At 45.4% G+C, this 576,716-nt stretch overlaps 2 protein-coding genes across 2 annotated transcripts; one reads left to right on the top strand and one right to left on the bottom strand.

Annotated features, from left to right (window-relative positions):
• Positions 1 to 162,697: 162,697 nt before the first annotated feature.
• On the top strand, positions 162,698 to 346,786 carry LOC144789783 (matrix metalloproteinase-17-like). The gene is made up of 10 exons (XM_078665354.1): positions 162,698 to 164,164; positions 217,072 to 217,204; positions 217,788 to 217,944; positions 218,849 to 219,132; positions 232,657 to 232,833; positions 252,357 to 252,447; positions 289,888 to 289,970; positions 295,654 to 295,806; positions 317,893 to 318,150; positions 346,130 to 346,786. The coding sequence occupies exons 1-10, from the start codon at positions 164,009 to 164,011 to the stop codon at positions 346,447 to 346,449; spliced, it is 1,812 nt and encodes a 603-aa protein (XP_078521480.1). The 5' UTR covers positions 162,698 to 164,008; the 3' UTR covers positions 346,450 to 346,786.
• Positions 346,787 to 352,472: 5,686 nt separating this feature from the next.
• CAPG (capping actin protein, gelsolin like) lies at positions 352,473 to 406,679 on the bottom strand. The gene is made up of 9 exons (XM_078665353.1): positions 406,545 to 406,679; positions 376,299 to 376,472; positions 369,788 to 369,942; positions 369,338 to 369,499; positions 363,389 to 363,538; positions 360,600 to 360,692; positions 356,694 to 356,826; positions 354,343 to 354,431; positions 352,473 to 352,650 (listed from the first exon to the last, which is right to left on the bottom strand). The coding sequence occupies exons 2-9, from the start codon at positions 376,465 to 376,467 to the stop codon at positions 352,585 to 352,587; spliced, it is 1,017 nt and encodes a 338-aa protein (XP_078521479.1). The 5' UTR covers positions 376,468 to 376,472; positions 406,545 to 406,679; the 3' UTR covers positions 352,473 to 352,584.
• Between the last annotated feature and the right edge of the window lie 170,037 nt (positions 406,680 to 576,716).

Raw genomic sequence — 576,716 nt, 5'->3', positions numbered from 1 at the left:
GGGAGGGGGTTGCAGAAGAATGGGATCACACCTTGCTCATACTAACATGCCTGCAGCCCTCCGAAAAATACCAGAACAACCACATGGCCAGTCCAGCCCTTGTACTTTGTATGGACTCAGGACTAGGCTATGTGTACCAACCCAGCAAACTCTGGGAGACCTTCCTGTGACCCACCATGAGGACGAGCAGGGCCAGGACTGGAAAGATCCTGACGCAAGGTCCAAGGCAGGAAGTCTGCATCAGCACCAGGCACTGGGGCACTCATGAGCCATGAGCACCCGCAGCCCAGCTGCTGAGGGTGCCATATTTCAAAGCAGCTCATACCTTTACACTTCGCTGTCCAATGTCTGAAGCTGAACATGCGAAGCTGCTTTAAGGGAAGGTCCTATTTATAAGGCATGGACATTGCCAGCAGTGCAAATTGTGCTGGTGCCATTTTGTAGCCAATATTCTGAATTACCTAAACTTCGCTAATTCCGGTCCAAAATTTGACCAATATTTGCCCTGCCTGACAATTGCAAACAGACGTTCGCAGAGAATGCCCTGTGCAAACATGTTTTGATTCGGTTCTTTGGTCAGAATGTTGATGCAAAATGGCACCGACATTGGCATAAATAATCTATGTTAAACATCCCAGTTTGCTGGTCCTGTCCTCGACCTTTCATATAACTAAATAGTAACATTGTAGGTGTGTATCTTGAAAGACAGTTAAATGAAAAAAAGTCTGAGAAACAAAATAGTTCTGATAAAATGTTGCCTGAGTGAAGTGAACAGCTGGATGACCCTGTCTTGTCTCAAGCTTAATGGGGACAAGACAGAGGTCATGCTGTTGGGTCGCTCGGCTCCATCCTCGGTGGACTCGTTTTGGCCAGCCTGTCTGGGCTCCCCTCCAGCCCCCAAGAATGCCATTAAGAGCTTGGGCATCTGGCTGGATAGGTCCCTGACCTTAGATTATCAGGCCACCAAGCTATCGGCCACCTGTTTTGGCCTTCTTAGAATGTTAAGGAGGATACTTCCCCTGTTACTATTCAAGGCCAAACAAACTGTTGTACAGGGACTGATCCACTCTAGGTTAGATTTCGGGAACGCACTTTATCTTGGAGCCCCCGACACCACATTGCGGAAACTGCAAGTTATCCAAAACTGTGCGGCCCGCACCCTACTGCAAATTCCCCGTAGGATTTCTGCTAGAGCTGGCCTGAAATCATTGTACTGGCTCCCTGTTAGGGACAGGATTAGCTTTAAGTCCCTCTGTATTGCCCATCAGTCATTCTGGGAAACAGGTCCAGCAATTAATCGTCCTTTAATCACTCCGTATCTCCCTGGCAGACAGCTGCGTTCAACTAATGCATTTCTTGCTGTGTGCCCAGGGTCATACGGACCAGAGCTGGGGGCCGCTCTTTCACCTTAAACGTGGCCAGGTAATGGAACACTCTCCCACCTCACTTAAGGTCCAATCCCGACCTAACCTCCTTCAGGAAACAACTGAAAACATTTTTGTTTAATAAATAGGTTTTCACCTTCCTCTCGTGCTATCCGCCCATTTGCTGGATCACCTTTTAGTCACAGCGCTTGGACGCCTCCGGGCAGCTATCTGCGCTTTACAAAATTCATTTTAATTTCATTTCATTTCATTTAATTTCACGCTGTGTCTGGGGAGATAGCTTGCTAACATGTATTTTTTTATATATATATAAAGTTGACTTTGAACACATTCTACCCCTCTTAATTTGTCTCTTCTTGTTGTTTTCTTAAAGAAGCCTCAAGGGTGACCCCCCCATCCATGGTTCCACTTGGAGGTGTCCACTTCACTGCAGCGCAAGAAGATGTTAATGCATACTGCTGGCTAGACTGAGTGACGGTACTAAGCAGGCCTATCCGACCTTATTACAGCCATGTATTTCTTTCATATTTTAGTATGAATTACCTACTTCAGAAAGTAAATGGGCCGTCATTTTTTAATTTGAATTGGCTTTTGCTGGCTGCACCACTCAATTTCTTACAGAGCACACACCTAGACTTTTCGGACCATGGCTTCTGTCCTCCCAACCCGAGGAAGGACCCAGCCAGACTCACCCCATTTCTTACCGGTGAATGTCCGTCAGTCGCCTTCAGTCCGAGCCTGGAATTCCCTGGACATTCATTCAGGCGCAGACTGGACTCTTGTCATCTCATCCTTGCTTCGTCTCCTCTTGGGATCACATCTGGTCGTATTTCCACTCTGTTCTAGTCTAGTCTATTAAGAATGTGACCTGTGGTAGCCTGGGGATGCTTAGGGGGAGGCTAACAAGTGCAAAGCCCCGAGACAGATTTTCTCCTAAAAAAATAACAAAGCAATGCCCTTGCAGGACACAGATTCCTTCTGTGCGGACACTCAAAGGCCCGCATTACCAGTGTCCTGGTGGATTCTCAGAAGCTTGCTGACGTCTGTCATTGCGCATCTCAGAACTAACAGCAATGTGGAGAGAACCACATGGGGTAAACATCCTTGCTATTTTCCCCAGGTCGAATTTTACAGAAGAAATGGGGGAGTGGACTAAGGAGGAAGCCTGACACTTGTACCAGCGCTTGGCGGCTGTCCCTGTGTAGGATCTTTTCTGCAGCCAATGGAGGTCTATCTAGGAAGGCTGCGGTATTTCTGCCAGTTCATCACTGCTGTTTAATGGCAACATATTGTGCTCCCATCCACACCCATCCACTGCCTGCCACCTCTCACGAGTGGCCATCTGGTCACGTGATTTCCTACATTCTATTTGATCTTCTCCTGACGGAGACGTCAGCTAATGTCCTCAACCCTTCTGCATTCAATTTTATTAGCCTGTTTTTAAAGAGTTCACCTCAGTTATCTATATTCACACTAGAAAAGGGCACCTTCTTTTTATATGCCATTTGTTGGGGATGTTTCACACTGCTTTTAGGGGTACTATCCTGAGGTTCTGCACATTCACTTACTTAGTAAACCCAACAACATATTCTTTGCATCAGAATCTCAAACATTTTGGGACAGGCAAAGAACCCTTTCTCCTAACTTTAGCATCCTCCGACATCTTCTCCAGGGTCTTTCTGAATTCCTCCAGCTGAATCCCTGTAGAGTGCGGGCCTGCAGGGACAGTTCTGGGCGCTACATTGTCGTGAGCAGTTCACGCAGAGGAATGTCTGCCTCTTCCATCACAAGGTAGTCCCCGCATACATTTCACCTCGCACGCTGGCGACCTCACCTAGCCTGCCACGTCATGACCAATCGTTTCTGTGAGGACCTGTCACCTCATGTGCCATCAACCGCTATGAGGGCCTAAACCAACCACAAATCCATCCTTCTGTGGGCCTGTAATTACCTGCGCCATCAATCTTAATCAAGACCTTCCATCTCAAACCCCATCACTATCAATGGCTGTCAAATCCAACCACAAATCAGTGCCACTGGGTAGCTGCTGTCTCACACTGACATGACCACAAATCCATCTCACTGTGTGCCTGCCATCTCATGTGCCCTTAATCACAATGGGTGCCTGACACGACCACACATCCATCTCACTAACAGCATGTCAGCCCATGTACCATTAATCTCAGTACATGCTTGGTATAAACACATGCCTGCCTGTAATAACCAGAAATGTAACCCATTAGGCGCCTGACGCCACAGTTACTTCCTGTCCCTGGGACTTACAGACTCTCCAAGGATGCAAGACACATCTGAGGTCCTAATCTTTGAAATGTATGAATAGTTCAATCATAAACATGTGATGAAACCAACTTGCAACTCACTGGTCTCACACACAGTTTGTGTTCAGCTGATTTTAGGTCTAACTACTGACTTCCATTCAGTTATTCAGTGCAACCAGTTGTTGTCAGGGTTAAATACATCTGTGTAGCATCAGTAGTTATGATTATGCATTACAAATTCTCACATTGTTAGATTATACCAACCACAGCTACCCAGGATTGTGCATTATTGGGTAAAACGTTTTTTCTTTGTGCATATCACTTGACCCAAAGGGGAAATGTTGGCTGGTGGGGATTTCCCAGCCTTGAAGTAGCCAGGGTGCAGCAGCTCTAGTGAAGGCTGAGCACTTTACTAAATGAGGGCTTAGTTGTTTTGACTCTGCACAGCAAAGTTTTTCATTTTTCAAAAATAAGCTCCCAAAATATGTAATGTGAACTTTGCGCTGCAACTGTCATTTTCTGGTGAAGAAATAGCTTCAAAGCATATGTAATCTTATGGTTCACTACAAGTGATGCTCGAGGGACCTTTCTGGGGCTGCAGAAGGACTTCCTGACACCATGCACTGATTTCCCTGCCAGGGGCAGTCAGCTCACAAATCAGTGTAATGTTATTGAAGTATGTCACTTACTTTAACATGCTTATAAAATAGTATAAAGAATGGTAAAGTGCTCTCTGGGTGAAATAGATTAATCTGGTAATCATTTTAGGCGTTGCCCCATGTGGGAAATTATTGCCTGCTTCACCTGCTACTTGGCGACAATGCTTCCTTCAAATCTTCCCATGCAATATCTCTTTCCATCTCTCCATCCATACTCTCTCTTTCCTCTGCTCTCTCACCTCTACCTTTCTGATTTCTTTCTCTCTACCTTCCCGCTCCTTCAAATTTTTTTCTCTGGAAAATGGGGAAAATGCTAGAGGCAGCTTGGGTGGCCCTGGGCTTTCAAAACCAGTCTCCAAGGGCTCCGGCACACCGGGGTTACTGACCAGTTGAACTAAAGACCTGTCAGTAGTGGCTGGCATGGAATGAGTGTGGAGGGGCAGGGGAGGGGGACTAGCGGGGGGACATAATAAAAAAAAAACTTACCTCTTGCGACGACCGTTTCTTCTCGCTCCTCCGGAATCGGGGACCCACAAAGCACCCAGGCTCCTCATAGCCAATCACCAAGCTGCAATGCAGCGTTGTCATTGTTCTGAGCGCCGTGGATCCGCGCTCAGATGGGGACTGGGGGCCTGGCATGTCCCCCACCAGGCTCTGTAATGCCGCCTGGTGGCGAGCATGCTAAGTGCGCATGACTGTTTGACCGGGCCAAGTCGGCCGGCCAAGCAGCCATGTGCACTTTGTGTGCACAAACTACTCCTCCCACTGTCAATCAATCAATCATACAATTTGTAAGCGCACTTCTCACCCGTGAGGGTCTCAAGGCTCTGGGGTGGGGAATGCTGCTACTGCTCGAAAAGCCAGGTCTTGAGGAGTTTTCTGAAGGTCAGCAGGTCTTGGGTCTGCCGTAGGTGGATTGGGAGGGTGTTCCAGGTTTTGGCGGCGAGGTGGGAGAACGATCTGCTGCCGGAAGTCGCTCTTCGGAAGCGGGGGACTGTGACGTGGGCGAGGTCGGCGGAGCGGAGCTGGCGGGTGGGGTGTAGAAGCTGAGTCATCTGATGAGGTATGTTGGTCCGGTGTTGTGGAATGCCTTGTGCTTGGGTGAGGAGCTTGAAGGTTATCCTCTTGTTGACCGGGAGCCAGTGCAGGTCTCTCAGGTGAGGTGTGATGTGGCTGCCGTGAGGGATGTCGAGGATCAGGCATGCAGAGGCGTTCTGGATGCTTTGGAGCCGTCTCAGGAGTTTGGCCGAGGCTCCTGCGTAGAGGGCATTTCCGTAGTCCAACCTGCTGCTGACGAAGGCCTGGGTGACCATTCTTCTAATTTCAGTGGGGATCCACTTGTAGATCCTGCGGAGCATGCGGAGGGTGTTGAAGCAGGAGGAGGAGACAGCGTAGACCTGTTTAGTCAAGAAGAGGATGGAGTCGTGGATGACCCCTAGGTTGCATGCGTGGTCGGTGGGTGTTGGCTCCAGCCTTTCCCGCCCTAAACCAGCCTCTATCCTGCGAAAAATAAAATGACAATAACAACGTTATTATTATTTTATTTGTCCTTTTCGAAGAGCAGTGGGGGAATGCTCCTCTACCTTAGCGGAGGAGCCGCCCCTGAGACCTGTCCGGCCCTCCATATCCTGATTCGCTGAGGCTGGAGCTTATACTCAGCTCTGTTTAGAGGATGTGGTTGTGACTGTGGAGCATACCTGGGGTGCAATCACCCCATCAAGAAGATTAATCTTGTACCACTTATTTCAAAAAGGACAAAACTGTACCTTGGGCATTATTTATGTACCCTATGTTCAAGTGCACTACAGATGTCGCCAAATAGTATTTTTGCAGAATACCAAGTTATCCGACAAGCTTAATAAAGTGTGAGCGAATCCTTTCAAAGACCTTAGAGTGCTTTAACTCCTATGTTGAATAATTGTCGCAATGTTAGGGGAAGTTAAAGTAAAGGTAACGAAAAGTCAAAAACACTCACCTCGAGCTGTCTCATTGTGTGCACAATCTTTGATGATTGCCTATTTCTTGCCACTTATTTACAATGTTCTTTTTCATCAAACACTGTTGTTGCAAAAATAATAATGCAGGTTAAGTAACAGAATCTTCCTCCACAGGATTATACTATTGTGGGTGATTTATCCACACTATATAATTAGTTGTTCCGCAGAATATGGAGTATCACAACATTTTATAAATTCACATTTTTATTAGTATCAAACATAGATAAGATAATTACATAAATATACATTTAAAAGTTGTTTTCCTTTCTCTAAACACTGCAGACAATACATAAATAGAGGCCCATAGTTGAAGCACAAGGCTAAATACACAACACTACATCAACAACACTAACATTATACAATAAAGCAACAATACAAAAAAAAGACTAAACTATAAAAACGCCTACACGCGTTTCGGAACAAACAAACATATACACAGTTCCTTCTTCAGGGCGAGAATATATTAGCCGGTATTTGGGGGGCCATCTGAATTCAATTGGAGCAACCACCGGGTATGTGATATAGCAAGCTCACAGACCGTGAATTTAGTGTACAAGAGGAAAAATGCGCTAATGTTTTCCTGTGGTCCGTGGGTGCTAAATAATATGAGCGAAGATTCCACAGAGATCAAGATGCATAGCAATCGCAAGATAGACCAATGGTCCTAATGGCCCGCTGGCGAAAAATCGACTGGAAAATGCCGACCCCGTCCGTATTTCAAAAGGAGGCATATAGAGGGGAGGTAAACATATCGAGGTAGGTAATAAAGCGTAAACTGGTCGTAAGGCAGATGAGCCAAGGTCACAGGATAAGGGAGGGGGGAGAACTGGTCACAGCCTCAATATCAATGAAGGGGTACGTAGACCTCCAAGCCAAATGTGAGAACCTGTGGTGTCTACAGGGCTAGTGGGCAAGTTCCCAGGATCGAGATTAGAGAGTTCCTCAGTACGAAGTACTGGTAGTAAATGGCGATAAGTGGCGGTGACCTCTGTGTTCCTCCGGGACAGGTCAAAATAATGATGACCTTTAAATGTAAATTCATTTACACACTAAGGAGAACGTGCACCTAGGAGTTAACAAATACAAATGTAACATGCATTGGCAAACCAAAAGGTCTGGCTATAATGTGCTAATGGATGGAAATATTATTTCTGCATGTTTGTTGTATGCTTTTGAACATTCAGAACATAAAAAGCACTGGCAAATCCAATAGGTCTAGCATTTCAAGTTAACCATATGTTGTTTTGTTTGTGAATTGATTTTGCTTGAAGGTATGCTTTGTATGAAAACCAAAAGCAGAAATAACTATATATATATATTGTTATGAACAAGGCTGCGACTGGCAGCCAAACGGCGCAGATGATTTATTAATTTCCAAAATAAAATAATTTTTATGAAATTCACTGGAGCGCCGAAATCATTCGCAAGAGAGAACATGGTGGTTGGCACGGTGTAGTTCTAGTTTTATTTATAAAAAGAGTGTTTCTCATTTGGTGGGAATCCCTTCATCTGATTTTGAGAAATTTGCGTTTAAAGAGGTGCTTGGGGAGGTCATGACAGGGTTAAAAAGTTATGTATATCTGGTTGGTTGTACCTGAGGGAGCCCTGTGAGAGTCCTGGTTGGTTGGTTGAGTTTTATCTCCTTTTGGCCCTTTTTGTACTGAGGGCACTGAGCAATCTGATTGGCTATCCACAACCCAGATAAAAATGTTTTTGATAGTCAGGAGGCAGGTTAAGGACACCATACACCCATGGCAATAGTGGGGACCAGGAGAAGCCCAGAGGGACCCCTCCAGTGGTCAATCTTTTTTTTGTAACCTCGTTTTGTGCTGCATATACTGTGGACCTCCCTTCCTCAGGGAAGCTTGCATCATACCACTATATCATGCGGGAGAGGTTTGAGCTCCAGTACCATGGGAATATCCAAGTACCCCAAAAAAAATTGGACGTCTGTGGGTCAATGCGCATTGGCCAGGGGCTTGTACAGGCCTAGCCTGGAGACCAGCCCCTGTGACCATACCCCTGTTGTTCATGGCCAAAGGCCGGGTGCAGTAGGAGTTGACTATTGGTGGGGGTTGGGCACAGGGCTTCCCCCAGAGTTTTATATAGGGCAAACTTGACCCGAAGATATCAGGTATCAGGGCGCTTTACATGAGCACCATTTTCGTTACAGAAGGACACATTCATTGTTTTTTGTTAGGCATGGGGAGATTAAGTGGTTTTCCCAGAATCACAGGATGTTGAGCGCCATTGCCGAGACTTGAACCCGGTTCCCCAGTTTCAAGGTCGACTGCTCTAGCCGTAAGGCTACATCCTCTCCCCAAAAGTCAAAGTGACATTATAGTTAGGTGAAAATGTTCATGACAACCTACTGGCTTAACATTTTTAAAAAAATCCCTTTTACCAATGTTTTTTCAGTGAACTTCTAGTTTTATTTGAAAATGGAAAGTAATATTTTATTACCATATGTAAGGCCAACCCCCAGCAGTGTAAGGGTCTGGCTGATGAGGGGTGTTACCCCGAAACCGGTCCCAGGATGCTTGTTTCAGGGTCAGGGAAGACCTTACTTGGCAATTCAGGCAGGACTGTTCCCATGAGGCACGGGGTCAAGACTAATTCGCATATAGCTGGGTCTGAACTGAGATGGCGAAGTGAGCTAAAGAATGATGATGGATTCAAACCAGATCTGTGACTGGCGGTGAGTGTCTGAAAAGTTTCAGCGCTCTGTCCATGATCTCCTTGTGTTCGCATAGTTCGCCCTATGTTGGCAGGGTATGCCCACACGTGGGTCCATTCCTTACTTTGCCACTGGATTCAAACTAACCTGGCTGATGAAGGGTGTTACCCTGAAACGAATCCCAGGATGCTTCTTTGAGAGTCCAAAAGTTATCAGCGCTCCGTCCATTAACTTCTTATGTTTGCGTCCAACCCCCAGCGGGAAGCCAACCCCAACCACAAGACCCCCCAGGGACCCCATCCCATGGGGCAAAACATATATTTAGAGGAGAGGGGCATGTGCCCCTCCTCCAAGCTACTGAAGGGCCCAGGGACTCAATCCACAGAGGCCTTTCTTTTTAATTAAGAGATGAGTATGCTCTGCCCCCTTTCCCTAGCCACTATGGGTCACGGGAACTCCATACCATGGCTAGCCAGAGGGATCTAATATGTGAGGGGGCACAAGTTATATGGCCGAGCCACAGCTCTTGAATTTTATTTTAACCATGCTGAGATGAGGGAGGGATGCAAGCAGCAACAGTGGGTAGGTAGTGGGTAGGTGCAAGCAATGTCGCGGGAGGGCGGCGTTGACCCAGGTTCAGGGAACGATAAAGGATTCAGGAATTTGGGAGTGAGTGCATTTATTTGTGGCTTCAGGGATGCTGACCATTCTTTAGTCATGTGTGTCGAAGAAGTGGTACTGATTTTGTGGTAGCCTCTGGAGAAATTACATTGCTTAAATGGTGCGATGATAATGACAACACAACTTTATTCTGGGATTCCGAAAGTGGTGATGTTGCTTTTCTGATGGGTTCTTGAGTTGTGACCCTGCTTTATTAGTGGACATGTGGGCGGGTGATAGCAACAATATGATAGGGGTGGGGGCCGGGAGCAAGAAATGGCATGGGAGCTGAGAGCCAGGTTTAGGCAACAAAGCAGAAGGGCTGCGTGGGGAAACAAACACATTTTTTTTAAATGTATTTATTATTTTACTGATTTTTAGAGCGCATGGCTGCCCGTGAGCGTCCCAGCGCTAAGTGACAAGAAACCAGCTGCAGGAGGATCTCACGGGATTAGCCATGTTTTAAGTGCTCTGCGGAATGAGAGAAGGTTGGGTTGGGCTCTGATGTTTGGGGGTAGAGTGTTCCATAATTTAGATGCATTGTATGAGAACAATCGACCGCCAGAGCGAGCTTTCTTAATTCTAGGTATAGAGGCAAGATTACAGTTGGAGGATCGAAGCATTCTTGTGGTGGTGTGAGGTGAGATGAGGTTTTGTAGTATTGGGGGGGCCTTACCGTGCAGAATTTTGTAGGCAGTGCAGAGAGCCTTGAATTGTATTCTTTCCTGGACGGGGAGCCAGTGTAAGGCGTTCAAAGCTGGTTTGGCTGAACAGCGGCGGTGGGTTCCTGTAAGAATACGGGCTGCGGCATTTTGTACTGTCTGGAGTTTAGACAGTACTTTTTTGGGGGCCCCCAGATACAGGGCATTTCCATAGTCCAGGCGAGACAACACAAGGCCATGAACTAGGAGTTTGCGGGATTGTGCCGGGAGTAGGGGTAGGATTTTCCTCGCTGACCGTAGGAGGCCGTGGCATGTTCCCGCCGTTTTCCTTGCCTGGGCCGAGAAATTAAGGCCTTCGTCTAGCCATATACCCAGGCTCTTAATTTCTTGTTTTGGGGCGGGGGGAGGACCCATGGTGGATGGCCATAAGGATGTGGCATGGTAGAGAGATTTATTGCCTAGAATCATTATCTCTGTTTTATCATTGTTCAGCTTGAGGTGGGAAAGATTCATCCACTTAGTTATTGCAATAAGACAGGTTTGGAGGTTGGGGAGGGAGTGGTCTTTCTGGCTTAGGGATACCACCATGCCCTCTTATGGATTGGTCCAACTGGAAGAAAGTACCCCCAGAAGGAACCTGTGGCAGGAAAGGAAGCTGTACTTGTGGAAGGGTGCCTGACTCTGGACCACTGTGTTAACGGTTCGATCGCCGGCAGCAGGTTAGCCCAGCACCATGTGACTCTGGGTAATAGCTCACTTAATCTTCCCGAGGGCCCCCAGTGCTGGGACACCTCTCTGGAGGTAGCTGTGCGCTTTACAAATGCTGGTATTTATTATTATTGGTCCATGCTCCACCAAAGGAACAAACACAGAAGCAACAGAGAAACAGTCACGAGCTAACCAATGACAGGCAAGAGATCTCACAAGCAGCAGAGCAGGGCTCTTTCAGATGAAGGGTTCTCATTAATTCAGTCTCCAAGACACTACTCAATAGTTTCAGTCTAGATGACATTTTATATGCAAAGCATTATGGGACGAGATTAGCAGTGGGCAGTGAATATTATAGTATCCAATATCAAAATAATTCTACAAAGAGCTGCAGTTCACCTAGTCGTTAATAGATGTCCCTCACAAGTCAAATGCAAAGCATTGAAATTATTCTTACATCAAGCTGCAGTTCCACTAGTCGTTACCTCACGAGTCAAATGCAAAACCATTGAACCCCTTTCATCAAACATTTGCATTTGACTCGTGAGGGACATCTAGTAACCACCAGTTGAACTGCAGCTCTTTGTAGAATTATTTTGATATTGGATACTATATGTGAGTCCTTGTATGCTGGCTTTGTGGAGTCTGGTTGCCTGAGTGCGGTGGATGATGGTGTCAAAGGCAGCGGAGAGCTCTAGCAGGATGAGGGCTGCGGTGTGTCCCTGGTCGAGTAGCATGCGGATGTCGTCAGTTGCGGCGAGGAGTGCGGTCTCGGTGTTGTGGTTGCTGCGGAATCCAGATTGGGAAGCGGCGATTTTGGCGTTCTCTTCGATGAAGGTGGTTAGTAGTGTGTTGATAAATCTTTCAGAAACTTTGGCTGCGAAGGGAAGGAGAGAGATGGGCCAGTAGTTTTTCAGGTCTGTCAGGTCAGCTGAGAGTTTCTTGAGGAGGGGCTTGACCACAGCCCGCTTCCAGTCGTCAGAGAAGATGCTGGCTACAAAGGTGCCATTGATGGTGTGGCGGATTTCGGGCACGATATAGGTGGCGGCTCTGTGGAAATGTGCGGCGGGCAGGAGTCCATGGGTGCTCCTGAGTGGGTTTTTTTCATGGTCGTGGGGGTGTCTTTGGTGGTGACCGGTGTCCAGGTGTTGATGGTGGGCTGACTGTCTGGAGGGGAGGGTGGTTTCTGGAGTCGGTTCGTTGAAATTTTTGTAGAGGGCCTTGATCTTTAGGTGAAAGTAGGAGCCGAGTTTGTTGCAGAAGTCCTGGGATGGTGTGAGGTGTGTGGCTTCGCTGGGAGGTTTTCTGAACTGCTGGATGATGTTGAAGAGTTCCTTTGAGTTGGTGGTGTCGGTGAGGATTTTGTTCCTGATGATGGTCCTCTTGGTGGTTTTTATGCGATGGTGGTAATCTGTCATGGCTGGCCCTCAGTGGTTTTGCTGGTTCTGCATCGTTTCTTGAGCCATCGGCATGAGCGTCTAGCTTCTTGGAGGTTTGTGGAGAACCAGGCGGCCTTCAGAAGGCGTTGTTTTTCGGGGCGGTGGAGGGGGGCGAGCTTGTCTGCGCAGCTGGAGATCCAGTGGTGTAGTTCCGTGGATGCGGAGTTGGTGTCGGTCATGGCAGATGGGTGAGTCATGGACAAGGGTAGAGTTGAGGTCCTCTTCTGTGATCTTGCTCCAGTTCCTTCGTGGCAGACACGGGGCGGGCTTGCGAGCGGTGGCGGTGCTGAAGGAGAAGTGAACGCAGTGGTGGTCTGTCCAGAGGGGCTGCGAGGTGTGGCTCAAGTGGATGATGGTAATATAATAAATAACAATAAATTAAAAAATATTTACTATAAACTTACATTGTCACCTTTATTTGTTTTTTTAATAAACTTGGTTAAAGTTAATGTATATAATCAATTTAAATACATAAATTTTTTATTATCTTACCAATTACATATATAGATATATAAATAAAATAAAATGCCAAATTAAATGTAAAACTGATTTGGTACATTTAACTATAATTCCAATGGGGTTTTATTTTATTCCCTGTCTACATTTTTCTATCGAAGTGTTTTGCACTGCCAGTGGTTGGCCAATTAAGACTAACTTGACATTTTTAGGGCTGTAGTAATTTTAGAAATGTATTTTATATATTGTAATGGTCTTACTCTGTAGTGGGAGAGTGGTTTGTATTAGCATGCCCAACCCAAACCCACCCTTAAATTGCCATCAATTTCACAATTTGTTTTAGTAATTAGTTCTCAATTCCTCAACACTCTCTCTGCTCCCTCCCACATTTCATGCACATTAGTATACTTACGTGTGCAGAGATGTCTGCCAACATGGCTGAGATCTTTACAAAGAAAAGATAGGAGAGGCAGAGGTCTCTGGCTTTATGTTTGCGAATTGCATATTGTGGTACATGAGTAGTACCATTGTTCCACTAATTATTTTACTACAAAATGCAGTTTGTGAATCAGCCACCTGAGTTTTATTGAGTCATTATTAAATCCCTTTTCTATTCCAATTGGAATATAGAAATGCAGATTGACCATTTTCCTTTCTTATGCTGTCCACCTTCCAATGCCGATTCAGCCAAAAAGAAGAAACATGGTGTTACTCAACAATGACACTGCAATTTGTGCATGACTGTTCTATAAGTTGATCCAAAATGTGAATGACACTTACAAAAAAGTAAACGGTAAAGAACAGTTAAATCCTTGTCTTACTGTATGTAGGCTGTCCGGTTTGCTCATTCAAAATGTGAATGACTCTGATAGCGTCCAATGGCAGATGCGCTGAGCCAAAGCCCCTTTCTATGTTTTTTAATTTATTATTTATTCATCTGCTTCATAAGATCTGTTGTGCCAGAACTTAAAAGTATTTTTCAATAATGTTAAAAGGGCGGCCATCACAAATGTAAATAAACAAGTATTTGCTGGGGGGAAAGGGATTGTTTCTGCCCCCGTGTTGGCCTTCCTTCCTGCTGTACCTTGAGAGGTGGGTCGTTTTTAGCTTATTAGTTGGACCAGCCTTTAATTTTTCTAGTGCCCCGTGTTATATATTTTTAATTATCTTTCATTGCACATCATTTCAAGCACTTTGAGCCTTATTTACAATATTTTGCTGTAGAGCAGCTCCACAAGCCATCCTGCTGCACTGTCTTATGGCAAACAAAAGGGCAGGAATGTGCTGTATCCATCATATATAGGCGCATTCCTAGCCTCTTTCCCTGCGCTGGTGCTCAGTTGGCTTTACGTGGCCTTATAAATATGCTGTGGTACACTGCGTCACTGGAACATCAAAAAAGTGACGTTCTGGTGATGCAAAAGTGCCGGTAGGGCCTAGTAAGTGAGGCCCCAGGTCCATAAATGACCATGTATCCTTCAGACATGCTTTGAAAACATAAGTTGACATGCATACGATAGTTGAGGCCACCACAGTAACAATGAAAGAGATTTTTAAAAAAACCACAGAATAACATAACTCAACACAGAGAATCTCAACAGAGTTATTACATGGAGCATAATATAATTTATTATAAGTTAATATACGCCAATGCAGCTCAATGTAACATAACATACATACCTTTACATACTCTATAACCGAATACGCCTCAACATCAGTCACTAAAGCTCGACATACCTCAACCTAACCAGCATTGTCTCTTCTACCAGCCTCTGTGGACTCTACTCTTTGTCATCACGCTTGGGACCTTCATGCAGGCTATCTTTCCATTCATTGCTGTCGAATGATCAACTGGTTCTCCATCACAAGGTTCCAGCAAACGTTCTGTTTCTAGCTCACTATGCCCGCTCTAAGTATCCACACCCAAATCACTCTGAGGCCACTGTAGGCTGTTAACAGTGCTTCGAAAAAGCAAACAAAACAAGCATTGGGAAAGCCAATGGTCTTACCTTTCAAACCTATTGACTTTGTCAATGCAGTTTGCTGTTGGTGTGCCGCATCAGCAAAAAGCAAATGCTAAATGCTGCGCAGCATTGGCAAAAAAAGAAAAGGAAAAAAGGCAAGATAATATGACCACTGTGGCCAGTCATGTCATTTTATAGGCTCCCTCCTACATGTGTCTCCACGCATGCATTCGCCTCACAATGATGTGGACACCATTATCCTTTTTTATTTACCAATCAAAAATGGTGGATGCCATTTGGATTAGTAAGTTAAAAAGATTATTTTAGTATAAAATAAAAAGTACTGCAAGTTTGGACGGGCAAAGGAAGAGCGGGCGGGTGAGTGGGCTGGGGAACAAAATAAACAAATATAATTTGAGTAACGCGAAGGGACTTTTTGTAGAGTCGAGGGGCTTGCAGCAATTTGCTAGCCCACCCAAAAACCAATTACATTTCTAAAAGAGCCACAGGGTAGAGGGCAACAGATGAGTGGGTGGAGAAGTAGAATGGGGCACATAAAAGGGAGTGCATGGAGGGAGGAGAGGAAAAGTGCAACATGAGGGAGAGAGCAACATGGTGTGCAGCGGGAGAAACATACAAGAGAGTGAGTGAGAAACACATGAGCAAGGGGGCAAGATAAGAAAGAGGTGGTGAAGCACATGAGGGATATTTGGCAGTGGCAACAGGGAATCTCAAAAAGAAAAAAGTAGGGGGCATATTATCAAGGGATTTATCTCTGATTTATTGGCTTTAAACGCCAAGAAAGCAGAGATAAAATTATCTCCCTATCAGCAACAGGGTGCTAACACGCAAATTCGCATGTTGACACCCTTTTTCTCTACACTTCCCCTTAGATGCAAAGGGGGCGTTCCAGAGAAAAATAATAGGAGAAATGTTGTTAAGCGACATTTCTCCTATTATCAAGGATATCGCTAACCCTGTTAGTGATAAAAAAGCAGCGCTAACCGCGGTTTACACCTGGTATTTTCCTGACTTATGATTGTCGATGTGTGTTTCTTGGTCACAAGATTCACTCCACATTCGCACTCAATTGTCCTTGTCTTCATGTAATCAATAAAGTTCATTGACAGTTAAATCACTTTTGTAGAGAAACACTTGCACACGGGTAAGACATGACGGAATGCATATATTTAGTTTAATATTTAGTTTAATGTTCACATATCCTAAGTGAACGGATACTTATGAGCGCTTTATGATTCACAGATACACGCGTGATGTTCCATTATGTATTCGAGTAATACACTAACTCAGAGGAGATCGAAGGTTAGTTTTTGCATATTTACATAGGAAGATTGCACACAGGGATATAAGGTGCTCACAACCATGGTGGCAATATGAAATACACGTATATGATGGGGAGGCAGAAAGATCAAATGTGAAATAACATGCTTATGTTTCAGTAATTAAGGATATATACTATATTGTTTGTAGATCGAAAGTCCCCTGAGGAAGAGCTCAGCTCGAAATGCATCGGGCATAATACAGTGAAAAATACATAAATGTAAACTCACGAAAGAATGTTCATGATTGAAATGACAAAGAAATAAATACAAAAGTGATTTAACTGTCAATGAACTTTATTGATTACATGAAGACAAGGACAATTGAGTGCGAATGTGGAGTGAATCTTGTGACCAAGAAACACACATCGACAATCATAATTCAACTCTATGCTCAGAGAGAGTTTACACACTCAGCACCACCGAAGTTGTTACAAGCAAGTACCTATGGTTAATCTATATACAAACTAGAGTGCAGGACCATCACAAATCTAATCTATTTTCCTGACTTAGCCATGATATCCTATGGAAGGTGGATATCATGGCTAAATTTGTGAGCTTATTTCCGGTCCAGGGAAGGCATGGCTTGGCAGTTCGGGCTGGACTGTTCCCATGAGGCACAGGGTCAGACTGATTTGCATATGGCCATGTCTGAACTGGGGTGGCAGAGTGGGCTAAAGAACGGTGATGGATTAAACCCAGATCAGTTGACTGGGGGTGTGTGCTTGTATTGTCAATGCTCCGTCCATCATTTCCTTTAGTTTTTCTAAGTTTGTGAGCCCCTATCATCAAGTTAACGCCAAACTTCGAGAGATTATCGTTGGTTTTCCAGCGATAATCTCTCATTTGGCAGTTAGCGCGAGGATTTTTATCACTTCTGAGATAAGCGGTGCTGATAGCACGCTATCTCAGTGATAAAAATCCACGCTACCCGGCGATAATTATCCTAGCGCTAAGTGCGCTTAGCCATAATTATCGCTGGGGCTTGATGATATGCCCCTCGGTTCCTGAAAGTGAGCAGTGAAAGGATACAAGTCAGCCAATCAAAAGGATTGTAAGGATCACAAAGAGGCTATGCTCCAGGGTAGGGACGAACACAAGAAGAGGAATGCAAGTCTTCGAATAAGAAGCAAGCAAATGAGAGAGACATTAAATAAACCAAGTGTAAACAATGAGTGGGTTGTAAGCCCACTATTGGCTTTTGGTAAGCTCAAAAAAGGTCTGCTGTGTAGTATGCAAGGCCTAAAAATAAACTACATAAATAAATGACATTATTTGACATAAGTCAATATAATGTAACATAAATCGGCTTACCATAGCTCAACTTAACGCAACACAACATTACCTACATAGCCTAGGTTACAACCTCTTCTACTTTCACCTTGGGTTCCCGAGTGGCATCCTACTTTCAGCAAAGCATCAGGGGTAGTAGGCAATACATAAATACAATTTGCAATAGTCCATGATAACACAGCTCATAACACGATATAAATAAGCATAGCAGCGTAACTCAACATAGCATAACCCAACATAAACGAAATTGCTTAAACTGTATCCACAATGCTCTCTATACGAATGATCTTTCTAAGGAGGATTGCAATACTCTGGTGGGTGGGAGGGTTGTCTCAAATGATTCCAAACCACAAAGGTAATCTTTTGCGGTTTGGCATTATATACAGGGAGGATGTGTAATGTGTTTTTTATCCACTTGCTCTTGTGTGGTGCAGCATCTCAAATGATCCCCTTCTACGACCTGGTGATGAGAACATCTTGTAACCAAGGAGACTAGTTAGGGATGGGTAGTTCTGTGTCATTCCATCAAACTGTTGTTTTCCACTTGGAATATGCTCGCAGTCAGAGCAGTCATTCTCCGGGACAGGAATGTGTGGCCCGAAGCCAGCTGCATTCCCAGATGCAAGATTCATTTCTGGTGTCAGCCACAAAGGGGGGTTAAATCAAGCTGTGTGTTGACTCTCACCAGAGTTATGCAGTAAAACATTGTAATCCACACCATGCCCAAGAAAAAACAGTGAGGGTGGTAAAAATGTAAAACCCCCAGGGTTACATCAGAAACCTTATATCAAGATTTAGGCCCATGTTATTACAAGCAAGTAACTTTCGAGATGTTTTAATTCACGCAGGCTAGCGCATAAACTTTTTAAAAGGTGACGAGAATGTATTTATTTATCTATTAATTAGATTTGTAGAGAGCTTTACTTCTTACTCATCCAGAAAGTGTATCTAGCACTATGTTTGGAAAATGCTGGTGATGAACTGCTGGCGACACAAGCATGACGTGAAGAGAGAGATAGAAAGGAAACATTCTACTTCTGTACAAAACAACTTCCCCTCTGTTGACTAGTAAGCAGCTAGTAAAACAGCGTCCTTCTGCTGGGCTTTATTTAGTGGATGGTGTTTCACCAAAATGCCACGAGTAGTGGCAATGACATCATAATAACTTTAATGCATAATGACACCAAGGTCTGCACCCGTCCCACCTGCATCCCCTCAACAGTTTCCTGTTTGTTGCTGCGGGTTATCAAAGAACAACAGTGCTCGTCTGTCATTCTTACAAGAATGTCTCAGCATTGATTATTTAACCTATTAGAACTAGTGACGGATACAATCGGGAAGCACCAAAGTCCTCTAGGTCCTAGTGGTTTCTGTGCAGCATGACCTGGATTTTAACATGTTTGCGTGCTGACAACGGTGACAGCTAAAAAGGTGTTTGGGTTGGGCCAAGGAGCCTTCATGAGGTTATTCAATAAGTATACAAGAAATTTGTGCAGTAACTATTATAGTTAGCTCGCATCAAGCGTCATTACATTTATCAATTCATCTTACTAAGTAACATTGTGTAAAATAGTCTGATGATGCACTCAAGACAGACTTAAGACAAAATCATAACTTGAGTCTGTCTTAAGTCTGTCTTAAGTCTGTCTTAAGACAAACTTAAGACAAAGTCCTAACTTCTGTGAATACCAAAAGTAGTAAGTTTAGGATTTTGTCTTAAATTAGTTCTGTGAATCGGGCCCAAGAAAATGTAGGTGTAATGACGGAAGTGTCTCCAGCATAATGAACAGACATGGACCCCTGCCCTGAGTGTCCGACGGCATTTGAATCTGGCATCCTGACTTCTTCTGGCCCTAGCCTTATGCTAACCTCACAGAAGCACAGAGGCCCAAGCCTGTCCCAGCGAGTGTGAGGCCAGGACCTGTCCTGTGATCTGGAGGGGTGCACCAAGCGTGCCCTCAATGAAGACAGCAGACTGGTGTCCCTGTCATGGGTGCATCAGGTAAAGCAATGGTGGCAGCGGGCTCCGTGTTATGATCATAGTATGATAGTAGTGTGACCTTTTTATCTACCTGTGAGAGCGTGACCTGCAGACCCTTCTTTTGTAAAGTTACACTGTTAAGTGAAACCCACAGCCATGAGTTGACATCTGGTGTGCATGCTGAGAGCATGTGTGTGTGTGCAGAGAACGTGTGATATGGGGACCCTGTGTGGAAGAGTGTGTCCCTGGTTTTGCGTGGCACAAGCTGTAAGACGAGGACCTCTTCTCTTTGACAGTGGAAGTGTATTGCCTGCATTCCTGTGGCTGGAGGGTAGAGATGCAGAAACTGGAGTGAGAAGGGTGGACACGGGGCTGCTTTTAGAAATTCAATGAAGACTTTGTTAGCAGGGGCTGAAGATTAGCACTGCTATTGGGTAGATTGTCTCTTGTTCAAGGTGAGGAAGCTTCTAGCTAGATCTGCTCTATTGTCTGTCTCTCATTACTGCTTCTGGAAGGCGTATGCCAGTCAGGTGCAGAGACCTCACATATAGTTGTGCTCATGTTTTGTCTACTTCTGCTAGGGGCCAGACCAAGCTACCTGGTGTGACAATCATCACTTTACAAAAAGGCTGTCTCTAGAGAGCAGCTTGAGCAGGACACTTAAAAGAGCCCCACTCCACACCGTCTCTGACGTTTGAGGCTGCAGATCCACATCCCATGCTTGGACAATGTTTATAAATGTGCAATCCAAACCACCCCACTTTGTTTCAGTCCCAGGTTCTTGCCCAAAGGCTGCTGTGTAACCAGGGCTGGTGTTTGCCTGTCTGTCAATCTCCCGGAGGTGAAGGTGACATTATCTGAAGTCTGCCCTATCTGCTGTAGGAGATGAGGGTCTGTTTAGTGCATGGAAGCCTGCCTGCTAACTGAAAGAAGGAATGGGTATGCCTGGCCTGGTGGGAGGTGAGACTGTCCACGTGGAGCTTCTTCCCAGCATCAGGAACACTCAGAGAATGCACACTGCATTAGAGAGCAAAGCCGTGCATGTCCCATAACATGAGCGGCTCTCCCAGGTTCTCTGCACTGTTCCTGCTACAAATTGCCCCAAAGATTGCACCAAATTAAGTGTTGCTGTGTCTGCTGACAACCACTGTGTACCGTGAGCTGATGCTGCCCAGGCCAAACCAGGAGTGCAGAAGATGTGTCGGTGGTCATTTGAGCCCAGTCACTGATGAGAGGAGTCTGGTTGGCCTGGGAGGTTGCAACTGCTGAGGAATGGATGTCATGACCTTTAGGGCTACTGTCCATCAACACTAATGCTTCAGAGATGGAAAACACCAGCCGCGCCCGTCTCATCACATGATTTGTGAGACCATTGTACAGGTATCACAGGGTTTTACCTGCAACTAAAGTAAAGGACTAAGATGCACTCCAGGGAAATTGAGCATAATGACTTGAGAGATTCTGCACAAACTAAATCTGGTCAAGAACCAATGCGCTGAGTTGTGCATCTTCACTTGTGGCGGTAACAGAGACATAATCTGTACCTGGGCCTAATTCATGCCTCTGTCACGGAGTACTGCAGCTACTCAAGTCACCCCAGAGGGGAGAGAATTCTGGAATGGGGATGTGAGGGTGTAACACTAAGATATTTCAATCAGGAACTCAACCTTGTATTTGCTAATGAATTGTGCAGTATTTAACTCTGTTACAATATTAGAGTACTTGCTTTTACAAAACGACAAGCAATGGTCTGGACATTAAGAAGTTGGGTCTGTTGGTTGACTGTTAAGTGAGTTCTGAGCTCTGCCCCCACACTACTCCCCAGAGATCCATGTGACTGCTCACCTTCGCCACCCTGAAAGTTAAATGTGGAAAGAACTGCACTTGGCCCAGTTTTCATTATAAAGCAGGCCCCAGGATACCAGTGGTAAATTACTTTAACCACCATATTTGAGGCCCAGTAATCCCGGTCAGTCCTGTGGGTACCTGAACAGGCTTTGACATTGGGTTTTTCAGAGGAAGCTTGAAAATCCTCAGTACACCTCTTGAGAGTAGCAGGCTCACCTATTGTTTCCATGAGAGTACATTTTTCTCAGTGGTGTCTCCCAGATGCAACACCTTCTGAGAATGATCACATACTGTGTGTGGGTGATCCCACTTCTTGGAGATTTGCTCCTTGGACACAGAGTGACGGTGGACGCCAACAGCACTTCCATGTCACATAAGATGTGCAGCTGGTAGATAGAATTATCCTGTATACACCCTGAAAGGAACACTGAAATAACGTTGGAAGACTGGTTATGTAGACTGGGCAATCGTGCGGGCTGCTAAACACAAGTATGTTCACTCATTCAACATGATGACAGTAACAGCTAGAATTAGCTCCCTCCCTACCACAGGGAATAGGGAAGTGAGTTCTTTAGCTGTGACTATGCCAATCTGAGACAGAGTTCCACCCTAAAGAAGACAACATAATAGGCTGTTTGATCATCCACATCTGGTCACTCCAGCAGAATTCAAAATTGCGAGGAAAACTAGGATTCTAGATAATCACGAGATGGTGGCATTCTGTACACTGAAAAGGGAAGAGATTTCCCAAGCCAATTTTGTTGTATGAGTATTAAAATTGGGATTTAGAACCCTTCAATCAACCTCCACAGGATCTTTTGAATATTGCACAGGAACTGTCAGTCTCAGACATGGGTCTGCTTTTAAGAGGTCAATGGGGTGTCAAGCCTGGCCAAATTAAGTTTATTTAGGTTCAGGTAAAGAGAAGGCTACAATATAGGGAAAGTGTGGCACCGGGAAATAGATCCCTTGGTAGAACAGTATACAACATTTATCCTCTGTCAAGCACAAGTAGTATAGGAATGATCACACTGGTAATAACTGACTAACAAAGTCACACACCATGGGCAAAGTAACTGCTAACTTTTGCTGCTCACAAGCAGAGCTTAATCTGCCAACAGGGATGGATAAATTCTGCTTCTCTGCAGACGTGCAAATCACTGGAATGATGTATGTTGCGTAGTGCTGTCCACACAAGACAAAACAGGGAATGCACTGAAGTTCCTGGAAGAAATCAAAATGCACAATGGTCCCTTGTTCCAAGAAAAACAGTTCCAAGTACACCTGAGGATTTTTTTTTAAGTGCAGATTTTTATAGCGTGCACTCGACCCGAAGGTATTTTAGCACTTTACATGAGCACAGGTTACGTTACACAAGGACACATTCACGCACGGGAAGATTAAGGGGCCTATTACGATTGCGGTTTTTCCGCATCCTCCGGGCCGGCGGAAGCAACCGCCGGCCTGGAGGATGCGGAAAAACCGCAGCGGACCCACCATAGACCCACCGCCACATTAGGATGGCTGGTAGGTCCTGGTTTCCATCCAAAGCTTTTCCGCCGCGGTTGGCTTACAACTGCGGCGGAAAAGCTCTAATATGGTGGCGGTATCTCTCAGACACCGCCAGCCATATTAGGATGGGCTTTAAAAAATGCTTTTCCGCGGCGGGTTTTCCGCCGTGGAAAAGCATATGGAACTTCACTGCGGGGGCCCGTTGCGGGCCCCCTGGGTGAAGGGGGGGGGGGAATCGCACATGGGGGGTACCTATGGTACCCCCCTGCATTTGTATGCAGAAATCGGCAGGCACCGCATGGTGCCTGCCGCTTTCTGCATACAAATGCAATGTATGCATTTTTACCATTGCGGCGGGTGCAGCTTGAAGCCGCACCCGCCGCAATGGTAAAAATAGAGGATGTGACCGCAAGGGTGGCGGTCACATCCTAATTGGACAGGAGGGAACTCCGCAGGCCATGTGGAGGTTCCCTCCTCCTCTATGGTCGCGGACAGACTCAAGTCCGTCCGCGATCATAATGGGTCCCTAAGTGTTTTGCCCAGAATTCCAGGATGTGGACGCGACCCCGAGGCTCGAACCTTGGTTTCCAGCACCAGAGTCGGCAATCTAGCCGTCAGACCGTATCCTCTCACTATCTCTCCTGAGGCAATCAAGTACTATGCCACAACAAATCACCGGCTACACGCTAATTAGCAGGTGAAATGACCAACTCTGGGCCATATTATCAAGTAATTGCGAAAATGATCGCAAAAGCGTGCATAACGCTTTTTTGTCTATCGTGTCTATCGCTGAATTACATCGCCGTGTTAGCGGCATACTAGCAACTCTTTGCTAACAGGCGATGTTCAAACAAGCGATAGACGGCGATAAACATCATTAGCATGTGAAATCAAGCGATTATTTCACAGCGCTAATGAAAAGCTTGTAAATGTGGGATTGACTTAATCTGTCAATCCATCTCCCATTGAAAAGATAGCTAAATCAGGATTTTACCTGACATTAGATTCCTGCGATAACCGTGGTTAGCGAGGCTATTTTTATCGCATCGCGTGTCCGGCTCCGGCTTGTTAATACCGCTAGGTTGTCTTTGCGACTATTTTGCTGTTGTTTTGTGAAGGAACGCCTACTTTGCATTTAATTAGCGATGCAAGGTGAGGTGTTAGTAAAACTGCTGCTAACATGTGCTAATGCTTGTTAGCGGTGCATTGATGATATGGAGATAAATATATCGCTGCTTTTCGGCCGAAAACGACCACTAAAGCAGAGATGTTGGGCTTGATAATATGCCCCATATGCTCTTGAGATGATGCAAACATTTAATTGACATAGATCCATTCGAATTCCAACCTATATGCAAAACCATGGACGCTGCACATAGGTCTACTGATTCTTCCCAGAAATGCTACTACTGGGTCAGAATTAGTACTGTAAATGTATAAGTCACCTGGTCACCTTTAGACCCAAAGAAAGCAAAGGTGGAAAGAAAAAGGAGTATCAACAAATATCACTAGTGAGATGACAGAATGTCACTCAGACATTCAGAAAAGAGATCAATTGTTTCTGAAGAACCACCATTCACTAGGGGAATTTGTAGGCTTTCTGCTGGTAAATGCATCTCATACAGGCACTATGTTCCCACTATCAAGAAAAGACCTCATAATACCTCTTGTTTTTCAGAATCTTAAAAGACCTTCTCAAATCAGAACCTGGAGAAAGTGATGAAGAGGATATAGGAGAATGTACAAGGCCAAGCGAGTTGTAAAGGCTCACTAGAGGCCCCGTTCAAGAAGATCGGAACCATAGCATCACCCAAGACAGACAAGAAACAGCTAGAGGGGTGGAGAATTCTCCAAACTCTCCAACAGGAGCTCTGCTCCAATATTGTTGGCTGCCTTCTTTGCTTCCATCAGCACATTTGAGGAATGATGCTCAAGAATGGGAAGTGTTGATCTCATTTGGTTTGGGCATGGCCTTTATATACATTATATAAGGACTTCTATGCTCTCTGTTTGCAGCCGTGCATATCTCTTTAAACCCTGTGGAATACATGCATTATGTGGTCCCCTTCTGGATGGGATATTTAAATTACATATTCCCCTAAGTATGCTTTGCTCTATTCCTGAAAAGAAAAACATTGCTGTAATGTGTGTGCTAGTCTACTCACCTCCCAAGCCCCCAGAGCCCTGGCAGCACAAAAGGTGACTCTTAGAATGCTTGAATTAATTTAGATCCCCGCTAACTACTCTTCAGTTTCTTAGGGCCATATGTATAAGGAAGTGGCAGAGAGAGGCGTTAGCAAGGCTGCATCATATTTACAAGAAAGTGGTGCAGCCTTGCGTTTCCCCATGCGATGGCGCTAATTTTAGCAACTTAGCTCCAACGCAGGGAGTAAGGGTGTCTGCGTGCAGGGAGGATTGTTTATGCACATAAACAATCCTTGAAATGCCATCCTTTCACTTTCATGCAGCACACATGAAAGTGACAAAATGCCATTTTTTAAAAAAGATTGTTTTTGTACAGGAAGGGACACCTTCCTGAACATAAACAATCCATGGCATTTTGCACAAGGCAGCACACATGGTAAAAGCAAAAACGAGGAGAAAAAATGCATTTCTCTTTGTTTCGCCAACTTAAGACCAGGTCTTACCTGGTCTTAATTTTGGCGCTACCTCATATGTACGCCCCCCATGTACACAGTGGGCAGCGTCAAAGTAAATGCGTGTTGCGGTGGGCACTGACCACCCCTTTCACGCTAAGCATAGGAGGAAAGGGGGCCAGCTTAATACTGCCTTGTACATAAGGCACAGCTCCTATCGCCACCACACCATCACTATAGGTGACGTTGTGGTGGCGATAGGGCCTTGTCCATATGCCCCTTCGTTTTTTAGGTATTACAGACAGTGACCACCCGTATGCAGATCAGTCTTGGCCTGTTCTAAGAGCTAATCCCGGTTGACTATTAATTCACTTTCCCTATAAACAGGACAACACAAAGCCCCAGCCTGGATCAGGTCCTGGTGAAGCTCTTCTCGAGTCTTCTGGTAGAACAAGCGTGGAACACTGACTTGGCCATAACACTCACCTAGATCCACCTAGATCCAGCCTGCACTTAGGAATGGATGGAACGCTTGAATCAATTTCACCTAGTGGTGATTACTCTGGTTAACATACCATACAATCTTTTTGGTACATGTGTACTGCAGTAGAAAGCATCAACCACTTATCAGACCCCTGGGACCACGCTCCCACTCTTAATCTCAGGGTCAGGGCTTTAAGTGGGATTAAAAAACTGGGGGGTTCTTTCAAAGGGGCGTGGCCGATGCAATCATGGTCATGGCTTAAAAACACGTAAACTAAAAATCTGTGCTTAGTACAGTGTGCCCCCCAACTTGTATTTTTCTGTTTCTGTCATTGCATCCAGATATATACAAAAAGTAATATCATATCTAAAAGAAGTCAGGACTATTGGCTTTGTCAACGGTTGTATGTTGCATAAGATAAATAAGCAGCAACTATGGCTTGTATAATATTGAAAAAGCTTCCACTTAAAACTCTGGTGACACTACGACAATGTTGCTGCTCCTGAGTTTCAAAAAGACAAGGGAAATCCGGAGAGAAATTAATTCTCTTTAAAGGATTTCCCTTACTCTACGAGGCTCACCTGGAATGACGTCATGCCGTAACTTCTCCACTAGTGAGAAGTGAGCAGTGTGAAAAGTGAGCAGTGTGAGCAACGCACATCGATGCCTGCTGTCACTGCACGGACGGCCTGTGCCAAGGCACAAAACAGAGCCCGAGGCCCCCTTTAAAAATCCGCTGGTGCTCAGGACCGGTGAGACCCGGCCCACTTAAAGCCCTGCTCACGGGCCATTTTAGCGTGTTTTTCCAACAATACCGTGCTATTAAAAGGCCCAGGAGCCTTTACATTGGCGAGTTTGATCTGCTCCAAACCGGCTTTGATGTCCTGGGTTTGACCTTATGTGTACAACCTGAAATGCACGTCTCATAGTTTATGAGGTAGACGAGGTACTCCTGCCGCCGCCTCGCCTCCCCATCACCGTTGATTGCCGCCTCCCAGCTGTCCTCGGAGATGCAGATCTTCCTTCTAATCACATTTCCCTGCTGACTCCACGCGCTCCTTTCCAATGCTAATCAGGTTTGGCCGCTAATGGATCAGGGAGATCGGTGTCCTGTCCACCGCTCGGACTGGCGAACAAGAGACGTGTGGACATGGATTAGTAAAGACAAGGGCGGGGGGCACGGAGACCGCTGGGGAGAGAGAGGCCGAGCGCCTTGAAAACAAACAGAGGAATGAAAGGGCATTGACCCATAAGAAAATGTAGGAAGAGGTGGTATTTCCGTAAAACCAGTCGGGCACCAGCTGGTCATGAGTTTTTTCAGTGGCCATGCAGGAAGGGACCCAAGAATTAAGTGGTAATGGAGTATCAAGTTTAGGGGCTGATGACTGACCTACACAACAAGGAATGACACATTTATGTGGCCATGGAAGACAATCCACCATATTAGTCATTGCCACACATTGATAACAAAGAATTTGCAAAGCTAATAGGTCTCGTCTACGCAAGAGCTTTTGGTTTTGCCAATGTGTTTTTGCCATTTTGCACACCAGCGTAGCTACTGTTCAGCATAACTAAAAGTTTGAGGCATAGAGGAGAGTACCGTAGAGTAAAGTGGTGTACAGAGTGGAGTGGCGTAGTGTGGAGTGTTGTAGACTGGACTGTCATAGAGTGGACTGTTGTAGCGTCTTAGAATGCAGTGGCGTCGTTTAGAGTGGTGCAGAGTGTACTAGAGTATCCTACAGTGCAGTGGAGCAGAGTAGACTATAGTGGCGCAGAGTAGTGGCGTACAGGCCAGTGGAGTAGAGTACAGTGGTGCAGAGTAGAGCAGTGTGACATAGAGTGCAGTAGCATAGAGTGGTTCGGAGTGGAGTGGTGCAGAGTGCAGAGTCATAGAGTGTACTGGTGTAGAGTGGAGTGGAGTAGAGTAGAGTCATGTGGAGTGTAGTGGTGTGGAGTAGAGTGGTGTAGAGTAGAGAGCATTGGCTTAGAGTGCAGTGATGCTGATGAGAGTGGCATAGAGTATAGTGGTGTAGAGTGCATCGGCAGGAGTGCAGTAGATTGGCACCGAGCAGAGTGATGCAGAGTAGAGTGTAGTGGTTTAGAGTTCAGTGGTGCACAGAGTTCATTGGCAGAGAGTGCAGTGTTGCAAAGTAGAGTACCAAAGAGTACAGTGGCTTAGAGTAGAGTGTCATAGAGTTAATCAGCATAGAATGCAGTAGAGTAGAGTGGTACAGAGTAGAATAGAGCGGTGTAAAGAGCAGTGGCATAGAGTGAGTAGTGCAGTGTGGAGTGGAGTGGTGCAGCGTAGAGTGGAGTGGCGTAGAGTGAGTGGCATAAAGTGGAGAGGCACAGAGGGCAGTGGCATAGAGTAGATTGTTTCAGAGTACAGTCAAGTGGCGTAGAGAGGAGTGGTGCAGGTTAGAGTGAAATAGTGCAGGGTAGAGTGCAGTGGCATAAAGTGTAGTGGTGTAGAATACAGTGCAGGGGTGCAGAGTAGACTAGAGTGGCATAGAGTGAATTGTGATAAAGTGCAGTGGCTAGAGTGGAGTGGTACAGAGTACAGTGCGTGGTTGTAGGGTGTAGTAGCATAGATTACAATGGCAAAGAGTGGAGTGCTGCAGAGTAGAGTGGGGTGAAGTGGCATAGAGTATAGTGGCACAGAGTAGAGTAGAGTCTAGTGGCGTGGAGTGGCCCATCAAAACTAGCAGATGCATAGAGTGCAGCTGCATAGAGTGCAGCAGCATAGTGGCACAGAGTGGAGTAGAGTGGCGTAGAATGCAGTAGTGTAAAGTACAGTAGCATTGAGTAGATTGTTTTGGAGCCGAGTGAAGTGGCGTAGAGTGGAGTGGTGCAGGGTAGAAAGCAGTTGCATAGAGTAGCGTGATATAGAGTGCAGTAGTGCAGAGTAGAGATGGGTAGAGTGCAGCAGTGCAGAGTAGATTAGAGTGGCATAGAGTGGATTGGTGTAGAGTGCAGTGGTATAGAGTTGAGAGCATTAGCTCAGAGGAGAATGGCATACAGTAGAGTGGCATAGAGTGCAGTGGCATAGAGTGGAATGTTGCAGAGTAGAGTAGTGTACAGTGCAATGGTGCAGGGTAGAGTGGAGCGGGCTAGACTGGAGTGGCATTGAGTGCAGTGGCGAAGAGTGCTGTGGTGCAGAGTAGAGTGCATAGAGTGCATTGGCATAAAGTAGAGAGATGCACAGTAGAGTGCAGTAGACAAGTGTATAGTGAAGTGACGCAGAGTGGAGTGGTGTAGAGTGGAGTGATGCAGAGTAGAGTGCAGTGGCATGGAGTGGTACTGAGTAGAGTGGATTAACAAAAGTTTGAGTATGCATGGTGTCGTAGCACACTGCCATTGCAGAAAACACATTTTAACTTGAAGTGTCCATCACATTTGCACAGACAGTTGTACTGATAACAGTATACAGTAAGCAAATCAGAATGTGTGAAAATGTTGTTATCTAGTGTATTAAATTGTTTTGATCACATTTAAATGTTTGTTTCCACCACACTTTAGAATTGTAAAAACAAAATCTTCATTTGTGCTTTCCTATTTCTGATATATTCTAAAATATCTGCACAGTTCATTTACAGACATTTAAATTTGGGTGTGTGCTAGAAAAAATGTTTCTTTCACAGCAAGATTGTCACATAAATCCTCTCATTTTGAACTCAGAGAAACAAAACTAAACTCCAAGCTCCCTTAGAAAATAGAGCCTGAACATTTGACCTCTGTCCTTAAATGCACAGCAAACATGACAAGAACAAGGTTTAATGGCCTGGTTACAGAAAGTGATCCCCTTGGTTGAAGAATACAGTAAATAGGGAATGCTCAAAAGGAGCGATAAACTCTAGCTGGACTGCCTACAACAAATGCAGTCAGCAAATAGAAAGCAAGCAAATATGAGAGTCAAACCACAAAGCCAATGGTAAGCAATAGGCAGAAAGCATTCCCAGGGAAGCTTTCTGAATTCCTCAAGATGTCTTAAGCAACCTAGAGGATGCTTTCAACATATTTATTATCTAAGCACATCACTAAAATGCACTTTTAGATCCACGTTTAAGATTTATTCTTTCTAATTGTTGATTAAAAGCTTCCTATTCGTCATGGTCTAACCACATATTTGACAGCACATTGCGTTCAGCCCCATTGCTTATGAAGACATGTAGAGATGAGGTTGTATTTCACTGGGTACTGGAAGGTCAGAGAAGAAGGGGTTTAGTTCATGGAAAGAGACAATGGTCTACCCGTTCATGAAATCCTCTGTAGTCTATCTATTCTATGGGCCTCATTTATGAAAAGTGACGCATCGCTGCGTGAAAACAGCGATGCGTCACTTTTCACTGCGTCCCCCTTGCGACACCAATGATGCGTCATATTTACAGTATGACGCATCATGGCACAAGGAGTTGCAGATACATCAGTATTTCTGACGTATCTGTAGGGCGCAGAAGTGGCGCATTGCTGGAGTGTTCAGTTATGATGGGTGTTATAGCCCATCTAATCACGCACTGTTCACTCGGTGCTCCCACCTTATATATGCTCTCATTCACTTATTCAATCTAAATCACTTTTTACTGTTGTTTACTGTTTATTTTGATTTCACATTTGATTTTTAACCTGTTTTCTCTTGTTATATTCAATATTCAAACAATTTTGATTTACAACAATTCCATTTCACAAGAACACATTATTTACAATGTTACTTCATTTCAGCATTTTGCATTATAACTTAGTCACAAAGTTTATGTTGAGCCCAATGCATTTCGGCACCGTACTGGTACCTTCATCAGGGGCCAATCTGAAAAAATAAAATTTCATAACGTTTGTGTTTGTGTCTTATTGTCCATGGGAGCTAATGTACATGTGTTTTATACTAGTTCCATACCTGATTGAAACTACCTCGGTTAAACGATGTAACCTCATGAATATCACAGTGACCGTTATTTATCTGTCAACAAAAATAAAAGGAACACCTTTATAACTATTACTAGTCAAAGCAAGTAATAACTTTATGTTGTAACTACTCTCTGCCTGAAATCACCATCTGAAAACGTACCTTTCTCTGATTTCCAAGATTAGACCACTGAAAAAACAAATTAAACAATCTTAGTGAACGTTGCCTGCGTTATTTTGTTAACTGTAACGCTTCACTAGCATATATGCATACCTCGTGTTCTTGTCTTCTCTCTTATCTGAAAAGACACCGAAAAGATTTGTGTCATTATATTAGACACCCGCTATTATTTTTGACCATCAGATTGCAGCCCGTGGTATTTTCGAACCTTTATTTACGACCGTTCCTCATTGAAAAATAACCGCTGTTCCGAGTTCGACGCTGCCGATCTACCCCTAACACCGCCGTCCGTACACGTTTGTTTTAAACATACCCGACTCTGTGTTACAAAATAGACAAAGGACTATGACCAAAGCAACTACTGCCGTCAATCTCCCTAACTTTGGACGCCATCTTAGCATGGTAAATGTTCACTCGAAACCTGACTCAATGTTAAAAGATAAACAAAGGACTATAAACTAAGAAACTGCTGTCATCGATCTCCCATTCTTTGAACACCATCATAGCGTGATGTTTGTTTGAAAAAACTTTTTCACGCTGCCATATCTTTGCAATGTTCGTATCCTCAATTACTCACAAGTCATATGCGTAAATCTGTATTCTCTTATATTAAACTTCATAAAAGGCATCACACCAAACAACTTTCTGGTTTGCTCTATGGTAAATCCTCATAATCATATACTTCGGATTATGCCTTCACTACTCTTTCTCATGTCAGCTGATAACTGTGATTGATTCAGATTTGACACTTAGTGACATGTGTGTGTTGCTGTGTGTTTGGTGCTGTCTGTTGAATGTTGTACTGTGATGTGTTGTATTAACCCACTCGTTTGACTATTTAACATTTCAGAAACACCAAATGATAACCATTAATGTACTGATATTATACAATCATTATTAATAAATTCATTACTACGATATGACCCTTCCTAATACCAGCTTCAGATGTTCTACCCTTTTATTTCCTTTATTTTAAATTTTAGATAGTCCCTGTGTGTAACCCTGTCGTTTTTAGACTGACTGTTGCTCAAATTCTTCATGCTTCCTCTTGTTTATTTACAAAAAACATGTTAAATCGTTTTAATCATTAAGCCCGAAGGGGGACATTGTGTTAAGGTACTTTATCCAATATATTTCTTGTTGCAACAGTTTCTGATGATTATCAATGCCTGGCCTGATTAGTACTTGTTCTATTATAAAAAAACGTAATTGAGAAATAGTATGTTTTGCTTCTCTCCAGTGGTAAGCCAATGGTGATGTTAAATTCTCATTTTGAATCCTGCTCTTGCCAATTGTGTCCGTTTTAGTCTCTCCCTCAAATTTGATCCTCTTGTATAAGCATGTAAGGGTAGTTCTTTTTTCAGATTGGCCCCTGATGAAGGTACCAGTACGGTGCCGAAATGCATTGGGCTCAACATAAACTTTGTGACTAAGTTATAATGCAAAATGCTGAAATGAAGTAACATTGTAAATAATGTGTTCTTGTGAAATGGAATTGTTGTAAATCAAAATTGTTTGAATATTGAATATAACAAGAGAAAAAAGGTTAAAAATCAAATGTGAAATCAAAATAAACAGTAAACAACAGTAAAAAGTGATTTAGATTGAATAAGTGAATGAGAGCATATATAAGGTGTGGAGCACCGAGTGAACAGTGCGTGATTAGATGGGCTATAACACCCATCATAACTGACCATTCAAAATAAAAAGGAGTGACTATCCTTAATAATCACAGCACCAGTAGATTACTATAATAAAATTTGAGTACAACGGAGTGCTCCTCGCAAACCCAATAACCACAGCATTGCTGGAGTGTGTCACAAAAGTGACGCAATTCCAGCAATGTGTCCTTTCACATGGGGCAAGCCCCATGTGAAAGGGCCTGCATCAGTCTTACGCCTGCTGTGAGGCAGGTGTAAGAAATTGACGCATTTGTGTCCTAGAAGTGGCGCAGTGAAATCCTATAGATTTCACTGCGTCACTTCTATGACCCTTTCTTGTGTCAGAATGCTCCCCCTGCATACATTATATCTGGCGTAGGTATAATGTAGAACAAGGGGTGGTGATGGACAGAGTCTCTGAATTAAGCAGAGTACTCTCACCCAGTCAAGAGATCAGGGCTAGATCCAACACCGTTTTTTAGCTCATTGCACCATCCCAGTTTCAGAACCTGGCTGTATGCAAATTAGTCTGTCCCTGGCCCAGTGCATCATGGGAACAGGGCAGACCAGACTACAAAAGCCAATTCTTACACTGGGAAGGAAACAAGCTTCCGGGGACCGGTTTCTGGCATTACAGCCGTCTTCGGCCCGGCTTGCTTGAATCCTGATGGTGCAATGAGCAAGGGACTCACATCTGAGTATACCCTTCCACGCTTAGGGTGGACAAAATTATTTACAACAAGGGGTGGTGATGGACAGAGTCTCTGAATTAAGCAGAGTACTCTCACCCAGTCAAGAGATCAGGGCTAGATCCAACACCGTTTTTTAGCTCATTGCACCATCCCAGTTTCAGAACCTGGCTGTATGCAAATTAGTCTGTCCCTGGCCCAGTGCATCATGGGAACAGGGCAGACCAGACTACAAAAGCCAATTCTTACACTGGGAAGGAAACAAGCTTCCGGGGACCGGTTTCTGGCATTACAGCCGTCTTCGGCCCGGCTTGCTTGAATCCTGATGGTGCAATGAGCAAGGGACTCACATCTGAGTATACCCTTCCACGCTTAGAGTGGACAAAATTATTTACAACAAGGGGTGGTGATGGACAGAGTCTCTGAATTAAGCAGAGTACTCTCACCCAGTCAAGAGATCAGGGCTAGATCCAACACCGTTTTTTAGCTCATTGCACCATCCCAGTTTCAGAACCTGGCTGTATGCAAATTAGTCTGTCCCTGGCCCAGTGCATCATGGGAACAGGGCAGACCAGACTACAAAAGCCAATTCTTACACTGGGAAGGAAACAAGCTTCCGGGGACCGGTTTCTGGCATTACAGCCGTCTTTGGCCCGGCTTGCTTGAATCCTGATGGTGCAATGAGCAAGGGACTCACATCTGAGTAAACCCTTCCACGCTTAGGGTGGACAAAATTATTTACAACAAGGGGTGGTGATGGACAGAGTCTCTGAATTAAGCAGAGTACTCTCACCCAGTCAAGAGATCAGGGCTAGATCCAACACCGTTTTTTAGCTCATTGCACCATCCCAGTTTCAGAACCTGGCTGTATGCAAATTAGTCTGTCCCTGGCCCCGTGCATCATGGGAACAGGGCAGACCAGACTACAAAAGCCAATTCTTACACTGGGAAGGAAACAAGCTTCCGGGGACCGGTTTCTGGCATTACTGCTTAATTCAGAGACTCTGTCCCTCACCACCCCTTGTTGTAAATATTTTTGTCCACCCTAAGCGTGGAAGGGTATACTCAGACATGAGTCCCTTGCTCATTGCACCATCAGGATTCAAGCAAGCTGGGCCGAAGACGGCTGTAATGCCAGAAACCGGTCCCCGGAAGCTTGTTTCCTTTCCAGTGTAAGAATTGGCTTTTGTAGTTTGGTTTGCCTTGTTCCCATCATGCACTGGGATAGGAACAGACTAATTTGCATACAGCCAGGTTCTGAAACTGGGATGGTGCAATGAGCTAAAAAACGGTGTTGGATCTAGCCCTGATCTTTTGACTGGGTGAGAGTATTCTGCTTAATTCAGAGACTCTGTCCCTCACCACCCCTTGTTGTAAATATTTTTGTCCACCCTAAGCGTGGAAGGGTATACTCAGACATGAGTCCCTTGCTCATTGCACCATCAGGATTCAAGCAAGCCGGGCCGAAGACGGCTGTAATGCCAGAAACCGGTCCCCGGAAGCTTGTTTCCTTTCCAGTGTAAGAATTGGCTTTTGTAGTTTGGTTTGCCCTGTTCCCATCATGCACTGGGACAGGAACAGACTAATTTGCATACAGCCAGGTTCTGAAACTGGGATGGTGCAATGAGCTAAAAAACGTTGTTGGATCTAGCCCTGATCTTTTGACTGGGTGAGAGTATTCTGCTTAATTCAGAGACTCTGTCCCTCACCACCCCTTGTTGTAAATATGTAGGTATAATGTAGGACAGAGGTTTACAAAGTGACGCCTCTACCTAGATGCGTCACTTTGTAAATATGACGCAACAAGGCACATTTTTTACGCTTCTTGTGCATCACAAAAAATGACGCACCGGCGGCGTAAAAGTGACGCACAGCCTCATAAATCAGGCCCTATAAATCTTAGCCAGAACTACCTCCCCTTTCAAAAACATCTTTATTTCTTCAATGTGCTAGAAAAACCATTTTATTCAACGGCCTAGCCCAGTAGAAAGTCTCAGTCAGTCTGCTTTCTTCCTTACTCACTTATACCATGTTGGTAGTTAGATTAAGGCCAATTGAATAGCTGGGGTTTCATTATTGTCCTAAAGCACAGATAGCTGGGTTCTCTCCTGAATGTCGAGTTCACAGCATTCTGGAGCTTTGGGTCCTGAACTCCTACAGATCTGCTGTCATGTTTATCTCTTATTGGTTTCTGGGTGATAGGGAGTGAATTAGAGGGTCGTAGATTCCTGGTTGGGATGCAATGGTTAGGACAGATCTTGCTTGAAGCCTGGACTCCTTTTATGTTTCATCTATAGACAGTTTTTAGCTGTCGGTTGCCATAAAGACCTTTCATGGACCATACCATAACTTACAGTAGGCTTTGAGCTGGCCCATTGATTACTTTTGGCTGACTTTCTTGTTAATTTCATTTGCTTCTCTGTCAATGGTTTTTCATCATCTTCTTTTGTTTGTCCTTTTCCTTGACCATAGCTTCCATATCATCCTTTTGACTGGATGACTCGTATCCTTCTACTGTATAAAAGTGGACCTCATCACCAGCCCCTTGAACACCTTCTGTGGAAGAACAAAAGAAGATTGCACCTGCTTTTGAGACCTGTGAGGAGACAACAAGGGCTGGACCTACTCTCACTTGCAGCCAGGACAAAGAAGCAGGCTCCAGTGGTCAGCTGGCTGACCTCCTGTGTGGATACAGGGAGACAACAAGCTGAAGTGCCCATCTGGAAATTTGCAACTATGCTTGGACTGGGTCATGCTGGTGGCCTCTGCAGGAGGAGGTTCTAACCCCTATATGTTGTACCTTAGGTCCTAGGATCCATCATTTTGGTCAGCAGGACTTACCCAACAATCTCTGACTTCCATTTCAGAGACTGGGCCAGAAGGTAAACTCTTTGATCGGGATAAACCTGCTTAGTCTATCAGAACCACACTCCACCGCTGTCAGCCTGAATTACCCCCGAGGTCCTAGTCACCTGGGAACAGTGATTACTGATTGGTGCTTTACTTTTTCATGTTGCCTTTTGCCTTAAATATTTTAAAAAATCCAATTTCAGGTTCCCCTCATTGGAATTATTTTTCATTTTGGTGTCATTTCAATTACATTTATCTTTCTATGTAGAAATTCAAACGGGGTTTTTATTGTGTTGTGGTTTGTTTACTTTTTAACTGTTTTGGTATTTTTATTGATCTCTGACTTAGACTGGTACCTCATGGGGTGTCATATCTCATAGACTGGTAATTTTACTTTAAGTAGCTAGTCTTCAACACATAACTCCTCTTTTAGCAAAAAGGGTTATTATTAACACTATGCAATAAGCATGTAATGCACATTTTGCTTCTGCATTTTGTAAAACTTGCCTAAAAACACTATTTAAATGTATCAATGATAGCATAGGAAATTATTGATAAGGACAACACTCCCTAACGGTGTGACATGAACTTTTCAAATTCATTTTATGCTGCACCTGATTTTGTATTCTGTGAAATAATGACAATTCAACCAATATGTTCCATATTTACTCTTGATGTCGGTCTGGTTGCAGCACTTTAGCCCTGGTTGTGAGTGCCCCAGGGTCCCATTGGATAATTATTGCATCTGATAAAATCACACACAGGGGTGTTTGGAATTTAACTGGTGTGATTTGACATGTCGAAGTTTACTGAAGGACTCAGGCTTCATTGCACATGATTTTTACTGGGTGAACTAAAAACCGCACCATTTATAACGACAGTCCATGAGCAAACTGGTGTTGATGGAGGGAACCACAATTTACTGGGCCTTTCGTAATCAGGTCTGGCAGTAACAATCAATAGGATTGAGAGTCACTCAAAAGAAGACCCACTTTCAGTTAATTTTGAGTTTTCAATATTAAGCACAGAGATACACTCTTTTCTCTGGAATCACTAACATAATATTGATGCACACAATATCGAAACACAAAGATATTGGAAAATAACTATTGTTAACGAAAGGGAAGCCCAACCTTCCTGGTTGTAACAGGGAAGTTAAAAGACCCTCATGAGTCTGGCAGTCCGTGGACCACCAGACTGTTAATAAGCCCCTTAGACGTGATATTATATGCAATAATGTTTTCTTAATCAATATTTTCTACAATGATATTAAAAAAACACTTAAAACAATATTTTTACCTTCGATATATATCCTGTTGATAGTATTTTTGACATTGAGATATTCTTGACATTATATTTTTGTATCACAATATTATTCAATATTTTGTCCAAACATCCTTCTCTGTTTATATTCATGCCTGAAACCAGAAAGAAGTAAAACTAGGCTCCCTAATTTAGATGCAACAAGCCATAGAGTTTTCCACTTTTCTTTATAAATGAGCGTATTAAATGGATTGCAATATGGCATTTAATACAATGTGAGGTGAAAAAGTCCAAAACCTTTCACCAAATTTTATGAAATTCCATTTATTTGCTTCTGATTTTAAGTTATTTCTTTTTCATTCCTTTCTGAATTCAAATCCTGATTTTTTTCACGACACAAAATACCATTCTTAATGTAGTTATCAGAGAACGAGAGTGATGAGAAGATCATTTTACAAGTAGTGGAAAATGCAATCATTGATAAATGTGCTTCTGGTAACTTTATTTTTTTATTATTTTATTATTTTATTTTTATTTTTGTAAATGTATTTTTATTGCAGAACTGATACACGGCCATTCAGCCCACAACCCGGAGGTCGGGCGGCAAATTGTATACGACGTATGTACACTGGCCTAGCAAGAGGCCCGACACAGACAGTCTTCATGTTGCATCTCAGCTCTGCTTTTACTTTCTAGTAACTTTATGTAAGGACTCCATAACAAGCTAACAGCCACTGAATATAACTTTTTAACATGTATGGGTTAATATTAAACAGTACTTAATTTATGCCAGTGGTTGCAGGTGGTGGGCACTGCCACTCACTTTTCAAGACAATTCTTATTCTGCATCGAACTTTGAAATAAAGCAAGAAAGAGGACTGCAGTAAAGGGACAAAGGATTAGGAAGTGAAAGAATCGAAAACAATGACAAAGGGAGGAAGAACGGATGAAAAAGAACATGCAAAAGGGAAATAGACAGGGATTGTAGGGTAGTGTAAGAAAGAGGCATGTGGGCGAACCAGAACTAAGCAGCTTGGGGAAATTGTAGCTTCAGCATTCGTCAGCACCTGCATTGGGCTCAGAAGAAACACTTTAGGTCTCTGCATTTATTTCTTTACAAGGTCAGCACTGATTCAACTTGTGAAATGTTTCGAGGGGTATGATTTGGTGGGGGGAAAAATATTTTAGATGCACAATAAAATGCTGAGAAAGTGGCAAGGGGACGCAAGGAAATAAAAGACCGTAAAGTGAACAAGCATTGGAAATGCAATAGGTCTCGCAATAGAAAAGTTTGAGCTTTTGATGTGGAAAATGTTTTTGTTTTTTTTGCAAAATATAAAAGTATTAATTAAGTTTTTACAAATGGGAGAGTGCACAAGAGGTGGGGGTGGAGGTTAAAGTAGACGGCTGGGGAGGGGGAGATACGGGGAGGTCTGGGTTGGTGCAAAAGGAGGGATCCGGGAAAATGCTACTGAAGAAAACCAGTGGACGAGGTAAATGGAAAAGGAGCGGCTAGTGAGGGAGAGCAGTGGGAGGAAAGAGTACAACATGGGAGAGGATGGTGAGAAAGGGGGGGTTGCATAGAAGGAGGCTAGTGAGGAGGGGGGTGAGCTCTGGGGAAAGGAGGAGGCTGGTAGAGAGGACACTGGGGGGGCAGAGGCTCGTGACAGAGCATGGGGAAGGAGAGGAGGCATTTCAAGCATCTCGAGTGAGAGGGCTGGGGTAGCGGGCACAGAGGAGGCAGGTGAGGGAGAGCTCTGAGGGCAGAGGACGACGCACGTGGAGGCTGGCGAGAGAAGAAAGGGGCACACAAGGAGGCTCTTGGGATCAGCGCACAAGAGGGGGCTGGCGAGGGGGGCACGTGAGTGGGTGGTGTGGAAGAGCAACGTGGGAGGGTGCAAACGAGGTGGCACTGAGGGACAGCAAGACGCTTAAGGTACAGGAGTGAGCTTGCGAGGGCAGAGAGGAGAGCACGTGAGGTGGCTGATGTGAAAGAGAAGCAGGGAGGGGGTGGAGAGGAGGCTCTGAGGCAGAGCAGGCAACTAAAGCTACAGGAGGAGTGAGGTAGTGAGGGACTGCCACAGCGTCAGAGTGCAGAAGAGGAGCCGCGAGGGGCTAGTGTGGAAGAGCAGCAGTAGAGGGGGTGGAGAGCAGGCACCGAGGGCGAGCAGGAAACCAAAGCTAAAGGAGTGAGCTAGTGAGGGACTACCACAGCGCGAGAGTGCAGAAGAGGAGCAGCGGGGTGCTGGTGTGGAAGAGCAGCAGTGGAGGGGGTGGAGAGCAGGCACCGAGGGCGAGCAGGAAACCAAAGCTAAAGGAATGAGCTAGTGAGGGACTACCACAGTGCGAGAGTCCAGAAAAGGAGCCGCGAGGGGCTAGTGTGGAAGAGGAGCAGGGGAGGGGGTGGAGAGCAGGCACTGAGGGTGAGCAGGAAACCAAAGCTACAGGAGGAGTGAGGTGGTGAGGGACTACCACAGTGCGAGAGTGCAGAAGAGGAGCCGCGAGGGGCTAGTGTGGAAGAGCAGCAGTAGAGGGGGTGGAGAGGAGGCTCTGAGGGAGAGCAGGAAACCAATTAACACCTGGAATACAGTGAAGGGGGTGAAGGTGAGGGCGTGTTTAGGTGGGCGGGGTTAGCGAATAGATGGTTCTACCACGAGGAACGTGACGGAGGCAAAAGGGGGGGAGGGGCAAATGAGACAGCAGGTGGCGGGAAGGAGGTCCTAACGAAGTTTGTGAGGGAGAGCGGTTTGAGGCGAGAGATAAAGAGGAGTAGTCACATGGTCTGGGCAGGGGGGCTGCTAAAGGGAGCCACAAAGGGGAGAGTGCACAAGAGGCGGGGGTGGAGGTTAAAGTAGACGGCTGGGGAGGGGGAGATACGGGGAGGTCTGGGTTGGTGCATAAGGAGGGATCCGGGAAAATGCTACTGAAGAAAACCAGTGGACGAGGTAAATGGAAAAGGAGCGGCTAGTGAGGGAGAGCAGTGGGAGGAAAGAGTACAACATGGGAGAGGATGGTGAGAAAGGGGGGTTTGCCTAGAAGGAGGCTAGCGAGGAGGGGGGTGAGCGCTGCAGAAAGGAGGAGGCTGGTAGAGAGGACACTGGGGGGGCAGAGGCTCGTGACAGAGCATGGGCAAGGAGAGGAGGCATTTCAAGCAGCTCGAGTTAGAGGGCGGGGGTAGCGTTATTAAAGACAAGCTCGGAGTTGTGTTTAAAGTTTAAAAAAATGAGACACGGCCTGCCGGCCGTGAAAGCCCGGAGTTGTGTTTAAAGTAAAAAAAAAGACGAGACACGGCCTGCCGGCCATGAAAGTGAAAGTTCGGCCGGCCGGTCGTGAATAATTAGGGGAGGAGAAATCCTTTGAAGAACTGCTGGCGGCACCAAGCTGGGGAACAGATGGCTGGCGATTTGATGCTGTGCACACGCTTTTTAGTTCAATGGGCTTGCGCATTGACCTAAAAGCGCACGGGCACAGCATCAAATCACCTGTTTGGTAAACTCTCGATAAGGCCCTATATATCTCGCCTTTAATGCGCAAGCGCATTGACAGGCGAAACCTAAAAAGGTTTAAGAAAATGATTTACACATATATATTTAATGATATTGTATGGTCAAAAGCATAAATACTTCAACAAATCATCAAAATTGCACTGTGTTACATTAAATGACATGTAACCCGTGATGCTGTGCACAAGTGCTCGTGAAAGGTGAACGGCGCTAGTGACACTTGGAGGAATATATACAGCGGGAAAGGAGGCGCAAGCAAGGTTATATATATACAATGAAGTCATCTATGATGCCAGTACAGTTTGAGAATATTTAGGACAAATTCATTTTTCTGGGCAATCACAGAAAAAGCACCGTGAATTACGCTGTGGAGGTCAAAAACTTCTTGATCCCAGCACCAGGATACCCTTCGGGGGAGTAGTCGTACTTTAGGATTACCCCTACATAGGCGCAATCTCGAGGATTATAGGTTTTTTTTTGTTTCTCATCATGAAACTATAATTCATGCATAACAGAGAAAGCAGAGGGTAAAAATAGAAAAGTGAAGATTTCGCAGCAGATGAGGGAAACTATTTTTGCCCTTTATGTTGTTGATACAGCAGGAAAGTTAACAACTACCTTGCAAAGGTCAGAAAGGCCCAGAAACGTAAAGCATCAAACTTTAGTAACGGAGCCTTTAAAGATGTGTGTGACACACAGAATACAGATGGACCTGGAAAGGAGGGTGTCACTATACATCACTGTGGTGAGCCTGCCCAGCATGCTAAGAGCAGTAAACAGCACCTTGATTCACCATGGACAGGCGATGGCTCAGATGCTAATCCATCTTGGAAATTACTGGGAAACATTTTAGATGAAAGGAGCTTCGGTGGCGTCATTGAGCATTAAATTTGCATTGATTTATCATTGGCCCTTTAGTGCCATCATGTAATAAAGCATGGAGATCACTTGATGTAAAGGAAGGGAAGGTAGATAGGGTTTCTTTCTCGTGTCTGTGCAAGCAGGGAAATGTATATTCCAACTAGACCCTAAAAATGTGTGAGTGCAGGAAAACCATATTGATCATCTCTCACCCGGAATTAGTGATACTGGACAGCAGTGGTGTAGCGTGTGGGGTCCACAGGGGTGGTTGCCCTGGGCATATAATTCTTAGGGGGCACCACATTTTAACCTCTTGGGTGCCCATGACGAGCTCAGCTCGTCATGCAGCACGGTGGTGCTGTGCTGACGACGGGCTGAGCTCGTCATGACCGTTACGGAACCCCCCCACGGGGATAATTTCCCTGCTGTGCTGGGCGTTCCATTGGAACGGGCGTGGTCATGACGAGCTCAGCTCGTCATCAGCACAGGGCCACCGTGCTGCATGATGAGCCGAGCTCGTCATAAGCATTGCTGGCACTGCGCGTGGCCCCCCATCCACCCCGCACTACGGGGAAATTAGCCCCGCGGCGAAGGGGTTAAAAGAAAATAAATTTGCACTACTCATTTTTTTCTTCTAACATTTTGCACCAGGATGTGCTGATGGTCCATGGGTTAGAGGGCGCAATACTTGCCATGCCTCAGGTGCTGGCACCCCACACTACGCTGCTGCTGTTTTTTTGGGATGTGATATTATCTCAGCATTTTGAGTTTTTCTCTGAGGAATGTGGAATTACTATGAGAGTTGGTAAACCCACACTGACAGTTGTTTCCTCTATTCCAGCGAGTTTTCCCTGAGCAGAATTCACCAGGTTTTTCCCTGCATGGGGAAGAGAGCTCAAGCTGCAATGTTTTTACACTTTTCTTAAATCTCAGAGTTTTCTGCCTGGAGATTATTGTATTTCACATACTGAGGGCCCCGGTCTCCATCATTCTCTTTATTTTTACACACATTTTTCCCTTCTATCTGTGCCAGCACTTTTCCAGGTCTGCCTTGATGGCACAGCTGTTACCAGACGTTATGTGATCAATAGAAAAAGAGGTTAAGAAGCTATACTGAGAGACGGGCTCTGGCTCAGCCCACATGTCATCAAGTACAGAATTTCATTGGGTAGAATGTATTTTAAAAAAGTGCTTATTACATTCTTATTAGTTCATGGGTTGTGTTCCTTCACCTTACAAGGCGTTACCGTCAAACTAATGTAAGGGGGAAAACCCTACACCATGTAGCAATAGTATTTTCCGACAGGGCTTTGCCCATATCTTGTGGCATAAACCAAAAAATGTATGACCAGAAGAAATATCACAATGTGCTTTTCATGAACGGCGATGTATTCATTCAAGATGGCTGGGCGTGAACATAATGACGTAACTCACATCTCAGGTGAGAAGTATCATTTCAAATGATGAATAATGGTACCTTGAAAAGATTTCAGGATTACATTATAATTTTAAAGGGAAAATACAAAACCAGTAAAAGAAACTTGCATGAGCTCCAAAGCCCTTGTGGGCAGAAACTTTCTTAGGCCAGGGAAGTTATTTAGCAAAACGTTCATCAGCTGAAGCCGTCGCCTTTTAGTCACCCAATCACAGATCTCTCAGTTCAGCTGCTGTGAGTCTAAAACACTTAGGGCTAGGTTTATCAAGGTGTTGCGTCACATTTGCACCCGGAAGGTTGCGCAAGGGCGACACAAAAACATAAGTGAGATTTATCAAGCGACACAAGGCCACCTTGCGTGGCCCTGCATGGCTTGATAACTCTAGAGTAATACAAGGCAGCGCAAATCACTGCCTTGCGTTACTCTGTCCCAGGGAGTCGTTCCATGGCCGGAGCGCTGGTGTTCACACGCATTCACCTATGTTTTTTGGGTCATTCCAAGATTTACCATTAATGGCAGACCTGGGAATGCGTCAAAAAGCTATGCCTCCGCAGGTGAGGCATAACGAGGAGAAAAGTCTTTATTTTTGCTAGTTTTTTAGGTTTTGCTTGAAATCTATTGTTTTTGATTTAAACTTAAAGGGGACTTACATCCTGCCTCCTCTCTTTCCTTGCTTCTCATTGGTTACCCTGTGTGTCACTTACCTTTCCTCCATTTCCATTGGCTGTAGCATATTCTCCTGCGTTTACCAATGCTTGTTCCTCGCCTGCTACTCTTATCAGTTTTCTGCTGCCGAAATACTGCTAACATCCACATTGGTGGAACTATATTTTCATAAAGTTTTGCCTTTTACTATTGCAGAATATTTATATAACAATTTGTCACCCGGAGAGATTAAGTGATTTGCATAGCATCACAGGATGCTTTGCGGCGCCGCTGAGACTCAAACCGGGATCCCCAACTCTGGAATCAGTAGCTCTGCCCGCTGCGCCACATCCTCCCCACTCCTGTGTTATCTGTCAGGGAGCTCTTTTCTTCTCCCAGACAATGATGATGAAAACAGCTCTTTATTCATTACATAGGCAAAACCGATGCAGTACAAATGCTTGTTCTCTTTCTACGTGTACTACATTCTGCAGTACACCTAAAAAAGGGAAAATGCCTCTGATGTTTTGTTCTGTGCACACTGCACAAAAACAATCCTGCCTACAACCCAGGCACCCTTGCACCATGATGCAAGTGTGCCTGTATTAGAGCTGGGCAGCGAAAAGTGTGGCAGCGCTAATAAAGACCAGGAATGCGCTGTATAATGTTAAATACGGTGCATTCCTGCATTTTCCTTTTCGCACAGCACAGCAAGGTGATTTGCTGTGGTGCACTGCATGAAGAAATTATAAATATGAGTCTTTGTATATAAAGAATGTGGCGTTGCGGCCAGAGCTGCCGACTTTTGAACTAGGGAACCAGGTTTGAGTCTCGGCTTTGGCTCAACATACTGTGATTCTAGGCAAATTACTTAATCTCACCACGCATCAAAAAAGAGACACATAAAAAAAACAATGTGACCATGTGTAATGTAACTGGTGCTCATGTAAAATTTTTCAATAGTTTCAAGTCGAGTTTGAGCTATATAAAGGGGCAGAAAGACTTGCTCCCTTGGGTGATATATTCAGGAACGGGCAGGTAACGTCCACCGCCACTAGCTGCCATCATCTACTGGAGGTACCTGAAATTGTACCCAGGACACTGTTTTTATTTTTAGACAGATGCTCATAGAGCAGACGTGGAACTTGCATGATGTAAGTGACCCAGGACACACAAAGGTTCCTCCTGGGTCTGCTGTCCATGTGAGTGCAAGTTAAGAGATGTGCCCATGTGAGTGAGGCAAGAGGGTAGTGCCTATGTGTGTCGTAGTTTACCAATCATTAGGTTAAGCATTAACAGAAGACATCCAGTATTTCAAGACTATCTTGCCCGTTTTACGGAATCCATTTTGTATTTCTGTCGGCCATTTTGTATGCCATGTGCTCTGTCCTACCTTTCTGTTAACTGCTCATCAATTCTGCTTAGAGACAGATTATATTTAGCTTCTGCCACTCCACGCATGCTCAGTTGAGCTTGCAGCTGTCCCTAGCATGTAACTGTCAGGATGTGTTTACTCCATCTAGCTAACTGTTAGCTCCTCCCCCTTGTCGACTGTGCATTTTCTGTATGACCTTGTATGTGCCTGAGAACAGCAGCTTGTACTTGTACCGCCTTCTTTTGAGCCCCTGTGTGGGTATAAAAGGACCCAGCTCCTTCCAGTCAGTGTGCTACCTCATACTTTACCGAAGGGTGTTGTGTGAATGTAGTTCCACCTCATGAGGTTTAATAAACTCTGTTTTTTCTATTCCAGTTTCTGTGCCAACTTCTTACTATTGGTCTAAGGACTCTGAGTAGAGAAGGGCGAATCCCTTGCACTAGTAGGCCTGGCTGAGGCTTGCTACTGCATGTGCATGCTGGGTATGCGGTGTACCTGCATAAGTGCAGGGTATGCAGTGTGCCTGAACGAAGGCAGCCTAAGTGGTCTGCCCATCTGAGTACTTGGTAAGCAGAGTGACTTATGGGTGCCGGCTAAGCAGAGTGCCCATGTGAGCGTAGGGTGAGTGATGTGCCTTGAGGAGTATAAAGTGAGTGTTGTACCTATGTGAGTGCAGGGTGAGAGGTATGCACCTGGGTATAGGTGGAGTTTGATGTAGTGAGGGGTGAGAGTTGCGTTTGTGTGATTGCATGGTGAGGGGTGTCTCTGTGTGAGTGTAGGGAAATATCTGTGTGAGAGGTGTGTCCATGTTAGTACATGGTAAGCAGTGTACCTGTACAAGTGCAAGATGAGTGGTGTGCCCTTGTGAGTGCTGCGAGAGCAGTGAGCCTCTGATATGCCTCTGTCAATGCAGGAGGAACTGTATGATTGTGTGAGTGCAAGGTGAGTGATGTGCCTCTGGGAATGCAGGATGAGCTGTGTACTTGTGTGCGTACAAGGTGAGTGGTGTGCTTCTGTGATTGTAGGGTTATAGGTGTACTCAGGTGAGGGAAGGGATGCATTTGTATGACTGTAGAGTTAGAGTTGCTCCTATGTGACAGTGAACTGTACATGAGTGGCATGCCCGTGTTAGTGCAAGTTAAGTGTGTGCCCCTGCGATCTGAGTTTATAAGTGCTGACAAGTGCTGTGCACATGAGGTTCACAGGGTGAGCTGTGTGTGTGCAGGATAAGCTGTGCCTGTGTGAGTGCCATGGTGCGTATGAGTATTTTGCTCTTGGGTGTTGAGGCTGAATGTTGCACCTATGAAACTGAAGGGTGAGTGATATGACTGTGAGCGCAGGGTGAATGGTGGGCCTGAATGGAAATTGGTGTACTATACAGTTTGGGAAATGGCCTTTACAATGTGGGCTTAACCCCTTCTCTGCGGGTGTAATTCCCCCACGGTGCGGGGGGTAGGGGGGTAAGCACTGAGCCGTGGTGCTCGTGACGAGACCAGCTCATCATGAGTCACGGTGGAGCTGTGCTCATGACGAGCTGGTCTTGTCATGACCCCGCCCACTGATTAATTCACCTGCACAGGCGGGGAATTAATTGCTCGTGGGCGGCGCGGAGCCATTATGACGAGACCAGCTCGTCATGAGCACAGCTCCACCGTGACTCATGACGAGCTGATCTCATCACGAGCACCGAAGGTGTTAAGCACGCTTGCTGTTTTCCTGTAAGCAGAACAATGCTTGCCTTAACTGATGGCGCAAGGTGGTAAAACAAAATTTTGTGTACCCCTTGTGAAATCAATGTTCCATAACGTTAACATTTACTAATGGTGTGTTGTGGTGAATTAATCAACAATAGTGTAAGATGCACATACATGGACACGTGGGAATACTAATTTTGCTTGCATGAAGCAATATAATTAACTAATTTGTATTGTTATTGTGATGTGAACTAATGCACAGCTTAAATATAAATAAACGCAGCATGAATGTGCTTATTGTACACATTATTGTGCTAGAAAGTCGTCGGATATGTAAGTATGAAACGCATTTATGTGGCTTACCTGCTAGGTAATAACTAATAGGGAAATATTAGTACGGTGGGAGGTAAACAGAAGGGCTTTAGTTCCATATTTAACATGAATTTGTGTTTGTTTCTATGATAGTTCCAAAAGTGGCCTCTGAGGCCTAGTGAAAACATGACTGCTCTGGTACACTGCGAGCAAGTGCTGGACTGCGCATGCACGCCCAAAGCCTGCAAGCGAGAGAGAACTGCCTGTGCTCGGATGGGAAGTTCAAGGCTACTTGCGGTTGAATGCACACACAACCCACCGGCTGCCGTACAGCGCCTCACGGCCAACGCGTGACCGCACCAACAGCGTCAACATGGCCTTCACCACCTGGCGCACTCTCACCCCCACCGTGACGGCTGACTGCAAGCTCTCCAAGATGGTGACGCGCCTGCGGCTGGCCTCCAGCTTCATCTCCCACCTTCACTCCTGGACTTCTTGACTTTTGCTTTGTCCTGACCGACACTTTGTTGCTGTTTTCGGACAGTTTCTCTGGACTCTAGCCCTCCTCCCATTCCCTCGTCCTTTTACCCTTTTCCCCGTGGAAAATGTTCCCTCCCTTTTCTGCTTCCCCTTCTCTCCATACCCTTCCATCCCTCCCACCCTCCCTTTCCACACTTATGGAACTCTGCTCTTTGACTTATTGTAATAACTCTAATCAATGGTATTTGCTTTAGACCTTGCACCATATACCATTCCTATGTGACTCTTAGAGTTTTTCCAGTCATATCCCCTCCCTATGTATATACAGATAACTCTAATCACTAGTGTATGCAGTAGACCTTTGTACTCTCTACCATTCCTATGTGACCATTCCTATGTGACCATTAGAGTATATCCGGTCTTATCCCTTCCTATGTATATAGAGATAACTCTAATGACTAGTCTCCTATGTGACTTTTAGAGTATATCCATGTGTATCCCTTCCCTCTGTATATAGAGATAACTCTAATCACTGGAACATACAGTAGTCCGCTTTGCTCTCTTCCATTCCTATGTGACTTTTAGAGTATATCCAGTCTTACCCCTTCCCTATGTATATAGAGATAACTCTAATCACTAGTTTATGCAGGAGTCCGCTTTGCTCTCTACCATTCCTATGTGACTCTTAGAGTATATCCATGTGTTTCCCCTCCCTAAGTAGATAGAGATATCACTAGTATATGCCTAGAGTTTTTCCATTTGTATCTCCTCTTTGTTTGACTTTATCTCTTGTACATTTGCAATTTTTTTTTCTGTGTGTCCCTTTTTATAACGCATGTTATCCTAAGTCCGTATGTTTTCAACTGGTTCTTATGTAAGTCAAAAATTTGCAATTTTGTTTTTCCGAATGTAACCTTCAGTCCTTATGGTTGTAACTGGGTCCTATGTAAAGCGCTCTGACACCTTCGGGTAAAGTTTGCGCTATATAAAATCGCATAAATAAAAAATAAATAAAAAAAATAATAATAATTGGGGGGGGGGATGCTCACCCATCCCAAATTTGTCCAATCAGAACCCGAATTGGTGATGTTAGATACTTTTTAGATAGATTAAGTTAGGAAATTAGTGTATAAAAACCCCTAATTTTGCTTAGAGAGGGTCGCTCTTTCAATTTCCTCTCGAAGTGCTGTCGGATTGCAGATCGATTCCTGGATGTAAGACTCTTTGATTTATTTCTTGTTTTCTTTGCAGGACTGAAGGATAAGATGAGGGTGTTAGTTAGGGACGTTAGGAGAGAATGAATTTGTAACTATCTATTCTTTGCTAAACTTTAACTGATTTCTAAATAAATTACTATTTTCTGAGCTATGAATAAAATACATAATTGAATCCGCAGGTGCAATTTGAGGTAAATCAACAGCAACCCCAACAACAGCAGACAGCAAATCATCAAAGTCCGGTGCCACAACTGCAACTGCCATACAGTCTAAACCAACAGAGATACAGTGCAGAGACAGGATTCAGCGGAGGTGAGCAGGTAAAAAGACCGCAAAGAGTGAATGTGTGTCCTCAGTATTGGTTACAAGAGGAGGATGGCAGTGAGCCGGATGAAAGTTTCTGATGGTGCCTGAGAGAGGAAGAAGAGTGTGTGCTTGGAGCCCCTCTTGAGGTAGATCAGTCTGATCCATTTGTGAGCGGAAAGGTGAATGATGTAGAAATAATTTTCCTTGTGGACAATGGTGCTACCCGTTCTACTGTTAGATCATTGGAAGTTCAAAATCTTCCTCTCTCGGGAGAGACAATTCAAGTTGTAGGTGTAGCTAATAGACAGATAAAAACTCCCCTAACAAAACGAGTTGAAATAGAAATTGGAACTTTCAAAGATATGCATCGGTTTGTGGTGTGCGATAGTATTCCTGTTAATTTGTTAGGAAGGGATATATTGTGCAAGATGAATTGTGCCATATATTGTTCACCGGATGGCATAGAATTGCAAACTCCAGATGAGGATAGTTTGTATAAAATGACAATGCTTATGATTGAGGCAGAGCAGAACAAGCTATTTCCTGTTTTTGACAGAGAAAAGATTCCTGTTGAATTGAAAAAGGCAGTGAAAGAAGGAGTATGGGATTTCTCTGGAAAAGATATAGGATTGAGGAAAGGCATTGATCCTGTGAAAGTCACAGTAAAAGAAGGTGCGAGTTACCCAAATATACCTCTGTATAAGATGACTACAGAAGTAATTGAAGGAATAACTCCAGTGATTGACAACATTATTCAGCAGGGAATACTGAGTGAAATAGAAAGCAGTCCTTGTAATTCACCAAGCATGGGATTGAAAAAGCCTAATGGAACATTTAGAATTGTGCAAGACCTTAGCAAGGTTAATAAAATTGTTGTTCCATGTTGTCCGAATGTTCCGAATCCAGCAGTGATTCTGTATCCAATTCCTCATGATGCAGAATGGTAGACTGTAATTGACCTGTGCAATGCGTTCTTTACTGTTCCATTACATCCAGAAAGCCAACCAATTTTTGCGTTCCGATTCCAAAATCGTATCCTAGCATGGTGTAGAATTCCGCAAGGGTCCACTGAGAGTCCATCGATTTTTAATCAGCTGCTAAAGAAATCATTAGACAACTTGAGCATGTCTGGAGAGTCTGTGTTAGTACAATACATTGATGATGTTTTGATTGTATCAAAAAACAAAGGATGCATGTGTAAATGACACAGTTGCATTGTTGAATCATTTGGCAGAGGAGGGACATAAAGTGCCTCCATCAAAATTGCAATTTTGTCAAAATGAAGTACAATATTTAGGTCACAAGATTGCTAAAGGGATCAAACAAGTCACAATAGAAAGAATCAAAATGATACAAGGAATGCAGCCACCTAAAACTCAAAGACAGGTGAGAATGTTCTTGGGAATGGTAGGTTATTGTAGACAGTGGATTAGTGGATTTTCATTGATTGCAAAACCATTACAGAGACTGACAAAAGCAGATATCAGAGACCCCATTGTTTTGACCAAAACAGAAATGGAAGCATTTGAACAGCTGAAAACGAAACTGTGCGAAGCACCAGCTTTAGGAATGCCTGATTATGAGAAGGAATTTGAAGTACTGCAGTGAGCGAGAAGTATGTGCATTGTCAGTGTTGGTTCAGAGACATGGAAAACTGAGAAAACCAATTGCGTATTTCTCAGCTGTTTTGGACCCTGTAGCAAAAGCTTTGCCAGGTTGTCTGAAAGCAGTAGAAGCTACTAGTGTACGTTTGGAACAAATTGAAAGGAATAGTGATGGGATTTCCTGTGAGGGTGTATGTACCTCATTCTGTGGAGATTCTCCTCACTAGAGCCAAAACGCAGTATATGACCTACAGCAGAATGACCCGATATGAGAAAATTATTTTGGGAGCTGAAAATGTAACAATTACCAGGTGTGTAAATGTTAACCCTTCTACATTGTTACCTGACACCATTGAAGCAGAAGTGAAAGGTGAGCTTGATCTCAAATGTTTGGATGTTTTGGAATACTGCACAAAACCCAGACAAGATATCAGAGATGAACCTTTACCTGAATCAGATTTTGTGATGTTTGTGGATGGATCATGCCTGAGAACGGAGAGTGGTGTTCTAAGTGCAGCTTATGCCGTTTGTACTGTGGCAGAAGTGTTGGAAGCATCTTGTCTGAAAGGAATTCATTCTGCTCAATTAGCGGAGCTGATTGCTTTGATACGAGCATGCGAATTGGGAAAAGGGGTGAAAGTAACTATAGTGACTGTTAATCAATATGGTTACGGAGTTGTTCATGATTATGGACAGCTCTGGTCCCAAAGAGGTTATTTGACCTCTGCAGGAACACCTATCCGGAATGCTGAATTTGTGAAAACACTAATAGATGTAATCCATTTACCTGAGAGAAAAGCTGTTGTAAAATGTTCAGCCCATAAAAAGAGTGAAGATTACATTACCCGTGGAAACAATTATGTGGATGCAATTGCAAAGCATTGTGCGAAAAATCTAATTTCAATCATTTGAGAAAAGATTAAAGAACATGTTCCGAGTCCTTTGATGCTAACTACTGTAGTTGAGACTTGGCAGGAAGTGAAACAGATACAGGAGGAGGCAGAAGCAGAGGATAAAGATATTTGGCTAAAAGCAGGATGCAGACAAAGAGAGGAAGATGAAATTTGGGTTTACAAAGATGAAAGACCAGTAATGCCTGATATCATGATCTCCGACATGGCCCGAATGTACCATGGTCAGGCCCACATTGGTAGAGATGCTATGATTCGTCTCTTTAGACAGACTTGGTACAATGCCAAGTTCAGGATGATTGCTGAAAGCCTGTGCCAAAGGTGTTTGGTATGTCAGCAATTCAATCCAAACAGGAGAACTGTTGTAAGTTTGAGAACCATAGGACCGGCGGGTGGTCCGTTTACAAGGGTTCAGACGGATTTTGTGGAGTTGCCCCCATGCAATAGGCTTAGGTATATTCTTGTGATAATCTGTTTGTTCTCTCGATGGGTGGAAGCTTTCCCCACGAGGAGGAACGATGGGTTGACTGTTGCTAAACTGTTTTTATGTGAGATAATACCACGTTTCGGTTTCCCGGTGTTGATTGAGTCAGACCGTGGACCTCATTTCCAAAATGAATCTATGCAAATGATCTGTGAAGCTCTGGACATTCGCCAGAAGCTGCATTGTGCTTACAGACCTGCGGCTTCAGGAGTAGTGGAACAGGTGAATGGAACAATTAAGAACAGAATTGCAAAAATGTGTCTGGCAACAGGACTTAAGTGGCCCGATGCCTTGCCGCTTGTCTTGATGACACTAAGAAGCATACCTGACAGGAAAACTGGACTAAGTCCACATGAGATTTTGATGGGCAGGGTGATGAGGCAGGCCTATGTACCTGTTGATAAGTTGTTGACAATTAATGATGACATCATACTGGATTACTGCACAAATCTGTCTGATGTGGTAACTTCTGTGCTCCACCAGGTGGGAACTGAGGCAAATTCCAAAGAGAAAAATCCAGCTCATGATCTAGTCCCTGGAGACTGGGTACGAGTGAAAGTGCATCGCAGGAGAAATTGATTGGTACCTCGGTGGCAGAAACCAGGCCAGGTTATCTTGGTCAGTACTACTGCAGTCGAGTGTGCTGGATTGAAGAGGTGGGTGCATGCGAGCCACACCATTCGTGTGCCTGCACCAGTGGAGGAGTGTGGCTCAATGGTTAGAGCGGCAGACCCTGATGCAGAGTTCTGGCCAGGGACCAGGGTTTGATTCCCGCCTCGGCGGGGACTCGGGCTCAATCTCCTCGGACCTGTTAATTCTTGCCTCGGTGCCTATTCTAATCACGGGCCCCACGCTGCAACTCTGGGCAATAGCTTGCTTAGCCTCCACACCGGCCCCAACAGCGCTAAGGATGCCTGGCTTCACCCTGGGGGTGCCCAGGAGTGGACACTTCACAGGGAAAGCCAGGAGGGGTTCCACAGCGGTATGAGTATCAGCGCCAGGAAGCCGAATAGGCGACACCGCAAGGTGACCGTCTGGTGACAGTGCGCTCTATAAGTACCATGACATTTACATTTACATTTACAATACCCATACGACGGTGAAAGTACAACTGACTCTGATTCTGAAGCTGAACCAGAAAAAACTCCAGATACTGAAGATCGACAGGAAAGTCGACATCTGGAAGTATCAGAAGCCAGTTCTGCGTCTGAAGGTGAAGGTGAAAGGGAGGTTGTGGAGATACCAGATTCTGAAGATCAATCTGAAGATCGAGAATTGGTAAAGACAGACACCAGTAAAGACGCAAAAGAAAGTGAAGATAAAGTTGTTGAAGAGGAGAAAACTGAAGAGCAATCTGAAACCTCTGAAAGCAGGAACGGAAATCCTGAGACTGGGGAAGAGGAAGTAACTCACGATAAGGATGAGATTCCAAGTACCAGTTATGAAGGTGTTCCTAACAGAGTAGCAGAAAAGAAAGCTGAATCCGATGAAGACAAAGACATTGTGAAAGTTATAATCAATGATACAGTTGAGGATACTGAAAGTGAAACTGATGACAGTGCAGATGAAGCTCCATTAAGAAAAAGCCCAAGGAAAAGAGCTTGGAGAGTGGAGCATAACACAGTAGAGCCAAAGACTAAGAAAGTCTGTAAAGGAGATAATTGGCCTAAAGAAACTAGTGGATTGAAATTTAAACTAGTGAACAGAGTAAGAGAGCCAGAAGAGCAAGTGAAGGAAATCACTAGCCAGAAAGAAACACTGGGAAAGAAAATAGAAATTATTCAAAGGCCAAAAAGAGTAGGACAACCAAACCAGCAGTATAAATCACCTGAGTGGACATATATTGTCCTACCACCAATTGTTGAGGTTAATAGCAGCCAAGAAAATCTGCACTACCCAAAGACGATTGGGAAAAGTGAGTAAAGAAGTCGACTTAAGAGAAAAGAAATAGCTGCTCAAAGTATATGATAATAAGTAAAAATTCTGAAGTCCTGTGAGACGGATATTGTAAATATAGAAGAGGTCGGAGTTGACATAAGGTCGAAGAAAACCTGTTAGAAAAAATAACTATAGTACAATCTAGAATAGAACTGACACAAGTTCGAAGAAAAACCTGTTAGTGAATTGAGTGCTGTGCAACTTGTAGGTGACACTAGGTCGAAGAAATTGTGTTAGGGAAATATGGCCATCAGTAACCATAAAACAAAATGTTCTATTTTTAGAAAATGGTGTAGATGTTGCTCAATATGCATGGGATTATTGATAATATTATGGGTAATTTTAGCTATTGTTATTCCTTTCCAAGATAGTTTAACGAAATTGAAACCAAATGTGAGGTTAAATAAGCCAAGTGAGGAAGAAAAAGTTCATGAGACTCATGTGTATAAACCAGAGGTGCATCAGGATAGGTCAATTAGTGACTATACAAAGAATACATTTTCAAAGTTATTACTTGAGTATATTAAAACTATGAATGTTGATGATTGTTATGTTTGTGTAAAATTGCCAGCATCAGTGTCAGAAGGGGTGACTTATCACCACCTTCCTCTCACATATGGTGTGACTTGTAGTGTAATTGCAAGCTTGTTTTATCAAACTGGGAAATTGGAATATCATTATTCCAATGTAGATCACATTTTTTGCGAAATTAAAAATTGATAGTGCATTGAATTAAAGAGATGGGAGAGTATTTCTTAGAATTAGATGAGCTGACACATGAATATGCTTTTAATAATAATTTGACATGTAAAACGAGAATTGAAGAGAAAGCATTTCTGAATATGGTTGAAGAAAGAAGGATTGCTTATAAATGAAGCGAGAAAATAAAACATGCAAAATCTAAATATTGGACATTTGAATATGAGAATCTTGATGACAAAAATGTGAATGTAGCTATAAACATAGATACTCCAATGTTAGGGAAATTTTGTATTAGAAGAGATAATACTATGTATCATAATTATTTTGTGGGTGCAAGTCAATGCAAAGACACCTATATAATTATAGGGGGTTAGGGATTTAAAGGAGGAGATGATCCTGTTTTTCCGGGAATATATTTCATCTGTGGGAACAGAGCTTACTATAGGTTACCGGACCATTGGTATGGGACCTGTTATGTGGGCTTGGTCTTTCCTAAAATTTTCCATGTAGATAGAGGCACTAATGGAAAGCATGAGATAGGTAAAGTCTTACGTAGAAAAAGAAGAGAGAGTGTGATGGAAATAATAGGTGATGTCTTCGGAGCACTGATACCAGCAGTGGGAAGTTCGTTTAATGCAAATAGAATCAGAAAATTGTCCACAATAGTTGATCGTTTGTCAACAGACACCGCAGGAGGATTCCTGATGTCAAGAATGTGAATGTGGCTATAAACATAGATACTCCAATGTTATGTTATGTTATGTTATGTTATGTAACATTTTTAATGCGCACAGATGCTCCAGCGAAGGAGCGTCCTGGCGCAGGGAAAGGCAGACACAACACAACACTAAAACCAGCAACAGAAAAGCAGAACACTTGAAACAGGGGAAGTTTAAAACAGAAAAGTTTTCAAGGCCCTACGGAAGGATATTAAATCATCCAAGAGGCGGATTTCCAAAGGGAGCGCATTCCAGAGGGTTGCAGCTTTCACTCGAAAAGAGCGTCCCCCCATCCGACTAAGTCTGAACCGGGGAACAACCACCAAGGATTGTCCCAGGGAACGAAGTGAGCGAGTTGGCACATAGGGAGAGATCAATTTATTAAGTAACACAGGTGCCGACTCTCGAAGAATTTTAAAAACCAGGCTGAGGGCTTTAAATTGAATTCGCTTATTCATCGGGAGCCAGTGTAAGGACCGCAGAGTATTGGAGGTAGGGCAGGTCCGGGGCAGGCCGACCACCGCCCTCGCCGCAGCGTTCTGGACTCGCTGTAAACGGAGTATCTCAGCTTGGTTCGCTCCTAAAAGGAGTGAGCTAGCATAGTCCAGGCGAGAAATAATCATTGCTTGAATGACCAGCTGTCTTGTAGGAGCATCAAAAAATTTGAGCAGGGGTCTTAGCCCGCGTAATACTCCAAAACAGCAGGCCGCCACTCTCTTCGTGTGAGTCACAAAGCTTAACGTGTGGTCAAGCCATACTCCCAGACTCCTGAGTTCCAGGACAGGGGCTGGAGCTGTTCCCAGCTCAGGAGGCCACCATCCATCTCCCCAGAGGTCCGCATCCCTTCCAACGATCATCACCTCCATTTTTGATGCGTTCAGCTGGAGACAGTTGTTATTCATCCAGCTGGCCACCTCTCTCAGTCCACTGCGGAACCTGAGGGCATCCTTCTTGGCATCCCCGCTGATCGTAACCGCCAGCTGAGTGTCGTCGGCATAGGAAACCATGGTTAGGCCCCATTGCCTGGCGACTTCAGCCAGCGGCTGCACGTACAGATTAAAAAGCGTGGGACTCAGCGAGGAGCCCTGAGGCACCCCCAGGTCCAGCGGATGGTATTTGGACTGAAAGGGAGGGGTGGCAACGCAGAAGGAGCGATCACTGAGGAAGGAGCGGAACCACTGCAGAGCTGAACCACAAAGGCCAATGTCCTGCAGGCGGTGTAAAAGGATGCGATGGGAAACAGTGTCAAAGGCAGCGCTCAGGTCTAATAAAATAAGCGCTGCCGTTTGACCTGCATCCAATACAGTCCGCAAGTGCTCAACCATTGCCAGAAGGGCCGTCTCAGTGCTGTGACCAGCACGGAACCCATTCTGCACGGGATCCAGGACATTAACTTGGGTCATATGCTCTGTGAGGGCCAGGTTTACATGGGCCTCCATGACCTTGGCCGGCCAAGGGAGCAAAGATATTGGGCGGTAGTTTTCTTTGGGAAAGGTGCCTGCATGCGCGCTGTGCTGGCTATCATTTAAGCGTGTCGCGCTTAATACTATAATTTTAAATGCTCGTTTTGACATTTGTATAATTTTTTCTTGTGAGCCTTGGTTTTAATTGTATTATTGTCTTGCCCACATACTTGCATTTTAAAAAGTGCCCCCACCGCGCTTAGCGCGGAGCTTACCGTTTTTTTGCAGCTTCCTCGTGGCGCTTGGTCGCCATCTTGGGGTGGTCTCTGCCTCCTTCCGCCATTTGCCTGAGCGCTCTAGCGCTTCCTGTAGCCCAGGTGAGCTGCTACTTAAAGCTCACTCTGTTCGCGCAGCGGTGACGCGCAGCGGTCGCGCCTGACTCGCGCCGGAGTCGCGCCAGAGTCTGCCCGTCTGCGCCCGTCCGCGCTAAGTACGCGCGGGATGCCGGGGGATTTACTCTGTTAGATCGCTGTATGCCTTCATCCTTTGATTTGATAGGATGATTGTTTATTCCAGTGCCTCGCTTCGAGCCATCAGGGATTCTCTCCCACGCTGCTCGGCCGCATCATACCATCCGCTATGTGGCCCGTGTCAGTGTGACTGTAATATGTGGTCGCTTGACCGGCCTGTAGGTATTCGCGAGCTTGCTACCTCTCCCGCTCTACGAGCTCGTCCCGGTGTCTTTCCTGCGCCTGGTAGCCTGGGACCTGGTCTACGATTTTTAAATCTTAATACCAGATCTCTAGTAAAGCACCACTTATCTGTGGCAGATCTTATTCTGGATGAGACACCAGATCTGCTGGCTTTAACTGAAACCTGGCTTCAAGACACTGATGACGCCATAGTTAATCTTGCCTGTCCCCCGGGCTATCTATGTTTTAGATCTAATCGCCATTCTAGAGGTGGAGGTATTGCTTTATTTATTAAATCTGCTTTTACATGTACCTGGACGGTCTTGCAGATTGCTGGTTGCGAGAGCGCGCTGTTTAAGGCTACCATCAGCCCCCAGTTCTCGCTGTCGGGGATGGTTGTTTACCGCCCCCCAGGCAGCGACGTAGCTTTTAGAGGAGCTTTTCCGGAGGCTGTGAGCCTATTGGCTAGTGGTTGCGCTAATTTTTCGATCTTAGGCGACCTCAACCTCCACTTCGATAGGTTGGAGTCTCTGGCCATCAGTGGTTTTCTGGCCGACTTAGAGGCTCTGCAGCTGATCCAGCTTGTCTCTCAGCCTACACATGTGGCCGGCCACATCCTTGACCCGTTTTTCACGACTCTCTCGGATGTCCAGATTGTGGCGGTTGATCCTGTGGCATGGTCTGACCACTACTTGGTGTCTGCTTGGCTTCCCTTCCCTGCCAACCCTATTATTCCACCTCCTTTGCGGATACCTCGGCGCCACTGGAACAAACTTAGGCTGGAGGACCTTCACTGCATTATGGGTGCTGAGCCTCTGGGTCCTCTGCTGAATGCTACCTCGGGCTATGATCGGTTCTGTAACTGGATTACCAGGGCGCTTGATGCCCTGGTACCTATCATCTCCAGTAAGTCCAGTCCTCGGCAGGCTAGCCCCTGGTATGACAGTGCGCTGCGTGCCATGAAGTCCTCTTGTAGACGGGCAGAAAGGGAGTGGCGCAAGACGTATGACGCCGACAGGAAATCCGCCTACCTGGCCTCAGTTAAGCTCTACCACCGAGCTATATGTAGGGCCCGGGCGGCGTTTTACGCAGCCGAATTCCGAAATAGCCTTAATCCCTCTAAAACCATCTTTAAAACCATAAAAGACCTGATGGCAAAGAGAGTTCCTCCGCAGTTGGACAGTTCCATCTCCCACTGCGAAGCCCTAGCCACTTTCTTTCTGGACAAAGTTAAGAAAATCTACCAGGCGTTTCCGAGCCCATTGCCACCTGTGATTCCCTGGAGCAGTTCCAGTAACTGTCCATCGCTGCATTCCCTTCCAACTCTTTCTAATGAGGAGTTTGCGAAATGGGCCTTGCGAGTCAAATCTAGCTCGCCTGCAGACCCGGTAAGATCGGCCCTTTTCAGGGATGCTGCCTTTCAGGGGCACACAATAGTATGTTCTCTGATTAACCTCTCCCTGACTTCTGGCCTTGTTCCTGCCAAGTGGAAGCAAGCGGTGGTTTCCCCGATCCTGAAAAAACCATCTTTGGATCCGTTGAAACCAGAAAACTACCGCCCAATATCTTTGTTAGGGAAATTTTGTATTAGAAGAGATAATACTATGTATGATAATTATTTTGTGGGTGCAAGTCAATGCAAAGACACCTATATAATTATAGGGGGTTAGGGATTTAAAGGAGGAGATGATCCTGTTTTTCCGGGAATATATTTCATCTGTGGGAACAGAGCTTACTATAGGTTACCGGACCATTGGTATGGGACCTGTTATGTGGGCTTGGTCTTTCCTAACATTTTCCATGTAGATAGAGGCACTAATGGAAAGCATGAGATAGGTAAAGTCTTACGTAGAAAAAGAAGAGAGAGTGTGATGGAAATAATAGGTGATGTTTTCGGAGCACTGATACCAGCAGTGGGAAGTTTGTTTAATGCAAATAGAATCAGAAAATTGTCCACAATAGTTGATCGTTTGTCAACAGACACCGCAGGAGGATTCCTGATGGTTAATACTGAAATGGTTGCTATGAGAGCTATGGTAATGCAAAATCGACTTGCCCTTGATATAATTTTAGCAAAAGAGGGAGGAGTCTGTGGAATTTTAAAAGTGCAACATTGTTGCACTTATATTCCAGATAAAAGTCAGAATCTTGAAAAGTATATTATAAGCATTACAGATTTACATAGAGAAATTGAACCACTGGAGGTTGAAGGTGTTCTTGAGAAGTTAGGTAAACGTTTCTCAGCAATTAAGCATTGGTTCCAAGAAATAGGTAGTTCAATTATAGGTAAAATACTAATTCCAATAACAGTTTTAATGATAGTGATTTTCCTGATAAGATTATGCTGTATATGCAAAGGTAGGAGAGATTTTAGAAAGGCAATAAAGAAGACAATTCAAGAACGAAATGCAAGGGAAAGAGAAAAGAATGAAATAGAAATGGAAGAAATCAGAGAGAAGATTTTCAAAGATTCAAAGAAGAAAGATACTAGAGTGTAGATGGTACTAATATGAAGAATTCAAAACATGTTCTGATACATTTTTCAAAAATTTGAGAGATATTTGGTGATAAAATCACCAGATGAGGGAATTGATGGAGCAAGGTGGCAAAACAAAATTTTGTGTACCCCTTGTGAAATCAATGTTCCATAACGTTAACATTTACTAATGGTGTGTTGTGGTGAATTAATCCACAATAGTATAAGATGCACATACATGGACACATGGGAATACTAATTTTGCTTGCATGAAGCAATATAATTAACTAATTTGTATTGTTATTGTGATGTGAACTAATGCACAGCTTAAATATAAATAAACGCAGCACGAATGTGCTTATTGTACACGTTATTGTGCTAGAAAGTCGTCGGATATGTAAGTATGAAACGCATTTATGTGGCTTACCTGCTAGGTAATAACTAATAGGGAAATATTAGTACGGTGGGAGGTAAACAGAAGGGCTTTAGTTCCATATTTAACATGAATTTGTGTTTGTTTCTATGATAGTTCCAAAAGTAGCCTCTGAGGCCTAGTGAAAACATGGCTGCTCTGGTAAACTGCGAGCAAGTGCTGGACTGCGCATGCACGCCCAAAGCCTACAAGCGAGAGTGAACTGCCTGTGCTCGGATGGGCAGTTCAAGGCTACTTTGCCCTGAAGTCAGGATGGTTGGCAAAACATGGACAGTCGAGTGTTCTGAACGTGGGAAAGTAATGTGAAGTTACAAGTCAAGGAAGTGACCAGGCCAAAGACTGTCCTAAACAATACCCCTTTATTAAAATGCTGATTCACCGTGAATATGATGTTGTAATGGTGAGGAGATGCTCACCCATCCCAAATTTGTCCAATCAGAACCCGAATTGGTGATGTTAGATACTTTTTAGATAGATTAAGTTAGGAAATTAGTGTATAAAAACCCCTAATTTTGCTTAGAGAGGGTCGCTCTTTCGATTTCCTCTCGAAGTGCTGTTGGATTGCAGATCGATTCCTGGATGTAAGACTCTTTGATTTATTTCTTGTTTTCTTTGCAGGACTGAAGGATAAGATGAGGGCGTTAGTTAGGGATGTTAGGAGAGAATGACTTTGTAACTATCTATTCTTTGCTAAACTTTAACTGATTTCTAAATAAATGACTATTTTCTGAGCTCTGAATAAAATGATCATTCTGAAATAAAGTTTAAGTTTTACTGAATAAAGAATTAATTAATGCATAAATGTCAGACATGTTTGCTTTTAATAAAAATAGGAAAATGGAATATTAAAGCTGGTCTTGTAATTTTTCCTACGCCTGATTTTCTTTCTAGCAGATCCATTGCCACTATGGTGGTGTGTCTGAATAAAATTCATGGGGCATATTACCAACGTTAAGCGATATTTATCGCTAACGATGCTTAGCAACGAATTTTTTAACGCTAAGCATTGTCAGAAATTATCGCAGATAAACCTTGCTATTATCAAGGTTTATCGCAAATGCGATAAAAAACGGCCGCAATGCATGAATATCGCTGAAAAGTCAGCGATATTCATGCATTACCGAGCTAATGCTCTTAGCCATGTTATCCACCTCCCATTGGATAACATGGCTAAGAACTGCTCAGGGCAGGTGTTAGTTTTTGGAGATATTTGCGCTTAGCGCGAATATCTCCAAAAGTTGGTAATAGGAGATAGCGATGTTAGCGACTGTTTCCAGGCGCTAACATCTTGGCACGCCCACTTTGCATGTCATTAGTGATAAATATCACTGACATGCAAAGTGGGGCCCAAGATGGTCGCTATCTCCTACTAGCTGTCGCTAACTGGTGTTAGCGACAGCTAGGTAATAGGGAGATAATTTTATCTCCGCTTTCTTGGCTTTTAAAGCCAAAAAAGTGGAGATAAACCCCCTTGATAATATGCCCCCATGTTTGTTAAAACCATGGTAAATCGTATAAAACTATGGGGCATATTATCAAGGACCGGAGTTAAAATTATTGCTGTTTTATCGGCAGGAAACTGGTGATAAAACGGCGATAATGGGCTTGATAATACACCCTTGTTAATTCCCATAGAAGCCCAGGTTATGGTGTTACAATGGGCTTCTATGGGAATTAACAAGGGCGTATTATCAAGCCCATTATCGCCGTTTTATCGCCAGTTTCCTGACAATAAAATGGCGATAATTTTAACACGGGTCCTTGATAATATGCCCCTATAGGTGTAAATAATAACTGGTTAAATAGGTTTAGACACTCCGCCAAATGCTACAGCATTACTCCTTTGAGTTTCACCAATCCCTGGAGTTGAATTAAATGAGCATAGAAAGTGTCCAGTGTTATGGGCCCCACTGGAGAATAAATGTGTGTTCGGAGGTTTCAGGGAAAGGTGATGTTGATTTAGAATATAATTATGGAGTTCCACTGCAGCATAACCATGCCTATGTCTGAACCATGCATATGCATGGTAAAGGCAGTTGGCATTCAAGCTGGGGCCTGGGCTAGATGGGGGTAGGTTTTAGGGTTGGGGCTTATTTTAGGGCTCTGGGCAGGGGGTCAGTGTAGTTAAAAGAGCTGGGGCGGGTAGATTACAACGCAGGAAGGTCGACATTTAAAGCTCAGGGCATGAGGAGCTGAGGGTGGATCTTTACCACACATATAACTTTACCAATTGCGCCTTTACAACAAAATTTGGTGGCTGGAGGGGGTGGAAAAAAGAACAGAAACATGGCCAGCGCTGCCCGTGTCATATCACTTTTTTGTTTATACGGGGGTCGGACGGGAGGCAAAACGGAGGAAACGGGGAGGGAGAGCAATAACTTGGACACCAGATGTGGCAGGAGGGGAAAGAAGGTAAAGCAACAAAATGGACAGTGGGGCGAGGCAAGCAACAACACAGACAGTGGGGAAGGGCATGTAACAGAGAGGGCGAAACAACATAGAGGGCTGGGGGGTGAGATAGACAAAACAACACGGACAATGAGTACACAAGGGAGAATGCTGGAAGACAAGTACTCTAGTTGAGTATTTAGACTAAAATAGAAAAATTGCACCAATAAGGAAGCAGTGGAGGGACAAAGCTACTTGGGCCTTGGTCATGTACCTGTGAGAATTACTTGAGCAAGTACCAGAGAGAAAAATGCAAGAAGCAGAAGTGATTGTTGGACGCACCAAGAAATGAAAAGAAAGCAAATGAGAGGGTCAGTGACGCCAACAATGGGCAGCTTCTACCAGGGGTCTCCAACCTATCCTGTACTGAGAGCTACTTATGTTCAATAATAGTATTAGTATTGTATAACTACAATGTTGTTATATAGAAAATTAATTCAACCAAGTAATTTCCTTCAAATTTAATACGCTGAGCTGCACACAGGTGAGTGGGTTAGCTACTCAGAGGTAGCTGGAGAGCTACAGTAGTTCACGAGATACTGGTTGGAGACCCCAAGTCTAAGCTCCTTGTAAGTAAACAAAATGTCTCACAAGCAAGAGCACATTTGCTGTTTCAGGCGAGACCTAAAAACTGTGACATTGTGTAACATAATGTGGTGCGCTTGTAAAGTGCCCTAATGCCCTGGGCCAAGTTTCCATTATATTAAAACTAAAAAGAAAAAACAAGCCCATGAATCCAAATTTGGAATGGGTAAAGAATATGGCATCGCGTGAGAGAGGTCGCTGGAAATGGCGGCTCCTTGCACGCGACGAGGAGCCCTCCCAGAGTCCCGCGCGAGGAGCCCTCACAGACCTGGAGGCCCGAGAGCCAAACGTACAATTACCCACTGATGGATTTTAAATACATGGAGCAGACGTGGAATTTGGCTCAAAAACTGTCTTATTGTGCTGTGGGCTGCAATCAAGAGCTGCTACCTTGAGTGCTCAAACCATTTATATTTCCATAAAAAGCAGAGAAAGCAAGGAGCCATACCTTTCCGAAGTGCGATTTCCTGAGCTGAGGAAATCGTTTTGGAAGGCTACTAATGTGCGTAATGTGTTTTACAAATGTAGCAGATTTGGGGGATTTTGTATGAGGGTGAGGTGCAACTACATTAAATGCAGTCCGGTATGAACTAGTGCATCCGTCCTTTCCAGAACCTGGGCCCAGATTTACTAAGATTTTGCGCAACGCAGAGTCAGCTTGCTGCGCTGCATTGAATGGAGAGAGCATACATGTGCCATAAGTGCTAACCTATGCGCATTCCGTCTCTCTCTCTACTCTGGCTCATTTGTGGCTGCCAAGCACCAACACAGGCAACCTGAGTTGTTTTCGTGCAGGAAGGGACACCTTCCTGCACAAACACAATACACTGAAGCATTTTACTCTTTCTACATGTGCTGCACAATGCAGCACACATAGACAGAGGAAATAATGAAGTGAAATAAAGATATTTCTCCTCTTTATGCCTCACCTGGGATGGCGTAGCATTTTGACGCTTTCACAGGCTTACTAGTGTTGGTAAATCTGGGAATGTGCCAAAAATCATAGGTGGATGCGTGGGAACGCCCATTCTCCACCCATGGAATGACTTTCCAACGCAGCGTAACACACTGAAAAGACTTGAGGGGACTCATTTATGAGAAGTGACGCATCGCTGCGTGAAAGCAGCGATGCGTCACTTCTCAGTGCACACTCCTTGCGACATACCTTATGCGTCATATTTACTGTATGACGCATCATGTCGCAATGAGTTACAGATACGTCAGTATTTCTGACGTATCTGTATGGCACAAAAGTGGCGCATTACTGGAGTGTGTCACAAAAGTGACGCAACTCCAGCAATGTGTCCTTTCACATGGGGTAAGCCCCATGTGAAAGGGCCTGCGTCAGTCTTACGCCTGCTGTGAGCAGGCGCAAGATTTTGACGCAACGGCGTACTAGAAGGGACGCAGTGAAATCTCATAGATTTCACTGCGTCACTTCTACGAGGCTTTTTGCGGAGGAACGCCCCCCCTGCATACATTACACCTGACGCAGGTATAATGTAGCGCAGGGGTTTACAATGTGACGCATCTGCTTAGATGCGTCACTTTGTAAATAGTGCGCAACAGAAGGCATGTTTTACGCTGCCGATGTGTCACAAAAAGTGATGCATCAGAAGCGCAAAACTGACGCAAGGCCTCATAAATGAGGCCCGAGGTGTCTTGCATTATTCCAGATACACTATGCCATGCAGAACCACACAAGGCAGCCCTGCGTGGCATAGTGAATCTGATTTAAAGGCCTGTGTTGCCTTGCGTCGTCTTGCGTGATGCAAGAGAAACACCAGCTCTTGATAAATCTGGTCCTCGAATCTTAAAAATCGAAAATCGTGAATAACAACGCTGGATATATTTATTATATGGGCTAGATTTGATTAGATTGAAAATTCTGGGGCATATTATCAAGGGGGTTTATCTCCGCTTTTTTGGCTTTAAAAGCCAAGAAAGCGGAGATGTAATTATCTCCCTATTACCTAGCTGTCGCTAACACCAGTTAGCGACAGCTAGTAGGAGATAGCGACCATCTTGGGCCCCACTTTGCATGTCAGAGATATTTATCACTAATGACATGCAAAGTGGGCGTGCCAAGATGTTAGCGACTGGAAACAGTCGCTAACATCGCTATCTCCTATTACCAACTTTTGGAGATATTCGTGCTAAGCGTGAATATCTCCAAAAGCTAACACCTGCCCTGAGCAGTTCTTAGGCATGTTATCCAATGGGAGGTGGATAACATGGCTAAGAGCATTAGCTCGGTAATGCATGAATATCGCTGACTTTTCAGCGATATTCATGCATTGCGGCCGATTTTTATCGCATTTGCGATAAACCTTGGTAATACCAAGGTTTATCTGCGATATAAATCGCCGCAGGTCGGCGATAAATTTTTCTCTCTAACCAAGCAATAGCGATAATTTTCGCTATTGCTTGGTAATATGCCCCTCTGTCTCTTGTTATGGTGAAAATTGTCTGGCAAATTTAGCTGTGAACTTTTACAAACTTTGCAAATTGCGAGGATCTGAAAGTTTGCAAATCTTTTCCGCCATAAATTTGTCACTGGTCAGTTAACCAGCGACGGTGGAGCTCAGAGCACTTAGCTGAAAATGTCTGGCTTGGGTGGAGAGAAAGATGCCTTTAACGTATGGCTACATGAAGTAGGTGTAAGTTCGGGCGATTTGCCCAAAGACATGCACTATTTAGTTTATGTATTCATTTGTGGTTTTATGTAGCGCAAACACATACCAGAAGGCGTCAATGCGCTTTAAAAACAGAGAAAAAGATTGAGATTTACAAAGAAATATGTGGGGGTTTTAATTCATTACACTCGAAAGGTGATTAAAAAATGTGAATACAAGGATTGGGGGACACTAATTAGAATGGAAAGAAGAATATGAGGATTCAGAAGGATTAGTAATGGAGGCAAAAAATACGCCCTATGATAAGAAAAATCAATGTAAATTGGATTCCAGGAGGCGGTTCAAGAATGTCAGTGGCTCATATGATGAGGTGAAGGGAGCAGCGGGATTACAAATACCAGTAGGTCCTGGTAGCAGGCTTCCTACTGAAGATTTAGTTACCTATAAACTAGAAAGTTGATATGTGTGTTGCTTGTGTGCCAGAAACACTTTGCTTTGAGTTTAAGTTGGGTGAGTCCACGATTGAAAAGGAGGGGGTACACTGTGCTATAACCCCACAATACTGAGGGCCACATAAAACAAAAACTTTCTATTGTTATTATCATGAATGACAGTATTTATAGTGCCCTACTGAAGAGCATATTTGTATTATTTCCACGCTGAGACGATCATTGTCCCAGCCTCTTAACTTCCAAAAGCACATTCCAATCATAAAACTTTTTCCTTGCGTTGCTGAAATATAATTGAGGTTTAAACCTTAAATATAATTATTTTGGGCCCGATTCACAGAACTAATTTAAGACGAAATCCTAAACTTACTACTTTTGGTATTCACAGAAGTTAGGATTTTGTCTTAAGTTTGTCTTAAGACAAACTTTAGACAGACTTAAGTTAGGATTTTGTCTTAAGTCTGTCTTAAGTTTGTCTTAAGACAAATTTAAGACAAAATCCTAGCTTCTGTGAATACCAAAAGTAGTAAGTTTAGGATTTTGTCTTAAATTAGTTCTGTGAATCGGCCCCTTAGATTACAGATTTCTATGTTCGTGCATGCATGAACATGTGTTTTCACGTGGTCAATGTATAAATCCTTATTAAGTATTAGTCAGCTGCAGCAATGACCATATTGCGATACCTTCACCACAAATGTGTACTTGGAAATTACGTTTCGAGGCGTTATCCGCACTCTTAAATCTGGCTATTCCAAGTACGTTTTGTGGAATGGGGGACTAACCTTCGCAGGCCCTGTTTTTATAGTCCACATCTCACACGGGGGCTTATTTGCAAGGGGATTGCACCACCAGAATATCACTTTTTACGACGTTCACGCAGCGCAAATCCCTGCACCATATTTACAAAGCAGCGTTAAGTCACATTCATTGGCTTAACGCCGCTTTATAAATATGGTGCCCTAGTTTTATGCAGCAAAGGGGCATGCAATGGGTGTCGCTGTGGGTGTTTCACAGCAACACCCATTGCTTTTTGACGCTACCCCAGATTTACAAGGATCTGTAAATCTGAACCTGTACCAACGAGGAGAAATACTTTTCTTCTCGTGGTTTGCACTTTCTATGTGTGCTGAAATCTGTAGCACACAAAGAAGTGGAAAACCACCATTATTGATTGTTTATGTGCAGGCAGGGACACCCTCCGGCAAATAAACAATCATCCCTGCAACACAGGCACCCTTGCACTATGGCGCAAGGGTGTCTGTGTTGACACTAGGCAGCTTTGTTTAGCGCCAGCACAAGCGAAAACACAGGGGAGCACCGTATTCTTGTAAATATGGCGCATCCCAGCGGTTTTTAAATTATGCAGTGTGGTGCTGCAAAACTGCTCTCTGCGTCATTTCCTAGTAAAGGACATTGCTTCCAGTGCTCAACCATGACAACCTAATGCATTTTCGGAGTAGTAGTTTGGCGTTGAATCCATTGAACCAATTAGACTAATACAACTGAAATAAATGGTTTGTCATTGAAAAGTTCAGGACTGTAGACAGTGTCCCGAATGACCTTGAGTGAGAGGACCATCCTATTTACAGTGAGTTCAGAATCATGCAAATTAATCGACAACAAAGCTTTAATCTCTGCCTCCTCCCAGGACCCATTTACCACCACTGTCCTGCATTTGAAGTGCTAAAAAAAACTGACCAAATCCTACTGAGTAATGTGGCCACTTAAAAGCTATGCTTGGCTTACATTAGCTATGCTATGAATGCCACCTGATAGAAACCTTAAAGAACGCCGTCAATCTTCATTGCAATTCATGCCTAAAAACAAGCATGTCTACGTAATGTAAAAACTTACCAATGTTTCTGCATTGAAAGACTCACAAGACTCGTCAGCTTCCAAAACTGACATCTGCCCCTGAGCTCTTAAGGTCAAAATACAGAATCTGATGTAGATTCACGATCAAATGAACGCAAACAAGGTTCAACAATCAAATCCCCAAAAAATGAAATTTAGGATGAAAAGAACAGAATCTGAGGTTATGAAACAAAAGAACTGGTTATTGGGTTTCTTCATTAAATAAACAGAATGTAATGCCGATGACGCCCTGTTTTATTTAGCTTCTCCCCGGAACGCTCTACCGCTATTGCTCCACCAGCTAGATAGGTTTGGTGAGGTCTCTGGGTTGCATCTCAACCAAGCTAAATCCCTTATCTTCCCGCTAGCGGGACTGGCAGCTGTGATGGGAGAAGTTTTTTTTTCGCTATCTAGGAATACGGGTGGCTCTGACGGACACACAGGTGCTGGCCCAAAATGTGGACCACAGTTACGTCTTTGCGGCAGTCGGTAATGTTTTGGAAGAATCTTCCGCTCTCAGTGATGGGCCGGCTGGCAGTCTCAAAGATGGTGATGCTACCTATACGTCCTCCAGAAATCACTATGCCCGATCCATTCGCGAGTCTTTAAAACATTGAACATGCTACTCACTTCCCTGCTCTGGGCGGGACGATGCAGTAGGGTAGCCCTGAACCCTGTTGTACGTAGCTATGACGAGGGAGGTCTCAAAGCTCCAAGATTCGATTTATATTACTATGCGGCCCAATTACAACCGGCGGCATGTTGGCTGACAGACGCGGAAAGCTGGGAGAAACGCCTTCTCGCTGGCAGGGTAGACACTCACGAACTCCAGTAAGCACTGATGCAGGGCAGAGCGTTGAACACATCATATCCTTATATAGTGAGAAACACAGCCGGTATGTGGCAGCGGTTTGGTGAGAAAGTTTTATGGAAGGCTCCCTTTCACAGAGAGCTGCCGGTCTGGATACTTGCCCCCTTTAGAGATATGGGCAGATATATGTTCTTTCAACCCTGGAGGGAGGGGGCTTGTGAAGTTCTTGCCGACCTTTTTCCTAACAAGACCTTCATCACGTATGAACAGGCGGAAGAGACCTTCAATCTCGGACAGGGCCAATTCCTTCACTATCGGGGGATCCAGGATGGATGTGGTAAAGATCACCTGGCCAAAGTACCCGGACATTCCACCCCCAACACAAACTTTAGATATCCTGTTAACATGCGGTACAGGTCGCAAACTGATTTCTCTACTCTACAAAGCAATGAAGCAGGATTCCACTCCTCCGGTACCGCCAGCACAGGCGGCCTGGGAAAAAGATTGCACTATCCAGTTAAAAGAGAAACAATGAGCATACATAGCCTCCCTCACACGCACAGTCTCCTGCAATGCTAGGTTTAAATTAACACATTTCAACTTCTTACACCGCACCTATCTAACCCCGGTGTCCCTTAAACAAATTTCAAGTGACATAGGAGATAGATGCCCCAGATGCACTGCAGAGAAGGAGGGCTTCTTACACCTGGCATGGAATTGCCCAATGGTTAGACAGTTCTGGGTGGAGGTGGTGAGCAGGATTGTCACGGCCACTGCCATTCGAGTGAAGCCGGAATCCTTGTATTGTTTACTGGAATCTGTCCGGAAGCCCAGGGAAAAGAAGCTCCCATATAAACTCCTACACTTAATGCTAGTGCTCGCTAGGCGCAGAGTAGCTATAACTTGGATGGGCCAGCGAGGCCCGGAAGTGTGCACCTGGCTTAAGGATGTCTGTGAGTGGTCCCTAGCCGAAGAAGCCCATATGAAACTCGCCGAAGGGATGAGAGGCTACAGGACGACCTCACAGCTTGGCGCAAACTGTGCACTACTGGGTTGGCAGAGGGGTAGGCCTCTTCGGAGCACGCGGTTCCCAGTGGGGGGAGCGTCTCAGATGAGGATGAGGAGCCTCTCCCTCAGCAGGAGAGTGAGGACTGATAATGCTAGGATATCTTTTATGTGTTGGGCACATGTCTCAGGCTATGTACTCACTGAATTATGTATAGGAGGGCATTTGTTCCCCATTGAGCCTTTCTTCCCCGATGCTGCCACCTGTTTTACGTACCACTGTTGATCCGATGGTATGCCTTATACACTGTACCATAGCCAATCTGTTTTTGTTTTTATCATATGTAAAATGAAAAATAAAGTTCTTAAAACAATAAATAAACAGAATGCAATCTAGGTCATTTGTTGGGGTACCCACAGCAAATTATTTTTTAGATTTAAGACCCTATAAAGCAGGCCTATTTGAGATCTGATTAATTGATGCATTTTAGTACGATCCATTTTCAGTGAGTTATACATGTGACATTTGTCAATTTGCAAACATATAAGTTAAAGATCATACATTATTATAAAGTATAATATAGTGAAGCTACATTCACTGAACAGCCAACACATGGTTTGTGATCCTCCACTGCTATTTCAAGGCTGTATGAAAAAACGAAAACAGAAAAAAGTAAGTCACAAAAATACGCAAATATCACAATCATAGGGGCCTATTACGAGTCTGGCGGTCTATGACCGCCACACTTGTGGTGGTGGTCCTACAGCCGCCCCATTCCGAGGCAGCCATTCGGACCATCCACCTCTGCGCAGGCTGGGCCAGGGAACCGCAATTGCCTTGTGGTGGCGCAGAAGGCAGGGGTCTCCAATATGCATGGCGGGACTGCAGTGGTCCACCGAGCATATTTCGAGTTTCCCCACTGCAAGCCTTTTCATGGGGAGAGCCCACTAGGAAAAGGCAGGCCATGGGGAAACAAAGGGTGCCCTACAGGACTTCCAAGCCGTGCTGCCATGGAGATGCATTCAGAGGGGCACAACTTGTGCACACCTTTTGAATGCACCCCAAGTTCCAGTACAGAATGGACATCACACTCCATGCCGTTCTGAAACTTATTTTGCGTTCCCATTGCAGTGCCTGTTTTCAGGGCACCGCCATGGGAATGGCAAAAGAAAGACCCACCAGACACGAGTTGTACTCGTAATCTGGCAGGCGGGCCATGCAAAGCCGGCGCAGCACCGTCAAACTTGTAATCAGCCCCATAGTTCACATATGCCACTATATTGTTTTCACATAATCCGCTACTATACGGACTCGACCTTATATTTTTTGCGTTGCTGTGGGGCTTGGCTGCAGCGTTTTGGGCTACTTCATTCGGGGACCCCTGTTACTTCAGCAAACACATATACTCATGAGCATCAGCTCGAACCCTTCGTGAACGGGCCAGCAATCGCTTCATCGACTTGTTGGAACATTCTCATTACACAAACGTTCATGAATTCTACTTTTTAGCTGTGTATACCTGGCCACGTAACCTGCGTTGGGGATCCCTATGACTGGTGTGTTACTTTCTGGGTGCATCCACAGTTGCACCTAGACCCATATGCTTTGACTGCAATCATCCGAACTCTTGGCCGGTTGTCCTTTGAACACTCGAATATCCGGATTTTCTTACATATATGGTTCTTGACCCCATACTTATCATATCCGGACAAGCCCCTTGCGGATACACGAAGTTGATATTTCGTTTTACTTAGCCTTGAAAAAGTCTCTGTACTTACCTGCAGTACTGACGAAACACGTGTCGGCTGTTTTTCTGTCAAGTTCATTTCTACGGATTTTTGTAAATAAAGAACACGACATCTTGAACCTTTCTTGCTTGTTTGTGATGCTCAAACATTGCTGCCATCGGACAATCTCTACCTATTTTTAAATAACTAGGAGACCTATTAGTCTGTTCATTTATACTTGTATGTTAGGAATGTGCTTGATTTGACCCTCTTGTTTCTCATGCCACTATATTGAACAGTGATAGGAAATAAGCTGACATGATGAGTTATGTGTTAATTTCCATGGGGAATACAGTTAAAAGGGGCTAGATAGCTACATAATTTATATTTTTATAATTATAATGTCTTAGAATTCAGATATATTGAGAAGCATGCTAGAGGATTCAATTAGCTATACTATTTAACAAGATTAAACAATACTTCAGATTGTGGTAAAAATGCAAGACATTTTTATTTTTTATTTATATGCATTGTTTCATATAACACAACTCAAGTGATACAATTAATCTTTTCTTGACAACACAGATTGTATATATGAACATTATTCTCTGATCCAATCTTTCTCCAAATAACACAACTCGATGGATAAATGTAATCCTATTTTTGATATTGCAGATTTGTGTATTTCAACACTAGTCTCTAACATCATTATAGATTTGATATACTCTGTAAAGAATATAGTTTCCCATTGATTACATTTTAAAAGTTAGATAAAAGGGTACAAACATCAAAAAGTGACACAAAATAGGCATGGGAGTAGTCAGAAGGAATATCAAAAGCAGGTGACTAGTTAAAAGGTAATTCATAATTCACATACCGGTTTAGAAGAATTGACTGATGTAAGTAATGACTGCTGCACAACCTCAGGGCCCGATTCACAGAACTAACTTAAGACAAAATCCTAAACTTACTACTTTTGGTATTCACAGAAGTTAGGATTTTATCTTAAGTTTGTCTTAAGACAGACTTAAGACAGACTTAAGACAGACAAAATCCTAACTTAAGTCTGTCTTAAGTCTGTCTTAAGTCTGTCTTAAGACAAAATCCTAACTTCTGTGAATACCAAAAGTAGTAAGTTTAGGATTTTGTCTTAAGTTAGTTCTGTGAATCGGGCCCTCAGAGTCCACAATAAATCTTTAGACCCAATTCGTGTGGCGCCGCGGCCAGGGCGACTGACTCCGGAATCTGGGAATCACGGTTCGATCCCCGGCACCGGCGGCAGATTAGCCCAGCACCATGTGACTCTGGGCAATAGCTTGCTTAATCTTCCCAATGGCCCCCAGCGCCTAGAGACCCTTACGGGTGATTGTGCGCTTTACAAATGTGGATTATTAATTCTCAATATATGTAAGAGGACCGTACTGATATACTGAGGACAATAATGGATGTCTGTGTTGGCAATAAATCTCTGATACTAAATTATCTGGAAACATAATATATATGGTTAGCTGCCTAAATTGAATAGCTCTGGACGTCTGTGGTGACCTGAGCCAGTCCTGAACCTTACTCCATATTTTCCTTGTATGATTTTTGGAGGCGCCTGAAACTGGCTACAAGTCCCTCTTAAGCTTTTACTAATTTGATATTTTATATGGATCAGGTGTATTGTATTCAATTGTATTTTCCTAGTAGTGGTAACTGGCAGGAAAGCCGGCACATAAAAATATAGGGCCAGATTCACAGAACTAACTTAAGACAAAATCCTAAACTTACTACCATTTTGGTATTCACAGAAGGCACTTACTCATTTTGGTATTCACAGAAGACACTTACTCATTTCGGTATTCACAGAAGTTAGGAGGCCTAACTTTAGGACTCCTAAATGCCTTCTGTGAATACAGAAAGTCCTAAAGTTAGGATTTTTCTCAGTTTAGGAGTAGTAAAGTTAGGACTCCTAACTTTAGGACTCCTAAATGCCTTCTGTTAATACCGAAAGTCTTAACATTAGGATTTTTCTCAAATTAGTAGAAGTAAAGTTAGGACTCCTAACTTTAGGACTCCTAAATGCCTTCTGTGAATACCGAAAGTCCTAAAGTTAGGATTATTCTCAGTTTAGTAGTAGTAAAGTTGAGAAAAATCCTAATTTTAAAACTTTTGTTATTCACAGGAGGCATTTAGCAGTCCTAAAGTTAGGAGTCCTAACTTTACTACTACTAAATTGAGAAAAATCCTAACTTTAAGACTTTCGGTATTCACAGAAGGCATTTAGGAGTCCTAAAGTTAGGACTCCTAACTTCTGTGAATACCGAAATGAGTAAGTGTCTTCTGTGAATACCAAAATGAGTAAGTGCCTTCTGTAAATACCAAATGGTAGTAAGTTTATGATTTTGTCTTAAGTTAGTTCTGTGAATCGGGCCCATAGATTGCTAAACTCCAGTCTGCGGTTTCAAATTCCCCAACTCTTGGATTGGATCGCGAGGGACATGCTCTAGTCCTTGACACCTGTGGAATCTCCACCTCCACTTCCTTGTTCAAGCACCTTTGCAATACCTTTTTCTATTAATCCTAAATCACCCCTTACTATCCATCCTGGGAAGCAAACCCAGAAGGCCTTATCCAATGCCTGTGCTTCTATCTTTTGGGAAGCTCTTTCCATATCTAAGTATGGTGCCTCCATGGACATTGTCAAGATTATATAAGAATGCCTTGATCAATATTGTGCTAGAACTCCCCCACCACTTAAACAACCCAAGGAACGACAACTACCTTCAGTTGCACCGTGCTTTTCAGACACATTACGGTCAGCCAAATAGAACTTATAAAGACTTAAGCATCGATGGAGGCTGGGTCACAGCCATCATTCTAGATCTATTCTTTATCTGTTTTTGAAAGATTATTACAAGCAGATTTGCGCCTCTCATTCTTCTTACTTGGTAGAAAAAATTTAAACTTCTAACAAGTCAGCAAGGAAAATCTTTGCTATTATTCCAATGCCCTTAATCAAACTATTCCATCTTTGTGTAAACTCTGCAATGATCTCACCTTGTTTTTTCATAATACAATTACCGATATCTGTTCACAGTATCCTACTCAACTCCCTCCTGTAACACTGGACTTATCTGGTCATCCTCCTTCATTAAGGCGTCATTTGGAAAATGTAAACCCCTGTCCCTGTATAACCTTCTTAATACTATGCATGCTAGCCAACCTGGATGACCGGAAGACCCTTGTCCACTCCACATTTTAATGTTTGGAGCAGACACCATTGGTCTCATCTTAACCTATCTACTGAATCATTCCTTGCCTTCAGCCGCAGTGGCTTCAGCAAGGACGTATGCTGCAGGTCTCCCCTTGCTAAAAGCAGCTAATGCTGACTCTGCAATTTTAAATAACTATCGCCCCATCTTGCTTCTGCCCCTTCTAACTGAGATTTTGGAATAACGTGTAAACAGTCAGCTCATTGAGTTGGCAGAAAGTAACAATCTTCTAAACTCAATACAATCTGGCTTCCAATCAAACTGCAGGACAGAATCTGTGCTGCTGCCAGTCACAGAGGATCTAAGAGTACTGTTAAATAAAGGTCTACAAGCAGTTTTTGTTCTTCTTGGCCTGTTAGCAGTTTTTAGCAAAATCTCATATTCCATTTTACTTAAAAGGGTGGCCAGAGTTGGGATCTGTAGCACAGCCCTAAAGTGGCTTTGTTTTTTTTGATCAGACAGAGCCCAGTCGGTATTGCTCCCTCCCAATACTTTGGCGCCGTGAAAATAAACCTAGGTGCCCTGCAGAGTTCATAATTTCGACCAACTCTTTTCAATATTTAAATATCCCACTTGCTTCTCATATCTTTTACAGGAAGTCAGGCCTCTAGGTGTTAGGTATTCTGTACCTTCTTATCCATAGTTGGGCATGGTTGAATAGAAACTGCTGAAAACTGAATGGTGAAAAAACAGATATCCTGTTCTCTGTGAAACGTTCTGCAGTCTGGTCTTTTGGAGATCAAATCTCTGGCATAGCAGCCATCTGTTTTCCACACTAAGGGCCTGAATACTATGTCGGTGGGACAGACTGTCCGATCACCGTCTTCATGGGCCCTTTACAACCGTAGAGACCGGGAAGTCGCACCCCCTCTCCACCGTGTTACGATGCAACCACTGCTACGACGGCAGCTGCGGCTACTTCGGAGCACATATACCCAAATATGTTGCTGCAAATGTATTCAAAACTCGCATAAAACATGTGAATTGTACACACATGCATGAAATATGTGGAGATACTCCTTGTGCACCATGTACCTCATTGCTGGGGTGTGGCAGAATGTGCAAATTCCAGTCAAAGGGGGCACATACCAAAGAAGGACTTACCTGGATTCTGGGGCCCAGAGGATTGTTGTCAGCAGGGTCCAGCTTCCGAGGTGTAGGGGGACCTGGATGAAAGGATTCACAGTGGAGACTGCAGGAGAGAAGTGGATTGGAGTGAGTATGCACCCCAAATCCTTTGTTTCTGATAACTTAAGGCAGCCGGTCAGACCACCACGGTCGGATTGTTGGAAACCCACATCATAATCCGCATGGCGGTCGGAGATCCCTGTTCAGCTCCATGGACGCAGTTTGTCTCCGACCACAATCTTGGTGCTTAGAGAAAAGCTGTCAGAGTCAGCAGTTTTTCAGTGGTCGATCGGAGTGCATGATGCACGCATCATAATCCAGCGGTCGAACCATCTGCTTTGAAGAGACCTTCGATGGTCCGACTGCCTCCAACAGGACCGTGGAAGACAGTCCAACCGGCATCGTAATCAGACTCTAAGAAATCTAAGGAAGGTTTGCCCCATGCTTTGGGAGCCCTCTCAGAAAACAATAGTGCATGCCATCATATTTCCGAGTTGGACTATGGTAATTCACTTTACTTAGGTATGCCCAATTGTTGGGGCAAAGGTTGCAAAACTCAGTGGCACAACATCCGTAACTTACTACAATATGCTCCGAGCATGTGGTAGTAACATGGGGCCCGATTCACAGAATTAATTTAAGACTCAATCCTAAACTTACTACTATTTTGGTATTCATAGAATGCACTCACTACTTTTGGCATTCACAGAATGAACTTACTACTTTTGGTATTCACAGAAGTTAGGATTTTGTCTTAAGTCTGTCTTAAGTCTGTCTTAAGTCTGTCTTAAGTTTATTTTAGGACAAACTTAAGACAAAATCCTAATTTCTGTGAATACCAAAAGTAGTAAGTTCATTCTGTGAATGCCAAAAGTAGTAAGTGCATTCTGTGAATACCAAAATAGTAGTAAGTTTAGGATTGAGTCTTAAATTCATTCTGTGAATCGGGCCCATGCTCTGAGCATTTGAAAAATCTACATTGACTTCCTGTTTGTATGCCAGATGTGTATCCCCTATTTCAGATATGCTCACATTGGTGGCTTTCCCTTTTTTAGTGCCAGTATTCCCTGATGTGATGAGTGATTGCACTTTATAAAAACCTTTCGTTCACTTATTACAATACCAGCAGGCCTAAGCTTGATGCTATGCTACGTGAGGTTGTAGAAAGAGGGTTTGTTTGAACTTATGACCTTCACGGTTCAGGAACTGAGACGGTTAAACAAGGTTTCTACCCCATGGATGCTTTCCTGCCAATTTCTATTGTTATCAATGTTTGCAATTCTTTTTTCCACCTTGCTGCAAGGACAGTGCTGCAGATCCATCTGGCGGGTCTTTACAGGGCATTTGTTGCTGTTGGCATTGCTTCCCTTTGCAGACAAACAGTAGGAAGTACTCATGATTCCTTTACCAAGCATGCACATTTTACAGTGCATGCCTTTGCCACATATTTACATGATAACACTGAATCTACCTTTACCATGCATACCTTCACCTCGCCCATCTTCACAACACAGATATTTTAATAAATTAAATTAAAATTTCCAAAATATTTGAATAATACTTGTAATTATTAAAAAAACTATGAAATTCACATTGAAACCCTCAAGGAAACGTTCCTATAGTGGTAATATATATGGGCAGATTTCCCCAACCTTTGCTTTGAACTTGCATTGTGCAAAGCACCACAAGGCAACGAAAAGGCTTCTTCTGTTTTGATCAATGTAAGACAAAGCAAGGAAACGCAAAAGTTTTAAAAATATTTACAAAGTCACACAAGAGACGATTTTCACCACCTTCGCGTGGATTTGTTAAAATACCTTAGTAAATCTGTCCATCTGTCCCTATCAAAGAAGGTCAAACAAAGATTGATATGTATTTTATTAGAAAAATCAGTAAACTCTTCAAAGCGCTATAAAAGCAGATGTCCACAATGTTGTGCTCAGTAGTACTTTGACCTGAGATCCCCCTCCAGGCACTGCTGACAAAAGGAGAGACCGAGGCTGCAAGTGTTGAAAACAGTGCCACCTGTGTTTCAAAGTAAGTATAACCAAAATCAAATATACTTTATTTAAAGTAATATCTATTCATATTTTTACAATTTAAAATACAAATATTACATTTTGTATACCTGCAGACGCCACCTGTGAACAATTTTATATTTTTCTCTGCTTACATTCACTTATTTCATAGCATATACAAATTCAGAATAAGTTGAATAAAGTGCATGTTTCACTCATTATTTTCACAAAACATAATTTTGTTTTACCAAATTAAAACTTGGGAGAGTTTTTTTAGTTAAAAATTCTATAATTAGATGTATTTAATCCACCCTTAGTTTGTATTAACTCAAATATAAATTATTACTGTAAGGTGCTGAAAGAGGCACTATTTCCAGTCAGGGCCACCTCAGAGAAAGTGGGGACACTGAAGGAGGCAGATTTACTATTCTAAATACACTCTAACCCAACTCGGGGAAGGTGCTAGACACTGAGGGGCATATTTACAAGGGAAGTTGCATCGCTCTTGCACCACACAACGCAAGCCCGAAAACATATTTATGAAAGAACGCAAGGCCACCTTGCATGGCCCTGTGAGACTTCATAAATCAGGAGTAGTGCGTTGCTTTACTCTGCCCTGGGAAGGCATTCCATGGCGTTCCATGGGTGTTGTGTGGGTGTTCCCACACAACTCTTATGGATTTTGATGTTGATGCATTCCCATATTTATCAAATGTGGTGGACTTGGGAATGCACCAAAATTATACCCGTTCTCAGGGGAGGCATAACGAGGAGAAATATCTGAATTTCTCCTCACAGCTTCCTCTTTCCATGTGTGCTGCAGAATGCAGCACACATAGAAAGAGGAATAGGCCTCAGGGGATTGTTTCCCTTCCTGCACAAAAACAATCCTGCATGCGATGCAGGCACCATTGCACCCTGGTGAAAGGGTGGCGCATTGGCGCTAGCCAGCCATAACGTTACCAGCGCAAGACACCCTGTTGCACCCCTGAGATCTGTGCACATATGTTGCACACACACATGCCTGCGCAACATGGAGCTTTGAAAAAAGCACAAAATTGCATTTTTCAAAGTTTTTGCAAATTACCATGAAGTTCAACTTCATGGTAATTTGCACCCCCTATTAGCGAAATCGCTAATTGTTTTACTTTAATGAATTGCATTTAATGAATCTCATTTTGGGATTCCTTAAATGCAATGCCAATTTAAGTAATCGCAAATAAGAGATTCCTTAAATTACAATTTTTGCATTTGGGATGATGCATCCCAAATGCAAAAATACCGGTCGCAAAGGGGCAGATTCTTTCGTTTTGCGACAGTTTTTTTTGCTTTGATGCATGTGGGCCTGAATTGGTAAAAAGTTCATTCCTACTCTAAACAAATATACCACTAACAAATAAAGGACAAAGAACTGGTGACAAATGTAGTCAGAACATAACATTTTTCAATTGTGCAAATTATTAAATAACTTTAAATACTTTTTTCTGTGCAACTAAGCACATACTTAAAAGCTCTAAAAAGTGATTCTCCAGTAAATCATTTTGCCTGCAGGACATAACCTTTCCTTCCTCAACAAGTGTCAAAAAGTTTCAAAGCCAAACAGAAGTAAAGAAGTGAGAGGGCTGGGAAGTGAGGGAGAGAGAGAGAGGAAAGTATTTTACAGGCCTGTTACCTCCGCCCCTCCCCCTCCACCCATTCCATGTCCAGCCTCTGCTATTTCACTTCCCTTCTGGGCCCTCGGGGGCCGCCCAGGCCACTGTGTCGCTTCCTGTTCACTAATTGCTCCACAGAAGGAATTTCACAAGGAAAGAAAGTGGAAGCCCAGATCTGACTCCTTCCCTCTCTGGCCCCGTCAGGCAAGAGGCTCCCATTCATGCTGAGGAAAGCATCAGTCAAGCATCTGTCACAGATGCGGAGTTACAATGTGTCGCGGTCACAGAGTTGAGGCCGTCAGTCCTGCTGTGTAACAGCTGGGAAGACAGCTCAGTGGGTCAACGAGCCTGCTGCAGGTACACGCATTCGAATCTCACTCTAGAATGCTGCCTAAATAGAGACCTTTGATAAGAGTAAGATATGGGTATTTCTTCCAGGTACTTTCTACTGGCCAAGAAAATCAAACAGTTTAAGGTTGCGCGTTGTCGTGACCAGACAGCTGGGCACTAGGACCCACGGGGTCAAATGACATTGGGGACAGGACACCGGACACTACATCCGGTCAAGGGGGAGAGGGCAGACCACTGGGTGTGGGGACTGAGGAAGGACGTGCAGATGCGATGCTGTAGATGAAAAGAATAAAGACAACTGTGCAACATACCTGAGTGGCGTGTAATACTTGCGGGGACATCGGGGGACACTACAACTGGCGACGAAGGTTTTGAAGAATCCACACGTGTCGGCGGTAATTTTAATGCTGTTCTTGATAATATACCCACAGATTCCATACCCTAATACCTGCAGCATAATGGTGAATCAATACTGCACCTGCTCACACTTTCTGTGCTCTGGCCAATAGCGTCACACAGCAGGACTTTTAGCAAATGCAAAACCATTCTGTTTTTGTTATGCATAGTTGTGTTCAGGGTACTTTGTAGCACCGGGGCTGCCATGTTCCCTCGCCCTCTGTGCTGGGAGTCTGCATAGCACTGTGCATGCACAAGACCATCTTCTTGGGGTATGAGGCGCTAGACAAATACCACAGTTCAAAGCAATATTATAAACAGGCCTGCTTCCTCCACCCACCATTTCCCCCACCTTCAGTCTCTTCAATACACGTACCTATTTATTTTCGAGCCCAGAAACTGTGATATATTATTGTGTGATTGTTTTCCAGTAGAAACACCTAAAAGAAGGCTCTAAGAAGGCCAATGCATGTGTTTTAATTGGCATCCAGATAGTTGTAGGCCTAAAAGGGCTGACCGCATAGGGTGGATTTAAGGGAGAGGTCTGCGGAGGGATCCTACCAACCTGCCGATGCTCCTTAATCGACCAACAACTGCTCTGATCCAGATTAGGCCCCTGCTTCTCCCTGGAATGGATAAAAACCACAAAATCTCCTTATGGGGATTACCAGGCCACACTTCTCCACACATTAGTGCACTCAGATATGGAAGGAGGTATTATGGGAGGTGTTCTCGCCTGAGCGCATTTGTGTACACTGTATTACACTGTGGGAGAGCAGCAGGTTAAGGGCTGGTCAGAGGCAGAATTAATGCACATTGGACTCCTGAGCCACTGGGCTTCAATACAGCAAAAACATTCACCAAGCTTCACGAATACGGTTCAGGTACAGTATTGACAGCAGAAAGTGCAAGCTGCCCAACACTCAGAACAAGAACTGTCCATGCAAAGCAGAAGTTCAAGTTTCCATAACATTCATACAACAGTGCAAGCTACACGTCAACACACAACCGCACACACACCCAGATACAGACACACACCACACAGATACACACACACACATACCCACACACACAGCACACAGATACACACACACACTACACACACACACATACCCACACACACAGATCACACCCACACATACCCACACACACAATACACACTCAGATCTATGCTGCTGAGCCCCTCTGAAGATGGAGGCAGAGAGCCTAGAGCCCTGCAAAGCAGACTATGGGCCATACTATCAAGAACGGCGCAAACATCATCAACACTTTAGCAGCAGGAAACTGCTGTAAAGCGGTGATAAGGGGCTTGATAATATCCCCTAGAGAATTCCAATAGAAGCCCAGGTTTGATGTCCTTGAAACCAGAACCTGGGCTTCTATTGGAATTCTCTACGGCATATTATCAAACCCCTTATCGACGCTTTATGGCAGTTTCCTGCCACTAAAGCGGCGATAATGTTTGCGCCGTTCTTGATAATATGGCCCTTTGTCATATCAGAGGCGGAGATAAAAGCATGCTCTGCTGCAAGGGTCTTCACATTGGTAAGTCAAAACAAGTCCAGGCACTCTTTGTTGCTACAGTCTGACAGTGACACACGCACACACATGCATGCACGTACACACACTTTCTCTCACCGCAGCCCCAGAGATCTCTGCTACTGAGCCCTGCTGAAGGAGGCAGACACCACTGAACACTGAGAATCAGCCTCAGCATCACCAGAGCCTCAGACATGACCACGCTCTGCTGCCATGACAGACCGAGACCAGGAGCTCTGCATCGCTGCACAGCCGGAACCGCCGAAGACTCCGATGATCTAAGACACCTCGCTAGAGGAATAAAATCATCGGAGGCATGAGGCCTCCAGCCCGCCTGACCCTGTCATGGCGCTGTGTCATGGTTCTCCATCGCATGCTGTGAGCCCCTGAGTCCTGAGATAGAGGCTCGTCCCCAGGACTCATCCCAGGTGCAGGGACAGCATGTGTGACGTCATTGCAGCACTTTGTCTTAGAGACATCAAGTCTTGGTCACTTATCGCCCAGTGTGAGCCCTTGGTACAGGCTGACTGTGACCAGGCGATCTCAATCTAGAGGCCATGAGAAGCTGAGAATATGTTTTTGTTGCAGGAGTCCTAGATATCTTGCTCCTTGTCTGTGCTGCTTCAGTAAAGTGTGTACGGCCCCATCGACCTCCCCCCCAACCCTAAAAAATTGCCCTGAGGAGTACAAGGAAAAAGCGTGCACCACCTGCAATGGCCATATCACCACCACTTCCGAACAATGCTTGACACCCACAACAGATGCCTCTTCCCACCGGGACAGCTGATTGACCTGAGGCCAACAGTTGTCCAACTACCGAGGCATTCTCATTCATTTTCATGGACATCGAACACTGACAGTAGGATCACAGCCTAAAGGGCATACTGTAGTTTCAGAGAGATGTTTAACTATAGCCCTTTTTAATGAGCTCACCTACCCTACAGACCATAGAAGAGTTACAGACACCCTGGAGATGTATACAACAGCATTATGGGCCATATGTATCATGCAAATTGGTACAAAATAAGGAATCGCAAAATTTGCGATTCTTTATTTTGCAATTGCATTTAACGAATCACAAATTTTGCGAGTCCTTAAATGCAATGTGTTAGACCTGTCTGCCCTTTGGATAGTCCCTCCTAATTAATTATTTATTTTGTCCCCTTTTTGCCCCTCAAACCTTGTTATCTTTTTATGTCCACTGGATTTTTGTGGTATTGACCTAGGGGTTAGATGCTCTTTTACCCTCCTAGTCCTTTTTCCTGAGGCCTAGGTGCCTTTTCTGACTAAAAACCAACAAGAACCACAAAATGGTGGACAGTAACTGCCATAACTGCCACCTTAGGAGAAAGACCCATAGGGTAGAATAGGGACCTTCCAGAACCTTCTGGACCTTGCTGGACCCCTTGTGGTCAGCCTATATAAGGCGGAATGCAGGGCAGCCATTTTAGAGGTGACCAGTGAGTGCACAGGGTGGAACTGGTGAGGAGGGAGGCGACTCTGAGGAGGAGGATAGCGCTTACTAGGAGTGGAATTGACCTGTGGGCCGGCCGATCTCCAGTACTGACCTGTCCCCACCGGTGTTGACCAAACCCTGCCATGGTAGTCCACACCTAAATTTCCTAAACAACCCCCGAGATATTCCAAAGGCCCTGGGGACTCTGTGTCGAGTCGCTATTGAAAGGGTGAAGAAACCTATCTTTGAAGGATCACTACTAGAAACTGCGGAGCTTAACTCACCTCCCCCGTTGCTTGTGAGAAGCTAGCCAATCCCTTCATCAAGGTCGCACTGCGCGTGGATCTGGTGAGGCCAGCTGACATCCCTGTGGGGTGAAGGCGCCCTATCCGGCGCAGATACCCTTTGTGTGTTGACAGAGGGCGGAGCAGCGTCAGAGGAGGCTGGACGTGGGAGGCGGAACCGCCGGCGAGAGGAGACAGCGAGAAAGGAGTAGCCGGGGTGAGAACGCCGGGAGAAGTGTTTCGGCGTCGATTACTGCGCAGGCCCAGTGGTGCGGGTCTCCAAGGAGTGCACCGGGCGGCAGTGTCTGCTTCCAACTTGGAAGGAGGAAGAGCGGGGTGATTCCGGCATCGTCAACCACTCAGAGCTGTCAGCGCCAGGTCAGAGGGCTCTTCTGAACGACGTCGCTGGGGTGAGTGGAAGAAGTGGAGCTGTGGGACCGGTCTGAGGCGAAACCCCCGGTAAGGCTGTGGGGAGGAAGTGCCGAGATCGAGCGGGTGCCGCGAGTGCCTGACAGAGCTTCATAAAGGAGAGCCTGAGTCACCACCGGTTATCTGCGTGGAACAGAGTAAAGAGCAGAGCGCTGAGGTCGACTTTGAGCAAGTCGGGGGTAAACTTTAGACAGTATTTTAATGAAGAGAGGAAGTGAAGTAGGGGTACAAATTGCTAATTCCCCATCAGAATATGTGAACTCCATCGAGACACTTACCTAGGCATTTTACTGAAGCTATTAGGAGAGTCATGTGTAGAACTGAGCAGGCATCTTACTGAAGTTATTAGGAGTGTCATGTGTAGAACTGAGCAGGCATCTTACTGAAGCTATTAGGAGTGACATATGTAAAACTGAGCAGGCAGTTTACTGAAGCTATTTAAATGTAAGGACTGAACTACCTCATGCTGGGTCACTACCAACAAAATTGAATGTATAGCCCAATCTGGATGTAGGAGATATCTATGCTTGCTAACTTCTAAAATTTATGATGCATATTTTATCTGTTTAAGGTGTAGGAGTTGATAGAGAACTCTTCTTTCAGGGTGAAGGAACACTAGGAAATGCCAGTAATGATTTTTCTTTTATAAAACTGTCTAGTTGCTAATTTCTTCGATGCAAAACTAATTTATGTGCTGTAACTAAAAACTGCTAAGTAACCACAGAGAAATAGAGAATTCTTTTCATAAAGCGAACCGTATTTTTCTAACTTTAGTGTAGCGTCCTTATTTTTGGAGTGGATGGACGTTATGTTACTGAAGGGTGTGACGCAGACTTAACACATGTACCCTGGAGTTAGGCCTTCCCACTTAGTGCCAAGCTACCCTAGGTGACTTGGAGATCCCAGGTCCAACATAATTGGTGTCCAGCGGTGGGATGAGAACTGTGTTTGCGTCTACTCTGAAGTAATAAAGCGTACTCCACAGGCATACACCTGGAGTTTTCTCCTTGCGGACTCCCTAATTATTTATTTCTGTTTTCCAAATTTACTCCTGGTGGTGGGTGGAGGTAGCTTCGAATTACCTTTTAAACCAATTCCTTCCGAGTGGTTGTCCCTATATCTCTCATTAGCAAAATGGAATTTGCTCTGGAGGAACTGGAGACCTATACTACAGTCCAGCTTAGAGACTTTTGCCAGAAGATGGGAGTGTTTTTTAAGCGTGGTGCCAAGAAGTGGGAACTCCAGACCAGTTTGAGGGCATGGGTGGCAGCGCACCCAGAGGGGAAGGAGGAGGAAGAGGGGGAGCGGGACGCGGTCATCGGGATAGATGAGTTGTATCAATCTGAGAGGGGAAACTTGTTGACAGGTCCCAGAACACTCTCAAGAGAGGGCAGCAGTGTCTCCGCGAGAAGCTTGACTGAAGCCGAACTAGCAGATAGGAGGGAGGAGAGACAGTTGAGATGGGAGTTGGCGAAATTGGAGAAGGCAAGAAAGGAGAGTAGGTTAGCTCAAGAGTTGAGCCTCAGAGAATTAGACTTTAAGGCCCTGCAAGTAGGGACTTACAATTCTCAGAATGGTGGCAGCGAAACAAGAGAACTGACCAGGGAATCCAGACCCTACCTACCTAAAGATATAGTTGCCAGTTACAGCTCAGGGGATGACATCGCCAAGTGGCTGGCTGCCTATGAGGTCTCCTTAAGAGCCCATGGGATCCAGGAAAAACACTGGGGGGTGGTTTATACAAATACATGCCTCCTACTGGACGGGATACACTATTGGCCCTAGAGCAGGATGAGCAGACCCACTACCCCACCATGAAAGTGGCGCTGATCAAAAAGTTTGGACTGACCCCAGAGAAGTACAGGCAAAAGTTCAGGGGAAGTCACAAATTAGGCACACAAAATTGGGTGGATTTCCTGGACTATGCAAGGAAGGCCCTAGAGGGTTGGATACAAGGCAGCGAGGTGAGGGACTATGAGGGGTTGTACGACCTATTTCTCAAAGAGCACCTACTCGAGAAATGTTTTCCCGAGCTGCGTCAACACCTGGTGGACAGCAAGCTGACCAACCCCAGAAAGCTTGCAGAGGAGGTGGACATCTGGGCAAGTACCCGGGTGTCCTCAAAGGGGACTGGAGGGGATTCCCAAAGAGCCGGACAGGGCGCCCCCCAGAAGAAGGAGGGGGAGATAAAAAGCGGGAGTTCTCTAAAGGTCCCCAAAATAGTTTCCAGAGTAAGGGAACAGGATTCACCCCGAAGGCTAACCCGCCCAGAAACCTTCATCTTGGCCAAAGTCAGCAGCCAAGGGTTGTCCACTGCTTTGAGTGTGGTGGTGTTGGACATTATAAGGAAGATGTCAAGTGCCCAAAGAGACCATCCCCTCCCACTGGAGGAAAAGCCCCAGGAGTAGCTAGTGTAGTGCTCGGGGAGGAGTTGCCCTTAAATAAGGGGGGTGAGTGGGCGGGTGTCACCTTAGTGTCCCTGGGAGATCGGAAGATGGTTCCTAAGATCCAGGTACCCTCAAATACTGTAAAGTATGGGCAATGGGTCACCATCAATGGCCAAAGAGGGGAGGCTCTGAGAGACACAGGAGCCAGTATGACTATGGTAAGGAGTCAACTGGTGTCTCCAGAGCAGGTGATTCCCCATGTACTCCACCCCGCCGCGATGGCTGACGGCAGATTGGGCTACTACCCTGTGGCCGAGGTTCCCTTTGAGTGGGAAGGGGTTGCAGGTTCACTTCGAGTTGCCGTAAGCCCTGCCGTGCCAGTCGATTGTCTGCTGGGAAATGACATGGAGCACAATGCTTGGAGAGAGGTGGAATACCGGACTCATTCGGAGATGCTGGGTACACTTGACTGGGCCTGTGCAAGCACCAGGTCTGCGACTGCCCAGAGAGGGAGTTCGCCTGGGCTGGAGCCTGGAACAATGGCCCAGCCCGCTGCTAAAAAGGGAAAGACCCGGAAACAGGAAAAGCCTGCTTCGGCTTCCACGCCCCATGAGACAGATCGGCCACCTGCGGTGGTGGACCAGGAGTCCGTGGAGGGGGAAGAAGTCTCCCTGGAGGACCTACCCATCCCTGCTGAGTGGCATGTGGAGGGAGGGCCTACCAGGGAGGAGTTCTGTAAGGGCCAGAAGGAGTGCCCTACCCTTGAGGGACTGAGGCGACAGGCCGAAGCCCAGGCAGCAGGGAACGTTGCAGGGCACTACCATATTTACTGGGAGGACGGACTCCTCTACAGTGAACCCAAGGTACCTTTGCCTGGTTCATCACGGGCCTTGGTAGTCCCTCAACGATATCGAGCCTTTCTTCTCGAGTTGGCTCATGAAATACCCTTGGCAGGACACTTAGGCCAGGACAAGACCTTTGCCCGGCTTGTCCCCCACTTTTACTGGCCTCAGATGAAAGTGGCATCTGACACCTACTGTCGGACGTGTGTATCCTGTCAAGCCAGTGGGAAAACAGGGGTGAAGCTGAAAACTCCCCTGGAACCACTACCTGTCGTTAGCACCCCCTTTGAAAGGGTGGGCATCGACATTGTGGGGCCATTGGATCCACCAACTACAGCTGGTCACAGGTTTATCCTGGTTCTGGTGGATCACGCCACGCGGTACCCAGAGCCAATTCCTCTGAGGACTGTCACTGCACCTGTTGTGGCTAGGGCCCTGATGGGGATCTTTACCCGAGTGGGTTTCCCCAAGGAAGTTGTGTCCGACAGGGGGACCAACTTCATGTCAGCATGCACTATAATTGTAATCACACCGCATTTCGCGGGTCCTTTTTCACCCCTTGGCGGCCATCTTAGGGGAAGGTCGTGACGCCAGGCGGCGCCATCTTTGTTGTCGCACTAGTGGTTGGCCGAGCGCTACTTAGGGCGGGCAAACCTGAGGCTCTGCCTTGACTAACGAAGGCGTGCTGCCTCAATCCATAGCGGCAGGGAGTTCGAGATCAGGAGCTCTGACGCGCTAAATAGACAGCGCATTTTACGCACTTAACACCGCTATTTACAACTGATTTTAAAATATCCTGTTATGTATCTAAGTTGTTGTTGGGTTTATTTCTACCCTGTTTTTAGTCCCACTCACCTGCACTATAATAGTAATCACACCGCATTTCGCGTGTCCTTTTTCACCCCTTGGCGGCCATCTTAGGGGAAGGTCGTGACGCCAGGCGGCGCCATCTTTGTTGCCACACTAGTGGGTGGCCGAGCGCTACTTAGGGCGGCCATGCTAACGCGCAGCGTTCGCGCGCAGCGTGAGCACGCCGGAGTCACGCCAGAGTCCACGGACGGGCGCAGGGGCTGGGAACTCTGGTGGTTGGTCTATTTACACATGGGATGAAATACTTCAATTAAATATGGGATTACATCCCTTAGACCCAGCTACGCTAGCTAGATTGAACGAGCTGGCTATTCGAAACCTACATACAGGTAAGTCGACTTCAGACCACACCTTGAAACTAACCAGTTTAAATACGAGGTCTATGCAATGCCATAATCTTGAGATCTTCACCTTGCTTCAAGATGAAGATATAGATATACTGACGCTGACCGAGACATGGCTTGGGGAAAACTCGCTACCCGACATCATAGCTGCTGTCCCGCCAGAATATGATATACACTGGCATAATCGTGCTGGAAATGCCCGGGGGGAGGAGTGGCCATCCTATTTAAAAAACAATTCGCTGTAACCAAAATTTTGGCAGAAACAATAGATTTGGCTGACATGCTCGCAGTAAAAATTATGTTTGATAATTTGTGTCTAACCATCCTTACTGTGTATCGCCCACCTAATTCCACCTCGGCTTTTAACGATCTATTCATGACTAGCATGTCTGATATATGCTCACGGTACAAAAATATAGTAGTCACAGGAGACTTCAATCTCCATTGGGACAGGGAAAGAAAAGACTCTGCAGCTGACTCATTAGAGACAACCATGTCTTCCCTGGGCTTTAAACAGCTGGTAGACTCCCCCACGCACATAAAGGGCCACATCCTTGATTTGATTTGGACCTTAGATCCTAAGATCACCTTAGTGAAAGTGCTTCCCTGTATATGGTCAGATCACCATCTGATCTATTGCGATGTTCCTGTCGGCATGAAACCCCCACAACCACCACCCAAAATTAAAATGATTCGTAAGTGGAAAGATGTTCATCTGCAAACGCTGACCACTAAACTTACGGATTCTATTCAACCTATAGATCCTGACGCCGATGTAGACCAGGAGTGTAAGGCTATAATGGACTGCCTGATTAGAGCAATAAATCAGATTGCACCTGAGAAGCCTCAAAAGATTAATAGCGGAGGGAAAGGTGCCCCCTGGTTCACCCTTACTTTGAGGGAGCATAGGAAAGAACTACGTAATGTAGAAAGAATCTGAAGGAGGACAAAAGATGAAATATCCTATGAAGATTATAGGAAGCGGTTTCGCACCTATAAAAAACACATTCTGGAGGCTAAAGCCACATTCTATGAAAAGCGGATTAACGAGGCGGACAATGTCCAGAAGGAAACTTTCAGAATCCTTGCGGAACTAAGTAAGAGAGCGCAAGATACGGATACCACAATTAGTGGTGATACCTTCTTGGCATATTTTCGGGATAAGGTTGACACCATTTTAAATGAGATAAAAAATACTGCCACTGGCTCTATGGAACCACAGGTAGCTCAAACTATGGTGGGAACCCACATGTCCAATTTCCCCCGGATAGATTCACTGAGCCTTGAAACACTGATGAGGAAAACAAAGTCAGGCTCCCCAGCGGATCCATGTCCCCCAAGTGTGTTTCGCCTAGCTCGCCTTAGCTTAGAGGACCACATCCTGTCTATGTTGAATAAATCACTAGACACAGGTCGGTTACCAGCCAGTTTTAAGGAAGCCCGGGTGACACCGCTAATAAAGAAAGTAGGGGCAGACCCCAAAATGTTGAAAAATTACAGGCCAATCTCCCAGCTACCATTCCTGTCCAAGGTTCTCTAGCAACATGTGCTGATATCCCTGGCATCGTTTCTGGAGTCTAACCATCTTCTCCATGAGATGCAGGCAGGGTTTCGAGCACACCATAGCACCGAGTTAGTCATGCTCTCGGTGCTGGATGATCTCAGATTTATGGCTGACAGTAAAAAAACAAGCGCGCTGATACTTTTAGATCTGTCAGCTGCGTTTGATACTGTCAGCCATTCTTTACTCTTGGACAGGTTGGCTGACTTTGGGTTTCGGGATTCAGCTTATTATTGGCTGGAATCTTTTCTATCCGGGAGAACCCAGAGGATTCAGTTGGGAGATATGGTATCAGGAGTGGGAGAACTTACATGCGGGGTCCCTCAGGGCTCTGCCTTGTCTCCCCTCCTGTTTAATCTGTATTTACAACCTCTAATAAAAACTCTGACTGAGATGGGTTGCTGCGTATTTAATTACGCGGATGACACTCAGTTGTTGTTGAGTATGGATGACACTGAACGGGCCCAGTTACAGGCACAGGAGATACTCAGATACACAGTTAAATGGATGTCTGGGAATCTCCTGAAGATTAACCCCGAAAAAACCGAGGTGTTAATAATTTCATCTACTTGCTCCCCCTGGAGTAACCTGTACTGGCCCCAGGAATTGGGTCCCACTCCCAAACCAGCCGATTCGGTCAAAAGCCTTGGCATTAAGGTAGATAGTGCTCTTTCAATGGTGAGCCAGGTCTCTACCGTTGTAGGAACTTGCAACGGTCTTATAAGACAATTGCGCAAATTAGTTCCACTTCTCTCCCAGTCCATGCTTCGTACTGTAGTCTCGGCTACTATACTCTCGAGGCTGGACTACGGAAATGATCTCTACCTGGGCCTACCAAAGGTATTAATTAATAGACTGCAGGTGGTCCAAAATGATGCAGCAAGACTTATTTTCAAACTTTCAAGGAAATCACATGCTTCTCCGTTGCTGCAGAGCCTTCACTGGCTACCAGTGACGCAAAGGTCTGTTTTCAAAAGTCTCTGTATAGCCCATAAGTCTATCTATGGACAAGCCCCTGCTTATATTAAAGAAAGGCTAGAGATCTACCGACCTGAAAGAAGCCTAAGGTCTTCCGAGGCGCAACTGCTTGTGTGCCCTCGGTTTAAATTGGCCACAAAAGGTGGAAGATCTTTTTCGGCCCTGCTGCCTAGGATATGGAACAAACTACCTGAGGCTCTTCGTAAGGATGGAAACAGGCTTCACTTTAGAAAGATCCTAAAGACTATCCTGTTCAGAGCAGCGCTGAGCCCAGTTTAGCTTCCACTCTTTCCCCTGTCATTGATTAGGCTGTTATGTTTTGTGGTCAAAAGCACCCTGAGACCTGCCTGTGAGTCGGCGCTATACAAACCCACACTAACAATAACAATATATGCGGGCAATGTGGAAGGAGTGTGGAGTGAGCTACCGGTTCACCACTCCATACCACCCCCAGTCCAATGGACTGGTAGAGAGGTTCAACAAGACCTTGAAAGGCATGATAAGAAGTCTGCCTGAGAGCCTGCGGAGGAAATGGGACGTCCTCCTACCCTGTTTGCTATTCTCCTACAGGGAAGTGCCACAGAAGGGAGTGGGCTTCAGCCCCTTCGAGCTTCTGTATGGGCACCCTGTGCGTGGACCTCTCAGCCTGGTGAAGGATGGATGGGAAAAATCTCCCAGGAAGCCTCCCCAGGATGTGGTGAGCTACATGCTGGCTTTCCGGAGCCAAATGGCCAAGCTGCGGAAGCAAGCTTCTGACAACTTGGAAGCCAGTCAAGCGGTAATGAAAGAGCGGTATGACCACAACTCTCACCCTGTGGAATTGGAGCCTGGCCAGAAAGTGTGGGTGATGGAGCCTGGAGAGCTAAGTGCCCTCCAGGATCGCTGGACAGGCCCCTTTGAGGTGTTAGAGAAGAAGGGTAAGGCCACCTACCTGGTGGATCTTAAGACCCCTCGACAGCCCCTGCGGGTGCTACATGCTAATCGCCTCAAACCCCACCATGAGAGGCCCGAGGTCATCTTTATGATGGTGACTGATGGAGGAGAGGAAGCGGAAAGCGAACCTCTTCCGGACCTTTTTTCGTCTCAGGAAAAGGATGGGTCGGTGGAGGGAGTGATTCTCTCCCCATCCCTAACTCCTGAGCAGCGGGAGGACTGCCGCCAGATATTGGAGCAGTACTCTTCGTTGTTCTCCCTTGTCCCGGGAAGGACCCACCTGTGTACCCATGATGTGGACACAGGAGACAGCCCACCAGTGAAGTCAAAGACCTACCGGCTGTCAGACAAGGTGAAGGCCAGCATCCACGGGGAGGTTACCAAGATGCTGGAGCTAGGAGTTATTGAACCTTCCAGTAGCCCCTGGTCCAGTCCAGTGGTTTTAGTACCAAAAGCTGCCCCACCGGGCACCACTCCAGTACTGAGGTTCTGTGTGGATTACCGGGGACTGAACTCAGTGACCAAGACTGATGCGCATCCGATCCCTAGGGCGGATGAATTGATTGACCGGCTGGGAGCTGCCCAATATCTGAGTACCTTTGACCTTACTTCAGGGTACTGGCAGATCTCCCTTACAGATGGAGCAAAAGAAAGGTCAGCTTTCTCCACGCCTGAGGGACACTTCCAGTTCTGCGTGATGCCCTTTGGGCTCAAGAACGCCCATGCCACTTTTCAGCGGCTGGTGAACCAGGTCCTCTCCGGAATGGAGGCTTTCTCCGCTGCTTACCTGGATGGCATTGCTGTCTGGGAGGACCATTTGCGACACTTGCAAGCTGTTCTCCAGGCCCTGAAACAGGCTGGCTTGACAATCAAGGCCAGCAAATGTCAGATTGGGCAGGGGTCGGTTGTGTACCTAGGCCACTTGGTGGGTAGAGGAACAGTGCAGCCCCTCCAGGCAAAGATTGAGGCAATCATGGCCTGGGAACCCCCCAAGACCCAGACTGAGGTCCGAGCTTTCCTGGGCCTCACAGGTTACTACCGTCGCTTTGTGAAGGGGTATGGCACTATTGTAGCGCCCCTCACAGAGCTTACATCCAAGAAACAACCTCGACGGGTAGTCTGGACAGAGGCTTGTCAGCAAGCCTTTGTGAAATTGAAGCAGGCAATGTGTGCAGCACCGGTCCTGAGGGCCCCAGACTTCTCCAAAGAGTTCATTGTCCAGACGGACGTATCAGAGCATGGCATTGGGGCAGTGTTATCGCAACTCAATGAAGAGGGTCTGGATCAGCCTGTAGTCTTCCTGTCCAGGAGACTGCTTCCCCGGGAACAGAAGTGGAGTGCAATTAAGCGGGAAGCTTTTGCGGTGGTATGGGCTCTGAAGAAGTTGCGGCCATACCTGTTTGGCTCGCACTTCCTGGTTCAGACCGACCACCGACCCCTTCGTTGGCTGATGCAAATGAAGGGGGAAAATCCCAAGTTGTTGAGGTGGTCCATCTCCCTACAGGGAATGTACTTCCGGGTGGAACATCGGCCTGGAGTGGACCACGCCAATGCAGACGGTCTCTCTAGGTATTTCCGCCTTAGTGATGAGGACTCCCAAGGGGTTGGGTAGCTCTTCCCACTTTCAGCTGGGGGGCGACGCGTGTTAGACCAGTCTTCCCTTTGGGTAGTCCCTCCTAATTAATTATTTATTTTGTCCCCTTTTTGCCCCTCAAACCTTGTTATCTTTTTATGTCCACTGGATTTTTGTGGTATTGACCTAGGGGTTAGATGCTCTTTTACCCTCCTAGTCCTTTTTCCTGAGGCCTAGGTGCCTTTTCTGACTAAAAACCAACAAGAACCACAAAATGGTGGACAGTAACTGCCATAACTGCCACCTTAGGAGAAAGACCCATAGGGTAGAATAGGGACCTTCCAGAACCTTCTGGACCTTGCTGGACCCCTTGTGGTCAGCCTATATAAGGCGGAATGCAGGGCAGCCATTTTAGAGGTGACCAGTGAGTGCACAGGGTGGAACTGGTGAGGAGGGAGGCGACTCTGAGGAGGAGGATAGCGCTTACTAGGAGTGGAATTGACCTGTGGGCCGGCCGATCTCCAGTACTGACCTGTCCCCACCGGTGTTGACCAAACCCTGCCATGGTAGTCCACACCTAAATTTCCTAAACAACCCCCGAGATATTCCAAAGGCCCTGGGGACTCTGTGTCGAGTCGCTATTGAAAGGGTGAAGAAACCTAACTTTGAAGGATCACTACTAGAAACTGCGGAGCTTAACTCACCTCCCCTGTTGCTTGTGAGAAGCTAGCCGATCCCTTCATCAAGGTCGCACTGCGCGTGGATCTGGTGAGGCCAGCTGACATCCCTGTGGGGTGAAGGCGCCCTATCCGGCGCAGATACCCTCTGTGTGTTGACAGAGGGCGGAGCAGCGTCAGAGGAGGCTGGACGTGGGAGGCGGAACCGCCGGCGAGAGGAGACAGCGAGAAAGGAGTAGCCGGGGTGAGAACGCCGGGAGAAGTGTTTCGGCGTCGATTACTGTGCAGGCCCAGTGGTGCGGGTCTCCGAGGAGTGCACCGGGCGGCAGTGTCTGCTTCCAACTCGGAAGGAGGAAGAGCGGGGTGATTCCGGCATCGTCAACCACTCAGAGCTGTCAGCGCCAGGTCAGAGGGCTCTTCTGAACGATGTCGCTGGGGTGAGTGGAAGAAGTGGAGCTGTGGGACCGGTCTGAGGCGAACCCCCGGTAAGGCTGTGGGTAGGAAGCGCCGAGATCGAGCGGGTGCCGCGAGTGCCTGACAGAGCTTCATAAAGGAGAGCCTGTGTCACCACCGGTTATCTGCGTGGAACAGAGTAAAGAGCAGAGCGCTGAGGTCGACTGTGAGCAAGTCGGGGGTAAACTTTAGACAGTATTTTAACGAAGAGAGGAAGTGAAGTAGGGGTACAAATTGCTAATTCCCCATCAGAATATGTGAACTCCATCGTGACACTTACCTAGGCATTTTACTGAAGCTATTAGGAGAGTCATGTGTAGAACTGAGCAGGCATCTTACTGAAGTTATTAGGAGTGTCATGTGTAGAACTGAGCAGGCATCTTACTGAAGCTATTAGGAGTGACATATGTAAAACTGAGCAGGCAGTTTACTGAAGCTATTTAAATGTAGGGACTGAACTACCTCATGCTGGGTCACTACCAACAAAATTGAATGTATAGCCCAATCTGGATGTAGGAGATATCTATGCTTGCTAACTTCTAAAATTTATGATGCATATTTTATCTGTTTAAGGTGCAGGAGTTGATAGAGAACTCTTCTTTCAGGGTGAAGGAACACTAGGAAATGCCAGTAATGATTTTTCCTTTATAAAACTGTCTAGTTGCTAATTTTTTCGATGCAAAACTAATTTATGTGCTGTAACTAAAAACTGCTAAGTAACCACAGAGAAATAGAGAATTCTTTTCATAAAGCGAACCGTATTTTTCTAACTTTGGTGTAGCGTCCTTATTTTTGGAGTGGATGGACGTTATGTCACTGAAGGGTGTGACGCAGACTTAACACATGTACCCTGGAGTTAGGCCTTCCCACTTAGTGCCAAGCTACCCTAGGTGACTTGGAGAGCCCAGGTCCAACATAATTGGTGTCCAGCGGTGGGATGAGAACTGTGTTTGCGTCTACTCTGAAGTAATAAAGCGTACTCCACAGGCATACACCTGGAGTTTTCTCCTTGCGGACTCCCTAATTATTTATTATTGTTTTCCAAATTTACTCCTGGTGGTGGGTGGAGTTGACTTTACCCTCGAGCGCGCAGATACTCACAAGCTGCCTTACAAGGTACAAGATATTGAGCAAGAACTGTCCCCCTGATTACCCTTAGCGCAGCCTTGGAGGTGCAGCAGCTAATGGCACATGAGAAGTCACTGGAAAGAACAGTAGAGGATGTGGAGGGCCCCTCCCAGCATAACAACATGAGGGTCTTGGGTCTGTCCACGGGAGCTGATGCAGTGGCATATACTGAGACATGGTAGCATGGCCTTGTGCCAGCAGGTGCCCTCCCCCCATTCTTTGTTGTGGAGCAGGTCCATCGAGTGCCGGCATGCCGTCCGCTGGGACAGGTAATAGACCCTTTCTCTTCTGCCTCCTACAGGAATCATGATGCTGTCCTGAGGGAGGTATGCAATTTGGGCGAGGTGAAAGTGTATAACGCCACAGTTATTTTCTTCTCTGACTATGCTACGGGGTTGATGAGGGTGAGGGGCTCGACTCTTGTGGTTAAGTGAAGCCTCCATAAAGGCTGCGAGTGATCTCAGATGTTGACCCGCAAATCATTGACGATGCTGAACAGGTCTTGAACTGGATGCAATCTACAGGTCGGCATGTGCTGCGGACAGGGAGTGAAGGGTCTGCGCAACAAGCTGTCATTCGTTGAGCCTATCATACTGGGAGGCATAGGACTACAAGCCACCCCCATTCTGGAGCAGGTTATACAAGAGAGGCGGGAGGTGCTGCATGCAGTGGCGATGATGCGCAATCGCACTCAGAGACACAATCCCGACACTTCCCCTGAAAGCTCTCCCAGTGACGTTGGCTCCACTTCAACGTATTCATCTGGTGTGGAGTCTGTGCAGCCTCTGGATGTGACTACTCAAATGGTAGGTAACCTATTTTAATGTTGACTGGTTGTTGGACTCTCCTTCTTCCACGATTACAGACATCTCAAGTGAGTCTCTGGCTTCCTATTGCTTAAGTTCTGGTCTATCAAGGTCAGCACTTAGAGGGGATCAGGTCCAGTCATCATGCAAAGGAAACAGAGCAGTTGTTCAGGTGAGTGTTGCATGTGAGGGTTGGTGGTGGTGGTCTCATTGGTACTCCGATCTGCAATGGCAGGAGGTCCATGGCGTTGTTGACCTTGCTAACGATAAACTGTGGGAGTTATTGTATTATCCGTTATGAGGCCCTAGAGGCACTCTTGCAACACTGTGATGTTACTTATTTGATGTTCTGGTGGCGCAATGTGTCACAGCATGTGTAAAAGGCCATGTAAAGCCACTTTACGTGGCTTTTCATAGCCTTGTAAATATGTGCCCCTTTCACACATTAAACAGTGTGAAAGGGGCATTCATTTGGTGTCGCTGTGGGTGATCCCACGCCAAACCAAAGGAATCTGAAGCATTCCCAGCTTTATGAGAAAATTGAAACCTTCGGAAAGCATCAGAATCTAACACCACCCCAAGGGTGGCATTTTGGAGGCGCTACGAGGATAAATGTTTTCATTTCTCCTCTTTTTTCACTTTTTCTACCTGTGCAGCATTCTGCAGCACACAGAGAAAGATGAATTGATTGATAAGTTTTGTGCGGGTAGGTGTCCCTTTCTGCACAATATCAATCAACTCTGCAATGCAGTCACCATTGCACCATGGCGTAAGGGTGCCTGCGTTGGCGCATGGCAGCCATTGTGTGCCAACATAGGGGAAAAAGACAGAGGGGCTTATTCATGAGCCCCATGCAAAAGTTTAATATCACTTGTGCGACATTCTCTTGACATTCCTGCAGCGTGAATTTTGTACCCCGTTGCTCTGTATTTACAAAGTGATGTATCTAGGCATATGCATGACCTTGTAAAGCTGTGCGTCACATTCTACCTGCGTCAGGTATGATGTATGCAGGGTGGATGTTCCCATGCAACAAAGCCTAGTAGGAGTGGCACACTGAAATCTATCAGATTTCACTGCAACAATTCTAGGATGCCAGTTTGTCAAAACCTTATGCTTGCCTCATGGCAGGGGTAAGGGTGATACAGTGCCATATGGATAGGCTTGCCCCATGCACTGTTGGAGGCGTGTCATGCATGCGACACAACTACAGCAATGCATGGCTTTATCGCCGACAGATACGTCAGGATTCCAAACGTATCAGTCATTGATTGGGACATGGAGCACCATACACTAAATACGGCGAATCCATGGTGTCCCAAAGAGGGCTGAGTGAAAAGTGTCCAATCGCTGTTTTATCGCAGTGATGCAACACTTTTCATGAATTGGGCCCAGGAATGTACCCTATCTTATTGCAAGGGCTCATTCCTGACCTTTTGTTTTGGCGCAGGACAGCACACTAATAGTCCTTGCAGTGCTTTCCAGCACCCAAACATCTTATACGTGCCCCAGGTTTTTGCACCAATTTGAAGACAGGCTATTTTCTGGCTTTAAAAACTGCCTCTACTTAACTTAGTTTTTTGGTTTTGCGACATACAAGAAAATCCTTGTAAATATTGCGTTGTGTGTATTGTGGGAGTTTTTACGCTGGAACCCCTACCTTGCATCTCATTTTCGGTAAGTCACGCTAACAGAAGTGCTGTTGCAAAAAATTCACGTTTATGCTAGAAAATTGCAGCTAACTGGATTAGCGGCAACTTGTAAATACGGTGATAAAAAAAAGCCACCATAATGTCAAGAAATTGACTCTACAGCTGCGTTAAGTTCTTGGAAATATGCCCCTTTGTCATATGGCTCCTTTTCATAATACATCTTTTGAGGGTGCTGTTTAACTCTGCTAATGCAGTCAGCTCAGGAGAGGTCCAATGTTCAGAAAGTGACCATCTCCTGCAGTGTATTACACTTTTGACTAAGATCTGCCTATTTACACCAACTAACAACTTATTCACCGGTGCTGGTTTCTGACCAAAACCATCTTTAAACCAAGAAGCCAAACAACAGGTCTTCATTTTCATTGCCCATCTGCAAAGGAAGTTACTTCAATCGATTTTCCATCATGCATCTGCACAGGAAGAAGCATCACTGGATTTACCAGCATCTATCTGCAGAGGAAGTGACATTACTGGATTCCTACCCAAAGTAACATGTGCTCCTCCCAGGACACATGTAATGGTGGCTGTAGCATGGATACACAGCGGATCAACGCGTGGACCCATGTATTGGACAATTGGTTGGCATGCCCAAGGTGGGCCAAAGCAAATCCCTGCCTGTACCCTTCCATGTCTGGACTGCACCCGTATCAAGAACCCTGGATCTTCCCCTTCCATCTGATATACCTGGCCTCTGCTTGCCGCACTGCTGCCACAGTGCACCACACAACACATAAGGAGCATTTACATGAGCCTCCTGCAAGTTCTCATGCATTCTCCCACACCCTACGCCCACCATTCCCACACAACAGCACCTAGCACACCACCCAAACAAGGAGACAGACTCAAACTCATGCTTGACACCCACCCGCTCACTAAACATGCCCCAGAGATATAATGCCTACTGCACGCATTGTTGCCAGCACTAGCAGCAGCAATGAAATCTCCACAATCATGAAAGATTTTACTGCTGCTCCTGCCAAACCAAGCAACATTATCCCCTTACAAGACCTTTGCAAAAAGCCCTCCACAAACACGCCACAGAAAGCTAAGACCTCCTCAAAGCCACCTCTCCTGACATCGCTTTCTTTATGGAAACCTGGACTAACCTCTACTCTTGACCAGACATTGCTATCACCATCGCCATCCCCAACGGCTTAAAAATAACCCACAAGGACCGCCCAGGAGGAGGCATTGCCATCGTCCACAAGAACACCCACCACATGACCATGCACTCCAACTATGACCATGGAACGAACGCCTCCACTTCCAGGTCCAGACCAACCCCAACCCCACCCTCTGCGACACCCTCATCTACAGGCCCACCGGCTCCAACCGCCGTTCACCCACACCATCATAGACCTCATCGCACCCTAGCCTCTTGCATCCACTGACTACATCCTACTCGGAGACTTCAACTTCCACAAGGACAACCCCAGCTACCAGAACAACGCCTCCCTACTGGAGAACCTCGTCAACATTGGACTCAAGCAGCTAGTCACTTGACCCCGTCTTCTCCAACAGCGGAAACATCAGCTACAGCCACACCATGGAACTCTCCTGGACTGACCACCATTGCTTGCATCTTGCCATCGCCACGCCCACTGTGCACCACCGCCCTCAACGTCCCCCCTTCACAGCTAGATCAAGGCTGCCAAAGATCTTCTCGTCAACTCCCTCAGCACAATCACCCGGCATACCCCGGCATGCGCTGACACTCTGGCATTCCTCAAAGAAAGACCAGGCAAGCAACACTCCAAGAAAGTGAGATGGTTCAATCCGGCTCTCCACGAGTCTAGACACACCTGCAGATGACTCGAGAAGAGACAGAGGAACAACAAAACCCCGGAAACCCATGCTACCTTCAAATCCACTGTCAATGCATACCACCTCCTCCTCAAACCCACAAAGAAAACAGCCCTCCAAGACAGAATCAGCACCAACACATACAACAGCAAAGAACTCTTCGCCATCGTCAAGGAGTTTGCCAGGCCCAACAGCGAGACCACTGACGTCCCACCCTCCAAAGACCTCTGCAACAAACTTGGCACCTTCTTTCACCACGAGATCAGACAAGTATACAGCAGCTTCGACACCCTAGAACGTACCACTACACCCAACACCACCACACGCAACCACGCAGCACCCCAAAAGACTGTGCTCTGATGGACCCCGCACACAACAGAGGACACGCTCAAGACCATGAAGAGCATATACTAAGGAGCCCCTTCGGATCCCTGTCCGTACCACATTTTCCACAGAGTAGCCACTGCCATCGCCTCCCGGCTTCGCTGCATGATCAACAGCTCCATCGAAACCACCACTTTCCCCGACGAGTGAAAACATGTCGAGATCAACCCTCTGCTGATGAGGCCGACCTCAGACCCGACAGACCTCAAGAACGTCAAACTCATCTCCCTCCTCCTCCCTTTCCCAGCCAAGATCATTGAGAAGGCCATCAATGCCCAACTCTCGGCATTCATAGAAGTGAACCACGTCCAGGACACCTCCCAATCAGGCTTTCGAAGCAAACACACCACCGAGACCACACTCCTTGCCGCCACCGATGACATCCACTCCCTCCTCGACAGGGGCGAGACCGCTGCTCTCATCCTACTGGACCTTTCAGCCGCCTTCGACACCATGTCCCACCACACCCTAACCACGAGACACCACGACGCTGTCATCTGTGACAAATTCAAAAGAAACAATTGACTGGACAATGCAAACATTCACCCCCTGCACAAGGATCTGGGTTAAATCCATCATTCTTTCTTTTGCTCACCACATCACCCTAGTTTGGACTCAGCCATATGCAAATCAGTCTTGACTCTGATCCTTGTGGGAACAGTCGAGCTCGAACAGCCAAGCCAGTTCCTCCCTGGACAAGAAACAAGCATCCTGGGATCGGGTTCAGGGCAACACCCTTCATCAGCCAGGCATCGGCGACAAGGCATCGGACTGGATCCACTCCTTTCTTATCGGTGTGGAGTGCCCCAGGGTTCCAACCTGAGCCCCACCCTTTTCAACGTCTACATAGCTCCCCTCACAGCCACCGCCAGAAGCCATGGACTCAACATTGTCTCCAACGCCGACGACACTCAGCTGATCCTCTCCCTCACCAACGAACCCACAACCGCCAGAACCAACTTCCACAGCAGAATGAAGACCGTTGCTACCTGGATGAAGGACAGCTACTTCAAGCTCAACTCGGACAGGACCAAAGTACTCATCCTGGGACCCACTCCTTCAGCCTGGGATGACTCGTGGTGTTCAGCCACTCTATGTCCCCCCTCACCCTGAAAGACCACGCACCTAACCTCGGCAGCATACTGGACTCATCGCTCACAATGAACCACCAAATCAACGCAGTCTCCTCAGCCTGCTTCCACACACTGCTTGTTTTGAAAAACATTCAGATGGATTCCCACAGAATAAAGAAATATGGTCACCCATGCACTCATCACCAGCAGACTCAACTATGGCAATGCACTCTACGCCAGCATCACCCAGAAACAGATCAAGAAACACCACAGCCAGACTGGTCCTCGACATCCCCCACTACAGCCACATCACGCAACACCTCCGACAACTCCACTGGCTCCCAGTGAACAGGAGAATCACCTTCAAGCTCCTCACACATGTCTACAGAACTCTCCATGACAAAGGACCAGCATACCTGAACCACCACCTCACAATCAGCGTACCCGCCACACAAATCCGTTCCACACAACTCACCCTAGCCTCCATCCCTGGATCCAAAAGACCAGAACCAGAGGAAATTAATTCTCCTACCTTGCCGTCAAGACCTGGAACACCCTGTCCCTCCACCTCAGGCAATATGCGTCACTGACCCAATTCAAGAGGCACCTCAATACCTGGCTCTTCGAATGATCATCCACCCAGAGGGACCAGCAGCCCCCTGCCCAGCGCCTTGAGACCCTCACAGGTGAGTAGTCACACATTATAAAGCCCCTGATTGATTGATTGATTGATAGCCCCCACGATGCCTTCACCAAAGGACTCCTACCGATCAGTGAAGCACTAACTTCCACCCTTAGTACCTCGATCCATTCAGCCAAATTGCTCGACACCTTGAAGCATTCCACCGTCATGCTCCTGTTCAAGAAACCATTAGCTGACCCAGGCATACTATCCAACTACAGACCCATCTCCTTCCTACCATACCTGGCAAACATCCAAGAGAAAATAATGAACTGACGTCTCACTGACCATCTCAGCAACCCCCAGCTCCTAAACGCCTTGCAGTCTAGATTCAGGCCCAACTAAAGTACAGGAATAGTATGGATTGCTGCCACAGATGACATCCACATGATTCTTGACAGAGGAGCCCTCGTTCTCCAGGACCTCTCTGCAGCATTTGACATGGTATCCCACCCATTCCTCATCAGGCAACAGCACAAGGTTGGCATCCAAGGACACGCTCTTCACTGGGTCTGCTCTTTCTTAATGGATAAAAACAATTTATACACCGGAATAAAAGTAAATGCACAGGTGATTATAACAACATTGTTTTTAATCACAACGTGTTTTGTATACGTATTATTCATAAAATGGAATACACATTAAATCACATGTGTTGTTGAGAATAAGGAAGGGTAGTGCTGGGATATCCCAGCACTACCCTTCCTTATTCTCATTCTTTCAGGGGCACAACAAATGTGATTTAATGTGTATTCCATTTTATGAATAATACGTATACAAAACACGTTGTGATTAAAAACAATGTTGTTATAATCACCTGTGCATTTACTTTTATTCTGGTGTATAAATTGTTTTTATTTGCTTTCCTATCTGGGACCACTTTGTTTGTACTAATACGTCGCCCAGGTCCCAGTGACTTCTTGGGTTAACCCGTGTTTGTGTAACACTTTCTTAATGGATAGCTCACAAGCTGTCAGCCTGACATCTTACTCCTTGAAAGCCCGCAAACCGATCTGCAGAATGCCTCGCGGTTTATTGCTCAGCCCCACCCTCTTCAATGCGCACACGATTCCTTTGGCCATTGTCGTCCTCGCTCATGTCATAAAAATCCTCTCCTACGCAGACAACATGCAACACATACTCTGCCTCTCAGACAAGACCTCCAACACATGAAACAACCTGCATGACTAAAGTTGCCAAGTCGCTAACTGCATGAAACCAGCTGTCTCAAGCTTAACACCGACAAGACAGAAGTGATCTTTAGAAAGAACACCTTACCATGGGACTTCAACTGGTGGTCAGCCGAACTTGAACCCACACCCAGCACTCACTCCAGGAACCTCTGAATAATCATCAACATCAAACTAGACATGACTGCACAAGTCAACACTGTCACTGCATTCGGCTTCCACATCCTGAAGATACTGAGGAAGATCTTCAAATGGCTCCCAAGCAACACTAAAAAACGATCACTCATGTCGTAGTCATCAGCAAGTTGGATTATGGGAACACCCCCTAAGCCGAGATCACCAAGCAACTCTCTAGAGGACTACAAACCATTCAGAACTCAGTACCACCATCAAAGGAGCGAACTACCAAATGAACATTTTAAGGAACTTAAAATCAGCATTCCAAGCTCTACTCATCCCCAAATTGGATTATGGAAGTGCAACCCTATGTGGCCTTCCCAGATCCAAGTTGGCACCTCTAAGGGTATCTCTAAATGTGGCTGCCAGACTTATCACGTGAACAAAAAGAAATAAACACATTACCCTCGATATTAAATCCCTAAAATGCTCCCTTATGAAGCAAAGATTCTGCTAAACATTGCTTGCATGACCCATAAAGCACTTCATTACAAAAGCTAGAATTATCTGGTGGATGGAGGTGGTACTGAAACCACAGGAATTCCATAAAAAGAAAACTTGCAAAAGAGCCTCCTCAGGTACTGCTCCAAGAGTTTGGAATTCCCTACCACCCGAAATCAGACAGATTCCTTCAACAGCATCTTTCAAAAAGAAGTTAAACTACTAATTATGAACAAATTTCTGACCTAGGTCATACAAGTTGACTCATGATCTATACCCTAGAGTATTACTCGTCTACCGGACCTTGCTGATTATCCATTCTACCTGTCCTAGAAATATTAACTTTCTCAACTTGTGAACTTACAAAGTTTGTACCTCTCTTGATTATGCTATTGCTCGCTTTGTTGCCTTGACTTATCCTGGATTTATTGCCTTCAGTTTTTACCTCAAATGATTATGTTGTTGTTTGCCTTTCTTGTTTTCCTCTTTGATCTGATCGTTTGTAAAGCACTCTGTTACCCATACAGGTCATATTCATGCTGTATAAAACGTTTCAAATAAAATAAATAAATAAAATCGAACTTGACAGCCAGACTCATCCTCAATTCCCACACAGAACTCACATCACACCCTACCTCGGGGAACTACACTGGCTCCTGATACACAAACATGCTCAATTCAGACTCCTCACACATACATTCAAGGGACTACACAATACAGGCCCCACCTACCTGAACAGTCTCATCTCCTTCCACCAACCACCCAGACACCTTTGCTCCGCAGTACTCCTATTTGCACACATCTAACAAATACAGAGAATCAAATCATGAGGACGGACATTCTCTTACGTTACATCTAAAGCATGTAATGTCCTCACACTCAACATCAGAGCCTCCTCCTCTCTTCTTGAATTCCACAAGAAGTTGAAGACCTGCCTTTCAACTAACCAACCTATCATAGGCAGGGGTAGGCACACACACCTGCTCGCCACCTGGAGACCCTTGCGAGTGATAATGCACTTTACAAATGCACATAAAATAACATAACATCTCTTCTACTGAAAATCCAAAAAGGTTCAAGTGGAATGAAGCAAAAATTACAGAAATAGTAGGTCACTGCGAGGCTCTTTTAACCGCAAACAATGGATGCATTGAAAACCCAGTAATGCTTTGAGAGAATTGTTTTATTATATCCTACTTAAGTATCCCGTCAGTCAACCTATAAAAACCCTAACAAAGGACAGCCACAAAAATAAGTGGATCAATACTAAAGAAGCCCCTTAACAAAAAATGAGCATTCATGCAGAAACACCCCTAAGATAAAGATATAATTCAAGTGGTAAATTAAATTAATTGTGCAAACAACTAAAACAAAATTGGGTAGCCAAAAATTATCACAATGATAAATACTGAGCCGTCCTCTTCTGCACCGATAAACTAGAACCTGATACATTTCTGGTAAGCAGTAAACCGGTTTAAAAAAAGAACTTGAGCTGCACATAATGTGAATTTATCAGTCACCCAGAATGGGTACATTTTCTCTACACACATTACTAAAAATGGAAGTGATGGATTCTAGTTCTGGAAAGGATGCTAGGCTGACAGATTTACACAAGACCCTGGAAGATAACATTAAAAACCGTCAGGCTCTGTTCCTAGATTGTGGGGAAAACAGCCAGCCTGGATTACTGTGTGCTCAAATTACGGACAATCATAAGAATGTCTCTTTCAGGTGACGCCCCTGGTCTGAATAGCCTGCCTCAGGCAATATTTAAATCAAACTCAGCTTTCTGGGTCTGCAAATTACTAACACTCTACAGGCATACTCTTTTCACTGAGCTAATCTCTGTTCCTGGAGGGGCTCAAGAATCCACCCCATTCACAAAGGAGGTAAGAAATCACAGCCTGGGCTTTGTTACACACTGAGGCGAAATACTTTGCCTGCCTCCTACTTGAAGATCTGAGTAGCTGGGGCGAAAACCATGAATACAGTGGAACTAACCAGGGTTTAATCAGGGAGCAGGAACCACCTCAAGCCTAAAGGTGTTATCTATTATCATGGAACAAAGGAAACATATTTTATGGAAAAAGCAGCAAGCAATCGTGTCTAAATTGCTAAGGGCCATTGTACTTCTGCACACAGATACTTGGATATGAATCAAACTCGGTGATGGCACCCATCTCTCCAAAAAAGATGTACATCTCAACTGATCTGAAGCAGGGGTGCGTTTTAGCACCCATTCTCTCAAATCTGTAGATAGCAGACCTGGCAAGACATCTGACCAATATGATAAACATTCACCCAAACTTGGGGGGGGGGGGGCAGACTCATATTCATCTTGTTTATGCGGACAACCTAGCGCTCTTTATTAATAAGAGAATAGGTATTCAAGGGCTCCACAATAAGCTTCACGAATACACTGTTCTAAATAAATTAGAACTCAATCGAAGCACAACAAAGAGATTAACCTTAGGTTAGAAAATTCAAAAAACAGGGAAGTTGGTCGATTATTGCAACAAAATAAATAACGATCCGGAATACAAGAACCTGCCTGTTTTGGGGGATTCAAGGGCTCCTTTTAAATAGCAGAAATAATCCATCAAAGCAAAAGCAAATGCTTTATCATAATCCTTTATAATATAATCTAAAACCTTATGGCGTCCGAATCAGGCCCCCTGTTCCATGGCAAAGCTGCTACCTACAATTACATATGGTAGAGAAATACTCCCTGGAAGGGATGCTACACTTCTGAGTGCCACAGTGGCTGGAACCTACAGGTTTTTGTTTTTATTGTGGAGTTTTATATAGCACGAACTAAACCCGAAAGAGTCAGAGCGCTTTGCATGAGCACCAGTTGTGTTACAGAAAGACACATTTATTTTATTAGGCACGGGGAGATTTGCACAGAATCACAGAATGCTGAGCGTCCCTGCCGAGACTCGAACCCGGTTCCCTAGCTCCGAGGTCGACCGCCCTAGCCGTTAGACCACATTCTCTCCCCTGATGAACCTGTAGATGAACCTTTAGTCTATCACGAATGACTTTTCCAGCTCAGATACGGGTAGAATTCGGTGTTTTGAAACAATGAGAGGCAAGGCAAGGAAGGGAGCCTTAATAAAGATCTACCACAAAATGAGGGCACTGTGTCACTTTGGTACCATTTAAAGTGGCATATGTGTGACGCAGGGCTCTCCTACAGATTTATGAAACCACGTAAACCACCCTACGTGGCTTTGAGTAGCCTCATAAATCATGAGTAAGGCAATGCAGCGCAAATCGCTGTGGCGCCTTACTCTGCACCCTGGATGCTTGCGTTGGGTTTTCCCACACAACACCCATGGAATTCGACACTGCCCCAGATTTACAAAGTGATGTAAAACTGGGAAAGCTTCAAATCCTTACGCCTTCTGAGGTGAGGCGTAACGAGGAGAAATATCTTAATTTCTCCTCGTTTTTTCCTCTTTTCATGTGCGCTTCATTCTGCAGCACACATAGGAAGCGGAAGATGCCTTGTAGGCTTGTTTTGCGCACCTGCAAAAAAACAATCCTGCCTGAAACAGAGGCACCCTTGCACCATGGTACAAGGATGCCGACATTGGCATTAGGCTGCCAAAACGGCCCTAGCTCAGGCAGAAAGGACAGGAATGGACTGTATGGCTTTAATATGGTGCATTGCTGCCCTTTCACTTTGGCAAACGGCAAAACAGGAAGGTGCCTCGCAGTGCAGCCCTATGCTAAAATTGCATGAAAGAGGCCCTCGGAGTCTTAAAGACACGTTAGACAAATTATCATGGTCAAAATTAACAGCTGTTGGAAAAAAGACCACTCATCTTTTACTTGGAGAAATCATTAACAATCTGCAGGTAAGCGATGTTTGGAATCTTCAAGTTATCCAGTCACTGTTCAAAAAAGTCCTGAACAACAACTCCTGGTACGTAAATTGATTAGAGGTCAAAAACAAACAGGCGTGCCTTTCTTACTCCTCGATGGAAATTAACTCTTACATAGAACTGAAAATTCAACCATACCTTATGCTCAGTTACTGAGCATTTATAAAAAGAAAGATTAAAACACTTCACATAGAAGAGTTACCAAGGACCGCATCCCAAAATGGTTAACAAAAGTCAGGGACAACCTATGCAGGGGAGAAGTAGAAACATTTACACATACTGGGCCCAATTCACAAAGGTAAAGTTAGACCAAAAGTCTAACTTAGACCAAAAGTCTAACTTTACTACTTTTCGGTATTCACAAAGGTATATTACTACTATTAACTTTACTAGTAGTAATTTTACTAGTAGTGAGTTCACTAGTAGTAGATTAATAGTAGGAACTTACCTTTGTAAATATAGAATAGTAGTAAAGTTAGACTTCTGGTCTAACTTTACCTTTGTGAATAAGGTCTATGGTCTTTATATTTTCAGACATCCTCAAGGCCCGAAAAGATCCACTGCGCAAACCATTTAATGATTTGAAGGTTTGGACGCCCAGACAAGAATTTATAGAAGCAATGTTAAAAAAAATCTTTTTTTATTTCCAAAACAAAATTAACATCTGCACTTGGCAAAGTAAAATGATACAATTAAGCCTAGCATGATATAAATATAGTACAATAAGAGATATTTTGTTAAAAAAATATTACACAAATTTACAACTGACAAGTGTGTTTCTCATTTAAGGGGCCTCGGCTATCACAATGATACTGTCTAAAAATACAATGAAGAGGGATGAGGGGAACCTCTGCATAAAGTATGGAGGAAAGACTGAATTGTGCTGCTGATTCCCGGTCTTCAATATGGAAGATGAACATACGTTTAAAATAAATGGCCTACTTAAGAAAAACCCTATCACTCAAAAGAATTGCCACAAACAGCTCTTTAAACACACTATTATTCAGATTTGTAAGCATCATCTATGAAAACCACAGCTGTCAAAATAAGGACTTGAGTGTTTTTCAACCAGCTGATACAGTGTCATGAAATAGCAAAAACTACATGGTATACTAAAACTCCTCAGCTCTCTCAGATACCTGTGCAAGGTAATATTAGCTGCATTTATAATCTCCCTGCAGCGGTGCTTCATGAAACGAACAATGTAAGGCACTAAAAGACATTACAGAACACTCTCAGTAAGAATGTGGGGTGTCCTTTTAGTCTTTGGAGGCCTGGAAAATGTCTGCAAACTTTCCTGGGGAGGAGTGGGTTGGTTGGAGGACTGTGAAAATGGTTATGTAATATCAGGACATAATACCACAAGATGAACTGTGAGTGCATTTCTCTCCAACAAAAGATACATGCTCAGTGGGCTGAGTTAGAAGCCTCAGAATTTACACAGGGCCTAGGTCTCCTAAGTTCAGCACCTCATTTGTTGGAGCTTTGAAAAAAGATTTTCATGTCCTGCTTGAAACCATGTTTCTGTAACATAGCCTATTTGTTTAACAGGCTTACAAGACAGAAGGTTTAAGATACACCTGCAGTAGTTAATTTATGTATGATTATAGCTACTATTTTTAAGAGGTATTTGCTATTAATTTCTCTGGTAGAGGGTAGAATGGGCAAGTTCCAAAGTCCAACCACACTTGATATTGTACTGTTCTTGCACGGACCCATTATGCTCACTGGGTCTGTACAAGAACATTGGAAATAATGAGCAACATAACTGCTGACAATTCTATTGGGAGCACAATAACTCTCTTTCGAAGTTGCTAACAGGAATCCCATGTTATCTGTGCACAAAAGTAAAACATAGGTAGAGCAACCAAACACAACTGTCAGGTGTTTGGGTGAACTATTTTCAGATCTGACCGTAACCTTATAAGAAGTGTTCTGCCTAGGGTGATGTACGAGCTTGAAAAACAGGGAAATCATTGGCTAGAAGCAGTCTGGTTTTACAGTCCTGTGACCTTCCTGAAGATTCAATCTCAAATGGGTAAGTGTTCTCAAATCATTAAAATTGCACTCTTGCAGCTTCAATTACATTGCAATATTGCTTACATAGATTATTGGTGAGGTATTGTGCACCAAGCAGAAGGCACCTCCAGAAATATTTGTATTACTGAATTTGTCCATACACTAAACATCAAACGCAAAATAAATATAGCTACATGGAATTTGGTAATTCTGAGGAAAATAAAAAAGTTAGCAACCTAGGTGATAGAGTAATGAGTTCAAGAGATATCCCGCATTCCAGTGAACATATTATAATGTAAAAACATGGATCTGTCCATTTGTTTATATATAGTATGCTGTGGAGAATTAAGCCCTTATCATTTTGATAGATAAACAGAAGCAATGAACCCAGCCAACATTCTACTAATCATTAGATTGGTCAAATTTATCAAAATAGCAGTGAAGAAAGCTCAGCCACCAAGGAAGAAAGCTAGCTATGGTTGACATGCATCTTCGAGCTTGGGTCAGGTACTGTTAACCTTCAACCTTGAAGATTATATGATAGGGTGACCAGGCGTCCCGGATTTGCCCAGACGGTCCCTGATTTTTCACCTGCTGTCCCGGCAAAATTCAGGGAATTTAGCTCCTGTCCCGGTTTTTAGAGAGGGGCGACTGAAAACTGTGGGAGGTGTTTTTTATGTTTTGCAGAGCAGGGATAGTTAGTAGTCGTTTCAAGAAAGCACTCTAATTATCAGGCAAGCTTCTGGGTTAAAAACAACATTTTATGTATGTTCTAGCTGCCTGTTCTGTAATTCTCTGCTGAGGAGCGCTGTCATTCTGTGCGCTTGCTCGGAAATAAAACTGTAGTCCTTCTTTTATTTTCGTGAAATGTCCCGGTTTTGGGATTTAAAATTCTGGTCACCCTATTATATGAACAGTGGCATTCCTGGTTCTAATACTGGTCGTCAACTTGATTTCACTTATTCCAAATTTTTGACTGGGTTGTGTTGTAAACTTAGGGGTCCATTAGGATGGCGAGCGGACTTAGTCCGGCCGCCATCCCATCGGTAATCGGGACCGCCCGCCATAAGGGCAGGGGTCCCGTGGGGGGTATTAGGATGCGTCCGCCACTACATTTGCATAAACAAAGCGGCATGCACCACGCGGTGCCTGCCGCTTTGTTTATGTAAATGCAGGGAAGTACCACAGGTACCCCCTGTGTGCACCCCCCACCTCTCCTTCACTCTGGGGGCCCCCAGAGTGAAGACCGCATGCCATTCCAGGGTGGCATCGCCGCCACGGAAAGGCATCTCCCTAAGCCCATTGTAATATGGCTGGAGGTGTCTAATAGACACCGCCACCATATTAATCCTTTTCCGCCCCGGCCGGGGCGGAAAAGCGGCGGACGGTCTTTCCGTCCGCCGAGGTCCCCCCGCCATACTAATATGGCGGGGGGAAATTCGAATTCGAATGCGGATGTCGGGTAGCCTCAGCCAGCCTGGCGGGGGCAATCCGCCCGACATCCTAATGGGCCCCAATGTATTTTAATAGTTTGTAAGGGATTTATCAGGATTCCCTTCTCCTATATAGAAATATGAATTGATGCCTGATTTTAATGTATCCAAAGATAACTAAATGCTGTACTTTCATTGTTGTTCTTTCTCTCCGATATATTTTTTATGTAATGATTTTTAATTAATCGTTCATGATTTTAATAAATAAATAAGAAGTCCTACTCCCATCTTCCATATTGCTCAATATGTTGCTCAGTTTGGGATTTTCTTTCTAGGACAGCTTGAGGCAACAGACACAAAGCAGCCCAACTATCCCCAAACACTTCCTTTAACAAAAGTCAGACCTGTTTCTTGTTCTTACATAGATGCACTCGTCTCTCTTTATCATGTCTCTTACTTTATAGCTGCCTCCTTCCAATCAATACTTGTAACGTGATCAGCATAGAACATGAGCCCGGGGATTCCACTCCCAGGGCAGACAGGGCCACGGCTGACCTCCCGGCGCCCCTGGGGCTGCGCAGCAGGCTCGTGGCTGGGGGAGGGGCGATATAAAGTCAGTGCACTCGGTACCAGGGATTTATGTCCATGAAGTGGTGCACTTTGCTTGATTAACAGGTTCTGCCAGTAAAGCAAAGACATCCGTTCTGCATGCACAGCCCCCTCGAGACAGAAGTAACACATGTCACAGCCCTCGCGCTGTAAGATGGCGCCGCTCCTCAGAGGAGCCGAGAATATGTCCCTGGTGAGCCCGGACATTTCTCACTCACCCCAGTATCACTCAACCGACGTCTCCCATTTGTTGTCGGAAACCCGGCGTGTTGTTACCAAGATGGGATATTGTTTGGGGAGGATTGGGGTGGTGGGAGAGTGAGTGTGTAAAGAGGAGAGTGGCAGGATCATAGAGAGGGGTTTTATGGACAGAAAGGCATCAGGTTCGAGAGGGCCAGATTCGAGTGAACTGAGAGACAGGCATGGTGAGTGGGGAGGGAGAAGAGAGTCACGAAGTCAATAAAAAGACGGAGTGAAGGGAGGTCAGGCAGAGAAAGGAGGTGAGGATGAAACAGTGAAAGGCGGAGAGGTGTGTCAACAGGGAAAGGAAGACAGATTAGGGGTGAAAGAGGAGGAAGAAACAATGAGAGGGGAAAATGTGGGGTAGATGGTGAAAGCTAAAAAATAGAGGAAGCAGGAAAGCGAGGAGAGAGAAACAATAGAAGAAGGGTACTAGGAAGAAACAATGAGATGACGGAAAACGAGTGACAAAAATAAAGACAAAAGAGAGCATCAAGTGTAGAGGGCGAGAGTGAATGAATGAGGAAGGAGGGAGAGGGTGGAAGGAAGAAAACTGAGGAACAAGCTAAGAGGGGAAATCAACAGCAAAAGGAAGAAAGATGGGGTATAAACAATGATACAGGGAGAGATGGGGAACCGTGAAAAGAAGGTGAGAGAGAGCAATGAAGTGAGTAGAGAGAAGTGAAATGAGAGACAGGCGTGGTGAGCGGGAAGAGAGTCACGAAGTCAACGAAAAGACAGAGTGAAAGGAGGTCACTGAATGAAAGGAGATGAGGATGACACCGGAGAAAGGCGGAGAGGTGTGCCAACAGTGAAAGGGAGGAGAGAGTAGGAGTGAAAGGAGGAGGGAGAAGCAGGGAGAGGGGAAAGACGAGGGGAGGCGGTGAAAGGTGAGTAATGGGGGAAGCAGGAAAGTAATGGAGAGGGACAACACTAGACGGGTGGGGCTAGGAAGAAACAATGAAAGGTAGAAACGTAGGGCAGAAAAAAATAAAGTATCAAATGTAGAGGGCGAAAGAGGATCAGCAGTGAATGAATGAGGAAGGTCGAAGAGGCTAAAAGAACAAGCATTGGAAATGCAATAGGTCTCGCAGCATTAGAGTTAGTGCTTTTAGAATTGTTTATGGGTTTTTTTTGTAAATCTTTAGCATTTTTGTTTCCTGTAGCCAATGCTAAAGAATTACAAAAAAAAAAGCCATAAACATTTCTAAAAGCTCTAACTCAAATGCTCCGAGACCTATTGCACTGTGTGAGGGTGAGGGGTTGAGGGTGAGTGAGGGTGAGGGTGGGTGAGGGTGAGTGAGGGTGAGTGAGTGGTTGAGGGTGAGTGAGGGTGAGGGGTTGAGGGTGAGTGAGAGTGAGGGTGAGTGAGGGTGAGGGTGGGTGAGGGTGAGTGAGGGGTTGATGTTGAGGGTGAGGGGTTGAGGGTGAGTGAGGGTGAGTGAGGGGTTGAGGGTGAGTGAGGGTGAGGGTGAGTTAGGGTGAGGGGTTGAGGGTGAGTTAGGGTGAGGGGTTGAGGGTACAGAGGGATATTTGTAAGAGAATGGATCATACTACACCGTGGCTAATTGGGGAAACTCAGATGCCCTGTGAGTATAGATAGTCCAGAGTAAGAGTGTTAGCAAGATAGTATCCTCATTTACAAAAGGTTCCCAGAGGTAAACGTCACCAAAATGACATACAGTATTATCTAGGTATGTTGTTCAATGATCGGTGATATTTAAAACAAAACTGTAAGGTTCTGGTACCACAGTGTATGTCTTTCTTTAGAACCGATCCCTCCTGTATCCAGGGTAAGTTGAAGTATTATTTGGCCCCTGTGCCTACAAAGTAGAGTTACAAGATATTAGAGGTTAAAAACTCCTTGTCCAGACTGAAAGCCCCCCCAGGAAACTAAGAGGGACTTCGAAATGTTTGTTAAAGACATGCTCTCGAATCAATATCCTCTAAAAAAAGCGAGTTGCATTTGCCCCCCCCAGTGATATTGCCCCACATGGCTTACAATGAAAACTTTAATATGGGTCCATAGCAGTAACAATGGGTGACTAACCCAATTAAAGAAAACCCCTCTATAGCACGTGTTAGTATCTGCGCCAGCAGAGCATCTAGATATCTTTAAACGTAGAGCCACCGTTAGTGCCAGTTTATTAGAAACAACAGCTCAAAGAAAGGTCGTGTGTATGGCTAAAAAGTTCAATCATGTTATGTCCCTTACTGTATTAAATAGTATCGCGACATACTTACACAACACTTTAGAAGAATGCCCAGAGTGTCGTATACTAGTGTCTGCACTCGCCTGGTAGATTCGGCAACATCCGCCGATGTCAGTCTCGAACAGACTGCGGGCAGGGGAGGGGGCGGAGCGGGGAGAGGGAACAGACGGAGGGAAGGCCAGATAAGGGGAGGGGGGAGGAGAGTAGGAAGAGGAGAGTAGGGGAGGCACGGCCTAGCGGCCGTGCAATCAAGAAGTGAGGGGGCGGGAGAGTAGGCAAGGCAGGCGGCTGGGGGGAGGGGGGAGGAGAAATGCGGGTCCATAGCAGTAACAATGGGTGACTAACCCAATTAAAGAAAACCCCTCTATAGCGCGTGTTAGTATCTGCGCCAGCAGTGCATCTAGATATCTTTAAACGTAGAGCCACCGTTAGTGCCAGTTTATTAGAAACAACAGCTCAAAGAAAGGTCGTGTGTATGGCTAAAAAGTTCAATCATGTTATGTCCCTTACTGTATTAAATAGTATCGGGACATACTTACACAACACTTTAGAAGAATGCCCAGAGTGTCGTATACTAGTGTCTGCACTCGCCTGGTAGATTCGGCAACATCCGCCGATGTCAGTCTCGAACAGACTGCGGGCAGGGGAGGGGGCGGAGCGGGGAGAGGGAACAGACGGAGGGAAGGCCAGATAAGGGGAGGGGGGAGGAGAGTAGGAGGAGGAGAGTAGGGGAGGCACGGCCTAGCGGCCGTGCAATCAAGAAGTGAGGGGGCGGGAGAGTAGGCAAGGCAGGCGGCTGGGGGGAGGGGGGAGGAGAAATGCGACGCAACATGGCAGGCAGAGAAAATGGGGAGGGGGCGGATCCGGAGGTGCGTCGTGACACTCGTGAGGGGGAGTGGAGAAGGAGGGGGGAGTAGAGTAGGGGAGGCACGGCCTAACGGCCGTGCAATCAAAAAGTGAGGAGGCGGAGCTGGGGGAGGCTGTGACAGAGAGAGCAGGCAATGCAGGCGGCTGGGGGCTTGTGCACGCGCTTTGAAGCTCATTGCGCATGCGCATTGACCTTCAATTTCTCGTGCACTGCAAGGAATCGCCACGATTCCTTGCAAGTTGGATAAAGAGTGGATAAGCCCCCATAGTCTCGCAAGCTCTATGCGCATGCGCATCGACAGGCGAGACCTAAAAAGAACTGGGGAACAAGCTAAGAGAAAACCAGCAGTAAAAGGAAGAAAGATGGGGATGAAACAATGATAAAGGGAGAGATGGGGAATCGTGAAAAGAAGCTGAGAGCAATTAAATGAGTAGAGAGAAGTGAAAGGAGAGAGAAGTGAATCGTGAAAAGGGGAGATATGAGGCTCAGAGAAATTGAGGAGCGATAAGCTTCAGTGAAAGGACGAGAAAGAAGCATGAAACAAGGAAAGGAGGTGACAGGAGCAGGGTTATAAGTGGGCCGAGTCTTGCCGGTGCTCAGCACTGGTAGTTCTAAACAGCAGGGGCTGAGACAGGTCTCTATCGGGCCCTCCATTTTTGCCCTCAACCTCAGGATGAAAAAAAATGTATCTTTGCAGCATCGCCCTTCACTACAAGTTCAAAGAGACTCGCTACAGTTCTTTCACAGTCTCAGCATTTGAGAACTGAAGCATTTTCAATATGCTATACAACGAAGCCATAGCTGTTGCTTATTTATCTTATGCAACTAACAAGCATTGAAAAAGCCAATAGAACTGGCTTGTTGTAGGTGTTAAGCTGCTTGTATTATATCTGGATGCAATGACAGAAGTAGCAAAATACCAGTTGGGCAGCACACTAAGCTAAGCACAGATTTTCAGTGTACATGTTTTTAAGCCACACCCTTAATTACATCGGCCACGCCCCCTTCAGAGACCCCCCCAGTTTTTTCATCCCACTTAAAGCTCTGGACAGGAGTGAAAGGGAGTAGAGAGGAGCAACATCGAGGAGAAAAGGAGTAATAGGAAGAGGGTCACAAAAGACAGAATTGGAGAGATGGAAAAGCAGGAACATTCAAAGAAAGGAGAAAGAAGCAATGAATCATAGAGAAGGGGAAACACTAAACCAAAGAAATAGGCGTGTTCCAGGCTGAGTAAGTTGAAGGGAGCCCTGGTCAGCCTCGAAGGTGGGAAGTCGGTGAAAGCAAGGGGTCCCGGACTGAACAGATTGGTTTTTAGAAAATTATTCGATATTCAACATAATTCAAACAAAAAATCCAAGAAAGTGTAGTGTTTTTATTTTCACCACACTTATTCTACCATTTTATGGTTGTACGATATAAATCAAAAAAGAAAACATTCCACATTTTCACAAGTCAATAAGCCCATACAGGAAAAGGGGAAGGGGGTGCAGGATATAGAACAAATCATTGTAAATCACTTCTTTACTTATGACATAAACAACATACATTTAGCTTCATGTATATGTACTACTGTCAAAAGGTCCCCATCAAAGAAGGGCCACATATATTTATGCATAAGTCATCGGGCATTTCATAAATCAAACTCCTAACGGCTGTACATATCACGCTGATACTAGGAGTTGATAAGGTAAATGACGGTCTACGTTTCGACCCTGGGGTAGGTAGGATGAATAATCCTTACATCGCGGGTCTTCATCAGGACGTGCAAGGGTGGGTGTGGGGAGAGCTATAACTCCTAGGGTTGAAAAGAAACTATTTTTAATCAAAGTGGTCTCCAACAGAGTCCCACATACAAATGAAAAGTGGAAAAACCACTCTGTACGCTACAGAGGTTTAAAAAGATTAAAATACACTGAGGACTAGAGATTTTGAAACTATTACCTGCCACATTCAATGGGTCAAGGGTTGTCTGATACGTCAAAAATTGTCATTATCTCATGGGCAATCTGGGGGGCGAGATAGAAGGAAATTGTAAATTGTACAAATGCACGCCAGTCAGTGCACAATGGCCTCATTAGGAAATGAGTGAGTCCCAACTCATGCACCATAGTTACCTGTTACTTGGGCGGGGATGCCAAACAATGAATAATTACAGCCGAATTGATCTGTAAAAACGAATAATAAAGGGGCCCAGTCAGCACAGATATGGGGACTCACGAGTAGATAATGTGCTGAGCGTGGAAAAATGATGTTTCTTACCCGTTTGAAACTCGCTTGTTCGAATCTAAGGAGGGCTCGTTGACGGGCAAACGCCGCTTCCGTAACCAGGAAGTGAAACGCGGGTCGAGCGCGTTGCATATTAAAAGACTCAATGAAGGAAAGTAACGAAGGACTATTCTATGGTGGTTGCTAGTGGGCGGACATTTGTTTACTAGTTTGCATGGAAACGAGATCCTCATGCAAACGGGGTGTACCTCGCCATTTGTTTACTTGTTTGCATGGAAACGGGATCGTCATGCAAAAGGGGTGTGTCTGCCAATCACCATTGCGGTATTCTAAACATTGCTGAATCTACAATGTCGAAGCGATCCCAACAGTGCGTGAACCTACCACATGGTGGTTTAGACGCATGGTCGTTGGTAATTTAAGACAATTTACAAACATCTTCTCTGGGACTTTATCGAAAGACTGAACAATTACGTTTGTAATGTATTAAACATTGCAGGTGATTATAACGAAAGACCTCCTACTGCGTGAACCTACACAAATGGTGGTTTAGACGCATGAGACAACATTGGTTAGTATTACATAAACATCATATTATGATATCATCGTGTACATGGAAACAAGATCGTACTGTAACAGGGTAGTACCTGTTCATCACCATTGAAACATTCTAACCATTGTATAAAAAATACAGGTGATTATAACTATGAACCTCCTACTGCGTGAACCTACGCATATGGTGGTTAAGACGCATGACATGGGATAATATTAAGAGGTATTGCACGCCCATTATATTATGACAATATCACTAGGTGGCTATTTAGGTTTGTAGTGAGAAGGTATACACTAACCGTACATATGAATTACAGAATGGCCAATTGGGCGAAACTACTCTCAAATTCGTTCAGGCCATAGCGCACAGAGTCAAAGAAAAGAATCCATTTCATTTCCCTAACATTGAGAATTGGTGCAATGTTACCTCCTCTGGGACCTAGTTCAACCCGTTCTAGTATAATCCATTTAAGACTTTCAGGTACATGATTATTCCTGTTGCAGTGGTCCACTAGGGGGGCTCCTGGGACCTTGCACCTGACCCGACTGCAATGTTGTAAGAAACGCGTTTTGGCTCTTTGCTGTGTTTGTCCAACATAAATAAGGTCACATGGGCAGATTATACAGTACACCACGTTAGTGGTGTTACAATTTGTGTGGGACTTTATTGGGACCCGTCGCTGTTTGTGGACGAATTCATTCGTCTGTATTGTTGATGGGCACGCCTTACAGTTGCCACATCGAAAGTGACCCAAAATTGGTGGAAGGTTCCACAAAGCAGTGATAGTCGGTTCTTGGTTTGATTCTAGGAAAGAGCACACGACATGGTCGCGGATATTCTTGGCCTTCTTAAAAGAATGAAGTGGTAGTTGGTTGGTATCAAGGTCCTCAGAGATCAAGCTCCAATATTTGTTTACAGTTCTTTTTATCTCATTGCTTTTTGTTGAAAAGGTTGTCACACAAACTAGGCGCTGATCATCGCTGTTTGCTCGTTCATTAGGTTGTAACAGGACTTCTCGGGGGTTATACCAAGCACGTTTTCTTGTACTTTTTATCAGGCGTTTCGGATAGCCGCGTTCTGTTAGTCGTTCCATGAGGTTTTTTGATTCCTCCATGTAGTCTTGTTTCAAGCTACAATTGCGACGAATTCGCAAAAATTGTCCAAAGGGCAAATTGTCCCTAAGGCCCCTTGGGTGATGACTAGAATATAAGAGTAAGGAATTCCTCTCTGCGGGCTTTCTGAATAGAGTAGTATGTAAAACACCGTCCTCAGCTATGATGGAGAGATCCAAAAAATCAATGGTACTTTTGTCAAAGCGAATGGTGAATTGGATATCTTTTGACCGCCCGTTTAACCAAGTAAAAAAGTTTTCAATCTCATCTTTTGTGCCTGCCCAGATCAAGAGGATGTCATCAATATACCTCATCCACATGTGTATACTAGATCTGAAGGGGTTTGAATCATTCAGTATGAAAGCATCTTCATACGTGGACATGAAGATTATAGCTAAGTCCGGGGCGAATGCTGCCCCCATCGCTACTCCCTTTATCTGGAGATAGAAACAGTTCTGAAAAAGGAAGAAATTGCGCATCATGGCAATTTTGAGAAGTAAATGTTTTTTAGTAATTAGTTTTAATCATGAGTCTTTTTGTATAAGTTTAAATGTTTTATGATGGAAATCACTTGTATATCTTTTATGGTCTTTTACGACCGAAATAAAGATTATTGTATTGGTAGTATTGGATAAATGACGTGGGGACCCGAACAGGTGCTTGTCGTTTGTCCAGCGCCAAAGTGGCCACAGTTAAAGCTTCCTCTTGGGGTATACTAGTGTAGAGTGACACAATGTCACAGGTCGCCAGTAGTTCTTCTTGTGGATTGAAGGGGCGTCCGTCTATGATGTTAATGGTATGTGTCGTATCTCGAAGATATGTGTCAGTTGCCTCTGCCAAGGGTTTCAAAAAGAAGTCTATGTACTTACATAGAGGTTCCAGTAATGAGCCGCACCCGGATACAATAGGTCGTCCAGGTGGCCTCTGCAGATCTTTATGCATTTTCGGTAAGGTATAGATTGTCGGAATTCGAGGTTTTTTTTGGTTAAGATACTGGAACTCATGATCAGATAAGAAACCTTGTTCGACTCCATCCTTTGTGACCCTTAAAATTTCTTCTGCTAGATCCTTCGATGGATCACCAGGTAGCTTCTTGTAGCTAAACCCGTCGCCTAATTGTCTCAAAATCTCTTGTTTGTAATCATGCACATCCTGAACAACAATAGCGCCACCCTTGTCGGCGGGTTTCACAACTATCTCCTTGTTGTCTCTCAGTGATTCTAAGGCGCGCTTCTCGGTATTACGGATGTTGAACTTCACATATTTCTTCTCATCTAAGATTTTTTTGACATCACGTGAAACAAGGCTTTCATAGGCTAGGATCCGCTGAGTCATGGCATAGGAGGAGGGGACAAACGTAGATTGTGGTCTCAGACCTGTAGTTGATAAATGTTCAAAAGGCTTGTCTCTGAAAAAGTATCTTAATCTTATTTTCCTGAAAAAATTATGCAATTCAGCTACAATATTAAAGACATTGGGTCTGGCTGTTGGTACAAAAGATAGGCCTCGGCTGAGTACCTTGGTTTCTTCATCCTTCAAGGTATATGTAGAGATATTGATCACAGGAGAGGTAATAGGTGCTGCCATCTGTACTTCCTCTGGTGGTTCGGTAGTGCGTCTTACCACCTGTAGTTCTTTCTGCGGGTAGACCGCTCTCCGTGTTCTTCCTGGGGGAAACTCACTTGTTTCGTACCTTCAGAGACCCCCCCCAGTTTTTTCATCCCACTTAAAGCTCTGGACAGGAGTGAAAGGGAGTAGAGAGGAGCAACATCGAGGAGAAAAGGAGTAATAGGAAGAGGGTCACAAAAGACAGAATTGGAGAGATGGAAAAGCAGGAACATTCAAAGAAAGGAGAAAGAAGCAATGAATCATAGAGAAGGGGAAACCCTAAACCAAAGAAATAGGCGTGTTCCAGGCTGAGTAAGTTGAAGGGAGCCCTGGTCAGCCTCGAAGGTGGGAAGGCCCTATCACTTCCTCACCTGGATGTTGGGACCATGGTCTGAGAGGACTTCTAAAGTCTCTGAAGCAGTCATGGTTGAGAAGTCAAGCCTAGAGCTGTGCAAAGTGCAAAGCTTGTCTCTCGTAACCCGACTGCAATTCTTCCAAATGGTATGATTGCGACCCATAGTTTGGGACGTTTTTAAAGTCAAGACTTCTGTGCCCCTTTTCAAGAGGCTTGAAGAAAATATTCACCATCTTCCATTGGGTTTAAAAGTTGAGATATTTACAATGTTAAAGTTAACTGACGAGTTAATGGAACATTCCCTTCCGGTACCATGTAGCTCCTGCAAGGCCATATTCAGTTTAAGGGAAGAAACTACGCTAGTGCATGAATGTAAGAAAAGTTGGAAACACCAATCTGTAAAGTAGCTGTCCTCACAAAATGACTAACCCCAAGATGCATCAAAGTTATGTTTTGTGAGTCCTTAATAGCGAATTTTAAGGATTCGCTATTAAAGACTCGCAAAACGGGATGCATGTAGGACGCAATGTTATTTGCGATTCCTACGGATTCCATATTTGCGATTCGCTAATTGCTAATCGCAAATAAGGAATGGCTTTCCCATTCATTCCTATGGGCCTGAAGGCCCAAAGGAATGAATGGGGAGTCATTCCTTATTTGCGATTAGCAATTAGCGAATCACAAATGTGCCGCAATTTCAAGGGTGCCAGGGTGTCCAAAAGACACCCTGTTGCACCCCAGAAATGGTAATGTTCACAGGTGTTGCGCACACACATGTCCCAAGAACATGTGTGTGTAATATACAACTTAGAAAAATGCATTAAAGTGCATATTTCTAAGTTTTTGCTATTTACCACGTAGTTTGACTTCGCGGTAAATAGCGACCCCAGATTACGAATTCGCAATCTTGGAATGGCTCATGCATTACATTTAAGGAATCGCAATTTGAGAACTCGCAATTATTTGCGAATTCTTAAATTGCGAGTGCATGAACCCTTGATGCATCTCAAATGCCATTTTTGCGGGCGCAAACGGACGAATTTTGCGATTCGCACCATTTGCGCTCGCAAAAATGCTTGATGCATCTACCTGTAAGCTTTTTGTAGAGTAAGTGCTGTGTAACACGTTTTACAATCTGAAGGTGGTTTCTGCATAGCTGTCATCTGTTCCTCTGCTATGTTAGTTGTTGGTACAACCTTATAGGAGAACATGGCTTTTCTGGAGTTATTGAATTATACAAATGTTGACATGCACAATAATTAAAACAGAGTCGAGAAGAAGGCAAGCGAAAGAAAGGAGAAGCACTCAGCACTGAAAGAATGCGAGGAGAAATGTTGAAAGGGGAACAAATAGAAGACAGTTAAAGAAGACAAGAGAGGAAACAAAAGTTGAAGGCAATCAGTGAATGTAGAAGAGAGAGTGAAGAAGTGAAAGCATAGTCAATACTAAAATAAGGATGTTGGGTAATTTGTAAAAGTAGCTGAAAAAAACGGTGAAACAGAGACAAAGAAACTGGTTCGTCAGAGAATGGAGAAAAGAGAGGGCTGCAGCTCTGAAAAGAAAAGAGGTGGGTGTGGAACAGTTAAAAGGAGAGGCAAAAGTAAAAGCATGGAAAGTTGAAAGTAAATAAAAAGAGGAGGAAAGTGATAAGGAGGTGACAGGAGTGAGTATGAGCGAAAAAAGTCAGTGTCGACAAAATTCGAAAGGATAAAGGAGGAATTAAAACAGACAGAGAAGAGAGAAAAAGTGAAAGTGAAGAGACTGACACTGACTGGGCCAGGGGTGAGAGACAGTAAACTGGTGATGAATGTTGCCCACACTGCAGGCACTCGGAGGGGAGGCTCGACACAAAGGGAAGGTATGGGGGCTGCTGTGGGGGTCACAGAGCAGGATAGAGTTAGGAGACCCGAGAGACCGCGGGGAGATTCCCTCTGTCTCCCGCAGCTATGAGCAATGGTCCCCCGGGGAGAGAGCATTCAATTAGCGTAAGTGGCTGCGGGTCGGAGGAAGCATCAATCACACTGAGACTGGACGGCGGCGGCAGGCGGAGGCGCAGCGCCGTAAGAGCGTCGGGGGACGTGACGTGTGGGCGTGGCAACGCGCTGCAGGCAGCAGCTCTGAACCGGGCAGAGATGAAGGAAAACAAAGACTGACAGCGGACGTGACGTGTGGGCGTGGCATCGCGCCGGCGGGAGCTCTGCACCGGGCAGAGAGATATATTTATTTATTTATTTCATGCGATTTTCTATAGTGCGAACATTACCCGAAGATGTCAGAGCGCTCTACAAAAGTAGCAGTTGCGATACATAAGGATTTAGGATCACATGAGATACATACACGATACAAACAGGAAAACATTTTGCAAATGTACAAGTTGTAAAGTCACACAAGGAAGAGATACAAATAGAACAAATTGGAAATGTACAAGTTGTAAAGTCACTCAAGGAAGAGATACAAATGGATAAACTCTAAGAATCACATAGGAATGGTAGTGAGTACAAAGGTCTACTACATATACTAGTGCTTAGAGTTATCTCTATATACATATATGAACAAATAGTAGACTGACAGTGGACGTGACGTGTAAGCGTGGCAGCAGGACTGCAACTTCTGCACAGGACGCACACTTGTAGTGATACAAAGAGACAAGGACCAACAGGGGATGACGAGGGGTGAGGTGTGGCAATAACACTGCAACTACTGCGCACAGCAGTTACTTGCAGTGATACAAAGAGAGAAAGGCCATCAAGGGTGTGGTGGGGTGTGGCAACAGAACTAAAACTTCTGCACCGGCACATGCTTGCAGTGATAAAAGTGACAAAGACCATGATCATGGGATGTGGTGTGGCAACAACACTGCAACTCTTGCACAGGGTGGACACTTGCAGTGATACAAAGAGACAAGGACTGTCAGGGGATGGGGTAGGGTGAGGTGTGGAAACTACACTGTAAATTCTACACAGGGCAGACTCTTGCAGTGATACAAATAGACAAAGACCATAGGGAGATGGGTTGTGGTGTGGCATAAACACTGCAACGTCTGTACAGGGCAGAGGTGTGCAGTCATACAAAGCGTGCCAGGGACTTGATGTATGTGATGGGCATGGCAGCAAGACTGCAACTTTTGCACAGGGCAGAGGTGTGCAGTCATATGATTAGTGTCAGGTGGTGTCATGAGTGTGCGTGTCATTTCGGGGTAATGGTACCTAGTGTATGTGATGGACAATGGAGTCATGGTTCTGCAACGGCAGAGCCGAAGTGTTTCTGTGTGTGTGTGTGTGTGTGTGTGTGATGGGGAGTGAGAGGAAAAAGCAGGTGATGAGGTGAGAGCTTTTTGTGTGCATGCTGTTGTGGGATGGGAAGTGAAAAGGAGGGGTGTTTGTGTAATGGGAAAAGGTGAACATGCTGGGTATGTACAATTGGAAGAGGAGGACTTATATGTGTGTGTGTGTGAGAGAGTGACAGAGAGGAAGAGAGACCGATAAGGAGTGTGTAGACACGATGGCAGAAAAGAGAGAGTGAGAGCTAGAGAGATGTGGAGTGTGTAGAGACAATGGCAGAGATTTACATTTGACACAGCACAAAATTATGTGTAGTGAGGAGGACCTGTGAGCAAAATGGAGAATAAACGTCTGATTGAGAAGAGGCCCCTCATGTTTGTGATGGTGCATGGGGATAGCACATATGTGTGACGGAGAGTGGTACAGCCGGGTGTGTTATATGGTGAGAGGGTGGTCCTGCTCTGTGTTCTCTGATGGAGAGTGCAGGCAGGACGGCACATGTGTGTGTGTGGTGTGTGTGCGTGTGTGTGGTGTTTGTATGTGTGTTTGTATGTGTGTGTGTGTGTGTTTCTTTGAAAGGAGGAGAGGCAAACTGTGTGTGTGAAGGCTGGTTGTGGTGGTAAACGTACTCTGTTCCCGAATTAGTATTGTTTTAAGTAATTCTGATTTTGTTTGCTTTTTATGGGAAACGGCCTCCAAAGCACATAAAAGCCATGAAATGCAGCCGGGCCTCATTTCTGACATTCCCGTGGAATTAATCGAATTAAACCTGCTGTTAGTATTTCCCTCTTCTTGGCCCCGTAATGTGATTAGCAGAGTGCAGGGTCCTGTGGCATCTGGGAAAGAGGCTCATAGAGGCGGACAGCATCCTTAATGTGATGAGGAGAGCGGTGGGAGGGAGGCTGGAGGGTTGGAGACTGCGGGCCAGAGACGACCGGCATCCGTAATATAACGAGGGCCCAGGATGTGGGAAGAGGCGTGGGGTGGGGCTGAGGGCCTGAGAGGACCAGCATCCTAGAGAACCAGCATCCTTCATGTAACAGGGCCCAGGATGTGGGGAAAGACCCTGGGGGGAGGGGATTGAAGCACTTAAGGACCAGAGAAGACCAGTTTCTTTAATGTAACTAGGGCCCGTATTATATGTAGAGGTATGTGGTGGGGTTAAGGGCCTTAGAGGAGCAGCATCCTTCATGTAACGAGGGTCCAGGATATGGGAAGAGGCTTGGGGACAGGGGGACTGGGCCCTGGGAGCACCAGCATCCTTTATGTAACAGGGCCAGGATGGGGGGGAGAGGTATGAGGTGGGGCTGAGGGACTTAGAGCACCAGCATCCTAGAGGCCCAGCATCGGACCAGCATCCCAGAGGACCAGCATCTCAGAGGACTAGCATTCCAGAGGACCAGAATCCTAGAGGACCAGAATCCTAGAGGACCCGCATCCTTCATGCAACAGGGTCAGGATGTGCGGAGAGGTATGAGGTGGGGCTGAGGGACTTAGAGGACCAGCATCCTAGAGGACCAGCATCCTAGAGGACCAGCATCCCAGAGGACCAGCATCCCAGAGGACCAGCATCTCAGAGGACCAGCATCCCAGAGGACCAGAATCCTAGAGGACCAGAATCCTAGAGGACCAGCATCCTTCATGTAACAGGGTCAGGATGTGGGTAGAGGTATGAGGTGGGGCTGAGGGACTTAGAGCACCAGAATTCTAGAGGACCAGCATCCTAGAGGACCAGCATCCCAGAGGACCAGCATCTCAGAGGATCAGCATCCCAGAGGACCAGCATCCCAGAGGACCAGCATCCCAGAGGACCAGAATCCTAGAGGACCAGCATCCCAGAGGACCAGAATCCTAGAGGACCAGAATCTTAGAGGACCAGAATCCTTCATGTAACAGGGCCAGGATGTGGGGGAGAGGGGTAGGGGGCTTAATGGACTGAGAGCACCAGCGTCCCTAATTTAACGATATTTCAGGATATGGGGAGGGGCATGGGGTGGGTGGGGCTGGGGCCTGAGAGCGCCAGCTTCCTTAACGTATTGAGGGCATGAGGGGTAGGGGCACTGAGTCCTAAGAGAACCAGCATCTTTAATCTAGCAGGGCCAGGATGTGGGGAGAGGCGTGGGATGCTGGGGGTTAAGGTCCCAAGAGGACCAGCATCCTCAATCTAACGAGGCTCAATGATGTAGGGCGAGGTATGAAGGGTGTGGGACTGAGCCTGAGAGGTCCAGCATCCTTCATGCAACTGGGCACAGGATCTGAGGAGAGGGATGCAAGGGGGTGAGGCGGAGGGCCCGAGAGGACCAGCATCCTTAGCATGAGGAGGGACACAAATATAAGGATGGGGTGGTGGTAGGGGAGCCTGAGGGCTAGATGGGACCACATTCATCCATGTCACGGGCCGATGAGATGGAGAGGGTGGGGGGGTTGGTGGAAATGGAGGCCTGAGAGGAACAGCATCCTTCAAGTGAGGAGGGTTTAGGAGGAAGGAGGCACACGATTTGGCAGGGGTACAGGGAGAGGCGAAGGTAAGGTAACAACATCCTTAATTTAGGGCGGGCGACGTGGGAGAGGTGGAGGAGGGGTCGGGACCCACGCTAGAGAGGCAGGAGCTGAGGCCACCGGAGGGCAGCATACTCCAGGGAATGAGAGCCGAGGGGGCTGCGGGTGCTGGACAGAGATACAGAGAGGGGATGGCTGACGCCCGCACATAACCAGCGAACTTAATGTAGCTCGAGGCCCGCATCGGAGTGGGGTGGTGAGGTTCTGTGAATTCTGAACCCGATTTATAAATGGCATGGTATCATTACGAATTTGATATTAGCAAACCATAACTAGTGAGTTCGGCAAGTACGAGTGATCTCGTCACGCTAGACTTACAGATTCACTACGTTTGTGGAGATTTCGTTCTGAACCGTGAGTTCCATTTTATGTATGGCAGCCATTTTGTGGTTGCCCTCACATAGGCCGATGACTGTGGTTGAACTAGTCTTTTAAGGACATGTACACCTTAGCTCGAGTTCATACTGACTCCTGTTTGACCTGAGTGTACTGAGCCTGTTGCCTGAAGCTGACCTTGTTAAACCAGTTCCTGCCCTTTAGCTGATCAAGATTAAGGATCAGAGCACAGGACATCGTAAAGTTTTACTGCACACAAATATGCCTTATCCTACTCTCACCTGTTTCTGCTCCTTTCTTTATGGTCTATTTATGATTGGGTTGTGGCCCTTTTTATTATGGGTTCATTCGACCTGTCTAAAGAAGAATGTTGGGTTTGACCGATGATTGATCATGGGCTGGGCAACTGAAAAGTGGGTTTTACTGTCATGCGATACCTCTGGTGTGAATACATGTGATTGGACAGTTTGTAAATGTTAGGTATTTGTCTGGAATGTGATTTTTGGCATAAAAAGGGATGACTTGCTTTGTAAAATTGAGCAGTCTCCTGAGAACTCATACCGTGATGATTTCTAGGACTTCTGTTACTGGCTGCAGCCAATAAATTTGATCTTTGACGTCACCACGAAGAGTCCCGTGTCTCTGTACTCTAAGACAGGTGAACCCGAAGACTTTGGGCGTGCCCCTGGCGCCGCTGGGTCTTAAATAACCCGGTTCTTCAGTTGGCGCCCTACGTGGGGCGACTTCAGCGGTACCGGTCCAAGCCTGACGATCGTGAGGAGCTTCGTGAGGAAATTCTGGAGGACGGCCACCACTTCATCGACCCCGGCATGTCGAACGTGGACTGAAGGTCTTTTCTGCGAGGCTTCCCGCTTTCCTGATGGCTACGAAGGACTGCTGCCCTGACTGTCGCCCTGTCTTGTACCCATTTGTGATGCTTTGTATGGCGAGACGATAGACGGGTCTTCTGGTGGCGTGACTGATACCTCAGTTAAGTATAAGTGGGTCGCTCCCAGTCCTTAGTTTTTGGTCCGTTGGTTCTTAGTTTGTTTGGTCCTTAGTTTTGATTTGAAAATTGCAATTTCCAAAGCCGAGGGTCTCGTATATTTACGAGTGTATCGGTAGAGATAATCCCTTGAAGTTTGAAGCTCGATTAGTGAGCGAAGATGCCTAATCGTAGCAAATTTGGTACTTGGTTTGGTTGTGGTTGCAACAGGGATTCCCGATTGGAGGATTCGTGTCCGATACCTCCGGTTGGAACTCCGACTTATGAGCTCTATTCTAAACACGGCGTGGGCCCCATTACGTTCAATAAAGTATGGGTCCACTACACTAGAAAAGATGGTGTCTTACAATGGCCACAACATGGTAGCTTTAATACAGAGAGTTTAGACAATTTAGAAACTAAATTATTTAGGAAGAAAGCCCGACCGGCAATGTTTGACTCCTTTCGCCTTTGGCGTAAAGAAGCCAGACAACGAGAAATTAAACAAGCTAAAAGAGATAAAAGAGAAAAGGATGTATCAATAATGCAAGCTGCTAGGCAGTTTAAAGAAAACGAAGAAGATAAAGCAATTGAGGTGTCAGATAGGCAACGTTGCATGGCCATAGATAAATGTTATCCGGCCTTGCCGTCTTCTCCTCCGAAAGCGATTGAAGACCTTGAAAAAGATTCTTTGATCTCTCATTTACTGAGATTGCCACCTCCTTATGTGCAGGGTGCTACTGCGCCTCCATTACTATTGGTTGTTCCACCCTTTGTTGTTCAACCTCCTGCTGTTGTTCAGCCACCCGGTGCTCCACAGATGGTTTTTACCTTCTCCTGTGCAACCCGCTCTAGGGTCGCCATCTTTGCTACCAGCTTTGCCTCAAACTCCTTTGCCTTCTACTTCTGCGTCTTTGACTCCGACTGTTCTTATGCCTACACCTTCTTTGCCTCAGAATACTTATTCTCCTGTTCTCCTGTTCTTCTCCTTCTGCTCGAAAACGAATGACCGAGACTGTTGTTAATCTGTTGTCTCCATTGTTTGGGTCATTGAATATGACCCCTGTTTCGGGACGTAAGCAGAGCCGTAGTTAGCTTCCTAGTTCCGAGGAACGGACAGTGTTGGATTTGTTGGCTCGTAGATGGATTTTGAATGATTCAAGGTATAATTTGCCAGCGGTTATGGATGTTTTCTTTCAGTGGGAACCGCCTAAGCAAAGGTATGTTTTCGATGTGATGTTTACTTTCCTGCGTCAGGAATGGGAAGATAATGAGTTGGGTCCGATTCCGCAGGATGTGCTTGATGTTCAGTCAGATTTTGCTAAAGGGATGATAGTGGACACTGGTGTTACAGATGCTGTAGAGACGATATTGGCTTTTAGATCTAGACTTCCGCATCAGACGTTGTATGAACCTGATCCCTCTGTTAGGAGGAAAGTGAGACAGTATCCAACGAGAGAGGTTCCTCCACTTTGGAAAGAAGGAGACGCAACTGCTAATCCGCCTGTTTTGCCTCATTTTCAGCGAATATGGGTACATGTCCCTTGGAAGAGAGCAGAGGTCTTGGCTCTTAAGCAGACCTTACCTGATCCTCGTAAGAATCCTGCTGGTTACTACAAAGAGTTGTCTCAGACAGTAGATGCGTTTATAATGAATTTAGCCGACGTTGACATGTTGATGGGTAATGTAGTTCCGCAACCTTTGTGGGCAAAGATTCGTCATGAGAATCATGCAGCAGAGTTAGGTGATACTTGGGCGAATATTGTTGCTGCAGATGGTAGACAAGTAGGAGGTGCTAAACCTGAACCCTTAGTTGCAGAATTACCAGGTAGAATTATTACTTTGATGAAGACCATGATGCCTGCTTTACGAGTGAATTGGGATAAGTTAGCAGCATGCAAGCAGAAGAAAGATGAGAGTGTGTCTGACTTCTTCACTAGGTTTGAAGAGACGTTTTTTAGATCACAGTGGTCAGGATATGAGTACGGAAGGTGGTCAAAGGTTGTTCGTGGATACATTTGTCTTTAATTTGCTTCCCGAACTTTCTAATAAGTTGAAGGACTCTGAGAGTTCATGGGCCGTTTCTTCGTCGGCCCAGATATTGGCTACTGCTCAATATTACGAGAATAGGGATAAAGATGAGAGGGATAAAGTAGAGAAGAAAACGAAGGATTTAAAGACGAAAGTTCTTTTGCAGCAAGCTTATCCGCCTCGTCAGAATCAGCCTCAGTTTCAGCAACCTCCACAATTTCAGAGATTGTTACAGAAGCCTGAGCCTTATGTTCAGCGAATCTTTCCTGGCCCGAATCAGTGTGCTTACTGTAGAGAGGAAGGTCATTTCAAGAATAATTGTCCGACTTTGTTACAGCGTGCGAATGGTGCACCTGGTCAGAGAGGTCGTGGTGGTTTTCAGCAAGCGCCTAGAGGAAGAGGTTGTGGTGTGATCCCCCAGAATGAGCGTTCCTCTTCCCTACAGAATTCTGAAAATTATTTTGATAGACAGAGTGTTCCGAGTGGTCAGGCTCCTCAGTACTATGTTGAGGATTACTATGTTGAAGGTGAGAGTGTTGGTTATAATGATAACTAGGACAGCCATGGACAAATTAAGGGAGTAGTGTCAGTTCCAGTAGATCAGAGTAGACCGTATGTTGAAGTGATTACATCAGGTGTAGTAGAACCTTTTCTTTTGGATACTGGTGCGACAAAGAGTTCTATTATGCATTCTAAACTCCCTGGCGCACCTTTGTCTGGCTTGACCAATGTTTCCGTAGGATTTTCAGGCGCCGCAGTTCGTATTTCCGGTTTCTAGTCCTTTGTCCCTTTCTATTGGCCCTTGTGAATTGGAAGCTCCACTTATTCCAACGACTGGTTGTGGTGAGAATGTGTTGGGATTGGACTTGCTGAAAAGATTGTATGCGACATTGCATTGTTCTCCTTCGGGAGTACAACTTACTCTTGGTAAGAAAGTGATTTCTCCAATGTATTTGTCGAAGGATTGTTTGCCACTGGAATTACGTTCGCTTCCTGAAACGCGTTGGGCTACAGGTCCAAATGATGTTGGTCTTTTGCAGATTCCACCGTATGTTGTTACGCTAAAGTCGAATGTTAAGTTGCCTCGTATACCACAATACAAGATCTCGAGTGATGGTGAGAGAGCTCTTTTAGCGATTGTCTATGATCTGGTTGAGAAGGGTGTGGTTGAGGAAACGAGAGGTAACGTGTGCAATAGCCCGGTTTGCCTGTTCTTAAGCGTACAGATGCTTCTCAGCCACCTGTGTACCGGTTTGTGATCGACCTTCGAGAGGTCAACAAGATTGTCGTGCCACAGTTTCCCGTGGTACCTGATATTACTGCATTATAGACTCTGATTCCTGCTTTGGCAGTTTGGTTTTCTGTCATCGACTTGAAGGATGCTTTCTTCAGTATTCCTATTGCTGAGGAGAGTAGGGATATTTTTGGCTTCTCATTAGGAGGACGAAGCTTCCGATTTAAGAGAGCTCCCCAAGGTTATTGTGAAAGTCCCTCAATTTATAGTCAAGCGTTGAAAACTCAGCTTGACGGGTTTGTGTTACCAGTTGGTTCTACTCTTATTCAGTATGTCGATGATTTGTTGATTACTGCTGATGACGAAGAGATTTGTAAAGAGGCTACTCTTTCGTTGTTGCGATATTTGTCTGACCTTCATCATAAAGTGGCGCCTTCAAAGTTGCAATATTGCCGCCAAGAGGTAACCTACTTAGGTCATCTCTTGTCGAAGGAGGGAAGGAAATTGATCCCAGAAAGAATTCAAGCGATTGCGCAAATGAGTGTGCCATCGACACAGAGAGAAGTTCGTGCCTTTTTGGGTATTACAAGGATAAGAAATACAAAATATAACAAAATGCAGAAAGCAATCAAATAGACATTGAATCAAACCACCATGTTTTAATCAAAATGAGGATGAATAACAAATAGAGACAATAATCGCGTGTTAGAAATGAACAGGTGGGGCAATGCTCCACCTGTTCATTTCTAACACGCGATTATTGTCTCTATTTGTTATTCATCCCCATTGTGATTAAAACATGGTGGTTTGATTCAATGTCTATTTGATTGCTTTCTGCATTTTGTTATATTTTGTGTTTCTTATCCTTATGGGACCCCTTCCTCATAACACTTAGTTAACCCAGGTCCCAGGGACTCTAATTGGGTCAAACCCCCCATTGTACTCTTTTTGGGTATTACGTCATATTGTAGACAGTGGATCCCCAATTTTTCACTGTTGGCGAAACCTCTGTTAGCATTGACTCTGAAAGATACTCCGTATCCTCTTCCTTGGTCTGATGAATGCCAGAAAAGTTTTTCTGAATTACGTAATGCATTATGTTCGGCTCCTGTGTTGGGTACTCCAGACTATAGCAAGCCTTTTACGTTGTATGTGCACGAGAGAGAAGGATGTGCGTTGTCAGTGTTGACACAATCTTTTGGGGACAAGCAGCGTCCATGTGGGTATTTCTCAGCAACGTTAGACCCAGTTGCTAAAGCATTGCTGAGTTGTTTGAGAGCTACAGCCGCAGCTGCCGTTTCTATTCGACAGTCTGCTGGTTTGGTATTGGATAATACGCTGATTGTGATGGTTCCGCATGCAGTGGATACTTTATTAAATAGGACTAAGACACAGCACCTTACTAGTGCACGTCTTTCCGATTACTAGTTGACACTGTTGGCTAGCCATGTTCACATTAAAAGATGTAATGTGTTGAATCCAGCTACGTTGTTGCCGATCTCTACAGAGACGGGTGCTCAAGAACAGCATGATTGTTTTCTTCGTACAGAGGAAGAAACAAAAGCTAGAGTGGATCTTAAGGACACTCCTTTTGAGAATGTTGATGGTACGCTGTGGGTTGATGGTTCGTGTTTTAAGCTTCCGAATAGTGAAACGACTGCAGCATATGCTATCACAACTTTAAATACTGTTGTTGAGACAGGACGCATACCACAGAATTCTGCGCAAGCAGCAGAGTTGATTGCACTGACTAGAGCATGTGTGTTGTCGGAAGGAAAGCGAGTGAATGTTTATACCGATAGTCAGTATGCGTTTGGTGTTGCGCACAGTTTTGGACGTTTGTGGAGAGAGCGTGGGTTCCTTACTTCTCATGGAACTAAAATTCAGCATGGGCAGTTAGTGAATGAACTTTTGGAATCTCTCACTCTCCCAAAGCAGATTGCAATTGTGAAATGTAGTGCGCATAATAAAGTTGTGGACGATGTTGGTCGAGGGAATGCGTTTGCGGATGAAGTTGCGAAGGAAACAGCGAAGGACATGATGAGCCGTATGTATGTTGCAGGACCAGCAAGATGGGTTATGGCTGGTGGAATGTGTGAAGACACGATAGAAAGTATGAAGATGATTCAGGCTAAAGCTACAGAAAAGGAAATGAATGTTTGGAGAGAGAGTACGGGTATGTTGGATTCTACAGGTTGTTGGATTGAGTTGTCGGAACACCAGCGATGGTTGTTGCCAGATGCGTATGTGCTCCCAGTGGTTACAATGGCTCATGGATTGGCCCATATAAGTTCGAAAGGGATATGCAAGTTGTTGGCCCCAGTTTGGCAGAATGCTGGAATCCCAAAATGTGCAGAGAACGTGGTAAAACATTGTATGATTTGTCTGCAATATAATCCTGGTAAGGGAACTCCAACTCCAGCTAGTCATTTTGCTCCTCCGACGTATCCGTTTGAGGTGATACAGTTAGACTATATTCACATGGAGAGATGCAACAATCTGAAATATGTTCTTGTGGTTGTTTGCGCCTTTTCTAGATGGATAGAGGCTTACCCCCTAAAAGATAATACTGCCTTGTCTACAGCCAAGGTTTTGTTGAGAGAGTATTTCCCTAGGTATGGATTGCCGAGAATTGTATGGTCAGACAATGGGAGTGAATTTGTGGGTCAAATTATGAAGAAAGTATGCCCTGGATTGGGAATCAATCAGAAGTTCCATGCAGCGAATCACCCCCAGTCTGCTGGACTTGTTGAATGTTACAATGGTACGCTTAAGCTGAAATTAGCTAAGGTACAAGCGAGCACTGGTCTTACATGGCCAGATGCCTTGCCGTTGGCTCTTTTGTCAACAAGGACGACTGTGCATTCTCGAGTGGGACTTAGTCCGTATGAGATTGTGTTTGGTCGTCCAGCGAATGTTTGGGGAGTGCCTCGTCCGAAAGAATACAGCAGTATTGAATACCCTATGTTGGTGGATTACTTACATGACTAAATTACGTGTTCTCCACCAACAGGTCTATGATAGTATGCCGACAGCTACTACAGATCCAGGCCACGTACTTGAACCTGGACAGTACGTCTTGTGAAGAATTTTCAGCGTACCAAGAACTTGCAACCTAGATGGACCGCCCCCTATTTGATTTTGTTGGTTACTAGAACCGCTGTTAGAGTAGCAGGCAAAAAGAACTGGGTGCATGCCACCCACTGTAAAAAACTTCCTTTGCCTTTACCATATGATCAGTGGGTAAGGGATGGTATCGCCGATTCTGATTTTGAGAAGGTCCCTAGATTCGTTCCATTTAGTGATGCTCATTTGACATGGACACGGTCTGAACGTGAGGATGATGATGTACTACAAGCTGCTGTGCCTCCTCATCTGAAGATTGACACCACCGATCCGGATCTTCTATTCAAAGATCAGACTGTGCCTGACAAAGAATGCTACGATTTGAGACCAAGAAAGATTGTACATATGGACAAATAAATATTTTCTTTTTTATGTAGTGAATTTACACTTTGGCAGATCAAGAAACTTTTTTGTCTTTTTCTTTTTCGAACCACCATCCGGGTTCAGCTGTAGGGTCGCGGTATAAAGACTTGGGATTGCAAGCCGTGTAGACACAAGGTCGACGGTTCTGGTTGGTCCAAGGGCGTTCCCTAGACTGACAGGCGCATTCCTTAGCGGAAGAGAACCAACTGCCACGAACAGCACGGTTAGAGGATGGAGTTTTTTTACGCTGCCCAGAATGTTAGGGAAATGGACTCTAAAGTCTGAATATGTGTATTGGTTCGTAGCAAATGTTTTTTAATAATGTGTTTTTTAATGCTTTTGAATATTGCATTAGCTTGTGTGGGTTTAATTTTCTATGCCACACAACAGCCGTTTGCACCTACTTCCCAACCTATGTCTTTTCCTACTACTGTTTCTTTACATTCTTTTCATATTGTACCTGAACACGAGCAAATTAGAAGGTTGGAATTTGTGAATAATTCCTTTGTGCAACTTCTCCATCAACACCAGTTAGTAGTGAACACCACTAATTGTTGGGTGTGTGGTCTTATGCCACAGACTATGGATAGAGGTATTCCTTATCTGGTTCTGCCATTCAGTTACAATGGGTCCATATGGGCATATCAGACGATGTTTATTTATGCCATCGAAGTCTATCCCCTGCGTTCCATGAGAGATAACTCGAGTAATAAAGCCTTGGTGAAGGGAATTACAGATATGAGTAGAGATATCGAAACGTATAAGACTATTCCCAAGGATGAGTTACTAGCATATGTTGGTTGGAATGCAACCGGATATAGTATTAGTCTGGGTGAGAAGCAGAGACGAAAAAGGTCACCTCCGATTTGGATCGTACCCCATCGTGGTCATTTTTGTCTGCAAGGGAAAGGCAAGAATCTGAGAGCTCAGTTAGGGAAGAGTGTTTGTACTCAGACGTATGTCTTTGCGTCCCAAACTTCCCCACCGTTTTTAGCAGCTAAGGGCACGTATTTTGTCTGCTATGATAGAGCATATACATGGTTGCCCCCTGATTTTTCGGGAACATGTTATGTTGCATATTTGTTGCCTCCTACGTATACTGCTGCTGTAGATTACCACAGAACGATAGTTGTTAGGGGTGTCTTCAGTGAAGAAGATACTACGGGACAAGAAGTGGGAGACTTTTTCAAGGGTTTCCTTCCGTTTTGGGGACCTATGGCAAACAGTAGAAACCTACGGCAATTAACGAGAGTGGTTGAATCCACCATAAATGAAACTGCCGGTGCCCTTAGTAATCTGACCGCTGAGCTTCAAGCGGATCGCCTTATGACATTACAGAATCGAATGGTTTTGGACGTCATACTTGCGGACCGGGGTGGGGTATGTACAGTGATCCAATCGAGTTGCTGCGTTTTCATACCAGACAATGCTCCTACAGTATACCAGGCCATTTTTAAGTTACATAAGATCTCTGAGTCTATAAATGTGGATAAAGGAGATTGGTCGTTGATTGGATGGTTTTGGGAACTGTTATCGACCTGGGGATGGAAGATTCTGATGATCATTGGGATGGTTTTAGCGATTCTCTTCCCATGTTGTCTCTTTGTACAGTGTGGCCCTGCCATATGTGGCCTTTGTACTACTACGTGTGTGAGAAGACCTGTCTCGAGAGAAGTCCTGAGTAATAGGATGATGCTCCAGCAGCATCTTGATGATCTGATGAATATTGACATCGACTCAGACGCAGGCTGAGTGATTGCCTATCTAAGGGCAAAAGGAGGGTCTGAGGTTCTGTGAATTCTGAACCCGTTTTATAAATGGCATGGTTTCGTTACGAATTTGATAATAGCAAACCGTAACTAGTGAGTTCGGCAAGTAGGAGTGATCTCGTCACGCTAGACTTACAGATTCACTACGTTTGTGGAGATTTAGTTCTGAACCGTGGGTTCCATTTTATGTATGGCAGCCATTTTGTGGTTGCCCTCACATAGGCCGATTACTGTGGTTGAACTAGTCTTTTAAGGACATGTACACCTTAGCTCGAGTTCATACTGACTCCTGTTTGACCTGAGTGAACTGAACCTGTTGCCTGAAGCTGACCTTGTTAAACCAGTTCCTGCCCTTTAGCTGATCAAGATTAAGGATCAGAGCACAGGACATCGTAAAGTTTTACTGCACACAAATATGCCTTATCCTACTCTCACCTGTTTCTGCTCCTTTCTTTATGGTCTATTTATGATTGGGTTGTGGCCCTTTTTATTATGGGTTCATTCGACCTGTCTAAAGAAGAATGTTGGGTTTGACCGATGATTGATCATGGGCTGGGCAACTGAAAAGTGGGTTTTACTGTCATGCGATACCTCTGGTGTGAATACATGTGATTGGACAGTTTGTAAATGTTAGGTATTTGTCTGGAATGTGATTTTTGGCATAAAAAGGGATGACTTGCTTTGTAAAATTGAGCAGTCTCCTGAGAACTCATACCGTGATGATTTCTAGGACTTCTGTTACTGGCTGCAGCCAATAAATTTGATCTTTGATGTCACCACGAAGAGTCCCGTGTCTCTGTACTCTAAGACAGGTGAACCCGAAGACTTTGGCCGTGCCCCTGGCGCCGCTGGGTCTTAAATAACCCGGTTCTTTAGTGGTTATGAGGGAGAGATGAGGGGGCAGTTGTGTGAGGGGAGGGGGCAGTTCTGGATGACAGCCTCTTTCACTCTTACAGGTCATTGGGGCGCGAGGAATGTGCGGAGCAGAGAGCAGCTGCTGGGTGATGTGGGGGACACGAGCAGGGCTTAATGTGCATAAAAAGAGCCGGGCCCTATGTTTTGAGGAGTCACCGGCGAACGCATGGAGTGCCGAATATTAAGGGAGGCTGATTCTACCTCATACCTCTTCCCCCTCCCTACACTTCCTGCCTGTTTACCTCACTTGTGCACCTGCTTTTTCACTCCTGCTTTCGCCCATTCATTGTCACAGTTTTCCTGTCTATCTCTCATCCTTTCTCTCTTTTCTCTCGTCCAAGGTCTGAGGATAAAAATAACTCCTGGTATCAAAAAAACGAGAGCCCGTGAAAGCACAAGTTAAGAGCTGCCGAAGCGAGCAGGGTTGTGAGTCCCGTTCAGGGAGGGAGTACATAGGAACAAGAGTTGGAACATAGGGCCTGATTATGATAGTGGTGAACCCGCCACTGGCTGCTGGAGGCGGGTTCACCGCCATCGTGCAGCCATTATCCGCCCACCAGATAAGGATGGCGGGCGGAGTGCTGGCGGGCAGAAAGCCTGTCCGCTTTGGGTCCGACATCGGCAATCGTTACTATTGCCTGTCAGACCCGGCCAGCATACCTAGAATGGTGGCGGTGCCTAGCAGGCATCGTCTGCCCCATTAGGATGCTGCATTCCGCCAGCCTTTGAATGGCTGTTCCTCTGCCATTCAAAGGTTGGCTGGATTGACTTTGGGGGCCTGTTGCGGGGCATAGCAATTGTCCTACAGTTCCCTGCACCAGGTCGCAGGCACTGCGTCATGCCTGCCATGTAGTGCAGGGAAATGCACAATATGCATTTTTGCCATTGCGTAAACATGCACAATGCGACCGCCACAGTGGCGGTCACATCATAATTGCATGTGCGGGACTGACGCCATATGGCTGGACCGTCCTGATTCCCGTGACGATGGCGGGCGGACTCAAGTTCGTCCGCCATTGTAATCACCCCCATAGGGTGAGGGATGGAAACAAGGCAAAGGATGGTTAAAAGCCAAGGATCAGGGATAATTAGTTTAAGGAAGAGATTTATAGAAAGGGAGAAACAGAGGAAAGAGGAAAGGAGAGTGGGAAATTGAGAATGCAGTTAGAATTGGCAAAAGTAAACAAAAATTAAGACAGAGCGGTATTATGATCAGTGACAGTCCAAATCTGCAGGATCTGTCTAGAATCTGTTAGTGTTTTCCGAATATATATATATATATATATATTGTATCACAAAGAACCCGAAAGCTTGAAATTTCTCTTTATTGCCGACGCGTTTCGAGGCAACATTAGCAGTAGAGTGCGACCTCAAGCTTTCGGCTTCTTTGTGATACAAACTAATTACACGGCTGCCCTGCCGTGGAGGGCCGCACCGTCTTGGAAGGAAAGAGGCTGCGCAAGATGGAACTTTGCCGATTTGCGAATCAGCACTGCTAATGTGGAACTAATTGGCCTGCCTGGCATCGAGTGGCCCACTGGAGGGCTTTTTATTAAAGGACAATGCTGCAAAGAAAATGAAATGTTACACGGAACCCACTGAGGGTAATACAATCCTCCAGGACTACATGTCCCTGCATGCAACACGAAGACCCACTGAGGGCAGGAAATAAAAGCGCATGCAAATGAGGAAATTCCATGTCACATTTTTCTCAGCTGCCCAGGAAGAAGAGGCTGTTGCCTCGAAACGCGTCGGCAATAAAGAGAAATTTCACCTGATATGCAGAGGCTGGTTTCCTTTTTGATTGAGCCGTAAAGGTAACATTAGCAGTGGAGTGCGACCTCAAGCTTTCGGGTTCTTTGTGATACAAACTAATTACACGGCTGCCCTGCCGTGGAGGGCCGCACCGTCTTGGAAGGAAAGAGGCTGCGCAAGATGGAACTTTGCCGATTTGCGAATCAGCACTGCTAATGTGGAGCTAATTGGCCTGCCTGGCATCGAGGGGCCCACTGGAGGGCTTTTTATTAAAGGACAATGCTGCAAAGAAAATGAAATGTTACACGGAACCCACTGAGGGTAATACAATCCTCCAGGACTACATGTCCCTGCATGCAACACGAAGACCCACTGAGGGCAGGAAATAAAAGCGCATGCAAATGAGGAAATTCCATGTCACATTTTTCTCAGCTGCCCAGGAAGAAGAGGCTGTTGCCTCGAAACGCGTCGGCAATAAAGAGAAATTTCACCTGATATGCAGAGGCTGGTTTCCTTTTTGATTGAGCCGTAAAGGTAACATTAGCAGTGGAGTGCGACCTCAAGCTTTCGGGTTCTTTGTGATACAAACTAATTACACGGCTGCCCTGCCGTGGAGGGCCGCACCGTCTTGGAAGGAAAGAGGCTGCGCAAGATGGAACTTTGCCGATTTGCGAATCAGCACTGCTAATGTGGAACTAATTGGCCTGCCTGGCATCGAGGGGCCCACTGGAGGGCTTTTTATTAAAGGACAATGCTGCAAAGAAAATGAAATGTTACACGGAACCCACTGAGGGTAATACAATCCTCCAGGACTACATGTCCCCGCATGCAACACGAAGACCCACTGAGGGCAGGAAATAAAAGCGCATGCAAATGAGGAAATTCCATGTCACATTTTTCTCAGCTGCCCAGGAAGAAGAGGCTGTTGCCTCGAAACGCGTCGGCAATAAAGAGAAATTTCACCTGATATGCAGAGGCTGGTTTCCTTTTTGATTGAGCCGTAAAGGTAACATTAGCAGTGGAGTGCGACCTCAAGCTTTCGGGTTCTTTGTGATACAAACTAATTACACGGCTGCCCTGCCGTGGAGGGCCGCACCGTCTTGGAAGGAAAGAGGCTGCGCAAGATGGAACGTTGCCGATTTGCGAATCAGCACTGCTAATGTGGAACTAATTGGCCTGCCTGGCATCGAGGGGCCCACTGGAGGGCTTTTTATTAAAGGACAATGCTGCAAACAAAATGAAATGTTACACGGAACCCACTGAGGGTAATACAATCCTCCAGGACTACATGTCCCTGCATGCAACACGAAGACCCACTGAGGGCAGGAAATAAAAGCGCATGCAAATGAGGAAATTCTATGTCACATTTTTCTCAGCTGCCCAGGAAGAAGAGGCAGTTGCCTCGAAACGCGTCGGCAATAAAGAGAAATTTCACCTGATATGCAGAGGATGGTTTCCTTTTTGATTGAGCCGTAAAGGTAACATTAGCAGTGGAGTGCGACCTCAAGCTTTCGGGTTCTTTGTGATACAAACTAATTACACGGCTGCCCTGCCGTGGAGGGCCGCACCGTCTTGGAAGGAAATATATATATATGTATAGTAGAAATGCTCAAAACTGCAACACTAACTGTGAAAATGATGGTGCAAATGTATTACCGTTTCTTAACCATAAGTAAATATTAGATTTTCGTCAATGCTGAATAATTTAAAAGGCAAAATATTTTAAATGTGCAGGGCCTCATACTCCATGCCCAGATTTTTCTTCAATCTCCCTGTGTCGTGATACCACAGTCTCTGCTTCTCAAAAAGCACTCTTTTCAGCCCTAGTGTGCCAGAGATTCTGCCCACCTCATGGCCTCTCCTCTGTCTCCTTGTGTCCTGGATCCACACCATCCAAAGCCTCAATGTGTTCTGATTCCATCATCTCTGCCCACACACATCTCTTAATACCTTAATGTGCTGTGAATTCAGCGATTCTCTACCCCTCACACCTTTCTCTGTAGCAAGGGTGCATTGGTTTAATGCTAACAATAGTGCGGAAATGTGGGCCCCAGACCTATCTGAGCCCCTGTGCCACTTCACCTGCTGTACTACTGGCAGCCACACTCTGTCCTCAATCTTCCTGTGTGATAATTCAAGGGTCATCGCTCCCTCCACACGTCATCTCTGTCTCTCTATATCCCATTCTCGAGCCTCTGCCATGAAACATATCATGTTTCCCCAGACTGCTTAGTGCTGATTCTAGGGTCACCACTCTTCTCACAAATTGTGTCGGTATTCAGACAGAATATCGAGGTGGAAATGTCGACAGCAAGAATATCGTGGTCAAGATAATTGAATTTAAAGGTAAGAAATATAGTTTTCAAAAATATAGAAGTCACTAATGTAGTTTGCGAAAATATAGTTGTTTAAATTGTTTTTTTAATCAGTGTTATGTATTTTTGTTAATATGTTAAATGTATGTGATGTGTTTTTTTATATAAGTATTGTTTATGTTTTTTAATATATGTGTTAATTTTATTTTAATTGCATTTTGCGTTTTTGAGTTCCATAGCAGGTTGTGGGTTTATAGGGGAATAGGGTGGGAAGTAATTTAATTATAATAAAGTAGTTATTATTTTTCATTTATTAATATTAATTTAATTGAGATTTTATAGTGTTAATTGTGGGAAGTAATTCATTTGTAATTAATTATTAATTATTTCGCTAATTAATAGTAATTCATTAATTGGTAATTAATGATGGTAATTGTGTTATAATTTTTAGGTGTAGGTTGTGGGGTTTATATGGGTATAGGGTAGGAAATCATTTATTTTTTATTAATTAATAATTCGTTTTTAATTTAAATAAATGAGTTATTCGAAAATTAATTATGGAAATTGTGTAATTTATTTTAGGTTCTGCTTGTGGGTTTTATGGGGTAAATGGGGTGAAGTAATTTATGTTTAATTAATTAATAATTAGTTGTTAATTCATATTAATTGATTGTAAATTAATTATGGAAATTGTGTAATTAATTTTATCTGTGGGTTGTGGGATTTATAGGGGTAAAGGGTGGGAAGTAATTTTAGTTTAACTAATTAATAATTAGTTGTTAATTTACATGAATTAAATTATTGTAAATTAATTATGGAAATTGTGTAATTAATTTTATCTGTGGGTTTTGGGATGTATGGGGTATAGGGTGGGAAGAAATTTATGTTTAATTAATTAATAATTAGTTGTTCATTTATATTAATTAATTGACTGTAAATTAATTATGGAAATTGTGTAATTAATTTTTTCTGTGGGTTGTGAGTCTATAGGGGTAAAGGGTGGGAGGTAATTTATGTTTAATTAATTAATAATTATTTGTTAATTATTGTTAAATAATTAATTGAGTATCATATGGAAATTGTGTAATTCATTTTAGGTTTGGATTGTGGGGTTTATAGGGGTAAAGGATAGGAAGTAATTTATGTTTAATTAATGAATAATTAGTTGATCATCAAGATTGATTAATTCATTGTTATTTAATTAGGGAAATTGTTTATATTTTTACTTGTATAGGAGTAAATGGTGAGGAGGAAATTAATTTTACTTACTTTATAATTAGTTGTTAAATACTATTAGTTTTTTAATTGAAAATAAGTTTTAACTGTGCAATTACCCTTTTTAAAGTTTAATTTTAGCCGTGGGTTGTGGAGATTATAGTGGTAACATGTGAGAAGTTACCTACAACGCAGGGATCCACGACAAAGCCCTGGATTGGATCACCTCCTTCCTCACCAACAGAAACCAGAGGGTCCGCCTCCCTCCATTCCGATCAGAACCCACCAAGATCACCTGCGGCATACCCCAAGGATCATCCGCCAGCCCCAACCTCTTCAGCGTTTACATGACACCACTCTCCAACATCATCTGATTGCACGACCTCAACATAGTCTCATACGCCGACGACACCCAACTGATCCTCTCTCTCACCAACGACCCCGCGACCACCAAAACCAACTTCCACGAAGGGATGAAGGACGTCGCCGAATGGATGAAGAGCAGTCGCCTGAAACTGAACTCGGACAAGACGGAGGTCTTCACCCTTGGCTCCGGCAATGCCCTCTATGCGGGAACCATGGCAAAACTCCAGAAGAGACTCCAACACATACAGAACACCTCCGCACGCCTCATCCTTGACATCCCCCGCCACAGCCACATCACGGCCCACCTGAGAGACCTGCACGAGCTCCCCATTTACCGAGGCATCAAGTTGTAAATTTGATTCGAACACAACTCCCAGATTGCGAGCCGATTCTGTGGGCTCCACCGAACCTGGTATAGAAGTAGGCCAGAAATCTTCCGGCAGAGCACGGGGGAGTCGGTCTAAAGAGCAATGCAGTATCTCCGTTTTCGACCCATTAAATTGGAGTGAGTTGGCTTGCAACCACTCTGCTGTGGCCGACATACACTGGTGGAAAGTGTCCCTCGAAACCACCTCGGTACCCTCAAAAGAAAAGGTCAATTGTGTGTCATCGGCATAATTGATGACTTGTATGCCGAATGACTTTATTAGTTGTATCAGGGGTTGGAGGTAGAGATTAAAAAGGATCGGGCTTATCGCAGAACCCTGGGGGACACCTTGGTTCACCTTTCGTATGGCAGACCGGAAAGGTGGTAACGCCACAGCTTGTTGTCTGTTGCCGAGATATGATGTTACCAGGATAAGGTCAGGCCAGTTATTCCCGCATTTCGAAGACGGCCCAGTAGGACCTCATGGTTCACCGTGTCGAACGCGGCCGACATGTCAAGCAGCACTAAAAATGCTGACTTGCCCCTGTCGACACGCGTTCGCAGATCGTTCAGCACGGTGACCAGAGCAGTCTCAGTACCATGGGCCGGTCTGAAGCCAAATTGGGCTGCGTCCAGGCAGTAGTTGATTTCCAGAAAGTTGGCCAAGGCTCTCGTAACCCACTTCTCCATGATTTTTATCGCAAATGGTAGGAGCGAAATAGGCCTGTAATTGGCTGAGCAGAGAGGGTCCAAGGTAGCCTTTTTTAACAAAGGTGTTACTATTGCCAACTTCCAACTGTCTGGAACTGATGCTGTAGCCAACGATTGGCAGCAGATTGAGTGTAGCGGGGGAAACAGCTCGTCTTGAAAGGCCTTCCAAATCCTATGCGGCATAGGATCTAGGGGCGAGCCTGAGGATACGCAATTGGCCAATGTGCAAAATTCCTCCAGTGAGGGAATAGGGAAGCTCAGCAACTGGGGGGACCCCTCCTTATTCTTGCTCTCTTCGGATTCCGGATGACAAGGGGGTACCGCAGGAGAAAGCAAAGATGGTATGTGTTGTCTGGAGGCTTCTAGTCCATTCAGGATGTTCCTGATTTTTTCTTCAAAAGCGAGGGCTAAGGAATCGCAAAGTTCCTGAGACGCAGGAGTAGATGGTGCAGCGCATGAGGGATTGGATAAGCTTTTAACCAGCTTGAACAAGGTCTGCGATTTGTTAGGAGCTTTTGTCAAGGTATTTATGAGTTTTAATTTTTTATTAATTGATAGTATTTCTTTAATTGGCAATTAATTATGTTGATTATGGAAGTACATTTTTAAAATTTAGATGTGGATTGTGAATTGTGTTGTGTTATATGATAGGAAATAAAAAAGTAAATTTATGTAATAATTAATGTTTTTGTTTCTAAATAATTTCTAATTGAAAATATGTATTTGTTTAACAATTATTTTTTCTTTTATTCAATATAATATTTGTAGGTATTTGTCATATGTATTTAACATTATAATACGTTTTTAAAATAATTTTTAATATTAAATATATTTGTATTTTAATTTTTTATATATTTATGTATTTTCTTTACTTATTTTGTTTTTTAAATATTTTTGTTGTTAATATTTTGTTTGTTTTTAGTTTTGAACTGACTGGAGTGAGAATATTATTATTTACCCCTCAGCAATCCAATACTTTCCCTACTGTTGCACTGATTAGAGTGGAAATAGTACATTGTATCCCACCACTATCCAACCCTTTCCCCACTGTTGCACTCACTGGAGAGGGAATAGTAATTGTTACCCCTTTGCTATCTAACAGTTTTCCTACTGTTGCACTCATTGGAGTGGGAATTGTAATTTTTACCCCTCCGCTATCCAACACTTTACCTAATGTTACAATTATTGGAGTGGGAATAGTAATTTTGACCACTTTGCTATCCAACAGTTTCCCTATTGTGTTGCACTCACTGGAGTGGGAATAGTATTTTTTACCCTTCTACTATGTAACGCTTTCCCTACTATTGTACTGACTGGAGTGGGAATAGAAAATGTTATCCCTCCTCTATCCAGCACTTTCCCTACTGTTACACTCATTGGAGTGGGAATAGTAATTTGTATGCCTTTGCTATCCAGCACTTTCCCTACTGTTACACCTATTGGAATGGGAATAGTAATTTTTACCCCTCTGCTATCCAAAACTTTCCCTATAGTTGCACTCACTCGTGTGGGAATAGTAATTTTTACCCCTCCGCTATCTAACACTTTCCCTACTGTTGCACTCACAGGAGTGGGAACAGTCATTTTTCCCCCTACGCTATCCAACACATTCCCTTCTGTTGCACTCTTTGAAGTGGGAATAGTAATGTTTACCTCTCTGCTATCCAACACTTTCCCTCCTGTTGCACTGACTGGAGTGGCGTGCTCCCTTTGTGTTGGCTGCAATGTTGACACCGCAGCCAACACTGAATGGAGAGCAAATTGTGCACTGCATTTACCATGATGCAAAGGAGAAAACTTTTCTGGGTTATGATGTAGTGTCTTGCTGTACCCTTTTTCCTGCCCAAACTGTTTTGCATAACCACCTCTACCATTTATCACACATTCCTAATGTTCCTTTTTGTAAAAATTGCAATCCGTCCCGTTGATTACACTTTAACCGGCCCCAGCCGGAGAGTACGGCTCAAGCCGTAGAGTACTGCTCTAGCCGGAGAGTACAATCCGGGTCCGGAGAGTACAGTCCGGGTGCGGAGAGTACGGTCCGGGTGCGGAAATTCCGGCCCAAGTGCAGACGTAAAGTTAGGAGTCATAAGTGCATCTGTGAATACCAAAAACCGTAAGTGCCTTTTGTGAATACCAAAAGTAGTTGGTTTAGGATTTTGTCTCAGATTAGTTCTGTGAATTGGCGCCCATTATTCTTGCACAATGGGTCAGTACAATTAAATGTAAAGAACCTATTGTACTGTTAGAAAGCCCCAATAATTGGACCAACTGCAGTTAACTGTGAGTGCTTTTGAGGGAACGTTAGATAACTCAATACATATGCACTAAAGCATACTAGCATGGACAGCATAGAGCCAGCCGTACTTGTCCATGCAAATGAATGTCTAAAGAATGTGCCTGTCACTGAGATCCTGAGCCTTTCTTTCAGATTTTCCTGTGTGGGGGCTGGATGTGTACCTTGTAGTGTGAGTCCATGTTAATTAGCAATAGCATGATCTGGATAAAAGTGATATGAGTGTTGGAGTTGACAAAGTGGTAGATCGGAAAGCTTGTTGTAGGGTTTTGAGGTGAGGATACAGAAACTGGTGTCTGATGTTTGGGGTGTAGAATGTGCAGACAATGTGAGTGGATTTAAGGGAAAGAGAGGTTCGGGAGGCATGTGGAGTTGAGGCAAGCGTGCCTGTGTCTCCCTTTTCCAGTGTCTCTCTAGCAGTGTCCATTTGCACATGTACCCGAGTACATGTCTGTGTTTCCTGCCCTCTTTTCTTTGTCAATAGCCCATCGGAATAACTGAGGCATGCCACAAGTTGCTGCCACATATAATTCATTCTAATGTCAGATTAGACACAAACTTTAATTTAGACTACACTTTAAAATGTGGACGTATAAAAACCTTGCACAAAGTATTGGCTATGTTTGGAACCACATTTACACTTGCATGTCAAAAAAGTAGAGTGATAACTGTAAATCGTTTTACACCTATTTTGCAAAGATCATTTTTGTGCTGTTTTTTTCACATTTTTTCTCCAGGGAAAATCCGATACCAAGAGCAGCAAAATGGGACTGAGCACAATTCCAAATTAGCCAATAAGCAGCACTAGTCTTGAAAGAGGTGTAAACATGTTGGATATTGGCCCTTTCTGTAGGATCAACCTAGATTATTGTTTTCCTTTTTGCTGAAGCCTACTTTTGCTTGCTATAGGACTCTGTGCTATTTACCACTTCTAACCAGAAGCTTGTGGTCCTCCTTTAAACATGATGAACTTGGTATGTACTTGATGGGCATTTTTAACATACTTATAAGACTCTAGTATACAATACCAAGTTATACCCAGGACCTGTAAGTTAAATGTCACAAGTGGACTGCAGGACCCATTATGCCATCCATTACAGTGACAATGTAAGCATGACTACAGGCCTGCCACCAGTAGCCTGGCTCTGCAGGATTTAACTGCAAATTCGACCTGTCAAAAAACACAGAATACCCTTTTTGCCAACATAAACATTGCTTTTAAATATGTATAAGTCTACCCCAAGTAGGCCTTGTTGCCTATAAGACAGGGTAAATGGTATTTAAAAGTAGGACATGTAAAAGTTTAACGTTAAACATGTCTTTACAGTGAAAAAGCCCCAAATGCTATTTTTACTGTAGAAGGTTTGGTTGTTCTAGAGAAAAGCATTGTGATGCAATATTATAAGATTATCTCTGCCTAGGAAACATCAAAACATTTATTTTTGGGACATTTTGAAATATTTATTACAAGCTCAAGTCACTGATGAAGTCACATTTGTACCAACTATCTTAAAAATATGACCTTAAAAAAGTTACCTTTGCCATGCCTGAAGGCCCTGGAAGCTAAATCTGCTTTTTGTTGCCCCCCATCTACCATCCAGTAATTAGCATTTCAATAAGTGTGAACGATGTGTGACCTGGCTCCCAGAACAGGGGAAAAAGGCCTTGGGTGTGTGGAGGTGTTGTGGTACCCTTGCCAACACGGCCAGTGGGCTGGGCGTAAGTACATGATTAACTTCAAAGAGGCCAGCCCTCTCACTGGCAGATGTAGTTAACAACCAGGCCTCAAACATTCTTTTGACCCTCCCAGCCAGACCAGCCTCTATCAGAGTGGGCCTCTTATTGACATCACATTGTCAGATCCTTATGGAGTGTTAAGACCTGTGGGATAGGTTTACTGGATTTACTTAGAAGATATGGAGTGCACTTCAAAGGAGGAAAACAAATGAAAAAACTATTTGTTTGTGTCCACTGTCTGGTTGCTGAAACTCAGTTTTGTTGTACTAGACTTTTGTCTCTTAGTTTGTTGAGCGTACATGGATTGCCTAAAGCTAGATTTTAGTGTTAGATGTGGGAGGACACTAGGACTGGGTTACTCACACAGGATCTAGGGTAGCAAAGTGCAACAAGGAAGAAGGCTGTGATGGGAGAGGGGCACAGAGTGTGTTTTTCACGGAAACCCTCACTCACCCGAGGGTGACATGCTTCATCATTGGGTTCCTCCAACACACTGGGACCGCAAGGTACCCAGTGTGGGCTATAACTTACCCCAAAGGGAAGGAGCGCAAGTGTTTTATCTGAAGCACGTATAGTTTTAACACCTCAAGGGTGACAGTGAGGGGCAGAGTGCAACAAAAATAGTGTGTTTTTAAACTATCTCTGTAAGGACAACAACTTTATTCTTACGACCTACGGGATAGGGGCTAAAAGCAGGGTGAACCAGGGTTATGGATGTATATCCTGTAATGTGGTCAACATTTTTCTGCCTTCAGTGACAAATCTGTTTGAGGCATACTTCAGGACCAAGATCTTATGTCACTCTGTTAAAAAACTGTGATAAAATAAGATTAATAATGAAAGATACTCAGGCCTTAGTTATTGACCACCAATCTGTTGTAGTAACAATCAATATGATGGGTCAGAGGGCCCTACGATCGCGTGTAAAGTCCGACTCTACCATCTAAAGAGTCACGTAGATCCCTCTTACACCTAGGGTGGTGCTCTGTCATGGACTCTGGAGTGAGTGGGCACTAGGACTACCATAGTACTCAATCAACACATTCCCCTAATTCCCCGACGCCCAAACTTAGTTAAGCAGAAGACTTCGGCCATCTTGGAAATTCCCAAAGTGGGTAGGGGTAGCCCCGGTTCTCTTTATTTCATTGGTTATGGAGACTCCAGGGTTCATTCCCACCCACTAGCTAGTGGCAGGCATAAACGTGGCACACCCAGGCATCCACTTCAGAACACTAATGGACATGTGAAAGATTAGAAGAGGACTAAACCTGATGTGCGGACCTAAGAAGACTCTCCCTCTTGTATCCAGGACACAGGACTGAACTCCTGTTAAAGTCACATTTTATTTTTCATTGGGGTGTCATTTTGTTTATAAAATTGTATCTTATGTTTCTAATTTGTTTTGGAATTTCTATTGTTTTTCATTTTGACATTATTGGTGTTTTTTAGCTGAAGACATACTTTAACTGAATAAATATTTTACACATTGCTTTTAAGTTAAGCCTGTCTGCTCTTTGCCATTGCTTCCGGGTTTTTAAGCTAAGTTTAATTTAGTGACTTTAAGGGTTTGCCCAGACAAAGACTATGATGATTACTAGAGATGGGTACCTACCCACCTCAGCTAATAACCCAATTGTTTTTATAAAACACACTGTCTTTTTTACAACTATCTCATTTGTCAAAATCACCATGAAAATATAATGCCATGCATGCATGTTATCAAGATATGAAAATGTGTATAGATTCATATATGTATCTATGTTTATGCATATATATTTGTGCAGTTATATCTGTGACACCACTGAAGAGTTATATGCCGCAAATGTTCATTATTTAATGTGGCATGTAATAACTTTGTGAACAATAATAATAATTAATCTTGCCGATAAAGTTCATTTGAATTTGATGTGTTTGGATTACTAACTATTAACTAATGTTCTAACACATATGACTCAGAGTCCGTGACTGTGCTTCAAAGCTAGCCTTTTGCACTCAATTTTTCTGGAAGCATTATTGCCAAGTGGACCTAAGCATGTCAGTTACCTTCAGCCATTCCTTCCGTATCTGTCAACAGCACTATACATTCTGTAACTTGTAGTTTCACTTTTACTCTGTAAGAGTGAACCACGTGGAGCCAGTCATCTGTAACATCCTCTGCTCGTCCTTGAAGTTTAGCTAAGATTACATTACATTCTGTGTCTTGCTGTCCCCCGTGCTTGTTAGGTCTCGTCTACAGCATTGCTTTAGCAATGCTTGTTTGATGAGAATATATTAAGGCTTTCAAAAGTCTACCCAAACTGTGGATTAGGTACAGTGCATGTGAGCCAGGCGCGTGCACATCACCAGCCACATCGCACATCGCACATCGCACACCATTTGTCTGAGCCTCGGCTTCAGACTTAAAAGGAATCCGCTACCCCGCCCCCAGCTTCAGACTTCAAAGGAATGCGCTCCCCCGCCCCCGCCACAGCAATGCCGAGAGCTTGTTATTTCCCATGCTTTCCCCTCTGCCTCCGTCCAATCACTTTCACTTTCGTGTCTTTTTTTTTTCTTTTGCTTTCATCACTGGATTTGTCAGCAACAACTGTTAACTTACTTGGCGTTCTTGCAAACTGTAATCTGCTCCACTAGTTCAGAATGAGAGCTGTTGGAGGTAAGAGTTAGGACAGGTTAACATCCATTAAAAGTCCCTTACTGTATACAGCTGGGACTATTGATGTGCTCGCGGCAGGGAATACGTTAAACGTCTCCCTGCACATTGTTGATGAATGATCGTTGAGCACAAACCCCTAGAGGATGGCATCAAACCCTCCATTGCACACAGTGAGAAGCAGCCATATCAAGAGGAGCCCCGTCCGAGGGCATAGTCCGAGCTTTCCTCAGAGAATGCTGTTGTGGGCCTTTTCTGCCTGTCACTTCAGTTTCTTGACTGCTGTGCGGATTTTGGAATACAACTCCTGGTTGATAAAAACATAAAGACGTCTAATTCACTTCTTACATGCTGTAGTATGGAGAAGCGTGTTATTTTAAAATAGCCTCCCTCACAGTGACTAACTAGTTCTTATGCGTCTGACTCGACCCTCAACCCTGTCTCCGACCCCTGACCCTCACTTCTTCCATGGCCCATGAAGGCAACATCAAACACTTCCAGCCCAACTCCTGGGGGCGTCACCCGGGCTGATGGCTTCGGAACTGCTCTGGGCAGTCTTGGCCTAGGTTTGTGCCCTGACTCTGTTTACCCCATTCCTCAACACGATGACATGATTGACTTCGCTATCAGTTGTGGCCACTCTTCCCCGCTCCACAACCTCGCACCTAAAGATTGTGCTATTGTGAACGTGAAATTCAGCCCTAATATTTCTTTAAATGAACCCTTACATGCGTTTCATGGGAGAGTATTTTCTCTGTGTGCACCTCCGTGTTGGTCTGTGCTTTTGATTGTTTCTATATTTTAAATAAATAATTTGCTTTCATTGTAGATGTCCAGCATGAACACGATTATTGTTAACACTGCTTTTGCACATTTATTTTATTTTTTATTTTCAGGTAGAGCAAACCAATTGATAGAGATTATTTTGATGCATAAAAGCTTCCATGTGTTCTGTTTTATGGACGAGATCATTCGTAAACACCTATTCCTTTGTCATTCCTAGATTCTGATGATGGGGGAGGCTTTCTTCGACCTCACTCTATCTATCTATCTATCTATCTATCTATCTATCTATCTATCTATCTATCTATCTATCTATCTATCTATCTATCTATCTATCTATCTATCTATCTATCTATCTATCTATCTATCTATCTATCTATCTATCTATCTATCTATCTATCTATCTATCTTTCTATCTATCTTTCTATCTATCTATCTATCTATCTATCACCCTCACTCTATCTATCTATCTCCCTCACTATCGCCCTCACTCTATCTATCTATCGCCCTCACTCTATCTATCTATCGCCTCACTCTATCTATTTATCGCCCTCACTCTATCTATTTATCGCCCTTACTCTATCTATCTATCGCCCTCGCTCTATAGATCGCCCTTACTCTATCTATCTATCGCCCTCACTCTATCTATCGCCCTCACTCTATCTATCACCCTCACCCTATCTATCTATTGCCCTCACTCACTCTATCTATCTATCGCCCTCATTCACTCATCTATCTATCTATCTATCGCCCTCACTCTATCTATTTATCGCCCTCACTCTATCTATCGCCCCCACTCTATCTATCTATCGCCCTCACTCTATCTATCGCCATCACTCTGTCTATCTATTGCCCTCACTCTATCTATCTATCGCCCTCACTCACTCTATCTATCGCCCTCACTCTATCTATCAACCTCACTCTATCTATTGCCCTCACTCTATCTATCACCCTCATTCTATCTATCGCCCTCACTCACTCTATCTATCGCCCTCACTCTATCTATCTATCTATCTATCTATCTATCTATCTATCTATCTATCTATCTATCTATCTATCTATCTATCTATCGCCCTCACTCTATCTATCTATCACCCTCACTCTATCTATCGCCCTCACTCTAACTAGCTATCACACTCACTCTATCTATCGCCATAACTCTATCTATCTATCTATCGATTGCCCTCACTCTATCTATCTGTCGATCTATTGCCCTCCCTCTATCTATCCATCTATCTATCTATCTATCTATCTATCTATCTATCTATCTATCTATCTATCTATCTATCTATCTATCTATCTATCTATCTATCTATCTATCTATCTATCTATCTATCTATCTATCTATCGCCCTCACTCTATCTATCTATCACACTCACTCTATCTATCTATCTATCTATCACACTCACTCTATCTATCTATCTATCTATCTATCTATCTATCTATCTATCGCATCACCACAACATCACTCAGCACCACCACAGCATCACTCATGCGCTACCGCTACATCACTGAACGCCACAGCATCACTCGTTCGCCACCACAACATCACTCATCGCCACCACAGCATCAATCTGTGCAACCATTCAACAACAACTGGTTCAAATATGTTCTCTCAATGTTTCAAGCTTTATTACAAATGTCACAAAAGGATGTTAATATTTCACTTCTGTTCTTGGATTTTCGTCACAATAAAATACACTGAACATAATCTTCACAAAAGTTATTTACAAAAGTTTAAGCTATTGCCATTATAAATTACAATAACTTTTATTTAAGTATTAATTATTTAAAAAAAAATAAAAGCCATTGTTATTTGTAATATCAATACATATACAACACATATTGCATTACAAATGCTATAGGTGTCACATTTGGGAAAGTTAAAACTATTGGCATTTTAAATGACAAAGCTATTAATTTAGCTATTTTCAAAACCAACACATAAATAAAAGATTTGTCATTTACAATACCAATAGCTCAAACTTTCCTAATGCGAGACCTATTGCATTGCAAATGCTTGTTTTTTCCTTATGAGACCTTCACTGGGATGCTGCTGAATGTAAAGATTGCCAAATAACAAGGCTGCCTTGACTTGATTCCACCTCAAGCCTCTATCTTTTATCTAACTGACAGTATCTGCTTTTGTATATTATCTTTGCCGCTTCTTTTCCAAGCCAGCTTTCTTTCTTTGTCACTGTTTTCTTACTTTCCCGCCTTTTCTTGGCTGTCTCTGGAATAATGTGCCTCATAGCCTGAAATGAAAATTAGCCCCAGGCTCCAAAATGAGTGTCTGGACCTCAAATTAAGTGCTGAATTTGTCTTACTTTAACTCTGTAAGAGTGTAAATAAAAAATGCCAGCTATAAGAATGCTGTTGGGCAGAAGCCAGGGCAGGCTGTAATTGCTTCTCGTGGCACGTGGCCACTTGGCTGCAATGCAAAGAAAATGACAGGAGAGGAAAGGAGGTTAGCAGAGCTGCAGAAGAGTCTGAGCCAAAGAGTGAGCTAGAGAGCTTATTAGTTGGAAACAACACAACCGGTCAAGTCAGAGAACACCCTTCGTCAGTTGATTGAGAAAATGCAGATTCATAGTAGTCAGCTGCAGCGAGCAGATGTAGTTTCCTCAAACGTCAAATCTGAGAAGAAGCAGAAGAAAGAGAAAGTGGGGATAAATCAGAAGAGTGGAAGGAAAGCCTGTGAGACAAATACATGCAAATGGTAATTGCACAGAAAGAGGCAGAGACAGGGGAGGGAGAAAAAAATCAACGTTGCATTTGAGAAGGAAGCAAAGGGGATATTTAGAGAAGCAGAGGGGGGAGGACAGTGTAGCCACAGAGAGTAAGAGAGCAGGGGTATGAAGCAAGGGACACAGTGAAAGAGGAGTCTGTCTATCCCTCTGTATTTATTACAAAGTGGTGGCCGCCACTGTGCTGTTATCGTTTTTCTAGGAAGAGAATGTTTGTTTCTTCAATAACTTTAGCTTCATCTGACGAACCCTCGTGACACTTTCCTAAATAATCCTATTGGAGGCCTGTGTGTGTGCAGTTGCACTTATGCTTAGGATGGTATTTCTAAACCTTTAGTCAATGCTGAGTTGCCCGTTCACTACCACTAGGACACCCCTAGGGTAAGCCTAAGGGGTGGGGCAAGTGGTAGGGAAAAAGGCAGTACAGGTACACGTGTGTTTCCTGCCCAGGTAGTAAAGAATCCCGATATGTGTTTTACACTACCTATGAGGTTTATTCTCCCCATGGGTTGACATGGGGGAATGGCTGAGATTACTTTAAGCTGCAGTGGTGGCTTACAGTGGAGCAGCCTAGTATTGTTCATTATCATTGGATTCACCATGACAAATCCTCCCTTGCGGAAATGGCGGATTTGTCGTTAATAGCTTAGAACTGCAACTTCTAGCCTGGTTGATGAAGGGTGATACCCCAAAACCAGTCCCAGGATGGCTGCATCTAGTCCAGGGAGGACCTGGCTTGACAGTTCGGGCTAGACTGTTCCCATGAGGAGCAGGGTCAAGACTGATTTGCATATGGCTGGGTCTAAATTGGAGTAGCATGGTGAGCAAAGAATGATGGATTTAACTCAGATCTCTCAACTGGGGGAGAATGTCTGATTTGTACAGTAGTCTGTCCATCATTTGTGTGTCTTTTGACTTCTAGAAAGTGTGCATTTCTCTGCGCTAAACTCTTTTGTGTACTTTTTTGTTTGATTCCAGTCCATGCAACTTGAATGACAGACCTCTGCCATTTGAGGACTTGGCTGGATAGATTGGGGGAGAGGTTTGACACTTGGCCTCTGGGAAGCTAGATCATAGCCCCACTCAATACTGAATAACAAAGCTTCATGACAGACAGGACTGAAATGTAGGGGAGACATCTGTGGTTCAAATGAGAACCCTCTGAACCACCCAAAACTTCAAAGTCCCACTACAGTATAACTACTGATACCGTAATTCAGCAGTGCAGAGATATACTTGTGGTACGCGGGACCAAACATCCTAGATTGCGTGGTGCACACTGCCAGACGAATCTGTTGTGCACAAGGAGAGGGCTGCCACTGGAATGTACTGTGCACCCTGCCTGAATATTGGCGGCATGGGCTGTATGACACCCTAGGTGTGCTCCCCAAGGGCTTTGTGGCATGCCCTCTGTTCTTTGTGGAGGTCTCAGGGACATCAAAGACCTCCCATAAGTGACCTACACCATCTATGTTTTTCACCTGGAGAGCGGTGTCCCCTAAGCACCAATTTTGTCTGATGGATCCCGACTGGGGCACAGTGTACGTGGAACTAAGTATTGTGCCTAGAGCCTGGATTGCCTTGTGAGTAGCCCCAAACCATGCATGCATCTAAGGAGTGTGGCCCCTGCATCACATAACTGGGCTGGTGCCGGAAGGCAAACTGCAGGACCTCTTGATTAAAATGATACAGTCTCTAGCTGTTTCTGCTCGGCATGAAGTGGGTGGACTTCCTGAGTGGTGGACGACCCTCCATTTTTCGACTGTTGCCTGGTTACCCCGTAGTTACTCCAGCCTTCTCCCCTGGGCCTCTGACTAAGTATGACTCTGGCCTTATACTGGTATAGTAAGGGGTGGGGCTTTTGACTCTTAACTGTGGGCAGAGCAGGGGGGGGGGGTAACTGGGAGGTGTGGGAGAACTCGTGCAATGGGTTCTCATTCATATTATCAACTAACCTGCCGGATATCATTTGCACCGTGTTACAGTGCCGAGTGCTTGTGAGTACGAGAGTGCTTAATACGGACTTGCCGATACCTTTTGCACTGCGTTACAGTGCTGTGTGAGTGTCGAAGAGTGTGCTGCATGAAAACAGCCTGCTAATAGTTGCACCGCGCAGGGACGTTGTTTTATTTGTTTGTTTCATTGCCTAACAAATACTACGTTTTGACATTGATCTTACCTGTGAGGCCTTTTAACTCACTGTAAGAGAAAGTCTTCTAAAAAAGAGAGATATGACAGGGCCACGAGAATGATGCAGTAGGGTTGGACCAAATTATGCGCCAGGGTTGACTAAATTATGCAACAAGAAAAGGCAAATTGTGCGCATAACGTAGCACATTTTGTGATAGTATTACTTCACAATTTTGTCATTTTTACACATTTCTGGGCAAAGGTTGTACTTCTTCCTTACTAGCTTAACACCCACATACACAATAAGCAACAGAGAGGTGAATGGTCAACCTTTGCAAAGGGCCTTGAATTGCACAGAAACCAGTGTTGCTGTGTTTTAAGGAACTTTCGATCCGTTTCAGCTAGAAATATTTTTGGGGGTAAAAATCTGCAGATTATGCATAAGAAGATGGAGTATGTGGCAAATCTATACTTATGTGGAAAACACCCCATCCGCACAATTGCATAATTCCAGTGGCACTGAGCTACGATGTAGTCTGAAGATCTCCAAGTGGACCTGAGCATACCCAAAAAGAAGAGTAGTGAATAAGGTCAGAGTTATAGAAACTCTAGTGCTTCGTGTGTAGGAGCTATAACATATTTACCGTCGAATCTCAGCTCCTGAAGGTTCTGTCCCTGATGTTAGTTTTAGATGTTATATTCAACTACCTGTTTATTAAAGTCTATTGAGTACACATTAATGTTGTGTTGCTGCGTCACACTGACACATAGGGGCAGATTTACAAGCCCCTTGCGCCTCTTTTATGCCACAGTTGCGTCACTTTGTGACGCAGCGGCGGTGCAAAAGATGCGACATGGTGCCGGGTATTTAAAACGTGAAGCATCTCCCAGATGCATCACGTTGTAAAGCCCTGCGCCAGAAGGAGGCGTGCCATCGCAGGGGGGTGGGGTGGCGTTCTGGCACAGGAACGCCTCCCAAAAGTGGCTGAGTGAAATCTACAAGATTTCACTCAGTCACTTTTGGGCCCATGCTGCGTCAAACCCCTGCGCCTGCTTGAAGCAGGTGTAAGGATTGACGCAGCATTAACTAGATGGGGCCCCCAGAGCATTGCTGGAGCTGTGTCGCGCTTGAGATGCAACTCCAGCAATGCGCCGCTTTTATGGCACAGATGCGTGACGCATCTGTGCCGTTTTTGCCGCATTGTAAATGCGACGCCTCGCGGTGGCGGAGCCACGGCGTACAATTACTGGCGCATCCCTGCTGATATGCAGGGATGGGCCATTAATTGTAAATCTGCCCCCGAGTGTCTAGCACCTCTAACTCTCACCTGCAGGTAGCCTTCTCGACTGCTTACCTCGACGCCTAGAAAGGCTCAGTGGTACGCTATGCTATATTGTTAAATGCTACATTATGTAATGATTCCGTGTTTATTCATCGTATAGTGCTTTTATACTGCACTAAACTTGTCTCAAAGCGCTGAAGAGGAGCGGATGGACAAGAGAGGGGAGACCACGAGCGAGGAAGGGAGGAGACAAGCTATAGGGGATGAAAGGGGAGACGGCGGTAGACAACTAGAGAAAGAGACGGAATGAAATAGAGCCTTGAAAACATCTGATGAGAGGGTGTGGCAGCGGCGCAGCAGGCGGAAGACTCGCCTCAAAGCAGGGCAAAGCGAGGTCGGACAGACAGAGGTACATGACAGGGACCTTCCCTGCGGGGCCCTGCCCTGTTGTGCCTGGTGAGAGCTGGGGAGGGGAGGGAGAGGGAAGAATTCTTACACTACAGGGGGTGCTGGAACTCAGGGAGAGCCATGCTCGGGCTGGGGAGGGACAAACCATGGATGGAAAGGAGGAAGTGTGGAGGGGGCGTGCTGTGTGCCGAACGGGCAGCCATGAAAAGGGGGGCATGCCTGCACTAGAGGGGAGAGGGGATGCCGGGACTCAGGGGACAGCCATGCTCGGACTGGGCTCTGTGCCGAGCAGTCAGCAGTGGAAGGACTGGGGGCCATGCCTGCACTGGAAGGGGGTCGGATGATTGCACCGGTCTCCCGGACACTGAGGGGCTCATTTACAAGCCTCTCGCGCCGCCAGTGCGTCACTTTTAATATGGGGAAAAGTGACGAACCGGCGGCGCACGGGCTTGTAAATATGCCCCTGAGAACGGTACATTTGGAAAACAAAGACACTAGGCCAGCCGCATGTGGAAGAATCAAGGGTGGGGGGGCAGGGGTGAGCTTCGGAGGGGCGGTACAACCACAAACGTCGAAACATTCACCACACGACAGGTATGAGGGTGCCGAGGACTGGGGCACGCAGGGGCGCATGCGAGAATGTATTGTATTGTATTGTAATTGCATTTATATAGCGCTTACTACCCCTGACGAGGAGTCGAAGCGCTTTTTCGGCGAGTAGCACGCTACTCCGGGACCCATAGAGGATTATTGTTGAATAATTAGTATAGTGAAACATGCAAGTACATTTTAAGTGGTGGATAGGTTAGTCAGTTAATTGGATTTGGAATGATAGTAGAAGGATAGAGGAGGACAAAGGTTTGTATTTATATAGCGCTTGTTGACGCACGCTATTCAGGAAGCCTACAAAGGATTAGTGGTGAATTAATATGATGAAATATGAAGTAATTTCAGTGGTGGATATTAGTCAGTTACTTGGAGTGAGAAGGATAGGGGAGAGATAAAAGGGGAAGAAAGATTTGCATTCATATAGCACTTGTTACCCCTGATGGGCGTTGAGCGCTTTTCTGGCGAGTAGCACGCCATTCCGGAACCCATAAAGGATTACTGTTGAAAATTAGTATAGTAAAAAAAATATGAAGTAATTTGAGTAGTGGATATGTTATTCAGTTATTTGGGCAGTATATTAGTATAGTTTAATATGGAATTTGAGAAATGAACATGTTAGTCTGTTAATTTCGATTGAAAAGGATAGTGGAGGGATAAAAGAGTGAAGGATTTTTTTTTTAGGTCTTAGCAGTAGGAGGAGGCTTTTGGATGAGTAAAAAGGAGTTTTGGAGGGGAGGACTCAGAGGGAAGAGTTTAGAAAGGTTAGTTTTAGGGGATCGGTATAGTAAAAGAGGTGTCAGATGATGCAAGGAGGGGTAGAGTAGGAGAGAGTCTAGAAAGGGTTATTTTGGCAATCATAGTAGTAGTATGGGGTTTGGGATAAATGAGAGAGGATGTAGAGGATATATTGATGGATGTACAGGCACGCTGTCAAGGCACGAAGACAGGTAGACGAAAACAGGCACAAAGACAGATACGGTTGCAGGTTACAGGTATGACTTAGGATAGGTGAGGTGACGTGCTGTTAGTGCAGGTAGGGCTGTGGCTGGGTGAGGTGAAGTGCAGATAGTGCAGGTACAACAAAGGCTGGGTGATGTGAAGTGCAGTTCGTGCAGGTAAGACTGTGGCTGGGTGAGGTGAAGTGCAGTTAATGCAGGTAGGGCTGAGGCTGGGTGTAGTGAAGTGCAGTTAATGCAGGTAGGACTGAGGCTAGCTGAGGTGAAGTGCATTTAGTGCAGATAGGACTGAGGCTGGCTGAGGTGAAGTGCATTTAGTGCAGGTAGGACTGAGGCTGGCTGAGGTGAAGTGCAGTTAGTGCAGGGTAGTGCTGAGGCTGGGTGCAGTGAAGTGCAGTTAATTTAGGTAGGACTGAGGCTGGAAGCAGTGAAGTGCAGTTAATGCAGGTAGGACTGAGGCTGGCTGACGTGAAGTGCAGTTAGTGCAGGTAGGAGTGAGGCTGGCTGAGGTGAAGTGCAGTTAATGCAGGTAGGACTGTGGCTGGCTGAGGTGAAGTGCATTTAGTGCAGGTAGGACTGAGGCTGGCTGAGGTGAAGTGCATTTAGTGCAGGTAGGACTGAGGCTGGCTGAGGTGAAGTGCATTTAGTGCAGGTAGGACTGAGGCTGGCTGAGGTGAAGTGCAGTTAATGCAGGTAGGACTGTGGCTGGGTGAGGTGAAGTGCAGTTAGTGCAGGTACAACAACGGCTGGGTGAGGTGAAGTGCAGTTAATGCAGGTAGGACTGAGGATGGCTGGGGTGAAGTGCAGTTAATGCAGGTAGGACTGAGGCTGGCTGAGGTGAAGTGCATTTAGTGCAGATAGGACTGAGATTGGCTGAGGTGAAGTGCATTTAGTGCAGGTAGGACTGAGGCTGGCTGAGGTGAAGTGCAGTTAGTGCAGGGTAGTGCTGAGGCTGGGTGCAGTGAAGTGCAGTTAATGCAGGTAGGACTGAGGCTGGCTGAGGTGTAGTGCAGTTAATGCAGGTAGGACTGAGGCTGGCTGAGGTGAAGTGCAGTTAGTGCAGGGTAGGGCTGAGGCTGGCTGAGGTGGAGTGCAGTAAGTACAGGGTAGTGCTGAGGCTGGGTGCAGTGAAGTGCATTTAGTGCAGATAGGACTGAGGCTGGCTGAGGTGTAGTGCAGTTAATGCAGGTAGGACTGAGGCTGGCTGAGGTGAAGTGCAGTTAGTGCAGGGTAGGGCTGAGGCTGGCTGAGTTGGAGTGCAGTTAGTACAGGGTAGGGCTGAGGCTGGGTGCAGTGAAGTGCAGTTAGTGCAGGTATGACTGAGGCTGGCTGAGGCGAAGTGCAGTTAGTACAGGTAGGACTGAGGCTGGCTGATGCCAAGTGCAGTTAGTGCAGGTAGGAGTGAGGCTGGCTGAGGTGAAGTGCAGTTAATGCAGGTAGGACTGAGGCTGGCTGATGTCAAGTGCAGTTAGTGCAGGTAGGACTGAGGCTGGCTGAGGTGAAGTGCAGTTAGTTCAGGGTAGGGTAATGAACGGAGATTAGGACTGAGGCCGGTTGGTGAAGCTGGTGTGCAGTTCTGTCATGTCCTTGTGTCACTGTGTTAGTCCCAGACTTCAGCGCACGAGACCCTTCGATGTGCAGCCTCAGGGTCTGACGTCTTTAAGTGCATTTCACGTTTACGTTGCTGTTTGTTATTTCTCTAGATTTGTGTGTCCTGTTTTTGCCTTTCTGTATTTCTTTCTTCTGTTCCTCTGTTTTTCTTTCGTATTGCTGCGTCGCTCTTCATTTTGTCTTGGTTTGTAATTGTTTTCTTCATTCATGTCTTCCTCCTTCGCCCCCTCCCTCCCACTCCTCCCTCTTAGCAGGCGCTCTGGAATCAGCCCCTGCAGATGTGGGATGGGAGGCTCCCAGCTGTGTGAGGGGGCAGCCAGCCCGCTCCAAGCCCTGGCGCGGAGAACAACAACACCAGCACCTCAGAGGGGGACCGGAGGCAGCCGAGCAGCTGAGCTCCGCGGACAGCGCCGCCTTCCAACAGCTGGAGCCGGGTTACCCCACATCAGGGCGGGGAAGCCCTCCGTGCCTCGGCCGCCCGCACCGCTGCACGCCGCCGCCCCGAGAGCGCGGTCAGCGCACCACTCCTGCTGCTAAAATAAAACACCAACTCCCTGGACGCTCCCACCACCGCACCAGCCAAACACAACTTCGCGTCTGCAGAGCAGTCTGCTGATCCACGGACGGGCAGCATCTGGGGAGCTCCGCACCCCGCCCTGGAAGATGTTCACATCCGACTCCGGTGCCACCTGATCTCTCGGAAGAAACGGAATACAATCTCATGGTCTTAAAACGACAGCTGAGAACAACCACCAGAGCTTAATTTAACAAACGACTCCCCACTCTTCACCAAGAGAATGAAGACAACCTCCTGTCCTTCAGAATTTCACTCAACAGATTGAAAGAAACTGAAAAGGACTACATGGTTTTCAGGAAGAAGTTGTATAAAGTCACATGCTCTTCAGAAATAAATTAAAAACACCAGCCTGCTCGTAAAAAGAAAGCTGGAAACAACCACTGGAATGCAAGTAGTAAACAACCACCTATGTTCTTTAAGAATCTCCAGGTACCCACGGAGTCTTCAGAAAGAAACAGCAAGCATCCTGCAGCATTTCAGAAGAGACTGAGAACAACCACACGATCTTTAGAAAGAAGGTGAAAGGAACCACATGGCATACATTAAGGATCTGAAATCAACCACTACACACTAATCAACCTTCAGAAATATACTGAAGACACACTCCTGCACTTTAGAAAGAAGCGGACAGCACTGAAACTAACCGTGTGGTCTTCAGGAATGAACTGTTAAAATCGTCTGATCTTTAAAAAGAAACTGAACACAACCTGACTTTTTGAAAGACACTTCCACAACTACAGAAAACGATGGAGCTTTTGGAAATACACTGAAAAAAAGACAACAGGTTTTTCATGACAAAGCTTGAAACAACCACTTGGTCTTCAGAAGGAAACTAATCATAACAACTTGGGTTTAGAAGATCTTCAGAAAGAAATTGAAAACAACCACTTGGTGTGCGTAATGAAGTCAAATACAATCGCCTGGTATTAAGAGCGAAACTGAACACAGTCAATTGGTCTGCAAGCAGAAACTAAGGACAACCACTTCATCTTCAGGAAGAAACTGAAAACATCCACTTGATCTTCAGAGAGAGAGTGTTATCCTTGGTGAGGATGGGTCGCCACTGTTGTGTAGGACCTGCTTGGGGTGGGCACCGGAGTCGTGGTGAGATTGCGATCCTGCGGCCAATGCTGGTGCTCTGCACGCTGCTGTGGCCAGCATCCACCACACCCACGCCAACACCACCAGACGAGAGCGGGGAGGTAGTGGTAAGTGCGCTGCATGCACCGTTAACTCTCTTACAGTTACCTTTTGTTTTATTAAAATAGATTCATTATATGCAGGCTAACTGAATAAAAACACTGTCAATGTTTCGGTTTAAACGTCAAAAGGACACGTTCCCTAAATAAAGTGAGACACAAAAATAACGGAAAGAACTTGAGAGAATTAGTGCCACCTGCTCATTGACTATGGGACCTCAGTCCAAGTTGTGCAGAACATGTTTCCAGAAGATTTCCTGTGTAAATACCAATCTGCACTATCACAAGTTTTACCACATAAGATTGTGAACCCGGTAATACCAAACACGGTAATTGCACCTGCTTCTCCAGTCGCGTATTATATCCAGCGGCTAATCAGTGACAATAAAAAACCTGGATGATGGTCATTCTGGGTGCCGTATGCTTTTCCTCATCCAGAACCAAAGAATCATAATTGCCCAATTATTGTTGATAAACCCACCAACATTAGTAATGCTGGCGTATTCATAAACAAGCCCTACAAATAGAGAAGTTACACTACTGCGTTTATTATAAACAGACACAAGATGATGGAGGAAAACCAGACAAACACAACAAAAACCGCACACAATAATATAGGATATCACAACGATATAAGATCAAACCCCAGACTTTTATATCCTGTTTATGACCCTTCTCTATTCACTTACATTTTTGGCATTCTTATGGGATAGTGATAAGAACACGTGCGGGTGTGATTGACAGCTACAGACCCCAGGGCTCCAGCAATGCAAACCCAGCTTGGAAGAGTGAGCTCTACTGAGGTCATATTTCGGGCCACAAAGAGCCCTCGCCCTGAACCTACCTCTGAGAGGCTGGCCTCGTGGTGGAAGGACATTCCAGCCTGGAGCTAGTGGATCTGACAGCTGTGGCCTAGTGGTGGGAGGAAATGTCAGTATGGAGCCAGTTGCCCTGCAGTTGTGGTCTAGTGGCGGAAAGGTATGCCAGTAAGGACCCGGGGGCTTTGGGAGATGGGACCTAGTGGTGGGAGGGCGTGTCATCAAGGAGCCAGGGGCTCTGAGATGTGAGGCAGAGTGATGGGAGGCCATGTCAGTAAGGAGCCAGTTGCCCTGCAGCTGTGGCCTAGTGGCGGAAAGGTATGACAGTAAGGACCTGGGGGCTTTGGGACATGAGACCTAGTGGTGGGAGGACATGTCAGCAAGGAGCTAGGAGTTCGAACAGGTGTGGTATGCATGTCAGTAAGGCCCTATGAGAGCTGCAGTTGTGGCCTAGTGCTGGTGTGATATGCCAGTAAGGAGCCGCAGGCTTTGAGAGGTGTGGCCTGTTGGCGGGAGGACATGCCAGTAAGTAGAATGGTGCTTTAGTTGCAGAGGGCTAGTGGTGGTAGGACGTTATATTAAGGGGCCAGGGAGTCTATTTTTTGTGGCCTACTGGTGGTAAGACATGCCAGTAAGGAGCTGTTAGTCGTGAGCCCAGCTTTGTGAGGAGAGGTCTAATGGTGGCAGGACATGTCAGTAAGGAGCCCAGGGTATGTGAGATGAAGTCTATGGTGGTGTCTGGACAGCTCAGTAAGGAGCTTGTGCCTCTGACCTCAGCTCTAGGAGGTGACACCTAGTAGTGAAAGCACATGTCAGTAAGAAGCCCTGAGCTCTGACCGCAGCACTAAGAGGTGAGGCCTAGTGGGGAAATGAGGTCTGATACTAAAGATCCTGGAACTGTGACCCTAGTGGTGGTAGGACATGTCAGTAAGGAGCCAACGGCTCTGAGAGGTGTGGGCCAGGGGTGGTAAGAGATGTGAGTAGGAGCCCTGTGATGTGTCCTAGGGGTGGTAGGACGTGAGTAGGAGCCCTGTGATGTGTCCTAGGGGTGGTAGGAGATGTGAGTAGGAGCACAGCGGTGTGTCCTAGGGGTGGTGGGAGATGTGAGTAGGAGCCCTGCGGTGTGTCCTAGGGGTGGTAGGACGTGAGTAGGAGCCCTGCAGTGTGGCTCAGGGGTGGTAGGAGATGTGAGTAGGAGCCGTGCGGTGTGTCCAAGGGGTGGTAGGACTAAAGTAGGAGCCCTGCGGTGCGTCCTAGAGGTGGTAGGAGATGTGAGTAGGAGCCCTGCAGTTTATCCTAGGGGTGGTAGGACGTGAGTAGGAGCCCTGCGGTTTGTCCTAGGGGTGGTAGGAGATGTGAGTAGGAGCCCATAGGTGTGTCCTAGAGGTGGTAGGAGATGTGAGTAGGAACCCATAGGTGTGTCCTAGGGGTGGTAGGAGATGTGAGAAGGAGCCCTGCGGTGTGTCCTGGGGTGGTTGGAGATGTGAGAAGGAGCCCTGTGGTGTGTCCTAGGAGTGGTAGGACGTGAGTAGGAGCCCTGAGGTGTGTCCTAGGAGTGGTAGGACGTGAGTAGGAGCCCTGAGGTGTGTTCTAGGGGTGGTAGGACGTGAGTAGGAGCCCTGAGGTGTGTTCTAGGGGTGGTAGGAGATGTGAGTAGGAGCCGTGAGGTGTGTCCTAGGGGTGGTAGGAGATGTGAGTATGAGCCCTGAGGTGTGTCCTAGGAGTGGTAGGAGATGTGAGTATGAGCCCTGAGGTGTGTCCTATGGGTGGTAGGAGATGTGAGTAGGAGCCCTGTGCTGTGTCCTAGGGGTGGTAGGAGATGTGAGTAGGAGCCCTGCGGTGTGTCCTAGGGGTGGTAGGAGATGTGAGTAGGAGCACTGCGGTGTGTCCAAGGGGTGGTAGGAGATGTGAGTAGGAGCCCTGCGGTGTGTCGTAGGGGTGGTGGGACGTGAGTAGGAGCCCTGCTGTGTGTCGTAGGGGTGGTAGGACGTGAGTAGGAGCCCTGCGGTGTGTCCTAGGGGTGGTAGGAGATGTGAGTAGAAACCCTACGGTGTGTCCTAGGTGTGGCAGGACGTGAGTAGGAGCCCTGAGATGTGTCCTAGGGGTGGTAGAAGATGTGAGTAGGAGCCCTGCGGTGTGTCCTAGAGGTGGTAGGAGATGTGAGTAGGAGCCCTGCAGTTTATCCTAGGGGTGGTAGGAGGTGAGTAGGAACCCTGCGGTTTGTCCTAGGGGTGGTAGGAGATGTGAGTAGGAGCCCATAGGTGTGTCCTAGAGGTGGTAGGAGATGTGAGTAGGAGCACAGCGGTGTGTCCTAGGGGTGGTGGGAAATGTGAGTAGGAGCCCTGCGGTGTGTCCTAGGGCTGGTAGGACGTGAGTAGGAGCCCTGCGGTGTGTCCTAGGGGTGGTAGGAGATGTGAGTAGGAGCCCTGCGGTGTGTCCTAGGGGTGGTAGGACGTGAGTAGGAGCCCTGCGGTGTGTCCTAGGGGTGGTAGGAGATGTGAGTAGGAGCCCTGCGGTGTGTCCTAGGGGTGGTAGGAGATGTGAGTAGGAGCCCTACGGTGTGTCCTAGGGGTGGTAGGAGATGTGAGTAGGAGCCCTGTGATGTGTCCTAGGGCTGGTAGGACGTGAGTAGGAGCCCTGCGGTGTGTCCTAGGGGTGGTAGGAGATGTAAGTAGGAGCCCTGCGGTGTGTCCTAGGGGTGGTAGGAGATGTGAGTAGGAGCCCTGCGGTGTGTCCTAGGGATGGTAGGAGATGTGAGTAGGAGCCCTGCGGTGTGTCCTAGGGATGGTAGGAGATGTGAGTAGGAGCCCTGCGGTGTGTCCTAGGGGTGGTAGGAGATGTGAGTAGGAGCCCTGTGATGTGTCCTAGGGCTGGTAGGACGTGAGTAGGAGCCCTGCGGTGTGTCCTAGGGATGGTAGGAGATGTGAGTAGGAGCCCTGCGGTGTGTCCTAGGGGTGGTAGGAGATGTGAGTAGGAGCCCTGTGATGTGTCCTAGGGCTGGTAGGACGTGAGTAGGAGCCCTGCGGTGTGTCCTAGGGGTGGTAGGAGATGTGAGTAGGAGCCCTGTGGTGTGTTCTAGGGGTGGTAGGAGATGTGAGTAGGAGCCGTGAGGTGTGTCCTAGGGGTGGTAGGAGATGTAAGTAGGAGCCCTGCGGTGTGTCCTAGGGGTGGTAGAACGTGAGTAGGAGCCCTGCAGTGTGTCCTAGGGGTGGTAGGAGATGTGAGTAGGAGCCCTACGGTGTGTCCTAGGGATGGTAGGAGATGTGAGTAGGAGCCCTGAGGTGTGTCCTAGGGGTGGTAGGACGTGAGTAGGAGCCCTGAGGTGTGTTCTAGGGGTGGTAGGACGTGAGTAGGAGCCGTGCGGTGTGTCCAAGGGGTGGTAGGACATGAGTAGGAGCCCTGCGGTGTGTTCTAGGGGTGGTAGGAGATGTGAGTAGGAGCCGTGAGGTGTGTCCTAGGAGTGGTAGGAGATGTGAGTATGAGCCCTGAGGTGTGTCCTACGGGTGGTAGGAGATGTGAGTAGGAGCCCTGCGGTGTGTCCTAGGGGTGGTAGGAGATGCGAGTAGGAGCACTGCGGTGTGTCCTACGCGTTGTAGGAGATGAGAGTAGGAGCCCTGAGGTGTGTCCTAGGGGTGGTAGGATGTGAGTAGGATCCCTGCTGTGTGTCCTAGGGGTGGTAGGACGTAAGTAGGAGCCCTGCGGTGTGTCCTAGGGGTGGTAGGGGGTGAGTAGGAGCCATGCGGTATGTCCTAGGGGTGGTAGGACGTGAGTAGGAGCCCTGCGGTGTGTCCTAGGAGTGATAGGACGTGAGTAGCAGCCCTGCGGTATGTCCTAGGGGTGGTAGGAAGTGAGTAGGAGCCCTGCGGTTTGTCCTAGGAGTGGTAGAGATGTGAGTAGGAGTCCTGGTGTGTGTCCTAGGGGTGGTAGGACATGAGTGGGAGCCCTGAGGTCTGTCCTTGGGGTGGTAGAGATGTGAGTAGGAGCCCTACTGTGTGTCCTAGGGGTGGTAGGACGTGAGTAGGAGCCCTGCGGTGTGTCCTAGGGGTGGTAGGAGATGTGAGTAGGAGCCCTTAGGTGTGTCCTAGGGGTGGTAGGAGATGTGAGTAGGAGCCCTGAGGTGTGTGCTAGGTGTGGTAGGATGTGAGTAGGAGCCCTGCGGTGTGTCCTAGGGGTGGTAGGACGTGAGTAGGAGCCCTGCGGTGGTTCCTAGGGGTGGTAGGAGATGTGAGAAGGAGCCCTGCGGTGTGTCCTAGGGGTGGTAGGAGATGTGAGTAGGAGCCCTGCGGTGTGTCCTAGGGGTGGTAGAACATGAGTAGGAGCCCTGCAGTTTGTCCTAGGGGTGGTAGGAGATGTGAGTAGGAGCCCTGCGGTGTGTCCTAGTGGTTGGAGATGTGAGTAGGAGCCCTGCGGTGTGTCCTAGGAGTGGTAGGCCGTGAGTAGGAGCCCTGCGGTGTGTCCTAGGGGTGGTAAGTTGTGATTTGGTGTTCTGTGGTGTGTCCTAGGGTTCGTAGGATGTAAGTAGGTATCCTGAGGTGTGTCTAGGGGTGGTACGACGTGAGTAGGTGTCCTGAGGTGTGTCCTAGGGGTGGTAGGAGATGTTAGTAGGTGTCCTGCGGTGTGTCCTAGGCGTAATAGGACATGAGTAGGAGCCCTGTGGTGTGTCCTAGGCGCGGTAGGACGTGAGTAGGAGCCCTGCGGTGTGTCCTAGGGGTGGTAGGATGTGAGTAGGTGTCCTGAGGTGTGTCTAGTGGTGGTAGTACGTGATTAGGTGTCCTGCGGTGTGTCCTAGGGGTGGTAGGATGTGAGTAGGTGTCCTGAGGTGTGTCTAGTGGTGGTAGGACGTGATTAGGTGTCCTGCGGTGTGTCCTAGGGGTGGTAGGATGTGAGTAGGAGTCCTGAGGTGTGTCCTAGGGGTGGTAGGACGTGAGTAGGAGCCCTGAGGTGTGTCCTAGGGGTAGTAGGAGATGTGAGTAGGAGCCCTGAGCTGTGTCCTAGGGGTGGTAGGAGATGTGAGTAGGAGCCCTGAGCTGTGTCCTAGGGGTGGTAGGAGATGTGAGTAGGAGCCCTGAGCTGTGTCCTAGGGGTGGTAGGAGATGTGAGTAGGAGCCCTGAGGTATGGCCTGGCCGTGGGAGGGCATTCCAATGAGGAGCCGCGTGGCTCTGACTCCAGACTTCTGAGGTGATGGCTGGTGATGTCAGCCCCTGTTGGGCAAGGTTTCGTGGGCCCTGGTTCCTTCTCGGTAAGATCAGGTCTAGTGTGGGCCAGCACGTATCTGGCAGCAAAGGACCGTAAGGTAATGTCTCAACCAATGAGAGACACTTGTGGAGCCTGGACAGGGTCTCTGGGCTCGCGTCCCAGGCCTAGAGCTCGATAGCGTAGAGTTCAGGAGGGACACAGGCTCCTGCCCCTACACCCAGCTCTGTGACTAGAGACGCTTTTCTAGGCGCAGACCTGGGCCTCATAACGCGATGGAAGCCTCAACCGTTGATGCACTGTCTGCCGCCTCGTCACCCCCAGATCCCACGGGGTCTCCAGTTGAACCCTTGCTTACTAGATTCATTTACTATTTGTGTCTGCACAGCCTCAGGTCCTCCATGCATCCAGCGCTCTGTGCCTGCGGACAGGGTTTCAAGCGCTACTCCAGGGCCTCCTCCCACGACCCGTGCCAGACTGAGGCTTCTAGTGCTGGAGGTGGTAATGTGGGATGGGCGAGGGGCTTGGTGTGTTAAAGATGCCCACCTCTAGCTGCATTTATTCCACGTTTGGCATTTGAATATCTGAGACAGTTCTCTTCAAGTAACGCCTCATTATAGTGCAGCATTGTGCCTCCCTCCGATGCAAAAAGAACAATTGATGGACAGAATGCAGAACAATATCATATATGCACCCCAGTACAGAGATCTGGGCCTAAATCTATCCTTTTTTTGCTCACCATGCCATTCCAGTTTGAACCCAGCCATAAGCAAATCAGTCATTACCCTGAGCCCAATGGGAACAGTCCAGACCGAACTGCCAAGCCAAGTCCTTCCTGGACTGGAAACAAGCATCCTGGGACCGGTTTCGAACCCTCCAGAGCAATTAATCCACCCCCCTGACCAAGTGCACACCCGCTTCTTCCCTACCCTCTACTCTTAGAGGGTGGATCCAGTTAGATTGCCTCCTACCCCCCTGTTATGTACCCCGCTTCCCTTCTCTCCCTTTAATTCTGTGCCCTTAATCTGGACTGTCCAATCCATTGTTGCAAACCCTTGTTCGTGCACAGCGCCAGGTTGCTTTGTAGCTATGTTGGCGCTATATAAGTCACAACCACACTTGTACGGATTTTGAATAGCTCGCCAACCACCAGTTTCTTGGCCTTCCGGCCCTGTTGGGACTCACAGGGTAAAGGTTTGTTTGCGGATTTTTGGATTGTCAAAGGCGGGGGCTCTGCAGATGGGGAAGGAAGGTCTGGCTTTGACCGTATGGATACATTTAGATATGTCACTAGTGATTTCTCCTAATGAAGGGTGGTAGTGGTGGGGTGAGGGAATTCAAGTGCATGTGAGCCAGTGGATAGTCCCAGCAGGGGGGCCACTGAAGGGATGATCAGCTCTTCCTCCTACCTTCAAACTCTTGCTTGCCCATCATTCGGTGGCTTGCTGTCTAGCCAGTTTGAGAGCAGTCTGGAGTCTTTGGGTGACTGTTTATTATAACTTCCTGTTGTCTCTTTCCTCCAATGTCTTTCTCTGCATATATACACTCTCCATGGAGATTTTTCCTGCCTCAGGGCACACTTTTCAGTCTTCGACCTTTCTATGGCTGCCCACCTGTGCAAGCCATCTTGTCCTCACATGCATGTTTCCTTCCTGCAGTCTTCCCACTCCCTCCCTCCCTCCCTTCCTGTCTTGTGTCAGCTGCACTGAGCACGTGGCTAGGGAGACATCTCTTTTTTCTGCTGGGTGCATCTCTCCACTCTTCCCTTTGCTGTCTTAGGCCATTTAGTGGGGAGATCTGAAATATTATCATCTGTACCCCACGTGTATGTTTATTTGTTTAGCTTTTTGAAAAGTGTGGCCTTCATCTCACAGCATACTGGAGCAATGTGTACATTGTATAGGCAAAATAAGGGTTGTGCTACACCATCGTAGACTTATGAGGGGGGGACTGAAGGAGACACAAAGGGGCATATTTACAAGACCCATTGCCACCACAACGTGACGTTGTGGTGGCGATAGGGGCTTCGCCTTTGGCTTTACGCTGCCTTGTACATAAGGCACCCTTCATGCTGTATTCAGCGTGAAAGGGGAGCGTAATGAATGTTGAGGTGGGCATTGCACCGCAACACCCATTGATTTTGACACTGCCACCTAGTTACGAGGGCAGCGTAAATAGGAGGCAGCGCCAGCATTATGACCAGGGGAAACCTGGTCTTAAGATGGTGAAACGAGGAGAAACATTTTATTCCTCTTCGTTTTTGCTATGTGTACTTGCACAAGGCGGCACATATAGACAGAGCAAATTGCCATTGATTGTGTATGTGCAGGAAGGTGCCCCTTCCTGCACGTAAACAATAAAAAAATATGAAGTTTTGCAACTTCTGTGTGCTGCATTAAACACATAGAAGTTTCAAAACACCATAAATGATTGTTTATGTGCAGGAAGGCACACCTTCCTGCACATAAACAATCATTTCCCCCAATGCAGGCACCATTGCACTGTGGTGCAAGGGTGCTTGCGTTGGCTGTAGGCAGCTAAACTCAGTGCCAGCGCTAAGGGAAACTCAGGGGTTCGCCGCATTCTTGTGAATACGGCGCATCCCTTCGTTTTCATAATGGAGAAGCGTGTCGTTATCAATGTTTGCTTAACGCCACTTTCCACTCTGTTGTAAATATACCCCAAAGAGTGTCATGCAGATTCTAAGATTCTGAGGAAGAGACACAGCTGAAGACAATAGCACATCACAGAGGAACCGTAAAGAGTGTAATCCTTATCAGTGGTTAAATGAAAGACATTTGTACATCCCACAGATTCCAGGAGGCATAGAATACACAGTTTTAAATCCCTGTGAAGGGCGTAGCTGTGCATCTGGCTACCTTGAGTATTACCACACCAGTCTCTGTTAGAGATTACTCAAGATATGAAAATTGCAATTCAAAATGGAAATTATATTCTGGTAAAAGCACCCGAGAATAATAATTCGAATCGGGAGGTGATCAGGGAAGCTTCGGGAATAAATGCTTGAAAGCTCAGCCATTTGCAAAGCTGTACTGGTCACCTTTCTATTGCGTATTGCTATATTTGGGTATTAAACTGGTTCTACTGAGGTGCACCCAATTCCCAGAGGGTGTTATCAAGTTTAAAATGACCAAACAAGGAAAGAGAGGAAGATTGAAACATTTATCACTCTGCTACTAACTCCGATTTGTGCAGGGACAGGAGTTGGCGCACGCGTCAGTGTTTAACGGCCATCTCGTAAATAGGGCCAGTGCACTTAATGGAATTACAACTGTGTCTGGAAAATTGGCATTGAAACCATTTCACATAAAACCATTTCCACGAGGTAATTGGCATCAGTGGTCGAGGTGCATTAACAAAAGTATGGGACCCGTGATGCTGCAAGCAAAGGGGCGGAGTGAGTCAGTGTGGGGGCATGGTCAAAGGTGTGAAAAATATTCAGTACATTTTTGGTCTTTCATCTTCAGGTAACTACATATAAAAAAAAGCATAGATTAAATGAAAAATTAAATGCAAGTTACAGAAAGCACTGTGAACTTTTTAAGTCAATATTTTAAACTTGCAAATCACCCAGTATACGACAGGCTGCTAAAAATGTGCACAAATGTTTAAGATATAAAAGTTAGATTTTAGTAATACTCAGACTGTACGTAGTGTAGTTATTTTTTATACACGTCCTTTAAAAGCACACACTTTACAGCTCAGCTGGTAACTCCTTCACAATACCAATCAAAAAGAATAAGGGGCAGATTTATGAGGCTCTTGCGCCTCTTTGCGCCGCAATTGCGTCACTTTATTTGACGCAACGGCGGCGCAAACAATGCGCCCTATTTACAACGTGACGCATCTAGGAGATGCGTCACGTTGTAAAGCCCTGCGCCATCAGGAGGCGTTCCTGTGCAGGGGGGGCGTTCCTGCGCAGGAACGCCTCCTAAAACTGGCTGAGTGAAATCTATAAGATTTCACTCAGTCACTTTCTGGCCAATGCTGCGTCAAAAGCCTGCGCCTGCTTGAAGCAGGCGTAGGTCTTGACGCAGCATTGTTAAGATGGGGCACCCCCGAGCCTTGCTGGAGCTGCGTCGCGCTTGCGACGCAACTCCAGCAATGCGCCACCTTAATGGCACAGATGCGTCACGCATCTGTGCCGTTTTTGCCCCATGGTGCGCCGCATTGTAAATGCGGCGCACCATGGGTGGCGGAGCTGTGGCGCACATTAACTGGCGCATCCCTGGGGATGCGCCAGTTAACATAAATCTGCCCCTGAGTATCACCAGGAAGCCTCAGGTGATTTTTCTAACCTCCCTTACGTTTGCAGATTGACGAGTTGCACCCATTTATATTTCTTTCAGGGAATCAGACACCCTGGCAAGAAGGCTTATTTAGCTGTCTGCCACTCCCTTGGTCTCGGAGCACAGGATAATCCCTGAATGACACTTCAATTGAAGCATTTCAACTCTCGGAATTAACCATCTTGGGACGGTTGTCTTCTCGCAACAAGCATTTGCAATGCAATAGGTCTCGCATTTCCGAGAGTTTAAGGCTATTGGCATTGTAAATGACAATGCCTTTTATTTATCTGTTTTGATAATTAACACATAAATAAAAGGTATTGTCATTTACAATGCCAATAACTCAAACCCTTATAAATCTGAGACCTATTTCATTAAAAAAAAGCAGTCGCTATAGTCCCGGGCTGCTTGGAAAGTGAAAGTGTGCATGGTGCACTTAATGTTGCAGGAAAGCATGTTTTGCCTGCAGTAGGAGAAACGCATTACAGAAAATAATGCTTACAGACTACTGAAGTAAAAGGGCCAGTCCTCATGGGAGGTTACAAATGAAGACAAAGTGGTACTAAGGAGGGACTAACAATCCTATTAACGAATTAGAAGCCAGCGTTTTCGAAGGACATTAATACAAGCCAATGACAAATATGGGCGGAGAGTGGGCGACGCTTCAAGTCTATACTCAAATACAGCATGCCTCGCACAGCAGCACACCAGGATCGGTCTGAAAATGTGGAGGTACTGTTTTTCTAAAATTAAAATATTATGGGCACATCGTGCCCCTTAGACCCTCCCGACCCCCCACTTCGACCACTGATTGGCATCAACCCTTCCACAGCTGTTTGGCTTGGTTCATGTTTCACTCATCCTTATCTCACGACTGTCCATGAAGTGATGGCCTTTCACCGGAGGTTCTGTTTTTAGCATTTCTAAAGCACATCCCTGCTCCTAGCGTGGGACAACTGAAAGTCTGATGGGTGGAATTTTTCAAGTAAGGTCAACAACGCGTTATTCCTCTGTTTCATTCCAATCCATCATTTTTCCACCCCGGTGCCAATGCAGACAGTGAATAGTCATAGGTAAATTGGACTTGATTCTGCTCCAAAATGACTAGTCCAGCTTCTACGACCAGTCTAGATCTCATTTAGATGGAAACCCATGCAACCCCTGACCAGTTTTGGCTGGGCGAGAGGCTGAAAAGCTGCCCGAAGGATTGGCAGTGATTGGGATTCTTTTGATTGGGATACTTCACTCATTAACTATTGTGTTTTTAATGGTCTTCTGAAGTGGCACCAAAGCCCTGTGCTGCCCTTGCACATTTTGTATCAAGTCATGATCTTGTGTGTGCTTGGCATGAAGTATGACTTTAGTGTGATCAATGTTGGAAGCCTTGGAGTGTTATGTGTGGGAGATCCACAGGTTTTCCAGTGTTGCTGCCGCAGACCTGGTGCTGTGCATGGACATGTCTGTGTCACCCATAAGGGGTAGCATGAAGGTTTATTGGTTTATTAAAATACACATGGCTTTACGGTGATGTATACAATACATACACTTCATGCTGGTGCTTTGCCCAGGTATTCATTGTTTCTTGGCGCCTTCTCTTATAAGACAAGCCATTGCTTTGTCACTGGGTACGAGATGCAGTCGATATAGGATGGGATAATAGCCATAAATGTATTACTCTACAAAAACCTTCCTATTAGGGCTGAGAGGAGGTTCCAGTACCAGCAGCAAAAGGTACCACATAAGGAACGCTTTGTCTACAAAGGTCCCATATGGAACAATACAATAGAATCAGACAAGCACTTCCAGAGGAAGTACTTGGGGTACATAGCCTGAATGGCTCCAAGATGGCTTTATGTTAGTATGATGTGTTTTGTACAATTACTTTCAGCCTCATTGTGACCTGAAACGAGAATGTGTATCTTACTCACAAAACTGTCTCCTCAGTCTCCAAGGGACTTGTTACCAGACACCGGGCCTTATTCCTAGGCATAATTTTGTCCTCCATGTATCCTAAGGCCATGTCCGCGTCCCACTCACACATCTCTCCTCATCCTCTGTGAGCACTGATACCAGGCTTTGGACCTCACTCACATTTCCCCCTCACACACATCCTGAGTTTAGGGATACTAGAGGTCCTACATACACATACTTTCCTGCTTCATGGATCTGCATTGCATTTAATTAAATGAATGGCAATCTGATCTGGAAGCTCTCCCGCAGAGAACCTCAAATGGGCGACCAAGTGACTCAGAGTAGGCGGCTTCCCTGCACAGATTCATCCTGCCGGAGCCTACTACTCAGCTCAGCATGAGGCTGAGCTAAGCTTTCATTACATGAAATGGTACCTCCATTAATACCAGCTGTGCTGCTAGCCTATATTTATAGCTGCCATTACTGCCCCTGTGGCTTCAATTAGACCACCTTCCATCCTGGTGATATTGATGGTCCAAGGGCTGCATACAAGCTAGATCCAGAAGTGAAAGAAAGTTAGTCATTCGGAGAGTGGATTTTATCTGTCAGGGAGCTCTTTCCTTCATCCCGGACGATGATTGATGAAAACAGCTATTCATTACATAGGCGAAAGCGATGCATTACCAATGGTTGTTAAACCATGCAGGCAGAGCCGTAGCCAGAGGTATATTGTAAGGATGGCATGGCCCTCAGATATCATCAAACATTAAAACTGTGCACTCTGGGTGCATTCTCTCTCAAATGGAGGGAAAAAGGTACAGTATGCATGATATTAAATCACACACTGCTTATTGGTGTTTTTTTGTATTATTGCTATGATTAGTGGTACTACTAAATGTCAACTCCCAAAATATTGTGGTAAAAGAATATCGAGGACAGAATTTAGAAAGGTTAATGCATATAGGGAAGTTTGGTTTTTCTATTCCTAACTCCACATTTACGCACCTTAAATATAAATATAGGAAATCCGCAACATTCTATTTGGAATAACTTTGGCGCCGGTTGACGAATCTTCGCGATATTTTCACAACTAATGGCCAGCTCCGGTCCGCTCCTATCCTGAAAGTCTTGGGGTGAGTCGTCAAGCAGGGGCCGAGAAAAAACGGGGGTCCCAAAACATGTTTTCCCCATGCCGTTTTCCATAGGAACCGTTCATCGCGGCTACATCCCGAACTGCTGAACGGAATTACACCAAATTTGGCAAAGAGGTAGTCCTTGGTTCAAACTCGTGCCTTTTGATTAAATGGTGTAAATCCGTTAAGTAGTTCCTGAGAAAATTACATTTAAAAGTACATATATATCTATGGCCGCGCAGGATCAGTGCACCCTAAGCGCACCCTGCCGTGCACGAGCTCTATTCTATTTGGCTGTCAACACTCCAAATCAGGAAGTGCTGACAGCCAGGTAGAACCGAGGCACAAGAAACCTATAAAAACAAGCATTGGCATAGCCAATAGGTCTCGCTTTTGGTACCTTATAAGTATTTAGTTATGCAGCACAATATCCTTGGTGCAACAACATCAACTGTTGCATGGCTAAGCACGTATAAGGTCCCAAAGGCGAGGCCTATTGGCTATGCCAATGCTTGTTGTCATTGGTGATGGGCGTGACATCATCACAGACATCATTGCACTTTTACGCTCCTAAAATGTGCTCACAACCCACCAAATATTTCTATATTGTAACTTAGCATTTTTCATGTACTCTGTGCAGTGGCATTAAAAAGAAGTCTTGTATATATGACACATACCACAACACTGCAGGGCATTGTTTTTCATGACCGAAACTGAGTTTCACTCAAAGCCAGGGTCTCACACCACATGCATAAGCCAGACATAATGTATTTGCAAAGACTGGAAAAACAAAAAAAGCATCAAAAAAGGATTGCATTTTCTATAGAAAATGGGTAATAAGGAATTGATTGTAAAAAAAAAGTGTGATGATGGAAAGCATTTTTTCAGATTTAAAATAGTCCCTCATTCAAGAAGCACTCCGTAGGAGGACTGATACACCAAACAGCTAATAGCATCAGACTGACTGAGCCAAAGTGCACTCTGAGTTAATTTTGTTAAAGAGTAAGAGCAGGTTGACACGGCTGCACTAATAACCCAGACCTAATTAAAAAAATGCTAAAAATATGAGCATCCATATCTATTTGAAGAAGCTTTTAACTTGTTGTCTGGTTTCTGCCTATAGGCGTTCTCTGTCTGCCTTCTGTCTGTCTTTGGTTAGAAGAAAGTGGCTTCATGTAGTCGGCAGAATTATTGGCTTAATGCGACAAGCAATAGGTGGTTGGATGGATGGACAGAGACATGAGAAATAGGAGGAAAGGTTTGGATACGTGGATGGGTGATTGGTCTGCAGCAACATATCTGCGGATGACTGTCATACAAACGTGGGTGAATGATGAATGAATGGCTAGATGGACAGTAATTATAAAACAGTGTTGACGTCATATAGATGACATGAGCTGTTTCATGCACTAGTATGTACTCTTTGGCTTCACTTTAAGTCAATAAACCTACATTAAACCTAATATATATATTTTATCTCACTTGTCACACATTTCACTTTTATCGTCGTGAAAAAAAAGTAGTGACTTTTCTTAAAGTTTGAGTGACAATGTCAGGACTTCCACGACTGGGGCATCGCCTCTGTAGTCACAAGCTGTGTGCAAGGCCCAGACCTCGCGCCAGGATGAATGCTGCAACAGGTTGTTTTAGAAAGGTGAACCTTCGCCCTTGCCCATCTGCAGATAATCTTTGGGCGTGCTGCTGAAGTCACGGCCGTGTCTTCTGGCAGTCAGATAGACTTCTTCTCGTTTCCTTAATTCCTTGTAGGGACATCTGATTCCAGGGCATTCGGACTTCTAAATCCTGCTTTGCACAGCCTCGGGGACCTGGTGTTTAAGGAAAAGCTTCTAAAGGGACCAGGAGCCAAGGGCAGGAAAAGGTTGGCTCGGCTACTGGCGCAAGGCAAGGAGGACAACTTGAGGCCTGTCTGCTGGGGTCAAGCTCAACCGTTAAGTGACAGGCTGTGATAAGTGGGAGGTATTTTTCAGCTTTGCCCAGTTGCGCACCGCTTGTAAGGGACGTTTACTGTCTCACAATCCAGTATGCACTGTGCACCCTCATGTACATTGTGGAAGGGTGCAAGATCACACACTGGGGCGCAGTTCTTGCCACAGGGCAAACTACCAACCTCCAGACACAAATCTGTGAGCCAACACTCACGAGCACACTGACAAAATGTAAATCCTGAACTCTGCACTGCACTAAAATTGTATGACGTGACATCTGAATGGTCTTGGGCAAAAACTGCTGTGAAAGGAGTCCCGTTCCGACTCCGCAAACACAGACAGCAGGAAACAAAACACATCCAGGAGACAGGCTGGGGAGCAGGCCCCGGGGCCAGCGTGAAACCAGAGGCGGGGAGGTCTGAGCTCCGGGGAGGCATAGAGAATCAGAGGGGGTAAGGAGGGGCACGGAGGAGGTGGGGGAGGGGAGGAGAAAGAGAGAGAAAGAAGGTTGTGAAGGCTTGGGTATGAGAGAGTAAGGGATAAAGGAACGAAGGGGATATTGGGGAGGAAACATGGAAAGGCACTTATGTGAGCGCCCAGCGTGGATTACAGGACACACGCGCACCTTCTACAGTGAATATGGTAATATCTCTTAGTTAAATGCGGCAAGTTCCTACTGGGAGGGGGGCCATCCTGAGCTCACTGCGCAATGCCACCTAAGGACAAGTGCTCCAAGTTCAGCACATCCGGAGCATTCCTGGGTCTCCCGGAATGTGATAGCAGAGACAGAACAATGCATACAGCAATCGTAGGCAGCAGACGCACTTGTGCGCCTACTACAAGCAGAGAGGTTCTCCGTAATGCCGTCTGAGCGCGAGTGCCCCCAGGTATGTGCTCAAAGGGGGGGGGCACACACAATGTGGGGGTCGACTACCGCGGGAAGTGCGGGTGGGTATCGACGGGGTCAACAAAAAAAAACAATCAAAGGCCCAGATATTTCCTACTCCTGAAGGGTCAAAGAAGCCTCAGTTTTTGTGCAGGGCTTTGAACCCCAAGCACTTCTAAAGCTCTCAAAGGTGGAAACACGTCAGTGTAGTAAACCATAGCATGGTCGTGACCTGACTGGCACCCTGCACATGCTGATGAGACGTGAAACATTTGGTGAGTTGCTGCCTGCCCGAACAATACTGAGAAGGCATTCCCTTTCTCACGCTTACGTGAACTGAAGTCTATTGCAAGTGGGGGAAGTGTGCTGCGTATGCCTGCTGAAACTGTAAACGAGGGGGTCGCAAAAGGCAATTTTAAAGGCAGGATGCTTAGTAAATTTATAATCCTAATTGGCTGTTTGTAATTTTTAAAATAAAAAGGGAGGCTAAACAAACGTGTGTACAATGATTCTCAAAAACAAGGTGAGACGTGAAACATTTGGTGAGTTGCTGCCTGCCCGAACAATACTGAGAAGGCATTCCCTTTCTCACGCTTACGTGAACTGAAGTCTTTCGCAAGTGGGGGAAGTGTGCTGCGTATGCCTGCCGAAACTGTAAACGAGGGGGTCGCAAAAGGCAATTTTAAAGGCAGGATGCTTAGTAAATTTATAATCCTAATTGGCTGTTTGTAATTTTTAAAATAAAAAGGGAGGCTAAACAAACGCGTGTACAATGATTCTCAAAAACAAGCGATGCGCGCTCTGTGCTGGGGAGGGCCATTAGCCTGTAAGAACTCGCGGCAAGATCAAAGGAAGGGTGGGAGGGAGATTGGGGAACAGATGGCCATGAAAGTTTATGGGCCAAAAGCACGTGCCTGTGGCCACGTGAACTCGATGAAAACCGCACGAAAAAAGCAGTGGTTTCACGAGGATTTCGAGCACTTGAATTCTCGCCATTTCCCATTCCTTCGGAATGAGAAAGGCGAGACCTAACAACACGCAAAATGCGAAAAGGGGGCAGAGTAGAAACACCCTGACCCCCTAGGCCTGTTCAGGGGGTCCCACAAGGACCCCCAAGGTCAAAAAGTTAAAAAAAAAAAATTATAAATCGGCAAAATGTATAAATCAGCAAAATTCGCGCAGGATGCGCAGATCCTGCCGATCAAAAAAAAAAAAACGAAGCGCGGGGTCCCGCGCTTCAAGGTTAGTTAGCCCCGGGGGGCCAAATCCCGGGGACATGATGAAAAATAGTGAGGGGGCAATCCCCCCCACACTGCCCGGGGAATGCCACCCCCCGGGGCTTTAACATAATATATGCGGGGGCACACAGCCTCCCCTCAGCCCCGGGGACCGGCACCCCCCAGGGCTCAATGTAATTGCCATTGCAGGGGGGCACACTGCCCCCCCGCAGCCCCAGGGACCGCCACACCCGGGGCTTATTTTTTATTTAATCAAAAAAAACCTGTGTGGGGGCTTGAACCCCCCACACGCCCTGGGGACCGCCACCTCCCCGGGGCGCTCAATATGTAAATTGGGGGAGGGTCCATGTCGGACCCCCCAACCCCTGGGGCTTTGAAGAAGGAGGGAGCCCTCAAGGGCCCTGGGGACCGCCACCCCCAGGGCCGGCTCCTGCAGTGTCCCGGGGTGCCCACCGCCGGGACACTGTAGTTTGCTATGGCAGGGTGGGAGCCTCGCAGCCCCCACCCTGCCATAGCAAACTGCTTTGCTATTGGGAAGAGAGAGCAGGGAAACCTGCTCTCTCTTGCAAATAGCAAAGCAGATTGCTTTTCCACATGGGAAGCAGCATGTTAGCTGCTCCCCGTGTGGAAAAGCAATGCCGGCGGGACCGAGGAGGGATTGGGTACCCCCCCACGGTACCCAACTGAGAGGGCCAGCCCCAGGGGATGGGTCCCCGGGGCCCAGGGGATGGGGTCCCCGGGGCTATTAGTGGCCCAGGAGAGGGGACACGCGCCCCCCTCCTCAAATTATAAAACAATAAATAATAAAAAAAACAAAGGCTGGCCCCAGGGAATGGGATACTTCTCTTATTAGTTTAATCCCGCTTCTGATGATGGGGATAATCTTAGTGATAGCGAAGCACGGTCTCTTAAAATTCGACCCGACACACGTATCCGGGTTGCTGTGTAAAGGTGTGTCGGGTCGGATTTCAAGAGACCGTTAACAATACTCATGAAGTGTATGTATCATCGATAATTGAGGAACCACAGTGTCTCTTCTTCTATCTAAACTGATGAAGGATTGCACGTGGTAAAGGTTCTATATGAATAGAGTTGATCCATGAAATGAATACACAGTGCCATCAGGCATTCACTGGGTGTGTTTAAAGTGAAATAACCACCTCTCAGTTTTTTTTTGTTTTTTTTATTTAGTAAATTTTTTATTGATAAAAAAAATATAAGTGGAATATACATTGGCAGTTTTTTTATATATACAGTCCATTTGTGAATGCGCGCTTTTCCCTTTGGTTTCCCCCAGGTGAGAGGAGGGGGGAGAGTGAAGGAGAAAAAGGAGAGAAAGAGAGAAGAGGAGAGGGGGGAAGGGGGGGGGTGTTGGGGTGCCTCACTTGTGGTTATGGTTGCTTGGTCTTCCTCAGATGCTCGTCGAGTGGGCCCCACATGTGTACTTTGGCGTTGTGCTCCTTAGAGAAATTGCCTGTGATGTTGTCTGCTCCTCTCAGGAAGGTGACCCAATTAATCCACGTTTTAAAGTTCGCTTTGGACGTGTTCTTCCAGTTTGTCAGGATTATTTTTAGGGCCGCTGTGAGGAGCAGGTCTAGTAGGTCTCTTTCTTTTCTGCTGTTTAGGTTTGCGGTCAGGTGTTCTGTTGCTAGGCTTACAAAGCTGATTGTTAGGTCTGCTCTGAGCATGTCGTTTATGAAGGTGTTGATCTGTGTCCAAAACTTATTGACTTTCACGCATTTGAAAATGAGGTGCTCGAGTGTTCCTTCCTCTTTTTGGCAGTTCCAGCAGTTGCCCGATTCTGCAATGCCGACCTTGTGGAGCTTGGAAGGTGTCCAGTAGGCCCTATGGAGGAGCCAGAATTTGGTTTGCGCTAGTTGTGGGGTGACTTTGTTTGTTGTCGCTGAGCCCCACATTTTTGCCCGTTCTTTTTCATTTAGTTGCCTGCCTAGGAGTGTTTCCCATGTGTTTGTTATTTTCTTGTTTTGCGACAGTGTAGAGGGGCTCAGGAGCTTGTAGATCTTTGCAGTTTGGTGGCCTGCTGAGTTGAGGGTCTGCATATATTTGATGATGCTTGGTTCCTCTCTGTGTAGGTTTGCTCTCGTTATGGCTGTCTTGATCTTGAGGAAGTTGTAGAGCTCTTGGTTTGGGAGACCGTGTAGTTGCTGTATGTTTTGGAATGTCAGCGGTTCCTGCTTGGTTTCCATCTGTTTGGGGAGACTAATTCCTTTCTCGATCCATATGTCGTTGTGCATTGTTGCCCCTTGGTAAGTTACTTTTGTATTGAACCAGATAGATTCCCATGCTGTGCCTTTCAACTTCTGCATCATGCGTCTGTCTATTTTCATCAGCGCTTCCCTCGTGTGTTTCAGTATTGGGTTAGATCTTTGGGGGTGTCTGTTTGCTGTTAGAAGAGCTATTGGGTTGAGGCCTCCCAGGATGTCTTTCTCTACCTCTATCCAGACTGGTTTGTATGTTTGGGTGTCGTCTACCCAGGCTGTACCTTGCCTTGCCAGGCAGGCTGTTTGGTATGTTTTGAAATTTGCCAGATTGAGGCCCCCAAGGTCCTTGGTTAGTCTCAGTTTGTGTAGGCTGATTCTGGGTTTTTTGTTTTTCCATAGGAAGATGTTAATAAGTTTGTCTAGTTTCTTGTGGAAGGCTTCTGTCATCAGGAGTGGTAGCATGGTTAGCGCGTAGTTTATCGCCGGCGTTATCATCATTTTGATAGTTTCTATCCTTCCCCACCAGCTTATGTATTTTGGCGACCATAGTTCTAGTCTTTCTTTTATTTTTTTCAGCGTTAGGTCCTCATTGTGCTGAAGCGTGGATGATAGGTCTCTCCCAAAGTGCAGTCCTAGGTATTTGAGTGGTTTTGTCTGCCATGCCAGGCCGGATTCCCCGAGGACCTCTCTTGTGGTGTGGACGTTCATTGGTTTGCACTCCGATTTGTCTTTGTTGAGTTTGTACCCTGAGGCTTCCGCGTACTCTCCTATTGTGTCCATGAGCGCTTTTATTGACGGGGATGGGTTTGTGGTTGTGATTAGGATGTCATCCGCGTACGCCGCTAGTTTAACTGTCTTCTCTTTGACCTTGACGCCCGTAATTTCCGTATTGTCTCTAATTCTAGCTAGTAGGGGTTCTAGTGCCAGCAGGAAGAGGCCGGGAGAGAGGGGGCATCCTTGTCTGGTGCCTCTTCCTAGTGTGAGCGTTTCGGATGTACTTCCGTTCACCACTATTTTTGCTTTTGGTTTGTTGTAGAGGGCCATCACCATTGCTATGTATTTCTCCCCCAGGCCGAATCTTCCCATGCAGTTTCTTAGGAACTGCCAGGAGACTCTGTCGAAGGCTTTCTCTGCGTCTAGCGCTATCATGACTGCCTGTTCGCTGCTTTGTGTTGTGTGATTGATCAGATGGCATAGTAGCCTTGTATTGTCTTGCGATAGCCTGCTTTTGATGTATCCCACTTGTGAGCTGTGAATGATGTCTGGTAGAACTTTGTTTAGTCTATTGGCTAGTATCTTTGCGTAGACTTTGCAGTCGACGTTTATTAGCGAGATGGGTCTGTAGTTCTGAGGGTACTGTGGGTCTTTCCCCTCCTTGGGGATTATTGTGATGTTTGCTTCGCTCATGGACTCCGTCATTTATTTATTTATTTATTTAGAAGTTTTCTATAGCGCTAACAAGACCCGAAGGTAGCAGAGCGCTTTACAGTAACAGGCGTGACAGGGTGAACAACAAGACATGTAACAAGTAGAGGCAGTCCAGTATTGGGGGAGGGAAAGTGCGTAACAGTGGGACTTTTGGTGTAAGGATACATAGCTAACACATAGTTCAGTGGGAGATCCTGGTTATCTGGGACCTAGGGAGCGGAAGAGGAACAAGGATTTGAGTTGGTTCTTGAATTCCGCATAGGACGGTAGAGTTCTGATATGTGGAGGGATAGAGTTCCATATTTTGGGGGCATTTCCAGTGAAGGAGCAGTCCGCAGTTTTCTTCTTTCTGGTTTTTGGAAGGATGAGCAGCAGGGAGTTGGAGCTTCTCAAATATCTGCTTTGGCCTGCTTTTTTGAGCTTGGTTGCCAGGTATTCAGGTTTACCGGTGTGGAGGGCTTTGTGGGTTAGGCAGGCCGTTCTGAAGGAGCTACGCATTTCCACCGGAAGCCATTCAAGTTCTTTGAGTGCTGGGGAGATGTGGTCGAATTTTTTGCATCCTGTGATCATTCTTGCTGCCGCATGTAGTGTTGTTTTTAGTGGCGCCAAGTGTGATTTGGGGATACCTGTAAGGATTGAATTCCCATAGTCCAGTCTAGATAGGACTAGAGATTGTGTAGCTAGTTTAAGATCCTTGTTAGGAATGAAAGGTTTGATTTTGTTCAGCAGTCTGAGGTTGAAGAAAGCAATTTTTGCCGAGTTCTTGATGTGGTTTGTCAAGGTGAGTTTGGGGTCTAGGGTGAAGCCCAGAGATTTGACGGAGTCCGTTGGCGTGAGAGAACCTTTAAGAGCATCGATCGACTTCAGCCACTCCATGACTTGAGGGTTGTCTTCTTTGTTTGATATGAGAAGGGTTTCGGTCTTGTCGGGATTGAGTTTCAGGTGGTTTTTTGTCAGCCAATCTTGAACATCTTTTAAGACAGCATTTAGTCTATGGATGTCGTTGGGTGAAGAGGTTTCCAGGTAGATCTGCGTGTCATCCGCGTAGAGGTGGAAGAGGATGTTGGCATTCCTGAGTAGTTTGGCGAGCGGTTCCATATAGATGTTGAAGAGCTGAGGAGAAAGTACTGATCCTTGGGGGACACCCTTATTGACTTGCTGTGTTTCGGAGGTGAAGTTCTTCAGTTTTATTATTTGCGAGCGGTTGTGGAGAAAGGAAGAAAACCAGTCAAGAACTACCTCGCCGAGGCCGGCTCTTACTTGCAGAGTTTTGATGAGGAGCTTATGGTCTACCGTGTCGAACACTGCGGATAGATCGAGGAGTATGAGAAGGCAGCACTTGTCAGCGTCAAGAGAACCGTGAATGTCGTCTATGATGTTCAGCATTGCGGTTTCTGTGCTACGACCTTGTCTGAAGCCAGATTGGAGGGGGTCCAGGAGATTGATGTTATCCAGGTGATGAGTTAGTTGCAGGAGCACGCAGCGTTCCAGTGTTTTGGCGAGTAGAGGGAGGTTGGATATCGGTCTGAAATTGTTCAAGTCTGCAGAGTCAAGGCCGGGTTTTTTCAGCAAAGGTGTGACTTGTCCCATTTTTAGACAGTCGGGGACCACTCCGCTTTGTAGGGAGCTGTTTATGATTTTGCCCCATATTGGTGCTAAGGTGAGCTTCATTTTTTTGACAAGTGAGGGGGGAATGGGGTCTGAGATGTGAGCTGATGGTTTGGAGGTCGAGATTAGCGAGATTATCTCCGTTTCCTGCACGTGGCGAAAGCTTAGCCAAGGTAGGGGAGGGGGGTCGGAAGGGAGGGCCTGAGGGATGGTCGTGTTGCTGATGTCTAGAGATAGTTCGATTTTTAGGACCTTGTCGTTGAAGAAGCTGGCGAAGTTGTCGCATAGTTCTTTGGACGCCTGCAGGGGTGAGGGCAGAGGCTTGGATGTTTGGTGTCTGATTATGTTGTAGAGTTCCTTAGGTCTGTTTTTGGAGTTGGCAAGTGCCTCTCGGAAGAAGTTGGATTTCTTGTTTTTGATATGGTTGTTATACTTCTTTCGGGCTGTTTTTAGTTGTAGGCGAAGGAAGGTTGTTGGGTTGTTTCTCCACTTTCTTTCTTTGGCTCTCAATGTTCTTCTTTCTGCGTTGAGGTCCGAATTGAACCAGGTTCTGGACGGGGTGGTACGGCTTCTTTTGAGCTTAGGAGGAGCTAGATTATCGAGAATGGAGACTAGCTCAGAGTTGTACTGGTCAATGAGATTGTTGGTCGAAAGGTGTGGAGAGTTGTCTGGGAGAAGTGAGCTTAGCTGCCCTTCTAGAATGTCTAGGGGGACTTGAGAGAGGTTTCTTGACCATTTGGGTGGGTCTTGGGGAGGTTTGAACGGGATGATAGGGTGATTAATGTGGAATAGGATCATATGATGATCTGACCAGTCAACGGGGAGTATGTGGTTGATCGTGATTGAATTCTTTTGTGCAATGATGGCGTCCAGTGTGGCTCCTTTGTAGTGTGTCTCCTCGGTGCAATGTTGAGTGAGGTTGTTATCTGCGAGGAGGTTGGATAGCGATCTAATTAGAGGGTTGCGGGTTTCATTCCATCGGAGATTTAGGTCACCAAGAATTAGGTTTTTGGAATCGCCGAGAGCGTCTTGAGCGATCAGGTTGGATAGTTGGTCTCCAAACTCATTGTTTCTGCCCGGGGGGTGATAGAGTAGATGGTAAAATAGAGAATCATTGTCTTTGGTTTTGATGGAAACGGATAGACATTCAAATGAGTTGTATTCAAAGGGGGAGGTTTCTGTGATGATCCAGCTGTCCTTGTGGATGATAGCAACTCCACCTCCTCGTTGTTCTATCCTGTCTTTGGAGATGAGGGAGAATCCCGGAGGAACCAGCATGTCTAGGCAGGGGGGAGATGACTTATTTAGCCAGGTCTCAGTGAGGAACGCAACATCTATGTCGTGTGTAAGGATGGCTTCAGCTATGTTCGTTGCATGTAGTGAGGCCGATCTGCAGTTGATTAGGAGGCAGTTGGTGATTCTCTCCTGCATGCTGGATGGTTTGTCTTTAGCTTCTCTGGGTATGGCGGTGAGGACTGGTAATCTTTGTCGTTTGAGGGTGAGTTGATCTTTCCGATAACCAGTGATTACTTGGATTTTAGATTTAGGTGAGACTGGGATGGGAGAGTCGTAGGACGTGGCTAGTAATGTTGCTTCTCTGTCTGACATAGGCGCTTCTGATCTGAGTGGTCTAGTGGTCAGGTGTTTAGAGCAAGGTGGGATGTGAGATGAGGTAGTGGTCGGGGGCCTAGTCCATGGGGCTCTGGAGAGTTCAGGTTTTTTGGGACTGGAAGCCAGGCTCTTGGGATAGGGATCGATCGGGTGAGCGTTGAGGGCTCCTGTGGTCCCCTGGGAGATGCTGTCGTTGGCGAGGAGGGGCGATTGGTGAGGGGTATTGGGATGTTTGGAGGGATTATATTGTGCATTGTGGGGTACTGTGGGTCCCTGGGTGGTGTTGTCGTTGGCGAGGAGAGGCGTTCGGGGAGGGAATTTTGGGGGAATACAGGCTATACCGAGGTTGAGGAGTATTTCAATTAGGCCTTGGGTGATGGAGTCGACCTGTTTTTCCAAGGCTGTGACCCGCTTAGTAGTGGAATCAATGGGGGGGTTGTGGGCAACTGCAGTGGGGCCGAGCGTGTTGTAGTGCGGGGGAGTGGGTTGGGAGATAGGGATCGGGGTAGAGGGCGGGGGTTGTGTGGGAAGAGGGCTGGGTGAGATATTGGACATGGGCGGGAAGGGGGGAGGGTCAGGAGGAGGATAAGACGGGGGACGTTTGAGAGTGGGGGGGATATTCGAGGGGAGGCTCGTTGGCTCTGAGCTGCCAGTTGACCGGGGGGTGATTGTCCTCGGAGGTGGGAGAGTGGGGGGGATATTCGAGGGGAGGCTCGTTGGCTGTGAGCTGCCAGTTGACCGGGGGGTGATTGTCCTCAGAGGTGAGAGGTAGCTATGGGGGGAGAGGTGGTAAGGGAGGGTGGAAGAGGGTGAGATTTGGCTTTCCTGTAGGTTGTGGATGGGTGGGCGTGGGGGGTGGGATGTGGCGGGTGGGGAGGGAGCCTGACGGGCTGTATGTGGATCGAGGGGGGTCATGTCGCGGTCTTCTCTGTCTGTATAGGGAGTGGACGGTGACGGTGTAGATGCGAGGTGCGTCGGGGAAGGGAGGGCTGACTTGAGAGAGGGGAATAAGGAGTCAAAAGCTTCCAGGTTATCATTGTTGGCTTGTATGAGGACTGTGCCATTGGTGAAGATAGTCACGGTTGTATAGCCCTTGCCAACTGATCTGAATGGAAGAATCGTAGTTAGTTTGCAGCTGTGAGCAGTGGGGGTGGTTTTGGCGATGAACATCCGCGTTCTAATTGTGGAGACCCAATATTCGGGTCTTTCTGTGTGGAATATTAGGTCCATCTTCATCGGTCCTACGGAGGTCGAGTGGTAGATGTCAGTGATTAGGGTTTCTTCATGTTTGCGGATGAGTTTTTGCTTGAAAGTGCGTCGAAGCTTTGTAGAGAGGAGGGGGGGGGAAGATGATGGTGTAGGAGTTCTGACTGTGAGGTTTGTGGTGGGCAAGTGTTATTGGCGGAGGAGGGGGAGGTTGGTCATCTTGCCGTTCTGTATGCAGGCCGAGTATGTTTCTGCCAGTAGCGTTTTTATGTGGTGGCCGAAGGTTTTGTAGAACATGGTGGAGTATCCATCTGGTCCTGGCGCTTTGTTCTGTTTTAGCTGGCTGATTGCTGCTTCAATTTCTTTTTCTGTTATATCGGCTTCGAGCGACACCCTCTCTTCCTCTTTGAGTTCTGGCAGATTGGTGTCATTGAGAAGAGTGAGTCCTGCGTCTTTGCTCAGGTTCTTATCCTCGGAGTATAGTTCTTGGTAGAACTGTCTGAAGACCTCTAGTATTCCTTTGTTCATTGTTTGGGACTTGTTCGTTTTGTCTGTTATCGCTGCGATTGTGTGCTGCCTTTGTTTTGCCTTTAGGTAGGATGCCAGCTGTTTCCCTGCTTTGTTGGCTGCGCACAAGTTCACGGATTTGAATTTTGTTAGCCAGGAGCCTGCTCTCTCGCTTAAAATCTTGTTCAGTTCGTATTTCTTCTTTGTGAGCAAGGTGAGTGTGTTCTTGTCTGTTATGTTTGCGCAATGACCTCTCTCCAGTGCTTTTATCTCCTCCTCTATTTCGGAGATTTTTTTGTTTCTGCTTCTGTTCATCCTTGATTTGATGTTGATCAATTTACCCCTTAGTGTCGCTTTGAGGGCGTCCCATATGGTGCTCTTCCCTACTTCGCCATTATCATTGTGTTTGAGGTAGTCTTTGATTGCTTCATCAATTTCTTTCACGTTTTCTCTGTTCTGCAGGATGTCGTCGTTTAGTCTCCATCTTCTCGTTGGGTTTTCGTTGTGTTTGCCGCTCAGAGTGAGTGATATGTGAGCATGGTCTGAGATGGTTATTGGAGCTATCTCCGTTTCTTCTATTAGGTGCGTGTATGTGTTGGACATCAGTATATAGTCAATCCTACTGTAGGAGTTGTGTGGGTGTGAGTAGAACGTGTACTCGCGCGCCGTTGGGTGCTGTAGCCTCCATGGGTCTGCTAGGTGTTGTTTGATGCACAGGTCTTTCAGGGTGTTGTTGTTGTGGGAGTCATGGCTTGGTCTGTTTGGGTGCCTGTCCGTGGCCTGATTCATTGTCTTGTTCATGTCTCCTGCTACGAGCAGGAGGTCTTCTTGCGGTAAGTCGGATAGTTTGCTGTCCACTTCCTGCCAGAATTGTTTATCTCCAGAGTTTGGTCCGTAGATGTTGGCTACGTGTGTTCGGTCGCTACCTTTCTGGACGCTTGTTATTAGCATGCGTCCGTCTTCGTCTGCGTTTGTTTTTTGTATCGTTAGGTTGGCCCTCTTGCTCAGGATGGTTATTACTCCTCGTTTCTTCCCTTTTGCCGGCGAGCAGAGTACTTCCCCTATCCATCTTGCTTTGAGTAGCTTTGCTTCTTCCTCTGAGAGTTTGGTCTCTTGCAGTGTGTAGATGTCCCCCTTTAGTTTGGCCAGGTGCTCCAGTATTTTCCTGCGTTTGACCGGATGGTTCAGGCCTTTAACGTTCATGGATACCACCTTCAGGTTCGTGGTCAGGCTAGCTTTTGTTGGGTCTGTCACGGTGGTGCAGTGCTATCGCTGGTGTTTCTTCTTTTCTTACGTTTTGGTGCTGGCCTGTATGTCCATGTTTCGTGGTGTGCCTTGTGACCCCCCCCTGGGGCTTGGGATGTACGGTATGGGATGAAAGGTGAGGAAAGGATATAGAGGGGAATGGAAAAAGAAAAATGAGAAGGGAAAAGGGAATTTTTTGTACCACCTCTCAGTTTTTAAGAGAAAAAAACGGTCCTGAAGAAGGTGTCGGATCTTCAACAAAAGCACCGAAACGCCGCGTCGAATTTTTTGGTTTTTTGTAATGAATTATTTTGTATTAATTTGTATATGTGATGTATGAAACCATGTACAAGTTGAATACCTTGTTTTTAAGAATAAAATTGAATCATTTTTATTCAAAAGTATTGGTTTATGCATTATAACTCTATAGTGCTCTTATGAAGGTGTTTTTATTGTTCTACAAATACTGTGTTAAGTAAGAGGAAGTGTATACCTACAGTCTATAGTGTTTCTTTGTAAGACCAGATTTGCAATCAAGAGTGGCTTAGTTACCTCCCACAGTTCTACTGTGGCAGGCGAGAGGGTATTTCTGTACAACTGGCGAAACAGACTATGTGTAGGGACAAATATTTTCTGTTGCAAATTCTCACCCTGTCCTTCATTGGATTTGAGGGTACCTCCCTTGGTGTGTTTTTTAAAGAATTTTACTAAATCACCCCCTTCATTATCTCAACCTAACATCACCATTTTCTTCTACTTTCCATACCTCCTTACTTTTCCTTATAGCATCGACTCCATTATGGAGCTTGCAGGACAACATAGTTATACCATTAAGTACCCCCCTAAACCTAACAAAAAAAGCAGCCAAATGTTTAAAACATAATCAACTCAAATCACACCAAGACCCTAATCTCGGACCCCTACTTCTCTACAAACAAAGGAACTAGAACTAATGACATTATTTTTTACACAAAGAGAAAAGCCCAATGAAGGAAAGCTTTTTTCACCCTATTCCAGGTCTCCACATCTAGGAAAACAGCACACGGTCTCAGGATCTTGATCGTCACCTCACCAATTTACAAAGCAGAAGGAAAAATCCACATTTATCATAATGGGATCATCCCCATACAATCATCAGACCGTAACTTGATCTTACTTGACAACATTTGTCCTCTCATCAAGGAAAAAGTCATGAGACCCTATCCCCCCTCTCCAAGCTCTCTCAATTCCAGAACGCCCCTAACAACCCTCCTGAATCCCCTACAAGGCAATCACCTCTTTTGACCCAACTTATATACATACCCAGTCCAGCTCCAGCAGATACGCTGGATTAGAAACCCACCCCCCTAACTCCAACAGTACACAGCCTACACATAATCCCCAAATAAGTAGCATTTTTTCCAATCTGACCCATTAACCTGAACAACACCACAGCCCTAACCCCTCCTCACATCCACTCGGTACATGCCTCTCCGCCTCCCTCTATTCCCCCCCTCCCTATAGCCATCCCTGCTGGTCTCACTATGTCGACTCAGGCTATTGTAACCCCCCACGCCCCATCCCTAGCCCACCCACCCCTCCCCTACCCCCGGACCAAACAATAAGCACACAACCATCACTAGATCCCAGACTTGATGAACTGTTGCTTTCATTGCAAAAAGTTAAAGATGACCTCCAAATTCTATGGCACCTGATTTTACATCCACCTAAGATTAGATGGCATGATAAGGGTTAAAATACAAACTTCCATAGTAAACTCTCCCCATACCCCCACAAGATGCAATCACCATCCTGAAGCATTTGCTCACAAGATGGAGAACAGTACCTTACCCCAATGCCACAACCCGACCAGTCTGATGGAAGGATCCTCTATCGACCAAAGATATTCACTCCCCACTCCGCTCCTGTGATCTCCCACATCCCACCCATAACACAGAGTGCTCAGACAACACTAATAAATATTCCCTAATCCAAACCAAACCCTCTAATCCACACAGAGCTCCAAAGCCCAACATTAGAGGAATAACGAATGACAATCTTACGCAAGTCCCCCTCACCCAAGAACCTCTAGCTCCCATCAAGTCCCATCTCTGAATGTATACTACTAAACTGTAGATCAGCCTCAATACATGCTGCTGATATAGCTGATCTTATTCTCACTCATGAGCCTGACCTCTTATTCTGGTCCCCCCAAACCATGACATCACCAGAGTAGACAAAACTGATAGACCAGGGGGCGGCATTACCTGCATACATCGAAGCAGTCTCTCAATGAACTGATCTCATTCACCCGTATTGTCCTCATGGGAATACCTTTGAATTGATATCACAAGCAACAGCAAGCCAGTTTGTTCAGTGCACACATTCTACCATCCTCCAGTTGAAAACCTCACTTTCATTGAACAATTCATGGATATCATGACTACAAATACAGGACAACAAAGTACCCAAATATTTTTCGGAGATCTCAATCTTCATTGGAACTGCCCTAACGACTCTGCGGTTAATAGCCTCAAAGCATTCCTCATGGACTTCGACCGTACCCAAATCTGCAACAGCCCCACACATGACAAGGGTTCAATCCTAGACTTGGTCATTTCCAATGCTGACTCAACTCGAAACGATCCTCTCCAGTGATTGGTCTGACCACCATTCCATCATATTCTTCATTAATGAAGCAGCAACATTATATTCAGCCCAACCCTACAAAACCTAAAATGTGGAAAAGGAACCTAAATATGGCCAGCGCGGATTAACTCACATTCTCTTATTTCAACCTCTTGCTTCCCCCTGAAGGCCTATCTGATGTTCAATCTCTGACTAACCACTACTTTAATTCTGTGACCACGGTAATAGACACATTTGCTTCGCTATAACTTAAGAGGCTCTCCACAAAAGATTCCAAGCCATGGTACGACGACAGACTCAATGAGGACAGACGTTCCTTAAGATTAATTTAACGTCGAGGGAGATCATCACCGTCCCCTGTCCACCTTAAGCTGTTAAGAGCTACCAGAAACTCCTACTATAACAATATCAGAAGGTCAAAAGCAAACTTCAAAGGAACCAGTTAGACCAACCCAAAAATCGACCCAAAAAGCTATTTGAATTAGTCAAAGCACAATCAAATGGCCAATCAAATGGCCTACCATACACTCCTCAAGTTGGACCAAGCACACTACCCATCTGCGAAGAACTTGCCTCTTTTTTCATTGAGAAGACAGAAAACATGAAGATGGACCTATATAAGGCCTTAGTAAATCATACTGACACCCACAAAGACCCCACATATTCCTCTCTAGCAATCCTTAACATATGCACACCAAAGTTTGCCCTAATAAATAAGGCTGTATGGCCCTAATTCAAAATTTCCAGTAAAGACGCAATCTTAAAAGCGCTCACGTCATTAAACCCCTCGACCCCTTCATAGATTATCTTCTCGCAAATTACTTCAGCTTTCGTGGAGGGCACAGTACTGAGTGTGCTATGATCCACATAGTGGATGATGCACTAAAAATCCTAGACCAAAACGAAGCCTGTCTACTAATACTGCTCGACCTATCTTTAGCATTTGACACCGTCAAACATGACTATCTTCTGGACCTCCTGAAATATAGAACAGGCTTATCTGGATCGGTAATAAATTGGTTCACCTCTTACCTTCAAAATAGATCCAAAGATTCAAGACCAATCAATCATTATTAATGGCCGTTCCAGTCGTATTAGGAGTCCCGCAGGGCTGATCCCTCTTACCTACACTTTTCAACCTATTCATGGACCCGCTCACCAATATTCGCTCTCCTCAAACATCCACTATCACATGTACGCAGACGATACACAACTATACTTTAAAAGGTCACTTCTATGGAGGACATCCAATCTCTCAATTTAGCTCTACAAAAAACTCAGATTTGACTGGCTGAAAACCACCTGAAACTGAACACCCTCAAGACTGAATTCTTCCTAATCGCGCCACCCAACCAAACAACCATCATAGAAGAATGGCTTAAACAATTAACAGCGCTTAACTGACAACCGCAAATTATCGATTCAGGGAAATTAATGGGATTAACACTTGACAGAAATCTAAACGTGCAAAAACATATCAGTGCCGCAACAAAAGGAGCAAACATACAGATGAATATTACGAGATAATTAAAACTCTTCCTTCTAACAAATTACTTCAAATTGGCAGTACAAGCACTAGTAATCCCCAGACTAGACTATAGGAGTGCAACTCTTTGTGGACTTCCTAGATCTACAACAGCCCCTCTAAGAGCCTCACTCAATGCAGTGGCCATGCTCATCATGGGTTCCAAAAGAAACTGCCACATTTCCCCTGACCTTAGAGCTCTTAACTGGCTACCACTCGAAGCAAGAATTTAACTAAAATCTTTTGCATGACTCACAAAGCCCTTCATCAGAATACCTCGAGTTATCTAGCCCAGAAATTGGTGCTCTCATGTGGTAACAGATTCTATAGAAGTTCCAGCAATCTTCTTCTGAAACTGCAACGATTTGCCAAAAAGAAAACATACAACCGGGCCTTCTCTGGAATCGCTCCTAGGATATGGAATGCACTGCCCCTGGAAAACAGACTGAATCCCTCTACTGCTTCTTTTAAGAAAGAAGCAAAGTCTCTTCTCATTAGTAAACTCACATAAACAATGTATCTAACCCTCATAACGGATGTTTGTATAGCAAGACATAATTATGGCATACAGTGTTCTTTTGTTCATCTTTCTTCCCTTGTAAAGTACTCTGATTCCCGCAAGGGTCATGTTCGCACTATATAAAACCTTCAAAATAAATAACATAAAATGCATTCAAAGGGAAGAGGTTAGCACGTCTCACCAAGAGGTTGTAGTAACATTCATCCCAGGGGGTGCCATGCCTAACAAATTTGTAAAAAGCAATGTGCATCAAGTAATAATGGTTAGACCATAATAGGACTTCAAAGATCACTATAACAAAGTGATATTTTGATCTTACACTAATATTCCTTTTAGAAAAGTGCACAATTGTGCATTTGAATCACATTGGGACAGGTGTATTAGCCAAAACACAATAAACTTTTAATTCCACTTCACATCTCCAATCATTTCTCCCCATGTGTATCAAGGTCTCATATTGCTCCTAGAGGCTCTAGTCTACTTTCTCTTTTCTCTACTCATCTCCCAATCTCTGTCCCCCTGCCTCTCTCACGTCTTCCCCACCACATCCTTCTATTTGCTGCTGCTACTGTCTACGTTCCCCTTCCTGTCTCTCCTGCTTTCACTTGCTTTTTCTATTTACTCCCCTCTCTTTCTCATCTTCTACTAGCCTTTTCTAGAACCTCTTCTCTCTATTTTCTTGGTACCTCTCAATAAGTTTTTATTATTTCACTAGTCTTCTCCTCCATGGACCATTTATGGCAACTGAAACTTTCTTTTGGCTGTGATGGCCATGACCAGCCACTGCCACCTTTCTTTGGCCATTGTGCTTTTCGCTGTTCCTCAGTCTAAGAAGCCTACCATCCTGGGGGCTTTCTGGAACTGAAGCAGTCCCCTACGATTGTGGAACAAAGAAGTTAGTGCAATGTGGCCATCATATCCCTGGAGCTTGTTGGCCATTCTTGTTGGACAGGACATCTGGCTGCATGGATTTGGTGGGTTTTAACTGCTTTAGGGCAGACCCTTTGTTGTCAAATACACTACTTTCACAGCATGGTGGACCTTAACAGGTCATACACAGTTCTGAGAAAAAAAGAAAATTCTGGTTAAAACACAAGAAACATTTTCTTTTCCAAAATCAATGTCGGGACATGATATGCTTTCCATGAGTCCCGAGTGATTTATTTTGGTTTTTCTGTATTACCTAGCATGCTCTGAGCAATTATGTCACAGCAAAACAAAATGGAAAGCACACTGCGCTAACATAATCTATGGGGATCCACATATATCCTATGACACAGCATTCCTGCACTTCTCCTCAAGACAATACTATCCCACTTGTGTGGCTGGGCTGTCGCCTGTGGAAGGAATGAACCCAAAATGCAAGAAGGAAACATCAAGATTTTTCCTTGCGAATTAAGGCTAGGGCATGGTCCACACTAGGCAAAACCTGCCAGGCCCAAACATTCTGAAAACAAGACACCTAAGGTAGTCTGGGGTGGTGTGGATTGAGTGGATCAGAATACCTTTTCATACCCAGAATGCCCCTTCCAACTTCAAACATTGGCCAAATCACAGATATTCCTTATATTTCTGTGAAAAAAAAATCTGGAATCTGTGAGAATCCATAACATTCCTATCACCCAGCATTCCATTACTTCTTCCAATAAAACAGTAACGTGTAATGCGTTTTGTACATTAATTATATAGGACCGCATAGCAACAGTTTATTTGCTTTGACCTTAAATTCGACAAAGATAAGTCATAATTTCACAGGACTCAATAAATATCAAAAAGTGTATTCATACTACACAGATCTTAGATTATAATCAAATATGTCTAGAGAGGTCAACTATAATACTAATGCTTTCAGCCTCATATGTCCTACGAAGACACAGCATTGCATCTTCCCATACCTTGAACAATGAAAGAAGCTGCACAGGATCCACTCACTCCAAACTTGACTATGCTAACAGCCTCTATCTTGATGTAGCCTTATTCATCATATGCTAAATACAGCTCGTCCATATTGCTGCTGCAAGACTCATTCTCTCCTTTCACCCAAGAGAGCATATGGCTTGAGTCTTGCAGTCACTGGCTACCTATAGCCCAAAGGGCAATGTTCATGTCATGGTACTTTGCATTGTCCACAGAGCCTCCCAAGGAAAAGGACAGCTATACTTACAAGTTAAATACAAGCAATACATACAAAACTGAACACTTCGCTCCAGACTTGCACTCCTTATCATTCCACATTACCATAAGAAGGAGGCACAGCTTTCCCAGTACAAGACACCAAGTTTTGGAATTTACTACTAGTCAGCATTTGGAGCATCCATCAGCATATATACTTCAGACGACAGTTGCAAACATGTCTATTTCCAAGACAACTACACCACCACACATCCCTGCAACAGAACCTGGAAAGACAGTTGCACCCTCAAGCTCAATCTTCACTTTACAATCCACAAATTGGAAACAACACAAACAGCAAACTACTTTTGATAGGCAGATAAGTTAAGAAGAGCTGACCTATGGTTCACTGGAATATTATATAGGTATGTAATTTCATATATTACATTTCTGACCCCACTAAATACTAATGACATAACACTCAGTGGTTGGCAACCAAGGGACTTTACTCTAGGCCACCACTGCAGGTTGAACCTATCTATACACTATGGCCACATGTTTATAGCTCACAATGACACAGCGATATGGGATGAAAGTAACAATGCTCACCCCAGCAGAGCTCTCCACTTCTCACTCCCCCCATCTGTGTCAGATCAGGCCCACTTCTATATGTAAAATTTCGGATTGTACTGTAGTGTAGTTCCTATCATCCCAATAGGCTCTGCGCATTGGAATAATACCTACAGCAGTAAAGGCCTAGGCCAGACGTTAACTAGGTCTACTACTGTCGATACTAGACTTAAAGTTTTGGGTTTGCCAGCTTAGCTCAGAGTTCACTAGAAACTTTCTCGAATGTTCAAGGAGGACTTAACTTCCCTGATTAGACAAGAAGGGATTTAGTTTCTGACAACCATAGAACATGACAACTTTGCTCTCCCCTAATCAAGAGTAAATCTCGAGAGTCGTGTGAACAAAAGGCAATTTATTTTACTCAGTCAGTACGTGCATTCTTAGTCTCATCAGAATGTAGAGAAAAGGAAGAGACGGGCGTGTTCAATAAAAAGGTGTTATTTATTGATCAGTCTCTTTTCTCGTACAAGAGAAATGGATCGATATTATTGCAATACTTATAGTTAAGTAAAGTGCATACATTAAAAGCAATAGTATAAAATAATACTGTAAAAACATTGATATGGTTTCTAAGCCATAAGATGTTTTAAAATGAATAAAATATATTACATACACATATACATTGGACTAAACGTGCTCAACTGGTGTTTCTAGATACGCCTACCCCGTGTACCTGACCTAAGTCTAATACGTGGGCGGGAATAGAAAGTTACAGTTTAAGTTAAGTTTGTTTTTGCCAAGTGAATAACTAAAGAATTCTCTGTGAGGGGTTATTCAGTTCTGTACCTGGAAGTTAGGATGAATGAGGAATGGTATCTCTCTCTCTGGTCTCGATATTCCAGGCTGCCTGCGAGGGCTACCCAGAAACGCCGGTGCTGGATTCTCGGCAGGAGAAAGCAGCGCGTCTCTCAGCGCGTCAGGAAGGCGGGGCTGCTGCCAGCGGGGTCTGCTCTGCTCTTGGCTTCGGCAAGTATGGCTGCTCCGTCTCGTCACCACGCGTGTGTTTGCATAGGGCAAGATCGGTAATATTTATACCTTTAAGGTGCCGAGATTGACGTAAGGATGGACATAGATACGTCAATAAGGATGTCATACGACTTGCTCGTTAGCACATTCTTTTACTGAAGTTCTTGTGAAATCAAAACAATGGCCGCAGGGTTTTGCCCAGGTTGTCATAGGTTTGATTTGTTATGAGAACTCCGTATGCCTTATCAGGGGCTGGAGGAATATCGCTTGTCTAATTAGATCGCAAGCGTTATGACCTAATCAGATAACACGTTCCTGTGCCGTAGTGTGACTGCGTCAGATAACGGTATCTGCATCATGGGGGTTTTCTGCCTCATGGGCTGACTGCTAGTTAACTTGTTGGTTTGTTTAACTAGAATAGGGTCAGGAATAGGGGGATCGATTCAGAACCTATAGGAATACATGACACCCACTCCACGCTAACTATGGACATATTTACTAATCTAGGCATAGTATAACATAGTACAACATACTATAGAGTAGTGTGTATACCTTACCACCCCAAAATACATAAATGCATTTTGAAATTCTTCAAATATACGGAAAATTTGCAGACATATATATTGTATGCACTCAAGCTATGGAATAATGCTAAAGTAATCACGCATTTGTATACATTATTGCTTATTTGGTATATGAGAATTACACATGAAATGGTTTCTTAAATACAGAAAAAAGTTTTGAGACCATTCCATCACAGAATAAAATATTTGTGAACATACCAGCGGGCAGCTAAAGTCTATAAAGTATCTAAAAATAGAAATCTTAGTTCTTTAGGAATAGTTTCTTACTTTAAGCAGAAGGTAAGTGTCCCGAAAAACCGAAAAAATGAATTGGGGCTTCTGAAAGAGTTGCTGTCCGTGAACTGGAGTGAAAAATAGTTCATGTGACTTTATTATTTAAAGTTGAAGGCCGAATTCAGGGAACGCCGTGTGCGAGCTTGCTCAAAAGTCTCTATTTCTGTTCGGGTGAGAACATCATATCATTTAGGCTTTCGAAAAAACTGTCAACAGCTTCCTGGGAAAGTTCCACTAACTCGGAAATAGGTGTAATCATGCATTCTTGTGCATGATTGTCTCCATTGACATTCTGATTCGCATTGCTGACAGAAGGTCGTACCTGTTCGATGCTGCTTTCATCTTGAACTTCACTACCCATCAATCGCAGTGGTGAAGCTTCCACGAATGCCGTCATCAGGATTGGTAGCCTTTGAGGGCAGCACAAAGCATGAACCTTGATCGGGCTCAACATTGTTTCTGCATCCATCGGCGCATCTGATTGTAGCATCAGACATGTGTCTAACACGCATTCTTCTCCGCATAGCAGACACCTCAATACAGGTAAAACACATCTTTGCCACATTGGTCGAAATGATAGAAACCAAGTCATGTTCAGGTCTCTAAGCCGGGAGAGTCCCAGGATTTTTGATATCCGGTCCCGGTATCCAATGGCTAGGATTGTTTCTTCTCTTGTCGCCAGAGTTTTGTCTGTGACATGGGTTGCCATAACGAAAAATAAGGACTAAGAATAGGATTCCTGCAATTAGTCCCAGGATCAGGGGAAGTCCGCCAAAAATCGAATGGACGAAATCTGGAAAAATACCCAGTATGGCTTTGAATGGTGTTAATGCCATCGAAAATACTGTCTTAAATACCTTTGAGACCCCATTGGTATCAGAAATATTTAAGATTTCATTCAGGATTTCCGCGAAATGTACGGGGGAATTAGTTGACAATAATGTATGTATCTCTGCAGTCGTCCTTGCGACTTGTAGATCATACGTTTCTTTTGATGACGAGAGCCTGGTAGGCGTCTGAAGAAGCACTGTTTTCATTCTGCTTAAAGTATCTATTCGAATAGAAGTAATTTTCAAATCGGGCCATGCCCTTGCCTCCCTGTCTGGGAAGGAGCTGGGGAACAACGAGCGTCCACAGCACTTGACCTTCGCAGTGGTAGTTACTAGATAAGGAGTCCCGGGCATAAGACTACAACATCTGCGGTCTACAATTAGAATGTAACTCCCATTATAGAGTCTTTGAAAGAATGGTTCTATTTCTGTTGCAGGTGCGCCTTGCTGGTGACATGAAAGGTTGTATGAATTCCCTTCACAGGCTCCATGCAAACTAATTCCGTTACACAGAAGTGTGCCACTTAGTGACATCGCACAATTGTTGCCACTAAGAAACACTTTCTGTCCTTTATTACTGACACATGCATGTGAATAGGGCAGGTTCCATGTTGTTTTAAGGTACCCCTTTCCCAATTTCTCGTACATGCCAGCCTGTATATATTTTTGGCAGTATTGAAACCTGAAGGTTGAGATTGGAATATTTATTATCCCATGTATTATCCATTCACTGACAGGTCGTTATGAAATTGTCACTGGTAATCTTTCGAGTTTTTCAATGCTCAAGATTGTATAATCAGCACCCTTTTGTGCCATACTGATTTGTCTATCAGTAAGGTTAAAGATTTGGAATAATGACGTTGTGTTGATTAGACGCCAAGGCACATAGCCTGAACGCAGATTTTGTAACGTCCAGCCAAGCTGTACAATAGAACGCAATTGTGACTGACCGTGTTGTAATAACAGTAAGTCTTGCGATAATATATCGATTGCTGAAGACACAATGCTGTCCAAAGAAAAAATTCTGGAGGACAGAGTCATTAACCCATTGTCCACTACAGAAAGTGATTTTTCCAAATTAATACGGTCAATTTCCCGTATTCTCTCTGCTGTTTCAATTTGAGTAACCTTCCAGGCCTCATTGTATGCTGCATATACAGAGGCTGCTATGAAACGCTTTTGACGCTGTTTGCGTGGTCCCATAGGGAAATCACGCAAGTCAGCACCATCAGTAAGTAAAGTTAGGTGTTGCTTAATTTCTGCCAGTGTGGAAGTTTGTAGCCATTGAAGGCATAATTTGCCCACACTGTAGGTGGTTATTATCCCTGGGTGATGTCTTTGAGGATATCTAGGGTCTGGCCTGGTCATTTTGAACCCCTGTGTTTTGTTCAGGAATCTGTCTTGACAGTTATTAGTATCTGTGGGCCAGATCAACCACTGTTTCCAATCAGGATGTGTTCTGTTTTGGTTTAATATATGGTTTACGTCTATCTCTTCATCTGTATCAGAGTTATTGCTAAACATTGTTGGCTTTGGAATAGACGGTTTATTTAAATCTTTGATTTTGGCTAAGCCAAGACAGGTGGTCTGTTGAACAGTGTCATTTAAAAATATCATTTGTTCTGGGATCATGCAGGCTCTAAACAAAGCTTCTATACCCTGTACTTGCCAATCTTTTGTACCCCAAACACTTTTCAATTCAACATTTTTGTCCCAATAATCAAACCCAAAGGTATTCATTTTTTCAAAGAATGAGTCTGAATATAACAATTTTGTGTTGGTTATCATGGTCTTGGTCCCTGTCTTATTTGATAATTTAAAATAAAATGCTTCAGCATTACTTGTGTTAAAACCTGAAAAATATGAATATTTGTCGTAAACGGTTCTTGAGCTCCCTTTTGGAGGTGTTGCACAATGTTCCCATTGATTATAGTTTAAAACATTTCTAGGTTGTGCAGATCTATGTAAAAAATGGTTACCATAGTGGTTATAACAGTACATACTATCATAATTGGTAGAACCCTGCAAATAATCATGTTTGGTAAATTTAGCAGACATTACTAAATCAGACATCATATTATTAATGCTTTCGAAGTCCCAATCATCAGCAAATGAGTTTGGTTTTACAAAGTCACTCAAGGAGATCTTAATTTGGTGTGGATATTTCAGGATCTCGACCGGACCATAAATTTCATAGTCAGTGTTGTCCCAGGCTACCCCACCAGGTATCGGATTGGCTGTGAAGTTGGCTGAAGAAAGTTCTCTTTTCTCGACGTGTGAAGATGTGTGTGGTTTGAGGATCAAGTTGATTTTCTGACTTGCTGTGTCCATTTTTGCATATTTTCCCTCAATAAAGCGTCCCAATGTTAGTATCATGATGAGCCAAAGTATGAGGATAAATGCACCAAAACCCACCCAAAATTCAATCCATGGGGAAATCAGATATGTTTCTTTCAGTTGTTTCAAAAGTTCTTTAGCTTTATCTTTAAAGGTTTTTGATGATGGCTGTGTCTTTGATTCACTGATGCCTTCAGAGGAATCATCGAAGTTTATGAAGTAGCCAGATGCTGTTCTGTCAATTGTTCCAATTGCTTCAGGATTACTGTTTCTTGCATTTTCACTTGGTACTTCATTATAGATTGGTGTGTCTCTGCTAAATGTTTTTATTTGGGTTTTCAGAGGTCTGAGTTCTATTGCATTGTTGCATAGTCCTTGTTGTTCTTCTGTAGGCGTTTCGAATGTGATGAGCCTCTTCGTTAGGACCTCTGTACTGGTAGCAAACCTTGGTGTTCTGCTACTTATTGGGAGTCCACTTGGCCTACTGTTTGTTATCGGCCACATGTTGTGGTTTTACCAGGTCGATGGATACAACTCGGTTCTCCTTTTTACCAGCAAGTGGCGGTAGTACAACTGATCTTGTCCCGTTGACAGACAAGACAGGAACTGCTTTTCTGTAAGAAGGCCCAAATTCCTTCTTTACCGCGATCTTCTCCCTGACTAGATCCCCGACTTTAGGAATCCAGACAGGTCTTGCTGGGACAGGTGGTGGTTCTTCAGTGGTTGTTGGCTGTTGTTTCAACTTTATGTTGCTCAGGTCTTTTCTTGTTTTGTTTAAGTCCTGCAAAATAGCCAAACGGTCTTTGATATCAAAGCTTTTTTCTTTCACCACTGAAGTCTGACTGTCAAGGTCAGAGATAATCATCCTAGTTCCGAATAATAATTCGTACGGACTGAATCCCTTCAGAGAATTTCTTGGCAAGTTATTGAGACTACGTTGGACACTTATTAGATGTTTGACCCACCCAGCTCCCGTACCTAATACCTTTGCCGTTATAGATTGCTTTATGTCACGGTTTTTTCTTTCAACAATTCCGTTCCCCTCAGGGTGAAATGGACAAGAGTACCGCAAATTCACGCCCATTCCGACCATGGCCTCCTCATAAGCTCTAGAGCTAAAAGCAGGACCATTGTCCGAATGCAGCATGCCAATTGCGTATGTGCCGATAAAGACTCGCAAATCTTTTATAACAGTTCTGGCGTCAGCCGTTCGCTGGGGCCACATCCATATGAATCTCGTGCATGAATCCACTGCGACCAAGATATATTTATAGTTACCATCCCTTTGTAAGGGACCGCAGTGGTCTAGATAAACACATGCTAATGGTTTATCCGAGATTAGAAGGGGCGTCTGAGCTGGACGTCTCACCGTTGATACTTTCATTCTTTGACATATTTCACATTCTAGAACATAGTTCCTTGTTTGTCTTCTCATTTGTGGCCACCAGTATCTCTGTTTTAATAATGACACTGTGGCTGAGACGCCAGCATGTATAGAAGCAAGCCCTTCGTGTGCCGCTATTATTAGTCCTAACCTATGTTCCATGTTTGGAATTGCCCTATCCCCCACTCCAGGGATTCGAGCAAAAGGAACATTGTTTGCATCAGTTATGTATGAGTATTTTACTGGAAAGCCTTTAGGGAGTGGTTCTATCGAATCCTTTTCTGAAGCGCTGACAGGTTGTAATATTTCGCTGTCTATTTTTGTTTTTGACCGGGTGACGGCAGCTACGGAAGCCGTTTGCACAGCTGCCTTCGCGGACTCATCAGCCAATGAATTCCCTGCAACGTGAACGCCATCACGTTGATGACTCAGCGTATGTATCACGTGAGTCTTTGGTAGTTCTTTTTGTAATAGAACTACTTGTTCCCAGAGCATTTTATGCTTGATTGTGCCACCTTTCGCATCCTTGAAGCCATTCTGAAGCCAGATCTGCAAGTATTCATTATAAGACTGAACGCAATAATACGAATCGCACACTATGAGTGTGGGGAATTCTCGATCGGTATTTTCAAGCGCCATCTTAAACGCCAGTAGTTCAGCTAGCTGAGCTGTACAATCTCCTAGAGATTGTGTTTTAGTGAGGGTTGGTTTAAATTTTCCTTCGTGCCAGCGACCTTTGACAATCGCGCACGCCGCACTGTAAGCTTGTTTACCCCCCACTGCGGGTTGTGCTGATCCGTCTGTATATATTATACAGCCGTATTGTTCTAGAGGCAGAATTTCGGTCGGCAGAGGACATTCAAATTCATATTGGAGAAATTCTTGTGTTTTAAAGTTGGGATCAAATTCGTATGCCACGTCTGTTGCAGCAAGAGAGTTAGACCATTGTATCCATCTTGGATGTAGTGCTTTAGCATTCGGAATGCTTGCTTTTGTTACAGCCTCTAAGGCTGGTATCGGTGTCACGATTATTATTCGTTTACCTTGTGCCAGGGCTCGTTCTTTTGCTATAGCTGTCTGTGTTGCAGTTAGAATTTTTTCCGTAGGGCTAAATTTCATTTCAGCCTTAGTGTACAAGTGTGATTTGAATGCAATTGGTACCTTTTCTCCCTCATTAGAGGTCAGGTATGTGAATCCGCATCTTCCTGGGATGACTCGAATCACAAGATTGCGTGTGTTATCACGTGTTTCTAATTTTGTTTTAATTAGCATGTCTGTTTGTAGGGATCTCAAAATTTCTGTGTGTATTTGAGTCCAATTGGATCTTTTAAAATCTGGTTTTATCAGATCATAAAGGGGTTTGACCCTTTCTGCGTAATTTGCAATGTATGTTCTTCCGAAATTTAGGAAGCCTAGAATCGACTGTAGGTTTTTTAGTGTTCTAGGTGCTTGGATTACGGCACATTTCTCTAGGAAATTGTCAGCCAGGCTTTTGCCTTCACTTGATAACTCATATCCTAAGAATAGGACTGTCAGATGGGCAATTCTGGATTTTTTAAAGTTGAATTTGTAACCCTCTGCTGCGAACCCAAGTATTATGGTGTTCACTCTCTTCAAGTGAGTCTCCAAGTCATCATCTGTTAAGTAAATGTCATCGACATAAGATAATGCTTCATCATCATATAGTTGTAGTAATTCTGTTACTTTCGCTGAGAATACCCCCGGGCTGTTCTTGTACCCCTGGGCTAACCGACAGAATTGTTTTTGAGTGCCATTTATTGAGAATGCAGTTAAATATCTGCTCTCTGGTGCTATGTTTTGACAAAAGAATCCATTAGAGATGTCCAAGGTTGTTTTGTATTTTTTGCGCACTATGTTATTCATTAGTGCAGCACTGTGTGAGTTTTGCACTGCAAAAGTTTTGCAACATGTGTTAAGGTGTCGGTAATCCAAAACTAGACGATATGAATTGTCTGGTTTGGAGACCGGAAACAAAGGGTTGTTCATTTGTGAGGTGCAAGTTTCAATCACCCCCTGGTATTCTAGCTGATCTAGTATTTCATTTACCTGTTTTTTAGCTTCTTGCTTAATTGGGTACTGCCTTTGTGCAGTTGGTTGTGATTTTAACTGGATTTTGTGAGGAGGAGAGTCCTCATCCCATCCTACATGATTTTTATATAAGGCAGGAGCTAGAGCCACTGCCCACTTTCTAGCAAGTGTGTATTTTTTATGAATCGGGATATGATTCGAGAAGGCAGGCATAATTACTTCTTCGCCATGAGGGCACTCCCTTACACACTCTGGTGGCCAATCTTTTTCAGCTAGAAGGATATCATAGCCCTTGGAGAGATTATCCCAAAATAGTCCCCTTATTTTCCTAGTCTTATCTCCCTCTATACGCAATGTTATTTCGTATATTTTGTGAGGTTTGCTAACTCTGGTGTCCGCAGTTTCCACTTGAAGATATTCATTCGTGTCCACTGTCTCCAGATGATTCATAAGGACTTTGCGAGCTATGCTCACTTCTGCTGCGCTGTCTAGCATTGTCTGAGCCCACTCTCCGTTTTTCAGTTGTGTCCTCAGTATTCTCGGCATTGTTAACTACCTTGATACTGGCTACCTTCTTTTTTGGAAATTGTAATTTCTTTTTTAGCTGAGCAGGTTCCTTGTCTTTGGACTTGGTGTGCTCTTCTCTTTGTTCTGATCGTCCTCTTCTTTCCGATTTCTGCGAGGAAGTCTGAAAAGATTGAGAGGGACGTGTATCAATGTCTTGATATCTATCAGGCTTTTTTATATTATCCCTATTTCTAAGGTTATATCTTTTCCCAGAGGGGTCACTCTGGGGTGACCTGTGTCTTTGGTTCGGAGATTTCTCTCTTCGCCTAGGAGACCTTCCTCTGGACTGGAATTTCTTTTCTTTAGGATTGGATTGTTTGTTTCTATCCCAGTTCTTTTTTGGTGAATTATTATTAAAAAAAAAATTTTCTGGACTTTCAGTCAGTTGTGGTTTTACTGGTATTCCACCTAAACTATCTCTACCTAGTTCCTCATAGGATTTTTCTATGATTCTGGCAATTTCAGCTGGTTGGTCTGCTATATCTGTCTCTTTTAACCTCTGGCGGATCGCCACGTTTGCTGCTTCTCCCTTTATGTTGGATAATAATATAGCCGAGACCTGCTTGAAGTCTTTTAGTAATTTCAAACCAAGAGTTAAAGCGGGTTCGGGTCCATATTCATCTTGAATTTGTTTTAGCACATCTGGTATTACCGAAATGGATGGAACACCGTGCGTTTTTGTGTAGATGGAAGCAAAGACTGTACCCCAAGTGTCACAGTCCTCAATGTGTGGTGCGATTCCCATTGGAAGGCAGATAGTCAGAATCCTGTGCTTTTCTAGCGGGGTGGTGTCAGGAAACACCGCCTCTATTTGGGTGATTTTTTGCGCTAGCCAGAATGGTATTTGTTCCCGTTTAGCCGGTACTTTACCTAGGCAGGACTGGATGTTCTGTGGTGTAATTTTATTTGTGTTCCCCTGGTGAGGGGTCAGCTGTGGAAGTTTAATCGCTGGCTGAATTGTTGATGTCCGCATCACATACTGAACTAATTGTCTATGAATTTTTATTAATTGTTTTAGCTGTGTTAACAGCTCTGCTACAGACATCCCATTGATGTCTGGATGTGGTGTGTATCCGGCTAGGACCGGCCACGTTGCTCCTGGTCTACCTAAAGGACCGAGCCTGGTGATGTGATTGTTATGTTTTAGGGCGCCATCAAATAAGAGCAAATGCTCTTGGAATTTGAGTGGTACTTCCACCTCCTCGAAAGGAGTGTACTCATTAGGAGGTTCCTCTATTTTGTAATAGTGGAAGTACTTTGTTACAGCATTTGCTGCTGGAAAATGTATCCATGAATAGTATACCTCTGTCTGCCGATATTCGTGTGCCTCAATTACGAATATGACTGTGCCACTTCTAGGTGTCAGTCCATTTTCTATAAGTTTCAGGGTTATAGATCTCCTTTTGATGACCGGGATGAGTATTATATCCCCGTCCGCATCTAGTGCTGCAGCATCAGCCGCTGCGAGTTCAGCTGCTAATCTAACTGCCTCTCTTTCTTCTTCATTGTCAGACATTTTACTGTCCTGAAGGTTTTTTCTTTTGTTTGCAGATCAGGTTCCTTATGGAAACAAAGATTAGATGCACAATATTTTGGAACAGTGTATCCTTCAACGTTGACTATACCAAGACCCATACATAGGAGTTCCCTCCTGCGAGGTCTGGCGGATATAACCTTTCACCCACTCCAGACGTCTTTGGAGTATTTGGGAAAAGGGTCTGAGTGAGAAAGCACGACTGAGTTACTCTAAATGTCTTACGTTAGTTTTATCGCCCTTTCCAAACGCGTTGGGCGCCATGTAGTGTAGTTCCTATCATCCCAATAGGCTCTGCGCATTGGAATAATACCTACAGCAGTAAAGGCCTAGGCCAGACGTTAACTAGGTCTACTACTGTCGATACTAGACTTAAAGTTTTGGGTTTGCCAGCTTAGCTCAGAGTTCACTAGAAACTTTCTCGAATGTTCAAGGAGGACTTAACTTCCCTGATTAGACAAGAAGGGATTTAGTTTCTGACAACCATAGAACATGACAACTTTGCTCTCCCCTAATCAAGAGTAAATCTCAAGAGTCGTGTGAACAAAAGGCAATTTATTTTACTCAGTCAGTACGTGCATTCTTAGTCTCATCAGAATGTAGAGAAAAGGAAGAGACGGGCGTGTTCAATAAAAAGGTGTTATTTATTGATCAGTCTCTTTTCTCGTACAAGAGAAATGGATCGATATTATTGCAATACTTATAGTTAAGTAAAGTGCATACATTAAAAGCAATAGTATAAAATAATACTGTAAAAACATTGATATGGTTTCTAAGCCATAAGATGTTTTAAAATGAATAAAATATATTACATACACATATACATTGGACTAAACGTGCTCAACTGGTGTTTCTAGATACGCCTACCCCGTGTACCTGACCTAAGTCTAATACGTGGGCGGGAATAGAAAGTTACAGTTTAAGTTAAGTTTGTTTTTGCCAAGTGAATAACTAAAGAATTCTCTGTGAGGGGTTATTCAGTTCTGTACCTGGAAGTTAGGATGAATGAGGAATGGTATCTCTCTCTCTGGTCTCGATATTCCAGGCTGCCTGCGAGGGCTACCCAGAAACGCCGGTGCTGGATTCTCGGCAGGAGAAAGCAGCGCGTCTCTCAGCGCGTCAGGAAGGCGGGGCTGCTGCCAGCGGGGTCTGCTCTGCTCTTGGCTTCGGCAAGTATGGCTGCTCCGTCTCGTCACCACGCGTGTGTTTGCATAGGGCAAGATCGGTAATATTTATACCTTTAAGGTGCCGAGATTGACGTAAGGATGGACATAGATACGTCAATAAGGATGTCATACGACTTGCTCGTTAGCACATTCTTTTACTGAAGTTCTTGTGAAATCAAAACAATGGCCGCAGGGTTTTGCCCAGGTTGTCATAGGTTTGATTTGTTATGAGAACTCCGTATGCCTTATCAGGGGCTGGAGGAATATCGCTTGTCTAATTAGATCGCAAGCGTTATGACCTAATCAGATAACACGTTCCTGTGCCGTAGTGTGACTGCGTCAGATAACGGTATCTGCATCATGGGGGTTTTCTGCCTCATGGGCTGACTGCTAGTTAACTTGTTGGTTTGTTTAACTAGAATAGGGTCAGGAATAGGGGGATCGATTCAGAACCTATAGGAATACATGACAGTACAACAATGTGCCGTAACCAGCTAGGGATACTTAATTTCATAAAGGGAACTGCAGAGCTGTACAAAGCTGCCAGCATACTTCAAAACCATAAACTGTACATCTGTATCTCTCATACCTCACTGTCCACTGGACTGCTGTGCACTGGGTCCCATAACTCAGATACCAAACATGTCACACATGGCATGGAAACACTTTCCACATATGGTCAAACAGCAAAAACAACACCCTTCCAAATACACACCCTATATTGCATAGCTTGCTGTACTTGCCCCAAATGCTGCAATATTTATCATTTGTGCATCACCAAGTTTTGTTTTGATCCTATTAAATTCTTTTTTCCATCTCGCTTTAGAATGACATAACAAAATGCACTTCATTTGTGCTTTCATAACTGCTGATGTATTTGTACAGTTCATGTAAAATCATTTACATTTAGTTTTGATTGGAAAAAAATGACAGCCTACAGACTTTCTTTTCACGCTCCCTGTACCCAAGTGAGATTTCCAAATAGTTCACTTTACAAAATTCTCTCACTTTGCAGTCAGGGAAAGAAAAGTTAAACAACAATATCAAGGTTCGAAAATTAAGCAGCAATTTATCATAGGACATAGCCAGATATTGGACCTATGTTTTTAAATGAACATCAAATGTGACTAGATAAAAACAAGGCATTTGTTGCCCATTCACCTTCTGCACAACCCCTGCAACCCTACACTGAGTATTCTGTGCCAGCAGGCTGCGCGATTTGGGGTGGGGGCAAAGATTAATATGGGCTGGCCCGGCCCTCAAATGCCCCGTTGTGGTTACAGTCCTGAGGGCAGGACTGCAGGATCATGTGTGTATTGTTTATTGTCGTATAGAGCATGGATTCCATCCAACCTGATTTCAGTGCGCTGGTTAGACAAAAATAAAAAGTCAGTAGGATGCACAGCTGGATAGACAATAGGATGTAGTATCATGAAGGTATATAGGGTAACTAAAGCATAATTTATTTGACAATGAGAGAAAGCACTGTGTGAAAGAATTATACAGTACAAGATACAGAGAAATACATTGACAACAATTTGAAAAGCAGCATCGAAAATCACATTTCGGTTGCAATCGGATAAAAAAGAGCAGGAACGTTAGAAGTGCTTTGCACAGTGAGGGTAAAAAGTGTCAAGTCAGCCATGCAGGCGATCAGCAGCAAAAAGAAACACATCTTGGAATGATCCATACAGAGACGTATTATCGAGTTAAATACAAGTAGGGAGAGTCTAGTAGGGTTGAAAGTAAAATACACAAAGGAAGGAGCCTTAACATATTAGTCAATGCACAATATCTTTGAAGACAAACTGATATATCTAGAGGGAGGAAGTAAACTAAGAGAGGGAGAGGAGAGTGCCCAGAGACTAAACTAACCCAGGACTAGAGTCAGCCAGGTACATATGTTTCCCAAGAAGCATGTTCTTAAGGGATCTAAAATGATGAAAAGAAGGAATATTCTTGATATGAGGAATGAGGGTGTTGCAGATTCTTCAAACATACTGGGGAAAGATCGACAAAGTGCAGATTTCTGCTTAGAGTAGAGAGAGATTTTCTCCTTTGCAGCGTAGGGTGCAAAATCCTCCATTCATGGATAGCTTGTAGGAGAGATATTTGAGAGTTTGGAGGTTCAAAGCATTTACTTTTAAGGGAGGCAGTACTCAAGGAGCAGCAAGTCTCAATCATGGGGTTATTTAACATAGGCAATTGCTAAGTTGATGTTGTCCCATTTCGTAGTGGTTCTGAGAAATCCTACAGCAGGATGAAGAACAGCTGTTGATGGGGTGAATCTGTTACTTAAGAGGGTGGTGAGGCGACGTGGACATAGCTATAAACAAGTTAAGAGATTACTATAGGCTTAACTGCTAGTTTAAAATCTTGGAGAAGATATATTTTTTAACACCTTAAGTCGAAGAAGATAAAATCTGGCTAACAGTAATAGCTTGGATGTACCCTTTTCAGTCAGAAAAGCAACCCAAGGCTTGAGCAGTGTTAGCCAATTTAGGTGTGACATTTGCTGTCTTTAATGATTCAAGCCAGGATAGGAACTCAGGAGGAAATTTACTAACACTTTGCTCTGGGTTTGAATCACTAGGGGGCAGATGTATCAAACGATTTTTTTGTCTCAAACGCTGCGAATCGGTAAAAAGCAGCGTTTGCGACAATAAAAACGGAAAATGGAATGTATCAACTAAAACGCATCGCAATATTAAGGAATCGCAAATTTTGCGACTCCTTAATATTGTGTAAGCCTTTAAGGAATCGCAAATTGCGATTCCTTAAATGCTATGTAAGAAGCAATTAAGTTTTGCGAATTTACACTAAGAAATCGCAAATTACCACCAACTAGCAATTAACACATCAAAGCGAATTCTCTCTTTACTGTTGAATTTTTTTTTTAATCAGTCATAAAAACAATTTATTTTAATACATTCGTTAAAAAACTGTATAACCATACAGTCTGAAATAGATCACGTCACAGGAACCGGCTGGATATTGGTTGATATCCAGCCGGTTCCTGTTCCTGTGACGTAAGACGCCAGGATTATCGTTCGCCTTCGGTTTTACATTTTTATCGTTTTCTATTAGCTATCGGCTATATCAGCTTTAACCGAAGGCCATATCCTCTGCCAAGCTTCGTTAGATTTTTGCTTAGAGACGCTGCAATTAGGCTGTCTCTACGGAACCTAATACGAAGTTCCACCTATTCATTTCAGTTTTAACGACCTACGGAGATTTCGTCCCGGAGATTTCGTCCCAGAACTAAAACGCTGAAGTCAAAGAGAACAGCGATAATATCACATAGTTGGAGGTATTTTGGCCTATTTTGATATTACAAAGCAGTTAACTACATACTAGCACTAAACAAGCGTTAAACCTGAGGATGAAACCAGAGAGTCCTTTGTAGAAATTTGAAGAATTTTATTATCAGTGTGATTGGCATTTTTTGACTGTTCTTTCCGTATGAGTGCCGTGATTGAAATTAAGTAACTTGTGGCTCATCCTGAAGAAGGGGCTAGTTCGCCGAAACGCGCGTCGATAATTATTGTGCCACTATTCTTTGCCTTTGTTGTATATTTGTATTTTTATTTTTTACTTCAATACTGTTGATTTTAAATGAATTGTCAACTATTATTCTATGTTTGATCTATTTCAGACTGTATGGTTATACAGTTTTTTAACGAATGTATTAAAATAAATTGTTTTTATGACTGATTAAAAAAAAATGTCAACAGTAAAGACAGAATTCGCTTTGATGTGTTAATTTTCCCATATACCATTGTGTAGACAGGAATATACAATTGCCTAGGTTTATTTTTCTTCATAATTGTTTTTCCCTGACCTAGGAATTGAACTAATTTGTGTTCAGGGGTCCTTGTTATATACACTGTCAAGCCCCTATTGCCACCACAATGTCAATTTATTGGACGTTGTAGTGGCGATAGGGGCCTCGCCTTCTTTAAGAGGCAGCATAAGCCACTTAACGTGGCTTAACCCTGCCTTGAAAAGAAGGCGCCCTTTCACGCTATACTTAGCATGAAAGGAGAGGGCAATGGGTATAGCGGTAGGTGTTCCACCACAACACCCATTGATTTTGACGCTGACTCCTATTTATGAGAGTGGCGTAAATAGGAGGCAGCGCTAAAATTAAGACCAGGGAAAACTTGGTCTTCACGAGGCAAAACGAGGAGAAATTTTCAATTTCTCCCTGTTTTTGCTGTTTCCTTGTGTGCCAACGCAGCACACATGAAAACAGCAAAAGGCCATTGATTGTTTATGAGCAGGAAGGTGTCCCTTCCGACATACAAACAATCGTGAAAAAAATTACGTTTTGCAACTTCTATGTTTGTTGCAATAATCAGCATGCATAGAAATTACAAAACGCCATTTAAAGATTGTTTATGTGTAGGAAAGGACACCCCTGCGCTCAGACACCCTGCATTGGCACTAGGCAGCTAAATTTAATGCCAGCACAGAGGGAAACGCAGGGCTGCACCATATTGTTGTAAATATGATGCTACCCTGCGTTTCAGAAGTGGTGGCGCACCATCACTTCCATTGTAAATATGCCCCGACTTCCTGTGTAATTTTGTTTACTTTGCCATTGAAGAATGTGGCAAATATGGTGCATTTAGTGTAAATAGGACCAGAAGGAGAGGTGGTAACCAAACATTGATACTTTTAAATAGTTTCTTAAGTCTCTTCTTATAAAGGTGTATTTGAGGATTCAGCCATTCTGCTTGTACTGGTAAAATACAAAATGTGTCTGGTTTTCTTTTACTTTTGAGTTGTGTAAGTGACAGAATCTGAACGACTCTCCCCAATGTTTCAGCTTTTCTACTAGAGGATATTTTAAGGCTGAAGCAGGAGGAGACCCACTTAGAAACCTTTGCTTTTTCAGTGTTTTTCTAGAGAGAGGGATGAAATCATCATTAGTGTTGTAGGAGGCAGGTATTTATACGCAGCCGATAATCTGCACCTGATGCTCCCCACGACCCCACACACACTCTCGTTTGGTTTAAGCGCTAGTAGACAGGTAACAGGTGTGAAGAAAAGTATCAGGAAATGTTCAGACGAGTCCAGGATTTAGACACGATCTTGCATGATGATGTTGAGGATTGCACCTTTCCCATGAGTAGGTTTACTGCAAAGTTGAAGTAGGTATTTAGCTCATAGAAACCATGCCTGTGGATAGGTAGATGTGTCATAGAAGAGAAGCAGTTTGTGAGGTCAATGAGTTCTTTAGGAAATTGGAGTTGTTCTCAGGAAGGTAGTAGATAGAGATGAGCCTCATTCTGTTTGTGTAGGTCTGGAAGAGACCAACAAGAATGAGTTCAGAGAAGGTAAAAATAGGAACAGAAATTAGTCAACAGGATAGATTACTGTTATGGATTATTGCAACCTCACCCCATTTTCCCAAATAGCCCTACTTGATGATATATTAGTTGATGAGGACATGAATGTCTGTAATGGGTTGAGAGGTGTGGGTTAGCCAAGTCTCAGTTGTATTGTCTATGTGCTAGTGCCAGGATGCCCAGTTCCTGCCTAGATTCACACTCTACAAAACTCACTTCCCTCATTGATGTACTCAGTTGAAAAGAACATATCAAGGCTGTGATCAAGGCTGATAGCAGATATTATGGCACAGTTAGAAGCTGCAGATTTATAGCTGAGAAGGGCACAGTTTAGACTACACAAAGCTTAGAGTCAGGAGAGGAGATCAAGTGTCAGATGTAAGCATTGGTGGGCTTAAGGGTCTTCTGTTGTGGAGATGGTAATGCTTAAGGTTCTGAATTAAGAAATTCATGGAGTGTCTGCAGCTCAAGCTGAAGAAGGAAGGAAGGGGAGTGGAAAGGCAAAGAAAGGAGGTGTCCGCAGCGGGCAAACATTTCAGCTGTTTAAGAGCATGGGTGCCGGACAATGGCTATTAGAGTCTTCAAAGATGTAAGATGGGGTTCTGTATCAAAGTAGAAATTTCATCTCAGGGGAGCAAGTTCCAGGATAATGATGTTGTCGGTCGATAGTACGTTCCAGAGTAGAGGATGGGTTGCGGAGAGGAAAGGGATCAGGGGTGACACTACTTAGTGGGATTCCTAACCCGGCAGAGCACTGGATTTAAAAACTATGGGCCCGATTCACAGAACTAACTTAAGACAAAATCCTAAACTTACTACTTTTGGTATTCACAGAAGTTAGGATTTTGTCTTAAGTTTGTCTTAAGACAGACTTAAGACAAAATCCTAACTTAAGTCTGTCCTAAGTCTGTCTTAAGTCTGTCTTAAGACAAACTTAAGACAAAATCCTAACTTCTGTGAATACCAAAAGTAGTAAGTTTAGGATTTTGTCTTAAGTTAGTTCTGTGAATCGGGCCCATTGTGTATTAAGTTTTTTTTAAAATCTGCAGTTGTGTAGAAATCACGTGCCACAGTCTAGGGCTATACCTACTGCAGATTCACCTCAGTTTGTAAGACAGTTTGGTTTGGTGGTTGAGTAAAAGAACATTGATTATGGGTCTCATCATCCTATTCTCTTTCTCCTCTTCTACCCAGGATTGGCTGACACGCTATGGTTACTTGCCCCCACCAGATCCAGCAACTGGCAAACTGCAGACCTGGGAGGCAGTCGCAGGAGCTATCCGCAGCATGCAGCTCTTTGCTGGAATCAATGAGACTGGAATAGCAGGTAGGCAAACTGTATGCAATAAAGGAATAATATTCAATTGAGGCCCTGACGCCAAGAGCACAATCACTGAAGAACACTGGATGGGCAATCACTCCCTCCATCCAGTTAGACTGTGCAGCTCTGCAGATCTGATACACCAAGACTTGTAGGGCCCGATTCACAGAACTAACTTAAGACAAAATCCTAAACTTACTACTTTTGGTATTCACAGAAGTTAGGATTTTGTCCTAAGTTTGTCTTAAGACAGACTTAAGACAGACTTAAGACAGACTTAAGTTAGGATTTTGTCTTAAGTCTGTCTTAAGTCTGTCTTAAGACAAAATCCTAACTTCTGTGAATACCAAAAGTAGTAAGTTTAGGATTTTGTCTTAAGTTAGTTCTGTGAATGTAAAAGCATGCGTTGTAATGTCGTACATCCTACATTGTATTGCTGCAGTGGATCTGGAGTGCAGCCAAATATTTGGGAGTAGTCGACAGTAGCACAAATGAGTGGTTTAATTAATCAACTCAGATATACTTGGGAGAAGTGGTGCACACAGCTGAATCTTGAGTAAGAGCCTCATTGCTTACCTCTCCAACACAGATGATGCCACGCTCGCACTGATACGGATGCCTCGCTGCTCGCTGCCAGACCTGCACGATGCAGTCTCAGAGGAGAAGGTCCGCATAAGGCGCTCAGGTGTCGCGAGAGCAGGAAGAAGTGTTGGATCCGCATGGACCAAGAAGAATTTATCATGGAAGTAGGTGACTCATCCCAGGAGGCTGTCAGCCCCTTTTTGTAACCTTTTTATTCATCTCTGATTTGTGCATTCCCCTGCTAGCACCTCTCTTCAGGAAACAACCATTACAATGCAGTCACTACAATGCACTACCTTTACAACACGGCTGTTACAACGCAACTGCCTTTACATTGCATGCCATTACAACGCATGCCATTACAACGCATGTCACTACAACGCATGCCATTACATCGCATACCATTACAACACATGCCATTACAACGCATTATAAGGTAAGTAATGGGGATTTTTTAGTTTTAGGGTGGGTATGGGTTTTGAAGTACATGGGGATAGTATTTTTACCCCTACACTATCCAACACCTACCCTACTGTTGCACTCACTGGAATGGGAATAGTAATATTTACCCTTACACTATCCAACACTTACCCTACTGTTGCACTCACTGGAGTGGGAATAGCAAATGTTAACCCTACACTATCCAACACTTACCCCACTGTTGCCCCAAAAGTATTATGCGTTATACTGGTATGCATTGTAATGGTATGTGTTGTAATGGTAGTTTCTAAAATACCGTTGTAATGGCATGTGTTGTAAAATCATGCATTGTAATCGTAGTTGCGTTGTAAAAAACACATTGTAAAGGCATGGGTTGTAATTTGTTTACATTGTAACGTCAGATATTCCCTCCCTTACCCCTCAGTGTGTCTGTCCCTGCACCAATTTCTAAGTGCTGGTTTCCTCTGCTTTTCAGCCCTGCCTTCTTCCTGAACTCACTATATGCACAGGTTATTCTTTATTGTTTCATGTTTTCAATATGATCAGTTTCCTAACCCAGATTTACACCTCCATGTTTAATAGTGTACTTTTTGGTTGTCCTTTCTACCTTTCTTGACCTCCCCACAGGGTAAAGACATACCCCCGCCATGCCCAGCTTAGCCGCGAAACAATGCGAGTGCTGATGTACTATGCACTGAAGGTGTGGAGTGAGGTGGTTCCCTTGACCTTCCATGAGGTTGGGGCTCGCAGCCCAGATATCTCTGTGGAGTTCATCAAATCAGATCACCAGGATGGATACCCCTTTGATGGGACTGGGGGCATGGTGGCTCATGCCTTTTTCCCGGGGGATCCCCAGAGGGCAGGGAATGTTCACTTTGACAGCGAGGAAAACTGGACTTTCAGATCTCCAGGTAAGAGTTCTTGCTTTCTGTCCCCCTCTCTGTTTCTCTTTCTCTATCTCTCTCGCTCTCTATTGCTTCCACTCGCTCTGCTTAGTTCTCTAAGGGCCTCCCTGTCAACACTTTTCAGTGATACTCTTGTTTCTAATGTAATATTCTCTCTCTCCACTCTCTGTCACTCTGTCTCTCTCTTTAGCACTCCATCTTTCTCATTTTAACACGTTCTGCTTCCCTCCATGTCCATTTATTTGGGCACTCTTGATATTTCCATTTTTCCTCTCTGTTACTCTTATCATATGTCTCTCCATGACTTCCTTATGTATTTGAATTTCATTTATTTATAACATTTCATGGTGTTGGAAAATAAAGAAAATTGGGGTAAACACATCAGCGCACTATAAATGCTGTGGAAGAGGAAAGGAGAGAGCAAAGGGTAAAAGATGTCCAGCTTATGAGGAGATGTTATATGTCAGTATCTCAGACATGCTCACTATCAGGGCATCAGTTAATCCCATTCTGGACACTGGTAAGGACAGAAACACGAATATTCAGAATTATGAGCCAATAAATCAAAACTTCCTACTGATTGCATGCTTACTACTAACTTTGTACAAGTTTGTATTTTCCCTTCATCATTCCCAATGCCCCACTATACTTACTCTAACAAATTCCCACTCGCTGCTCAGCATCCTGCATTGCATTTAGATTTGAAAACATGTAAAGTATTAGGATTTCTACTGTCACCTCCAATAGCAGGTAGGAACGAGGCTAGACTTCCATTTGTGAGCCAATGAAGTTATTGTTACTTACAATTTTTTTTATTTTTTTGTTTTGAATTCCAAAAGACAGAATAAAATACCAAATTTTAGGTCATGGAACTTAATGAGGATAAGTAATGCTATATTTATCAACACAAATTGCACAAAGAGGCACAAAGAAATGGCATACAATATGCGCAACACAAAGACACAAATTAATGTTAGAAACTTGACTTCTTGAAAAAATCTTCCTTTATTCTTCATTCATGCAGCCAACGCATTTCACCCATACGGGCTTCATCAGGGCTATTTGTAAGGAGATCAAACAGCCACGTCTTGGCTAGTTGATAGAGCGTAATCTCGAGTTTCTTCTTCTGAAGAAAAGGTCCTTTCTTAGTCTAATGTACTTTTTCAAATGGTCCATCGTATCGGATCGCGTGTTCGTATCTCCCAAAGGTCCAAAACAAAGGAGAAGAAGAAAGCAGAACTCTACCATCAGCGAGTTCAGGATTAAATGTAGGTCTCAGTCCGAGCGGCCATCCGGGATGTGATAATCTCTTCCAGGAATCAAAAACGCTCGAGCGTTTTTGATTGCTGGAAGGGATTATAGCCCTGATGAAGCCCGTATGGGTGAAACACGTTGGCTGCATGAATGAAGAATAAAGGAAAACATTTTCAAGAAGTCGAGTTTCTAACATTAATTTGTGTCTTTGTGTTGTGCCTCTTTGTGCAACTTGTGTGTGTAATTTCGATTTAAGTTCCTGGGCAGTGAATTTACAAAGGTGGGCACGAGCCAGACTGCAGTACGAAGTAATTTAGAAGTGATTTAATAACAAGTGCGGTTATAATTATTTCCCTCACTGCCTCTGTTTGTTCGTGGCTATATTTATCAATAATGCAGAGAATAGGGGCAGAGCCTGATGCCGAAGAGCATGGCGGCATCTTCCAAGAGCTTCAGGCTTGTAGGACCTTGGTCACGGAAAACAGCCCACCCGCAGTTAGATAACAACAGGCATTTACCATGTAGTCTGGGTGTGTAGCCGGAGATCACCTGGACGAAGAAGGGGAGACACCTATGGGGGACCTGGACGTTTAGAAGCGAAAACCAGCAAAGAGCAGTGCGGAGTGTCTCACACATACCTGGTGGGAGCACCCTGTTGCCTCAGCCTGCTGGTGCCCCTGAGATGGAGGGTTAGGCTTCCAGCAGTCACCTCTAAGCTGCCTTCACTATACATGCCAAGAGACCATATTCAGGCGGGAGACCTGAGTTCTGAAGCTAAACATTACTTTATTTTGGCTATCTCCTATCTCAAATTGCTCCTGCTTCAACAGAAGTCAATGGGGGTAAATACATTCTCCCAATTATTTTTTCAAACTCTCTCGTTTTCATTTTTGGCATGTATGCTTCCCCTCTCCTGAGAATTGGGCCTTAAGGGCCGGGACCCGGGGTGCAGCCTCCCCTTCACTGGGACAATAACAACATGCACGGGTGCATGGCATGAAGTGGGCAACATTGAGCTATACCTATTGCCATCTCCCACATCCTAGTACCAGGTACACTGAGACCGATACTCCAGCCCCAAAAACAAAGAAATAGGACTATAATTCAGGAGCCAACACCGGCCCTTTTGAATGTGGGCATTAGAACTCCTTATCAACAATTATTGCTGGCAACCACTAACCAAAGAAAGGGGATTTCACGTTTATACTTGCTGCTGGCAGCCATATTGTTTCAGGAACAGTGCAGCTTTTCTTTTCTGTGGGGGCACACCATAAACATACTGGTTCATGAAGCGACCTTGCAGCAGGCATCAGGTCACTGAATTGTTGCACATTACGAAATGGCCCCAGGACCTCCGTTGGGCCCGACTGAGCTATCTCAGATTTTCTGGACCTCCCTTTTGGGACCTCCTTCATCTCCCTCTGTGGTCGTCAGAGCTGGGCACAATAGGAGAGCCCCACCCGGTTTGCTTGTCTGGCGGACTGAAACAAGGATCTCTTTGGCCTTTTCTATTGTACTTTCGTCAACCCCCTCAGCAACTTGTCATCTCACATATCCAAATCAAAGTCCACCCTACAACTTCTCTTCTCAGAGGCTGTCTCTGATACCAATTTCCCCTCAGCTGCCCCACAGGTGCAATGACTCATGACTCACCAGCCACACCTTCATCAGTCATGGATACTTTACTCCGAGAACGCTCTGACATCAAGAAATACATGGGTTCACTCAACGGCATAATGTATAACATAGCAGTGCAAGTCCAATCACTTTGATCTGACATTGCTTCCTTCCACCATAGAGTGAATAATACGGACAACCAATTGAAGGACATCAATGCAGCCATTGTTGGGATTCCGAAATAGTCCCTGGAGATCTGGGCACTGAAAAGGATGCTAATTGGAAAGACAGGAGTGGACAAGATAATATTCGCATCACAGGAATCCCAGAAACAATGGAGGACGAACATGCTTACGTTCCTCTGCAACTTCCTACCACAGCTCCTTGAACTGACATTTGTACCATAGTTGGAGATAAAGAGGGCATATAGGGTCAGATCACACACCTCCTCTTTTTCGCAGAGACCCTATCCTAATTTGGCCTGTCTTCTGCGACACCAGCAAGCATAGCAGATCTTGGCAGCAAGGAAGCATAGCCCCTACCTATTTAAGAATCTTGGAGCTGGCCGTGATCTTGAATACAGTGGAAGGCAGAATTCAAGAATACAAAAATCCCAAGGACCTGGAGAAAATTTTGGACACACTGGATATTTCTGTCATGGACCCAGAAGAACATTGAGGAGCCAGCATCATCTACCAAAGTGAAGGAGGAATGACTGACTAACGATCAGGACAAATTCAGGAGAACGATATGGGTCACCAGGGATATTCATCATAAGTGGGGGAAACATCCAGTGAATGGACATGGTATGCAAACGAACAAATCATGATCACTGCTTAAAACTTAAAATAGCCCTAGTTTGGCATGACTAAGACCCATTTGTTGAACACTGGCAAGACAGCATCCCGGCCTGCTGGACTCCAGGTGATGTCCTGACCTTTCAGGGAGGGGCACCTAATGTGTGCTGTCCTTGTTGTATGAATCAGTTTTGTGACTGCCTAATGAGGCCCCACATGAATCTGTCATCTGGGTTCTGCCTGGGATGGATGTCCACAGTCATTTAGTTTTGATACTGTGATGTATTCTCCTTTATATATGTTGTTTTGCATGATATATGTAGTAGTTGTCTGAGATTGTTGTTTACTGCATTCTATACATGACATTGTGCTCATGGGTTTGAGGTAACTGACGAATACTAGGTCGTCTCTCTGCGGTCTAAGACTTAGAATTGGACAGATCAGTTACCAGGGCCTCGAGTCGATGGCAGGTGGATTTGGCCTCACCCCAAACCTGTAGATAAGCTTCACACACTCGTTAGCTGGGGGTGATACAACAGTTTTATACGCGTGTCTCTGAGACATTGCACCTTGTTTATTACATTTAATACATGACCACTGCTTCTGTCACAACCCAGGGGTATCCCCCAGTTTGCCCTTTACGCCCCTATACCCCCGAAATTACCCCACTGTCTGACGTAAAACACCTAGATGTCTCCCACACCCAATGGAACATTCCACCCATAATGGATAGCCTCACCGAATGCAAATGGACTGACACACTTCATTCAGAAAGAAAATATTGTCCTGTCTTTTATCTCATCATCCTGATGTGGCACTACTTCAGGAAACGCCTTGGACGGACGTTGAATATGAGAAACTGAGAAGGGAATGGGTGAGAACAGTGATACATGCTTGAACGCAAGACCCTACCGCTTGCCCGCCACCCCTCTAGGTATGTTTTTGCGAAGGTCAAGATTTGGGGCGAGAGACTGATTGCCAGCTCCTTATACGCACTTGAAACTTCTCCACTCCTTTGGTACAACCAGGCTTGTGGGTCAGACAACTGGAACCTGCTACTGGACCCGTACCAAGATAAGTCTGGGAACTATGTTGCCAACCAACCCTGGGACAGGTTCATCCTATCCGGCAATATTAGTGACCATGCTTTAGAGAACCCTGCCAACTAAGGGGCATATTATCAAGGGCATTATTGCCGCTTTAGCAGCATTTTTTGCCGATAAAGCAGCAATATTTTTATCACCCTATTAGCAAGCCTGCGCTAACATGCGTTAGGCCAAGCTTTCCGGCGTTAGCTGCCGTTTTTTTAATTGCCTTGCATATCAGCGATATGTATCGCTAATGACATGCAAGATAGGCGTAACTTACCTACATTTCACTGTAAAAATCGCTAACAGCACTTTGCTGTATTATCAAAGATGACCCGCGATAAAAAAAATTGTGCTAACCCCCGATGTACGCAGGTTTTTAACACCTGAAAAAAAACTGACTAAACATGGTCATACAAGGGAGACTAGCCCTGATCTCCGCCACAGACAGCAGAGAGGTAGACCTCATGCTGCATTATTAGCCCTTACCATGTACAGAGGTGCCGTTGTCTTGTAAAGGCAGTACATTGCAGTTCATCACATCATCATCCGGTCTGTCACCTAACATTAAGAATATTGATTAAAAATTATTAGTTCTATATTATACCTTTGATGTTAGCATTCACTGTTACCCAATGTGCCGTTTGTCAACTTTCATGCTGCAGAGTGCGAGGCGCCTGTCAAACAGGGGGTTTTCAGGCTGCATGGCATGTTAGCTGCAATATAATTTCTGCTAACGCACCGCTAACGCGCTGACTACATGCTTTCGCATCTTTGTCTACCGCTTGTTAGCGGGAGTTTTTGCTTCCTTCCATCGTATGTTATCGACGTCTTAATAAAACGTCGATAAAAATGCGAAATGTGTCCAGGAAAGGAAGCGATGATTAAAATGCGGAGGACTTTCGCTGGTGATCATTATCACCAGTTCTAGATATTATGCCCCTGTCACTGTCCCTGTCACGCCTGAAGGATAGAGACTATACCTTCACATTCTGCCTAAATAGCACACACTCATGCATGGATTTTTTCAGACTGTAGCGGAGCTGACTCGTAACCTAGTGCAAGCATCCATTTTCCCAAACCGCAGCTCTGATCATGATCTAATCACTGTAGTAGATTTAGACCTTAACCCTTTGCAACCCCGTCTGGCCCAATGGTACATGAACACGATACACCTCTTATGTTAGTATTTGCGTCAATATTTGGAGGACACAATTGACACTGCACAAATGCTATGGGTGGCTGGAAAGGCCTGCCTCAGGAGAATCCTGATGAGGGACTTTGTGGACTTTAAAAAGAGTTGTGAGGCTTAAGGACGCAGGTTGACTGCCCTTACACCACAGCTGACTGTGGCATATAATTTGGTGTAGAAACTTCAGAGATTTATTCAAGGTCAAATATGACGTAAACTCTCATTATGTTTTGTTATGTTATTTACATTTATTTATTTATTTATTTATTTAAAGAGTTTTATATAGCGCTGGCTAGACCCGAAGGTATTACAGCGCTTTACATGAGAATCAACAATGCAACAGAAAAAAGATCAACAATTAAACAATACATCAAAACAATAGGCAATATCTTGGGAGAGGAGAGAAAGGAGAGTTAAAAGTAGTGGAGGGGGCAGGGGAGGTGAGAAAACAAGGATAGGGGAAGAGACAATGAGGAGACACAAAAGGAAGTCTGGCTAACGACCGACTGGGTAGGTGACGACCAAGGCCCTTCTCCCCTATAGCTAAACCAGGTAGCTCCATCGGGCATCAGACAAAATAGTTCAGTCTCAGTACATTGAGAGAGGAGAGAAGGAGAGACATAAATAGAGGGAGGATGCAGGAAGAGACGACAGGAGAGACGAAAGCAAGTCTGTCTAAAGACCGACTGGGAAGGTGACGTCCATGGTGGGAATTCCCGGCCTGTTTCCCCTATAGCTAAACCAGGAAGCTCCATCGGGCATCAGACAAAATAGCTAGATCTCCATTGACGTGGGAACATTCACAGATAAACAGGGTGGGGACTAAGGGCCAGGACAGGTGATGGCAAAGGTAGGTAGCAGGAAAGTGGAGAAGAGTAGAGGGAGAGGGGTAGGGGGAGGAATGAGATAAGGTCAGGAGAGAAGCAGGAGGGTTTGTTGCGGGCGTCATTTTAGACGTTGCTTTTATGTGTCACAGGTAAATTCAGCAACCAGCCGCTGGCAATGTCACAACATTGGTGCTCCGCGGCTCTTGCTAGAGTTCAGCTTTAAGCAATTCATTGACATCGACAGCCCGACTGCTTTCATGCGGTCATGGAATTTTTTCCTTTCTTTGCTTCTTGCCCAGGACGTAGTGACATCACTATTTGTGTGTCATCTGCGTAGGATGTCAACTAAAACCCAAAGGATCTAATTAACGCGGCTAGAGGTGTGACATAGATATTAAAGAGAGGGGGACTCAGGGAGGACCCCTGAGGTACTCCACATGGTAGGGAGAATGGCAACAAACGGACTTTGTCAAGATCCACAGTTTGAGTCCTTTCTGTAAGAAACGATTTCAGCAGGTCCCATGCCTTGCCTGTTACCCCACAATTAGATAAACGGTCCATCAAAATTCCATAATGGACCATATCGAATGCCGCGGAGAGATCCATCAAGATAAGCACCGCATTCCCTCCCTTGTCTAAGGCTTCTCTTACTTCCTTAGTAGATTTTATCAGGGCTGATTCTGTGCTGTGCTCTGCCCTGAATCCATATTGAGTGGAGTCTAGTGAATTCCTTACATGGAGATGAGTGGTGAGTTGGGTATTCATAGCTCTTTCAACCATTTTTGCTGGCAGAGGTAAGCGGGATACTGGCCTATAGTTGTTGGGATCCTTGTAGTCAAGATTGTGTTTTTTTAGCATGGGGAATCTAGACGCTATTTTCCAGTTGTTCGGAAAATGCCCCGATTCGAACATCGCATTAAAAAGATGAGTCAGAGCCTTGCTAATGAGCTCTGGGATGAGTTTGATCACTGTGATCACTGGAACTGGACATGGGTCCTTTGGCGAGCCTGATTTAGTGGTGGCAAGAAGTATAATCGTATCCCGTGTAGCTAGTGACTGGAACTTGTCAAGGGTTGGTTGAGGCTCCATTGGGTTTGTCAACGACATTGCATGCTCCAGGGTCAGGGATTGAGGGAGACCTGAACGAGGAAAAGATAGCTTCCACCTTCTGTTGAAAGAAAGTGGCTATTTCCTCACAGAGTTCTGGGCTGCTTTGGGATTTTGAAGTAGGTGGGGTCGTCAAATTGACCACCGTTTTAAAGAGTTCCTTCATGGATGAATTAGCCTTTATAATTTGCTCCATGAAGAAAGTCTTTTTGGTGTCGAACAGTAGCTGTTTACAAACATTAATGCTTTGTTTGTAGGATATTTTATCCCCATCCTTGTAGCTTCTTCTCCATTTCCGTTCCAGTCCCTTACATATACGTTTTTGCTTCCTCAGTTCTGCAGAGTACCAAGGAGCTGAAGGCTGGTAGCGTTTGGGAGTCCATCGTTTCACTGGGACTAGTTTTTTGCATGTTGGGTCTATCCAATTGGTGTAGGAAGTAATGGCTTCTACTACATCTGCAGGAAGACAGATAGTTGTCGCCTGGAGAGAGGTGGCTAGCGCCATACTAGCATTACACAGTGCAAGCAGAATCGGCACTCTTTAGACTGAAAGAGAGGCACTGTGGGAGGGTTGAAAAGGCTGAATGGCTGCTGGTGGTGCAATTGGAGCAGGCACACTCTCACTCCATGATAGCAGTTATTAGAACCGCTCATAACATGCGACTCACTGACCCAGATGACATTCTCTGGGAATTCACTACTTTCTATGTACGCTTATATTCCTCGAGAACTTGGAATGCCACAAAAGGGGAATAGGAGTTCGCGTGCAGACTCACTTTAGCGACATTTACACAAGACCAAGCAACTATACTTGAGACAATATAAGTCATGAAGAAATAGCACAGGCAATGGACTGCATTTCAATGGTGAAAGCGCTGGAAGATGATAGTGTCCCAATAGAATTTTTCAAAATAACCAAATCTTTGATGATAACGTCACTGGGTAAAGTGTTCCAAGAAATCTCAAACAATAATCGGAATTTCATAGGGCAGTGATCCCTCTGATACCAAAACCAGGCAGGGACCTTCTCAACTGTGCCAATTACCGATATCTATATTTATAAAAACGAATGTATGTCTGTCTGTTTGTCCTTTATGCATTACTACACCATTCATCCAATTGCCATGAAACTTTGGGAAGTTGTTGAGTACACTCCCGCAATGGTTTCTGGCATAACATTTATTAAAATATCGGCCCCCCAGGGCCCACATAATCTTTCGAATTGTACGCACCAGACGGAAAAACAACAAATCGTGTATCCACAAGCACTCGAATAAATAAATAGAATTAAAACACCATTCTTTCGATCGGCATGAAACTTTGGGAAGTTGTTGAGTACACTACCACAAAGGTTTGTGGCATAAAACATTTTTAAATACCGGTCCCCCAGACCCACATAATCTTTCGAATTGTACGCAACAGACGGAAAAACAACAAATCGTGTATCCACAAGTACTCGAATAAATAAATAGAAATAAAACCCCATTCATCCGTTCGGCATGAAACTTTAGGAAGTTGTTGAGTACACTCCCGCAAAGGTTTCTGACATGATTTGTTTTTAAATATCGGCCCCCCCAGGGCCCTCATAATCTTTTGAATTGTACGCACCAGACGGAAAAACAAAGACCCGTGTATCCACAAGCACTCGAATAAATAAATAGAATTAAAATAGCATTCATCCGATCGCCAGGAAACGTTGAGAAGTTGTTGAGTACACTCCCGCGAAGGTTTCTGGCATAATTTATTTTTAAATATTGGCCCCCGAGGGCCTTCATAATCTTTCGAATACTGATGTATGCACCAGACGGAAAAACAAAAAATTGGGTATCTACAAGCACTCAAATAAATAAAGAGAATTAAAACAAAACTTTGAAATGTTTTCTATATTTAAATGAATAAGGTTCAATAAAAATGACACAATGTAAATTGAATGTTATCATAACGAGTTTCCTTGAATTTCCTTTCTTCGGAGATCGCAGCAACGCGCGACGGGTAAGCTAATCCCTTATAAATACAGATATGAAGATCCTAGTGAAGACCTTGGCCACTAGGTTCAAGACTTCCATTTCCTTTCTCCACCCTTAACAGGTGGGGTTTTTGCCAGGTCGCTCTTCAGCGAACCACTTGAGAATGTTTTCCCACCTCCTCTGGCAGGCAAGACAGGACAAATATGAAAACATTCTTATTTCACTCAACGCTGAGAAGGTATTGGACCATGTGGAGTGGTCCTATTTCTTTAGAATGATGGAGTCAATAGATCTAGGGAACACATTCATTGACAAAGTCTGATGGCATTACAGCTCTCCCACAACATTGGAGTTGTCCTGGGGCTTTTCCACACACTTCTTTGCTACTAGACGGGGAACAAGACATGATTGACCGCTCTCCCCTCTAATATTTTTTGATGGGACTGGAACCACTGGTAGCCCTTATCTTCAGTACATTGAATATCTGTGGGATCCCAACAGTGGTGAGCGAGCGAAAAGTGGTCTATTATGCGGATGACATATTAGTGGCCCTCTCCATCCCATCTTAGTCAGTACAGGGCATAATGAATGTGACTGAGACTTTCTCCAGCTTGTGGGGGTACGGAAAAAATTGGTCAAAGTATGAGGCTATGCCGGTGACACCGACAACCACACAAGCATCTCTATGGGCCTCACCATTCACATGGCTGCCCACCAGACTAAAAAACCTCGGTATGTACCTGAATAGTGACTAAACCAGTATTGTGTGGGAAAAGCTGATTCTCATCATTGACTAGGCAGAGGGCATATCATTAAAATAAACGTGATGCAGAGATGTATTTACATCTTTGGGATACTCCCTAAAATAATTCCACTGTGTATGAGAGATTGATTAACTTTATATGAATTATGTGTATGGGAGCCATAGGCCCCATCTCAAAGCCACTAAGTTATATGCCAAAAGCACTGTGGGGAAAGGGCTGCACCTCCTGCAAGTGGAGTCCTATTTGTTGGCCTCCCAACTGGTGCATACCATGCACATGTTTAAGCCACATAAAGAAAACCCTCGAGGGTCTTTTTAGAACAACACATATTGCAGTCACAGCTTTTTACACTGGATATGCAAGAACAGGACCACATGTCAACCCTATCATACATGCCATGAGGGCCCATAAAGTGATCAGATCTTCGAATACAGTCCACCCATGGGCCCTGGTACGGAGAAATAAGGACATCCTGATAGAGGGAGCGAACATTGGTAACCATATCTGACTGATTAGATGATACAGCATGATACAACCCAATGATAAAGCAACATTGCCCCATTCCCAGGGGACGACCAAAGGGCTCTGAGGGCACAGAACTGGTTTGACATACTTAACTTGAGGCACATTTCCAGACCAATTTCCAGGGGGTACACCCAGGCTCCATGAATGTAACACTCCCACCATGAAGAGTAACACAAGGTAGTAACTTGCGCTGCTTTGCGTTATTCCAGATTTAACAAGCCATGCAAGGCAATGCAAGGTGGCCTTGAGTGGCTTGGAAAATCTCATTCTAGGTTTTGCATTATCCTGCGTCGCTTCGCATGGCACAAGAGTGACACAAAAAGTTAATAAATCTGGGCCTATTTGTCTAAATGGGCAGAAATCAAGGCCTGGATATACTGAAGTTTCACGCAACTCAGCAAGGGCATTTGCTGCGCTGCTTGAAATGGAGAGAGCAGCAATGATGCAAATCTACTAAGATATGGCACACCTCTGCTCCCTCCTTGCGCTGGCGCACTAAATGTCATAGGCACGATCGTTTTTGAACAAGAAGGGATACCTTTCAGCGCAAAAACAATCCTAAGAGGCAATTTTCTCTTTTTTGCTTGTGATGTAGAATGCATCACACATAGAAAGAGGAGGCAAAGAAGAGAAATACAAATATTTCTCCTTGTTATGCCAGCCTCGGATAGGCACACTATTATGGAACAATCCAAGGTTTACTAACTTTAGTCAATCTTGAATTGCGTCTAATTACATGGGTGGATGCTCAGGAATGTCCATGTTCCTCCTGTGGAATGCATACAACTACGAAATGTAAAGCAGCACAGCATCAATTGTGGCTCGTGCAGGAAGTCGCGGTTGGGCGGGGTAAGGGTGTGGAGAGGTGGAAGTGACAAACGACGGAATAGAGAAAGTAATGCGGCAGGCGCAACGTAAGTGGTTTTATTTATTTATTTATATTACTTTCCCTTTTCCGTCGTTTGTCACTTCCACCCCTCCCACCCCCGCCTCACTGTGTTTACCTGCACGAGCTGCGACTGCATTGCATTTCTTTACAAAGGCACGTAAGGTGGTACAAATTGACCCTTACATTGCTTACTAAATATTACTTAAGGACTTGCATTGAGTGCGTGATGAAAGTACAACACAAGTCCTCAGTAAAGGTGAGCCCAAGTTTGTAGAGATGTGTGTACTGAAACCATACTGATTTCATGCAGGAGGTTATTATGAGACAAAGATACCCCAGTGTACTTGTGACTAACAAATGGGACACAGCTATCTCGATTGAGATGAGGCTATTCGGCAAGAATCAGACATGTGTGGATGTCAATTTATCACCCGAGGATTGATGGTTTGGGCGCAAGTGTTAATCGAGTGGTGAAAGACCAGTTGTAATTAGTTATAAAGAATAGGATAAGTTGGAAATTGGTTTTAAGGAACATGCTGTAGTCAATGAGAACTACACACCTTTTAAGCACTGGTATGTCTCCATTCTTATTGCTTAGGGGAAGAGTTGCAGGATGAACAGGGAATGGATAGAAGCAAGTTGGCATTGAGTAGTTGAGTGGAGTTGTTTATGTGAGAGATGATGTGCAGGAATAGATGCTGCACCATGTTTAAATTGAAGTGTTGAGATTGGGTGAGGCTCAAAGAACCCATTTGGATGAAGAAGGGTTTATCTTGGTTCTTTCCCCCCAGGAAGTGAAAGATAGTGAGTTACTGTTGCATGAAGGGAACATATGGAACAAGAATCGTATTTCAGTTTGCCTGGTAAAATGGCCGGCATGTGTTGGAAAGAATATCAGAAAGCATTGAAGATGGACATGGAAATCTCACCTTTTCAGATGTTGTCTAGCGGAAATCCAAAGTTAGGCAGGTTCCCGAGTGCCACAAGGAGTATGCTGTATCCTTACCTTCTTGTTACTGTTTCAATGTTTGTAACTATTTTGAATTGTCATTCCTTTTGGCTATCATTTTGTACATAGTTTGATTGTACTTGTGTACATCCTTAAGATTTTATTCCTATTGTTTCAGTTGTTCACAGTGGGTATCGTCGTTCCTGTCTTGTGTTATGGGTTAGCTTCTTTGTGGTATGGTTGATGTTCTTTTAGGGGGGAGATATGTCATATTTGTGTTGAAACTGTATGACATTCCATGATCCATGATCTATCGCTGTTGAAGATATTGTAATACTCAACTTTAGCCAGTTGCTGCTGCCTGGGCTGGTATGCTGGCACTTACCACAATAAACTTTTCTTCACATTGCTGCAGTCTGTCCTTCTAATGCTCTTCTTTTTGGAGGATAATAATGTCTTCTCTCGCTATGGTTTGCTGCCTTCAACAGCAAATTCCAGATATACGTGACATGTTTCTGTCTCCCATTGGTCTCTGTTTCACTTTTGTCTTGCAGATGACCTAGGGACAGACCTGTTTGCGGTGGCGGTCCATGAGTTCGGGCACTCCCTGGGCTTGGCGCACTCCTCTCTGAAGCGCTCCATTATGCGCCCCTACTACCAGGGTCCGGTGGGAGACCCTCTGCAGTTCCAACTGAGCTCCGACGACAGGACTGAGATCCAGAAGCTCTACGGTGAGTAGAACTGCACGCGTTCATTGAGGTTACATTTATGCAGTCAGTTCAGGGACGCAATGATCTAAACACAGGAGTTGGTATGGAGAGGTGGCAGGAGGCGAGAGAGCTATTTTGGGGGCTGCAGTAGGCAATTTTGGATCTCAAATATTGACGGGACAGAATATCGTTACAACAATATCGAAGAACAAAATATTGAAAAGTAAGTGCACAGAAGGAGGTAAGAATTTGCTATCCTTAACTCCAAATCTCTATAGCTTGCTGATATAATTATATCTACAAAGTATGAATATGTAGATTAGGTATGGGAAATGTTTAGAAACGTACCTTTCAATATTTCATCCTTCAATATTGTTATAATGACTCTCTGTACGTCTAGATTCTGGATTTGGGAATCCCAGCCTACATCTGTTTTGGGAAAGGAAGCATTGAGGAAAAGCAAGGAAAAACAATCAATGGATGAGAGAGAAAGAGCAGTAGGGGATTGAGTATGGACAGAAGAGGCTGACTGTGAGTGTGGATGGCTGTCCGTGAGATCAGGAAGAGTCCGCAGCTGCGAATGAAAGCGGTTTGTCGCTCTGCTTCATATTTTCCATGCGACATTGGAATAGCAGATCATCTTGACGGCTGTACCGGGAAACTGGCGTTCCCTCCAGTCTGAGGTCATCGCGCCTCTGGAGTGTAAAGTAGTTCTGGAAGTCAAGTAGGACTTTTTTTTACATTGACCTCTATCATTTCTTTATCACCACTGCCTGGCGTGCCTAAATTATTTCCGTTCTTGTATTGTCATCATAAAGCAGTAAGTAATGCTGGCAGGAAGGAGAGGCACACTTCAATTAAAAATATATACCAGCTACAATAGGACAGTTCACATTAAGGTGGCACTATATTTCAATGTGTCATCATAAGACTGTGGTAGTAAATCAGACCATCATTGTGGAAGAGAAATAGTGATCAGAGGAGGCTTCCCAATTTCCCATAATGCAGCCAGTTTGTGCCTCACTTCCGTTTCCTGTGGCTGTCACTCAGACTGCTGACAGAGTGCCCGAAGAGACAAGACAAGGTTCAATCTCAAAATTCTCAGGCGAGGAAGTACATTTTCACTGCTGGACTGTGACGGTGCTGTTAATAACTATATTACATTGATTTGAATTGAATAGCCTTTTTTATAGTGCAACAGCTGCTTCAGAGGAAGTGCCCCAGGCTGACCAGCAGGTGATTTGTAGACTGTTTTTGAACAGCACTTCCGATTTTACCATTCTTAAATCAACTGGGAGTCCATGCCACAGCTTTGCTGCCAGAAGCCTGAAGGAGCGGCTGCACCTCAAGGACTTAAAGACTCTAGGTACATGAAGTAATCCCTGATTAGATGAGCGAAAGTCGATTTGAACCCGCGTGAACTCAGTTGGAGAAGGGCGCTTGCCCACAAGCATATCCCCACAGGCCCAGAACAGACCCACGACTGATCTAATCTTCTTGTATACTATCTCCTCCTTTCTTTGTTTTATTCTCTATCCTTCCCCTTTTCATCCTTTATTATTCTTCTAGCAAGACAGTGGAAAAGGGGACAGCCAAACATATATACCACTTACCTGTATCCTTGACAAGGACAGCCAGTTTGGGCTGTTACCCTGTAATGGTAAAGCAATGGTAACTGTACGTATAACATTTAATAAAATAATCAAAAACAATACTACTCTAAGATAAAAGGGTCCCTTTTTCTGAACCACCAGAAAGGTAATCAACAGGGCCTTGAATTTAAATTGTTCCTTTACCTGCAGTCAATGTAGTTGTTTCAAGCCGACACAAGCGGATTGTTTCTTTGGACAGTCCGTGGACAGTTGAAAATCAGCTGTGCAGCCGCATTTTGAACCAGCTGTAATTTATTTATCAAATATACTGAGGCTTCAAGGTAAGGTGAGGTGATATAATGGGATCACTGAAATAATATCGAGGGACAGAATATCGACCATCAAAAATATCGTTGACAAAATATCGACAGTCAAAATATCGAGTTTCTATCTACAAACAGGTAAGTACAAAAATATCGAGTTCAAAATATCGTTTACAAAAATATAGTTGTAAAAAATATCGTATTTACTAAAAACAGTGTTAAATTAAATTAATATTAATAATTAATTACTAAAATATACTTAAAATTACTTAAATTAACTTATAATAATTAAATAATTAATGAAAGTTAAATAAATATTTTTTTATTTCATATTTATTAAAACATATATATATAGTAACAAAATATAATAAAATAATACCCATAAACTGAAAACTGACCCTGAACCCTAAAAATACCCCTTTACCCAAAAACCCAAAACTGACCCTGAACCCTAAAAATACCCCTTTACCCAAAAACTGAAAACTGACCCTAAACCCTAAAAACACCCCTTTACCCAAAAACTGAAAACTGACCCTGAACCCTAAAAATACCCCTTTACCCAAAAACTGAAAACTGACCCTGTACCCTAAAAATACCCCTTTACCCAAAAACTGAAACCTGACCCTGAACCCTAAAAATACCCCTTTACCCAAAAATCCAAAACTGACCCTGAACCCTAAAAATACCCCTTTACCCAAAAACCCCAAACTGACCCTGAACCCTAAAAATAAAAACGAATTTTTTTACTATCTATATTATATACTTACATATTTTCACTTTCGATATTATTTACAGTCGATATTACTTCACTTACCTTAAAAACGATATTTTGGTTGTCTATATTCTGTCCTGTCGATATTTTGTCCAAACGATATTTTTGACTCGATATTCTGTCCAAACGATATTTTGGAGTCGATATTATGTCTGTGCACCGATATAATCTAATCGAGAAGTTACTCTAGATAGCACAATCTCCTTCTGAGTCTGCGCTGGCAAAACCTTTTGAATCTTTTTTTAGAAATGTCAATGTGCCTAAACAGGTCGCTGTGGTTGCTCGATTCTGTGGCTTAAAGGAGAGACCATGAGTGAACTTTACTCCTATGTTTCTTACCACTGTAGATGGGACCACCCTTGGTATAGGATGGATGGCCAATAGTTGCCCATAAACGTAGCGCAGCTCAATTTCATCCAATTTGCCACATTAGAAAGACATCCCTGGAACCTCTCCACCAAAGAATCGTCGGTCTGCTGAAAAGACAGCATTAACTGAGTGTCGCCTGCATAGGACACTATATTGAAATGTCAGTGTTCTACCACCTTGGACATAGGTGCCACGTAAATATTAAAGAAGGTGGGACTGAGTGCCGAGCCTTGTGGAACCCCTGGAGATGGACGACCTGCACCCTAGCCACCAAAAAAGGATTGAAGTCAATGTTTGGTTCTGCCGACCTCACCTGCTAGCTCCAAACGCTCCAACAGAATATCGTGGGAATTGGTTTCAAAAATCGCTGATGAATCTAAAAGAATCACAACAGTTTTCTTCTCCAGGCCGAGATTTGATTTTACAAATTCTGAGACCTCCAGAAGGGCTAGCTCACTGCTGAACCCGGGGCAAAAACTCAAATGTGTACTATGCAATATGTTGTTGTACGTGGTAAACTGGGAAAGCTGTTTGTTCAGCCGTGTATCCAGCATTGTCCCTAAAGCTGGGAGCAGAGAAATTGGCCTAAAATTGCTCCAGATGGAAGGGTCAGCATTTGACTTCTTCAAGCGAGGTGGGACCTGTGCTACTTTCCAATCACAAGGAACACATCCTGATTCCAATGATTGATGAAACAGCTTATTAATTACGGCATTCACCATTGAAACCACCAATTGAAGAACACAGGTGATCAAGGGTCCTAGTCTGACCCACAACCAGCATTAGAAATAGCTAATTTGGAATCACTCCAAAAAATGGGCTCAAAGGTGTTCAGTAACGGGCCATCCCTCAAGGACCGACCATTAGGGTCTCAGTCAGAAATGCCCACCTTCTTCTGACCATCAAAGTGGGAGTAAATGTAAATGTATAATGTATAAATGTAAATGTATAGGCATTTATATAGCGCACTACTTACCCGTAGGGTCCCAAGGCGCTTCGACCGCTGCGAAACCCTTCCTGGCTTCCCTGAGAGATGGTCCCTTAATGGGTATCTCCAGGGTGAGACCAGGCATCCCCGGCGGTCTGGTGGGGCCGTTAGTGAAGATGAGGCAAGCTAATGCCCAGAGTTGCCGAGTGTGATCGCTGATCAGAGTGGGCACCGAGGCGAGAGAATTATCGAGTCCGCTGACCCTGGTCCAGAAACCTGCCGCGCCGGGAATCGAACCCTGGTCCCGGGCCGTCCTCTGCTCTCGGGTCTGCCGCCTCTAACCAGTGAGCCACACTACTTAAATGGCCGCCACCTTCTTGTGGAAATACAGAGAGATATTGTCGCACAAAGATTGTGAGGCTGGGATTTTCTGTTGATTGGCTGCTGGGGATAGGAAGAATCGAAAAATCTTAAGAATCTCTGTCAACTGAGCTCCAGTAAAAAACTGCGAAAGTTGCACCAAGAAGTGATCAGTTCATACCTGCGGTTGCAGCTTAGCCACTGTTTGGAAGGGGCGATTGGAGAAAATCAGATTAAGTGTGTGGCCCAACCTATGTGTGGGAGCACTTACTTTTTGTTGAAGATTTAGATCTGTCATTGCCTCCATCATAGCACTGGTTGCTTGCAGGCAGGGTCATCTATATGGACATTTAGATCTCCCAATAAAATTAAATTAGAAAACAGGAACGGTGAGACAGTGTTAGCCACTACCACACCCAAATTTGCCCCATATGTTGGCAGATAATAAATTAGTGTTACTGAAAAAGAAAAATTAGGCGGCAATTCTGATAAAGAATATTAGCCCCTCTCTCTCACCCAACACCTCCAAAAATGTTAATTGTGTTAAACCATGATTGGCAAATCACGGCCACGCCTCCTCCCTCTCTGTTCTCTCAGTCTAAGTGGAGAATAGCATAGGCGCCCGGTATGATGAGGGCAATGTCCAGCCCGGAAGATGCACCGAAACATGTCTCAGTAAGGAATAGCGCACTCCATTTATCGTCATTTAAAAGGCCCTACTGCATGCCTACGGAGATAGGGAGGAATCTAGTATTAATCAGACCCGCCTTAATCCGGGTTGCACCTCTACAAGGATCTTGCCATCCCAGTCCTTTAAATCCCTTCTCTTTCTCAAATCTTAAGGGGTCTTCAGCTGAAATTCTTATACTCCTCGTAATCTGTTCATTATTAAGCATTATTGCCCTCACCTGTGGTCAATATGGCTGATAATTTCCCTCCCATAAAATGAGGGGAATATAACAGCCATTCCTGGCCTGCAGGTAAGGGCAGTGACGCTTTTAGCACCTGGTTGCCCCTACCCAAGCAGTGGATTCAGCTTGCTGTGGGCCAGGGGGTAAACGCCTCCCACGCAGCTCCAGCTCTTGTATCATCCGCTCTTTCCCATCCACAATTTAAGAGAAGTGTGAGTGCAGCAGAAAAATATAAACAAGCATTTACAATGCAACGGTCTCGGCTTTGCAAAAGTTAGAGCTATTGGCATTGTAAATGACAAAATTTTTAATATATGTTGGTTTTGAAAACAGATAAATAAATAGCATTGTTATTTACAATGCCAATAGCTCAATCTCTCGCAAATGCGAGACCTATTGCATTTGCAATGCAATAGGGCGCGTATTTACGCAAGTTTGAGCTATTGACATTGCAAATAACAATGCCAAAACCAAAACATAATAAAAAGGTCTCTCACACTACGGGACGGAAGGTGAGAGAACGTAGAATATATAGACAGACAGGCAGGGAGAGAGAGAGAGAAAAAAGCTGAGATGGCTGTCTACTCGCCCCAGGGCAGAGAGTGGGTGTGGAAGTCGCACTGCTACATCCTGTGCTGCACTAGGCACGTGTGAGGGTACCGTGCACTCTGGCTGCCACCACCTGCCATGGACTTGTGCTGGGTGATGGAACTTTCCACCCCCGAGGCCGTGCTATAGGTATTCGGGAGGGAGGGATGCTCGCGCTGCTGGTCCAGAGCTGCACATCTTCACTGCTAATGGCGCTGTGCTGCACCAGTCGCGTGGCGCTATGCTGCACCAGTCGCGTGGCGCTATGCTGCACCAGTCGCGTGGCGCTATGCTGCACCAGTCGCGTGGCGCTATGCTGCACCAGTCGCGTGGCGCTATGCTGCACCAGTCGCTATGCTGCCCCTGTTCAGTGGCGCTATGCTGGACCTGTCCCATGCCGCTATCTTGCACCTATACAGTGGCGTTATGCTGCACCTGTCCCGTGGTGCTATGCTGCACCTGTCCCGTGGTGCTATGCTGCACCTGTCCAGTGGCGCTATGCTGCACCTGTCCAGTGGCGCTATGTTGCACCTGTCCAGTGGCGCTATGCTGCACCTGTCCAGTGGCGCTACCTTGCACCTATCCAGTGGCGTTATGCAGCACCTGTCCCGTGGTCCTATGCTGCACCTGTCCCGTGGTGCTATGCTGCCCCTGTCCCGTGGCGCTATGCTGCACCTGTCCAGTGGCGCTATCTTGCACCTATCCAGTGGCGTTATGCTGCACCTGTCCCGTGGCGCTATGCTGCACCTGTCCCGTGGCGCTATGCTGCACCTGTCCCGTGGCGCTATGCTGCACCTGTCCCGTGGTGCTATGCTGCACCTGTCCCGTGGTGCTATGCTGCACCTGTCCGTGGTGCTATGCTGCCCCTGTCCCGTGGTGCTATGCTGCCCCTGTCCCGTGGCGCTATGCTGCCCCTGTCCCGTGGCGCTATGCTGCCCCTGTCCCGTGGCGCTATGCTGCCCCTGTCCCGTGGCGCTATGCTGCACCTGTCCAGTGGCGCTATGCTGCACCTGTCCAGTGGCGCTATGCTGCACCTGTCCCGTGGCGGTATGCTGCACCTGTCCCGTGGCGGTATGCTGCACCTGTCCCGTGGAGGGGAGGCGCGTGCACTGCTCATCCATACGTGGCACCTGTTCTGTACTCTGCTGAATAGTGCAACATGTTTTCGCTGTAGGAAGACAATAATTAGTGCCATTGTTAAAGACTGTGTTTAGGCTGACTCGGAGAACCCTGCTAGTTTATGAAAACAAGCAATGTCGTGTTCTTGTCTGATGAGCTCTAGCAGAGGGCGGTAGCTTCAGGAGTCTGCAGACAATTGGAATTCAGAGCAGCAAGGAGGCACTTTAACTGGCGTGGGGGACTGCATGAGTTGTTCATAAGTATGGACGATACATCTATCTCTTACGTATTTGTATTAGTTTTGTTGCAGTTTTATATAGCGCCACTCGACCCGGAGGTATCAGAGCGCTTTACATGAGCACCAGTTGCGTTACAGACGGACACATTCATTATATTAGACATGGGGAGATTAAGTTGCATGACACACAGATGACTTGAAAGTTTTTTTTTTTTTACAGATGTTACTATTGCTCAAATGCCCTTACTTATTTTTTTTTAAACATTTCTGTCCTTCCTGTATCAAGTTTTTTAGATTAATCCTCTCAAATTCCCTTAGCCAAGACTGAAGCAAAGCCTGTCCAAGCGGAAAGAGAGAAACTAGTGGAACACTGCACTAACCCCCTTGAGACCCGTCTTAAAAGTAAGATGCAGGCCCCCTCATGTCTCTATATATAAAGAAGATGTATACATGAATATAAGTTACACATAAGCTGCATATATATTTAACATTGTTCCATCCATGCTATAAATGATATATAAATAATCATATATATATATATCTACACGCACACACAACTATAATATTTATCTGCATGCATTTACTGACATCTACAAAAATCTAGACACAAATACACTGAAAACAATGGTGCTAAGAAAAAACGACCCACGTTTAGAAGCACGAAAACACACATGTATAATCCCAGAGGCCTGCTCCGCGATTTTAGGCTGCAGTCCTCTCTTGGCCAGTTAGTGACTGCTCCGGCGCATTGTTAAGAAACCGGCATGCTTTCTCGGAAGACTATTCGTCACAGCCCTTGCCGGACTCACGTCGTAATCTTGCCCCAGAGATACAATTAAAGCTAAATGAAGTGAGGGCCGTTAATATTGCGCTGCGAGTTAAGCAACTAGGCTGGATTTCACCGTATGCACGCACCGTCATTAAAAAGGCACATGTTTTAATTATGAATAGTTAGGGCTGCGAGTGAAGCCAGTCCTGCCGGTGCTGGCGCTTTGATTTATGGCTGGTGGCATTCCCAGTACTGGCGGCACTTTCATGTGGAAAGAGTGTTGTTTAGGACTAGACTGAATAAGAAACACTTTGGCTATTAAGAGTGCGAGTTGCTTGTGTCATAACTTGCAGACACAGAGCAGGACAAAGCACCGTTTTCGAATACGTGAGTATCAATAAACAATGCTGAGTTTGAGTTATCATTTGGTGGCTTTTGGAAACGCACTGTTGTTTCCCTTGTGTTTGTGTGTGTGTGCGTGTGTTAGGCGAGGGGGTGATAACTGTTCTGTTTATTGACCTGCATCTAAAAAAGCTGTTCTCATGGCGCTAAGATCGTGCAAGGGCTCGTATTAACTGTCCCCCTACGCTTCCTGGGGGAGACTGGAAAGGACAGAACCAACCGGGACAACGGCTCGGCTTCAGCTGGCATCTGTACGTGGGATTTGCAACTAAGACAGCCAAAGGGGGTAACCTGCATAATTTGCATAACACAACAATCCTATTTTTAAAAGACACGCTTTTACACTATTTTATCTAAAGACGAACGGAATGTTTATATCACTACGGCCCGCAGGAAAGACTCAGCCCGTTTGGAACAATTAATGACACAATTAATGGCAGCCTACCCGCCCCGCCCCAGCCCCAGCCCCTATTCAGGTCTCTGTTACTAGAAAAACATACCTGGTGTACGCCCTTTTGATTTCACGGCTGCAGGCGCCTTTCTTTTTACAACAACTTGATTCGTGTAGTGTCCCGGAAAAACTGTGCTGCCAAGCTCATGCATACGTCACGCTCCCAAGCTTGCCTTAACCAATTAGGAAGCTTAATAATTTACGGAGGCGAAACTTCGAAAGGAGGGCCAGCAATTGCCACCCCGCACTGTACGCCAACACTGCCCATTATTGTGAATGAAGATTTACTGACCGCGCCCTGGGCCATTTCATAATCGCCCCATTGTAAAGCCATACACTGCAGTGGTATGCAGACACTCCCACAAAGCAGATGTTACCGCCTCGTCGCTGGTGCCTCTAGGCGCCCGGCCCAGCGCCGCCTAGCTAGCACATGTGCAGCCTGCAGAAAGACTGCGCACCAAAACATATTTTACATACATCGTTTCTCGGGGGAGCACCAAACAGCGAGCACTTCTTTCAAAGCTGCTCAATGGTGTTAATCCCCTCCGCTCCTTAACACCAGCCGCCACTGCCGTAGACTGTCTAACATTACTCGCGGTGGTTTTTTCCGCCCTATCCTTTTCCCCTATGGCTGCTAGTTCTCTCGTGGCCTTCTCCGCCCTTGGGCCTCATCCCACAGCCGCCATCTTACCTCGCCACTTGCAGATCGCAGACTCCACACTGTGTAAAAGTAACAGACGCAGCTGAAACGGTCGACTGCCTACCACCTCGGCTCGTCAGTCTAGGACCCGCCCAGCTTTGCGCTAATTGGCAACGGAAGAAAATATTGAGCTTCAATTGGTGAGTTGGTATTTGGTGATAACTGTCTGTCACTCTCTTTCTCGATTTTAATTCGCTTCAAGACTAAAAGAAACGCATTAGAGGCATAACAAAAATAACAATGGTAGGAGTATTGGAAAAGTAAACGGATTTCTCTTGGAAAACACAATTTGGAGCCAAGCAGCTCCTCAAAGACAGGACAGCGCGGGACGCTGGGGTCTTCTGAGGGGAACGGGAGCAGCAATACTACGTCCATCCCGCAACAGAGATGTTAGCAATGACGAAAAACATCCCTGTGTAAAAAAAAAAAAAAAAAGCAAACGCCCACAATGACCCACCTCCGAATGACGAAAAAAGGGGCGGGGCTTAAAAAAAGACCCAGAAACGCCCCCGAATCGCGTCGAGGCGGGCCCTGAACTCAGTGACGCTCCTCTCCTCCAATGGCTGGCCAGCATTTACGAGGCCAGCCAATTGAGAAGAGGGGCGTGTTCAGCCCCCATACTACAGACAAAAGATTTCGGCTCCGCCCACTGCTTACGCAGTGCGACGGTAGCCGAAACCTAAAAAACAATACAACCAGTACTGGCCAATAAGGGAAGGAACGTAAGGGGGCAGCACTGCGCGTCATAGAGAGCAGCTTGCGACAGAAGAGAGAGAGCTGCGCAGGCGCTGTTCATCCCCTCGCCCATAGGGGAGGGGCTTCACCCCAGGGGACAGGGGTCAGGGGAAGGGCAGTGAAGCAGAGCACACAAGGGGGCAAGGAGCTGGCCGCCTGGGAATGCTCTCTTGGTTACTATGGCAGCGAAATGAGCATTCTGATTGGCTGGCCCAACGTTCGATAAAGGGGGTTAATATTCAATACAAAATGGTTAATTCTTTCTCCCTACCAGCACCTCCTCCTCAAACTTTCAGGGCCAAACAGTTTTTACGAGTTTTCGGTTTGCATATTGTCTTGTTGAGTCTCCTTCTGCGATTGTACTTTCCGTTCGGTTTAATAAATTGAAAGTTTAGGCACCTTTTACAAGAAACAGTTGTTTTACTGAAACTATTTTCTCGACACTAAAAGGAATGCAGTGTTAGCCAGAAATAATACATTTTTTTCCCTTAAACAAATGCAGTCTTTCCAAGACATAGTTGGTTGTTTTCTTAACCACTGAGGCCTCATGCTCGGGTCATTTATCCTACAACACAGAAAATCCCATTAAATGAGGCACAATTAGTTTGACAAATTCCAGTCCATGATCAATCTTACGCATTACTTTTCCTCACAGACATCCTCCAGACCAAGGCTTGTTTCCTGAGAGCATGTCTGCACAGCAGAAGCTGAATTGAATTGACTTCAAAAGAAACAATAAATCGACCCTTTTATAAAAATTCTCAAAAAGCTGTTCTTATCGACAAATGCAGCTCTTTACCTGAGGATTAATTTATTTTGGGGCCAGATTATAAAATACTTTGTGAAATCTCTATTGCTCAGAGCTTAATAAAGACAAAGGGGCCGAATCACAAAAGCAAGGGCGAGTACTTGAATTAGTGCATTACTTCACATCCTCTCAAATGCCTTCGTGAATTGGCCCCTTAACATCTCAAATGGTAACATTCAGGATAATCAGTGCAGCCAGAGAGGTGCATTGATTGCACTTTTACTAATAGGGAGTTGACCATTTTGGGCCTATTTACAAATGTGTGAGTATCTAAGATAAAATCAGCCCTTTTTCTTAAATAAGCCCTTAGCAAGCTGAGTGGGTGAAACACGTGCTGACTGCGTAAACGTTAGTGGGTTCTAATGCAAGCAAGGAACATTGGGGCATATTATCAAGGACTGGTGTTAAAATTATCGCAGTGTTATCGGCAGGAAACTGCCGATAAAGCAGTGATAATGGGCTTGAGAATACGCCCTTGTTAATTCCCATAGAAGCCCATGTTCACATCAGAACATGGGCTTCTATGGGAATTAACAAGGGCGTATTATCAAGCCCATTATCGCCGTTTTATCGGCAGTTTAACACCGGTCCTTGATAATATGCCCCAGAGTCTCATCATTTTTGTTAAAAAGACCGGTAATTGGGGTGTATTGGGCCCCTCAGGCCCCTGGGCCTGGACGCCAAGGCACCTGCTGGGCTACTCTTAGCTCCTCCCTGTCTTTCGATCTGCACAGTGATGCACTCAAAGTTCTAAAGACGATGGTACAGAAACAAACTATTTCCTGAAGATTTGAGTCTTTAGCGCCTCAGGAGGGACAGGTGGGAAATGCATTGAAGGGACAGCTAAACCCAATACGAATACAAATGTAATTTGCACCAATGAAATATAACAAACAAATAAACATAAGCTTCAGTGGTAAACTTGAGGGGATCCCCTCCTGGAAAAGCAGATGGAAGGTCCCCGAGACGCATTCAGGAGCTTTCAGGCCAGGGGCCCGCCGCCCATGCATAGTGTGAGCCACCCAGTTCCCCGCCCATAGGGAGCTTCAAGGGCTAATGTTACAGCACTGATATTCTCCTTACTATAAAGAAACAAAGGATGGACACGTTATGTACCTTGGGAAGGGATGCAGGTTTGGCTGGGGACTGCTAAGAAGCTAGCAGCAGTGGCAGCCGGCACCGATCAGAGGTGGAGGGTGCAGGGGAGGGGGGGGGGCAGGTATTATTAAAAAAAAATAACAACAACTTACTGTATCGTCGCAGTGTCTCTCTTCTACATTAGGACTCTGCTGGCGCCCAACAGGAACCAGGAAGACCCCAGGCTTCTCTCACCAATCCCCATGCTGCAATGCAGCGTTGTGATTGGCCTGAGCGCCATGGATCGGTGCTCAGTCAGGGAATGGGGGCCTGGGCATGTTCTCCATGTAGGCTGGCTGTAATGCAGCATATATGGAGAATGTGCAAAGCGCGCTTGACTGTTTTGGCCGGCACCAGAGGGCAGTCATTGAGCACTTGGAGTTGGCAAACAACTCATCCCCTGCCCTGAGAGCAAAGCACCCCACCGGCAAAGCAGCACAGAAACATAAAATGATACTAAATTTGTTATATAATGATATTAACTTTGTTATTAACATTTTATGTTTCCTTTATTTACAGTGCTTAACAGCAGTGTGGCGACGGTCCTCCGCCTTAGCGGCAGTGCTTAATTTGTAAAATATTAAGTGCCAGGGTTCTGACCAGGAGGCTCCTGCAGCTTGCACCACCCATCGCCCTTGTCATCACTGCCAAAACAACTACTAACCATCTCTCTCGCATGTAAATGCGATAGTTCAGATTATTACAGGTCTCAAAAGCTAAAGGAATGGCTTGAGAGGCAGGCATTAGCATTTTTTTATGTATATTGTTTTCCTAAACAACTGTTATACTGCTCATCTCTAAATTATATGAGCAGTGCCACCTTGTGGCAGACTGCCCTAAGTGTGGTGTTGACAATTAGGTGCTGGTGCAGAGCACCGGAAACTAATTAAGTGTTGGTGCTCAGCACCAGAAAGCTCCGGCTCAAATTAAGCATTGCTAGCGAGGAGACACTACTGGTTAGCAGAGTGTTTAGGTCTCAATGTACCCAGACAACTAGAGATGGTGGTTCTTATTTCCTTTTTCTGGTCCAAATTAGCATTCTCTAGAAGCATAGAAGGGACAAGCATTGAGGAAGCGAAGAACTTGGGAATTTGGATGAATCCCTCCCTCACGTATGATGGCCACATTAGGCGTCTTGTGGGCAAATGTTTTGGAGTCCTAAAGACCCTAAATAAAACCTTAGACCTACTGCCCCTAGCGGCCAGAAGGACTTTAACACAGGCACTGGTGACCTCGCGGTTGGACTATGGAAACGTTCTGTTCCTGGGGGCAACCGAGGGCAGCCTGGGTCGCCTCCAAGTCATCCAGAACTCCGCCGCCAGGTTGGTGTTGAGAAGACCTAGGAGAGCCAACTCGCAGAAGGCGCTGGCTGCGCTTCATTGGCTGCCTGTGAAGAAACGGGTGCGGTTCAAGTGCCTCCTTTTCTGTCATCGAATTGTCTGGGATAGGTCGCCCGAATATTTAAAGGATCTAGTCAGCCGTTATGAACCCTCCAGGACCCTCCGGTCAGAGGGGACCGGACTGCTGACAGTCCCCAGGATTAGGAAGGCCAGAGTAGGTGGACGTTCTTTTGCGCTCCACGCAGCTCAACAATGGAATAAACTTCCCTTGGCCATGAGACTGGAGAGCAGTGAAGTTCGGTTTAGGGCCCTGCTGAAAACACACTTATACACTGCATAGTCCACAGGATCTCTTTCATGCTGTTTCATTGTTAGCTTCAGCGCGGGGACATGCCGCAATGGCATTACTGAGCGCTTTACAAGCTCTTTATTATTATTGTCAAATCCAATAAGTCTGGGTTTAACCATTTTAGAGAAACACTTGGGAAAGTGTCAGCAAAAGAAGGCAGAGAGGGCTTTAGTTGTAATGTACTTCCTAATGCAGTTCAATGCAAACACTAGTGTAAACACCAGTGTAAAGATGGGAGGATATATCCAAACAGCAAATAGCATTAGGTAAGAGAAGAATACTGCACTGGGCTGAGTTAAGGCGCGATTGAAGTCTACAGCCAATAGCTGAAGGAGGCGGATCGGCGACAGCCAGTGGCTGAAATGAGCGCCCCAAAGCCCATTCTATATATATTTTTAACAAAAGGCCTGTTAATAGCTGCAGTGTCAAAACTCACAGCTAAAAGTCAGTTAATGGCAAAGAAGATGGTGGAATCCTCACATAGAGCCTCATCTACATTTTGGAACAAGTACAAAAAGCTTTGACATATATATGCACTACAATAAAGGTAGGAAAGACAAAGAAGTTCACTTCTAGGTGCAGTTCACTTCTAGGTGCTACATTTTGAGTTATGGACCAGAGACATTATTATAACAAGCATTTGCACTGCAATAAGCCTTACATTTGTGAGAGTTTAAGCTATTGGCACTGTAAATGACAATGCCTTTTATTTATCTGTTTTACTAATTAACGCATAAATTAAAGGCATTGTCCTTTACAATGCCAATAGCTGAAACTCTTGTGAATGCGAGACATAGTCAAAGAAGCGGCTGCCATTATCCTGGCTTCTCGGCACGTGAAAGCACGCATGGGCCGCTGAATGTTGCAGGAAAGCATGTCGTGCCTGCAGAAGGAAAAACAAATTAAAGAAAATAGTGCTTACAGACTAAAAAAGACGAACAGAGTAACAACCAAAGTAAAAGGGCTAGTCCTCATGGGAGGTTGCAAATGAAGACAAAGCGGTCCTAAGGAGGGACTAACAAGCCTATTGACAAATAAGAAGCCAGCATTTACGAAGGACAATGACACAAACCAATGACAAATGTGGACGTAAAGTGGGGGGTGTTCTATTCCATACTCCAATACCGCATGCTGCAGAGCAGCGCATGCTCGGTCGGGCTCAACCTAAAAAGGACAAGAGAATGCAGGCAAACAAACCAACTTCAAATCTCTTTCTCTAGAGGGCAAATGTAAAACAGCCATCTTACAGGCCAAGACTGCAGAATTGTCTATTGTGTCGTTCACATTATCATCTGCCTTCTGCAGCTTACAGCATGTGCAATGGGTATGCCACCATCAGTCATTGGGTAACTTTCCAATAGGTGACAGCATTCAGCTCCTTCACAAAGTAGTTCCCTCCAATGCCATGGATTTCAGTGGCAATGCATGCTTTTAGGCATAATAATATTTTTTTTTGGTTTTAGCAGCACCCAAACAATAATGCTTATAAACCCTTGACAAAACAAAACAAGCACTGACAAAGCCAAAAGGCTGGCAGCCAAACTAGAACTATCGACTTTGAAAAATGCTTGTTCAGAAATATCCATCAGAGGTGCAATAGTACAAAAGTGGGTTTGAGCAATTCATAAAGGTCCAGGAAACAAAGACAAGTGGGAATAAATGGACGTGTTTTACACCCAGGTGTTTGTCTCAAGTCTTGCAGAGAGCAGAATCCTTTCAGATGACAAATTTCAAACCAGCTGCAGCATCCAGCTGACTTGTATTCAGAGTGAACATGTGAACACCTTACAGGATCTGAAAACTAGCCTGCGGTCACTCAGCACACTACGAAACGCTACTAACATTCTTCCTGATGTTGAATTCTGGCAAAGAAACAAAATGTGTTGAGTGCAGACTGCCTCCAGGTCCCTGACATTGAATGTGGGGCCACACTTCTGCAGTAAGCTGTTATAAAGATCTGGCCCTCTGGGTCCTTTGCTATGCACATCAATCCATGGAAGCCCCTTCCACTGGTCCTCCCTCTCAACTCCAGGAGGATCCACACAGGGTGCTCAAGGTAACGCTAGCACTATTAGACTCTCGCTTCGTTGACATATAGCCACGTCCCTTCTGCGTTGAACAACTGCATGGCCGGGTGCCCAAATACCTAATCCAGTAACACGGCACAGAGTTCTGGGCTTGAAGCCCAACGAGGCTGGAGAAGGTTGCAGCAACTTCACCAGGGACCATCACTCATGCTCACACCGTTCAGTTCACGCATGTGGAACCGCGTCTTCTGCTCTGCTCTCCCAAGCGGCAGCCATTTCACGGATTGGTTTTTGGAGGCGCTGACCCTTAATTTTACAGAACAGATGTGCAAATTTCCAACATTGTTAGCTTCATGATTTGAAAGAACTGAAAGGAGGAGGAACTGTTTTCCACTGGGCAATGGTTTGTTGTGCCTTTTCATACTGAGGAGAATTCACAGATTCTGCCTTTTGTTCAATGATTGAATTAAAGGAAGTGTAGGTTTCAAACCTGCATTTCTGCCGCCATTTTGGTAATCCCATGATACAGGCTATGGCCAATTGGAACATAAGGGAATACAGAGTATGTTCAAAAATAAAATAACCTAACAGCAAGATTTCAGAGAGATCCACGTTAAAAGCCGGTTATGAGAGAGCAAGTCCGACAGAGAGAGAGAAAGAAAGAAAGAGAGTTAGAGTGTGTGTTTGAGGGAGAGAGACCGAGAGGGAGAAAGAGCGTGTGCATGAGAGAAGACGAAAGAGAGACAGAGAGAGAGAAAGAGAGACAGAGCGAGGGAGAGAGAGAGACAGAGAGATACTGAGAGAGAGAGACAGAGAGAGAGAGAGAAACTGAGAGGGAGCTGGAGAGTGTGCATGAGAGAAGACGAAAGAGAGAGAGAAAGAGAGACAGCGTGAGAGAGAAAGAGAGAGCGAGAGAGAGACATAGAGATACTGAGAGAGAGGGAGAGAGACAGAGAGAGAGAAAGAGAGACAGAGATAGAGAGGGAGACAGAGAGAGAGACAGAGAGAGAGAGAGAGACAGATAGACAGAGAGGGAGAGACTGAGTGACAGACAGAGCGAGAGAGAGAGAGACAGAGAGAGACTGAGAGAGAGAAAGATAGACAGAGCGAGAGAGAGAGAGAAAGATAGACAGAGCGAGAGAGACAGAGAGACTGAGAGAGAGAGAAAGATAGACAGAGCGAGAGAGAGAGAAAGATAGACAGAGCGAGAGAGACAGAGAGACTGAGAGAGAGAGAGACAGAGCGAAAGAGAGAGAGAGACAGAGAGAGAGAGACAGGGGGAGAGAGAGAGAGAGAGAGAGAGAGACTGAGAGGGAGAGGGAGAGAGAGGGAGAGAAGGACTGAGAGGGAGATAGGGAGTGTGTGCATGAGAGAGGTCGAGAAAAAGACAGAGCGAGAGAGAGACAGAGAGAGAGAGAGAGAGAGAGAGAGAGACAGAGACAGAGAGAGAGAGAGAGAGAGACAGAGACAGAGAGAGAGAGAGAGAGAGAGAGACAGAGACAGAGACAGAGAGAGAGAGAGAGACAGAGACAGAGAGAGAGAGAGAGAGAGACTGAGAGGGAGATAAAGAGTGTGTACATAAGAGAGAGGACAAGAGAGAGAAAGAGGTAAAGCGTATGTGCATGAGAGAGAGAGAGAGAGAGAGGGCGATAGTGTGTGCATGAGAGAGAGAGCTAATGAGTCATGGACGCATCTAAATATCAGGCGCTGCCAGAACCACTCTGATCCCGCTTGGAACATGGAATTACAAGGTGCTGTAACTGGATGTTCTGCCAGCAAAGTGTGCGCCTCGAAGCCCGGACACAGTATCCCTCCGGTGCACTGTGAAAGGAAGCGCATATGTTTTTCACAAAACGTGACGTCACAGCAATAGAAAGTTCTGCTATACATTGGGTTAAACATCAATGATCTGTTCCTCTTTAACTCGAAAATACAAGTTTTCGATTATGCTCCTATCCAAACCCATAATCCTGTTTAGCCCCATCTGACCTAATAGCAGAGGCATGTAGACTATAAGATATTTTGCCTTTCCAGGCCACCATACCTGTAGCAGCTGGGCTACCTTTATTTTTATGCTCACCTACTTGCTCCATGGTTTCTTCATGATCACTGAGAGGACATCCTTCAGTCAACCAGGGCTGTAGCAGTGCTTTTAAATATTCAGGGCCCGATTCACAGAACTAACTTAAGACAAAATCCTAAACTTACTAAAATTCTGGTATTCACAGAAGGCACTTACTCATTTCGGTATTCACAGAAGTTAGGAGTCCTAACTTTAGGACTCATAATTGCCTTCTGTGAATACGAAAGCCTTAAAGTTGGGATTTTTCTCAGGTTAGGACTAGTAAAGTTAGGAGTCCTAACTTTAGGACTCCTAAATGCCTTCTATGATTACCGAAAGTCTTAAAGTTAGGATTTTTCTCAGTTTAGGATTTATGGTGCTATATATCGGCCATTCTTGGTTGGGTCTTGGCACCTACAGACTAATTGTTAAAGTCAACATCTGCTGTTCTGGATGACCTTGAGGCTTCCCCTTTCGATGCATGTTGTGATGTCATGACACTTTGATAGACCCCCACCTCTGGCTGTTTCATATTGTAATCCTCCCGGCTGCCCAATATTTCAAACGATAAGTGTGCTATAAATCTAATGCGTCCATTGTGTCTTCTGTCTGGGTGTATCGTCTTTAGCAGTGTGGGTCTTTCTGACTGCAGTTACCTGGACCAGCATGTCTACTCTAGCTTCAGACCCACAGCCTTTCTTACTCAAGGAGTTCTTATTGCATTGTAGGATTTAAGGGTTCTATAGGTTATTCTGACAGGACATAACACTGGGCCCGATTCACATAATGAACTTAAGACTCAATCCTAAACTTACTACTATTTTGGTATTCACAGAATGCACTTACTACTTTTGACATTCACAGAATGAATTTAAGACTCAATCCTAAACTTACTACTACTTTTGGTATTCACAGAAGTTAGGATTTTGTCTTAAGTTTGTCTTAAGAAAACTTAAGACAGACTTAAGACAGACTTAAGTTAGGATTTTGTCTTAAGTCTGTCTTAAGTCTGTCTAAGTCTGTCTTAAGTTTGTCCTAAGTCTGTCTTAAGTTTGTCTTAAGTCTGTCTTAAGTTTGTCTTAAGTCTGTCCTAAGTCTGTCTTAAGTTTGTCTTAAGACAAATTTCAGACAAAATCCTAACTTCTGTGAATACCAAAAGTAGTAAGTTCATTCTGTGAATGCCAAAAGTAGTAAGTGCATTCTGTGAATACCAAAATAGTAGTAAGTTTAGGATTGAGTCTTAAGTTCATTCTGTGAATCGGGCCCAACACTATGTTTATGTATAAACTAGATCGGGACACATCAAGGCAATATAAAGAACCAACCAGATGCTGATTCCACATTTGGTTTTTAGAAAGTGAAACTGATAGACAATTCGTGATCTTGACCCTTAAAGCTAGCGGATTAACAGGCTGTGCAAGAAAGGGCACATTAGCTTTCTGATAGGGCCATGGATTCCGAGACAGAAGATCTGACAGTCAGCTAATGAAATATTGCATATTTTGAGTATCATTGGGCAGTCCTCTGATTTTAGCAAAAGACACAACATATTTTCTCCTTCCAGGGAGCAGAGATCCTGACTCAACACTGCAACCTGAGGCGACCTCCCTCCTCCCCGACCTGCCAGCGTTGCCACGAGAGCGCCCAACGACAAGGTGAGCAAAGGGAGCAGAACAGACTGCCAGTAAGGGTAAGAGGGAGGAGTGAAGGTGATGTAAAGCAAGATAAAATGATACATTGAGAGGGATGAGGAAGAAGGAAGAGTGAAGACTGAGACATTAAGGAAGGAGAGGGGAGTTTAGCAACAGACCTGGTGTAGATTGCCATTCATCACGGTACGGATTGCTCCATTGTTTTTCTCAACGTTGATTTGTGTCTGTCAATCTCACTCTGTTGGGCTCTCAGGGTTTTATGATAGCCCCAATGACCCCAGTGAAGCCTCCTGCCTGAACATCTTATCTTTAGGGTACTCTTCCATGATACTGTACTCGGTCGTTCCTGGAGAATTTAATGACGCCTTTAGGCATCTTGATGTGTGTCATAGCTAAGTTGAAATGTCTGCTGCCCGGTGACCCTTATGGTGAAAGTTCTGAGGTTTTGAAGTGGGGGAGGAGAAAACCCCAATCATGGTCCTGGATTGTCATATTTTTATTATTGTTGTTGCACACTGAGTCTTGCTAGTGCACTTGAATGTGCCGCGAGGTTCCAGGCTCAGAGGTTTAATTCCTACCAGGTTGGGGGCCAAAATTACAGATGATAGGACATGTTTTGCATCCTCTCTGGGGATGATAAGAACCAAGTGGAGTGCTTGGAAGTTGTAAGGGGTCCCAGAAAGGATGTTTCTATTGTTTTCCCATGAAACAGATGTTAAGATTGCCAGTTGTAGGGAAACATCCTTTACAACGCAACTTTTACCACGCAGTGCTTTTACATCACAACTTTTACAACGCAAACCATTACAACGCATTGCGCTGGGGGGCGCTCTAGGATAGGGAATAGATTTAATTTACTATCCAACACCTTCCCTACTATCCACGGGGACTGGAGTTGAAATAGTAAATTAAACTATTTACTATCCAGCACCCCAAAGCGCTATGCGTTGTAACAGCATGCGTTGTAAAAACCGCAATGTAAAAGCATGCGATGTAAAAGCATGCGTTTTAATATCATACATCCCCAGTTGTAGTATGCGAGAGGACAGACTGCCATGTCAGCTGCATTGACAGAAGAATAGGGTGCTCCAGTTTGGGCGCCCCCTCGGGACTCAGTTTGGCAGCTAACAGTGGATCCTTGAACTCCATCAGCCTGGTCATTATTTATTAACAAGATGGAGGAGTAGTGTACAATTATGCTTCTCAGTCATGCTGTGATGCATCTTACTCAACCACCCTCTAGAGAAAAGGTATTTTTTTGTTGTGCTGGAAGGTTATCCTGAAGAAAGGCAGTGATCTTTGTGTTCAGAATTTAAGAACAGTGAAGGAGTGAAGCGAAGGAGAGCTGATGTAGCACGCCTTGAATCATATCCCAATAGTGTGTGAATGCCTGTTTGTACTGAAATTTGAGTTTAAAATAAATGTAGGACAAAAAACCTGATAGTTGCCATCATTGCATAAATATTTCAGATGCTAATGTCTCTGAGTAAATGTGCTTACAATTTTTACAGCTCCTAACATTGACCACTTCTAGGCACAGCTCATTCATTTGGGTTGATGACAATTCTTTGGTAGGGGAATCAGGAACGGTGAAAAGATGTTCTGAGCATTAGCTCAAACATAATTTTATTACAAGAGCGATCCTCATCGACTAAGTTATTTGGCAATACCTGTTGCTGAACCCCCTGAAAATGCCCACAAACTCACCTTTTGAAACTGGCAGCCCAGATGAACAAGCACTGTGGGAGGGCAAAGCAGGAGCCATTTATCTGGCAGATATTTAGTAAAAGTTTGCCAAGTACATATCTGATTTCATCTGAACCTCATAGTCTTTATTACCTGGTAGACTTGTTGACTAGACCTTTAGTTTTGGCCATGATAACAAAAGGAGAGCCAAAAGTCCTCTAGAGAGCCGTGTGGAACATCTGCTTTTGAACAGCTGGATTGAGTGTTAAGGAAGCTCACTATAAGTACAATAAACCTCAGTTTTGTCTTGTCCTCTGTCATGCCAGTGGCTCCTCCCTTTGTAGGATGTAGCAGGACACAGTCCTTCACCCAATGGTGAGGGATTGGCATTACTCTTGTGCTCTCAAGCGAACCATTCCATACATTTGCTCCGGTTTCTTTGTGATCCGGGTTAGCTGTGGTCATTAGTGGGGGCAGGAGGGTGGCTACGTAAACTCAAACAAATGATGGGTGGGATTAACAGATTAGGTATTGTTACATAGCAGGGATACGGTTTCAGAGAAGAGGGTGGGAATATGAAATGAAGTGTGGGCATTTTGGAGAAATTTAGTGATAGAGATTATGGCAAGCATGCACATGAGTAAGAGTAGACTGCACTGTGAGAGACAAGGCATGCAGACGATGGACAGTAAGGAGAGGGACATTCGAAAAAACCAAAATGAGCCAACATTCGGACAGATAGAAATACATTAGGCGATTGAGGCAAACATGCATGCAATTTATTGTAGGCGTTGCTCCAAGATAGGAAGCATGCAAAAGATCGAGCAAAGGAGAGGGTCATTAGACCAAAACAAGGAGAGGTCAAAATCAGACGTTTTAAGACAGGGTCAATATATAATGCAGGGTTTTAGGAATATAGAGGTGTCCTTTTGAGATATTATTCAATCTAGGGAGGCAGAACTGTAGAAAGAAACAGCATTATTTGCATGTGAGATAGTGCTATATTAGGTTCTGGACTGGTGAATGCTCTGTCTCCTGCTAGGTTGCCTCTGGACGGCTGCCTCCCAAAGCGCAGCTGACCAGCTCAGGGTTGGTAGTGTATAATAATGACCCAATGCAAATAGATGGACATAGCAGGAGTTTCAATACAAGTGTGCCCTATCAGGAAACAGTGAAGTACTATCCCTGTAACAGCAGTATCAGGCAAAGCAGTAATTGCTTTATACCATTTTTTATTATTCCATAATGTGACCAGACTTTTTCTCTGAATAAAACCTTTTGCCCTTTTTCATAGCTAGTGTGATGCACTGGCCTCTTTCGTGTAAAGTTCTGTCGTTTTGTGAGACCCAGAAGCCGGCACTAGCATCCCTGGTGCATGTTGAGTGCATGTAGAGAGAGCATGTGGCATGTGTATGGTAGGAGGACTGTGTGTTTGAGTCTGAGCCCTGAAGGTGGTGGGACCCATTAGGGTTCCCTTGGTTTAGTATGACACTAGATGGAGAGTGAGGACATTTCGCAGACAGTGGAAGTGGATTGACCGTATGACGGAGAACCAGACACGGAAGTGAGGAGGGTGCGGTGACAGTTTTTGCCTTAGAAATTCCATGAAGATGTTGCTAGTAAGTGCTGCTGATAACCACAGGGCCCTGCCATGTGGTGTGTGGTAGGGGTGAGGGGTGGGATTGTGGTTAATGCTGTTCAAGGTGAGGACATTTCTAGGCTCCCTGTTGCCTGTCAGTGATTGCTGCTTCAAGAAGGCTGATGAGAGCCAGCTGCTGACATCTCATATTATGGGCCCATGTTCTGACTACTTCTTCTCAGACCTAGTTCTGGTGCTGAATGCTATAAGCATCACTTTACACAAAAGCTATGTCTGGAGAGCAGCCTTCAAACAACACTTGAAAGAGTGCCAAGTCACACTCATGAACAGAAGTTGTTAGCAAAATGTTCCCAAATGTAAAACAGCTTAGAAGCCCAGCCAAACTCCTTATGATTTGCAGTGCTCAAATAATGCTGCTAGCAAAATAGGCTTGACTGATGGCAGTTAATTAAATGAGAAGAAGGTAGAGTAATGTTTTGATAAAAGAAGCATTAAAAAGTGATTGGAACTCGGGGCGCAATGATTAGTGTGTAAACATTCACAGAGCCATCATTTTGACAATAAAAAGACAGAAAGTCAGCTACAACGTTTAAGAAATGTATAAACATGACTGGGCCACGCTATAGTACTAAGTCTATTACTAAGGGGAGAGGAGTTGGCCTAACGGCTAAGGCGCTCGACCTCTGACCTGGGGATCTGGGTTCGAGCCTCGGTAACGACGCCAACAACCTCCTGTGATTCTGGGCAAATCACTTAATCTCCCCGTGCCTAAAAAAAAAAAAATTGAAAGTGTGTCCTCATGTAACGTAACTGGTGCTATGTAAAGCGCTCTGATACCTGATTCGGTTCGGGTCTAGTTCGCGCTATATAAACTCTGCAAAAGAAAAATAAAGTCCTAAACAGTTCTTAGCTGCTTTCGATGAACGGATGCCAACAGATGGAAGACTACAGATGGCAATGATGAACTTATTGCAGTGTGCTTAACTTTCTTTGCATGCCTTAATGCCACAAAACCGTCGGCTAGTCCTATAAGCCTCTCCTCAGGGGTCACCGGCTCTCTACACTATGGTAAATGCATGTGGCACTGCCAGGTTGATTCAAAGAGAAAGCAGCTGAAATTGTGAGCACTCACTAGAAAGAAACTGTCAAGGAACTGAGGAAGCGTGCTGCTCCCTCTTGAGTCCAAGCATCACTCGCCTTAGGGAGTTTCATGTCAGTGAAGCAGTTTGAAGTATTTTTTTCTGCATGTATCATATCTGGTGCCATGGATTTTATCCACATCCTCTCTTTCGTATGTGGGGCACGCTACGTAGTGTTAAGTAGATGAGTATGTTTTGGGTGAGTAATGCACAGAGATAGCGCATGGTAGAACAGATGGTATGTTATACAGAAGAGTAAAGACACTGACCACTTTTACATTCAACTGCATCAGGAGATGCAGGTGTTTTCAAGGGTTATCAGCAATACCTGCTCTGTCTAGGGTTTTGTACCACTGTTTGAAAGTGTGATTCTTTGGTTGTTAAGTGTTCCTATTCCTGAATTCCTGCTACCCTACCTGAAGCTCTGTTCTCTAGAGTTTATCAGGCCTGCCTCACATATGGGACTCTGGAGAGGGGGAGAATCGACCCCATCTCCTGCTGCGGTGCAGCTCATCCGGGGCAGGATCTTAAGTTAACGCAGATCATCAGGAGCTTAGTTTGTAGGAGCGGTGTAGCAGTTGTAGTGAATGAAAGGATGGTTGGTCTGGCCCAGATAATTAGTTTATTAATGGAGACAGGCATAAACCTATGGCCCCGGGCAGGAGTGTCCAATGCAGATCAAGGATGGCCAAAGCAAGCTTGATTTATGGATCCTGACTTAGGTTCACTATACACAAATGTACCCTCTATGATTATTCAGATAATATGTGAATGCTGAGCAGACGTCTTTTATCCATAGCAGGCCCCCACCCCAGCATTTGCCCCTGTGTGTAGATGTGGCACACTTTAAACGTTTGAGGTAGCTCTCAAAGCTAGAGGTAGCTCCCAAAGCTAGAGGTTGCTCTCAAAGCTTTAGATCGCTCCTAAACCTTAATCTGGCTCCCAAAGCTAGAGGTCGCTCCCAAAGCTTGAGATAGCTCCCAAACCTTAAGGTAGCTCCCAAAGCTTGAGATAGCTCCTAAAGCTTGAGATAGCTCCCAAACCTTAAGGTAGCTCCCAAAGCTTGAGATAGCTCCCAAAGCTTGAGATAGCTCAAAGCTTGCGATAGCTCCCGAAGCTAGTTGTAGCTCCCAATGCTTGAGTTAGCTCCCAAAGCTTGAGGTAGCTCCCAAAGCTTGAGGTAGCTCCCAAGGCTTGAGATAGCTCCCAAAGCTTGAGGGAACTCCCAAAGCTTGAGACAGCTCCCAAAGCTTGAGGTAGTTTACAAAGATTGAGGTAGCTCCCAAAAGTTGTGGTAGCTTCTAGCGTGACATACAGAATGGTATGGCAAGTGAGCTTGTAATTTTTGAAATGGCCAGCAGTCTCTTGATAGAACACTCTCTGGTTTTGGCAACACTTCCATCTGTCCTCTTTGGCTTGTGGACTTCCACGTTTTAATGGTCACAGAATTTTTGTGAATTCGCAATTATTTTGAATCAAACTACCTTTATTTTCTTACATTTCCTGAGAAGTAATCATGAGGTAATCTGACCATTAAAAAGTGTTTTGTAGGTACATCAAATTAGATATAGGAAATGCAAGAGGTGGGACTTGTTAGGAGGAGAATAAGAAGTTAAATATGACATTCACATTAAAGGTTGTACCTATAATGAACTGGGTTTTATCAGTATTAGGAAAGGAACAAACACTGGCAAAACCAATAGGTCTCACTTTTTAAATCCCTAGATCTGCCACTGCATATTTGCTTACACACACTGGGCCCGATTCACAGAATGAACTTAAGACTCAATCCTAAACTTACTACTATTTTGGTATTCACAGAATGCACTTACTACTTTTGGCATTCACAGAATGGACTTACTACTTTTGGTATTCACAGAAGTTAGGATTTTGTCTTTGACAAACTTAAGACAGTCTTAAGACAAAATCCTAACTTCTGTGAATACCAAAAGTAGTAAATTCATTCTGTGAATGCCAAAAGTAGTAAGTGCATTCTGTGAATACCAAAATAGTAGTAAGTTTAGGATTGTGTCTTAAGTTTATTCTGTGAATCGGGCCCACTGTCACCAGCTACAGGGATTTTTACTACAGTGAAAGAAATGGTGGGTGTCTGTCTTACATAGTGTTTTAAAAAAAGCGCTTGTAAAATGCTGCTCAATGGTAGAGATGAGAGCTGGCCAATGGCAGCACCTGGGCCATCGTAAAAAATCCCTTTTTTAAAGTTTTTTTTAAAAAAGTAGAAAAGAATGCGAGGAGCTAGGACCGTAAGGGTAAGAGAACCTTGCAATGCAAGGCAGGAGGCAGAAGGATGGCGACATGGGGGCAGGAAGAGGTGGAAGGTTGACAGAGCTGGGGAAAATGCCAAAAAGCAAGAGGCCAAGAATGAATCTTTAGCTACCAGATCCTTGCAAAAAGGAAAAAATAATATGAAAAATTTAGAGTATTGTTATGTGACATCACATCTATACGTCAGCCAGTCAAAAGAATTGTAAAGAAGCTATGCTCCAGGAAAGCGAATCAAAAACAAGGTCAGGGTGGAAAGCAATCGAGTAAGAACCAGGGAATTGGGATAGACAAGGAAGCTACCTAGTTATGAGCTATGGTCTGACCCAAAGCGAAGTCTATGTACAGTATATCATAGATAATGGGTCTTCGAAAACAAACAGTTCAAGACCTAAAGAATCAGCAACAGTTTTCGAAAAACCTACGGGAGGATAGCATGAGGGCAAAGAGAGGGTGCGGGCAATTAAGAGCTGCGGTCCTGCTACAGATAATAAACTGGGGTAGGGGGCAAGTGCCATGGGCTAATTCCCCCACCCCAAAAACATAAATAAATAAATAAAAAAGCATTTGCGCACCTACGTTTCTTCAATGTAAGAGCCTTAGTAAAACCGTCCGCTTGCATGTTCTGCCATCTGCTGGCCAGATCGTGAAACAAACAATCCTTTTGCTAAGTGGTCTCTGTTGTTATACAGATGGATAACGATTTCCCAGGGCTTTGGATGCCGCCACCACATTGCTCTCTATGTCCACAGTAATACCAACCCTCATTCCCCCCACTCCCGCCCAAACGCACAACTGTATAGAGTTTGTTAGGTCTCGCTGAGCCAGAGCTTGAGCTGTCTCTTTGAGACATGCTGTATTCAGAATATGATCTTTAAGATTTAAGCTCCGCCCAGTACTTCTGGTTGGTTGTTTGGCCTGCCGTTTGGAAATTCCTTTACTGTGGGTGGTCAATATTGTAAGTCTGTCCCGCCTTTGGGTGCTTGGTTCCCTCCCACAGGATATCACCAATTGTTTCTTTTGGTTGGCCATCTCTGGCCATCTGTGACCTCCTCGCACGCAGACCACCCCCTCCCTCCTGTTATTGCTGCTGTCCTTCCTGGTTTTCTTTGCAGTGCTTTAGTGACTGAATTCTCTATAATTACGTTGGTTCTGGTGTTTCCACTTCATTTAGCTTGTCAAAACAGTAAGAAAGCTGTTAAGTTACACTTTGTTTATTACGTGAAGTTTATCCGAACGAGTTGGGGACGTGGAAAAAAATATTTGTCAGTCATGTCTATAGTTCCATGGATCCTTCAGGTGACGGGCATTAATGATCTTTCTGTTTTGATTTTCTTAGTCATTTTCACACTTCTCTGGTGAGGAAGATACCACGTTGTTTTTCAAGTGTTATAAAGGCAGTAAATTGAAAGGTAATTGAAGATCAGCCTTATATTTTGTTTTTATTTTAAGCATGTGTTGGTGAAGCATAAGGCAGTAGCAGAACACCACACCATTGCACTTCCACCATAAACATTGCCACTTTATGAACGCAGATTTGTGTGAGTAAAGGTAACAATGTTTATTGTGATGTTGTTATATTTTGTGCACTGGCCACGAAACCTGTTTTGCTAAAACTCTCTCTCTCTCTCTCTCTCTCTCTCTCTCTCTCTCTCTCTCTCTCTCTCTCTCTCTCTCTCTCTCTCTCTCTCTCTCTCTCTCTCTCTCTCTCTCACTACCTCCCTCTCTCTCTCCCTCTTCCTGCCACTAGTTGGGTGCCACACTTGTACAGCGGCCTGGTTTTACTGCTAGTAACTGCGCAGCGTCATTCGTGAAAATAAGAGCACACTCTATACAGGCGTACTTTATGGCCATGAGGTCATGTCTCAGGCCCATTTTTTTATTCCCACATGATGGCCGTGACCATCGGGATTCGACCGGGAGGGTTAACAAAACATCCCTCCTGGGGTTAGCATAGTGGGGTCAAACCACCAACGTGAACATAACATTTCTCCTTTACCAATGATAAGAATACAACATGCAGAAAGAAAAAGAGAGAGAGAGTGTAACAGACATCAAAATCAGGTGTTCAATGCAACAGAAAATCCTTCAAACGTGATGACCTCGCTGGGTGAGATTGAAGATTGTATCTGTCTGTCCCTTGGCGACTGGCATCTCCGCTTGGCTCATTTGGCACAACAGGCGGTGGTGAGGCATCTATAGCAGATGGCCCAGGTGAGCATAATTCCGGGGGGCAACTCCTACCGGCCTCAGGGAGCTAGGGCAACGACCCCGTTGATTTGAGTGGGGAAGGATGACTAACTGGTGATAGCTCTTTCTCAGATGGCACTTCCACTTCAAACAGTGCACCTGGATCCATCATGGGTCTGTTCACAAGAGTTTGATAAATCTTGAAAAATGAGACATTCCTGGTGATGGTCGATTCAGCTCGTCGCGCCGTGATCATGGTTCTGTTCACGGTTGGCACCTTCCTCGGATCTAGCTCAGAAAGGTAGCATGAACCTTTTCCAGAAGTGTCTATTCCTTACCATCACCAGGTCACCCACTTTGATGGAACTCTGTTTGTCTCTGGGAGTTCAGGACTTGTTTTCATTCCTTATTCGGGGCTTCTGTAATCTGTCTGCAACCGGTTCTTGCCTTGCTGACGGACCGTCTAGGTGCGGAATTACATCACCGACTGTGCGATTCATGCATAGAGAACTTGGACTGACATGAGTGGTAGAGTGAGGAGTCAAACGATACTCCCTCAGAAAAGCAGAGAGGGCGAAGTCCACGTTCTGTTCATTAGCCAAAGAGATTCTAAGTACCTTATTTAGAGTGAGCATTAAGTGCTCCGCTTCTCCATTCGCTTGCGGCCAGCAGGGTGTAACCTTCCTGTGGCGGACTCCCCGGGATTGTAAGTATGCCATCACTGACATTAATGTCTCCCTCTGGGCCAGCAAGTACACCCCTGATGGTGTCCTGAAAGACCTTAGTGGCGTTAGAGACTCCAAGATGTTTATATCTCCTCAGGCCCATGTGGGTGGAGAAAGTGGTGATGGCTCAGGATTTTGGGTCCAACATCAGTTGGTGATAACCAGCTCTAAAGTCCATTTCTGAAAAACACTTTGAGCAACTCACTCCAGGCATGATATCATCCACCGTGGGAGTCAGATTCTGCTTCCGTTTGATAGTCAGTTTAGGTAGGCGCATGTCCACGCATATTCAAACCTCTCTGGGTTGTTTAGGTTTGCATGCTAATACAACTGGGGACACCCAGGGAGTCAGGCCATCAACATTATTGATGATATTTGCCTGTTCCAGCTTGAATAGTTCCTCTTCCACTTTTGGCCTGCGGTGGAACGCCACTCGTTTATGCTTCAGAGCTATCAGCTGGATCAAATCATTGAAACGTAAGAGTATCAAGCAGTCTTTCAAACACCCTATGCCCTCGAACAGCAATGCGAACTGAGTTAACAAGTCATCCATTTTTCTTGGTGTATACTGAGGGCAAAAGTGATGAGTTGAAGGCGGTCTGCTTTTTGGCAGCTCAGCAACATCCTGGGCCATGATGTTGATGGAGGCTCCCGTTTCAATCAGTACCTGCACTTGATGACCCCCCAGGCATATATTGCACTTTGGGATGTGTTTTCATGGGCATCCCTCTGGTTGCATGGCTTGTATCACATGGACCGCCCCCTCAATATCATCATTGTCCATGCCCACTTCCTCTGCTGGAATGTCTGATGCTAGTAAGGCATTGTCCGGTTTGGGTCTTTGACCTTTGGGGGTCGCCGAGGAATGACACACCTTTGCTAGGGATTCAGTGACTTTCCTTTTGCTGGGCAAGGTCCCTGGTCGGGGTAAAGCCCTCCACATCCAGAGCATGTCTTAGGTGCAGACATTAGTTTATTCCGCGTCTTCCTCTTATCCGGGGTATTAGCAACAACGGCATTGACTGGTTCTGTCTTGATCGGGTGCTGTAATGCTGCCTCCATGTGTGCGACTCGCACCTTGGACAGTTCCTTTGACATACCCATGGTCAGCCAATGGCATTCCTGGAACTTAGGGAATGTTCTCTCATAATTTCGTTGAGGAACAACCCTGAATGAACTGAGCTCGGATTTAGTTGTTTGCATCCGCTAGTGTACAGGTGCTGGCTAACTCTCTCAGGTGAGTGTAGAAAGTGTTGACAGATTCATCTAGTAATTGCATGGCCTAACACAGCAAAAAACGTTCATAGTCAGGGTTTGCTAACGGTTCAAAAAGGGCTGTTGGGGGGGGGCGTGGCTAGCAGCCTGAGATGGCGGCAGCTTAGAGGGAGAGCTCCGCGTTTGAAGCGGCCTCCGGACAGATCCGATCAATTATCCGATCCCAAATATCACCCTGCGGGTAGGGACTGAAACCCGGGGCCGGGCGGCGCGCCCGACAGCAACCAGACTGAAAATCCGACTGCGGGAAGCGAAGTTAGACGTGTAGCCCGCTCAGGCCGCCGAACAAAACTGGAGCCGGAGACCTGCCTGAAATACAAGGGCCGACAGGAAGTGCGGCGGGCTGGGCGTGAAGGAGCCGGAAGCGGTTGCTCGCTACGGAGCACCGGAAACGAGAGGGGATCGCAGCCTCACGCGACGGCCGGAGCATCTGCCACCAGTGCCCGAGAGACTAATCGCCATTGCCTGCTGCCCGGTGAGTGCGGGAAACGGGCCAGGCCTCTGCACAGCGGCGGCCGGACCCGTCCATCTGGGCCCGGGGCCGCCATCTTGCCCCCGATCACCGGAGGAACTGAGACACAGACCTGCGGGGGTGCCGCGGAGAGTAACGCGGCACCCTGTCTGGCACACAAGGGTCGGGGGCTGCCATCGATCGGGCCACAGGGGGCCTGGCACGCGGAACGCCAACATCTCGAGGAGTGACACAGGGGCGGCCATTGGCACACCGGAGAGCGAATCCACCGCAGAATTTGCCCCACGAACATTTCTCTGAGCAGGGGATCCGGTCATCTTGGGCGCCCACACTGTTTTACACTAGACTGCGGGGACGCGGTACAGTCGGACCCCCGACATTGTAGAGGGGGGTCCTACTCCGCTACTGGGCATCGATATATTCCCAGTGACTCTGCAGGTCAGTGGGTGCCTCCCTGAGTGCGGCTGAAGTAAGCCCGGCTGGGACTTGGAGACATCGGGGACAGCGCCGGCCATCCAGGGACTAACAGAGGACCAATAAAAGCGACCGCCGAGGCGTTACTCCCGTACGCCACCCCGGCCGCGGGCTGCATCCACTCCTTCAGCGACGCGGGTCTGTGGGCCAGGCGGACCACGCAGCGACACAGCGTCGCCTGCTCGACTCGCCGGCGGGCTAAGAGACGAGGACGAAGATTTTGGCTCCCTCACACACCAGATAGGCCCAGCCACGTCCAGGAGCTACTGCCGCAGTGGCGAGCCTCCACCGAGACTCTTTCTGGGGGGACTCACCTTTCTGAGACCTTTATCCACAGCGACCACCTTATTGCAACGTCAGCTGCCATGGCAGGCAAAGGGCCGAAGGGAGGCAGCACGCAGTCGCGACTTGAGAGGTATGCATATGACAAAACGACCTCTTCCCCGCCAGACGCTAAAGCGCAGGCGAGTAAGACAACTGATCCGGCGGGAGGCAGGAAGGCGACCCTGGAGGACATAATGCGAGCTCTGACACAAGTACAGGCGACGGTGGGATCGATCTCGACAGAAATAACACTAATAAGAGCCGACTTCCACAAGATGTCCGAAAAAGTTTCCTCGATGGAGATCGTGACCAAATCTTTAGTGGAGGATGTCTCGGAGCTCCAGATTAGTGTGGAACGGATCTCGAAAGAAAATAGAGATTTGCGGGAAAAGCTGGACGAGCAAGAAGGGCGCTCGAGACGGAACAACATCCGCATTGTAGGCGTTCCGGAGTCGGAAGACACGAGGGCGATGGACCTTTATGTGGAAAAACTGATCGTACAAGAACTCAAACCCAAGGGTCTTTCCGCCTTCTTTTCAGTGGAAAGAGCGCATCGGGTCCCGGGAGGACGTCCGAAGCAAGGCGTAGCCCCACGGCCGATCATTGCACGACTCTTCAATTTTAGGGACAGGGACGCGATCTTGCAAGCGGCACGAAATACTCCCCCAGTTAAAATTCAAAATTCGACCTTGGCGTTCTTTCCAGACTATACGGCAGAGGTCGCACGCAGGAGGAGAACATTCTTTGAAGTCAAGAAGGAACTTAGGGCGAGAGAACTTCCCTATGCCATGCTATTCCCAGCCAAATTGAGAGTCGTGGTGGACAACAAAACTTGGTTTTTCGACACTCCAGAGGCGGCACACGACTGGCTAGAAGGATGGAGACAGACGGGCCTGCCTCGCCGCTCCACTAGACCCAACAAGCATCGCGCTAATGGATTCCGTTCAGGCTCCCAAGCATCCGGTGGGGACACAGGTCCACATTCCCCCATGAGCGAGGCTCACGAAACTGAGAATACCGACGAACAATGACTTCCTGGGTTTTGATAGAATAGACTCCATGCAACGTTGGCCGGGCGGGCCGTCAGGGGTCCTGGACGGAGGTCCTCCGTGGACATGGAAGGAGGCCGCCGACTCCGGAGAGTCCTTCACCCCAACGAGCAAGTACTGTGTTTGGGATTTGGGTCAGGCACTCTGCTAAGTTGGGGGGGCGGGCAGTTCTGGGTCCGTCTAGCAGGGGGGCAGGGAGGGGGGGAGTTGGGAGTGGGGGGGGTTTGTTTTTTTCGAATTGTTCCACAGGTGTAGATTGGAATCGCGAGGCACACACACAAAGTATGGCGAGCTCCTGTCAAGGTGCTAGATCGAGTTTCCTATGGTACATAGATACTTTCACCCACAGAAGCCATGGCGCACAACACACGGGATGACGATGGGAGGGGGGTACCTGGGACGGGGCCAGTGACACCTCTGCACCTTTTGTCCTGGAATGTGAGAGGTCTGGGGGATAAGGTCAAACGAGGTTTAGTATTACACAGTATAAAGAGATTCAGCCCTGCCCTGGCCCTGCTGCAGAAAACGCTCCTCACAGGCACAGCCACACGTGCTCTAGACAGGAAAGGTTACCGTATGATCGCTCATTCGGAATTCACTAGAGGGTCCCGTGGGACAGGAATACTAATACATCGCTCCTCCAGATTTATACTCCAATCCACGAAGGTAGACACGCAGGGGCGCTTCGCAGCGGCAGTTGGACAGTGGGAGGGGAGACAGTTGAATGTAGTATCGGTGTACATTCCACCGGCGCTGCACATGATAGCTCTCCCAGACTTAGGGAAATTTCTGTTAGAGCTCCCTGAAGGAGATCTCATATTAGGGGGAGATTTTAATGCAGTGGCACACAATGCATTGGATAGGCTCCCGGCACGGACACAGGCTCCAGGTTCCTCCCGACTAAATGACTTCCTGGAGGCGCAATCCCTGATAGACCTTTGGAGACGCCTACACCCAACTGCCCAACAGTACACTTACCACTCAGCGGTCCATGGCAGTCTGTCGCGGATCGACTATTTCCTGACACCGGGCCATGGGCTGTTCGCTGTCGACGACATACAGATCAAACCGAGGGGGGTCTCGGACCACTCCCCATTGACACTGATTCTCTCCAGCCCGGAACGGTCCCAACAACGTATATACCCGATATTCCCGGGTTACCTTAGGATCCCACAGGTGACCAAAGCGCTTAAAACAGCGACGAGGTATTACCTCGCAGAGAACACAGGCTCGGTCTCGTCCCCAACGCTCCTGTGGGAGGCATACAAAACGGTTCTCCGAGGTCACGCCATTTCCACTATAACAAGATATAGGCGTACCCAGAAACAGGAACTGCTAGATTTAGAGGACAGACTCGCCAAGGCAAATGAGGATCATATGACTGACCCGACCGGGGACACGCTGCACACTCTTCAGCTGTGTCAGCAGCGTCATACTGATCTTCTGCGCCGAAGAGTGGTTGAAAATATAGCAGACACAGCGAATAGGGTATACGATGTAGGGGATAAGGCGAGCAAGCTCCTAGCCTGGCTAGAGAAGAAACGAGAGGGACAGAGGACTATTTTGCAATTGAAAGACTCTACGGGGGCGATGCACACCCGCCCAGCCGTGATAATCGAGCTCCTGGCTGACCACTTCCAGGAGGTATATACCCCTGAAATAGAGGTTACACAGGCAATGGCGGAGAAAGCGCTCGTGGGAGTGCCCACCCGCACCCTGTCGCAGGATAATGTAGAAGACCTAGAATCGGACCTGACGGCTGAGGAGCTGCAATCAGCTATCGCAGCGCTGCATTCAGGAAAAGCTTTGGGCCCCAATGGGATTCCGATTGAGTGGTACAAAACCATGTCGGAGACGCTTACTACACCATTACTCAACATGTACGTAGACAGTTTAGAACAGGGACGTCTTCCGCCTGATCAGTACATGGCCACTATCGTGGCAATCCCGAAACCTGGCAAGCCCCCTGAGGAATGCAGCTCCTACCGGCCGATATCCCTCCTCAATGCCGAAAGCAAAATCTTGGCGAAATTATTGGCCAACAGGCTGCTGCCCCACCTTGGACACCTCATTCATCCAGATCAATCGGGATTTATGCCGCACCGGAGTACAGCAATGAACCTCAGGCGCCTGCATGGTGTTATGGCGAGGGCTCCACTGTTGACAGGCGACGCTGCAATCCTCTCATTGGACGCCAGGATGGCGTTTGACTTGGTAGAGTGGCGGTACCTCTTTGCAGTCCTACAACACATGGGCTTCGGCCCAAAATTCATAGCATGGATTAGGCTACTGTATAAGAATCCTGTGGCGCGAGTCACGGCGAATGGCCACACCTCAAGAATCATTTCGTTAGCAAGGGGCACGAGACAGGGTTGCCCACTCTCACCGCTTCTATTCGCCCTGGTACTGGAGCCCTTGGCAACTATCATTAGGACCACTCAGCTACTGCGGGGCATACAATGGGGAGATGGCTGGGAGGACAGAGTGTCATTATATGCTGATGACATGTTAATATACCTAACAGACCCGGCGGAGGGTATTCCGGTATTATTGACACTGTGTGAGAGACAGGGGACTGCCTCCGGCTACAGGATCAATTGGAGGAAATCAGTGCTCTACATGCTGCATGGAACCCCGCCACGCCTGGGGATGGACTGCCCTTTGCTGGTGGAGGCCGTCTCCTTTAGATACTTAGGGATTCAGATCACACGAGACCACGTGACCTTTCAGGATATGAATCTCAGACCGCTACTCGACAGACTGAAAGCGGATGTGCGCCACTGGAAGACACTCCCGCTAACGTTGTTGGGCAGAGCGGCGCTTTTCAAGATGATGGCGCTGCCCCGGTTCCTTTATGTTTTGGAAAATACGGCGGCGTTGGTCCCGCCTTCCTTCTTTAGACAAATAGCAGGGCAGCTGTCGGGCCTGTTGTGGGGAGTTCGACCGGCGAGGGTCGCGCAGGTGAAAATGGTTAGAGACTGGTACAGTGGGGGGATTGCGCTCCCCAACCTGGAACTGTACTATTGGGCGGCGCACCTCAAGGTGATCAACCAATGGGTGCACGCACCGCAGGAGGACCCGGCGTATTTGGCAGACAGAAGGCAGCTTGGCACTAACACACTTTTAGCCCCGCTTTATCACAAAGGCCTGATGATGAAACTGATCGGCCCGACTAAGCACACTGTAACATTATGGCATAAAGCCCAATCTCATTTGAAATGGGGGGGGGGGTGATCACGCAACTTACACCCTTGTGGGATTCTAAGTCACTGGGACACCTACGACGCTATAAAGGTTTCGACCGGTGGGATGATATCGGGATCTCCACGGTGGGTGATATGTGGACCGGGGAGGGGGTGGTTCCATTTGATACACTGAGGGAGCAATATGAGTTGAGTACTACTGAAACATACCGCTACCTACAGATTAGACACGCATTGCTGGCTGTACTGACACCGGGCACTAAGGTCCCGGAATCGGCTCCTTTAGAGGACCGATTACTCACCGACTACATGGAAGCCAGCGCTACCTCCCTTACATATCGCAAATTAGTCAACAACCTGCCTGACCCATTGCAAAAATTGAAAGAAAAATGGGAAGATGATATTGGTGACCTAGATGAGGCAAGCTGGAATGCCGCACTGGCGTCGCCTAGAGAAGCGGGAATTTCGGCAAAATTCCGATTGGTACAATTCAAGATACTGCACAGAGTATACTACACACGAACTACCCTACACAAGCTCCAGAGGACAGATCACCCGTACTGTTTAAGAGGCTGTGGGGAAGAGGGAACACTGTTTCATACCCTGTGGTCCTGTCCAATCATAGTAGACTACTGGAGGCGAGTGACGCGCACGGTCGCACAGACTCTACAGCTCCCGATTACTCTTGACCCCAGAATGTGCCTGTTAAATGTATGGGACACGACCAACCTGACACTATATGGGCGCCAGTGGGTAATTATTGGTATGGTGCTAGCAAAGCGGGATATAGCGCAAAAATAGGGGGGCGTCTGCGGCGCCAACATTGGCACAATGGAGCAGAAATATGGACATGCTCATGATGATGGAGCGGGCGGTGTATCAGCAGAGGGCTAATCCACGTAAATGGAATAAAATATGGTTGCCATGGAACGTGTACAGGGGGGAGCCTTGTGACCCGCTACCGGAGGAAGAAGATATAGATAGTTCAGAGGAGGAAGACGATATGGAATGAGGGTGAGAGGCGAGAGTAGTGAGGGGGCGTGGGTACAGGCTACCTTAAGACTTCCCGTGCCCTCCTGGCAGGGCCGATGGTTGGAATACCGGTGGGTTGTATAATTCTGTCCGCTGTGCTAACACAACTGCGAAAAATGATGCTTCTTCTGCATGCCTCTGACACTCCAATCTATAAACCTGAATGTTGACTGTTATGTAATTAAAGAAAATGTTGCGATTCTGATGGGATGTGGCTGAATGTTGACGCCGCACCTATTATTGCCTGAAATTGCCGCATGTCATAACCTGTTGCAACAATAAAAACAAATAAAAAAAAAAAAAAAGGGCTGTTGGTGCTCGCTTCAGCATGTCATACTTGAAAGGTGGTCCAGCTTTCAAAACTGATTTTCCAACTTGTGCATTGCTCGCCCTCCTAAATGTAAGAGCATGGGGCATCGTCTAGCGTTATCAATGTCTATAATCACAAAGTAAGTCTCCAATGCTCTATCTAGTCTCTCCACTTTGATGCCTGTGCCGAGGAAGGGCCGTTAACCAGGAATGGCTCTACTGGGGATATCATGTGCCCCTTCCTGCACAAAAACAATCATCCTTGCAAGACAGGCACCCTTGCAACATGACGCAAGGGTGCCTGCACTGGTGTCTGGCAGCCAATTGTGCACCAGTGCAGGGGAAAGCCCATGGGTGCTTTGTATTATTGTTAATACGACGCAGCCCTGTGCTTTTAAAATGATGCAACTCTGCACAGAAAAATTACTTGCGTTGCCGTGCTGCGTAATTGTTTTGAAAATGAGGCCATGAGTCGGAAAATGGGATTAAGTATGGATTTATTACGAATTCAAAGTCCGACAGTCTCAGGAATATATTGTAAAAGTACCGAATAACTACTGGCTGACTGAGTCTGATAACATTTAGTCTCATCAACATGAAGCATACAAGAAATCCAATTATAGCAATGAAAAATATAAGGAAAATAATGGGATGATCTGTATATCATTTGTGGTGCTATTGCCTGTTATGCATGATGAAAATCTAAATCTCCTAATCTAAATCTACTCTAAATAGTACTGAATGAGGAAACCCTAATTAGATCCATTAAAAGAGAAAAGTGTCAGCATAGTAGAACGTCTGTAGAAGTTCTCTAAAGGAAAGAAAAATTGTGCAGCATGAAGCCACACCAGAGGTGTTGCAAAGAGGTCTGTAACTCTCAAAGTCTAAAGGGAATCTAAATCTAGCTGAAATGTGATCTCCAATTAAATCCCCCCAAAAGAACCTTCGAGAAATCACTATCCCGTGCCTCATAATGTTCCACCTTCACATAGTAAAACTTGGCAACTACATTTGGAAATCCTTTCCTATGGTCCACACATCAGAACGTCCTTAGATTCCTCCCATCTCACAACTCCCTACAAATAGTAGTCCTCCCTTCGTCCATGAAGGCTTCTGGTCCTTGCCAAAAGATACTCTTTTTGAGCCTCACTGTCTCTGTTGCATAATGTGCCTTTTTCTATTCATAAGATCACACAAGTGCACCTGCAGAGGAGAGAAAATCATTACATGCAGAGCAAACATTCACATTGAAGGTTAAACATTAAGAAGTCCAAAAGCTTAGGGCCCTTGGCCAACGTAACGTGGCAAGCATCTAAATACATGTTTAAATACATGATTATTGTTAGTACAATATAGATGCAGAGTAGTATTCAAATGAATACATGATTATATATGTTTTAACACAATTATTCAAACCACACAAATGCAGATATATATACAGGAACTGCAATTCGATGTTAATGTAATGAAAACATTAGCTATGCGCACGGTACTGTTAGTGCACCACATCACATTAATAATATTACATCACATGATACATGAAGCCATCGTGACTGCTTCTGTCGGATTCATCATTGACACATATTTTGTGCTTTGTATTTTTCGAGCAGGTGTTCATAAGCAGGATGTCTGCTGGCGTGGTTTAAATCCTTATCTGTATACAATCACCCAAGCTGATAATGCTCTTCTGTGCCGTTGATTTACTCTGTACAAATACTATGCCTATGCAACCTAACAATACATAATCCCTACTAACTCCTGTATTAATCCCACCAGCCATGTGTTTGAGCTCACTCCCCGGACTAATGATTACGACCAACCGCTAATACTTTAGTCCACCATAAAAAACTGAAATGACTGCATGGAATGGTTTGCTTTGAGCGCACAAGTCTAATCCCAATAACAAACAGTAACCAATAACACTGAACTAACCATCAACCTTGAGGCCCGGAGCAGCATGCTGTGCGACTTAAAGCACTTTGATGCCTCATCAGGGGTAGTAAGCATTATATAAATGCAATTACAATTACTGCTCAACAATAAATACAAACACAAAACTCTGGACCTCCTTAGAAAACAAGATCATGAAGTTGAGAAAAAATCTCCAACCTGCTGAAAAAAATGGTATTTCTCTGACTCAGAGGAACTGGACAATCTCTGCTGAGGCATTTTCGATGATAGCTCATCCTTCATCAGCCCAGTTCAACTTCTTAGGGTTAAATGTCCTTAATTCAGAAAAGGAGATCGTCAATATCTGGGACCCTGGAATAAAAAAATGCATAAAAAAAATAAATGAAGACTTGGTTATGCATTTCATAAACAATTGCAACGGGTTGTAAATTACTACTCCAGAGAGTATGGCAGAAGCAAGCATGGCTAAACCGGGCGTGCCTCAACAATGCGGTCCCAATAATGAATGCGTCTTAACCACGTATTTCTTTACCACGCATGCCTTTAACATGCAATTTCATGGTAAAGACATGATTGGTAAAGGAATGCATGGTTAAGACACATTCACCCTAAAACTGCCCCAGACCTGAAAACAGTTCCCCCCCACTCTGAGCCCTAAAACCCATCCCCACATCTTTAAAACTACCCCGACCCCAGTCCCCCGCCCTGAGACATAAAGCTGCCCTAGAACTGAAAACTGTCCCCTGTACTGAGCCCAAATGTTGGCCCTTGTGTCTTAAAAACAACCCCGACCTCAGCCCCATCCACAGCCCTAACTCTCGGCCCCCCAGCTCTATAAACTACTCTGACCCCAGCTCCCCCGCCCTGAGCCCTAAAAACTGACCCCCAAGCCTGAAAACTACCCCCCTGCGGTGAGTCCTAAAACCAAGCCCCCAGGTCTAAAAACAACCCGACCCCCCAAGTCCTAAAACCTGCCAAGTCCTAAAAACTACCCCCACACACCCCAGCTCCACTTACCAGACTGGAGATTCCTCTCCCGATCCTTCCTGTTACTCTCCCGCCCATCCTCATATCTACAGCGTGTTCAACTTAACCACCCATATGCGTGGTTAAGGCTTATGCATGGTTAAAGGATATGCATGGTTAAGGCAAGCATGAGTCCGCATGCGGGGAAATGGCACGTGTGGCTGAGCCCGTGTTGTAAAGGCTATTGCCCCAGATATTAATTTTCTGGAATTGCACTTTCACAGTTTTGCCCACTATAAGGAAATACTAGTGGGGTAAATAAAGAAGGGATAATTATAGAGGACTAAACGATACACAGCCAGTGTTATATATTTTGCCTTCCATGTAGTAGTTAAACAAATATTTCCTGGGTTAAAAATTATCACTGTGTAGGCAAAATACAGTTAGGCAAAAAAACTATTTCAGTGGGTCAGGGGTAGGGCTACAGAACAAAACACTCACTGAATTTTTACAGACAAAAATGTCCCACTTCTGTGGGTGCCCATGAATCTCAGTAACAGCTTAGAGCGGACCTTAGATTGGATGGAACATTGAACCAATACTCTGTAGTATACATTCTTGAATAATTATAATTCCCCTTTTTTACTGCATGAAGTTTCAACTAATTACAGTCTGTAAAATTGAGGCCACCCTTTTATGATCCATATCCCTATTCTCTGAGGCTGGTTCAACATCTGCAATGCCCACCATCAGCTTCTTTGGACCCAAGCCACATGTAGGTTGTATCAGTGCTTTCGATCTAAAGACCATCTCCCTTCACCTCAACTCCAAGATCGAAACAGTATGATTTGTCGCCTAATAGGCAGAGACAACATTAGATGTCAAGATGTCTGTTGATGTCACAGACCGGCTGGACAACAAGATTTCCTACTTCAAGACCGTGTTAACTAGTGTTTTCACAATAAAATAATGTGGATGAAAAAAAGGAGAGGTTTGTGGAGATCCTTCTGCTCAAAGACTTTTTTAGATACACAGGTGGAAAGTAGGACCTCATGGTCTTGCCGCGCTTGAAGCAGAACTAACACCATCGAGCTACATTTCACTGGTTGTGTTGTCTATTCCATCAGACCTAGAACCACAACTTCACAGTCCTGCCACCATGCTTGAAGCATAGCTACATGATCAAACCCGATTTATTCTCATGCGGTGTCTGTTTCACCAGCCTTAGAGCCACACCTCCATGATGGTCTTCATGGTTCCACTGCACTCGAAGCAGAGCTCACACCATCAAGGTCCTTTTCACCTGATGTAATGTCTGTTATAGGGCTAGCAGGCCAGCAAAGTATCCTTTGAAAAGGAAGGAAGGCAAAATAATGTTCATTGATGTTTTTGAACCAACTCATGCACCAAAATCAATGAGCATTCAACACCTTACAGAATTTTAAAATATGGATACATTCGTTTTATCTCACCCGCAAGACTATTATAGAGGGTAACCCAACACCGGAAACAATGATTCTTGCAACGGCAAGAGGGAGGCTGTTCAATCAGAACTGTGAACCTCCTGCCTCAGGCCATTAAGGAGCCGTAGACTGGTCCAAACTTTGCACAAAGTAAGCTGTGCATGAGGAGCTGTGGGTGCTTTGGTCTTATTCACCAGCTGTAATAGTCATGTTGTTGAACAAGTACCCAACATTGATTATAGACCGCAAGAGAGTTATTTTTGACGCATGGTTTTGAGCTCGCAGAAGAACATATACGGATGTAACATTGGAGAATGGAAGGCCAGCAGAGAGTAGTTTATGCAAGTTCCAAATGTACAGTACCCTCAGAAAGTGTTGTGGAGGTTTTCAATTAACATAGAAACAGGAGCAAATGTCAGTAGGTGAACCCTGCCCATAGACTGGACCTCTGAGACCTGTTGCCCCCAAAACACCCAAAATGTGACTCTTTGGAACAAAAACATGGCACACCTTAAAGAACCACCTGAGCACATGAACTGCTCTACACCCAGACTGGGAAAATCAACTGTACCATAAACACCTGTTATAAACAATTATAGTAAATCATATATTATTATCAACCCCTCTTAATAGGGTTAATATGAAGCCATACATGTGGCGGGCAGAGCCAAGCCCCTAGCAAGATCAGGGCTCGGTGAAAGTGCTCCACAGAACCCTGCCTATTTGTTCCTTATCCATGGCTTTCTTTTTCAACTGGCCTCTCTGGCCCCTTACAAGGATGTTGGCGAGACACCCCCGGTATCTCAGGGAGACGCCATCAAAGGCAGCATGGCACTAGGTACACAGCCAACATGGCGCTCCTGACCGAGTGCATCTGGGCATGGCAGCCTTGTTAGAGGGCCTTTTCTGCCATCACCTTAGGGACCACATGGTGGTGCCCAGTGCTCGTGGATGCTGGTGCTGCCGGGAGGTGTGCCTCCGCTCCCAGTAAGCTGCCTGAGAGTAGAGATACTTACCTCCAATGTACTTGCTGTCTCACACTTGTATACTTCCTCCAGCAAGGACCCCCTGCTTCCATTACCGGACTTTGCACGGCAGTCATCTTAGATTGGGCCTGACGTCCTCTGATGCGGCAATCAAGCAATGAGGATGACACCAGCATCCCACTTCAATTATATCTTTGGAATGATCCCACCCACTCTCCTGCTCTATCTGCTCCATAAAGTTGGTACACTCATTAAGAAATAAGTATGGGATGGTCAGAAACCATGGCTCAAACTTAGTAAGCTGCATGCTGATACGGGAGCGGCAGTTCTCGGCTTATATGATTTGTTGCTCTACTATAAGGCATATCATTTGGCATTACTGGCCTACTTTTATTCCAAGGACTTGGAAGGTCCAGACTGAATGCCTCCTCCTGAAAGGCTCAGGTATAAATGATGCACGTTAAAATGACCCCTCACCGGTGCAGGGAAAGAAAGCCTCATTCTGATGCATTCAACTCATACCTGGGAGCCTAAATATTGATTATTGAAGGTACACTTCTACATACATGACAAAGCCCCTCTCTGGAACAATAAATGTCTTCAAAATCTAAAGGTGACCACCTTTGTGGATGGACTGGTAAGACTGCGGCATTCATACAATGGACCAGCTCTGGTGTGCAGACGGCCTAAAGCCCATTACTGACTTGCGGGAGGAATTCTAGCTAGACGCGAGGCAACAATGGGAATACCAACTACTGCATCATTGTCAACCCAATGCCAAATTACCCCACATTACCCCACTGCCAGAATCAGCAATCCATGACTTCCTGCAAACATGGAGCTCCTTCACGGAAGTTGTCTGTGGAGCCCCTCTTTACAAATATTCTGGTGACATGTCCTAAATCCAATAAACTCTTTTGGTGCCCTTGATCTACAACCCTCAATAACACTGATCTTCCTTCATGACACGCTGAAGGTAGCAGACCTTGACAACCATAGAAAGCAGTGGATAGACTCAACACTAGTGGTGGCTACAATGACTATCCTGTGCCACTAGAGGCAGCGGGCTGGCCCCTCTCATGCGGAATGGATGCAGGACATGGCAGAGGCATCCTCACATGAACAAATCATGTACCATCTCTTGAACCCAGACCTCTATATTTGACCGAATCTTTTCTTTTTTTGTTGTAGGGGGAGCTCCCACTTTTCAACTTTACTTTTTTGTTGATTCCATGGCCGCGTTTCTACTATTCTTTGCCGCAGTCCTTTCTTCTATGCCCTCAGCCTCCTTTCTCCCATCCCCTTTGATTTTTTCAAATATCATAGCTTACAGGTCACAAGTTGTAGGCCGGAAGTGATCCAAGTGTTCTCTTCCTTGATTGCTACTCTGTACGCTAGATTCTGTTGCTCCACCCACTTGTCCAGGTCATTCTGCTCTGTGTGAGGATCAGCTTATGTACTGTATTTTTTATTTATTCATTGTGCTTTCTATGATTGCTGTCTATGCTCGTTTGCCTACAATCAGCTTATAGACCGGGTATGGAGTTATAGTATACCAAATAAGGAAATATTACAAAAACAGAGAAATCATACATGCATGTGGTTACACCGACCTGCAGGGATCCAGAAATAAAGAAGCAGCCTTGCACGCTAGCGTCTGCAAGCTGAGTGTGAGAGGACCATATGATTTGACGCTTGGGGGACATTGGGGTTGGCCGATTAACTTCCCTTTAATAGACTTTACATGAAGCTGCTTACTGATTCAAAACAAAAATTACACCGTATCTCTGAGATTCCTAGTGCACAGATATGTGGTGCGTTTCTGGGCAATTTTCAGTTTGCGCCTCAATTCCTACAGCAGGGTACAACTGGATTTAGGCTCCACCATCATAGCAATCAGTCTGCATTAGGAGGTAGAAGGAAAATTAGCTAAAAACCAAAAAGGCAACAATTGCATTTAGTTATCTGTTAAAGAGACAAGTTATCTATCATCCTTCCCAGAAACAGTAAATTACTGGTGCAAGCCAATGGGCATCTATGTTCCATATGCCATAAGATCCTGCATCTCACCAGAACTCCCGAGGCGACTCCGGGAGCAACGCTGCTTTTAAAATTACTTGGACACTAGTCTACTAGTTCTTAGCCCGCCTACCTGCTTCGCTGTTTGGCGCTACGGAGCCAGCGCTTCTGCTCTTCCTGGCTGCTCCTGTCCTGCTCGCTGACCCAGACCGCCACCGCTGATCGCCCCCTCCCTGCTGACTCTTGGAGTGGGACGGGCGGCTCCACCATCTTGGGCGGGTCTGGGCTCGGCGCTGCAGTTCTTTGGCCCCTCCCCCCTTGCCACACCCCCGGACTCTTTCCCTCATGTGTCGCTACTTAATGGTTACCCAGTCCCGGCCGCGTAGCGGACGCGCGCAGCGGGCGCGACGAAGGCGCGCCGAAGTTGCGCCTAAGTTAAGCCCGTCTGCGCCCGTCCGCGACAGGCCGGGACCAGGGGCCACACCCCCTGCCCTTTCTTTAGCTTATACCTCCGCACAACTCCTAGCTTTCAATGCTGTTTCCCCACTTTCACCCCCACTCTTGCGCCACCTTGACACACTTGGTATTCTCGTCCCTCCTTCCCCTCACTTGACTCCGCTTCTTTCTAGCCCCAATAGCACTTCCCCCCTAGCTACTGATCCCCCCTCTGCCTCCTTTTCCTCCTCCCTCTCTGCCTCTGCCGCTGCCGCCGCTTCTGCCATACTGCTTAACACCCGCTCAGCGGCCAAACATCAGACGGCTCTCTTTAATCTTCTTACCTCCGACTCCCCAGATTTCCTTTTTTTGACCGAAACTTGGTTCACCGCTGACTCCCTTCCCGACCTCTTAGCCATTCTTCCCGACTCCTATTATGCCCTCCGGGCTGATCGTCCGGACGGCAAGGTGGGGGGAGGGGTGGCGATGATCATTCGGTCAACCCTTAAATTTCAACTTCTTAATTACCCCCCTATTTCTAATGTGGACTACCTAGTGGCCCGCTCTCTCAATCTACCTGTCCCCCTCACTGTTGTCCTTGTGTACCGTCCTCCTCAATCTATGCCCTCTTTTGTAGCCTCCATTCAGGACCTTATGGCCACCCTTGTGGTCAATAATTCTTCCGTCCTATTGCTCGGCGACTTTAATTATTGGCCGGGCGACCCCAGGGAAGACCTTCCCTCGAAAGATTTCTCAGGCACTCTCCAATGCCTAAATTTCACTTCTCATATCTCAGTTCCCACTCATGTCCAGGGTCACATCTTGGACCAAATCTGGTCCTCTCGCCCTATTGTTTCACCCCCTCTTGTTTCCCCTTGCGTCTGGTCGGATCATTTTTCCATCTCTTTTGCCATCCTCTTGGGAGTGGTTGACAAGCCTCCCCTCCCTAAGAACATCTCAGCCCGCAATTGGAATCGAACGGACCTTGACTCTCTCTCGCTCACTTTGGCTTCATCTGTCCCTACCCTCACCAATCTTTCTCTTGATTCTCAGGTCAATGCCATTGGCACATGGCTTTCCTCCTCCTGCGACCTTGTCGCTCCGCTTAAAAAGATCAAGGCGATGCGTCCTCATGACGCGCACAAATGGTTCTCTCCAGAACTTAAAACTCTTAAACTCGACCTAAGGCGGTCGGAACGCCACTGGAGACGGAACTATTGCCCCTTGTTGCGCGCCAAATACAAATCACTCCTTGCTGAATATAAAAATGCGATCCTGGCGGCAAAAACCGCCTATTTCTCTGAGAGAGTAGCTCTCGCGAATAACAAATCCCGTGAAATCTTCTCTCTGGTCTACAATCTTGCCACCTCTGATCGCTCCACCCCCAGTCCGGTTCCCTCACAGTCCCTCTGTTCTTCACTTAACGATTTTTTTATTGATAAGATCGTTAAGATCAAAGCTAACATTCCCACACTGCCACAACCCCGCCCCACCTGTCTTCCCATCTATCCTCCCTTCTCTTTCTCCTCTTTCCCTCCTCTTTCTACTGAACTATTTCTAAATCTACTGATCAAAATCAAGTCCGGTTCCCCCTTGGATTGCGCGCCAGCACGCATCCTTAAAACCCTCTTCACCACTTGCTCTGGACCTCCTCTTGCCCTCCTTAACTCCTCTCTGGCTCTTGGATCTGTCCCCTCCTCTTTCAAATCTGCCATAGTCCTTCCGATTTTAAAGAAAACTGGTTTAGATCCCTCTCTTCCCTCCAATTTCCGTCCCATCTCTCTCCTTCCCTACCTGGGCAAGATCCTCGAGGCTCATGTCACTTCTTGCCTCTCCTCTTACATTGAGGAGAACAGCCTCCTTGCATCCCATCAGGCAGGATTTCGCCCGGGCCACTCCACGGAGATGGTGGTCCTCGCAGTCTTGGATGAGCTTAAGGGGAAGGCTGACTCCAATCTCCCCCAGGCTCTGGTCCTTCTCGATTTGTCCGCTGCGTTTGACACGGTCGACCATGCCATCCTTCTCGACCGTGTCAGCGCAGCGGGCATTCGGGGCGTGGCCTTTTCCTGGCTGGCGTCCTTCCTTCAGGATAGGTCCCAGGCAGTTCATCTCTCCGGTTTTTCCGCTCCTCCCCGTCCTGTCACTTGTGGAGTTCCCCAAGGCTCTTCTCTCTCCCCTCTCCTCTTCAATCTCTATATTCACCCCCTCATCACTTCTCTTCTTGAGCTGGGGGTCTCTGTGTATAACTACGCAGATGACCTTCAGCTCGTCTTCGATCTTTCTTCCTCCCCTGACTCTCTTCCCAAGTTCTGTTCCACTTTAGTTTTCATTTCTGACTGGATGTGCGCTAACCAACTGAAGCTCAATCCAGATAAAACCGAACTTGTTCTCACCGGTGGCTCTTCTAACCCCTGGACTCCCGCACATTGGCCCCTCTCTTTTGGTCCCCCCCCTGTTCCCTCTTCTTCTGTCCGCACTCTTGGCATCAAAGTCAGTCATGACTTATCCATGCACAGTCAGATCAGCTCGGTTGTGTCCTCCTGCTTTCTTTCTCTCCGTTTAATCCGGAAAATCTCCCGCTTCTTCTCCTCTGATGCTCTCAAATCCATAGTCATGGCCCTCGTCATCTCTCGCCTTGACTACGGGAATGGCTTGTATGTGGGCATACCTGCTTACGAATCTCGCCGCCTACAGGCCATTCAAAACCAAGCCGCTCGTCTCATTCTCTCCCTCCCCAAATCCTCTCATATCACCCCGGCTCTTAAATCACTTCACTGGCTCCCTGTTCGTCTCAGATCCTTTTTCAAACTGGCCTGTCTAGCATTCTTGGCTCACTCTCGCTCCGCACCCCTGTTCATCAACTCTCTTGTCTCTTCCCATGCCCCTGTCCGCACCCTCCGTTCTTCCTCTCTCTCTCTTCTTCACACCCCTCGTTTCCGCAAATCCAGAACCGGGGGAACCCGATTCTCAGTCCTTGCCCCCCAGTTTTGGAATAGCCTTCCTCTCTCTATTCGCTCCATTCCCATCTACTCCCACTTTCGCAAAGCCCTTAAAACCTTCCTCTTCCTTCAGGCATTTCCCTCTTAAATCTTTCCTGGGTCCCCTCTGCCGAGTTTCTGATCAGGTCCCCAGCGCCAGGAAGCCGCTTGGCCATCGCGCGCTTTATTAAATATTTTATTCATTCATTCATTCATTCAACGTTCTATGCACATTTGGTAAGTAGTGTAAGAAAACAATTGATAATCTTTTGGACAACGACAGGTAGGTTTTTATAAAATGCACTTGCTGTCGAAGGGAGATAGTTTAATCAATGCACATTTCAGAATCAAAGCCTGCTCTGCTTTGGTGTTCATGATGGTCTTACATACTGACATGAAGAGCTCACTAAAGGTGCTTCACCTCGAAGTAAAATGTTCAATCAGTTCTTTCAATTCCTCTTCTCTTTGGCATGAAATGTGTGTATAATCTCCTTATCACTCGGATGCTATGCAGTCCTCTGCTCTTGGACCTACAGCTACACACAAGGTGACGCAAGGACAACACAAAGGCTTCAGTAAGATCTACATAGATACGCATGGGAAATTTGAGCCGCCTTGTGTGGCTTTATAAAGAATGCAACACCACACAGCAGCTTGAACTGCGTTACATTTAATTTCAAGCTGGGAGGCATTCCATGGGTGGAGCATGGGTGTTCCTGTGCACCCACCCATAGATTTGATGCAATCTCAGACCTACTAAGGTTTGTAAACACGTGATAGCATCAAACTGGTACACCTTCAAGAGCATGGCATAACGAGTACTAACATCTTCTTTTCGAATATATGATTTTTCAACGATTTCAAGTTCCACGCATGGCATAACCACGCGAATTTTACATCGCAAGTGGCTTTACCACGCTGGAATTTACAACGAAGGATTGTACCACGTCTTACCTGCACGTCTTTCTCCAGCAGCCCTTACTTCCATCTACCATGGAAACAAGCGTCAAAACACGTCTTCCAAAATAAATAAAGGACTTCTTTTTTGACGTACACTGCACGTCTTTGGGGGAGGCTCTTTCCTTTTACTTCATTAATAACACAGAGCGTTTTTTTTTTAAAATCTAACTCGCTCCTTAATTGTTGTTATTTTTTGGGGGGGAGACCCCCCCAGCCCCCCTAGCCCCCCTCCCAACCCTCCCCCAGCCCCCCCAGCACGACTGGACGGAATACCACGTCTCCCCCCAACCCACGCTGAACGTACTTTCGTGGTATAGACGGTCGTGGAAGGCACCCACGTTGAAAAAACGTTTGCGTGGTAAGTGTACAGTGGTAAACGTTATGCGTGGGGATGCCTTCGTAGTAAATGATGTTTCCCCTTCTTTTCTCTTTGTTATTTCCTGTTTCTTGCTTTCTGCATCACAGACAGAAAGAGGAACATTCCTCCTTGGATCATTTTTGGGAAGGAGGGTGCATCTTCTTAGTTGAGGAAGGTGAAACTTCTTTTGTGCAGGAAAGTGCACCTTCCTGCACAAAAACAATCATGCCCCATAATGCAGGTGCACGAGTGCCTGCATTGGCGCTAGCCAGCACAAAAGTGCACCAGCACAAGGAGAAAGCAGAAATGTTAATATCTTTTTTATTATGTAGCTTTTCTGCTCTGCAAAACAAGTACCCTTGCTGTGCTATGTTGCATGAAAAAATAGTAAACATGGCCCTCAGTGTCATGCAGCTCAGTGCGACTCCCCTAGGTTCAACAATGGGGTTCCTATTTGTTATTTCATCTGTTTGCAGTTTGCTAACACTCACTGCTGAATCAATGGCAAGCTTCGTGAAAACATTCTGACTCTCTCCTTCAATGATTACTATACAGAACTGTGTGGAATAGGACAGTCAATCCTACCCAGAACCACAGTACTGTTTTCGTAAACTTTTATTCTGATCCAGTTAGCATGCCTGGTTCTTGAAAAGGGCAAAATGCTGAAAGACGCCTGCTGCACTCTTGCATTGCGTAAAGGATTGAACATTTAGTTATAGTATACCACCAATGTAAATGCAGCTGAGTTGATTTTAGTAATCTATAATCCAAGATGTCAAATTACTGAGTTCTTGTAGCATCTGGATAACCCGCAGGAGTTTAATGAATTTACAACAGGTAGCCAATGCTCCCAGTGAGACCCTGAGGAAGGGTCATACGGGACTGAAACACGTGTTGCCATGGGATGTTTGTGCATTCTACGTGTGACTCAAAATGTTTGCTTTCCGGAGTTTTTAAAAATATTTTGTGAATAAAGAGAGCAGTTCTACTGCATCTGGTGTGACGTAGAATTCTTTGGCAGGCATAACATTCTGCCGCGTGAGCAGTGAGCATGCAGAGCCAAGAGACTTTGGATCTTATTTTGTTGGCGGTCAACGGCATCCGCTGTTCTTCGCCAGCACCAAGGAAAGGGAACTACATCCCTTGTATTTTAGTCGGGGAGGCGAGGAGTGCTGAGGTTTCTTGGAAGCATTTTTCTTATCCTTTTTAGGTGTAAGTGCCAGGGTTCACTATATATAAAAAAAGAAAAAAAACGTTATCTCTTCTTCACTACACAAGGTTTGAACAGTCTCCTCCCATCCCTTGACCTCCTGAACATGGCTGCTCGTCAGCACTTTCCTGTTGTCACTGGTTCCTCTCCAGCATGTCCACAGCATGCAGATGGAATCAGGGGAAAGGGTGGGACTTCCTGTACAATTTAAACTTCACAAAACTGGATGCATTTTTCATGCATATGGCATTACAACTGTCCACTGGCGCCAGTGCCACCCCCAGCACATAAACTAGTTATTTTATTATAGCTGTAACTGGTTTTGCCAAGATACTGTATTACAAGCCCTGTCATTTAATAAGCCCTTTAATGGGCTGTAATGAGATAAAGTGATCTTAGACGTCATCCAGTCTGCTTGGCTAAAGTCCTTCATTCCTCTGCCTTTGTGCTGCCCTTGTCTGGAGCTATTCTGCGAATATTGATCACATACTTTAGATTCTGAATCAGCCCCTTAAGTCCTGCACAGTTTTTTTTAAACATTCTTTATTGAGTTTTTCAATTACAATGAAAAGACACAGCTATACACAAAGTCTAATCAAATATCATAAAAGCAGCCAAAAGGTTAAATGTACAGAGAGCAGAAAATGCTAGATTCCTAGCTTTATACCCCGATGTCCTATAAAATGCATTTAACGTCGAAAAAACAAACACTGGCAAAGGAATAGGTCTGACTTTGGCAAGCTGGTGCATCGGTTAATATGTTTTATTTTATACTGCAAATAAATTCCATCAAAATGAATAGAAAAAGAGAACACTTGTACCCAACTGAACGTAGATATCTTACCCTTGCAATCAAATATTTTAAATTAAAAATATTTACTAATGTGGTTGTGTTACTAGTGATTTAAAAAAAAATACAAACCTTTTAGCTGTGCATTTTACTATTAATGTTCTTGAAGGAGAAAGGAATAAATCACTGCCCAACAGACCATTCACACCACTGTCAACAACACTGTTATAGCACCATTTAAACACTTTATGCCAGCAACTTTAAAAAGGAGATGGAAAATAAATCCTCATCTTACTGCGTATCCGAAGTGCAGTCAAAATAAATAACTAATATTTAAAGTTAATAGAAATAAAATACAGACACATTGAACCAGATTTGACACAGAAAAGAAAGGAACTATTTTCTGCTGGATGTCAACAATGTGTACAGGATTTATGTAGTCACTCAAAGTGTAGGGTGCCAGTGTGAAAATGGGACTGATGAACTATCCTATACTGTTTGTTGTTGTAGGTGAAGCAAAATGTAAATAACAATTAAAAACCAGTGGATGAAGCCCACTGACCAAAATTCTCTGTATGTATATTATTTTGTATGGATTTTTTTGAAAATGAATAGTTTTTGAGACAGTTAAAGCTTTTCTCCTAAAGTGAAACAATGTATTATTCAACATGTGTGGATCTGTACATCAAGCTTTATAGGAAAGCTATGTTTGTAAAAGGTAGATTTATAAAGGTATTTTCTGGGTGCATCATATTTAGGTCTGGTTTGATTGAAAGTGATCAACTCAAAAAGAGCTTTAAGGAGTGCCAAGAGTGGAGCTTTGGCTCCACCCACATGTTTGTGGGCAGGCGTACATGTTTTGATTGGGCAGACATTGTGTGCTTCCACTGAAAAGTGCTTACACTCCAAGAGCGGTAATAATTTGTGTATCAAGTTATGTTAACCCAAGCTCTTTATCAAGTTGAGTATTGTATTACAACTGAGCTTGAACTTTGGGTCAAAAACATGACACTGAAATGGTGTATGTCTCCTAGAAAATTCGATAATTATGGTATTTTTCTCTTCTTTGGCAACAGCACAAATGGCAGAAGGGCAGTCAAGAGGAATACATGGCTATTTTGTAATCCCCGCCACCTCTTCCTTCTCTTTCATCAACTTCAGCAACACCGTAACATGGCTCTCGTTGATAGACTGTTTTTTTCCTAGTTTTAAAATATATTGCCTAGAGAGAATGTTTAAGCGCCCCAAAAGTTAATTTAATTATTATTTTTTAATGTATAGTTTCATTTTTAAAAATTACCCTACTATTATATATAATTTAAGTTGACATTTTTTTATATTAAATGTAATTACCTGAATTCTAAAAACCCTTTACAGACCCTTGTTGCTACTATTTCTTGCTACCCCTTAACAATACTTCTGCTGGTACCGTAAAAACCCATACCACTCTATAACACTACCCTTCCCAGGACATAATAAAACATTAATACCCCTTAATTCTACCCTACTTTGAACACTCAAAATTCCCTACTACACTGTAATGTCACCCTTTCCATGACCCTACAAACTCCTTACTACCCCTTAACGCTCACTCAGCTACTCTACCTGCTGAGAGCAGGGAGAGCCTATGGGTGCAATAATTAAAATAATTGGGACCCCAAATACTCAATCCCTCGGTAATTCCTCATTTCTAAGGTGACCATCAGGGTCCCACATGTGTACCCAGTTTCTTCTACCACCACCTCCCTCTCTGCAGTTATCAATGCCCCAAGAATAGGGAACTCTGGGGAGGAGTTTCTGGTGATATCAGAGACATTGTTAAAAGGCTCTTAGTGGTGTTTAGCAACATGGAAATGATTATCTCTTTAGAGAGTTAGAAGAACATTTTAGAGCATCAGTGGAAGCCCTTTCAGGTCTATATTCCTCTGTTTACCTACACTGGATTTGCGCCGCATTGCAATCTGTAAGAAATGAGCACTGCCCCTCTAATGAAGTGAATTACAGAATGTCGGATGTTTTTCTATTACACCACAATTGGATAATACCTTTATCACAACCATTTTTCATGATATTGTCTAAAATGTTGTAGTACAAGCCTTGTTTCTCTCTCCTTTTCTCCAATTATTGGTGTAGCACCAGCTTTTTGCTTGTGCCCTTGTACTAACAGGCTCAGAACACATTAATTTTATCGTATTGTTTACAGCTTCCCACACATTCCAAATGACCCTGAAAACAGTATTTCCTCGAACGGCAAAATACACCAAATATTTGTGCATGGCTATTCTACATTTTTCATTATAAGGGTTTATCTATTTAAGGTAAACATCCCTTCTTAGGTCTGGCATGACAGCACAGATATCTGGATGACATAATGTTAGCAATTCATTTAAACATGCACAGAGAGGTCAACAATTTGCTTCAACTAGGAGGAGTATTACTCTCTGACCTCAAGCTATCAGCTAGTGATGAATCATTTTGCCTTTCAGGAAATGCTTGCATTTGAATGCACAAATGATTACTCTAAATCTTAAAAATAAACCCAACCACGCTGTTTGTCACATTCAGTTATTTTTCTCCTACGTGCATTCTGTACAGAAAGCAATATGTTTGCTCCTTTTTTTCAACATTGGCAAAGCCAGTAGGGCAGGCTTTACTGTGATAAACAATATTCCTGCATACTACACATGACAACAGCATTTGTGAATGCCTTTGTTTACATTTGTTGGTATATTAGTTGGTATATTAAAAACAGACGCACTGACTTTGCCAATGCTTGTTTAATGATATTTGGTATTCTTCTACACAGTTACAGGACACATATAACACTCCTAGATCATTGTTGACGTCAATGTAATAAACTAAAAGAGGGTGTGTATAATATTTTGCAATGCTCTTTTATAAAGTCTAAACTATGTCTACACATAATTGTTTTTGAACTTATTGGTATGCCCCCTAAGGCTTCTTTTGTTTTATCGACCCTTGATTGCATCAAATCTTGCTAACCTCAATACTAGAACTGAGAGGGAGACAGACCATGGGATATATGGGATATATTTTTCTCCCCAAACATGGAAAACAATATGAGCCAAGACTGGGTCAACTACTTGTTTAGCAAATATTGAGCAAATCCTCATTTCCCGCTCCTGTTACCTTAAAGACATTTAAAAATTGTCTGTTGGGAGAAGATAACATTTATTTTTCATATTAATCTTTCACTTTTATTACATAGTTTTGGTAGTTTAATTGGTGCTAGAAAGAAACTTATTATGAAATACTATTGAACTGTCTAAGCATGGGTATGTCTTAAAACAGGACACTTCTTCTTGATGAGTTTACAAAATCTTTGTTGTCTGAAGATGCCATGGTCTTTTTGTTGTCCCAAATTAGTTAATAATCACTTCATAACTTTCTGGTTTCAATCGCGAGATGAGAGTATGTTCACAGCATGTACATCTATAAAAGGGTCAAGACAAAAATCCACTGATATCAATAATTAATTTATTTCTCAAGCTTTTTCTACATATTACCCAAAGAGGCTCAAGTAAGGTATCACTAATTACAAAGCACACCTTCAGCATGCATTGCTTGAGACAGGGACGTAACGTTTATGGAAATCAAATAACATCAGTTGCAAGGGACATATTTTCATTTTATATTTATTGTTTCCTGTTGATATTCAAGCTGGCCTCTGTAACCCACAACAATTACTTAATAGTGAATGTTCTATATTTTCCAAAAGATGTTTTTTTACATTTCAGCAGCAGATTTGATAAGTTGGCCTTTAGTAGGTGACTCTGGGGCATATTATCAAGGGATTTATCTCCGCTTTATTGGCTTTAAAAGCCAAGAAAGCGGAGATAAAATTATCTCCCTATTACCTAGCTGTCGCTAACACCAGTTAGCGACAGCTAGTAGGAGATAGCGACCATCTTGGGCCCCGCTTTGCATGTCAGAGAAATTTATCACTAATGACATGCAAAGTGGGCGTGCCAAGATGTTAGCGACTGGAAACAGTCGCTAACATCGCTATCTCCTATTACCAACTTTTGGAGATATTCGCGCTAAGCGCGAATATCTCCAAAAGCTAACACCTGCCCTGAGCAGTTCTTAGCCATGTTATCCAATGGGAGGTGGATAACATGGCTAAGAGCATTCACTTGGTAATACATGAATATCGCTGACTTTACAGCGATATTCATGCATTTCGGCCGATTTTTATCGTTTCTGAGATAAACCTTGCTAATAGCAAGGTTTATCTGCGATAAAAATCGTCGAATCTCGGCGGTAAATTGTTCTTGCTAACCAAGCAATAGCGATAATTATCGCTATTGCTTGGTAATATGCCCCTCTGTTACTTCAAGGACAGCAGTGCAAAAGAGTGTAAGAGATATTCAAACTTCACTGCAGCAACCTACACAGTTTTGTTGAAGTTTATAAAAGGCAACTAACTACAACTTGCTTGTAATACTAGACGCAATTCTTAAATAGCAGACCCTAGTTTAAGGTACATGTAAATTGTTCATCATTAAAAGACACAATAGGACGAGTTCTTGGGCGTATACTTAGGAAAAATATTAGATGTGGGCAGGGAGAATAACGCATTAAAACTATTTACATCACAATGCATGACTATATGATTACAATAACAACGCATTCAGTCTATTTACATCACAATGCATGATTATATGATTACAATATCAACGCATTCAGTCTATTTACATTATACAGTATAGACGTTGAAATATCCTTAAGGAGCAGTGGTTGAACATTCGACTTAGTGACATTCAGCCTATATGTGCAAAGAAGACTCTAGATTGGAGGGATCTTTGAGTGGAATTTATTTCTCCATAAATATACATAACTGAGTAATTCTTGAACTGAGCACAATGCAAAACATGGTTTGTTATATGTATGTATTGGATTGATATAGGAATATATGCCAAAGAACTAATGAGTGTGGAGGCCCTTTGTGAAGCGGCCCCATTGTCTCATTTTTTAAGTTCCCTTTCACTCTTCTTGCATTGCCCATCTCATAATTTATCTCTTTACCTTTCTCTATTCTTCTCTTGTCTTACATGTTGTATAATAAGACCATGTGTTTAATTTGTAATCAGCATTGCACAGATCTACTTGCTATAAGGTTCCAGGTGTTTTCAGATCCCACCTCAACTGTGCATTCTCTATCTTTCAGGTCTTGCCCACTAAACTATAACATCTACAGACTATTATATTCTATTATTGCAATAGAGGCAGTAACTAGCAATTGAATGAAAAATACTTGTATTTCCCCAAACAAATGGTGGAACGTTCTGTAATATCTATATGTAAGAAAGAGTCACCGCTTGTTCTCCTCAGAAGTTAAGTCAATTTGAACACATTTCAAACCTCTTAAATCAATTCATATCCAAAGACAAAATCTCGAATGGAGTTCTAAATCCTCCATGAAACTGAACGAAGGTTCTCATATGCTGCTGGGGTGCACCTACTCCAATACAATGAATTCTACATGTCTCTAAAGTGTGTACTGTGGTTACGTGTCAGGTATTCTAATCCTCTCTTAGCCCTGCTTGATCATCATCTTCCTTCTGTGTTTCTCTTTTATTCAGACTCCTAAAAGACGTTCCCGACCGCTGCACCGCAGGCATTGATGCTGCCACGCAGATCCGCGGAGAAACATTCTTCTTCAAAGGTGTGTCTATACAGGGTGTAATTATGTCAGCTAATTTTTAGTTTATGCACAATTATTTTAATTGCACCATAAGTCTCCACTTACCAAGCACAGTGAAGTTACCAAATACAGGTTTGTGCTAGGCAAGGGCTGTGTGCGGGCACAAGACTAAATAGCTCAATGCTAGGCAAGGTCATGCATGTGAGTTACCCTCATATACGTCTCCACTCCACTGTGGGAGGGGATTGTAAGGGTGGATGAGTGTGCGTGAGCAAGAGACGGTGAGACGTTTTGATGAAGCAATCATGGAGGATGAATTGGAGCCACTCCAGGAGGCACACGCTGTTCGAGTGTGGCTGGAGTTTATGGCGATTTAGTGGATGAGGGGGGTTAAGCAAAACAAGCCATTGTAACATAGAAATGTAAGTTATTTGATTCATATTTACGATACATTTATTTATTTATTTGAAAAGTTTTATATAGCGCTGCAAGACCCGGAGGTAGCAGAGCGCTTTACATGAGCATTAAGATTCCAGGCGGTACAGTAGATTCAGCGGGATCAGAAAATATACAGACATTACACATTAAAAACACTTCTTAAATAAGCAAATAGGCTAACTGTTATGGCCCTGAGAAGAACGAGAATGACACGGCAGATGGTTAGCACAGAAATAATAAGGCAAGGGAGCTAAAGAAGGGTCCTTTACCCGGGACAAGGCTTTCATTTATGCAGTTAAAAGGGATAGGGCTGATCATATATCCATTGTCCAAAACATGCAGCACAGCTCACATTAGAAAAGGGGGAAAGGGAGAAATTCGGGCTGTTAGGTGAGGAAGCGAAGACAGAATCGAGTGAAATAGGGTGGGAGGGAGCAAAAGAGAGGAGAAGGGAGCAACGAGTTTAGGGGAGATTGAGGAAGAGCTAGAGGTAAGGGTTAAAAAGAGGGAGGGTAGCATTCGAGTGGAGAGAAAGTCTAGGAGAGAGAGAGGGGAAGAGTTGGACAGGGGAATAAATGACGGGGGATGAATACAGGGTTGAATGCAGCGATTACGGACCCCAGTATTTGGAGAGTAGGTGGGATTTGAGGTCTTTTTTAAAGCTGTGGTACGAGGGGTTGCAGCGCAGGTCTCTGGGGAGGTCATTCCAGATGATCGGGGCGTTTCCGGAGAACGAGCGGGATTGTGTGGAGCTCCTATTTGATAGGGGGGGGGGACGAGAAGTAGAGCATTTGAGCTTCTCGACTGCCGGGAGCAGCCCGCTTTTTCAAGTTTGTCGGAGAGATATTGCGGGGTTTGTTGGTGGAGGGCTTTGTGTGTAATGCAGGCAGTCTTGTATGCAGATCTTCCCTCAACGGGTAGGCAGTTTAAGGCCTTGAGGGCTGGGGTGATGCGGTCGAAGGGTTTGCAGTCGGTGATTAGCCTGGCGGCAGAGTTGAGCACAGATCTGAGGGGGGCAAGGTGTGTTTTGGGGTTTCCAGTGAGGATAGCATTCCCATAGTCTATTTTGGAGAGGACTAGGGATTGGACAACCCATTTAAAGTCATCAGAAGGAATGAAGGGTTTGAGTTTCTTAAGCTGCCGGAGAGTTCAGAGAGCTCCTTTTGCTGCGTTCTTAATGTGGTTGTTAATAGTGAGTTTGTTGTCGATATTGTAGCCAAATGATTTTGCTGAGTTAGATAAGGAGAGTGAGCAGTTCAGGTCATTGAGGTCAGAGAGCGAGCCTTGGATGGCGAGTTTGTTGTTTTTGGGTGAGAAGAGAATGATTTTGGTTTTATTTTAAGTTTGAGGTGATTGGAGAAGAACCAGGATTAGATAATACTCAGGGCATTGTTAAGGTGAATAATATCAGAGTGGGATTTGATCTTGTAGTACAGTTGGGATTTGTCCGTGTAGAGATGGTAGTTAATTCCTGCTTGTTTCAGAACAAGGGCAAGGGGTTCCATAAAGAGGTTGAAGATGGAGAGAGAGAGAATAGAGCCGTGGGGTACGCCTAGGGAGACAGGCTTGGGGTTGGAGAGGCAGTCCTTGATTTTGATTTGTTGTGTTCTGTGTTGGAAATAGGAGGAGAACCATTTGAGGGCTAGACCGTTGATGCTGTAACGAGTTTCGAGTGATTTAAGTAGAGAGGCGTGATTAACTGTATCGAAGGCAGCGGAGAGGTCAAGGAGAATGAGAAGGCAGGACTCCCCATTGTCAAGGAACTGATGGAGGTTGTCGACAATCTTGAGCATGGCTGTTTCCCTGCTGCATCCTTTTCTGAAACTGGATTGCAATGGGTCAAGGAGGTGAAAATTGTAGATGAGATTGTCGAGTTGTCGGAGAGCGCATTTTTCCAGTACTTTAAATAGCAGCGGGAGGTTCGAAATGGGGCTAAAGTTGTTAGGGTCATTCGGGTCGGCAGATGGGTTTTTGAGGATGTGAGTGATTTGATCAAGCTGGAGAGAGTCAGGGACACACCCCATGGCAAAGGAGGAGTTAATGATTGAAGTTCAGTAAGGGGCGATGATGTGTTTGAGGTCATGGACGAGGCTGGAGGGGAGAGGATCTTTGGAGTGCGAAGAAGGCTTGAGTTTGGAGATGATGCTGAGGACTTCCTGTTCAATGACAGGATGGAAATTTTGCCAGGAGGCATTATTTTTCATCAGGAGAGGTAGAGACAGGGCTATGTGTTGGAGTGCTAGGATGAAAGGGCGAGGTCGACAAGGGTGGGAGGGCTGAAAAGATGTCACCAGCAGGTAGAAGGGAAGGGGAGGCAGGGAGAGTGAGGAAAGATTGCTCAATTTTGGTGATTTTCTCAGAGAAGAAGTTGGCAATTTCTGCGCATCTCTCTGACGAAGCAATCAGCTCTGTGGGGGCAGATGATGTTTGTTTTCTAACAATATTGAACGGTTCTCTGGGCCTATTTTTGGCACGATCAAGTTGTGATCGAAATAAATTAGCCTTTTCATTGAAGATGTGTTTATTGTATTTCGATCTTGCTGATCTGAGGAGTGCTAGATGGGAGGGAGAGGGGTTTTGCCTCTATGTTCTTTCAGTCTGTCTAAGAGAACGTCTTTCATTATTCAGATCGGAGTTGAACCAAGATTTAGATGGGATGTTTTTCGTTTTTTTAGTTTGGGAGGGGCTAAGTGATCCAGCACCTCATTGACTGTCTTGTTAAAATGCTCAGTAAGCTCGTTGGCATTGTTGGAGAGAGGGATGAGCAGGAGTTGGGCTTGGAGTTCAAGTACGTTTGAAGGAATTTGACTAAGGTTTCTGGTCCATTTTAAGGGTTTGGAGATTTTTGTTGGGGGAGCGGGATTAGTTACGATCTTAAAAACAATGAGATGATGGTCCGACCAGTCAGTGGGGGTGATGCTGGAAAGGGACGTGAGGTCATTGTCGGAAATGATGGCGTCAAGAGTTCCTCCTTTGATGTGAGTTGGATGTTGAAATAGTTGTTTGAGATCGTTAATCTCTAGGAGGGTATTGAGACGCATGACTATGGGATCCTCTGCGTTGTTCCAATGGATGTTAAAATCTCCTAGGAAGAAGTTTTTGGAGTTTGAAAGAGAGGATAGTGAGATGAAGTCAGACAGTTCTTCGGCAAAGAGAGGCGGTTCACCTGGCTGGAGGTAGATGTTGTGCAGTCGGATGGGGGGTGCGCCCTGTATCAAGAGTTCAGCACCAAGGTATTCAACGGTTTGGTGGTCTGAGTCTTTTAGGAGGGAGAGATTAAGGACGTTTTTATATATTATGGCTAGACCGCCACCTTTTTTGACTGGCCTATCCTTCCTGAGGATAGAGAAGCCGGGAGGGATGATTAGGTCCAGAAAAGCCGCCAAGTGGTCCTTAAACCAGGTTTCTGTCCGGAAGACAATGTCAATGTCTTCGCTGAGTATAGTTTCGGATAATTCATTTGCATGTCGGACTGCCAAGCGGCAGTTTACCAGCATGCAGGAGAGGGGATTTGGGCTGTCTTATGTAGGATTGCATTGGATGGTGGTGAGTTGAAGAGGGGGTCGGGGGAAGGGCGTGCGGATTTTCAAAATGAAGAAAGCCAAACCGGTGGAAGCAGGCTGACAAAACTTCATTTTGAAACAAAATCAACATGATGAAATACTTTTCCCATGAATACAAAATGTTTCCCTGGAAAAGGTAAATGTACATTTCTTTAAAAAAAGGGTCTCAGTAGTCTTCTAGTTTCCCTTTTATGTCTTCTGTGGCCTGGTTGAAGGAAGAGGAAGATGGCATTGGGGAAGAAAGAAGAGGAGAGCGAAACTAAGGAAAGAGTGAAAAAGGAGATGGGAATTGATGGTGGCAGTAGTGTGGATAGGGTGGAGACTTATTTGGCAGGCTTGGAAAAAGAAACCCTAAGTGAAGGAAGGAAGTGGATCAGTTCATAATTCTCTAATAGTAGATAGAAGATAGAAAGGATTGTGGAAGGGGGGTTAAGAGGAGGATTAAAGAATAAGAAATGCAATTTGTTCAAGAAGTATTTTCACCAAGTTGATTTTGTCATCCTGCTTATAACACTTCGTGAAGAAAAATGTATCAAAAAGGTTATGACAAAATAATCTGTCATGTATAACAACATGAAAGGGCCGTTCCCAATAATATAATTGACCAATAGGTTCCACTGATAACAATTGCCCACAGAACAGCTGAGAATGTTTAAATAATTTTCTTATCATTAGTTTTTTTGCATAGAGAAAATTCATATTTAAGGTGAATAGGACATTATATATAAAAAATTCATATAGCGTCAGCCCAGAATTACAAGGAACAATAAAAACATTTTTTATATATCAGTCACTCATGCAATCAATCGCAGACACACTCATAAATCAAAAACATCCATCTCAATCCAGCCAACTACAAAAGAACTCTCAACAGCCAAACAGACAGAAGCGCCGACGCGTGTTTTGGAAAAATGCCACAGTGGGGAATTCCTTCATCAGGGCGCCAATCCTTCAGTTAATTATGGCCAACAAAGTCCTCAAAAGTTCCAAGAAGGTATAAGTAAAACAATTGCAAATATCCGGGCAGACAGCAGCATCTCACAGCGTATCAGAGAGGAATTCTTCCCAGCCCATGGATCATAGGGATGGTCGACGGCAAACCTCACACAAATAGAAGGTCAAAATCGTTGCAGGCGTAGAATATTCCCTCTCTAAGATGTTCTAAAAGAGCAGGGATTCAGAGGAGATGTAGGATCCCAGCGGTCCAGAGACGTGAAGGTAAAGAAATATATATATATTGGGGCGGAGTCCTTTTATTAAGCTTTCCTATCCATAGATATGATATGATGAGGCATAAAAGCAGAGATTTCAACCGATATGGCCACCAGTATCAAGAAAGTTATTCGTTAAAAAAAACGTCTTTACTTGCCAGAAATGTGCCCACAGTGCTTTTCCCCGAGCCGCTGACTCCCATAATAACGACAATCTGTCATACCAAGTTTTGTCAGGTAAGTTTTCCATTGGAAACACATATAACCATATAAAATTGCATGCCACCCAAGGTAGCTGTGCTATTTTGGCATTTAGGTACATGGGCCTAGTGAAAAGCTATTAAAGACAGGTGTGGTCTGAGAGTTAAAGACAGAGAAGGTATACTATCCCAGGACCCATGTTTAGAACTTAGGAGCTGTGATAATGGTATGAAGTTCAGAACCCGATAGGAGTGTGATGTCTTGTCTGATACTATTCCCTTTATCTGATAGGTCGCTTTTTCTGGCGTTTAACCCATGCTCGCCACCTGACATCCCTGCACCCTGCAAGGATCCATGGCTTCTGGCATGGTCTCCCCAGTGGCCTAGAGAAGCTGGACGCAGTGTATGAGAGGCACCTGGACCATCGCATCCTCTTCTTTAGCGGTAAGAAGTTCCCTGTGGGTGTCAGAAGTTTACAGCACTTAGCGGGAAAAAGATCTTTGACCCTGTGACATTTATCTAAACATCAAAGATAACACATTCTTGGCAGGACTAGTGAATGTACTGGCCAAGATCAACAAAACATATCCCAGAATCACAAGTCTAACAAGAAGGTTTACTCAGCATTCATCATGTTAAGCTTATTGGCCACTGGTTTGTGTTAGGTGCCAGGTCTTTCTGTGAAAATATGATGCTTTTCTGCAGCAGTCTCTGAAGTGTTGCAGCGTGAATCTTTCTGGATTCACTATGCCGTGCATTATTCCGCGGTCTAATGGTTGGGTCCGGAATCGTAGTATTTTCTTTGTTGTTTTTTTTTTCGTAGCCCAGGTGGGCGTCGACGTCCCACCTTCTGGTGTACTTCCTGTGACGCTGGCAAGCTTCCTGCGGAAGCTTCCACCTTTGGGCGCCATCTTCAGATTCTTTTTTCCGCCGTTGGGTCTGTATCATCACCGAGAGGTTCCAGAGTTTTTGGAGAAAAGAAGAAGGAAAAAGCTGAAATCTACCAAAAAAGTTTGGAGAATACATCCAGGAACAAGACCACCGAGCCGGAATGACGAAGAAGGAGGAGAACTTCAAACACTTTGACATCCAACGGAGAATGCGCACACAGGGGGCACACTGAGCGCAGGAATGGACAAGACCCCGTTTAAATTCTGCCGCAATTGCCACCACAAGTACACGCAGAAGGACCAGCACCCGGTTTGCAACCTCTGCCTGCCGGCTGACCACGAAAGCAAGGATTGCAACGCCTGCTCCGTCTTCACGCCGAAGACTCTCAGGATTAGAGAGAGGCAGAGGATAGCCAACCACAGCATGCAAGGAAACGGCCAACCTCCGTCGCTTCGGGACTTGGGCCTCTCCAGTGACGAAGAGGACAACATCGTCGAGGGACCAGATGACTTCACAATCGTAGAGACCAATAAGAAAACTACAAAAGAGGTAGGAGAGACGTCGACCCCTAAAGTCCCGACGGACACTCGAAAGCCTGAGTCAGACTCTCGAAAAACAGAGTCTAAGTCCACGAAAGGAGCACTGGCGCCAAGCATTTCGACGGCCGCAGCTACATCCAGGGATAAACAGCCCAGTGGATTCTTCAAAAAGGACTCCCAGGCGGCGAAAACACACGAAAAGCCTAGGTAGTCGAAGCACGCCCCTGAAAAGGAGCACTCGACACCGAAGGAAAAGGACCCGAAGGCTTCTTCGAAGTCGACGTCTATGCCGAAGAGATGTTCCAAAACACTCGACGCCAAACAGGCCGCCGAGATGGAAAGGAAAAAGAGAAGGCTCGAGGCCGAAATGGATAACATCCTACAAAGGAAAGGAGAATTCGACGAGCGGATGAAGAGGTTCACCATCCCGTCAAAGCCGGCGACGACTATCGTCGAAGTTGAGGACGAGGAGGAGTTCGACGCCGAAGAGCCGCCGAAAACTTACGAGCCCCCTGTGTTTTAATTGAGCAAATCAATGCTGTCAGGTGCATTAATCCAAATAAATGGAGTCCACAACACACAGTGAACACTGATCAGATTCGGATGATTAAGTCTGAAATCACAAAGTTCTGCTTAAAGGAAAGAATTGGCTTTGTTTGCAATGATTAAATAAAAACAGACATTCTGCTACATGATATAACACTGTTGAGTGCCACCTGACACTGGCTTCACTCAGAATGTAAATATCTTCCTAGACAATTAATAGAACAGTAAGTAAATCTAAAGTATGTGTCTCACAATGCATACATGTAATGTCAAACAACCACTAAATTAAAAATGTATAAAAACATAAGTATTTTATTCAATTCTGTGTATATTTTCATAAAAACAGTACAGATATCTAATACATAGTACTGACTACTAAATGTTAAAAACACAAAACGACACAGATCAGCAAATATATATCCATAGAAAACACTACAATAGATAAAGCTGTGGCAAGGCTGTATATGGTTCGAGGCGCGTTTTGACGTGTGTAACACCTTCGTCAGGAAGAGAGCCACGGGTCCTAAAATTAATAAAAACATTACTAAACAAAATATTCCTATAATTGTTTGACATGACAGTGTATTATTTATAAACAGACACTCATAAAGTTGGACACATACGTATATTCTCTTAATAGATATGCCTTCGGGGTTATCATCACTTAAAGGTAAAGCTAGCAGATACATTACGATTATAAATATCTAACATTAATAATTATGCAGTCAGTTATAGTACATGAACTAATAATTCAGTGGTACATATCATTCTACTCAGATAAAAGAGTCAAAGAATAGAAAAAAATCAATCCTGAACAGCCCATAGTTGCTTCACTCAGAGCATACTACCTGTTTGCAAAAAATAGCAAACCCAACAATTAAAGAACATACTTGCCACTTAAACCTACAATGACTGACCACAAATGGCTGCTACCTAACGATCGGAATTTAAACCTGCTCTCCTGCCATAAGCCAATTGTATGCAAACCAGTGTTGTAAGTATTATACACAGTCAATGTACCTATTCTTACCCTGGTTTTACAGCACTCTCGTAACCATCAGAGGTTGTTTAGTCCACACTATGCCAAGGCCTCATACATACATATAAATATTGTTAATCACAGTAGTACAGTAGAATTACCATGGAAAATAGATACAAAACAGCAGCATCCAAACAGAGGCCCAGGTTTACTAAGACAAATGACAAATTTTGCAGACTCATTTTGCTTTGATGCTGCTGACGTACAAACAGTCGGCCTATCGCAATGCTCAACCTCGTAACAAGGTGCAGGGACAAGAGCGCTTTGTCTAACATAGAATGTGTACTGGACACATACCCTTTGAGTAAAATTTCCTATGACAAAGATAGAAGGGACAGATGCATTGGATGTGTGCTGTGTACTGCAACACACATGGAATGTGTTGCTTTTTGAGGGAAATCACATTGAATGTGAGCTGGGCACTGCAGCACACATTGAATGTGTTGGTTTCCAAGGGAAATCAATGCATTCAATCTTGTTTTCATCTGCTTCCAGCAGATATTAGGTTTAGAAAGTCTGGCTATCTTAGTAGATGGGGTTTTCCGTAAATCCTACAGGTGTGTGAGTTGATCCACCTCCACTAACACCCTTCACTAAAAAGGTGTACTGTGAAAAGTGCACCTTTGTAGTGGAAAGCACCTTTTGTGCTACATGGCATGCATGGTAAAAAAAACATCAGTGCACTACTCTGCCATCTATTGGTTAGGTCCCAAAGTGCTGGTTTATAAAAGCTTTATCCACTCTGAGATAGGCGACGGAGCTTGTGTGAGTCACTGTGATGTTGACCATAAGGTCACAATGTCTCCTAACGTGACATCCATTTTAGATTCTTGTTTTTCACCTCCACTTTACTCTTTCATTCTGGAAGTGGGAGGATTGCATATGAAGGTAGAAGAGCTTCAAGCTCCAAAACCATTCTTACTGGTAAGTAACTGGTTTCTTTTACAGGATGAAATCTCTTTTAGATTCTCTTTGCATCAAATACTTAGTGGTATTATCTCTTCTGTGGCGGGGTTTTGATGAGAGAACAAAAAGAGAGAACAAAAGAGAACAAAAAAACCTACTTTCATTCTGATTGTCCCACTGCTGCCTACATTTATGCCTCTATACCTATGCAATAGTGTCTTGTAAGCGTGCTTTGATGACCATGTTGAAGCTTTACAAATGTCTTGTGACGAGACATTGGCCATGAACACTAGTGTTGCTCCTTCTTTCTGGTTGAATGTGCCTTTCTTCTCACCTTTAAAGTCTTATTTGCTAACTGGTATCAGAATGCTATAGCCTGTGCTATCCATCTTGCAATAGTACCTAATGTCTGTGGTGCGTACGCCATGAAAGAACGTGTGGTTCTTCTAATATCTTGTATTTTCAGCATTTAGTACATTACTGCTCTCCTTAGATGTAGAGTGTGTAAGGCTCACTCTGATGCATTAATGCAAATTTGGAAAAAAGCCAGGAGATTTATAGCTTAGTTAATATGGAAGGGTGAAACTACTTTAGGTGTGAACCTTAGGCAGCTGAAACTTATGTTTGCTAGTGGCAGAGTGTTGTATTCCCAAGTTAGGTCCATGTAGAGACTAAGGACTCTGCTTCTGAATGGGAAATGGACAGTGATGATGCTGGACAGCGTGACAGAAGTAACAATAGCTCGCCAGAACCTGGTGGATTTTCTGTAGGTAGTAGCGCTGAATGAGCATGGTGGAAACATCTAAAACAAGGGGAAGTGTCCCACATCGTTTATACAATATAACGCTCCAAATGGAGGGGGACATACCCAAGTAAATAAAGGGTCTCTTTTGGGAGAACTTGACATATGGTTACGATATTCTTTTGGCCGAAAAATATTGGCCACCTGATTTCGTAATGGATTGCCCAATGGAGGAAGAAGTTATTTTTCCTGCGTTCTCTAACCTCGTACCAGAATCAGTTACAATTTTTTTTAATTTTTTTAATTTTTATTTTGAAGGTCTTATATAGCGCGAACAAGATCCTTGCGGATATCAGAGTGCTGTACATTCAATCATGGTGGATATACAAACAAATGGATGTAGGTATAACAAAATTCCAAAATACATAGTGTAGGATACAGGAACAACATAAAACCTTTGCATTAGGTCACGGTCAGCGTGCGTATCTAGAACGACTGTGATAAACCGTGTCAAAGTAGGTGTTAATGGAAAGGAGGTGCTTGGACCCCGCGATACCTTGGTCTATGAGTGGGTGAGTTTCGCCATGAGGAACGCTTTCACTTCCTTTTTGACAGAAGCGGTAGAGGCATTTTTAGTCTAGTTTTTGGGGGCAGTGAATTCCAGATCCTGGGCGCCATTCCTGAGAAGGTTTGTTTATAGGTTTTCTTCCTGTTGAATTTTTGGGGTTTCAGTAGCAGGTTTTCAGCGTTTCTTGAGGCTCTTGTCCCACCCGAGATCATCAGCTTCTGAGCGAGGGAACTGGGTGCTTTGTGGTGTAAGGCCTTATGGGTCATGCATACTATTTTTAGGTGAATTCTGGCTTCGAACGGTAGCCAGTTTAAGGCTTTTAAGTCTGGGGAGATATGGGAGCTTCTCTTAGAACCAATGACGAGTCTTGCTGCTACATTTATTGAGGCTCTTAGGGGTGTTGTCGTCGCTTTTGGGAGCCCACACAAAGAAACACTTCCGTACTCCACCCTCAGGATAACTAGCGCTTGAACTGCCAACTTGAAATCGTTTGCTGGTAAAAATGGTTTCAGTTTCCTCAGCGTTTTTATCAGAAAGTTTGCTCCCTTTGTGGCATTACTAATTTGTTTCAGCATAGTTAGGTTGCTGTCCAGAGTTATGCCTAAGGACTTAGTGGAGTCTACAATGTTGGGTTGAACGTTGAATGCAGTAATATGTTTGATCAGGTCTTGCATCATGGGTACTTTGGTGGGTGGGGCTATAAGGAGGAATTAGTTTTTTTGAGCGTTCAATTTGAGATGGTTTTCTGCCAACCAAATCTGGGTGTTCCTGGGCGTTGTATTGAGCACTTTAATGTCTTCTAAGGACTGAGTCTTGAGATACAGTTGTGTGTCGTAAGCATACATATGATATTGAACGTTAGACGCATGAAGCAATTCAGTGAGGGGTTCCAGGAAGAGGTTAAACAATGTCGGAGGTAGTGAGGAGCCTTGTGGGACCCCCAGCGTGACTGGTACTGGATTGGATTTTTGCGTTCGGTTATGGAGGAAGGAGGTGAACAATTTTAGCACTGATCCAGATAGTCTCATTCTATGTTCTAGAATCTCTATCAGATTCTCATGTTTAACCGTATCAAAGGCTGATGATAGGTCTAACAATATGAGGAGACAAGCTCCGTTCTGATCCAGGATTTGTAGCGCATCATCAATAAAGTGTGTCATGGCTGATTCAGTGCTGTGACCTGCCCTGAATCCTGATTGATGTTTGTTAAGCAGGTCATAGTGATCAATGTGTTTAGTGAGTTGGTGATGAACACATTTTTCCAGTAGTTTGGCCAAGGTAGGAATGTTGGAGATAGGCCGGTAGTTGTTAAAGTCAGAGGGGTCGGCTGTGGGTTTCTTTTGTATGGGAGAAACCTGTCCGATTTTAAGGGTATCAGGGATGCAGCCTTGTTGGAGAGAGCTGTTAATAATTTTGGTCCAGAGGGGCAAAAGCCAGGGGGTCAGGTCTTTAACAGCATTTGCTGGGAGAGGGTCGGTGGTGTGATTGGCCGGCTTTAGGGTAGATAGAATTTTGCCTAAAGCTTCTTCTGAATATGTATCGAAGGATGACCATGATGCGTTGTTTTTTAAATTAAGCTTTGAGGTGATTTGGTGTGGTGCTGAAGGGGGTGGGAGTGGGGTGTGCACCAGAGGTCTTCAGGTCATTTAAGAGCTCCTTCTTGATATTGTCAGTTTTCTGAATGAAGAAGTCAGAGAATTCTTCACAGTTGGGTTGCAGGCTGGCTAAGTCTTGAGGTCGTTGTGGAACGTACTTAGATTGGGTTTTGATGAGATCAAAGAGTTTTTTTTGTCGATTTCTGGCTTGGTCTAGTTGGTGGCTAAAGAAGTGAACTTTCGTGCGCTTGATCTTTCTATAGTACGTGTTTCTCTTTTTACTTAGAAACTTGAGGTGGTACGAAGATGGGACTAATCTCCAAATGCGTTCGAGAGATCTGAGAGGCCTTCTATCCTCGTTAAGAAGACCGTTGTACTAGGGCATAGAGGGGCATATTATCAAGCCTGGGCGATAAAATTATCGCCGCTTTATCGGACGAAAACGGCCGATAAATGGGCTTGATAATATTCTCTTTTTTTTAAAGTTTTTTTATTGACAGCACAAGTAGACGTACATTTAAAAAATAAAGCATTTTTCAACAAGAGAAAAAAAATACAGAAAATTAGAATACATAAATTCCTCGAAAACTTAATCAAATAGAGAATAGGCAAAGAGATTTACGGTATATTAAAGAAAAATACATCAGTTTCTTCTGCATCAAATAGGCTCTGACCATGAAAGAAATAGGACCTATTCAAAAATCTAGTACTGCAAAGATAAAGTCGTTCATTCGTGAATAGGAAACAAATTACCCCAAATTTTATCAACTTTCTTCAAAGAACCAATCCCTCGAATTGTAGCAGTTGAAAATTCCATATCGTATATCTCGTTTACCAGAAGCCACCATTCGGTTACCAATGGTGGTTTGTCTGAGATCCAAGCCCTAGCGATTATCAGTCTTACACAAGAGGTTAGAATAAACATTAGATCCTTGTAAGTAGCAATATTTGGTTGTATTCCCAAAAGTATCATCTCGGCAGAGATTTTACCAAAGAACATTTTATTCAGTTTCAGCACTTTTTCTATTTCATCCTAAAATGTTTGTAGAGCCGGGCATGAGAAAATTATATGTACTATATCTGCTGCTAGTAGGTCGCATTTTGGGCATTTTGTACGTTCGGGTATTGCGTTATTCCCTGACCACTTAAAGAAGTGCAGCGGCGTGTAGTATAGCTGGCATACAGTCTTGTAGGATTAAAGTTTTAAGCTAGAAGAGTTAGTTAAAGAGTTACTGTTATGAAGAAAAGTGGAAATGTTATTTGGAGAGATGGGCATTCCTAAAGTAGTAGTCCATTTCTGTACGATTTTAATGCAATCATCAGGTTTAAGTTGACAAAGACATTTGTACCCCAGACTAATTATATCACTATTTGTTTCCCCGTAAATGCAAATCCAAATTTCTGAGTCTAAAATTTCCCTTAGTTTCATTTTTATTCAGGAAGAAATCACGTATCTGTGTGTACTTGAAAAGAGCATTTGCAGGTAGATTATAAAGTGTTCTTAAGGTGTCAAATGTTAAAAAACCTGATGATCTTTATAAGTCGGAAAGGTGGTTTACATCAAGATTAGCCCATGTTCTAACTATTGGATCGCTAAAAATCTCAGGTAAGCCCGGATTATACCACATGCTTAGTTTTGGGTGAAAGAACGTAGTTTTATTAATAGCCATAATGGTATACCATTTAAGGACTACATCTTTAGTGGTCTTAAACTTCACTCTTTTAAAGTAGTTTGGGTCATTGCTTCTAGCTAAAAATTGTACAGAGTTTGTTCCTAGCATAAATTGGTGATAAAAATAAGGATAGTTAGAAGAAAAAAGGCTACGTATCCGACCCAGGAAAGAAGCGTAAAAATAAAATTTAAAGTCGGGGAAGTCGAGGCCGCCCTTAGTAGTTGTTAGTTTGAGAAGAGACAAAGCTCTGCGATTTTTTTTGTAGCCCCAAATATAGCTTCCTAGAATACCGTCTAGTTTTTTAAAGAATAAGTTGTTAACCAAGAGCGGGATGGACCTGAACAAATACAAAAATGTTGGCAGAATGTTCATTTTTATAAGATTAATTCGTCCTATTAAATTTAAAGGAACCTTATGCCATTTTTAAAGAGTCCCTGTTATCTCCTTCAATAAAGTATCATAATTTAAGGCCATAATTTCTTTTAAGTTAGATATTATTTTAATACCCAAGTAATTCGCAGTGTGGCAAACCCCCAAAACTGGGGCCGGAAGCTTATAGTTTACAGCAATTTGCGTTTTGTTTAAATTTAGTTTGTATCCCGAAACCAATCCGAATTCGTCAGCTTCCTTAAGGATCCCAGCTATAGCTTTAGGTACATCGGTTGTATAAATTGCCAGATCGTCTGCGTAAGCAGTAATTTTGAGGGAGTTATTACCATGCGTAAATGGGATAATACATTCCTGGGTCAGTATTGAATTAATAAAAGGCTCCATTGCAAGAGCAAACAAAAGGGGTGACAGGGGGCACCCTTGACGTGTGCCTCTTAAAACCGGGAAACTATTAGAAGTCAAATTGGCATAACCTACTTTTGCGTTGGGTGAGTCATACAGGGCTTGAATCCTGGTAAGAAACTGTTTCCCAAAGCCCATCCTCTTTAATAAAGCCCAAAGGTAATCCCACCCCATTCGGTCGAAGGCCTTTTCTGCGTCTAATAACACCATACCGAGTGGGGAGGGATTAGTGTTGGCAACGTCAAATGCAGTAATAGCAGTATTAACATGTGCTGTCGTGTCTCTACCCGTCACAAAGCCGTGCTGGTGTTGACTAAGTAATTTAGGCATTAGCGGGGCTAATCTTGTGGCTAGTAACTTTGAATAAACCTTGGCATCAGCATTTATCAGGGAGATGGGCCGATAAGACCCACACTCCACAGGTGATTTATCCTTCTTTAAAAAAAAAAAATTTTTAGCAGTTTTCCAGGAGTTAGGGATTTTGCCTGTGTTTCCGATTTGATTAATCACCGAGCAAAGTGTAGGTAGCAGTTCCTCGCTACAGCATTTGTAAATTTCTATTGGAAGTGTATCATCACCAGCAGATTTCCCCGATGGGAGAGAAGAAATAGCCATTTGTATTTCGGATAGTGAAATATGTCCTTCAAGTGGTTCCATTAAGTCAGGTTCCCTATCTAGTGACCAATTCTTAGTTAAGTATCTTTGTATGTTCTCTTCAGTAGGGGTAGTTTCAGGTGTGTAGAGGTTACTATAGTATGTTACAAATTGTTGTAGTATCTGTTCTGGTTGATTGTAGCTAATCCCGTCCGCCCCTTTAATGTTTTTTATAATAGAATTGGCCCTGTCTTCAGCAACCTTATAAGCAAGAATTTTGCCGACTCTGTCACCACTTTCGTATTGAGACTGTTTGTATTTATGTAGTTTCGAGCTAGCTTTTTCTCTTAAAAAAGTTTTAATTTTAGACCGAAGGGTAGTCAGTTTTAGTTCCAATAAAGATTTATTTTTCGAAATTCGTCCCCCTAAGTTCTCTTGTATGATAGCCTCAACCAGGTGTTCTTCCAGTGCCCTTATTCTAGAGGTCATTTCCAAGGTCTCATCCTTTCGTTTTTTGTTTTGTCTCATAATAAATTGCTGAGCAAATCTTCTGATGCTCGCTTTACATGCATCCCATACGTAAATGAGATGTGTTGAATCTAAGTTAAGTTCTAAGAATTCTTTAATATGTTTCTTTAATTGAGAAACAAAAAAGTATCTATTAACAAGTACCTTGGAAAAGAAAATAACCTAGCAGCCGGTTTAGGAGATAGTATATTGAACCGTAGTATGATGGGATTATGGTCCGACGTTACTTTTGGGCAGATCTCCATTTTACTGCCCTCTAAAACCCGATCTGTCGTCCAGGCCATATCAATGCGGGAGCACATTTGGTGGGGGGCAGAGTAATATGTATAACCTGCAAGTGTCGGATATAGGTTCCTCCATGCGTCCTTTAAATTATGAATGCGCGATAGCTCTAAAATAGCTGCCCTAGTTTTACGCATACACTGTGATGGGTTCGTCTTGGTCGTGTCCCTTGTATAGTTCATAACACAATTAAAGTCTCCCATCATTATTGTTTCTCCTTCCCAGTCCAAAAGTTCAATATTGAGACGATCAAAACCCCCCGCATCATCAGTGTTTGATCCGTACACGGCACATAGTACATATTTTACATCCATTAAATTAAATTGTGCTAATGCCCATCTACCGGCTTCGCCTGCAGCGGTTCTAAGTTACTCTATCTTGAAAGTTTTCTTCTTAAGTATAGCGACACCCCTAATTGGTACATTCAAAGAGGTACAAGTAATCAGTTCATATCCCCCTTGCTCCATCATCTTACGATCCTGAAATTGGATGTGAGTCTCGTTTAAAAGGGCAAAGTGAGGGTTATACATTTTCAATTCTTCGAAGACTAACTGTCTTTTAATTTTGCCATTGAGACCAGAGACATTCCATGCTAGACAATTTATTTGATACATTTGTTCGATTTTAACCTCTTTAAGCAGTGCCTATTACATTTTTTATTCAAGTCTGTACATGTGCTTGTGCTTGTGCTGTCGCTTTCACCCTTGTTACCCCTACCCCTTCCCCCCTCTTCCCTCTCCCCTTTAGCTTCTCCCCCTGCTCTAGAGGCCCCACCCCAAGTACCTACCCAGAAGCCTCCCACTATCTTCTGCTGCCGTTAAATGGGCAGCTGACCAGAGAGGTCTCCCCACAGTCTCCCCCTCCGTATTAAACTCATATACGTAATCCCAACCCATCCCGACCCTAAAGAAAAATGTTAAAGAACAAAGTGATTAATCGTAACTTTCAGATTCTAGGTTTCTATAAGATTAACTACCTAGATTTAAGTATCCATTTTTTTCTAAAAGTTGCTCCGCGTCTTTAACATTGTTGAAAAAATAAGTGTGCCCTGCATTTATAACTTTAAGACGCGCAGGTTCTTGGAGGTATGCTGTAGCCCCCCCTAGACTTGAAAGAGTCTATCATTTTCCGCAGCCCCCATCTTTTGTCCATAGTAGCCTTACTAAGGTCTGATTTAGCAAAGAAAGTTATATTATCACAAGTCACCGGTGTATTCGGTCGAGCTTTCAATGAAATTGCCTGTCTTAGCAAGTAGTTGCCGAAGTAAGCCATAATTGGTCGAGGGTATTTGCTCTCTTTATTCTTAGAAATAATCGGTATTCTATGTACCCATTGGAGTTGGCAGTCCCAGTCCCAGTCACCCAGGTCTGGGAATGCATTTTGAAAAAGTCGGATCAGGTAGGCCCTTGCGTCGGAGCCTTCAGTCCCTTCGGGGATTCCAAAAATTCTTAGATTCTGGCGCCTCTGTCGGTTTTCAAGATCCTCGACTTTGTTCTTCAAGGTCTCTATGTCTTCCTTATGTTCTATTGTAGAGGCAGTAGTAGTGGCCAATGTTTCCTCGACGTCAACTACTCTCTGCTGTAGTTCTTTAATATCTTTAGTAACTCCACATAGCTTGTTAGTGACTTCCTGTAGACAGTTATGTATCTTACAATTGTCTTCCTTTAGTTGGCGAAAATGTTGTTGAGACTCTTCGTGATGGACTATTAATGTTTTTAAGATTAAATCCAGAGAAGAAGAAGAAGTCTCAGTTTGAGAAGGAATAGGAGAGAATATGAGAGATGTAACGGGAGATGTAAGGGGTGTAACAATAGTAGCTGATGTGACCGGTAATGGAGTTGCCTGGTTGCATAAAGTAGTAGGTATAAGCACTACAGGTGTAACGTCCGTAGAGACCATAGTGGTAGGTGCCAGATTGGATATTGAATTTGGAGCTGATTCTGAGCTTGGTAAGTTCCCTTTACGAAGAGGGGTCTGAAAAGTATAATCTTGTGAGTTGTCAGTTTCTACGGGGTGCTTTCCTGGTAGTACAATAGACAACTTTTGAGAACCCCCTTTAACCTGCATCCACTTAAGTAAAGGACTTTGGTCTTTGATTATGTTCTCCCCTATAGCTCCTGTAGCAGTTGAGAGTAAAGTTGTTAACAGTGTTGCTGTTTCTTTAGTCTTCCCTTTCTTCGCTCTTCCTTTTCCTTTCACCTTTCTTTTAGTGACAGCGGATTTTTCTTTTCTTGTTTGGGCTCGGACATTCTCAGTTCGTCTGCCTATCCCTTCCTCCACTCCTTCCTCCATTCCCTCCTTTCCTTCGACAAACTCCTCATACTCATCGTCGTTAGAGTTAAGTTCCTGTATTGAGTTAGCCTCAGTATTCCCCATGTCATTATCGATATTGGAACTTTTCTCTTCTATAGTTGTAGTTGGTGGTGGCGCCAATGTCTGTGCTTGTAGATGCACATATGTAGATTTAGGAGTTAGCGCGGTGACTACGGGGGACGTATCGGTATGTAAGGGCACATTAATATCGGGTACGTCAGTGTCAATATCGGTATTCAGCTCTTGTTCAGCTCCCCCGGTGGAAGCCTCAGGAGGTCCGGTTGTAGTACTCAGTACAGGTTTCGTAGATTGCGCGGGTTGCGCAGATAATACCTTGTTTGAATTACTCCCTGCTGATGAATTACAATCTGACTCCCCCCCCCTGACAGTACATCATTATTTAGCCCCCCTTGTTGAATAGCCTTGCGACTAATGTTGCCAGTCTTTTTGGTCTTATTATTAGCCGTATCTGCAGAAATATCGTCGTCTTTGATTTTGGTTTTGGTTTTTAATTTGGACAAAATCACTTTCTCCTTTATTTTGATATTAGTAGGAGGGGGGTTAAGCAGTGGTTTGCCAGCTTGGATCTCTTGTTGACTGAGGCAAGAAGTACGTGCCACCACTGCAGGTGAGATAGGTCTAAGCAACTGTGCTCTCCCTTCATCTATTCCTCTCCTCAATTCTTCTGATCCCTCCTTCAGGGGAGTACCTTTCAGCAGAGCTTTATTCTGCCTTGTGTTTTTTGGAGCCATGAGAGCCATAAGGGTATGCCTTCGTGCCCGTTTGTATTATCTTGCCAAATCTTAATTATGTAGGCAGTGATCAGTTTTGGCAGTCACCCCCAAACCAAGCCTCGCCAGGAGTCTTTTGCAGGTGCTGGTGCTGGTACTGGTGCAGGTGCTGGTGCGGGCGCTGGTGCCGGGTGAATGAAGCTGGAAGGAGCAGTGCGGCACTCTTTGAATCACGAGTCTCTGATCCAGTAGTCAGTAGCCAGTAGCCAGTAGCCAGTAACCCCCCTATCAGTACACGTACAGGTACTTTTCTCAGGATTTTTTTTCAGGAGCTTTTCAGGAGAAGCGGTGCTATTAAAAAGCACTGGTTTTGAAGCTTTTGAAGCTTTTAGAGCCTTTGCAATAGTCACGCAGTAAACTCAATAGAAACCGCTCAAAAGCACCCCCGGCAACAGTGCTGCTTCTCTACACCTCACCTCTTTCAGCTTGCAGTTTAATTCGTCATGTCTCGGTGCTTCAATCGCCTCGGCTTTTCAGCTCAGTCCCCCGCCGCGTCTTACTGCAACTGCAAGCCGTACATTGTAAACCACGAAAGCCGCGGCCGTAGTCCGCCCAACCGAACTCAGCTGAGTCGATCTGAAGTTGGCCGCAAGCTACACAGAGCGCTGAAAAAACGCCAAACGAATCCCGGTAAGCAAAAGACTCCTCTGGATCGCCCGGGCTCACTCGGGCGCCCGTTGTCACATCAGTCGATCGGTCTCAGTACCCGGCTTTCTCATTTCTTTCGCGGTCGATCAGCTGGGTTGGTGCGCTGTTAGTAACGCAGGAGGGAGATCTCTGTGGGAGGACCTCACTGCAGCGGCTTCAATCCGCCATCTTGCTTCCGGAGGGCTTGATAATATTCTCTATGGAATTCCAATCGAAGCCCATGTTAGATGTCTTCACATCTAACATGGGCTTCGATTGGAATTCATAGAGCATATTATCAAAGCCATTATCGCCGCTTTATTGGCAGTTTCCTGCCGATAAAAGCAGCGATAATGTATCGCCTGTCCTTGATAATATGCCCCTAAGTCTTTTGTGGAGACTCTCTTTAGTTGTAGGGGGGCAAACTCATTCATTAACAGAGTCATAGAGTTGAAGTAGTGGTTGGTGAGATCAAGTACGTCGGAGGAGCCTGCAGGGGGCATAAGAAGGTTGGAGCAGGCAGAGGGTAAAGTGTTAGGGTTGAGTTTTTTTAGGTCTCTTCCAAATATTTGGTTTTGTGGATTGAACAGAGTTCAATTTCAGAGTTTCATTGATAAAGAAGTTGACAATATAGTGGTCTGACCAGTCACAGGGTTGGATCGAGACCAACTGAATGGTGTCACTTTTGGAGATTATTACATCCAGGATTGACCTTTTTTTTATGTGTACGGCTGTTACACATTTGGGTAAGGGTTAAGTCGATAAGGAAGTGTTTGAGACTATCAACCACTGCGTCGTTGTGGTCATCCCAATGGAGATTGAGGTCGCCCAGGTGAGTGGGATGATGAGTCACCTCATCACAGAATCCCATTAAAACCAATTCCTCAACAACAGAGACAGTACCCAACTAAGCTTGAGGCAAAGAAACAAGTCAGGGAGATCCTGGATCAACTTGAATACCGGGGCGTGATTGAGAATTGCACCTCATATGAATAATCCTTTGTTTCACGTAATGAAACCCAATAATTCATATTGTCTGGTCTTAGGTTATAGACATTTAAACGCATCAACATGCACATTTGCAATACAAAATGCACATAGTGCTGCACTAATAAATAACATTGTGTTGAAAATATAAACAAAACACTATATATCTCAAATGGATTTTTTTTGCCAAAATATAGCATCTGGGAGCAGATATTTGACAGCACATATTTGTGTGCATGACAATGTTGGATTTGTTTTCCTGAAACTAAATATGTTTAAACATCTAACTTCGCACAACATTATCACAGCGCCCTGAATATCATGTACAAGGTCTTGTTTTTCACTATGTCCAAATGTCATTATTATCTTCAACCATGGGGCCATCAGGGCTATCTACATAGCCATAAAATCACTAATCTATATGCACATCGCAAGGTTGCTTTCTATTATCAAAGAGGAGCATCCAGATAGATTAGCAGAGGAGGTACTTCTGCTGACACTGAGGTCCTTGCATGCTGAGAAATCACTGTGCAGCAGTCTGACATCTCGTGAGGGGTGTCCGGTTCGTAACCAAGATGGGGTCCTTCACTCTATCCCAACTGGTAATGGGTTGGATCGTCTCTTGAGGGGATTCTTGGCTGTACACCTACACACACTCTAAGAACACTTAGAGCAGGGTTCACATAGTAGGAGTAAACTTGATTACTGCCTTGTTTTATATGGCTGCATACACACATTGTTTTAGCAGCACAGTAGAACGATATCTACTATTTACGATCTTGGTGCTTGTAATCATGTTTATCTGCTTCTGTCTACTAATCATTGCAGCACACGTATTTTATGCAAGAATAACTTTGGTTCAATAAATATTATTGAAAACGTCCAACTGCGTATTCTCTGTATATTTCTCTGAGAATAAGAAAGCACTAGTGACTGAGCGAAAGGTTCTGTACTGTTTCCACGATCCCTGAGGTGTCAGGGTTGTCATGCTCAGTGGTTGCCAGAAAACCATTCGCTCACTGATAGGTTAGGGGGGCTTACGGTCGCACTGTGAACTAGCTGGCCTATAGGCCCAACATATCCTGGGTTGGTGTCCGAAATCAGTCTTGGCACAAAGTCCCTAGATTATGTTGTCCAAACAATGCACAGATCCTACGGATTGGTTGGAACTATACGACAAGAATAAGGGCCGTCGGAGGTTTAGCCATTTGACCGCCTACACTATTTAGCGTGGGCGAACAAAAGAGCAGTTTTTTAAAACTACTTTATTTTTTATTTTATTAGGGGTAAGATGCACACACAGCAAAATTACATTTCTTTACATTACACATCAAATAATTGTTATAGTATAAAGCAACGGGGATGGCCCTCGATAGACATACATAATACTGTTCAGTGTTGTTTGTCTGTCACTTAGTCCACCTGCTCCACGTCAGATGATTGACTTTCAGCTTTGGAGGAGGACATCCGACATTGCCATGTGAATTCTGTCGTCTCTTTATTCTCTGTTTATATAGGTGACAGATAGCCTCCATGTTTTCTCAAATTTATGCACCCTATTGTTAAACAGTGCAGTTAGTCTCTCCATGGCATATATAATCCAAACTTTCCCCCACCAAATGCTGAGTATGGGCACCTGCTGTTGTTTCCACATTTGAGCAATGCCTAGGCGGGCGCCAGAGAGAAGGTGGGCAGATAATATCCCTCAGTGGGGTTATCGTAGGATGGAGTCTGTTCCCCAGGGTCCACTGGAGAATGAAGAGGGTATTGTGAGGCAAAGGAATGTTTGCTATTGTCTGTATCCATGTAAAGCCCTTGTCCCAAAAGGCCTGGACTCTCGGGCATGCCCACCACATATGCAAGGAAGTGCCCCTATCGCCACAGGCTTCCCAGCAATATTCCGGGCTGTAGAACATCTTGTGGAGGTGTACGGGGTTCAGTTACTAGCTTGTTAGTATTTTATAGGCATTTTCTTTGTAGCCTTTGCAGGGGGAGGACTTTAACTCCATCTGCCAGATAGCCTTCCATGTCTTCTCTGTGATTTCTACACCCAGTTCCCTCTCCCACTGTGTCACTGGATTGATCAAATTCCAGGCCAAACAGGTGGTGCCCATGAGGGACATGCCTATTATGTTAGCCAGAACCTCTGTTTTAAAGGCTGATATGTGCAGCCAAGCATGCCTGTGATGCGCAGGAAGCACCATGCCAGTGATCAGCTGTGTACTTGCTGTGTCCGCTGAAACAAGGCCTGATTTTAGGTATGAGTTGACAATGTTTTCCCCTCCTCAATCACTACCTTATCCCTCTTCTGATATTCCAATGTAGATGCAACTTCAGATCTTCCCAGTGCTGATGGGCACACCTGTTCAATAGAGCATTGCAGCTGGCAGTCCTCCACGTGGTGGCTGAAGCCCCCTCCATCTTCCTCCCCACCACCTCCATGCTCTTTCTGTCCTTCTGTGGGGGTCACCCATAGTGGCGGGTGACTGAGCTCTTTTCCTGGAAATATGAAGGAGTCTGGCTCTACTGTGGTTGTGTGTATTGTGAGCCCAGAGTTGATGCTGCATATTTCTTCTCTATCCTTGGCGTCACCACCACAGAAGTTGCTGGCTTATTAAGTGCTTCCTATCATGCTCTAGCTTGCTAGGAAACATAGTAAAAACAACTTTTTATAATACACTGGATTATAAATCTTTAAAGGGAAGTCTGCGTCCTTCTTCTGAACCTCCATTTGAACCCCACACACATCTGTTGCATTCTGAACAACCCCGTATATAGAAATGTCAACGGGTGGGGATGCCCTCGTGGGATACATATCCACCTCCTCCTGTGGTAAATCTGCCTCCAGGTCCTGCCATAGTCTCTATTCTTCCTCATGCAAGTCAAACTCCATTTCTTCTACATCAGCCTCCAAATGTGAGTGATGAAATTCCTCATCTGACCCATCTCTACCTCTTGTTGTGGGCCTTTACTTTCAGGAGTCTCCATCTCCTGTGTAAGCTTTTGACCCCTAAAGGCATAGGTGTCTTATGTACTGCCTTAGGTTCCTCAAAGAATCTTTTCGTTTTCATTAAATGTTTTATTTCTGGCTCTAGTGGCCTTCTCTTCTGGTGCTTGCCCTTCGAAAACGTCTTCCTCTTCTTCCCCTTTTGAGCTCAATCATCCTCGTAAGTCGAGCCATCTCTATTCAGATTCTCCTTCCAGGGGAGATTTTCTCTGCATCAATGGGTTCTGCTTGTGCAATCCAACATTGCAGCTAACGTCCCAGGGACCCATACAGCCCACGCCAACATTAGAGTGGATTTTTTTTTAGTAATCTAGCACTTACTGATCCAACCATTAGAATAACGCACAGCATGTGAACTTAGAAGAGATTTAACATGGGTGACAGGCTTCAGCGGGGTTACAAATAATTCAGGAACAGAGAGTCTTCCTCATAGTTTACATGCAAACTATCAATGTGAACACCTGCATGAAAATGAGGCAAACATGGGTAACTTAGGCGGCAAGCATCATAGCCCATATGTTATTCTCAAATAACATGTAACCCATAATCAGGAGTAATCAGTCGTTCCCCTTTCCCCTGGAATTCCTGTTTGCCATTTGTGGATGTACTTGCATGGCACAGGGAGTATTTTCAGGCCACAAAACTGGCACAATCATAATGGGCCCCAAGATTGAATTTAGACACATGCCCAGTGAATATGTCCTCAGATGAAAACTGAGTGTTGTGGTGCATTCTCAAACAAAATCCCAGAACCACTGACTTAACGTGAGATTTCCCCAGACCAATTTGGAAATGAGTGCCTGGCACTGACCCACCTTTTAAAGTTTAATGAGTTAAATTAAAGTTACGCAGCTGGCCCGCTGGGCTGCCCGGTCAACAGATGCGGTGGCCTCCAATCACGGGGTGGAGGACCACCTGCCTAATTTCATGATTGATACCTGCCTGGCGGTGATATTAAAAAATTATATTAGAGGCAAAAGTGTGTTAGCTCCACTATAGTCTGATGGAAATACTAAATGGGTGCCATGTTGTTTTGACCACACTTGGTATTTATTTGTTTAAAAAAATATAAACTCCCTGTGTGAACGGTTGTTTCTGATTTAGAAAGAACCAATGGCCCTTATGCGGAGGGACATTACTATCTGTGTGTGGATGCTGCTTATTCTTTTCAATACTCCGTTCTGCCATTCCTTGTATGGTAAACCCAGGCCGGGAAAAACATAGATGGTCAGCTCAGCCTTGTAGGGAGGCCAGTCGCCACTGTGACCTTGTGGTCCAGTAGGCTATCATGTCAAGCATATCCAATGGCAGAGGAGGTTGAGACTTTATCAGTGAAACCTGCCTCTAATGGAGGCAAGAGAAGGAGGAGTTTGACCATTGGGGAATTTCCAGTGTTTGGGTGAATGCGCCATATCCGCCAAGGTCGAAAGAACCCATTAGGCTATCATGATGGGGGATGTGGGGAAACCGCATCAGTAATACAGCACTAAAAGTTGAAGCTACCTTGATATACTGTAATTATTGGTTGCAGTACTACCAGCCAATAACACGTTTCTCTCTGTGGAATGGGAAATAGCAGGAATCAGCGTTTATGCACCAATTTCCTTTTGTTATTTTCTCCTTTTGGGAATTTTTCTCTTTGCACATTTGCCATGTTTTACTTGCTGAAATTATGTGGCGAGGATCTTGGAAGTGCAGTGCTCCAACACACCTCATAATCCTGAATATCTTGCATTTACTTAACTCTAACGAAAGAGATCAGCTCACTAAGGGTGCCTGCATTGCTGGTAGGACCTTCCTGCACCAAAACAATCTTTTGACGCATTTTTCTCACATAGAAAGAGGAAGTAACGAGGAGAAATAAATATATATCAATTTGTTATGCCTCACCTGGGGAGGCGTATCCCTTTGGCACATTCCAAGATCTACCACTAATAGTAAATCTGGGAATTCAACTAATTTCATTGGTGGATGCATGTGAACACCCACTCTCCACCTAAGGAACGCCTCTCTGGTGAGAGTAACACACTGCAGCGATTTTCGCTGCTGTTGCATTACCCCGGATTTATTAAGCCACTCAGGGCCATGCAAGGTGGACTTGTGTGGCTTGATAAGCCAAACTTAAGGGTTGCGTAGCTGTTGCGCCCGTTGCGTGGTTCAAAAGCAACACAACCTTTTGATAAATATGCCCATGTGTGTTTAACCATCAGGCAACATGCTTGAACCTGGCAGGCCGTCTCACCATTTCATCCATCGATATTCAATTTTAGAATGTGTCGTGTGATGGAAAATATGTTAATGAGGCACTTCACCCACTATAAAAAATCTTTGGAAATACCCTGGGAAACAATACTAATTAATATATGTTTGCCAGTCAGTCAGTCAGTCAAATTTGCTTTATTCGAGATAAAAACTCATAAAAGCACAATATAAAACAGATTTGTTCGATGTTAAAATACTTTTGAAAGCTCCAATAAAAATCCATTGTTAATAATACATTTACAGGTTAAAAAAGAGCAATATTTTCTAAAATTAAATGTACAAAGCATTTTGACAGACTATTTAAAACATCAATAAATCAAATATCAAAATCAGGGATGGGAGGGAAAAATTAATCAGAGCTCAGGGTACAAATTTCCTTCTAATTGCCCATGCCCACCCCAGAAATGTGGCAGCCGCCACTGAAATAACCAGCAAAGTGCTAGTGCAAATTAATCTTTGAGCCACCTTACTGTCCCTAGTACCTAGCAGTTTGCACATTGCTGATAGACAAATGCGTCGGGGGGTTGAGTAGGCCCTACAGACAAAAAGAAGATGGGCAATAGTCTCAACACCATTTGTACAAGCCATGGCAAATATATGTTTGCAGCAGTCAGGTAGTGCTACCTTGCTGAAGGTGGAAGTAGGCAGAAGAACCCTCGGCCTGCACAGACCGTGTTGGACTGCCTACATGTGACTCTCGCATGCACCTAGGGCAGTCAGTCCACGTGATCCAGGGACGTTGACGCTGTTGTAGGTATCCAGGATCTGACCCTCATGCGGTGCATCCACATCCTGCAGCATGGGAGGGAAGACACGGGGGCATCGAAATGAAACTGATCTGTGACAGAGGTGGGCAGTAGAAGGCATGGAGTGCCAGAGATAATGGTGATCTTTGTTAGTAGATAACTGGTAGCATTTCACTTAAAAAATTCAACTGAGTGATAGAAAGTGTCTCAACCATTATGAATGAGTAGCGACGCCAAACACTGGCACAAATTAAGTACTGCGCAGAACCATACATGGATGTGCCAGCTGGAACCTCTCGACAGAATATGCATTTGCCAGCAGAGCAGGCAACTTAGTTCCTGGGGAAAAATAAACCCATGACCCAGACTGGCACGTGTGGAGGTTGCAAATCACAACCATCACTCTCTGGCAGCCCATGACAAATTCAACCATATCCAAGAGGATACTGCTTAGGGGTCCACAGTGCGGGGCATGGTGAGTTTCAGGTCCGCAGCGCTAGTCACACAAACCATTCCAACGGATGACAGCCGAAGGGTTTTCATCTGCAGTTAAAAAAGATGCTATTTCTCAGCCACTAGAATAAAGCTCAGCATGTACATTTAGAATGGCGCCAAGTTGCAACTCAGTGGTTAAAGGTAAGTAACCTTATTCTTTATCAACAGTGTCCTGATCAGCCCGCATTTCTCCCTTCCCACTGCTCTTACCTGTGTAAGCACAGGTTTCTTCCTTGTTTTGCTTTTCATTCTGTTGTTTTACTAGAGTTCTCTGACGCTAGTCCTCGAATGCCATTTATATGCATGGCACAGACATATTCACAAGTAAACATATGCCTCTTCTTTGTTCCCACACTCATTCTCTCCCACCCTCAACACTTCTTAAGCTCCCAATCTGCCCAAATGTTCACCATTTCCTTCTCTCTGCCAGAATAGGTTTTAGATTTGTTTTGATGAGTCTGTCCCTTTCTCTCTCTATAACTCTTTCTAGCCTAAGCTTTCTGCGTGACTTCTGCACACGTGTTCAACACAAACCCAATGAACTCACACTGCCCCCTCCTAATGTATCGTTAACTGTTGCCTCCACATCTTCCTCTCCCCTGCCCAGGATCACAGTACTGGGTGTTCAAGGATAACGGCGCAGAGGATGGGTACCCGCGCCCTGTGTCGGACTTCGGTTTACCAGAGGCGGGTGTTGACGGGGCCTTCTCACACTCTCATGACTGGAAGACCTATTTCTTTAAGGATGGACAACATTGGCGTTATGATGAGGTGACCAGACAGATGGACCCCGGATATCCAATGGCAGACACGACATGGACCCAGCTCCCTAGTCCAGTGGATGATGTCATCAATGGGCCAGAAGGTCTGTGCCTTTACAGTGGTTTATCCAATTATGTCTCTTGAACATATTTTCCATCATTCATCCTGAGAACATTAACTCTTTTTTCTTTCTTCGTCTTTCTGCCGTGCTCAGTCACTCTACTACTTTCCTCTTTATGCTCCTTCCCTTTTATGCCATAGTTCATTCCCTGCATGAGGTGGTTCCTGCATAAAAGGTCAGAGAATATACTGCCCTCAAAGAAGCACACCCATATGATGTGCAGTGTGTGTGTGGTCAGTAGTGAAACATGTATTTCTCATTCCTTCTGTATCTTCCCTTCACATTTATGTCCCACATCAAAGCTCCTTTTTTATTATATTTTCACAAGGTTCCACCAAAACTAGAGGGGTAGCAGCAATTACATCCCATGTCCTCTCCCCCACCCCAGAGGACATCAATGGGTTGACACCTTGCTCCATCCTTAGCCACTCAACAGCCTACTCATTGCTGCTCAGAGATTAAAAGGTAGGAATGCAGTCTACTGAAATTAAACAGGGCTCTTAGATCCAGTGTATTTTTGGTCCTAGTACTGCCATATGATCCCCAACACCAGGGTTAGCGAGGCGAATGCAAGGGGTAACAAAGGGCAAACAGCAGGGGATTCCACAAGACATAATAAATAGGGGTGGGTGGAACTCAGGAATTTTCACTCCGTGGAATTCCACAGAGTTACAGAAAAACTCAGATTCCGTGGAATTTTCCAACGGACAGAAAATATGCAGCTCACGCTCCAATTTATCGCCAGTAGAGCAAGCAACGCAAAAATTGGCACCATGTATTGCGCAAGAGCCCGGCCATTTGAGTTGATTTTGCTGACGCTTGAGTAGAAAATCTAGTCGAGTGACAGTAAATCTACTTGAACAGCAGCCCTTTGACCGCACCTGCTCATGACCGCCCCATCAGATAAATCGCATTAGGGGATACCAAATCTCACTCGTGCTTTGGAGCTCACATATTCTGGAGCCTCGCGGGAGAAAATTCCAACACACTGCGATTAGCGGAATTTGTCCAGAACTCCACGTTAAGGAGTAAAGCGGAGTGACCAAAATGTCACTAATTCCGCCCACCTCTAATAATAAAGAAGCAGTCTTAGCACACTATGTAGATATGGTGCTGACTTACTTCAAAAGCCTGCCAAAAATTGTCCCTTTTTACTGTATATGGAGCGCTCCAGGAGGCAAGATTTTGTTTTGCCTGAGATGTTTAAAATCCTCCCATTGTGCCTCATTGCAGCTGATAACCCTTGTTTACTCTGTATGAAGCGCTTGTTTCTGAGATTATTTTTATGGTTTGATCATGAAAAGAATAGCAGAGGTTCTAAGGACAAAATAAAGGTGGAGGTAAAAACATTAGATATGAAATTCTTTTATAAGGTGGCCATTGACGGATACAAGACACAGATAAAACAGGCTTAAAGGAAAGACAGAGATACAGAAAACACAGGTCTTGAATGACAGCTTCAGGAAACTAAAAGTGGGTAGTGATAATAGGAACATTTCTGTTGACTGTAGCACATTGCGCATTAGGCAGGTTCACAGACAACCCCTTCCTAAAATCTTGTTTGTATGTTGAATATTTTCCTGACACCTACCCTACAGCTCTCTGTGTTACTGCCATCTGGAGAATTTGAAATCTAAGGGTCCTATATACGAACACATTTTCCCCATAGACACAAAAGGGTAAATACCTTTGACACATCTGGCCCTCAATTAATGCAATTTTAGTCGGATCCTGTGCTCCATTAAGCTTAACGACGTCAGAACAAATGGCCACAAGAGGGCGCCACACTGCAACACACGATGTAAACCTTACCGTCAGTTTAGGGGAATAGACGAGACCATGCAAAAAGATAACATTATAACGGACACAGAGATATTTTTTGTAATGGAACAGATATTAGTTTCAGAATAATAAATCGAACCTGGAAGTATTGGACCGTGCATGCATGTGGTTTTACTGCCCCTAATGTCAGCTCAAGGAACTGCGGCTACACCCTTGCAGAGCCCAGAAGCACCCACGACGTGTCAGACACTTGTTGTATATAAATTAAAAAATCCTTTTAACCACGTAGTACATACATGTTTCAGCAAATCCAGGTCCACGGCATTTGTCACTCTCACAAAGCCACTAAACCACGCCCACTTTGAAGGGACCTCCAGTCACACACCCTAAAACTCAACTGGATGAATTGCAGCTTGATTAAACAAACATTGTACGTTATTCACACCTATTTCTAGCTCCCCTATAGGACTTTTCTTGGCTTAAAGCTCAAGTGAAACGAAAAGTTTTCGTGGCCACTCTGCTGATTGGAAACGCAGCTTGTGCTCCAGTTGAAGTTTTTTAGCTCAGTAACTTGTATTTACGTAACGTTCATTTCTTTCCACACTTATGCCATTCCTAAGCATTGTAAAAGGTGATTGCTGTAGTGCCCTAGAATCTGTTAGCATTCTAGTGCTAACTCTGTATATACACCTAACACCCATGAGAGAGCGCAAACTGACCTAAATGTATGAGTGCATCACACTTACCTGTAGTAAGCACAAATCATGAGGAGAAATGCCATGAGTGCTAATAGTATCTGCAATTATATTCTGAATGTATAGCTAATGTAGAGATTTAAGTAGAAGTGGAACTAATACAGAAATGTGTGACACTATATGATTTTATTAGATGTGATTATTCCTGAATCCATGTCGTGTAGCTGTTAAAATATAAGATGGCATGTGGTTAAACGCAGAATGTGGTAGGCCTCAGGGCCAGAGCTAGAAGGGAAGGGGAAGGTGTTTCTTTTCACGACATAGATTGTACTAATGTTTTGGTCATTGCATTAATGGGCCATGATTTATAGATGTGTTTACTGAATAATAGAATAAGAGTATTAACATGCTTTAATTAATGAAGAAGTTGAATGCTATAATCATTATGAGAAATGCTGTAGGCCTGAAATGTTTTAACATTGATTTACACGTACATGTCTGGGCCGAGAAATGTTGCGAACCTTTTTGGAAGTCTATGAGAGTTGGGTTCTTGGCTGCAGATGTCTGTCTGCAAGAGAAAAGGGAGGATCCGATTATAAATAATATGAATAGAGGTCTGTTCAGTAGACGGCCCAGACATGGAGGAGGGTTCTGGAATGTTTAAGGGGTATCAGCGGGCCGGAGAAGAGTCTGAGAAGCAAGGTCAACTCCAACGTATGAGGCCCAATACAAAGCAGCATGGAAAAAGCCAGAAGCTACACCACGTGAGGGGCGTCTCATGAGGGGCGTCTCAAATGTTGTTGACTGTTTTGTATTAGGGACAGCACCCCTGGGTGGAGTTAGAGCAGATACCTGAGGACCCTTTAGAGAGCGGATGGGTAGGCAGAGAGGGGTCATGACTGGAGAACTATAGGTTTTCACCAAGAGACTTAGAGTGAGTGACTTCCCTTGGGGGTCATTCACTGCTGACACCTTTGTTAGGTTGGGATTTGGTTAAGTAGGGATACCATCTAGAGCAGGGTAGGGACAGCCTAACCTGTGTGTTTTCCTCCAACTTAAATGAAGGAGAGATATGCGTCAATGCTGATAGCTTTATTATTCTTAGAACTTGTGTTAGTAATTTCCGTTGCTCGTCTGAGGGCTTTCAGAGAGCACATGTATGTAGTTGGACCTGTGTATCTCGTGAATCTCATTCTGAGATGCCTGTATTTGCAGCTTATCCTATCCTTACAATAAACTTTTGAAAGCTAGAAGTTGTTTGTGATCTTTTGGAGCGGGGTCCTTTATTGGGTGAACTAACTTGGGGAGAGAGGCACTTTCTTCCTCAAAGACAGGCAACAAAGGTTCAGTCGACCAGATCGGGGTTTAGATCAATAGTGATAAGGTATCGATCAAAATCTCGCTCTTCCAGTTGGTAGCTATAGAGGATGGTTGCCTTCTTGAGGACGGTGACCTAGGCCAGGTTAGCTTACCCCAAGGCCCCTAGAAATCGATGATCGGAAGAACCGCCCGCTGAAGAAGATCCGGATGACGTGAGACAGAAAAAGCAGCAGTATCGGTCGAGAGTGAGTATAAAGGGTCATGCGTGTTAGATTGCGGTGTTTTTGTATTGTATCTATGTTGTAATGTCTGGCGGAGTTGGAATGTCTGTAGAGTGACTGTGGAACAGGTTGTGAGCGCGCGCAACCGGTGGAAATCTTAAGTTCAAGGAGAGCTTAAGTGGTTCGGGTGTATCGGACACCCAGAGTAATTGTCAAATAGTGTGAAGGGGGTCATGAGGTACCATTGATCACCCGAAAGACCGAGATAGGGGGAACGTAAGAGTGAGTGCGTGAGTAACGGACGCTGGTCGGAGGTTACTGTGTGTGTAAGCAACCTATCAGAGAGACGATAGACATTTCGTCAGTTGTGTTGACAATTACATATAGACTGTGGACGTACAGTCGAGGGAAGTGACCGCTTGGTCGGAAGTAGTCATTTTTCGGTGTATGAATGGGACGCATGCATGACCGGGAGACGAGTTGAGAAAGGAGGGGTGCTGCTGCGAAGCGGAGAAAAGTGACGTCAGGAAGTGTCGCGACGTGATTGGCCGACAGGAGAAAGACCGCGCTGTGATAGGCCAGCTAGCAAAGACGTCAGAAAGTGTCGCGACGTGATTGGCCGACCGGAGAAAGACCGCGCTGCGATAGGCCAAGTTAGCAAAGCCGCGACAGGATTGGTGGATTGTCATCAGGAAGTAAACAGAGTAGCGAGGCTGGATATTGTGCGCATAATTATGAAGTGTTTTAAATGGCTGAGAGCGGTGTTTAAAAAAGAGAAGCGGGGATCGGAAGAAGGGGAAGAAGCCCCGCCGGAGGGTACGCCGGCTCGTTACATGGCAGTGAATGTTGGGTTGCATACGATCCTTTGGATATCAGAGTGGAGTAAGATTACGGAAGGAAATGAGGAACTGACGTTCCCGAAGTACGGGACGTTCAGATTAGAGGTGTTACATCGATTAAAATCAGTCATGACCTCAATGAGACCCTTGCCTAGACCGACCCAGTTTGAAGCTCTTGATGCATGGATTAGGGCAGCGCATGAAAAGAATATGAACAGACGACAAGAAAGGGTGAAACGATCGGTAAGGGCAGTGCAGGATGCCAGGTGGGATGCGGATGCTAAAAGATGGAGAGTGCATAACATGGAAGTAAATAAACTGTACCCAGTGTTAGAGGTGCCTGGAAATAAAAGCCCCCTAGAAGAAGATGATGAGAGCGAAACAGAGGACAGCCTGATAAACAGATTATTGACAGACAGGCCACCCCCGTATAATAGAGCAGGGGGAGAGGTCGAGCATAGTGAAGGAGAAAAGGGGGGCAATGCAGGAGAGCATGGACCGCTTCCCAGTTCAGAGTGGGATCCTGAGGCAAAGAAAGAGCTGTCCCAACCTAGTCAGGTGCAACAGGTAGTCGGGAGGTTTGTGGTACAAAGAGCGCCAGAAACGGAGTGCGCCACATCCTACGGATTACCAGCTGCACTACAGGTACCTGTTACCATAGGTCCTATAGTATCGATATATGACCCAGAGAGAGCAAGAGGGGAAGAACGGGTACGGAAGGACAGAGAAAGAGCAGGGACGGCAAGGAGGAACGATACGATTAATTCCCCAAGTCAGATGCCGATACCCAGAGAGTGGAGCACCCCGATGCACACAGCAGGGGATCCAGGAGGGGATCCTGGGGGCCCTAGATGGCCAGTGGATCTGAGGGGATCTGGACGAAAATCCTTTCAAGAGCTAAATGAGTACATGAAGAAGTGGGATGAGGCAGTGGAGGCTCACAAGAGCATCATAGCTGCAGAAGCTGAAAGGGAAAGTCAGGACAGCAGAGCTCGGACTCACTGCGGGGCTGGGGAGAGCAGCCCGGAGGGGGACTGGAGAGAGAGAGATAGTAGGGGAGTCACCCATTGGGCCCGGAGTGGGAATAGAACAGACCTGGAAAACGGGGGCCCCGGGAGTGGAGGGGTGGCGTGCCCAATACTCAGTGAAGGGGAGAGGAGAGCGCAAGAGTACAGAAACAGCTTTAAGTGTCCACACTGTGTGCCCGGCACCAGAGAACAGAATGGGAGTTGTGAGAGGTCGCACCATAGTCCCTGTGATGACGGAAATGAGCGCAGCCCAGGGAATATGGGGAACCAGGAAGGATCGTATCGGATACTGAGCGATACTAGGCAAAGGGAGAGTAGCGACCAGAGGGAAAATAACAGAGAGGCGTACGGTGAAAGGAGAGAAGAAGAAGAGAGTGGGCAGAGCAAGAGTGGGGGTAACAGGCCCGTGTTCCATCACCTTCCAAGATCGGATGGCCGAGCATGGGACCTGGAGAGATGGGAGCAAGGGAGAGCACTCATTAACTCTCCCGAGCCCAAACGTAGAGCTCGGAGTTGGGATGGTAGGGAGACCAGTGAGCCCCCTTCGAAAGACATATTGCGAGCTGAGATAAAAGCTAAGAGACTCGATGTCGCCAGCTTAAGGTCAGACCTGGATGACATGATAGATGGTACCCTGCCTTTAGAAAGAATGGAAATGTATGAGCAGGATGAAATACTGTATATGGCAAAGGACATCACTCGAAAGGCGAGAGCAATCCATGAGAAGTTAGTCGAACTAGCAGGCAAATATATGGTGGACCTGTCAAGAACCAAAGCCTTACAGGGTAACCACAGGCTACATTACACAGATCGAGACCTAGATGAGAGGAGAACGATTGGGCTGAAAACGCACATAAGGGAACTGATCACTGGAATAAGGACATGGAGGGCACTAGATAAGTGGGAAGAGAGGTGGTCCAAGAAAGGGACCGTCAGGAGAAGCACGCTTGGTATGACACCAGGAAGGCTGCAGGGAATAGAAGCATACCCTTTGCGTGAAGTCGCCAATGGGAACTATGTGCATGTCCCTTGGAGTAGGGGAGATTTAGCTGCTTTTACCACCTCCTTCCCCAAATTGCGGGAAAACCCAGTGGAGTGGTACAAGCAAGTCGAGAGATTTGTAAAAATCTCAAAGGTCCTATGGATAGATCTGAACACGCTGTTCGACATTGTAGTACCAGGAGATCTGTGGACAGCATGCAAGGTTAGCGCTGAGTGGCCCACAACGGAGCCGGAGAGAGATGCTAAGACTAATGGGCCGTCCGAGATTGTGATGGCAAAATTCGAGAGAGTGATGACTTGGCTGAAAGAGAAAGTGCCAATGCAAGACATAGATTGGGTCAGAATAGACCGAACCAGACAGGAACCCAAAGAGACCGTCCACGAATATTACGAGAGATTGCTGAAGGCGTTTAAACAGTATAGCGGCCTGGATGTAATGGATCCAAAAGACATAGGGCAATTCGTGTCCAAGTTCGTCCTGGGACTGAGACCGGATATTAGTTTAATGATTCAGCAACACTCGATTTGTTGGCAAAGTAAACCCCTAGACGAAATACTGAGGTATGCCAGGTACTGCTGTGATGAGATAGACTCCAAGGCTAAGAAACTAAAAGAAAAGTTGATGGTGGTACAGATGCAGGCAGCAGGAAAGGGGGGACAGCAGCAACAGCAGCAAGGAATAGGTACAGGAGGAAAGAAGCAGTACAGTCAGAACAAGGGCAATGAGGAGAGTTCCACCTTTAGACCCAGATTAGACATAGCTGCCTTGAAGAAAACGACTAGGTGCCACCAGTGTAACGAGGTGGGGCATTGGAAACGCGAGTGTCCCTACAATGTAGAGATAGGAGAGCAAGAGATAGAGGAGGAAGAGGTCCAGAGCGCGCCTACAAGAGGGGTGACGCCATACCAGGGAAAGGTGCTCAAAGGGGGGGGGGCTCCTCCCCGAGCCCAGTTCCCGCAACCTCCTCGAGTAGGGACTATGGGTAAGACCTATAGACAGATGCCCCTGTTTGTAGAAGGAGAAGAGTGCTATTATGTGGACCCATTAACCGGACAGAGAGTGGAAAGAGAAGACTGCACCCTCGGGGCAGCCTTGGAGGTGGACCAGAGGGGACCCTATGTCGAAGCGGAAGTAGCAGGGTGCCCCACGACATTTCTGGTGGACACAGGAGCCACTAGATCCACGATCAGATCAGCTGCAGTTCCAGACCTGCCCATGTCTGGAGAGACCATACAAGTGGTGGGGGTCGCAAACAGGAGAATAACCAGCCAATTGACAGAACCGGTACAGGTGAAAATAGGGAAGTACAGCGATGAGCACCAGTTTGTGGTTTGCGATTCAAGTCCTGTGTGTCTGCTAGGCAGAGACCTGTTGTGTAAATTGAATTGTACAATATACTGTACACCTCAGGGAGTGGAGGTATTGACCAATGATGATGACGCAGACTTCAAAGTTGCAAACTCAAGAATATGCGTGGAGCTGTACCCTACTTTGACAGTAGATGAGCTCCCCTGGGACTTGAGAGAGACAGTGGCACCAGAAGTATGGGATTTCACTGGGGAAGAGATAGGATTGGTCAAAGGGGTGGACCCAGTGAAAATTGTAGTGAAACCGCATGCTGAGTTCCCAAGAACACCCCAATATAAATTGACTCCAGAAACGATTGCAGGCATAAAACCCGTGATCGAGTCCATGATTAAACAGGGAATACTGAAAGAAATCGTGGGTAGTCCATGCAACTCCCCGATTATGGGTCTGCAGAAACCAAATGGGAAATTTCGGATAGTGCAGGACCTTCGAAAGATTAATAACATAGTCGTTTCGTGTTGTCCAGTGGTACCGAATCCATCAGTGATACTGTTTCAGATTCCATTCCAAGCTGAGTGGTTCACTGTGATTGATCTTTGTCAGGCTTTCTTTTCGATCCCTCTGGACGAAGAAAGCCATTTTCTTTTCGCATTTAAGCTGGAAGGTCGCGTCCTAACATGGTGTCGCATTCCTCAGGGGTATACAGAGAGCCCATCGATCTTTAACCAGCTTTTGAAGAAAAATCTTGAAAGTCTAGTGCTGCCCCAGAAGTCAGTTCTGGTCCAGTACATAGACGACCTCCTCGTGGCGTCAGAAACAGAAGAAGCTTGCAGGGAGGACTCCATTGCTTTGTTAAATCACCTAGCTGCCAATGGGCACAAGGTGTCCCCGGGAAAATTGCAGTACTGCCTGACAGAAGTGCAGTACTTGGGACACAGAATAGAGAAAGGCAAACGAAAGGTGTCACCAGACAGGATAGAGGCGATCATGAAAATGAATGCGCCTAAGACACAGAGAGAGGTCAGGATGTTCCTAGGGATGGTGGGTTATTGCCGACAGTGGATCGCGAACTTTTCACTGAAAGCAAAGCCCTTGCAAAAACTGACGCACAAGGAGGTGAGCGATCCGGTACCATGGGACAAAGACTGTTTGATGGCATTCCTACAGCTGCGAGAGGACCTGTGTCGTGCTCCGGCATTGGGAATGCCTGATTACAATAAACCATTTTTGCTTTACTGTTGTGAGAGAGAAGGTTGCGCGTTGTCTGTGTTAGTCCAAATCCATGGGAATGCCCGTAGACCAGTTGCCTATTTCTCGGCTACTTTAGACCCAGTAGCCGCAGCGTTGCCCGGATGTCTCAAATCCGTTGCTGCAACGGGTGTCAGCATTGAGAGATGTGAAAATATCGTCATGGGGCACCCGTTAGAGGTGTGCGTGCCCCATTCCGTTGAACTGTTGATGACCAGGACCAAAACACAGCATCTGACCAACAGCAGGCTCACGCGCTATGAGCAAGTTATTCTTGCTGCAGAGAATGTGACCCTCAGGAGATGCTCTGTTTTGAACCCTGCCACCTTGATGCCACTCCCAAATGATATCGAGGATGATGATGAATGTACAGACCATGACTGCCTCGATGTGACTGAACTATGCACCAAACCCAGACCCGACATCGTAGATGAGCCACTGACCGACCCAGATGAAATTTTCTTTGTCGATGGCTCATGTGTAAGAGACGAAGTTGGGCAGTTGAGAGCAGCTTATGCTGTTTGTACAATTACTGGAGTTGTGGAAGCTGGGTGCCTGGAAGGAGTACACTCCGCTCAGGTAGCCGAGATTATTGCCTTGACACGTGCTTGCTTGGCAAGCAATCAAATTCGAGTCACCATATACACCGACAGCCAATATGGTTATGGGGTGGTTCATGATTACGGGCAGTTATGGTCTCAAAGAGGGTTCATGACCTCTTCAGGCTCTCCCATTCGCAATGGAGAGTTTGTGCGCCTGTTGTTAGAGGCGTTGCAATGTCCAGCAGGTATCGCAGTTGTAAAGTGCACCGCACATACCAGAAATGAGGACTTCGTCTCGAAAGGCAATAGATATGCCGACGAAGTCGCGCGGTATTGCGCAGAACAAGGGTACTCTTTCACAGAGGTGGAAGTGGGTGGAATAAATGTAAGGACTGAATTAGCCATGATATTGGAAACTGTTGATACTTGGGACGAACTGGCAAACATGCAAGAAAATGCTCCTGATTTTGAAAAAGAAACATGGGAAAAGGCAGGATGTGTAGTGGGTGAGTCCCATTTTTGGGTCTCAGCAGACGGCAGAGCAGTGTTGCCCAATGAGATGGTGAGCCCAATGGCCAGACACATACATGGTCCCGTACACCTAGGGAGAGACGCTATGCTGAGAGTGTTTAGACAGACTTGGTACAATCCTAAGTTTAGAATAGCAGCAGAAGCAGTGTGCCAGCGTTGTGTGACCTGTCAGCAGCTGAACGTAGGGAAAAGAACACCAGTTGCACTGAGTCACATAGGAAGGTCTGGAGGTCCATTCAATCGAATGCAGATAGATTTCATTGAAATGCCGAGATGCAACCGCCTCCGCTATGTCCTGGTGGTTGTTTGTGTGTTCTCCAGATGGGTTGAGGCATACCCTACACGTAGGTGCGACACCCTCACCGTGGCTAAGTTACTGCTTAGGGAACTCATTCCGCGCTTCGGGGTGCCGGCCTCTTTGGAATCAGATAGGGGAACGCATTTCAACAGCGAGCTTGTGAAGATGATTTGTGCGGCTCTGAACATAGATCAGAAATTGCATTGCAGTTACCGACCAGAAGCCTCAGGAATTGTGGAGCAGATCAATGGCACGATCAAAGCCCGAATTGCAAAAGTGTGCTCCTCAACGACCCTGAGTTGGCCTGACGCCCTGCCATTGGTCCTCATGAGCCTTCGTAGTACCCCAGACAGAAGAACGGGGTTGTCACCACATGAGGTGTTAATGGGGAGAGCAATGAGGCTGCCATCTGTCCCAACTACTGCACTGTTAAATATCACAGATGATATGATCCTGGACTATTGTAAGGGGCTGTCTGACGCCATTCGTTCTGTGTCCCTTCAGGTGCAGGCTGCCGAGGTTCCATCGTGCCAGGGCCCGTGCCATGACCTGTACCCTGGGGACTGGGTCCTGGTGAAAAAACATGTGAGAAGAAGCTGCCTGGATGTTCGTTGGCGTGGGCCCTTCCAGATCATCCTGATCACGAACACGGCTGTGAAGGTGGGAGGCCTGCCCAATTGGATCCACGCGTCACATACGCGAAGGGTTCCAGCACCTCTGGAAGAAACAGCTCCTCTCTCGGATAGACGTCCAACAGAGGACCGTGAAGCCATAGAGGGGGCTAGCCAAGCTGTAGAGGTGCCAGCGGAAGCAGGGAACGAGTCTGACCAAGCTGAGGACGGTCAGTACAACAGCGAAACAGACGACGCTACAGAAGGAGAAAGTAGCTGGGAGTACGAGTCAGACACTGACAGGTCTGACAGAGAGCGAGAACAGACAAGAAGGAGAAGGAGTAGAAGGGCACGTGGAGAAGCTAATTGGCCGCAAAGAAGGAGCTCTAGCCTGAGGCCAACTCCAGAGATAACCCTTCCTCCGATATCAGAAGACTCAGACCCGGAAGAAGGTGTTCAGGGCGCTGAAGCACCGGACCGAAGAAGGTCAAGAAGAGTGCGTGTGCCTAGCAGAAGATACTCCACCCCTGAGTGGACATATCTGGCGACAAATGTCTGTGAAACAGGAGACAGGGAGGATCCGAGCGGTGGTGGTGTCCAGTTCTGAGCCCATCGTCACCGTGGAAATACGACTGTTGGTACCCGGAGTCGAACAAGAAGGGTCACTAACATTCATGCTCCCCAGACCTCCCCGCCTCAGCAAGTTAAAACATATGTTTCTTTCAGAATTGCAATTCCCCGACTTTGGTACAACGATAACAGCCCATGAAGAGCACAATCTTCGTTTGGAAATACTGAACTTTGCTATCGAAGCTGCAGGCACAAACCTGATAGTAGATGCTTAAAGGACTTTGTAAATAAAGCGAGCAGAAACAAAGAAGATTACCTAGCGCCCAGGAAGCAGAGAATATTAGGGAACTTCCCTTGAGTTGATGGAGAAGGGCTAGGGTTGTCTTTATTGAACTGTTAAAGGACTTTTGCGAAGAAGGTTGTCAGCTTCCAGTTGTGTGGATTCTAAAGACAAAAGGATTAAAAAGAGACTGTAAAGGAACGAGAAGAAAAGAACTTTTTGCTAAGATAAGAGAGAGCCATATTGTCTGACGAAATGGAAGCCGGCACCCAGAACCGCAGAGCTAAATGTATAATAGGTACACTAATAGTAGGAGTGATAATATTAATAGCTTTAGTGGTAACAATTTCTTATGTAAAGGGACATGAGGAAGAGGCGAAGGTAACTGATGTGAAATCTGTAGAAACGCTTACACCCACTGTTGCTGGTGAGAAAAGGGAAAACACTCAAGAGAAAGCGTTATTAGCTGCAGAAGCCCGCAGGTTACACGTAGATGAGTCCCAAGGAGACTTTAGGTCAAATGCTTATGCTAAACTTTTATATGAATACGTGGATGCCATGGAGGTTAAGGACTGTTACGTCTGCATGCAGTTGCCGGCGTCTGTAGATGAAGGCATTAGATATCATCACCTCCCGCTGACATATGGCATTACATGTAGCTTACTGCTTAGTATATTTTATGAGAGAGATAGTTTTGAATACTATTTCTCCAACTATGATTCAGTGTTGCCAGAAGTCCCAAATTATAAGCAGATGAACAAATGGGACTACTGGAAGAGTGAAGACAGATTGGCCAAGTTCTTCATTCCTTGGATTACCTTAGATACTTCACATGCCCGTAGAAATAACCTGACATGCAAGGTGTCAGAAGTCGAGAAGAAGTTCATAGGGCAGGTGGATGATCGTTACAGGAGACAAAAGATTTTGAAAAAATCAGGACAATGGAAAACAGATTGGACCGAGGAAGAGAAGGCACACAAGAGAAAGGGTAGTAGTGGTCCAATAGCTTTAGATAAGACGCAGAGAGGAAAGCTATGTCTTCACCGAGCCAAAACGTATTATGAAAATGTATACGTGGGAGAAGTCGACTGTGAACATGCTTTCAATATAGAGTACTATACTAAAGATTTCCTGAAGGGAATGCAAGTGATTCCAAATGTGTATTTTGTATGTGGAAGAAATGCCTACGTGAGACTACCTGACAACTGGTATGGATCATGTTACCTAGCAATTGTCTTCCCCAAAATATATCATGCACAAGACTTAGTGATCATCGAGGGCAAGACATCATCGAGGGGAAGGAGAGATGTAGGAGATGCAGAAATGGTTGGAGATGTCTTTGGAGCTATGTTCCCTCTTTTGGGACTAATCCTTAATGATGTTAAAATTAGACGACTGGCAACAGTCGTCGACAGGTTGTCTGCCAGCACTGCTCAGTCCTTAATGCTGGTAGAAGGAGAGATGCAATCGATAAGGGCTATGGTTCTTCAGAACCGTCTTGCGTTAGACGTCCTACTAGCAAAAGAGGGCGGAGTCTGTAAGGCTTTGAAGGTCCAGGAATGTTGTACTTACATTCCAGACAATTCAAAGCCCCTTGGGAAAGTTATTAGAAACATAACTGATATTCACAAGGAGATCGAAGACTTGAGTAGAGAAAATGTCTGGGAAAAGGTGGGCCACGGAATGAGTGAAGTTGGAGGGTGGATTTCCACCTTAGGCAAAAGCTTTGTGTGGTATATACTAAAACCTATCATCATAATATTGATCTGTGGGATCATATTGTGGGGATTGGTGAGGGTATTCAAATGGTACAGAGCAAGAAGGTCAGAAAGGGCCCAAAGAGAGCAGCTGCAGAGATTGGCTGCCATACAAGATAATCAGTACAGGAGTCTGAGGGCTCTGGAAACGCAGAGACAAGTTATGCTAGCAATAACTGCAGTTTAAATGTTAGTGATGACCCCGAGAGGTCATCAAAGGGGGGAACTGAGAGAGCGCAAACTGACCTAAATGTATGAGTGCATCACACTTACCTGTAGTAAGCACAAATCATGAGGAGAAATGCCATGAGTGCTAATAGTATCTGCAATTATATTCTGAATGTATAGCTAATGTAGAGATTTAAGTAGAAGTGGAACTAATACAGAAATGTGTGACACTATATGATTTTATTAGATGTGATTATTCCTGAATCCATGTCGTGTAGCTGTTAAAATATAAGATGGCATGTGGTTAAACGCAGAATGTGGTAGGCCTCAGGGCCAGAGCTAGAAGGGAAGGGGAAGGTGTTTCTTTTCACGACATAGATTGTACTAATGTTTTGGTCATTGCATTAATGGGCCATGATTTATAGATGTGTTTACTGAATAATAGAATAAGAGTATTAACATGCTTTAATTAATGAAGAAGTTGAATGCTATAATCATTATGAGAAATGCTGTAGGCCTGAAATGTTTTAACATTGATTTACACGTACATGTCTGGGCCGAGAAATGTTGCGAACCTTTTTGGAAGTCTATGAGAGTTGGGTTCTTGGCTGCAGATGTCTGTCTGCAAGAGAAAAGGGAGGATCCGATTATAAATAATATGAATAGAGGTCTGTTCAGTAGACGGCCCAGACATGGAGGAGGGTTCTGGAATGTTTAAGGGGTATCAGCGGGCCGGAGAAGAGTCTGAGAAGCAAGGTCAACTCCAACGTATGAGGCCCAATACAAAGCAGCATGGAAAAAGCCAGAAGCTACACCACGTGAGGGGCGTCTCATGAGGGGCGTCTCAAATGTTGTTGACTGTTTTGTATTAGGGACAGCACCCCTGGGTGGAGTTAGAGCAGATACCTGAGGACCCTTTAGAGAGCGGATGGGTAGGCAGAGAGGGGTCATGACTGGAGAACTATAGGTTTTCACCAAGAGACTTAGAGTGAGTGACTTCCCTTGGGGGTCATTCACTGCTGACACCTTTGTTAGGTTGGGATTTGGTTAAGTAGGGATACCATCTAGAGCAGGGTAGGGACAGCCTAACCTGTGTGTTTTCCTCCAACTTAAATGAAGGAGAGATATGCGTCAATGCTGATAGCTTTATTATTCTTAGAACTTGTGTTAGTAATTTCCGTTGCTCGTCTGAGGGCTTTCAGAGAGCACATGTATGTAGTTGGACCTGTGTATCTCGTGAATCTCATTCTGAGATGCCTGTATTTGCAGCTTATCCTATCCTTACAATAAACTTTTGAAAGCTAGAAGTTGTTTGTGATCTTTTGGAGCGGGGTCCTTTATTGGGTGAACTAACTTGGGGAGAGAGGCACTTTCTTCCTCAAAGACAGGCAACAAAGGTTCAGTCGACCAGATCGGGGTTTAGATCAATAGTGATAAGGTATCGATCAAAATCTCGCTCTTCCACCCACCCACCACTGATGTCACTGGTCATGTGACACCGTACCAATAAAAGAGGCCGAGCGCACGTGCTCTGGGCCAGTTGCACCAAGTAAGCAGTGTGTCCTGCGTCCCAGTCATTTCCAGCATGAGGGCCTAAGGCCCGACCCTACAATGGCGACGAGGGCGGAGCTGTGCCCAGCGTGCCACAGCTAAATTGAACATTTCGAAGAAAAAGGGGAAGAGAGAGCTGCCTGCTGCAAAGGCACACCCCCTGAGAAGGAAGCCGGCCGCCGAGAGGCCCACGAGGCGTGTGTCGAGCCCCGGGCCTAAAGAAAAGGAAAGAGGTGACCGGAGCCCACCCGCACCTCTCCAGCCTGCCGTGGTCCGCCCTGCCGTGGCGGTGCCCCGAAAAGACAAGCGGAGCCATCGCGGTGCCCACCCGCGGAAGAACAGGCCCGTCGGCCGAAGGTGAGCCCAGACTGTACACCACCAAAAGCGGAGCCCACCCGCGATGATCACAACAGTGATAATGGCGGCCGCCTGCTAGCGCCGCCCAGGACTATACAAAGCGGCGCTCACCCGCAATAAACACTGACTGTGCCCCCTAAGGTGTGGGAGCGGCGCCAGATATTGCCCCGTTATAAAGACAAGACCAGCGGAGCCCACCCGCGGCCTGCCTACTGCGACGCGGCGTCGGCCGCGAATGCCCCCGATGACAAAGCAAGGCTCGCGGAGCCCACCCGCGGCCTGCATGCAACCATCTCCGCCCCGCCGCGCAGCGTCTGACTAAAGCTGCCGCGGCGGTCGGGAAAAGGAGCCCGCAGCGTGAGCAGAGCTGCCGGGCCATTAATTGAAGTGAGCGGAGCCCACCCGCGATTGCCCGCAGCGAAACGCTACATGCCCCAACAACCAAGGGACAATGATCTACTGCGGAGCACCCGCATTATATGGGGATCTGCAGGACACTCAGCACCCGCTGTAGGGAGAGACGCTGCCCAGCCTGTGCCCAGAGAAGCGACCCCCAGTGAGCCAGAGCCTGCGGAGCTCACCCGCGGCTAATCCGAGCAGTGCCATCTCCTCCCTTTCCCCGCCGCGCAGTATGTGAAGTGTAAGGCTGCGGCGGCGGGGCTGAAAAGTGAAGAAACCACGGGCGGCATACTGCAGTACAGAGCGGCACCTGCAAACCCCCCCCCGCAGCGTGCAAATGAGGAAAAGCTGCCACGGTGAGGGGAAGGCCGAGAAAAGAGGCAGTGAGGCAGCCCCGCCTCGCAATCAGAAGCACAAGGTATGAATGCCCCCATCGAGTCAGAGAAGCTCATTGCCCGCTATAGCCCCAGCACAACTAAGAGAAGAGCAAGGGGAGGGGAGAAACCAAGGCTCAAGGGACAGTGTACGCTCAGTGCCGCCCAGAAGCAGGAGAAATTAGAAAGACACTCACCAGGCATGCAGAGGGTCCAGGAAGCGTCAGAACCCCCATCTACTCCAATGACGATCGTGTGGAGGAAGACAGAGGCAGAGTCTGGAAATGGATCCAAATCCCACGAGCAAGGAAACCAGCTAGGAACCACCGCAAGCTAACCCTGCAATGCCACCTGGTGGACACACTCCGACACAACAAGGAAACAAACAAGCCTGGATAAGCCAAACAGTCACAGCAGCAGCACAGGGAAAGGTGTTGGCAGCACGCAATCAAAAGACCTATGCAGGATAACACTAGCTGAGCAGAATAGCAAAAAGAACTGAAAGGCAACACGAAGACAAAGCAAACACACAGCCAACACTGCATGACCCCCATACAATCGTTGCCTAGAGACTGATAGAGAACCACTTGCTGGTAGGTGGCTACTCCCAAGCAGAAAGGAACTGAAGGGCACGCAAGAAACAGTCAGCAAAACTGGATACAAGGCCTACACTCAAGGCACTGTGAGGCCACGGCGCAGGAGCGCGCCAGAAGCACAAGAACACAACAGAACTTAAGAATCGCGCCTGAAGCACAAGAAGCGCGCCAGGAGTGCAGCGACTCCTCACAAGATATCCAAGAGAACGCGCGACAAGTGCGCCCACGCGAAGCAGTTCACAAGAATCGCAACCAGCACCAAACAGAAAAGCACGACCAGAAGAAGATCCATGGAGTGGTGACGTAACCCTCCAGAAGCGAACACCCAAGAAGCATCTACGCCACGCCAGAAGAGGAGACAGCGATGCCTAGTGGCCACAGGCCATCGCTGCAGCAGAATGGCGAAGGTAAGAACACCCCACACGAACCAACGATGGTTCTAGAACCCAGCACCAGGAAGTGCGAAAGCGCATGACACCAATGCGCAGCAGTGCAGACCGCACTAGCCCAAAGCAGCAAGTCACAAGAGAAGACATTAAGAGCGCACCCAGATGCGCACCAAAGCAACTCAACTGCGATGAACAGGAAATGGTTGCGCAGACAACCCGCAGCATTGAAGATACATCACAGAAGCAACCTGACCACTCAGCTTGCTCACAAAGCACGAAGTCGACCAGCCAGATGGTCGCACCAAGAAGCCTACCTGCCGGACCTTGGCAGAAGGGACCAGCACGAGGTCCAAGAAGCTCAGCACTACAAATCCTACCTGCCAGACCTCGGCAGAAGGGACCAGCACGAGGTCCAAGAAGCTCAACACCACAAATCCTACCTGCCAGACCTCGGCAGAAGGGACCAGCACGAGGTCCAAGAAGCTCAGCACCACAAATCCTACCTGCCAGACCTCGGCAGAAGGGACCAGCACGACGTCCAAGAAGTTCAGACAATGCACGGTCCGACGACCTAGACCCACGAACTTCAACCACACAAATTAACGAAAGTAACAGGAAGAAGATGTGAAGGTCGCGACGCTCACCCTGGGAAGTGTGTAACAAGAAGATAGTGTCCTAGGACCAGGACAAGACTAGGAAGACACGTGCAGAGTGCGCGCGCTGCATGGGGAAGCCTGGCCAGAAAAGATGAAGAAAAGGGGAACAGGGTACGTTGCGAAAAGAGGAGAAGAGAAGAAGAAAGATCGGAGCGGCACCCCGCCACCGAAGAAAGGAAGAAAAGAGAAGTCAGAGTGACACCCAGTCACTTCAAGAAGAAAGGGGAAAAAACAGAGTGGCCACTGCCACTAAGAAGAAAAGAAGGAAGAAGTAATCAGAGTGGCACGACTGTCAGGTTAAGAAGAAGGAAGAAAGAACAGAGTGGCCACCGCCACTAAGAAAAGAAGAAAGGTGACAGGCACTGGAACACCGGAGTGCAATGGAGAACAAGCCTGGTAAGAGCACCGGCAGAGCAGAACAAAGACAACCACCTACGAGTCATCCATCCACATGGCGAACGCAGAAAAGAGCAAGATAGACTGTTAAAGACATCTACCTCTGGGGTTGGCGGAAGATCGAATGGCGAGAGTGCTCACACATCCAGCTGATGAACTGACCGCTCCACAACCGACCCGTGGCAACCCAAGAAGAGGTCTCAAGGAACTCTGGTGGCAGCAAGTCCCACACGGGAGACAGATCTACAGAAGCACGTCTGCAGGACCCAAGAGGATGAAAGCCTCGAGAGCAATGAAGAGAGTCGACAACTCAACCTTCAGGTGGAACTAGGACACGACGGTGAGGCTCGTGGAGCGCCCTGCTCACGGCCCGAAGGCTATGGTAGAGCAACACGACCGAAAACACCAGTCCAGTGGAAACCTGGCAAAGAGGTCCTCCCGGACATCTTGTGGCAGAAGAAAACCGGCGAGAGGGGCATCCTAGTGAGAGGGATGTTTGCACCTACTCTATTCACCTGCCAAGAGTCAACACTAAAGCCTGCCCGGAAACATCACAAAGCCAGAAGAGAGAACAAAACCAGATGACTGTTGATACCCATGTCACCATCTATTTCTCATCACCTACAGAGCGAAGCAATGGAAGAGCTGAGAACACCGGACAGACAGCACCGACAAAGAGTGAACCCGCCGAACAACTGCGAACTGTGCCACCGAGAACTATTAGTCCTGAACGCAAGAACTAGACTGCCTGCGGCTTGCAAGCAGCCAAAGAGACTAATATTGAAAGCGCAAGTCCAATGTCATTTTCTGTGTTTTCCTTCCCCCACAGGTTTTGGACTTTTTCCGTTTGGTTTAATTTTTAACCAATTTGGGAAGGGATGTAGTGCCCTAGAATCTGTTAGCATTCTAGTGCTAACTCTGTATTTACACCTAACACCCACCCACCACTGATGTCACTGGTCATGTGACACCGTACCAATAAAAGAGGCCGAGCGCACGTGCTCTGGGCCAGTTGCACCAAGTAAGCAGTGTGTCCTGCGTCCCAGTCATTTCCAGCATGAGGGCCTAAGGCCCGACCCTACAATTGCTACGATTGTCTATTATGATTCACCATTTTTTGACCGTCGGAGGATGAAAGTCTGAGTTTGCCTGGACAGAATGTATTGCCAGGATCCTGGGAGTGGTGGAAGACTCGAGCCTTCGTAAATATACAGAATTGCGTACGGGTAACTGTGAATACCTCCAATGTGAAGAACAAAAACATCCCCATTATTGAAAGTTACCCCAGCTGTAATTTTACGTCATATATGCCCCCCCAAATCATCTGCCCCTGCTTCCAATATATATAAGAGGGCAACAAATAACATTAATTATAAAAATATAGGTTTACAAAAAACCAGGCCTCCTACAATTCACCCCTGCCCCCACCACTCTCTGCACAACCCTCTCTCCAGCACACACTAGCCTAACTTTCCTCCAGGAATGTGGCCAAATAAATACATGACCTCCCCCCCCCCCCCCCAAGTAGGGTGACCAACTGGCATGGGTGCAAATTCTGGACAGTGAGTCTAAAGATTCAGGACAAAGGGTCAAAATTCACGACAAAAATTCGGGACAGAAGGTCAAAATTCAGGACAAAAATTTGGGACAAAAGGTACATTTTACCGACACACGAGAGGAGGTCACGCAATATTACATAAGTAAACAGACAACCAACACAAGTACAAGTCAAAATAAGTTATTATTAGATTGAAAGAACCTTGCACTGCATCTGTTGTGTGCGGGAGTGAAACTTACATTTATTTATTTATTTATTTATTTTGAAAGAATTATATAGCGCGGACAAGATCTTTGCAGATATCAGAGCGCTTTACACAGAAGGGGTACACGAGGGAGCATAGTCAAACAAGTAAGTCAGAGGAGCATACAGTACAAATAAGTGAGGGCAAAGCCAATCATGTAAATCAATAATACAAGTGATACAAATAATCAACGGGGTCAAACAAGTAGTACAGATCGGTGCATATTCTTTAAGGAGACCGAATTAATAGTTCAGGTGTATTTTGCCATGAGGATAGTTTTTACTTCTTTCTTAAAGAGTGTGGTGGAAGAGATGAGCCTAATTTCGGGAGGGAGTGAGTTCCAGATTCTGGGTGCCATTCCTGAAAAGGAGTGTTTATAGGTTTTTTCCTTCCGGAATCTACGAGGTTTCAGCAGAAGATTGTTTGTGCCTCTAGTGTTTCTAGCGCCGCCAGAGATTGTCAACTTCTGAGTGAGGTAGCCGGGAGAGTTCAGGTGTACCGCCTTGTGAGTCAAGCAGGCGATTTTCAGATGTATTCTGGCTTCAAAAGGCAGCCAGTTCAGGGATTTCAAGTCAGGGGAAATATGAGAGTGCTTTTTTGACCCAGTGATGAGCCTCGCTGCAGCGTTTAGGGAAGCTCTTAGGGGTGCGGTAGTATTTAGAGGGAGTCCGCAGAGGGCGACGCTGCCATATTCTATTCGAGGGATGACTAGTGCTTGTACTGCGGTTTGGAAGTCATTGGCTGGGAGGAAAGGTTTAAGTTTCCTCAGGGTATTGATTTGGAAATTCGCTCCCTTAGTTGCCTTGCTTATGTGTTGCTGCATGTTGAGATTGGTGTCGAGGGTTATGCCTAAAGATTTTGCTGAGTCCACGATGGTGGGTTGGACATTGAGTGCCGTTAGGTGTTTGAGCCAAATTTGAGTGGTGGAGATCTTCGCTGGAGGTGAGATCAGAAGGAACTCTGTTTTCAGAGCATTGAGTTTGAGATGATTATCGGCCAGCCAGGATTGGGTGCTTCTGATCGTTGAGTTCAGGAGCAAAATGTCTTTGGGGGATTGTAATTTGAGATAAAGTTGGGTGTCATCGGCGTACATATGAAAGTGTACATTGGATGCTTGTAGCAAGGTGGTGAGAGGTTCCATCACTAGGTTGAACAGAGTTGGGGACAGGGAGGATCCTTGGGGGACGCCCAGCGTTACAGCTATTGGCGAGGACATCAGGTTGTTGCTCTTGAATTTCTGCGACCTGTTGTGGAGAAAAGAAGTGAACCACTTGAGAACAGTTCCAGATAAACCCATTCTTGTGCTTAGTAGTTCGAGTAAGTTCTCATGTTTAACGGTGTTGAATGCTGAAGAGAGATCAAGAAGGATGAGGAGGCAGGTGTCGTTTTGGTCTAGCATTTGAAGTGCGTCGTCAATTATGTGAGTCATAGCAGTTTCTGTACTGTGTCCTGCTCGGAAGCCTGACTGATGAGGATTGAGGAGATCAAACTGTTCAATGTGTTTAGTCAAATGTAGTTGTACGCATTTTTCCAGCAGTTTGGCGAGAGTGGGGATATTAGTGATGGGACGGTAATTGTTCAGATCAGAGGGGTCGGCTGTAGGTTTCTTTAGTAAAGGTGTGACTTGTCCAATTTTGAGGGAGTCAGGTATGGTTCCTGGTTGAAGTGAGCCGTTGATAATTCTAGTCCAGAGTGGGAGAAGCAAAGGGGTAAAGTCTTTTACAGCGTTAGCAGGAAGGGGGTCTGTGAGGTGATTGGATGGTTTCAAGGTGCTGAGCAGTTTGCCAATTTCCTCTTCAGAGTATGTGCCAAAGGTTGACCATGTAGCATTGTTTTTTGGTTCAATGGGTGCTATGCAGTGGGGTTTGGAGTAGAGGCTTGCGTCAATGAGGAGATCGCTCTTTATGTTGTCAGTTTTTTGGATAAAGAAAGCGGAGAAGTCTTCACAGGAGGGAGCTTCGCGCACAGTGCTGAGTGGTTGGGGTTGTTCCTTGGATTGTGTTCTGATTAGCTCAAACAGTTTTCTCGGACGGTTTTTTGCTTGGTCGAGCTGGAGGCTGAAGAAGTCTAGTTTTGAGCGTTTTATTTTCCTGAAATAGGCGTTTCTCTTTTTCTTCAGAGTTTTTAGGTGCAGTGCAGAGGGAGCTGATCTCCAGGTGCGTTCTGCCATTCGCATGTCTCGTCTATCCTCATTGAGACTTCCGTCATACCATGGGTTGGAGATTTTAGTAGAGACTCTTTTTAACTGCATAGGTGCAGCCTCATTTATTATTGAGGTCATAGCGTTGAAGTAGTGGTCAGTCAGTGATTGAACGTCCTTAGCGCCGGTCGGTGGTAGTAGGAGATTGCAGCGGTTAGGAGGCAGAGAGCTTGGGTTGAGTTTTTTCAGGTCTCTTTTCCAGACTTTGGGCTTGGAGGATTGAGCCGGGATAGATTTAACTTTTACATTGATGAAGAATGTGACAATATGATGATCTGACCAGTCACAGGGTTGGATAGACTCGAGTTGGATAGAGTCCTCCTTGGAGATGATAAGGTCGAGGATAGAGCCTTTCTCGTGGGTCGGGCTGTTGCATATTTGGGTGAGGTCAAGGGCATTGAGGAAACTTTTAAGACTATTTACCACCGCGTCATTGCGATCGTTCCAGTGGAGGTTGAAGTCGCCAAGGTATATTTGGGTGAGCTGCCGTCCGGAATTGGTTGAGATCATATATTATCTTAAATACCTGCGTTTGCATATTGGATACAACTGGGTAACATTAGCCAAAATGAAACCACCCCCCAGAGCTTGGCCCCAGGTTAGGTGACAGGAGTCCCTAAACAAAAACAGTTTGCCATGCCCTGGGCTCGGCAGGAGCAGTTGCTGTTGGTTACATTTGAAAGTGGTGGGCGTAATAATTTGTGTTGAGTTCCCGGTGGTGAGCGCAGCGAGTGAGTGAGCGAGCCTGAACGTCATTAGGAGAGGTGGTGGTGGTGGTTGGAGAGGTTCTTACCTGAGAAAAGTTTGCAAAAAGAAGGGGCAAATGGTGCCTTTTCCAAGAATATTTGAAAAAGCAAGAAGGTTAATAAAGCATCTGTGAAAGTGTAGGTATTACCCCAATAACGAGATTTGACGTAGGGAACCGCTTTTTTTAGTATAACCACATAGCTGTTAGCTTGTCTGACATGGCTGCCCATCTCTCTCTGCCCTGGCTCCTCTCGAGCCCCAGCCTCTATTTTCCTCCTGCCAGGCCCTACTGTTTTTGTGCTCTCTCTTATCTCCACCTAGTTCCTAGACAGTCAACCCCATGTGCTGCCTGTGTTGCCTCAGTTCCAGCACATTGTTTGTTTGCTAGAAGTCTCCTGTGCTATCGTTTGACACCTTTACAATGCTCGTATGCTCCCTTTCCACCTGATGCTCTTTCTGGGCCATCAGCCTCCTGTGCCTACACACAGGCATGCATCCACCTATCCCGGCCATGGGCCCACCATTCGCCGTCTCTCCAGGTCATATCCACCAACAACATCCATGCATTCACCTGTCCACCCACACCAAGTCTGCATGTATCAGTCCAACAATACAACTGCTTCAATCTCCCCACAACACTGTAGACACCCACAGCTATGAACTGCCTACTCACCCTTCTTTACACAGTCATCAATCGACACATTCACCCAGCTGTCATAAATATGACTGTATGGGCACTTATATGACTGAATGCATATCTACATACATTTTTCTGTGCGCTTGAGAGTATATGTGCATCTTGGTATTGTCTAGTGCATATGGGGAACTTAGATGTGTTTTTTCTGTTTATGCAGTATACAACCATGTTACTGAAGAACATTCAACACAGAAACCTAAACAAGCCATACCTATTGGCTTTGCCAGTGTTTATTGGTAGTGTGGCATAAGCAGTAACCCACCGCCCTCTTGTGATGTGTGGTGTTTGTAACAAAGCAACCAAACAACAATGCTGTTAAAAATAAAAAGAATTAAAGGAATACATTCATTTTAATAAAATAGGGAAGGAATGGAAAGTGACAAAAATCACAGGGATAATGTTAAAATATACCTCCCTACACAACAAGCAAACATGTTGCAGGTTACCAGTATGTTTTCCAGTAGATTCATAAGAAGAGTTGGATATTGCTCCCTGCTGTTGGTACGGGAATATTTACAAGTAGCAGACACACTGGTTTAAGAGGTCTCCTGTTCTGGCAGGGTGCCAATCTTACATCTGAGGAAATCTCCCAGAAGTCATTGTAAGCAAAACCCAACGTGGCCCATGTCATCATTATCAATACAGAGCTCTTCACAAGGTTGCCCTCTCCCAAGTATAAAGGAATTCCAGTGCCTTCTATAACTGATCCAAACAGGGCATACCACAGACAAAAAGCATGTGCAATGCAATAGGTTTCGCATTTACACATATTTGAACTATTCACATTGTAAATAACAATGCCTTTTCTTTTTGTTTTAAAACAAATATAAGGCATTGTCATTTACAATGCCAATAGCTTAAACTCGCGTAAATGCGAGACCTATTGCATTGCAAATGCTTGTTATTCATACCTCTGCTCTTCCAGTCTTCCACTGAGTAGTAGTTCCACTACACCCTAACAATGCTGAGCAAGTAGGAGGCACAGCATAAACAGGGGTATATAAAGCTTCACTGGCCCCTGATTAACTGAAGCCATTAATGTAACCCCTTAACCTTAAAGATGAAAGTGGCATTGCAGTGGCAGCTGGTAACACTCACTGACCAAAGCGTCTGCACACACGATCGAACCATGAGAAGAGCAGTCAGTGAAAGAGGAGGCCCAGCAAATGCGGTCACTGGCCCATTATCACTCTGTATCTGATAATTAGGCCAACATACAGAATGATAAAGGGCCTGATAGCAGCCAGCAGCAGGCCACTGATCACAGCAGGAACGCGAGCTGGCCCCTGCTGTGACATTTACAGCACTACAGAGAAAAGGCGTCCGTGAAAGAATCCTTCATGGACAAGAGACCCAAATTACGGGCAGTCCGTGAAACTTACAGACGGTTGGTCACCCTAACTCCAAGCCCCCACTGCTGAGCCCCACACACACCCAGCCCAAAGTCAGCTTTTCCATTCACAACAGAGACAGTGGCTCTGTGAGAGCTGCTAGTCAGCATGGCGTCATTTCCCCTCAGGAGGGGCCCGCAAAGCCCCACGATGACATGGTAGAGGGCGGTTGGTACAGGAACACCACCACTCGCATTCTCCCATCTTTTTCAGGTCTGTGGAGCATCCAAAGAAATGGCAGAAGGCCAGTAAGACCACCAACCACCATTCTGCTGTCACTTGTGGATTTCTGGAGATGTGGGCGAGGAAGGAGCAGCGGGCATCCCATGGGTCCCACGACAACAGTTTTTAACCACAGCAGTGAACACCCGGACTGTAATCCATTTGCTCACGCTCAATCTAGCTGGGGAAACCATATACATCAATTTTTCTTTTTTTAAATGCAACTACTTTTTACTTAGCTCTCCAATGCTCCTTATGCACACATTTTAACTCTACTTTTAATCTTTAGAAGAGCTGCATTTCCTTTTGTTCTACCAATTTTCACAGGCAGAAAAAGTGACATTTTTCTCCATCTCGTTGATGTCTGTTGGTGCATGCATGGAAGGAAGTGCTTTCTATAACCCGCACTCAACTACACAGTGACAAATGCAGGTGCATGAAATACTGCCATGCGCTTTCTTTGCTGGGGACGTATGACGCAGCAATGCCAATGATATGATTGCATCTCCTGGAGATCACACATGCTGAACAACCCTGCATTTTAAGAAGATTGTGAGAGACATGACAGGCTGCGCACACAGCCAGAAATGGTTTTGCAGTGGCAAGTGAATATTCTCTTGGTAGATGTGAAGATGAGGAGCAGCAAAGTGTCAGATCTGATGATCATTGCCGTTCAAGTAGCCATAGGGCGAAGCTCTGCTGTCCATTACAGCGACTCAGAAATGGAGGACATTGCGAGAAACCAAAAGTAATAACCGGGAAAAGCTGTTGAATGTCAAAAGGTGACCATTTAGATGTATGCTTCACTAAAAAGGGCTTGTATTGGTCAGTTTGTCTGAGGCTAGGTTATGTGATGCATAGATGTTGATTTGGTCATGTCCTGGATAGGTTGTTAGTGGTTTGTCAGCCGGCATGGGAATGCTGTCAGTTATGTTCGGCATCTGTTGAAATCACAGAGTCTGCGTACATTGCTTGTATTGCCTTGTGGGTAAAGGATGCCTGTCCATGTCTCCAATTCAGTATCATTGAACAGGATGTAGCTACTGTGGGAGCCACAAAAAGCAGATATACTCTTGTACTTGAGCATTGCAGGCCATATCAGAGTTTTCCAATCTATAGTCCGCTGTTGTTCATGGCAGGTGTCCTTTTACGAGCCTGCTTTGCTGATCAGGTGTAGCAGTGCAGGACCTAGTGAGATCCTAGCACTGAACTACTTCCTCAAACATAGGTCAGACCTTCAGTGATGAGCAGATGGACAATCTAGAGTTGCGGAGATTTGTAAATTAAATACCAGTTATTTCACAACAATCCTTGTGTATGAACAACGCGAGTTACTGAGAAATATAATCGAGACAGTCTGCAAAAAGGCGTTCACTGCTGGTGAAAAGTGGTCGCTCACAATCCAAACGGTACTAAACAGTTGTGTGGAAACTCTTGAAGGTAGAAGATGTATTTGTTGGAGTGACGAAAATAAAGCAATACAGAACAGGATTCAATCATATGTTTAAGAGAATGGGAGTGGATGAAATTCTAGGAGGGCCATGGAAGAAAATTGATGGTAATTCCTTTATTAAAGGGAAAAGTAAGTTCAGCCTCGGAAGGTGGGATCAGTAAGAGTTATGCTATGAAATCACATAAAAATGAACGCAGAGTCTAGACTTTTTAACTGTAGTTTGGCCTGGAAATGTTTATTACCTGACCTTTGAGACTGCAATATCTCCATCTCTTCCCACTTTCTTCATCCACTTCTCACTAACCCTTCTTAATCAATTTAAAAATTGCCCCCTCTTTTGTCAGTTCTTCACTCTTGTAAGTCTTTTCCCCGATTGCCTTTCTTCATTCTTTTCTTCCACCAGGTCTTCTTTGTGTTTTGTATGTGGTTTATCACCCCCAATTAATTGTTTGTGTTTCCTTATTCTGCAGGCCAATCTGACTCTTTGAGCTCAAGTTTATTAATTCTCTCTCTCTGGTCCCTCTACCCAGGTGAAGTCTACGTCTTCAAAGGCACAGAGTACTGGAAGCTGAACAAAAACGCTCTGCAGGCAGAGACTGGTTACCCCCGCTCAATTGCTGAAGATTGGATGGATTGCATTGGTGACAAAATCCCTGATCAACAAGGGGTCACCACCAGCCCCTCCTTGGGTGCCAAAAACCACCAGGACTCCCGGGCTCCCGAGCTGGAATTAGACAGGTGTCTTTGTTATGATTCCCGGACAGATTCTGGTTCAGGAGGGACCATAAAAATGACATCCACTTGGATGCTGCTGGTCGCCATGGGATTTCTGGTGATCATCCAAAGATGACTCCTGCATCACAGAGATCCCTCATCTAGCCGCCTTATTGTACATATGAACTGAATAGACACTACTGCCAAAGAAGTCAAATTTAGGTCTGTATATATTACTGGTAATATAATTTAACTGGAAGAGTCCTGTTTCTAGACTCTTTCCGCGGACAAAAACAGTATATTAAGAAAGTGAAGACTACAGTTATCTGATCTGGTTCCAACACCAGGAAGGAACTGAAAGAACTAAGAGCAAGCCAAGGAAGATAAGAAACTGCTGGTTTTTGTTCAGGTAGCCGATCATTGATGGGGACAATGTACAGTATTTTTACTCTTGGAAGGAAGGGAGAAACGTAAGCAGTGTCGAAAATTTATCCATTTGGAGCAAATGTTGAGGGTTTCTCCATTAGTTCATCCTCTGTGGTTGTCAGTTGCTGGTATGGACAGCATGAAGGATGTTTTTTTAGTTTACGCCTGCATTTACGCATTAATGCGAATGCAGATACTCTAAGTGAGACAATGGCGTCATCTCCTGTAGTCCATCAGCTGTTCTTCCCCGATAGTATTAATGCAGTGGTACAAAACTCTGGGGGTGAATGCACAGCACTTTTATAACTAGAGATTAGTTGCCATCTCAAACAGGGTAGTTTTTCCTGTTGCCTGGTTAAAAGTGATATCAAATAAGCAATAAGAGTAGAGTGCTCTATGGTGCCACTTGGAAACCTGAGGTTCTAAGTGGAAAGAAGAAGACAGGAGATGCAACAGCCACCTACATCTTTGCAACTTCCTCTGTATAGCAATCCACAACTCCGCTAGGGTCTGTGGCGATCCAGGGAGGTGTGGGGAACACATGGAACCAAAATCATTCCCCATGATGACACAAGTAAAAATCTGATTTTTCACTGCTGTGATGCATTGAATAGCTATATTTCAGATCCGATGGGGAAGCCATACACCAGTGATAAGTGTGCACAAGGATGATGGAAGTGACCAGAGAGTGATTCTGCACCCTGACAACCATCAGGTCGATTTGTCATTTGATAACATTGTTGACACTGGGATAAACTTAACAGGTTTATTAGTCAACAACCTGTATGCATGTCGATTCTTGCAGAGGAGGAACCACCATGCTGTCCCTTGGAATGACCACGTAAACACAATGAAAGAGAAATGTCTGGAGAGGGTATTCCTCAGGCAGATACTGGGCATGGGCAGAGAAAGCAGAATTGTTGCTCATTGTCACTTCATAGTCCAGCATTTGAGGGAAAACTAAGTCTGCCACTGTTGTGCCCAGAGGCCCCATCTTACGTTAATTGTTAAACAGTTTGGCGGGAGACAGAGGACACTAGGGTTATGCCGAAAGAGCAAATCCACAGAAAAGTTGGTGAAAATCTGTGAACGTTTGTTTGCAATTTAGTTGAATACACTACAAAATCTAATGGAAAACCAACAAAATCTATTGAATTGATGGTCATATTTAGTGCCTAAAATAGACAAACTTTTATGTCCAGGCCCGGACTGGCCGTTGTGGGCACCGGGCAATCCCCCGGTCGGCCGCAAGGGTGGGGGCCGGTTTTGGGCCCTGGGGGCAGTTTTTGTTGCAGAGCCGGTTTTGCAGCATAGCTGCAAAATCGGCCCTGTAACAAAATCGGCTGAAAAGCGGCCCTGGCAAAGCGCTCGCCCCCCTCCCGCCCGGGGGGCGGGGGGCCGGCCAAGCACTTTGCCAGGGCCGGTTTTGGTTCCCAGTCCGGCCCTGCATATGTCCCCGTATTTTCAACATCTTTGAATGTTTAGAAACATTCATTGAAATGTGGGGTCTCCATCACACAGCTGCTCATTTCCCCCCACACTGTGAATTTAACAAGTTTTTTGTCCGTCTAACACATATTTGTTGACCTGTCTGTGTGCCGATGCCAAGGCCTCTGTACCGCATTTGATGCATACCCATTTTTTGGGTTTACACGATCAGGAGCATTTAGTTTCTTGACACCTTCACTGAGTGGACAAAATAAAATACACACTTGAGGGACTCCGACTTGGGCTGGGCGGCTCCAGAGAAAAGATTCACTGCTCAAGGGCCCTCTGATCAGCCCAGCCTGCAACTCACTTGATTCCCATTACAACAAATGGGCACATCCCTCAGTGCCAGCAGTGTTGCTTGAATGCACAACAGAATCCTGCCTGCCTTCATCACGCTGTCATTAGAACGCACAGGTTGTTAATATGCATTAGTTCAGCATGCAATGCGTTATACCGACTTGCCTTCGAGGTGCTCCGGACTTTGGAATTGGATCATTTACTATTCCAACTCCAGTCTACTCAACAGTAGGGAAGATGTTGGACAACATCATTCCACCATTGCACCCACTCTAACACAAGTCGTTGAAACAACTCGCGTTCTGAACAAATGTGTGCTAATGGCACGTTTGTTCTATTGCCAGCACTGTGAAAGCACAGCGTGGTGCACTAAGTTAGTGCACCACGCTGTGCTTTCACAGTGCTGGCAATAGAACGAACGTGCCGTTAGTCTTACGGCACGTTCGTTCTATTGCCAGCACTGTGAAAGCACAGCGTGATTTCGGCTTCATCCTAAAGGAGGTTTCCCATGTTGCTTCCCTATTTGCATACCTTCCGCTTTGGACTTGCTTACAGAGTGCAGTGAAAATGCAAATATTTGTCCTTATAAAATTTGTGTAATTAAAAATCTCATGCAAAACATACAAAATGCATTTTGTGCAAGCTTAAGTTTTTACACGACGACATTAGAGAAAAAAAATACACATACTGGCAGGAGCCTAGTTCTAGCTGTCTCAGTCCAGTCATGTAGCAATTTTTTTTACTCAAACAAGTCTCCCATGGGCAAAAATGTAAGCATCAGCTGGAGAAAGATATTTTATATAAACTATGCACCTACTGATTTTGGGAATTGCATGAGATGTATTTATAAAAGTAACTTGCCCAAAACTCCCTGCCTACTTGACTCTGTATCTTTGAGGCTTTTGCTCGGCTTGATAATTTTGTTTGAAATAAAATGGGAAACATAGTTTACAACGCATGAGTTACAACTCGTGTCATTACAACGCTTTTTTTATATCGCAAAATCCATTACAACGCATGTCATTACATCTCAATCCATTACAATGCATTCCCCAAAGTAACGCCCCAGCGGAGTTATAATAGTAATTGCTTTGTAATGGATTGTGTGATGTAAAAAATGTGTTGTAATGACACGGGTTGTAACACGTGCGTTGTAAAGTGTCATATTCAAATAAAATACATGTGGCTACTTACAAAAATGACCCAATCTGCTGCAGATTTTAAAGTGTCCAAATTCCGTGGTTTATTGAAAATAGTTACTGCTCCGGATTTAGATTTTGCCTAATGTTGCCCATGGCTGGTCCATGCAATGCATAGCAATGCTTGTCGAGGTGTCGACACCCAATCATGCACTGCGTTTGGCACTTCATTGTAAACGAGTGATCGTGAAGAGTGAACGAGTGATTGCAAGAGGTCATCTCCACTGCTCTTACAGGGTTGGTGCATTAAATTTACCCACACACTTTCAGAAATTGGCAGTATATTCATTATCCCCGACTTACTGGGATGGCAATTAAATACTGTGTCCTCTACACTGTGTCCTCTTCTCCCATTGCCTGTTACAACTGGGGATTGGAAATTCTACAACAAAAAGTCAGCGAAGGCAAGATTGTATTTACTTATGTTCTGTAATAGGAGCGCCTGTGTGTTGCCTAGGACTATTTAGAGTTCAATTGAGAGGCAACTGGAGGGAACTGAAAATATCTACTTTTAGATGCAGGTTTAGAGTAGGGTGGTCAGAGGCTATTCTGTTGGAGTGCTGGAGGGCATTGCCCGAGGGACTGCCACTGGCAATATTTAGAGTTGTCCATCAGCCCTGTGGAAAATTCTAAACATTAGCAGGAACCACCATCACGCCGGATCCGCTCAGTGTTGTAAAGGTTTGACAGGTGGCTCCGTCAAACAGGATGGCCTTCCGCCAAAGTTTAACAAAGTGTTTATTTTTCCAAAACCAAACTAGAGAATGTTTTTGGAAAAGGTAAACTAATTGTCCCCACACCATGGGAGTTCCCTCCCATGAGGTGACAGGGGTGGGGTATCTTTTTAGCTGAAAGATTTGCTCCGATGAGAAAGCAAACAGGGATGAAGTTAGGCATTCACGCTAGGATAAAACGGCTGTATTTAGGACTGGTATAAAAGCGCTCTGGTGACAAATGGATATTACGCTCTTGCAGTTTGATTAGGCGTGATGCACTGGGAGACAGCAGACACGGAGGGGCAGATTTACTGAGATTTGATGCCAGGGGGAAGAGGACAGTGGTGCTCTCCCTGGGAGTTATCTTTGTGTCTATCTCTGGAAGATGGGGGGAGAAAATAGTAGTGAAATGGGGACAGGAGTGGTATCCCTTGGGCATATCTCCCAGTGTCCATCTCTGGTCAGACTGAGGACAGTAGGTGAAATAGGACAGTAGGTGAAATAGGACAGTGGTGCGATCCACTGGGTCCATCTCTGATCAGACAAAAAATACTAGCAGTAAGACGATACTGGCGCTGACCCCTTTAGAGTAACTCCCGAGCCCATCTCTGCTCACCATGAGGTACTAAGAGAATGGAATATTAGTAGTGCTGATCAGATAGGGGCTGTTGGAGAAAGGCCTTTTCTTGCTGCTAACTCTAGGTCCTATCATGGGAGTAGGAGATACGGAGCATAATATTACCAGGGCCTTGTATATTGTGCAAAACAAAATCAATTGATGGACAGAATGCAGAACGAGGTCATACATTCAACCCAGTACAGAGATCTGGGCCAAAATCCATCGTTTTTTACTCCCCACGCCATGCATTTTTCACCCAGAGTGTGACTGGTATGCCCAGACGTGGGTCGCGTGCTCTTCATGCCACTGGATTCACGCTGCGGTACAAAAGGGGGAGGTGATGGACGGAGCATCTGATCCAATTAAACACTCACACCCAGTCAGCAGATCTGGGTTTAATCCGTCACCGTTCTTTAGCCCACTCTGCCACCCCAGTTCAGACATGGCCATGGATTCACGCTAGCCTGGCTGATGAGGGGTGAAAACCCCAAACCGGTCCCAAGATGCTTTTTTCCAGTCCAGGGAGAACCTGGCTTGGCAGTCAGGCTGTATTGTCCCTACGGGGAACAGGGTTAAGACTGAATTGCAGATAGCTGGGTCTTAACTGGAATGGAACAGGGAGCAAAAACACGATGGATTTAGGCCCAGATCTCTGTACTGGTTTGACGGTTTGATATTGTGCAGCATTCTGTCAATCAGTTGTTCTTTTTGCACTTCTATATTGTGGTTGTTCCTAGAAATGTAATTTATGAAGTTATAAGTTACAGGAAAGACCTTAGCAAAATCTTCAACAAATGTTTTTGCCAAATGCACCTGCTGCTTGCAGGGCACCTGTTCTGCTCTAACCCTCCAGCACCTGAGGCTATGCGGGAAAGTACACCTGTCGCATACACCAGGCGTGGCCTCAGCACTTGTCACATCTAATCTGAAGCATAAACATCGTTCACAAAAGAAACATGGGTTGGACCGCCTCGAGGAAAGCTGCCAGGTCACTGGTGCATGAACCTGTCACTAGCTCAGACTCTCTGCAGCAGGGTACATTATATACACGCTTCAGCCTACAGCACATCGAGAGAGTAGCCATAGGGTGGGAAAAGGATGCAGAACCTGCAAGCGGAGATATATTTTCCAGAATCAGAGATGTGAATTTAATTTTTAATGTTAATTTGTTCAGGTCTAAGTAATTTTCTCTTTTATAATAATGCTTGGAGTGTTCTGATCTTTCCGTTTAGTGGACTTGCAGGTCCTAATCGGTCTGTAGATGAGCCAAGAGCTGGGAAAACTTTTGGTAGCCACAGGCTTTACAAATTACGTATAACAATAGTATTAATCAGTATACAGCACTACTTCAACACTTAGCAGTGACTACCTGCTCAATTTAAACTAGGAGAAAAAAAAAAATCGAAGTCACTAAATAACATAATTTTTTATTAAAATGCTTCATGACTGGCAAAAACTGAACAAAATATTCCTTTTGTGGGCAAGTGAATGGAAACTCCTTCCGAGCAGCCGGCAAAGGGGAGTTATGCCCAGGCCTTGAAGAACTGCTTGAAGAGTCCACTCTCGTTCTCCTCAGACACGATCTGCACCTGTGCATCAGAAAAAACAGGCATTGGTGAGAGGCCTGCATGATCCAAGACCTGCACAAACTAGAGCATCACCTTCAAGCGGTTGCTGACAGCACCTGGGTACATGTAGCCTGTCTGCCATGTCATATCATTTGCAGTGGTCTGGGTCGATTTGGTTCCAAACCAGATTCTACCTGGGTATTGTAATATCAGGCAGTAACCAATCAGCGCAGGAAGGATGCTAAGCAGGAGGCTTTACGACTGCTATACTACAGTAGATTGACACCAGCAATATCGAGATACAAGAATCTGGAGGTCAGAACAGACCGGGTCAAAATACCAAAAGGTAGGTGCATATAGGGAAGTATAGATTTACTATTCTTAACTCCACATCTATTTACCTTGATAACATATGTACTACGTAAAGTGTGTCTGTATATATATATATATATATATATATATATATATATATATATATATATATATATATATATAGTCAAGTCAAAGATAGCTTTATTCGGTATTTAAAAAAGACCATAAAAGCACAGAAGGAAAATACAAAACATATACATGGCATACATTAATTAGAGTTAAAAAACACGCTAATTTGCGTATGAATAAGTTAAGGAATAAAAAGCAAAAACATATTAAAAAACAGTTCATAAGGTGCAGGGAGCACACTCGGTCTAAAGGAAATGTATGTACTATTAGATGTGATTATGCACAAAATAATACAATTCTACAATCATTAATCAATAATCATTAGGCCATCGTCCCTCTGCATTTTACAGCAAATGTCAGGAATTTAATCTCTGCGTTCATAGTAGATTCATCTTGCAGCATGTACAATCTAATCAGTGCTGGTTTACATTTTCTCAGTCCCCACAGCTTTAAGATTGGTAACAAATACCTCTTTCTACCCCACTCATAGTAATTGCAAAAGAAGATGCAATGGATATTTGACTGGGTAGCTAAATCGTCACAGGGACAGTTTATCAATTTTGCAGACCAGTCATTTGGGGCCGGGAATGATATCAACCTATAGAAACAGTCAGTCCTCATCCGGGTAAGAAGCATTCTGTGATACCTTGAGAAAGCTGGGGTCAGGTAAGGATGTAAGCCAGGACCATGAAGAATGCGACGGTATGAGATGATTGTGGACTTGTTCCCATCTAGGTACCACCGCCTCTCCTCCAATAGGTCAAGGCATGCTACTTTCAAAGCTTTTTTAGTCATTTGTGTACATGAAGTGGGGGTTAGATAAAGTTCCGGGTGACCAATAGAGTTCAAATTTTTTAATATATATATATATATATATATATATATATATATATATATATATATATATATATATATATTTTTTTTTTTTTTAATAGATACAGAAACTCTGGACTTACTAGTCGATATTTAGATTTCATTGTTTGGTCCTTGATATTCTGTTCCATTGATACTGTAGGTTCAATATTCAGGGTGCACACCTTGTATAACAGCCTCTACTTTGTGCTCCCAGTTATTTGACTCTAGAAGTATACATTAAAATACACACAAGCACCTTTTTGCTGGTACTTCGGATGGAAAAGTATACGCCAAAATAGAAAAAAATGTTATCTGAAAATTGCACATCTGGAAAAAGCAGTCCAACTGAAGCCATTTTTGGTGGAACAACAACTCATTTTGTGCTCTTGAAAGATTTCCCTGAAGAGGCTGTCTCACCTGCGTTGTGCTAGAATATTTCATTTGTGTGATGAACTCGTTAGCCATGTCCAAGGACTTCTGCCGTTCTTCCTTGTTGGCCTTCTTGCCTGAGTAGAAAGAGAGCAGGGATAGATTTAGAGGGGGGACACAGGCATGGATTCACCAAAATGCAGAAGAAATATATCATCAACTCCTTCACCTCCTAATAAGACAGTGTTGACAGTGAGTTCCACCCTGCCACTCAGCTTCCTACTTTCTGCTCAGGGGATTCTGTGGCTCACAGCCTCGCTTCTCTTTTTTCCTCTATTTACCACGGTCTCCGTGACCCTTAAAACCAGGGAGAGCCAGGGGTATCACCGATATGGCCAGGGTTAGTACATCCAACCCCCAGGTACCTCTAATTGGCATTCATGGTGATTCTTTGCCCACACGAAAACATACACTTTAGCAGGGTCAGGGGGTGGAAACTCTGGTCAATCCATGCAGCAAACCCGGGATCAAACTCTCAAGGACCATGCTACCTTGTATAATTTCATTGGCCCAATGAATGAGCATGTCTGCAGGATGCACCAGGCAGGAGTGCAAGCGTGAGACATGCCCCAGAGCGTGCACCGACTTAAGGCTGCATCTCAGTTGATCAGGTCAGGAAACCCTCTGTTCTCATTCATAGCGCACTCATATGAATGAACTCTACTTTTGAACTTTCAATCTCCCGGGGCATTCTGGGAAGAGTAGTCCTATGATACATCTTCTGGCATGCATATTCCACGAGTCATGGGGAAACAAGGGTTAGACTTCAATCACACGCTGTAGGGTTTCATTAGCACCTTCACCGCTTAGATGTCTTCAATGACTCTGGAATGAGGAGTCTCTTTGGGTTTAGTTGGTTTCTTTAATGCAACGGTGATGCAAGGCCACCGCATTCCGCATCACAAACAATGCCTTAGACAAAAGTACTTAGAGACATATTTATGAGAGGTTTGAGTCATGCTGGCAACCCACAATGTAGTACATGTACGATGCAAACCTTTATGACAGATAAATGAAGCCAAGCAAAACCACTTTGCGTGGCTCTGTGTGGCTTCATAAACCTGGAGTAAGGTAACGCAGCGAAAATCACTGTTGCGCTACTCTGCCCTTGGTAGGTGTCCCATTGGGGTTGCAGTGGGTGTTCCCATGCAACTCTCATGGAATTTTACATGCACCTTCCCAGGGGAGGATGAGGAGAAATAGCTTTTTGCAAGGGTAGTGGTACATTGCCTTACTTTCAGGAAACGAAGCTGCACAGTGCATGGGTTCTGCGATGAGAAGCGGACTGTGTGCTCCACCAGGATCAGAGAGCAGTGGCAAGATGTGCAGAAGAGTAAGAAATGGCATTTTCTACATGCAGATGTTGGCACATGATTTGTTTTCAGTTTGATTCGTAAAGACTGCCTGATTTGGATGCTTATAATAATCATAGTGGAGGGTGACAAAGGAGGCCTGTTCTCCAGAGCAGCCACCATACGTGCTGCTCCAAGTCTTCGTTGGCATTAGAGACCAACAACCCATCTGCGGCCTTTCAATTCAAGGGGGGTGGAGGGGAGGGAAGAGGAGAGGGTGGAGATGAGCAGTACTTTGGAAATGCAAATTTTTTTTGTGGGAGACTACAGGATGCATAGTACAGTGCCAAACTTTACTCATGAAAATCAGAGCATTATTCCATTTGTTGACTTGTTTTCTTACTTTTAAGATCCTAGTTCTACCAAACATGCCCTTCAGTGTAGAGAACATAGCGGAGATTGCCACATTTTCTACTATTGGTTATCTTTGATCTAGCCACATCTACACATGGAGTTAGTCTTCCAGCTCAGTAATGAAGTAATCAGTGCAAGGAAACTACAAAGAACTTTCTCTAGTAATTAGTTTCCTCCTTGTCCAGGCATGTCCTTGGATATCTTATTTTCTGCTGGTTTCCCAATCTGCAAATCTCCGTGTCGACTAGTTCTACCAACTGGTATTATCAAAGGAAATATATTAGGTTCTGCTAAAAATTGCTTGTTCAATCCTAGCTTTATTCTCCAGCTAATAATCGGGTATGTCATGCAGTGAGGTGACATCTCTTATGGGTTCCCAGTGGGCCATGTCTATTGCAAGCAATGTCATTCAATGTTGTGAAAGGATTAACCTACCACAATGCACAGTACAGGTTCTGAATGGTGATTTTTAACGGCATTACATATATCATTAAGTTTTGAGCAGGGCAATGCTCCAAAGAGATACAGTTTGCCTAACAGACTTAAAACAATCAAAGACATATCAGACCCCCCGTTCACCTTCCCTATGCACCCTCCCACCCTTTGACATCACCACATGACCCACCACCGCACCTTTCCAGATGAAGATTCTTCCATTCTTGCCATTGTCCAGGATAAAGCAATCGTTGGAGTCGAGCAGCTGCTTGGCGAAGGGACTGCTGTCACTCACCTTGGTCAGGTCCAACTTACCACTGGCATTGGAGACCTAAAGCCAGAGAAGAAAGACATTGAGGTCACCTCAAGGGGTCAGATTTGGGAGAGTGGAAATAGGAAGCAAAGTAGATCACACTTCGCCAGAGATACAGCAGTAGTGAGAAGTACAGTAAAGTGCATCTAAACTCCCAGCTTTTGTTACTGCAGAGGAGATCAAGAAGCAATAGTATGAAACTGGGGGAAAAAGACCAGTGAATGAAAAGTGCAGAAATAAAGTATTTTATTTCAAAAGATCCTACACAATCACACATTGAAAATGATAGCAAGAATGAAATGACAAAGCTGGAGACTCAACAGGATAGGCCTCCTTCAAAAAGGTATGCAGGGTAGTCTGGCAGATAATGTGAACATTCACACATGACAATCTCTGAACCTCATGCATTGTTGAAGTTATTTCTGTATTAGACTCTTGCTCTGATGTGAGACTTGAATCAAGTGTTTTATTGCAGCCATTTTCTCAGTAGCTTTGTACAGCTGCGTTAGCATTTGTTTCACCATTTCGGTTCAGAAGTGTGGCATCCAGCTAATTTTCACTGCTATTTGCGTCATTTCTGGAGAATGTAAAACTCAGCAATGTTGCCGTATATCATGTCTGTATTCGTCATGCAGTGTAAGGTAGGCCTTCCCTACAATATCACAATGTCACAAACCTAGGGTTACCTTGTACCATGCAGTTCAGCGCATATGAGTATTATGCTGCAATGTGGATCCCAAATGGTGTCTCTTGTACACCAAAAATACTTCCCACCAAGGGAACGACAATGGGAGGAAAGCTTGCATCTGCGTTAGCCAATGAGTTGCTGAGCAGGAGCTATCTGGAAGCCACACACACACACACACACACACAATCTCAACAGTACCTGTGGCCACTTTCCATGCTCACTTCCTTCATCCTCCCTCCCATCACAGAAAAGGTCTTGGCATTCCAGCCAGAATGCCCCTCCCTCACCACCCCACCCCCAACTGCTTGGCATTCTCCAACCTCCCTGCCTCAAAAACAAATCAAATGCCTGCCTTCCCAAAACCCAGCACAATGTCCCTTAGAGCTGAGAACAAACAAAAAAAACATACCTTGTCTATTGAATGAACATTGGTCTTATAAAGTACTCAGTTACTCTCAAAAGGTTGTCGTGGTGTTAAGCTACAGAAAGCAGGTGCATACCGAGACGAGTTTTTTTTTTTTTTTTTTTTTTTTAAATACAGGTTTTCTAAACTGGTTATGACGGATGAACTCTCTAATCTCATTTGGCAGAGTTACAATGCTATGCAGTCTGGTTTGAAAGGATGTTCTACCATCCTGGCTATTTAAACCCTGGGCAGGAATAACAGGTTGACAGAGGCCCATTGAAAGTGGAAGGATAAATGAGTGATCAGTTTTTGAAGACAAATCGTAACCAGTGATTTTCTAGGCTTTGTGACAGACATTTTAAAATGGTGCATTTTGCCACCAGGAGCTAAGGCAGCGAATGGAGAGGATGGCATTCTGTTACCCGAAAAAGAAGGCGTGTTGCCATATTTTGAACATGCGACATTCAGAGAGTTTAGTAAGCCAAGATAGAATCAATTACAATAGTCCTATAGCCCACCTCAAGGATTTTCATTGCACCCTCTCATACGCAGGTACAAATATAAACAGTGATGCAACACAACCCCGCCCAAGTCATTGTTCATTTTCAAATATAATAATTGATTGGACTTGCCCCAAACCTTAAAGCAAACGTTCTACCACCTCACTATACGGATATATAACAATAAATACTTTGCCTCCAACCTCCCTCATTGTCCAGAGGGCTCTCCCACCATATCCTTCTGAGACAGTGCAGCTCCTCGCTCTCCACGAGCACCTGGTAAGGCCAACATCTGTTCAGTGACTGTCAGCCGGCCGTGGCCCTGTCTACTCTACACCTCGCTTGTCCCACTAGTCTGATAGGGCCAGGGAAGCCAGCATAGACGCAGCGAATATTGTACACCACTGCGTACAGTGGAAGATGCCTCTGCCGATACCTGCCAAACCCACCAGAATAGCACTTTGATCCGCCAACTGATTTCTGCCAGAGGATAAGACATATGGACATACATTTCTGATTGTAGCTTGGAAAAACAGCCTACCACATGCACTTAAACAGATCATTGCAACATTAACTCATCACTGGTAGGTTTTTCCATCAGCATAGAAACAAAGGACATGCCTTTAGAACTATTGTAAGCAAATTGAATTATAAGCCTATGATTTTCAATACACAATGTTTCCATTACAGTTAAGGAAATAAGGGTGAGAGCAGGAGTAAAGTGACACAGAATGAAAGAAACTGAAGAGGGGAGATTGAAGCTTGAGACAGTAAGGGCCTACTTGACTGACAGTTTTATGTCATTATATACAATAAAGTATCCCTTGCATAAACTGAATAATCCTGTAAAGATCAGAGGGGCAGCACTTACTATGTAGATGCCGGGCTCCCGCCATCTGCAATCACAATAATTATAGGACCATTTACAGATTCAGGTAACTTTCAGTGGTAATACAGGCCCCGCAGCCCCTGCGGCGCGGGGGTGCCGAGCCTCCAGGGGGCCCCCTAATCACAGTACTCTGGCCAGATAGCTCCTTTTTCAGTACGGAGGGGGCCCCTCCCTGTACCTTATAGGGGGCCTCACAAGTCTCGTTACACCAGTGGTAAGTTTACATACAATAATTTACCCTAAAAAGCTGCCTTGAGCATATCAGTGATTGTGGCATACTGAACACTAGTTCTATACCTTCGGGGCTACTCACAAAGGTAACTTAGACTAGTGACCAATTTACACATTTACTCTTACACTTTTGAGTCACTTAGCACTCATAGCCAACAGTTGTAGAGTGTTAAGTTACTCAAAAGTGAAAACTTACAAGTCTCCATCCCCAGGAAGGGGATGGAGCGAAATGTATGAGTGTAAGTTACCGCTGCCAAAAAGAAACTATAGTAAGTCCAGCACCAGCACCACACAAACATTCACTGATACTGCAACACCCTCCCATAGAAAATAATTGAGGCAGGGACCTACAAGGAAACCCATCAGAATGAATGTTAAATTAAGTTATTTAAAATGGTTAAAAAAAAAAATGCACTTAAATGTTGAAAAAAAAAAAACAACTAACATTTGTCAATTAGAAAATATTTTAACAACAGTTTTGGAATTTTAAAAGTAATCAAAGACTACATTTCTTTTAATTAATTCTATGCACCACTTAACATAATAAAAATATGTTGGGGAAAAATAACGTATTTAATATATTAAAATTTATTTCACAATATTTAATGCTGTATCATTTATTCTGAGCTGAAGTAGTTTAATACGGTTTGGGACCAGTTTTTTGCTGTAGTAACTTTGAGGCGAGTGCACGTCCCTCCTTAAACTTATTACATCACTCCTTATTCCCGCCTAATCATGTAAGTTTTAGTAGTTAATATTTCTTTTTTCTCCCGCTACTCTATGTCCCTCCCACATTTACTACTAAAAAGTATACTTAGATCTATGGCGACACTGCAGTAGGAGGTTAGGCACAACAGGAGATCTAGGCATAAAATAAAAGACAGTGGAGGTGGACACAAAACCTCTCCTGTAAGTATGTACATTTATTAATAGCATTTTGCAAGATGTATGTGGTAGAACAAAATGTACTACAAAAGCAGCTTGTGAATAGGCCCTCATGTTTATTATTGCGGCCTAAATGCATGCTACACCTGCTCACCAAGTGTGTTAACACAGTTTAAAGCATACTAGACTTACCTTGTACAGCACAGCAGCATGTGCATTCTGTTCATCAGCCTGTTTGTCCTCCTCTGGGTTCCCTTCCTTCAGGGCAGGTTTTGCACCCAGGATCTGTTTAAGAGGAGGGAAAGAAATGAACACTTTAAGTCTGAGCCCAAGAGAACTGAAGTTAATTGGAAGGATATTTAATGTAAATTAGCACTCGCACTTATCAGTATAACAGTGAAAACATTGGGCCTGATTCACAGAACTAACTCAAGACAAAATCCTAAACTTACTACCATTTTGGTATTCACAGAATTTAGGAGTCCTAACTTAAGGACTACTAAATGCCTTCTGTGAATACTGAAAGTCCTAAAACTAGGATTGTTCCTCAATTTAGTAGCAGTAAAGTTAGGACTCCCAACTTTAGGACTCCTAAATGCCTTCTGTGAATATTGAAAGTCCTAAAAAAAAAATGAGGATTTCTCAACTTTGCTACTACTAAACTGAGAAAAATCCTAATTTTATGACTTTCGATATTCAGAGAAGGCACTTAGGAGCCCTAAAGTTAGGACTCCTAACTTCAGTGAATACCGAAATGATTAAGTGCCTTCTGTGAATATGAAAATGGTAGTAAGTTTAGGATTTTGTCTTCAGTTAGTTCTGTGAATAGGGCCCATTAGATTTAACTATCAAAGATGATGCAGCCATTGCATGAACTCTGCTGGAGTAAGTATTGTGGTTCCTCCCATACCCAGAACAACCATTGCCCCAAGCCACCTACCTTTCCAACATCACCTTGCTCCATTTGCCATAGCCAATCATTGTTTTTGCTGTTCAAGTCTAGCAACTCATCATCCCTGGTCATGCTATCTATCCAAGGGCCACATCTGTCCTCTCCCCCTGGCCAACCACTGTCTACTTCACAACATGCAGAATCAATTACTGCATCTTTCTCTTCTGGTACCTGACCAGCCACGGTCTCTACTGCACCACATACAGAATCAACCTGTGAATCTCCTCCTTGTACCTGGCTAAGCGCCATCTGAAGCTCATCTATCTTTTGAACCAGCACCTTTGTCCCCTCTGCCTCTACAGAAAAATATTGGGAGAAGGAAAAGACATTCAGTTTTCCTTGTTTAACTGAGGCTGTTATACTCTGGGACCTGCCTTTCAACTTGCCCGCTGGCTCGGGCTGCAAGCCATGGGTCGTCAAAACTCAACTGACAGGATAACCCCCAACTTTCTGGCACTATGCTGCAGGTTTTACCACTCAAAAGTGTACTGGTCCTGCTAACTTGGTCCTAGTATGATATAAAGTGTACCTAGGAATTACGGTATAAATGTCACTCGTGGACTGCAGCACATATGTGTGCCACCACTACAGTGACAAAGTGAAAATGTGGTTCTAGGCCTGCCACTGCATCCTAGTTTTGCAGTGTTTAAACTGCAAACCCAACATGGTAAAATACACCCTTTTGCCAAGTCCAAACTATCCTTTTTAATATGTATAAATCACCCATGGTACTATGTAATAAAAAGAAGGACTGGTTTATTTTATGTTTTTTTTATGTCCTGAAAATGCATGCGTTTTCAATAGCAAGGCTGGCAGTCCAATTGCCTAACTTGGGTTACAATAGCCCAACCGTTAGTGCTCACTTCTATTTGAGACCCCCAAATCTAGTACTTCGAGGTATTACATTAATTCTTGAATTAAACCAGACAGTGTGGAAGTTGGATTTAAAGTAACTTTTAATATAACTGGACCTATAGAAAGTTATCACTTTTTGGCCCCAAATTGTTAGTAGCAATTTTTGACATCCTGCCGGGAGGTGTGAATTGCTCCCAGGAACAGTGATCAAAAGACATGTTAGTGGGAGAAGGTGGGACCTCCCAGTGACAGGATGGAAAGAGGGCTGTGCCTGCAGATGGCCCAGCTTCAAACAAGCCCCCGTCTCTGATAAGCAAATGTAAGCCACACTCAAGCTTGCCCTCTCCTTTGTATAGGTAGAGAGGCTGGCATGGCTTTCAGAGGAGGAAAAACAGTTGCAGAACTGGTTTGTTGAGAGGTGGTTCATTATACTGGACACCACGGGTGTACTCGCAGCTCTGACTCAGGGAAGAAGGGTTCTGACATCTTGGATTTAGGCAGAGAGATGCACTGTGGCATTGTTTTGAGCCGATCCTTCAGGAAGTGATGTAAGAGTGGGTAGGGTTGAACTGTGAGAAGTAGGGCCCTCACTTGTTAGGGAGTTCTCCCCAGCCAAAAACTCAAATTGGCAAAAAAGACACACCTGGCATCCAGTCGCAGAACACTAATGGACTTTGAAAGAATAAGAGGTTTCACCAAGAAAGACTGCACCTGCTGAATCAAGACTTCAAAGAAAGATACCCAAGGTCAGCTGCCAAGAATGACCAATTTCACTTTGATAGCATCTTCATCAAGTCAGACATGACACTTAACTGGCCCTATTCCTGTTTTAGTCTCTCCCCTCCCTCATGGGCAGCTGTCACCTCTCTACTGCCTTCTCTATCAGCAGTCACAGGACTAACCGTTGCTCCCGGTGCACCTGTAACCAAACATCAGACCGCTCTGTCCGCACACTTGGCCAACATAATGCTTCCAGCATTTTGTCTGACAAGTCTTTGCATTCAGTCTTCCATTTGCATGCCTTTCACTAATTTCTCCATTGCCAAATGATCTCTTGTTTGTTTACTCACTGTCTCCCCACCTAAATCTACAACTTCCCTTTTTTCCATTGCACGCATGGCACCACTTTGTCCTTTTCTCAGCTATCCTTTCCTCTAATCTTCCTTTTACTAACCTTAATCATATCATCAGGCTCCTCCCCTTCCTGCACGATCTCCACATGAGCCTTTGAATTCCGCTCATTGTCCCGGATCTGGTTGGCAACGTCCTTTGCTTTGTTGCGCTCTAGGATGTTCGACTGTGAACCGCTCCAGACAAAGAGTTTCTGAAACATAGATCAGGATGAGAATTAGTCTTTGGTTTCCATGCATTTGAATATTACTCCCCGAGACCAAGAGCAGACAAGGAAACAAGGTCAGCAGTGTCTAACATAGGACCAGGAGGGGCTGGATCCATGGCAGATATTCTGCATATCCACCTAAGCTAAATTTACATATGAAGAATCGAATGAATCATAAACAAAGACTGGGGATTCCGACTGTAGAGACACTTGCAGATGAACACAGTGAGGCTGAATTTGAAATACAGACTTGGCAAAGTTGGACAGCACATACAAGAATCCAAAAACACAAGACCAAGCAGCACTGTTTTCGTAGTGAGCATCTGAATCTGGGAAAAGGTGAATATGAACCGAGTCACCTAAAAGAACAGTCTGAGAATTGACAGGGTCTCTGAGATGCCTACTTTAAGGTAGAGATTCATGGTAGATATTCATGGTGAACTGGAAATGTAATGTGACATACAGGACCAAGAGCGTGGCAGAGTACCAGATCACACACAGGCTCTATGGAGTTTGAGATAAAGTGCACATCTGCAAGGAGACTGATGAAGCCACACAGGCTTATAAGGGAGCGACATATACAAAGTCACAGAAAAGCAAACTCACTCCCACACAACCTCAAGAAAACCCTCACAGACTCATACATGCCTGAGAGGATGACCAAGATAAGCACAACATTGAGAGGGTCTGGCTAGCAATTCAGACTGGACACGGCTAGCAAACCAGACCGGACTGGACACAAATAGACTGTAAAGGGACAGATGGGCTTGCAGAGACAAACTCTTAGACAGAGACACACACAGTATTGGACAGAGAAACTCGACACACGGTATTGGACAGAGACAAACTCGACACACGGTATTGGACAGAGACAAACTCGACACACGGTATTGGACAGAGACAAACTCGACACACGGTATTGGACAGAGAAACTCGACACACGGTATTGGACAGAGAAACTCGACACACGATATTGGACAGAGACAAACTCGACACACGGTATTGGACAGAGACAAACTCGACACACGGTATTGGACAGAGAAACTCGACACACGGTATTGGACAGAGAAACTCGACACACGGTATTGGACAGAGACAAACTCGACACACAGTATTGGACAGAGACAAACTCGACACACGTTATTGGACAGAGACAAACTCGACACAGTATTGGACAGGGACAAATTCGACAGACATATATATATATTTAGGACAGTTAGTTGGACAGCCCATCTGCCCCAGTATTTGAACAAAAGTGTATCACCTTTTGACTGTACATTTTTTTATACCATCTTTTATCCATGGGTATTAAAGTAATGACTGCTTCAGGGACCAGATTCTATTATGCTTGTAAATACTTCCAATAATGAGAGAGAAGCCCAGGCCGCTTTGTGGAAAGGTCCGAGCGGCGGAGTGCACTGACCCTGCATGAGCCAGAAACTTCAGTTAACCGCTCAGCGACAGGAACTACAGACCCAACACCAGGACTACAAAGAGGAGGGCAGGGACCGGCCACAGTCACACCCTAGACATCTCCAGGTTCTCAAACAAGTCCACCGCCCCTGACGAGATCCAAAACTTTAAAAAAAAAAAAGCAGCCCCTTTTCACTTCTGTACCCGACAGAACCCACATTACTTCACATTCTTTTCACCTGAAGCCATCGCCATGGACTCTTACTGACCGCCTGCCCCCTGTCTTTGAAGGAAAATAAAGGCGGAGTCCTGGAGCGGGATATCCGGTGAAGGTTCAAGTCTTCAGCGCAACACGCAAACCCTCTCTGATGTTCCACTTGATGGTCTTCTCCTTGGACGCCCATCATTCAGGGAGGAACTCAACCCTCGGTCAGTCCATGCATAGCACTTGCAATATTCAGACTTTCCACCCAGACACCACAGACTTTTGATGTGGTGCTAGAAGCATCACTTGAAATCCACAGGTTCTTAGGACTACAACCTATAGGAACCATGTGTTCGTATTATTTCACATCAGGTTAAAAAAAACTTTCATAAACATGACTGCCGGCTACATGCAAAGGAGTCAAATGAGGATAATGCACCTATTGTAACAGGAAGAACAATTCGGAAAGGTTTAAGCGGTTGGGGTTTTTAAATGGAATTTAGCTTTTGGGGCACAGTTCTCTGTCGAGATTGTATCATTGATACAGTCTGACTACATTGGACTAGGCTCCATGATTTTGCAGTATGGCAATATGCTAATCACCAGCATTTTGGCAAATATTCAGAACCTGCCATATATGGTGTACCCATAAAGTTGAGGCAATCACAACCAGGGTACTTCTACGCCCCAAAAACACATTACCCATAACCCGATGCCCATTCCTTTATCCCCATCTCACAGATCAAGGAAGGTGGAGGACTCCTGTGGCCGACGGGGCCAGTCTCGATTGGCAAACATCTTAAACTTGGGATACTTACTGAGGTCCTATGAAGCCTCGTATTGATTCAGATGATCATTGATTATTGATAAAGCATTTCTGTTCAACGGTCTTTGCATAATAGAGCCCCTGGCTTTACAAGGAACAAAGGATTACCACACTGTGCCACAGGGGCAATATAGGTGTTTATGCCCACGTTGTGCACAGCTATTACGGAGGCGATGCACACACTTTTATAGCTCTTTCTGTAATACTGATAGTGCTGGCACACATGTAGCACCATTGCTATGGAGAGGTATTCCCTAGGTTCATGGGGGTTTGGTCCCACGCACAAGGCACTCCCTTTGCCTGTGTGTTTGCCCTCTACGATGGACAGAGGCACCGAGACAAACAGGCCCTTAGGGGTTCATTGACAGCACACCAGATGAAGGTGGTATGGTGCCCAGTCAGACCATCCCCAGAGGGCTGTCCTCAGTAAGTGGCAAAGGGGGTCCCATGGACTCACCCACACCACCCCAGACAATTCTCCTGTTACTTGCTGCACCCGCCTTCAGCGGTATCTGTCCACTCGTTAAAGAGCAAGCGGCTGCCACCTGCACTGTGAAACACGGAGCGGCGTGCAAGCAGCTGCTCTGTATTTCACTGAGTTTGCAGCTGCCCTAGGGACAAGATTCATTGTATTACGGATTGTATCAGGGCGCACCGTTCCTGTTTGCGCCTAGCGCACCTGCTTAAAGGTGCGCCGTGGTGAAAACATAACAGCGCCCCATTTAATAATACGGCCCCCAGTGAATTCCAGTATTGTGAATTGGCCTTTTTCTGCAACCTTTTGTTATTTAAGCCAGCACCGTCTAACACAGTGTCCTTGGTTCCTGCCAATCTTAGTAGTGTTTTTCCTCAACTGTTTGGTCTCCAAACCACTACCTTGAAGTTATTATTACATCACCAAAATAATAGACGCCACCGATCCCGGCTGTAGAAATTTTGCAGAGGATAACTCCAACGCAAAGGTGGGTGAGGAACTTCCTGAGCTTCAGTTCACTATGTGGAGCTCCTAGTGTGTCACTATGTTCCTAGAAGTGTATTAATGAAAGTCCATGTATCTTGTTAGCCCTTGATGATACTCTCTAGGCTCATTTGCTTCAAAGGTGTGAGTTCTGGATGAGTGTGGACTCCCTCTGCACCCTTGTCCACTACCTGGGTGACCTTGGGCAGATATTCTTGGGCAATCTTCTATTTTATTTTCTCTCTCCAGTGCTAAAAGACCCTGAAAACCATTTACACAGTTATATTTTAGAAGCACAGACTCTTGGACAACACATTTCTTTGTGAGAGAGACACACACACACACACACACACACACACACCCACCCCCCCCCCCCACACACACACACACACCCACCCCTTTCCCCCTGCTCTACAGAGAGCCTCTGGAATGGTTTGTCAAATATATGTAGTGTGGATTTAAGACGGGTTAGAATACACAGTTTCTGGGCTAGACACGTGCACATACTCCCCAACGCTAGGGTACATGCCCTAGCACACACAAACAAATGGATTGTCTGGGACAAACGATCGCTCAAGGGCTCATTTAGGACTGCCCACTAGGCTCTACATTATATGAGATTAAGTTTACCCTCCTGTACAGTACCAGGCTATCGCCTGTGACCATATAGAAGAGCAAAGGCAGAGTAGCTTTATTAGGACATGGATAAACCTAGGTCACTTGCAATTTTCTTGAAAAACACAGCAGAGGGTATTTTATTCCATATAATACACGGGCACACTATCACCCTTTCCACGATTCACTCACATCCTTGGTGTTTTACTCCTTCATATGAATGTAGTAATACAGTTATAGACGTAGCTCAAAAACGGATTCTAGTGTGAAATTAAATACACCAAAAAGTAGTTCCTAATTTGTTGCAAAAATATATTAGAAGAAAAAAGTATTAGAATCGGTTACATGCAAGTCAGATTCGAAAATGCTCTCTTCATTGCTTGGTTTAAACAGTAGTTGTACTTATTATCCATGACCTGCCCTTTAAATGGATTGCTGGCTCTGGCTGGAGGAATAAGGACAACCCGACAAACGCTATAAAAACTTACTACAGCTGAGCAGCTGTGTCATTTCGTTATTAAAGAGAAGTCACAAAAACGCGACTGAGGAGGATATTTCAAATGGGCTTTTAGACAGGGATTGCAGGCTCCCGTGTATTACAATTTCATACCCAAATAGTCTGGTAAATGGACAAACCAGGTAGATTCATGTGTACCGACTCTGGGATTGATAAGGATAAACAGAACCAATCTCCGATAGACCCATGCACATGGGGGCACACAGAATTTGAAATGAAAAGGATCGACGCCACAGATTCTTGATTAACACAGGCACAAATAATTTTGGATATGTGCTTCTGTGCAAGCATTATTTGATAGAATCAGACAGGCGCACGACCTACAAGATAGTTAGTCGAATAGAGTCTTGGAGAGCGACATACACGCGAGATACAGAAACACACCAACCCCAGCCCCACTTTCCACCAGTTCTGAGGTTGCTTTACAATTACATCTTTCCCTTTGGTATCATAATACGGGGCTTGCAATATTTCATTATATTAGAGCTTACAACAATTTATTATGCTATCATAATATCTGTATTTTACAATTTGTAATGCCTTTGCATAGCAATATGTGTAGGCCACAGTGAGAAACAGAATTCTCATCGCTTTCATTGTGTATCATAAGTCTGTAATTCTCACGATTCATTCTTGTGAAAAATCTGATAAACCAGGTCATTCGTGAGCTAGTTTGACACATGCAAGGTTGCTAGTGTTTTAGCAGCTAGCTAGATAGGAGAGTGAGGTGTTGAGTGAAAGGGCAAAGAGTGACCCAACTATTGGGTTAGCTGCAGATAAAACGAGGGCTACACACATCCCAGACAGGGTACATCTAAACAATTATGCACTTTTTTGGGTTATTTTGAGAAAATTAGGCATTACATTGGTGTTCAGTTTATTATCCATTTTCAGAAAATAAGCTTGCCATTTTTTACTCACTATATCCTAGCGATACACATTTGTAATTAATTATCTATGGGTTCCTTGACTTCAACAAGACAAGTGAAGACCCTCCTCCTAAATTTGCACTGCTAGGGCCTCTTATGCAGTTTCCGGACTGCCCACTCCCAATGAGCTAGCCATAAGTGGACTGGTGAGCACAGTGTGTATATTCCCAGATAGGCAGCCCGAAGGCTACTTTTACAGGTATGGGGCCATGGGAATGGTCCCCGGTAGGCTAAATCCTTCGCAGAGGTTACAAACAGGCAAATATAGGACAGACACATACACACAGGCTCTGCGGCAAATGATCACATACAAAAACTAACCTCGCCGAGGTCCAGGATGAAGCAGTCTCCCTTGTTGAAGCTCGCCCAGCTGAGAGCCACTTCAGTCGCTCGGATATTCTTCTTCCCTTTAACCACGTAGAGTTTCTTGATCTGGGACACATCAGTGTGGACTTTGTGGAGTCCAGAAGCAACACCTCCTTCCTGTGAAACCAAATATGATAGTTTGGTCGCCGGGCTGTGTGATCTGTGATTCCCACTGGATCCATCATGGTCATAATACTACATGATTTCCCCCCCCCCCCCCCCCCCCCAAGACTGCTAGTTGACCACCTCTAGTGTCGGGGGCCTATGTGATCTGACGTCCACTGCATCACAGTACTAAAGACCCCAGGGCTCAACTGGGTACCCCAAGATCACAATGTACATAATCCCTGCAATTATGTTTATGCCCCATATCGGAGCACCACGCGAACCCCGTAACTCCCATACCTGGTACTTGATGCCATTGGGGAAATAGCTCATGAACTTCTCAGACTCGTTGCCCTGGGCCTCGCGGTACTGCACAGGGTGTCCATTCAGGTAGGTGTCCAGCTGGGTGCAGAACATGGCACTGGCCCCCTGTTCATCCACAGAGGTGTTCTTACCTAGCATGGCAGAAGGGAAAGAAAGCAGCCATGATTGGGGGCAGCCAGGGCTAAGCTTCACAAACTCTTTCATTCCCTCTGCCTTGGTCTGTACTTTTCATAGAAGTTAAAAGTACTAAACCAGCCCACTTCTGCTTAGAAGCCAGAGTCTGTATGAGCATGCAGGCCATGGCTATGCAGAGTATGCAACCTTCATGCGGCATGTGTGCTCATAGGACGCAGCTGCCCATCACTCTCTGATGCCATATTCTGGTTTTGCTAATCCCGCTCGGCACGTTGCACAACTCCACACATTACATAACGCTTAGTGTCATAATATCCCGCCTTACCCTCCCACGTATCCTTGTGTGTTTACCACACCCTGCGGTGTTGTGGTTTTGCTGCTGGACTTTAGTGACGGGTTTCTCGAGCAGATCTGGGCTTCTTGCCACATTCTACTAGGTCTCCACACCTTGCCCTGCATTACTTCACATTGATGTGCGGTTTTCACCCTCCATTCTTCTAGTACTGTAGATTTTTTTCCCCTGATGTTTCCTCAGACATCAGAATTTCACACTCAGGCAAACATACCATATATTTAATTTATCAGCCCTCTTCCTGTAGTGTTTTTCCTTCAGAGCAGTGTTTTCCACAGTCATTATTTTTGTTTCATTAGACATTATATAGGGGTGGGTGGGGTGGGCGGGGGTCTCCTTAGCTTACAATTGCTACCCCTGGGACTCACAGATCAGAGGTTTGGCCCTGCAGTCTGGCACATGCATTATCCCTCTTGTATCACACTGCATAGCTGTATTGTAGAGGCACGGGTGTCCACTCATTCTGTGGAAATTTACAAACAAAGACAGGAGGAGGACATAATAAGGAATTGGTGTTGATTCGCAGCCTGCTGATGGCGACCCCTGTGGTAGCGCAGGCGTAGGGACAGTGAGCAGAGCAGAGGTCAACGCAAGAGGCTGCGCCGGGTTCAATCCGCCAGGCGGTGCATGGATTTCAGGGATTTCCCTTTGCAAGAATGTAGATACTGAATAACTGTTAGGTCGCACAAACTTGGACATCCCAATGAGCCATCACCGGCTGTGCTGGTTTTAAGCCATGCATATCTCACTAGGCCTATGATGGGGGAATCTGTCCGCCTTGTGTATCTATATGAACCCAACATGCAGGGAAGACCTTTGCTTATATTTTTTCCATTGACCGTCAATTCATTTCCGGTTTGTAGTTCAGGTCACGCAAGACAAAGTAAATCCCAATACTACTAGTCGACTATGGACAATAGGTACCAGATGCTATGCTCTGCACCCACGGTACCCACCAGTGGAGTATCCTGTGGTGCCACTTGGCATATTTCAATCTCGCACTGAAAGAAGAAACACATCATGGTCACCAGAAGCCTAGTTCATAGTCTAGGTTTTCAATCCCCAGCAAGCGATTTGCATCCTGTGTGGATTTTAAGGCAGGCGGACGGTGACCCGCAGACATGTCAGACTTATGAGACAATTGCAATTTGAAGAAAACTCCTCTGATGAACGCAAGATGGATACCTCCCTTTCTACTATTACCTGCCAAGGGAGGTAATTTCATTCGCTTATCTAGAACCAGCCATAGACTCCTCCCACCCATTTCTGTTGGACGCAGCGGCCCTCCGCCTTCACGGTGTACACCACGCAGCTGAGATCGCAATGCTGGACCCAGCTCACTAACATCACCGATACCTCCCGCAGAAATCAAGGCCCCTTTTGAGATCATAGTCTCATCCAGGTGCTAGAGGGAACTCACCTGTTGCTGCAAGCCCCAGCACTACAGATGTGGAATCATCACGCGGGTATGCTTCAGGCCTGGCTGCAAGGTCCCTAGTGACTGCAACTCCCTACAGACCCTACTACCGGAAGAGGACGGCCTTAACTGATGGCATCGGCTGACCAGACTGAAGCTGGACTGCGAACAAACTCGGTTCACCTCTATCGAGTACAGGCAGGTACATAACGATAACTCCGCATCAAGGCTCAGGCTGCATGCTACAGTGAAACCACCACATTCAAACAGGTGGCCCTGCAGCATGGGCACACCAGTCCCCCGGGACAGAGCAGCTACTCACAATGGACCGGAGCTACACAACATCCAAAGCAGGGTACCAAGGGATAAAATGTACCTGCATCCCACAATCGAGAAACTGCTCCAGTGCCCTTACATTGCAAATGTTTGCGCCTGAGCCATTGGTTATCCACCCTTCCCTTTCCTTCTTCCGGCTTCAAAGAGTACTATATTAGATTTTTTTCAGATCAGGTGAGACGAGAACATGCAAGGGTGACCAACCCCACCCATGGGCTTAGACTTGGAGGAGCCAGGGATCAAGTGAAGCACAATCATGGTAAAGCCACAAAATGAGCTCTCATATGGAAACCTGCTTCCGCCTGGGTCAGTGTTAGCTCTATTTCTTGTCTGTGAGTGAGACGGGTGTTCCGCACACCCAGCCAGCCAGCCAGCCCGCCCAACCCCGGGTGAGTCACCTGTGGCCAGAGGCGCAGGGCGTGGCAGAGGTGTGGCTGCAGCCCCAGGGGTGGCAGGCGCTATACAGACTCTAGTCGCTTTCTAAGAGGAAGAGAGGCAGAGGCTGCAGTGAAGCCTCCCATTGTTTACGAGAGAGCCAGACACTGTGTGCCACCTCTGGCTGGTTCCACTGCGCCCAACCACCAGCCAGAAGAACCGGTTTCACTGGTGCACTTTGCTGCAGGGCAGACGAGCCCCAAAAGCCTGAGCCAAGAGCTCACCGCAAGGTATTTTAAAAAAGTACTGGAAAGATTAGATTAGGCACGCTTTAGCATGCACAAACTCCTCCAGGGTTATGTGGTGCTAGGGAAGCGACTTCGAACAGTGTAGTGATCAAGCAATATAAAAATAAAAACTTATTACAAAAGATTAAGAGAACGAAAAAGGCTAACGTGCACTATCCATAAGTAGTATTTTTTATTTTTTTTCCTAAAGGAGGGGCGAAGAGAGGTTTTCCTGAGACTAATGGATTAGCATTCCCTAAAGTTGGCAAAATAATTCGTTGGCATCTGCCAGGAAATACACATGTTCTGAGTCAGACCAGACAGGAAATCCATGAGAATCAATGAAAGGCAGCAGCGTGGGCATCAACAGTGGGCTGAAGAGACTCTGGTCAGGCTGGGTGATAGTGACCAGGGCCTTCATGCTAGCTAGGGTGAAGTGCTCACAACAGCATGATCAGGACAATCTTTGCAGGGAAGCTAAAGACTTCATACAAGTAACCTTGGGCACGCTTGGACAAGTGCCAGGGTTAGTGACTTACCGATAGAGACATGGGCAGAAGACCACAAATAGGGAGGAGAAGGGGAAGAGCAGTAGAGAAGCACCAAAAGTAAAGAATAAAGAAAGGATTAGATTTTAGTGTGACAAGAGATCAGCCGAAAGAGTATGGCGGACATAAGAATACATGGCATTCCTCGCGTCTGATGAGGTAACATTTTAGTGGCCGCATGATAAAACTCTAGACCAGAGAGTCCACGTTTCCTTAATGGAACATACTGTGTATGAATTAATCTTATTTTAATGCAGATTCACCAAATACTAGCTCATGAAATAATGAATGTATATCAGATCACCTTGCAATTATGAATGTAAAAATATATTGTGTACACTCCAGCCAGGTGGTGTTATGCTCGGACTGACAAGTTGTTTTTCTTCTAAAATGAAATCTCATTTGCAAGGTGCTGGTGGTACCTTTCCTACACCCCACAATGCACCAAGGCACAGATCCAATCTCGGGTTCTTCTCTGCCAACGGGTTCGGGTCTGCTTGGAGTGCTCAGCTGAACATCCAGGAAGGCCTCGTTGGGTGGAGGAGGGCATGTGCAATACTCCTTTGACATTTTTGTTACTCTTGCAACAGCAAGTTCCCTGGCCAAGCTAACAAGAGGTCTGAACTGCCTGCTCCCTGAATGACCATAGCAAGACGGTTTCTGGAAAGCATCTTAGTCAAAGAGCACAACCCGGCACCATCCAGAAAGGAGGCGGAAGCACTATTCCGAAATAGAGTGCCAGGACCCTAGCGAGTACCAGTCTGGAGTGGAACCCGAGATTTTGGAGTTCATTGATGGGAGGGGAGGGGAGGACCATCCTGTTTACAGGAGGCACAAAGGAGTAGAGTCCCATTTCTTTATCACCCGTAGACTTACGGCTGTGGAGGAGCTAAATCTCCAGGGCTGTAACATCTACAGTACTGTGTGAGTTTTACTTTCGACACCTACATTAAAAATAAAAATGATATTAGCCGACACAAACAGTAGTTCACTTAGCATGAATTGCTGTCTACCTACAAAATAGAGAACAGCAGACTATTTGTTATATTCAGTTCATGTAAGGCCCGAGAAGGTCATTACTCCTAGACTAACCCTTGTTCTTTCATGGACTTTAACACTGTGCTCGTTTAGGTCATGTGTGGGCATTTCGAGCCACTACATTAATGTTTGCTACAATTTCCATCTTTGAAAGTAGCATTTTGTGTAGCCATTTACACTCTTAGAAGAGTTGGGGAGCGTTATGCTTTGCCATTTAATGAACCCTTTACACAGATTGTTTCAGCTTGTCATGCTAATCAGCTCCTTGAACACATTACTTTTGCCTACAGCCTCATCTGCTACCAGACCACATTTTGCACACATTACATATCAGGAAGGTGGTCATGTATTAGGCACCAAGTTTATTAAATAAAATATATATGTATTGCTTTTGCACAGCCACTTTTTGGCAACCTACATCTCAAAGGCAGGTTCAGCTAGATCGATTGTAAGATGCATTCAGCGTTAGAATCACAAAGTAAAAAAACACTACAAAAAGCAGGAACACTCCATGTACAAGAAAGGCTCCACAATGGCTTTCTTGGGTATTATTCCACTAGCAGACATTTGCAAAGCTGCTATGTAGAGTTCCATTCACACGTGAACTAAACACTACTTTGTGGGCATTCACAGAAATCAGGCATCACCTGTCCAGCAAACATCACTAGAATGAATTACACATGCTGTAAATTAAAATTATTATTTACCTGCAACAATCGCTCTCCGTCCTGTAAATCCACACGCTCCTTATCCACCTTCTCAGAAGGAAGCACTGAGCAAAGCCTACTAATATATTATAAACAAAACCTGCATGCATGCTTTCTGTGCATTACACAGACATCATAAATAATGTATAATGCTTCCCAAGTACAGTTGTATACTTAGGGCCAGATTCATCAAACAAAAATCCGCTCGCAAAGGGCCAGATTCTGAGAATCTGGCCCTTTGCGAGCGGTATTATTGCATTTGGGATGCATCATCCCAAATGCAAAAATCGCTAATTAAGAATTCGCTAAATTGCGATTCTTTGCATTTAAGGAATCTCAAATTGAGATTCCTTAAATGCAATGCATGAAAGTGAAAAAAATAGCTAATTCGCTATTAGGGCACGCAAATTACCATGAAGTACAACTTCATGGTAATTTGCAAAAACTTTAAAATGCACTAAAGTGCATTTTTCAAAGTTTTTATGTTGCGCACACACATTCCCTAAGGGCATGTGTGTGCACAACATATGTGCACACATCAATTTCAGGGGTGCAACAGGGTGTCCTTTGGACATCCCTGCACCCTTGAAATCGCAATCTCAATTTGCGAATCGCTAATTGTGATTAGCAAATTGAGGTGGTCTTCCCATTCATTCCTATGTGCCTCTAGGCCCATAGGAATGAAGGGGAGATATTCATTTATTGCGACTCGCAATTTGCGAGTCGCAATTAAGGAATTATTAGAAATCGCTATTTCTTTAGTGATTTGATGCATAGCATTTTGCTATTCCTTAATAGCGAATCGGTATTTTTCACTATTAAGGAATAGCAAAATGTGTTCTTGATGAATCTGGGGGTTAGCCTTTGAGAAAAAAATATGATCAATGATGTGGTCTATGTCCTGGTGCATTATGGGTTTCACCGAAGCTACCATGAGTCATCTCAAAGCAATACTCTATTAATAGCAACTTGTAAAGTTCTGAGCCCAACATTAGATGGCAGAAATATGCACAGCATGTGAATCTACAGCACTGCGACCTTCAAACTGATTGGTACTTCTAAGTATCATTTTCCTTTAAATACTATAATTGCCATGGGTTACCCAACATAACTGTTCCCCTTTGAGGCCTATAGAGCCAACAGGTCTGTCCCAGCATTAAGTAAGTATGTGCCCTGCTGTGGAAAGCTTCAGTCCCGGCCTCATGAGACCTTCCCGCGCTTCTTCAGGTTATCGGCCTTCAGCGCTCCAGACGTCCTTGCCTCAACATTCACTTCCTCTACTGGGAACTTACCGATCCAGAAGTGGAGGTTGGAGCCACCATTTGCCACATTGTTGAGCAGCAGGTAGGAGTCTCCAGAGTAGAAGGTGCCGAGCTGCTCCTTCGGCACCAAGACCAGCTTCATCTTCTCCACTCTGAAGACATGAAGTCCGGGCTGATGGACGCATGGGTCAAACATCATGGAGTCTGCAGGAGCAAGGAAGAAGAAGAGATCCCAGGTTAAGTCCTCAAAAGAGAAGTCAAGCATGGATGAAGAGAAGGGTGGGATAGAAAATGGTTAGCTGAAGCACAAGATCTCCCAGACGAATGCATCAGTTCCACTCTACTATTTCATGTGGACTCCAGTACCATAATATACAGTTTTCACCTTTGAGAACATGGACCATAGCGCATTATACGGCACAGAAATTTTGTTGGTAAAATGCTCGATTAAAAAAACGGATATCTACCGTTCAACTACTCGGGTTTTATAGAAACCAGAGTCCGCTTCATTAATCTTTTAAGCAACCACTTTCAAAATTTCCAGTGAGCACCTAAAGTTGAAAGTTCTTATCATGAGACCTCCAATTGGGATCATCCTATTAAAACCCTTCCTATTCCTTCTTCATGCTTGAAGGACACAGGACACAGCACTGTGAAGTTGGACAGAGGCACACTATGACGAGATGTGGGGAACATCAGAACCAGTAGCAGCAGAAAAAAGGTGGTGGGACACCAAAGTAATCAAGTGTGTGATGGGAATTTTCTTTGGCAGAGAGGAGGTGGGACGGAGGCAGATATGCGATGGACAGGTAAATGGGTGGATAAAAGACAGATGGGAGGTTTGGGGGTAAAACACTGAGAATCAGCAGGGGAGAGGGGGTTTGATACCATCATGAGGGGCAATATGGCCATTGGAGACAGACATGTTGAAGGGTGGGGACAAATACGGATGTAAAGAGATGGTGAGGGCAGTTCCCTCCAGGTCGTCACAATCAGTCCGAAACTTTTCACCTACCAATCATTACCTCTGGGTGTGGTCCAATTGGTTCGACAGATTAAAGAAGAAAAGAGCAATACATGAAACCGTGTTCATGACGATGGAATGGAATGGGCAACCTAGGGGACAAAGGGAGTTAGGTGGCAACTTAAAGAGGAGTTACAAGAGTAGACACTGAAGTGGAGATCAATTAAGGGGGGTGGGGAGGAATTAATAACATGGCGGGAGCAGGTCAAAGAGGGGAAATCAGTGATGGAGTGCAGGGAATGAGGAAAAACCAACATGGGGTAAGGAGGTTGAAGGTCCCAGGGATAGTTGGACAGGAAGGAGGGGGGGGGGGGAAGAGAGAAGAGAGACCGACTCAGAACGGGGCAGGATCATGGCAGGATAGGATGGATCCACTGGAATGGAGAGTTGCAGAGTCTCTGAAACTTGACATTATTTTACACTTAATTGCAACCTTGGAAGAGTGCCATTTTCACAAAGTTAATCATAGGATTACTGTAGTGACCTTTCGCGACAGAGGGAAGATACTCTGTCATGATGGGCCACCACTTGGCAAAGCGCCTTCAGACTCCTGAGTGACCTATGCTTCCTCCCTGCAGTGATATACCTCACTCCACCTCCAGGCTTTTACACCCACAACTGTTGCTTCCAGACACCCCCACGTACTCCCAGCATATCCTAACCACAGCTACTTTGTTCACTACCTTGGTCTACTATAGCCCTTTCCTGGCACCTCATATCAGAAACCAGGGGCGTCGTGAACCTCCCACTTTACCAGCTACAGCGGGGCGTAGGCTTTTTATGGGTCTCTTCGGTCTGAATCTCAGCAGACAAAAGCTTCTAATCAACCAAAGAAAGGTGGATTGATCGGCAAGAAGGATGGAAGGTTAAAAGGAAGGAGGAGTGAAAGGCTGCATGGGAAGGGGTGGATGAAAGGATCTGTGGGTGGGTGAAAGGATGGATGAAACTGGTGGGTGAAAGGATGGATGAAACTGGTGGGTGAAAGGATGTGTGGGTGGGTAAAAGGATGAATGTGCAGGTCAAACCATGGGGTAAGAGTGGACAGGTGAAAGGACGTATAGTGAGTGAAAGGATGGGTGAAAAGATGGATAGGTAAAAGGATTTATATGTAGGTGAAAGGATTGATGAGACTGTAGTGGATGAAAGGATGTGTGGGTGAAAGGATTTGAGGGGGAGGAAAGGGTGGATAAAAGAATGTGTGTGAAGGTGAAAGGGTAAATGAGTGAAATGGATGGGTGAAAGGGTACATAGGTGAGCGAAAAGATAGGTTAATAAAGGGTAGATGTGTGAAAGAAAAGGTTGATGGGTAAGAATGGGTGAAAGGGTAGATGGGTGAAAGGATGCATGGGTGGATGAAAGAATGAGTGAAAGGTGGATGAGTTAAGGGGTGAGTGAAAGTATGGGTGAAAGTATGCAGGGGTAGACAGGTGAAAGGATGCTTGGATGAAGGAAAGGACGAGTGAAAAGGTGGATGGATTAAGGGATAAATGGTTTGGTGAAAGAATGCGTTGTTGAAAGAAAGGATACATGGGTGAGTGAATGGGTGAAAGGATGGATAAAAAGATGGCCAAAAGGATGGAAGGGTAAATTGAGGGGTGAATGGTATGGTGAAAGACTGAATGAACGAATGAATGGGTGGCAGGATGTAAAGGTGAATCAGTGGATATCAGGTGGTGGATGGAACAGTGGCATCTGCCACAGTAACACAGGTGGAGCGGGGGTGATTGACATGTAAAATAAACTTACTTTGCTGTTTACCACTGCCTCGCATCCCATTGTCCTCTGAAACAGGAAGTACATGCTACCTGCCCTAAGCCAATGCTGCAATGCAGCATTGTGATTGGTCTGAATGCCGCGGATCGGCACTCAGACAGGGAATGGGAGCCTGTCCATGTTCCTCACCAGACTGCGTAATGCAGCCTGGTGAGGAACATGCAAAGTGCGGAGGACTGTTTGGCCGGCCCAAGAGCCAACCAAAGAGTCATGCTCACTTAAGTGCCCGCCCTCTCTCTCATCTTGCTGGCTGTGACGACAGCCAAGCCCCTCCCCGCCCCCGCAAAGCTGCATTACAAAGGGAAAATAGAATAACGTAGTGTTAACATTTTATTTTCCCATTTTCCACTGCAAAAAATGCACTCCTACGCCTTTGTGGCAGAGCCGCCACTGGGATGGAAGGGTGAAAAGAAGCACGGACAGATGTTAGGGTTGTTGAGACAAGGGAAGTCTTATAGAGAGCATCACACTCACTTGCTTTGCTTTCTTGGTTCCATCCGAGCTTTGGTTCGAAGTGGGAGGCATTTTAGTTTTCTGGCTACTCCCTCATCTGAAACTCAGCGCCTAGAGGCAGATATGCTTACTGGTAGCGCAATTGCCAGCTACAGGACTGCCAACAACGAGACATGTTGCAGCATTCCTTTTTTCGTTCGCCTGTACCGTTTCTTTCTGCATTTTTATTCATTTCCATGCAAATCAGCATAATTGTCACTCTTGAACCCAGGCAAGAAGTAGTCGGTATGCAGAACGCGTCTCTGGTCTCTCCAAGAGTATCCCTGCAAAGCTTTAGCAGGCACAATCTTATCTCGGAAGAAAAAATTGTTTTCTGCAACCTATAGCTCATGTAGACCCACAATGATGGCGTCCACGCCGTGACAATACCACAAAAGTGACGATTTTAATTTCGAGAAGACAACCTGAAAATCTGTGCAACCATTGTTTTCAGTAGACCTTTGCAAAATGCGGCCGCCGGGGGAAGTGAGGTCGGCATACCAGTCTTCCCCTGGGTGTTCGGGCGATAGTGAGGACAGGGTGTTGGGGGGGGGGGGATTTGTTAAGGTAGGGTTTATAGGCAGTACTTGGGAGGGGTGGGGGATTCTGTGACTGGCATACTCAACCTTCCGGGGAGGGGGATACAGGTGCATGATGGGGGTGCAGCATGCAGGAGTGCGATGGCTGGAGATGCTGGCGGAGGTTGGAAGAGAAGTGAGGAAGCGAATGGTATAAGGGAAGAGGTCGCTGAGTGAATCAGGAGTGAGTAACTGGAGTGTGGGAGTGGATGATGGATGAAAGACCTGAGGTTGGAGATTGTTAGATGTTATGTTTTAATATGGTTGTCAACCCTGTCCTAATAAAATGGCCTTTCACGCTAACTTAGAGCGTGGAGTGGTTATTGCGTGAAATAGACTTAGCATTTTCCCTAACTGTGCGTCTGTGTACCCCCAAGAGGAGGATAGAAAAAAGATAAACGTGGGACAGCTGTTGACAAGATTTTAATGTTTCGCTCATTAGGTCTTGAAGAGTATTGTCACCCCATTTCTTTGTGGTGTGCAGACCCCAACTGAGACGTGACGCAGACTGCCACACCCTGCTCCGAGTCACGTGACCACCAACCAGGAAATTCTTGACGCCAAGACACACCCATGATCATTGTTTTAAAGTCGGCATCCGGCAGATTTGTACTCTTAACCACACGCAAAGCCGTGCATTCGTCAGGACCCCCTCAAACTCCGCCCCCCACCTCCCGCCTCCCACTTAAGGGCTGTGGTTGCACAAGGACGCACTGTGGTCTGACTCACATCCTAGACACGCGGAAAGACCGTTTAGTCTCAGCAGCAGCATATTTTCCAAAGAGCAACAGAAAACAAAAACACAATTAAATAAAAAACAAACCGAGACGGGCAGGGAACCGGGGAGGGAGAAGAGGCGAATTCTTAACACAAAATTAAAATCAGTATAATTATATGATAGATTAATTATTAATAATTTCTTAACAGTAACAAATATAAAAATTACTACACAAAGATTTAAGCAGGCTTACTATTACTACAGGTCTGAAGTCCCGTCGTATATACTGCTACAACTAATAATGCCGCCAAAAGGCCAACCAAAAAAAAAATCTTAATTTTTTTATTTTTTGTAACCATGTAAAATAAAGGGAAAACAAAAAGAAAACCAATCTTAAAGCATGCGCTATGGGTCAGCAATGATGGATAAGAATGGTTAGTCCTCAACTGTACTAACAAATTGAAATTGCATGTCTATAGGACCTAGTATCTGGAGAGGCGATGAAACGCTATACGATGAGTAGCAAGCTACTCCGAACCCCAAAGTTAGTGCTTCGTCCAGTGGGTATTGGTATGTGCACCATCAAGGAAACCATCCCATGCATTTGCTCCAGTTACTTTGTGGTACATTAATGAGCTACATTTGTGGGCGAGTTCGAATCAAATGGTTGATGGAATGAATATATACATGGACATGTTGCAGGGGTATAGTTTCAAAGAAACGGAGATCATGCAAGACATTTTCATGCAGGGATTTACGAATACAGCGGGTAGAGGGGTTTGGAGCTAGCAGGCAGTCTATGGATGTACACCTGCAGAAAGAAACAGATCAGCAGGGAAACACAGTTTCAGATTCTTCTCAGAAGGACTGGTTTCTACAGACACTTTACTACTTTCAAAGAGGTGGTCGATAAGGGTCTTACAGCGAAAAGCATCCCGAAAAATCCCTTTACCAGCGACCGTCAAGCAGTGTGACATTACAGAATATTGCTATACCTGCTGTTTGACAACACCACTGAGAAGGTAAGGGTCTGAAATGAAGGCACTGATGTTATTTCTGGCTCTTGCACACACCACCCACTGCATGGAATGCAATCAATGCTTCCAAACCAGAAAGGACCTCATGTTTATCTTCTACCTCAACGCATTCAATACTATGACGTATTGTTATGGTTCCGTTCACAATTCTTTATTCGGTTTATGCAACCATGATAGATTCACAAATATATTTTGAAATGTAATTGTAACAATGATAACAGTTAAAAAAAAAAAGCCTGCTCAGCTCCACGTGCGGCATGGGCCAGCTCTGTCCATTCTGGTGAAGCCACTTCCCATACCACAGCTGGGTCTGCTCAGAGGCCTCACCATTGGCACTCGGTTATGGTTTCCCATCCAGCATTTTGTGACTGCCTACGCATGCAGGTGTCTACCGAGGTGCCTGCCTTCGTTTCCCCTGCTGGCTGGCTGGCATCTTAGACTCCGCTCTGCTTGCACCATCAGTGGGCCTGCGTGAAGGACTTGGGGATTTCTGGAGCGGATACAGGGTGGCTCTGAAGGGTTTGTCGTCGCCACTAGTGGGTGACAGAGCTGGCATATGTGTACTGCTTGGGCAATGCAGAAGACAAAGCACTCCATTCTGTGCTTCTACAGAGGCTTTAACCCGGTGAGCTGTCTTAATGTCTTCTCAGGTATAAGGTTTTCATGATATAAAATCTTATCAAAAAGTGTTGACCCGCAAAGCATGGGTATTTATTTTTATATGCAAACTGTAATGATAAAAGTTTGCCTAATCAGGTTACCCTGCTCCAAGGTGGAAAGCCATAATGCGGTTCACCCGATACGCTCTTTGAGGGGACCCCTCCTCTGTCTAGAGCAGCTGTGGAGGAGGGGCCAAGGGTGGGGAGGAAACTGATCCAGGCAGTCAGTGCATATTACACGTAGTGCATCTGGTCTTTGGTGACACCTCATACTTGCTGCTCTACTTATCCACACCTATAACTATTAGCTACAGTAGCTGCTTGATGTTCTCCCATCACTGGAGAAAATACACTCTCTGGGCCGGCTCAGGCGTTTGCAGTCATTACCTCACCTTTGTTTGCAGCCTTCTTTCATTTTTAACCACAGGTACAATAAATCATCAGTAGACAGGCCCGTCGTCACCACCACGCCTCCAGATAATGTTATTCAAACTCTCCCCCGAGACGGCTTAAGAGGTTGGCAGGGTATTCAGTCAACGAAGACTCCACTGGCTCTTTTGACAGAAAGCCCCCCCCCCCTCACCCCTGCCCCCCTCCCGACTACGTTGCGCACTATTTAGATTGGACGTTCTTATTTTTGATCTGTCCGTCATTGCCAGGTAAAAACAGGCGGTGAGGGATGGACAAAAAAATAAAAAATATTAATGAACCCTCCGCCAAGCCTTGGGACATGCCTCCAAGGGTATGGGGTGCTACGCAAACAAATGATGGACAGAATGCTTAATAAATCATACATTCACCCCCCAAGTCAAGAGATCTGAATTAAATCCATTGTTCTTTTCCTCACCATGCCACCCCAGTTTAGACCCAGACAAATGCAATCAGTCTTGACCCTGTGCCTCATGGGAACAGTGCAGACCGAACTGCCAAGCCAGGTCCTCCCTGGACCAGAAACAAGCATCCTGGGACCGGTTTCTGGGTATTACCCTTCATCCGCCAGGCTAGCTTTAATCCAGTGGCAGAGTGAGCAGGGGACCCATGTATGGGCATACCCTGTCAACTTACGGCGAACAAAACCAAACACAAGGAGATCGACGGAGCACTGTGCCACTGGATTCATGCTAGCCTGGCTGATGATGGGTAATACCCAGAAACCAGTCCCAGGATGCTCGTTTCCGTCCAGAGAGGACCTGGCTTGTCAGTTCGGGCTGGACTGTTCCCATGAGGCACAGGATCAAGACTGATTTGCATATAGCTAGGTCTGGACTGAGGTGTCAAAGTGAGCTAAAGAACGATAATGTATTCAACCCAGTTCTGTGATTGGGGATGAGTGTCTGAAAAGTTTCAGTGCTCCGTCCATCATCTCCTTGCGTTTGCTCCAAGGGTATGGGAGCCATCAGTTTTTTGTTTTTCCAGTACCACAAATTTGGGAGTTTGATTTTGATAGACAAAAAGAGTTACACTTACAGAAAGGGTGTCAAATCAACGGCGACCATCCACGAAACACTTCTTGTACCTAGACAAACTGCCATGTTGGTGGCTCCTAGCAATAACAGACTACTGCTGCAGTGATCACTAAATTTAGTGGATGATAGCATGTCAGGATGGCAGCCCAACGCCCTCCTCCACCCAGAAACAGAGTTCTGCCTGTCAAACTTTAAACAAGTCCAGAATTTCTACACTGCGCAGGGTTTAAGACAACTAGATACTTCTAACGATCTATGAGAAAGAAACAATGGACACGTACACCTTCCTAACCATGCGGCGTGTATGAAGCTGCATGCGGATATACATGTTTAAATTGAATTATGTTGTGGATGTACATATGCTTTACTTCATCAGGCCATGCTCCCGATGCTAGCGAGATATTCAACCAGGAGACATCAGACCACATCAAACCCTGTGCTAGCCGACTCCAAGATAAGCAGTCAAGGGAAAGAAAGAGCAGACGACAATGAAGTAGAGGAGAGAATAAGGAGAAGGGATGGAAGCAGAGAATGAGAAGAGGAGCAGACAAGCAAATCTGGTGGGGTAGCCCATCAGAGCCCATTATGTTTTAGACACAGATTATGCATTTAGGATTTTGTTAAGTGCCTTCATGCTCTGGTGACAATGGAGAGTTAACAGAAAGCCCTGCTCCGAATTCTTTAAGAAGAAACCATGCAGTGTTTTCTCCCTGCCTCTACCAGCATTTGGGAGGGGAAGGTGTCGGCAACCAGCAGATTAAAAACTCCTGTAAGGCTGTCGATGCTTTGGTTAAGGAGTGTGGCATCAAGCATCTGTTGGAATCTTAACCATCGATTGTGTGAAGCTCATGGTATGACGTCTGGTACGTGAGTCCCGTGCATGTGCCCTCACCCCAAGTGTGGTTTGGGGAGTTACCAGCAACAAAAGGAAGAAAGAGCAGGCAGGGTGGATGCTGGCCCTGGCTCCCACCCCAGAGTATATCCAGGACCGTCAGTAAATTCCCCATAACAGTTAAATGTTGTGGGTGAGGTTTCCACTACCACTGGTAGAAATTAAGCTCCCCACCTCCTTGCACGGCACTCTGAGAGGACTGTTGATTTAACAGCTGGTACCTATCCTCAGCAAAGCAATCCATGGAATTGTGTTTATATGATCCCTGCTTGGTGTGATGGAAACCTCCCCTTCTCAGGGAAACGGTCTCTAGATGCGGAACCCACTCTAGAGCAATGGAGATATTGAGGGAAGACAGCCTGCCCTAGAGCCTGAGAGATACGGAGAGAGGACCACCTGCCCTAGAGCCAGAGAGATACCGAGAGGACAGCCTGCCCTAGAGCCAGAGAGATACCGAGAGGACAGCCTGCCCTAGAACCAGAGAGATACCGAGAGGACAGCCTGCCCTAGAGCCAGAGAGATACCGAGAGAGGACAGCCTGCTCTACAACCACAGATACCGAGAGAGGACAGCCTGCTCTAGAACCAGAGTTACCGAGAGAGGACAGCCTGCCCTCAAGCCAGAGATACCGAGAGAGGACAGCCTGCTCTAGAACCAGAGATACTGAGAGAGGACAGCCTGCCCTCGAGCCAGAGATACTGAGAGAGGAAAGCCTGCCCTCGAGCCAGAGATACCGAGAGAGGACAGCCTGCCCTAGAGCCAGAGAGATACCGAGAGAGGACAGCCTGCCCTAGAGCCAGAGAGATACCGAGAGGACAGCCTGCCCTAGAGCCAGAGAGATACCGAGAGGACAGCCTGCCCTAGAACCAGAGAGATACCGAGAGGACAGCCTGCCCTAGAGCCAGAGAGATACCGAGAGAGGACAGCCTGCTCTACAACCACAGATACCGAGAGAGGACAGCCTGCTCTAGAACCAGAGTTACCGAGAGAGGACAGCCTGCCCTCGAGCCAGAGATACCGAGAGAGGACAGCCTGCTCTAGAACCAGAGATACTGAGAGAGGACAGCCTGCCCTCGAGCCAGAGATACTGAGAGAGGAAAGCCTGCCCTCGAGCCAGAGATACCGAGAGAGGACAGCCTGCTCTAGAACCAGAGATACTGAGAGAGGACAGCCTGCCCTAGAGCCAGAGAGATACCGAGAGAGGACAGCCTGCCCTCGAGCCAGAGATACTGAGAGAGGACCACCTGCCCTAGAGCCAGAGAGATACCGAGAGAGGACAGCCTGCCCTAGAGCCAGAGAGATACCGAGAGGACAGCCTGCCCTAGAGCCAAAGAGATACCGAGAGGACAGCCTGCCCTAGAACCAGAGAGATACCGAGAGGACAGCCTGCCCTAGAGCCAGAGAGATACCGAGAGAGGACAGCCTGCTCTACAACCACAGATACCGAGAGAGGACAGCCTGCTCTAGAACCAGAGTTACCGAGAGAGGACAGCCTGCCCTCAAGCCAGAGATACCGAGAGAGGACAGCCTGCTCTAGAACCAGAGATACTGAGAGAGGACAGCCTGCCCTCGAGCCAGAGATACTGAGAGAGGAAAGCCTGCCTTCGAGCCAGAGATACCGAGAGAGGAAAGCCTGCCCTCGAGCCAGAGATACCGAGAGAGGACAGCCTGCTCTAGAACCAGAGATACTGAGAGAGGACAGCCTGCCCTCGAGCCAGAGATACTGAGAGAGGAAAGCCTGCCCTCGAGCCAGAGATACCGAGAGAGGACAGCCTGCTCTAGAACCAGAGATACTGAGAGAGGACAGCCTGCCCTCGAGCCAGAGATACTGAGAGAGGACAGCCTGCCCTCGAGCCAGAGATACTGAGAGAGGAAAGCCTGCTCTAGAACCAGAGATACTGAGAGAGGACAGCCTGCCCTCGAGCCAGAGATACTGAGAGAGGACAGCCTGCTCTAGAACCAGAGATACTGAGAGAGGACAGCCTGCCCTCGAGCCAGAGATACTGAGAGAGGACAGCCTGCTCTAGAACCAGAGATACTGAGAGAGGACAGCCTGCCCTCGAGCCAGAGATACTGAGAGAGGAAAGCCTGCCCTCGAGCCAGAGATACCGAGAGAGGACAGCCTGCTCTAGAACCAGAGATACTGAGAGAGGACAGCCTGCCCTCGAGCCAGAGATACTGAGAGAGGACAGCCTGCCCTCGAGCCAGAGATACTGAGAGAGGAAAGCCTGCCCTCGAGCCAGAGATACCGAGAGAGGACAGCCCGCTCCAGAGATACTGAGAGAGGACTGCCTGCTCTAGAGCCAGAAATACTAAGAGGACATCCCACCCAGGAGCTATGGAGATGCTGAGTGAGAACATGTCTCAATGGGCTCCTTCTGCTCTACTGCCCACCACCAGAGGGCCTACATACGGGGCTTAGTTTCAAATAAGCTCTGGGCATTTTGCTATACCCATACACTGATTTCAGGACCAGAGACACCATTCTGAAAGTTCTATACATTCAGGATCGATGCAGGATTGTGGAAGCCAATCTGCTTTTCTTACTAAATATTTCAATACCTAGAATTCCCTGCTCACTACATAGTCTCCATCTCTGCAGGCCGATGGGTGGAGTAATTCAGCAGACCTGGGGATGGCAGTTGCTAGCCTGCTCACAACTGAGGCATCTCATCATAGTGAGCGTGTTTAAGCCCCAGTTCCCTTCAGTCCAGCGTTGCTCATTGCAGCAGTGTTCCTGTTTGACTGACCCAGTGTGCCGAGTACCTGAACCTTTGCTAATCCTTTCGAGAAGATGCAGGAGCCTTACTTTATCCTTGAACTAGCACTGCCTACAATGCTACCTTAATTCCCTAGTCTTGAGCTAGCAGTATTTAAGGTAATCCTCGTTCCTTGAACGTTTACTCCAATTATCTTTTTCCCCAGTTCCGGCCTTTCTTCCCTTTTAGTTCTAGTTTCTTGTTTGCTGCCTCTCTAACCTTGTTGTTTAGCTTCCAGTTACCTAGTGTAGTTTATCTGCTTTTCACCAAGTGTTCCCGTTCTTTTTTTCCTGTTAAGCACTTCTCTTCTCCAGCTCCTTGTGGCTCTGCATTTTATTTTTCCCCCTTGCGTACTTCTGTTTGATCACCAGGATTCATGAGCACAGCTGACAACCTTCTTGGCGTTTCTTGTCCACTGTGACTATTGTCTTTATGTTATTACTAGCTGCCCGCCACCAAGGTTGTCCAGGGATGAAAATGAAAGTCTCGAAAGTTCTTTTTTACCTGTGTAGTTGAGCAGTGCATACACGGTAATGCTAGTTGTCCATTGCAGCCGAACATGTGCCTCCGCTTGTCCAGCCAGTGTAAGGAAGCGCCACTGTGACTGCGTTTTTGCCCCGCTGAATCGCCTCAGCACCCGAGCAATTTTGGGAACGTCTATGTCGGCTCCAGCCGCAAATGTGTTTATTGGCTGTACCTGACGCCACTGCAACATGCAAACTGTGTCAGCCGCGAACGTGTTTGTCCACTGTAGCGCAACTTAGACGCCCCACATGGCGTCCATGGCCAACCCCCACAACAATTCCCAATTCACCGCCCACTTGTATTGGAACGCTAGTCCCACCCAGAACGCTTCTCGCAAGCGGTGCAATCCAGCTTGGTTTTGACGAATGCCGCGCCCATTCCTCTATGCACACGCCCCCAGCACAGCGCACACTCATAACAGACTACTCACAACGCTTCTCGCAAGCAGTACAATTCAGCAGGGTTGGGTTTTGACGAATGCCGCGCCCATCGCTCTATGCACACGCCCCCAGCACAACGCACACGCCCACAACGGACTACTTTGCCCCTAACATTCTTTTCCCCTTATAATGTTTATGGTGGGCTTCTATATAGCCTATGTCCATTTGCTGATACTGTGTTTTCCAACGCTGTATTGGGTGTTCCGATTGGCGCTGTAGTTCCTGAGCTTACCCGCCTCAAAGGTTTGGGCTCTCTCTTTATAATATTAGTATGGATAACATCACTGTAGGGATCAGCTCCACAGACCCTGCCTGCCGTACCGTCCTATATGTGGGTAGTTGCAGTCAGTAAGGCAGCACCTTGAGGCCTTAACGGGTGAGTAGAGCACTTTACAACCCCGGATTGATTGACAGCATGGAAGGGTCAGGAATATGCTGAGCTTCAGTCTTACCGTGTGGAGGTCTTGAGGGCTTTACCCTGCAATCCATCTATTACTAATGTTGTATGAATGTTTGGCACATCGTTACGTTGGTAGCAGAATTTGAGCTTTGACTTTGTTCCATTGTACGGAGCCCCCATTTTATCAATGTTCTCCCCCGACTCCCTGTGTAATCCTCGGCAGATAAGTACCCAATATTCTGCTTACTTTACCTACACCGCCATTAATCCATGCTGCAGTCCCTGGCTGGTAATACCTGCTCTAGACTGAGGGAGGGTAGTCCGCTCTACAGCCAGAGTTTGAGTGAGTGCGTTAATTGCTGCCTGCATTTAGGCCTTTTGCAAGCAGTCCATCGCCTAAATAGAAATGTAATTACTTCAATATTCCACTGGCATAAGTGCAATTTCTGGTTGTTAAGCTCCAAGAATCTTGGTTCTGTGCTTCCAGACAAGCCCCGCCCGCTGCAGCTGTCTAAGAGCACTGTAAAGGCAGTTGGTGGCTGCACCGTGAGTGCATATCTGTTCACCTTGCCAAGTTGTCTAAGATCACACAGACTGCCTGTCACCAGGACTGAGGAATCTGCCATGTTATATTCCCGAACTTAAGTATTCTAGACCACGTCTGGGTTTTATTGCCAAACATGAGTGATGCTTCACACATCTGTGAGCGAGAAAACACAATGTGTTCTATAAGGTTTAGTGTTATACACTATACAAGACATATTTCCGAGTTGCCAGGGCTCACTGCTAGAATGCACATTGAGGGGTTTCTGGGGGTCTTACACTATTCCCCACCGCGCCGCCCTCACTACAAATTTGTAAACGAGGTACGCTTGACCATTCGGCGACAGCATCGTCGGTTTGCAAGAGGTTGGTTCTGCTTCGAGTGCAAATTCAAGGGGTAGATTTGTTCGGCTCTCATGCCCTGGCCTTTGCACTGTTCTATTCTGAAGTGTCCCACTGCCTCTGCAGTCAGCCCCCCACTACATTCAATTAAAGCTGGTCCCTGGAGACACCCCCCACCCCCCTCCCAGCAGCCGGTGCACTGCGGGTGAAATGTGCACCGCTCCGGGATGTAGCCTCCCAATCTGCACGGCGCTTCGACAGAGTACTCCCCACTCCCCAACAAACTCTACTGGGATATAAGAGCACTGGAATCCCACGTTTAAACTCAAACAGGAGGCTTATTTTATGAGGGGCGGCCACGTGACCCGGGAACCCATAATATATATCTGTGCACGCCAAGAAAACAGCTCACATCACTTATTTCCAGAAAACTGTTATTGCAGCAAGAAACGAAGCACACAAACACCGGGAGATGGAAGAAAGCGGCTGTGGTGAGAGAAGGGCGGCTCTTAAATGTTCATCGGAACAACGAGGCCATGCCAACGGGTCCTGGCAGCCAGAGAAGCGGGCGCTGCAGCCTGGCACTGAAGGGGGAAAGTCTGCATCGGCTGGCACAGAGCAGGCTGGCACGGCTAGGAGCCCTCGGGGTGTGGTCCAGCTGCTGGCTGCGAATCCTACAGTTTTCGTTGCAATAAATCTGAGAATTGATGTTCCCAGTAATATGGGTTGTTGGTGGAGTCTGTGTATGATGGAGTTTAACATCCACCATCTCATCCCACCCACCATGCATATCTAAAACAGCATTCATTGGCCAAAACAAAAACCTAACGTTTGGAAAATCCATACACTCGAGTATGAAGGGGACATTGCTGCAGAACTGAAGCCAAAGCCTCGTAAAGTGATCACGAGGGTTGGGGCAGGCTCCCGCCTCTAGAGCAGGCCTTTGGGCTGCTTTTTTTGCCAGAGCTAGGCAGCCGGCTAGGACACCTCTGGTAAGAAGGTACCAAATTGCCTCTGAAACATCAGATACATCTCATCTGTCAAGAATTTGCTGACACGATGCGGCAAAGCATTGCTTCACGAAAAATCCATGTGTCAGTCCTACTGACTTTACTGGCATCAAACGGACCCACAGACATTTCGAACATCTTTTCTTCTTGCATGTGGGCACCATCTCCTTCTGAGATACCGAGATTGCAAGAAAATTAACAGGTTATAAGCTAATTTTGTAGATATGCAGAGACTGAACAACAATTTGTAGAAACCAGTCTTTTTCGGATTGTCTCTAAATGATGTCCAACGAGGGTCTGACTGGCCTATGAGGCAATCAGGCAGTGCCCAAGGGGCAGGTTTGAGAGTTGAAGGTGTGGCTAAGCTTTAATGTTTACTAAGTTCATAAAGATTCTGAAGTTTATTTAAACAACTGTCAAGTAGTGCAAGGAAAACCAGTCCACGTAACTTTGCACACCCCTGAACCCATTTCACTCCGAGCTGTGACTCACAGTGCTGGACCCACTGATGTTATGACTACAATCATAAAGATCAGACAACAAATACAGACTCAGGAAAGCCCTAGCTCACTCTGGGCGTGAGACAGCCAGTGGGTGGAGCTCAGGACTTTCCCCGGGGTGTGTCTGGCCACTTCCACCCACCGGTAGGGCGAGGCTGGGTGTGGACAGGGCCTGGAATGGTGCAGGGCATTGGCGGCTTTATGCATCATGCAGAGGTGGCCCTTGCGGTCACTGAGCACACAGTGCACAAAGACGATCTCAAGATTCCTGTGCCATTATTTTCAACCTCCTGAAGGTCACATTAAGCAGCCCACTGTGAGAAAGTTGGGCTTGACACTCCCAACAGACTTCTGTGAAATCCTGAAGATGCACCGAAACTTGTGGGCAGCTTGTGACAGACACTTCTGCATGCCATCCACCACACTGGGTTGGTCAGCAGAACCGAATCAAGACCACATTTTCAAGATGGCCATTGACTATGTAAATGATACAATGCTTTTGAGGGATTTAAGCAATTTACAAGTTTTGTATTTTTTATTCAGTAGTCTTTTATGAATGAATTGATTGCGTTTCAAATTGTAATGTTTTTAATCAAACAATAAACCTCGTCATGCAAAAGATATTTATTTAGATGAATTGCAAATTAATAACAGGTGAAGAGCTTGAGAAGTTATTGGAGATCAGCCACTCGTGGACAGAGGAGTTGGAGAGCACTGAATCCTGCCAATACACCGGAAATCTCTCTGTACTCACTTCCTGGGTGCATTCCAGTTTACCAACCCAGATGGACGGACAGGACCAGGCTGGGAACCAACAGCAGCCCTGGAAAAAATGTTCAAACCACCCTGCTCCCTTTCTCCTTGCTCTCATCTCTCTTGAAGACCTCCCTGCCCGCTGTAATTTCCCAGGAACCGGCCATTTTCCCAGTGGGCCAGAAGTGTGGTGGCCGGTTTTGAAGCAGTGGGGGCCAATTTTGTTACTGGGGGCCGTATTTGAAGCAGTGCTGCAATACCAGCTCCCCAAAAGAGGCAGCAGTGTTCCCTCCCGTCGCAGATCCAACTTAAGTGCCAGGGCTGGTTTGAGTTCAGTCCAGTTGTGCGGCCTCCAAATTGTTTGGCCCACCAGGGAAATGCCCAACGGACAATTTGTGTCTGTGGACAGAAGACCCGGTTACAAACATGACAGCACAAATACTAACTTTCAGCACCAACTCTCCAGCCCAATGATCGGTAGGAAGCGTGCATAACACCAACCACCTACAATCAGCCACATTAGAGTTAAATATCCTCGTGCTCCTCCTAAGTGGAAACTGTGTGAATTTCCACTTAGAACATGAAGGCTTGGTGCCCACGTCTGATGGAATCTCGCAGTATCACAGGGTGCACGGTCAGACCCTTTCACAAAGCCGGGCTTCAGAAGGTTGTACATTTTCGACAAGTTACAAAATTGCAGAACTACTCCTGGAAATCGGTGCTAGTTTTCCTGGGGAGCTTCTTCAGGACAAAATTCGTGCTTGCGATTATCCAGTAGCTGGAAAACTTGCACGAGTAAATCAGGTGTGTATTATTTTCCCCCACAGAGAAAATAGTTTTTTCCTAAACTCCCAGAAAAGATGGTAGTGTTACCTTTCCCCTCTGCCCCAGATGCGCACTTATGAGGGATTTTAACACAAGGAATTTCAAAGGTGGGCAGCTACCTGCAACATGTATTGAATAGCCACAGACTTGTGTTTATGGAGGGTTCATTGTGTAGTGTCCTGCTAGGACACAGTCTAGTTGTTGCATGTGTAACCCTACACTAAACACCCACCCACCACAGACGTCACTGGGTCAGGTGACGCCGTTAATAAAAGACCCTGAGCGCACGTGCTCGAGGCCAGATCTGCTATCCCCTAACTGGTGTCCTGCGTCTCATTCCATGCGGGCCTAGGGCCCCAACACTACAATGGCGACGAGGCCGGTAGTGAAGCCCATGCGTGCCACTGCCCAAATTCGACGATAAGGGGGAGAGAGCTGCCTGCCTAGAGGGCACCCCCAGCAACACAGCGCGACGCGCCGAGAATCCTGTGGGAACGTCGGAGCCCCGCAGCGACCAGGAGGCCCACAGCAAGCCGACCGGAGCCCACCCGCGTTGGCCGCCACCAACAAGCGCCACCAGGAAAGAGCAGACCGCCCAGTGCCCACCTGAGATGGCCGCGAAGCAGTGACCCCACGGAGAGATACCGGCCGGGCGGAGCCCACCCGCCACGACCGCGACAGAGCGTCAGGCCCGCTGGCCGAAGGTGAGCCGGGAGCGGGAGGTGACTCCCCCGGAAGACTGTGCACCAAAGCGGAGCCCACCCGCTATAGACATGTACTTTAATGCCCAGTCATAAGCAGGACCAGCGGAGCTCACCCGCGGCCTGCCCGAGTCGTCCCCTGCCCCCGCCACGTGTATGAGTGGAAGCGGTGGGGCGCGAAGACCATGAACGGCATGGGGAGCATGCTGCCGGACCCGTAGTCAACAAACCAACGAGGGGGAGGGGGCGGAGTAGCTAACCACCTCCCACCCCCCTCGCATCATGGTCTGGACCTTCAACAGGCCAGCGGAGCCCACCCGCGGCCCGCCGGTAGCACCCCCAACGAACACAGACCAAGCAGAGCAGGCGGAGCCCACCCGCGGCTCCCAGCGAAGGACAGACACTGCAGAGCCAGCGGAGCTCACCCGCGGCCTGCCTCGAGCGCCCCCGCCCCGGGAGGAGTGAAGGGAGCGACGCGCTCCCCCGCCGGAGCAAAGCTTTCAACACACACCCCCCGGCAGCGTGTGGACGAAGAAGCTGCTGCAGGGAGGGGGGGTGAATGCACGGAGGACGAACAGTGCCTCAGCTGCAGCGCCGGCTCTCCCCCGCCTCGCGGAACAAGTGAAGTCTAGGGCTTCCGCGGGCGGGGAGTGCAACAGCCGACAGGACTGCCTCCAACGATCAGAGGTTCCCCGCAGCCCGTGAACATTTGGCCTGCTGCGAGGGGGAGGGAGAAGCCTGCATGCGGCCAGCGCCGCCGAGTCAGAGTGTGCCCCCACAGCAACAACAGATGAAAGTGCCGGTGCACCCGGCAAGTATGTGAGCATTTTCCCCGTGATCTAAAATAACAGTGCCTCACACAGCATGTGCCCGAACAATGAGCCTGTGCCCATGCAACACTGGGAGCAATCGGGTGCCTGTGCCTCTCTGCCCCAATAGAAAATATGCAGGAGAGAGACTCACCAGGTCACAGCAGCAGCTCCAGCCCCCTGTGAGCACTGACGGACAGACAATAGTGCTCAACCAGGGAAGAAAGTATTAAGCAAGGCAGGCTGCTGCCAAAGTGAAGTTTACTCCCACCCAGTGGCCAAAAAGAAAAGCGCACCTGCCACCAAGAGAAATAAAACAAGCATTGCACAACACAAGATAAATCAGCAGCAGCAAGGGACAACAGACTGAGCAACGCCCCAAGAAAAGCATATAATCTCACGCAGCAAGTAAGTGCGCAACCACGCAGAAAACACCACACACACCAGCAAGGGGTCTGCAGACGCCACTCCCAACGCAACGTGGGAAGAGGCGCGAACGCCTCAACGAAAACTCAAGCACTGACAGAACGTCTGGAGGAAACTACTGCCAAGCACTGGAAGAACGTCCAGGGAAAACGAGTGCCGAGATCAAACGACGGAGAGAGCAGCGACGTTTTGTGGCCACAGGCGCCCACCGCAGCCTCAACTACTCCCGCCAACGGTCCAAAGCAGCAAGTACCCGACGACTCGCAGCAGGCGTCCAAGAACTCCACACCCGCACGCCAGGACCACGCAGCACTGCGCCGGAACGTGCCAGGAATCAGGAGCGCCAGAGTGACGCTGCACAGCGACACGCCAACGCCACGGGACAGCACACAAAGGTCCCCAACAGAGACAGCGATGTCTCGCAGCAACCGGAGCGCCATCGTCAGCACGCATGGCAGCATGCACCAGAGTTGCACCAGGAGCGGTGACGCAACCCTCCTCCGCGCAGACAAAGCGCGCCAACGCCAAAACACCGTGACGGTGAATAGCGACCACGAAGAAAATAGCACAGCATGACAACTCATGCCCAAGGTGAAAACCGACCACCCAGTCTGGTCATCAAGGAAAGGAAAGCAACAACAGGAAGATACGACGACAGGTCTAGTCGCCAAGTGAAGACAGTGTCCTACCACATGGACAAGACCAAGGGAACGACATGTAGAGGGCCCGCTACATCGAGAAGCCTGGTTAGCATGAGTAAGCAAGAAAGAAGACCGGACCGCGTCGAGGAAGCGAACGAAGAGGAAGAATGGAGTAACACAACATCACTCCACAGAGGAGGAGAGAGAACCACAGCACACAGGAACATCGGTGCTGTCCAAGGAGCATCGCAACAGTCAGCACATAGGAACATCGGTGCTGGCCAAGGAACATCGCAACATCCGTGTGGATCCCAGTAAGCCCTACAACATGCATTCGAGGAGACCAACCACTGAAGAACTGCATGGGTGCCCCGTGAACCTGAAGCTTGCCGAAGCAGAGCATACCCGAGCACTAGACAATCCACCCTTGTGGACTACACAAGACTCGACTGTGGCCATGTCCGAAGTACCGCAGCGACCCGCACAGCCCACGCGATCAGGTGGCAGTCCAGGGGACAAGGGCCTCGGCCGCATGTCCTGTGAGAGAGGAATCCGGATGGGAGAGGTGCAGCAGCGGCAGCTCCACGACAGGCAACAGGAAGCATGAAGGCCCCAGGTAAACACCTGGCACCGAGAAACGGTCTGTTGAAGACACTGAACCCATGTCCTAACGGCAAGACCATCCTGGCAGATGACATCAACACCCCCGAGGACATCATGAGAGACTTGGTGGTGAGTCCGTTGGCAGTTCGGCAGCGATGCCTTTGCGCGGCTCATGCGAAGCCCGCACGGCCCACCCGGTCCCATCGTGTCCAGCAAGAGGGTCCTCCCAGCGTCTCTAGTGAGAGAAGAGTCCAAGCAGGAGAGGCCAGTCTTCGAGGCCCCAGTGAGAGAGGAGTCTGGCTAGAAAGGCAAGTCGGAAGTTACTTGGCCGGACGGAGATGTGAAGGCATCAAGATCAGCAAATCCAAAGAAAGACCTCTCGTGCCATAGTCGTCTCCTACAACCAACAAGCGTTGTCATCCACCGGACTAGGAACACCTGCGAGACCCCTCAAGGGTCACACCCATTCTGCTCCAGATACTCCAAGTAATGAACACTGTATATAAGCGTCAACACAGCAAGACAAGTATGATCTGAAGTACACCGCCGAGGTGAAGCTCATCTGACTGACTTTGTAGTCCTGGAACTTTCAACGTTCTCCCAGCTGATCGCCTGAAGATCTGTTGGGGCTATCAAATGTTATTGTTCTGTTTTCTTGCAGGTTGGACATTCGTTTTCTTTTCATTAAAGTTTGGGAGGAATGTAGTGTCCTGCTAGGACACAGTCTAGTTGTTGCATGTGTAACCCTACACTAAACACCCACCCACCACAGACGTCACTGGGTCAGGTGACGCTGTTAATAAAAGACCCTGAGCGCACGTGCTCGAGGCCAGATCTGCTATCCCCTAACTGGTGTCCTGTGTCTCATTCCTTCCACCATGTGGGCCTAGGGCCCCAACACTACACATTGTACAAGGTTGTCCCCCCCCTCCCCACCAGCTGTAACATTGACCCTTAACTAGGAATCATGAAAGAGGAGAATGTAGAACCCCAGTTTGATATTCACAATATCGGATTGTGAAATTTCTAAGTAGAAATAGATTTTTACACCCAATTTGCAAACTGGGTCGAGTGAAAAGTCATACTGCTGTAGAAAGTATGGATGTATTTCTATAGCATGAAACTAACCAAAAGATAACGGAGAGATGTACAGGGTCATAGCCAAGAAAAAAAAAAAAAAAAGAGTGATAAGAGGTCGCTGGTTTGTGAACCACCAATGTGTTCTGATGTAGTGTTCTTTAAAGAGGTATGTTTTCAAACTTTTACTACATTTGAGCAGCGCTGAGGCGGTGCTTATGGACATAGGGTGGTTATTAGAAAACCTGAGTGCTTAGAAGGAAAAAGCCTGCTGCCTTGTTTCCAATGGATTACATTTTAGTCTGCTGCTGTCCTGGTGCCCTGACCTGAAAGTCACGAATGTTAACAAAATCACTCCATTTCATCAGGACCACCAGAACCCAGTCCATGCTTTACATTTAACAATCCACTGTATTCTGGGATTTGCAGTTCCGATTCACTTCAACAGGACTAACTCTAAATTACAAGGATTTGCTAGGGTGGCCACCTCACTCCATCTCATGAAGTACACCACTTCCATTCCTGGGCTTACATGCTACGACCTAATCAATTATGGGTGCTGCAATTTCCCAATCTGTCTTTGCTTTCTTTGAACTGATTAGAGATGCACACCGGACAGGAACGATTTCAGGTTCTAAGCCCAGGCTTCAAAACAGTGTGTGATCAAATGGAGAGGGGTGGCCAACACATTTACAATGAAATAATGCATTTTTATTGGGTCTATGATGATGAGGAGTTATTTAGCACCCTTCTAAGTGCCTGATGGGTGCCATATGCACATCACACACATTTGTAAGTTGAACATTGGGTCAGAATGACATGCTTCACATCCCCACAGCAAAGAAAGCCTATGCAAGAGTCAGAGCAAGGATTGGAGCACTGGGTCAGTGGCATTTGGTTACATCTCGTCACACCCCTACCCTGCTTCAAACATGATGCTTCTATGGCAGTCAGCTGGGAGTTCCTTGCTGGTGGCGCCCTAGGCAGTGTGCCTAGCAGCTGGTAGCCCAGCAGCAGCTGCCCCTGGGTGGTGCTGAAGCGACAGGAAGTGGTGGTTACGTGCTGCTGCACGGGATGTTCAGTTGGATGTGGGTTTTGGGGTTACTGAGCCATAGACGGCGAGTACAGCTACATAGTGCTGAGGCAGCGTGCGGTTGCGTGTGAGCAACGGCTGAAAGCAGCAGCGGTTCCCAAAGGAGAAGACTGAGTCGCGCAATGAGGTTCGTTCACTCCTGCACCCCAACATCACATACTTACAGCAGGGCACAACCTCTTCAACAGAACACAGGCTGGACCAGGACGGTATGAACATTGGGTCGGTGCAGGGGTGCACCCTTTACAGGTGCAGGGGTGCACCCTCCACGCGTGACCTGTCCTCCGCACCCACATTTGCATGGAGTACAGCCCCAGGGACAGTGCAGCGCAAAGTCGTTTTTGTCGTTCCAGTCATTCTTCATGAATACCCATTAACAACTTTGCAATAGTAAGAGGTGCTTTTTTCCCCACTTTGCCACTACTGCATGAAAATCTTAATTTTTATCACAATTATGTCGAACCCTATAGATCCAACACTGAGAGAAAGGTTATTCGTAAAATACACTTTTCCCAAAAAACAGCTAGTTCTCTTTTCGGTTACAAAGGAATACAAAGTGCAGAGGAAAACAGTACAAAGGTAACTTCACAACACACACGATTAGTAACATTGAATTAGAGGGTAAAGTAGATTTTAACAGACAATTGTCGTACAGTGCAGAAAAAAAGGCTCTAGCATAAAGGGTAAGATTAATCCCAAATTTCGCTTAGGGCACAGCTCAAGAGCATAGCTAAACTTCTTCAGTGCCTTCTCAAGCCCCAGAAGGACCTGCTAAAAACACTTTTCTACCCCCATCGTTTAGTATTCTCACAGGCCACCACATCTTGCCCATTTAGTCCCATCACCCTCACATTTCAGTTTCTCATTCGCACTCTCGCTCTCTTGATCTGCCCGCCCCCCCAGCCCCCTTTCTTTCATTACCCCATGCTCCTCCCTCTGTGTCCCTCCCTACGTCACTCTCTCACTGACAGGCCTCACCCTTCCCTTTTACTCTGCTGAAGAGGACGGTAAATAACACCTGCTCTGCGGCACCTGACGCGCCCCACCGGTATTCATCAAAGTCCCAGGGGGTGGGCGTCAATTCTGCTTTTCCGGTGATGGTTTTCAGTTACTTCTGGGAGCGCCTGTATCGTTCTCCTTATTGTCACCAGCATAGACGCCAACAGATCCGATTCAGGCGGGAGATTCTCGATTTTCAAAGCCAAAAATGCCTTTATTTTTTGCTAACTCGCGTCTAAATTTGCCTCCGTTTCAATGTTAGGCAATCGAGAAAATATAAATTCACCCAATTGTTTTCTGGTATCTTCCACTTCCGTGTTTTGAAATGTTGGCATGTGTGCCAGATCTAGCCAGCTCTATCATCCAACAGAATACACCGGACAGAACTCCTGACGTCGCCCAGACCCGCTGGGACACGTCATGGAGGCAGGGCAGACTGATGGGGTTGGGGTTTGGTGATGGTGCAAGTGTGAAGCACTTCTACTTAACTAAATTGGCCCGTAGCACTGCCTCAAAACCGGCCCCCAGTAACAAAACCAGCCCCCCCCACACCAAAACCGGCCCCCACCCTTCCAGCCTCCCGGGGAAACACCGGATGCCCGCTACGGCCAGTCCGGCCCTGCATGTAGGTAGCTACGACTCACGAACAGCAAGAAATCATGATGTGTAGGCATCCACTCTCAGTGGGCCGAGCTACGCAGAAGATGCCTACGAATTGTCAAAAGCCGCTGGCTCATAGCCCTTGAACTCCAAAACCATACACACACCTCAATGAATGACACTGAACAGGCCCAGAATATTACCAGCACACCACTACCTGTAACACATTATTACAAACTGGATCTAACTCCAGTCAGACAGTAACCCCAGAATCAAATTAATCATTTTAGCACTATACCAGTGACAGAACGGTTGTTATACAAATGCAGGTAACCGAAGTCTGACGGGGGTATAAAATAGACCCAGGCACCAAAATAGAGCCCCCCGCCCCCATTAGCTAAAAAAAGTGGCACGCATTTGAAACCGGGGCAGTTTTGAACTTGAAAAGGCAGGTGTTTTGCAGGGTATTGGAGACAGCATGCATATCTGCTTGCTGCAGGCAATGTTTGTGGTAATATCAGGGAAATCAACAGAAAATAAAACCACTCACCAATCCTTAAACAGGTCGGTAAACAGCCAAAAACAATGACCCACATAGTGACCTGTAAGACTAGCCCTTCAGGCACTGCCTGATTGCCCTATTGACAAAAATGGTGGGTTGTACTGTGCACTCTTTGCTTGTTTAGGGATTAATTTATTACTAATCTTGTTTTTGACCACTATTTAGACGGGGCGTGCTAGGTTAGGAGGAGTAAGCTTCCCTCCTATTTGAATAAGGTCTGTATTACAAGTGTCACCATGATCACCTGACCCTCCCTGCACAGCAATTGCAAACATATGGCTTGCTGTTATTCTAACACAGTTTCTTGTGATCTATTAGTAAGTATCCAATTTGTGGGTAGAATTTATCAAAATAATTGAATTGCTTTAAGATTGTTCCTGTTTATTTTCTTATAACTTCGTACTTATTTTATTTAATTTCATAAATACAATGTTAAACATGAAATCAATTCTCATTTATATAACAAAATGTGAAAACATTCCTTACAATAATACATGAACATTAATTTTGTCGTGAACCCCAATGCATTTCGGGATCTGAGGATCCCTTCTTCAGGGGTACGACGCAAGTCTGTCTACCGCTTATCAACAATAACAATGTGAAACAGTCGGCAAGACCTGGAGACTCAAGTACTGGGCCCAGTGGAAAATGTGAAATCGGTCGTTGATTCAAAACTGTTAACTAGGTCTTTCAAATTTCAACTCCTTAAAAGTCACCGCTAGCTCCCGTCTGAGCTAACTATGCCAAATTGTGGCTGTGTTGCTGGATATACAGCTATTCTGCCAAACTCTTGCTCTGTAGCGACGTATACAACTGTTGGGATATAGAAACCCTGTAATCACGCCACCTTGTCCAACCAAACTAAAGTTCCTTCCTCCGTCGAGTGTCCAACTGTCTTTAGAGACCTACTTGTCCGAATTTCAACATCGATCTACGCCGCCACCAGCTCGTTTAAACAAGCTGGTGGCGGCGTAGATCGATATTTGGCATAGTTGGCTCAGACGGGAGCCAGCGGTGACTTTTGAGGTGTTGAAATTTGAAAGACCTAGTTAACAGTTTTGAATCAACAACCGATTTCACATTTTCCACTGGGCCAAGTACATGAGTCTCCAGGTCTTGCAGACTGTTTAACATTGTTATTGTTGATAAGCGGTAGAAAGAGACTTGCGTCGTTCCCCTGAAGAAGGGATCCTCAGATCCCGAAATGCATTGGGATTCAGGACAAAATTAATGTTCATGTATAATTGTAAGGAATGTTTGTATATTTGTTATATAAATGAGAATTGATTTCATGTTTAACATTGTATTTATGAAATGAAAATAAGTACGAAGTTACAAGAAAATAAACAGGAACAATCTTAAAGCAATTTAATTGTTTTGATAAATTCTACCCAAAAATTGGATACTAACTAATATATCACAAGAAACTGTATTAGAATAACAGCAAACCATGGGTTTGCAATTGCTGTGCAGGGAGGGTCAGGTGATCATGGTGACACTTGTAATACAGATCTGATTGCCCTATTGGCCAGTCTGCTTCAGGCAGTTCAAGGCTGAATGCATCTGGCTCTTGGGAGTTACCAGGCCCATCGGAATTAGTTAAATGGAACACTGCTAAGTGATATTCCACCTGCTTCAATTAGCCAAGTCCCTAGGTGGAATACCAGGGAAAACACGTGGAAATCAAGATGGTAAGTGTGATTTCTCAATGTTATTCCCCAAAAACCCATCATTTTCTCACCCCCAGATTTACCAGGATCCCCAAAGACAGTAAATTCAGGGCAGAAAATAGCAGGCCACTCATAATGAGTCATAGATGGTCTTTGCGTCTGCCCGCAGGGGTATTTCTCTTCTCCCTCATGCTATTGGCTGTTTGATGTATCACTCCACCTCTTATGGAGTGCTTGCATTGGAATGCATGAGGGGCCATTTTACATCTCAAAATTACATTTCATATAATTACATGCAAATCTACCTCTAAGATACATTGTGTACAACAAACAACCATTTTTTTTTTCATTGGAGCAGGCTTTTTTAACCGCTTCCGTGCGGCGCCGTAGCGGCGCCCTGTGCTGGACATTCCAGAACAGGGCGCGGTCGTGACGGAACCGTTCCGTCATCAGCACAGCTCAGCCGTGACTGATGACGGAACGGTTCCGTCACAAGCATGGAAGGGGTTAATGTTAGTCAACTCAAAATACAAGCCAGACCTACTGGTGTTGTCAATTCTTGTTCAAAATTGCAGGTGTCTGGAGATGGCGCCTGAAGACACTAACGTTCGAAAGAGTTCGCCTGCCTGTGAGTGGTCATTGTGGTCCAGTAACCTCATTACGTACAGCCAGTCATTTGCCCAAACTGGCATATTTCTTTCCCAAATGAGGTTTCTGTTGGATGCAACCACAGGCACTAGACAAGTTAAAGTCCCAAGCATCCGAATTACCAGTGCTTTACATTAGTGCGACATCCTTGGTGCAAAACAGTATATTTATGGGTTCATTGGTGGAGGCGGGGTGTTAACATATAGGCATTCCTATGTGGTATGACTGACATATCCAGCTGCGTAACATGGTCAGTAAGATTGGGGGAGGAGGGTGAGATTCAGATTTTCCAACAATCACACTGGAATATAACATTAAAATACACAATACGACAAGCAGGGTGCACGAGTGGGGATAAAGTGGCATTGGAAAGGGAGACAAATGAGGATTGGTACCGGTAGGAAGAGAAACATTTTGTAAAATATCTAACATTTTTTAAGACTTAAATCTGAGAGGGAGAGAGTGTATTTATCTGTGTGTATGGAACAATTCCACCTCACCATACCTTACTGAAAGCACCTGGACCCAACTTTTTACCAGAATATACATTTATGGTGGGAGGGGGGGCATTATACCACCCCAAACACCCCCCCTCCCAAGCGAAACCTTTAGCACCATCTATCAAAAGCATACTCACCTTTCTGTTTGATGCTATTTCTCCAGGTTCTCTTCAAGTGTGAGTTTGCTTTGCCCCTTTATAGTTATAACTTACTTTTTACACAGTGCTCGCTGCCGGAGTATCTAGGCGTCTCATGGCATGAAAACCTGGTGCTACTATTAACAAAACGACGTCTACTCATTCTATCAACCTCAAAGGCATGAACAGCTGGATGTGCCTAGCGGGATTCAGTGTGTATGTATTGGTACTTGTATAGTACTAACCTAGATGGGAAACAAACACTTGAAGGGGGAACAAAACCATCTGCTACGGGTGCCTTTACCTACTGAATTATTTTAGTCTGCCTATATTTTTATAACTCATGCCCAAGGGCATTATTGCATTTCTAGCGCAACTCTTGCAAATCCTACCACGCAACAACCTGGAGAGAAGCTGCCTAGCAGCCGGTGCCTGGAGCTGTGTGGTTACATCTGTCACCTGGATGTTTTTTTGAGTGTATTCATACCCCAGGGACTGATTAATCTTGTGGTCAGGTGTTTGCTGCTGTTCAGAATTCCCCAGAGGTGAGAGTACTTCTGAAGCAAGAGGCTTTTTCACAATAGTTTCATGTCGTAATATTAGGTTAGTTCTCAGGGCAGGACTGACTACCGGGCGTTATGGAATGCTGCAGAGCTGGGGCCTGATTTCGTTGATGGGGGCCTGCGTGTACTTAACGAAATTAGTTTTGCTTTAATTATTTCGAAGTACAGGCAGTTCCTTCTCACCACGACAGAGCTTTTATTAATTTACCATCTTTGGAGGAGGTCACACGCCAGAGGATTTCAGACTTAGGGGCCCATTTTGATGCCGGAGGAACAGCCACCAACAGGCCATCAGTGGAGGTTCCGCCTACAGACAGCCCTTCGGTCCGACCGCTGCATTATGATGAAGACAGTCGGGGACAGACTGCCACGTCTGACAGATCTACTGATCCTGATGGGGTGGCGGTCTGAATCACAATCCACAATAACAGCGGTGCAGAGGTAGGCACTGCCGTTGGGATTATGAAGTCCCTTTCCGATAGTCTTTTAACGGCAGTCCCACCTCCATGAAAAGGCTGTCAGAAACAGGCTCTGGGGCCCACAAACTGGGCCGCCATCCCTCGTGGGCCACTGCAGCAATGGGCCGGGGGCCTATGTAGCGCCCCCAAGCACAATTCATCACATTAAACCCTTGTGCTCAACCACCAGTGGGGCTTTAGGATGCTGCTATAATTAAACTGTACGTCTTACTAAACAGGACTTTTCCTTACCCACTTCAAAAGCAAAATAAAATACATTGCTCTTGTATCGATTTTGGTAGTTATAGGGCTGTGTGCTAGGGGTGAAAAAACACTCGTCTGGTGGTGAAGAGGCTCACCTGGGTCCTCAGAGACCCTTCGACCTAGAGTGTAGAGGGATCTTGGAGTTGGGGGGGGGGGGGTGTTGTAGGCTGCACTTGTGTTTTAGGGCTACAGAGGAACACAGAAAAGGGAAATCAAAAAGTTGTTTTTTGAGCCTGTGAGGTAAATTACCTAAGTACTCCTGCAACGCAGTGCAGCAGCCAAAGTTGTTGCACTGCGTTGTGTGAAAAGTACAGTGCCACAAACACTATGATATGGCATTGTGCATCTGGCGCACTTCAGGCAGCCACACACCACGCGCACGCCCTTGAACGACAGTGCAAGGGTGTGTGTGTGATGTCTATCACAGGTTCTGTAATGGAAGTGTGCACGCCCAGTACAACACTAACTTAATGTGTGCTATACTTTACAGCACACTTCCAAAATTTGAAAAGTTTTAAGATTAAAAAAAAAACTCACTCGTCTCACCAACCCCCCCATCCCATCCCACTGTTGGCATAAAGAATACCTCATTTAGCAACTAGGATGTTGGATCAAAAACCAGGGGTGGTAACAAGGGAACGCCCATGTAGCACCTCCAGGACTTAAAGTGGCGTAAAGCACTCTTTAGCGTTGCTTTGCACATTACTTTAGGGCTACTTTCCAGCGCACAACTAGCAAGTACTTTGCGTCAGTTTGCAGCACTTTGTGTGACTTTGCACCAGTGCAAAGTATGGAGAACTCCGGCCTTGTGAGTCTCGGTGGCTTACGGTTCTTGCTTCTGGGCGTCAGAGGGGCCTGGGCTTCATAGGATTGCTTACCCTGACAGTTTAAGACCCTGAGTCTGAAGGTGATGAAGCTTCTGGTCTCGGGATAATGGATGGTTTGTGCACAGGGCTTGAGGGACTCGGAGGGCGGCCGGTCTGGGGAGTTTATGACTTCGGGGCTGAGAGCTATAGGTCTGGTAGTTGTAGGGCATTTAGACAATCACTTTATCGCCCTATTTTAACCCCTCCGTTTCTGTACTCCTGGCCGCAGCTCATCATTCGTGCTCGGATCCCCGCTCTCTCTCACATCCTTTCAGTCTTTGCTCTCCTCTCCCTGTCCCCTGCGTGTTTCTCTCCGTTCTGGCCATGCCCTTGTTGTAAGTCCTCTTATCTCCCTCCACCGGCTCCTCCTTCCAGATTCCCTCTTCCTTCCCTATTCCCTCTTTCTTCCCTGTCCCCGTGCCACACCCTTCTATCCCGTTTCTCCGTCATTATCTCGATTCCCCTTGCATCCATCTCGCTGCTTTTTAACCTTTCGCCATCCTCGCGTCTTTCCAGAATCGCCTCTCTTCTTCACCCCCATAGCCCCCCCAAATACTTGCCCCGTCGCCTCACCTCAGTTAACCACCGCCCCTCCCTCCCTCACAGTTCTGTTATTTATCTTCCCCTCGGTTTCTACAAGTTCTCTCCCACCCACGCCCTCTTCTCTCTTTTACTTGGCCTCCTTTGCTCCCCCAGGCGGCTCCCGGCCCCCCTCCCCCTCCCCCTCCCCCCTGTCCTTAAGGTAAGCGCATCTCGCTCACCTTTGCAGGCTCTGGAACCCAACACCCCCGCTCTCACGGTGCATCAATTCCCTGCTTGTTAATGACGTGTTTCGGAAGAAACTTATCAACTGGGGAGCGCTTCCTACGGTCCACAGTGGGTCGGTGGAAGGGACGGGCCCCGAGAGAAGTGCGTGTACTTACGGCGGGCGCTGTCGTGGTGCGAGAAGCGGGTGTTGCGTCGGGTGTCCTCCTGCTGCTGCCCGGCCCCCGCCGCTGCTCACATATATATACCGGCCGGGCTTCCTGGAGGGGCGGCGCCCCGGTGCCTCGGCCAGCCTCCCCTGATCCAGCGCCCACTCACCGGAGCCTTTCATCCCACGACTTGTTTGGAGTTAAATGGAAGCCCCGGGGCGAGACACGCCACACCACAGAGAAGGAGGGCGCGCCCGGCCCTGGGGCGCGAGCTGTTCTCCCTTCCTCTGACATACATACATACAAACACATGCACACCTGCACTCTGAATATTAAATGCAAGTTGTGGCGCTATAACGATCAAGTCAACAGTCGAAACACACATAGACGTCTCACGTTACCCTGTTCCATGCGTAAGTAGCGCAGTTTTTTTTGTTGCATTCTGGGATTTGTAATCCTGTCTGGCCCATTATAAAACCAGGACTACAAACCCCAGAATTCAAAGGAAGTGTCTGTGAGCTACTGTAAGAAATTGGATTACTATTGGGGTGGGTGACTACACACTTCAAGTAATAATCACAATCTTTGTCAGGGTGAACTCTCAAAGTTACCCAATTAACCGGAGCCTAGTCCTCTGGTAGCCATGGCACAGAGCAGACAGGCTTAATTCAGGGAAAGTAGTAAAGTATTTATGCAGTAATAATCTAAAAAAAATGCAAAACAATTAAATTCAAACAGAGTAAAATTAATAAACAGAATGAAAAAATTCCAATAAAAACCTAATATCAATTTGAGGCTGACTGCAATGGGGTGCAGGTCGACAGGCCAACGAGGTTCCTCCTACTCAAATAAATTACCTTCTGATTTAGTCTTTGTAGTCCCAATTCACCACATGAATGCACTTCCCCAGTCCCTTAGTGCCTCTGGGAGGCACCTGGCGGCTCACAGAATGTTGGAGCTGGCACTTTCTGGTTGGTTGAGGCGATGCCCCAGCCAGACAGAACCTACCACTCCCGTCAGGGGTAGGTGATTACGCTCCCTGTATAATCAGCCTTGGTAGCTTCGCACTAAGCAGTCAGGCTTATCACAGAGGCAATGTGTAAAGCTTTGGCACAGCACTCTCACACAATAAATACAGTAAGCATCATAAAATAGACTTCCCCCGTGGTGTATGTAAATAAAGTTTGTATTCAATTCACTCATTAACCGCATGCGTGCGGCCGCGATTTTCACGCTGTGCGGCAATTTGAAAAAAAACGTGTTACATGACGAGCTGAGCTCGTCATGAGCATGCGAGCGGCGCAACTCATGACGAGCTTAGCTCGTCATGAGCATGGAAGGGGTTAAGTAACACAACATGAAAATCATGTCTTCTGGGCATAGATCACATTTGGAAATATTACTAGCAGTACTAGGCCCAACTATGTTAAAATGACATTAGCAGTATGCACACTTGGGAAAGATCCTACTTTGCCCCCTAGCACCCTTATGCGATGCAGAACTTTGTTAGAACTAGTCCCACCCTGGCAATTATTACAGTTCAATACCACACAGTTACAGGATGCACCTCAGATCACAACGATATAAAAAAACGTGTACACACAGATCATTACAACACTTTCATGCAGAACCGTAGGCCATGGCCACACGGGTATAAAACAGTGTCAAATGTAGTATTTTTGTGGCAAGAAATCAACGTGTAAAGCAACACTGCCGTGAGGTGTCATTAATAGCAGGCGGTCCTCATGCAGTCACTCCCACATACTCAATCAGAACTGATACGCAGTGCCCCGGATTACAGTCAGGCCTGTATGGAGTGCACTCGCACACAACACCTTAATGCAGGGCAATAGATATCCAACAGGTCTGTTAATAATACACATGCTCACCCCGTGGCCCAAGCCCTCATCCAACATTCTGCTAAACCTGACAACACTGCGCCCACGGTTTGGAGATGAATGCCCTCCCCCCTGATACTAGCTCGAATGCGGCTGGAGTCACACTTAGTCAGGGTCCCAGGGAGGGATGTGAGGGTAGGTAGCAGCAGGGCTAATTAGCTGGCAGTCGACAGATGGGGGTTTGGCTACCACTCAGTAAGTTCTTTCATGACGGTATGCGGAGCACACGTGGGCTGAGGGCGATAGTCATTTAATCAAAGGGCTCCACAATTGGCCTTTTGGCACCAGACCAGTTCTGCGAAGCACAGGGGAAAGGGTGGGACACTCAGTCTATGGACCCACTTCTGATCGCTCTCAGAAGCGTTCCTCAGCACGGGCAATTACTTTCACCATCCAGTCACAATCCGGGCAATACTGCCTGGGATCACAAAGTCATAGGGGCCAAGTGAAGAGAGGGCAGTTGATCTGCTGCACTGAGGACACAATAGGAACAATTGATGAATGAGGGTGAGGTAGTGGAGCCTCTTAGAAGAAGGAGCCCCCCGTCAGACACATGTCAAAGTAGCACCCTGGTAATCCAGGCACAATAGAACATGAATCTGCACCTCTTTACCTCCCTGGACATGAAGCACAGCATCTTGTGTGCAGTGATGTGAGTCGATCCAGACTGTTCCAGTCACACACAATAAAGAGTCACAAACTCAGTACCTTCCTGGAAATGAGGCACAGCGTCTGTGGCTCATTGATACGAGCCGCACCAGACAGTACCGGTTACATACAACAAAGAGTTGCAAATTCTGTACCTCCTTGAAAATGAGACACAACGTCTGGCGCACATTGACACAAGTTGCACCAGACAACACTGGTCACATACAACAAAGAGTTGCAGATTCCATACCTCCCTGGAAATGAGTCACAACGTCTGGCTTGCATTGATACGAGTCGCATCAGTTAATGCTGCTCACACACATTGAAGAGTTTCAAATTTCATACCTCCCTGGCAATGAGGCGCAAAGCTTGGTGCATGTTGATAAGTGTCGCACCAGACAATTCCAGTCAGACACACAGGTGCAAGCTTAGCGGTGCTGCACGAGGTAGAATGAGGCACTACTATGACTATGCCCTCCCTCCGAGGGCCATAACCTGTAAATCAGAAACTGCATGCAGTCATCTTGTCACATGAGTGGGATGCGGCGCAATCGATGAAGCAGGCCACGCAGGGTCCCACAGCTGGTGAATCTGCTCACCACTTATAAGACACTTATGCATGTTGAGACCTCCCTGATGCAGGGGCCACACTCCTTAAATACATTTGGAGTTCCACACAAGGCAATTAGGTCTCCAAGCACAAAACTTGTAAAGGGGTTGCCTTTACCTTTTCGAATAGGAGCTAGACAACTGACTTATTGTCAGTGAAATTGCTCTCCCACCCTTGTAGCTCCACTATCAAGTGAGGCCCTCCTGAGCCCCTGCACTCTCAAGGGGAAACATCCTTTACAACGCAACTTTTACCACGCAGTGCCTTTACGACGCAACTTTTACAACTCAAACCATTACAACGCATTGCGCTGGGGGGCGCTCTAGGATAGGGAATAGGTTTAATTTACTATCCAACACCTTCCCTACTATCCACGGGGACTGGAGTTGGAATAGTAAATTAAACTATTCACTATCCAGCGCCCCAAAGCACTATGCGTTGTAAAGGCATGCGTTGTAAAAACAGCGTTGTAAAGGCATGCGTGGTAAAAGCATGCGTTGTAATGTCATACATCCCTCTCAAGTGTTGGTGTTCAAGGCCCTCCTCCTCCCGCAGGCGATACCTGCGCCTCATCCCTGGTGGTCCAGTGGACCTCTCATTCCTTCTCTCCCTCAGTTTATTGTGTTTGCCTTATCCTTTCACCTTCGTTTTTCACCCTTTTACTCTCTTTTTATCATTTTACATCCTCCTTTTTCTACTATTACGCTGTTTTCACTCCTTTTTCTGTGCACCTCTCTCTGCTATTTATCCCTCTGTTGCTCCTGCCCTCGCGGCCCCTCTGCCATTCACCAAATATACAATATCTCCCCGAAAGACTGCCCCACCCGCCCTGGGGGGAATCGCCATCGTCCACAAATCCACTCTCCCACTGAACACTTCCATACGAACACACAGACCTGATGGAACACCTACACTTCAAGATACAGGCCAGACCTATCACCACCTTCCGGGGAACCCTCATCTACCTACCCCCCTGGGCCCCACAGACCATTCACCAACTCCATCACGGACCGCATCACACTGCAAGCCATCGCGTCCACCAACTACACCCTGCTGGGAGACCTCATTATCCTTTCACCTTCATTTTTCACCCTTTTACTCTCTTTGTATTACTTTCCATCCTGCTTTTTCTACTACTACGCTGTTTTCACTCCTTTTTCTATGCACATCTCTCTCCCGTTTCCCTGCTGCTGCTGCTGCCCCCATGGCCCCTTCCCCCTAGCGTGACCAGCCGAAGCCAGTTTCCCCTCCCCACCTCCCAGCTGTCCAGCCATCCCCAACGCCCTACTTAATGGCGGCCGCTGTGAAGCCACGCAGTGGACGCCCGCAGCGGGTACGCAACCAGCGCGCCGCAAGCACCCCAAAGGCAAGCCCATCTACACCCATCTGCGTCCCAAACGAGACCAGCGCCAGAAACCCTGGACTTCCGAACCACCAACGCTACAACCTAGCGGAACTCCACACTCTCAATCCAGGTCGCAACTACAACTACAAGCTAGCATCACCAGCCGACACCTATGGACCCTTCAGTTGTCAACGTTGCAGCCACTCCTGCAGCACCACCAAGACAACAAATCCAGCACAACCCTCCCGCAACAATGCGACCGCACCAAAGAACTTGCAATGCATCCTCCTCAACGTCCGATCCCTCCACAAACATGCCACCGAAAATCTGGGACCTCCTCCACAGCACCACCCCAGATGTCGCATTCTTCACTGAAACCTGGACCAACACCACCTCGCGAACTGACATCGCCATCGCCATTCCATAAGGATACAAGATCTCCCGGGAGGACGGCCCCCCCGTCCTAGGGGGGGGGGAATTGCCATTGTCCACAAATCCACCCTCAGACTAAGCACACTTCCAGACAAGCCCACAGGCCAGATGGAACACCTACACTTCAAGATACAGGTCAGCCCTACCACCACTCTCCGGGGAACCCTCATCTACCAACCCACTGGACTCCGCAGAACATTCACCAACTCCATTTTAGACAGCATTTCCCCAACACAACATTCCTCCTGGACAACCTCCACAACATAGGACTCCGCCAGATCATGACTGAACCAACGCACTCAGCAGGACACACCCTTGACCCCATCTTAACAACAGGAAAATACATCACTTTCAGCCACATCACGAACCCCTGTGTAAAAAGACCATCGCTGCTTCCATTTCACCTTCTGAGCACCCACGATCCACAGAACCCAGCACCTGCTCCCACAAAGAAATGGGACTAAAATCACTGATGACCAGCTCACCACCTCACTTGGCAACTCCACCCCAACCATCACAGACAATTACGACCCCTACCCTGCAGCCCGAACCCTGCACAGATGGATCTCCAACTGAGCCAACACCATAGCCCCCCTCAAAAAAAAGAACATCACACATACCAGGAAAACCAGCTGGTCCCCCACCGAACTCCAAGAGTCCAGATGCACATGCCACCACCTCGAAAAGGCCTGGAGAAACTCCAAATCCACTGAAGCCCATAAAAACTTCAGAGCCGCCACCAACGCCCACCACCAACTCATCAAAAATACAAGAAAGAAAGCGATCAGAGACAGAATCTCCACGCAGGCGCACAACAGCAAAGAACTCTTCAGCTTCATCAAGGAGTTCGCCCAACCCATGAGCGAGTCAACAGACATCCCTCCCCTACTAGACTGCTGCAACAAACTCAGCACCTTCTTCCACCAGAAAATCAAGAACATTTACGACAATTTCGACGAAGACCGCCAACACACAGAACCCTCACCAACCACCTCGACACCTTGAAGCCAATGATTGACTGCTGGACAGCCCTCACTACCGAAGATACACTGAAGACCATGAAGTCAATTCACTCCGGGGCCCCCGCAGACCCCTGCCCCACCACATTTTCTACAGAGCCTCCGACCCCATGGCCCCCATGCTCCGCCACACCATCAACCGCTGCTTCGTGAAAGCCTCCTTCCCCTACGACTGAAAGCACACCGAGATCAACCCCCTCAGCGGACTCCACCGACCTCAGGAACTACAGACCCATCTCCCTGCTCCTGTTCCCAGCGACAGTCATTGAGAAAGCCATCAACAGCCAACTCGCCACCTTCATCGAAGAGCACAACATCCTCGACTCCTCCCAATCTGGCTTCAGAAAGAACCACATCACAGAAACCGCCCTCCTCACTGCAACAGACGACATCCACTCCCTCCTGGAGAGAGAAGAGACAGTAGCCCTCATCCTCCTCAACCTCTCAGTGACATTCAACACAGTCTCTCACCGCACTCTAACACGCAGACTTCATGACGCAGGGATCCAGAACAAGGCCTTTGACTGGATAAGCTCTTTCCTCTCCGGCAGAAACGTAGTGGGAAGACTCCCTCCCTTCCTCTTGGACCCTACACCGACCACCTGCGGATTCCCCCAAGGATCCTCCCTCAGCCCCATGCTGTTCAACATCTACATGACTCCGCTCGCCCCCATTGTCAGAACCCACAAACTCAACATTGTTTCAGATGCAGAAAACAACCAACTCATCCTCTCCCTATCCAACAAACCCAACGCAGCCAAACACAACTTTCAAGAAGACATGAAAGCAGTCGCCAAATGGATGAAAAGCAGCGGTCTGCAACTCAACATGGACATAACAGAAGTACTCATTATGGGGCCACACCCCGATGCCTGGAACAACACCCGGTGACCCCCACACTCAGAAACCTGTCAACCCCCACAGACCCTGCAAGCAACCTTGGAATCATCCTTGACTCCGACCTCGAAATGGACTGCCAGATCAACTCTGTTGCATCTTCCTGCTTCCTTCGACACCATCCGCCTCCTACGCAAGACCTTCAAATGGATCACCTTGAACACAGAAAGACTGTGACTCACGCCCTCGTTACAAGCAGACTCGACTACGGCAACACACTCTACGCCAGAATCAACAAAAACCTTACCCGCAAGCTTCAAAACATCCAGAACGCCGCCGCATGACTGATTCTTAACCTGCCAAGACACTGCCACATCTCCCGGCCCCTGCGAACACTCCACTGGCTCCCAATTGATGCAAGAATCACCTTCAAGATTCTCACCCATGCGCACAAAGCCCTCCACAACACCGGACCAGCATACATGAACAGCCGACTCAAATTCCACGCACCCTAAAGGACCCTACAATCAGCCCAGCTCTCTCACGCCGTGGTCGCCCGCATCAGGCAGTCCAGACAGGGAGGCTGCTCTTTCTCTTTCCTCTCGGCCAGAGCCTGGAACGCCCTATCGCGCCACATCAGACAGACGACATCACATCCCATCTTCACGAGGGACCTCAAAACATGGCTGTTCGCTAGACCTCCTCCTTGATGGACAGGACCCTGCGCCTCCCCCCTAGCACCTTGAGACCCTTACTGGTGAGTAGTCGCGCTTAACAAACCTGTGATTGATTGATTGATTGACACTTTTTTCCATGCTCACGCTGTGCTACCTGTTGGGATACAGCAGAAGATGTGGGCACTTAACGTTGCACTGCTCTCCTGGTGTCACACGTAGATAGTGTGGTTCCTCACGGGCAGATTTTGATGTCCATGAGACATCCAATAGAGAAGAGGCGGCAAGACAATAAGCCCTTGGAGAGCACACTTCAGGGTGCCACACAGCTGCAGGTAGTCAGCCCAGGCCAGTCTCAACTCAGGAAGGGTGAAAGGTCCCTTAATATTTAGTGTGGCCATGGTCTGGCTTCCCTGAGGCCAAGTATCAAAACCTCTCCCTCCAAACTATTCAGCCACACCCTCAAATGGCAGAGGTCTGTCATTCCAGTTGCATGCCCAATGTTTATAGCTGCCGCTGGAGAATGCACAGATGTGCTCCCCAGCCTCCAGTGTGGACTGGAGCCAAGCTAAAAGGCACACAAAGAGTTTTAGAGCAGAGAAATGGCCACTTTCTTGAAGTGCAAAACTAATGCAAAAACAAGTTGATGGACAGAATGCAGAACAATGTCATACATTCACCCAAGTACAAAGATATGGGTCTAAATCCATAATGTTTTTGCTCACCGTGCCATTCCAGTCTGAACCCAGCCATATGCAAATCAGTCTTGTTTCCGCTACAAAGGAAGTCATGGCTTGGCAGTTCAGGCTGGACTGTTCCCATGAGGCACAAGGTCAGACTGATTTGCATAAGGCCATGTCTGAACTGGGGTGGCGGAGTGAGCTAAAGAAGGATGATGAATTAAACCTAGATCAGTTGACTGGGGTGAGTGCTTGCAATGTTCAACACTCCGTCCATCAACCCCTTTGGTTTTGCTTTTTACGTCTTAAGTTGACAGGGTATGCCCAGACGTGGGTCCCTTGCTCACTTTGCCACTGGATTCAAGATAGCCTTGCTGATGAGGGTTATGAACCCGAAACTTGCCCCAGAATGCTTGTTTCCGGTTCAGGGAAGACATGACTTGGCAGTTCGGGCTGGACTGCTCCCATGAGGCACAAGGTCAGACTGATTTGCACATGGCCATGTCTGAACTGGGGTGGCGGAGTGAACTAAAGAATGATGATGGATTAAACCCAGATCAATTGACTGGGGGTGAGTGCTTGCAATGTTTAACACTCCGTCCATCATCCCCTTTGGTTTTGCTTTGTTCGCCATAGGTTGGCAGGGTATGCCCAGACGTGGGCCCCTTGCTCACTTTGCCACTGGATTCAAGATAGCCTGGCTGATGAGGGTTATGAACCTGAAACCGGTACCGGGATGCTTGTTTCCGGTCCAGGGAAGACATGGCTTGGCAGTTCGGGCTGGACTGTTTCAATGAGGCACAGGGTCAGACTGATGTGCACATAGCCATGTCTGAACTGGGGTGGTGGAATGAGCTAAAGAATGATGATGGATTAAACCCAGATCAGTTGACTGAGGGTGAGTGCTTGCAATGTTCACACTCCGTCCATCGTCCCCTTTGGTTTTACTTTCTTGAAGTGGCATTTCTAAGCTATTAATGACAAATCCACCTGTGCCACAAGAGATGGTTTGTCATTGTGAATCCAATTATAGGAAAAATTATGAGGCTACTTCAACGCAAACCACTATTGCAGCTTGAAGTAATTTTAACCATTCCCCTATGTTAACGTATATGAAGAGCAAACCTCGTAGGTAGTGAAAATACACATGGGTATTCTTCACTATCTGTGCAGAGAACCCACGTGTCGGTACTTGACGGAGGAGGACGTCGCTTTGCACGCTGACTCATCAGGCCACGTAGGAACCAGGGGATGCTGCAGTTCACTTTATCAAGAGTGTCTAAGCAATAGGATCATTATATATTCCTCCAACGACAAGAAAATAAGAGTAGACGACAGACGGAATTCCCCTTCCACTTTTTCTACCCTGGTTCCATTACTATTGGATTATCATCTTCATTTTGATGTGGCTTGTACGCATAATATTGAAACACTTCTTATCACGGGTGTGATTCGGTTGAACTCGACTATGAATAGACATATACCGCCTATTAATAAGAATTGATCTGCCGGAACAGAACCCTTAACGGATAATTGTCTGAAAAACGGGATACCACTTGTACCACAGTTCAATTTTATGGATACACTTACGCATCCTTTAACAACGGGAGAAGATCCAAGAACATCATCTTTAGTGACTATATTGCCCTGAAGAAGTCCCTTGAGGACGAAACGCGTCGGCTGTAGATCCTGTGTATAGTTTTTCTTTTCAACTGAACTGAATAAAGAACTGTCAAGATTACAAGAAATAGCTGATGTGATCATTTCTGTTTACCTTATCAGAGTTAACAGTTTCTAATAACGTTGAAGTGGTGCACCCTGACCTTTTTTTAAAGCCTTTCATAGTTCATGTTTTGAACCTACACTGTAACGGTGGGTGTTTTGAAGTGTGCACACAGACTGCCCCATGTACTAGAGGGTGGGCCCAAAAGAAAAAACTTTTTGGAGAATCTTTGACTAGGTGCTGTTCCTTTGGGAATCTTCCACTGTTATTCTTCCCTCTAAAACAGAGAACCCACGTGTACCTGCCCTGCTTTCACCTACCACTTGCTTCACCCCTCAAGACTTACCCGAGGAGTGCCCTAATGGTAGTGAAAGGTCCCCTCAGGATTGTCAAGAGATTTAGAAAAGCCAACCTGAGCATAACTGCAAGTGCGCACACGCCGACCTGCAATGCCAGGCTTGCGACATGTTTGAAACATTATAAGTGCAAGTGCGCTCACACATGTCTGCAACTGGAGGTTTGAAACATGTTTAAAAACATCATATAAGCACCACTTTCTTACATGTGTGGAAGGGCGCACACATTTTCACACTTCATTTACAGTGGGAAAGTGCCTAGAGCCCTAAAGCCACTAACAGAGAATCAGCCAAACCCATGAGGAAAAAGCAAAAAGTTAAGGGAAATGTGATGTATTCCTATAGGTTCTGTATCGATCCCCCTATTCCTGACCCTATTCTGGTTAACAACTTAACTAGCAGCCATCCCATGAAGCAGAAAACCCCCATGATGCAGGAACCGTTATCTGATAAAGCCACACTACGGCACAGGAACGTGTTATCTGATTAGGTCATAACGCTTGCCATCTAATTAGACAAGCGATATTCCTCCAGCCCCTGATAAGGCATACGGAGTTCTCAAAACAAATCAAACCTATGACAGACCTGGGAAAAACCCTGCGGCCATTGTTTTGATTTCACCGAGAACTTCAGCAAAAGAATGTGCTAATGACCAGGTCGTATGACATCCTCATTGACGTATCTATGTCCATCCTTACGTCAATCTCGGCACCTTAAAGGTATAAATATTACCGATATTGCCCTATGCAAACACACGCGGTGGTGACGAGATCGGAGCAGCCAGACTTGCCGAAGCCCAGAGCAGAGCAGACCCCGCTGGCGCAGCCCCGCCTTCCTGACGCGCTGAGAACGAGACGCTGCTTTCTCCTGCCGAGAAATCCAGCTCCGGCGCTTCCGGGTAGCCCTCGCAGGCAGCCTGGGATATCGAGACCAGAGACGAGAGATACCATCCCTCATTCATCCTAGAGTCCAGGTACAGAACTGAATAACCCCTTGCAGAGAATTCTTTAGTCAGTCACTTGGCAAAACAAACTTAACTTAAACTGTAACTTTCTATTCCCGCCCACGTATTAGGCTTAGGTCAGGTACATGGGGTAGGCGTAGTTAGAAACACCAGTTGAGTACGATTAGTCAAATGTAAATGTGTATGTATTCATTTTATTCATTTTAAACCTTCATATGGCTTAGAAACCATATCAATGTTTTTACAGTATTATTTTATACTTCTGCTTTTATTGTATGCACTTTACTTAACCATAAGTATTGCAATAATATCGATCCATTTCTCTTGTATGAGGAAAGAGACTGATCAATAAATAACATCTTTTATTGAACACGCCCGTCTCTTCCTTTTCTCTACAATCTGGTGAGACTAAGAATGCACGTACTGACTGAGTAAAATAAGTCGTCTTTTGTTTTCACACGACTCTAGAGATACACTCTTGATTAGGGGAGAGCAAAGTTGTCATGTTCTATGGTTGTCAGAAACTAAATCCCTTCTTGTCTATCCAGGGAGGTTCAACTCCTCCTTGCCTATTCGAGAAAGTTTCTAGTGAACTCTGAGCTAGCTGGCAAAACCCCAAACTTTAAGTCTAATATCGACAGTAGTAGACCTAGTTAACGTCTGGTCTAGGCCTATACTATTGAAGGTATTATTCCAATGCGCAGAGCCTATTGGGATAATAGGAACTACACTACATGGCGCCCAACGCGTTTGGAAGGGCGATAAAACTAACGTAAGACATTTAAAGTAACTCAGTCGTGCTTTTTCACTCAGACCCCTTTTTCCCATAATACTCCAAAGACGTCTGGAGTGGGTGAAAGGTAATATCCGCCAGACCTCGCAGGAGGAAACTCCTATGTATGGTTCTTGGTTTAGTCAACGTTGAAGGATACACTGTTCCAAAATATTGTGCATCTAATCTTTGTTTCCATAAGAAACCTGATCTGCAAACAAACTAAATAACCTTCCTGTCGGTAAAATGGTAGACAGTGATGAAGAAAGAGAGACAGTTAGGATAGCAACTGAACTCGCAGCAGCTGATAATGCACTGCAAGACACAGACCCGGATATAATACTCATCCCGGTCATCAAGAGGAAATCTATAACTTTAAAACTTATAGAAAATGGACTGACACCTAGAGGTGGCACAGTCATATTCGTGATTGAGGCACACGAATATCGGCAGACAGAGGTATATTATTCATGGATACATTTTCCAGCAGCAAATGCTGTAACAAAGTACTTCCACTATTACAAAACAGAGGACCCTCCTAATGAGTACACTCCTTTCGAGGAGGTGGAAGTACCACTTAAATTTCAAGAGCATCTGCTCTTATTTAATGGCGCCCTAAAACATAATAATCACATCACCAGGCTCGGTCCATTAGGTAGACCAGGAGCAACGTGGCCGGTCCTAGCCGGATACACACCAAATCCAGACATCGAAGGGATGTCTGCAGCAAACCTTTTAATACAACTAAAACAATTAATAAAAATACATAGACAATTAGTCCAATATGTGATGCGGACTTCAACAATTCAACCAGCAATTAAAATTCCACAGCTGACCTCTCATCAGGGGAACACAAATAAAATTACACCACAGAACATACAATCCTGCCTAGGTAAGGTACCAGCTAAACGGGAAGAAATACCATTCTGGTTAGCACAAAAAATCACCCAAATAGAGGTGGTGTTTCCAGACATCACCCCGTTAGAAAAACACAGGATTCTGACTATCTGTCTTCCAATGGGAATCGCACCACACGTGGAGGACTGTGACACTTGGGGTACAGTCTTTGCTTCTATCTACACAAAAACGCACAGTGTTCCATCCATTTCGGTAATACCAGATGTGCTAAAACAAATTCAAGACGAATACGGTCCAGAACCCGCTTTAACTCTTGGTATGAAATTACTAAAAGACTTCAAGCAGGTCTCGGCTATATTATTAGCCAACATAAAGGGAGAAGCAGCAAACGTGGCGATCCGCCAGAGGTTAAAGGAGACAGATATAGCAGACCAACCAGCTGAAATTGCCAGAATTATAGAAAAATCCTATGAGGAACTAGGTAGAGATAGTTTAGGTGGAATACCAGTAAAACCACAACTGATTGAAAGTCCTGAAAAAATATTTTTTAATAATAATTCAACATCACAAAAAAAGAGCTGGGATGGAAACAAACAATCCAATCCTAAAGAAAAGAAATTCCAGTCCAGAGGAAGGTCTCCTCGGCGGAGAGAAAAATCTCCGAACCAGAGACACAGGTCACCCCAAAGTGACCCCTCTGGGAAAAGATATAACCTTAGAAATAGGGATAATATAAAGAAGCCTGATAGATATCAAGACATTGATACACGTCCCTCTCAATCTTTTCAGACTTCCTCGCAGAAATCGGAAAGAAGAGGACGATCAGAACAAAGAGAAGAGCACGCCAAGTCCAAAGACAAGGAATCTGCTCATCTAAAAAAGAAACTACAATTTCCAAAAAAGAAGGTAGCCAGTATCAAGGTAGTTAACAATGCCGAGAATACTGAGGACACAACTGAAAAACGGAGAATGGGCTCAGACAATGCTAGACAGCGCAGCAGAAGTGAGCATAGCTCGCAAAGTCCTTATGAATCATCTGGAGACAGTGGACACGAATGAATATCTTCAAGTGGAAACTGCAGACACCAGAGTTAGGAAACCTCACAAAATATATGAAATAACTTTACGTATAGAAGGGGATAAGACTAGAAAAATAAGGGGACTATTTTGGGATAATCTCTCCAAGGGCTATGACATCCTTCTAGCTGAAAAAGACTGGCCACCAGAGTTTGTCAGGGAGTGCCCTCATGGCGAAGAAATAATTATGCCTGCCTTCTCAAATCATATCCCAATTCATAAAAAATACACACTTGCCAGAAAGTGGGCAGTAGCTCGAGCTCCTGCTTTATATAAAAATCATGTAGGATGGGATGAGGACTCTCCTCCTCACAAAATCCAGTTAAAATCACAACCTACTGCACAAAGACAGTACCCAATTAAGCAAGAAGCTAAAAAACAGGTAAAATAAATCCTAGATCAATTAGAATACCAGGGGGTGATTGAAACTTGCACCTCACAAATGAACAACCCTTTGTTTCCGGTCTCCAAACCAGACAATTCATATCGTCTAGTTTTGGATTACCGACACCTTAACTCATGTTGCAAAACTTTTGCAGTGCAAAACTCGCATAGTGCTGCACTAATGAATAACATAGTGCGCAAAAAATACAAAACAACATTAGACATCTCTAATGGATTCTTTTGTCAAAACATAGCACCAGAGAGCAGATATTTGTCTGCATTCTCAATAAATGGCACTCAAAAACAATTCTGTCGGTTAGCCCAGGGGTACAAGAATAGCCCAGGGGTATTCTCAGCGAGAGTAACAGAATTACTACAAACATATGATGACGAAGCATTATCTTATGTCGACGACATATACCTAACAGATGATGACTTGGATACTCACTTGAAGAGAGTGAACACCATAATACTTGGGTTCGCAGCAGAGGGTTACAAATTCAACTTTAAAAAATCCAGAATTGCCCATCTAACAGTCCTGTTCTTAGGATACGAATTATCAAGTGAAGGCAAAAGCCTGGCTGACAATTTCCTAGAGAAATGTGCCGTACTCCAAGCACCTACAACACTAAAAAACTTACAGTCAATTCTAGGCTTCCTAAATTTCGGAAGAACATACATTGCAAATTACGCAGAAAGGGTCAAACCCCTTTATGATCTAATAAAACCAGATTTTAAAAGAACCAATTGGACTCAAATACACACAGAAAATTTTGAGATCCTTACAAACAGACATGTTAATTAAAACAAAATTAGAAACACGTGATAACACATGCAATCTTGTGATTCGAGTCATCCCAGGAAGATGCGGATTCACATACCTGACCTCTAATGAGGGAGAAAAGGTACCAATTGCATTCAAATCACACTTGTACACAGAAGCTGAAAAGAAATTCAGCATTAAAGAAAACATTGTTCATGCAGTTCAAACCGCAATAGCTAGAGAAAAAGATCAAGCAGACGGTAGACACATCACAGTCAGAACAGCGGAATCAGCCTTTGAGGCATTAACAACACCGTGTAATTTACCGACAACAACATTGAATCCGGAATGGATACAATGGGTGAATTCAATTACAACGGACAAAGTATACTACTACTTTGATCCAGAACTAAAGGAATTGAAAAATCTAGAATATGAAAGAACATTCCCTCTGCCTATCGACATTCTGCCTTTACGACAATACGCTTGTGTAATCTATACAGACGGACATGCTCAACCCTCCGTTTGGGGAGAACAAGCATACAACCCAACATGTGAGATTACAAAAGAAGTGTGGCGCGGAGGTAAACTAAGACCTCTATTAACAAAAACACACTCAGTAGAAACTAATTCAGAACAACAGACTGAAATAATAGCATTGAAAATGGCGCTAGATAATGCGGATCGCGAATTCCCGACACTTATAGTGTCCGATTCATATTACTGCGTCAAATCATATAACAACGATTTGCAGACATGGATTCAAAATGGTTACAAAGATGACACAGGTGCAACAATAAAGCAAAAACTGCTTTGGGAACAAATAGCTCTTTTACAAAAAGAACTACCAAAGACTCACGTGACACACTGACTGAGTCATCAGCGTGATGGCGTTCACGTTGCAGGGAATTCATTGGCTGAGACAGCCACAGCGGTAGCAACTAAATCGGCTTCCGTAGCTCGAAAAAAGCGTACAGTGAAGTATATTGACGGTGAAACAGTACTGGCGGTGAAAACGCCATCAAAAGGCGACTGCTCAGCGCTACCGATCAACTATCCACTCAATTATACATACATAATCGATACAAACTCCGTCCCTTTTGCTCGAATCCCTGGAGTGGGGGATAGAGTGATTCCAAACATGGACAGGAGAACCTTGTTAATAGCAGACGCGCATATGGGCGAGGGTCTCAGACACCTCAAACTAAAAGATTCTCTGGAAGAATTACAATCAAGGTACTGGTGGCCAGGCATGAGCCTGCATCATACCATGTTCGTAAAGAACTGCCCAAACTGTAACAGAAATCGCAGTGGTGAGAGAAACGGTGTAATACCGTGTCGTTTCACTCCAGAAAAGATCAACAGTAAAAAGCAAAGCGTCCGATTAACATATACAGGCTAGTTTCCACTTATAATGTAGATCACCAGCACTCGGCTGACGTCTGGACTGTTATACAAAGATTTGCGAGTCTAAATGGCATATACGCTAAGAGCATGCTACGTTTGACCATTGTTTTCAATCTGGCCCTCCAGCCTGAGGGGAAACATGGCCAAGTGAGCATAGCACAGCGGGACTCTTCTCACTTCCTTCCTGAGGGATACGGGATGGTGTAAAGAAAAAACCAAGGCATAAAGCTATCTATAACAGAAAGGATATTAGGTTCGGGAGCTGGGTGGGTCAAACATCTAATAAGTGTCCAACGTAGTCTAAATAACTTGCCAAGAAATTCTCTGAAGGGATTCAGTCCGTACGAATTATTGTTTGGAACTAGGATGTTAGTCTTAGATCTCGACAGTCAGACTTCAGTGGTGAAGGAAAAAAGCTTTGATATCAAAGATCATTTGGCTGTTTTGCAGGACTTAAACGAAACAAGAAAAGACCTGAGCAACATAAAGTTGAAACAGCAGCCAACAACCACTGAAGAACCACCACCTGTCCCAGCAAGACCTGTCTGGATTCCAAAAGTCGGGGATCTAGTCAGAGAAAAGATCGCGGTAAAGAAGGAATTTGGGCCTTCTTACAGAAAAGCAGTTCCTGTCTTGTCTGTCAACGGGACAAGATCAGTTGTACTACCGCCGCTTGCTGGTAAAAAGGAGAACCGAGTTGTATCCATCGACCTGGTAAAACCACAACATGTGGCCGATAACAAATAGTAGGCCAAGTGGACTCCCGAGAAGTAGTAGAACACCAAGATTTGCTACTAACACAGAGGTTCAATCTAAGAGGCTAATCACATTCGAAACGCCTACAGAACTACAACAAGGACTATGCAATAATGCAATGGAACTTAGACCTCTGAAAACCCAAATAAAAACATTTAGCAGAGACACACCAATCTATAATGAAGTAACAAACGACTATGCAAGAAACAGTAATCCTGAAGCAATTGGAACAATTGACAGAACTGCATCCGGCTACTTCATAAACTTCGATGATTCCTCTGAAGGCTTCACTGAATCAAAAACACAGCCATCAACAAAAACCTTTAAAGAAAAAGTTAAAGTACTTTTGAAACAACTGAAAGAAACATATCTAATTTCTCCATGGATTGAATTTTGGGTGGGTTTTGGTGCATTTATCCTCATACTTTGGCTCATCATGGTACTAACTTTGGGACGCTTCATTGAGGGAAAATATGCTAAAATGGACACAGCAAGTCAGAAAATCAACTTGATCCTCAAACCACACACATCTTCACACGTCGAGAAAAGAGAACTTTCTTCAGTCAACTTCACAGCCAATCCTATACCGGGTGGGGTAGCATGGGACAAAACTGACTACGAAATTTATGGTCCGGTTGAAATCCTGAAATATCCACACCAAATTAAGATCTCGTTGAGTGACTTTGTAAAACCGAGCTCATTTGCTGATGATTGGGACTTTGAAAGTATAAATAATATGATGTCTGACTTAGTGATGTCTGCTAAATTTACCAAACATGATTATTTGCAGGGTTCGACAAATTATGATAGTATGTACTGTTATAACCACTATGGTAACCATTTTCTACATAGATCCGCACAACCTAGAAATGTTTTAAATTATAATCAATGGGAACATTGTGCAACCCCTCCAAAAGGAAGCTCAAGAACCGTTTATGACAAATATTCATACTTTTCAGGTTTTAACACAAGTAATGCCGAAACATTTTATTTCAAATTGTCAAATAAGACAGGGACAAAGACCATGATAACAAACACGAAATTGATATATTCAGACTCATTCTTTGAACAAATGAATACTTTTGGTTTTGATTATTGGGACAAAAATGTTGAAGTAAAAAGTGTTTGGGGTACAAAAGAATGGCAAGTACAGGGTATAGAATCATTGTTTAGAGCCTGCATGATCCCAGAACAAATTATATTTTTAAATGACACTGTTCAACAAACTACCTGTCTTGGCTTAGCCAAAATCAAAGACTTAAATAAACCGTCTATTCCAAAACCAACAATGAACAGCAATAGCTCCACAGATGAAGAGATAGATGTAAATTATGTATTAAACCAAAACAGAACACATCCTGATTGGAAACAGTGGTTGATCTGGCCCACAGATACTAATAACTGTCAAAACAGATTCCTGAACAAAACACAGGGGTTCAAAATGACCAGGCCAGACCCTAGATATTCCCAAAGACAACACCCAGGAATAATAACCACCTACAGTGTGGGCAAATCATGCCTTCAGTGGCTACAGACTTCCACACTGGCAGAAATTAAGCAACACCTAACTTTACTTACTGATGGTGCTGACTTGCGTGGTTTCATTATGGGACCGCGCAAACAGCGTCAGAAACGTTTCATAGCAGCCTCTGTATATGCAGCATACAACGAGGCCTGGAAGGTGACTCAAATTGAGACAGCAGAAAGAATATGGGAAATTGACCGTATTAATTTGGAAAAATCACTTTCTGTAGCGGACAATGGGTTAATGACTCTGTCCTCCAGAATATTTTCTCTGGACAGCATTGTGTCTTCAGCAATCGACATAATATCGCAAGACTTGCTGTTGTTACAACACGGTCAGTCTCAATTGCGTTCTATTGTACAGCTTGGCTGGACGTTACAAAATCTGCGTTCAGGCTATGTGCCTTGGCGTTTAATCAACACAACGTCACTATTCAATATCTTTAACCTTACTGATAAACAAATCAGTATGGCACAAAAGGGTGCTGATTATACAATTCTGAGCATTGAGAAACTCGAGAGATTACCAGTGACAATGTCAGAACGACCTGTCAGTGAATGGATAATACATGGGATAATTAATATTCCAATATCAACCTTCAGGTTTCAATACTGCCAAAAATATATACAGGCTGGCATGTACGAAAAATTGGGAAAGGGGTACATTAAAACAACATGGAACTTGCCCTATTCACATGCATGTGTCAGTAATAAAGGACAGAAAGTGTTTCTTAGTGGCAATAATTGTGCAATGTCACTGAGCGGTACACTTCTGTGTAATGGAATTAGTTTGCATGGAGCCTGTGAAGGGAACTCAAATAACCTTTCATGTCACCAGCTAGGCGCACCTGCAACAGAGATAGAACCATTCTTTCAAAGACTCTATAATGGGAGTTACATTCTAATTGTAGATCGCAGATGCTGTAGTCTTATGCCCGGGACTCCTTATCTCGTAACTACGACTGCGAAGGTCAAGTGCTGTGGACGCTTATTGTTCCCCAGCTCCCTTCCAGACAGGGAGGCAAGGGCATGGCCCAACTTGAAAATTACTTCTATTCGAATAGATACTTTAAGCAGAATGAAAACAGTGCTTCTTCAGACGCCGACCAGACTCACGTCATCAAAAGAAACGTATGATCTCCTAGTCGCAGGACGACTGCAGAGATTCACTCCTTACTATCAACTAATTCCCCCATACATTTCGCAGAAATACTGAATGAAATCTTAAATATTTCTGATACCAGTGGAGTCTCAAAAGTATTTAAGACAGTATTTTCGATGGCATTAACACCATTCAAAGCCATACTGGGTATTTTTCCAGATTTCGTCCATTCGATTTTTGGCGGACTTCCCCTCATTTTAGGACTAATTGCAGGAATCCTATTCTTAGTCCTTATATTTCGTTATGGCAAACCATGTCACAGACAAAACACCTGCGACAAGGGAAGAAACAATCCTAGCCATTGGATACCGGGACCGGATATCAAAAATCCTGGGACTATCCCGGCTTAGAGACCTGAACATGACTTGGTTTCTTTCATTTCGACCAATGTGGCATCGATGTGTTTTACCTGTATTAAGGTGCTTGCTATGCGGAGAAGAATGCGTGTTAGACACCTGTCTGACTCTACAATAAGATGTGCCAATGGATGCAGAAACATTGTTGAGTCCAATAAAGGCTCATGCTTTGTGCTGCCCTCAACGGCTACCAATCCTGATGACGGCATTCGTGGAAGCTTCACCACTACGATTAAGGGGTAGTGAAGTTCAAGATGAAAGCAGCATTGATCAGGTACGACCTTCTGTCAGCAATACTAATCAAAACGTCAATGGAAACAATCATGCGCACGAATGCATGGTTACATCTTTTTCCGAGTTAGTGGAACTCTCCCAGGAAGCTGTTGACAACTTTTTCGAGAGTCTAAATGATATGATGTTCTCACCAGAGCAGAAATAGAAACCTTTGAGAAAGCTCGTACACGGCGTTCCCTGAATTTGGCCTTCAACTAGAATAGCAAACTACCATGCCTCCAGTTCACGGACAGCAATTTTTGTTCAGCAGCCCCAAAATATTTTTACGAATTTTTTCGGGACACTTATTTTCTGCTTAAAGTAAGAACTATTCTTAGAGAACAAAAATTTCTATTTTTAGACACTTTATAGACATTAGCTGCCCGCTGGTATGTTCATAATTATTTTATTCTGTGATGGAATGGTCTCGAAACTTTTTTCTGTATTAAGAGCCATTTCATGTGTAAATTCTCATATACAAATTAGTGATAATGTATAGATATGCGTGATTACTTTAGCATTATTCTACAGCTTGAGTGCATATATTACATGTGACTGTTTTTTCCGTATATTTGATAATTTCAAAATGCATTAATGTATTTTGGGGTGGTAAGGTATACACGATACTCTACAGTATGTTTTACTATGCATAGATTCGTAAATATGTCCATAGTTAGCGTGGAGTGGGTGTGATGTATTCCTATAGGTTCTGTATCGATCCCCCTATTCCTGACCCTATTCTGGTTAACAAGTTAACTAGCAGCCATCCCATGAAGCAGAAAACCCCCATGATGCAGGAACCGTTATCTGATAAAGCCACACTACGGCACAGGAACGTGTTATCTGATTAGGTCATAACGCTTGCCATCTAATTAGACAAGCGATATTCCTCCAGCCCCTGATAAGGCATACGGAGTTCTCAAAACAAATCAAACCTATGACAGACCTGGGAAAAACCCTGCGGCCATTGTTTTGATTTCACCGAGAACTTCAGCAAAAGAATGTGCTAACGACCAGGTCGTATGACATCCTTATTGACGTATCTATGTCCATCCTTACGTCAATCTCGGCACCTTAAAGGTATAAATATTACCGATATTGCCCTATGCAAACACACGCGGTGGTGACGAGATCGGAGCAGCCAGACTTGCCGAAGCCCAGAGCAGAGCAGACCCCGCTGGCGCAGCCCCGCCTTCCTGACGCGCTGAGAACGAGACGCTGCTTTCTCCTGCCGAGAAATCCAGCTCCGGCGCTTCCGGGTAGCCCTCGCAGGCAGCCTGGGATATCGAGACCAGAGACGAGAGATACCATCCCTCATTCATCCTAGAGTCCAGGTACAGAACTGAATAACCCCTTGCAGAGAATTCTTTAGTCAGTCACTTGGCAAAACAAACTTAACTTAAACTGTAACTTTCTATTCCCGCCCACGTATTAGGCTTAGGTCAGGTACATGGGGTAGGCGTAGTTAGAAACACCAGTTGAGTACGATTAGTCAAATGTAAATGTGTATGTATTCATTTTATTCATTTTAAACCTTCATATGGCTTAGAAACCATATCAATGTTTTTACAGTATTATTTTATACTTCTGCTTTTATTGTATGCACTTTACTTAACCATAAGTATTGCAATAATATCGATCCATTTCTCTTGTATGAGAAAAGAGACTGATCAATAAATAACATCTTTTATTGAACACGCCCGTCTCTTCCTTTTCTCTACAATCTGGTGAGACTAAGAATGCACGTACTGACTGAGTAAAATAAGTCGTCTTTTGTTTTCACACGACTCTAGAGATACACTCTTGATTAGGGGAGAGCAAAGTTGTCATGTTCTATGGTTGTCAGAAACTAAATCCCTTCTTGTCTATCCAGGGAGGTTCAACTCCTCCTTGCCTATTCGAGAAAGTTTCTAGTGAACTCTGAGCTAGCTGGCAAAACCCAAAACTTTAAGTCTAATATCGACAGTAGTAGACCTAGTTAACGTCTGGTCTAGGCCTATACTATTGAAGGTATTATTCCAATGCGCAGAGCCTATTGGGATAATAGGAACTACACTACAGAAACACTACCTCAAGCATAGGGTGTCAGGCAGAGGCCACCAGTAGGGCCCAGTACAGATCTAATTCCCAATTTTCAACTTCGCACTTCCAGGAAAAGATCTCTTGCAGCTTGTTGTCTCCCTACAGCCACAGCGGAGGTCAGCCAATTGACACTTGAAGTCCCCTTTTGTGTCCTGGGTACAAGAGGGAGCAGATCAGTACTTTAAGGCTCCTCTCAGGTCACAGACAGCAGGTCCATTCCTCTTCGGATATTCTGCAGGTGCAGAAAGCATTCTACAATGTGTGCTTAGATGTGCCAAAATTATGAATGGTGCACGCTAGTGGATGGGGTGACTCCAGGCCGTTCCCTAACTAATGAGGTGAAAGTTCCCCAGGTCACATCTACCAATTTTATATTAGTTTGCCTTGCTGCAGAGGCCCAAAATGCAGTGTGTCAGGACATTTTCAATATGGTGAACGTCTTCCACACATTAAACTTGTGCTCTGAGTGCTGGCCGCTTGGTGTGTGTGAGGAGTGCAATATGGTAATCCTATTGGTGTTCCTCAGCTACCTCAAAATCCAGTTTGTATTAGGCAAGGGCAAAAGCAGGTTCTCTCAGCAACATACACAAGAATTGCCTTTGCATCCTGTGTTCTCCTTTTCAAGTGCACCCCAGTTTTATATGTGAACCCAGGTGACCTGTCAAGCAGTTTCTGATACTCAAGTAGGAAAGCATGATTTGACAAAAAGGATGCACACTGCCAACACCCTGCATATTCTGTGGAGTCCAGAAGAATCATCTCTGCTCATGCAGGTCTGCCTATTGTTTACCCCTGGAAAGCATTTCTCACCTTTTTCACACCTATTCAAGGCTCATCACTGACAAGGAGAAGCGGAAGAGCAAATGCAAATTAGCCTCTAGGACCTTCAGGCAGGGAAAGTGTAACTTTCTAAAATTACATTTCCTTGAAATGTATTACAAATATGAATTGATAATTGAATAGGATTTAGAATAACTATTAACCCCTTAAGTGCGCCCGTTGGCCAACGGCCGTCGCGAGCACTACCTCAGTAGTGCTGTGCACGTCCGTTGGGCGACGCGGCCCCACCCGCGCAATGGAATGCCCGCACCGCGGGGGAATTGCCGCCCCAGTAAACGGGTTAAAAGTAGTTGTTTAATTATTTTTCTGGCTGGTCTCATTCCAGAGATACAGTATTAGTATTTATTTATTTATGTATTTAAAAAATAATTATTGTGATGTTCATCAAATGTAAACAAAACAAAAATACACAAGAAATACAGATAATGTAAGTGACTACAAGGAAGAGAGAACCATACAGGAGTATCGATAATAGCATTATGAGGGATCAGCTAAAGCATCATTACTACTGAAAGTACATTATGGCCAGTATAATAGTGAGTCCAGCAGGGTGAAAGAGGTAAGGGTAAATCATTTCAACCCCCAAAAAACAATACATAATGGAGTAATATAATCATGCCATACTATGTAATGTTACAGTACATATTACGCATGCCCTACGTAATCCCCAGCAGCAAACACACTCAGATCCACATACCGGTCCCAAGCAGTCCCAACTCACTCCATCTCCATCTGGTGGAGCAACAAATAAGAGCAGAGTGACTGCCAAATTTTTTGACCTGGAAGAAGGCAGTTGCAGTGTTGCATAGATATCGCAAGTGGTCTCACAGTGTATCAAATCCCGATTGTGGGGACCGTGGAGGCACTCCAATACTTAGAAATTTGCCTCCTGGCAAGGACCAGGGCAATGGCGGAATAACGATGAACCCCAGCACCCAGTGGTTTAAAGTATCCCAATAAAGCGAGCAACAGGGAAGAGCTTAAGTCGGAGTCAATCATTAAAGCAAGGTGCCGAAAGACTTCCACCCAGTGTTCAAGTATTGGTACTCAGTTCCACGCCAGGAGAGAGAAACAGGCCTGCTCCACTGCCCATCTGGGGCAGGCATGAAGTTTGGTGGCGTCCATCTTTGCTATCAATTTGGGTGTGAAAGGTGCTACAAGTAGGTATTTAAAATGGAGAAGCTTATGTCAATGACTACCCGAGATAAAATGGGTCTGTTCTGCCCATGTCTCGTCCTATAGTGGGTGCTCAGCTCATCCTCCCATGCTGCGTGAGCTCACATTCCCACTTATGGTCAGAGCGTTTGGGACAAGTTATATAGGCGGGAGACCAAATGGGCACCATCTGTAGACAAAATCACAATATATCAGGGAAAAATCAGCTGGCTCTGCTGTGGAAGAACAAAGTGTGGTGTACATGGATATACCTGTTCTATGTAGGAGAAACTTGTCCATATAGGGCACAATTTGCCCTCCCGCTCGGTCGACGACTGAACATCACTGGGCATCGTGGAACAGATCCCCCGTAGTCTGTAACCCATAACGAGTAAGGGTCCTGTTACTTAATGTTTCCATGGTGGGGATAACCATGGGTTGTCAAGAACCGTCAAGTGTCGGGATACACGAGTCCTGCGTTCAAATAGCGGCACAACCTCTCCCAGGCCCAATATGAGGTTTAAAGTGTCTGTATCTCTTTGGGCGATCTAGAGAGGCCGTGTGGAATTATGGTAGAAAGCGAACAAGGGTTAGCCTGTGGCCATACACGTTTTCGGAACTGCAGCCTCGCGTGCGGGTGATACAAATAATACGCAATATGCACTTGTGCCACTAAATAGTATAAATAGAAATCTGGAACGTCAAACCCTCCACGCCAATACGGCATCATCAACGTCTGCTATTTAATACGTGCTTGACCGCAGGCCCAAACCAATCTGGTAAGCATGCCCCGAGCATATCAAAAATTTAGAAGTAAGTGGCATAGGGATGTTAAGGAAGAAATATAAAAAATGAGGCAATACCACCATTTTTATAATGGCAATCCTACCAGCAATGGACAGTGGGAGTTTGATCCAGCCATCTATTTGAGCCGACAGCCGGTCAATAGTGGGCCCATAGTTGAGGTGGAGGAGCTCTGATGCATTGAGATGCAAGAAAATACTCTGATAATGGGAGGGGTTGGGGTGCTCATTACACCAGAAAAAGGGGAATTCTGGAGTAAATTGGACTGTAGCGTCTGTTAGTGAAAGTATTTTGTATTTGTTCCAATTTAAAACTATCCCGGAGAACACCCCGAATCACACAGTTTTGCGGGGGAAGGAAGATTAGGAGCGGGGTCTCTGACAAACAGCAGAATATCATCTGCATATAACAAAGCCATAAGGAGGCCGCAATGGAATCTTATCCTGCGTTGCAAGTGGCGTTCCTGCAGATGGCGCTCAAGTGGGGCCATAGCTATAATAAACAATAGTGTCAATAGGGGACAGCCTTGTCTGGTACCCTGCGATAGTGCACATTGATCATGAGCTCTCCATTTACATGGAGTCAGGCCAATGGATCTGTATAGAGTAAGCAAATGAGATCAGAAAATCCTCTGAGGATTCCCAGCTTCCATAATGTGGTATATAAAAAGGACCACTGCAGTGAATCAAACACTTTTTCTGCGTCAATCAGTACAGCTGCAGCAGGAACGTTGGAATCTATTTGGTTAATGATTGCAAATACTGTGCGGAGGATTACAGATGTAGATCAGTTCGGAATGAAGCCAGATTGAAACAGGGAAAAAAATGATAGACGTGTTGACAGAACTTTAGCCAAAATTTTGTAATCCTGATTTAACAGTGACAAGGCTCATTGATGAGAGGGTTTGCCCGGTTTAAGGAGAAGAGAAATGATGGCCTCTCTCATTGTTAGGGGCAGTAGTTCACTTTCAAGCATACAATTCCAAAAGATGAGGAATTAGTAGTGACATATGTTTTATAGAAGATTCCAATTAGACCATCAGTGCCGGGGTGCAGGTTCAGTTAAGGTCTTCGATGGCCTGTAACAGCTTCTCTGCTATAATGGGTGATGCTAAAAATTGACGTTGACCATCTTCGAGCCAGACCATAGCCACCTCCGGCAAGTAATTGGTGAGAGCCTCATCAGTGGGGGGGAAGGTGGCGTATAGTTGAGAGTAGTAAGAGAGGAGGGTGAAGGTGCTGTGTGTGATCGAGGTGCCGCCATCGAGCTGCAGCTGTAAAGTGAAAGAGATTGATGGCGAGGACAGAGACACCTGCCCAATGTCTGACCCAGTCCCACACCCTCATCATAAACTCTTGCACACGCATATTTGCCAAGATAGTTAGCCTTGCAAGTTCCTGGAATTCAGTGAGAAGCTTTGACCGTTGATGTAATGAGGGGGAGGATCATCGGTCAAAGTTTGTGCATCAAGATCTCTGAATGCCCTCTCTTTGGTTTAGAGATCCTTGCGGATAGAGAGGAGCATCCCAGACTGCTAAGCAATACATATCCCTTCTATATATAGTTTGAAGGCCTCCCAAAGTGTGGCATAGACGGATACGGAGCTAGCATTCAATTGAAAGTATTTGACTATGGCGTCTCTGACGTCATTCCTGAACACACTGTCACGTTGGGCCTCCACTGTGAAGCACCAGGTTACAGATGGGCATGCAATGCTAGGGGCAGAGAGTGTCAGCACCACTGGTTGATCCGAGAGGGTGCGGGGGAAGTCTTCCACCAAGAGGACATTTATCAATAGCCTGGGAAACAGATACCAATGGTCTATACAGAACCAAGTCCCATGGGGCGTTGAGTAGAAAGAAAAGCCTTTGTCGGAGGGGTGTAGGATACGCCACGAATACAGCAGTAGCAAGGAGTGCAATAAAGTGTTGAGTGCCTTTATAGAGTATGGCTTTGTGACTTGCCCCGGGCCAGTTGTGTCAAGGGCTGGGATCAAGGTAAGGTTGAAATCACCCCCATTACAATCGAGTCAACAGAGAGCCGAGAGATGTGTGTAGAAATATTGGTAAAAAACTCTGTTGTGTCTGTGTTTGGGGCATAAATGTTGATCAGGAGTAAGTGATCTGCCACAAGGGTTCCAGCCACCAGAAAGTATCGACCTTCAGGGACCACAACTACTTTGTATGCCTGAAATGGTACTGTTTTGTTTGATAAGTATGCATGTTCCCCTGGAGTATGTGCTATAGCTAGCGAAAAAGAGGTTATGCCGCAGCTGGTGGAAAACCGATTGGCAGATTTTGGGGCATAGTATGTTTCCAGCAGAAACGCCACCTGGACTGCATGTCGGCCAAGGTACGACACCACTTGCCTTCCCTCTTGAGGGCTAGCTAGGCCTCTAATGTTCCAGGACATGCACTTCAGCTCCATCACCTTAGGATTTTGACCAGTGGTGCCATCTGGACCAAGAATGAGAATATGGACAAGTAACACTCTGTAGGAAGATGCCGAGTTGAACCATAGTATATTCATTCTCCTGCATAAAACAGTTATGAAACATAGAACCTATAACAACTCACAGACCACTGCCCCCACTCACATCGGATAGTACCCCAACCAGGATATGGTGATCCCATTATATCATTAGGATACAATTGGAGCAGGAAAGAAGGTATATGACCTTACTTGGGTCAATATAGAAAGCCCTCACTCACCAACCTGGTTGGTGACATGTTTCATCATCGGGCTCCACTGAAGAGGCCGAGTGCCTCTCCAGTGTGCTATAATGCCAGAACTACTGCGAAGCGAGTTGTTGTGAAATAGACGTTTAGTGGGTGATTAGAAAGTGATAGTGATGGTTAAAAAATGTCAACAGTGTTTCAAAAAGATTTATTACTTGATCACTGGGACAGTCTTAAAATCATGTAGGAAAAGAAGTCCAAATAAATTGTTTGGTTATTTCCAGTAAGTTAAGAATCAGTCAACATGTTTCTGCCTTGAAACGGTGTGAATTTACCAGGCATTCATCAGGACAAAAGTGTACTAAACCCTGGCGGTATGAGCATCCTAAGGCCCTACCTGACCTAGGGACGTGAAAGTAAAAAGTGCAAGGAGAAGGTGAAAACTCCTCCTGAGGTTCTGCCAATTTGGAGACCTCACAGTGAGTGAAAAAATGCACCTGTGGAAAATGGGGACAAAGACATACACATAAGAGACAAGACAAGCGATTAAAAGATTGCTATGCTCATAGGTATATCTGCAGTGCTCCAGTAGTGATCAAAGGATGGCGGGATAACAATATTGTTAACACAATACTATGCCCCAGGTGAGATTGCAATATATATTAAGGTGTGCACTGGACTACAAGTGGTTCTCAGATTTAAGGTAGCCCTTGCTAGTAAGCCAGCACGTGTAAAATATAGGATCAATGGACCTCAGTGGCCAGTGACCCCACCGGTAAAATATACAAATAAAATGTCTCACTTAAATGGTGAATCGGATGCACACCATGGATCTCGGGAGGGGGGTGGTGGCGTAATTGGCACACCCTGTCGGGAAAAACATGACCGAACGTAAAAATGTGGAAATACTTTACTTAGCTCAATAGCGTCGAACCAGGAAGGGCTATCGGTGCAGGAGGCTCACTTACGCCCTCGACGCCAGGCACCGGTCTGGAACCTGCTGCTACCCTCGTTACCGGATCCTGAAGATAAGAGTGGGCTCCGGGGCAGCGAAACAAATACCTGGACGGTTTCGCACCACACTTCCGTGATGGGCGTGGCTTGGTGGGGGGGATGGGCTTGGGCTAGGTTTTGTCACCCGATAGGCACTACGTGATTGGTGGGCGTCACGCTCGTGTGGTAGCCAAGGAGGAGTTGCCAGACTAAAGGAGTGCCTGTGTCATATAGGTGTGGACCAATGAGTGAGGGAGCGAGGCAGCGAGGGTGTGTGCACGTCTCCATGGTTGCAATGGAAACCATTACGCCTCCGAGTGGAAGGAAACACGGGTATGCTTCTGTCTCCATGGTAACAATTATAACTCGATAAAGTCGGGGTTAGAAGGAACATATAGTATAAATTATTTAAGGACTGAGTTCCAAGGGATATCATCGTTCAGTCCCCTGAGGTGGGTTCCTAATCTGTAGACCCATCTTTGTTCTTTCTCAAAAAGTCTGTTGGAGATGCTGCTGCCCCCATTGACCTGTTCAATTATGGTCCAACGTAGGTCGTTGGTGGTGTGGTTGTGCTGTAGGAAGTGACTGCTCATTTTCGTGGTTGCTTTCCGACACCTGATATTGCTCCTGTGCTCACATATTCTTTGCTTGGTCTTCCTGGTGGTCATTCCTATGTATCGCAGTCCACAAGGGCAGGTGATTAGATAAATAACATTCAATGAATTGCAATTGGTATGGGCTCTCTGGGTCCATACTTTTCCTGGTTCAAGTTCTAATTGTTTGGACGTGGTTGTCAGATGGCATACACTGCAGTCTGTACAAGGGAAGTGTCCTACTATTTTAGGCATACCCCAGGTGTCTGTGATGGAGCGTGGACTGGCAGGCGTTGTTTCTTTAGGACGTGTATGGACAAGGGCGTCCTTCAGGCTACGTCCCTTTTTGAAGGCAGAAACATGTTGACTGATTCTTAACTTACTGGAAATAACCAAACAATTTATTTGGACTTCTTTTCCTACATGATTTTAAGACTGTCCCAGTGATCAAGTAATAAATCTTTTTGAAACACTGTTGACATTTTTTAACCATCACTATCACTTTCTAATCACCCACTACACGTCTATTTCACAACAACCCGCTTCGCAGTAGTTCTGGCATTATAGCACACTGGAGAGGCACTCGGCCTCTTCAGTGGAGCCCGATGATGAAACATGTCACCAACCAGGTTGGTGAGTGAGGGCTTTCTATATTGACCCAAGTAAGGTCATATACCTTCTTTCCTGCTCCAATTGTATCCTATTCGTATTCTTGGACACTCTTGCTTTGTTTAAACAAATATAACCGGGGACTAAGAGTGTTTCCTGACTCTCCCTATCTCTCCTTTTGTTTTCCCGATCCCATTATATCCCCATAAAAAGTAGGAGATCTGCTTGGATGGAGGCAACGCTTGAGAAGACCCCCCACAGACAAGTTGTAGATAATTGAAAAGAAAAAAGGTTCTGCACAGCCAGCCTGATCAATGTACTGTGAGGAAGGGGTACTGTTATGCCCTGCATAGTTTACTCATATCTTGTACTTTACCAATCTTCCTGCTGCTCAGCCAGATTGTATGATTACTGTAGAATGTTAGGAATTCAGTGATGCATCGTAAATTGGATGTCTGTGTGAGTGAGGAATTACAGTTAGAGATGGGCTGAGCAGCAGTACAGGCTGCTCGTGGTGGGGTTTGCTATTACCTGGAACTAAGGGCTTGTCTACTGGCTAACCTACATCTACATCACTTGTTTACCTGGACTGCCTGTCGATCCTTATATACCATCTGGATGTACTTGGACCAGCTACTGAAAAAAAGGTACTAAACATGGCTACCAGCGTCTACTTGTGCCACAGGGTATAACAGGTACGGTGAAGGAACAGTTCCATTCACAGCAAGTAAAAATGGTGTCTGATAGTAGGCATGACCACATTCATGGGTCTACAGAGGGAGAGTGCTTAGAAAGGGCCGACCCCAGCTGGCACAGGAGGGACAGCACGACCTATGTTTCTTCCAGAAGTCCATTGCATCCGCTGGTGAGCGAAAGACGTGAGTTTTCCCAATGAGAGTGACGTGTAACCTCGCCGGGTATGTTCGTTTTATGTCCTGGAGCTTATGACGGGCCTCTTGTACAAAAGGGGTAAAATCTGGAAAAAAAGGATAGTGACGTACCCTGATGTCAGATTTGTCACTTTTCACAACCCAGATGGAGAGCGGCATCACGGTCATGATAAGTGCCAGGAGCTGATCTTGGCGTCAATGATCTATGGGCGTGTTTGACTGAAAATGTTGAGGAAAAGGCATCTCTGCAGACCAGTTCCACTAAGTGCTGCTCCACATAGCTATCCATAGGACTTGTGTTGGAAGTCAGCCACCCCGGCTAAGAGGATATTGTTTTGGCGCAACCATGCCTCCAAATCCTCCACCTTGGAGGTGACCGTTTTGAGGAGTGGTCCTGTTTCCTCCAGCCTCTTAACAATAGCAAGGTGGGCATCTTCCAACTTAGACAGGCGTTGTTCAGTAACCTCAATACGAGTTTCATGTTGTTCGATGCAGCCATGCATATCATCTAGGCGGTCTGCCAGAGCATCAAATCTTGCAGCAATAGCTTTAAAGCCAGCACGCAACTCCGCCGCAATGGCCACGGTCCCGTTGGCTGGCAGAGGCTCAGACTGGCCAGAAAAGTCTCCATGGGGAGGGCCATCACTCTCCTCACGTGAGGGTGTCTTATCTGCGTCGAAGGAGAGCTGGCGCTGCTTGGGGTCACCACACCCCATGGCGGATCGAGGGAAGGCTATGTTCCAGGGAATTGGGGGGGGGCAAAAAGGCAGTGCAGCAAAGGATATATGTTATGTGGCGAGGGTCAGGGGAAGTGACTGATATCACACCGACTGTCCAATGATGCCAAAGGAGTAGCCTAGTCACAAAACTGCATCAGGTTTGCAGATTGAGAATTAAGTGCCGCAAGCATACTAAGGCATCGGCCCACCTCGCTATCCTCTAAAGTCCACTGTCCTCCGGGGTATCAGAATCGCTGCACAGCAGGTAGAGGCAGGAGCTGTTTTACAGACAAGCGGTGTGTGGCACAGTGAGGAACAAATGAAAGAATCCAGCCCCCCACTGGCAGAAGGAAGCGTCTTCCGTAAGACAGCGAGGGCCGCTGCGTCTACGTTTTTATCGTTCAGCTCACTGTTGCGTGGCCTGGGGTGCTCCATGAACCAGAGGGCATCTCTGGACACCATTGCCATAGCCATGGCGCCAGTAAAGTAGAGCTGGGCTGCCGTTAGTCAGTGGTGGCTCTGGAGCTTCACAGTCGAGCAACTTTCTTAGTGCTTGGGTCAACCATGCCCTCCAGTATTAGTATTTAATACTACTTCCTAGAGTTTCTCTAGGGGGCAGCCAGCATTTCTTCTGTGAAAAAAGGTAGTATTTGTAAGGACATGTTAATATTACATTTCTACATCTCCTAATTCTAAATACCATACAACTCACTTTGTGGGCTACAAGGCCTACATTGGGCGACTTTTTAATATTTAAATGGAAGGTTTATTCTTACAGGTTGAATTGCAGTTTGTACACACCTCCAGTGAGGCTACAATGGTAGTAGGCCTTAAGCAATATTTGCGCTGCTACTGCAGTGTATTGCACAATAGGTGCAGCAGTCCACTAATGGCATTTAACTTCCAGACCCTGGATACACATTGTGCAATTTATTAGAACCATGTGAATTAGGAGTATACCAAGTCAACCTTGTTAAAAGGGGCGCACATGCAACATTCTTCTGGTTAACAGGGGTAAAGTGCACACAGTTTTGAAGCCTTAAAAAATATGTGGTTCAGCAAAAGGCAAAAAATCTGGGGTAACCATGCTGATAAGGCTGATTTCCTACAGATAAACACTATACGCTGAGCCTGAGAACACAGGAAATAGAGGATGCAGACTCAGATACAAAACTCTTTCTAATCTTTATTGTGCATGCAGCCGAGGCGTGTGCATGTAAGAGCGGTGAGGCTGGGTGGGGGCATGGGGGGGGTATTTCAATGGACATTGGTGAGGGAAAATGAATTATTTATTTAATTTGCCCTCATCATCATCTGACGAAGTCTCACCCTCCGGCCCCACTGCCCCACCGCACTTACCTGCACAGGCCGCGGCTGTGTGCATTGTAGTGTAGTTCCTATATTCCCAATAGGCCCTGCGCATTGGAAGAAATATATCCTATAGATTAGACGTAGGACGTAGGTCGACTAGGTCTCTATCGAATATATTAGACTTAATTGTGAGTTCCAGCTAGCTCAGAGGTAACTAGAAACTTTCTCGAATAAACAAGAAGGGATTAGTTTCTGACAACTGCATAAACATGACAACTTTGTTGCCCCAAGATAAAACTGATCATCAGAGTCGTGGAAACAATAGATAGATATTTCACTCAGTCAATCGTGCATGCTTCGTTTCACCAGAGGTGCAGAGAAATAGAGAGATGGGCATGGTCAGTTCAGTTCAGTAAATCTTTATTTCGATGATTAAAAACATTCATAAAAATACATTTAAAAAAAATCCATTTACATTTCTGAACTTCATAAGAAACAAAATGTATACAATTATAAAAACATGGTATTATATACATCATTCCTTAGCCTCTTGTATTTCTTAATCTTACTGCTACTTTTAAAAAATTCATAACAGAGCATAAAGTGCGCATATCATTTGCTCTTTGTAGGAAGAGTAGTGCAGTTTTAGCGTGACAAAATTTTGCCTCTTTTAAAATATCCACCAAAAATCTACGTCGGGGAGTCCGATAAAATGAACACAAAAGTACAAAATGAAGGATGTCCTGTGGAGACCTATTATCACAGCCACAGGCACCCTTCTGCTCAATTGTTACAGTAAAACCAGATGGGTAAGATAAAATATTGGGTAACAAATTGAGCCTAAAACGACACATTAAAAACCTATCCTGCTGATTGTACATCAAAAATAGATAGGGTTCCATGCCCTCCCCATTAGTTACTAGACAATGAGCCGCTACTGATCTCTTTAATAAATCAGAGCCTGATCTGTCAGATGTGAATTTTTCTAGCAGCAGTTTTTAGGGCTCGGGCCTAAGCCTCCACTTCGTGGAGGCGGAGCTTGCGAGCCCTAATGTGTTCAATGCAGAAAGGGGTCCAGGCTGGCACATTCCTTAGTTTTTTATGGAATCTGCCTAGTGATTCGTCTTCGCTGTGCTGTGTATTTAGTAGTGTTGACCTGATAGGCTGTAAGTAATTTACTCGTGCCCGATGTGGCATATTCTGTGCGAGAACGAGCACGGCAGAGTGATTAATCTTAATTAGGAGCTGTCAGAGTGGCCGTGTAATGCAATCCAGATGGTGCGAGCGCTGCATAAAGTGTTCGGCAGAAGAATACATAAATCCTCAATTACCAGCTGTCCGAGGTGCCGGTAATTGAAGGCAGATGGTGGTGGGAGCGTGTGCACTGCTGTGTTTTTTGTAGAGAATCACATGCATCAGATTTGGTGCGTAGTGCAGAGGCGTACTGCAGAGGTGTAGTGCGTAGTGCAGAGGTGTAGTGCATAGTGCAGAGGCGTAGTGCGTAGTGCAGAGGTGTAGTGCGTAGAGCAGAGGCATAGTGCATAGGCGTAGTGCGTAGTGCAGAGTGCGTAGTGCAGAGGCGTAGTGCGTAGTGCAGAGGCGTAGTGCAGTGGCGTAGTGCGTAGTGCAGAGGCGTAGTGCAGAGGCGTAGTGCGTAGTGCAGAGGTGTAGTGCATAGTGCAGAGGCGTAGTGCGTAGTGCAGAGGCGTAGTGCAGAGGCGTAGTGCATAGTGCAGAGGCGTAGTGCGTAGTGCATAGGCGTAGTGTAGAGTGCGTAGTGCAGAGGCGTAGTGCGTAGTGCAGAGGCGTAGTGCAGAGGCGTAGTGCGTAGTGCAGAGGCGTAGTGCGTAGTGCAGAGGCGTAGTGCGTAGTGCAGAGGCGTAGTGCAGAGGCGTAGTGCGTAGTGCAGAGGCGTAGTGCAGAGGCGTAGTGCGTAGTGCAGAGGCATAGTGCGTAGTGCAGAGGCATAGTGCATAGTGCAGAGGCGTAGTGCAGAGGCGTAGTGCGTAGTGCAGAGGCGTAGTGCATAGGCGTAGTGCGTAGTGCAGAGTGCGTAGTGCAGAGGCGTAATGCGTAGTGCAGAAGCGTAGTGCAGAGGCGTAGTGCGTAGTGCAGAGGCGTAGTGCATAGTGCAGAGGCGTAGTGCAGAGGCGTAGTGCGTAGTGCAGAGGCGTAGTGCAGAGTGCGTAGTGCAGAGGCGTAGGGCGTAGTGCAGAGGCGTAGTGCGTAGTGCAGAGGCATAGTGCGTAGTGCAGAGGCAGAGTGCAGAGGCGTAGTGCAGAGGAGTAGTGCAGAGTGCAGAGGCGTAGTGCAGAGTGCAGAGGCGTAGTGCGTAGTGCAGAGGCGTAGTGCGTAGTGCAGAGGCGTAGTGCGTAGTGCAGAGGGGTAGTGCGTAGTGCAGAGGCGTAGTGCAGAGGCGTAGTGCGTAGTGCAGAGGCGTAGTGCGTAGTGCGTAGTGCAGAGGCGTAGTGCAAAGTGCAGAGGCGTAGTGCGTAGTGCAGAGGCGTAGTGCGTAGTGCAGAGGCAGAGTGCAGAGGCGTAGTGCAGAGGCGTAGTGCAGAGTGCAGAGGCGTAGTGCAGAGTGCAGAGGCGTAGTGCGTAGTGCAGAGGCGTAGTGCAGAGTGCAGAGGCGTAGTGCGTAGTGCAGAGGGGTAGTGCGTAGTGCAGAGGCGTAGTGCGTAGTGCAGAGGCGTAGTGCGTAGTGCGTAGTGCAGAGGCATAGTGCGTAGTGCAGAGGCGTAGTGCGTAGTGCAGAGGCGTAGTGCAGAGGCGTAGTCCGTAGTGCAGAGGCGTAGTGCAGAGTGCAGAGGCGTAGTGCTTAGTGCAGAGGCGTAGTGCGTAGTGCAGAGGCGTAGTGCAGAGGCGTAGTGCAGAGTGCAGAGGCGTAGTGCAGAGGCGTAGTGCAGAGTGCAGAGGCGTAGTGCAGAGGCATAGTGCAGAGGCGTAGTGCAGAGGCATAGTGCAGAGTGCGTAGTGCAGAGGCATAGTGCGTAGTGCAGAGGCATTGTGCAGAGGCGTAGTGCGTAGTGCAGAGGCGTAGTGCAGAGGCGTAGTGCAGAGTGCAGAGGCGTAGTGCGTAGTGCAGAGGCGTAGTGCGTAGTGCAGAGGCGTAGTGCAGAGGCGTAGTGCAGAGGCATAGTGCAGAGGCGTAGTGCGTAGTGCAGAGGCGTAGTGCGTAGTGCAGAGGCAGAGTGCAGAGGCGTAGTGCAGAGGCGTAGTGCAGAGTGCAGAGGCGTAGTGCAGAGTGCAGAGGCGTAGTGCGTAGTGCAGAGGCGTAGTGCAGAGTGCAGAGGCGTAGTGCGTAGTGCAGAGGGGTAGTGCGTAGTGCAGAGGCGTAGTGCGTAGTGCAGAGGCGTAGTGCGTAGTGCGTAGTGCAGAGGCATAGTGCGTAGTGCAGAGGCGTAGTGCGTAGTGCAGAGGCGTAGTGCAGAGGCGTAGTCCGTAGTGCAGAGGCGTAGTGCAGAGTGCAGAGGCGTAGTGCTTAGTGCAGAGGCGTAGTGCGTAGTGCAGAGGCGTAGTGCAGAGGCGTAGTGCAGAGTGCAGAGGCGTAGTGCAGAGGCGTAGTGCAGAGTGCAGAGGCGTAGTGCAGAGGCATAGTGCAGAGGCGTAGTGCAGAGGCATAGTGCAGAGTGCGTAGTGCAGAGGCATAGTGCGTAGTGCAGAGGCATTGTGCAGAGGCGTAGTGCGTAGTGCAGAGGCGTAGTGCAGAGGCGTAGTGCAGAGTGCAGAGGCGTAGTGCGTAGTGCAGAGGCGTAGTGCGTAGTGCAGAGGCGTAGTGCAGAGGCGTAGTGCAGAGGCATAGTGCAGAGGCGTAGTGCGTAGTGCAGAGGCGTAGTGTGTAGTGCAGAGTGCAGAGGCGTAGTGCGTAGTGCAGAGGCGTAGTGCATAGTGCAGAGGCGTAGTGCAGAGTGCAGAGGTGTAGTGAGTAGTGCAGAGTGCAGAGGCGTAGTGCAGAGTGCAGAGGCGTAGTGCGTAGTGCAGAGGCGTAGTGCAGAGGCGTAGTGCAGAGGCGTAGTGCAGAGTGCAGAGGCGTAGTGCGTAGTGCAGAGGCGTAGTGCGTAGTGCAGAGGCATAGTGCGTAGTGCAGAGTGCAGAGGCGTAGTGCAGAGGCATAGTGCAGAGGCGTAGTGCAGAGTGCAGAGGCGTAGTGCAGAGTGCAGAGGCGTAGTGCGTAGTGCAGAGGCGTAGTGCAGAGGTGTAGTGCGTAGTGCAGAGGCGTAGTGCGTAGTGCAGAGTGCAGAGGCGTAGTGCGTAGTGCAGAGGCGTAGTGCAGAGGCGTAGTGTGTAGTGCAGAGGCGTAGTGCAGAGGCATAGTGCGTAGTGCAGCGGCGTAGTTCGTAGTGCAGAGGCGTGGTGCGTAGTGCAGAGGCGTAGTGCATAGTGCAGAGGCGTAGTGTGTAGTGCAGAGGCGTAGTGCGTAGTGCAGAGGCATAGTGCATAGTGCAGAGGCGTAGTGTGTAGTGCAGAGGCGTAGTGCGTAGTGCAGAGGCGTAGTGCGTAGTGCAGAGGCGTAGTGCAGAGTGCAGAGGCGTAGTGCAGAGTGCAGAGGCGTAGTGCAGAGGCGTAGTGCGTAGTGCAGAGGCGTCGTGCGTAGTGCAGAGGCGTAGTGCGTAGTGCAGAGGCGTAGTGCGTAGTGCAGAGGCGTAGTGCGTAGTGCGTAGTGCAGAGGCGTAGTGCAGAGTGCAGAGGTGTAGTGCATAGTGCAGAGGCATAGTGCATAGTGCAGAGGCGTAGTGCGTAGTGCAGAGGCGTAGTGCGTAGTGCAGAGGCGTAGTGCGTAGTGCAGAGGCGTAGTGCAGAGGCGTAGTGCGTAGTGCAGAGTGCAGAGGCGTAGTGCGTAGTGCAGAGGCGTAGTGCGTAGTGCAGAGGCGTAGTGCGTAGTGCAGAGGCGTAGTGCGTAGTGCGTAGTGCAGAGGCGTAGTGCATAGTGCAGAGGCATAGTGCAGAGGCGTAGTGCAGAGGCATAGTGCAGAGGCGTAGTGCAGAGGCATAGTGCAGAGTGCGTAGTGCAGAGGCGTAGTGCGTAGTGCAGAGGCGTAGTGCGTAGTGCAGAGGCGTAGTGCAGAGGCGTAGTGCAGAGGCATAGTGCAGAGTGCAGAGGCGTAGTGCATAGTGCAGAGGCGTAGTGCGTAGTGCAGAGTCATAGTGCGTAGTGCAGAGGCGTAGTGCGTAGTGCAGAGTGCAGAGGCGTAGTGTGTAGTGCAGAGGCGTAGTGCGTAGTGCAGAGGCGTAGTGCGTAGTGCAGAGGCGTAGTGCGTAGTGCAGAGGTGTAGTGCAGAGTGCAGAGGCGTAGTGCAGAGTGCAGAGGCGTAGTGCGTAGTGCGTAGTGCAGAGGCGTAGTGCATAGTGCAGAGGCGTAGTGCAGAGGCGTAGTGCAGAGGCGTAGTGCAGAGGTGTAGTGCGTAGTGCAGAGGCATAGTGTGTAGTGCAGAGTGCAGAGGCGTAGTGCGTAGTGCAGAGGCGTAGTGCGTAGTGCAGAGGCGTAGTGCAGAGTGCAGAGGTGTAGTGTGTAGTGCAGAGTGCAGAGGCGTAGTGCAGAGTGCAGAGGCGTAGTGCGTAGTGCAGAGGCGTAGTGCAGAGTGCAGAGGCGTAGTGCGTAGTGCAGAGGCGTAGTGCGTAGTGCAGAGGCGTAGTGCGTAGTGCAGAGGCGTAGTGCGTAGTGCAGAGTGCAGAGGCGTAGTGCAGAGGCATAGTGCAGAGGCGTAGTGCAGAGTGCAGAGGCGTAGTGCAGAGTGCAGAGGCGTAGTGCGTAGTGCAGAGGCGTAGTGCAGAGGCGTAGTGCAGAGGCGTAGTGCGTAGTGCAGAGGCGTAGTGCGTAGTGCAGAGTGCAGAGGCGTAGTGCGTAGTGCAGAGGCGTAGTGCAGAGGCGTAGTGTGTAGTGCAGAGGCGTAGTGCAGAGGCGTAGTGCGTAGTGCAGAGGCGTAGTGCATAGTGCAGAGGCGTGGTGCGTAGTGCAGAGGTGTAGTGCAGAGGCGTAGTGTATAGTGCAGAGGCGTAGTACGTAGTGCAGAGGCGTAGTGCGTAGTGCAGAGGCGTAGTGCGTAGTGCAGAGGCATAGTGCGTAGTGCAGAGGCGTAGTGCGTAGTGCAGAGTGCGTAGTGCAGAGGCGTAGTGCGTAGTGCAGAGGCGTAGTGCGTAGTGCAGAGGCGTACTGCGTAGTGCAGAGTGCAGAGGCGTAGTGCGTAGTGCAGAGGCGTAGTGCGTAGTGCAGAGGCGTAGTGCAGAGGCATAGTGCGTAGTGCAGAGGCGTAGTGCGTAGTGCAGAGGCATAGTGCGTAGTGCAGAGGCGTAGTGCAGAGGCGTAGTGCAGAGACGTAGTGCGTAGTGCAGAGGCGTAGTGCGTAGTGCGTAGTGCAGAGGCGTAGTGCGTAGTGCAGAGGCGTAGTGCGTAGTGCAGAGGCGTAGTGCAGAGGCATAGTGCAGAGGCGTAGTGCGTAGGGCAGAGGCGTGGTGCGTAGTGCAGAGTGAAGCCAATGCATATCTACAGGCTAGCGATGACAGTGCATATCTACAGGCTAGTGAAGCTAATGCATATCTAGAGGCTAGCAATGACAGAGCATATCTACAGGCTAGTGAAGCCAATGCATATCTACAGGCTAGCAATGACAGCGCATATCTACAGGCTTTTGAAGCCAATGCATATCTACAGGCTAGCGATGACAGTGCATATCTACAGGCTCGCGATGACAGTGCATATCTACAGGCTAGCGATGACAGAGCATATCTACAGGCTAGCGATGACAGTGCATAACTACAGGCTAGTGAAGCCAATGCATATCTACAGGCTAGCGATGACAGAGCATATCTACAGGCTAGCGATGACAGTGCATATCTACAGGCTAGCGAAGCCAATGCATATCTACAGGCTAGCGATAACAGTGCATTTCTACAGGCTAGCGATGACAGTGCATATCTACAGGCTAGCGATGACAGTGCATATCTACAGGCTAGTGAAGCCAATGCATATCTACAGGCTAGCGATGACAGTGCATATCTACAGGCTAGCAATGACAGAGCATATCTACAGGCTAGCGATGACAGTGCATATCTACAGGCTAGCGAAGTCAGTGCATATCTACAGGCTAGCGATGACAGTGCATATCTACAGGCTAGCGATGACAGAGCATATCTACAGGCTAGCGATGACAGTGCATAGCTACAGGCTAGCGATGACAGTGCATAGCTACATGCTAGCGATGACAGTGCATATCTACAGGCTAGCGATGACAGTGCATATCTACAGGCTAGCGATGACAATGCATATGTACAGGCTAGCAATGACAGAGCATATCTACAGGCTAGCGATGACAGTGCATATCTACAGGCTTTTGAAGCCAATGCATATCTACAGGCTAGCGATGACAGTGCATATCTACAGGCTAGCGATGACAGTGCATATCTACAGGCTAGCGATGACAGTGCATATCTACAGGCTAGCGATGACAGTGCATATCTACAGGCTAGCGATGACAGAGCATATCTACAGGCTAGCGATGACAGTGCATATCTACAGGCTAGTGATGACAGTGCATATCTACAGGCTAGCGATGACAGTGCATATCTACAGGCTAGCGATGACAATGCATATGTACAGGCTAGCAATGACAGAGCATATCTACAGGCTAGCGATGACAGTGCATAGCTACATGCTAGCGATAACAGTGCATATCTACAGGCTAGCGATGACAGTGCATATCTACAGGCTAGCGATGACAATGCATATGTACAGGCTAGCAATGACAGAGCATATCTACAGGCTAGCGATGACAGTGCATATCTACAGGCTTTTGAAGCCAATGCATATCTACAGGCTAGCAATGACAGTGCATATTTACAGGCTAGCGATGACAGTGCATATCTACAGGCTTTTGAAGCCAATGCATATCTACAGGCTAGCGATGACAGTGCATATCTACAGGCTAGCGATGACAGTGCATATCTACAGGCTAGCGATGACAGTGCATATCTACAGGCTAGCGATGACAGAGCATATCTACAGGCTAGCGATGACAGTGCATAACTACAGGCTAGTGAAGCCAATGCATATCTACAGGCTAGCGATGACAGAGCATATCTACAGGCTAGCGATGACAGTGCATATCTACAGGCTAGGGAAGCCAATGCATATCTACAGGCTAGCGAAGCCAATGCATATCTACAGGCTAGCGATAACAGTGCATATCTACAGGCTAGCGATGACAGAGCATATCTACAGGCTAGCGATGACAGTGCATATCTACAGGCTAGCGATGACAGTGCATATCTACATGCTAGTGAAGCCAATGCATATCTACAGGCTAGCGATGACAGAGCATATCTACAGGCTAGCGATGACAGAGCATATCTACAGGCTAGCGATGACAGCGCATATCTACAGGCTAGCGATGACAGTGCATAACTGCAGGCTAGTGAAGCCAATGCATATCTACAGGTTAGCGATGACATGGCATATCTACTGACTAGCGATGACGGTGCATATCTACAGGCTAGTGAAGCCAATGCATATCTACAGGCTAGCGATGACAGTGCATATCTACATGCTAGCGATGACCGAGCATATCTACAGGCTAGCGATGACAGTGCATATCTACAGGCTAGCGATGATAATGCATATCTACAGGCTAGCGACGACAGCCCATATCTACAGGATAGCAATGACAGCGCATATCTACAGGCTAGCGATGACAGTGCATATCTACAGGCTAGCGATGACGGTGCATACCTACAGGCTAGTGAAGCCAATGCATATCTAGCTAGGCTAGCGATGACAGTGCATATCTACAGGCTAGCGATGACAGAGCATATCTACAGGCTAGCGATGACAGCGCATATCTACAGGCTAGCGATGACAGTGCATAACTACAGGCTAGCGATGACGGTGCATATCTACAGGCTAGTGAAGCCAATGCATATCTACAGGCTAGCAATGACAGTGCATATCTACAGGCTAGCGATGACAGTGCATATCTACAGGCTAGCTATGATAATGCATATCTACAGGCTAGCGACGACAGCGCATATCTACAGGATAGCAATGACAGCGCATATCTACAGGCTAGCGATGACAGTGCATATCTACAGGCTAGCGATGACGGTGCATACCTACAGGCTAGTGAAGCCAATGCATATCTAGCTAGGCTAGCGATGACAGTGCATATCTACAGGCTAGCGATGACAGAGCATATCTACAGGCTAGCGATGACAGCGCATATCTACAGGCTAGCGATGACAGTGCATAACTACAGGCTAGCGATGACGGTGCATATCTACAGGCTAGTGAAGCAAATGCATATTTACAGGTTAGCAATGACAGTGCATATCTACAGGCTAGCGATGACGGTGCATATCTACAGGCTAGTGAAGCCAATGCATATCTACAGGCTAGCAATGACAGTGCATATCTACAGGCTAGCGATGACAGTGCATATCTACAGGCTAGCTATGATAATGCATATCTACAGGCTAGCGACGACAGCGCATATCTACAGGATAGCAATGACAGCGCATATCTACAGGCTAGCGATGACAGTGCATATCTACAGGCTAGCGATGACGGTGCATACCCACAGGCTAGTGACTCCAATGCATATCTACAGGCTAGCGATGACAGTGCATATCTACAGGCTAGCGATGACAGTGCATAGACTCACAAGGAGACCACAGGCAGCTGAGGTGCAATCTTCTCCCACTCACAAGAACGACATCACAGGCAGCAGCAGTGCAAGCTTCTTACACTCACAAGGAGACCACAGGCAGCAGAGGTGCAAGCTTCTCACACTCACAAGAAGGACATCACAGGCAAGTGGTGCAATATTCGCACACTCACAAGGAGATTACTGGCAGTACACACCACATGAACACACTCCATAACACATAGCAACAATACATTGGCATTTACAATGCCATTAGCTCAAACTCAAATAAATCCGAGCCCGATTGCATTTCTAATGCTTGTTTAATTCGGGATGTGCAAGAGATGGAAATTGCAGTCGGGTTGTTGAAGAGGTTATGCTGATCTATGTTCTCTAACGTACTCTTGACATGTGGAGAAATGTGGCTCAATGGTTAGAGCGGCAGACCCTGATGCAGAGGTCTAGCCCGGGACCAGGGTTCAATTCCCCGCCTCAGCGGGTCTTGGGCTCAAAATTCCACGGACCTGATAATTCTCACCTCGGTGCCTATTCCAATCATGGAGTCCCACTCTGCAACTCTGGGCAATAGCTTGCTTAATCTCCACAACGGCCCCCACAACGCTAAGGATGCCTGGCCTCCACCTTGGGGGTGCCCAGGAGTGTACACCTCACAGGGAAACCAGGATGGGTTCCACAGCGGTATTCGTACAAGTGCCTTGAGACCCTTGCGGGTGAGTAGTGCGCTATACAAGTATCAATTTACATTTACATTTACATTACATAGTTTAGCCAAGGGATTTGCACCCCTTATCCCTTTGTAGGCAATCCCCAACAATTACCCTGCTTAATTCTGCCTCAGGGTTTACCCAGATTCTGAGCCATGCCATAATGGGCCTCATCTTCACCTGGTCTATAATGTATGGGGTCCCAAGTTTGGTGTGTGCGATTTCTGCTGGGGTGCTCTGTGGGATCTTTAAGATCCTGCAAAGGAATTTATCTTCCTCCAGCTGTAAGTATTTTGCATCCCTAAAACCCCATACCTCTGCTCCATACAGGGCCTTTGCAATACTTATGGAGCCATACAGGCTCATCACTTGTTCTGGTGACCAACGGCCCAGCCTGCGAGCAAAGTTTAATATCGCACCGTTTGAGGAAACCAGCTTTGTACAGCGTTCCTCAACCAGGGAACTAAACTTTATTTCCCCATCAAATAGGAGGCCCAGGTAAGGGAAAGTGCTTACAGTTTCCAATGTATGGGTCCCTATTTTAAACACAAATTTCCTGGAGGGCCTTTTACCTGCCACCATCACAGAGGACTTGCTCAGGTTCACAGACAGATCTAAATTGTCCATGAACTTTACAAATCCGTCAACAAGATGTTGTAAACTACGTGCTGTTCGTGCAAGCAGAACCGCGTCATCCGCGTACAACAGTACCGGAATCTGATGCGTTCCTGCTTTGGGACAGTCTACATTCAGGGCAATCAGGGTTTTCTCCAGATCATTAATGTACAGGGAGAACAAAAAAGGAGAGAGGATACACCATTGCCTCACTCCGCTGGTGCACGAAAAAGGATCGGTGGTCCCCCCCTCCGTGCTAAAGCGGACCCTGTAATTCTCTGAGGATATTTATAAGTCCTGGGTCAATTCCCAGGTTGTTCATCATAACCCACAGTTTGTTCCTGTTTACATTGTCAAAGGCCGCAGCCAAGTCCATAAATCCCATGTAAATAGTTCCATTACTAGCTTTCGTATACTTGGCAACTAATAAATATAAATTTAGACACTGATCGCTAGTTGATTTACCCGATCTGAAGCCATACTGAGTATCTGCTATTGTATGGTGCTCTTCCGTCCTGGCCATAAGACGATTCAGTACCACCCGGCCCAGGATTTTAGCTGAGACATCAATCAACGATATTGGTCTATAGCATTGAGGGTTGTCCCTTCTCCCCTTCTTGAAAATAGGGACAATTAGTGCAGTAGACCAAGATCGAGGGAGCCCTGATTTAAGAACTCTCGTCATGATTGGTGCCCATAGAGCCACGTTACTTAAGTAAAGATCTGGCGGGGTATTGTCGGGCCCTGGAGCTTTATTTCGAGACAATCCTTTAATAGCCTTGATTGTTTCTGTAAGTGAGAAATCTATTTCCATACTCCGTGTCCCATCCCAACCCTCTTCCGGCATTGTATCATGGGTATGATTGTAGAGACCCTCAAAGTGAGTCACCCATTGTTCAGGGAGTATATTGGTGCTAATCACCGGGGCACTACTATCCTGAAAACAAGGCCTATTTATAATTTTCCCGAATTCCGTAAAATCCCTGTTCTCCCCTGCCTCCCTTAGGTCAGCCCAGACTTCCGCTTGCAGCGTAGCCTTTCTTCGTTTTACCATGGTTTTATATTTCTGTCTGCAGAGGGCCACTTTTAGTTTGTCCCTGGGATTAGCTTTGAGGCTCAATTTTAGGTCTCTTAGTGCTCGAGAGCAATTGGTGTCGAACCATCTTGGTTGAATGACGTTCCTTCTGGTGCCTTTTGTCTTCAGTAATTCGTCCACCAATTTAGTTAACAGCCCAAACACCGTGACCAACTCACATCCCCCTATAGTAGGTTCTAGTCAATCATCAATCTGCTTTTTGCCTTTTACTATTAGAGATTTATAGAATTCCGGGGCATTAATTTTCGACCACCTAAGTTGCCTCCCCTGATCAGTTGGCCTCAGCTCAGTATCAGATTGTTTGCTCCTTTTGGGGCGTCCGCTATATATTAGTTCCAGAACTAAGGGGTTTTGGTCACTAAAAGTGCTCCATTCCGTTCTAACCTCTATAATCCAGTGTTTTGCAAAAGTGGATATCACCATATAATCTATAATTGAGGAACATCCTCTACCTTTAAATGTTGGAGTAAGATTACCCTCTATACCCGGGACAGCCAGATCAATTGTATGAATTAGGGCATGAGTGTCTAGTAGTTTAGATAGTGTTATTCCCTCCTTATTGTGTTCAAAATGTGGCCCGCTCTTAGTAGGACAGGACGACCAATCTGCAGTTACTGGGAGCAGATTTGGGCATATATGGCAATTTAGATCGCCCATTACCAAGACAATTGGTTCTGCCCCTCCTTTCCTTTGTTCAGCATCTTGGTTGAGTCTGCAGTCTAATTCCTGAAGTACCGCATTGTATCCATTTACAGGCCCTGAGTTATAGATGTTAAATAACAATAACCTCAGCCCTTGCCCTTGAAATGTGACCGCCTGGAGAGTGTGTGATGTCCAGGAGGGTAGTGCCCAAGTTCCTTCTAGATTAAGGTCAGCGTACAATGCTAATCCTCCCTTTGCCCTTCCCGATATACTTTCTTGAGCTGGCACGGAAAAACATTTCTAGCCCTCTATTTGGTAAGGGGAACAATCGACCGCCCAGGTCTCCTGAAAAGCTAATATGTGGAATCCACGTAGGTGATTTCTCCAATCTGCATTTTCTAATTTCCCAGCAAGGCCTGCTATATTCCAGGACATTATGTTCATCCTTCCCCCATGTCCTTTTCCAACATTTGTGCCCTGAATATATGACACGGGTTCATCCCTCCTCATTAACATGACCCCTTGTTCTCCCCCATCTTGCTTTACTGCGAGTTCTACGAGCCCCTTCGCCTGGTAGTTTCCCAGATCTACCTGGGCAATAGGTTCGTGGCCCACCTTTTTAACCATCATCTCTTGAGAATTCCCTAATTTTGATAGTCAATCATTTTCGTCCAGGGACAGTAGGGGACTGAATCTATTTGCCCACTGTGGGAAACCCCGGCTTAGTATGGGCGGGCCTACCTGCTCATAGTTCCTTGCTCAGTTCGTGTCTGGTGCCCTACCCTTTCTACCATACATATGACTTGTGGTGTGTGTGACACGTTTTCTTGGGTAAAAATACCCTAGTGGTAATGATGTTATAGTGCTAGTCTCATTCCTGTTGCGGTTACCCAGTATGTATTCCACTAAATTGGTGTCCCTAAAGTTCGCAATGATGCAGTTCCCTGCAATATCTTTCCTCCTACTACCTATCCAATTTGCCCTCCTCAAATGGAGGATCTCCCCGCCTTCCTCACATTGCAGGGGCCTGTGTATATTCAGCCAGTTAATTGTCTTGTTTTTTGATTCCGTGTGTGACTCTTTCTGCCCCGCCCTGAGTTCTGGTACCCCGGCAAAAACAACAACGTAAGGGCATACTTCAGGGGGTAAATTTATATTTGGTAGGGGGTAGTTTATTCTATCATTTGGCTCCTGGCCTGTCTCATGTGTTTCTGCCACTCTATAAATTGAGGGGTTTCCTACTTGTGTTGGCGGCATAGTTGTCCGCTGTTGGACCTTATCTATATTCTTATTTCCACCCTTTTGTATGTTTGTCACCCCCACCTGAGCTGGAAGTTTGGGGGGTACATGGACTTGTGCGATGGTACATTGCTCATTGCTAACACAGTTGTTATTAATAGGAGTTTACTGGGCTGAAAGATTCGCTGATGGAGTGTGGTTTGCAGTTAGGTTGATATTTGTAGAGCCCTTTATCTTGCCCTGCTTGTTCAATTCATTTACGATTTTATCTAATCTACTGACTAGTGGTTTTATTTGGCTTACAATACAGACTTCTAGGTGTTTTTGGAGGTCTGCTATTACATCTTCCATCCATCCTGGTGGACCTGAATGGCGTGGCGGTTCTACTACCATGACCTCATCCTCTATCTCTTTTGACCTGTGCACAACGGTGCTTGGTTTCACTTTCCTGGGTTGAGCCTTCCTAGTCCCCCCTCTTTTAGTATTGTTGCCTGACGCCCCATTTTCAGCCCTAGTTGTAATTACCACAGCATCTCCTACCGGCTGGGCGCAAGGGACGCTTTCATTCGAGATTTCTAGGGTGTCAGTTTGGGAAACCTCCGATGTAATGGTTTCCGTAGCTTGTGTAGGTGTCGATGGAGTAGTTATTGGTGTGATGGATAAGCGCCTCTCTGGGCGCTCAATCTCCCCAGAGACCGCCCCAATAACTTTCCTCAACATTAAATCAATCACAGTAGGTGGCGCTTTGTGTGATAATATGGGGATAGGCTCAGACCCTAATGTGCTAGATATGAGGGGTGTGTGTGCTTTTCCCTTAGCAGAGCGCGTTTTCGCTTTACTGGCCATAGTGGTGAGACGAGAGACGTGTAGAGGGTCTTAATATCACCTACCTCTTGCTAGGCTAACTCCGGGTTTAGTAGATGGATCCTCCCGCCTCTGCCAAAGTGTTACACAGGGTTTCCCCCCTTCCCACCTTCACACACAGATTTGTAATCCGCTAGTCCGTAGACCCTCATCCAAGGCTGATATCCTATGACTGTCGGGGTATCGTATTTATTTATTTATTATTTATTATTACAATTTGTAGAGCGCATACGTATGCCCGTGGGCGTCTTGGCGCTAAGATTACAGTTAGGATCTCTGAGGGTGGCCGCACTTGCGAAAAAGGACGCATTACTGGTTAAACAACCACGTCTTCAGCAGTTTCCTGAACTGGAGAAGGGATTGACTCGATCTAATTGTTAACAGAAGCGAGTTCCAGAGTCTGGCTGCCGTCACCGTGAAGAGTTTGTCTCCCCAAGTAACCGTCCTGGTACGGGGTACTGCAAGTCGATGCAGTGACATTGATTTCAGTTGTCTAGACGGGCGGTAAGTAGTAAGCTGTTCTCGGAGAAACTTCGGCCCTTGGTTATGGATGGCCTTGAAGGTCAAACAGAGCGATTTAAATTTAATTCGGTTTCTGATTGTTAGCCAGTGGTAGTTTCTAATAGTGTGGCTGATTGATTTAAATCTAGGGGTCCTGGATAGTACTCTTGCTGCCGCATTTTGAATCATTTGCAGTTTGGAGATTACCCGGTTTTGTGCACTGGCAAATAGGCCGTTACAATAGTCTAAAGAAGAGAGCACAAGAGTGCTCACCACTGTTTTGCCAGCACTTTCCGAAAGAAAAGGAATGATTTTTCGTATAAGCCTGAGTTTATGATGGGCATTTGCCGCGGTTTGGTTAGCGTGTGCCACAAAGTTAAGCTTCTCATCAAAGACTATTCCCAGATTTCTGACCCTTGATGCTGGCACTGGTAAGGCTCCCAAGGATGAGGGCCACCACTCTGCTGACCATAGAGGGGAGATCTTCCCGAAGATAACTACCTCCGTCTTCTCGGAGTTCAACCTGAGACAGTTGGTCTTCATCCAGTCTTTGATTGCTGACATGCCTTCTTGGAAACGTGCCGCTACCTGTTCTCCATCGTTGTTAATAGCAAGCACCAGCTGGGTGTCATCAGCATAGGAGGTAAGGCTCATCTGGTAAGATTTGATATCCCTGCTAGGTCCGACACATAAATATTGAATAGTGTCGGACTTAGAGATGAGCCTTGAGGAACACCACAAGGTAGGGCAAGTTCTGGCAATTTGAAAGGTCCCAGCGTCACTGCTTGTGTACGGCTGGACAGAAATGAGGCAAGCAGGTCTTTGGCGCTGGATCGAATTCCCAAATTTCCAACACGGTCAATCAGAATGGAATGATTGACAGTGTCGAAAGCCGCTGATAGGTCCAGCATTATAAGGACAGCAGTCCCTCCAAGGTCTCTGATGGTTCTGATATCATCAGCCGCCTTAAATAGGGCCGTCTCGGTTCCGTGAAGTTTGCGGAACCCGAACTGCGTGTCATCAAGCAGATTATTTTTCTCAAGGTAATAGAGTCTGCCGAATACAAAGTACCCGTTGGTTGGGCCAAGGGGGGTGGCTCAGCCCAGCCACTTCTGGCCATTGATGGTCACAGATGGTCCCGCCCTTTTCCTGGGCTTCTCCCGGCGTCGCCCGCATCCGCAGCTCTCCTTTAGGCACCTCCGGGCGCGGAAGTGGGCGTCGTCAGCCATCCCCCGGCAAGCAGGGCACGCTGGGAGTTGTAGTCTCCCCTGTCTCCACGCTCGGCGGCCGCGAGAAATCAGCGGCGGCGGTGGAGGAGAAGTGTGATGTCAGCAGCCCCTGGTAAGCGGACCTGCAAGCAGTTCAGGCAAGTGATGGTGGTTAGCCCCAAGCAGCGTGTGAGAGCCCCCGCTCCCCAGCAGGAGCAGCTCTCCTTTAGGCGCCTCTGGGCGCGGAAGTGGACGTCGTCAGCCGTCCCCCGACAAGCAGGGCACGCTGGGAGTTGTAGTCTCCCCTGTCTCCACGCTCGGCGGCCGCGAGAAATCAGCGGCGGCGGTGGAGGAGAAGCGCGATTTCAGCAGCCCCTGGTAAGCGGACCTGCAAGCAGTTCAGGCAAGTGATGGTGGTTAGCCCCAAGCAGCGTGTGAGAGCCCCCGCTCCCCAGCAGGAGCAGCTCTCCTTTAGGCGCCTCCGGGCGCGGAAGTGGGCGTCATCAGCCGTCCCCGGACAAGCAGGGCACGCTGGGAGTTGTAGTCTCCCCTGTCTCCATGATCGGCGGCCGCGAGAAATCAGCGGCGGCGGTTGAGGAGAAGCGCGATGTCAGCAGCCACTGGTAAGCGAACCTGCAAGCAGTTCAGGCAAGTGATGGTGGTTAGCCCCAAGCAGCGTGTGAGAGCCCCCGCTCCCCAGCAGGAGCAGCTGTCCTTTAGCCGCCTCCAGGCGCGGAAGTGGGCGTCGTCAGCCGTCCCCCGACAAGCAGGGCACGCTGGGAGTTGTAGTCTCCCCGTCTCCATGCTCGGTGGCCGCGAGAAATCAACGGCAGCGGTGGAGGAGAAACGCAATGTCAGCAGCCCCTGGTAAGCGGACCTGCAAGCAGTTCAGGCAAGTGATGGTGGTTAGCCCCAAGCAGCGTGTGAGAGCCCCCGCTCCCCAGCAGGAGCAGCTCTCCTTTAGGTGCCTCCGGGCGCGGAAGTGGGCGTCGTCAGCCGTCCCCCGACAAGCAGGGCACGCTGGGAGTTGTAGTCTCCCCTGTCTCCACGCTCGGCGGCCGCGAGAAATCAGCGGCGGCGGTGGAGGAGAAGCGTGATGTCAGCAGCCCCTGGTAAGCGGACCTGCAAGCAGTTCAGGCAAGTGATGGTGGTTAGCCCCAAGCAGCGTGTGAGAGCCCCCGCTCCCCAGCAGGAGAAGCTCTCCTTTAGGCGCCTCTGGGCGCGGAAGTGGATGTCGTCAGCTGTCCCCCGACAAGCAGGGCACGCTGGGAGTTGTAGTCTCCCCTGTCTCCACGCTCGGCGGCCGCGAGAAATCAGCGGCGGCGGTGGAGGAGAAGCGCGATGTCAGCAGCCCCTGGTAAGCGGACCTGCAAGCAGTTCAGGCAAGTGATGGTGGTTAGCCCCAAGCAGCGTGTGAGAGCCCCCGCTCCCCAGCATGAGCAGCTCTCCTTTAGGCGCCTCCGGGCGCAGAAGTGGGAGTTGTCAGCCGTCCTCCGACAAGCAGGGCATGCTGGGAGTTGTAGTCTCCCCTGTCTCCACGCTCGGCAGCCGCGAGAAATCAGCGGCGGCGGTGGAGGAGTGGCGCGATGTCAGCAGCCCCTGGTAAGCGGACCTGCAAGCAGTTCAGGCAAGTGATGGTGGTTAGCCCCAAGCAGCGTGTGAGAGCCCCTGCTCCCCAGCAGGAGCAGCTCTCCTTTAGGTGCCTCCGGGCGCGGAAGTGGGCGTCATCAGCCGTCCCCCGACAAGCAGGGCACGCTGGGAGTTGTATTCTCCCCTGTCTCCACGCTCGGCGGCCGCGAGAAATCAGCGGCGGCGGTGGAGGAGAAGCGCGATGTCAGCAGCCCCTGGTAAGCGGACCTGCAAGCAGTTCAGGCAAGTGATGGTGGTTAGCCCCAAGCAGCGTGTGAGAGCCCCCGCTCCCCAGCACGAGCAGCTCTCCTTTAGGCGCCTCCGGGCGCAGAAGTGGGCGTTGTCAGTCGTCCTCCGACAAGCAGGGCACGCTGGGAGTTGTAGTCTCCCCTGTCTCCACGCTTGGCAGCCGCGAGAAATCAGTGGCGGCGGTGGAGGAGAAGCGCGATGTCAGCAGCCCCTGGTAAGCGGACCTGCAAGCAGTTCAGGCAAGTGATGGTGGTTAGCCCCAAGCAGGGTGTGAGAGTCAATAAAATGTATTTATTGAACAGTCTTCTTTCTCAAGCATAAGAAATGAACTGCTACAATCGTAAAACTGTTTGTAAAATATAACGCATACACTATAAACAGTAGAATAAAATAATACTGTAAGAGCATTGTATGGTTCCTAAACCATAGATAAATCATACATAAATAACAGAGGCTAAAAGAACTCAACTGGTGCTTCTAAAATACGCCTACCCCGGTGTACCTAACCTAAGCTTAGTACGAGGGAAGAAGTAAGTGAGGTGTAGCATAAATGTAGTATTCTTTTGCCAAGAATCTGTCCAAGATTTCTCTTAGGGTCTAATCAGCTCCGTACCTTAGTTTAGAATGGAGAAGGTCAGTCTCAGGACTCGATTTCCCAATAACCCGCAAGGGTAGCTTGGAAAGACTGGACCTGGATTTCTCAGCAGGAGAAAAGACAGCGTCTCTCTCATTGCGTCTGCTGGAGGGTCGGCTTCCTTCGGCACTTGCTGTAGCAGGAAGCGTCGGGCAAGTAGATAGTTGAACTGCTCCAAACCACCGTGTGTTTGCTATGGCAAGTGTGGGCATATTTATACCTTGAAGTTGCCGAGTTTGACGTAAAGGTGGACATAATAACGTCATTAAAGACTCTCAGCTCTTTGAAAACTCCATGAGTTCTTGGATAAGTCAGTTCTCGAGCAAGGGAAAGTCCCTAGCTGCTGAAGCCGAGTTTTCCAAGAAATCGTTGTAGATTTTCGGAACTAGTGGAAGTAGTCCTGCCGTATTTGGACTGCATGAGCTATGCTTAATATGGTTATGATTTCTATGCCTATATAAGGATATGGTGATTTATACCTATATAAGGGCATAATTCGGAAAATTTACAATAGTGTCCTAAAATGGTTTACAGCATAACATTGCAATTATATTGTTCTCTATACCTAGTGTATTCTCGCTTTACCTATTTCCCTACCACTGCCCTACACTGATGAATGTCTTGCTGCAGTAGGCCAGTCAAGAGGTAAATTATGCCTTTTTACCATTGGTATGACCTGTTAGTGCTTTGGTTTGTTTCAGAGCGAATCTAGGGGTATGATGCAAAGAACATTATCAGATCGGTACATGCTGATGTGACTGTAAAGCTTCACTTCACTGCAGCATTTATATACCACTTACTACCCCTATGTGGCGCACTGAAGCTCTTGCATACCTTGGTATCACGCTCCATGTAGTAGAGTATCTAGTTGTAAGTGTATTGTCTTTGTTTTGATCATATGCAGGAAGTGTTTACATGTTGTTCGTGAGGGCCACTGAGGGACAGTTATTGTGTTATAGGATGCAGAGCTTAACAGTGTGATAGATGAAGTGTTAGAAAGAGGTGCTCAGTTTAAAGTTTTCAGTAAGCTGACAGCTTTAAAGAGCATTACAGGTCCCTTCATGGTATTTCTGAGGACCATGCACTAAGTTGTCCATTCTGAGATATTTTGTTGAAAATTTATAGTCCTGAGCACACATGAGTTGGAGCGAGAAATAGCGAAGAGATCTGCTGGGACGGGCTTTGTTGATACCACCCCATATTTGATTATTATTGTGAGATATATAGAAGCGGTTGTAGTATGAGGCTTGTTGGGACCTGCAGTGGGGGACTGAATTTGTGTCCTGCGTTGGCCAGCGGCTTGAGGCAGACCTGCTCTGTTTATTTTGCCTTTTCCGTTGGTAATGGGTGTGTTATTGTTGTGGACTGGTATACTACTGGGTGATGGACATGACCAAAGCAGTGTGTCTAACATCAGAGCAAAATTGTCAAGCAGCATAAGATAATTATTATGCAGCATGTATGAACTACAATCCAGTGCTCAATTGCTGAGTGTTATTTTATCAGTATTAGAGTGGGTCAGGAGGGATATATTCTGTATTGTAGTTGCATTTATATAGCACTTACTGCCCCTGACAAGGCGTTGACACACTTTTTGACAGCACCCTGCTAAGAAACCCTAGGTTAGTGTTTTTTTTAATTGATTGTTAGTCTTCTGCTCTTACAGAAAGCATTCCATGCAGGCGGATCCCCCGGAGCTGAATTCCATCCTTCTCCATACTTCCATCACAGAGATGTCTGTACTGACAAAAGTTCGAACAAACCTGGGCTCGCTGTTCCCGAGCTAAGCAGAACAACTCAGGTGCAACACCTTCGCTCTCACCTGAGCAGCAGACCTCCTAAGCGATTCACGGCGGAGGCTCAATTAGAAGCCTGCTAACAGTTTGGGGACGCTCAAAGCGCAGAATGGAGAAAACACTGATCCCCTGTGAGTCCCGCCCGCCATTTCCACCGACTCACTAAGAGTTTGAAGACGGTGAGCGGGGTCATCTGTAACTTCACCGGGAGCTCTAGGGGGCTAGATGGTTAGCCCGGGAAATCTGGGGCTCTTGACCATGTCCTCCTTTAGTTCTTATGGGCCAGGCATTTTCAGTGAGTGCCTACTTTGTTCCTGCACCGGAGGCCAAGATGTGCCCCACAATCGATCATCGGCAGGGGTCAAAGCTACATCCAAGGGAGACCTCCAGCCCCCTTCTTTAACGTAAAGGCAGCAAAATTCATTTTGATACTACAACTTCTGCCCTGTCCTTCTGAGATGACCTTGATTAGTGATATAAATAATGCGAGTAAGACTCTAGAGTCACCCTGACTGCCCTGCTTATAGCGGCTGTTTCTCCCCCTGGCGGTTATCACTCAACATCATGTGCTCCCCCTAAAGACATGCGGACCCTGGCTCTGTTCATCATGCTGATCCTCTGCTTAGTTTGCACCCACTTTCATCCGTATTATAGAAAATTGTGGGGATTCTCTGAATTCGTACATCAAGGACTCATGCCCCCCTTCCTGACCTCAATATGGTCACCTCGGTCATTGAGTCTGTGAACTCTCCATCGACAGTTGAGACCCACCCATTTTGACTGATGCCCGGTGGAGCTGCCTCGCGAGCTAAAGGGGAGATGGGCTATGGATTCCCTCCTTGGCCATCACCTACCCAGTTGGTCCTTGGGCAAACTCTCCTGTGTCTCTCCTGACCTTATCTCCCTACTCCCCCTTTACCCTACCCCCTGCCGCTCTACTCTTCTCTTCTTTCCAGCTATTGACCCCCGCCATCACCCGTCCTTGCTCATAGTTCCCACCCTCTTTACCCACTGGACTTTCTTATGTGAACTTTCTGTCGTCCGTTGAGACCTAGCTATTTGACTGATGCCCGATGGAGCTACCTTGTTTAGCTAAAGGGAAGACAGGCTGTGGTTTCTCTCCTCGGACGTCACCTACCTAGTCGATCTTTGGGCAGACTTCCCTTCGTCTCAACTGCCTTCTTTTCCCTCATCCTCCCCTTCACACTTGCCCCTTCCTCCCCTCCTCCCTACTTCTTGCACCTTTCTTTCCTCTTTCAATGTATTGCTTATTTTTGACGTAATGGGTAATTGTTATCATTTTGTGTAACATTGTGTAATTGAATGTAAAGCGCTCTGATACCTACGGGTCTAGCCAGCGATATATAAAACTCATTAAATAAATAAATAAACATTAAATACATTTACTGCAGTTTCTATGTGAGGATTACATTAATAGGACTTAGGTGTGATCATTAATGTCTGTCATTCTCATAACCTGTATCTTCTTTCAAATGTCTGGTTGTCTCCAAACCCAGACCAGTCTCTCTGTGGCTGTGTCTCTTAGCCCTAAAGTCTCTATATCCCTGTTCCTCCCTGTCACATTTTACAAGTGCCATTGGATGGCTTGAGTGTCAGAAGGGGAGAAACAGCACTAGGAGAACATTGATTTGTATTTGTGTTACCTGATTTGCTTCTTCGACTGGTATGCTTGATGTTTGCTGGAATGTGCTAGTGAGTTTTTTACTTTTCTGTAGGAAATCCAGCATTAGGAAGAGCTACAGCTCAGTTAGTCGGGAAGTCACCCTGCTTGCGACAGTGCAACACCAGCACCCAACCACCATAACCACAGGATCAGAAGCAGGCACGCAACGCCCATTGGGCTGAAAAGACTTCAACCCCTTCCCTGCCTTCCCCACCAATCATGCTACAGCTGGAGAAGAGAGCACCGGAACAAATATGTTATTTTCTCCCACAGACACCTTTATCAGATCTTGCTTCTGCAGTGTCCTCAAAGAGGCAATATGGATCACAGATGAATCACAACAGCCAGGACAAAAACCCCACAGTGGGGGTGCTACATGTGCCAGGGGGTGTGCTTTACTGATCACCCTTTGTTTTAAAGAGAGACAATGCTTGCCCATTAACGCTGGTATAAGAAACTGTGTCTGCACTACAAAGGCAATCTCTGCCATCTTCCTGTGCTTTCAACCAAAAAAAAATTTGCAAATTGTCTTGATTTGGAATTGCTTGTCATGCGATGGGTAATATGCACTAACTAAATGCTGAAAAGGTAAAGAAATACATTTTGCTTTTTAAATGTAGTGACCAGACTTTTCTGCCAATAGCATCTCTCATGGTGGGAGGGAGGCTTAAAGGCAAATGGGCGCTTTACAAGAGAACCAGATTACGTAACATAAAATCAGATTTTATTTTTTTAGGCATGGGGAGATTTGCCCAGGATCACAGGATATTGAGTTGATGCTGGAATTCAAACTCTCTAGTTCCAAAGTCGGCAGTACAGGCTGGTAAGCCACATCTTGTCAAGTAGTATTGGTGTCAGTGACTGCTGGTGATCTTTGAAAGTGGGGTTGAGTCTCAAAATGGATGTAATACTGCGCAAAATGTGTTTTTTAATTTACTTTCCAGCGCAAAACCTATTCTGCACTGGAAAGTTGCCTGAAAGTATTGCAAAGCCGTGCAAAGGGCTGCTTATCTTTACTCTGTGTAAAGGGGGTGTTCTGTGGGTGGTACATGGGCATTCCCATGCAATCACACATGGTATTTGGTGTGAAACCCGATCTACTAACAACAGTTGCCAAAACACACAGGTAGTAGTATTCCCTTGCAGGGAAATATCCGCACATTCACTAAGCACAATATAGCCCGTCACAATTCAGCGTGAAAAATCTAAATATTTTGCTTTACTACAGCACACCATTAAATCAAATATTTGTCCATAAACAGTAATGGTTAAATCTGTGAAACCCTTGGGTATGTCCCACTATACTGAGAACGAGAAAGATTATTCAGCAAACAGAGACCCAGAAAGGTCATTATTCGTGCTGTGTAGCATTCTTTAATTCATGTTGTAACAAAATTTTAATTCCCAGCACATGATTACGTGTTTTGTCTTTGCTTAGACTTTTTCAAGGCATAAATCTAGGATTCGAAAAGCCAGGATTACAAGAGGCAAAGTCCGTTCTTGCACTATAGTACGTAGACAAGAACCCCAGTCCGGATATTAAATAAACAGCTCAGCTCGGAGTACCCCAAAAAAACAAGAAAATTCCTGACATCCGGCACCATATCAGAAAATTCATTGTGTTTCAGAGCTGAATATAAGCAATCATTTGGCACAGGCAATAGGTCACTGTAGTGCCTCTATGGATATCAAACACAATCTGTTCCTGTAAAAACACACTCTACTCCACATCCGAGTATCCAACTGGCACAATAATTAAAACTCGTTACAGGACCCTCATTCAAGCGTCTGCCACAATACGAGCTGCCACCTCATAAGTACCCAAATCGTCCCCATATGTCCTCATGTCAACCACTATGTTAACGTGCAGTGAACAGAATCGTAGCAGTGCTCTTGGCAGAATGGAAAAGGTAATTATTTTTCCATGACCCCTATGGCACAACCATGATACGTTGCAACCTCCAAAGCTGTAGTATATCAGCCTGTCTGTATATCTCCGCAATCACAATGAAAACTAACAACAGTAGGCAGGTTTTTGCACCCAAAAGTAAATGCCACTGGAAAACAGGCTTTTATTTCTCATAACATTTCCCACTTTGCATATGTACTACACTGTACAGCACACATCTGAACTAAGAAAAATTTCAAAGCTAGACAAAGCATAGTAGTTTGTGCTGAAAGGGCACCATTCCAGTATAAACCCTATGCCAAGACTCAAACAGACATATTTGCTGAATTGTGCAATAGTGTCTGTGTGGCTCTTGGCAGCATACTTGTGCTCCAGCAATACGGAGAGGTCATGAAAGTACAATATCTGTAGGTATGTCGATTTCCAGCTCTCCCCCTTACACAATGTAGCAACTTTCGGTGCTGTTCTGCCTTGTGTGAACGTTTTGATCATCTGGGCCTTAGTCTGTTTCCCCTCACTCACTCTAACTCACATTCTCTCACTTGCTCATTCTCATTCATACTTATTCTCACTCACTGTTACTCATACACAAACATACCTATACTCAATGATTATCATCCTCACTTGTTAATACACTTACACACACTCAGTTACTCTGGGCCCTGGTCTTTCTGCACCTGCTGCACCCAACTCACTTCCCCTCCTTCTCACAACCTTCAACCAATCACTAGTTCACTCATTCTAAACACACTCATTCTCCTTCACTCTCTCTCTTGTACTCACATTCACATATTCATACACAATCCCAAACAAAAATTCTCACTTTCACGCTCTTTGAAATGAGTTCTTTCATAGAGAGAAGTATATTCTTGTGCATACAGAGAGAATGGAGCTCTGCCACAAACTGACTGTGAACTCATAGGTAATTTCTTTCATTGAGTTGTAGCTGATTACCAGTATACATAGCTCTGTGGTCCTAGGCAGAGAAGAGCTCTTACAAGTATGCAGCTGAGTACCCCTGCAGACAGTGCTGAGCGCCTGTGCAGACATAGACTGAGGTGAGTCTGATGGCACGAGGTACAGAAGATTTTGTGTGTACCCCATTCAGATCAATCCCCCCATAACAAAGTAATATATTAATTTTGATTGCTGTGTATTAAAAATGGTTTGCACTAACTGGTTTGATTAACATATTAATTAATTATGTTAAACGCATGTTTAATCTATTTTGTGCATCTAAGTGGTATAATAATGCATGTCTATGTTATAATGTACAACTGTGCACTGCATGCTGCTTTTCTGCTTCATTTTTAATAGCTTGCAGTGTGATGCTTTTTTGCTAGGTAACAGTTTTAAAGGATAAATATTAGCACTGGTGGGTGGGGGGACAGAAAAAACATATATTCTGTGTATTTACATTTTCTTTTTCTGTTTATCGTAGTTTTGGTTGGTTGCCAATTCCAAAATGGCTTCGCCTTTCCAGGTTCTGTGCAGTAGAAAAAGCTTACATCATTATGCTGAGAGAAACTCGTCCATGCTCTGTGCTTCACTGAAAAGTTTGCAACTTCAGCTGACTATATTCGATGCCATTTGATATGAACGCTGGTGAGTGGCTGTGGGCCAAAATGATAAACACGAGAACAGATGAATGTCTGTCAAGGATAAAAGCCAAATGTCTTCCAAAAATGACCATGTGGAAACAGCTGAATCACTGAAAATGAACATTCAAAGGCCTAATGATGAACCGGAACAGTCAAACTTGTATTTATCAGTTTGTCAAACAAAGTTATTCATGGACATCCTGAAAGTTAAAAAATACATTGTCGATTAAAGAACATTCTGAGAGCTAATAATTGCAATGTCATGACCAATCAGAGAAAGAGAAACGGAAAGAGTTGAAACATTTGAGGGTAGAGAGCCAGCAAATAGAGTATAAATATCAGAGCAGAATTGGGGTTTAATGTCACAGAATCTGATCGCAGAAAGATGCTGTTTGCACTGCAGCTGTTTGCAGAGATGCTGGGAGCCTGAAACTATGCCAGAAGGCTCACTGATCACCCCTGTAGGTTGGAGAACGTTCCGGGACACTAGGCCTGGGAAAAGAGTTGTGTCCGAGGAGGCCTGGGTTAGTAAGTATAGTTTTGGGTTTTAGTGCTGGGGAGGAAGGTTTTAGTGTAGAAATCTTTAGAAATAAATGAATGTGTTTTTTTAACTATGGTTCTCTGATCTTTTCATGAAGAATTCTCTTTCAGGTACATGACCAAACATTAATTGATGTTTTTATTTCAGAGAATAATGGAATTAATGTGAACCTGAATTTTCTCTTCATGATTTTATTAACAGTTTTCTTGATTTATTTCCTGAATAAATAGCAATGCTCAGTGAGAATTAATAATGACAGAATAAATGCAAATTTTCTTTTATGCAAATTAATTGCATAAAATCTTTTAAATGATTTCAGGTGTTTGTGATTCTTTTCGAGTCAATTAATTATGCAAATCAATGTATTGTTGTAGTGAGGTTAAGCTGGTCTTGACAATCACCATCAACTTACTCAACTATTTGGTCCATCGACCTAATTGGCGGGGTACATTGATGCCTAGATTAGTTTAGTAGGATTATGTAGGCAAACAAATGTTGGTGTTAAAATCTGTGCTTACAAAGTATCCTGTCATAGGAGAGAATTCACTCAACCCATTTTATATATTTATTTGCAAGGGTCTGGGGTAAAGTGTGTGTGACTAGGTGTGTTGTACTTCGGTGTTATGGGCCCCACCGGAGTGACCTGGACCCTGGGTTGGTGCTATTTCTGAGTGAGGGCTGCATCATAAAACTTGGTAGCAGAGCATTCGTTGCTATAGAATTAGCTATGATTATGTATAAAGCGCTATATAAGGGTTTTGATGTACAGAATTATGACTAACATCTGTTGAGTTCGTATTACGTTATATGTAGTCCTGAAAAGGCTTCCGAGTATTGCGTGAAGCTGGTCACTCTGTCTGCAGGCAGAGGAAGTGTGGCAAGTGAAGTCGCACATCGCATAGTCTGTTTCAAAAAGTAGTATCGTCGTATACTGCAGTGGTATCGTCGTGTATCACAAGTGGTGTCATCGCACATCACAAGTATAGGGAACCTACGTGTGAAAGGATAAATGCATAGCGAGGACAGTCTATAAAATCTTGGCTTTTAAGTACAGGGATCATTGCGTATCCTGATTTAAAACTTACTGCTGGGAGAGTAATAGAGCTTAACCCGAGCTTGAGAGAAGGGTAAAGTTAGAGATAAGTGTTGCTTTATCGGCGAGTGTAAAATTCTGTGGTAGAGAAGAGGTAAGTGCTGTCTACTGGAAATACAGAATACTTGTACGGCTGAATATTCTATCACTTTATTTAGCGAAACAGACGAATGAAGTTGTTTTGTATATTACTAACCGATCCAGTTGTATATTTGTAAATACGGTTTCTCGATAAACCTTGCAAAGGAGGGGTCAGTCGGTGCTGCAGAAGCCGGAGCGCTGTTGACGTCAAAAGTGTCGCAATGGGATTAGTCCTTGTGACCTAGACAGGGTAAGGGCTGATTGATGCATCAGCGAAAGCCGCAAAGTAATTGGTTAAGCACTAAGAAGACGTATCTTGTTCTAAATGGTATGCTAGTGTAAACCGTGCTGTGATAGGCTGATGTTACGGAGAAGCAACAGAAGAGTGCGCAATCTTTTGAAAAACAGGAAATTAACAGAAAAATGTATTATATTGGTAAAGAGAAGAAAGTTTCACTGTGTGGAAAGGTAAAAAGATTGTTTGTAAAAGACAAGCCAGTAGTAAAACCGGAGTGGAAATTCGATTTTCCCATTGGAACGCCTGTATCTCACATGCTAATGAAGTATGGCTGTCTCACTTGTTTGTGTGTCGAGAACTGGGTGCAATACACGAAAGGTGATGGTGTGCTTGCATTTTCTCCAGAAGGTTCTTTTAACATAGACATTTTATGAAATTTGAGAAAAACAATGATGAAACTTAAGCCTACACCTAAACCGTCACAATTTGAAGTGTTAATGGAATGGGAAGGTGAGGTGTATAAGAGAGAACAACAAAGATCAGGAAGAGGTTATGATATTGGTTTGAATAAATATCGGAATGAGAATATTGAGGACAAAATATGTAGATGGGAGCAGGTAGATGTACCAAATGATTTGTTTCCTGTCAGGAGTATGGGAGGATCTACAGGAGATAAAAAGGAAGAGGAAGAGAAGCATGTTCACATTTTAGACTGTAGAAAGAGTGACACAAAAGATGAATTGCTAGATGACATTCTGGATAACAGATCACCTCCATATCAAGGGGAGTTTGCAACAGTGGTGCCCAAGGCACTGCCAGCAGAAATTACAAAAGTTTCCCAAACTGTTCCAATTCCCATAGGGATTAATGCAATAAATAGACAGGAACCTGTTCAAATTAAAAATACAGTAACAAAGTCAGAACTCCTTCCAATGAGTAGTTGGCAAGAAAGACAAGTGATAAATAGGTCAAATAATGAAGAAGAAGAAAATGAATTAGCAGTCAAAACACGAGAATTGTCTGAAAATTTAAAAGAACTGCCCATGAATATGGAAGCTTTAACAGTCCCAATGAATATAGATTCTGAAATTTCTGTTTGCAAAAGTGAGGTAGAGGAAGAACATTCACTGACCCTACCATTAAAAAAGGTAAAACCAGATCCTAAAGGAGAATTATTATCTGAAAGTATCAGGAATAAACTGCCTAGTGTGTACCAATTAGATACAACGACAGATCTGACAAAAGCTCTGACTTACACAAATGGAACTGAGATACTAGCTGAAAAACATACTGGATGGTTGCAGGGAATGGAACCTAGAGAAAGATTAAAAGAAGTCAGTTTGTGTCTGACAAATGAGGAGTTGGGAGAGTGGGTACAAAGTAGCTATAGAAAAGTTGCAGAACGCCAACAGATAGATATTGGAGAATTAAAGGTAGACATGGAAGAATTAAGTTCTGGAAAGGTAAGTAGGAACAGATTAAAATGTTACTAGGATGAAGAGATACACTTTATGAGTAAAAACATTACCTGAAAAAATACAAATTTGCAGGAAAATCTTGAAGAAGTTACCAGTGAGACAGAAGTAGATATTTCCAAATGTAGGGATTTGCAAAAACCATATAGATCAAACTTCAGAGAGAAGGGCATAGAAAATGTAAACAAAGCTGGAAGAAAAGCTAAAATTAAAGAATTGCTGAGAAAAAGAAAGAAAGTTGAAGAATGGAGAAGCAGGTGGAGAAAGAAGAAAAAACAAATAGCTGATAAGGGATTATTAGCAGTTCCTGCTGCTCACAAATGTGAAACTGACTGCATTACCAGAAGGAATTGGTTTGCAGATGAATTGACAAAATATTGCACAAAACAAGATTGTTCTTTGAATCAGACATGGGCGAAGAAAGACACTTTTTCCCAATATCACATGCTTACTAACACAGCAGAAACATGGGAAGAAGTGAGGAAAGTGCAGGATCAGGCAAGTGATGAGGAAAAGGAAACATGGGTAAGGGAAGGTTGCACACAAAAAGAAGAAAATGATGTTTGGGCCTACCAAAATGAAAGAGCTGTTATGCCCAACAGTATGTTTGCCCATTTTAAAAAACATGTATCATGGACAGGCACACACAGATAGGGAAATTGATCTTGCCAACGAAGTTATCAGTCTGATTTATGAAATACTGAGCACTAAAAAGAAACTGCATTGTGCCTATTGTCAAGAAGCTTCTGGAGTTGATGAACAGGTGATTGGCACAATGAAGATCGAATTAGAAAAAATGTGTGATTTCACTGTCTTGAAATGGCTGGATGTTTTGCCCCTAGTTCTAGTGCCCATGAGAAATACAAATGATAGAAGGACAGATTTAAATCTGTACAAGGTACTAATGGAACAGACAATGAGAAAAGCACATATACCTGATCAACAAGACAGGCCACTGAAGAAATAGACTTAAGATTTTGGATACTTGTTCAGAATCAGGTGCTAAGCAACCAGAAGCAGGTAACATAAGAGAAACAGACTGTAAAACTGGTGATTTAAGACTAACAGACTGTGAGAGTGTACAGCATGGTATAAGACTTAATGATTTTTCACCTGACAACGATTTAGAAAGTACTACAGAACTAAGACAACAGACACAGAGACCAAATCTGAAGTACAAGTCACTGGAATGGACATACATGGCACTTCCTGATATGCAAGAGGAAGCGGATAGCCAGGAAAGTCTGAGAGTGACTGTACGAGAGGAGGTCAAGGAAGAAGAAAATTTGGAAATACTGAGAGTTATCTTATCTGACACTAGAGGAGGAAAGGATGATCAGGAAAAGCTAAACAAAGACTGTGAACCTATAGATAGGGATGATTTACACATGAATGTAGGGATTACTTAAGGTCACCATATCAGTGTTACAGAAAACATTTATGGGTTTTAGCACACAAGGCAAAGACGATTTTTCATAAACAATTTCCAAGTAGTTAAAATAAAAGAAGGGGCAAAAGACTGAAAGTCATTCACGTGTGGAAACACTGTGTACAGACAGTACATATTTAGTAGATTTATAGGATAACTAAGATACCATAGTAAATATAACATGTTTTGCTTTAGGTATAAGATGTGATTATGTTGTATCATTGTTTTCCTAATGTGACTGTTAACAATGTACCAATAGTTGCCACCAGTAGATAGAATTGCACTTCATAAGGATAAGTACATTTTAGATTTAGAACTAAATATAATTTTTTTGTCAAGAACAAGGGAAATGAGAAAGAAATTGCTGAACTAACAAAATTATTGAGAAGAAGTGTCTTATCAGATAAAATTTAGTGGAATATATGGGTGGTCTTGGGTTTTGGTGATGATTCACAAATCGTTTAAGGTATTCAGGATTTGTGATCATCAAAGGCGGGAATTGATAGCGCGAGGTACAGAAGATTTTGCGTGTACCCCATTCAGATCAATCATCACATATTATATTAACTTTGATTGCTGTGTATTAATAAAAACACACACATTACATGTGGGAAATGCTTTGCACTAACTGGTTTGATTAACATTAATTAATTATGTAAAACGCATGTTTAATCTATTTTGTGCATTTAAGTGGTTTAATAATGCATGTCTATGTTCTAATGTACAACTGTGCACTGCATGCTGCTTTTCTGCTTCATTTTTAATGGCTTGCAGTGTGATGCTTTTCTGCTAGGTAACAGTTTTAAAGGATAAATATTAGCACTGGTGGGACAGAAAACACACATATTCTGTGTATTTACATTTTCTTTTTCTGTTTATCGTAGTTTTGGTTGGTTGCCAATTCCAAAATGGATTCGCTTTTCCCAGTTCTGCGCAGTAGAAAAAGCTTACATCATTTTGCTGATTGAAACTCGTCCATGCTCTGTGCTTCACTGAAAAGTTTGCAACTTCAGCTGACTATATTCAAGGCCATTTGATATGAACGCGGGTGAGTGGCTGTGGGCCAAAATGATAAACACAAGAACAGCTGAATGTCTGCCAAGGATAAAAGTCAAATGCCTTCCAAAAATGACCATGTGGAAACACCTGAATCACTGAAAATGAACATTTAAAGGCCTAATGATGAACCCAGACAGTCAAACTTGTATTTATCAGTTTGTCAAACAAAGTTATTCATGGACATCCTGAAAGTTAAAACATACATTGTCGATTAACGAACATCCTGAGAGCTCATAATTGCAATGTCATGACCAATCAGAGAAAGGGAAACGGAAAGAGTTGAAACATTTGAGGGTAGAGAGCCAGCAAATACAGTATAAATATCAGAGCAAAATTGGTGTTTAATGTCACAGAAACTGATCTCAGAGAGATGCTGTTTGCACTGCAGCTGTTTGCAGAGGTTCTGGGAGCCTGAAATTATGCCAGAAGGCTCATTGAAAACCCCTGTAGGTTGGAGAACGTTCCGGGACACTAGGCCTGGGAAAAGAGTTGCGTCTGAGGAGGCCTGGGTTAGTAAGTATAGTTTTGGATTTTAGTGCTGGGTAGGAAGGTTTTAGTGTAGAAATCTTTAGAATTAAATGCATCTGTTTTTTAACTATGGTTCTCTGATCTTTTCATGAAGAATTCTCTTTCAGGTACATGACCAAACATTAATTGATGTTTTTATTTCAGAGAATAATGGAATTAATGTGAACCTGAATTTTCTCTTCAAGATTTTATTAAAGTTTTCTTGATTTATTTCCTGAATATATAGCAATGCTCAGTGAGAATTAATAATGACAGAATAAATGCAAATTTTCTTTTATGTAAATTAATTACATAAAATCTTTTAAATGATTTCAGGTGTTTGTGATTCTTTTAGAGTCAATTAATATGCAAATCAATGTATTATTGTAGTGAGGTTAAGCTGGTCTTGACAATCACCATCAACTTACTCAACTAATTGGTCCATCGACCTAATTGGCGGGGTACATTGATGCATAGATTAGTTTAGTAGGATTATTGAGGCAAACAAATGTTGGCGTTAAAATCGGTGCTTAAAAGGTATCCTGTCATAGGAGATAATTCACTCAACCCATTTTATATATATACTAGCTTACCCGTCGTGCGTTGCTGCATCTCCGAAGAAAGGAAATTCAAGGAAACTCGTTATGATAACATTCAATTTACATTGTGTCCTTTTTATTGAAACTTATTATTTTTAATATGGAAAATATTTCAAAGTGTTGTTTTAATTCTATTTATTTATTCGAGTGCTTGTGGATACACGATTTGTTGTTATTCCGTCTGGTGCGTACATCAGTATTCAAAAGATTATGAGGGCCATGGGGGGCTGATATTTAAAAAAAAAATGGATGCCAGAAACCTTCGCGGGAGTGTACTCAACAACTTCCCAAAGTTTCCTGGCGATCGGATGAATGGTGTTTTAATTCTATTTATTTATTCGAGTGCTTGTGGATACACACTTTTTTGTTTTTTCGTCTGGTGCGTACATCAGTATTCGAAAGATTATGAGAGCCCTGCGGGCCGATATTTTAATTTTTTGTATGCCAGAAACCTTTGCGGGAGTGTACTCAACAACTTCCCAAAGTTTCCAGGCGATCGGATGAATGGTGCTTTAATTCTATTTATTTATTCGAGTGCTTGTGGATACACAATTATTTGTTTTTCTGTCTTGTGCGCACATCAGTATTCAAAAGATTATGAGGGCCCTGGGGGGGCGATATTTAAAAAAGAATTATGGCAGAAACCTTTGCGGGAGTGTAATCAACAACTTCCCAAAGTTTCATGGCGATCGGATGAATGGTGTTTTAATTCTATTTATTTATTCGAGTGTTCGTGTATACCCGATTTGTTGTTTTTCCTTCTGGTGCGTACATCAGTATTCGAAAGATTATGAGGGCCCTGGGGGCCCGATATTTTAAAAAATATTATGCCAGAAACCTTTGCGGGAGTGTACTCAACAACTTCCCAAAGTTTCATGGCGATCGGATGAATGGTGTAGTAATGCATAAAGGACAAACAGACAGACAGACCGACAGACAGACATACATTCGTTTTTATATATATAGATAGATTTGCAAGGGTCTGGGGTATAGTGTGTGTGACTAGGTGTGTTGTACTTCGGTGTTATGGGCCCCACTGGAGTGACCTGGACCCTGGGTTGGTGATATTTCTGGGTGAGCGCTGCATCAAGTCAGTTCACAGGCAGATTTGAGCACTTTCAGCATTCATTCTTATAATGGAAAACCTGATGTGCTGTGGGGACTGAGAAACCAGGACCAGCTAATATTCAGCTGGAGTATCACACTCCTCTCACCTCAGTAATTTTTTCACCTGGCCTGTTTCTTATAGGGAGGGAGGAAGAAAAGGTGGCAGGGAGGAGGACGGTGAGTGAGAACGGATTGAGACAAGCAATTGAAGAGAGAGAGAGAGAGAAACAAGGTAGACAATAGTGAAAAAAAATGAAGCATGTGTGAGAATATGGACAGACAAGTGAGAAAGAGAGAAAGAAATGAGAGAAGAGTATGACTGAGATGGAAAAGAACAGAGGCTATGAGTGAACCAGAGGCATTTGAATACCCACGTTTCAGTTTCTTGTGGAGCTGAAGTATGGGAAGGCAGCTCTAATGTGTAGAGGCAGGTCATTTCAGGTGTTGAGCATGAGACAGGAGAAAGCAAGAAGGCTGATTCAAGTTCTGTGTATGCAGGGGATGTGTGTAAGCAGGAGTCTGGCTGAGCAGATGTGTCTGGTGGGTGTATTGAAGTTGATGTTGGGGTAGTTGGGGGAGGTGGGTTAGGGGCTGTACAGGACTTTGTATGTGTGTATGAGTATTGGTTAGTGAACGGGGAGTCAATGGAGGACCTTGAGGTGAAGAATGATGTGAATGCAAGGAAAAGCCGGACCGTGTCTGGCCACTGGGATTTGTGTGGTCTGAAGTCTTACAGCAGTTGGACAGTGATTCTGACAGAGTGTGTTGCCATAGTCCAGCTTGCTGCTGATGAAGGGCTGAGTGGCCATTCTGCCTGTGTTGATTGGGAACAATTTGAAGATTTCCTTGAGCATTTTGAGGGTGTGGAAGCAGAAGGCGTGACAATGTTAACTAAAGTAAACTTTGCAGCATATTTCTCCCATTCCTTTGCTCCCTTTATCAGCAGTCTGCCTTTCACGGTGCACTGGGGGTGCTGGTGCTGGCTGTGGATGAGACCCATACCAAAGAAAGAAACATTTTAGTCACGAGCACCCTTTTTTTTTGTAAAGCAAGTTAACTGGGTTAGAGAGAGTTAAGTTGTTGCACCTGTGAAAGATCCACTTGGCAGCTATGTTTAAGAATTGTAAAGGGTGATCTAGTCCAATTCTAAATTGTGGTTCACGTGGAACATTAATCGTAAACCCTTCACATGCTGAAGGAGTTTGACATTTTATATATTCACTTCCCTGGCTTGGGTGAAGCAGGCAAACCCCCAAAGTAAGTGGATGGAGGTGTAAAGCATAAGCCTGTGAGGGAAGCTCAACTTCAGGGGAGCAATAGAAGGCAGCTCCTGCAGGATTCTCTGTTAGTGCATGTGCGCTAATCGTTAATGTATGGCTTGACGTCACCACAAAGGGAGGAGCTCCAATCATTGTGCCCTCAAATCATAGTCCCCTCAGTGGTCAGAAGCTCTGTGTACTCGACTGTACTGCTAGCTGTACCTCCTATCTTCCTGCAAGAGAGCATCAGGCATCTGTTCAGGAGAAGGAACATGACCGCCACAGTGGCTGAGGGTGCATGTTTTGTGCACCGGTGGGAGCTACTGCAGCCCATTGAGAGGAGAGCAGCAGGGTTGTGGGCATGCACACACTTTCCCACATGGATGAGTCTACTCACAGGTATCTTAATCTAATCCTGGGGAAAGTGTTTTATGCTGCCAATGCTCATCATAACAAGAATACATTTAATTTTTACATGGCTTGAGCTCCTTCACTAATGTGACTGCCAAAACGAATTCTCATGATGAATTTCTGTTGCAACGTGCATCTTTGTCCAACCTTCAGTCATTTGGAGATGTTCTGTAGTTTCCAACAAGCAGTAGGATCTGAGCTTTTGCGGAAGACATAAACTTAGGACAGTGCCAGACTGATTCCATGCACCCCTGTAGGATATGTTGGCGCTTGGACCAGCTCGCGCGCAGTGTCACTGTCAGCCCCCTATATGTAAACAAGTAACTAACAGTTTTGGCAACCACTGAACATGACAACTCTGTTCCCCAAGGAATCACCGTGACTGACTTCAAACTTTCACTCAGTCACTCGTGTTTTCTTTCGCTCTGAGAAATATACAAAGAATGCACGAAGGGGCGTTTTCAATATTTATTGAACCAGAGTGATTCTTGGATAGAATATATGGCCTGCAATGAGTAATAGACAGAAGCATATACAAGTTATAATGAGTGTAAACACAGAGAATAAAACAAAGAGTTTCATCATCTTGTTGAGACAGGTTATATATGCATACACATATAAGGTCATAAAAATCAAGCAGACCCCTTTGATGCTAACCCTAACCTATGTGTCTAGGGTGTGAATGTATGGTCCGCTAATAAAAACCCTTGTCTGCATTATCTAACCCCTTTAACTGGTGGGTAAGAGTGTATGACCCCGTCTTGGTCACAAACTGGACACCCCTCACAGACATGTCAGTCAGCTGCTAGATGAAAGCTTCAGCATGCAGGGACATCTCGAGACCAGCAGACATGTCTCCTCTGATTATGTTAGAAAAATCAAGCATACCCCTTTGATGCTAACTCTAACCTATGTGTCTAACGTGTGAATGTATGCTCTGCCAAGAAAACCCTTGTCTGGGTTATCTAACACCTTTAACTGGTAGGTAAGAGTGTATGACCCCGTCTTGGTCATAAACTGGACACCCCTCACAGACATATCAGTCAGCTGCTAGGTGAAAGCTTCAGCATGCAGGGACCCCTCGAGATCAGCAGAAGTGTCTCCTCTGATTATGTTAGGAAAGAAAAGGCAATATAGAGAAAACCTTGCCTTGGGTTGAGATTGTGATTGGGCAACCATTGTTTGTGGTCTACAGATAGTGGTGTCGCCATATAGATGTAATAATAAACACATTTGTATTACTCATGTGAGCGGCCGTGCACTAATGCCAAGGCTTTGTGATAGTATTCTCATGAAGTCATCTGCGTCAGCATGGTCGTTGTTTCTGCGAAACCAGGACAAGCGTCACTAATGCAAAATGTGTGACAAACGTTACTGTGGCAAAGAGAAGTCAACTTTAGGAAAAATGAGTTGTGTATATGCAAGAACTAACCTAATTTCTACTAGGCCTAACTCAACAGTCTAGAAAGCAGTAGTTCTCTCAGAAAATGACAGCAAAAAGACAATGTTCTTTCAGAGTTGGAAATGACATTAATTTCTCTTATTGTTATTTTTCCCTTTTACAAAATGTGTATTTTTATTTTGTCATCCTAAAGATATACATCTACCATTATGTTGAACACAGTTCCATATGTTGGTTACTTTTGAGAGTTGAGAATATGCACTCAAAAAACTGTTCAAATTTCTTTTTGTGCTATTTATGTGCTCCTTGATTTGCATGTTAGAGTGTTGCAAATTCTCGTTTGTTTAATGATTACAGACATAAGAAGTTACTGAGAACCAAACAGAAAGAAATCTAACACTCGCACTCAATCAATCAATCAGGCGTTTGCAAAGTGCAATTACTCACCCGAAAGGGTATCAAGGCACTGGGGGTGAGTGGGGGTCAGGGGGTTCGGAACGCAGCTCCAGGATATTACGGTGCTTCGTCGAAAAGCCAGGTCTTGAGGCCCTTCAGGAACTTGGTGAGTGAAGGTGTCTGTCGGAGGTGGAGAGGGAGGGTGTTCCATGCCTTGGCCGCGATGAAGGAGAACGAGTCCTGTTCTGATCTTCTTGATGCGGGGAACCATCGTAAGGGAGATCTGGGCTGAGTGGAGGGATCTTTGGGGTGCGTGGTGTGGAAAAGTAAATTTTGCCATGTCATATGTGCCTACGTGTTCCCCATCTTATGTTATATGTGCATGATCGATATGCATGTATTCCCCTCTGATCGATTAAAGACGCAATTACAGTTGTGTCCATCTCTAGTATGCCAGTTTCCAGTTTTCGTAAATATAACGAATATCAGGCCTATGTAAAGCTACGTTGCCACGTTTTACAGTGTGCACGTTAATTCATTGAATTGTCCCCGTTTCTAGGCCTCAAAAGGGCCCGGACTCAGATTCAGCTCCTGTTTCCTGAACTCTCCGAGGAGCGATACAGCCCCCACCTGTATCCCTGACCCTTCACTTACTTTCATGCCTCGCAGTGCCCGGCTAGGCCTGGCTCTGCCTCCCAGTCTGCCAAGAGTATGTTATGTTTCTAGTTATCAGTCCAGCCCTCCTTCTCTGCATTCCTAAGCTACTGAATCGCATCAATAGTTTCCGTCATGGTCTAGCCTTTATGTCTCCATGTAAGAGAAATACTGTATTCATATTCATAGAATATTCCTCGCACATGCAATACATTTAGAATAATGCATGCACCAGTCTTAGTGTCTGTTAGCCTTTACCCTGATAACTTTTGGATTCTATCAACATGTACTATAAACACCAGATACTAGATATGCCTAGGTACATGTCGCTCTGACCCTCCAGACTTTCGTCTCCTCTTCTAGTGCAGAAGTCATAGCCCCCAGTTCTCCCTGGTAACACGTCATTGCCAGTTTACGCGCACCACTAGGTTAGAGGTCCCAGCTGCTCAGGTAGCCCCCTCCATGTTTCCGCCCCATTTATGACATATTCTGTTACGTTTGCATCACATGTCTATGTATACGCCCTGTACACTCCTCTTGTTACACCCACTTTATGCCTTATCTTTCGCGACTGCTACAAACTCCGCCTACTGCTACGCCTACTGTATTGAATGCAATGTAATTGTTTTAGTATATATATGTTGTGCACTGTTATTAAAAGCTATCCCTTTTCCAGACCCTGCCCCCGGCAGCTGCCATCCTATTCCCGTGCAGGTGGTCCTGTTCCTGTCCCTTATGCTTTATTAAACCTGCAAAACTCATGATACCTCGAATCCTGACTCTTATTTATTGAGCTACCTGTTTATTGATTATTCCGAAAAATAGAACCGGTATTTAATTATTTATTTACCACATAATGGCGCCCGAATAGGGACTTGCCCTTTCCCCACGCGCCGGAGAAGCCACGCAGGCCCCCTGATCCTCTGCAGCCGTGACGGAACCATCCTGCGCAGCGGCAGATATTTCTGCTTCAAGTATCCCTCAGGTCCACGGAGGAGACGGAGGTTGCGGTCCAGCATCCAGACGAGGCGGTGGAGGAACGCGGCGAGTCCCGACCAGAGCCCAAGCCGAGAGTTCAAGGTCCGAGGTATCCGGAGGCCCACCTGTAACTGAAGTCCGAAGTTCGTCGTCCGTCGTCGTAGCAGTCCAGTCCAGTCCGAGGCCTTCCGTTCTTGCTGCCCGGTGAGTACCGTTGCTGGGGTAGTATCTAGACAGGGTCAATTAATTTGTCTCTGGTCCGTGGGTTTGGGTACACAGATCCAACACGAGGTGTCCACCTAGGTGGATGCGGGTCCTGACGTGTCTCTTTATGAGACCGGTATGTTTCGTACTGTTTCAGCAGTGCATCTAAGTAATTCTAGTAAGTTCTGTTCTCGAGAAATTCATGTGTTTCTGTTCTCAGTATTCCAGGTAATATTCTGTCCGAACTGTTATTTTAGATGTTATTTCAATGTGTATTCAATGTCGTGGTATGAGTGATTTGTTTCTTCAAGTTATTATTGTGTTTATCGTGTATTGTATTGTGTTCAGATTCAGCCTAAAGTATGCCTCTGTTCTCTAAGTTACGTCAGTTAAAAACTAGAAAAGGGCTGCTCGAGGAAGCAGTCCCTGTCCCGCCTAGGGACAGTCCAGGACATTTTATGTATCATAAGCATGGCTTGAGTGCCATAATATATCTAGATTTATGGTCTGATTATACCAGACATCTCGAAGAGAAATATAGATGGCCTGTATCAGGCACATGGGATGCCGAGTGCATCATGCGAGTAGAAGAAGCATTATGGAAAAAGAAATCAAGACAGTCCCAGAAAGATGCCATCGAGTTATGGCGCAAGGAATCTCATAAAAGAACCGAAAAAGAAATCAGAAAAGCAGAATTAAGTAGAGAATCCTCAGAAAGAGCCCAAGAAAAAGAATTAATCGAAGTAGGTGAACGAGTTAAAACCGAACAGTCAGACAGACAGAGGAATGCCCTTATTAAGGGTATGTACCCTCTTCTTGCCGAGGGCTTGCCAAAGGCAACCCCGGAGGCATCCAGTAATTTCCCGCCACCATTAGTTCCGACCAAGCTACGTCATAAACCGACCGCAGCTGATATTTTTCTCTCGTCCTATTTGGACGACACAGTTCCAGAGTATGCAAATTCTGTTCCGCCAGCTCCTGTAAATAATGTAATTCCTGTTCCTCTAGCCACCGGGGCACCCGTTACAGCACCTGTTACGGTACCCCCGGTCCAGCCTACAGTACAAGTACCCGCTACATCAGTCACTCTCCCAGCCCGTACAGTACACACCGACGATTCCAGTCTAGGAGCCGCGGGGGGAGGTTCTCCTCGTACCCCGCCTCAACACAAACGTCTAACGTTACTCGAGTTACATGAACGAGCGTTACAGCGCTCGCCCAAATTTCAGTCAGTTGCAGATATCAAGCGAGCCCTTACAGAATGCCGTTATGATCCAGTCCCAGGCGATGATGATATGGTCTTGTATTCATTGCGGGTAAGAAGGGTGACCGAGTATTTGGACACCCTGCAGAATATGAAAAGTTATCTAGACAGAATATATCATTTCATCCGTACAGGAAGAGATCCAGAAAGTATTGGCGACACCATGGTCCAAAGAAAAGTCGAAATTCAGCTCATGATTTTAAAGTTTCTAATTAACTGTTTAATAAGAGAACAAGATTATCCAGGAAAAGATCCAGAAGAAATGAAAATTCTGACAAAGTGGAGTGATCATATAGCCGAGGGAAGACACAAGACACAGAACAGTATAGAGAGTATGTACAAGAAAATCCGTAAAGAAATAATAAAGTTACACCAGTTACGAGCTGCAGCCAAGCAGAAAGTCCGTACCTGTATGATATGTTGCCAGTTCAATCCAGGTAAAAGTGTCCCGGTGGAACAAGGTGGATTCCAACCTCCTGACCACCCTTTTGAAGTCCTCCAGATGGATTATATTCAGATGGAGCGATGCCGAGGTTTCAAGTATGTCCTTGTAGTTGTATGCGCTTTGTCCAGGTGGACAGAAGCATATCCAGTTCCAGATTACACAGCAGCGACCACTGCCAAGCAGTTGGTTCGTGAATTTTTTCCCCGTTATGGACTCCCTAGGGTCGTGTATTCTGATAACGGCCAGCCATTCTCATCCGAGTTAATGAAACATGTTTCCCTTCTGTTAGGGTACCAGTGGAAGTTCCATTGTGTGCGCCATCCTGAAGCAGCCGGTCTCGTAGAGAGACATAATCAAACCCTGAAAATCCGTATTGCTAAGACATGTAAAGAGAAAGGTGTAGACTGGCTAGTTGCCCTGCCAGTTGCTTTATTCTACATGAGAATGGTCGCACATTCCAGATCAGGTCTGTCCCCTTATGAGGTCGTATTCGGCCGCCCCCCAAACATGTGGGGTACACCTAGACCCCGCAGTATTACAGATGTTTCCAGCAATATGTTGACAGATTACCTAGCTTCCTTGATGTCTGCCCTACACTCTTGTCGTTCACAGGTTGCCGCTGCATTTCCAGACAATACTGAAGTGAAACCGCATGAGGTCATTCCAGGCGACCTCGTATTGGTCAGGAACTTTGATCGTTCAAGTCCGCTGGAGCCCCGCTGGAGGGAGCCACGCCTAGTCTTACTTACCACAAGGACCGCGGCCAAGTTGGAGGGCCGCAAAGGCTGGGTACATATGTCCCATATCAAGAAATTCCATGGATTGCGTATAAAAACATTTGCCAAGAACATTTCAAAGGACTACCTTTTTCCGAAAGACTGCCTAAAAATTGACACTGAACTCAAGCCTCCCCTGTTAGAGGAAACTCCGCAGCAGGAGGAAAAAAAGAAACTCAGGTCTAGTAAAATAAGTCAGCCAGTTTAATTGTCTAAGTCCCCCTCGGGTGAAACGGTTAGACAGGTTTCTGACATGTATGAGATAGACCCCCATAGTGAGAGAGTTAGTCAAAACTCTATCAAATGTATCATTGTTCTAAGTTTTCTTCTATTTTTGAGTTTAATGGTTACCTGCACAAGTTATGCATTACATTTATGTTTTCCAATTTCTCATGTAAATATGTTTTCTAATGCTACAGTAGAGCACACATTTAGTGATCTGCCTCCTCACGAGCTATCCTATCGTCTTGCTATGCGAAATAATACATTTATCAGAATGTTACACTATTCACACCAGACCAGCAATGCCACTAATTGTTGGGTGTGTGGTCGACTCCCCCCTTTCCAGACACCGAAGGGAGTTCTGCCACTCTTTCCTTATCCGTTTTCACATAGTGGTTCATGTGGAGCATGGTCCACGTTAACGTCATCCTCAACTGATATGTCCCTTCTGAATAGTACATGTTTCCCAGACAAGCAAGGTCTCACCCATAGAACAGGGTTAGATCTAGAAAATGAAGTATATGATTTAGGTAATTATTCCTCGAATTTTATGGTCCTGAATGTTCAATCCGATACTACTCCAGACTTACCTGCTATTTCAGTACTACCAGTCAAAGGCGAATTATGTGTCAGAAAGAATGGTTCCGCACATGTAGGACATAGTGATTGTACTACTACTGTCAAGTATAGTGACAGTGGGAAATCTATTTTCAAAGCATCACGTCATTCTTATTTTGTTTGTGGTCAGACCGCATATGTTCGTCTGCCCCTCGATTGGGATGGAACATGTTACATTGCCTTCCTACTGCCACCAGTTTTTCTAGCCCCATCTGATTATCATAGAAACACACATCTAGTACACATCAGACATAGAAGGGAGATTGAGTCCCCAATTGTCGATCAAACTGAAACTACTCTAGAACAGTATCAAGATTTTAATAAAGGTTTCTTCTTTTTTATAGGCCCTGTCCAGAATAGTAAGTTAATACGTAGGTTAACCAGAACCCTTGAAGCAGTAGTGAATGAGACTACTTCTGCTCTAGGTAATTTAACCGAAGAGCAATCTGCTATGAGATTTGTCGTGCTCCAAAATCGTCTCGTTCTTGACGTCATACTGGCCGATAGAGGAGGAGCATGTAGAGTCATCGGATCTAGTTGCTGCATTTTCATTCCTAATAACGCGCCGTCTGTTTATTCAGCTATAACCAGACTTCATAAAATTGCCCATCAGTTACACCAGAATCCAGGCACCTGGACATGGTCCGGTTGGCTCTGGAGTATCATATCTGCCTGGGGATGGAAAGTATTGTCATTTCTAGGTATTGCAGTAATGATCCTATTCAGTTGCTGCCTCTGTATACAATGTGGCCCTGCGATTTGCGGCATTTGTGCTACCTCTTGTATTCCTAGTCCTAAGTCCCGTTCCAAGACAATTCGAGACGAACAAATGATACTGTATGAAATGATAGATGGTATCATGAATATTGATGTTTCCTGATGGAAACGTAGGGCACAAGGAGGGAATGTGGAAAAGTAAATTTTGCCATGTCATATGTGCCTACGTGTTCCCCATCTTATGTTATATGTGCATGATCGATATGCATGTATTCCCCTCTGATCGATTAAAGACGCAATTACAGTTGTGTCCATCTCTAGTATGCCAGTTTCCAGTTTTCGTAAATATAACGAATATCAGGCCTATGTAAAGCTACGTTGCCACGTTTTACAGTGTGCACGTTAATTCATTGAATTGTCCCCGTTTCTAGGCCTCAAAAGGGCCCGGACTCAGATTCAGCTCCTGTTTCCTGAACTCTCCGAGGAGCGATACAGCCCCCACCTGTATCCCTGACCCTTCACTTACTTTCATGCCTCGCAGTGCCCGGCTAGGCCTGGCTCTGCCTCCCAGTCTGCCAAGAGTATGTTATGTTTCTAGCTATCAGTCCAGCCCTCCTTCTCTGCATTCCTAAGCTACTGAATCGCATCAATAGTTTCCGTCATGGTCTAGCCTTTATGTCTCCATGTAAGAGAAATACTGTATTCATATTCATAGAATATTCCTCGCACATGCAATACATTTAGAATAATGCATGCACCAGTCTTAGTGTCTGTTAGCCTTTACCCTGATAACTTTTGGATTCTATCAACATGTACTATAAACACCAGATACTAGATATGCCTAGGTACATGTCGCTCTGACCCTCCAGGCTTTCGTCTCCTCTTCTAGTGCAGAAGTCATAGCCCCCAGTTCTCCCTGGTAACACGTCATTGCCAGTTTACGCGCACCACTAGGTTAGAGGTCCCAGCTGCTCAGGTAGCCCCCTCCATGTTTCCGCCCCGTTTATGACATATTCTGTTACGTTTGCATCACATGTCTATGTATACGCCCTGTACACACCTCTTGTTACACCCACTTTATGCCTTATCTTTCGCGACTGCTACAAACTCCGCCTACTGCTACGCCTACTGTATTGAATGCAATGTAATTGTTTTAGTATATATATGTTGTGCACTGTTATTAAAAGCTATCCCTTTTCCAGACCCTGCCCCCGGCAGCTGCCATCCTATTCCCGTGCAGGTGGTCCTGTTCCTGTCCCTTATGCTTTATTAAACCTGCAAAACTCATGATACCTCGAATCCTGACTCTTATTTATTGAGCTACCTGTTTATTGATTATTCCGAAAAATAGAACCGGTATTTAATTATTTATTTACCACAGTGGAACGAGAGGCGGTGGTTAATGTAGGCTGGTCTGGTGTTGTAGAGGGCTTTGTGGGTGAGGAGCTTGAAGGTGATTCTCTTCTCGACGTGGAGCCAGTGTAGTGCCCGTAGGTGTTGGCTGATGTGACAGTGGCACAGTAGGTTGAGGACTAATGTTGCAGCAGCGTTCTGGACATTCTGGAGTTTGCAGGTGAGGTTCTGGTTGGTCCCGGCTTAGAGTGCGTTGCCGTAGTCCAGTCTGCTGCTGATGATGGTGTGGGTGACAGTTTTTCTGTGTTCTTGGGAATGCAGTTGAGGGTCTTTTGGAGGTGGCAGATAGAGTGGTAGCAGGAAGAGGTGACAGCGTTTATCTGGATGTCCATTTTGAGTTGGGAGTCCAGGATGATCCAGAGGTTGCGTGAGTGGTCCATGGGGGAGGGAGGCCCCAGAGAGCGGGGGCCACCAGGTGTCGTTCCAGGCATTGGGGTGTGGGACTATGAGGAGTACTTCAGTTTTGTCCATGTTCAGTTGTAGGCAGCTGTTCTTCATCCACCTGGCAACTGCTTCCAATCCTTCTTGAAAGGTGTGTTTGGGTTTGTTGGATAGGGAAATGATGAGTTGGGTGTCATCAGAGTACGATATGATGTTGAGTCTGTGTGATCTCAACATCAGTATTTTATCTTGTTACTTTATATTTGTTGCGTATTACACATACTTAACTGCTCTTGCATTTCATAGCTGTAGCCCTTCTGGGTATGGGGTTTATTGCAGACAACAACTTGTTTAGAGGGATGCATTGTTTCTGTCTCTCCATGACACCGTATAGACCCCTGTGTTACTTGTACTGTTTCAATCCATGTTTGTGATGTCTCATATTTACTCACGGTTATATCTCACCAGTAACTCTCCCTGTATTCCTGCACACATGGTTGGGTATGTGTCTTTGATTTTCTTATTGTGTGGAAGTCTCCCTGTGTTTTTCAGCCGCCTGTTTTGCACAGCAGTCCAGCCTGTGTCCACGTCTGTGTTGAGACTTACTTTGTCTCTACATACATCTTTCAATGTATTTGTCTCTGTTTTCAAAGTCTCTTTCTTGTCAGTGTCCTAATACGTCCATATTGAGTCTAATCATATTTGCTAGTGTCTCAAAAATGTTTCCTCAGGACCCCCCAATATTTGCATCCATCAGTGTCACCACAGACTATCCCAATGTGTGTTTCTTCTGTTGTCCATGTCTTTTTATATCTGTCTTCCTGTATTGTCTCACCAGGTAGTGTTTACCTGTTCTAGTGTCAGCATCGCTTTGTCCCTGTGTAAGAGTACCAATGGTCTATCAGGGTCCCTCCTTGTTTGTGTTTAACCGGCGCCGCACCACCAAACCCGTAATCAGGCACTAAGTGTTTGTTCTTTATGCCTCTGATTCAGTGTCAATGTCTTCTCCACACAGTTTCTTGCCTTTGTCCTTTAGTGCAAGTTCAATGTTTTTGTTTCACTCTCTAAGGTTTCCTATTCTTATTAGGAATAATGAGAATTCCAAGTACTTTTGAGAATGTACCAAGCAGACATGAAAGTCGTGTTACACTAAATCAGTCTCTCGGGATACACGGAAGTAGATGAAGCACTCTGGCTCACCACTACCACAATAATGCGATTGTGCATTTCCCACCGGCTGGCGTCCAACACACGCGATTGCGCAGGGATGATCTGAGATTTATTAATTGGAACTGAGATACCCTGACTGCTGGCCGAACAACCCTTACTAACTCAATTGTGAAGGCCTGCGCGCCTCACAAAACTACGTGAGACTCGTTTATATCTCCTGCCATAGTAACGTAAAAAGGCGCAGCATATTACTGTCAAGACTACAATGACTAAATCTATTGTCCTGAAGATGATGCCTGGTATTTAATAGTGGAAAAGAGAAAAACACCAAAAATGCCCCCTCCATCCTTATTCACAATTTTACTTCAAAACACAAACTATATTTTATTTAGTTTGGTGAGGTATTTTTATTTATACCGATCATTTTTATATTTTTAAATTATTTTTCAAAAAAATTTCTAGATGCAAAAAAAGACCACTGTACATTGATCTATTTACAACACTATACATTCACGATAGAAATACACATATAAGTGAAATATATCAAATCAAAATTAATTACTATCAGTCATTCATCCCAAACATAAACAATTATAAACTAGACAATACATTATGTACACTTCAAATGTCAAAAAGTGAATAGACAAAGTAAGACAAAGTAAGACAATGAGGAGTTCAATTAATGAAAAAGTATATATATCTACACATCAGATTTTCTTCATTGATACTGTAGTGAAGTATTTGCTCCTCCCTGTTTGCCGACGCGTTTCGAAACCGGGGTATCAATTCCCAGAATCTCGACAGGGCTTTGTCATTATCAAAATTTCCACAGAGGAGGGTTGTGGGAAGCTTCTTTATTTTATCACACTGGTGTGGGTTTCTTCTCATTAAGTGCAATCTTTCGTTCAGATCGAGCAGTCCTGCTCAAATCTATTATTTCACTCACCACCAAGATCTTGGATTAACCGGGTTGTTGGACACAGCGTTCACGAAGCAGAGAATTTGAGCGCTGATACTTGCACACAAAAGAAGAGGAAAGAGTTTCAGACAGCATCCAGGCGATGGTAAACGCAAGCCACTAAACATGTTGCCCAGCAATGGGGCATAAAGAAAACTTGCTGTATTCTTACAGGAATACTCACGAGGTGGTGAGTGAAATAATAGATTCGAGCAGGTCACCGCGCTCCCAGGAGAGCCTCTCCGCCGCCGCGGGTACGATGTATCTAGCACCCTTGCACCCACAGTCCCCGCCGGGTGCACCACTGGGACAAGGGGCAGTGCCCTCCGAGGAGACGGTGCCCCTGTCTGCGGCCCCTGCCCTCGCGGCAGTGCCCTCCGAGGGGACCCCGACCGCAGCCTCCGTGGACTCTGGGAGCTGGGAACTAGTACTGACCAGGAGCGGTTACAACATGCAGCTGTAGCCAGATGTCGGGTAAACAGGTTACTGTCCGCCCTGGTCGATCATGAGGGTATTTTAATCTATTTCCACGTGCACCACTTATTTCTAAATATTCTGGTCCTGACGAAACGCTAACGACCCTTAAGGCGACATAGGCGTGAAACATGTTGACCTATGTCTATACCCTGGCATAATATGCCCTTGGGGCTAGATTTTAGTCATTTGGGTACAAATTACAAACATACGCTGCATGGTTACCCACTATACATTTTACACAATATTTGCACGCACTTTCCATCACCCTCACATGACTCCCTACCCCGCACACCCACATGCACCATCCAGCAGTCCTAAAAAGATCTCCGATAAAGAGACCCTTCGGGGGGCCGGTAGGGAATTGCAGCGCCGGCTCTATGAGGAGCAACTGCCCGATGATTAAGCATGACACCTCTCGAGGTGTGTGAGGGCAACAGAGAACACTAAATGTTTTCCCTGTTCACTGTGGGTCACTTTACCTAGGAATTCTGTTTCTTTTCCTTCTTGGTTTGTAAATATGGGTGACTTTTTGCACCCGCATACACAGGTGACTTTTTGCACCTTGTATTAGGAACAGTGTCCCCTTTGTTGTAAGCATGGGTCATGGCTGTGCCCACTTGTTATTGATTGTTTCTTAAACGCTACTTATTGTAAAATATTATGAAAATAAATTCTTGTCCGGCTGGACAAAAGTCATACTTTCTATTTAGCGTATGATTATCTCCCCTTGTTTATTCTTTTAGAATAGGGACCACTGTTCTTTATAATATGATGCTACCCAAGATCCCTACCGAATTACCTTTGGGTTCCCTTGTCCTTGTATAAAAACACTAAATCAAATGGCACATTTTCTGTAAAATCTGTTGATGCTAAAAATCAAATTCAGGGCAGAAAAAAAGTACAATCAGAGTAGAAGAGAGTTTTAGGAAATGAAATATAGGATGGCACAGGATGCTATGGGAAAGTGTGTTCAGAATTGTTTAGCTGGATCTGGTGTGTCAAGTTTCAGACTCTGATTTCCAAATCTGTGCATTGAACATTTTACAAAGTTTAACTTTATCTTTTACTAATTTCAAGTCAGACTTTATTTCACATTATTATGACACAACGCAAAAAAGCAAACATTCTTAGGGACTGGAAGATGAAGTAAAACGTATGAAATGCAAACAGGAACTACATCAATGGCATGGATTACCTAATAGTTAACAGAAGGAATTGATAGACGGAGTGCTGAAACTTTTCAAACACTCACCCCCAGTCATAGATCTGGGTTGAATCCTTCATCATTCTTTAGCTCACTTTGCCACACCAGTTCAGACACAGCTATATGAAAATCAGTCTTGACCCTGTGCTTGGCAGTCCAGCCCGAACTGCCAAGCCATGTCTTCCCTGGACTAGAAACAAGTAAGTACTGGGGTGAAAGTATTACATTGTTCTTTATTCTGTCCATCAATTTTTCTTTTTGCATTTGTCACCCCGAGTGGGACGGGTATACCCAGATGTGGGTCCCGTGCTCTCCATGCCACTGGAGTCAAGATATCCTGGCTGATGAGGGCTGCCCTACATTGCTTGTTTACAGTCCAGGGAGGACCTGGCCTGGCAGTTCGGGCTGGACTGTTCCCATTGGGTGCAGGGTCAAGACTGATTTGCATATGGCTTTGTCCAAACTGGAATGGCATGGTGAGCAAAAAAAGGATGGATTTAGGCCCAGATCTCTGTACTTGGGTGAATGTATGACATTGGTCTGCATTCTGCCCATCAATTGTTCTTTTTACCCAATAGTTTTCACAGTTATTGTTGAGAGGCCAATCAGTGGTTTTGTCTGCAAATGTATTGATACAAATATCGGACCCGATGCCGACCCGTTTCAATGTTAGTTTGTAATAGCAGCTGGGCCTGAGCCCTAGTGGGACCCTTTCCACTTAAAGCCCTAAATTTAAGCTAAGTCCATGTTTTTGGGAATAATCTAATATTTCTGCTTTGCGTCTCTTTTGTTTGGGCTGTCTCAATTCTTGTTTGAACCTTTGTTCATTTCAGTTTGACACAAGAGTAGGTGCAGAGCCCTTGAGAGGAGCTGCGAGAGGAGCTTCCTGGAGAAGGATTTGTCCAAACTCATCTGCTTTTGTCACACATCACAAAATGTACAAATATGCTGGAGTGTGGATAAGAAGTAACAAGGAGAGATTACCCACTGCCCCCAAGGAATAAGAGGTATTTTGGGTGAAGAATTGTGTAGGGATCTATGCTTCATGGAATTGTGAGCGAGTTGCTAGGAGCTTAGAATGCTATGATATGAAAAGGAGACAGTAAAGTAGAAGCTGTGGAAGGAGCTGGAGGTCTCTTTACTTCTGACCATTAAAGACAAACTTTAATCATCTATTCTGTATTGAACTCATCTTTACATTGGCGACGAGGACCAAGGAACTCTGGCAGGGGACATACGCTAGGACCTCCACCCCATGATGATACTACATGATGGTAGTATACATTTTTACTCCTTCAGATTGAACTACCTGCAAATTCTGGACGAGAATTCTGTCTGGTATGTACTTTTCCAAACACTGCTTTATGGATTTGCGATTCATCTTTTACCTGTTTACAAGGAAGCTGTAATTTTGGAACTTTTATTGTGATTTGGTGGATTTATTGCGAGTCCTACTTGGATTGTGCACTGTGACTGAGAGCAACCTTCCGGTAATACGTGTGACATTAAGTGTCCTTCGCTAACAAGAAAAGAAAAGGTGAAGTTGTGGAGGTGTCGATTGAAGACAACCTTTACACTAAGGCATGGACCGTTAAAACTTTTCACGATCCATGCGCATCCTTTGAAAACTTTAACGGCCTTACCTGCACGTTGCTTTGCCATCATTGCCGTCATCGAGTTCCGTTTTCAAGCGTCATCGGACTTCTTCGAGCGGACCTCACATCATCATCATTGCCCTCATTGAGTTCCGTCCTCAGGCGTCATCAAACTTCTTCGAGCGCTACTTCACGTCATCTTCACGTCCCCACGTCTGTCACGTACACGAGGTCAAGGACGTCAAGAGCGTGACCCTACGTGACGGCCATATTTGTTTATGCATATTTGTTTTCGAGGGCTTGCTCCAACGCATTTTACAAACATCAACAAATTCGCTTCAAGAACGAATTTTAAACAAGAAATTTGACGCGAAAACGGAAACGGCAAGTAACATTTGACAACACAAATTGCATCAGAAAGCGTTAAGCTTCTTCTTCAACTCTTCATTCACTTGTGCACATCGTGACAAGAAGTGTCACATCATTCAATATATGTTTGAAGCAACTTTGACAAGGTTACCTCGGAATGCACTAACATTTACAAGAAGTATTTCTTGATTTTAAAATCCTTATTATTTAGGTTTTACATTTTGGCATACACTGATTTCAATTTGAACTACATGTAACAAGTGATTGTGCTCTATTTCTATTCTCATGGCTGATCAAACTTTTTCTGCTCCTCCTTCTTTTCTCCCCTCTCCTGGTGAACATTCAAAACCTTGGAAGGAATGGAAAAAATTATTTTAACTTACGTTTTAGCTTCTGGTGCGGATAAATATGGTCCAGTTCGCAGACAAGTAATATTACTTCATAATTTAGGAGTGGAAGGTAGAAGGTTGTATGAAGATTTACCTGAAATATCGTTGGGTGTGGGAGATGAGCATGCTAGCAATGTCTATGAAATGAGTATGCTGATGTTAGAGAAGAGGTTTGTGACGAAGATCAATACTGTTTTAGAAAGGCATACATTTTTCTGTCGTGCGAAAAAGAGTGATGAAGATATACCAACCTATGTAGCAGCCTTAAGGGGTTTGTCTCTAAATTGCCAATTCAAAGATTTAGCAGATTCCCTAATTCGTGATCAGATCGTAAGGTGCACCAATAATAAGAGAGTGAGGGAGAAATTACTTATAAAGGACTGTATGTTGGAAGAAGCAATTCAAATTGTCAAAGGTGTATAGAATACTGACTTATGGATAAAAGAGATGGACAAATGCACCAGTTCTATAGTGTCAAAAGACAGTACAGTGAAAGAATCAGAGTCTAGTGCAAAATGTTCTCAAACTCAAGCGTGTGTTGATGAAACCAAAATTGTTAAAGGGAGTGCGAAATTTGATTCTAAATCCATGAATAAGCCATCTGGACATCGTCCTATTAATTTTTGGCAGCAAACTAACTCTTGTGTAGTGAAATGTTACAGGTGTGGTGCTCCTGGACATATTGCATCCAGCGCACATTGTACAGCTAGAAATGCTATATGCAGAGCGTGTGGAAAAAGGGGTCATATAGCCAAGGCGTGTAATGCTAAAACACAGTATGTTAAGGAGATTGATGATTGTTGTGAGAATGTTGAAAAACTGATGTTGTGTATTGATGGTTTAACTTTGAACGAGGATTGTCTTTGCTCCCAGAAGCCTGTGTTTCTTATTAATGTGGCCACTGAGAGTTCAGACAAGCTTGAAAAACCGCATTGCTTGATTAATTTCAACTGTAGAGATCCCAAGCGTCCTGAGACTAGAAATGTCAAAATGTTAGTTGACTCAGGAAGCTTGTACACATTATTGTCCAAAGATGTATACATTGAAGTTTGGGAGAATGATTGTGATATTGATTCTTGGGTTGCACCTGACATAAAGGCTGTAGGGTATGGTGGCAAGACTATAGATATTCTAGGGCTCAGGTGGATGGTAATAACTTTTCGTGGTAGGAAAGTATTTGGACGAGTTTATCTTACCAAACAAGGATCTAACTTGCTTGGTTGGCGTCACCAGATGGACTTAGGAATTACGTTAAATCCTAATGCAGCTGAGCCAGTTTCTTCGCTTTCTGTCCTTAGTGTTGACACTTTTGAAACTGATGTCATGAAAAAGTTTCCTAATGTTTTCTCAGAAAAGTTGGGAAAGCTGAAAGGATTTTCTCACAAAATTATCCTTAAGAAGAATGCGGTGCGGGTGGTTCACAAAGTGAGAAATGTACCACATTTGATGAGGGGACCTCTTAAGGAGGAATTGGATAAATTATTAGATTTGAAAATTATAGAAACTATGAAGCCTCGGAATGGCTCGCGCCCATTGTGGTCGCGCCTAAGGATGGTGGAACCAAAATTCGGCTCTGTGTGGACTTGCGCGATTTAAACAAGAATATATGGGTTGATAGGCAACCGTTACCAAACATTTCTGAAATGTTAAGTGCAATGGGTGGAGGTGTGCTTTTTAGTGTAATTGACATGTCTGCAGCCTACCACCAAATAGACTTGGACGAGAGGTCAAGACATCTTACCTCGTTTGTAACACCGCTGGGGGCATTTCGTTATTGCAGAATGCCTTTTGGTTTGGCGTCGGCCTCAGCGGTGGTCCAAAGAGTGATGCAGCAAGTTCTGGTTGGTATCGACAATGTTTTATGTTTCCAAGACGATGTATTGGTAGTTGGGAAAGACTGTGATCATCATGACAAGATCTTGACAGAAGTTTTGGAACGCATGGAAAGTAATGGTTTGACCATAAAGAAAGAAAAATGCCAGTTGAAGCGAGATAATGTAACATACTTAGGTCATTAAATATCAAGTCTAGGTATTAAACCTAAAAAAAGTATAATTTCTGCAATCAACGACGCTCCTACGCCATCAACCAAAGATCAGCTAAGATCCTTCTTGGGATTAGCAGAGTATTGCTCAAAGTTCATAAAAGGGTTTTCTGATGTTGTTGAACCTTTGAGGCAATTGATGAAGAATGGTGTGGTCTTCAAATGGAATGAAGCTTGTGAGGAAGCTTTCAAGTGTGTGAAAAGAGGAATTCTACATGCACCTACTCTAGGTCATTTTGACGTTGAGGCAAAAACCTTGGTTACCACTGACGCTAGTGCTGTGGGAATTGGAGCAGTGCTGTCTCAGATATCTGATGGTGTGGAAAGAGTTATAGGTTTCGCCTCAAGGAGACTACCAGATGCTGAAGTTTCTTATTCAGTTATTGAGAGGGAAGCTCTCTCTTGTACGTGGGGAATTAAACATTTCAGATATTTTCTTTGGGGTTTACCTTTCAGAGTAAGGACAGATCATAAGCCCCTTGTGCATTTGTTCAAGGGTGGAAGAGGTTTGGAGGGTAATGTCACTCCAAGAATATCGAAGTGGATTCTTTCTGTGCTTGAATATAACTTTGAGATGGAATATGTGAGAGGAGAGAAAAATGTCATTCCAGACTATTTGTCTAGAATGCCAGTAGAGTTAGTGCTTGGGGAGTCAGAAATCAATGATGCAGTGATTAGTTGTGATGAAATAGTAGCATTTGATAAGGGAGAGTGGGAGAGTGCCATGTCAGATGATCAGCTAATTCCTTTGGTTATGAAAAATGTCTCTGGAGGATGGTCTAGGGAATCCGCTGATGATATTCGTTTGAAAGGTTTTTATAATGTAGAAGCTGAGTTGAGTGTTTCTGAGGGTAAGCTGTGGAGAAGGAACAGATTAGTGCCGCCGTGCAATCTTAGATCCAAAATCATGAAGATAGCGCACGAAGGTCACTTGGGAAGGAACATGACTAAAAGAAGGATTCTTGAGTCATATTGGTGGCCGTGCATGGATGGTGAAATAGATGATTTGGTTAGGAATTGCCATGCGTGTGCTGGAAGCGAGAAGACGAAAGTAATTAGGCAACCTCCTCTTGCTTGTGTTGATTTTCCAGCACGTCCCTGGGAGAAACTGGCAATTGATTTTTTAGGTCCGATTTCAAAATTGGGTGCTCGGAATAAATTTATAATGGTCCTTGTGGATTATCATTCAAAATGGTTTGTGATGGAGTCTACTGAAAGTATTGACACTAGGAGAGTGATAGGTTTTATGGAAAGAACATTTTTAAACGAGGGTATTCTGAAAACTTTGGTATCGAATAATGGTGTACAGTTGGTTTAGAGAGAGATGAAGGAATTTTTGGATGGTATGGGGATTTGTCATGAGAAGGTTGCGTTGTTTAGGCCACAGCAAATGGTCTAGTTGAAAGAATTAATAGATTGTTGATGGAGAACATTCAGTTATCTTTGGCTAATGGTCTAGCATGGTCTGAGGAGTTTAAAAGATGGTGTGGTCATATAGAGTAACTCCGCATTCAGTCAATGGCGTCTCTCCATTTGTTTCTCCGAAGGGGCGTGAGCCTGGGGTGAAGGAGGTCCCGGGTTGGCTGAAGAATAGAGAGTGTGTTTGGGTTGACCGTTCAAGTGTGAAAGATGGGGTTGATAAACAGCAGTGTGACTCTGCACATTCGTATAATTTAAGAATGAGGGTGAGAGATTCAGACATAAACGTTGTAAACGTTGGTGATTGGGTTGTGACAAAGAAAAGTGGTATTGTGATCAAAGGGGAAAGTAAATATTCACAACCTAAACAAGTGAAATATGTAAAAAGAAATGTTCTCATCTTAAATGATGGTTCTGCTTGGAGTTGTGGGAATGTTGCAAAATGTACTGCCCCATAATTGTCATTCTTTTTCATTATTAGCTTCATCCTTGTATCTGTAATATGCTATTTATCTTTTGTTTCTGTACATTTTTCGTTTTCTTTAATTGGTGTTGTAATGGGGGAGATGTGTAGGGATCTATGCTTCATGGAATTGTGAGCGAGTTGCTAGGAGCTTAGAATGCTATGATCTGAAAAGGAGACAGTAAAGTAGAAGCTGTGGAAGGAGCTGGAGGTCTCTTTACTTCTGACCATTAAAGACAAACTTTAATCATCTATTCTGTATTGAAGTCATCTTTACAAATACTTAATGGATAGAACATGGAATTGGTGGGTGGCTCAACAAAAAGGTGGCAAATTTCAGGTGGGATTACATTGTGTACAAAGAGCCGCACCCGCAACTCTCAACCAAAAAAGAGAAAGACCACAGGAAAAATTGGCAATTGCGTTTGTTTATTGTTCTACCACTCATAGAGTAAATGTCTGCTATGGTGTGGCATAGAAACTGTGGGCCCGATTCACAAAGGTAAACTTAGACGTTTGGTCTAAACTCAGAGTGCGAACGTAAAGATAGTACTTGTAAATGACCTTTGTGAATTCCCAAAGTCATAAACATAGAAGTTTGGTTTAAGTTTAGACCAAGCGTCTAAGTTTACCTATGTGAATACGGCCCTGTTAGTTATTTCCAAAGGACTGCGGGGTATCTTATCCTCCTGTGGGTGCTATTGTGACTGTCTCCCTTCTCTTTATCCATGGCTGATATTCTCCATGTCACCTTCTTTCTAGTGTCAGTATGTAACCTGGCCCTTATATCGGTGAACAGCAGTAACAACAACTCGCAGTGCTCAGTATACATGACCCAACCGGCTGCTTTTTGTACACTGTAGCATCCGTGTTGCTAAAATAGTTGGGTATTCTGTCAGTTGTTCATTGACATCACCATGTCACATCTTATTTACGTCATAATCCATTTATGAATTGATTGTGTCATTAAATCTTCATGCCTTTTTTATGTATTGTATCGATTTTAATCACATTTATAGTATGGTGTCCTTACTTTGATGGGCTTAATTGTCTAAATAAAGTATTATTAAACTAAAACTAAACATTTTGCCAGGCCCTTATGTCTGTACTTCGCAAATGCAATGTCTTCCTGTCTTCCTGTTTCCTTTTGTTGGTGAGAATTTGCCATGTAAGCGAATAAAGAGTAAACATGATTCTTATACCTTAATTTTAAATGTCTGGGAGACAGAGACAACAACTCTTTGAGTTAAATCCTGTGAAGTTGGTAGGACAGTTCCAGCTGTGGGGAGAAGGGCAGGAGGGTAATGTTGTTGCGATATATCGTATTTTTTAATTCTTAGATGTATGGTTTAAGTTCTAGTTTTGTCCAGGTTCTTTTAGGGCTCCCTCATACTGCTTTCCTACTAGCTTGGTCATGCTCTGAGATTACACATGTTGTTGTTTCCCTTTAAAAATAAACATTGCCTCATTATGTATATGGAATATTTTGGTTTTATCTTGCCACACTGATAGTCCCTGTCAAACTGATATTTTTCCATTTACCTTAGATGAAAACAATATAATCATTACAAATTAAGCATAACCTTGTCAGAAGGACAGCAAGTATCCGTATAAAGGATGGTCAAACCTCTTAAATCATCATTGCATGTATGACATGCCACTCCAGCTATGAGATTTATTGGTGGTGGACATGGATTTCACAGTGCAATAAACTTCAGAATCAGAGGGGAAAAGAGATATGAATATGGAATGTTGCCTGAGAAGGGGTAGCATTGATTACTGAAATGCTCAGGAGGACACCCTGTCCTCCATTGCATATGTTCCAAGTAGACAGAAAGATAAACATTACTTCTCTAGTTATATCATGTCAAATCTGGCAGTTCTCCTGTACAATCAACACCACATTAAAGCCAATTTTTATGCTATGTATCTGACAATCTATTTTTGCTGAGGTTTATGTTACATTTACAACCCTGATATTGTTTGGCCTTAGTAGACTTAACTAATGTCCAATTGGCACAAGTCTTAAGAAATTCTGGAGTATGTGTTGCGGGGTTGACATAACCTATTGTACTAAATGGCTGTGCTCAACAAAAATGATCAGCTAACATGTATAAACATATCTCAAATTACCTATTTTCCTGCCACAGGTATCACTTCTTCCATATTGGCGCACAAGCTCCACATTGTCACTCTTATCAAAATAAATAATTCAGTCACTGCTTTCTTGTGTTCTGAAGGGATGTTACTGTATCAACAAAAATGCATTAGAGGCAGGCTCTGTTGTACTTAGTCCACTTCATTTGTAAATCATTTAACAGTGGTTTGATTTCATTTCTTGGCAGGTATTGCTGGTACTCCAGGTGATATCTGCTTCAAAGTCCTCAAAGATGCCTGATTCTTAATCAGACCCAATTAAAATCCCACATGCTATAGGGGGGCTGCCTATCATCATCTCTAGTGGCTAATCTTTCTTGAAGCTGCTTTCCCGCTTCAATGCCTCGCAGATAGTGGGTGATTGTTGTCATTGCCTGTAGGGGAAATTGGAGGTGGTGAAGATCAATGGGTACTCTTTTTTTCTCACCCCCTTCATCACTTGCGTCTTGAAAAGGAGCAAACTCTGTCTGCTTCTGCATTTACAACTTCTTGTAGGAAGCGGGCTCTCTATATAGTGCACCAAGATGAGGTCCACTGTGCAGAGTCCAGGCGAACCATATGGATTTATAGAGGCAAAAATGAAAACATTAAGTGCTCTCTTTTGTGGTAGTGTGGACGAGCAGTTTAGGCTTCTCAGAGGGCAGTGCTAAGCATTTGTTGTACTCACAGAGGCAAAAAATGAGACACACACTCAAAGAATAAATCAGAGACCTATTTAGATAAATAAGGCAGATTTTTATAGAAATGTTTATACAAAGAACTTTGTAAACAAGTAAGTACTTTTTAAGATATTGAATTTCACAGGTACGTGAAATGTTCAATTAAATGTGCCTTTACGCGTAAAGTTTTCCTATGCAAGAAAAAGAAATATACGGTGTGCAGGTACTTGTAATAGGTTTCTGGCAGTCTCCTTCAGGACTTAAGTTGGTAGGGAAGTAAGGTCCAAAGCACTACCAGCAGATAGAGTTTACCTACCCTGGTGCGTCTGGGTGCAGCGGAGGAGGGGGGGGACCTAAAAACAGACTGCACTGGGGTTTTTGGGGACAAGTGTAGGATCCCAATGGGGGGCTCAGTTAACAAAGGTCCTGGGAGCATGGTAGCATAGTTGGTTCTTGAGATGCAGAGGTGTTTGGTCAGCTGGGCTGGTGCGCTGCATGTCCTTGTAGTTGTTGGTTTCGCTGGTTGAGGGTGAAAAAATCAGGACAGCTGACACATCCTGGAAGTGGGTCTCTGAGGTGCTAACATCCCTTGATGGCTGCTCAATCTCGGTTTCTTTGGAGTCCCACCTGGACTCAAACAGGCTTTTGTTGCTGCAAGGCGTCCGGTACCCCAGGTATTGGTGCTGTGTGGCTTTGGTCGGTCCAAGTGTCTTCTTACTTGGTGGGGAGAGGGATTTGACCTCTTGGACCACAATTACCTCTTCCTGAACAGCTGCTCCATCCATATGACCGGGGAGCGGCAGCACAGTAAACCGGACTCTGCTATGTTGGTGCTTGCGACTGCAGGAGAGTAGCTCCTCTACTCCAAAGGAGATTACTGACAATTTGCAAAGGGGTGACAGTACGGAGGATCTTGGTAGAGGCTCAGCTGCAGTACATGTCGGTTTCTTCATGACTGGTGCTGGAAGGTAGGGCTTTGGCACCAAAAGTCCACAGCAACTCCTCAGTTCTCGTTTTAGCAACTCTTCTTTGTCCTCTTCTTCTGGATCGATCGAATCTGAGTTCCTGGCATCAGGGGAGTGACAGGTAGTAGCCAATGGGATAATGTTAGAAATGGGCCTTCTGGTTGGCTGGGGTATGCAAATAAGTCAGGCAGAACCCACCACTCTAGTCAGGATAAGCTAGATACACACCTAGGATAACCTGTGCACACCCTCTGGTAGCTTGGCGCAGAGCAGGCAGGCTTATCATAGAAGGCAATGTGTAAAGAATGTGTGCAACACACCCACATAGTAACAAAATGAATACACCACAAAAAAGACTTCACACAGGTTTAGAAAAATAGGAAATATTTATCTGTATACAAAAAGATCAAAACAACAAACATCCAATTAGTAGATCAGTGATATACATTTTTTAAAGAATAAAGGCAAAAGCAGTGCTTTAAGTGTCTTCACTCCTTTCAGAGCCTTAACAGTAATTTGCAAGAATGACACAATGGCTGTTTCCATGTCAGAACTCGGAAGGTCTTTATGTGGCCTTAAAGAGAATGGAATGTTACTTAGTTACTTCCCCCAGCTGCCCTCAATGTTGTGAGGGCTGGCAGTAGAGATCGCATGGACCCTGTAAGCACAGAACCTCTGTTTGGTGAATGCAACAGGCGTTCAGTAAGTCGGCCTGCAGCATTGCTCTACGGCGGAGGTGAAGCACGCAGTCGTACGGCCCACGCTGCTTCAGGAGTGTGCACGCCCAGCGCATCGTGGTTGTCAGGGCAGCATGGAGGGGGGGGGGCATCCATGATGATCAGAGCTCCCAGCAGTGCTCGTAGCGTTGAGTGCTGATCCTAAAGCAGTCGTTAATGGAGTTGTGTAAAGAAAACCCACCATTAAGACTGTATAACTTTGTTATACCATAAAAAACTAAAACAAAAGCACAAACAAGTATAATAATGACATTGCCAAATGTACTCTGTGAGTCTTGGTGTTTACAAAGAGATGGGCTCTAGCATGTTGTATTGCCAATTCAAATGTCTTATATGAAGTAGATGAAGAGAAAATTCACCTGCAGATAAAGAAAATATTCTGTAGTTGTAAATATTTGGTAGAATTTATGGTACAAGAGGCATCCGTTCCTTGTTTAGCAGGCCCACTAGTAGCATTTAGAGTACAGGCCCTGGGTACATGGTGTACCAATTTACAAGGGACTTACAGGTAAACTAAATATGCCAATCAGATATACACCAATGTCACCATGTTTAGAGGAGTAGCACATGCACTTTAGCACTGGTTAGCAGTTGTAGAGTGCTCAGAGTCCTAATGCCAACAAAAAATATCAGCGAAAAGTGGGAGGCAAAAAGTTGGGGGAAGACCACCCTAAGGATGAAAGGTCTAACAGCTACTACCTTTAGGGTATCTACACCCTCTATATGACCACTTCCTGTGAGCCTAATTACACCAAAAACCAAGATTGTGGAATTCTAGTTTTCGTGTTCAAACGAGGTAGTCCACCCTAGAGGTGGAAATAGCCTTATAGGGAACACACCTCCTGACTACCTAACTTTCCCGCCTGTCCTAGTGTATGTATTAATAAATCCATCACTGGAAGCAGTGTGGTTTATTAGTATGCTCTGCTCCCCCCTCCGCCTCCATTTTGTTTGTTGTTGTCCTCGTGTGCCCGCCCCGCCTCCCAGCTGAGACGCCCTCCCACAGAGTAGAGATAGCGCTCCTCTCCCTACACTCGCTGTGACTCGCTCCTCGCTTCAGGCAGAGAGGTCGCTCCCAGTGTCTCTTGCAGGCATCTGGTATTAGTCGCGCTGCACTGCTTAACTTGCCTTTAAAAACGCTTTCTCATTGCCTGCTGTGTTAATTATATCGTAGCGCTGCTGTGTTTAGCTGCTTACTGTGCAATTCATACCATTTCCTTGTGTGCTTTAGATCCTAGCGCCGCTCCGCTTGACTGGTCAAACTGTGCAATTTGAATTTGTTTTTGTCACATTTCGCCAGCTGTGTAGCTTATTTTGCGCTCTGCCTCGCTAGCGCTTGATTGTGTAATTGCCCTCTGCTGTTGTAGCCTGTTAGCGCATTTGACTCCAGCGCTCCGCTCTGCTCCCCCCTCCGCCTCCATTTTGTTTGTTGTTGTCCTCGTGTGCCCGCCCCGCCTCCCAGCTGAGACGCCCTCCCACAGAGTAGAGATAGCGCTCCTCTCCCTACACTCGCTGTGACTCGCTCCTCGCTTCAGGCAGAGAGGTCGCTCCCAGTGTCTCTTGCAGGCATCTGGTATTAGTCGCGCTGCACTGCTTAACTTGCCTTTAAAAACGCTTTCTCATTGCCTGCTGTGTTAATTATATCGTAGCGCTGCTGTGTTTAGCTGCTTACTGTGCAATTCATACCATTTCCTTGTGTGCTTTAGATCCTAGCGCCGCTCCGCTTGACTGGTCAAACTGTGCAATTTGAATTTGTTTTTGTCACATTTCGCCAGCTGTGTAGCTTATTTTGCGCTCTGCCTCGCTAGCGCTTGATTGTGTAATTGCCCTCTGCTGTTGTAGCCTGTTAGCGCATTTGACTCCAGCGCTCCGCTCTGCTCCCCCCTCCGCCTCCATTTTGTTTGTTGTTGTCCTCGTGTGCCCGCCCCGCCTCCCAGCTGAGACGCCCTCGCCCCTCCCCCTCCACTCTCCATATATGACAGGAGTTCCCGCGCGCAGCGTTCACGCGCAGCGACCGCGCCCAACCCGCGCCGAAGGTGCGCCAAAGGTAAGCCCGTCTACGCCCGTCTGCGCCTGGACCGCGCCCAGCGCCAGACCCCCTGCCCCTCGCGCTGCCCAGCCCCCCCGCACTACCTACGATGCCGCCACCCTCCTAGCCCTTAACCCCGGTCGCACCCCCAACTGCGTTCAAGCCGCTCCTGGACGCACCCATGGACCGTTCTCCTGCTTCTCCTGCAAATTTAGCGGCACCGACAACATCTCCGCTACGACCACACCACAGATTCCCGACCCCAACCACCTACAATGCATCCTTCTCAACACCCGCTCGGTCCACAGGCACGCCATTGACCTTTGGAACCTACTAGACACCATCTCTCCTGACGTCGCCTTCCTAACGGAAACATGGATGAACGCTTCATCCGCCCCTGACATCGCCATCGCTATCCCTGACGACTATAAGATCACACGCAAGGACCGCACCGACCATACAGGAGGAGGAATCGCTATCGTCCATAAGAAATCCATCCGCATCTCTACCAGCTCCGACGCCAACCTCGCTAACTCCGAACACCTTCACTTCCAGATCCACATCGACCCCAAGACAACTCTCAGAGGCACCCTCCTCTACAGACCACCAGGACCCCGCGCAAAATTCAGTGAAGACATCACGGACTTCATCACCCCACACGCGCTCCCCTCCAAAGACTACATCCTTCTGGGAGACCTCAACTTCCACCTTGAAAAGATCAACGACCGCAACACCGCCACCCTCTTAGACAACCTCGCCAACCTCGGACTTAAACAACTGGTCACTTCCCCCACCCACATCGCAGGTCACACACTCGACCCCATCTTCACCTCCAGCAACCATGTCTCCTTCAGCCACACTACGGATCTCCTCTGGACTGACCACAGCTGCGTTCACTTCACCTACAACAAGCCGAAACCCATCACCCACCTCCAACCAACTCTACAAAGAAACTGGAACAAAATCACCACGGATCAGATCTCCACATCGCTCCTTCGAACCTCCCCAGCCCTCTCTTCTAACGCCAACGAAGCCGCCTCCAACCTCTCCCTTTGGTTATCCAACACCGCCGACACCTTAGCACCACTGAAAAAACGTCAACACAAACTTGGCAACAAGAAGGCCTCATGGTTCAACGATGATCTCAAGAAGTCCAAGAAACTGTGCCGCTCCCTTGAAAAGGCCTGGAAAAAAGACCCATCCACCATCAACAAGGACGCCTTCAAAAGCGCCACCCGTACTCACCACCAACTGATCCGAAAAGCCAAGAAAACAGCATTCAAGGATCGACTTGACAACAACGCCCACAACAGCAAGGAACTTTTCAACATCGTCAAGGAATTTTCCAACCCCTCGGCCAACTCCAACGACATCACCCCCTCTCAAACCCTCTGCGACTCCCTAGCCTCTTTTTTCCACAACAAGATTGCTGACATCCACAACAGCTTTGACAACCAACCCGGAAGCCAACCCACCCTACCATCTGCTGACCATCTTCCCCCCGTAAACACCCTTAACGACTGGAACCCAATCTCCACCGAGGACACCATCCGCCTGATGAATTCCATCCACTCTGGATCCCCCACAGACCCATGCCCTCACCACATCTTCAACAAAGCAGACTCCGTCATAGCTCCGCACCTCCGAGACGTCATCAACTGCTCCTTCAACTCCGCTACCTTCCCAGAAGACTGGAAACACGCTGAACTCACCGCCCTTCTGAAAAAACCAACAGCAGACCCCACCGAACTCAAAAACTACCGCCCCATCTCGCTTCTTCCATTCCCGGCCAAAGTCATCGAGAAAGCCGTCAACAACCAGCTCGCCGCCTTCCTCGAAGCCAACAAATCACTCGACCCCTCACAATCTGGCTTCCGAGCCAAACACAGCACTGAGACCGCCCTCATCGCAGCAACAGACGACATTCGAACTCTACTGGACAATGGAGACACAGTCGCCCTCATCCTCCTCGACCTCTCTGCAGCCTTCGACACAGTCTGCCACAGCACCCTTTTACAACGCCTCAGAAACATCGGAATCCAAGGAAAAGCACTGGAATGGATCACCTCGTTCCTCACCGGAAGAACCCAGAGAGTCCGCCTCCCACCATTCAAGTCCGAGGCCTCTGAAATCATCTGCGGCGTACCTCAAGGATCCTCACTCAGTCCCACCCTCTTCAACGTATACATGAGCCCCCTCGCGGCCATCGCCCGCCAACACAACCTCAACATCATCTCTTACGCGGACGACACTCAACTGATCCTTTCTCTCACCAAGGACCCCAGCACCGCCAAAACTAACCTACACGAAGGAATGAAAGAAGTCGCCGAATGGATGAAACAAAGCCGTCTGAAACTGAATTCAGACAAAACAGAAGTCCTCATCTTAGGTACATCCCCCTCTGCATTGGACGACTCCTGGTGGCCGGAAGCCCTCGGAAAAGCACCCATCCCGACAGACCACGCACGGAACCATGGCGTCATCCTGGATTCTTCACTCTCCATGAACAGACAAGTCAGCGCCGTATCCTCTTCCTGCTTTAACATTCTTCGCATGCTCAGAAAAACATTTCGCTGGATCCCCTCCGAAACAAGGAAAACAGTCACCCACGCTCTAGTCACGAGCCGACTAGACTACGGAAACACCCTCTACGCAGGTACCACCGCTAAACTCCAGAAGAAACTACAATGAATACAAAACGCCTCAGCCAGGCTCATATTAGACATCCCACGCAACAAACACATCTCTGGTCACCTTAAAGACCTCCACTGGCTACCCGTCAATAAGAGGATCACTTTCCGACTGCTTACCCACGCACACAAATCACTCTACGACATCGGACCAGATTGCCTCAACTCTCGACTGTCCTTCTACTCCCCCTCCCGCCAACTTCGCTCTTCCAGCCAAGCCTTCGCCACTGTACCTCGCATCAACAAGACCACCATGGGAGGCAGATCCTTTTCATACCTGGCTGCCAAAACATGGAACTCACTCCCCGCTTACCTTCGCCTCACCCAGAATCACCTGGCGTTCAGAAAGCAGCTTAAAACGTGGATATTTGACAAATAATCCTCCTCCCCTTCCTAAGCGCCTTGAAACCCTCTGGGTATGTAGTGCGCTATACAAATTTTATGACTTGACTTGACTTGACTATGAGATTTTTAATACCAAACATCTTTGGTTTCAGTGAAGCCATCATATTGTTAGGGAACTCTTAATCAACAGGCCCAGTACAAATATTCAAGATGTCTTCCGTTTTCACTGGCAATGTCCAACAATCGGCTTGGACACCACAGGGGCATATATGCTCATGCAGATATGCCCTCACATGTAATATAATGCACCCTGCCTTTGGGATGTATGCCTGCGGTAGAGGTGATTTACATTTATTACTCGCAGTGTCTGCAGGCATGCCACACCTCCGGGAGAATAAAACCAATAATGCTACGACCTGATGGCAAATGGTCATGTGGCCTCGGCACAAAATGTGATCATTTACATATTATAACGGACTGTCTAAAATTTCTACCATTGCGGAAATGGTTTTTACATCCCATCTTTTTAAAATATGATGTCGCTTTGCGTTCCCAAGTTAATTTTTTACTTGTTACTTATCTTTAGAAATACATCTTAGAATATAATTTTATTGATTTTAGAATATTATGTTTATTGATAGGTATGTGTGTGAATTATATATGAAGTACTGTGTAAATTGAAAGGAAGTAGGCGGAAATCTGACTATTACAATGGTGTTGTTGAAGATTTGTAATGTTATGATTTTAAAATATTTATTGAGTGTGCCATGTTTTTATGTTGTTTATAGACCTACTGTCTAAATAAATGTATTTCTGACAGTAATTTTGTGCCAATTCTGAAGCCAAACTATAGTATGGAATCCTACATTTGTTGCCATGTAATGTGCTGGAGTATCCTCGGGCAGTGCTTCCTCACCCACTCTAGTAACCACTTCCTGATCGCCCCTACACAGATCCCATAAAACTCTAAAGCATCACTTATTTAAGTCAGGATTTCCCTTCAATGGACAACATTTTCTCAATTACCACTTCCTGATGACTACCAACCAATCCCAGTGCGGCGTCACACCAACCGACCTATCACAGCACGGCACACTCTGACGTCACCTTTTCCTCCTCACAACGGTTCACCCTACTTCACAATTTCTCAGTTCACGTTCACTCAGACAATCACAATTCCTTAATTGTCTGCTTTTCCAAAAGATCGATAGAATTCAATCACTCAAGAGCAATCACACACAGTGACCCTCGACCTGCACTGGTCACCTGAATCAATATAGTCTATTCCTGTACACAAGGTTTACCATACGATTCTCACACGTCCCACTCACTCAAAGTTCCCTGTCTTATGTGGATTTGCTGATGATGTCTGAACTCCTCAACCTGCCGTCAGACATTCACAACAGATTGGTGTTTTCTACACCACTTAATATATCCCGGGATCTTAGGCAACTTCGGGGCCTGAAACTCCAAACACAAACCTTGGACCATGTCCAGCACAAAATCACATTCACTCGACTGTCACACAAACTGTGCCAGACATCATACAATCAACAAACTCCCACAATCTAACACACAGAGCATCCCTATTGATGCTCAGCCCTCCCTTCACCGCTGTTTTCGCTGCACCATCAATCTCTGTTGGTCTCTGCCAAAGTCCGTCGTTCTCTGCTCTCGATCACTGGGCTCTAGGGATCTAGGTCTTTTCTAGAGTTTTCTGGATTCTCCCCCCGCTTCATGTGAAAACCATCCTACACTGCTACCAACTGAAGGAGCCAGGTTCCACATTCTAGATCTACTCTTGAACCCCAGGCTGATGACTTTTTTTATCAGCATGAAAGCGTGGAGGGGAAAGAATTGTAAGCCAATCAATCATGCAGTACCAATGAACTATGACTCCGAAGAATCACAGACTCCCAATTAGATTTAGTCAGTTTATTACAAAGCCAAGAACAGTTGGACATAAAAGCTCCTCAAGATGAGGGTGCAGAAATACATTGGAACTAACACAAAGCCGAACCTACGGATGAAGTTAAGGCGGGGCAACTTACACAAAATAATCAGCTCAAGAACCAGAATACAGAAGATAACAGCGCAGACATTGAGATTCCCCTTTTTTGGAAGTTCATGGGTATAAAGCATTAGTCTGTCCCTACACTACTGCTAGTGTGACATCCCTACTTAGCGGATGTATGACGTTACAAGGCATACTTTTACAACGCCTACCTTTACATCGCAGTTTTTACAACGCATGCTGTTACAACGCATAGCGCTAAGGGGTGCTGGATAGAGAATAGTTTAATTTACTATTCCAACTCCAGTCCCCGTGGATAGTAGGGAAGGTGTTGGATAGTAAATTAAATATATTCCCTATCCTAGAGCGCCCCCCAACGCAATGCGTTGTAATGACATGCGTTGTAAAAGTTGCGTCGTAATGGTAGTGCGTTGTAAAAGTTGCGTTGTAAAGGATGTTCCCCCTACTTAGCATTTCCCAAGGCAAGGTCTAGAAAGGTGTCGGCGCGTGAAGTCTTTCTAAAAAACCTCACGTTAGATGGGTTGAGTAGCATAAAGCTGCAGAGCTTGTTGTAAGAAGCTCTCTCTCTCAAGGCAAGGCAGATGTCTCCCATAACACTATTCCTAACTTTGATGCTTCACTTTCGCAGGTAGTACCCCAAGATGCATTGCAACATCACACCCTCTAGTCAAGTCCCCTTCTTCTTGTCAATGCTCCAAGGTCTTGACAAGATGACCTAAATTCCCATGCTTACTCCGATGAGAAAGTACAACAGTTCTTCTTTATCAGTATCGCCATTCAATGTATCATCTCCTCCCTAAGCCTAAATCCCAAAACTAAGACATTATTCTAGCTAATAAGGATAAATTCTCCACCTGCAACAGAAAACATGAGAAAGAACAAATCCAACACACACATGAAATTCTCAAGTAAGTCTAATGCGAGAGCTTTCGGAAATTGGTCAACATAAGAAATGGCACAAGGCCTCGTGAAATTACAAATAAGTGAACGCACTTCTAAATTAACAAATTACATAAGCACATCAAATAATTGTCAGCAGCATGTACAAATTCTACACATTAATGTTTTCAGCTAAACACATAAATTGTAATGTTAAATTCTTCATGTTTACATTGAAATTATCCCTAACACATCACCTTTCATGTTACTACAGTTCACAATATAATGGCCAAAGTTAACACAATAAAGGATTATATGCAGGTGCGGACTACCCATGTTTATAATGCACCCCTACAAATGAAAGAGTAAACTTTGCGCTGTAACAATGTAATCCCCAGCACTGTACAGCTGAATATGTGTACCCATGCCCATAGCTGTAGAAAGGTCCAAGCAAGTAAGGGAGTAAATGTGGTTTACTTAACAGGCTGTGCATTCTAGTGGAAAGGCATCCAAATTCCTCCTCATCGAGGGTGTTTTGTTTCAGGAATGGCGTGCTGATTCAATGCTGCAGGCAAAATAGAGCATCACAACCACTACCTCATTTACCACTACCACCAACATTACCACCACCATCAGCATTATCATCACCACCTTTACACCACACCCATCTTTACACGACCACCAATACCACCAACAACTCTATAACCATTTGCAATGCTACCATTATCACCATTACTACAGCCACCTTTATCATCACTACCAACACTATCACCGCTATCCCTACCACAACTATCACTACCATAACTATCACTGCCTCTACTGTTAGCACCGTCACCGCCATTACTGTCTTACTGCCACCATCACAACTGTGACCATCAACATCACTGTAACTATCACCAACATCAATGTTATCAGCAATATCACCACTACCACCACTGTCACCACCACCACTACCTATGCTAACATGATCTGTACAATTTACCACCCTCACCACGTCTATCAGCATCACTATCCCAGTGATTATGGCCATCACCACTACTACTGTAACTACTAATACGATCATTACCACCAATACCACAACTATTGCTATCACCACTACCACCACCAGCAGCATCAACACACCTTTTACCACGACCACCAGCAGTACTACTACCAGCACTTGCACCACTCTACCCTTGTGTGTTTGTGTGCTTAACAGCATTGTGTGCTAGACATAAATGTGTGTGTAAGAGAAGGGGTGATGTGGTATTATATGTGTTAGACATTATGGGCCTGATTCACAAACTGCACTTTGTAGCATGTTTTGTAACACTACAAAATGTACTATAACATGTAAGCTTTAGTTATACTTATATGTGTGGAGTTCTCCAACCTGACTGTGGAGTCTCGGCAAACATAACTATAGGTTTTCATTGTAAATGTGTGCAAGATACAGGGGAACAGCCATAAAAAAGGGCAGATTTACTCCTAAAGTGTATAGGATTAATGAGGATCAAGCGGGATTTAGAGATGGTCAGGGATGGATGTCAGGAGGGACGTCACCCACCCACACAAGAGTAAGTTAATTGCTTTTCTCTGGATGTGGAGACATGTGACTTACACTTTTGTAGTAAGTCTACACTCTGAGTTTGTGAATACTGAAAGTACCAAACTTACTCCATTGTGTGAACTTACTGAAAAGTGTAAGTTACTTTTGTGAATCAGGCTCTCAGTAATTCATATGGCCATGCTTTTCTCCTTGTGACTTCACTGCAGAGTTTTCTACAAGACTTACCATCCCCTTCAACTTTCGTGCCTGTACAGTGACAGCCTGGCTGGTGGCATGCAGTCTGAGGCGGGTTGTGTGCCAAAAGAAGCCAGGAAGGAGTCGCCCAAACCTGAGGGTTTGTTATTAGCTTAGCTCTGTTTATTACTTGCTTTAACACCACACTGTGTGGGCACTGTACAAAAGTGAAGATCTGGGTGTTATATGCAGACACTTGAGCTACTGAATAAGCAGCTAGGTTTTCATCCCCTGGGGAACTTTGGTAATGTAATTCACAAAGTGAGACCATTCCAATGCCCTTCAGCTGGGCATCGGAGGGCGTGCCTCCAGATCTGGCCTGCCTGAAGAACTGGAATATGCAGTTTTATATCTGAAGCTGATACGGGCTTGCGCCCTGACACGTTGAGGTGTATTCACTAGTCAGAAAGACAACGCTAGACCAAGAAAACCCTCGAGGAGAGATTTGAAATGGATGCTCTTCTGCTGGGGTGTGGCTTCATGAGGGCGTTCATGCCTCTTTGTTCATACTCAGGGCCTCATTTACCAGGTTTTTGTGCATGGCAGCGCCGCAGGAATCTTGCACCGCTGCCCTGCGTCAAAACAAAAGAGCAGGAATACGCTGTATCTATGCGATATGGTGCATTCCTGTCCTTTTCCCAGCACTGGTGCACAATGAGCTGACATGCGCCAATGCAGGCGCCCTTGCACCATAGTGCAAGGATGTCTGCGTTGTGGGGCTGAGGGACAGCTTCCTGCACAAAATCAATCAATTCACGCAATTTCCTCTTTCTATGCCTGCTGCAGAATGCAGCACACATAGAAAAAGGAAAAACCGAGGAGAAATGAAAACATTTCTCTTCGTTAGGCCTCCCTAATGCCATCCCTGGGTGTTGCTAGATCCGGACACATTTCCAGGTTTACAATTTCTGGTAAATCTGCGAATGCTTCAGATTCCATGGGTGTTGCGTGGGAACACCCACAGCAATACCCATGGACCGCCCCTTTCACACATTGTTCTGCTTGAAAGGGGCACATATTTACAAGGCCATGAAAAGCCACATAAAGTGTCTCTAAGTGGAAATATGATGGGGCACATTCCAGCAACGGAATATCAAAAAAGTGACGTTCCAGTGCCGCAAGTGGCCTCATAAATGAGGCCCTCAACAGGTTCGGAGACATCTCTGGCTTGAGGGTAAATTGGGGGAAGACTTGCCTTTTCCCTGTGTCCCGGGCACGTGACCCTCCTGCGAATGTGCATGATGTCACATGGGAGCCTCATTGCCTCTCTTACTTGGGGACACATGTTTACCATACCCAGGAAGACCTACTTGATGGAAATATTGGAAGAGCTATGAGAGGGCTTAGGAGTAGCATACAATTCTGGGGAACGTTGCCACTGTCGATGGCCGCCCGAGCGGCATTGCTGAAGATGGTGGCACTTCCCCATCTGCTTTATTTCTTCCGTACATTGCCGGTGTGGATACCTGTAGCCCTCTTTCGTCAACTCCGTTCTATGATGACCGGTTTTCTCTGGGGAACTGGACGGAGAAGGGTGGCGTTGGATACCCTGATGCGGCCCAGGGCAGAAGGGGGACTTGCTGTCCCAGATTCCGAACTGTACTACCTGGCTGTGCAGTTCCAGGGGCTCACCCAGGCAGTAGCGCGGGAGTTTAGGGGACCTGAATGTCAATTTGAACCAGAGGTGGCACGGCACGTCTTGTCCTTTGTGCTCTTGCAACAAAAGCTAAGGATGGATTCATTAACTATGGAGGAACGCACTCTGAGACTTTGTTGGAAAAGGTACCATAGCAAGATAGGAGTGCAATGCCCTTATGCCCCAGAGATACCACTGGGCATGTGTACGGCACTTCCGCATGGGGGAGATTGGTCGGCCCTTGCGACATGGGAGGAGCTTGGGCTGCAGGTAGTGGGGGACCTGTATAGCGAGGGCGGTCTCTTGTCTTATGACGAACTGCAGGAGAGATTTGGACTGCCACGGGGTCATTACTTAATCCATACGGCCTTGGTTACCGCCATTCAGAAATACTGGGGGACGGGCCTGTTAGAACCGCCAGTGAGTGCTGCATGCCAATATGTAACGATGGCGGCGGGTACATTCAAGGCAGTAACCTGTTTATATAGGCGAATGATTGAGGAAGGCCTGTCACCACTGCAGAGACTACGATCACACTGGGAAGCAGATATGGATAAGGAAATACCAGACTTGGCCTGGATGCAAATAGTTAGGAGGGCATGGAAGGGCACTAGGAATGCTAGATTTCAATTGGTTCATTTCTTTGTACTGCATAGGGCGTACCTTACTCCAGAGAAGATTAATCAATACTTTCGGGTAGGTATTGCGCACTGCCCCCACTGCAGGTTGAGGGATGCGGGCCTTCTGCACATGCTGTGGGATTGTCCGCAGTTGGGCACTTATTGGGAGGACATCGTCACAGTATTAAAGGATATTACGGAACGACAGATTAATCCGGATAAAGGAACCTGTCTTTTACATTGGTTTCCCCACACAAGCAAGACAAAACTGACGAGCAAGTTCCTGGACTTGGGGTTGGTGTTGGCCAAGAGAGAAATTACGTCCCATTAGAAGACCCCATGGGGGCCCAGTTTCATTAGATGGAGGGCTGCCCTGCTTACATGGGCGGGGAGTGAGAGTGTGATTCGGATGCAGCAGGCCCAAAAATCACACAATGATAAGGCACTAGAAGCAGCGCGGGCATGGGAAGCTTTGGTTGCAGAACTAAGAATTGATGGGACGGACGCTGATTCAGAGCTGAGTGCACCTGTGGGGAATGACGGATTGTAGTGTAACGGTCCAACAACAGCAATGTGGAGAGACATGGAAAAGGTTACCCCCCACTACCTGACAAGGTAGCGCTACGCTAGGCTGCTGTGCGCTTGGCGCTTTTTATTGCATATTGCTCAAAGCTTTTAAAAATCCTGTTTGATATTTTTGTTTACTTTGGGTTCTTATCCCCTGCTTTCATCTTGCCCCCTTACCTGCACTATTATTATTAGTTCACCGCCGCTTGTGCGGGTCCGGTTCTGGGGTGGGGTCCGTTTTGGTATTGGCCGCCATCTTGGAGTGGTGTGGTGGTGGTGTGTTCAGGGACTATTACCGGCGAGCGCTCTAGTGCGCAGGAGCTACTGAGGGACAGGTATTTAAGGCGAGTCGCCCTGGAGCTCGCCCTGACAAGGTAGCGCTACGCTACGCTGCTGTGCGCTTGGCGCTTTTTATTGCATATTGCTCAAAGCTTTTAAAAATCCTGTTTGATATTTTTGTGTACTTTGGGTTCTTATCCCCTGCTTTCATCTTGCCCCCTTACCTGCACTATTATTGTTAGTTCACCGCCGCTTGTGCGGGTCCGGTTCTGGGGTGGGGTCCGTTTTGGTATTGGCCGCCATCTTGGAGTGGTGTGGTGGTGGTGTGTTCAGGGACTATTACCGGCGAGCGCTCTAGTGCGCAGGAGCTACTGAGGGACAGGTATTTAAAGCTCCCCGCCTCGCGCAGCGGTAAGGCGCAGCGGTGGCGCCCTCGCTTAGCCGGAGTCGTGCCAGAGTCCTGCCCGTCTGCGCCCGTCCGCGCTTGGTCGCGCAGGTCTGGCGGGGACTCTGCCTCTTGCCACCTATGCACGATGCTCTCCTACACCAGGGAAGCTCTTATGTCTGTCTGCCACCGTTCGCCGTCTTGTGACAGAGCCCGTGTGGACCCCTTATGTGGCCCGCATCAGTGTGCATGCGGCGGCTGGCTGCTTGAAGCTCCCTCTTTTCTGGGGGCTATTGGAGCAAAGTCCGTTATTTGCAGTAGCAGCCCTCTGGACCATATTACCATCTGGAATTTGAATGTAAGATCGCTAGTAAAACACCATCAGGACATAGCAGACCTTATGGGTAATGATCCTCCTGACATATTCTGTATGACAGAGACCTGGCTTCAGGACTCTGACACAGCTGTTCTGAATTTGGCGTTTCCCTCCGAGTATTCTACCTACTCGCTGAATCGCTCCTCCAGGGGCGGAGGAGTAGCGCTTGCTGTAAAATCTCGCTACCCTTGTACCTGGAATGCTCAGAACATTGCGGGCTGTGAAAGCGCCCTGTTTAAGGTGTCGGTTACATCTCATTTCACCTTCTCAGCGCTGCTTATTTACCGTCCGCCGGGCAGTGATGTGGCCTTCCGAGAGGCTCTGCCTGAGGCTGTTAGTTCACTGGCAGTAGGGCTTGCCAACTTTTCAATCATTGGAGACTTGAATCTTCACTTTGACATCATGGCCCTACCCTCAGTGAGCAGGTTGGGGGCTGATCTCGAGGCCCTTCAACTTGTCCAACTGGTCCCAGATTCCACCCATGTTGGGGGACATACCTTGGACCCCTTCTTTTCAAATCTAGCGGGGGTAAAGGTGGCCCCCTCTCTTCCTATGCCTTGGACAGACCACTTGTTGGTGACGATTCATTGCCCACTGTCAGAGGCTCCTCTTAAGCCCTTGTTGCGAGCTGTGCCCAGGCGGCGTTGGAGCAAATTAAAGTTGGAAGACTTTTACCGCATTCTTACGGAAGATCCGTTGGGCCTTGTGGAGGATGTGGATTCTGGTTATGACCATTTCTGCGAATGGGTAACCAGAGCCCTTGACTCCCTTATCCCGATGATACAGAGTAAATGCGGTCCACGCGATCCCAGCCCCTGGTATAATGGCACTCTGCGTGCACTGAAAAGCGCTTGCAGGCGTGCAGAGAGAGACTGGCGGAGAGCGTATGATCAGAGCAAAAAAATCTTCTATATGGCTACTATTAAGGCTTATCATCGAGCTGTTTGCAGAGCCCGGGCTGCATTTTATGCACTGGAATTTCACAACAGCTTAAATCCGGCTAAAACCATCTTTAAGGCTCTTAAGGACCTCGTAGCAAAGAAGCCCGCTGCTGATACCATTAGCTCTAACGCCCATTGTGAAGCGTTGGCGGCCTTTTTTCTGGAGAAGGTTCACACCATCTATAGAGCCTTCCCTACTGCTGCGCAGGCGGGCGCCGGGTTGCCTATTGTGCCTGGACAGTTGGTATTAGACTCTTTTCCCTGTCTTACTCCGGAGACTTTTAAGATTTTAGCTCTTCAAGTCAAATCTGGATCTCCGGCAGATCCGCTCAAGCCAGTAATGTTCAGAGACGCGACACTCTCTCACTCAGTCTGTGATTTGATCAACATCTCGCTTTCATCTGGCCGGGTGCCATCGAGGTGGAAGCAGGCTGTAGTAATGCCCATTTTGAAAAAGCCATCTCTTGACCCTAGTAAATCGGAGAGCTATCGACCCATCTCACTTCTCCCGTGGCCAGCCAAACTCGCGGAGGTGCATGTTAACACCGCCCTCACTGATCATCTGTCGCGTACTAACGTTCTGGATGATACGCAGAACGGTTTTCGAGCTGGTCACAGTACGGAGACAGCTCTCCTATTTATGGTCGAGCACTTGAGGGCAGTGCTTGATGCAGGTCAAACGGCGGCGCTTGTTTTGTTAGATCTGAGCGCCGCCTTTGACACTGTCTCGCACGAGATCCTCCTGCAGCGCCTCGAGGAGGCAGGCGTGGCCGGTATTGCACTCCAGTGGTTTCGGTCGTTTCTAGCGGATCGGTCCTTCTGTGTGGCTGCCCCGCCCTACCAATCCAAATTTCATCCTCTGTCTCTTGGGGTCCCGCAGGGTTCCTCGCTGAGTCCCACGTTGTTCAATCTTTACGTGAGGCCGCTGGCTGAGGTCATGAAGCTCTGCGGTTTGACCATGGTGTCATACGCAGATGATACTCAGCTAGCGGTCACGATCAGCGGGGACCCCGAGGTGGAGGCCCCAAGATTCAGGGACGGACTTCGGGCGGTGGCCAGTTGGATGACGTCCAACTGTCTCCAACTGAATGCCAAAAAAACAGAGGTGATGATCTTTGGCAAGCGGACGGATCTCTGGGGAGACTCCTGGTGGCCTTCTGAGCTGGGTCCCACCCCCACTCCGGTTTCGGAGACCAAAAATCTGGGGGTGTGGCTGGACTCCTTACTCAGCTTTGTTGGACATACCAAAAGGATGGCGGCTTCCTGCTTTGGCATTTTGCGTAACCTAAGACCTGCACTCAAATATTTTGATGCAGCAACCCGCCAACTTGTGGTTCAGGCGACGATATTGGCTCGGCTAGACTACGCCAGCTCCCTTTTTATAGGGTTGAATCAGGCCGAGCTGACGCGTCTCCAGCGAGTGCAAAATGCAGCTGCCAGAGCAGTTGTAGGCCTTCCTAGGTTCTGCTCGGTCTCCGGCACCTTGCATGCTCTACACTGGCTGCCTGTTAGGCAGCGGATTCATTTTTTTTTTTTTTTTTTCAAAAACCTTTATTGTGCAGAAAGAAAAGAACAAATACGGGCCCACAACCGTCAGGCCGGCCACGATGCATTAAGGCACAAGTGCAGGCAATACAACTCCTCAGCGGTAGCGGATGATAGAACAACAAGCATCAAATATTACGTCCAATAGAAACTTGGCGCCGAGGAGAAGGAGCATTTCAAGGTTAGGTTTTAAGGTTTTTCTTTTATCGTTTTTGAACCAAGTGAAAGCAATGAAGAATAAGACATAAAGAGAGCTGAGTCCATATAACAGCATCCCGACATTGGCAGGCGGCTGCAAAACTGATAGCAACAATGGAAATCAAGTCCTCAAACAATATGGCGGTACAAAGTAAAAACAACCAAAACATCAGCCATCATTCGCACACCATACACAGCGCCGCCCCTCCCATCAACCCCTATCACGGACCCAGAAAAGAACAGGTTAAGAAAGCGCAGAAAAACAGAAAAATAAGGCCCATAGAAACTAAACAATGTAAAAGAAATCCCACCCCCCACCCAACAGCAATGCGGAGGCTACGGCCTACCCCCCCCCCAGCAGAGTGTCTGTCGCCCATTAAAGAACCCGAAATTCAGACGAAGAAAGAAGAAAAAGGAAAAAGGAAGAAAAAGGAAAGAAAGACCCCTCACACTTGAGATATAGGGAGTAAGAAGGGATAGACTAATCCCCTTACCCCCAGAAAAGAAAAGAAAGGCGGGGAGGAGCCCACCCAATGTCAGAGCTCCCGGACTTCCCAGCCGCATATAACCTCTACGCCACGGACAACAGTAGATTCGGAGGACCGAGAACCCAAGGAGTATCAGAATCAGGCAGACCTAGAAGTCCGGGTCAGCGCAAATCAACATATCAAAATACGGTGCTGTCCGGGTCCTCACTAGTTAAGCAAACAGGACCAATAAGGGAAACACCCACAGTCTGGCCAGAACCACCAAATCCCACCAGACATGGCCATCGCGGAGAAGAGGGCCAATTGCACATGCTCCCGGGCTTCCCAACCGCAAATAAACTGTCCATCCCAAATACCATAGTACAGCACGAAACACAGGAGAGAAGGGGGAAAGTCAGCGTATAAAACAGCAGCACAAAATGAAGAAGCGCCCCCTCTCGAGTACCACTCGTCAGTCAAGCATCTGCCCATCGAGAAAAATACCCCCCTAGCCCCGGATAGCCCGAAAACGGATCCCAGAACAAGGCTTCCCCGGAGGGCCCGCCCCCATTTAAACGAAAAGACAAAATGGCCGTACACAACAGAAAGAAGATACCCAGAAGCAAAATGGATTGTATAAGCCACAAACAGCGCCAGCAATCAAAAGAAGCCGACCCGGAGGAGGGCCCTAATAACAGAATCTCGGCCTCCGCTGTCAACACCAGACCTAAAACACACAAGTTCCTTCCATAATCCGGCCACCCGAACTCACACAGGCCCGCACAGCTCCCACACCGTGTGACGGTAAATTCAAAAGACATTCAGTCAAGAGAGAATCTAAACATCCGTATCTAGAGTCACAGATCAATACAATAATCACAACCCCCACAACCAGAATAAAAACCAGGAGATAGCAATGTTATAGCAAATCGGGAAAAAGAAATGCATCCTGAGCAGCCAGCCAATCAAAATAGGTCAGTCCGGATCCCCGTCGTCTGTCCGAGCAAAGTCACGAGAAAGAACATCAGCCCTGGCCCGACCGGCGAATTCCAACCGGGGCCGGCCATCGCTGCGAGCACCCTCCAGGTAGAACAAAGGAGCAAGATGGCCGCTCCAAACAAGGAAGAAACCCAGGAGGCGTGGAGGAGCGTACCCGGTCACCATCAGTTCCAGCATCCACGTAGTTAGGCACCCTCTCCGCCATCGGACAGCACAGTCCCCACCGCTGTATAAAGACGGCTCCAAAGACAAAGACCCCAGGGGGAACCAGGCACCGGGAGGCCGATGAATATAGCCAGTGTAGGGAAGGAGGTACAGTTACCGATGTGGGGGGCAACATTGTAGCCAGAGCCTCACCAAGGAGAGAACCAGCAACATTACCGTCCGGGACACTGCACATCTCCGCCCGCACGTATTGCGTTCGTGTATCAATTCCAGACAGTGTCAGAGGTGGCAGGGGGTCAGCCTGTCCCGGCCGCGTTACACAAGGGGAAGCACCCTCAAGTTTCTCCGCCAGCACCTGAATGTTACGCCAGCATGTAGTCTCCAAATCCGCCAAGGCGAGCAGGATATCCCTATAAGTCAGGGTGTCCAGAATAAGCAGCCGGTCCTCAGCGAGCGGCGATGCCCCGGGGTCCGTCTCCAGCCCAGTAGCAGACCGGGCTGCGCGCGACAAAGATGGCGGGGCAGCCGTCGTTTCGTAATGAAAGGCAGGCGCCATTGCCGCCACTCAGGCAATCCGCAAGAACGAGAGGGAGGATGGGGGCGATCTCACTGTCCGGGGAGGCAGGCGTGAAACGTCCGACGATCAAGCAGCCCACAGCGAGGAGTTGTACAGCTTGAAAATCACCATGCCCTCATTGCCAATATGAGTGCCTTGCAGCCGAGAATCGCCCCAGGATGAAGGACGGCCAGGCGAGAAGCAGCAGAGCGGGGGGAAGTGCCGCGCAGGAGCTCCAGTCATATAGAGACCCACCTCTGCCAAAGTGAGGCACTCTGCAGCAGAAGAGAAATAAAAAGACAGCGCCGAGATCACAGCAGACCCGTGGGCAACGGCACCTCCCCCGCTCGTCTCACCAGCTCGGTATCATGGCGTCCGGCGTTAGTGTTCAGCACAGCTACCCGGGCAGCCTCGGAGATCGACGAAAGCAGTAAATCCTGCACCAATTCAGACTGCAGAGGTTTCAATGGAAAGCGGACGGCTTCTGCATCTCCATTTCAGCAGTTAACCACGGTGGGAGCCAGGAGTAAAGTCAGGATATTCCGCTCAAGGCAGGCGGCTTACGGAGCCGGGAGCTCAGACGTCCGTCCCGTTCGCCATCTTGGCTCCTCCCCCAGCGGATTCATTTTAAAGTACTCTGTCTGGCCTTTAAGATTTTAAAAGGCCCCTCTGCTCCAATACTGCATAACCTCTTGCGCCCCTATATCCCTGGCCGCTCCCTTCGCTCCTCAGATCACGAACTGGCAGTAGCCCCACGCTTCAACCGTAGTCGAGCTGGGGGGCGTTCCTTCAAGGTGCGGGCAGCCGTTCTGTGGAACGCCTTGCCTCTGGAAATCCGGACCCTTGTTGACCTGCTTTCTTTTCGCAGGGCTGTTAAGACTCTTTTGTTTCCTTAGCCTGCTGCAATTTAAAAAATTTAAATATAATTCTGTCTTCCGTTATGTTGTGTGGCTACCTTGTCGGGCGCTGGGACGCTCCTTCGCTGGAGCAGCTGCGCGCATTACAAATGCCATTAACATAACATAACATAACTTCTGATATAGTCACGAGATTACGTAAGGCTGCATGACTGGTACCATGACAATATTCAGTTATTTTACTTTAACGACTTGTGGCACTGAATAGAATTGATTGACACGCCGGTGAGATGGGATGGGGGAGGGGGTAGTGCAGGTTGACCTAATTATGCTGAGGCCTTATGGTGCGATGTACAGGATGTACAGGAATATCTTTATGTTCATGAGGAACGATTCGTGCTATGGGCAGGCTCTTAACGATTGTTTGAATGTTTTGCTTTGATTGCACTGTAGCGAGTCAAGTTATTGCAGCCTGTGCCCTGACGAGACCACGCACTTGTGCAATTTGGATTGGTCATCTTGTACGCTAGTTGTGGATAAAAATAATAAAAATATATTTTAATAAATAAATAAATGAGGCCCTCAAAGCGCAGAGTTTGGCCTTGGGTATGCAGAGTGGCCAAGAATAGTTGATAAGGGTGTAATGCTAGCAAGTGGTGACAGTGGTTCAGAGTGTCCAGGGACAATGGTCAACAGTGGTGACAGTAGAATTGCGGATGATCCAGCACCAATACCAATAATTGATCATTGATCACTACTCAACAACATCACTACAATGGCCCATACACATTCATCCAGTATCCTCGATGCACTTGGGTCAATTTGCTCGTTACATCAAATATTTCTTTTTATTTCTTTCTATTGGAACATCCGTTAAATAACTAATCTTGATACCAACTCTTCTTCTACTTGGTCGATGGACCAATTAGTTGAATAGGTGATGGTAATGATAATTACTGACTTACCAACCATTTAGCCAATTAATTACAGACTCTCGATGAGGTTAATAATGAATTGTATCTCAATTTTAAAGGTCAATGCTCAGTTCCAATAGGTCACAATTACAAACACTGAATCTCATGAAAGGAGAAATTGTATATAAAATACGGACTCATTACACAATGACATTATGCATTGAAGGAGTAGATAGAGTAAGAGACAAAAGTTTCAGCAAATCGTTATGCCAAACATAATATACCTAATGGAGGGATAGATGCAGAGACAATAGGTTCATCTCAAATTATGCATATCAATATATTGTTGAGAGTGATAGGTGGTGAACCAATAGTTTTAGACACAAATACATTCATATTTTATATTCTGCATTGATGTAGGCTAAATAAAAACTTATCGGTCTGTAGGGAAAGAACCACCCCCTGGACCCAGGAGATGAAGGGGGATCCCCAATAAGGAATCAGGGAACCAAAAGGTATAAGTACAGGAACAGGACAGGTCAGGAATAGCAAGGCCTCTCTGCAAACTGACGGACAGCGATGCATCTCCCCTCGTCTCTCCTGTCAGCCGAAGCTTTCAAACCACACCCCTAAAGGCACCTTAGTTATAGTCTAAAATTGCCATATCCATCCCACAAATGTTGCATTCTACAGTCGAACTTGCAACAGGGATTGGTGGGCTGGAGAGGTGGTGTTGTCACGTCACCATGACTTCACCTTTCTTCAACAACTTTATAAAGGAAGACAGTTCCCATGGTCTGAATCTCAATTTATTCGCACGAAACCCACATGTTACAAATTTTACATTTTTCATTCATAAATTAAAGTTTTTCGCAGAGAACATCTCTGGTCCCATGCTCGGTTACAGTAGTTGGCAGACGTCTGTCATACTGGCCTTCACTCTTTCATGTCATCCAGGGTGCACAGCGAGTGTTGCTTTCCTCGTGACAGAACATAATCACTCCTTGGGCTACCCCCTTCCACCTGGGACAATTTATGAAAATGGAGGCTCCATCCAGCACACTGAAGAAGATGAAAAATGAACATTTATTAATTATATGATAATGAAACCTTCACTGTTTACCACCCCCCTTTATACTCCCCATTAATTTTACCTAGCATAGGCTTAGTGCAAAAGCAGCATTCATTATTACTTTAAAGCGGTATGCTACATGCAAATAGTGATGCACTTGCGGCCTATTCATGCAACTTCTTTATTTTCTTCCAAAGCACAAAGGTTATTACAATACGATGTAATTACACGTTAGTTCAGACATGCGCAAAGTAGTTCTCTTGTGTTTATGTTGGAGTGCATTGGTTTTGCTGCGTCTACTTAATTTCATTACGTATTATGGGGATATAGATTTGAACAGCTTTCTTTTTTGTGAAACCCTGCTCCATCACAAATATATTATCACAAGGAGGCTGGTGGTCTGTGCAGGGCCGGTGCGAGGCATGGGCACTGTGGGCATCTGCCCAGCGCCCACGCTTGTGCCCGTGCACATGTTGCCTCACAGAAGTGCCTGTTTTTTAAAAGACTCGGTTACAATGGAGGTGCAGTCCTGCGAGGCCCAGGGGACAAGGAGGGTACAGGGAGGGGAAGGGCTTCAGTAATCTAATCGCTGCATCTGCATGAGAACAGAGATTTAACAGGTACTTGATGTGCCCTTGGGTGTGAAGAGAGCCCTGCCCCACCCTGAATGAAAAGCAGGGCAATGTGCAGGGCTCACACCAAACAGAATCACCTGGCATCACAGTGAACATGGCTCAGATTATAGGGTTGCCACCTTTCCAAGAGGTAAATACTTGCCATTTCTTTTAAGGAGTCTGCAAAGTCCTGGGCATGATTCTAAATAGAAATTTTAAAACAAATCGTGGAATTCACTTTCAACATGACTTTCCTACCTTTGGATACTTTAATTATTAGTCAGAATTGTTAACGCAGCGCTAGAACCCATGAAATAGTGCTTTTATTTACGCCTGCTGTTTGAAGTACGTACAGGTAAGGGTTAAACATATCAGCCTGAAGGAGATGTAGCTACTTTGTGTACTGGCCAGGACAGTGAAATAGCGGTGGTGCCGGTAAAACAACGGTCCGGATGTAACGCCATTCCCCTAGGGTGAATGAAGCACAGAGAATGGAGGTGCATTGAACATAAAGGGGGTAAGACAAAGAAAAAAACTAAGATAAGAGGTGGCGGAGAGGTGACAGAGGAAAAGTACGGCAGAGAGGTGACAGATGAGCGTAATTGGGCAGAGCAGCAACAAAGAGCAAGAAACCGACGGTGGAAGAGGGTCAGTGTATGTGACGGGCAGAATCAGTGAGAGAAGGGAAGAGTCTAAGGGGATATATTTGCTAACATTTTGTATGAGTTTGCGTCACAGAAGTGATGCAATTTAGCGCGACATGTTTATTCGAAATGTACTTGTTGGAAAGTCACCTGACACTTACACAAAGCAGTACCTATTGCTGCTTTGCATTATTCTGCATCAAAGTGGTGTTCCATGGGTGGAACATTGGCGTTCTCTTACAACCACCCATTGTTTTTGATACAAAACTCTATCTAGTAGGTAGGGTGTTGCATAAAAAAAATGCCCTTTTGAAACTGGCATTATTGAGGATAAATGCTTTTATTTCCCCAAATCTTTTCCAACTCTGCATGTTTGCTCCACTGTACAGCACACGGTAAACATCCTTTACAACGCAACTGTTACAACAAAGTACCTTTACGACGCAACCATTACAACGCAACTTTTACAACGACTTGCGCTGGGTGGCGCTGTAGGATAGGGATTAGTTTCCAACACCTTTCCTACTATCCACGGGGACTGGAGTTGGAATAGTAAATTAAAGTATTCACTATCCAGCGCCCCCCAACGCACGTCGTTGTAAAAGTTGCGTTGTAAAACTTGCGTCGTAAAGGCATGCGTTGTAATAGCATGCGTTGTAATGTCATACATCCCAGCACACATACAACATAGGAAAAGTATAAAACTTAGTCTAAGCATAGTATTTTGTTCTGGAAGGGTACCCTCCCTGTACAAGGCCTATGCTAGACTTGATGCACACCTGCACTAAAGTGCAAAGTTGTGTGCATGGCGAAGGCAGCCTAATAGTGCGCCAGCACTGAAGAGTGAGCAGGACAGCACCATATCTCTGTAGAAAACCAAAGGCTTATTCACTTCCTCTCAAGCAAAGCAGCTCAGCATTTTTGGCTGCTTCTCTGCGTTGCAGGACATTTAACTAAATGTATTCCCTCTGAGAGAGATGAAGTAAAAGTTATAGCATGTAGAACTGGGCTAGCTAACAAATTAAAAGGGAGAGCACAGCCAGATTTTAGTAAAGTCAAAGAGCCCATGCAAAGCCCTGAAATATATGGCATGTAATTCATGCAGCAAATATCATTTTAGAATGTGATAAGGTGCTGTAAAAATTAAAAAAAGTATATTTCTTTAAAATGTGGAATCATTTCAACTTAGTACATCAGATTACATATATCACTGCATTTAGATATATTTATTAAAAGTAGTAGTTTTTAATCATGAACTGAGAAACATACCTGCTGTTATTAGTGAACTAAGGGCTAGATGTAGGTCAACAAATACCGGTCGGTAACGGCCGATTTCGGCCGTTACCGACCGGTATTTGGTGATTGAGATGTAGGGGGTCTATATTTTACAGAATCGGTAAATTTACCGAATCGGTTAATTTACCGATTCTGTAAAATACCGAATCGGTAATTTTACCGAATGGGACAATCCATATGTAGGTGGCACTGGAAACAGTGCCACAGGCCCCTAAGAATTTGTTATTTACCATGTAATACTATTGCATGGTAAATAAAGAATTTCTGTGTACATGCACATCTGTGCATGTACACCTGTGCCATGTGGCACACAAGCCTGAATCAGGGGTGCAACAGGGTGTCAAAGTGACACCCTGTCCCCCTTGTAAATTCGGTAATTTTACCGAATCGGTATTTACCGATTCGGTAATTGACATTGGTTCCTATGGGCCTCATGGCCCATAGGAATCAATGGCAAGTACCGAATCGGTAAATACTGATTCGGTAATTACCGAATGTTACAGATTCGGTAAATAATTTGGTAAATTTACCTACATTGCATTTACCGATTTGTAAATACCGAATCGGTAAAATTCGGTATTTACTAATCGGTAAATGCCATTTACCTACATTGGGCCCTAAGAGACTTGGCAGGTTTCATATGAATTCTGTATGTGGGCTAGATTCTTATTATACATGTAGCAAAATTACAGTAAATTACATCAAATGCAATAGGCGTCTCATCAGCGCATATTGGCAATGAATGTAATTTTACAGAATGGGACAATCCATATGTAGGTGGCACTGTAAACAGTGCCACAGGCCCCTAAGAATTTGTTATTTACCATGTAATACTATTGCATGGTAAATAACGAATTTCTGTGTACATGCACATCTGTGCATGTACACCTGTGCCATGTGGCACACAAGCCTGAATCAGGGGTGCAACAGGGTGTCAAAGTGACACCCTGTCCCCCTTGTAAATTCGGTAATTTTACCGAATCGGTATTTACCGATTCGGTAATTGACATTGGTTCCTATGGGCCTCATGGCCCATAGGAATCAATGGCAAGTACCGAATCGGTAAATACTGATTCGGTAATTACCGAATGTTACAGATTCGGTAAATAATTTGGTAAATTTACCTACATTGCATTTACCGATTTGTAAATACCGAATCGGTAAAATTCTGTATTTACAAATCGGTAAATGCCATTTACCTACATTGGGCCCTAAGCGACTTGGCAGGTTTCATATGAATTCTGTATGTGGGCTAGATTCTTATTAAACATGTAGCAAAATTACAGTAAATTACATCAAATGCAATAGGCGTCTCATCAGCGCATATTGGCAATGAATGTAATTTTACAGAATGGGACAATCCATATGTAGGTGGCACTGTAAACAGTGCCACAGGCCCCTAAGAATTTGTTATTTACCATGTAATACTATTGCATGGTAAATAACGAATTTCTGTGTACATGCACATCTGTGCATGTACACCTGTGCCATGTGGCACACAAGCCTGAATCAGGGGTGCAACAGGGTGTCAAAGTGACACCCTGTCCCCCTTGTAAATTCGGTAATTTTACCGAATCGGTATTTACCGATTCGGTAATTGACATTGGTTCCTATGGGCGGCCCATAGGAATCAATGGCAAGTACCGAATCGGTAAATACTGATTCGGCAATTACCGAATGTTACAGATTCGGTAAATAATTTGGTAAATTTACCTACATTGCATTTACCGATTTGTAAATACCGAATCGGTAAAATTCTGTATTTACAAATCGGTAAATGCCATTTACCTACATTGGGCCCTAAGAGACTTGGCAGGTTTCATATGAATTCTGTATGTGGGCTAGATTCTTATTATACATGTAGCAAAATTACAGTAAATTACATCAAATGCAATAGGCGTCTCATCAGCGCATATTGGCAATGAATGTATTTGAAAGTGCTCTGATGTGTGATAAACAAAATAGAGGCTCCATGAAATAAAGCTTTTAGCATTAGACAATATGGTCAAGGAGAGGAGGCGGAATTGATCTTAGATTTTCCAATTTATGACTGTGCAATTTAGCCCCGAGATGAGTATCTCTATGACATTGAAGCTCAATGCTTGACCTTTACTTCTTAGAGGATGAGAAGAGAGTGTAGGTGACATTGTCTTTTTGGGAGTTTGACATAGCGTGAACCAAGCCCATGGACATAAGAACACTTCTGACACAGACTACATTCAACTTTTGTTTCTTATTCACAGGGAGGTTTTCCTGGATTGCATTACATGCTGAGCTGGGGCTGGGATTTGAGCCTGGCTCCCCATGATGCATGGTTGGTAGATGTAGGTAATGGGCCACATCACCTTCAATGAAATATCGGCTCGTTTTGCTCTTGAGGTTGCAACAGCCCCTTGAGCTGAGCCAGAGCCAGGCCTGACAAAATGTGAGAGGCTTTCATAGAGTGAGCGGGGAGAGATGGATGTAAAGGTAGAGAACAGCTGACACAAGGTTGCATGAACAATAGTGCTGAAGAGCAGTGCATGGAGGGGAGAGGTAGATGGGAGAGGAGAGGTGACATGCAGCAGGGATGTGCGAGGTGGTTGTAATTGGAGCAGAATCAGTGAGAAAGGTTAAAGACCAAGGGAGAGATGAGGTGTAGCGTAGAACTTGGAAGCGAGAGGTGCATGTAAGAGAAGCAGAAGAGTGAGACAAAATAAGACATTTGGGGGCGTTCAAGGCAGTAAACAACATTTACAATGTATCGTTTACAACACATGCCATTACAATGGAAGTTGTTACAATGACGCATTGTTACATTGCATTCCATTACAACGCAGTTGTTAAAAATACTTGCTGTAGGGGGCAGAAGGTGTTGGATTTGTTGGACTTTCAATCCAACACTTTCCCTACTGTTTCACACACTGGAGTTGGAAGAGTAAATAATACTAATCCAAACGGTAGAACCCCCCCTACAGCAAGTCGTTGTAATGACTTGCGTTGTAAAAGCATGCGATGTAACAGCGCATCGTTGTAACGACTTGTGTTGTAATGGCATGCGTTATAAATTCGTTAAAGGGGAGAGGTGGGTGTAAATTGGGACAGACCTGCAAGCAAAAGTTAAGAGACTGGAGGGAGAGATGAGAGATGAAGGAAAGTTCATAGATGGGAGCTGTAGATGTAAGAGAGACAGAACCAGCAGGAGAATTGAAGCAGAGGAGAAAGAGAGCGATTGGTGAGTTGTAGGGAGGTGGCTGTAGAAGGGCTGAATCACTGAGAAAGATAAGAGTCAGGGGGAGAAATAAGGTAAAGCTTAGATCATGGAGGAGAGAGTTGGGTATAAGAGAACAGAACCAGAAAGAAAAGGGTTGAAGTAAGAAGAGAGATGAATGTAAAAGGGACACAATCCTCAAGATACGGTTAGAGGCTGGGGAGAGATGAGAAGAAGAGTAGATCACAGAGGGAAGAGATGAGTGTAAGAGTGGCAGAATTAGAGAGTAAAGATAAGAGTATCCAGGAGGATGAAAGTGACTTGGTGGATGTAATTGGGGCATAACTATTGAAAATGTTAAGAGGCTGTGGGAGAAGATGAGACATAAAGGTAGTGCATGGATAAGAGACATGAATATAAGGGAAGCAGAACCAGCGAGGGAACATAAGCAGAGTTGAGAGCTAGACAGTGATGAGATGTGGATGAAAGAGGGCAGAAGAATCAAGAGATGGTAAGAGGTAGGTAGTAAGAGCGAGAGAGGAAGGGAGAGGTGGATCATAGATGGGCAGAAACAGCAAGAGAAAGTTAAAGGCTTGATGAGAGATGGAGAGTAGGTCAGAGATGGAGAGGTCGATCTAACAGGAGCAGAATCAGCAAGATAAGGTACGAGGAGAGTTGGAAGGAAGAAGAGGAGAGGTCTGTGTAAGAGGGACAAAATCAGTGTGAGAAGAAAAAAGGAAAGAGGAGAAGGAAAAGGTGGAGTGAGAATGGTAGAAACAGCAGATAAAGATTAAAGGGTGGGTGGAGAGTTGAGAGCTGAAGAGTAGGGCAGGGAAGGGAGACACAGGTGCACAAGGGGAAAGACCAGCAAGAGAAGGTGAGAGGCTGGGTGGAAAAATGAGAGGTAAAAACTAGAGAGGAAAGATGCACATAAGAGTAGCAGAATCAGACACAGAAGGTAAGGTGCTTGGGGAGAGATGAGAGGTAAAAGTACATAATGCAGGGGTAAACAGGATATAAGATGGGCTGAACCAGCAAGACTTGGTTGTCGGCTATGCGAGAGATGAGGGGAAAAGTACAGCATGGTGTGCAGAGGTGAATGTGAGCGGACAGAATCAGCAAAAAAAGTAAGAGTCTGGAACAGGGGTATAATGTTTTGAGCTAGTGTGTGCTGCTCAGTTCATTGAACCTTCTGCTGAGGTTTGACATTCCTCTTTCCCTTGATTTTCCATTTAAAATATTTGAAAAGAAATGTCTTATTTTTGAGAAGCATGTGTCATCCTCCACAAAGGGTTGTGATCTTGAACCATTCTTGGTGTGCGTGATGAATTGCACCTATTCTACTACTCCTCTTTACCTTTCTATTAAATCTCACTACCAGTTGGGCCCTTTTCTGCCCATGTCCTGACCTGGGATCTAGAGATCATACCGCTTGTCCTGACCTCCCTTTGCAATATCTTGCTTGCTTCATTACCAGTTCCTACCAATGTGAAAAGCTTTTTTAAAAACTGTGGTCATTCCACTACTCAAATAACCTTCATAAGGCTCAGAAAACTGCTCAGCATCGTCCACCATCTCTTTGCTGCCTTTTTCTCGAAAATCCGACAGTTATTTTATGTAACAGGAAAAAGACAGAAGTATGTTGTGAGAGTTTTATTTCAGGTCAGGGGCAATGGGAGATCTATTACCAGCACCGTTGTTTACAATTGCTGTATTTGAACTTAAGACAATTTCATTGCATTTGGATATGAGTTATTCCTTTTCGAAACTTGCCTCTCAAAGATGAGAATAGCAAACAGTCAATGCATAATTCAGGAGATGATAAAGGTATTGGAACTCAGATACAGTAGGTGACATTAATCATACTCATAAGTAACTTATCTAGCCAGCCTAGCTATGTCTTTTATGAGGGAGTAATTTAGATAAGGTGGTCAAGGAATTAAACAACAACAAAAATGTGTTCTGTGACCACTAGTCCCCCAATACCAACAAACGCCCTTTGATGCCTTAGACAATAAGCCACCCTGCAAGGCTATGATGTCCAGGCAGCGGGGCTAAGCTCATATAGTAAAAGCAAAAAATCTACAGTTAACCCATGGGCCTTTGACTGGGGCCAGCTGGTAGACCTATTTTCTATTACTGTGGTTAAACTGGGCTCCTTGATTGAGCTGGCTTAGCATTTAGGGCACAACCTAAAATCTGCTACAACCTTAGTGTCGGAGTGCACAGAGTCAGTCTGACCCTTATCACTATGGGGCTGATTCACAGAACTAATCTGAGATAAAATCCTTAACCTCCTTCTTTTGATATTCACAGAAGGCATTTAGTAGTAGTAAAGTTAGGACTCCTAACTTTACTACTACAAACCTGAGACAAAATCCTAACTTTACGACGTTCGGTATTCACAAAAGGCATTTAGTAGTAGTAATGTTAGGAGTCCTAACTTTATTGCTACTAAATGCCTTCTGTGAATACCAAAAGTAGTACGTTTAGGATTTTATCTCAGATTAGTTCTGTGAATCCGCCCCAAAGAAGGCGGCTCATTATCATGTGCAGAATGGCAATAGACCAGTCTCTGCAAATACAGCATGAAGTGTGCCTCATCCCTCTACAGTAAATAATCCAAAACCACAGTGAGTGAAAGCAAGGAAATTTCAGGGGCAGAGTTAGAATTGTCCTCCTGTAGGAGGTGAGGAGGAGAAGGGGGAGGGTAGAGGAGAAGGAGGGACAGCTGAGGAATGAGGGGAGAACTCCAAAAGGTACATCACTGCACTTAGAATAATGTACAAACCATTGAGCCAATCATGTAGCCAGTAGGTATGGAGAGGCACATCTTGCTTTTTTGCAAAAGTGTTTAGTTGGGTAGCCTGGGACGTGACTAGAGTGATTGTGAATGATGGAAATGGTCTTGAATGGCATTGCATTGAATTTTCTATTTAACCAAGATCCAATGAATTTACCTGAGGCAGGCGCAATTCAGTTATTACTTTTCTGGGTAAATAGGAGGTCAGCGGCATGGTTTTGGTCCCTGTGATAATATGGTGTCTTCGCAGGTATTAGAGAGGTATGACTTCACATTTTTTAAACTGTAAATCTCTGGAAATACTTTAGCTTTATTTGGGAAGTTATGTACCACCTCCCCAACCCACCCTCTGCACATTGCTTTATTTCCTTTCTTAACAGGTGTAAACTGCATGGAGTAAACTCTAGTAAGTCCCTCTTGTTTTGTTGCTTAAATATATTATTTAGCTCTTTAGTCACTGACGCCCAGTGTACCTTTTGGCAGTCATGCTTCCCTGGCCCCACACTGTTTTCCCTTTTTAGCCATCTCTTGGGTATATCTTTAAGTTAGTCAAGCTCTTTGCATCTGTTAAAAATTAAGTTTGGAAGTAATTACTTTGTTTAGGCACTCAGTGGCAAATTTACAAGCCCCTTACGACACTTTTGCGCTGCTGTTGCGTCACTTTTGTGATACAATGGCAGCATATAAAATGCGGCAAATGTAGAACGTGACGCATCAAGGGAGATGTATCACGTTGTAAAGCCCTGCGTAACATCATACAAGATTTAACTGCGTGACTTTTAGTGCACCACTGCGTCAAAACCTTACCCCTGCTTGCAGCAGGTGTAAGGAGAGACGCAGTGTATTGTGAACTGGCCGCAACATGCATTGCTGGAGTTGCTTCATGCTTGCTACACAACTCCAGCAATGCGTGACTTTTCTGCAAACAGATGCGTCAGAATTTCTGACGCATCCGTCAAACCTTGGGCCATAGTGCGCCGTATTGTAAATACGGCACATCTATGGTGGCGCAAGGGTTTTTCACGCAGGTGCAGGGAAACTGACGCATCTTTACAGATGCACCAGTTTCCTGTAAATCTGCCCCTGTGTATGAAGGTGTGGGCCTGCCTCTGGTGCTTGTGTCTGCCACTGCCTCTGGTGCTTGTGTCTGCCACTATATTAGCCCCCCACCTGTGTATGAGATTGTGCCGTCTCCTCTTACCTTTTGCAATCTATGCTTTCTGTTGCTTGCTGCAGTATGTGCAGGTTACTAACCTGATCTAACACGTTTCCCATTGTGTTGAATCCCCTCATGCCTGCTGAAAACAAAATGCCTTATCTTGAACTTCACTTGCGTAACGTGAGGGCTGGGGAGGCACTTTAGACACTTTAGTTGCTGCTGTATAGCTCTAGGGCAATCTGTTATGGGATTTTAATAATGCACTAATCCAGAAACAATTAGTGAACATTGGAGTAATCATATCGGTTTTGGCAAACCTAAGACTAGTTTTTCAACCCAGTTTGATTAATGTAATGTATTTCCACTTAATAAAGATTTAAATATATGTAATTATTTTATTAAGGTACTAGCCATACTAGGTAAGCATCTTCCTGGAAAGCCGCTTCACCAATACCAGAAAATGATGGTCAATTGATGTTACTTCCTGTGATGTCACATCTTACAGGGGCCTTAAATGTTCCTATTTGGCCCGGGGTTCCACGAATCCTAGAACTGGCCATTGGTCCATGAGTACAAGCCCCTATGTTTCAAACACTGCTCTGGCCAGGGACGTAGCCAGGTGCCAATCACAGCCAATGAACTACCTTTGCACGCCGGCCGGAGCTCTAATAATCAGGCAGGTGTGGCCCCAAGCACACAACCACAGTCTCCAGTCATCACTAAGAAGGTTTGCAGTGGACACATAGAAGACTATTCCTACCCCTGTCCTTGGGCAGTCAAATCCTGTGAAGAAGAAACCACTATAACCTGAGGAAGAGGACATGAGGACCTCTTCTCCTGCTCAAACAATGGCAAGTCAGAAATTGCATTAATAACTCAGGAGCTTGAGGATGAGGGAGAGGCAGGCTATCCACAGCCAAGGTGGCAGCCCAGTGCCGGGGTTCAACCAATACTGCTGACCCACATAAATGGCCTGGAAGCCGGGAAAGTCTACAAATAAACAAAGAGCGGGCGGAGTTGAAATGTTAGTATCGGGATCTGGGACGATAGTTTAGGTATGGGAATGCCTTTGGAGGGCAAAATAAGCAGTATCACCAGTGAACAAGAGAAAATGTGAATGGTTTGCCTGTGCATCCACCACCATGGATCTCTATTAACCGGGCTCATTCACAGATAGATGGCTTATGAGGTCATGAATGAGGCTAATGAGTTGGGGTGGTGAAGTCAGGTCAAGAAATCATCGACTTTCCAACTTCGGTAGCTCCATGGAGACCCACATTTTAGATCTAGGTGCTACATTCCCATGTTACGAATTGCTGATTACATATATGATGGGAACCTGTAGCGGTGTTGAGCTAGGACACCAGAGGGTGAGACAAGTATAGAGGCTGCTTCTGGGGGCAGTGTAGAAGGTCCCCTGCAAGATGGATATTACTTGGGGCACCCTTGAGAGATGGTGTCTGCCTACAGCGAAATGGTGTAAGGGACAAACTACTAGAGAAATGCATGACAAACCTTGGAGACACAATAGAGGGTGGTGGTGACTCAGGAAGTGAACTCCAAGGAGTATCTTGAGAGACAGCTGATGTGAGACAAACGATTCCTGGTCGTTTGGAGGCCTTCATTGGTCCAAAGTAAACGGGCTGTCCTGAAGAAGGCGTTTTCACTGAAGCACGCATAGAAAAAATGTTTATAGCCACAAAATGAATGGTTACAGAATGAAAAGAAATCTAATAATTGTATATAACAATTGCATTGGGAAGACAATTATTTTTAAGACAACACACATCGATTATGTTTGTAACAATAATTGATAGACCTGCTATATGAGTTTTGTGAAAAAAGTCTATAGAATATGTGTATGTTTTTATGAATGTGAAGGAATGGAATGAATGAGATTGACAATTAGTGTGTTGGATGGATGTGAGTGAGTATTTTGTAGTGCTTTTAGATAACTTCTGTGTTGAGGCACGTAGGCTATTATTAAATATAAATGTAGTTGATTTTTATAATAACTGAAATTTTCTTTTGACCTATGTACTAATGGAGTTAAAAAGTACAAAATAAAATGGACTTTTCTGGGCAAAAAAGCTTTTTCTTAAGTGAGTTTTTCCTTTCTTACTACACAAATGTTTTACATGTGTTGAACAATACTTGTAAGATAACGAAACATTAGCCTTTGATTTATTGCCATTCAATGTGGCCGTTCACAGACTGCAAACCCCTAACATGTGCATCCAAACTGGCAGACTTCATTACTGGAATGAGGCCTTTCCTTTAATCATGCAAAGAATCAATCAGTTTTTTATAAAGCTCATCTGCTCACTCATAAGGGTTTCAAGACACTGAGTGGGGGGTGGTGGTGGGGAGGCTGGATCTGCAGTTCAGTCGCAGAGTCAGGTCATGAGGTCCTTCCTGAATTGTGGCAGGGATAGTGTTAGCCTGAGATGCAGAGGCAAGGAGTTCCAGGTCTTCCTAGCCCCACACCAATATTTAGGGTTCCAACACATCTACCATTAAAGAGGGAATCCAACCTAAAGGCCCTTCGAAATTTGTGGTGGCTATTCTTGTCCCTTCTTGGTTACCTCGCCTGTAATGACTTGGCTATCTCCTATTTTTGGTGCCTCTGTCAGTTACCAGGCCATTACTTACCACAGCCCCTCTCAGGACTCATGAAAACACCACACTTTAGAATACCTACCTGAGAAAGGAATAACACTGAATGCTAGAAATACTGAGCCATAGTTGGGAGGATATGTAAAGCAATTCAACGCACCTCAGTGCGAACAACACCTTCCGGTGAACAACGCCTTCAGGCGAGCAACGCCCCACTGCACGAACAACGCACCACTGTGCGAACAACGCCTCCCGGCGAACAAAACAATGCACCACTGTGCGAACAACACCTTCCAGTGAACAACATGCCACTGCACGACAACGCACCACTGTGCGAACAACGCCTCCCGGTGAGCAACGTGCCTCTGCACACCAACGCGCCACTGTGCGAACAACGCCTTCCACCGAGCAACGTGCCACTGCATCAACAATGCACCTCAGTACGAACAACGCCTCCCGGCAAACGGACACATACCTCCACTATGCTGGGGTAAAATACTTAGAATTTAGACTTCCCTGCTGGGAGCCGATTTCCCTCCCGTATTGACAACTACCCCTTTGGAGGGGAACTTACCCATCCCTCCGTGAGCACTTGGTAAAAAAGTGGCCGACCTTCCCTCACAAGGAATACAGACAAATTATAAACTCTGGGGTTTCTTTATTAAACAATGATAGAATGACAAAAGAAAGAAATAACTAAACATCACAATAGACATTCTTCATAATAGCAATTACTGACGTATACATATATGTATATATGTATAGAACCTGAAAATGAAAGAAATAGTTAGACATAAACAATCATATAACAAGCGTCATTGGAACACCTCACCATGATCTTAGTCATCTTGCATTCGGAGAAAGGCCCGTCTCTCTCTCTCTGGCTCGGTCAGGACTCTCTGTTCCACAGTCACGCCTGCACGTCTGCACCGTGATGTATCACCAGACCGCCAAAACCACCAGACCAGCATCTCTCTCCCTCTTTCTTTCTCGGGCCTCTTTCTATAATATAGAATGCAACCCTCCATCGAAGCTACTAGAAAACTCCGCCTAGCTTTCCCATCAGATTCCTGTACCACCTCGTACCGAGAACATAACAACAGCTGGCCAGGCGTTTGCTATGACTCCGGCGCAAAGTGAGCACATTCCTCCGATAAGAACCGGTCCTCTCTAGTTTAGGAGAAGTGAATAACAAGTAGGAATTAAAACATAACCTCTCACCCAAAGAGGTTCGAAGAATAGCGACAGCTTAGAACATGGAGTCACTCGAGCATAGGCCTCTATGCCTGAGAAAGAGCAAAAGCGGTGTACAGGAAGGCATAAGATCATGCCAAAGCAAGTAGGCAAGCCCTGCCATTAAGTGAGATAAAGTCGGAAACAGAAATAGCATTGACAAGCCCTGCTTTATATTCACATATGCCTAAATAGCAGTAAAATATACTTAGATGGTGGTGGGCAATGGTCATAAATAGTTCAATCGTTGAAAATACCTCGGTCACTACACTCGCCTCACCTTGTACCTTCTCCATATCCACCTAGGCACATGAAGTTGTCTCTTCCTAGTGTTCCAACCTAGTGCACAACCAACTTGACCACTTCAGCCATCACTTGAGTGGGGAGAGCCAGGGCTGGACTGGGAACGCAAACCAGCCCTGGGCCCTGGCAATTACCGGTCTGACCGGTCACGGGGGTTGGTGGGGAACACTGCTAATGCTTTGATACAGGGAGCCGATATTTCAGTGCTTCTGTCAAACCGGCTCCCTATACCAAAAACGCCCCCCCACCTGTCAAAAACCAGCCCCCCCCTTCCGGCCTACCATAGAAACGCCCGATGCACGCTATGGCCTGTACAGCCCTGGGGCGAGCTCACCTTGAGTAAGCTGGACATGCTTCCTCTCTTCCTCTATCAATTCTGAATCTCATTTGAGGGATGTAATAATAATAATAATAAACAAATTTATAAAGCGCATGGCTACACTAACTAGTGCGTCCCCTGTGCTACTGAATATCGACACCAACAATGTGGCACAAGAATATCGAGCAACATAAATGGAACAACTTTATGTCCCAAAACTTTGGCACAGCAAAATGCCGAATTGGCAGTCCATTTTTTGCTTTTAATCCATTTTCTTCATTTCTCAACTCTTTCATCACTCTTTATCATCTCATTAATCCAACTCCATATGTACTCTGTCGCAATCCACAGGTGAGAATTATGGCAATTTCCCAAGTTTCTTATGTTAACGATGGGCCATCCGAGCCTCTTTCAATAACACGTGCTAAAGCCAGGTTCTATAAAAAGCAGTTTATTTGCACCCAATGCATTTCCAGCCAATTTGGCTCTTCGTCAGGGGTCACTGAAAATTACAATATATACATACATTAGTGTACCATCTTATTATTGTCTAAATCTCTACTACATTTTTCTACATTCTCTCATCAGTTAAAACCTTAAAAACTTCATTAACATATTTCTACCGGTGAACATTTATATTTCTTTTCCCCACTAGTGTTGCACCGTTTCAAAAAGCAACCCCGTTCTAATTATTCGAAAACCCTAATGCTATTGTTTACACTATGTTATCGTTAGCCTCTTTAAATCAATATGTGCACTTTGTTTGTACGTGACCCTTCCTTCTATTATAGACACTGTGCTTGCATTGCTTGACAAGTAATCCTCCTCCCCTCCCTAAGCGCCTTGAAACCCTCTGGGTATGTAGTGCGCTATATAAATTCTTTGACTTGACTTGACATTGCCCTCTTTAAATCAATGTCTCTAACATACCTGCTGGCGCTCCTTCATTGTACTAAAAAACGTCTTTCTCCTCACTGATATGCAAATGCGTAATCATGAGCTCTTCAATCTGACCGTATTTAAACCTTAATATCGAGGACAGAATAATGAAGGATAAGATATCGAAAAGAAAGTGTATATAGGAAAGTTCATATTTACTATTCCTCACTCCACAGCTACATACCTTGAAGATATATGCACAGCATAAGTACATATGTGTGGAGTTAGGTATAGAACATTTAGACTTACTTACCTGTGGACACTCTTCTTTCAATACTTTTCCTCGATGTTCTGTCCCTCTGATTTTGTGGGTTCGATAACCAGGCTACACACCCATTTCAAGCTTATGTGTGTCTCTTTTCTCTTTTTCGCAAGGTGTGGCCTTGCTTTGCTACTCATATTATGCTTGAATAAAAACAAGGTCAAAAAAGACACTGTTATGACTTATTGAAACCTGTATAAGAAAGAGACTTTAGTTTCAATACCAGCCCCCCTCTCCCTCACAACTATATTGTGTCATCCTAGATAAAGCACGTTCCCTCATCTGTTCTTCAATTTCCTTATCAGTCAAAAGAAGAAGTGCCAGTTAAAAGGCTGACCAACAGTAGGAAGTGGTATTTAAAAGCAGGGCATTTGATTTATCCATAATTCAGTGTAAGTACTGGGAGTGACAGCAAACATCGAGCCTTATTCTAAATAGGTTTTTTTTTGTCGGTTCAGCGAGTCCTGCCGTATTATCTTGCGAGGGTGTTTGTATGTTTGCCTGTGCATGCCTTTATTCGTGTGTGTATGTGTCCACTCTCCCCAATGGGGCCACGCGCCCTCACGCTTGACTACAACTTTACAATGCACCCCCATATCAGCCTGTCCAAATGTTTTTACATTTATACCATGATCCCTTATTCTGACACTTGGGGCTGCAATTGTGATACCTGCTACTGGAGTTACAGACTGTACTGTGCAGTGTTGACAATCCTGCTATTAACTGAGGGGCCTATTTACAAGTTCCTTGCACTGCCAGTGTGTCATTTATTATGACGCTCCGGTGGCTCAGAGTGCAGACCCATATCTACGAGGCTACGCAATGCAACTTTACTTGGCTTTTCTTGTCCTCATAGATATGGTGTAAGGCAACGCAGCGCTAGTCACACTGCATGAGAGAGGCATTCCATGGGCTCTGGGTTGGGTGTTCCCATGCAACACCCGTTGGTTTTGATGCATTTCCAGATTTACAAGGATCTGTAAACCTCGGAATGTGTCAAAACTATCCGCTTCTCAAAGGCAGGTGTAACAGGGAGAAATATGTTTATTTCATGGAGAAATATGTTTATTTCTCCTAGTTTTTTCCTCTGTATATCTGTACTACATTCTGCATTTTGCAAAACACATAGAAAGAGGAAAACACCTCCATAGATTGTAGTTGTGCAGGAAGGGGCCTCTTCCTGCACAAAAACAATCCTGCGTGCAAGGGTGCCTGCATTGGCGCTTGCCACCATATTGTGCGCTGCCTGAATGGGCAGGAATGCAGGTGCCTTCCTGCCCTTTCGAGTTGGTGTAGGCAACGCAGCAAAAAGACTTGCGGTGCTGCCGTACCCCAAGTCATTGTAAAGGAGACCCTGAGTGTTGTTTGCAGGGCCAAGAGAGTGGAATGAATCATTTACAGGAAAGATATGATAAACTAAAAAACTGAAAAGAATGAAGAGCCTAGTAACTCTATGACACAAGTGACAGCCACGCTGCCCTAAATAGGGCAGGGAGACCATTACTGTGACATGATGGCCTTGTGGCAAATAGGCTGTCAGGTCAAAGGTTAATGGAAGGTTAAGGAAGAGGTGTGGCGCCGCGGCCAGGGCGACTGACTCCGGAATCTGGGGATCACGGTTCGATCCCCGGCACCGGCGGCAGATTAGCCCAGCACCATGTGACTCTGGGCAATAGCTTGCTTAATCTTCCCGACGGCCCCCAGCGCCTAGAGACCCTAACGGGTGATTGTGCGCTTTACAAATGTGGATATTATTATTATTTTAATGCAGGCGGAGCCAGTAGAGGCTCCACTTTCATAAACACAGCATTTCCCCTGACTCAAAATATGGCGGGGCATCAAGGAGTTTGGCTGGGTGATACAGGGTCGGATTGGGTTTGAAAATCGGCCCCCATTTGCATATTGCCTTTCCTCAAATCACTGCTTCAGCGTAATTACATTAAAAAGGAGGGGGGGGCTTAAAACAATGCACGCATTAGTTTACACTGGTGAAACACACCTGAAAACAAGTGAGGCCACTTCTACTGAAGCCCCCTGCCCCGCTCAGTATGTGCATATATTAATGGGCAGGCCAGTGAGACAAAGGGAGTGATACCTCTGCCTGTTGCTAAACCGGGGGTGGGAACTCAGACACCGGCCCCTCGGGCATTACCCGAGTGCCCGCGTTACCAATCCGAGGCTGAGAGTTTATGGGGGTTTTCCACGCTCCCAAACTCTAAATGAGGCACCAACATCCGAAGAAATAGACTAATAGGCTAATGCCTCATACAGCTATTTTGTTATGAGTAATCAGGCCTCCAAAATAATTATTTTCTCTTTTCCTTCCTCTCGCACACAATCGCTGCCTCTCTCACTAGCTTTTATATTCCGGACTTCCTCCCCACAAAGATATGCTCACACATACACACATCCACACGCACCCAGCTTTACCCAACCCTGCCTTGCAGAAACATCCCTGGTTTGTGGTGAGCTGTGACTCACTCTTCCAATGAATGTTCTCGCTGCGGGCATGTCTTCTTGCAGTGATTGAATCCTCGCCCAATCTATTCCTCTCCACAGGCACGCAGTTACACACATGAGGAATTCAGAGCCACTCCCAGCCTGCTCATTTCCACAGACAAGCAAACATGTGAGAAAACATGACGAGGATGGAAAAAGAAAGCATATTCACTGAAGCTGACTGGAGCAAATGGCTGTCCTTCCTAGGCCTTTAGAAATCTATGTAGGTGGCTATGTTTTGACATCTCACAATTGGGATACATTTAAACTTCCCTCTATGCCAACAGAACACATTACACACAGCAATGGCACCATCAAACATGCAACACAGCATGCTGTATCTTTGGCTGAGCCTCACCAGCTCAAAAGCCCATCCTTATCATCTCCCAAACCTACATATCAACCACTCAGAAGACTTTAACACAATCGCACGACATCCACACTCCTACGATATTATACCAAACCTATATATATTCTGTTGATGTTTCTTCAATGACCAGTGAACCTGATCCAAGAAATAGATAGCCCTGCATCTCAACAACAATACAAAGTGCACATTCCTTCGGCACATACACCCATATACCTAAAGCATTATAAAGATCCATAACAGGAACTATCCGGTCACTCTCTCATATAAATCATTATTCAAAAACATAAGTTTGTCAGTTTACTTCCTCCGGTCACTGCCCTGAATGGTTCATTGCGAAACAGTTCCAAATACAAGCACACACAGATTCCACATCTCACCATGACTCCAGTCAAAGAGAATCCCACGTCCATAATGATGCCAAGTCCCCAAATCTCCATGGCACCACACACATGTTCTACATGCGTTAAATACAGTGGCGTAACAAGGTCAGGTGGTACCCGGTGCGGTAAATTTCTTGTCACACCCGACCTGAGAAAATGTCAAAAATATGTGTTTAAAACACATATTTTTACCATTTTGTCACCCCCCTCAGTGATGACACCCGGGGCGGCGTGCACCCACCGCACCTCCCTTCCTACGCCACTGGTTAAACAATGCTTGTAAGATAATCATATCAAATCAAAGCAAATCAGGTGTTTGTTAGGCGCAACTACTCACCCGTAAGGGTCTCAAGGCGCTGGGGAATTGGGGGGTCGCAGGTTCCAGTCCATCAAGGAGGGGGTCTGTCGAAGAGCCAGGTTTTAAGGTTTCTTGCGAAGATGGGGAGCAATGTTATCTGTCTGAACCTTTGCCACGCACATAGCGCTGCGCGTTAGAAGCGGGCTGCTACTGGCTATTCTTAATTTTTAATTGCCCGTTTTGTCGCTTATTTTATTCTGAGTTGTCCGTTTTCCCCTGCTTTTAAACATATATTTAGAATTGTTAAAAATCTCATAGTCCCCCTACCTGTGTTCTTTTGCCACGGACCGCATTCTTACACTGTGGCACTACGCCACTCTCACTGCCACTTGGGCAGCCTGGTCCCAGCGCTCTGTTGACCTGGGGGCCATCTTGGGTGGGGCGAGCTAGTCGCTCTTCAGCTACTGGCTGAAGCATAGCACGTGGACTCGCTAGAGGCTGCACTCGGAGCAGTACTTAACGCGGGTAGGTGAAAGCCTTACTCCCTTCTGAACCTTTGCCACGCACATAGCGCTGCGCGTTAGAAGCGGGCTGCTACTGGCTATTCTTAATTTTTAATTGCCCGTTTTGTCGCTTATTTTATTCTGAGTTGTCCGTTTTCCCCTGCTTTTAAACATATATTTAGAATTGTTAAAAATCTCATAGTCCCCCTACCTGTGTTCTTTTGCCACGGACCGCATTCTTACACTGTGGCACTACGCCACTCTCACTGCCACTTGGGCAGCCTGGTCCCAGCGCTCTGTTGACCTGGGGGCCATCTTGGGTGGGGCGAGCTAGTCGCTCTTCAGCTACTGGCTGAAGCATAGCACGTGGACTCACTAGAGCCCTCTATAATTGTAAGGATATGACGCGCAGCGTGTACGCGCATCGTGGGCGCCGCAGTGACGCAGGAGTAACGCCAGAGTCCAGCCCGTCTGCGCTGAGGACGTGCTGGACGGCTGGACTCTGAATCGTGACCTCAACAGATCCCCCCTCTATAGTTACTCCTTACAGGAAATGCTGCGCCTGAAACCTCGCATTGCAGGATGTATGCATACCTTTGAACCTGCTGACTTTCGCTCCCCCTTACAATGTGGCTGTTATCTCAATCCTAGGTCTATCAACCCCCCCCAACACTCTCCCCCTGGTCTCTCGGATCCTATTAGACCTAGGAGCAAGGGAGTAGAAGGCATTCTGGTTAATGCCCGCTCCCTTGTTAAAAATAAGATAATGTTCAGGGAGATGGTTTCGGATAGAACGCCTGACCTTGTATTTGTCACCGAAACATGGGCTAAAGAGTCGTCTGGCCCTGACCTAATCGAAGCTGTCCCAGAAGGATACTGCCTGGCTAGACTCGATAGGCAGGGCCGAGTGGGAGGGGGCATAGCGATCCTCTATAAAGATCCTCTACAATGCCATATTGTACCCATCCTTGATTTCCCAGAGTGTTTTCAAGCACTTTATTTTTCTATAAAGGAAGTGCAACGCCCTCTCCTTAATGGCATCCTATTATATCGAGCACCAGGCCCGCGAACTGGCTTTACCTCCAGTCTCTTGCAGGTTCTGGAACCATATTTCGGTCGGAAGAATTTCACCATCCTTGGCGATTTTAACTACCACCTAGAACGACATGATGTCTCCGATACTTTAAATCTTACTGAAGGGCTGGCGTCCTGTGGACTTGTGCAGTTAGTCCGCGGGGCCACTCATCGGGCAGGCCATATGTTAGATGGAATTTTCTCAAATGACGTCCGCCTTACCACAAAGGATCCGCTGCACTTGTCCTGGTCTGACCACCTTGCAGTTCCATTTCACCTGCAGTATGACAGGGAGGAAGGGGGCAAAAAGGGAAATCACGTTGTGGAAACGGCTAGAACCTTCAGGAATATTAACAGTCACTCGTTTGAGCCCTGGGCTGCTAGCCTTTCCACCACCGGCATGGACAATGTACAGACCGCAGTTGGTCATTTTGAGTATGTTATCACTGAGGCTATGAATGAACTGGCCCCTACACTGACCCGCCGCCGAGCTAGGAAGAAACCATCTGCCCCGTGGTTCTCCGACTCCCTTAGGCTCCTCAGACAAGAGGTAAGGAGGAAGGAAAGGCTTTGGCACTCCAGTTGGGACCTCAAGAATAAAGAGGCTCACAAACTCCTTATTAGGAAATATAAGGCTGAGATCGTGCAGGCTAAACAGGATTACTTTGTGACCCTGACATCCTCGCTCTCTTCGCCGAAGGAGCTTTTTACAATTGTTGATTCCCTCGTCAATCTACAGGCCCCTGACCCTGTCATACCTTCGCAGGACTTATGCGATAGGATTGCCTCTCTTTTCCACACTAAGATAGAGGACATCCACCTAGCTCTGGAAAAACAAAGAGCCTGCATCAGTGTGCCCACTGTCATGGCTGAGATAAACATGCTAACCACCGACTCTTCTTCATTGGGCTCCTTGGACTCCTTTCCACCTCTTATTCTTGAGGATCTTGAAATCTTGACTAATAAGATCAAATCCGGTTCCCCCATGGATACTTGCCCATTGAAAATCATCAAGCAGTGTAGGGAGACCCTTTTACCACCGCTGCTGGAGATAATGAATCTAGCTATAAGAAATGGTGTCTTCCCGTTGGAGTGGAAGAAGGCAGTGATAAAACCACTGCTAAAAAAGGCCTCCCTTGACCCGGAGGTCTTAAAAAACTTCCGCCCAATCTCGTTGCTTCCCGCTCCGTCTAAGATGCTTGAAGCACATCTGAACAAGCATCTTGCGGCTTTTGTGGAATGCTCGGGCTGCTTGGACTCCTCCCAGCATGGATTTAGGAGGGAATATAGTACCGAGTCGGCCCTCACCATTGTGCTCGATAACATCCGTAGGGCAGTGGATGGGGGCCAGACCACCCTCCTGGTCCTTTTGGATCTGACCGCTGCCTTCGACACCCTCTCCCCCTCAGTACTTACATCTCGTCTGAGGGACGTGGGGGTGGGGGGGGCAGCTTTGGATCTACTGACCTCTTTCCTTGCTGGGAGGGAGCAAAGAGTCAAACTGGGTGAGTTTCTATCTCCATCCCGACCTGTGCTATGTGGGGTCCCTCAAGGGTCGGCTCTTAGTCCGACCCTGTTTAACATCTATGTGACCCCACTGGCCAGACTTATAAGATCTTTCGGGATGGAGGTAGTTTCCTATGCTGATGACACCCAAATCCTCGTCTCTCTCTCCCATTCAGACGTGCAGACCGCCTCCAAGTTTAGATCTTGTATGGAGGCGGTTGGTCACTGGATGATTCAGAACTCTCTTAAACTGAATGGGGAGAAGACTGAGGTGATGGTGTTTGGAGGGAACAATAACATCTGGTCAGATAGCTGGTGGCCCAATTCACTTGGAGCTTGCCCTTCCCCCACTACTTCTGCCAAGAACCTGGGGGTGATGATAGACCCAGTCCTGGATATGAACGGACAGGTGAGCAGAACCATCTCAACCTGTTGGGGCCTAATCCACACCCTGCGGAGGATCAGGAAATATCTCTCGTTTCAATCCAGAAAGCAGGTAGCTGTGGCATTAATAGGCTCGCGGTTAGACTACTGTAACGCGCTGTACGCGGGGCTGAACAAGAGCCTCCTGCAGCGCTTACAGGTGGTCCAAAACGCCACGGCAAGATTTGTCTTGGACGCTCCCAGACGTACTTCGGCTACGTTAGCCAGGAAAACATTGCACTGGCTTCCGGTAGAATACCGAGTACGGTTCAAGGTCCTGTGCATGACATATAGAGTCATTTCAAAAAATAGTGACTCGGGAGTAAGCTCCATCATTTCTAACTACATCCCTGGAAGGAACTTGCGTTCCTCCGGGAAACTGCTTTTGTCAGCCCCTCGTATAAGAAAAGCTAAATGGGGCGGCAGGGCCTTTTCCACACTTGCCCCTAAATGGTGGAACAAACTCCCTTTTGATCTCAGGTCCCTACCCACACTACAGGCATTTCGTGGTGCACTTAAAACTCGCCTCTTCCGGCAAGCCTATGTGTAGTGGATGAATGGTTCTACTTTCTGATTTTATTGTTAGGCGCCTTGATACCTTCGGGTTATTGTTTTGTGCGTTATAAATTATTTTCATTCATTCATTCATTCATTCAGCGGAAGGTAATTCCAGCCTCTGGCTACGCGGAAGGAGAAGGAGCGGCCTCCCAATCTGGTCTTTCTGGTGCGGGGGACCATGGCGTAGGAGAGCTGGGCTGACCGTAGGGTCCTTTGGGTTGCGTGGAATTTGAGTCAGCTGTTCAGGTATGCTGGTCCGTTATCGTGGAGGGCCTTGTGAGCGTGGGTTAGTATCTTGAAGGTGACTCTAGCTTTGATGGGGAGCCAGTGGAGTGTGCACAGGTGCTGGGAGATGTGGCAGTGTCTTGGCTGGTTGAGGATCAGTCTTGCAGCGGCGTTTTGAATGTTCTGTAGCTTGTGGGTGAGGTTTTTGTTTATTACGGCATAGAGTGCTTTGCCATAGTCGAGCCTGCTGGTGACCAGGGTGTGAATGACGGTCTTTCTGTGTTCGAGGGGGGATCCATTTGAAGGTCTTAAGTAGGAGGAGGGTGTGGAAGCCGGAGGACGAGACGGAGTTGATCTGGCGGTCCATTTTGAGCTCTGAGTCCAGGATGATTTACAGGTTGCGTGCGTGGTCCGTGGGGGTGGGCGGCCTTCCGAGGGCGGGGGACCCAAGTTGTCGGGGTTTGGGCCCATGATGAGTACTTCCGTTTTGTTGGTGTTTAGTTGTAGGTGCTGCTTTTCATCCATTTGGCGACAGCTTCCATGCCTTCTCCAAAGTTTTGTCTGGCGGTGTTGGGTTCGTTGGATAGGGAGAGGATGAGTTGGGTGTCGTCTGCGTATGACACAATGTTGAGTCCATAGGTTCTGACGATGGGGGTGAGCGGAGCCATGTAGACGTTGAAGAGCATAGGGCTGAGTAAGACCCCCTGGAGGACTTTCGCAGATGGTAAGTGTAGGGTCTGAGAGGAAAGGGGGGAGTCTGACCAGCTGCGCTCTGCCCGAGAGGAAGGAGCAGATCCAGTCGAGGGCCTTGTCTTGGATACCTGCGTCTTGGAGTCTGCATATTAGGGTGCGGTGAGAGACTGTGTCAAACGCCGCTGAGAGGTCAAGGAGCATGAGGGCTGCTGTTTCTTCTTTGTCCAGTAAGGTACGGATGTCGTCTGTTGCGGCGAGGAGGGCGGTTTCCGTACTGTGGTTTTATCTGAAGCCGGATTGGGAGGAGTCGAGGATGTTGTGCTCTTCGATGAATGTGGCGAGTTGGCTGTTGATGGCTTTCACAATGACTTCCGCTGGGAAATGGAGCAGGGAGAGGGCTCTGTAGTTTTTGATCTCAGTGGGGTCCACCGAGGGTTTCTTCAGGAGGGGGTTAATCTCAGCGTGTTTCCAGCCGTCAGGGGATGATGTGGTTGCCAGGGAGTGGTTGATGGTGTGGCAGAACATGGGTGCAATGGTGTCGGCGGCTCCGTTGAAAATGTGGTGGGGCAGGGGTACCTGGGGGCCACAGAGTGGATTGACTTCATCGTCTTCTGTGTGTCTTCGGTGGTGAGGGCTGTCCAGTTGTCGATCGCTGGCTTCAGGGTGTCGGGGTTGGTTGGTGAGGGTTCAGTGTGTTGGTTGTCTTTTTCGAAGTTGTCGTAGATGCTCTTGATTTTGTGGTGGGAAAAGGTGCTGAGTTTGTCGCAGAAGTCTTGTGAGGGAGGGATGTCGGTGGACTCGCTGGTGGGTTGGGCGAACTCCTTGATGATGTTGAAGAGTTCTTTGCTGTTGTGTGCATGAGTGGAGATTATGTCTTCAATCACTTTTTTCCTCATTTTTCTGATGAGTTGGTGGTGGGCGAAGGTGGCGGCTCTGAAGTTGTTGTGGGCTTCTGTGGATTTGGTGTTCCTCCAGGCCTTTACGAGGTGGCGGCAAGTGTGTCCGGACTCTCGAACTTCGGTGGTGAACCAGCTAGCTTTCTTGGCGTGGGTGTTGTTGTTTTTCTTGAGGGGGGCTATGGTGTAGGCGCTGTCAGAGATCCATCTGCACAGGGTACGGGCTGCGGTGTTGGGGTCGTCATTTTCCACGATGGTTGGGGTGGAGTTGCTGAGTGACGAGGTTAGCTGGTCGTTGGGGATTCTGGTCCAGTTTTCTCCTGGTAGCAGGTGCTGGTGTCTGTGGATGGTAGGTGTTCTGAAGGTGAAGTGGACACATCGATGGTCAGTCCATGGGAGTTCGGTAGTGTGGCTGAAGGTGATGGAGTTTCCTGTTGTGTAGAGGGGTCGAGGGTGTGTCCTGCTGAGTGCATGGGTTCAGTCACTATCTGGCGGTGTCCAATGTTGTGGAGATTGTCCAGGAGGGATGTGGTGCTGGGGTCCAGTTGGTTGTTGAGGTGGAAGTTGAGGTCTCCCAGTAGGGTGTAGTTGGTGGACGCGATGGCATGCGGGGATGGAGTTTGGTGAAAAGTCCGTGGGGTCCAGGGGGTCAGTAGATGAGGGTTCCTCTGAGGGTCTAGGTAGGGCTGGCCAGTATCTTGAAATGAAGGTGTTCCATCAGGTCTGTTGGCGCATCGGGGTGTGTGCTCAAGCAGAGGGTGGATTTGTTGACGATAGCGATTCCTCCTCCCGGGCGGGTGGAGCGGTCCTTCCTGGAGATCTTCTATGCTTGGGGAATGACGATGGCGATGTCGGGTCCCGAGGTGGTGTTGGTCCAGGTTTTGATAAATAATGCTACATCCGGGGTGGTGCTGTCAAGGAGGTCTCAGATGTCGGTGGCGTGTTTGTGGAGGGATCAGACGTTGAGGAGGATGCATTGCAGGGTCTTCGGTTTCATTGTGTTCTCGCGGGCTGGTTGCGCTGGGTCAGTGGTCTTGGCGGTGCTGTAGGTGTGCCAGCAGCGGTGACTGCTGAAGGGTCCGTGGGTGTCGGCTGGTGATGCTACCTTGCAGTTGTTGTTGCGACCTGGGTTGAGAGCGTAGAGCGCCGCTGGGTCGTAGCGTTGGCAGTGCAGAGATCCAGGGTTCCAAGCGCTGGTCGCAGTTGGGTCACCTACGGGCGCAGACGGGCTTGCCAGCAGTCGCCATCAAGTACATGTCAGGGAGGGCTGGACAGCTGGGAGGCGGGAGCGGGAACGGGAGATGGATTGGGCCGGTCGCACTGGTTGTGCTGGGGGGAGGGGCCGCGGGGGCAGCAGCAGTGGGTAAAAACGGGCTAAAAAAGTCAAAAGGAAAAAGGCAAAAAGAGAGAGAAAAGTGCAAATAAGGCAGCAAAAGGGCAAGAAAGAGTGGAGGAAAGGCACAGAGGACCCAGAAGGAGAGTAAAAGGGGGCGATTGAGATGATGGTAAAAAACAAGTGAAAAACGGAGGAAAGACACAGAAGGAGAGTGAAGGGGGAGCTTGAAATGAGGGGAAAACGACAGATAGTAGTGAGGGAAAAAAGAGTGAAAAAGGAGAGAAAAAGCGGAGCGAGAGAATGGTGACAGAGGTCCACTGGACCACTAGGGATGAGGCGCAGGTGAAACCTGCGGGTGGAGGAGGGCCTCGAACATCAACACTCGAGAGTGCAGGGGCTCGTGGGAAGGCCTCACTTAATGTTGGAGCTGCGAGGGAGGGAGAGCAATTTCACTGACAATGAGTCAGTGGTCTTGCTCCATAACAAAACATTAGCCTTTGATTGATTGAAGCTATCAGATGTTAGGTGTTAGGAGGGTCTTTGTGGTTGCTGTTGGACCTGGCTCTTTCTGCAGGATCACGCCCAAATGTTCTGCCTTCCTCCTCCCTTTTTTTATCTCGTTTTGGTTGGCTTTAATGCTCTGGGCATTTTACCGCTGCTAACCAGTGCTAAATTGCATGTGCTCTCTACTCGAAACTTGGTAACATTGGCTTATACACAATTGGCATTTTTACTTTACTTATAAGTTGTTAGTAATGTGCACTAGATATGCACAGGACCCGTAAATTAAATGCTACTAGTGGGCCCACAGCATTGATTGTGTAACCCACTTCAGTAGCCCTTAAACATGGCCCAGGCTTGTCACTGCAGAGCCTGTTAGAGCAGTTTTAAACTAGCATTTCGACTTGGCAAGTTAACCTACTTGCCAGGCCCAAACTTTCCATTCTATTACGTATAAGTCACCCCTAAGTTAGGCCTTAGGTATCCCTATAGGCAGTGTGCAGTGTATTTACTTGATATCATATGTAGGTTTGAGTTTTACATGCCCTGGTAGTGAAAAACTGCTACATTTGTCGTTCACTACTGCAGGGGCTATCTCTCCCTTAGGTTAACATTGGGATTGGTTTAAAATATCTTTTAAGTTTAATTTCCAATTGGAAAAAGATGATGAAGTCGTATTTTAAATTGTAAGACAGAAAATGCCACTTTTTAGAAAGTTGACATTTTCTTATTTTAACCATTCTGTTCCGCTGCCTGTCTCTGAATACACACTGGGTTGGGTGACAGCTGGGCTTTGTGTATTCCCTCTAGACAGTCACACAAATGGAATTGAGGTGTGACATTTGCATTCTGATGGCCCTTCACCAGGCTGATGGCCTGTCCTGAGTTAGATTGGGAGGAAGGAGATGCCACTTGCATCTGAATAGGGTTGTGCTGTCCCCACACCAAGAGCTGCATTCTCCCCTGTAGTGTGTCTGGAGCCAGGGCAGGAAAGGCAGGGACCTTGTGATATTCAACAGCCTCTTTGATGTCTCCCCCACTTCAAAAGCACATTTGGGTATAAGTACTGGACTCATGACACAACCAAATCAGTACTTTGCTGGAACCAAGAACATTCTGTCTGGAAGAAGAGCTGCTGTGCTGTAGGAAGTGCTGCCACTTTGGTACTTGGATTGCTGTGTTGGCCTGCAGGCTGCTGATTGTTGAGCTGTGGGAGGGACTGCCAATAATCTACCTGCTCTGCTGGGCTGGCCTGCTGCTTTTTGCCTGGGAGTGAGAGGGACTGGACCTGCTCTCTACATCCTGGAAACCAAGTTTCTATGAGGGCTTGCTGGATTTTGTCATGTTTACTGACGTCTCAGGGACACAAAGGACTTCTTACAACTCTGCTGGTGCTGTAGACTCTGCCATCTGTGAGTCTTACCCTTGGCTGTGGTGCCCCCTCTAGTCTTGGGCTTCAGAAGTAGGTTCTGCATCTGTTTTTCTGCAACAATCGATGCAGTGCAGTGACACCTTTGCGCCGATTGGAACCAATGTATTTCCGTCAGATGACGATGCAGAGCTTATCCTACAACAATGACCGTAAGGCTTAATGTTGATGCAGCAATCCTTTAAAACTGAATGCGTTGCTGAACTCCGCAGATTGACCTGATTGCGTGAATAGGAGCCGCAGCAGTGAAGCCTTCGACGCTTGCTCCACACTTTTTCAGCATGCCCAGTGTGGGTTCTGTAGCCAGCCTGCCCTGCATTCTGGTCGGCTCGAATTTTGGATTTATCCTGTTCTTAGCACCACCTCAAGTAACAAGTAATCTTTTAATGGTATATGTTTTGGGATTCAGACTTAAAAAAATTCATAACTCTACTTTTACTAATTGGATTTTTGTCATTTTGATCTTGTTTTACTCAAATAAAAATTCTATTTTGTTCTAAACTGGTGTGGAGTCTTTTTGTGGTGTTTTCACTGTGTTACTGTAATTAAAGTGTGCACAAATACTTTTTACATTGCCTCTAATGTTAAGCCTGACTGCTCCATGTCAAGTTACCAGAGGGTGAGCACAGGTTAATTTAGTGGGTGAATCTGACTTTCCCTGACTAGGATTGGGGCTCCTTCTTTGAACAAGGTGTATGCTCTGCCAACCAGAAACTCAACTTCCAAAACTTGATTACAGCCATTTCATTAGGTCAGTAGTTGTATGAGAGGGGCTACCTTTTCAGTTATCCTACCACCTATCCAGGAGTTTGGATTGTTTGAGAATGATCTTGTCATTATTGGATTAGCTGGGAGTGTTCTCATTGTTTTTTTAGCTGTTGAGCTTCGAGACACAATAGTATGGCTTGGGTTTGGTTAGGATAGCGTCTCCCAAATTGTTGGTCACGATCCGATTTTTGGAGGGTCATGAAAGTCCGAGCAATAAATCAGGATGGTTTTAAATTCTTGAGCAGATTTACCAGCCCCTTGCGCTGCCAGTACATAACTTTTTGTGATGCACTGGCAGCACATTTCTCTCCCCATATTTACAAGGACAGGAAAAGCCACCCTGCGTGGCTTTTCCTGTCCTTGTAAATATGGCCCCTTTACATGTAACACTTTGCGTGAAAGGAGCGTTCATGGGTGTTGCTGTGGGTGATCCCACGCAACACCCATGGAACCAGACACATTTCCAAATTTACGAGGCATCGTAAACCCGCAAATGCGTCAGTATGCTACGCCGTAGCGGGGTGCAACAAGGAGAAATGTTTTAATTTTTCCTCGTTTTTTTCCTCTTTCAGTGCGTTCTGCATTCTACAGCCCCTTCCTGCACAAAAGCAATCTCCCCACGACGCAGGCATCCTTGCACCATGGAGCAAGGGTGCCTGCACCGGCGCATGGTAGCTGTTTGTGCGGCAGTGCAGGGGAGAGCACAGGAATGCGGCATATTATTGTGAATATGTCGCACTCCTGTGTTCTGAAAGTGCCCAGCGTGGCGCAGCCAATGGGTTTGCGGTGCCGCGCCACAGCACTTTCTTGTACATCTGCCCCTCTGTATTTATCTTGTAAAGTTTGATGTTCTTCAATGACAGAAGTCAAATGTCAGGCTATGTCTTCAGACAAATTGCTCCTTCAGGGATTGGTGTTTACAAACTCATCCCGCTTTGTAATAAGACAAGGAAAAGTAAAGTGAATTATGTGACAATCTTGCTGGGGTACTGTGGATAGACATAATGGTGATAACTCCTGGCCTTAAGTTGGTCATTTTTGTTATTATGATGGTCTATGTGCCCTACATGCCCACGTCCCTAGAAAAATGCTTGCCCTGACATAATGGTGGTAAATATTTCTCCACAGTGGAAGCCTTTGATAATATGGGACTAACCCTAAGACAATGCTCACCCTGGCATAATGTAGCAATTCTTCGTTTTTAGAAATCATTTGTTTTTTTGATTGAGGGTGGTAAAAGCCTTTTTCAAGTAACAAACACAATCCTTGTCAGAGTGAATCACAAAAGTCACTAAAATTATCCTGTGCTTAACCCTCTGGTAGCTCGGCACAAAAGCAAAAACTTAGAGGCACTGTGGTAAGTATCTATGTATCACACAAACAGTAATAAAGCGAACACAACACAAGAAAAATCCCACACCAATTTAGAACTATAGAGTACATATGTATATTTTAATAAACAGAATTAGATCACAATAATAAAAATCCAATCAGTAAAACCAGAGATATCCAATTACAAAGATTTAATTAAGTGTAGTACCTAATAGTACAAAGCGCTACTCTCGGTCATCTGGTCATGGTAGACCGAGGGGAAAGTCACAAGTCCATACTGACTGGGATGAAATGTGGGTCATATATGAGGCCCAGGTTAGTCCAGCTGAAAAAGTTACCTCCTATAGTTCAGCGTGAAGAGTTCCATTGGCTGTGGAAGAGGCCATGAGGAGATGGAGAGTGTTACCATTTGTCATTGCTATAGAGTGAAGAGCATGCTGCACATGGCTGGGCAGTGTTAGGCCAGTTTGTAAGGCCCATGGGATGTATGGGTAACTACACAATAATTGTAATACATGTTGCATGTTTTCCCTATTACAGCAGGAAACAGATGCAAATTTAAGCTCATTGAATTTCCAAGGGCCACCTTAGAGTTGTTGACCTACCTCCTTTCTTTACTTGTCAGCAGCAGCAGGCTTCACTTCCTCAGTCCTCATTCCTAGACCCTTCCTATCCTGGTACAACCCTTTTCTCTGTACCTATAGAACGTCTTGCGTTAGAAAGGGCCATTTAACATTTGGCTCACAGGGCCAGTTAGAATCCAGGAACACTGGCATTTGATAACTAGCCACTCGCCACTCAGATTTAAAGTGCACGTCAGCGTTGGTGATGTCCTTTAAGTGTCAAGAAGATCTTGCTGTAGGTTGGTTATGGGTCCCAAAAATAACACAGTCATTCTGGTTCACTTGTTTATAACAGAACCCAACCCCCTAAACAAACACCACATAGCTTATGATTGTACAAAGGTAACTTTATTTGAGATATGCCCACAGGCAATATCTTCTGTGGGTCACTGGGGCTCTAACTCCACCAATATTTCAGATGAGAGGCTCGGGTTAGCAATACAAAGTCTTGGTTTTCCAGGTGAACAGTGGCACCAGCACTTAGGCTTTCTTTTAAACTTCAGGCTCAAGTCCCCTCAGGTGCTGCTATTAGTGTTACTGTTTCACAGCATAACCACAGGAGTGGTGAGGGTCACAGGTGGTACTATGGCTGACAGTCCACACCGTATGGCCTCTAATTGTTGCAGGTAACAACATTTTTTGTCAGCTTTACTAATTTAGGATATTGTGAATGTTTGCTCATTAGCAATGGAACTCTAACATTTGCATATGAACTTCAATCTCTACCTTCCGTCTTTTGAGGGATTGATGCTTCCAAGAATAAACTCCAGAAAACACAAGCTTAAGCCTAATTTTTTTTAACTTGTTACATAGTTACAAACAGGCCTGTAGCCAGGAGTGTATATTTTGGGGGGCCTGGCCCCCAGTAATGACAAGTTGAAAAAGATGCTTCCTGGGAGTAAATTCAATCATTGATATTTGTGGAGAGAATGGGGCAATAAGTATAGGCCTTAAAGCATATTATGAATTATTGGTGTTACTCTACTCAACTAAATAGGGGGTCTTATTTACAAGAGGCTTGTGCAGCCGGAGCATCACTTTTAAATTATGCTATGGTGGCACTGACCTTTCATTCATATCTACAAGCCCACACATAGCCATCCTGCATGGGTTTTTATGGCCTCATAGATATGGTGTATGGCAACATAGCTCAAGTCGCTGTGTTAACTCACACTGCGTCAGCGTGGCGCGCCATGGGCATTGCGGTGGGCGCTCCCACGCAAAGCACATGGATTTTGGCATATTCCCAGATTTACAACGTACTGTAACAAGATAAATAACTGTATTTCTCCTTGTTTTTTCCTTTTTCTATGTGTGCTGCAGTCTACACTGCATTGTGTAGTGATCACTTGTATTAGTTATCAAATAATGCAGGATCACCTTTTATTTCTTACTTTACTATTCTGAGTAGAGGTACACAAATCATCAAAATGATTGCTGCAATAGACAGAAACAGCGATACAGCCTCTGTATATCCACAAGAAGCAGTAAAACCTGCCGTAGCTGGCAAGAACAGGCTGAACAATTGAGCACTTCTTTATCCGGGAAAAGGGATCAAGTCAGCATAACATGGAAATGTCAGACTTAACTTGGCACTAGCTCTTTATCCAAGTTAGTTGCTAAGTGTAGCAATATAGCCAACTCTGCAGCATTCTGATGCTCAGTTTGCTGACAAATCGAAGCATAGAGTCTCCAGGAATTGCCCAATGCAGGACTTTTCAACCAGGTGGGATATCTTTATCTGACAAAAAATGCAAGCCCTACTGAAAAGAATATTAGCCCTCCTGAGAGATTTCAATAATCTCCCAACAAATGTACGACATCCCCTCATGAGAGGGGGTCAAACAATTCCAAAGAGGCTTTCTCGGGAAAGGTACGCTGTCCCGTTGGATTACAACTGTCCAGCTGAGACAGGTCAGTGTCATAGGAGTATCTATACTCCCCTGTTGAAAGTGTGGCAGAACCTGCTAATAAGAGCCTGCAATGCACCATTAAAGACAGTTCTGCAGAGGTGTGCTGTGACTGTTCCACCAAAGTTTAGTCCTGTTACAAGGCACCTTTAATGTACCATTAAAAATATTGTAGCCCTATCGGCAAGTGCTACATTGCTTAATAGTGATTTACCAACCTTACTGAGAAATGTCACTACTATTTAATGATAGGTGTAGCAACCCTGCTGAAAAGTATTTATAGCATCTAATTAAAAATATAGTAGACCTAATATAAAGTTCTGGCAATTCAATAAAAGATCAGTGGCCTCTTTGAGAAGTGTTGGTATTGCAGCTCTTTTGAGACAATCCTGTGTTTTTCCAAAGAAAGTCCAGTTTGGAATTTATCTATTGCTAACTACCATGGATAGGGTTTTGTGTCTCCCTGTTGTACACTATCAATCAGTGGTCCACACCATGGATCTCTCTATTTTAATCCACAAATTGGTGGCAGTGGGCCAACGCGAAGTGGCCCTTGCTCAGTTTTTCTCATTTCTTTCTCATCATAAGCAGGTATTTGCGACCCAACCATTACATTCTCAGCAGTCATCTTTCTCTTTTTAAGTTCCACTGTTTGTTCTCTTCCAACTTCAAACTGCTGGAGCATTTATTTAATCTTTCAGTGTGGACTACCTTTCTTATGCTGATGACACTCAATTTATTCTGTGCTTCGACCTGCTTCCGTCTCCATTTCAGCACACTCTGCAGTTCTTCTTATCTGGACTTGAGGTGTTGATCACTAGTAACTCACTGAAGCTCAATGCCAACAAGGCGGGTATAAGACTTTGGGCCAGAAGAGGCTGTAAAATTAAGCATTTGCACACAGTGAGATGGACAGTTCCTTCTCACCAGTCCCCAAGGTTAATTGTGGAAATGGGTCTTTTTAGGGGCCCACCGGTGCAGGGGTTCACCCTTATCTGTCCACTGGTCCTTAAACCAACAAAATAAAGATTGGCACGGGAGCTGGAATATCAAATAACTAGTTTATTAATCACTCATGAGTGGGACTACATCAATACAACACCCTCGGGCACTGTAGGAGGTAGTACATGGAATACAGAAACCAGGGGCCTTTTATACACACTTTGTAGCTGAGTAAGCATGGAGACTCCAATAGAAGGTACAGGCATACACAGGAATAGCTATCGACTAACATGGTCAGACAATTATCTCTTTGTCAGCAAAGTGGGAGGGGAGACAGAACTGCTTACGTCAGTTGAAGCAGCATGACAGTTACATTCTAAGACAGGTGCATTCTAGCAACAACAGGCCTTTCTGAGCTCATACATTGCTCTGGCTCAGTACTGAAGTAGTTAACTACAGGTGATGACTCAAGCAGAATAGAAAGGCAGGCAACAGGGAAGACGGCAGAATCACATGGCTTAACAAAATGGGTGCCAAACCAAAATGTCTTCCGCTTATGCTAATGGCAATTTCTGTGATTTCCACGTAATGACTCTGGCTTTCACTTTGCTAAGTTGCAGGCTTTTGGGGAACACGTGACCTATTTAGCCCCTCGTGTTTTCAGCAGATGTGGATGCTGGAAAAGAGTCTTTCTTTCATCTGTCAACATCTTCATGCCCTGGTGGTGGGAGTAGGAATTCTGTTAATAGGTGACTATGCTGGGGCTTACCTTCTGATATAATTGAGCAATTGTAACTAAGAATATTGCGCTTAAGTCGATATTTACCTTTCATAAAGGTCTCTGAAGTTTCCCTCTTTCCTGCTGAGTATTGGATCAATATGAAGGCTATTAATGTTGCCACCAGGCCTTTTATTAGGAGGGTTCTAAATGTATTTATGCCAAACTTTCTCAGCATGGCAACAGTTGCTTTGATCTGGCTCTGTGCTTTTGCTGATGATCATACATTTCAACAAGCACTCTGAGCTTGGTTGTGGGGCCATTTCTCTTTTCCCCCCACAGCTTTAGAATGGTCTTCTGTTTGCTATTCAACAAATTGCTAACCACTGAAGGTAGTTAAGGTGCTTGAAGTCCATCTTTTCAGTTAGTTGCATTTCTTAAGCACTCCAAGCACATTGATTTTTTCATTTAAATATCACAATTGCAAACACTCATGCAAACGTTTGACAATGCCAGTCTAGTTTAGTGTTTTTATCATTGGTGTCTAAATTGGATCTACATTTATCATTCTCTGGGCTTCTGAAAGGAAGAAGGAGAAATAACACATAATATTCACAGATCTGTTAAATTACATCTCAAGTTCATTTGTACATAAATGCTTGCCAATTATTTGGCATTGCATTTATCAGTTACAAAGGACATCATAAAAGCAATATATTCATCATAAACATAAATATATCACTTAATCAAAAGCCAAAAGGTCTCACCTATAAGATCTACTGGCTTTGCTAACGTTTTAATACATGCTCTAGAGCAAACATCACAGTTGCTGTACAGCATGGCTTAAATAAAAAGAGACACAATTACACAGTCATTTGGTAAGCACTATCATGTGCTCAACACACATACATGCGCATACAAAGGAAAACTATTTTTTTATTTATCAATCTAAGATTTAAAGAAAGTAGCCCAAAAGCGCTGTTTTAAAATATGGAACGAAGGCAATAAAAAAATGTATAATGGATGACTGAGTTAGGGAGTAAGGTAAAGCAGCGTTACATCAAGGAGAAGAAACACAACAAGCAGGCAGGGGAGAAGCAAAAAGAGAGCGAGAACACAGGCGAAAGAGTGCAATGTGGAGCCCAGAGACATAAACACATGGGTGAAAGAAAGCAACACAAGTGTGTGTTGGGGAGAGAAGCACATAGGCAGAGAGAGTGAGCGGGGGAGAAAAGTGCACAAAGATGACGGCTGGATAATACATGCATTCCCGTAAAGTGCTTAAACAAAAATAAAAAATTGGTTCCCTATAAGCAAGTGGAGGAAGCCTAGAAGCTGGACAATCAAAGAGAATAGGAAGAGATAATGTTCCTTGGGAGTGGCAAACACAAGATTGACAAAAACGCATTGAAATAAAAAGCAGCCAAATGAGACTCACAGGAAAGCCATCCAATGATAAGCAATTGACAACGCCAAACCACTGTATGTTCCTGGTAAGCCCACAATATGTCTTTCGCAACTAGACAGCTTGCGCTTTCTGGTAGGCTTGACCAAAAAAGCACAGTGGATGTACAATCATACTTTCTAGACTCTAGATTACAACATGTAAAAATCACATAACATACCTCCCAGTTATGAGATTTTAGTGATATTTTTACCCTGATAAATATCACCATGTTTGACTTGCTGATATTTTGTTTAAAACTCATAATTACGTTATATGGCGTAATAGAACTTGAGCCTTTTCCTACGTTGCAGTTAAGACCTGGAACAAGCTCCCAGTTAACATCAGATGCGCTCCGACCCTGAACACCTTCAGGAAGAACATCAAGACCTGGCTCTTCGACTGAACCGGAGCTTCACTTCCCCTCCCCCCACCCCACCAGAGCCTTGAGACCCTCACGGGTGAGTAACGCGCTTTCTAAAACCCGGATTGATTGATTGATTGATTGATTGATTGATTGAAGTGCTCACACATTACAGTTATAAGAGCCCAATGTAGAAGCACGAGTTCTGTTCCTTTAAGACTTAATAGCAGCCCTGCTGAGAAGTGTATTTAGAATCCCAGGCTGCCCATCAGTGTGCCCGATATCTACTGAGGAAGAAAAGGTGGGGCAAGGGGTGTGGTGGCGGAAATGGCATAAACTTACAAAACTTGGCCTCTCCAGTTTATATTCCCAGCAAATAACATATATTCTAATATGTGAATGGCACTGCATTTTAATGTTTCAAAGCTCTCTGTTGGCCTGAGACTTAAAAAAAAGGTGAAAAGCTATGTATACAGGTTTAGCAAATTGCATGGATACAGCTTACCAGAAGTTCTCTTGGAGAAAGTTTCTAAATTAAGGTTTTGTATGTCAGAATATGGTCATGTAGCTTTCATGTGTAATAAAAACTAGCAAGTGCAAACACACACGCTAACATCTCACCCTGGTAATGAATTTAATCCTGCTATTGACAACAGTAAATCTCCCCAAGATAGAGTCTGAAATTGTACGTGTATGGTTGTGGAGGTTCAAAAATGTCATTGGCATTCCAGCCCTGGATCACTCAGTCACTGCCCACAGGAACTTTACTCACAAGGACTAAGGGGCAGATTTATGAAGGCCTTGCGCCGCCGGTGCGTCATTTTTAACATGGGGAAAAGTGACGCACCGGCGGCGCAAGGCCTTCATAAATAAGGCCCTAAATACTTTTGCAAGTCCACATTTCTGAGAGGTACACAATTTACATTGCACTTGTAAAAAAAAAAAATTAATGTGCATGCAAGTAAAATTTGCATGACAAAAATTGAGTTCTTATTAGAGACCCATATGCTCCCTGAAAAAATAAATGTGGCAAATGGCGATAAATTGAATAACCGAGGAGCAAACAACGAAGTGTAATGGAGAAGCCAGTTTAGAACTCTGGTAGTCAATCTAAATATTACAATGTGCTTGTATCCTTTTCAAGCATGTGATAATACAAAATTATAAACAAAATTCATGATCATATTTAAACATAATAATTGTTTATTATTAAAAAAAGAATACTCTGATCAATTCGGTGTGTCAAGAGTTTATTATGTGGACCATTGCCTATAGCTCCCTTGTCTTTCTGCTTTCCTTGGTCAAATGTGTGACACAAACTAGACCTGTGAGTATCATAAATCGTTGTCTGCTGCTAGCAGGAACCGATAAGAAATGAAGCTGCACTAATAAAATGTAGAAACCTAAATAGGCATTTATCCCAAGAAAGTCTGGCAAGGTCATTTGGGTAAGCCTAACATTAAAAATGGCTGGCCCAGCCCTCATATTCCCCCCGATCACCCATGTAGATATGGCCATGGTTACAATATAAGTAGTGGCTTTTTTTTGCACATCACAATGCTGCATTCCGGGACTTGTAGTTTTCTTTAAAAATTGTAGCACTGGTTGAAAATACCATCATGCAAATTGCTGCCTAAATGGAGGACTGCCTAAAAGAGTTCCTCCAAACATAAGATCCCTTGAATGGTATATTTTTAAATTTGAAAAGGCTGCATATCCATCCATTTCGAATGCAGTTACTGTTTGACCAACATGTAAAAACAACATTTTAATGCTGGTTACACAGTTTATAAAGGACACTGTTCTTTTTACAACATACAAGAAAACAAGCAGAGACAATGTTGTTTGTTTTGATATTTGAATAGTGTAAAGAGAAAATGTTTTACCAACCTTCACTAACAGGTAAAACAGGTACAGCAGGGGCTACTGCAGAACAAACATTACTAACCCAACATTAGCAAATTGGAGAAACAGCAGTATGAGTGGAACAGTGTTAATGTGTGTGTGTCTATATATGAGAGTGTGTAAGTGACTGTGTGGCAGTGGGGGGGTGTAAGTTTACATATCTGTGTGTTATGCTAATGAGTCAGCTGCTGGCCCTGGCATACTGAAGATATGTATTGCCTCATGTGTGAGAGCACCCATGGCATTTGGGTGGAGGTTTCCCCCATGTCAAAATGCAATCCTTTCCGTGCTGGAGGTAATTTTTGGCACACGTGGACACCCATGGCAACATGCTGCTGCTGATATCTTGGCATTTGAGAGGGCACATACTTATAGGGGCATCCAAGGTACAAAGCTGTGCTGCACATGCAGGAGGTAATGTTTGACAAGTGGGAGACTCCCATGGCAAACCTTTGGCATACTGGAGGTAATTCCTGGCACACGTGGTGAACCCAAAGAAAATATTCCGAAATACAAGACCAGTTCCTTGGGAGTGAGAAGGATCCTTAGCTTATCGTTAAAGTAGTCGAATATTTCTTAACTGTTCTTTAAGACCCATGACTTTTTAGAAATTGTATGTGAAATTCTGCTTTAAATTTTGCTTTTTTACCTCATTGTTTTAACATTTTTCTTGAGCTGACAAATCCTTCCACCCACAGAGCATGCTACAATTCTGGGTCCCTATATTTGCTGTCTCTCTGGAATGCAGGACAGGTATTACACCCCACATTATCAAAGCTCACCAGCCACCCCCGGTGACCAGCTGTGGCAGGGAGCACAGTAGGCACTGTGTGTGCAGAGGGGGCATTGTCCAATCTTAGGCTGGGTAAACCAGTTTACTTTTCACAACTGGCTCAACCAGCCGCACTCACATCTATTGGTTCATAATAAAAATTGGGTCCTGTGACCCAGGCCGCCCCAATATTTTAACAAACCTGGTTCCCACGGGTAGAGGGTGCCTCAAAGAACACTTTATGCATTGTTTCACGCTCAGAGCCAACAAGGATAACTTACCAACGTCCCTTAACCACACTAACATATGTTATAATTTTTTACCTTAAACCGCTTCCTTTCCTTTCTTTTGTGCCCTGATATTTACCTCTGCAAAAATTGATGGACAGAATGCAGAACAATGTCATACATTTACCCCAGTACAGAGATCTGGGCCTAAATCCATCGTTTTTTGCTCACCATGCCATTCCAGTTTGGACCCAGCCATATGCAAATCAGTCTTGACCCTGCGCCCAATGGGAGCAGTCCAGCCCAAACTGCCAGGCCAGGTCCTCCCTGGACTGGAAACAAGCCTCCTAGGACCGGTTTCGGGCTTTCAGCCCTCATCAGCCAGGATAGTTTGATTCCAGTGGCATGGAGAGCACGGGACTCAAGTCCAAATGCAAAAAGAACATATTAAAAATTGGGCCCTGTGACCCAGGCCTCCCCAATATTTTCTCAAAGCTGTTTCCCACGGGTAGAGGGTGACTCAAATAAAACACTTTATGCATTGTTTCACGCTCAGAGCCAACAAGGATAATTTACCAACGTCCCTTAACCTCACTAATATAAATTCTAATTTTCAACCTTAAACAGCTCCCTTTCATTTCTTTTGTGCCCTGTATTTACCTCGCCAGCACTGTACAAGCACACCACTATACTACATTCCATTAACACCGACAACAACCATTGGCAAAGGCAATAGGCTTCGCCTCTGAGAGCTATCAGCTTTGGCAATGATCGGTAAGCCATGCTGTACAGCTGTGGGCCATGCCATAGTGCCCTTATTTTGTATTTAGCAATCTGCTCTCTCATCTCCTCTCGCCTGTATTCTTACCCCACCTGCATCCTTCTCTATCTGTGCTGCCTTATCCCTGCAACCCAATGTCCCATTTGAAAGAAAGAAACAGGGAGCAGGTTGGGGGATGAAGCACCATGGAGGGAGGCAGGCTGGAAGAGATGGATGCAGGTGGGGCAGATGGCAAGGGAGAGGATATAGTGAACACACAGACAGTGGGTGGTGGACAGGAAAAGCTTATGCAAGCACACGGACAAAGAAGGACGGGCATCTGGTTCTGAGTAAGCACACAGACAATGTAAGGTTGGCGGGAACTGTTGGGGAGAGCACAGGGACAATGGAGGGTGGATTGTAGGAGCTAAGACAAGCACACGGACAATGAAGGATGAGCAGGTGGGGATGAGGTAAGCACACAGACAGCAGAGACCGAATAAGCAGGAATTGCTGTTTTTTAAACACCTAGACAACAGAGGATGGGCAGGTGGGTGGTATTGTGGCAAGCACAAGGACAACAGAGGTTGGGGGAGGGGGGCTGGGGAATCACATATATAATGGAGGATGGGCGGGAGACGCAGCGGCAGCATATGGACAAGCAGATACACAACATAGGGGTGGCTGAAACAGCACATGGCCAACAGAGGTTAGGTGGGAGGCCAATGGGGAGGAATGCGGAGGGGCAAGAAGTACACAAGGGAGACAGCAGGAACATGCATGCATTGTTGTAGAGTGCTTAAGCATAAAAAAGTAGCACCTGCAAAAGTGAGTACCAGTAGGACACAGTAATGCATCCATGCTCCAGTGAAGGGACAAACAAAAGAAGATAAAGTAAAGCCTAAAGAAGCTGACAAATAAGAAGCAAGCAAATGAGATAGCCAATGAAGTCAACCAATGGTAAACAATAGGCAGCCTCTAAACCCACTCCAATATTACAAAATGTTTGTAAGAGACAGTGCATGTGTTGTTTCAGGCAAGATGTAAAAACTTTCTTCAGCCCAGTTCTACCCATAGGCTACTGAAGTACCGATTTTATGTTTAAACACCTCATAAAGTGCTCATTTGAATGGACGGTAAGAGCTGCTGCATAGGAAACGTCTGCCTTTCCCCACACTTCAGTACGCATACCAAATGTTGTTTGTGCATGCAGTAGGCACACAGTTATGTGATACCCTTGAGCAGGCCTGCTCCTATTTGAATAGCCACCCCCACCCATTGCACCATTTAAACCACATGGCCCAGCAACCAGCTGATGGTAAGAAATCTTTCAGTGTTGAAAGAGCTTCTTCTTATTTTGCACCAGGGGAAGTGTGTTTCACTTGCTTCATCTACTTTGAGGGAAAATCACAGACTCTCAGTTTCATAAGATATTCTTTGTGATAAAAAAAAGGGAGATAAGGAGGGCGAGAAGACTCTTTCAACCTTACTCTCACTCAGTCACAGGCTTCTCTCCCCCCATGCATACTCATGTTGTGGTCTTTCATCTGTGTGTGCTTCTCCTCACTCCCTCTCGTGGTCCAAGTTGCCCTCTTTTACTTGTGTTGCTTCTCCCTCAGCCCACTGAGTTTTGTCTGACTCACCCCCAGGGCTGCGTCATTGCACTTTTAAAAAAATGAATAGCCATCCTTCACAGCAGCCACAATGCTGTACAGCATGGCTGAAAAAAGACTGTTTGGGCATCCTGTAAGAGGTCCATTGTGTCTGGTGAAGGAGTATTGTGAGTTATCACTGAAACCCGCTAAAAAAGATATTGTGGACTATGTACTTGGTCCCTGCTCCAGGATGGCTGAGTACATGAAAAAGGCAACCAAAACCTTGAGGCTAGCCAGGAATTACAGAAAGGACCAAAAGGCTGTACTGACTATTTACCAGCCGGGACAGAAAGCGTGGGTCTTGGAGCCTGTGGCCCCAGCAGCTCTCCAAGACAAGTGGAGTGGACCCCACACTATTGTTGAACAGAAGGGAGAGGCTACCCCATAGGGTGCTTCATGTCAACAGACTGAATCCTTATTTGGGCAGGGCGGACATGGGCTTGCTCATGGCTACTGATGAGGGACAGGAGGAAGAGAGTGATCCACTCCCTGACCTGCTCTCACAGCACCATGATGATGGGTCAGTTGATGGTGTAGCCTTGGCAGGCAGCCTCACTGCTCAGCAACAAGCTGATTGTAGACAGGTGCTCAATCAGTATAGGAACATCTTCTCACTGACTCCAAGTCAGACTACCTGGTGCACTCATGAAGTGGACACTGGAGACAGTCTGCCTGTTAGAAATAAGGTTTAGAGGCAACCTGATCATGTCAGGGACTGTATCAGGACTGAAGTCCAGAAAATGTTGGATTTGGGAGTCATTGAACCCTCAGATAGCCCTTGGTCTAGTCCAGTGGTCTTGGTACCTAAACCTCACAACCAGGGTGGTAAGAGAGAGATGAGGTTTTGTGCTGACTACAGGGGTCTCAATGCAGGTACTAGGACTGGCGCCCATGAACTCATAGATACTTTGGCCTCAGCCAGGTTTCGGAGCACATTTGATCTTACAGCTGGCTACTGGCAGATCAGATTAGCTGATGATGCAAAGCCAAAGACAGCATTTTCTACCCTAGTGGGCACTATCAATTTGTGGTAATGCCCTTTGGTTTGAAAAATGCACCTGCCACTTTTCAAAGGTTGATGAACAAAGTCTTAACAGGCCTGGAAGACTATAGTGCAGCATATCTAGATGATATTGCTGTCTTTAGCCCCACCTGGGAGGATCACCTGGTCCACCTAAGAAATGTTTTGGAGGCCCTGTAGAAATCAGGCCTAACTATTAAGGCTAATAAGTGCCAGATAGGGAAGAGTCAGGTTGTGTACCTGGGACACCTTGTAGGTGGAGGCCAGGTTCAACCATTGCAGAGCAAAATCCAGACCATCATGGACTGGGTTGCTCCGACTACCCAATCAATCAATCAATCAATCATAAAATTTGTAAAGCGTATTACTCACCCGTGAGGGTCTCAAGGCGCTGGGGTGGGGGATGCTGCTACTGCTCGAAAAGCCAGGTCTTGAGGAGTTTTTTGAAGGTCAGCAGGTCTTGGGTCTGCCGTAGGTGAATGGGGAGGGTGTTCCAGTTCTTGGCGGCGAGGTGAGAGAACGATCTGCCACCAGAGGTCGCTCTTCGGAAGCAGGGGACTGTGGCGAGAGTGAGGTTGGCGGAGCAGAGCTGGCGGGTGGGGGTGTAGAAGATGAGTCGTCTGTTGAGGTACGTTGGTCCGGTGTTGTGGAGTGACTTGTGTGCGTGGGTGAGGAGCTTGAAGGTTATCCTCTTGTTGACCGGGAGCCAGTGCAGGTCTCTCAGGTAGGGTGTGATGTGGCTGCGGCGAGGAATGTTGAGGATCAGGCGTGCAGAGGCATTCTGGATGCGTTGGAGCCGTCTCAGGAATTTGGCCGAGAGTCCTGCATAGAGGGCGTTTCCGTAGTCCAACCTGCTGCTGACGAGGGCCCTGGGTGACTGTTCTTCTCGTTTCAGTAGGTATCCACTTGTAGATCCTGCGGAGCATGAAGAGGGTGTTGAAGCAGGAGGAGGAGACAGAGATTACCTGTTTAGTCATGGAGAGGGTGGAGTTGAGGATGACCTCTAGGTTGCGTGCATGGTCGGTGGGTGTTGGGGCGGTTCCCAGTGCGGTCGCCACCAGGAGTCCTCCCAGGCCGAAGGGGTGGATCCGATGATGAGGACCTCCGTCTTGTCCGAGTTCAGCTTCAGTCGGCTATTCCTCATCCATTCAGCGATGGCCTTCATTCTTTCATGAAGGTTGGTTTTGGCGATGTGGGGGTCCTTGTGAGGGAGAGGATCAGCTGGGTGTCATCGGCGTAGGAGATGATGTTGAGGTTGTGCTGACGGGCGACGTGGGTGAGCGGTGCCATGTAGATGTTAAACAGAGTTGGGCTGAGGGAGGAGCCCTTGGGTACGCCACAGATGATCTTGGTGGCTTCGGAGTGGAAGGGGGGAAGGTGGACGCTCTGTGTTCTGCCGGAGAGGAAGGAGGTGGTCCAGTCCAGGGCCTTTTCTTGGATCCCAGCGTTGTGGAGGCGTGTTTGGTGGCGCACCGTGTCGAAGGCGGCTGACAGGTGCAGGAGGATGAGGGCCGCCGTTTCTCCATTGTCCAACAGGGACTTGATGTCATCGGTGGCGGCAATGAGTGCAGTCTCGGTGCTGTGGTTGCTGCGGAACCCGGACTGGGAAGGGTCCAGGATGTTGTTCTCTTCGAGGTAGCAGGTCAGTAGTTCGCTGACAGTCTTCTCAATGACATTTGCTGGGAACGGGAGCAGGGAGATGGGCCAGAAGTTCTTGAGGTCCTTGAGGTCCACCTTGGGTTTCTTGAGTAAGGCGTTGATCTCGGCGTGCTTCCAGTTCTCCGGGAAGGTTGCTGTCTCAAAGGAGGTGTTGATGACTTTCCAGAGATGAGGTGCGATGGCTGTGCTGGCTATGTTGAATATGTGGTGCGGGCATGGGTCTGATGAAGATCCGGAGTTGATGGTGTTCATGATCTTGATGGTGTCGTCGTCATTGATGTTGGTCCAGGAGAGCAGGTGGTTGGTGCGGATGGTGGTCGTGGGGGCGGAGGTCTCAGTGGTTGTTGGGGCGGTCATGGCGTTGAAGCTATCGTGGATGTCTGCGATCTTGCGGTGGAAGAAGGTGGCAAGCGAGTCGCACAGGTCTTGTGAGGGTGGGATGTAGTTGGTGTTGGAGTTGGGGTTTGAGAGTTCCTTCATGATGTTGAAGAGCTCTTTGCTGTTGTGTGCGTTGTTGTCTAGGCGGTCTTTGGAGGAGGCCCTTTTTGCGGATCTGATGAGGTGATGATGTCTGCGGGTGGCGTTATTGTGGGCTGCGTGGCTGTCTGGTGTTCGTTCACGGAGCCAGATCTTCTCCAGCTTGCAACAGGTTTGCTTGGAGGCCTGGAGGTCTTCAGTGAACCAGCTGGCTTTCTTGTTGGTGTGACTGTTGGGAGGGTTTCTTGATCGAGGCGAGGGTGTTGGCGCAGTCGTTGATCCACTGTCTGAGGTTGTAGGTGGCGGTGTCGGGGTTGGTGGGGTCGGAGGGTGGGCTCTGGGCAAGGGTGGTGGTTAGCTGGTCTTCGGTGACTTTGCTCCAGCAGCGGCGAGGCATCTGTTGGGTGGGTTTCTTGAAGGTGAAGTGGATGCAGCGATGGTCAGTCCGGTGGAGTTCGGTGGTGTGGTTGAAGGAGACGTGGGGGCTTGCAGAGAAGATGGGGTCAAGCATGTGACCGGCAGAGTGGGTGGGTGTTGTGACGAGTTGTCTGAGTCTGAGGTTGGCTAGGTTGTCTATCAGGGTGGTGGAGTTGGTGTTGTTGTTGTTCTCGAGGTGGAAGTTCAGGTTCCCGAGGAGGATGTAGTCCATGGAGGCGAGGGCGTATGTGCTGACGAAGTCGACGATGGTGTCGCTGAACTGTGGTTGGGGTCCAGGGGGTCTATAGATGAGGGTTCCTCTGAGGGTGGTGTTGGGGTTGGTGTGGATCAGGAAGTGCAGGTGTTCAGCGGTGCTGAGGGTGTCGACGGTGTTGGTCGACACTCTGAGAGTGTTCCTGTTGGTGCGGTCCCTGCGGGTGATCTTGTAGCCTTTCCGGATGGCTATGGCTATGGCTATGTCGGGTGCCGAGGTCGGGTTAAGCCAGGTCTCCGTCAGGAAGGCGACGTCTGGGGAGGTTGAGTCGAGTAGGTCCCAGAGTTCAACAGCGTGTTTGCGTGCGGAGCGGGTGTTGAGAAGGATGCCTCTGAGGTGGTTGGGTTCTTTCCGGGTCGGCAGCATGGTGGGGCAGATGCTTGTGAAGCTGCAGTTCCGGCAGCTTCGGGGTGGCCAGGATGCAGGTGTGTGATCCTCCGGTGTTGAGTGCATGGAGGGTTCTGGCATCATAGCGTTGTCGGGCGTCGTGACGTTCACGGGGTCCAGGGGTCCAGACGTACTTGACTTAGGTGTGCCGCCGCCGGCACGCTCGCTGCGCGCGCCCGCTGCGCGCGCCCGCTGCGCGCGCCCGCTGCACAGCCGCTGCACGGCCCCCATATGAGGGGATGTGGGAGGGAAGAGCAGCTGGGAGGCGGGAGCGGGCCGGCAAATGGGATTGCAGGTGGGTGGGGCCGCTGGGATGCAGCAGCGGGATAAAACAGGCAGGGGCCATGGGGGTATTGGGCACAGGAAGGAAAAACAAGTCTGGGCAAGAAAGCAAGTACAGGGACAGAGGAATAAAAACAAGTCTGGCCAAGAAAGCAAGTACAGGCACAGAGGAATAAAAACAAGTCTGGGCAAGAAAGCAAGTTAGGCACAGGGGAAAAATACAAGATTAGGCAAAAACAATGCAGGCAGAGCCGTGCAGCAGCTTGGGGAGCGACCTGCCTGCGAGCAGGGTCAGAGCTTTCTTGGGCCTGACTGGGTACTACAGAAGATTTGTCAAGGGGTATGGGTCCATTGTGAGACCCTTGAATGACTTAACTTCAAAAAGAAAGCCTAAGTAAGTTCAGTGGACAGTCTGCTGTCAAAAGGTATTTGATGACAGGCCATGTGCACTGCACCGATTCTGCAAAGTCCTAACTACTCCAAAGAATTCATTGTCCAAACAGATGCATCTGAGTTGGGGGTAGGGGCTGTGCTGTCACAATTGAATGATGAAGGTCAGGACTAGCCAGTAGCTTTTATCAGCAGAAGGCTGACCCCTAGAGAGAAGCGTTGGTCAGCTATTGAAAGGGAGGCCTGTGCTGTGGTTTGGGCTCTGAAGAAGCTGAGGCCATACTTGTTTGGCATGCACTTCACTGTTCAGACTGACCATAAGCCCCTCTTATGGCTAAAACAGATGAAGGGTGAAATCCCCAAACTTTTGAGGTGGTCCATTTAACTACAGGGGATGGACTATACAGTGGAGCATAGACCTGGGAGTAACCATGCCAATGCCAGATGGACTCTCCAGATATTTCCACTTAGAACATGAAGACTCAACTGGTCAAGGTTAGTTTAATGTCCCTGCGTTTGGGGGCGGTGGGAGTTGTGTGGGAGAGTAGGATCTGCTTACTATGGTTACCCCCACTTTTTGCTGGTGTTTCACTGTTTTTCGACTTTAGTCTGGCTGGGTCCCTCCTATCCAGGGCCCCAGCCTAGCTGCTTCCTCTCTAAATTGATTGCATGTACATTAGTTACACTCCAGATTGGTTACTGGGTTACCCTTGTGAGTCCCTTGTATATGGTACACCCCTTACTAAGATATAGGTTACCTATATCTACCTTTAATCACTGACTCATATAAACCTATCAGTCACTCCTATGGCAGGAACATCAATCCTGAAGGCAGAGTGCTTGGTTTTTTGTGAGAGGGTGCCCATACATGAGCAGGACTCCTCTGCAGCTTTCTGAATCTATTCTCTGAAGCTGTTCTGTGATGCAGCTAGACCATATACTCTTAAGTGCGTAGTAACCTTGCGGTAAATGCTAACTTTGGAATGGCTGCATGTGAACATGTCTTGTTTGGTGTCAAACACTTTGGAATCCTACCCACCCTGCCAGTCCTGGCGGCGAGGATAGATTTCCAACCTTCTAGAGGGAGAGATATGCACACACTGGTCTAAGCGGTACTAGTTTAAAAGAGCCCTGGCATTACAAAATGGATGCTGCAGCCACAGACACGAGTCTGGCCTCCTGCTGCTGACCGAAACTCCGGCAGGGGAGGCCTGGACAATAGGTTTCCTGTCACAGGGAGGTGTAACCACCTCCCAGACAGGCTTTAGTGTATTAGGCTGGGTGGGTGCACTCCAGGAGTGATTTGAAAGTCTGCACTGGGGGCACATGTGGTGTCTCTGTGCATATCCCAGTTCAAACCGGTTGTTGGGGCTACCAACCCCTGCTCTGGCACAAAACTGGACAAAGGAAATGGGTGTAGCCACCCCTCTTTCCAGATCCTCCCATAGGTGGGTCCCCAGAGTATGTCCAACTCCTTTTCTTAGTATAAGTAAGGGACCCCTGGCAACAGCACTTTAGATTACACCTGGACAAAACTCTGAAACTGAATCCTGGAATTTCAATGCTCTACTAAAGACTAGAGGATGGAAGAATCTCTCTTGGGGTCAAGGAGTGACTCCCCTGTTCAAACAGGCCCCAACTAAGCATCTTGCCGGTCTGCATTTCCGAAGCTCCTGACGGACTCCGAAGTATCTGCGACACAGGAAGGAGATTTTCAGACTTCTCAGAGGTCGACACAAGTCCCCGGCAGAGCTGAGACCCGCAGCCCTCACGAGTGATGTGGAACCGGAAACCCCTGGACACCGCGCACATTTGCTAGTGCATCGACTTCCCGAGCTTTTCCGAAGTTGTGCATTGGGTTACTTGTAGCTGAAGCTCCGAGCACTATCTGCACCAAAGATTGTGGGCCTACACTCCACGAGTGTTCCGTGAGCCCGCTTCTTGCATTTCCGCTTAAGTCCTCTTCGCGATCCCTGGTCCGTTGACTGGTGGGTCCCCTCGAACGTAACTCTACTTTTCCTTGGGCTTACCTGGTTGCTCCAGACATGCCCTGACTCCATACCAAGTAGTGAGTCCCTCAGACCTTGCTGGTCTGCACCAAAGCCTATCTTTGCTTTCTGCGTGGGTTGCTGTTGCCAAGATTTGTTGGGTCCAATCCGGAAACCGACACCGCAGCACTTGACATCCTTCATGGGACAGCTCGAATCCAGAATCTGGCCTTCTGGTCCTCGTGGCTGAAGAGTCAAGCTTCACATTCTTCAACTGAAAGCGCCCAACATCGGTGGGCATCCGCCTATCATCTTCCTGGTCACTAGCAAGTGACACAGACTCTGTCCCATCTGCTTTCAGGTTCTTCTCATCTTCGATCCAGGCTTGGATCACACCGGACACTTTCGACTTGGACGCCAGCAGCACTTTGCAGCAGATCGCCATTTTAAACGACGACGAAACCTGACACGAAAAGACACCTATGCACCCGGCTTCCATGGGTGATGTAACTCAAGTACTCCGGTGCTCCAGTGGGTGTTGACTCTACAACCTCTTAGTTCTAAAGGGGTTTGCTCCAAGTCCTCTTCTAAGTGTCCTTTATCTTTAAAATTCCAACCGCGACTTTCCCCATAGAAGATAATGGTGATTCGCAGCTGTGTTTAGACACTGCACTCGCCCCCGTGGCTTCTCTGTGTCACTACCTTGGGTGGTTCCTGGTGGCCCCAGTGGTTCTACAGGCTCTGTGCCTTGTCTCTATGCAAGTTGTGGTTCTTATACCACTCTTAATATATGATTTGGTAATCCCCTATTGCTCAATGTATATTGTGCTAATTTACTGTGTGTTAAATATGTTTACTGAATGTACTTTTGCCTCTAGCCTCATATAGGGACTAGAGGGATGTGTTTAAAATAAATATATTATATATATATATATATATACATATATATATATATATATATTACCTACTGGCGGTCGCCAGTAGGTATATATAGTTAGGATTTTTTTCCTATGGGATTTTTGAAAATTCTATGTCAAATAACTTTGGCGTTTGTGGACGGAATTGGCTGAAATTTTCAGGAAAATGGCACATTTTGTTTCTGAGCAGCCCCTGAAAATTGGGGGGGGGTTCGTTCAGGGGGGGTCGAGAAAAAAGGGGGGTCCCAAAACATGTTTTTAACATTGAGTTTTCCATAGGGCGGTTGGCCTCACTTTTAGCCCGAACGGCTGAATGGATTTGCACGAAACTTGGCAAAATTGTAGGGACTGGTAGCCCGATGTGCCTTTTGTAGGTCTCAATATATGTGCTACAGTGGATTTTGAGAAATTAACGTTTAAAAAAAGATATATATCTGTAACAGCGGACCGGGCAGCGCTCCAGTACGCGTACTTTTCGCGCAACTGAGCTTTGTGAAGCGAAGCTGATTGGTTCTCCGGCGTCTGTAAACATTCCAAACAGTCCGTAGCGGCCGCCATCTTGTCTCTCGGTAGGATCGAGAGACAAGAGGAGGCCAAAGCGAAGGGGCAAATGACCATAAGGGGGCATAGTAGATCCTCGCTGACCCCCTAGGTTTGATGTGGAGGTTTTAAAAGGGCCCCGCGGGGCAAAAAAAAAAAATAATAATAATAATCGAACGGCTGAATGGATTTGCACGAAACTTGGTAAAATATTAGGGACTGGTAGCCCGATGTGCCTTTGCTAGGTCTCAATATATGTGCTCCAGTGGATTTTGAGAAATTAACGTTCAAAAAAAGATATATATCTGTAACAGCGCTCCGCTTCGCGTAACGGAGGTTTGCGAAGCTGATTGGTCATTCTGTCACTGGGCTATAGTTGGGCTACATCTGGCTGATATTTGGGCTACATTTGTTTTTTTTGCCTCTGGCGGCCATCTTTGGGCTACATTGGGCTACATTGGGCTTCATTGGGCTTCATTGGGCTACATTGGGCTACATTTGGGCTCCAACATATATATAGGCCAATGTAGCCCAATATATATTTTTCAAAGTTAATTTTCGTAAAAACCACTGGAGCATATATCTTGAGACATAGCAAAGGCACATCGGGCTACCAGTCCCTACAATTTTGCCAAGTTTCGTGGAAATCCATTCAGCCGTTCGAGCTAAAAGTGAGTCCAACCGCCCTATGGAAATGAAGGAAATGAATGGGTAATTTGTAATTAGCAAATAGCTTATCGCAAACTAGGAATGGTAAAGAATCGCTATTTATTCCTTAAAGTTCGCTATTTAGGAAATGCAAAAAACTTTGATGATACATATGGCGGTTCATCTCTAACAAGATAAGAAGCATAGGGATAGATTTATGATGACTGGCGCATCACCAGGGATGTGTTAGTCATTCTGTGCCGCTGTTCCGTCACCTATGGTGTGCTGCATTTACAATGCGGCGCATCATGGGGCAAAAACAGCACAGATGCGTGATGTATCTGTGCCGTAAAGGTGGCGCATTGCTGGAGTTGTATCGCAAGTGTGATGAAGCTCCAGCAAGGGTCGGGGGTGCCCCTGTCGCAGGGTTTCTGTTCTCACACAGAACTGTGGACAGAGGATTGGAACCTCGGCGAATTAGGGTGCCCCAAAACTCACCTTAGTAATCAAAAACCCCTTAGCAAGCTAGGTACAGTGTCACATTGGATATAACAAACTCTCAATGTTTAGACAATCCAGAATATGAACTTATAGTACCTCAGGATACGTGGAACTCATGAACAGTCGGTCGTTATATATTTCTTAGAAACCAGAACATGGAGTTAAGAAGAACACATGTGTATTTGAAATGTTTATTTACTAATGCCGTCTTCTCAGGCGTAGTATCTTAGATAATACAAGTACACATATTATCAGTAGCAAAATTACCAGCATAGTTACTAGTACATAAAAAGCGAATGGTGACAGTATGTTAACATGCTGTAAATGAATAAGAGTTAGCAACACTTATAAGCAGCCACGGGCCGTGGAGGGAGTTACGGTGGGGCAGGGAGGCGGGGAGGGGCAGGGTGGAGAGGGATCCACCCTGCCCCTCCCCCTCCCCGCCTCCCTGCCCCACCGTAACTCCCTCCACGGCCCGCGGCTGCTTCTATCTCACCCTCCCTAATACACATATTATATTATTTGCTAAGAAGGTCTGTTTGTGTTGGTTTAGGGCGTGCCCATACTTTAGTGTCTTAGATTTGAAGGAATCACATCAGCATACACCAGCTCTCTCTTCATGTGAACCGCATCAACTGTTGTGTATGTGTGTTCGGCAAAGCAATATAAAACCCGCCTCATGCCCAGAATTGGCAGAAGCTGCACTTATGTTATGAGTATGAAGTCGTGGAGATCAGACCTCATAACAATTCTGTATCGTGTTGTTCTTGAAACTTCAGCACTCGCTGTACAGATATAGTTTAACAAGCAAAGCAGATAGTAGAGCAATAACATATTATTCTCATGTAAACCACGATGAACTACTAGGTTGAAAGCTAAAGCAACAACTAAGTGTCGTGTGCAGAAGTTGCAAAAAAGGAAAAATGGCGTTTAAACCGGTAATGAGCCCATGCTAACTTAACACGGTGTAAAGATATCCAGGACCTAGATGACACCTCCCCATGATCCGGAAACGAACTGAATAAGATAATAGAAGTGCCATCTCATGAGAGCAGATTGCAACTTTATATGTGGACGGTCCGCAAGGTAAAACATTAAAAACTAGGAAAATTTAATGCTAAAGAAAAATAAAACAGCCAAGTACTTTATCGAGTCTTAAGCCAATAGGCAAGCTAAATAATAAAAACTTGACAAATAAGTCAATGAATTGTCAATGAAATGCTAGTACTCAGCATATCAAACATGAAAAAGGTCTATGACATAACTGTGTATGCAAAATAAGCTGCAACAGCCTCCAATAGGAAGTCACCGTCTTCATCCGAAAAGAGTTCAGCCATCCAATTTAAAAGCGGAAAAGAACATACGTGCTCTCCCAGCACCGGATCCTCTATCACCATCAGAGGACAGCTCGGTGGGTTTTCAAGAAAGCTCTGTTCCAAGAAAGACTGTGTTGCCGCCAGTAAATTCCAGGGACCAATTAGTCCATGCATCAATGCCACAGCCATAATCCTTTCGCCAGGACAAACCAACTCGTGAGTAATGATAGGAGTCATCAGCTGATTAAAGTCGACGTCAGGAGAAACCGGTCCGCAGAGACACAAATCAATGGCCCAATCGAAATCACAGGTCAGGCAGTGAAATACAGGCTGGACACAGGTGAAGTAGGAGAATCGAAAAGATAATCCATATGCCGTGCTTAATATCGCCAACGGCATTGTGCCATAATATTCTAGCATGCGATTGCGGAACAGTGTCAGCAGCTGCAGGGCGGGAGCTTGCACAGGAGGGACATCCATATTTAAAAATGTAAAAAAGCACAAGAGCGTCCGCTGGTAATGCAAGTAAAAATGGGAATCCACGAAGCACAGTGGAAAAAATAGAATGAAAGAAAGCAGGGATGACTCCAAAGATTTTCTCAAATGAAGTCACGAGACCACTGGTAACAACTTTAAAAAAGTGCGCGAGGGCCTTTGTGGAGGACGCGTTAAAGATAGTCCGAACCATCTTGCTGAAATGGAAAGGCGAATCAGTATTGAAAAGGGTCTGCACCTCTGTACGGGTGTTCGCTATGTGAAGCACGAAAGTTTCACGGGCCGAACTCAAGGCCACCTCTCTCTGAGACAAAAGAGCTCTTATTCTTGCCATGCCGTTGAAATCTGCTCCCAAGGTTGGTATTTGTGGCCAGATTGAAAACTCCCTATGTTCATGTGTGGGAGGAAATAGAACATTTCTGCAGCAAATAACCCGTTCACTTACTGTTACGATAAAAGGAATACTTTTAATTAACCCAGAACAATCTTCATTATTGAGCATCAAATAACTACCATTTTCCAACAACTTGAACGTGGGGATGATAGCAGGAACTGGCGTGCCTTGCAACACGCAAGCCATATTTGGTCGGTGTTTGTTGCATGAACCGTGTAACTGTATGTGCCTACACATTAGTGAATGATCTGGCGTCTCAGTGCATTCCTCTCCATTCAGATAAACTTCTTGATCATCTTTGAAACATCTGTATGTGTATGGAAGCGACCAGACCTCATGAAGAAAAGCACTACCTAAAGGTTCATAACGACCTATTGGTATATATTTCATACAATTTGAAAACTTATATAAAGCAAAAGGCAGCGTTATTAAACCGTGGATAAGGCACGTTGCCAAAAAACCCGCAATCCTCTGCTGATGATGTCACTGAGCATGTCATGAATGATGTAATATGTGACATCATCAGCAGTGGATTACGGGTAATAGTATCTCTAGTTTACTCCCCTATAGCTGTCTTTCTTTTAACATAAGTGTCTGTTTCCTTCCCTTATACTTACTGTTCTTTTTTTTAAAAAAAATTTTGGGTTCACTTCCGGTTTGCGTACCGGCGAGCGAACTGGGAAGCGAACTACGAGAAATAGAGGTTGGCACAGTTCCAAATATTGTACCAATTTTTTAATAACGGGGAGGTAGTTCTGAAAAGAACTTTTTTTTTAATTGTTTTTGTTGTTTTATATTTTTTTTATTTTTTTTCTGAACATTTTTTTACTTTTTTTGAATTTTTCTGAACAGTTTTATATTTTTTGGGGTTTTTCTTGGAGGGGGCAATGAAAACGATTCATTGTAAAGGGCTCAACAGGAGCAACAAAACAAAAAAAAAGTATTTATTATTTGGGGCGTTTCGTACAAACTTGCATATGATAGTCAATAGCTCTGTTGATCAGAGTGATGCTTCTTTCTCCGTAGCAAATGAATCCACTGCAATATACGCAGACTTGTTTTACTTCATGAAATCTCGTTTGTATATTTGGCATCATCTCCCTGCCCTCTGGTCCCGTTACTTCCGGTACAACAGATCTTCTGGCCATAATAGGGAGATTATCTAGGTCGTTACGAAACTGTGCAGCAGTGTAGTTGTTAGGATGCCACCTAGTCATATGGCGATGCATTGTGTAGTTTCCGAAACTGTATTTTTTGTCGGTCCCTCTGGACCGTCTATCTTGACATATAAGGCAAGTTACGTATCTTGCATTTACTTTTTTCTGACCTTTGGGAATTTTAAAAAATTGCCAAATGAAGTTTTCTTTCCGGTGAGACGTCCTGGGCTCCTCAGGCAAAAAGTGCCTCTCTTCGTGCTCGTCGTCCTGTTCCTCTTCTTCCTCTTCTTGCTGAATTATAACTTGAGCAGGTGGTCCACTCTTCCTTGGATGTGGTGGAGGTGGTGGGGAAGCACCAGCTGAAGCTACTAAAGAAGCCATTGCTCACTGGTAACAAAGGGTCTTTCTCTCACAATGATGAAAGTCAGAGTGAGGAAAGAAGGAGGGATTTTCATCATTTGGGAAAAACAATAGTTCTCAACCAATGAAAAGTGTTCATTTTAGATTATATGACCTAGTCTTACATCATTAGGAAACCAAAAGTGAAATGAACCAATGAAAAGTGTTATTACCAAGTCACATGACCTGCTGTGTTTACGTTAAGCGCTTTGCAGGGCCTCCCGGTTTGCTTCCAGAAACCTGTGCTTTGCGACTCGGTAAGCGTACCAGTTCGCTAACGTAGCACGTCATATGACGTATCACGCGACAACGCGAAACGGCATGCGGACGGGAGGCGTCACAATGTTGTTTTCTAACGCGGCAGTTGCGGTAAAGAAACGTTTACCGGCTCGCGGTCTATTTCGCGGCATCAAGGTCAGCTAACGGGAAGCTTCCCGATTCGCGAAGCGGGAACGAAGAAAAAAAAATATTTTAAAACAAATTATTAATAAACATATAAAATATTTTTGGGGATTTAAAGAAGAATACATTTTACAGCTACAGATATAAGCTGTTAAAAAACCAATGAAATTCACTGAAAAAACCATAGGTTATAGACCATATATAGTTAGGAATTAGCATTTACAAAACCTTGAAAATTCACTGAAAAAACCATAGGTTATAGACCATATATAGTTAGGAATTAGCATTTAGAAAACCTTATTTTACTCACACAAAACCATTGAAATTCCATATATAGTTAGTTGCACTAACTATATATCGCGCACCCGCAATCCACTGCTGATGATGGCACATATTACATCATTCATGACATGGTCAGTGACATCACAGTGAATATATATATATATATATATATATATATATATATATATATATATATATATATATATATATATACCGGGTGTGGTTCTCCTTTCATTTGGTCGTTCACGAGATTATAGACTGATAAAACAAGCTGCTTTACATTCCTCCAAGACCTGAAGGCTGCTCTCCACAGCTAC

This window comes from Lissotriton helveticus, chromosome 1_1 (genome assembly GCF_964261635.1).
Source record: "Lissotriton helveticus chromosome 1_1, aLisHel1.1, whole genome shotgun sequence".
Classification (NCBI taxonomy): domain Eukaryota; kingdom Metazoa; phylum Chordata; class Amphibia; order Caudata; family Salamandridae; genus Lissotriton; species Lissotriton helveticus.
The sequence above is the reverse complement of the archived record's forward strand: the minus strand, read 5'-3'. Positions and strand labels throughout refer to the sequence as shown.

Coding starts and splice junctions, on each gene's coding strand:
- CAPG (XM_078665353.1), bottom strand. CDS start 376,467: ATGATGTTTGACCCATGCGTCCATCAGCCCGGACTTCATGTCTTCAGA. Junction 369,943..376,298: donor CAACCTCCACTTCTGGATCG/GTAAGTTCCCAG, acceptor CTGCCATGCTAG/GTAAGAACACCTCTGTGGAT. Junction 360,693..363,388: donor AGCCTGATGATATGATTAAG/GTTAGTAAAAGG, acceptor CCTCTTAAACAG/ATCCTGGGTGCAAAACCTGC.
- LOC144789783 (XM_078665354.1), top strand. CDS start 164,009: ATGGGTCGCCACTGTTGTGTAGGACCTGCTTGGGGTGGGCACCGGAGT. Junction 217,205..217,787: donor CAATGAGACTGGAATAGCAG/GTAGGCAAACTG, acceptor TCTCCAACACAG/ATGATGCCACGCTCGCACTG. Junction 289,971..295,653: donor AGAAACATTCTTCTTCAAAG/GTGTGTCTATAC, acceptor TTTATCTGATAG/GTCGCTTTTTCTGGCGTTTA.